Source organism: Caretta caretta, chromosome 1, assembly GCF_965140235.1.
Source record: "Caretta caretta isolate rCarCar2 chromosome 1, rCarCar1.hap1, whole genome shotgun sequence".
NCBI lineage: Eukaryota > Metazoa > Chordata > Testudines > Cheloniidae > Caretta > Caretta caretta.
The window spans coordinates 245,928,382-246,505,097 of NC_134206.1; the positions used below are offsets into that span (position 1 = coordinate 245,928,382).

Consider the following 576,716-nt stretch of genomic DNA (forward strand, 5'->3'; position numbering starts at 1 on the left):
GACAACTCCACACCTCTTACCACCCCCAGTCGGCAGGGCAGGTGGAGCGCATGAATCGAACCCTGAAGACGATGGTAGCAAAGTTTTGCAAAGAGACTGGACTGAAGTGGCCAGAGGTTTTGCCCATAGTCCTGTGGCACGTAAGGCGGGCCCCACGCATGCCCCTGGGCTTGTCCCCATTCAAGGTATTGTTTGGGAGGCCGGCTTTGGTTCCGGGAACCTATGTTCCCGCTCACACTAGCCTTTTGGATGGAGATGAGACCTTGGCCAGGTATGTAGCCAGATTACAAATAGAGCTCAGTAACAACCAGTTTGTGGCTCAATTGTTTCAAACCGCACCATTGGGGTTACAGGTCATCCCTTCAAACCAGGGGATTGGGTGGTGGTAAAAAAATTCCCCCATACAGACCCCTTGGAACCCTGATGGGAGGGGCCATACCAGGTTCTGTTATGTACTTATTCTGCTTTAAAAGTTGCAGGTTGAAGTTCCTGGATCCATCAAGCTACGCTAAGTTGGCGCAGGGACCCCCGCCTGGGCCCGACGAGCTGTCTGATGAGCCACCCCGCAAATGAACACCACTGGCAGTCCCTGGGCTGAACTCCCCAACTATTGGGATCTCGAGACTCCATCAGAACTTCTTGTTTTCTTGTTACTTGGACTTATATTTGTTGTCCTGTTTTTTGCGTGGTACACGGGAAGATGCAAATACTGGTATGGGTGGCCTGTGGAATTCCCTCTCTATTCTCGAGTTTGGTACACAGATGGGAAGACAACAGCTTCCTGGATTTAACCCATGCTATAGCACAGGGGGTTAACCGAACGCAGTGTTGGGTCTGTATTCATACCCCCACATACATAGGTCAGGGAATCCCGCTGGGAGGGGTGTCTATCCCTCTCAACCGAACGCTCCAGGCCGGATTATGGACAGACACTCCATTTAACTGGAATGTTACAATCCAAACTTGGTCTATTGATATGGTGGCCCAGGGTAGTTATGCTTTATGTGTGTCACGATGTAAGAATTTCGAAAATACAGTTTTTGTGGGTAACTTTGTAGGGTGCAATGATACCACCCGCATTAGCTCTGGTATGGCAAGTCCCCCCAAGTATTCCAGGGCGCTGTGGCTGGTCCCTGAGGGATCAGGCTGGTTCTGGTTGTGCAACCACATGGCTTATAAGGTCCTCCCGGCAGGTTGGTGGGGTACATGCACCTTAGGAGCCATAGTACCCGCTGTTGCCGTACACCAGACCCTGGCCCAGGGGGAAATTCGGAACCTGGTATGGAGGAACCGACAAAATGTCCCATTAAACCCTCTCTCTGAACGGCCTACAGGCCTTCACTCCTTTGTTCGTTGGTTTTTGCCCTGGGAGGGGGTGAGTGAATTGGAAAAGGCTATAGTTAATATTTCTGCAGCCTTAGAATTAATGGCAAATGCCACCGCAGACGCCTTGTCTACCCTTCAAATTGAGGTGACTCAGTTATCTCAGACCACACTGCAGAACCGCTTACCCTTGGACTATCTCCTTGCAAACCAGGGCGGCATTTGTGCTCTTGTTATCTCAAGCTGTTGTGTCTTTGTGAATCAACACCACAGGGTGGAAACCGATATCCACACCCTTATGCAGCAGGCCACCTCGCTTCACTGTGTCACCCTTGATGACACCAGTACCGGATTCCATGAGGCCTGGAGCTGGCTCACCTCTTAGCTGCCAGACTTGGGGCCTTGGGGAAGGCATATTTTGTACCTCATTCTTATAGCTGTTTCTGTTTTTGTATTATTCTTTGTATGCCTACAATGCTGTAGTATGTGCTGCCGGCAAATTTTAATCTTGCATTGAGGTTATTCTGCCCCGATATAGTTTACTGACGTACATAAGAAAAGGAGGGACTGTAAGGGGAAATCGACCTAGTTAGCATATGTGACTCCATTTTGGGTTTCCTCTCGGCCATTAACTAGAAGCGAGCACATCACGTACCAAGGAAAGAAGGATCCTTCAAGGTGGAGAGCTGGACAGTTTCAAGATAAGGGAAACAAAGGAGACAGGAACCAGCCGACATGCCTGAAATAGTTACCACTTCAGCTTTTTTGCATGGGGAAGGTGGCTGCAGGGGATTGGTAATAGATAAGAAGAAGGCCTGTTTATTGGTTTAGGTCCCCCGAGGCACACAGGCAGGATGTTTTGCCAACAGTATATAATCTGTGTGTAACCTGTAATCGGGGTCCCATTCCGCTTAACGGAGCGGTACCACGCTCGAGCGTAATAAACCTACAAACTTTGAGATACTCTGCAGTTTGTCTTTATTTGGTTGCCTCAGCCTAGAAATGAACTGTACGTGTCCTAACTGGAATAATTCGTAATAATAGTTACACTGTGTTAGGGTCTGAGTGTCGAATAACCCACTGTAGGTAATAATAATACCCTAGGGCTGTTTCAAAAGAATGCAAGCCTATCTATATAGGATACTTGTTTATGACTGATGGAACTCTCCATGCATTACCCAAGATTTCCACAACAGTTCTTACCAGGTTCTTATCTTGTTTTGAACATAATTTTCCAGAAGTCAGCAAATGTAAAGATATCCTACACTAGCCGTAGCTTAGTACAGAAGGAGTGTTGGTTAAGGATCAACAAAATCATTCATCTTCTCCTGTCTTTCCTGGTATGGCTCTGCAGCTGGCACAATAGTTTGACAGGTTCTGCTAAGCTTTCTGCATGTAGGGAAATTAAAAGTATTCATCTTCAATGCACTCCAAAGTGATACAATTTAGCATACATACAAAGCACTTTACATATATTTCACTTATTTAGTACTAGCTACTGTCTTATAGTAGTTACACAAACACCGTATTCAATTATGTTTGTAGTTACAGAAATAAAGCAAAGTAACTTTTTATGCATCTGCTAGTGAGAACTGATTTTGTAGTCTTTTAGCATAATTTCATTCCTTATATGGAAATTGTCATTGCAACATTGCTTTTTCAGACAGTATTTTCCTCCTTCTCCTTTGGCCTAGGTCAAAGCATTATGGCACTCTGGTTCCATTGTCATCAACACTGGTGTAACTCTCAGCATGGCCAGACCACTCTGATTCTGGACTAAGTGCTTTTGCAGCCCAGTGTGTAGCTGAGGTCCCTTCCCCTTGTTATTTGTTTTCTGCAATCAATCAGTCAATCAATAACGACAATAACAGGGGTTTTGTTTTATTTGCAAATTTATGAATTTTCACCAAACCGACCCCTAGTGTTTGCTGGGCTTATTCCAATGGGGGAGGAGGGAAAGAGGGAGGGGAAAGAAAGAGAAATGCCCCCACCCCAATATTTTTATTTCACATTTTTGTTTTCAGTGATCAACTGGCCCAGTTGCATCAGCGGGGGCCCCTCTTTGCTGAACAATTTCCAATTCCTTGCAAAAGCCTCTTCACTGCTTGCAACCCAACCCGCTCCCCCGCCATAAACTTTGGCTCAGCAGCTCCCCCCCCACCGCGGCTGCGGGACTCGGGGCGGCTGCAGAGCAGCCTTGGGGCCAGACGGCAGCCCCTCCCCACCTCGCTCGGCTTGGGGGAAGCAGCGCGCGGGTGCCTGGCGCTGGGCTCTGCTCGCAAGGTGCGGGTGAGGGCGGTTGGAATACGGAGGACGCTAGGACCGCGCGAGACACAGTTTTCCTGCCGCCGCCGGCTCCTCTGGGGCGAGCGCTCCTGGGGGCGGGTCCAGGCACACGGGGCGGGGCCGGGCAGCTTGCGAGTCAGTCCGGGACCCGGTTGGAAGGCGGCGCCCGGGCAGCGCCGAGGCAGCGCCTCGCGCTCCTGGGGGCGGGTCCAGGCGGACGGGGCGGGGCCGGGCAGTTTGCGGGTGAGTCCGGGACCTGGTTGGAAGGCGGCGCCCGGGCAGCGCGCGAGCAGAGCCGAGGCAGCGTCTCGCGCTCCTGGGGGCGGGTCCAGGCGGACGGGGCGGGGCCGGGCAGTTTGCGGGTCAGTCCGGGACCCGGTTGGAACGCGGCGCTCGGGCAGCGTCTCGCGCTTTCTGGGGACCAAGAACGGTTCCCGCGCCCCCCCCCCCCTCCGGCCCAACAACTCCATTGGCCGCGCCTCCTTCCAGCTCCCGCCGCCGGCTGCGCTTCACGGGGACCGTCCGTCCCGCGCGCCCGCCTCTCCGAGCCCGCTACATGCTCAGGTACCTGCGCGGCCGGCTGGGGAGCGCGCGGGAGAGGTGGCGGCGGCCGGGCTCCGGGGCACTTGGGCAAGAGGAACCTTCCCCCCCCGCCCCCGCCCCGGCTCGCTGAACCGAGGGGGGGGCGTATCGGCGTCGCTGCTCCTCCGAGAGGGGAGGGAGCGGGGGGTCATCAGCCTCCGCCGCTGTCTGCGGCTCCAGGGGCCCCCCTAGTGGGGGGAAGGGTGAGCGGCCCCAGGGAGCCGGGGGCGGGGAGCTGCCTCCGCCCAACGCTTCGCAGCCGGGAGTGTTTGCCGCCGGCCTCGTGGCTTCCTGTGAGGCGCCGATCCGAACAGGGGTGGGTTCTCAGCGGCTGGGGTGGGGGCTTTGTCTCCGCTCCTCGGAAGGGAGCGGCGCCTCCCGGCTTTCCTTGTCGCCGGTGCCGAGGGAAAGAGCCCGGGGCCCAGGCGTGTCGCCAGGTTAATGCCTGCTCCAGCCGGTGTTGCGTTGCTGTTACTCAAACGGGCCCCCCTGGGATCGCACAAAGGATATAAATTTCCCAGGGGTTAGCCTCCTGGGTGCGCGATGCTCCGCAGTTATTCATTACGGTTTTCAGGGGGGTATGTGTAGGGAAACGCAGTGATCAATTGTAACTCAAAATACACACGCACAGTTTATTGTCCATGTATACTAAGGAAATAATGACACTTCGGTGTTCCTGTTATTCAAACCTGTTCGGAGTTTACACAGAACTTAATGCATATCTATTTGGATGGTACTAGTTCAGATAGTGTAAATGGAATGATTCAGTGGTTTTGTGCACAGCATTTATATGTCAGTAGCCCACAGAGACATCTGCATTAACTGCCTAGCACCCAGTTTATATTTGGCAAACAGCAACACAACTTGCATCTTGCTTTTGACCTATTCTGCATATAAAAAGAACAGGTTAGGACAACTGAACTACTAGTTGGATTCCACAATAAAGGTTAGCATGACTACAAAGTAATTCAATTCACTAACCGTTTTGTTTGATAATTTCACATACACAATTAAAAGTTTTCTATTTAGTGTGCATAGTATCTTTAGAATAGATGGTGTTGAGATATCCACTATTTCTAAAACTTGAGTTCCATGTTTTGTCTTGGAGATATCACTTTAGTTTTACTCTTCTAACACTCCTTCAACTGTTTATACATTTGAACAGCTTCAACCAGAGAGACTAGAGAGACCTGCCATAGCCCAGGGCACTCACCTGGGAGGGGGCAGATCCTTCAGATTCCTGTTCTGGTCAGACTGTGCTCAGATACAAAGGTGGTGACCCTGACATAAGAACCATTATAGACTAGTGCAGATTAGAATTCTTTTGAACACAAAGGAAAATATAATTTCCAAAGATGTTTTCATGTTCAATTCAAGATGGTAACTTTGGCGATGTAAGTAAAAATCCCCCGGTCATCAGTTTTTGTGACATGCTGATCTCCATATATCCCTCAATACCATGGTGTGTCCATTCAGGACTTGCATATATGATTCAGCCTAGAACCGTTAATGCACATTTAAGGTTATACTGTGAGGATATAAAACTCTGGCTTGGCTAGAAGGGACCACCCAGAAGCTGAGTGGTGTGACTGAACTACCAAACCCATCTGTAGAGCTAAAGAAGAAGAGAACTTTCATCATAAGAGATATAAATTGTTAGCATCACAGATGTGATGAACTGGAATTCTCTGAAGTGCACTGAAAACATAGTTAATGCTATTTCCAAGGCCAAAGCATGTAGCGGAAAAAGGAAATACAAGAACAGAATCACTAAAAATTGCTCCATAAACTCACTCTCATGCCAATGGAAGGTTCTCTCTACAAATAAACGCTGAGGAGGCTTGGTCTGTGCTCAGAAAGCTATTGGAATGCTGAAGATTGTGAGTCTTAAGATCCAAGTTGTACAGCCCTCTCAACCTTTGTTTTTTTGACCATTGAGCTAATAACAGGCTTCCTTACTCTAGCTAGCCCCACAGGATGACTTTAAAAAAAATAACCTCACCATAGTAACTTATGACTACGCTTTGATTCTTGTAGGTGAGCCAGAGTCCCACCATGCCTTGTGTTTATAATTCTTTGTATTTAAGCTTAACTTTATCTGCCCTATTGTGTTATCAATAAGCTGAATTTTGCTTGACTATAGCATATTGTTAGTGATGGATTGTGTGTCCTCTGACCCAGTGACTATTAGGAAGTGTGTCCAGATGGCCAGAAATGGGCTACTTGTGATTGAGGAAAGGGGGTAGCTGTTTTCTGTAATTGATGAAGTAATGATCTTTTGAGAGATGCTTTTAGTTTATCAGGAAGCACTCTAACAGATGTTTTGTCATAATGATATGGCTACAGATATCTTTTATGGTTGAACAATACATTATTTTATCAAGAAGGATATTGATAAATTGAAGAGGGTTCAGAGAAGAGCACTCAGAATAATAAAAGAATTAGGAAGCATGCCTGATAGTGATAGACTCTAAGAACCTGGGTCAGGCCAATGGTTGATCTAGCCTAGTATCCTCTCTCTGTCAGTGGCCAGTACCAGAGCTTCAGGGAGAGTGTGCAGAGCAGGGCAGTTGGAATGATCTTCCCCAGTTTTTCACCTCCTGGCTTCTGGCAGTCAGAGATCTAGGACCACCTCAAGGTTGGGGTTGTATCCCTAACTCTCTTGGCTAATAGCTGTTGATTCTTCTTAACCAAGAGAAAGTTATGGGGTGACTTGATTACAGTCTATATGAATCTACAGGGGGAACAAATGTTTAATAATGGGATCTTCAGTCTAGTAGAGGCAGATATAACATGATTCAATGGCTGGAAGTTGACGCTAGACAAATTAGACTTGAAATAAGGGGTAAATTTTTAATGGTGAGAGTAACTAATCATTGGAACATTTTACCAAGGGTTGTGGTGGATTCTCCATGACTCACAATTTTTAGATTAAGTTTGGATCTTCTTATTAAAAGATATAACCTAGGAATTGTTTTGAGGACGTTCTTGGCCTACGTTATACAGGAGGTCAGACTAGATGACCACAATGGTTTCTGCTGACCTTATCCCTGAAACAGGTGTCTTCAGCTTACCAATTATGTAAACCAGTGATAGTAAATATTAATCTTTTATGATTGCTTACATGTATTAAGATCACGATTCTTTGGCCAAAAATTCCAGAATTCTTGCTGTGTTGGCCGAAGTGTTGTGGTGGAAAATTAACCACGCGCTGTGTTTGGTTCAGAACAAGCCTGAGGCCAGCTTTATTCAAGCATGCGCGTACAGGGAGAGTCAGCCGGAGCTGCTCTGGCGTAAACAATACAGAAATACAGGAGCTTATATTGCTGAAAACCACAGTTTGCCAAACCCACTTCCTTCAACAGCATTTTCCTTATTTGGCATATAGTGCAAGCTTCAACAGTAGCTTTGCCTTACTTGGAGTTTAGCAAAAAACAAGCTTTTTGTTGCATCCGATGAAGTGAGCTGTAGCTCACGAAAGCTTATGCTCAAATAAATTGGTTAGTCTCTATGGTGCCACAAGTACTCCTTTTCTTTAAGCTTTTCCTGTTATTGACAGGTGTTCCCTTTGTGGTTAACTTTTTTTCTAACTTTTAGCAGTTATGGTTACATTTCTTAAGCTGTGCTTTTGCAATTTGCCCCTCAGTGGAATTTTCCTCACTCTCTTCTTATGCTTTATATACACAGTTAGCTTGACCAAAGTTTTACGCCTATTAGTTTAGGCCTACTAGATTTTTCCTTCACAGTGTGTCTAAAATAGTGCTTTATTTTAAATGGAGCTGCTGCGAGACTAACATCTGTTATCATTAGTAGGACTGTATTGTAATATCCACTCGCCTTATCCTGACCTTGCTGACATAGTCCAGAGGCGGAGAAAGGACTAGTTAACAAAAGTTGGTGGTTATCATAAATGGGCAATGTAATTGACCAGATGGGCAGGGAACATTTATTATAACAGATGTGTTCTATAATCAATGTAACAACAAGCCATTGAGTAATGACTTGATTAATATCCAAGTCATTAAGAGATAATTATGGCCACAGATGGTCTCAGTATACTCCTTGGGGAATTCTGCGCCATTGCACGTGCGCATAATTAATGAGCTGCACATATTTTTAATTTTTTGCACAGAAAAAGCTTCTGCTGAAAAGTTGCTGCAGTTCCATCTTTTGTCCACCAGAGGGTGATAGAACACAGCAGCTGCTGCCAGCCAGCTAGGGAAGAGAGAGAGCCTGCAGAGCCTTCTTCACAGCACCTGTAGGGCCAGGTCAAGAGGCAGGGGCTGTGGGGAGACGGACAGTGTGGGGCTGCTGGGGAGTCACAGGGGCTCATAAGGGCTAGTGGGGGAGGACAGACTGGGGCAGGGACTGAATGGGAATGGAGGCGCAGGGCCACGGGGGGAAGGAGGTGCAGGAGCAGAGGGGCAGGGCCACATAGGGATGGGGGAGTGGGCTAAGTGGGGGCAGAGAGACACATGGGGAAAGAGGAAGGGGGTGCAGGGCCACATGGGGTTGGGGGAGTGGGTGTCTTGAGTGGGGGTGGAAGGACACGTGCCTGACTGATTGGGAGAGGCTAGGGGTCAGCCAGGGTCTGCATGGGGGAAGCTCCCTAAAAGTGTCTCTCCCTCCCCCCCGAAACCTGTTCCAGATTTTTAATTTTTTGGTGCAGAATTCCCCCAGGAGTATAAGTAATGATTAAATAGTTACTGCTGTCATTAGCTTATTGATTAGGTAAGTTAAATAAGGTTAAAACATGAGAGAGAAAACTTCAGTAAGGCCATTCTGATATTGGAGAGATTCCTCAGACTCCATTTTGTGTCCCTAGCTTCCATTTGGAATAAGCAAAAGTCACTCTTCTGTTAGAAGTTGCATGTCACATACCATTGGATGCTGCGAGTCACATGGTCACTGAAAATAGGTCAAGGGCAGAAGGTAGGTTAAAGTAGTTTAAAAAAAAAAAAGATGGGTCACCACAGGTCACAAGATATTTTCTGAACTTGACAATTGATTACTTGAACTTCAAACTAGGTAAACAGCATAAAATTGGCAGAAAGCCAGAATGCATTGGCAGAAAGCCAAGTGAGTGAAAGTTCAGCAGGTCATAACTTTGAAGTAAACAACTGTCAGTGACCATGTGCAGTAAGGAACTGATAGCTGACAGGACAGTATAAAAGTAGACACTCAGGAGCAGCAAGAGCAGTAGGGAGAAGATTGGGATGGAGAGGACAGGAGCTCCCAGAGGAGTTGAAGCGATTGGGATGGAGCAGAGTCAAGCTGATAGCTTCCTGAAGCTGACGGCAACCAAGTGGCTGCAGCAGAAATCAACGGATAGTAAGCTTGCTTGTGATAATTATTAGTGTAGCGTAATATAGCATAAAATATTATAGTGTGTGTGTAGGTTAATAAAGATGTATATGTGTCAGCGATCTGTAACAGACTGGCCATCTGTTAAAGAGCACACTCACTTAAAACCATTTGAACTGTATACGTTACTGCGGTTTAAAATGCTTTTTAGCTTAGAATAAGGGGTTTGTATTTTATTTAGGTTTTTAGGTTATTACTGTATTAGAAATTATTAGTTGCATTAATAAAAAGGTGCCTTGTTTTGGAAGGAATATTGCCTATCATTTATTGGAAGGCTGTATCTCTGTCCTTCAAGTATTTCCTTAACTAACCTGGAAACCTGTACTTTAGGAAGGACAGATTAAGGGAGCAATAGGTAGGCTATTCTAGGGGCTCCCAAAACCTGTTTTTGGGTAACAATCCCTGGGGGAAAAAAGGTTTTAAATTTTTTTTTAAATTCTAAACTAGTATGTATAGGAGAGGCTGTGGAATGTCTATCATTGGAGATTTTTAAGAGCAGGTTAGACAAACATCTGTCAGGGATGGTCTAAATCAGTGGTGGGCAACCTGCGGCACATGCCCCGCAGGTAGCCCGTCAGGGTAATCCGCTGGCAGGCTGCCAGGCAGTTTGTTTACATTTGCATGGCACTGTACACTTTGTATTCTGTGTTGTAATTGAAATCGATATATTTGAAAATGTAGAAAACATTCAGAAATATTTAAATAAATGGTATTCTGTTGTTTAACAGTGCGATTAATCGTGATTAATTTTTTTAATTGCTTGACAGTCCTAGTTTAAATACATGTGTATAGCTACGGTGTACCCTCCTAGATATAAAAAAAAGATGTACCAAATCTAGTGTAAAGATTCTATGTAGTTGTAAGTCATCATGTTTTAATAGTTATATCAACCAGTGAGAATGTACCTGTAGAAAATAACTGAAATACAAATGGAAAAGATGATTAAAATTAATTTCAGTTGAGGCATTTAAATATTGCTTTGATTTAATCAATCCACCCTGCAAAATAAGGAATTAAAGAAGTGGTGCTTATAGTGATGTATAGGACATCATTACCTACAGCTACAACTGTAAGCAGGTTTGCTTAATAACAAGGTCACGAAGGCAACATTGCCCTCATGTTAAGCAAACTAGGCTAAAGCCAGCATTGCTTAGTCTAAGTGTCATTTCTATATGTCCAAACTTATGCATTAGAAATGACCCTTAAAATGATTCTCAATACAGCTTACATGATTGATAAGCTTCAGGGATTTTTAACACAGTCATTATTATTAAGTGCAACTGTAATAGAAAGCAATTTTTTGTAAGTTAAAAAATTTGTCAGTGGGTGATTACTTCATAAATAAAATCGCTTAACCATCACTGAACATAGTTTGATCGTAACTCCATATCAGTCACATGCTTTGTTCATTAAGTCACTCATTTGTAGTAACAGACATCCTATGTTACTTTGCTAAGGGTCCCTTTTTGGCCATCTGGATTAAATTAGCAAGATTAAGGTAAAGAGTATATAGAGTACGCACTATAGAGTACGCACATTCCTAACGACTAGTCGCACACTAGCTCAGTCTAAAACAAAGTGCTGCACGATAAGGATTCTGTTCTTTGACCAAAGAATCATGACAGTTTAGTGTACACTTTGCACATTGGCTTTGGCGCTGTTCCTCAGTGGAATACTGTGCCCCTGTGTGGTGTCATTCACCTCACAGTAAATTGGTCGACATTGAATTTGAACTTGACCATGTGCATCATCACAGGCGTCCTGCGCCCCACTCCTATTCATGGCTACCAGTTCTGAGCAACATAGCTCCTCCACACGTTCATCATGGAGAGTCTACAGGTGGACTGGTGGAAAAGCTATGTGCCAGTCCTGATCTCCCATTGTATATGGACATCTTCAGTCACCCCAAAGCACAATTTATGTCGAGGCATCCACTATAGTCTCAACTGCCAGAGAGGAAGCTGTCAGCAGCTACCCCATGGCACAATGAGTGGTTAGCTAAAGATGTTTGAAATATTTTTGCTTGTCGGTGATCCAACCATTTGACAATTGGGATTTGACCTTCCATGTCAGCTTTGGACTCTGTTGAGCAGGTTCCAAACTGGCCAAGGAATACGCGCAGCCAGCCTCTACGCTTGGGTCTGCACGATGGCCCACGTTGTCAATGTCGCTGCCGTCAGTCAATAGCTCATGTTGTCAACGAATGTCCACTAACTAGACTTCATGGGAGGCTTAGGGCCCTTCATTCTGCTGATGAAACTGCTGTTGGGTGGCTTGGCAAGCACTGCAAATGCTAGAAGAAGTGTACAAAAGAATAATAAAATTAATATTTACTAGTAAAGCTCAAGTGATGTTGATGCTTGAGCTACTAATGCAGAGAGGATGCAACAACTCAAGTTTGGACAACTCTTCAACTGTTAATCCAGTCAATATATGCTGCTAACCAAATCACTCTGTGTAGCTCCAGTGTTTTGAAGTGTGGTTGCTCACACTTGAGCTAGGCTAACTCGGAATGCACTAACTCAAACTAACTGTTGCAGTGAAGACAAGCCCTTAAACTGTAAGCTCTTTGGAATAGGGACTGTCTTGTTGTGATGTTTGTACAGCGCTGGAAACAGAGGGGTTCTGGTCCATGACTAGGGCTTCTAGGTGCTATGATAATACAAATAATAATTAGTAATGTTTTGTTGAACAAAGATTATATTATAACTTAAGTATTTAGCTGAACCTGTTAATCCATCCTGTTCATGCATTGTATCTGTATATTCGTTATTGAAGTGGACCTGACATGGATACTGTACCTACAATGTTTTTTTAGTCAGTTGTGACAGAATTTTTATAGCCTGGCCAACTCAGCAATTCAAATCTCAGTTCAGTACTTTTGGTGTCTTTAGAGAAAAGCTCTTTCCAGAATCCAAAGCATATTGCATATCAAATATGGTTAAACAGAAAAGGGGAAAAACAAAACAGTGACTGAGATCAGAACAGTCTCTAATTCATCTGTTCACTAGGTTTATAGAAGAAATTTGTATTTTTCTTCGAGTGCTGTCCCTGTGGGTGCTTCACTTCAAGTGTCAGTGCATCCCGGCACTGCTGATTGGAGATTTTCAGTAGCAGTGCCTTGTTGGGTTGCGTGTGCGCAGTAGCTGTCTTGCGGTGCTGTTGGCGATTCAACCAGTGCTCGCCCAACCCCCTCAGTTTCTTCTCAACCATCCTCTGCTGCAGACAGAGTTCCAATGGCGGTGTCACAAAATCATCTAGGAAAGAGTTAGAAATACTTAAGTTTAATCCTCAATAGTTAGTTCATTGTTCATCTAGATTTCTGTTTTTAATCAGTTAAATTCCCCTTTTAAAAAAAATAACCCCTCCCTAAGGGAGTTACCCCTCTGTTTCTTTTAGTTCCCCAATTGAAGTTGGATTCTGAAAATGTCAGACTCTCCTGGGTTTAAAAGATGTGCTTCTTGTAAGGATGTGATGTCTGTTTCCGATGAACACTCACAGTGCGTCCACTGCTTAGGGGAGGAGCACATTCCCCAGAAATGATCCCATTGTAGCAATCTTAAAGCCAGAATGAGGAGGGACAGGGATCTCTTAGTCAAAATTATTCTTATGGATAAATCCCTCATACCCCTGTTTGCTTCAGGAACAACCCCATCAGGGGATTCTCCAGGTGCCTCCTCCCTGGACAGATCGAGTACTCTCTCCTCCAGAAAGTTGAAGAACAGGGAGACATCTCCTGCTCATGGAGAACCATTGAAGAGAAAACAGTCTCCACCAAGATCGCTAACTGCAGTGCCGACGACCAGCAGGGTGAACGTGTTTGATGCTCCAAGTGCCTCCGGCACCATCCGTACCGGGATCTCTGCTGACAGAGATAAGGATTGCGGGCATAAGTCAACCTCTGAAGAAGGACATGGTGCTGATAGCGCCTCAGCTAGCTATGCCACCTCCAGCGGTGCTGCACACTACGGAGCCGATACCTGACTGCACTAAGTTGGCACTGGTCAAGGCCATGCACAAGCGGACAGGATCGATCTCCCAGGCTTCTATACATAAGAGCATGGCACTGTGCTCCCTCAGCCGATATCAGAATTTCATCCACACGGGGATCACCAATACTCAGAACCAACAGTTCTCCGTTGCCAATGGCACCAGTACAACCGGACTCACCAAATGCCTCCAGATTCTCCAGTGACGAGGAAGCTGATGTTGATGAGGCAGACTTCTACTCTGGACATTACTCTTCCTCAGGTAGGGAACGTCTACACAGGAACATGCCCCCATGGCTGGCTGACCTGTGAAGGTGCCCACCCCACCCCCCAATGCCATTCCAAATGCAATGGGCACAGTGGGAGCCATGGGCAGTCTACTGAGCACAGAGATGCATGAGGATTCTGTAGAGGAATTGGATGATTCTAATAACCAAGAACAATCACCAACTCACAACTCATTTTCATCTCTGGATTAGGCAGTCATGCCGCCACCCCCCCACCCACCATTGCAGATGACTCAAAACAATTCAAGAGTTACTCAAAATGGGTGGCACAAAGCCAGAACATCCAGCTGGAAGAGGTGACTGAAAACCAACATCAGCTCCTCAAAATCCTACACTTAGCATCCTCAACTAAGATTGCGCTACCTATTAATAGCACACTGATGGAAACAGAATTATTGTAGCAAACACCAGCAACCATATCTCCGACATGCAAAAGGGTGGATAGAAATTATGTGCCCAGCAAGGTTATGGACTTCCTATTTTCACACTCTCAGCCAAACTCCTTGATGGTGGAGGCGGCGAACCAATGAGGGAAACAATCCCATTATAAAGCCACTCCACATGACAAAGACTTGAAGAGATTTGATTTGTTTGGCCGAAAAATCTACTTATCGGCAGCACTTCAGTTTCGCATGGCCAACTACAGAGCAGTACTAGCGAAATACGACCATGATAATTACCAAAAACTCAACACATTTGTGGCAGACATCCCAGAAGAAAGAAGGGAGCAATTGCAATCCACCATAACTGACAGTCAACTTGTGTCAAGGACAGCTTTACAAGCGTCCCTTTACGTCGTTGACATAGCTGTTTGCACAACAGCTACAGCAGTAGTCATGAGGAGGGCCTCCTGGCTACAATCCTCTGGAATTCCAAAGGACCTCCAGACTAAAGTTGAGGATCTCTCCTTTGACAGGGAAAAACTATTCTCGGCAAAAACAGATGAAGTCCTACACTCAATGAAGGACTGTTGAACAAGACTCCGAACCTTGGGCATCTATACCCCACCCCCACAACAGATGTAGGAGATAGCAACCTCACCAGTGCAACAGACACACAACCGGAGAGCGACAACAGAGGTCTTTTGGTAACCAAAGGCACAGACCATAGAGACGTCGCCCTATCCAATCCCAGGCTGCGATGTCCCAAGCACCTTCAAACGATGCAATTTTGAAGCGTTGTTCGAGGGTCTGACGGACTTCCCCTGACCACCAGCGTCAATAGAACCAGTAACCCAAGTTTTTGGTTATTGACTCCGACTATTCTACGATATGTGGGCCACTATCACCATGGACCATTGGGTTTTGGAGATCATTCAAATGGGTTATGCCATCCCTTTTACCTACCCCCCTTCCCTGTCCCTCTTCAGGGACCCTTCTCAGAAGCATCTTTTGAGAGAAGAGGTAGATCACCTTCTACAATTAGGGGCCATGGAACAAGTTCTAACACAACACAGAGGGAAAGAGTTTTACTCCCACTATTTCCTGACTCAGAAGAAAAACAGAGGTTGGAGACCCATACCAGATCTCAGAAAACTCAACAAATTTGTCCGCAACCACAGATTCAAATCAGTCACAGTTAACTCAATCATCCCAGCGCTGGAAGAGGGAGACTGGTTCTCAGCCCTTGACCTACAACGATACTTACTTTCACATTACTATCTATCCTGCTCACAGATGATTCCTACGATTCACAGTGGGACAAGATCACTTCCAATACAGAATACTGCCATTTGGACTGTAAGTGACTCCATGAGTCTTTACCAAAACCCTAGTAGTGGTAGCTGCTCATCTGCGCAGACAGGGAATACTGATATTCCCATACTTAGACAATTGCCTACTAAAAGATCCTACCAGGACGGAACCCTTACACACCGCTCGACAAATAATCTCTCTCTTTCACACCTTAGGGCTATCAATGCCCCAATTCACAGCGCTGACCTCCTTCATATCGGTGATGTCAGACAGCGTGTGGGTGTCTGCATGCAACTGCCTACAACTCCTGGGCTCTATGGCGGCCACCACTTTTGTTATAAAACATGCCAGACTACACGTCTGCTGCTTTTAAGGATGGCTGAACTCGGTGTATATTCCATGAAAGCACAGCCTACACAAAAGACTCATGCTGACCCCAGAGGTCCTACATTCACTATGATGGTAGAGAAACCAATAAACGTTTGCTCAGGCATCCCGTTTCAACAGGATCTGCCATCCATACAAATCACAACAGATGTCTCACCTATTGGATGGGGAGTCTACATAAACCAACGTACAACCCAAGGCAAGTGGTCCCCCACGGAAACACTCTTACACATTAACCTGCTCGACTTCTGCGTGGTCCGCAATGCGTGCCTACATTTCCTCCCTATCATACGAGGCAAGATGATAAAGATCCTGACGGACAATGTCATGTGTATGTTCTATATAAACTAGGGATGCCACGTGATTAAAAAAATTAATCGCATGATTAATCTCGCTGTTAAACAATAGAATACATTTAAATATTTCTAGATGTTTTTTACATTTTTAAATATATTGATTTCAATTACAACACAATACAAAGTGTAGAGTGCTCACTTTATATTTACTTTTCATTACAAGTGTTTGCACTGTAAAAAGACAAAAGAAATAATATTTTTCAACTCCCCTAATACAAGTTCTGTAATGCAATGTCTTTATCATGATAGTTGAACTTACAAATATACAATTATGTACAAAAATACTTCATTCAAAAATAAAAATGTAAAATTTGAGTTTGCAAGTCCACTCAGTCCTACTTCTTGTTCAGCCAATTGCTCAGACAAACAAGTTTGTTTACATTTCCAGGAGATAATGCTGCCCGCTTCTTGTTTATAATGTCACCTGAAAGTGAGAACAGGTGTTCTCATGGCACTGTTGTAGCCGGCGTCGCAAGATATTTACGTGCCAGATGCGCATGCTTCAGCCACCATTCCAGGGAAATGCGTCCATGTTGATGATGGGTTCTGCTCAATACCATCCAAAGCAGTGTGGATCGACACATGTTCATTTTCATTATCTGAGTCAGATGTCACCAGCAGAAGGTTGATTTTCTTTTTTGGTGGTTCTGGTTCTGTAGTTTCCACAATGGAGTGTTGCTCTTTTAAGACTTCTGAAAGCATGCTCCCTCTCTCGTCCCTCTCAGATTTTGGAAGACACTTCAGATTCTTAAATCTTGGGTTGATTGCTGTAGCTATCTTTAGAAATCTCATATTGGTACCTTTTCTACATTTTGTCAAATTTGGTGTGAAAGTGTTCTTAAAACAAACATGCTGGGTCATCATCGGAGATTGCTAGAATGTGGGTAAAACAGAGCAGAGGACATACACTTCTCCCCCAATGAGTTCAGTCAGAAATGTAATTAACGCATTTTTTTAACGAGCATCATCAGCATGGAATCATGTCCTCTGGAATGGTGGCCGAATCATGAAGGGGCATAAAAATACGCCCCTCTGGCCGACACCCTGAGAGCGAAGGGCTACGAGGTGCAGATGGATGCCCTGATCGTCGAAGCCCTGGGCACTTGGGACCCCTGCAACAAGCGTGTGCTGGGGACCTGTGGGATTGGTTGATGCTACGCATAGCTCATGCGGCGCCTCATGGTCTCGGACACCATCCGATGGTCCAGGGACATCTACATCGAACACATCACCGGCCACTGACAGTACCAGGTGGTGTGAGCTGGTACGACAGCGTGCATCAGCTATTGGAGAGGGACTGACAGACTTTTTCCAGTGGACCATATGAACTGGAACCATAAACTCACTGAACATTAAATCCCACCAAATGAGGGTAGATCCATCCCCATCATCGTATCCCCTCATTATACTCCACACCTGAACATAGCCATTACATGGACAACATACCCCCATATCTCAATGTCTGTACTTTGACCGGTTAAACTTTTACCCCCAATTGGGGAGATTGCAGATTATGTATTTCTTACGCCACCCGTTCCTAAACCGAATTTCGCACCACTTGATAATCTGTACCTTATTTTCTGATAACCAGAAACTTCTATGCTTGAACTCTGTACCGTTTTCTTTTTACTTCAACATTATCTTAATAAAATTATTATATCTGGCACGTAAATACCTTGCAATGCCGACTACAAAAGAGCCATGCAAATGCCTGTTTTCACTTTCTGGTGACATTGCAAATAAGCAGAGGGCAGCATTATCTCCTGTAAATGTAAACAAAAGTGTTTGTCTTAGCGATTGGTTGAACAAGATGTAGGACTGAGTGAACTTGTAGCCTCTAAAGTTTTACATTGTTTTGTTTTTTGAGTGCAGGTATGTAACAAAAAATCTATATTTGTAAGTTGTACTTTCAGGACAAAGAGATTGCACTGCAGTACTTGTATGAGGTGGAATTGAAAAATACTACTTCTTCTGTTTATCATTTTTAAAGTGCAAATATTTGTAATCAAAATATACACTTTGATTTCAGTTATGCAGAATACAAGATATATGAAAATGTATTAAAACATCCAAAATATTTAATACATTTCAATTGGTAGTCTCTTGCTTAACAGTGCGATTAAGAAACAAGAAATGCCCAAAGTCCTGCTCACAAGCAGGACTAAGAGCACGATCCCTGGGGAAGCTTTCCTCATCAAATGGAATGCTCCTTTCCTATACGCATTCCCACCAATACCTCTGATCTCCGGAGTTATACACAAAATACAAATGGACAAAGCCAAAATAATATTCATAGTACCCGCATGGCCCTGACATGCTTGGTGATCTGCAAACCATTTACTCTCCCTCGTCTATGGAATCTTCTCTCTCAGGACGATGGTCAAGTCCTCCACCCGGACCCAGAGAGACTTCACCTGAAGGCATGGCTCTGCCCTGACAAACTAACTTGCTCAGAACAGGTAAAACAAGCGTTGTTAAAAAGCAAGAAACACAGCACACACACTATCTACCTCCAGAAATGGAAAAGATTCTTCCTATGGTGCCAAAACAAACAAATACCTGCAAGCCAGGCACCACTTACGCTAAGCATGGATTATTTATTATCCCTGAAAAACTCGGGGCTCGCTACGCGCTCTCTTAGAGTTCACCTTGTGGCCACCCCAGCATTCCATCAACGAGTAGACGGGATGTTGGTATGTGCCCACCCGATTATTAAGCGTTTCCTAATGGGCATACAGAATACATACCCAGACATCCGAGAACCCATGCCTGCAGTGGACCTAAATCTGGTTCTCAGAAGTCTTAACCAGAGCTCCCTTTTGAACCCTGAGCCACGTGCTCATTACTTCACTTATCTATGAAAGTGGCATTCCTGGTCGCCATTACATAGGCACAAAGAATTACTGAAATAGGGGCTCTCATGGCTCACTCACCATATACAATATTCTTCAACCCTTAGAACACATCTTAAGTTTATGCCCTAAATATTCTCTTCATTCCATCTCAACCAACGAATCCATTTACCTACATTCCACCCAAAACTACACACTAATGTTCAAGAGGCAATCCTGCACACATTGGATGTGCACTGTGCCATAGCTTTTTTCCTAGACAGAAGGAAGCCCTTCCATAAATCTCCTAGACTCTGTGTCAACCACAGAACAATCAAAGGGCTCTGCCATATCGACACCAAGATTATCCAAATGGACATCCAGCTGTATCCATACATGTTGTTCACTACACAACAGTGGAGCCGCTCTGGGCATCAGAGCCCACTCGGCAAGAGCTTTAGCTACCTCCATAGCATTTGTCTACAATGTTCCCATTCTGGGCATCTGCAGGACAGGCACCTGGGCCTCTGAAGACACATTTGCGAACCACTGTGCAATCGCTTTCGGTTCAAGCTTGGACACACGTCTAGGTCTCACTATACTAGCCTCAGCTACGAACTCCACTCCAAAGTCCCTTCCATCCTCATGAGGGCACTGCTCTACATTCACTTGAAGTGGAGCATCTACAGGGGCAGCACTCGAAGAAGAGAAGGTTACTCACCTTGTGCAGTAACTGAGGTTCTTAGAGACGTGTGTCCCTGTGCGTGCTCAACTACTCACCTTCCTCGCCTCTACTTCAGAGTTTGCAGTAAGGACTCTTCAGTAGAGAAGGAACTGAGGGGATTGGGACGCATGAGCCCTGGTTGAATCGCGAATGGCACAACCAGACAGCTGCTGTGCACGCACATCCCAACCTGGCACTGCTACCGAAAATCTCCGATCAGCAGTACTAGGACGCATTGAACCTCAAGTGGAGCACTCACAGGGGGACACGTCTCAGAGATCTTCAGTTATTGCATGAGGTGAGTAACATTCTCTTTGCCACTTTGTTGGGGCCAAGATGCTACTTATGTGTAAGCTGGCTAGTTTCGGCCTAGTCTTTGTTTGGCATGCGTGTTGCCTCACTGACTTGTCCTTATGTAAGCTTGCTTGATGCTTGCAGCTGTGGCGTAGGACCAAGGTGATGTTTTGACCATAGAACGTATCCAATTTGGAGGATATTTTATAGATAAGAGGAAGTTGTCAGTACAATGGATGTACAGAATGTATTGCCAAAGGGCTATTATGCAAAAAACAGGAAGTCCTTACTAAGTCACTGTAGGTAGATGGCCTGGTCAGCATGCATGATCAGTGGAAATAAATTAGAAAAGTGATACATTATGAAAATACAGTAGAACCTCAGAGTTATGAGCACCAGAGTTATGAACTGACTGGTCAACCACACATCTCATTTGGAACTGGAAATATGCAATCAGGCAACAGCAGAGACAGTAAAAACAAGTACAGAACTGTGCTAAATATAAACTACTAAAAAAAAAGGAAAGTTTAAAAAATTGACATGGTAAGGAGACTGTTTCTGTGCTTGTTTCATTTAAATTAAGATGGTTAAAAGCTGCATTTTTCTTCTGTGTAGTAAAATTTCAAAGCTGTTGTGACATTATTGACTTGAACTGGGACCATATAGAACATTGTTGCAACCATGGTGCTGTAGTAGCACCAAATCTTGTATAAAGGGGGTCAAATAAGGTGTCTAAGATGAGGTTATGGTTTGTTGGTTATGATTATGCTATCTGTTTGTATGTATCAAATTTGTATTTAAAGATATAAGTATTGGCTCTATATTGTCTGTATTTCAAACTTATGCCATGCTTTTGGGTGACACCCCAGACAAGTTGGTGTTGTCTCTGCCTAGCTTGCTTGATGGCCCCATTAAGGACCATCCGCTATACAACTGACCCATTGAGAAAATGCAGACACACTTTGTGACTCAGCAAGGTATGCAGGGACATGCCTATGGACAGAACTCTGAGATTTTTTCCATGCCATGTGATGGAATGCTTGTCTTTGTAACAAAGCAAGAAAGACCACATGGCGAAAGAATATAAAAAGCTGCTGCAGCTCCTCCATCTTGTCTTCAGTCCTACTTCATATCTCTGGAGGGACTTTGCTACAAAGGAATGATGACCCATCCCAGCTGTTGATGTACTCTAGAGACTTGATTTGAACCTGCAGTTTATTCCATCACTGCTGCAAGCCTGAACCAAGAATTTTACCATTACTGTATGTAATTGATTCCATTTAACCGATTCTAGCTCTCATCTATATCTTTTTCCTCTTATGAATAAACCTTTAGATTTTAGATTCTAAAGGATTGGTAAGATCTGATTTGTATATTGACCTTGCATCTGATCATAGAATATCAGGATTGGAAGGGACCTCAGGAGGTCATCTAGTCCAACCCCCTGCTCAAAGCAGCACCGATCCCCAATTTTTGCCCCATACCCCTAAATGGCCCCCTCAAGGATTGAACTCACAACCCTGGGTTTAGCAGGCCAAAGCTCAAACCACTGCATCTGGGGCTTGGCCTTTGGGATCGAGAGAACCTTTTTTCTTTTACTGGGGTATTGGTTTTCATAACCATTCATCCCCATAAAGAGTGGCACTGGCGGAGATACTGGGAAACTGGAGTGTCTAAGGGAATTGCTTATGTGACTTGTGGTTAGCCAGTGGGGTGAGACCAAAGTCTTCTCTGTTTGGTTTGCCTTGGTATGCATAGAAACCCCAGCCTTGGGCTGTAACTGTCCTGCTTTAAGCAATTTGTCCTGAATTGGTACTCTGTTGGGTCCCACCAGAACCAGCTTCGTTACAGTGGCGTACTCGTGCAAGGATCCACAGAACTAGGTCAATTAAACTTTGGGTCAGAACTCCACGCTATCCAAATTTGAATTTTGGTATTGAGAGTTTGGTTGGTTAAAAAGTAGTTGCAATGGGGAGCGAAGAGCATATGAGGGCCTTGGCAAAAAAGCCCTGGAAGATTTGTGTTCAGAAAAGGGGATAAGCTTTAGAAAGAAGGCTACAAATCAAGAACTGAGAAATCTGTTAATGGCCAGTGATCAGAAGGCAGGAGCACAGCCCTTACCTGATGCTACAGAAGCTGCAAAAGCAATTGGAATGCAAAAGGCAGCAGGTAAACTGCAACTCGAGCATGAACAAAGACTGGCAGAAATTAGATTCCAGGAACTAGAAGCTAAGGCAAAAGTGGAAATACTTCAGCTCCAAGTCAAAAAAGCAATGGAAGAACAGCAGAAATTGTATCCTCTTGAAAGTCCAGTATATAACAATGTTGGTGTGTTGTATAACTCTGAGCAGTTGTCTGGGTGTAACCAAATGTACCCCAACACTGCCACCTTTTATGTAAATGCTGTTATTGTGAGTTCAGTAGAGGGTGGCTCCATAAATTGTGCCAATGCTATGTCTGGGAATGGTAATGAAAAATTCATAGAGAGTGTAACAGTCAGTGGTAAAAGCTGTTTAGGGCAAATTATGGCTTCTAACATCATTCTTGTTAAAGCAGATCTAGTCAAAGAGGAAGATTACTTACCAAATCAGAGTGTGAAAGTTGTTGTTCTCTGTGCGTTTACTGTAAGTGTTCCTTTAGCTAGAATCCACCTTGAATGGAATGATACTAAGCATGAAGTTATAGCTGGTGTAAGGAAGTTATTGCCTAAGGGTCTTTTGATTGGGGAAAATATTCAAACTTTGTTCAGTCCATGTAGCCAGTCACAGGAAAGAAATGATCTTAAATCTGTGTCTGTTATGGGCAATGATTTGCCTGGGGAGGTTTTCTCCAAATGTTTGTCTGAGGAAAAGAGCTGTTTGTCTGTGAATGAAGTTTCTGAATGTCTGTCTAATGTCTCAGAAGTGAATCTGGAATTAGATCAAGCACAGAAAGAACTCATTGGTCAGGACAATGTTTCTCAGGAGCAGATTAAAGTGGATGGTCAGGTTAAAACCCTAAATGAGAAAGGAAAGGGTAGATTTTTGATGGATAATGGATTGTTGGCTAGTATAGCTTGTAAAAGTGAACCTGAAAACGGTAATTGTGATTTGCTGGAAGTAGTGAGAAGAGCAGCAGTTTATCTGTGGGGAGTGGCAATGTGCCTGATAAGGAAAGTTTGGATAGGCCTAGGGAGCCTTGTGAGCTGATGGCCTTGTCTAGTCAGCAGTTTGGGAAGGCGAGGATAGTGGAAGATGAGTGTCCCCCCTGTACCTTACCTGTTGCCTGTGTGGAGAATTGTGACAGCGAAGGAAATGTACCTGTGTCTGTCAGCGGTATTGACTTGCCTATGGAGGGAGCTACCCTGGTCTCCAACTAGTTGTCTATGAACAGCCCTGTGCGCTGGGACAAGGGAAATGAGATTCCAAGCTGTGTGTCTGGTAAAGGAGAATGTGTCTCTGGCTCTTCTTTGTCTGTGGAGCAGACAGAAGGTGCCTTTCAGCCTGTGATGGTTGAGAATTGTGCAGTTGTCTCAGAGTTGGTTCTGGATTCAACTAAAGCCCAGGAAGGGAATGGTCCTAAGTTTGTGTCTGCAAGGGAGAGTGGCACTGTAACTAGGTTGTATCCAGTTAGTGTTCTAGCAAAATCCCAGAGACCAGACAATTCTGGTGCTTGTATTTTACCTGTTGCTAATGTGTTGTTGGGAAAGAGTATAGGAATTCTGTCTAATCAGGGCGATATCCTAGCCAGGGCACAAGGAGAGCATAAAGGTGATTTGATTGTGATGTGGAAACTTGTAGCAAGAAGGGAAAGATTCATGAACTTGTGGGTGGCAAAGGGAAGGAGAATGCTTCTAAACTTTTATCTAGGAAGTTTATACGTTTGCCCAAAAGGGGATTGTGTAGGAATCCACCTGATGGGCCAGAGGTAATTCTGGATGTAAGTGAGACCCAGAAAGAGTCTGTTGGTGCTCAGAAAAGTGTTCCTTTAGAGCAAGCTGTAGGTGAAGAGGGTAAAGGCAAAATTTCTGTGAGGGGTGAATTGTCGCTTAAAGAAGTTCCTGGGGAAAGGAATCCTCATGGTAGTCTTTGCAAGCAGTTTGCTGTAGCTGAAGGGTGTGAAAGTGAGTTAATCAAGGAAGTTTCAGTTCCAAACAGCCAGAAATTATCTGTGGTGAATGGATCCACTGACTTTCCTTTTGAAAGATCCAGTGTGAATAGCTTTGAGAAGGTCTCAGATGGAGTAAAGGTTGTTAAGGAATTTAAACAGCCCTATGACCAAGTGGCTGTTTGTGGCCAGTTTGTTGGGAAGACAGTGGTGTTGGGACAGGATTGTCTGCATGCTAATTCTTTAAGTGAGCAGTCTGTGCTTCAGGGTCTGCAGTTGGTGAACACACCTAGCCAGCAAAGGAATTCCTGTGAGCAGGAAATTTCAGTTTTCAACCTTCTAAGAAAAAGGTGTGGGGGGAAAGAACCCCATCCTGTTGAAGGGAAGAATGAGTGTCCAGTCTTGAAATTGGTAGCAGCTAGGAATATAAAAGCTAGTGTCTGTGGTAATGCAAATTACCTGACTGGCTTGGAGAGGAAAGACTTGCTAATAGATGTTAACATAGAGAGCACGCCCAATCAGCCAGTGAATTCTATTAAGCAAGAGAGATCAAGATTTAATCCTACAGAACAAAAAGGAAAACAAATCTTATTTTTTCAAAGGGAAGCCACAGGGTGACCCTAAAAGGTCCAAACCCCAATGGTATTGAGCCAGAGGTGTGGCAAGACAGATATGATCGTCGATGGACACTGGCAATAAATGTTATTGTTAATGGTGATTTTTGTAACTAATGTGTTGCTATTACCAAGAATTGTAAAAGTATGCAATGTGCCTAATCTTTTGGAAAATCCCTTGAACACGTTAAGCGTGATACATAAGAACACACTTTATGTTAAAAGGCCTTGTAGTGCTACTGTTGCACAGTTAATGCCTGTAAAAAGTCTTGGAACTTTTCACAGGGGAAAAGACATTCCAAACCTGATGTGCTGTATGAAAGGGGAAACTGAGGCACTCTACCATATTGCTTTCATGGTTAAATGCCAAGATTTCTGTACTATGGACAACATTAATTTCTACATTGACTTGATGTTAATTGTGTTTCAAACATTTGCCAGAGCTTGTATGGATAAAGTAGCTATGTTCTTTAGCTCTTGGCAAGATCACATGAGACCTGCAGGAACCATGCTTCAAAAGCAGATTCAATCCGCTATTGTTCTAACCAAGTTTTATCTTGCGTTTGTAAAGAGATTCAATCATGTTACTGAACATGACTGATAAACCATTTCTGTTATACACTAGTATGGCTTCTAACCCCATACTAGCTGTAGTAAGACAAAACCAAGGATGGGGAGCTCTTGGGATGCAGTCAGGTATGTTTGTATCATCCCTTCCTGCATTAATTTTGCGTTGGGGGTGTGATGTTGTTGACTTGAACTGGGACTGTATAGAACATTGTTGCAACCACAGTCCTGTAGTGGCATCAAATCTTGTATAAAGGGGGTCAAATAAGGTGTCTAAGATGAGGTTATGGTTTGTTGGTTATGATTATGCTATCTGTTTGTATGTATCATTTTTATATTTAAAGATATAAGTATTGGCTCTTTGTTGTCTGTATTTCAAACTTATGCCATGCTTCTGGGTGACACCCCAGACAAGTTGGTGTCATCTCTGCCTAGCCTGCTTGATGGCCCATTAAGGACCATCAGCTATACAACTGACCCATTGAGAGAAGGCAGACACACCTTGTGACTCAGCAAGGTATGCAGGGACATGCCTATGGACAGAACTCTGAGGTTTTTTCCATGCCATGTGATGGAATGCTTGTCTTTGTAACAAAGCAAGAAAGACCACATGGCGAAAGAATATAAAAAGCTGCTGCAGCTCCTCCATCTTGTCTTCAATCCTGCTTCATACCTCTGCAGGGACTTATGTGTAAGTAGTTATTGCTTTTATGTTGAAATAAAGATTTCAATGACTAAACCTAAGTGTTTTGGCCTATGTTAAATCTCGCCTATCAACTTGGGTTTTGTTAATTACTTGAAATGCGGAGACTTAGCTTTTCCCTTTCACTTGGTTTTTCATACTTGAAGCAATGATCGGAAATCAAGAAAATACTCCACTACGGCTGCAGAAGAGGATACTGTAATTTAAAAATGGTGTCTACAATTAGGTGATTGAGAAGCTAGCTTCATTAGGTCATCTTATTTTGACTATGGTATCTTAAGGAGACACTGTTCTTTTCTCTGGAAGGGAACAAAGGACCAGAGCAGCCTACAGACATTGCCCGTTTTACTGTAAGGCTGGAGACGATCGTATTGCCATCTCTCAGGTACAAAAAAAAACCCTGGACAGATGGCATCTCTAGGAGCAGACCCTGAAGGTGGGGTGACTGAAGGGGTTGATGTGAGGGAAAGTGATTGAAAGTGAGAAGTGGGAGAATGAAGCTTTGTCCTCTAGAGCAGGGGTTCTCAACCTTTTTCTTCTGGAGGCCCCCCAACATGCTATAAAAAAAATCCACAGCCCAACTGTGCCACAATAATTGTTTTCCTGCATATAAAAGGCAGAGCCAGCGTTAGGGGTAGCAAGCCGGGCAATTGCCTGGGGCCCCACGCCACAGGGTGCCCTGTGAAGCTAAGTTGCTCTGGCTTCAGCTCTGGGTGGCAGGGCTTGGAACCCCAGGCTTCAGCCCCATGCGGTGGGGCTTTGGCTTTCTGCCCTTGGCCACAGCATGTCTAATGCCAGCCCTGCTTGGCGGACTCCCTATAACCTGCTTGGGGCCTGCTAGTTGAGAACCACTGCTCTAGGAAAGGTACAGCTATACCAGCACAATCTCATAGTGGAGGCACAGCTAACACTGGCAGGTGGGGGTGGGGTTGTGTTTTTTGCTTTGTTATTTTTTAATACCATTTACCCAAACTAAATAAGCTATAGTGGCAAAAAGACTTTTTGATGGTTTAACTGCATCTTTTCTAGGACTTTTTGTTGGCATACACCTGTAAATAATCACATACGTAACCAACATTTTTATACTGTCAAAAGGTGAGTGAGGCTTGGTGATAAAGGGAGGAGGAGAAATATAGGCAAAGAGATAAAGAACACTACTGATAGGGAGAATGTGAGAGAAAAGGAAAGAGCTGTAAATAATGCAGAAAAAGATACATTATGATTAATGACAGGAAGTGGAGTGAAGCCAGGTTGGTGGGAGGGGAGGGTGGGGAGAAGAGAGTGTGTGTGTGTGTGTGTGTGTGTGTGAGAGAACACAAGCATGGCAGAGAAAAGACCAGATTCTCAGTCTTCATTTCATCATCTTTGTACCTTGAAAGCTGCCTTAACAGGGCAACTGGAAATTGGCCTTGTGTAGGGAAATCCATGGGGATATGAGGCCAGTGTGTTTTGTGCTCTGGTGATGAACCACTCACCCCCACCGAAATAACGACCTTGGCACTGCTCTCTAACTTAAACTATGGCTCAAACAGTTACTAGGTTACCCCACAAGGTCAGGACCATTTCCTGCTGCAGACAGAGCTTGTTCCTTCCTGACATTCTTAACTAATATGCCAAGTGACATGTCAGTGTTTGAGAATGATGTGGCTTTCTCCAATCCCAGTTACCAGGAAGCTCTTTACATGTCTTTACATCTGTCACCACCAGACAGTTACAGGCAATTTCAACAACTGTTGTGTTGTCTTGTTTAGTAGATACAAAACATAGAATCTTACTTTTTTTAAAAAAGGTTTTTTTTCTTGAACACTTTTGAATGAAAGGAAAAGTAACCCACAAGACATCTAGCTAATATCAGTGTTGGTTGCAGCTGACTTTATTGTGTCTCAGCAGAATTTTGTTGGTTTTAAAATTTATTTTGTATTCTGGTAACATTTAAAGATCGCAACTGAAATCATGGCCCATTTGCATGAAGCACTGTATGAACACATAGTGAGAGACCATCCCTGCCTCCAAAAGAGCTTTTCATTCTAAATAAAAAAGACAGACAATGCATGGAGGAGGAAACGAAGGCACAGAGAGGCGAAATGACTTGTTAGAGGGCACATGGCCGGTCAATTATCAAGCCATTTTAATCCACTGAGCTTCTAACTCTTCAGTCGTGTCTGATATCAAGGACAAAAATAGTATCTAGCGCCAGTAATGATGACATGACTAGAGAGGGAACAGGAACATAGGAATCCAGGTTATCTTCTGCTGTTTGGTCAGGTGATCCAGTAACTGGCAGAAGATGATGTTGCCCAAAGTCCTCCTTATTAATGCATCTGACCCAGTGTAGAACTGTGGCATCTGTGATTGTTCTTGACACTCTTGGCTCATGTCATCATCTGTCCGTGAAAACACAGTCCAGTGTGGAGGACCTGCTTTACCGTGCATTATGAAGACTGCACCTGTGATGGTGAGGTTTGAATGAAAGTTTTGATCTCCTAATCAGTTCTTAGATTTGACGCAGCCTCATCAGAAGAAGCAACAAGTGTTGCCACTCGTCCTGTCCTCTCTTTGTAAGCAGCAACAAAAGAAGGAATGTAAAGGGGGAAAGAGTTGCTAGACAGAAGATGACCTCTAGGTTGTTCAGTCATCATTGCTGTTAGCAGTTGAACCAGGTTCCCATGATCCTTTATGCATGAACCAAAGTCATAATGCTCATATCTATAATTCTTTGTACTTTAGCTGAACCTTAGTTTGTCAATTGATGGTATTAGTACCTGTTAGTAAATATTAATCCTTTTAGTCCTCTTTTCCTTTTTGTATTTTAAATTCCCATATTATTCATTCTCCCAAAATCTTCATGGTATTAGCAAAGAATGTGTATAAGTTGTAAGGCCAAAGTGTTGGTTTATAATCTGTGAATGACCTATATTTAGGAATTTCATATTGAATATTGGACTGTACTTCATTATGGCTAGCCCAAGTCTATGGGAAAACAGATGTCTGGGAAAGAGGCCACTCAAACTGCTAAAGGTGTCTACAGAAATATGAGCAGGGCTGGTTCCTTTTCAATCGCCAGTTGTTATTGCAGATGTTTTCTGAAATGATGATGAAATGGGGATCCATTAAAAAATGTTAACTCAGTGAGAAGTGTCTGTTGTCCCAGCTGTACTAGTGAAATATGAGAGGGAAGGGTCATAGATCAATAGAGTTGTTTGACAGCTAGAAGATTCAAGATTCACAGAAGTTGGGGACTTTTTTTAAGCCTATAACAAGTTCAGCTGTCTCCAAAGCGCACTCTTATGGCCAGTGGTGGCTCTGAGGCACCATGCCTCTATTTCCCCTCTTCAGGGCCCTTTAAGAACTCCAAACAGCCTCATGACTACCACCATCCCTGCCTGGAACTGGTTTAATAACAAAAAAAAATCAAGTACAATCCTCAAGGTCTCAAAATAAAGTCCACCCCACACACAAAGTTCATACTTGGCTCTGGAATCTTCCATCACACCCAGAGCTATTCTTCTGTCACAGTCTGTTCTTTGTGAAGCTACCACTCCCTGCTCTTCCTAGCTGGAGCTCAGCCTTCTGGCTCTGACTTCCAGACCCCAACCTTTTTCTCAATGAGGGTCTCCTGCAGCAGGCTATAATACTGATAAAATTTGTTATAACTTATTAACTTGGAACATGCACAGGGCAAGTAAGTAATGCTCACAGAGGGATTTAGGCTTTGCTGAACTGAGATAGGATAATATTAGCAGTGCAAGTCTTACAGGCAGTAGTTTGTGATCAGCATAACTGACTAAAACTAGGACTGATGCCAGTGAAAGTCCCCAGATTCTGTTTTGTGTCCCTGGCTTCCATTTTCAATAAGTAATAGTCACTCCACCATTAGATGGAAACTGCAGATCGCATTGGGCTAAATAGAGAATTGGCAGTAAAAGGGTGGTAAACAATGACTTAAGATCATAACACTGAGGTAAATAACGGTTGCAAGTCTAAAAATAGAACTGACAATTAGCAAAAGAAGGTAAATAAGTAGGATGCTGTCCTGTCTAAAAATAGAATTGAAAAACGGTATTAAGGTCAGTCTGGCAGTTGAGAGAGGGGGACAGTTGAGGAGAGAGATGAACAAAGATTCTGAGTACGCGTGGGAGAGATAATGCAGCATAGTCACTGGAGTAAGTCTGTCAGACGAACTTACAGTTACTGCTATGGTCACAGCTATAGTAGAGTGTTTTGTGTATATATGTGTTCGGAGAGGTTAATAAAGATGAATGGGCGTTTTTGTGTTGATTGTAAAAGGCCTCATATATATATATATATATATATATATATATATATATAAAGGCCTCTTACAGTCAACACACACTCACCCATTATCTTTATTACCCCCCCACACACACATACATATTTTTTATTTATATATATAGTGTTGTAAGACCTAAAGAACATCTAAGAACTGCTGTCAGCGACTAGTGGAAGACTGGCAATCTGAAGCGGGACGTATCGCTTAGCGTCACTTCCGTAAGGCAACATGATTTGGAGTACTCCTTAACTTATAAGGGATTTGTGTTTTATATTGTTGTGTTGGATTGCTGTTTGCACCAATAAAAGGGTGCCTTATTTTAGAAAAGAACACTGCTTGTGTCAGTCGTTGGAGGGCTGTGTGTGTGTCCACTGGGGGTCACAGGTCCAAGCTATTCTGGAGAGCTTCTAAATGGGGAACCCCTGGCAAACCCAAGATACTCGCTGGCCCTGGAGACCCATACTTCAGGATAACTGATTGGTGAACAGGTGGGCTGTTTTGAGAGAACCCTTGGTAAACTCGGGAGAGGACAATAGCTGAGCTATTCCGGGGGTACCTGAATTCTGTTTTGGGTGTAACAGGACCAAGGTGGTGACCCTGGGTAACCTATTTTTGCCTTCCAATGATAAGAGAACAAACAACTGATTACAATTTAAGACACATTGTAGGCTTTTAACACTTGTTCTTGTTCGAGTGCTTGCACATGTCTATTCCAATGTAGGTGCGTGTGCGCCCAGACCACAGTTTTGAGAATTTTTTTCCCCAGTGGTATCTGTCGAGTTGGCTACAGTGTCCTCTGGTGCCACACCCTCATAGTGCTCATATAAAGGACCCTGCTGACCCCCCTCCCCTTCAGTTTCTTCTTACCGCCTGTGTTGGTTGCTGGAACCCCTCTTTGCTCAGCCAATCCTCCTAGTGGTTTTTTCTCCAATTCTTAGTGTAAATGGTTATTGTAGTTTGTTAGGAATTAGTTGAGTAAATTTAATAGTTTTGGACGCCTCCGTGCTTAGCTAGTGGGGTAATTTGCATTCCCAGTTCCAGGGCATACCTTAGTCGCTGTGTTTCAAGCCCTGCGCCTTCTGTGGTAAGTCTGTTCCTTTGAGTGACCTGTCAAGGTTCCTTCCCCACTCTGAACTCCAGGGTACAAATGCGGGGACCTGCATGAAAAACCCCCTAAGCTTATTTTTACCAGCTTAGGTTAAAACTTCCCAAGGTACAAACTATTTTTCCTTTCCCCCCGGACTTTATTGCTGCCACCACCAAGCGTCTAACAAAAATATAACGGGGAAAGAGCCTGCTTGGAAACGTCTTTCCCCCAAAAAATCCTCCCAAACCCTACACCCCCTTTCCTGGGGAAGGGTTGATAAAAATCCTCACCAATTTGCATAGGTGAACACAGACCCAAACCCTTGGATCTTAAGAACAATGAAAAAGCAATCAGGTTCTTAAAAGAAGAATTTTAATAGAAGAAAAAGTAAAAGAATCACCTCTGTAAAATCAGGATGGTAAATACCTTACAGGGTAATCAGATTCAAAACGTAGAGAATCCCTTTAGGCAAAACCTTAAGTTACAAAAAGACACAAAAACAAGAATATACATTTCATTCAGCACAACTTATTTTATCAGCCATTTAAACAAAACAGAATCTAATGTATATCTAACTAGATTACTTACTAAGTTCTAAGACTCCATTCCTTTTCTGTTCCTGGCAAAAGCCTCACACAGACCAAGAGAACCTTTGTTTCTCCCCCCACTCCAGCTTTGAAAGTATCTTGTCTCCTCATTGGTCATTTTGATCAGGTGCCAGCGAGGTTATCCTAGCTTCTTAACCCTTTAAAGTGAAAGGGTTTTTCCTCTGGCCAGGAGGGATTTAAAGGTGTTTACCCTTCCCTTTATATTTATGACAGACCCGCACTTGAGCTGTTTCAAGTGCTTGGGGGAATCTCATAGGAAGGACCGCTGCCAAATCTGCAGGGACTTCAGACTGCAAACTGAAAAGGACTGAGTAGCAAGACTGAAGGTCCTCCTCATGGAGGCAGCCTTAAGACCTGCCTTGGAGCCATGCTTGAACTTCACACCAAGCAGCTCTCCCAACCTCTGGATTCACAGCACCAATTGTCTTCCCCGGTGCCTAAGAAGAAGCACCGTAAGCACCAAGAGAAGAGTCAGTCCCCGATGCCAAAGGCAAAAAGACCGTGAGAGTGAGACCTGCTCTTCTCTCCCAGAACTGCAACTCAGGTCGCCGCAACTCCAGTGCTGCCGCAAGCTCCACTGGCACAGGAACAGCTTCCTTGGGGCAGACAGCATACTGCACAGTTCATAGTATTGTCGGCTCCTGAGGCATTCGCAGCAGCCAGGGACCTTCTTACCCTACTGGTACCGGCGTCCCCAGAGGGGCAAGACTTGGCACCACTGGTGCCCTCAAGCATCGGGGAGTTGTTGCCAGGACTTCACCTGGTGCCACGGCAGCTGTCTGGGAATTGAATGGTGTAACCCAGTTCTGCTGTGCTGAGAACCCAGCAATTTGAAGTAATCTGAGTCCAGGCATCCAGGAAGCAGGAGAGGCAGTTGGAGAACAAGGATGTAGCTTTCAGAGTAACAGCCGTGTTAGTCTGTATTCGCAAAAAGAAAAGGAGTACTTGTGGCACCTCAGAGACTATCCAATTGATTTGAGCATAAGCTTTTGTGAGCTAGCTGGATCCAATGCAGATGGGATAGCAATGCCAACATCAGGCATCTCATCAAAACAAGTGTTTTGAGGATCTCAAGTTTCTGGGGTTGGACTGCGCAGAATGTGGTGTGAGATTTAGCATCTAGTGTGTTTGACGGAGCCAGATGTAAGATAGTAGCAGATATGATCTGAGATTTGTGTGTCACAAAACACTGAAATGTTCTTGGTCCCTAATTCTGAAATGTTTTGAGGAGAATAGCATGTGTGGATATACAAACCTCAGCTAAAATATTAATTTAAGTCTTCTGTGTTTCAAATGAGTTTCATTCTAAGCTTAAAAAATTTTTTTTTTATCAAGATGTTGATTTCAAAAGATAAGCTGTTTGATCTATAACGCAGCATAAGAAGCTTACTGCATAAATGCCTTGCTGATAGGATCAATTGTCTGGTTCTAAATTAGTGGAGGAGAAACTGTAGATGATGGAACTGATCATAAGTTTGAACTTCTGAATTTTGCTGATGAATGGAGAGTATATTTTGTTGCTAGTTTTTCCCAATCAGCAATTTTTATACCATTTTATATATTTTTTGTGTCCTTAAACTGGTGATACAATGTCATCTTATGACTTTTCATTCACATGAGACCATGCTAGCTTCCTTAAAAGTGGTCACATGTTGCTTTTGTTACTGTTTTTCGGAGGTCACAAACCTATAGTCTTTGAGATACAAATAACACCAAATTTTTTTGCATCACTGATTTAAGTGGGGCTCTTACAAATTGATGCTTGTGTTAATACCTACCTGTTAGTAAATATTAACCCTTTTAGTCCTTTCCTTTCTGCATATTTCATTAACATATAAATAAATTATTCTTTAGAATCTTTGATATTAGCAGAGAGTGTGTTTGAATTCTAAAGCCCAGAATACTAGCTCTTGACCTGTAAATAACCCTACTCAGGAATTGTATGTATTAGGCTGTATCTAAGAATCCTTGGCATCTCCATGTCTGTAAAACTCCAGATAGTCTTAGAAATCATTCCCTTAAAAGAAATAAATTATATAATCCTTACATAAGCATATATAAACCTGGGAAACTGATGACAGATGATTGTTAAACAGATGTTTCCTATTAGGGAATGATTATGATTATGGGGGAAGAAAGACCCACTGAAAGATATTATCTTGGTGAATTGTTAGTCCTCTCAGCTGTAAATAATTATGCCTTCACACATAAATCAGGTAAACTGAGAATGTATAAGAAATGAAATCAGAACGTATGTTTCTTTTTGCAAAGAATTATATAGGGTTTTTGTTTTAAAAACCCGATATAATGACAGTGTTTTTGGAACTTTGGGAATGAAACTGTGCTTCCCACCAGTTGCAGTGAAGTAGAGAGACAGAACCAGCTCTTTATCACATCAAGGGTGATAATGCATCTCTTCTTGCTGTATTCTGTATAGTGCTGTACTAATCTCTGATTGATAATCTTTGGTTAAATAAGTTGTTGAGTCTGTTGTTCAAAAATCAAGTAGTCATTAACTCAGACACAACTTTTGCTAAGGATAACCTAATTTTGATTGGACCAAGTTGCACAGTATGTTTCACACCTGATTTGTCTAAAGAGAAAGGCAATGCAAGGTGGAGGAAGCGAAGTTCACAAACTATTAAGAATCAAGGGTGAGTTTGAGAAACCTGACTTTACAGGTCAACAAGCCATCTGAAGGAAGACTGACATTTCAGAAATCCTAAGAGCTTGGGGAGAAGTTATGATGTCAACAAACAAGCCACTCCAGGCTTTTAACCAAATTCTTTCTCTGCACCCAAAGAACTGCTAGCAAGAAGCACTGTGCCAGGAGAACATCACCATCTGGATCCTTGTCTGCAGTTCTAGCTCTTACTCTGAGAGACCAGAAGACTCAGAGCTGAATGAAGAGTTGGCAAACCTCCTTTTGTCTTTTTTTTTTTTTTTAGTTGCAGATGTCCAAGTCTTCTTTCGTGGTGGGTTTTTTTAGGGTAGGATGTGAAAGTGTGGCTATGTGCATGGTAACACCCATAAAGTCCACCTGGGGAAGGCCTCAAATGTTTTGCAGGGTTAAACAGCTTTAAATACTTTCTCACAAAATTATTCATTAAAATGTGTTCTGTGTTTTATGTTTTAAAGTCTTGAGAAATTCAGATTGTCATCTGTAATTTATGGTAAATAAGAGTTGTCAAACTTCTGTTTATCAAAAGTGTTCTGATCAATATCTCTTGGGGAAATATGGGGAGTAGAAAGGGTTAGCTACCACATAAGAACTGATGTCTTAAGGAAGCTTTATAATTGGCTCTGAGATAGTGATTCAGACATTAGGTAATTTGATTTCATATTAAGATGTTTAATCATTCAAATTGTAGATTTAATTGAGCCTGGTAAATCTTTAGTTGGGATTTATAAGCAAATAGGTAGACATCTTCTTGGAATCCTTAATCCTTGGAGTGATTAATTTTTGTATTAATTTGATTTGATTTAACCTCCAATCCAATATTGAGACTTACTTGTTTGGTTTGATAGTTGCAATGCTTTTTTTTTAAGTTTAGTTTAATGTTAATAGTAGATTTCCTTTGTAAATACCTTTTCTTAAATTGAGTTTAGTTTAGTTTGTGGCTCGTGGGCTGGCTTAAAATGGCTTGCAGGCTGGATCCACCCTTAGAGTACAGAGTATATTAGAGTGAAGATTACTGAAATCATTGTAATTGTAGTGGAAAGAACAAAAAATACTAAAAATTCCAATAACAGTATTTTATTACTCCCAATCTAAAGAATTATGAACATTTTGATATTTGAGGCAAAGATAAGGCTGCTGGTAGCTTGAAAAATCAGTCATGGCTGGGCTCTGCCAAAATAGGAAGTCAGTTTCCTTTTGCTTGAAAAAACTGTTCATTTTCAGTGAGTAGCAAATTGAAGGGAAACCACTAGTAAAGCTCCTAAAATTTGGAAATGGTTTGACAAAAGGAATGTAAGAGGGTTTGATTTAGATAACTCAATATGGAAAGCGTTAAAACTTTGACCATTCCGGGGAAAGGTTCGCAGCTTCACAGTGTTCCAAAAATCACTCGCTCACATAGCTATATTTATATCCTACATGTTTACAACAATTCTGATTGTAGACGGAGAGAAATGTGACAGTTTTACATGTTGCAGATACACACTTTCCCATTCTGATCACTGTCTTCTACTTTTCCACCCTTCTCCCCAAAAAGTTGCAACAATTTAAAAATACAACTGCTTGGTAAACATAGACGCTACACTGTATTTTCGTCATGAACCAGTCTCTCTTCTTCCCTTTCCCTGAAGTATGGGAAATAAATCTTAGGAGTTATGCATCATTAATGACCTTCCTTTAACTTTTATAGTGTGGTAAGGCAATAAGGATGATTCTGGAGAAATGATTTGGAGGTTTTTTTACTTGAATTTACAGGTTCAAGACATTTTCCTGGTTTGATCTCAAGGCAGTTTGTTGTTGTAGCACCATGCTGTGATCTATATGAGCCACATGACATATGGATGAGGCTCTGTTAATATAAAGCCCTTGGATAGAGTGCCTGAAGTTCCTGATGAGAATCTCTAAAAACAAGACACCCAGGAGATGTAGAAACTTCCAAATGTATTAATTCAGTATTAGATCTGCACTTGCAGGTGGCTAACCATAGGCCTTATGGAGGAAGATAAGTTCCTTTAGCTCTCTAACAAATCAATCTGCTACCTGAAGAAGCAGAACTCTATGTAGGCCAAGGGTGACATGTATAAGGGGACAAAATTCCTTTTCCTTCCCCACTCACTCTCAAAAGAGAGAAGCTTTTAGGTTTAGATGTTTTAAAGGAGAAAAGGCAAATACAAAATGGGGTTAATAAGTACCAATGATGGTGATGAAATAAAGTGGTAATCTTCCAAGAAGATAACCATATTCTCTAAAGCACTATTAAACTAAATAAATCAAAGCCCAGTTAAGCTATATGGTCTGTTTTTTTGACAGTGTCTTGAAGAGCCACAGCCTGATAACTTAACTGCAATTTAGAGAATACTACCTGTCTATATGCATGAAGTAGTAAACTATGGAAGGGGATGGACAAATAAAACTCCACTGGTCTAAATGTTGTATTTATTAAAAAAACAAAAACAAACCATAAACAGAAGCTCTCAAATTAGCTTGAGGTAAGCACAGGTCATAAAGTTAAAATTCCTTTTGACTAGGGGCTGCTATTCTCAACTTCTGTTGGCTTCTAGTGTCTAATTTTTGTTATATTGCAGATTGTATGAAGAGGGAAGCCTCCTGTCCGAAATACCATCAGAGTAAGTGGTTTTCATTGTTACACAAACTTAATAATGAATTTGATCAATGAGTTTGTTTGTCATGGTTTCGGTAAGTGTGAAATTATTTTATAACTCACAAAACATAACCTAATTTGGAGGAAGAATAAGATTCATGTATGTAAAACGTGCTTGTTCAAATCTGGCATTTAGGTTTCCTCATATACATTCAGGGTTTGGGGTTTTTTTTTGTTTTTACTCTTTCTGCAGAATCTTATTTTGGCTTTTGTATTCCTTTGATTGTCACTGTCGTTTTGCATCTCTCTGTATATGTAGGTCTGTAATACTTGCTTAAATAAGTATCTGCAAGTGACTGTCCTTGAACCTAGCAGATGCTAAAAAGGTACAGAAAGTTAATAAAGGATCACAAAATGGCTTTACAAACACTGACTTCAGCCTCTCACTACTCCATGAACTTAAACAGTATTTCCACTTTATAGGGTAGAGTGTGTTGTGGAAAACGAGTCACACCATCTGTTTGGCTCAAACAATCTGAGGCCTTTTATTGAATACAAGCATGCAGGGAGAGGGAGACAGAGATGGTCACACGCAGGTGCCACCCTGGTCTCTTTCTACTCTGCCCCTATAATACCAGTCTTATATAGGTCCAAATCCAAGCCAAATGATACATTTCCTTATTAGTTATTTTTCACCACTCAAGCATTATTAATAAAGCCTTATGAGGAGATAATGGAAAGACCGTTTCATAATTAGCACTGTGCTGACGCACCTTGTTATTATCAAGATCTGTGGTTTGCTGTGGCAGCGTTTTGACTAGGGACTTTTGCAGGGTGGAGGGTGCATATAATGGACAGCTAGGGACTCTTCTGGAGGCCCTTTTGGCTCTTTTCTAGTTAGAGATTGGCCTAGTCCATTATCTGTGTCAAGTGCCACAGCCCAGCATATGTAAATGCTTTTAGCTTAAGCCAAGTCTTACAGTATACAGGCCTGTAGGCCTCTTGCGTTACAGCTCTTGCATATGTTGCATATAATGCATAGATTGTGCCGCAGAATGGGAAGGGGTTAGGTCAACAGTAATTTCCCCCACAGTTGTAAGTGTCTTGCCCAGAATTGGGAGCAAATCCAGATCTCTTGGTTCCCTGTCCTGAGCCTCAACCACAAGACTATCCTTCCTTCTATAATTGCTAAAAGCATCCTATTGAATATTCTTACTGTATGATCCAGTTCAGGCTAGCACTCTTGCAGTTTATCAACTTCAGGCCTTATTTCTGCTAGACTTGAACTAAATGTTCTCTGGGTGCCAGGGGACTCGCCCTTGGTTGTTATGGGCAAGCCACTCTGTCTCAGATTCCCCTTTTGTAAAATGAAGATAATATCAAACTACCTCATAAAGATTATGGGAATTTTCATTCTAGATGGAGCAGGTAGCACTGCCTGTTACTAAGGTTTCCCAGTCTGAATGTTTTTGGAAGACTTCAACCAAAACAGTTCAACTGTTTCTGAGAGTGGAGCTAGAGAGAATGGAGCTTGTTTTTCACTGTTGAAAAAATCCCTGGTTACCTTTTCTTAGGAAAGCTTTAATGTTCCCCTGACTTGGAGCAGGGACTTGAAACTTGGCAGGGAGGTGGCTTTGTATTAGTGATACATCTTTTGTTGTTCCTGTGAAAATGCACTCAAATTTGGTCAAGTTATAAGCCGTTAAAAAATTGTTGTTCACACATGCTCAGTGGAAACTCGTTAGAGCTTAACAGCTAAAATCTCTGAAGATTCTGCCCATACTGAGTATGCACCATCTCCTCACAGCTCCAAATGCTGACCATGCTCCTAATGCTGACCAGGCTATAGATTTGACAATAGAGCAGCTGAACATGCTTCTTCCTCTCGCAGCTTCTACATGTGACCAGACTACAAGTGCTGTCTCCAGAGTGAGTGAGCATGCTTCAGCCTAAGGCTACAGGAGTGAAGACAGTCTTTCCCTGTAATGGTTGCTCTAGGCTGAGGTAGGGCCAGGCACTGGAAATGAGAGCAGGGAGCCTGTTTCTTCAGTGTTCTCAATGACACATGCTCCCCACTGCGGGCACCGCAGCATTGTGGAGAAGACTGACTCAAATGCAGAGGGGATAAGAGCCAGATGTAGGACATGTTGGGGAGGACCAGAGGAACAGACAAGAATCCTGGGATGGAGCCTGGAGCTGGAGGCTGGTAGGGGGTGGAGACTGGGATAGACTGAGTAAAAAGACTAGGTCTGGGAGCCAGCAAGGCAAACTATGAGCTGGGAGGTGAAGGAAACTGAGACTCCCAGTATGAGAAGACTGGGACTGGGAACCAGGGTGGGCGGCCTGGACGTGGAGGGGAAACAAAGCTGCCAAGGGTGAACAGGTAATTCTGACATTTCCTAATGTTTGAGTTCTTCACTTTGCAACTTTAATAGGATCCTGGGACCAAGATCCACAGGCGATGCCTTTTTCATCCTATGGAACACACGTCTCCTGTATACCTTCCTTTCTACCCTGTTGCTGTCTGTGGTCATACAAGGACCAGCTAAGCCAAAGTCATCCTGATAGCCGCTGCATCGCCAAGCAAACCTGGTATTCATACCTACAGTGGATGTCAGCATGCCCTCCACATGTCCTCCACTTCTTCCAAATCTCCTTTCACAGGATATAGGTCAGACCTTGCACCTGAACCTGGAGATACTCCACTTGAGAGCTTGTCTCCTCAGTGGTTCCAAGGCAAGGAGATGATCTGCTATGAGGAAGTCAGACATTTTGTTAAACAGTAGACAGTCAACTACACGCTCAACATACCTCCACAAATGGAAGAGATTTCAAACATGGTACCTAAACAAACAAATTGAAGCCTCCATGTCTACCCTGCCATTAGTCCTGGACTACATACTTCATCTTAAGAAATCTGGTCTCTCAGTGAGTTCACTCCAAGTACACCTGGCAGCAGTCACAACCTTCCACCATAAGGTGGATGAGGTTTCAGTGTTTGGTCATCCAATTACCAAAGATTTCTACAGGGCGTACGCAATCTCTACCTACAACCCAGAGCCCCAACTCCTCCATGGGACCTCACTTTAGTGTTTCGATCTCTCACAAGCGTCCCATTTGAACCTTTGGCTTCATGCTCACTACTATACCTTTCCATGAAAGTAGCCTTTCTCATTGCCATCGTGTCCGCAAGGCGTGTAGGACATCTTGGGGCCCTTATGGTGTACCCACCATATATGATCTTTCTCAAGAATAAAGTCACCCTAAGACTACATCCTCCATATTTACCTAAAGTCCTTCTTCTTTCTACCTCAACCAACCCATTCATCGTCCCACATTCTTCCCTAAACTTCACAGGAACAGACAAGAGGCGGCATTCCAGACCCTGGACATCAGAAGGACACTAACCTTTTATCTCAAACAGATCAAACCATTCAGAAAAACTCCTAAATTGTTTCTCTCCACTACAGAGGGGTTAAAGGCAAACCTATATCTAAGCAGAGACTTTCCAAAAGGATTTCAAGTTGTATCCAGCTTTGCTTCTGTCAACATGAGCTACAACTCCCATCATGAGTCAAAACACATTCCACAAGATCAGTTGAAACATTGATAGCCTTCTTGAATGACGTACCTATTACTGACATATGTAAAGCAGTCACTTGGACATCATCTCACACATTCATACAACACTGTCATTGACCAGGATTCACCATCTGTCACTTGGCTGAGAGAGACAATCTTATCATCCATTCAGACCTAACTCCGAAGCTCCTCCATCCCTCTGAGGGGTGCTGCTCTACTGTCACCTAAAGTGGAGTACCCACAGGGACAACACTTGAAGAAAGAAGAGGGAGTTACTCACTTTTTGCAGTAACTGATGTTCTTCAAGGTGTGTCTTCCTGTGGGTGCTTCACTACCCACTCTCCTCCCCTTTACTTGGGAGTTCTAACTGAAGTCCTCTGCAGTAGAGAAGGGACTGAGGGAGGGAGGGAAAGGGGCGCAGCTGCACAGCACTAGTTAACTGCCGCTGCAGGTGTGAGATGGGGAGAGTGCATGTGCAGCCCAGCCGGGTAGTTCTGTCAAAATTCTCTGACTAGAGGCGCAGGGCCCACTCTCACAACAGCATCCTCACTTTAGTGGTGGACTCCCTACTACAAAGAGGGGCAATAGAGCAGGTTTCTCCAGAATATCAAGGGACTGGTTTCTATTCAACTTATTTCCTGATTCCCCCCCCAAAAAAGATGCATGGAGACCAATTTTGGAACTCCCACCATCTCAATCACTTCATCCGCAAACTCAAGTTTCCTATGGTCACATTAGCAATAATCACCCCATCATTAGACTGTCTTGTTGTTTATGGCTCTCACTATGCCAGATGCTTATTTTCACGCAGGTATTCATCTTATCCACGGATTGTTCCTGAGGTTCATAGTTGGTCCACCACATTTTCAATACAAGGTCTTGCCATTTGGACTCACTGCTGCTCCCAGGATCTTCACCAAGGATTTTCTCCATTGTGGTACCCTACCTCAGGCATTATGTGGTGCTTGTATTCCCCTGTCTAGATGACTAGCTCCTAGCGGCGTGATCCAGGGAGGAAGATCAGCTTTCAACCTCCATGTTGCACGGACTCCTTTCGTCCCTCAGAGTCTGCATCAACATAGAAAAATCAACAATGAATCCCCACGCAATCCCAAGACTTTATAGAGGGATTCATCAACACAAACTTACCTTCCGAGGGACAGGTTCCAGACTCTACAGGAAATCATAGTCCAAGTAGTCAACAGTCCTTCTGCCCCAGCCAGGACTTGCCTTATGCCTCCTTGGCAACCTGGCCTCATGCACATATGCCTCTGCCTTCAGATATGGCTCCTGAGAGTTTACTCACCCATGTAGCACACCGTGGACCTTATGCTGACAGTTGCCCCCATGGTACTCTCTTTTGTGCAGTGGTGAATGGATCCCCGGCGGATTTGCCTGGGAGTCCCCTTTCTCCTCTCCTCCCTGGACAGGACAGTCATCACTGACACATCCCACATAGTATGGGGAGCACACATGGGAGACCACATGACACTGGACATATGGATTCCTTAGGAATCGAGGAGGCATATCAACATCCTGGAACTCCAGGTGGTAAGGAGGGCATGCCAAGCATATCTCTCATCCATCCAGTCCCATCATGTTCTTAGTATGTTGGACAATACCACTACTGTTTCATTACATCCACAAACGGGGGCACAAAATCCATCACTCTGTGTATAGAGGCAGTCAACCTCTGGAAATGGTGCATTGCCTACTGGATCCTGTTCTCTGCAGCTTGTCTTCTGGACACTCAGAATGTGATCACAGACTCACTCAGCAAATGGTTTGTGATCAACCATGAGTGGGAACTCTCAACACCGTGGTTCACGACATCTTCGACCAATGGGGAACTCCGGCCATGGACCTCTTCGCCTCCCCATCAACAACAGATGCAGCACATACTGCTCTGCGGGGGTATTGATTGCCATTCTTAGAATGATGCTCTCATACTCTGCTGGTTAGACAGATCAACTATGTCTTCCCTCCTCTTCGCCTTCTGCCATGAGTACTCCACAAGATCAGATGGGACAGACGACAGTCATCCTTATCACCCTCTGCTGGCCCAGACATTTCCTTTTTCCCAACCTCCTCCTCATGTCCACTCGTCCCCCAGTTCCCATCCCCATTTTCCCTGAGCTACTGACACAGCACAATGGCAGAATCAGACATCCCGATCCTCAGATGCTTTACCTCAGAGTGTGGTATGTGGATGGGCATCTTCTCTAGAACAGGCGTGTTCATCAAAAGTGTGCAACATCCTATTGAGCAGCAGGAAAGCCATTCTCTTACTATTTTCTTCCAGAAACTGCATGCAACTACAGAGGAATGTCTATCCAGTCCCACGACATCCAGCAAACTCTGGCATTCTACTTGCAGAGAATGAAACCAATTAGGAAGTCGTCTAGACTATTTGTTGCAATAGCAGAGATACTCTGGGCAAACCATCTCCACGAAGAGAATCTCGAAGTGGATTTTGATTTGCATTAAACTCTTCTACCAGTTGTCAGGCCTACCTCTCCTGACTGTTGCAGGCTCACTCCACAAGAGCTCAGGCTTCAACCATGGCCTCCCTTCAGGATGTGCTTCTTGTAGACATATGTAGAGTAACCAGGCGGAGTTCTTTGCACATCTTTGCTGCCCATTGCACCTTAGTGCAGGACTCTGCAGTCAGTGCTTCCTTCATCATGGCAGTTCTCCACATGACCACTTCATCCTCAATCTTGCACCTTCCTCCAACTTAGGTACTGCTTGTTAATTACCCTCAGTGGAATACAATAGGGACCATCACTCGAAGAAGAAGCAGAGGATTCTTACCTGTAAGTGGAGGTTCTTCAAGATGTGTGGTTCTTATCTGTATTCCACTTCCTGACCACCTTTCCCTCTGCTGCAGATTGGTCAATTCACAGTGGAGAAGGAACTAAAGGTGTGGTCTATCCGCTCCCCCTTTATTGCCTCTGATGGAAGCATGAGGTGAGCCAGGGCATGTGCGTAGACCAGTGGACACTACTTTCAAATTCTCTGACTTCTGATGCATGATGTGCATGGATAACTCTCAGTGGAATTCAGATATGGGCCAGATATCTTGAAGAACCTTCAGTTACAGGTAAGTAACCTCCTCTTTTCCTTTTTAAGTCTTTTATATTGTGCCTATGACAGTTTAATAATGTGTTGATGGGCTGTGAAAGTAGTAGGGAGTGAATGTAGTTACTTTCAGTTTTTGTGGCTGCTTGGGAACAAAGTAGGACAGAAAGAACTAGAAGGAGGAGAGACTAATGTGCCTCTAAAAATTATGGAACAGACATCAGATGTTTGCTTTGTTAGTAAATATTAATCTTATGATTCTTTTGTATATTAAACTCTCTTGATTCCTTGGCCCAAAATCCCGGAATCTTGTATGTGATTTTAGATAAATGGATGCCTGTAATCAAGTTGGACTGTACTTAATGATCTAATCTGTTTTTTCCCCTCACCTTGCTAATTTAGTTCAGATGTCCAGGAACGGACCCCTGGCAACTAATAGATGTGTGTTGTAATGGACAGGATTGTGTAATAAGGGATGCTTATAAATGCACACTGTTATTAATAAGTTACTAGTAATTAACAACATGGAGAGGGAACATTTGTTATAACAAATGTGTACTAGAATCAGTATAATAGCAAACCACTGAGTAATGCATTGATTAATGTCCATTCATTAAGAGTTAATTGTGGCCACTGATGGTCCTGGTAGTGCTAAATTAGTTACAAATGTTGTTTGGCTTATTGATTCAAAATAAAATTCAAAGCATGAGAGGATTTTGTTTGACCTACTGCTATATAAAGGGATGAATTTTGGGGAGTTGGTCAGAAGTGAAGTGAGCCACCAAACTTCTGCAGTCAGAGACTGGTATATATGTTTTTTCCTTTCTGTATAGTGCTGTATTACGTATTGATTTTGTCTACATGTAACAGCATTCAATCCTTAAAATTAGTACTCAAGTATATAGTTCAGCTATTTTAAAATATTCAGAAATCAAAGGCCAACTTCAGGAAGACCCTCAAATACATTTCTACTTTCAATTTTACCAGGTACTGCGAGTGGATGACCCTTAGGAATTGAAATATAAATTGGATTCCCTTTGCCTGTCACTAAATAACACAGTTACTTCAAATCAGGTAAGAGAGTGAAGGTCAGTCCCTACAATGCAACTGACATGTCACAAATGTAATTGCTGCGTGGTTGGTAGGTTTTTTTGTTTGTTTGTTTTTTGGCACTTCAGTTTGAACTTGCTTACAATTGTACCAATGCACACAAAGGGAATATAGGATAAATATTTTATAATATTTGTAAGTCCCACTTTCAGAAATGGCCTGTGCAGCTGGGCACCTAAATCCCATGGATTTTTAATGAGACTTAGACCAGATCTGCACTACAGATTTTTGCCAGCATACCTAGGTCTGTGTGTGTGTGCAGGGGATGACATGTAATTTGTGACAGAAATAGTTGTGCCAGCAGAATCTCCTTGTGTGGGTGCAATTATACCAGCAATAGTGTAGCTGCACCCATGCTTTGAGCACATTGGCAGTATAGCTATATCATCAAAGCCTTCCAAGTGTAGACCTAGCTTAGGCACGTAGGAACCTGTGATTTTTGAAAATGGCACTTAAGCTCATGAGTCACTTGCGCAAAATTTTCAAAAGTGACTATGCTTCCCTCTTTTGACTGTATTGATGCTATAATACTAATAAGGAAAAAGTACTAAATGTTTGTTTTTGACACTACAGTAAGAAGATATGACTTTGAACAAACACAGGGACTAAATGAGAGTTTGAAGGTGCTGTCTGATGCAATCAGTTTTCACAGTAGAATGGCATGCACAATAGTTCTTGGATGGATTTAAGATAGTGTGACAAAGTTCCTCCTCTACCTTGGTGGGTCCTGCAATGATTGGCGGATTTGCTCACCTCAGAGTTTCACGGCAGCCCTCAGTTTGGCCACTTTCGTGGCTCAAATCTGCTGTTCGCTCAGTTAGCCTCATCACTAACTGACCACTCACTGGCCAGCATGGGGAAAAGGAAGAACAATAATCCCTGCAGTCTCTGCTGATCCACCTAGTGGATTGGGAAACAGGCCAGAGACCTTCCCCTCTGGTGGAACCCACAGTCCAGGTCAACTTCTCCGGTATCAAGTATGGAGTTGGGGGTATGGAGGGAACCCAGGCCCGCCCTCTACTCCGGGTTCCAGCCCAAGGCCCTGTGGATTGCAGCTGTCTACAGTGGCTCCTGTAATAGCTGTGTGACAGCTACAACTCCCTGGGCTACTTCCCCATGGCCTCCTCCCAACACCTTTTTTATCCTCACCACAGGACCTTCCTCCTGATGCCAGATAGTGTTTGTACTCCTCAGATTTCCAGCAGCACGCCCTCTCACACTCAGCTCCTTGCGCCTCTTGCTCCCAGCTCCTCGCACGCACACCGCAAACTGAAGTGAGCTCCTTTTTAAACCCAGGTGCTCTGATTAGCCTGCCTGTCTTAATTGATTCTGGCAGCTTCTTGATTGGCTGCAGGTGTTCTAATCAACCTGTCTTAATTGTTTCCAGAAAGTTCCTGATTGTTCTGGAACCTTCCCTGTTGGGAAACGGAACGTCTTTTGCTTGCTCCTCAGCTATCTGCTTTCTGTTCTTTCCTAAAGCCCCCTGGCCCGGATTTTTCTTACTTTTTGCACCTGCCTTAGTCCCCCCCCAACCGGGCCAGACGCTTTTTTGTTGGTTTTTTTTCATTTTTGTGGGTTTTTTTCTGTCTACGTCCTTCGCCAGCACCCCCCCCCCCCCGACACGCCTGCTTTCGGGCGCAGCTACTTGCCTCAGCTGAGCCCCCGGAGGAGGGGGGGGAAGATTGCCGATTTGCTGTCCGGAGGGGGGAGTGGAAACCCCCAGACCCAGCCGTTTTGCCAGCAGCTCGGACTTTACAACATTCTTAACATGCCGAAAGCCTTGGAACACAGCCAACACAGCCGGAGAAGGAGATTTCAGCAGACAGAAGAAATAATTCAAGAGAGCTATAAATCATCGTGAAGAGGGCCGTAAGATTGAGTAATTTTCTGAATTATACTCTCGTGGGGGGGAGTTTGACTGTGATTATTTGTGTTCATGGCAGCACAGGGGGTGTGCGTGGAGACCCCCACCCCCGATCCATCGGTGCCCCTACCCCCCCATCGTTATTACAACTGTTACGGCCCCCCCGCCGTCTGTCCCTGCTGGCAACCTGCCATCTCCCTTCGGATCCAGCTGTCCGCTTTGAACTTTGCCTTCCGGACCGGACATAACAGCCGACCAACCGAGACTCTTTGGACAAACGTGTGTGGGTCTGCACCCCCCCCCCCCGGATTGCTTATCCCACAACTTGCCCCTATTACTGGACCCCGATTTTGTTCCCCCCCCTCCTCCCAGTCCCCCCCCCTCGGCATTTTTCCCCTTCCTGCCCGCAGCCTAGCGGAAGGAGGGGCTACTCCGTTTTCTCCCCTCCCCCCTCCTCCTTCTGGTGTCTCCCTGTCTCTCCCTGCTCACAATGGCGGGGAACGAGAGGGGTGAGATTGCTTCAACAAAATTAGTTGTCCCTTCCTCACCACCACCCCTGCCCGACCCCCAAGGTCCCCCGCCTACCACTATTGTTAAGATACTTGCCACCCCCCCTGCTGGGGCACCGGTAGCAGGAGGCACCAGGGTGATTGCTGCTGCTGCTGCACCCACCGCCCACCCAGATTCTAGGAAACCCCCCCCAGTTCGCCGGAAGGGCCAGGGCGGGTGGAAAGGAAAGGGCCCCGCTAAAACCACTGAGCCCTCCATGGCAGGGGCTGCCCCCACCGCTGCGGCCTCGTCATCAACCGTGGCGCCCCTCCCTGCGTTTCCCTCCACCAGCTCTGCGATTGTCCCTCCCCCGGCCCCCAGGACGTATGCCTGGGCGGCAGCGGGCTCCCCCCTGCCTGCCGCCTCGTCATCTCACCCTCCCCGCCTCCGCCACCATCACCAGCGGCCGAGGCCCTTTCCCCGCCTTGACCAGGAAGCACGGCGTCCGTTGCCTCCTGGTGCCCGCCTCGCCCCACGTGGAGACATACGTGCAGGCGTTGGCGAAGGTGGTAGGACCCACGGCTATTGTGGCGGCCTCCAAGATGTATGGGAAGGTTGTTTTCTTCTTAGCCTCGGAGGATGCCGCCCAGGAGGCGGTAGAGAGGGGCCTGACGGTGGGGGGGGGTGTTTGTCCCCCTAGAACCGTTAGAAGACCCGGGCGTTCGCCTCGTCCTTACCTCCGTTCCTCCCTTCTTACCCAATGCTGCCCTGTTACCCGCTCTTTCCACCCTGGGGAAACTTGTCTCTGTCATCAGCCCTCTCCCGTTGGGCTGCAAGGACCCCACCCTCCGTCACATTTTTTCGTTCCGCCGGCAAGTGCAGCTTCTACCACCGGCAGGAGCGCGTGACGAAGAGGCACTTGAGGGGTCCTTTCTAGTCCCCTACCAGGGAGCCCGCTATCGAGTCTTTTATTCTACCGGAGAGGCCCGGTGCTACCTCTGCCGTTCAGCGGGGCATGTCCGCAGAGACTGCCCTTTGGCCCGGGGGGGAGGGGCACCCGAAACCCCCGAGACCCGGCAGGACATCGGCCCCGTCGCTGCCGACGCCCCTGGCTGCCCGGCACCTGAAACCAATCCTCCTCCTACTCGACCCATCGCTGCTCCCGTCCGGGCCCAAGAGATACCTTCCCTACAACGCCCGGGCGAGCAAGGGAGTTCCACCCTTGCTAGTACCAACCCAACAGAGCCCATGGAGGAGGGTGTGGCAAGGATATTATCGGGTATAGGAGAGGGCCCTCCCCAAGGAGAAGCCCCCGCCCCTCATGTTGCCCCACCGCTACCTCCCCGAACCCCTAAACCATCGCCTCCGCCCCCCGACACGACCCCTGCTAACCAGCCCCCAGATGACGCTATGGAGGGCTGGACCCTAGTCCAGGGGAAGCGAGGCAAGCGGAAGGCTCGAGCTCCGCTGCATCCACCCGACGCGGAAGCCCCCCGGAAGACCAGGAAAGGAGGCACTGCTATCAAGCCTCCCACCACGGCCGCGAGCGAGACCCATCCGCTGGTGTCGGGAGGGGAAGACGGACTGGCATTGGAGGGCAGAATCCCCCCTCCACGGGAGACCCTCCCCTCCGAGACTTCTGAGGACGCCCCTTCTGCCTGGACGCTACCTGAACCCCCCGCAGACCCCGAGGCGACAGTTGAGGCGGGCCCTAGAGGAGAGGCCCCCGGGGTGGCAGGAGTTGGCCTCTCCCCTGTGTATGCGGAGATTGAGGCCCTAGATTTGATCCCGGTCACCCAGGGAGGGGATGATTTGCTGCCGGCTGGCCTTGAGCTGGGCAGCCTTACCCCAGCCTCCCTTTCCCCATGCTCCCTCCCCCTAATTGTCTTCCCGGGTGAGCACCCTGCAGAAAGTGGTCCACCACCTGATGCCATGGCCGCTAAGACCACTATGGAGCCAGCACCTAGCATTATTGGGAGCCCCCTCCCTTACCCTTTAACCCTTGACTCTGCTCAGGAGGCACTTTCCTTTAGCTGTTTGCCTCCTGCACCCCAGAGCCTTACCCCTGCCCCTGCCCCCACCCCTGCCCCTGCCCAAGGTCCCTCCTCCTGCAATGTTAATGCCGCCCCTGGGGTTATTTCCTTTCCGCCTTTTGCAGATTCGCCCCAGGGAGCAGTCTTTGCACTTTCTAGCCGCGACCCATTAGGAGTGGCAATTTTTCCCCTGCCATCCCCCTCTACCCCAAGGTGTGAAATGAATTTAATAACCCCAGCCTGTCAGACGCCCCGTCGGTGGTCCGCACCCTGTCTACCTGCCTTAGCGGACCATGAGGCTGTATTAAGAGGCCCATCAGGGAATACCTCGGGAATTGTAACCCCACCCCCCCATGAGCTGTGGCATGCGCTACGGAAGTTCCTAGAGCACACCTGTGGCGCCCGCGATAGGGCACAGCTGGCTCTTCGGCTATGGGGGGATTTTGATCAAATCCTCCAGGCCACAAGGGCCCTTCTAAAGGAAGGCAGGGGGCAAGGAAAGCGCGGTGCTGCGGCCTACGAGCGAGCCCGCAGCTTCCGACGCGATCTACTCACCCACGGGATGGGTCATGGGTTGCTGTGCAACCCGCTGGGGGCCCTGAACCCCCCCCGCCAATACGAGGCCCCCACCCCCCCAGCCCTCCGCATGACGCCTCTTATTATTGCGACCCTGAATACCAGGGGCCGTAGGATGGCTCTCCGCAGGTCCCAGGTGCTCTCTTACCTTCGGGAAGGGAGGTACTCTGTAGTTTTCCTGCAGGAGACCCATACGGACCCGGCCGCCGAGGACAGGTGGCGGCTGGAGTGGGGGGACGGGGTATACTTTAGCCACTTCGCGACCTGGCAGGCTGGAGTGGCAACCCTGTTCTCCCCCAACCTACGGCCTGAGGTGCTAGGGGTCAATGAGGCCGTGCCGGGCCACGTGCTGCACCTTCGAGTCCGTATGGAGGGGCTCGTGGTTAATCTTGTTAACATCTATGCCCCGCAAATGAGCTCCAGGCGGCCACAATTTTATCAGCAGGTGTCCGACTTTCTCGGCACCCTGGATTCGCACGAGTGCCTGGTCCTGGGAGGGGACTTTAACACCACCCTCAAGGAACGGGATCGCTCAGGGGCCGAACCGAGTCCGGCCGCTGCGAATATTCTCCAAGGGATAGTTGACCATCACTCCCTAGTGGACGTCTGGCGTGATCATCACCCAGATGACACCTCCACGTTCACCTTTGTCCGGGTGGAGGCCCATCGGTCACACCACTCTCGGTTGGACCGTATTTACTTACCCCGTTTCCACCTTTCACAAGCCCACTCCTCCGCCATTCGGCCGGCCCCATTCTCCGATCATCATTTAGTCACTGTAACGGTCTCCCTCCGTGCAGAGAGACCGGGGCCAGCCTGTTGGCACTTTAATAACAGCCTGTTGGAGGACGAGAGCTTTGTGATGTCCTTCCGGGAGTTTTGGCTGGCCTGGCGAGAGCAGTGGCATGCCTTTCCCTCGGTGCGGCGATGGTGGGATCTCGGGAAGGTGCGCGCCAAGCTCTTCTGCCGTGACTACACTCGGGGCACCAGCCGACGGCGAAATGCGGCGATAGAGCAGTTGGAACGGGAGGTCTTAGAGATGGAGAGGCGCCTGGCCGCCGATCCCGAGGACCTGTCCCTCTGCGGAGCGTGCCGGGAGAAGCGGGAGGAGCTCCGGGCCCTTGAGGACCACCGGGCCCGAGGTGCCTTTGTTCGGTCCCGCATCCGCCTCCTTCGGGAGATGGACCACGGCTCCCGCTTCTTCTATGCCCTGGAGAAAATGAGGGGGGCCAAGAAACACGTCACCTGCCTTCTTGCGGAAGACGGTACCCCCCTCACGGATCCGGAGGAGATGTGTGGGAGGGCCCGTGACTTCTACACAAGCCTTTTCTCCCCGGACCCGACCGATCCTGACGCTTGCGAGGTGCTCTGGGAGGAACTCCCCACGGTCAGCGTGGGCGACCGAGACCGACTAGAGCTGCCTCTCACCCTGGCCGAGTTCTCGGAAGCCCTCCGTCGCATGCCCACCAATAAATCTCCGGGCATGGACGGGCTGACCGTGAAGTTTTACCGCGCGTTCTGGGACATTCTCGGCCCAGACCTAGTCACCGTCTGGGCTGAGTCCTTGCAGAGCAGGGTCCTCCCTCTGTCATGCGGGCGAGCGGTGCTCGGTTTGCTGCCGAAGAAGGGGGACCTCCGCGATCTACGAAACTGGCGTCCCGTCTTACTCCTTAGCACGGATTACAAAATTGTAGCGAAAGCAATCTCGCTGCGGCTAGGGTCCGTGATGGCGGACGTGGTCCACCCAGACCAGACCTATACTGTCCCGGGTCGCAGCATTTTCGACAACTTCTTTCTAGTCCGAGACCTTTTGGAACTCGGGCAGAGAGATGGGCTATCGTTCGCCCTCCTGTCTCTTGATCAGGAGAAGGCGTTCGATAGAGTAGACCATGGGTACCTCCTGAGCACTCTGCAGGCGTTTGGATTTGGACCTCAGTTTGTGAGTTTTCTCCGGGTCCTGTATGCCTCCGCGGAGTGTTTGGTTAGGCTCAACTGGACCCTGACTGAACCGGTCAGCTTCGGGCGAGGAGTGCGGCAGGGGTGCCCCCTCTCGGGCCAGTTGTACACTCTGGCGATCGAGCCTTTCCTCTGTCTCCTCCGCAGGAGGATGACAGGGTTGGTGCTGCGGGAGCCGGAGCTGCGGCTGGTCCTGTCGGCATACGCCGATGACATACTCCTCGTGGTCCAGGACCCAGGTGACTTGGCGCGAGTGGAGGCATGCCAAGCCATCTATTCGGCAGCCTCCTCCGCCCGAGTCAACTGGGTCAAGAGCTCTGGCTTGGCGGTGGGGGACTGGCGGCAGGTGAGCTCCCTCCCACCCGCACTTCAGACCATCCGGTGGAGTGCGGGTCCACTGCTCTATCTCGGCGTTTACCTTTCCGCCACGCATCCTTCCCCGCCGGAGAACTGGCAAAATTTAGAGGGCGGGGTGATAGAGCGGATCCGGAGATGGACGAGGCTACTCCGATGTCTCTCCCTCCGAGGGAGAGCACTGGTGCTTAACCAACTAATCCTGTCCACGCTCTGGTACCGGCTCAACACCCTGGCCCCGGCCCCGGGTTTCCTGACCCACCTCCGGAGATTGATTCTAGAGTTCTTCTGGTCAGGAATGCACTGGGCCCCTGTTGGAGTTCTTCATCTACCCCTGAAGGAAGGAGGGCAGGGCCTGAAGTGTCTGTACACTCAGGTCCGCGTTTTCCGCCTCCAGGCCCTGCAGAGGCTCTTTTATAGTGCACGTAGTTCGGTGTGGAGCATACTGGCGCACGCCTTCCTGCGCCATTTCCAAGGGCTTCGATATGACTGACAGCTCTTTTATCTTTCACCGAGGGGTTTTCCGCGAGACCTCTCTGGGCTGCCGGTCTTCTACCAGGACCTCCTCCGGACCTGGAAACTGTTTCTAACAACCAGGTCCGTGGCGGCCACCGTGGGAGCAGATCTCCTCACGGAGCCCCTGCTACACAACCCCCAGCTCTGTGTGCAGGTGGCGGAGTCCCGCTCAGTGCGCCAGAGGTTGGTCCTGGCGGAAGTCACGAGGGTCGGAGACCTCCTGGACTACGACCGGAGAGACTGGCTGGATCCCCTGACGCTCGCTCGGCGCATGGGGCTCTCCAGCCTCCGTACCCCCCGGCGCGTACTTCAGGAGGTGAAGGCCGCCTTGACCCCCGCTGCTCGGGCTTATGTTAGCCGAGCCTTGTGCGAGGGCGCACCCCGCCCATCCCTTACCCCAGGCCCGCCGGACCTTTCCATCGGGCCCCCACCCCGTAGATCCCAACAAACCCCCCACCCTTTCACTGCAAGCCGGCTGCACGAACTGCAGCCGGTTAGCTTTCAAATTGCTTCACGGAAATACTTATATACACTTACGCTTCACACCCTTCACGCCCACACCCTGGTGTCCCGCCCCGATACAAAGTGGCGGGATCTCCTGCCACCTTTGGAGGGTGAGCAACCTCGGTGGGCCATCCTGTATTCCACCTTGGTCCCAAGGCCCGTCGGGGACATCAGTTGGCGGCTCCTTCACGGAGCTGTGAGCACGGGCGTGTTTTTGACACGGTTTACCCCCATTCCGGATACTTGTCCTTTCTGTAATGTGAGGGAAACCCTGGCGCACGTGTATTTAGAGTGTGCCAGATTACAGCCCCTTTTCCGGCTCCTCACAAATATTCTATTACGCTTCTGGCTTCATTTTTCCCCCCACCTTTTTATCTATACACTTCCCATCCGTGGCCCCACAAAGTCGCGGGATCTTCTGGTCAACCTCCTCCTAGCTTTGGCTAAAACAGCCATTTATAAAACCAGAGAGAGGAGGTTGGCCCATGAAACGTCCTGCGATTGTGGGGCCGTTTTCCGATCCTCAGTACATTCACGTATCCGGGCGGAGTTCCTCTGGGCGGCGTCCACCGACTCCCTTGAAGCATTCGAGGAGCGGTGGGCGCTGTCTGGGGTTCTCTGCTCGGTGACCCCGTCCGGTTCCCTCCGTCTGACCCTTTGATTGAGGGGAAGAGCGAGAGACGCCAGCCCCAGCCGTTGCCGCTGGGGATACCATCATTCCTGTCATCTAGGAGGGGTCCTATAATACATGGATGTCTACCCCCCCCTCCCTAAACCGCCCACCCCGCAGCCGTGCCCATCTTACTGGGCACTCTCGGGAGAGGGAGGATCGGTGACACTGGGCGCGGCACTAGGTAACTCGAGGGGGTGGAAGACCACGAGTGTCGAGGAAGCCCCCCCACTCTAGGCCACCAGGTAACTCAGGAGGGTGGAAGACCACGAGTGTCGAGGAAGCCCCCCCGCTCTGGGCCCAGGCTAGCCTGAACACTTCTCCCTCCTGAAAGCTGCTGTGTTATACCTTCTGATTGCGTTGTTTTGTTGCATAGTTGTTTTGTTTCCTTTGGTAATTTTGTAAGCGTTACCAATAAACTTTCTTCTGTTTCAAAAAAAAAACAAAAAAAAACCTTCCCTGTTACCTTACCCATGGAAAAGAGACCTACTTAACCTGGGGCTAATATATCTGCCTTCTATCACTCTCCTGTAGCCATCTGGCCTGACCCTGTCACAATAGACAATTCTTTTTACACTAGATGTTGAATTATGAATTGGCAGTGATCAGTTTATTCATTCCAACTGACCTTTTCTTATAAGTGCTCTCCTCCCTCCAAAAAAGAGGAATTCCATTGTCACAGGGTTGCCCTGGCCCTTTAAGAGGGAAGACGCCAGTGCATTTTTGTAGCTGCCTCCTGATTAGACTTAAAGAGGGCAGATGGGCCCTAGAGGGGAGGGGAGACCTAGTGAGTCAAGGCTGACTGAGAGTATGTCTACACAGCAACTAGACACCCCTTTTGGCCTGTGTCAGCTGACTGGCTTATTGGGCTCAGGCTGCATTGCTGTGTAGACTTCTGGACTCGGGCTGGAGCTCAAACTCTGGGACCCTCCCACCGCACAGGGTCCCAGAGGTCAGGCTGGAGCTTAAGCCTAGAAGTCAACAACAACAGTGAAACAGCCTGAGTCCCGTGAGCCCAAGTCGGCTGGCACAGGCCAGCTGCAGGTGTCTAATTCCTGATTAGACATTCACTGAGAGCATAGGCTGGCAGGTGTGAGAGCTGCCTGGGAGAAAGTCTCCAGAGAATGGAAAGGTCTTCCCAGGAATAGGGAAGAACTGGCTAGGAGACCAGTGGAGGGGCTAGCTTATTGACCTTCCTGAGCAAGAGAGGCCGAATGGGGCTGAATCGTTGGGGCTGTGTTCCTTTTTATGGCTGGGCCAAGGGTAAACTATGGCAGTATCACTTGCCATCCTGCGCCCTCCCAGAGGAGGGTGTGCCAGGAGGGGTTGCTTTGACACATTTGTTTTCCCTGATGAACTGAGAAATTAACCTTCACAATTGGTAGGTTATGTCTTGACTCTGTGTGAATTCCTATTTGTCTTAAAATTAAAAATGAGAGGGGTTCTGTAGAGGCAAAAATATCTCAAACTTCTGGTCACTTTTAAAGAGTGGTGGAGGAAGGAAAAAGTCTAAAATTTAATTTATTAGATTCATTCAGTGGAGATGATTGCCTGATTCTGCATTCACTGAAGTCAATGGGAGTTTTACCAATGACTTTAATGAGTATACAGACGGGTCAATTAAATACTAATTTGGTAAGTTATTAAGATTTTAAATAGTAATATCAGAATGGCTTGTCTGCTCCAATAGATTTAAAATAAGATATCAAAAGATGATAGGTCTGCTGGAAAACTGTCTTCCTTTAATTTTTTTTAAGTTCATCTCTATAGCTTTTTGTGAGAGGCCTCTTAAAGTAAGCAATTAAACTAATTGTATTCATCTAGCCGGGGATTTACCTAGTTATAACTTTTCTGCCTGTTCCAAGCTCGCTGGGCTTCCCTTCCTCCTTATGGCTCTAAATGGCCAGCAAGTGGTCCACTTTAGCAGGTTTTGGTGGTGATGGGGCGGTGGAGTGGGCAGGATGAGTATGCAGCTATAGGAGGGAGTAGTGGAGAAAGAAGGCCCGGGAATTATTTCACTCCTCTTACTGATTTATGGAGGCTTTTCAGGATATTTGTAAACCCCTCCATGCAGTGCTTTTTAGGAGTTTAATTGAAGCAGTTGCCCCCTTAAACTCGTCTGGAACTGAAGGAACTTTAAAGGCTTGTTGGGGTACAAACAACCTCACCATCTGGGAGTCACTTTGGGATTGGCAGATCTGAAACAGCCAAAAAAGATACCAGCCCCAGATGGGCTCTTGAATGACTGTCCTGTTCTAGTTTAGAAAGGGAAATAAGCTGTCTTGGGCTTGCATGGAAGAGGAGGGATTGATTGGCACCCCTAAAGAACATTCTGAGATTCACAGAATGGGATTATGGGAGCTCCTCAGTGACCTTCCTAAAGGCTTGTTACAAAGGATTGAGGGAAGGAGGAAACCATGAACTGTGGAAGGTTTCCCAGAGAGTTGATGCTCTGGGGAAGCTCCTTTATTGTGTGCTTTCTAACATCTGCACGAAATTGGCTCCTCTCCTGCAAACCTCAGAAAGTCAGGAAAATAATGCTTTCTCCTAAATAAGAACGTAAGTGCCCTTTGTTTGGAGACTAGTATAATTTGCTTCATTTTAAAAAAAAAATAAAAAATGTAGACAAAATTTTAAGGTTGAGAGTACAGTTTACAAACAGCCTTAATTCTACCCCATAGTCATTTGAGAGATTCATACTACCGTTTTAATTCATAAATTTCTTCTTACTAGTACCAACGACTATAGTTTGCTCTTACCTCATTTGTTAGGAATTTTTTGAGTACAATCTCTGTAGCTGCTTAGTTTTTATTAGTTTGTATAGTCTATCAATTGTCTTGCAACTTGCTATATTAATTGGTATTTTAGTCTTTAAAATTATTTAGTCATCTTTCTTGAAATGTATACAAATGCTTGAGCAGTCCAGTAGTTATTTAATTCAGATCTTGAAAGCAAATATGTTTTTTTTTCTCTGATTTTCAGGAAACTTTATGGCGTGATATTGGGTATCTGAAATATCTATATGAAACAGAAATTTTGGACACCAAAGCCCTTTATCAAATGTAAATTTTACAAATTACTGTTTTCTCTTGATGTCATATATGTGCTTGACTGCATTCCTTCTGGCTATTGAATAAGTTAATGTTGACAAACAATATTAAGAAAGGAAGAGGTGTATTTATACTTTGTAGTTAAGAGTGTCAAACTGATGATACTGAATTTTACAACTTTGCATACAGAAATTAGTGGCTGCCCCTAACTGCAAGGAGGGTGAAATTACATCTCCAATAGAACTGGAGAAAAATAGGACACACATTTGAGGGGAAATCTTTTAACTACAAATGATTTTCTTTTCCATTTTTTTTCATATTTGGAAGTCTGCTTCTCTGTATATCACGGACTTTTCAAAGGGAAGCCTTGTTTTTATAAAATGTCTTATGTTTTATTAGTCCTTGAGTTGACATTATGCTTTGTAAGTGTTTGAGTTCAACTGTTTTTACTTGTTGCTTATTTTAGCCTATTATTGCATACATTTCCCTGTTTAAGCAAAAAGAGTGAAAATAAATATAAAAATCCAAATTCATATGCTGTGACCATTTTTCATAACATATTTATATTCTGGGAAAGAACTTTAACATACTTTTTAGCATTTGGGATTTTTGATGTCAGTATTATGTCTCATAAGTGAAGTTTTATCTAGCAACTTCATTTCATTCAAACAGTTCTGTTAGTGGATGTTTGAAAGTTAGAATAAAAACATTTATTGGCATAAATATAATTAATATTTTGACTTCTTTTTAGAATTCTGAATTTAAACTCAACAGAAATAAAAGCAACACCAAGACAGGATGGACTGGAATGTAAGACCACCCCAAAACGCTGCTAATCAGAATAACTTGCAGTGTCAAAATAGTTTGCAAAGTCAAGGAATTCATTTTTCTCACATGTTTTCTAATGCATGTGCTTTCCCTCAGACAAGCACGTACTCTACTCAGAATGCTTGTACTTATCCTGGAAGTAACCAGACAGTATTTCTGCAGTCTAACAACATGAACATGGTTACAAATCGATTGCCTTTTCAAAATACTGAGGGATACAAAACATTGCAGCAAGCATTTCCAAAAGAATCTGTCGCTGGTGGAGTTTTTGTTACCTCACAACGTTCATTTGAGAGGCATCCACCTTCACGTGTACAAATCAGGCAGCATGTCCCTAAACAGGCTACACATGTGCCAGTAGAGACTACTCTAAATCTTTGGCCAAACTCTGTGTCCAACATGCATGTTTTTTCCCAATCAAGAATAGCTCCTGCATCAACACAAACAAACCCTGCAAACAATATACAGAGTATACCTCAGAAGCCACAGAATCAGTATGTGACCACAAATGCCTATCCTATACAGCCTCAAATAGCACAACCTGATTTTACAAGAACTGTGATGTTTTATAAAGGTAACCAAGCATGCAATACTTCTTCACAGGAACAGCCAGTAGAATGGGTACTACAATATAACTTGAATGGGCCTGCATCTTCTCAACAATGTACTACAGTACCTATTAATCAGTCATCAAATGAGTGTGTAAATTCTCAACAGAACTCTTTGGCTTTTGCTTTGCCTACACAACATCTCCAGCAACAAGTACACTGTTCAAGCACTACATTTCAGGATACACATTCATCAAGTCCAAACACTGCAATAGGTGTACAATCGCAACAGTATGCATCGGCACAAATTGGCTCTGAAGATCATAATGGAAATCCTCCACACTATCCTTCTAGTTATGATTGTAGAGCTACAGCACAATCTTTGACAGGTCTTCAACAGGTAGTTCCAGGTATATCTAATGAACATATCCAAAACCAGCAGAAACCTATGTCAGATCAAAGTAATGTTTCTTACATTAAAGATGTACAACAGCACTGGCAGAAACTAGAGTCTAGAGAAACCAGTCAGGGAACTGGAAATGTATATAATTTAAGTGGAAATATGACAGCAAATCAGTCTTTTAATGAGCCCGCTAAGCCTTCAACATACATTTTAGAAAGGTATTTTAACAGCATGCAAGAAGTTGTGACAGTTCCTTCTGAGCCACCGAATAAAATAGCTTCAGTACAAGAAAGCCCAATGAGTGGTTCAACAGATTTGCCCGATAATTCTAAAACTATTTCATCAACAGATGGTAGATTGAAAGTAACAAAAGAGAGTCTGGCTGTGGAAGCTCAGAAACTGTTGGACATTAAAAAAAAATATGCAATACTTGAAAGGGTTTTTTTAATAAAACAAAAACTCTTGGCATCTTCAGAACATAATAAAATGACTTGTGACCTTCCTCCACATAATCAAAACACTAACCTTAAACTTTTTCCACATGTGGCCAGTCAGACTGAAACATTTTCACACTCTGGTACAGTGGGAATGAAGAGTCAACAACTGCCATTTCGTCAGTCTTCACTTGAAGAAAGAAACGACAAAAACGTTACCAACGCTGGCAGTGAAGGATTAGGTAAGACTCAGAATAGTCGTTGGGTTAACCAAGGAAATTCTGCTTCAAGCTCTGTTTTGATTACCTATCAGGATAAACTCCCAGTTCATTTAAATAATCTTGAGAAAAATTCAGTATTAGGCCCAAAGAATGCACCAGCTGCAGATCCTACTCAAGAGACCATGAAATGCACTGAAAACACTTCGGGTTTTACCAAACTTAGTAGCTCTGACAGAGTCCTACCAAAAAATATATCGGTTAGCACTGGGGAAGCTTCGCTTCTCCACTCTGTTCTAAGCAGCGCGAGTATTTTGCAAGAAAAAAAGTCTGATGCTCTTGCTAATAAAATGCCTAGCCTCCTTCAGAATGAAAAAATAACTTCAAATTTAACACTCTCAGGAGGAAGTTCACTGGCCAGCAAAAGAGAAGCAAAAGGTGCTGTAGAGACCGTGCAGTGTTCCATATCTGCATGTCCTAAATTGGATCAGCACTCTAAAGGCATTTGTTCTCAGCCAACAGAGAACACCAAAACTTTGAACAATGAGAAGATACTCAGTACTTCTCACATAAATCCTCTTGCTTCAGAAACAGCTGAACTAGGTGTAACTAATGGTTTACCTGAGAATACACCACCACCAGTTGTTACTGGAAACTCATTTTCTAAAATTAACAGCTGTACTACTTCTATGGAAGAGATAGCAGCATGTCTTGCTTTGTGGAGAAAGTGTCCTTCAGAATCTCTGGATGTTCAGTATAGTCAGTCAAATAAAAGCATAGAGTCAAATCTGATTTCATCATCTTATGTAGGATTTCATGATCAGAGTACGTGTCGTATCTTGGAAAACAACCAAACTGCAGTAGCTAAAGATGACCTAAATAAAGTTACAATAAGTACAAATGAAACAACTCTGTCTTCCACAACTCCTTCTGCTGGGCAAAAACATGATACGCTGGGTTCCAACTTGATCAAGGGTTCTGAACCGCAAGTTGCTGTAGTTTCTCCTTTGATACTTTCTAAAGAGAGAACTTCAAGTGAACATCAAGAAAAAAGTTCAACATTTTCTGCTGAAATAATTTATCCAGTGATTGAAGGAGGTAGTGTGTGTAGTCTACAAGAAGATAAACAAAAAGATGTTTCTGTAGTGGCAAATACCAATAAAGAGATAGTGGAAGCTACTTACTTACTATCAGACAAATGTATTCCAATACAGAAAGTGGATTCAGATATGCAGTACACCAAATCAGCTAATGGAAACAAAATAGTAAAAGATGCTGTAAATTCAAACTGCTCGTATGATGTAAACAAAAGGAAAGCTGATCAGTTTGCACAAGAAGTGAAAAAAGCTAATATGCAGCTCAGTTTACAAAACCAAACTTCTCTGCCCAAAACAAGCACAAATGGTTCTAGTCTAGTGTCTCAAGAAGATTTAACAAAGAATAAAGATTGTGAGGACTTTGTAGAACCCAGGGGGGGCACTACCACGATTGTATCAGAGGATGACATGTTACAGATTTCCAGTGTATGTTCACTTGTTGAAAGTGATGCATCTTATAATTCACAAATAGCCAGTATGTTCAGTTCTGTCCCTTTGATGCATTTAACGAAAAATGGTGCCTTGTTAGAAGAAAATACCTCTAATACAAAGCATAAAGAACAACAATTGGACACTTGTAACGGAGAATCTGAAATGCAAACCAATGTGTTTGAGGGGGAGAGTCTTCTGCCATTGCAAAAAAACCTGTCTAAATCTGTTTCCACAACAAAGTCATTAGGAGTACCAAGTTTAGAGATGTTTTCATGTGATACAAAGCAGTGTAATAAAAGGATTTTGGATGATGTAAATGTAAGCAGTTTGGAGGAAGAAAAAAATGAAGACACTTCTAAAACTATTCGTAGCTCGGAACAAAAAATGGTACAAAATATAGTTTCCAGGAATGGAGAGAACATTGTTGATGTTAACCAGGAGTTGATCAGAAACAAACAAGACCTGTCATTTAATGTAATAGGTGAAACAGATGTCTATTCTACCGCAAAGGAAGAAAATACACAAGAACATATATCCAGTGAAGGTGAAAATACAGTGGATGATGGGATTAGTGGTAATAGAGCAGTACCTGTAACCTTTCTAAATGATCAGCTGACTGAACTTTTAAAAGAGTTTCCTTATGGGATTGAAGGTGCAGATGTACTGATGAAAGAGCTAACTAAAAATGAAGATTCTGTGATTGAGCCAACAGAGAATCAAGTTGAAAAAGGAACTCAAGCTAATAGCAAAAGCTGTGATCCTACAGACCCAATAGACCAAATAAAAATCACAATACTAAATTCGGAGCAAATGAAAGAACTGTTCCCTGAACATAGTCACCAATCCTGTAACAAAGTCATGGTGGAAAACACTGAAAATCAACAACTGGAAATCAGTTCATCAGAAAGAGAGACTTTAGAAAGCCATATCCAGCCAGATCGGAATCTAGGCATGGAGAGGGAAAAGAATACACAGGAAATCAGAACCCCAAAACAAGAGAAAAAATTTACATATTGTTGTTTAATGGGTTGGTTAGCTGCAGTTTATGCAGTGCCAGGGTGCTCATGCAAATCTCGAGAGGATGTTACTTCAGAGAAACAGGATGGTGAGAATCAGTGTTTAGAATCTGAAAACACTGGCTTTAAAGGGAGACGGGAAATGACAAGTAGAACCGGTCGCATAACAAAGACTAACTGTATAGTGGAAAACAACCTGCAGCTTCCTGTCAAATTACATGATACAAGCAAAAATCTTCCCACAGTAGACAAAGATAGAAAATATGCCCCAAACTCTACAACAAACAAAGATATTAAGCTAAAAGTAAGTAACGAATCTGCTAAAGCACACCAAGAAATAATCAGATCTTTTCATCCTTCTGAGGAAAGAGAAATTGATAAATTCAAAAGAATAAATGGCCAGTGGAGGGGAGAGTTGCAACTCCATGTATTAACTCCCTCTTCAGGGAAAGAGGTTTGGACTACTGAAACAGATTCTCAGAAATGCACAAGGGAGGAATTTGCTTCAGGAAAGGTCCATCACACAAATGTAGAACACTCTATAATATCAACTAAAAAAAAAGAAAAAGTTTGTAAGATGGAATCTTTTGAAAAAGATCAAACAGAAGGCTTGGCCATGAAATCCAAGACACATGTCCACAATTCAAAAATTTCAGAGACCATTGAGGTCAAACAAACTAAAATATATGAAGAACATAAATATAAAAAGCTTGAACAGAGTGCAGGTGAAGCACACAGAGTTAAGAGACATAATTACACATTTAGCAAGAACATACAAATTAAAGAGAAGACAAAATTGTCAACAGAAATAAAACATAAGTCGGATAATCATGGAGCCACAAGAAAATCCCCAAATGCAAGCTCAAGAAAGTATGAATATTCTCAGCATAAATCTATAAATGTCCTACCTTCACAGGAACGTTTATACAGACGAAAACGGAAAGAAAATATGATTGGGAAGAGAGACTCAAAAAAACCAAAATTGGAAAGTGAAAGAATCAAATATGAAACAAACACTTTTGAACATGCGGGATATAATAAACAAACGACTGATGTGGCATACTTTGAGAAGTCTGCGACATCGAAAGAAGAAAATGTCTGGAAATATAAAAACTTCTTAGCAAATCATAATTATATCCCCAAACCACAAGACAAAAAAGGGCGCCCCTCTAAAAAGTCTAAAACCTACTTTTCTGGCAGAGAGAAAGACCTGGATGTTCAGAACAGAGAGAAACATTCTGAAAAAAATCCACAGTATTTAAATAGAAAAACTAGTAGACTGAAAATTTTTCTTCAAAGAGAACAACAAAAAACCTATCTGAATAGAGTTGCGTTTATACGTACTGCCCAAGAAAGCATTTGTCTGACAAAACTAGACACATCACCTGCCAAACCTGTATGGCATATAAAATCGTTGAATAAAGTTCCAGAGCCCCACCAGGACTGGAAAACTGATAGCTCACCTTCAGAAGAGGATAAATTACACAGACCACAAATGCTTGAGTTTAAATTGTGTCCAGAGATACTGTTCAGAAATACAGCCACTGATGGAGAGAGTTTGGATATTGCACACTCCTCTGAAAGAGACACATCCCTTGTGGCAGGTGCAGTATAAATTAAAGTTTTCTCCTTTTCTGTGAATCCATATAAACAATAACATGGGGTCTTGCGAATGAAATGAGGCAAAAATTAGGTTGAATGTTGTGATGCAAAGCCAAGAGCAGTTTGTTGCTGGTATTGGGCTTAAAACCACATACCCTCGGTATTTTTTTTGACGGTGGGGAAAGAGAATTAATATAATTTTAGGATTTATTGTTCTCCTGTGAAGTTAAGTAAAACAGTAGAAATTCCAATCTTTTAGATTTCATATTATACAAAACTATAAATCAGGGTGGCCGAACTTACTGTCCCTCTGAGCCGCATACAATAATCTTCAAAAGTTCTAGAGCCAGGTGCGCCAGCTGGGGCTCAGAGTTTCAGCCCCACTCTTGCTGAAGCCCTGACAGATGCATCTCGCAGGGCTGAAGTCCTGAGACACCCCCCCTCCCCAGGGAAAAGCCCCTCACCCAATCACCCTGCTGCAGGGCACAAGCACTGAGCTCTCCCGCCTCCCAGTCTGGTAAGTGAAGAATGGAGTGGGGATTTGGGGGGATCTGCAAGCTGCACTCTAACTGTAAAAGAGCCACATGTGGCTCGCGAGCTGCGCCCACCCCTGCTATAAATAGCCAATAAGCTATATAGAACAATTTAAGACTAAACACTTACTGGCTGTCCTGTTATGCCTGGCTGTGTGCTTATAACGTGAGAGGTAAGAATTAGTGGTGATTGTACGATTTATCCCTCCCTTCAACTTTTTATCTTTTTTTAATTTTCAGGTGTCAAAAGCAAAAAGGAAGATTGGTTAAATTACATCCCAATGAAGCAAAGAAAAACTGAAGGAACAGCTCAAGGTGAAATGACTTGATTATTCATTTTGGAATAAATATCAAATACTGTTTGCTTGGCTTCAAAAACTGTTAATGTACGCTAAGACATTTTAGCAAAATATTATCGCTGGTGCTACCACTAGTTCAGCTGCACTAATGGGAGCCTGAATGCAGATGTGGCTCTGGTGCTTTCTGGAGATCTACTGTCCTAATAAAGTGGTAATGGCTTGTGAAGCTTCATCTACATTTCAGCTCCAGCTGGATGCAGCTGAACCCACGGTAGCATTGGTGGGAATATTTTGGTATAATTCCACAGTGTAGACAAGGCCTAAACCTTTTCGTCCACACTTCTTCTTGCAGTTACAATTCAGTATTAAAAATGGTTGTGGGGAAAGGAATTAAATGCTAGATTGTTTAGTAAATCAGGTTATGTAATTGTTGTTTTCACAGTGGATGGTCTTAAATACCACACAGGTAAAATGCTCATAAATATTTGCGTTTGTATGTCACTTTATTTTAAAAGGTAAAACGTAGCTTGCTGAAATTTATAAGTAAGTGATGAATGTTCAGTATTCAGGTTTCAGAGTAGCATCCGTGTTAGTCTGTATCCGCAAAAAGAACAGCAGTGACTTTCAGTGTAACTGACTTCATATCTGTCTTTCAGTTGATGATAATATTCCACTTGATGCGGCAATGGAAATCCTGGAAGGAAATGAGGCTCTTCATGTTCCAGTCAAAGACTCGAAAGCGATGTTTCAGACCTACAGGAAAATGTATCTGGCAAAAAGAAGCAGAAGCCTAGATGATAGCTGTTCAAAATAGGTCGTCTTTAGTCATAAACCAACAAAAATGCATTTGTGCGAACTAAATTTGTGTGTTGCTGATTTTCACTATACATTTGTTTTTTGTTAAGCAAATAAGATCTTATGCTGAAAATGTTGGTGTTAAAAATGTTATCCCTTTTCAAATATATTTGATATTTTTTTCTTTTTCAAACTACAGGCTTTAATTGAAGCTAGCAAAATCTCAAGAGCATTTAAACCATCGAGATTGTTGTTTTATCAATAGATCAACTGCTTTACTTTCTGGTTCTGGAAAATCTCCTCTCCTCAGAGACTTTCCATTGCTGGCAATGGAAATAATATGACCAGTGCAAAGGGATCAATGGTAGATTCCTAAGCATTACATAATATCTTCTATTTATGCTGTTCTAATTAGTTCTGTTTTTAACAAGGCTTTCTTATTTGAGGCCGGGTAGGGGGGAAGGGTGAGATGTTAGTATTTTTTTACATACTTAGTGTACAATGTAACAAAGTAACTGAACCTGAGCATACTGATCAAGGGATACCATGAAGTATTTATGCTGCTACTCAGTTTTACTAAACTGAACTTTATAAAACTTGTTAGAAAATATAAGGGCTTGTCTACACTACAGTTTAAGTCAATGTAACTTACATCACTCAGGGGTGTGAAAAAGCCACCCCCTAAGTGACGCAAGTTACAGCGACCTAAGCACTGTCCAGGCTAGTGCTGTATTGGCGGGAGATGCACTCCTAGCAACATATCTTCCACCTCTTACTGAGGTGGAGTAATTATGCTGACGGGAGAGCACTCTCCTGTCACCGTAGCGCATATTCACCAGAGTGTAGCGCAGTAGTGTAGATTAGCCCTTAATCACTAATTCCTTATCTTAACTTTGTACTGCAAGTTGATGACCAGCTGATGCTTTTCATCCTTAATTTAGGGTAATTTTCTTCTACTTTCTTTATATTTGAAAGAAAAGGAGCAGTAGTTAAATTCTAGGAAGTTTGAATTCATGTTGTCTAAGCTATTACAGTCACTGGTTAAAGTGAATAAAATGGATTTCTATGTTTCTAAGCTACATTAGCTAATGTTTAAAACTACACACACACTGATGGATTATATTCATTGTTGTTTTTTGTTCCTTTTGCTTACAATGTTCAGAATTTTGAATTTAATTGTATTTTTTCAGAATTTTTGGCATTTGATTTTTTACATGTTTAAACCTTTATACTGAAAATATAGCCAGTGTGGATAATTAACTGAACCTTTTTCATATATTAAATAAACTTATTTTGAGCATTACGTTTTGGTATTTCCCCGCCAGGTTATTTTTCTCATTTACTGATTGCTGTTAATTGTAGCTGTTTGAATTTTTTTAACGAGCTGAACGGATACTGAAGGAGACCAAAAATTGTATGAAAATTTATTTCTTAAAATTGCTCAAAAAGACTATTTTAAAGGCAACGCAAAATTAAGTACCAGAGAATGCCCTTAGTTAGTGTTCAACTCTGATTTCCTTAAAGGTTGCATAGATGTAACTGAGGGTGGGATTTGGTCCTGAGCTTCTGCATCTGAACAACAGATTGGTGCTTATAGACATTCAGGATCATCTTTCTTGTTTGGCATTTTTTTCTCTTTCTTTGCCTGGGGAAGAAGCCCATAGATGAGTTGGTCATGAATTGGCACCAACACTCAGAAGACCTGCCCATGGTTGTGTTGGACTTTGGATGTGAACAATCTACGAGTTATCCAATAGACCAATCCCACTACCATTTAAAACCTGTGTTCTCTTCTTTCAAAATATAAAAGGGGCTTTGCAAGTGTTTGAATTTGAAGGGTAGAGGGCAGGAGAGAGTGTACTATCCTAATAACATGTTAAGTTCTCCATATTAAGATGCACAACCTCTGGTGGCTTACAGGAAGTGTTGTCCCTGGACGATTTTTAATACTATTGGGAATTATTGGTGTGTTCGCTTTTTTTTTTAACCTTGAAGCTTACCGTCACCTTTCTGACCCCCACCCCATGAAGAAAAAGTTTGTCTCTAGTCTCACATGTATTAGTTACCAAATTGCTAATGGTACCCATTTCATGTCCAGAACTTCATTGGGTAGATTTGTTCTGCTTCAGAAAATCTGAAGGTGTTCATCTGAGTTAAATGAATAATAAAAAATGAATGAATGGTATTTTTTTGTTTTAGTTTGAGAGGACCCTCCAATAAGATACAATTTGAGCAATCAGCCTATGGCTGTTGTGTATATAGGCCTTTAAAAATATTTAAGATACATGGATTAGTTGCACATGGTCATCAATAGTAGGCTTCCACCAGACTGGACTCGTGCTCTATATTTTGGGATGTTCTTGGCCCCATTTTGTAGTATTATGATGGTCCTCCAGAAGGTATCCCTATGATTCTCTCTCTCTGGATGACTGACCTAGTGAGGCTAACAGCTTACTATATGACAATAAAATGTACATTACACCCAAGAAGTACATGAAAGGAACAATAAGGTTGCAGAATCTAGGAAATGTCAGAATTGAGGTTGCTTGTGCAACTTTAATTTGGGCTCCCTGCATTTTTTTTTTCTCTACATGGTTGCATATTACTTTTTCCACAAGTCCCCTGCCTCATTGAGTGGGCAGGATGGACCGTGCTCACCAAATGAGAAGATATACAATATTCTGTCTTACTTTCATTTTTCAGTGTGTGGCCTTGTATTTACCATCCACTATTACATCTCTATTATGAAGGTAGAATTATTTTCTGATGGGCTTTTCTATGGTGCTCATCACTGTAGTAACTGAGTACTTCACAATCATTAATGATTTCATTTTCACAACACATCTTTGAGGTATCCCAATTTTACAGATGAAGTACAGAAATTAAGGTCAAAAGTGCTCCATGAATTTTGGATGCCCAATTTGAGGCACCTAGACCTGATTTTTCAGAGTACTTAACATTTTATATGTCCAAAGCACATCTCCTGGTCAGCTGCAGCTGTAAATGCTCAGCACTTCTACAAAATCAGACCCCAAGGTCACATGTTGGGCATCCTGAAAAACAGTTACTGGCCACCTGTGAGAAGTCTGGTTTATAGACATGCCTAGTATCTCACAGGTAATCTGCAGCAGAGGCATGGACAGAATCCAGTTGTCCAGGGTAGCATACAACTGCCTGACCTATATTAGCATCCGTTCTCTTCCTGTAACCCCTTGCCTCTTTCACAACATTGGACAGAAGTGGAGCTGCTCTAATTTATTAATACTGTATGTCGAGCTGGTTTTTGCGATGGTTACTGTATGAATATATTGGTTTAGTTCTACAGGGCTGTAAGGGAATATATTGGTTTAGTTCTACAGGGCTGTAAGGGAATATATTGGTTTAGTTCTACAGGGCTGTAAGGGAAATAAGTGGGAAAGGCAAAGAATGGCTCAGGATAAATCATCCCTCAAATACTTGTTAAAGAACAATGCGTGATCTGTTGGCTTTGCAGATTTTACCTCCTCCCGAGCCAACCGGAAAAAATAGGGAGGTGGTGTTTATTATTTTCCAGAAAGCCCAAAGCCTGATAACGCTGAACAAAATTACTAGGTTTGGCTGTTTTAAAAAGGAATCCTCTTGCAAGAGAGGGAGAAGTTGTTTGTGGGTACCAGCCTAAGATGCAGGCTTTCAGTGGGGTGTTGGAAGAAGCTAGGCCTGCCTTTTTGGCCATCAGAGGATGCCTCACAGGGTGGACTGAAACCTTTAAGAGGAAACCGGTCTAGCCCAACTCTGCCTCATTAACATCCTCTTTGATGGAGTCTGAGAGAGAACATCTGGTTTTTAGAGAGAGCCAGAGGGGAACAGGAAACAAGGAGAGGAAGCTGAGGCAGGTGCTGAAGAGATCAGGAGGGAGGGGGAGAGCATGTTTGACCCTGGAGAGCATCTTGGTCACTCCGTGCCTTTGGAAGACTAGGTCGAGAAGCTAGGGTGTGGCTGCTCAGAAGATTGCAGAGTCGCGCAAAATTGCTCCGAGCTGGCTGAGGGGAGAGACTAAGCAGAGACTGGGAAGAGTGGAAAAGCTGTGCCCCGCTTAGAAACAGTCCTCAGGAAAGAGGGGCTGTGCCCAGCTTGAATCTGGGATAGAAGACTTGTGTGTTTGTTTTGAATTTTATGTTAACAAACGAGACCCCGAGAAGGGTTGTTACTGGACACAAGCCTTTGTGCAGTTATTGAGGGGGGAACTGGGGCAGGGCCTCCCCAGTCTGAGAGGGGGCACTCCAGGAGGCAGCCACCTCGTCGAGAGGTTGGTGGTAAGATAGGCATGCATGTGGACTGTTTTGAAATCCTTTTCCCTAAATGCTTTGTTCCCACTGTTAAAATAAAAAAATCCAGTGGTTTTAAGAAAGTTCTTTTGTCACTGAATACTGCTGGTGACGGACTCCTGAAGGGAAGATCTTTTGTGTTCACAGACATTTCTGATCCTGTCCCCTTTAGTCTATCACTGACCCAGCCCTGTGTCTTCCCCTCCTCCTTCATGCTCCCTACCAGCTCCTTGTGCCAGTCCTAGTTTCTTCACCTATCCTGTCTCAGTATCGATCACGCTCTGGTCTTCCCGGCAGTCCACCCACCCTCTCTCCAGTATTCTTCTAGAGGCTCTTCATAGTCCTCCCCCCTCTCCACAGTTTCTCATCTAATCTCAGTAGTCTCCACTCCCTCAGCTTCCTTGTCCCAGTTTCCTTGTGCTCAGCCAATCCCCCTCTTTCTTCGCTTCTGCCCCTGGACTTTGCAGGATCTGCCTTCCCCTGCGCACTGGCTCCTAGCCTGTCTACTTGACTAGTCAGTCAGAGGTCCCTCCTGTCTGGTAAAAAGCTCAGTTTACACCAATTGGTAAACTTAACTAGTTTTAAACTTGAAGAATTTTAGGACATTCTATTGCCACCTTAATTAAGCATAGAGCATAAGTAAAGCAGATAGAGCAGGATAGCTAATTAGACTAATGATTAATTACCCAATCCTAAAGTGCAAGTAGGCTGTTTTGGTCATTATTTAATTTTGCACTGGTTCTATTTGGTGTGAGTTTCATGTTGCTTCACCGTCTTTTTGTTAAGCATATATTTTTAAACTTTGTTTTGTAATATTGGCCTGGTGCCGATTATTAAAACTAAATTCTATTTCAAAAAGAAAATGTATAAATATTTTTGTATACTCCCAGTTTTTTTATTGATAACCTTTTTTACTTATTTTGCTAAAATTTTATTTTTTAACCTATTTTTTACTTATTTTAGCTATTTTCTGTAGCTTTTTTTTTTTGGTATAACTTTTATTTTTACTTATTTGCTTTTTATAGCCTTGGCGTTACTGTTTGGCTAGTGTTGTTTATTTAATGAGGGGAGGGGTTAGGTTTTTTTTCCTTGGGAGATGTACTGGCTAGTAAATTGCACTTTTGTTTGGTTTGGTTTGCCATGTTATTTGCACAGACCAAAAATTCACTTCAGATAAGACACAAACCAACTATTTTAATCTTGTTTTTACAGCTGTTGAAAGCTGTCAACAAAACAGAGAGCAGAAAATATTTTTTTACATTTTTATAAAACTATTAAATATCTATTTTAAACATTATTTAATATATATATATATATATATATATTTACCCTAATTTATACTTTTTTTATCGACCTCACTTTGGGTTTTTATTTTTTTGACAGGGGCTTTACTTCATTTAGAACTGTGCAGTGGGGCTGTGTGACTTTAATATTTGTGTTTGTTTTTTGTTTTGTTTAAAGCATATATTTTATTTTACAGCACAAGGGCAAGCATTATTACAATGAGTATTCTTGGCACCAGCAGCAAAGCACTACCTGGATCTTTTTTTAAGATTATTTGTTTTTACCAGTTGACTGGTGGTAACACTTGTTTTATTTACCTAATTTATTTTTTTATACAGTAGAAGAGATTTTAAATATAAATTTATTTTAGCAATGGTGTAAAGTTAGGAGCCACCAAAGTAACTTTATTACAAAAATTTGGCTGATTTTTGATTACTATTGGATTAATAAATTTAGGTATGGGATTTATTCAATTACAGTTTTAAATGTAAGCGTAAAACACAAATTAAGTTGATAAGTTAGACCCCTTTTTTGTATAATTGTATTTTACTTGCTGTGTAACTGCACAGTGCTTTTTATTTTTTCATTGACGAGGTTCTGGTTTTATGTCCATTTCAGCCAATTAGCCATACTGAGCACGTAAGATGGGCCCTTTCCAAGGGTCCTATCTCATTGTTACTATGATTCATGCTACAAGTTGATTGCATGGCCTCAAGGGCATCACACTGGCAAACCCACCTCATGAGCACTTATTGTCCTACACATTACTTTTTTAGCCATAGCATGGATTTCAGCCTTGTTGTTATGACTAATTAAGTGGTTAACCTTATTTTATTTTTTTTAAGTGATGTGGTAATGTGATGTATGTTTCTTTATTAATAGGCTTTTACAATCAATTTATTTTTAACTTTAGCGAGGGGATTGAGCACCTTATTTTGAGTCATTACTTTATTTATCTGGCTTTGTTCTTTTGTATATTACCTTGGTTTATTAAGGACATTTTTTATTTAAACAATGAACTGAAAGCCCATATTATTTTACTAATTTATTATTATTTTTAGTTTTTTAGGGCTGTTTTATCATTGCTGTATGAATTTTTGTACACAAATTTTTAGTTGGCTACCTGTACAAACACTGACCTTTTAAAGATTCCATTGAGTGATATTAAGAATTACCGGGACATAGAACCGATGCATATTATTGTATAATATGCTATTTTTATTTTTGATGGGGAACTGATTTAAATCACTTTTTCGTTCTGGAATTATTTTAGGGCAGCCCTCAGAACACCTCAGGTTTAAAACACCAGTTTAAAGAGAGATTAAATTGGTATATATACTGGTAGCCAGTTGCATTGGTTCCTCTTAACTATTTTTGTTTTCATGGTTGTATCAAAGTACTTTTGCCAATTTATGAATGCCCCAACATGCTACTTGTTCAGATGGAGCAGACCAAGTCCTATTAAACCCAGATGGTACCCACTTCCATTGCTGTTTTGCCAAATGACTCTACACACAACTTCTGAACGATCCGGATTCCATAAGTAAAAATTTGGGAGGATTTGTCTTTTAACTCTTTTTTTTTTATATATATACATCCTATAGATATAACTTAAAATGTTCCTGATTTTCCAATACACATTCCTGTTAAGTTATACGTTTTAAAGTTGGTTTCTAGCAAGTTAATTGTTTGGCTTTACTTTTTTTATTTATTTTATTTATTTAGGGACAATATAAGTTTTTATTTGGACTGCCTTTTCAGACGTTTTTAGTGGGATTGTGCCCATTACATTCTAGGTAGTACATTGGCTCTAAAACTGCACTGTAATTTTACAATGTTGAGGAGTTGTGCCCCCATTTTGTATCTTCATGTTATAGAAATTTGACATCCCTTCTTCACATTGAGAATATGGTACTGTTAAGTCTCTTTTACAAGTGTTTTTAGTGTAGTTTTAATGAAATGTTACTATGCAACCTTTTGACTACATTTATTTTTTAGTACCCAGTTTATTTGTGACAGGCACTGACATTCCTGTTGTCCTTGGCGCTGTCCAATTGCCCACTTGTAGTTGTAGTTTGTGATGAGTTTGCAAAGTTTTTTGGTCGGAAGGTCTGGATGATTTGATTTGTTTGGTTAATTTGTATAGTTCAAGTTCATAGTTCAACAAAATATTCCAGTACACGTCTATTCTGTAAAATATTAATAGCGGTATTATGCTTTTCTTAAAAAAAAGAAAAAATTAACAGGTTAATATGAACCCATTTGTTCCACTTTCACTTTTCTTTATTAATGCCTATCGGGGGACAAGAGGGCTGTTTCTTTTCACTATAAATACCTTTCCTTTGCGAGGTTGCAAGGTTGGTTTTTGTTTTTTTGTTTTTTTAGTATTATACAGTTTTACCATTACCCTATTTCCTACTTGCCACTTTTTTACAGTGACTGAATTATTGAGCTTCTTTTTGCTGTCATACCCCTACATTTTTAGCTGCCCAACTTCTTTAAGTTGTCATTTTAACTGTGACAGCCATTGATTCATTAGTGTCCCCTGCTGTACAAGCTCTGGGCTAACAGTGTTTTGGAAGTGGTGTTTTACACCCAGTTATCATTTTAAAGAGATCTAAAGGTAGCTCACAAGGCCATTAGTATTCGTGGCAACTTAACATCTCAGTTCTTTTTAATTTTATAGGTCTTTAGTGAGTATTAGCTTTAGGGTACGATTTTTTAAAACTATTTTAAAAGATTGAGGATGATAGACCATGATATTTTTGCTGTGTACTCAGTAAAATCATTGATGTGATTCCCAGGTAAAGTGTGTCCTTTGATTTGAGTTTATTACCCGTGAGAGCCCCATTTGGTAAAGACCTGCTGTAGCAGAATTTTAGCAGTTGCAGCTGCTCTGTTAGATTTCATGGGAATAGCGTCAACCCATTTAGAAAAAGCTTTAACAATTACCAAGCAAATATATTTTCTTGAACAGTCTTAGATAAGGGACTAGTGTAATTCATTTTAACTGGACCCAAGGTCTTTTTTTTTGTTATTGTTGATGTCCTTATTTGGCCTTCCGGTTTGTAGGACCTCGGTTAGTTCAAGCCCATACCAGGCAGTTTTTAACATAACGTTTAACGTTTTACTTTATTTGTGGCCACCAACCAACTTGTTATATGTGGGCCACTCTCTTTTCAATGTCCTGATGCTCCCCATTGGGCAAGTCATGGCACGTATATATTAGTGCAAATTGTAGCAGTTTAGGAACAACTACCCCCTCTGATTTGAGGGTTGAGCCATTCATAAATTTTCTCCTGAGGGGGCTAGGATTACCTTTAGTGGGGTCCCCTTATTTCAATTCCTGCCTGGAACACGTTTTTGTATGGTGGTATCCTGGTTTTGCAGGGCCAACAAATTAAAATTCTTCCACTGTGCCTTACCAGTGTTAACAGGAGTTGTGCTGAATTGTAATTTCCATTCTGGAGGCTTTATAGCTGCTTCTTTCGCTGCCATGTCAGCTTTGTTTATTCCACTTTGCATCCAGGGTTGCTAGCATTTGTTTTTTACATCACAAATATTTTTGTTTCATAAAGGTTAGAACCTTGGATGCATAAGCAGTTGGCCTTAACTTCGAGTTTTTATGTTGACCCAGGGTGGCTGCTAATGCTATCACACAGCAGCTAATTCCAACACAAATGGTTGTGAATAATTAGGTTGAATTAACATAGGCACTGAGGCCAGAGCCTGCTGCAGTTAATTGTGGATTCCACTCCTAACTGCTGCATTTTTTTAAGCAAAGCATATAATGGAGCTTCTATTTCTGCATATCCTGGTATAAAATCCCAGGAAAACTCCGACATTCCCAAAAATTGTTTTTAGTAGTTTCAGAAGTGGGCAGTGGCAAAGATAGAATTACTTTTACCTTTTGCTGATCCACAGATCTTTCCTTATGCTGCAGCGTTAGTCTCAAGACGTTTGCCTTCTGCATTACCAATTGTGCCCGCAGTGGATTTAATTTTCAATCTCCTTGTATTAATTTGGTTAACAAAGCTTGAGTGAATATTACAGTGAGTATTGACAAACCATCCACATATACTATGAGATTCTGCTGGTATTTAACATCAGCCAGAAAGCTGCTTCTTCGAGTAGTGTCCTATGGGTGCTCCACTGTAGGTGTATCTGCACCCTTGCATCTCTGATAGGAGATTTTGATAGCAGTGTCCGTTCAGCCCGCACATGCGCTCTCCCTCCTTTGTGCTCTGCTCAGAGCAAATGGTCCCTCACGGAACTGACTATCCATATCAACCTCTTAGAACTAAGACCGGTCAGAAATGCTTGCGCACACTTTCTTCTGCTAATCAAGGACACTCTCACAAAAATCTTTACAGACAACGTAAGGGGCACATTCTATATAAATCAACAATGGGGCGCCAGATCATCCTCCCAGTGCACGGAAGTACTAAAACTATGGAATTTGTGCATTTGCCACAATGTTCTCATATCAGCTGCTTACCTGCCAGGAGTACAGAATATGACAGCAGACAGTCGCAAGATCTCGCACGACCACAATTGGGACATGAACCCAACAGTGTTCCACTGCATATTCTCTCACTGGGGAACCCCAACAATAGACTTGTTTGCCACTTACCTGAATAGAAAATACCCACTCTATTGCTCCAGAGCCAGTTTCAGGCAACACTCCTCAGGAGACTCTCTCCTTCTCCCATGGGACAAAGGCCTTCTATATGCCTTTCCTCCATTCCCTCTGCTGACAAAGGTTGGGATAAAAATAAAGAGAGAAAAAGTGTAAGTGATTGATTGCTCCCACCTGGCTGAGACAGATGTGGTACCTCTACCTGGCACAGCTAGTGATGTGTCCACCAATCCATCTCCAGCTCATTCTAAACCTCCTTTCCAAAACAATGGGCAAACCCACCGTCCCAACCTACGGATCCTCCAGCTCAAGGCTTGGCTCCTTCATGGTTCCAATACATAGAGAGCTGCTGTTCTGAGGAGGTGAAAGAAGTGTTATTACATGGTAGAAAATCGGCTACCCACTGCACTTACCTGCAAAAATGGAAAAGATTCCAGGTCTGATGTAATTCCAAGCAAATTGCCTTGATATCTTCCTCCTTCCCCTTTGTGCTGGACTACATGCTTGGCCTCAAGAGAGTGGGGTTATCTCTTAGCTCTTTCAAGGTACATCTTATGGCCATCACGGCCTTCTGCCAACAGATAGATGGACACTCAGTTTTTGCCCATCCAACAACAAAGAGATTCATCAAGGGGATTGAAAAATCTCTTCCCACAAACCAGACACCCCACTCCAACGTGGGATCTGAATTTAGTTCTAAAGAGCCTAACTAGACTGTCCTTTGAACCTATGGCCTCTTATTCTCTTATATATCTGTCCATGAAGACAGCATTCCTAGTAGCCATCACCTTGGCACGTCAAATAGGGGAAATTGTGGCATTAATGGCACACACACCCCTTCACAATTTTCTTTAAAGACAAAGTCACCCTGAGGCCACACACAAAGTTCCTCCCTAAGATGACCTCATCTTTCCACATGAACCAGCTCATTCACCTTCCCACCTGCTACCCAAAACCTTGCAGTGACAATAGGGAGACTATGCTTCATACGCTTGACATTAGGAGAGCCTTGGCTTTTTATTTGAACAGGACAAAGGTCTTCAGGAAATCTCCTAAGCTGTTCCTCTCAATTGCGGACAGGTCAAAAGGCACTGCAATACCAGCTCAGACGCTTTCCAAATGGGTCTCAAACTGTATTAACTATTGTTATCATACTTGTAATTTGCTACCTCCATCCTGAATGCATACATATGCACGAGATCAGTTTCCACCTCAGTTGTCTTCCTTAAAGATGTTCCCATCTCAGAAATCTACAGGGCAGTGCCTTGGGCATCTGCTCATACTTTTGCAGAACACTACATAATCTTTAGCAACTCAGCTTCCAGTGCTGTCTTTGGCTCCACAGCATTGTCGTCCAAAACAGATTCGAATCTGAAACCTCAGCCCTGCATCGGGGATACCGCTCGGGAGTCACCTCCAGTAGAGCCACTCATAAGGACACTACTCCTTGAAGAAGTTGTTACTCACCTTGTGCAGTAATGATGGTTCTTCGAGATGAGTGTGTCTATGGGTGCTTCGCAACTCACCCTCCTCCCCTCTGCTTCAGAGTTCTCAATAATGGCTCTGCGATAAAGAAGGAATTGAGGGTGGTTCACTCACACAGTTCTAATTAGCCTTAAGGCAGAGCATGAGAGAGACAGTGCATGGGCAGCTCAAATGAACACTGCTATGTAAAATATCCGATCCGAGGCAGAGGGACACAGATACACCTACAGTGGCGCACCCATGGAGAGATACCATAGAAGCTTGTATCCTCCTGCATTCATGCTTGGAGGAGGTAAATGCTTGCTGTTGCCTTTACATGTCTGCATCACACTCTTCAGTCCATATTCTAAAGTGAGGTCATTGTACTGCTGAGGGAGCACACCCCTTCACAATATACACTGGGTGAGCAACTGGTATAACCCACTGTCCACTCTTAGCAGCAGAGATGATCTGGAGGCACATATTAGCAGATCCACCATGAGCCCATGTTTGACCATGATATCAGACTTCACAATTGACTGTCTTGTGGGCAAATTCGCTGAAGGAAATGTGGCTTGTGCTTTCCACGAGCCAATTTTAATGGAGGTTGGCATTTAAATACATGCCATTGAATCACTACCATCAAATATTTGCGATGTCATTTGTTCAGAGTCCTGTTCTTGGTTGTTTCTCATAATAAATCAGAAGTGACGCCCCAATATCCATTAAAACTGTTTGTCAAACATCTCCTATCCAAGCCTCGCTGAGGGAGTGTCCCCACTTCTCAAGCTGGAGAGAAACGCTCCATCATGAGAAGGAGATTTGGATTTCCTACTCTTTTTACCATGCCTGGTGGGGCACCCATCACGGCTGCCACAGGAAGGAATTATGTGGAAGGAATTGTCCCATTTGTTCCCTTCACTTCAAATTTTTCCTTCAATTCTTGGTGGCGTGGACCTGAGTGTGTATTCCAGCATTTTGGCAGTATATAATTGCCTTAGTTAAACATAGTGCATAAGTAAAGTAAAACAGGATAGCGTAATGATTAATTACACAATCCTGGGGCACAAGTAGGCTGTTTCTGTCATTATGAGATTTATGGTGGTCCAATCAGGGGTGAGTCCTCCATTGCTCCATCCCCATTTGTGAAACACATTCTTTATACCTTGTTTCATAACATTACGCAGGCACATCTTATTAAAACCACCTCATCTATAAAACTTCTATTCTAAATATATTTTCATAATAGTATCCCAAAATCCTTTTAATTGATACCTATTAGAGTTTTAACAGGATAAATAAAAATGCATCTCCTTATCTTTCCCTTTGACTTTTAGCCATTGCTATTTCCCTCCTTACTCAATCCAGCTATCTTTTCATTGCTTTCAGGTAATCTGTTGGTTTTTTTTAAAACAGTTGTTTTAGTCATACTTATTTTCATTTTGTGACCTTGAAGTTACTGCCTGGGTTATCTATTTCTGTTCAGTCAGTACCCATTCTTCCTAGTCTCTTAGTAGGCACAACTTCACCTGGCTAGTAAATTACACTTTTGTTTGGTTTGCTTTGACATGTTGTTTACACAAACCAAGAATTCAGTGTAGATAAGACACAAGCAAACTTTCTGATTTTTTTTACAGCCTTTGAAAGCTGTGTTAACAAGAAAGCAGAAGTTTCCTTTTACATTTTCTTAAAATGCTATTAACTATATAATAGATACTTCTCTAACATTATTTAATATTTATCTGTTTAACAGTTCATTATGTGTTTCCTTACATTCCTCCCAGTGCCCTGCCCTTCTCCCATACTCCTTGTCCCACTTTACTTTCTCTGCATCCCCCCCATAGAATCATAGAATATCAGGGTTGGAAGGGACCTCAGGAGGTCATCTAGTCCAACCCCCTGCTTGAAGTAGGACCAATCCTCAATTTTTGCCCCAGATCCCTAAATGGCTCCCTCAAGGATTGAATTCACAACTCTGGGTTTAGCAGGCCAATGCTCAAACCACTGAGCTATCCATCCCCTGCTCCCTCACCCCAGTCTGACTCTTGCCCCCTCTGCATTCAAGTCAGGCAACTTCCTCTTCTTTGCTGCCAGGGTGCCAGCATTGAGAACACAGGAAAAACCATTTCCTCACTCTCAGTTCCTGTGCCCAGTGAAGCAATTAGAGGGAAAGTCCTTCTCAGTCCCTGCAGTCCTGGGCTGGAGCATGCTCAGGACTGATGGAATCTTTGGAGAATTTTGCTGCCAAACTCTAACAAGTCTCTACTGAGTATGTGGTAAGTGATATTTTTAGAGGCTTTTAATTTAGCCAGAATTGAGTGTTTTTTTCATTGGAAGAGCAAATTCAGCCTGCGGCAAACAGCTGGCATGGAAAAATTTCAGATGGAACAGTTAAAGTTTGGCAGTATTATAAACAACTGAAATGAAATATGACATCCTGGGACCAACATGGCTACAACAACACTGCATACTATAATGACAAGTGTCAGGCAACCTTAACAATGCTCAGTGCCACCATCTCTGCTTATGGTACCAAAGTGCTTTACGTACAGCCCAGTATTCTGCTCTTTACTCTGGATCTCTGTTTCCTATCAAGTTGAAGTCAAGCTTTCAGTTTTAATCTTCAAGACTCTTCATGGGATAGACCAAAGCTCTTTGATAATCATGGCTGGTCCTCTGCAATGATATCAGCCCTTATGCTGAGACTTTGAGGGAGATGAAACCGTCTCATCAGCTGGTATGTAATTGTGGAAGTCCGTCTAATGAAATCGAAATGAGTTTGATGCTGGCCATTCCAAACTTAAATGTAATATGCACTTCAGCTTAGCTTTCCTGTAAAATGAACAGAAAGAGAAAATATTATCCTTATGGTGCATATATTATAGGAGAAATTGTAAAGCATTTGCCTACTGTAGCGATGGGCATGGAGTACAAACTTCTATAGAATAGAATTCCACATGAACAAGGTCTCTGCTTTCTTCAGCACTCTGACACTGAACTCTGCGGCTAAATTGAAAAATTGATGTTTTATTCATTTAAAATATAAAGGTGTACTCAATACAATCTTATTACCTAATTCAAAAGGTGCCACTGGATCTTTAATGATCAAGTGGTCAGGACCCAATGGATTTGCCTGAAGAGAAAACGGGCAGCTAAGTTTGTGAAGTCATTCTCTATATAGAAACAAACTGCTATGGAAGAAAGCAAAGAGATAGGAGTGGGAGAAGGCATAGAATTGTTTCATCACTGGCATTGTTTCTGGTATGAGGAAGATGAGCTGTGGGACATGAAAAGCAGCAAGGTCTGACAGATCGGACGTGGTTGGAGGTATGTGATCTTTGCAGCTGAAAACAAGTATTTTAAACTTAAAATTGGATGACAGCAATAAATAATGAGCAGATGAGATAATAAAAGATCAGAGCCAGTAAAGCTAAGTCAGAGTTGCAACTGTCTAAATGATGAACAAGTTGCTATTTAAAACAACAAAGCAGCCAATTTGTCTGACATGATTTACATTTCATTAATCCATGCTGATTAATTGCAGCTTGTTACATTATAATTTTTTTAATGTATCTTCAAGTTTTCCATAATAGTAACTCAAACTTTTCTTAACAGAGGCTGTGATCCTGCAGTCTGATCCGCCTGCACAGTTCTCAGGATGGTGCCGTACATGTTACACTTAAAGATCTGCCTTTTCAAGCCTCTTTCCTAGAACTTTGCTTTTCCTACAAGAATTGTGTGGTATTTTCCAGTCACTTTGTAAAAGAGTTAATAATAATTGTTGGCATTTCAAGTCAACATGTCAAAGATATCTTTCAACTGCAGAAAGACATGACATCCTTCTAACTCCAGCTTTACTGATCTTATTTGTATTTACAATAGTTAGCGCTTCTTAATAATATCTGGTTTAACATTGTAATTCTGTCTTTAATCATTCATACGAGTAATTCTGTCTTAAAATTACTGAGATTTGTGCGGCTTCCTGTTTCGTTTGTAGGCAGTCATTATTGTTAGGTTCCTATGGTATTAACAGTTCATAACATGTTCCTTCCACCTGGAACAGCCTTCCTGTATTTCTCCACTGTCTCTATTTTTAAATCTCATCTGAAAATCTTTTCTACCTGGCCCATACCAATATCTCCCTCCCTCAGTCTATTATATGTAACTGAATTCTTAACTCAAGTGCTTTGGGATACAATTTGTAGTAAACACACAATGCAGAATAACATGGTGCTGTGTAATTGCTTGAGGTTTATTCTTTTAAAAATCATAGTGAGTACAGTTCAATTATTAGAAAAATAAGCTTGAAATTTACAAAATTATAATTATTATTGATATAGGTTCTTATATCACCCTCAACTCCATAGTATCTTAATTTCTTCCTGTACTGCATTAAGCTACTGCTATGTGTGGTTCATTCTCTCTCTCATCCTCTCCCCAGGGGAATTATGGTGGGCATCCATATTGCATGATTCATAATCCCTTAACCAGAGAATCTTAGCTGTGTCTGACTAGCTGTCTTGTCTGGCATATTCCTATAACATGTCAGGTTTGAGGTTATTTTGCTGTGCTGATGGCCATTTCTAACTGTGCCCTATAACGGGTAATATTAGGCCCACCTCCAGCTCTTTGTGACTAAACAATTTATGGTGCCTTTGCTGTGTGATGAAGATACCATTCCATGTGCATGGCATCTCAAGACTATTGCCCATGTGTATAAGCTATCCCAGAGGGCTTTCCTGGCTGTGTTAACCAGAGGACACTGGCCAGCTTAAAATTTCCAGCACTTTCTTTTGCTGGACACGGTGCTCACAATGTTGTTGAGATATCTGACTAGTCTGGGCTGCAGAGCAACTACATCTCCTTCCCATAATCTTAAGTGGAAGGGTTGGAAGGTGAGGGTAATTCTATAAAAACCAAAACCACACCACACTTGATCCTTGGCTGCATGCAGGCGGTTGCTTCTGAGATATAATGGCCCAAATGCACTCATCTAGAAAACAAAAACCCAACCAAAGGAAAAACCCCACAACCCGCCCCACAGTTACTGCTTGGTATGAATGCCAAAGCATGACTGTGATGAGAGAACGCTATTGTGTGCATACAAACCAAGCCTTGTTATTTGCAAACCATGAAGATGCAAGTCCTTCTAACCAGTTAAATAAACACAACTGCAACTGTAATCTGAATGAGCTTTTACTCCCCACTGTGGCCTTTCATAAGTCACCTAGCCTTTTTCCTCAGTTCCTCTAACTTTAAAATGGAGATCACCTTTCCTTCACAGATCACCTTTCCTTCCTTGTTGTAAGACCTGGATAAATGACTGAAGATCTGTAGGAAGGTTGTTGTTTGGCAGGGACCAGGTTTGGTGCTGTGTTTGTACAGTGCCTAGCAAAATGGCATCCTGGTCTATGACTGGGGCGCATAGTCACTACAATAATATAAATAATAATACTATAACATTTCTTATGTATTTCCGTGCCACTGATTGACTAGATGGGGTGTGTTGACAAAAAACAAGCAGAATCCAGAAATTTCTCAGAGTATGAGACTCCAGGCAGTCTGAGCCAAAAGGTGCTTTATAGAAAGAGTAGAGGCCATCTTGGAAAAAAGGAATGAAGATGCACCATCGCCATACACCAGCCAGTATGCTCAGACTCATAGCAGCCAGTTTTGGAGAAGACTGGAAGTGAGCCAGAAGGGAACCTGGAGTCACCTGTGGTACGTAAATGCACAGGGGCATTAACTCTGTGCAGACAAGAAACTTCTATCTTTTTGATCTTAAAGGAAAGATCCAACTATCCAAGAGAAGAAGAGAGGTGGCAACCTGCAATCACTGGTTGAACATAGGGAGCCAGCGGAAGTTAAGGACATCACACCAGCCCAAAGAAAAAGATCCTAGAGGTTTGTAACATTACCCGGGGTACAATCTGGACCAATGAATAGCTGTGTCCCCTCAGTTCTCCAACCTGGGGTGCCTTTTACACTGCTTTACTGTGTGAGCTTCCACTGGACAATACAAGCTCGTATAAATTCTGTCACTTTATTACTAGAAAATGATATGCACAAATCCTGTTATCCCAAATGGAATTTCTCAAACATTTCAATCCAAACACACTGGTGTAGATAAAACAATAAAACAAATGTATTAACTACAGAAAGATAGATTTTAAGTGGTCACAAGTAATAAGGCATAAAAGTCAGAACTGGTTACAAGAAAATGAAAGTAAAACACAAATGTCTAATTTAACAAGCTAAGTGAATTCAAAGCAAATGTCTCCTTCACCACATATTCCAGCAGTCTTACTGGCTGAATTCCTTTCAGTCAGGATTCCGCCCACCCTTCCCTTCCCTTTCCTTCCCCCCGATCTTTCCTGTGTTCCTCAAGTGTTGTCCATGCCATGGGCAGAGAGGAAGGAAAGAGATGATTTGGGATGCTTACTATCCCTTCTTATGTTTTTTTCCTCTTCTTTGAGAACCATCTTCAGCTGAGACTCAGAAGACAGCAAGTCTGTGTGGCTAGGAACCCCCAGTTGCTTCTTTATCAAGATGTAAATTTTCACCCACATCCTTTTTCCTGCCAAAGAATGGCACTGGAAAGGTGCAAAGAATGGCACTCTAGGTGGCACTGTCTGTAAAATACCTTATTTAAGCTAATCTTAGCCATGCCCAGCAAAGCATTAAAGGATGCTACGATGAACACATCTGGTGTGTATAAGCAAGCTCTGTGGTCAGTCTATTTCTGGTACAGAAGTACATAACATTGTCAGAAGTAAACTAAACCGAAGGAAAACAGCAGGAAAGGTTGCAGACAGAAGGAACAAAGCAACAATGGCCACTCTCCAATTACTAAGAGAACCGGAGCTTTGACAAACCTTCAGAATGGACAGACTGGAAACAATATTTTGCAAGATTTTGCATTGCTACCAAGCTCCACAAAGAAACTCGAGATATACAGGTATTTTCTTTAATTTATGCCGTGGGGAAGCAAGAAGAGCATATCTTTAAATCCTTTGACTTTACTGAAGACAGTCACAATGGTAACTATTAAAGGGTATGATTGATGCATACTTTCATAAAACACATTTCTCTGAGGTACAAAGAGAAACTTTCATTAGAGAATTCAAGGACCAGGGGGAAATATTCAGTGGGTTTTTTATAAGAAAATTGCATACATTGGCTGAAAAATGTGATTTTGGCGAATGCAAAACATGAAAATACCAGAGACAGGCTCGTGATTGAGTTAACAAATTAAAAAACTTTCACAGCAGCTACAATTGAAGAGAGAATTAACCGTAGCCACAGCTATTCAAATAGCAAAGGGGTTTGAGCTCAGGAGACTGCAAAACCAAGAGCAACTTGCCAAATAAGAAACTAGGTTCAAAGCTTTTACCAAATGCAGCTTGAGTGCTAAAAGTTACCACCATAAGACCCCTGAGACAAGGAGAGACAACTTCCAAGCTAAGAGGGACAAATTCCAGCCCACATGCTCAAGATGTTGGAAAAAGTCATATCCCGAAAGATGATTCATGTCCAGCCAGAGGCACCCAGTGTAATACATGCATAAAATATGGACATTTTGCAGCTATTTGCAGCACCAAAGCAGTCAGGGAACTGACCCTCATTACGAACACTCAAGAGCTGTTTTTTCTGGGATCTATCACTTGTGACAACACAGAACCTGCTTGGAGAATGAAACTGAATATTCATGGCAAGACTATTGACTTCAAAATTGAGTCAGAAACTGATGAGTGTGATGTCACAGTCATCTCAGAAGGGACTTAGAATCACCTTCAACCCAGAGTTGAAGTCACTTTGACACAGTTCTGACTAGACCTGCAGGTATTCTGAAGTGAATTGCATGGGCCAGTCCACCACAGAAACAACTTACAAAGATAAAAGTTCTGTATTCAGGATGCATATGATCATAGGGTAAAAGACCAACAACTTTCTCAGCTGCAGAGTGGAGCTGTGATGGGCCTAGTGAGAAATGTGGAAGAACTTAATGGAGGATTGATGACATTCGGCTTTTTAAAGGAGATCCAGTACAAATTAAATTGAGACAATGATTAACAATACAGTGTTCAAACATTGGAAGAGGTTAGCTGCAGATTTACTTGAATTCAGAGAAAATCATTACTTGGTTATAGCAGACTATTTTTCCAGGTATAGTGAATTGTAGTTTTAGTGGACACCGGCATGTACTTCTGCACCAGATATGGACTAGCTATAGAGCTTGCTTATACACATCTGATGTGTTCATCATATGATCTTGTAATGATCTGCAAGTTATGGCTAAGGTTAGCTTTAAATAAGGTGTTTTACACACACTGCCACCTAGTGGCTGATCAATATAACAGATTAGCATTTCATTACATCTCTCCCCTTTAAATTCTACATTCTTACCATTTACAATATTTACACTATCACATTATCTTTGAAGTTCAGTAGGTATTAGTCTACTAAGTGTCTCTGAATTATACTGTTTTTTTTATTACGTGACCTGAGCGTGTAACAAATTGGTCTTCTGGCTGTCCATTAGTTGCAATGACTGGGTGTGATTGGTTTGGAATCCTTGGGTAGTCTTGTTGGTCTACATCTGCTATTTGTAGAATTTGTTCTGTTGATTGTACAGTTTCTGTTGAACTCTCCACTGTCGGTCTTGACCACATATGATCTGGGCACTGAGTTCTTTTTCTTTGTGACAGCTGGCATAGTCCATCCTTTCTCCATCCAGTTTGGCATGAACGTGGTCACCAGGTTCTAGACATGGCAGTTCTCTAACTGCATGATGTCGGATGTAATTGTAATTTGGAAGAGCAAGGAATGGATCTCCCTGCTATAGGATTTTCTTGGCTTCCTGTACAGCTCTTGCAGCCTCTCCAATCACTTGTGGGTAAAGGGTGCTCTCCTAGTAATATGACCAAAATCATGTTTCATTTTGAATGAGAAATTCTGCTAGAGTGAAGTGTTGTTGTCCATCACTAGTTGTTCTGCAGCACTGAAATGAGCTTGATGTACTGCTCAGGGCACAAGCAAACTTAATACTGACCATGTCACTGAGAGCCTGAGAACTTTTTATCCTATCCCTTCCCTCTGATATCTGCTTGCTAAGGGTTAGTTTTGTTATGACCCATGAAATGTCAGCTTGCAAGTGCCACTGATTGTGGGGCAGCTTGTTCTGGTCCTGATACCCACTAGCAGTTGGAATTCTATAATACCCTCAGATTGTGCCTTAGCCATGATGCTGCTGGACACACATTATCCTTGAATATGGCCCTAACCTCTGGGAAGTGACCCAATAACCTTTCAACGGCCATGGATTTAGTGGGCCAAACCCCTCTTGTGTTCCACAGGGTGGAGAAACTTGCTTTTATATGGAATAATTGAAGGAAATTCCACTCTTATTTCCATGTAGAGGATGATTTGGCACATCCTTTGAATGAGCTTCATCTGTCTTTGTGTTTCAAAAATTAATTTAGATTATAATTCAATGAAGTATTCACATCATCACTTCATGCCTCAAACATAGTATTATTGTTAGCTAATGTGTCTTTTGAATAAAAACTGTTAGGGTGCCCTTTGTCAGAATAGCTCCCTAGTGCTCCCTTTTAATGAGTTATTTGTTTTATGAATCCTTCATATTGTGTGTGTGTGTGTGGGTGGGTGTCTTATTTTAAATTGTTTCAGTGTGCAAAGTCAGTTTAACAGACTATCTCTTCATGAAACCGCCTGCTGGCTGTGGAATCAAGGCAGTGAAAATCAATATTCCCTCATTATTTTTAATTTGCCAAATGTTGGGGACTGATTCTGCAGCCTATACTTGCACTGAAGAGGAGAGCAGTATTGCGGGTGCTCTCACTGAGTAATTTGCTCAATGTGTCTTCAGTGGCCTTTGGATCAGATGTTATGTGCATAAGAGTTACAAAATGGAGCCTTTTCTGAACTGTACTTGGGCCTTTCACATTTTAAGAAGTTTTCCTTTAAAAAAAAAAAGGCCTGAAGGGCCTTGCTAGAAGCAGAAACGTGGGAAAAGGATATTTGTGGGAGACTTTCAAAGGCATACAGGGGAGTTTACTTTTAATGGGATTTGGATGCCTGACTCCCCCTTCTGCTTTTGAAAATCTTCCCCACTGTCTCCAAGAAAGTCAGCAGTGTGATGTTTGGGGAATAAGCAGTAGCTGTCAAGCTAATGGAGACTGCTTAATTAATCTTCTTCCAAAAATATCTCCAGGATAACTAATTCCAGTCCCATTTAAAAAAAAAAACAAATCGAAATAGCCGCCAAGGTGTTCAGTATTAAAGAAGCTTCATGTGAGACGAGTCACTCATATTCTTTTGGGAACTTGCAAACATTGTAAATTGTAACAAGAATATAATCTAACATTCCTTTCCCCACTTACTCGCTAGGTAAGAAAATGGGAAAGCAAGCTGAATGGTCTTGGTGGGATGTAACACAGCCTACTTAAGGTGACCAGACAGAAAGTCTGAAAAATTGGTACTGGGGTGGTGGTGGGGTAATAGGGTCCTATATAAGACAAAGCCCGTAATATCAGGATGTCTGGTCACTGTAAGCCTACTAGTTCCTGAGCTTTCCTAGAGAATCCAACATATGCCAGAAAGCTCTTTATTCTTCCTATGAGGTATGTGGAAACATTCACATTATAGATTTATTGTGCCAATGGAGTGTGCAACCAGCCCAAAAAGTCATAATTCAGGGGTTTCCAAGCTGCACAAACCCATTTGAATGAAATATTTCCTGCCAGGACCCCAGACAGCAAGGAGGATGCCATTTTGTAGCACAGAAGGTGTTCTCTGCTCAGCGTGACCTCATACGCATTGTATGTGTGAGATCCCTAGTGTGTGAAGATCTTCCATTTTGCTCCTGACCATGTGGCCTCGCATATATGGTGCATGTCCAGTCACACCACATGGAGGATGCCAGTTTGCTCTACAAAATGGAGTCCTGCACACCGTGTTGCCTGGTGCATGCACAGTAACCATTTTGTAGAGCAAAATGGTGTCCTCTATGCAGTGTGACTTCACACACACTGTACAGGAGACTTCACACACACTGTTCAACACAAAATGGTGTCCTCCGCACACTAGGGATCACCATGATCCCATATGCTGAGGGCGTGACCCCATTTGAGGTCACAACCTGCAGTTTGGAAACCGCTGCCATAATTCCTGGTTGTAATTGTGTGGCTTCTCATCTTGTCTATGTTGTGGTAAAATACCATAAAATGTCTACATCATGCTCCAGTGATGGATTATTTATAAGAACATGCAACTGAAATATTAATGACAAAAAATTAACTCAGGACAAGTTTAGGATAGGCATCTAAGGGAAAGCCTTCATATTAGCATATTTAGTCTGATCTTTTTGCCTCTGGAATACTTTTCAAAGGAAGTCACGGAAGCCTCATTACCTGGCACATGTAAAACTATGTTGGACAAAAAGTTAGTAATAAATGTAATCCTGCACTGACATGGAAAAAGAGAAGATGATCTAATAGGCCTTTTAATTTATACATTTTACAGTTCTCTGAGGTTATTTGTCTGTTAATGAAATAATTAGAGCTGAAAGGTATTCTACCCAATCTCCCATTTGTTACTATTCTATCCAGATGTGTGATATCTTCAGTAAGCTTTGTGATCAGTTTTTATTTTCTCCACAGCATTCCTATCTGATTCCGTATTCAGCTAAAAGATATGCCCTGACACATATAATATGTTGGGCACTTGTCAAAATATAGTTTATGAACAGACTTTTATTATTATTAATATAGGGACAGATTGCCCTTCCCTACCCCCTTTTACACTGGTAAGCAGTTATTAATCAAGCAATGATAACCCATGTTGTTAGGCCAAATTCTGTTCTCACGTACACTTGTGCAATCCCAGTAAACCAATGGAACCCCAGTTAAAGTTAATGTTAATGGGATCATATGGGTGTAACAGAGAGCAGAATTTGGCCTTTTACTAACTGAAAGTTTCACATGGCAAAATATCCAAGTAATTATATTTTGAACAATCATGTGATGATAAAATGCTTCCAGACCTCTCAAAACTGTCAGAAGTTCTTAAAATGGTTGTGGTCTAAACAGTTAAAACTTGTCCTGCATACACCTTGATTTTAAAAGGAACAGTTTATCTCTCAAATTCTTCTCAGCAGAAACCTCTATCCTCATTAATATACATCAAATAACTACTGATATTTTGATGATTATGATTTGATGACAATTTATCATTGTTTGTTCTCTTGTACTGTAAAGTATTATGGAAGCACAAGGAATGTAACTCTAGTGGAAATTTCAGTTGAAAAATTCCACCTGATCCCTCTCTTTCCTGCAAATGATCTATTAGGGAATGATGCAAACGATATATTAGGGCTTGTCTACTAGGTGATACTCAGGAAAGTTAAGTCACATCAACAAAAGGTCTGAATTTAAAGAGCATTAATTAAAGCACGTTATACCCCTGTATGAATGCTCTTATTCAGAAGTAAAGTGTCCTTAGTCTACTCATGCTACTGGGTCTACTAGGGCAAAAGAGTCCCGCTGAAAGATGCTCACAGAATCTATTGGAATTTCTACTAAATAATTCATAACTGTTACTAGCCCCCTGAAAAGATATTGAAACACTTATTTGTCCTGCTTACAAGCTCAAATGGAATTACATCAACTAGCTATTCATAAGTCTTGGACACTGGGAAAAATCAGCTGCTTTAAATAGCTACCGCCATATTTCACTTTAGTCAGAGAAATGAATTAAGTGCATTTCAATGTTTTCCTCCTCATCTGCACTAATTAAATGGCCATTGCACTGTCAGAACCACTCTATAATCAACTCTTTCTTCATATATAATAGTTTGATTCAATTTTCAATTATCGATGTAAAAAGAAAAGTGATGTACGGTGAATAGTCTGTCCAGAATGGAAAATGTTGCAAGCTTCCAGTAGAGAGTAAAGAATCACCAGTATTTACCTGAATTATTAAGAACGCATTTCTTGGGTACATTTGCATGTTACGCAGTTGACATAATTAATCACAGATGTCTAAGTAGGAAGACTACTTCATATTAAAAATCTCTTTCATGCACATTGTATAATTTAAAGGATATTTTCTCCAGAGCTGCTAGTCATTACCGTAGGATAGTCTATTATTTTAACTAGAGAAATAGATTTTATCCTTGTAATAATTTCTTAAAGTAGCTATCTGTCATGATGACTCTCAGTAATTAACTTTCCTTAATATCAGATCTCTCACTGACAAATTTCCTACTATATATTTGGTGTGACTGGGACATAAAGGGTGGGATAGGTTAAATACTGATACTATGGCAATTCTTTTGATAACCTCACCCTGGATTACCTTGATTTGACATTCACATATGATGTGAAAAAGTGTACTAGGTTTGACGTTGCAACTTCAGTGCTCATTAATTGTATAACTGCTCAAGTGATGGGAAATGTTATTTATCAGTTGAATTCTGAAATCAGGTGACTTTGAAAAATATTCTCATTTTTGCCACGTTCTGGGTTGGAAGTGGACTATTTAGTATGTATATATACCACTGCCCCTAATGGTTATTCTACAGAAAATGAAAGCCTTAGGGTGAAAGCATAGCCCTATTAAAGTCAATGGGAAAATTCCCATTGATTTCAATAGGGCCAGGATTTCACCCATATAGTGAAGTTCTGTTTCTTTGGAAAGGTCCTTGCATTCTATCTATTCTGTAGCCCACGAAAGCTTATGTTCTAATAAATTTGTTAGTCTCCAAGGTGCCACAAGTACTCCTGTTCTTTTATTCCATCCCCAGTTCTTTTTTGCATGGGTTGATGCCTCTACCTTGTCTCTGAATGGTTCAAGAACAGGTGAGGACAAGGGGGCACAAAGAAGGAAAAGAGCAACAAGGGAGGTAAGAGCAACTGGCATGACCTAAGTTTCGCCAGTCCTCTTATAAAAGTGCTGCCCTGCTGATCCTGCTGCTGAGAGGGAATTTACACCACACACCCAACATGACCTCCGAATTAATTACCTGATCCTACACCCATTTTAGCAACTAGCAAAGCTTCCATTGACTTCAGTGGTATAGGCTCAAGCCCAAAACTGGCAAAATTATACACGTAGGGCAAAATATCAAATTACTAGATATTATAAAATCACATAATTCATTCAAGGGCCAATTTCAAATGAACTAGTAATTTATTTTGCTATTTCCATATTGTGACAATTTGGGGAATCTGTCTGTACAGTTTATCAATTCTAGTTGATGTGAAGTTATGAAATTTCTGTATCATGGACTGCCTCTATGTCTATGTATATCCATCATTGCTGGCAAGGGTGTGCCGTACCCACCAGAGTAGGGGCAATGGAGACTACTTAACTTTAATGACTGTACTTAGACCAGTCAATAGATAGGTTGGCTAGAGCTGGGAGAAGCCATTTCCTTCACGTTATCTGTAGGGGGCTGGAGTTTGGAGAGTGGAAATTCCCCAAGCAGGACAAAGGGACAGAGGTGACAAAGCAGGAGGGAAGATTCAAGGAGCCACACAAGAAATTATGGGCAGGAGAGGGGAAGGGGATGAACCAGCTAAGGTGAGAGAAGGCATAGTGGGGAGAAAAGACTCCAGGTTTCAGAACCCATATTGTGCTCTGCAGCTGCAGGACACTAGATGGGCCCAAATAGCTCTGACCACAGCCCAACGAATGCTCTAGAGTGGCAATGAAACTGAGGCAGGGAAGTGAATGTGGGGTTCATTATTTTTGTATCAATCTGTGTATTTTTCATGCTTTTAAAGAAAGATCGATAGTGTGCTAGAATCCTGTGCACAGTGTCTGTAAATTTCATGTGTTACACCTTCCATGTGGCCCCTTGAGGAGCTAAACCAGAAGGCTCATACCTTCAGGTGGAGATCTGAGAAAAGGGGTGTTTAAGCTATTCGGGGAGTATCACAATCCTGGGGGAAATCCAGACTAGTGAGGGGCTGTGTCACCACTTGACCTGCAGCCTTGGGTGCCTCACAATGCTTTGGTGCTGTACTCCCAACCTGGGCCCCTCAGAAACAGCCTGCAGGTCACATCCTAAGTATCTGCGTATAGTTGGAGCTTGCCATCAACACTCCAGTCAACACTCTGGCATCCACCTTGGTTATCACTTGCAGGTTGACCCTAACACACTCCCAGCCCCAGATTTTCCTCCAAAACGTGTGTTCTCCTGGACAGTCCAGATCTTAGACATCTGTTGCCCCCTGTAAGAGGTCAATATATCGAGAGTAGAATAGTATATAGCAATGCTATGGCTCTAGAAAATACAGATTTTCCAGTTTAATCTTTACACAAGGTAAATGTGAAACTAACTTATCTGGAAAAATGTAGTTTTTCTAAAGTTATTTGACAGAATAGTTAGCATGTCTGCAGAAGAAATCTGAGGAAAGCAGGGGATGCAAATGATAATAGAAAAGGATGGAGGACAGGAAGAGGAAGAGAGGGAACAGGGAAAAGAGTTTTATGCGTGTTGTGAAAAAATGGGATTTAAGGAAAACAAGGTCTTTCAAAGACCAAACAAATTGCATTTTTGTATCCTAAGTAAGAGACTGAAAAGTAGCTTGGAAACTGTTGACATAGATGCCCATGGAGAGGAAAAAGGCAGAAGTTCAAAGAATTAGTGCCTGTGGCAAATTAATTCTTCAATATTTATGAGCTGTCTCTCTATCTGCTCTCACTATCACTGAGTAATATCTTTAAAAGAGTTGTAGTAAAAAATGCAAAACCACACCTGACATTAAGTTTAATAACCAGTTTGTTGATGATCTTTTATACTATTCAGTAACCATCTGTACCTTTTTGGAAAGTTATGTACGTATATTTAGGAGTTAATTTTTTCTTTTTAACTTACTGTGTGGATTGCAAGAAAGAAAAGAAATGTGAAAAACGAAGAAATGTAAAAAAGCATAGCACAAATGTTCTATAGTAACTAATTATTTTAGGGGCCTCCGTTTCTTGGTTGCTCAGTCTGAGACACTTTAAAGGGGCCTCATGTTCAGAAAATTTTGAAAATCAGACCACTTTAATTTCCCAGCAATTTGATTGTTATGGAGCTTGAATGGCAGATTGACAAGGACCTGTACTATGGATTCATAGGTATGTGTTGAAACGAAAACCATCTTCCTAGAGTAGTACAGAATCACAAAAAGGTTACTACTATGTAATAAGACTTATTTATTGTGATTTGATTTATCATTTGGTATTTTTTTCATGTTAAATTGCTTCGTATAGGCCCTGATTTAGGAAAGCAGTTAAGCATGTGCTTAAGTCCATCCTTATTCAGGAGTGATCTTAAGCATGAGTTAAGTACTTTCTGAATACCTAGCTTGTATAATGCACTTTTTGTCAGCAGCGCTCAAAGAGTTGGTAAGAATCATTATCCTCATTTTACAGATAGGGAAACTGAGACATGGGGTAGTAAAGTGACTTCCCCAAGGTCACTCAGCAGGCCAGTGGCAGAATTGCAAATAGAACCCAGGTCTCCTGTGTCCCAATCCAATGCTCTGTTCACTAGGCACAATCATGTCCAACATGCTTTCTTGAATTGGATTGTAAACACCTTGTAAACACTTTTATTTAATCCCCTATATTTTACCCTCTGTAATTTTTTATTTTTTATTTTAATTTTGATTAATAAAACATAAATGTATAATATAGTCTGGTCTGTTCTTCAGCTAAGCAAGTGAAAGTTCAGTGAATACATAAGACACATGGTATGGGAAACTGGTTAATTAAAATGACTTAACAAATGTGTCTCAGGCCCCAATTCTGCTAGGAATTACAGACGTTGTTAATGTTGTGCATGTGAGTTGTCCCCACTGAAGTCTATAGAACTATTCACATAGGTAAGTTTGGCAGAATTGGACCCTTTTACTGTATCTACCCTAATGTTCTCACAAACCATTCACTATCAGGTTATACTGAATCAAAATATATTAATACATCAAATAAGAAATATGTGTTAATATGTCTCTAAGTAAAGCCAGTTGAAATTTTTGGTCAACAAATCTTCCCATCAGGAAGTGTGGTTTCATCAAAATTGACATTTTCCCATTACATTTTTCATTTCCAGATGGGAAAATCAGAACAAGATAAAATATTTTGGTTTCTGAAAACCAAATTGAAATGACAGTTTAAGCTGAAATTAAATTAAAATGATTGTTTATTTTCCAACAAAAAATATTTTTTTCATTTAATTTCTAACTGTTCTGAGGAAACCCATAATTTTCTGACATGAAATTTCTGGTTTCCCAACCATCTTGATAGCCTTGGAGTCTGCGCTACTTATATGAATACATATAACCTCTATTGACAAAAACTAACAACTTGAACTACTCTCTTCATTTAAAATATTAATAACCTATACTAGCTTTCTTGTAATTCAGCTACCCTTGAGGATCAGCATGGAAGGTATTTTAATGGTTTAACTTTGAACTGTCATGCTGGCTTCTAGGAAAGATATATTTAATCTCCCTTGTGCATCAGCAGGTACTGCAACTCATTATCTGCAAAATTCCACATTAAATTGTTTTTCTTTGCGTACATTAGCATTGCTTTCATTTAAATGTAATTCTTAATTGAGGGAATCCTTACCATAAATATAGAGCTGGTTAGTATGTTAACAATATCAGGAAAAAATGAGGATGTAACCAAAAGGAGATCCTTTTCCTTAGGTTTTCTTGACGTTAACAAAACACAGGATTACTCTGTATGGAAGAGCTATGGAAAATCCTAACAGTATTCAGTGTCCCAAAGAGAAGTCAGTGAACATTGTAAGGAAGTCCTATCACTGGTCAGGGAACAAAATCAGATTAGTGTGAAAATAAAAGGTAACACATTGCAAGGATGCAATCTGTTCACCTCTTCTTCAGTCCAGGGTGTGATTTAAATGCGAAGGCAGGAAGAGGAAAGAGAGGGATTTAAAGTGATAACCAAAAAGTTGGAATATCCTTCTAGGTATTTATGATCCACCAGTCAGTTCAGTATGTATCTAAATGCAAACAAAAATTATGGGCCTGGTTTAGAGCCCTTTGAAATCAATGGAAGTTCCATTGATTCCAGTCAGAGCCCAAATGAGCAGACAAGTAGACATTGTAGACAAATTCAAAATTACGCTCCTAAATCCATTCCTAGAAATATACCTAAGTGGCCTGATTTTTCAAAAGTGCAGAGTACTGAGTAGCTTTAGCAGGCCCCTTTGCTCAATATCCAGTCTTGAAAATCTTGGCTCTAATGAATTCACTATGAGCAGATTTATGCACAAAATAAGCTGGCACCAGTCATCATTTTTATCTCTGCCTCCTTTTTAATTTTTTTAAATTTATGCTTCTATGTTTCTTTAATAAGGGGGAACCAAAACTACTTAGGGTGCCAGAACGAACGAACAAACAATCCCTCCCCCACCATGAACAACAACGGTATGTCAATGCATTCCTAGAGTTGCACAGTTAAAATCAGAAAGTTGGCTTCACAGCACAGTGAAAGATTGAAGAGAAAGTGCCTGTAAGTGTGTGACCCAGAGGCACTTGAGTAAGAAGCTTATTACCAAACCAACAGAGTGAATTCCAGTGATGCAAAACTACTTATATGTGGGAAAGCTACTAGCAAATTGCAGCTGCAGACATGACACCACTCAAACCCTGGAAGAAATCTGCTTGCAGGATTATGAAGAGAAAGGAGTTGAGTATTGCTGCCTTGGATAAATACACACAAAGCTATTTCTTATTTAATATGCTAATATATTTTGACTTACTCTGATCCCTTCTTCACCTGTATAATATAGAAAAAGTGACATTTAAAATACTTTTGAACAGCAACATGTACGCTCCTGTGACATTATTGACTTGAACTGGGACCGTATAGAACATTGTTGCAACCAAGGTCCTGTAGTCGCACCAAATCTTGTATAAAGTGGGTCAAATAAGGTGTCTAAGACAAGGTTATGGTTTGCTGGTTATAAATATGCTGTCTATATGTGTATCAATTTTGTAGTTAAAGTGATGAATATTGGCTCTATACTGTCTGTATTTCAAACTTATGCTATGCTTCTGGGTGACACCCCAGACAAGTTGGTATCATCTCTGCCTAGCCTGCTTGATGGCCCATTAAGGACCATCAGCTATACAACTGACCCATTGAGAGAAGGCAGACACGCCTTGTAACTCAGGAAAGTATGCAGGGACTTGCCCATGTAACTCCAAACTCCATTTTGCTGTAATTTTCCACAGTAAGAACAAAGAAGTGTTCTTACACTTGGTAAAGACTATAGCCTCATCTCCATGTTGTCTTCAATCCTGCTTCTTACCTCTGGAGGAACTTTGCTACACTGAAGCTTTGAACCAAGGACTGAAAGACCCATCCCAGAGACTTGATTTGAACCTGCAGTTTATTCTATCACTGCTACAAGCCTGAACCAAGAACTTTGCCATTACTGTATGTAATTGATTCCATTTAACCGATTCTAGTTCTCATCTATATCTTTTTCCTTTTATGAATAAACCTTTAGATTCTAAAGGATTGGCAACAGCGTGATTTGTGGGTAAGATCTGATTTGTATATTGACCTGGGTCTGGGGCTTGATCCTTTGGGATCGGGAGAACCTTTTTTCTTTTACTGCGGTATTGGTTTTCGTAACCATTCATCCCCATAACGAGTGGCACTGGTGGTGATACTGGGAAACTGGAGTGTCTAAGGGAATTGCTTGTGTGACTTGTGGTTAGCCAGTGGGATAAAACCAAAGTCCTCTCTGTCTGATTGGTTTGGTTTGTCTTAGAGGTGGAAAAACCTCAGCCTTGGGCTGTAACTGCCCTGCTTTAAGCAATTTGTCCTGAATTGGCTCTCTCAGTGGGGTCCTGCCAGAACCAGCATCGTTACAGCGCCTAACAGGTTTTCCCTGAGTACAATATCATTTTTCAGCACTGGGTTTCATTCTACCAGTCTGGAGGTAATAAATAGTAGGCCTCTCCGATTTTCTTCTTTTTTTGGGGGGGGTAAGTTCACACATCAATAATTTTCCTTTTGGGATTTCTGTTCAAGCTTCCCTAGCATCTCTTTGATACTGCTGCCAACATCTGGTTACAGAACCTGGACATTGAGTTCTGATGACTGCATACAAGAAAGAGACTGAGGTAAAAACTGAATCATGTGGGATGCTGCAGAATTGTAACTATCAAGCTGCCTGTTTCCATAAAAATCTTTCCCGTGAGGTTGGAGGAAGCTGTACACTTAATGGACAGATCTTCTAGAGATTCAGGAAGGGAGAGGGGCCCAGCTGACTGTTTCCCAAAATATTTGTGGGAGAGAGGAGTGGGTTGCAGGAACCAGCCATTCCCCAAAAGACTACCAGGAAAGGGAGTACTAATTCACCTGTGAGCTCTGTTAGGCTCTTTCCAATTCTTTGTTTCCCTGGTGCTTGTGGTATGTTCCCTTCTGAGCTCTAGCATCTTCAGTACTGTGGTATATTGAAAACTATTAAAAATATGCTATCACTTTAAATTCTCAGGGGCTTTCCTGGTCCAGCTTGCAGCCTGGAGTGCTCTATGGGGAAGCAAGTGATCTGGGTCTAGCAGCAGTCAATCTGCAGCCAGCCAGCCTACGCTAGGTAGGGTGAGTTGTGCTTCTCTGTTTTAGGGAGCAGCCTGCTTTGTCTCTTTCTGGTTTGGGGTTCTTGGAGTTCTATTATTTTGGAGTCTAACAAATAAAGTAGTGTTACATTGCAACTTTCCAAACAGAGCATTCACGTTTTTATCTAACTTTGCTGAGTTAATGTCATGAATATAACAACTATTGTCTCATTTCTCCCACCATAACTGCTAGTTCTCTTCTTGTTACCATATTGCCAAAGCCATCATTCCCTACCAATTTCCCTCTGCCCAAATACATACATTTTCACTGTCTCTTTTACAATGAATGTTCATTCATTTAATACTACACACTGCCTGCCAAATATCTTGGGAGAATGTGAAATACTAAAGATACCATAAAGCAATGACAAGTGGCAAGAATATTGCCTTTTCATGCATAACTGTGAAGAGGTATAAAGTATATAAAGACAATCTGAGACAAGTTTGCAAATCAGCCCTCCCTTTGATGTCTTCAATAAAGCAGCTAATTGCCTAATCTCTGAAAATGTAGCAGTTACCATTTTGCTTTCTTACTAGATTAAGGAAAGTGAATTCTAACACTTGAAACAGATCATACAAACCCCTATAGCTCTGTCTAGGTACCTATATGGCCTGCATCCCTGGAGGCCTATCTTGCCCTCGATGTATGTTTCCCATCTGTTCAATTGCCTCTGGACATAGTCCAGATGCCCCTTCTGTGTAAGATGGCAGAGGAGAGCAAAAGCAGTAGGAAATCAGGCAGAGGCAGGGGTAGAGATAAAACTGGAATGCCTCAGTGACCCACAGTTGTATCCTTGTGTGTGAATTGCTCCAGAACTCAGGCTTTCCTCTGCTGCCCAATCATCCACAGGCCAGTCAGCGATAGGTGAAGGACATCATGTTTGGGACCTGCCTTTTTCCCTATGGGAGAAAGAGCTCCTGCAAGCACCCCTGAACCTGTGTTATCAATGGACTATGGAGCAGTATTTATGGCTAATGCTTTATAGATTTCCCAAGCTGCACTATCTGCAGCAGGGATTTCCCTACACCCCCCCATGGGGGTGTTTACCCCCTCCCCTCTGAATTTCCCCAACACCCCCCTCCCCCAGTTTTGAGAACTCATTACATGCAGTATTGCCAATTTAGTGATTGTTTGGAAATGTGAATTGAAATTGAAACATTAATACACACTTTAAAAGCATATAAAGTGTATTATAAAATACGTGTATCTGAAAAAGTATAATAGATTTGAAAAGTATGAACATAGACTAGCTTCCTTATACAGCTGTTGTTTTTTATGACAACGTCAGTGCATTCATTTCGGTGATTGTTGGCCAACCTAATAATTTCAAATTATGATTTATAAGCAAAGTCTAAATGAGCTCTCCCTGACAGCTAGTGATGAGCTGGGGGCTGGGGGGAAAGGCTTCAGGACCAGATTGTATTTACATTCACACCTAATCTACCTGGGTATCCAGCAAATAGAGCTGTATTGCCCAAGTGATACATTTTGGCTGGGGTTGGGTTACAAATCACTTGAATGCAGGGGGTAAAGAAATGTTGTTGTTCTTATTGTGTGAATAAAGGGCAGTAGAACTGTATTTACCCTGTGCTGATTGAGGGCATCAAGAGAGAGAGAGAGAGAGGGTGGGGGCAGGTGTTTTGCTTGATGGTCTGCCTGAGTCACAAGTACTATTTGACCTGCCCCTCTCCACTGTTTAAAGACAAAGGTGATTAGGCTCCATAGATAGTCTTTTGTTCTGTTAAGTGACCACGACAGCTGAAATCACCTATAATCAGGTCTAAGTGCTTAGACCTGCTGTGGGACAGCATTTTTGTGGAAGAGACAGCTCAGTCTGTACTAGCAGCGAGGTTCCCCCACTGAGAGCTCAGCTGAAATCCCTGAGAGCTGGGTGGAACTTCAAGAGACCAACTCGCAGAGGTCACAGTGGCAGGTGGCAGCAGAAGGTGATGGCGCAGGGCCATTGGCAACAGAGTGATGGAGTGAACAGTGGCACAATGAACAACAGTGGCCAGAGCGAACAGTGAGCAGCTGGAGGAACGAGCAAGGCACCTTCATGCCCCTCACCTGGGAGGTGAACTCATGTGAAAGCAGCTCTGAACTCTGAGTCTCCATTGACAAAGGACAACACCGATGAGTGTTAATGAGGCTGTTAAGAATGCTGGAGACACAATATAGTTCATGCGAACAAACATGGCTATGGCATCATACTTTCTGTTTAAGCAAGAGATACCACATACTACAAACTGGAGGCCTGTGTTAAGTGCATTGTCACTTGTTCATCCTGAAGTTGAACACTGGTTCTGAACAAGACCAGCAAATGCTCACTATCTTTCTGAAAGAAACTGAACTGACTGGCTAGACACATGTGGTGCAACAGTGAAAGACTCAACAGTTGAAAAAGTGAAGAACTCTCTCACCACATTCAAAAAATTTGCATACATGGCTGATGAATGCACCTATGCAAATGGTCATCAAGTATTAAGTCACTGTGTATGTTATCTTGATGTCAGTGGTAGGCCAGTAGATGCATTTCTAGATGTTCAACTTAAAGAAGACAGATTGGCTGCATCTGTGACAACCCACATCTTAGAAGAGTTAAATGCTTGTCAATGGGACCCCAAACAGATTGCTGCTTGTGTATTTGATGGAGCTGCAAAATTTTCTGGAAGACATGGTGGAGCACAAGCTTTGCCCAGAGAAAAGTGTAACCTTAACCTCTCCTATACACGCTGCAGAGGCCATCTACTCCAACTAGCACTAGTACTGAGCTGCAGAATCTTCAAAAGACATTTAAAAAGCTATAAATTTAATGTCTTCATTATATTCTTTTTTTCAGCAAGAGTCCAAAAAGACTGAATATCTTGGAAAATATAGAAGACACACTGGGACTGAAGTTCAAATTAGTCCAACCTGGGAAAACCCTCTGGCTTTCTCGTGAGCGATCCTTGGCTGTTTTCTTAAAATTACTCCAGCCATTATTAATTGCTTTGGAAAGTATCTACCAAGATGGGATGAATCTAAGTAGTGAGGCTGGTGGATTACTTTTTCTACTACATTCAGAGAAGACTATTGCCATTCTCTCTCTTGTTGAAACCACTTGGATCATTAAACAATGCCATCCAGGCATCTGCTATAACAGTAGTAGATCTTTGTCCAGCAATAGAAGCTACATTTGGATCAATCAGAGAGCTATCCATTGAAAAAGTACATTGGAAGAAGCAAAGTCTTCAGTCCAGAAGTTGACTAATGAAGGCATTTATATTGAATCCTTAAGTGAAGAGGACAAGAAGTGTTTGTTAAGACAACTGAAAAAGTACACAGACTTGATTCTTAAAAATCTACAACAGCGACTTCTGGATTCTACTCAACCTCTACGTAGCTTTTACAGATCACTGTCTTATAAAACATTGACAGTTGAGTGGAGTGAGGCACTACCAGCAATGGGGCTGGCATGTGCTCAGGACAGAATAGAGAATTTAAACACAGAGTGGAATATCATCTGACGAATGAATGAAGATTTGACTTCAACTTCTTTTTTATCATCAGTAGTGGCTCGACCCAATCTTTATGCTGTGTTTCCTGTGCTGAAAGAAGTAGGAATTCATCTCTTGCTACTCCCAGTCATAACAGCTACAGTTGAGCGTTCTTTTTCATCATTGAATAGAATTTTGTGTTTTGAAAGAAGTCACCTTCTGCCTGATCATGTGAATGAACTAATGAACATATCAATTGAAGGAATGGAAGAACCGGACACACGAGAAGCCACCGAAGATGAACGTATTGCATTCAAGAAGTTCATTAACAGAGTTGTGCAAAATTATAACAAGAAACCAAGAAGGATGTAGATGTAGTCCTTCACAGAAGGCTTGAGTAGCCAACTTTAATTTGTGTGATGATTTTAAAATCTAATAAAATGGTCATGAAACATTTTTCAGTTTTTATTATGGTGCCATACAGCCCAACTTCACCCTCACGGTCTCACCCCTCGTCGGCCCTGACCCCGCCCTGTAAATTTGAAAAAAAAAAACAAAAAAACCTCATTTCAATTCCTGGGGAAAACACTGATTCTGCAGCACTTTGAGAAACCTCTCCCCCTTCATGGGAGGGAAAGACAACTCATGAGGCTTTCACCTTCTAGAAGTTACCAGTTAACTCTGTTCCCTTCTCATGGGTTTCACATAAGATAAGGAGCTCAGGCCCACTGGCAGTATCGGGTTCAGCCTTTTTAGGGAGAAAAAACCCATATTGTTGTTGTTTCCCTGCTAGATGCATTTAGCTAGGACTTATGAAGCTATCACAGTGACACAAGTCTTTCCACACTTGCTCATAGTGGCCTTCTTGTTTTAAATAGTCTCCTTCCCAAATCCATCCATTCCTTTCCATGATATTCTGAGCATTCAGTCAAATGCTCTGAACTACAAACCTTGTGTTGCCAAATCTTGTGCTTTTTATCATAAGTCTCATGACGGTGTTTTACTTAAAGTCCTAGATCCTAGAGATAAGTGATTATGTGAGATTTTCTGCTTTCATTGAAAAGAAATAAGTGTTTAGACCTCATGGTTGCAGGGAAAAGCTTGAAATTGTGACCTAAGTGTATCCTGAAGGCTCAAAAACAAGAAGACAAATTAAAACAACCCAAAATTTATTAGTTTGGCTAAACATCATGAACAAAATGTAATCTCATGATATTATGGGGCCTGATTTTTTTATCCTCTGGGGTTGACAGAAATTGAAACCACATGAAATAGGTTTATGAAATATGGGTTTCATCTTTCTGAGCTCTTTCTATGAGTGTTGAATAATGTTGTTCATTGTTCATTTACTGTTGTTGCATAAGCCAGAGTTCAAAGTACAAAAATAAACAAATCTGCCAGGTTTGTGATTCTCTGCAGTATATTAGACCATCCGTTAGGCCCCAGTCCTGCAAAGACTCGGGCATGTGCTTAACTCTGACACTTGACTTCCATGGGCCTACTTGTGTATGTACAGTTAACCATCTGTGTCAGTCTTTGCAAGATTGGGGCCATAATCTTCCAAAAGGGTCAGTGGCACCCTTCTTTCCTGAGGAAAATATGTGCCATATGGGCCCACATGCCTTCTGTATAAGCCCTCATGTTATTTTGTAAATATCGAAATAAACACCACAAGTTCTGTACTGAATGTTAGGACAAACGTTTGGAACGAGCCAGAAGTTTAAGGGATAATGCCCATAAATCTTGCACCTGTCCTAAACACTAAATTTAAACATAATATAATTTTCTTTATTATGTGTATCCTGCATCCATTATGATAATGTTGGTTTAGCAGGCTGCATTTGGAAGAATCCTACAATTAAGCTAGATGCTTATGTTAGCTTATTTCTATCTACAAAAATCAGCTACAATTGTGCCTCATTTATTAACCAAATTAGTTTCTTGTGAAAATCTCCATTTTTCTCTATCAATAATTGCTGCCTTTAAAGGTTTTAAAAATACAGATGTTTAATTTATAATTGTGCTAGTCAATTGTTAGTCAAGCAAATACTAAATTACATAGAAAAATAATGTTTTGATATAGGCATGCTACAGATTCTGGATTTTTGGTTTCGACTTAAAGAAACTGATCAAACGCCAATCCAAATTTTTCAATAAGTAGTTATTAAAAGGTGGGGAGAGGAGGCTGATAAATTGAAGAAGGTAATGCTCCTTTTGAAGGGATATTAAATTCAATTTATTTTCTCTTTCTTAGTTTCATAGATCTTTAAGGCTATTAGCTCATCTAATCATGCTTCTTTTCCTGGTCATGTGTAGCAATGCAAGAAGAAGTAAATGTTCTCTCTGCAAATGAATTCTGTATGTCTGCTTGCTCCAAAGACATTGACTGGCTAAAAGCTGAGTACTGGATGCTGGCTTTATTGGTCTGCAATAAATGTCGTCCCTCTCACCTCTTCCTGATGGTAAACCAGTTCAGGAAAAGTGGGCCCATGCTAAGATTCTAATAGTTTTAGATGAAATGGTTTAAAACTTTAAAAAATTAGAAATTAGTTAGAAAATTTCTCCCACAAAGACAGGCCCTAGGACTTTAAAATAGTAATGAATATTTAAGAATCCTTTCTGATCCTCTTTGCTGCCTTGGGCTCTTCCTGTATTCTAGAGTTCTTTGTAGAACATGGAAGTAGTTCCTAGCCAAGGGCCTGATCTTGTGACCATTGAAGTCACTGAAAAGACTTCAGCTGACTTCAGAGGAGCTGTGTCTGGCCCCATGAGCACAAAGCTTGTGGAAAACAACATTTAAAACTGAGTAGTTAGTTTAGTTAAATGTTAAATAACTGTCAGATTCTTTATTATTATTATATATTTTTCCCACATCAGGCATCACCTTTATTCTTGCTGCTTTTTGTCTGTAATTATCACTGTACTATTTTTTGCCTTGCAATTTTTTTCTTAAAATAAGGTGTGACAGGGTCAGGCCAGATGGCTATAGGAGAGTAATGGAAGGCAGATATATAAGCCCCAGGCTAAGTAGGTCCCTTTTCCCGGGTAAGGTAACAGGGAAGGTTCCAGAACCTTCTGGAGACAATTAAGACAGGCTGATTAGAACACCTGAAGCCAATCAAGAAGCTGCTAGAATCAATTAAGGCAGGTTAATCAGGGCACCTGGGTTTTAAAAAGGAGCTCACTTCAGTTTGTGGTGTGCGTGTGAGGAGCTGGGAGCAAGAGGCACTAGGAGCTGAGAGTGAGAACGCTGACCGTTGGAGGACTGAGGAGTACAAACATCATCAGACACGAGGAGGAAGGTCCTATGGTGAGGATAAAGAAGGTGTTGGGAGGAGGCCATGGGGAAGTAGGCCAGGGAGTTGTAGCTGTCACACAGCTGTTCCAGGAGGCACTCTAGACAGCTGCATTCCACAGGGCCCTGGGCTGGAGCCCGGAGTAGAGGGCGGGCCCAGGTTCCCCCCAAACCTCCCAACACCTGGTCAGACACAGGAGGAGTTGACCTGGACTGTGAATTCAGAAAAATGGCCAAGCTGAGGGCTGCCATGAAGCTCCAAGGTGAGCGAATTCGCCAATAAGCGCAAGACCCACCAAGGTAGAGCAGGAACTTTGTCACAAATGTTAGTGATTTCCCCCCATCTCCTCATTACATCTGAATTTTCTTGGCTCTTCTATGTGCTCTTCTTTTCCATAGTTTCTCGCTAACCTCTTCAGTTTTATCCTGCTCTTTCCTTTTTGCCATTTTATATTCTGTCACAAGAGATATACTCATGAGTATAATATAATTTCCCTTTTATTAATTTTTGTCTAAAGCTTCCCTTAACATTCCCTAGAAATGTTTTTACTTAACATTCTATGGCTCCTTCTACTACACGACACTTTTCAAACATGTTCTTGAATTATATTTTCTCCCCAGTGCCTGCTTTTTACATAGGCTAGGAACTTAGAGTATACTGCAAGAGCATGTTGTGTCCATGTAATGCTCCAGGAAGGTGCAGGCTTGTCAGCTAGGGAGTGTGAAGTCACTTGTTTATTCACTTGTTTAGCACAGGCCATGGTAGTGCCTGTTTCCTCCATTGGCCTGCAGCCTCCTTCAATTTCGATCTGCAGGGAACCACATCTCTTGGTGACAGGTTTCAGAGGAACAGCCGTGTTAGTCTGTATTCGCAAAAAGAAAAGGAGTACTTGTGGCACCTTAGAGACTAACCAATTTATTTGAGCATGAGCTTTCGTGAGCTACAGCTCACTTCATCAGATGTTTACCGTGGAAACTGCAGCAGACTTTATATACACACAGAGAATATGAAACAATACCTCCTCCCACCCCACTGTCCTGCTGGTAATAGCTTATCTAAAGTGATCAACAGGTGGGCCATTTCCAGCACAAATCCAGGTTTTCTCACCCTCCACCCCCCACACAAATTCACTCTCCTGCTGGTGCTAGCCCATCCAAAGTGACAACTCTTTGCATAATCAAGTCGGGCTATTTCCTGCATAGATCAAGGTTTTCTCACATCCCCCCCACCCCCATACACACACAAACTCACTCTCCTGCTGGTAATAGCTCATCTAAACTGACCACTCTCCAAGTTTAAATCCAAGTTAAACCAGAACATCTGGGGGGGGGGGGGGTAGGAAAAAACAAGAGGAAACAGGCTACCTTGCATAATGACTTAGCCACTCCCAGTCTCTATTTAAGCCTAAATTAATAGTATCCAATTTGCAAATGAATTCCAATTCAGCAGTTTCTCGCTGGAGTCTGGATTTGAAGTTTTTTTGTTTTAAGATAGCGACCTTCATGTCTGTGATTGCGTGACCAGAGAGATTGAAGTGTTCTCCGACTGGTTTATGAATGTTATAATTCTTGACATCTGATTTGTGTCCATTTATTCTTTTACGTAGAGACTGTCCAGTTTGACCAATGTACATGGCAGAGGGGCATTGCTGGCACATGATGGCATATATCACATTGGTGGATGTGCAGGTGAACGAGCCTCTGATAGTGTGGCTGATGTTATTAGGCCCTGTGATGGTGTCCCCTGAATAGATATGTGGGCACAATTGGCTCACGAAAGCTCATGCTCAAATAAATTGGTTAGTCTCTAAGGTGCCACAAGTACTCCATCTCTTGGTGAGAGGACTGTTTAGTCCCCATACCTAGTCATTCTTTGGCTAATATGCTGAGCCTGCTACATAGGATGCCCAATAGCAGATGTGGCCCTGATCCTGCAAGAGGCTCTATACAGACCCCTGCACCTGGCAAACAAATGGGACTCAATGCAGGCACAGAGATGTGCCCATCTGGAACAGTTTGCAGAATCAGGGCCTTTATGACTTGTCTACATTGCAATGACCACTAGGATGTGGACTAAAACTGACTGCTCATTTCACACAGGCCACTGAGTACCCTCTGGATGGTAATGACTTTTGATAGTACTGACCTGAGCTAGATTTGAATTATATCCTATTACCAGTCCTTGAATGCTTGGCTGCCTCAAAAATCTGCACTTCATTGCATGATCTATTGTTTCTAGCACAAAAAATAACAGTGCCATTTTCAAGGCATATAAAGGGCAACTTCTGTATGTAAAATGGATATGATGATAATACTTGCGTCATGGGAGGTTGTAGCCAGACAGCCAGCCCCCCCCCTCCCCCCAGACCAGCATTGCTGGGAACACAAGGGAGCCAAAACAACAGGGCACTTAACATAAATTCCAGCACAGCCTTTGAAGCTGTGAGAAGCACAGGTGTGCTGCTACAATGTGCCTCTGGGAACATATACAACGATTAGGCTCACAGCAGACAGAGAAGCTGTGACAGACATGGCTCTTAGCCCCTACTAAATAGCGTGATGCACACACCCCAACATCCTAGGTGGGAAAATATTTACCCTAATAAAAGGAATGTCCAGTAGTCGAAACTTATTGTTTCTCTCCCTTGCAAGTGTAAACTACTCTTGCGAAAGCTGGCGTCACCCAGACAGACCAGCCCCAATTTGGCATAAGAAAGGAGAAAGAGAATAAAGGAGTACAGAGGTATAAGTAGGGGACCTACAGCACCATGATTTTTGAGTGCTTTTCACTATCTATCTGCTGGTCAGATAAGTGACAGCCTCCCAAGGCTTTTGCAGCTAAGAGGGTCCCTAAGCCTTGTCCCTTATTCGTCTTTCCGCGGAATTGAGTGACCGATCCTGGCTTGGCACCGCTGGAATCGAGAGATGCAAGGAGGGTAAGAAGCACCCACACCTGATCTCCTATCTTTAGTGTACACATATTTTGAAATAGAGCTCTATACTTTGTTTTCTTTCTTTGGGATTGTGGCTTCAGTTTTGTAACTTGTTTGTGTGTGTAACATCTCTACATTTAAATAAGTAGGCACTAGCAATTTTGTAACCACATGATTAGAATCTAGTTTAATAAATTTTGGTAACCATTTGTGCATAAGCCTGACTTGTTTCTCTGGTTTACTGTAAAGCAGCCAACACAATTAAAGAACCTCAGCCGTTTTGGCTATAAAGCCTGGCCATTAGGTGAGAGTACTAAGAGCCTAGCGTTGAGTTGTGCCGCCTCCACGGGGCAAACTCTTGAGGCGCCTGTCAGTCAATCCTGACTACCCACTGCGAAGGAGCTCTGAGCTCTAGCAGTTAAAGTCACGGGTGTTTAGGACCTTGGGGCATCCGTCAGCCTAGCCCGGGCTGCCCGCCGCGAAGGGACAGTGCGTCCTAGCGGTTAAAGTCACGGATGGTATAAAACGGGCATAGCTGGCACCTCACCAAACATCCTTGGCCATCGGCTAACAGAGGTTATTTAATATCAGTAAAGTGCTTTGAGATCCTCCTATAAGAGGTATTATTCAACCCACTAGTAGTACTAACTATTACTGTTCAAGCCTTCTACAGGGTGACTGGCTGAAATCATTACACAAGAGGAAACTAACTCCAAAGAATAAAAGTGAAGAAGAAATAATAATACAGGTAAATCAGATCTGTCAACTCTTAATAAGATGCAGGCACACGGGTTCTGAGCTGTCAAAGGCAGAAAGCATAAAGAGAGATCTGGGCAGGGCATAAAAGTCCATGAGATAACTTATGTTTATGCAATGAAATTATATAAAATAGTCACAGTATGCTTAGGGCTGTGCACTTTGACTATTAAGTAAATACCTGATGGCCCCAGAACTGTGGCCTAGAACCAGTGCTTAATTTGCACCTCCATGTAGCTAGCCTTAACTTTTATTTTTCATGGGAAATAAGGATGGGATCAGGGGGGTCTCAGCCAATGGGGATCCAGTTGAGTGGATTTCCAGAAAAGATTAGACAAATCCAGAATGTGAGTACCTTTATCTCACACTGCAACACCTTCTTTGATAAAGCCATCATCAGCAGAATGCCATTTACAGCATCAGGTGCCCTGCTGTGATGCTTCTCATGGCAGCCAGGGCTGAGACTCACCTTGTTGCCACTTGCATCCAGCATGGAGGAGTCTTGCCTATGCCAGTTGGGTGTTAGCTCCATAATGAGCCATGCAAGCTTTCTTCGCTGGGCCATATCAGCCCTGCCTCTGCCCTGCAGATTGACAATAGATGCACCCCTGAGTCTCTTCAAAGTGTCCCTCTGTAGTGTCCAGCCTCCCTGATCACTGGATACCCACATATATCCCAGATTCTCTGTTCCCAGAAAGAAAAGGAGTACTTGTGGCACCTTAGAGACTAACAAATTTATTTGAATATAAGCTTTCGTGAGCTACAGCTCACTTCATCGGATGCATTCAGTGGAAAATACTGTGGGGAGATTTATATACACACAGAACATGAAACAATGGGTGTTACCATACACACTGTAACGAGTGATCAGGAAAGGCGAGCTATTACCAGCAGGAGAGCGGGGGGGGGGGGAACCTTTTGTTGTGATAATTAAGGTGGGCCATTTCCAGCAGTTGACAAGAACGTCTGAGAAACAGTGGGGGGGACGGGGGGGGAATAAATGTGGAGAAATAGTTTTACTTTGTGTAATGACCCATCCACTCCCAGTCTTTATTCAAGCCTAAGTTAATTGTATCCAGTTTGCAAATTAATTCCAATTCAGCAGTCTCTCATTGGAGTCTGTTTTTGAAGTTTTTTTGTTGAAGAATTGCAACTTTTAGGTTTGGGGTGGGGTGGGGAGAAAACCGGATTTGTGCTGGAAATGGCCCACCTTGATTATCTTACACATTGTAAGGAGAGTAATCACTTTAGATAAGCTATTACCAACAGGAGAGTGGGTTTGTGACAGGGGTGGGGTGGGAGAAAATCTGGATTTGTGCTGGAAATGGCCCACCTTGATTATCATACACATTGTAAGGAGAGTGATCACTTTAGATAAGCTATTACCAGCAGGAGAGTGGGGTGGGGGGAGAGAAAACTTTTTGTAGTGATAAACACCCATTTTTTCATGGTTTGTATGTATAAAAACATCTCTGTATTTTCCACAGTATGCATCCAATGAAGTGAGCTGTAGCTCATGAAAGCTTATGCTCAAATAAATTGGTTAGTCTCTAAGATGCCACAAGTAACTTTTAGGTCTGTAATCAAGTGACCAAAGAGATTGAAGTGTTCTCCGACTGGTTTTTGAATGTTATAATTCTTGACGTCTGATTTGTGTCCATTTATTCTTTTACGAAGAGACTGTCCAGTTTGACCAATGTACATGGGAGAGGGGCATTGCTGGCACATGATGGCATATATCACAGAACCACTAACCCAGGAACCTATCCTTGCAACAAAGCCTGTTGCCAACTGTGTCCACATATCTATTCAGGGGACACCATCATAGGGCCTAATCACATCAGCCACACAATCAGAGGCTCGTTCACCTGCATATCTACCAATGTGATATATGCCATCATGTGCCAGCAATGCCCCTCTGCCATGTACATTGGTCAAACTGGACAGTCTCTACGTAAAAGAATAAATTGACACATGTTTATTTCCCCCACTCCCACCCCACTGTTCCTCAGACTTTCTCGTCAACTGCTGGAAATGGCCCACCTTGATTATCACTAGAAAAGGTTCCTCCCCCCCCCCATTCTCCTGCTGGTAATAGCTCACCTTAAGTGATCACTCTCATTACAGTGTGTATGGTAACACCCATTGTTTTATGTTCTCTATGTATATAAATCTCCCGCTGTATTTTCCACTACATGCATCCGATGAAGTGAGCTGTAGCTCACGAAAGCTTATGCTCAAATAAATTTGTTAGTCTCTAAGGTGCCACAAGGACTCCTTTTCTTTTTGAGAATACAGACTAACACGGCTGCTACTCTGAAATCTGTTACCAAAGGAACAGTGTATCCCAGTTTACCAGTTTTACCTCTTAGACCATCGGTCCTGTATATCACACAACACGTGAGTTCAGTTATGGCAAAACAATAGGAAATTTATTTAAGAAAGAATAGAGATTTGGACAGAAACAAGTGTGAGTGATGGAAACAAGTGGTTTCATAAAAAACAAAATCCTAAACAAGAAGTTACCTTTCCTATCTAAGAAAGTAGATTCCCATCCCTAAGTACAGTTTTTGCAGTGCTTGCTAGCCCCACAGAGGTACTATCAGTCTTTCATGAAGTATCCCTGTTCATCAAGGTCCCTCCTCAGTGAATGGTCCCCTAGTGTCTTTCTCTATCATGTGATATACTGAATCAGTCTTTTGTCTTTATTCACAGAGAGAGTGATCCCTTGCTATCATTCCTTTTCACTCCCAAAGTGGTTTTGATGTTTATAGTTTCTTTGATGGGTTTCCATTGACTTTTCTGGGTTGGTGCAAAGGTGGACACTGAGCAATGCATTACATAATTGGCTAGCCAGAGAAGGTAGCAACTCCCTCCCATCTGAATGGGTCATCACCAGAAATATGATTTCCTAGTGCAGTGGTTCCCGAACTTGTTCTGCTGCTTGTGCTGGGAAAGCCCCTGGTGGGCCGGGCTGGTTTGTTTACCTGCCGTGTTTGCTGGTTTGGCTGAGCGCGGCTCCCAGTGGCTGCAGTTCGCTGCTCCAGGCCAATGGGAGCTGCTGGAAGTGACGGCGAGTACGTTCCTTGGCCTGTGCCTTTCTCACTGCTTAGATAAATTTTACTTTGAAGGGTAACCTTCAGCAGATTGCACTTCAAAGGGCTATAAAAGAAAGGAGCAGAGAATCCTAGACTATGAGGGTTGGAAGGGATCTCAAGAGGTCATTTAGTCCAACCCCCTGACTAATTCCCAATTTTTGCCCCAGATCCTTAAATGGCCCCCTCAAGGATTGAGATCACAACCTTGGGTTTAGCAGGCCAATGCTCAAACCACTGAGCTATCCCTCCCCCTTAGAACCACAAGTTATCTGCTTCACCAAAGGAGACAAAGGACCCAGCACCTTTAGGCCTCTGGGAGAGATCCTGACTGAGGAGAGCGTCAGTCATTGTCTTGCAGGAAAACTGTAGTTGAGAGAGACCATCTAGAACAAAGCCTTGAACCAAAACTTGCTAGATTAAGTTTTCGATTTGCAGATGTGTGTTTTCACTTTTATTTGCTGGGAACTATTTTCTAACTTTCTTTCTTATACTGGAATTCACTTAAAAGCCTATCTTCTTTTGTTAATAAACTTGTTTTATTTTTAATCTAAACTAACCCTGTGCTGAGTTTGAACTGAACTGTTTGGTACCATGAGTTAAAATAATAAACTGTTGACTATTGACTCCTTAAAGGGCCAATGAATCTTAATATCCCCCTGATTGTTCCAGGACAGGGCTAGACATTTCAGAACTCACACTTTTGGGAAAATTCAGGGCTGGGGAGAGTGTGAAGTCACCATTCCAGTTGTTAACCAAGGCTGATGGAAGCCAGTGGAAATCTGTGGTATTGCACACAGGGTCCAGGATTCAAAGCACTGGACCAGGGCTGCCCAATACATACACAGAGTGCATGCTTGTTGCTGACTTTGTGTCCCAGACAGAGAGCCACAGGGACAAGGCATTGTGTGGGTTACAGGGTAAGAGGTGACACAACTCTTCATGGGTCTGGATTGTACCCCAGAATGGGGCACTATGCTGCAACTGCTAGGAGATGCAGTGCAGGAGGCACAGCCCAGGAGAGTGAGGAGATAATGGCGGCAAATGATGGGCTATACTGGGGGTGGAATAGCCCCTAGCATAATTAGAGCAGCCGTAGGAGTTCTTCTCAGTTAGGACAACTTTCCCCCAACTGCCAGGGAGCTGCTCCACAGTCCCGAACAGCTGGAGTTCACTCCATCTCCCACTCGTGGCTTCGCTGCATCCTCCCACCTCCGCTCCCAAAAATCAAGGACTCTATGGGGAAGGGGCAGCATAAGTCTCCCTACATTGCCTCTGTCAACCCTGTGCTAGGAATCTCAGTTAAAAAAAAAAAATCTCACTTGCCTACTGTGTGGAAAGAAATATGGCAGCAAGATGCCAAAATGTAATCAGTCAGGCCCCTCATCTCTTTTACTGTGCCCAGACTGGGTTTGTGCATGTGGCGAGGTGGTGCTTGTGTATGAGACAATGAACAAACTGATTTCAGTGGAGTTAGACCAAGGCTGGAGTAGCCCTGTACATCCAGTTGCATCCATCGATTTCCATACAGATCTTTGTCATGAACACATATAACTGTCTAGTATCTCTCAACAACCATGTATTTTTTAGCTCTGAACTTAAACAGTTTGTTTTTCAATCTATTGTTGAACAATTATTTATGTAAGCTTTGCTTCTAAAGTGGCATGAGTAGAAAGTTCAAGAGAACAGCAACACAGCACTTTCAAACCCTAGCAAGTCAAGGAAAATACATGCTCCCTTCCCTCCCCCAACCCATTTTATTGTTGGTTTCTTGTATCTTTCATCCTGTTCAAAATGTTTCAAAATGTTGCTGGATGAAGCAAGCATGGAGTAACTGGCTTTTTGGCCTTGTTTTGATGTTTAATTACTTGCAGAAGCCTGTCACTGCTTTGTCTACTTTGCTGTGAATATTCACTCTTATTTCTCAACTACAATTTGTTAGAAGTTTCCTTGTTTGCTTAAAAGCTACTTTCCAACTACACAATAATGTAGCAAAGTTTGTTTGGTGTTTTTAACAAATAATTATTGCTTTCTTTCTTTATCTCATTTTTGTTTTCAAGGAAGCAGGAAATAAACACAATTTTAGTATTTTAAGCAGATGGACCATGTTGGAATAATAACATTGAACTCTAATATGTCTAGTAACAAATCTCAAAGTACCTTACACAAGAAAAAAAGTATCATTATCTCATTTTACAAATGGAGAAACTGAGGCACAGAGATGACATAACTTGTCCAAAGTCACACAGCAGGTCAGTGGCAGCGCTGCGATTAGAATGCAGCTCTCCTGACTCCTAGTATAGTGCTCTGTCCACTGGACAATATTATCCCTGGTTTTAAAGACAGCATTTAAAATACAATTAGTCTTTCTCAGACAAATCATATTCTAGTTAGTAAATCTAATTTTCCTAATATTTTGAAAATAGAAGATTTTCAGGAAAACCTGATGCAATAGGGTTTAGTAGGGATTAAGACTCCATTCTTTATATGAGGCTTTATATGAAAATTAGAGCCACAATCCAAATTCTGTTCCATGTACGTGTTTCCCCAGTGAAGGACCAGTCAGTTATTCCATAACAAGCCTGTGAAAGCTACAGGCTGTGCTCTTGTCCATGTAATGGACTGGAGTGAATCTCAGCTTCTGTTTTTAACAGCACAGTCAGTACTGTCACCATCAGAGAAACATGCTCAAAAAGCAAAAGGGCTAGTCATTAAGAGATTTAATGAATATGTACAGGCAAGACTTCAAAATTACAGTGGCTGATCTTACTAAACATGCAGTATCTTAGAAATACAAACACAGGACTTAGTACTCTCAGGGTGCATGTATGCTGTGGGTATGATGTGCACAACACAGAGGTCAGTTTGTATCCATAATACACTCTGTGTGTATTATAATAATCTCCCTGATTTTTCAATTTATTAGACAATGAAGTGGAGAATTCCAAACCTTGGGGCCGCACTGTCACAGGGTCGGGGTTGTGTAGGCAGGGTGGCAGGCTCTGTTCCTTTCTTGTGAGGAAGAGGAAGAGAAACAGGGCGCTTTCTTTTCGGTGGCTAAATTATTCAGACTAATGAGTGTTTCCATTCCCATAAACACACTTCCCAACGTTCAGTATGGTTAGGACAGAGTTGTATTGAGACAGCCTGGGGAGACTGACATAGAATCATAGAATATCAGGGTTGGAAGGGACCTCAGGAGGTCATCTAGTCCAACCCCCTGCTCAAAGAAGGACCAATTCCCAATTTTTGCCCCAAATCCCTAAATGGCCCCCTCAAGGATTGAACTCACAACTCTGGGTTTAGCAGGCCAGTGCTCAAACCACTGAGCTATCCCTCCCCCCAATGTGTTTGTGTGTTCTAGGGTAGGAAGATGAATGACTTTGGGGTTCAGTAATATGTGTGTACTGAGGGGGGTGTTGCCTTACAGTGAATTTTAGGGGGTCTGAGCTGTCCCCCCTCTGATATCCTCTTTGCAACGCTCTGTTTGCAAGAGTGCAGACGCATTGACAGGAAGTAGATGAGGATTGTTTCCTGCTCTTCTCCTTTTGCAAACCTGCCAGAGAATAACCTGGTGGGCGTCTGTGTGGGATTTCTGGGCTGGGGGTGGGAGGGAGAGCGAGCGAGCGAGCCAGAGAGAGAGATGTGTACGTATGAACAAACCTCTGTGGAGGCAACCACAAACACTCCTGCCCTCGAGGGGAGAGAGAGGCGACATCACTGCTACTTTCCCATCTCTCCTCCCTTCCTTCGTCCTTTCTGCCTCTCCTTCCTCCTGGCCGCTGGGGAGAGGTGTGTAGGGGGGTGGCTGGCTGGGGAGGTGGCTGTAGTCTCTCTCTTGCTGTGCTATGGTAATAATTGTCCCTTCCCCCCCCCAGCCCAGCCTTCCTCCCCATCTGCTTTCTCCTCCTCTCGTTTGGTTCCAGGCAGGCAGCAGACAGACTGCATCATTTTTTTGCACCGGCTGCAGCAGCAGCGGGGAGAGCGGGAGCAGGTGGAGAGTTCAGAGACTGCAGTGAAGCTGCCCTCGAGACATGGCGGATCAGTGCCTCTGAGGAAGCAAAAAGATCCCCAAGCTGCCTCCGCTCCCAGCCCCGGCTCGCTGGGCGGCTGCTGCCAGGCCAAGGAGCAGGAGAGAAGCGGCCAGAGGACAAATGGTGCTGCAGCCTTTTCTTTGATTTCCTCCCCTTCTTCTCCATGTTGCATCTCTCTTCAGTGCTTCAGTCCGTGTAGCCGCTGCTGCTAGCAGGAGTATCCAGGGACAGTGCCACCCAGCCCTCCCTTCCCCCACCCCCTCTCCATCTATCTGTCCGTCCAGCCCGCCAGCCATCCACAGGGGCTATGGCTGCAGAAGAGGTATTGCAGGCCGTGGATCACTACAAGACTGAGATCGAAAGGCTGACTAAGGAGCTCACCGAAACAACCCGCGAAAAGATCCAGGCTGCTGAATATGGGCTGGTGGTGCTGGAGGAAAAACTCACCCTGAAGCAGCAATATGACGAGCTGGAGGCTGACTATGATTGCCTTAAACAGGAGCTGGAGCAGCTGAGGGAGGTGAGTTAGCGGATGCTTTTCTCTCCCCTTCTTCTTCTCCCTCCCGAATAAACCCCATGCACTAAACGAAACGAAATAAGGAAAGGTGCCTAAGGAGCTCTTCTTACTGATGCCCTCTGATAATCTACCTGAGCCCCTTGATCAGACATGGAAGCAAAAATGGCCTTGTGGAGAATGTGTGTAAAGAACCCTAGAGGCATGAATTGATGAGATGGGGAGGAGTGATTTATTTCGGGGCCCAAGAGTCAGCAATGACTGTAGAGTTTAGAGTGGATTATATGACGTTTTAAACTACTTAAGATGCCAATGATACGTAGGCATTGCCCTAACCTGTGTAGCAAGATAACAACTGGGAACCACAACTTCTAATAGCAGACATTGGCAGCACTGGGAAATACTTCAGCCATACATGAATGTTTGGCCCTTATTTAAAGAGAAACATTTGGTGAAACCTGGACAATCTCAGTCTATAATATTATGGGTGTTATGTATACAGTATGTTGTAATATGTGGAAACAGAGACACCTTCTCGGGGTTACTTAGATACATTTAGGGGGCAGCCTCTCATTCAGCAGGGGCAAAGCAGCCAGAAGATAGTTATGAGATCACACTAATCAGTGAAAATTAAACTTCTAGCTCATCCTTAAAGGATGAAGTATTTGATCTAATACATATTTTTGGATATGTCTTTCAGCTGAGTTTGTATAACATGGAAAGTATAATTATGAGTGTTACACATAACCTTTTATCATGTAACCTTTTATTTATTCCTCACCTTTGGATTGTCATCCTGCTACCTATATTTATCATTAAGAGAAGTAACAAAGATTCATACAATGAGCATACAGTCCATCTATGGTAGCATGTGTTTGCATAGCCAGTATTATCCTATCTAATCTCTAAATTTTAAAATGGTCTCATCTTTGTTTATAAAGACAGAGCAAGTTAATTCACACACAAAAATTACATTGATGTAATTAAGTAAACCTTTGGAGAAGAGGAGGAAACGTATAAGAATGATCTTTTCTGAACATTTAAAGTAATGTTTTTCTTCTGTAAAATTATATTGCCATTTATAATCAAATATAGGGAAGATCTATTCAGTGAGAAACAATGAACTAGATATTTCTCATTGAGAACAGTAATTTGTTGACCAAGCTTATAAATAACATATCTACATATGTGTTCAGACACTAAGCTGTATGCACTTTTATAAATATTTGTTTATACATGAAAAGGTTTTGTTTTACCTCCTGATAAATGTGATAAGTTAAATACTTTGTTCCAGTGACCAGGATAGTTTTCAGAAATAATATTTTTGTAACAGAGTTATCTGATTTGTTGTGCTGCTCACACTCAAGCTCTTGTTAAGCTCTTATATAAAAGGTAGAGCTGAGGTTTTCCTCCAAAACTCGCTGGTCCAGTGCAGTGGGCTCAGGATTTGAAACCAGTGACCTCAGCTTCCTGGATTGGGATGGGTAACTTGTGCTGTCATGAGGGCTGAGCTGGTAAAAGTGGTCCAGTAGTAAAAGGGAACTATAACGAAGGTGCAATTATAAAATGTAATTGATAGGGAAAAAGGAGATATAAGTAACAGCATCTGGCTGTGATCTTCTCAAAGCAGTGTACATAAGTGCTGATAAGGAACTACTGAGGACACAGGGTTGGGCATTAACAGAGGGGCAATGATTAATGCAAGAAATTAAATTAAATGTGAAAAAATTAAGCTTGAGCAGTTATTCAGTCCTGATGTCTGTGTTGACAAGATTTGTTGACATTAGAAAACCTATAGGTATAAATTCTGTTCTGATTTACACCCCACTGAAGCCTATGGGATTGCACGGGGTGCCTATCAGCACAGAATTGAGTCCACAGAACCAAATCCTTGTCTCTGGACCCACAGGCTGTGGAGGATTGGGCCAAAAGAAATCTGATGAGGTTCAACAAGGACAAGTGCAGATTCCTGCACTTAGGACCGAAGAATCCAATGCACCGCTACAGACTAGGGACCGAATGGCTAGGCAGCAGTTCTGCAGAAAAGGACCTAGGGGTTACAGTGGACGAGAAGCTGGATATGAGTCAACAGTGTGCTCTTGTTGCCAAGAAGGCCAATGGCATTTTGGGATGTATAAGAGGGGCATTGCCAGCAGATCGAGGGATGTGATCGTTCCCCTCTATTCAACACTGGTGAGGCCTCATCTGGAGTACTGTGTCCAGTTTTGGGCCCCACACTACAAGAAGGATGTGGAAAAATTGGAAAGAGTCCAGCGGAGGGCAACAAAAATGATTAGGGGACTGGAACACATGACTTATGAGGAGAGGCTGGGGATGTTTAGTCTACGGAAGAGAAGAATGAGGGGGGATTTGATAGCTGCTTTCAACTACCTGAAAGGGGGTTCCAAAGAGGATGGCTGTAGACTGTTCTCAGTGGTAGCAGATGACAGAACAAGGAGTAATGGTCTCAAGTTGCAGTGGGGGAGATTTAGGTTGGATATTAGGAAAAACTTTTTCACTAGGAGGGTGGTGAAGCACTGGAATGCGTTACCTAGGGAGGTGGTGGAATCTCCTTCCTTAGAAGTTTTTAAGGTCAGGCTTGACAAAGCCCTGGCTGGGATGATCTAATTGGGGATCAGTCCTGCTTTGAGCAGGGGGTTGGACTAGATGACCTCCTGAGGTCCCTTCCAATCCTGATATTCTATGATTCTATGATAGGAAATAACCATTGAGGGAGGAAGGGGAAGAATCCTTTTGCTCCCGGACATGAAATGGCAGTGAAACCATTCCACAGTTGCTAATTGAGTTCCAGGATCCTGGCTCTCTCTGGCGTATATATCAATTCTGGAGAGGAGGGCAGCTCCCCATAGCTGTACATCATGGTGTACAGGGCATTTAAACCCTCTCAACAGGCTACCAGAATTCTATTCTTCCTCCTGCTCCCTGCAGAAGAGCTACTGATTCTGTTACATATAAGTAGAGCTTTGCATGGATACAAAATTTATATTCACATCCAATCCGCGATCTACAAACATGGTCCATGGATATCCGCATATGCAGAAGTGAAGCGAGTATCCACATCCACAGAAGTAAAGCAGGTATCCGCATCCACAGAAATAAAGTGGGTATCCACAGTAAATAGAATTGTTGAGGAACTGGCTGGAACCTGCTGAAAGCGATTCCATATCAATGCAGAATCCCAACGAGACAATAGAAATCCCCAGTGACTTAAACATTGACACCTAGGAAACCACAACCAAGTCCCCAGCTCAGGAACAAAAACTGAGATGTGACCCGCAGAGGATAGAGTGTGGGCTTCTGGTTCTGGGGGAGCGTGGCTGCTCTCTCCTGTGACTAACTAAGATGGTCAGAGAGAGAAAGAGGCTGAAATGGAGTTCTCTACAGCTTGGCTGGTGAATTGCTCTGGCTTGACCAGAATGGACTGTGATTTAACCTTTCTATTTCTCTACACTGACCTAAGGACTTCCAGTGCTGTGTTCCAGTGGACTAACAAATCCCACTGTGTTTTGACAATGCTGCTTGGCTGTCCCTGCAAATACTTGCCTTAGTCTCTGAAGAGTGTATAAGTCTTTAGCAGAAGGCTACCTCAGTTGGATTTCCACCAGCACTGGGCAGAGGTCAGCAGATGCTCAGTCTAGGATGTGGTGAGGCTGTGTGGCCTGCCCTGGCCTGAAGGAAGAGTAGGACTCCTTGGGGATCTGCCACACTAAAGGGATTCCTCTAAGAGACTGATTAAAAACTGGAGCATAGCACAGATCCTGTGGATCTGTGACACATGCAATGGAAACAAGTCAGTAAGACTGAAAGAAAAATGCTGTCAGACTTGCATTAGGTGCATCCTGATTGTGGCCCAGAATGTGAACCCTTATTTCACTGGTGATCAGTTACTGACGTGTACAATACAATGAAAACTTAAAAAGGAGGAAGGTGTCCCATACTGTTGTGTTAAACCAGTCTGTTCCTGTGCAACAGTATGCACAGACAGGATAGTGTTGTAGGGATAAAGTCAGTTGCCCCAATTCAGGATCCCTCCAAAACCTATGAAAAATGGCCTCTGTGTGTCTTCTGAAACATGCACTGCAGAGGGTATTCTGGGGTGTGGGCTGCACATGTAGGCAACTAAGACCTTTGACTAAGCAATGGTAGAAGTCAGTGGCAGATTTAGAGTTAGTGGGGCCCTGTATGCAGCTTCATTTTCAGGCCTCCCCCCCACCCCCCAGGACCCAGCCAAGAAAAGGAACATTCTATCTTATCTCCTCCCTGTTTTTCATTCTTTTTTTCTTCATCCTCCTCCTATATTATAAGTAATGCAAAGTAAATGAAAATAAAGTGCGGTACCTTGATTGGGGCAGAGGGTTGGGGTGCAGAAGTGGGTGTGGGGGTTGGACTCTGTGAGGGAGTTTGGATGCTGGGTGTGGGCTCTGGGCTGGGGCAGGGGGTTGGGATGCGGGAGCGGGGTAGGGGGGTGGTGCTTACCTTGGGCAGCGCGGCTCCCAAAGTGACTGGCACACACACCCCTCTGGCAGCAGCTCGTAGGTGGGGGTGGGGTCAGGAGGTCAACCAATTGGCCTGCCAATGGGAGCTGTGGAGTCAGTGCTCAGGGCGGGGCAGCACGCAGAGCCATGCCGGCCACTTCTGGGAGCAGCGCGGCATGGAGGGAGGGAGGGAGGCAGAGCGGGCAGGAAGCCGCCTTAGCCCTGCAGCTGTCACATTTTTGTGCCTCCCCTTGGGGGGAGGGAGGCAGCAGGTTTCCGTGTTTGTTTCATGGTAAATCCACTCCTGGTAGAGGTGGAACTCCCAAGACAGATTATTTTGCTTCTACAAGAATTATCTGTGTGTGTATGTGTGTGGTTTGTGCATGGGAGGAAGGACTGGGTTTCAAGCTATTTTCACTGTATATTTGCCACGTTCTGAATTCATTGGCACACTGGGATAGAATTTGGGTCTATATTTGTACTGACACAGGTATTCATTCAATTAATGAATTATTTCATTATTATACCCTTACATTCTGCTATTAGCAACTCTTTGCACGTTATCACTGATCAGACAGACCTGTCACTTTAACCTTTGCCTCCCTATTGGATGTGCCCCATTGGATGCAAGAAACATACCATGAAACTCAATCCTACAGTCCTTACACTTTCAAAACTCCCATCACTTCAAAGGGACTTTTCTATAAGGACTGCAGTAGGAAGCCTCAAATTTGAAAGAATGAAATATTTTTCAGTATTATGGGTCAGTGAGACGGGAAAGTAAATCCACGGTAGGGAGTAGCAGTGCAATCAATTGTAATGCATTGCATTAAATATTAATTTCTGTACATATGATTTATGCTGTGCCACCATTAAAATACAAATCGCTGTGGTGGCCCATGACATTTCTTGTACAGTAGTTAAAATGGCCATATTTTAAACAAAGAGTTTGGTGTTTTGAGGTGTCATGATGTTACATGATACAAAAGATATGAGGCTGTAATCAATGAGCTAATAGCAAACTTGACTTCCAGTAAGTGAAGTAGTTATTACATTAAGTCTGCCGTCCAGGTTTAAGAGCATTTGGTGGGAAGAAATGAGGAATCAATCAGCTATTATCTTTTGTTTTCCAAGAGTTGAAGCAATTAGTAGGAAGGTGAAAACAGAGATGCTGCTTTGCTGAGTTTACAGCTTTCAAGGTTGTAACATGGAGTTGTAATAGCTGTAGGTTTTAAGGGAGGATTGGCAGAATAGTGTAACAGTATGCCAAATGTCCATGAATTTTATCATTTTAAAAGCTCTTTTAGTTCTGTTGATTTTTTCCCCATCTTATAAATAAGGTTTCTGTTCATCACTAGTTTACATTTCAAATATAAAAACTGAATTTTAGGCTTGCAGTGGCAATGTCTTGCTTTTAGGCACCAAGTCAGCAAGGTACTTAAGCACATGTGTACCTGTAATCATGCGAGTAGGGATTCAGTAGGACTATTTAAATGCTTAAAGTTATGCATGTGCTTAAAATATCTTGTTAAACTGGGGGCTTAACTGCCTACATTTAATTGTTTTCTGGAAACTATTCTGTTTTTTTTTTTATAGAGTTTGTGTTTTTGCATGTTGACATATTAGCACTTGCAGTGCAATTCCTGCAATAAGAATAATTTTTGTAATTACTTTTTCACTAAAATCACTTTTTCACTAAAAAGTTAACAGGCACTAGAGACCTCAGTTAAAACACCAGGTTGCTCCTAAAGAGTGGGCCAGGCCCAACTGAAGAGGCATCCCAGCTGTGGGAGGAGCTGGGGTGGAAGCCTGAAGGGAGGGAGCTGCAGGGAGATAGCTAGGGAAAGATCTCTTCAATACCTCTGTGGTTGCTAGAGGGTGAAAGAAGGGCTAGAAAGAGGCAGAGGTACAGTAAGACCGGGGACGGGGAGGGTCATGGAAAAGGGCCTGAAGGAAGGCCAAGGTAGGAGGAAGTCTTCTACAGGGTTCCTAGACTGGAACCCAGAGCAGAGGGAGGGTCTGGGTTTCCCTTCCAGTCTACCAGAAAACGCAAAGGGGACAAGAACTATTGAGTTTGGACCTTACCACCAGGGAGGGAGAAAGCCCTGAAAGGCATTGCTCTGCACAAGAGTGGGAGGACAACTTTACAGAGGCTGGAAACGGGTGAGGAGTCTGGAGGAATGACCCCAGGTAGGAGTGAAGCAACCAATGTCCTGAGAGAGGGGGTGTGAATGGGAGGCATTTCCCCTTAACGCCGAGTGCCTGGGACAAGAAGAGCAAGGGAGGGAAGGGGCAGCTTCAAACAAGAAGGGAGAATGTGGGGCACTAATAAAAGTTGTTGTCTAAGGGTGTGCTGGCCCTTCAATAGCTGTGCCAGAGTCCCCATCCTGTAACTTCCCAAACCCCACATCCCTTCACTGCTCCAATCTTCCCTGCTCCCAACATTCCTTCTTCTGATACAAAGCACAGCTTTGCCAGTGATAGTAAAACCACGTCCCGCGAGTGAAGTGCATTATACCAGTAAAAGCACAGCTTTGCCTGTACAGCTGCATCTACACGAGGGACTTCTGCCAGCACAGCAATGTTGGTCAGGTATCACACATAATTTGTGGCCCAGGTGTGCTCAGAAAAAGGTAGAACTAGGTGATTTTGTAAACAGCTGATTTTAGCGGGACCTCCTGCTCAAGTGTGAACCACTAACTCTACCCCGTGTCCCCATGAGCCACAGCAAATTTCAAAACAAGCCAAATAAGTGTGTGTATTTTAACACACTTACAATAGTGGACCTTTAAACAGAAAGCCGCGATGTTTAGCCTGATAGTGGAGATGCACTCTGCTGTACTAAATCCAGCTGGAATATGACTTGTTTCCCTTTTCCTTAATTATGCCATTTTTACCTTTCTCTATTCCCTCTGAGAAATACTGTCAATTTATGGGATCCTGACGACACAAATGGTCAGATTTTAACTCCTAAACTATTAAGAGTGGGAACTTGTGCCATATGTTATTTGAACTTTAATTTTCCATAGATTTTCAATAAAATCTTGTATTAGTACAAAATCTGAAATGATTGATAAAGGTGTTAATGGGTGGAACATGCATTATTATTGTTAAGTTAAATATTTCCTGTTTAAACTTGGGAATTAAGGTTATGGATGATTGAATAATTTTAAGTCTAAGGGTCTTAATCTGTGTGAAATTAGGCCCTTGGTATTAGAATTGTTTTATATAATTTGGCTGCCATCCTTTCTTTGAATCTGTTATGAAAAAATAATCTTCTGCCTCATGGCTTTTCAGCAGTTTTGCCTTCTTGAGGGCATGACATGTGCAATCTGGATATTTGTTGTACTTGGAGCTGAACATGGAGCTCTCTTGCAAGTGTGATTGGGGCGAGACTGTGGTGGGGAAAAGGAAGTTCTGGCCGAAAGTAACAATTTGTGTAAATTTATCAGAGTAAGATTAGGAAAATTCTCAAAGTCAGATATAAAGGTTAAATCAGCACCTGGGTAGCTTTTATTTACACTGTGCCACTGGCATTTGGAGGAAAATATTTCAAGGTCACATTGGGTATGTCTACACTGCAGTTAGACACCCACAGCTGACCTGTGCCAGCTGAGTCAGGTTTGCGGGGCTCAGGCTAAGAGGTTGTTTAATTGTGGAGTAGACACTTGGGCTTGGGCTGCAGCCTGAGCTCTGGGGCTGTCCCACCTCAAGGCCCTAGAGGCCTTGAAACAGACTAGGCTTGTGTTCTTCCATATTGTGCACAGATACAGCGATGACTGGAGTGGGGACGTATAAGTGCTAGATACATTCTCAATTCTTTCAGTTGGCCTGCCAGAGGCTGAGAGTGAACCTATGTAGGTTTTTGGCTGCTTCGCTCTGTGGAAGTATCACCATCATGATCCTCCTTTATGGGATAGTCCCTTATGGCCGTGGTTCTCAAAGCCGGTCTGCCGCTTGTTCAGGGAAAGCCCCTGGCGTGCTGGATAGGTTTATTTACCTGCCGCGTCCGCAGGTTCGGCCGATCACGGCTCCCACTGGCTGCGGTTCGCCGCTCCAGGCCAATGGGGGCTGCGGGAAGGGCGGCCAGCACATCCCTTGGCCCGTGCCGCTTCCCGCAGCCCCCATTGGCCTGGAGTAGCGAACCGCGGCCAGTGGGAGCTGCGATCGGTTGAACCTGTGGACGCAGCAGGTAAACAAATCGGTCCGGCGCACCGGGGGCTTTCCCTGAACAAGCGGCGGACCGGCTTTGATAACCACTGCCTTACGGGATTTGTAAAATTCTGTTGGATGAGGGGGAGAGCACAGGGAAAATACATTTAGCCACATTTTCCTATTAAACAGGCAAGTTTTATTACCCTTTTTTACATATGGGGAAACTGAGGCAGAAAGCAGTTAAGTGACATAGGGCTTGTCTACATGAACAATTAGTTTGTGGGAAACTGGGATGTGAATGTGCCCTGAACTAGCCTGCTGCAGACTAATTGTTTGTGTAGACCCTGCTGATCTGTAATAACAGTTTAATGTCCTCTGATCTACTCCTGTTTCAAAAAGACTAGATCAAAGCTCATTAACAAACTGTTAATGGACACAGCAGGTTCCACATGGACTGTCTGCAGCAGGCTACATTCACACCCCAGCTTCCCCAAAACTAATTGATTGTGTAGACAAGCCCCATGTCACTTAACCTCTCTTGCATTCACACTTCAGCTTGCCTCGAAGTAATTGTTATAGATAAACCTCAGGTGAAAGCTTTGTAGTAATTCATAGATAAACTGGCTGATCTGGAAATAGAACCCAGAGAACTCTGGCTCCCAATCTCATGCTTAATCTGGGATGCTTAAATCTCATGCCCAGTTTGAGCCCTGTGACTTGTTTTATTCATTTATTAAACATTCAAAGTAGTCACTGAATTATAATTTGTATCATTGGTATCCTGGATAAATAAAGACAAGAATTTTTCTTTCGCACATTGAAGGTTTCTCAGTGTTTTACAAAGCAGTAAAGAATTATACTGTTCTGAGTAAACCTGAAAGGTTTGTGCCCTGAGCAATAACAGGTGTACACAACTTTGGATTTAAACCTTGATGTTGAGAGAATGTATTGGTCAGGAATTTGGGTTATCTTGTAATCTTTCTGAAAATGGAGTGGGATAGAGACATACAGAAAAGATTTCATTTTAACACCTAACCTGAAGAATGGCCTCTCTAACAATGTACCGTCCTTTCAGCACTGCACATAAAATGTGGGATGAAATCCTGAACCCACTGAAAGTCAATGGCAAAACACCTATTGACTTCAATGGGGCCAGGATTCTTACCGCAGTGGCTGAACTTGTGACCAGCACCCTACTGGCTGAAAGCACTCTCAGCAGAATGTGACTGTTATACATTGTGACTTTTGGTTCCTTCCCACCAAAAACAAAACAAAAAACAGAGTAGGGGTAACAAAGATCCCACGGTTGAGCAAATCACTGTCATGGGTCACAAAGAGATAGCTCCAGTCTTCCTGACTCTTTGTATAATATACAGTAAGGACAGTTATTTCACACAGGAATAGTCTGATGGGTTAGTCCTCAAACAGCACTGACTGCCTTTAGGACTGATGCTGCCAAGTGCTGAGGGCCCTCTAATTTCATTGACTTCCTGGGGAGGTGAAAGCACTGAGCAACTCTTGGGAGGAGTTCAGCGCTTTGAAGGTTTGCACACATCAGGGGTTAGATAATTTCTTATCTTCTCTAGAATTTAGAGGCTGGTGGTTGTCCATTTGGTTAAAAAAAAAATCATAATTTAAAAACTTTTCCTTTGTTTCACTCAATACAGAGCCAAATACTATTCTCAGCTGAATACTGTAGGTGTAAATCTGGAGTAACATCACTTAGGATGTTGGTGTTACTCCAGATGTACACCTGTACAACTGAAACTGGCTGGATTTGATGTTAAATGGTGACCTTTGGAATTTCAGGAACATACAATGAAGTCCCTGTTAAAGTTTTAGGCCCAAAATGTTCAAATCTTGGTGCCTAAAAGTGAGGTACATAAAATCTGTCTTTAATCATCTACACAGAAGCAGCTGTTTTTGTTTTGTTAGAGGTGCTGAGCAATCCCAGCTCCCATTGACATCAATGTGGCCTTCATTTACTCACCCACTTTGGAATATAGGTCACTTCTATGTGGATGCCTAGAAGTAGGTTTAAGAGGACAACTTTAAGGTATCTAAATAACACTGCATCTGAAGAAGTGGGTTTTTTACCCATGAAAAATTATGCCCAAATAAATCTGTTAGTCTTTAAGGTGCCACTGGACTCCTTGCTGTTTTTCTAAATAACACTGTTTTTCATGAAAGGATACAATGCGTATGTGTAGTACTGAATAGAATTTGTGATGTAGTACTGTAGATCAGTGGCTCTCAATCATTCCAGACTACTGTACCCCTTTCAGAACTTTGATTTGTCTTGCGTACCCCGAAAGTTACCCCTCACTTAAAATCTACTTACTTACAAAATCAGACATAAAAATACCAAATTGTCATAGCACACTATTACTGAAAAAATTGCTTACATTCTCATTTTTTACCATATCATTATAAAATAAATCAATTGGAATATAAATATTGTACTTACATGTCAGTGTATAGTATATAGAGCCATATAAACAAGTCATTGTATGAAATTTTAGTTTGTACTGACTTGGCTAGTGCTTTTTATATAGCCTGTTGTAAAACTAGGCAAATATCTAGATGAGTTGATACACCCCCTGGAAGATCTCTGCATACCCCCAGGGGTACACGTATCCACTGCTGTAGATCATGACAGGTTCAAAGTACTCTTAACTTTTATTCCCTTCTTCTCTGCAGTAGAGTGGCTCAATATACAAAAGGGCAGAAATGCAATGCCATCCATAACAGACCATCGGCACTCAGTGTTTGAAAAATACTTTTCAATCATACTCTGGGCTATGACTGGTTAGCTTTACAGCCATTCCTATATTTTGTTGCTTTTTTGATGTGCATTTGTAGTAGATATTAACCTCAGGTGAACCTCCTGCCCGCAATCTCTTAGCAAGTAAAACGAGGAGGTGGGCCTTGCTGGGGAGTTGGTGCATCATTTATCTATGTTTAATAGGAAAAGCTAATGTTGCATGGCTTTTTTTGTGTGGAGTCCTCACTGAAGGGATCATAGGGATTGCCGTGGGCAAGATGGACCTTGGCAGTAAGACATCCCATTGGAATTGAAATGCCAGGAGAATAAGGTATCACGGAGCACAGGGCGTACATACCAATGACACTTGCTTTTTTGCTGCTTCCCTGGGATCTGCTTGTTTTCCTGCTCAATCCATTCAGAAGAAGTTGCCGGGGGGAGTGGGACGGGACGGACCCTGCACCCTCCCCCAAAACGATTTATGGGAAATCCACAAGGAGATCCTTTGTGGGGATTTTCTCCCCCTGGCCTTTCCTGTGGTATTTCCATGGGAGTTTTGTCTTATTCAAAATAAGAAATGTCTACTTCAAGTGGTTTATCAGCCTTCCTTAGTGGAAAGTAATCACATTTTTATCTGTAACTACTTGGAAAACAGTCAGAAATCTGATACATAGAACCTTTAAGAGACTGCAGTTCAATTCTTTGTGCCCTCTGTAAAGAATGGAATTGCAGCTTTGAAGTGACAGGAAGATTATGAATACCCAAGTGTCTAAGGTAGGAGTAGCCTTGGATGCAGAGGAAAAGTCAGAGCGAGTGAATCAGCATGACCTTGGTTGCTGCCAGAGCAATGGTTAATGCACACAGCCTGAACAATGGTTGCCATTGGTAGGGTGCTTTAGCAGGAAGTGCCTGCCGTGATATAAAACACACTGGACTAAGCCCTGATGAAAAAACATGCTATGTGTATGACCGGTGAAAGGGACAAAGAGGACTACACTGTAGTGAGAAACTACCTCAGCATAATACTGAAGTCTGTCATTTGTAACGCTATCTTTTACTTGTAGTAGCTACAATGATTTCACTGTTTTAAAAACGAAGCCAAAGTACTGTATGTATCGCCAAATTTCATTCCACCTCCTGGGCTGTTAGCAATGTCAGCTGTACTTATTGTGTATTCATATTTACTTGTATTAAATTAGAACCTTCAGGCACTGACTCTCTACAGAGCTTAGCGTAATATGGCCATAACAAATGAGAGACAGTGCCTGCCCCAATGAGGTTTCAATCTAAATTGACAAGACAGGCAAAGGAAATAGTATTATCCCCATTTTACAGATGGGGAACTGAGGCACAGGGAGGTCAAACAGTTTAGCCAAGGTCACACAGGAAGTCTGTGCAGGAGTCAGGAATTGAACCCTCTTGACCCCTAGTCCAGTGCTTTAATCACAATACCCACCCCCTCCATTCCTCCACTGTAAAAACTTAATGAAGGATCAGGGTGAAAACCGGCTGAACTAAAATTTCCCTTGCAAAAAAAGATTTTTGGTTTCTTGATCCATTGTCTCAACATTTGTGTGTTAGAACTATCAGCACAGTCATGAAAAACTTTCACTGATTCCCCATCTATGTCTATAGCTACTGTAGAATTACTTTCCTCTTTCAAAAGGCCTTTTGTTGTCATTCACCCATCTCCCTTTGTGATCTCATCTCTCTCTTCCCCCATTTGCACCTTCTGCTCTGCCTCTTCTGCTCTCCATTCTGTCCTCTTTTTTTCCATTAGAGATTGACCCTTTCCTGCTGCCATTCCAGGCTTTTGTAGCAGTCTACCCATCTCCTTCCTTCTTACATTCTCTGGATCTCTTTCCAAAACAGAGCTCCAACCCCTCCTCTTCTCTGCTATGAATGGGAACCTCACATTGGCATTTGCTATTAATTAGGGCTGGATGCAGTTTTTCCACTGAAATGGTTTTCAATGGAAAATTTAGGGAGTTGTCTAAATGATTTTTTTTTGCAGAAACTGTGTGCTTTCTACAGAAAAATTGGACTTTTGCCCAAAAAACATTTGGACCAAAATCTTTAGGTGTTATTTTTTTTTTGACAAACTCTAAATTATTCTGTGGGAGAAAATATATTCCAACCAACTCTCCTATTGACAAGGCTTCGTGCCTCTCCTCGTCTGCTGTCGCCATCTAATCTCATACTTGCTCCTACAACAAAGTTTTCATTGTTGTAACACTGTGTGTTAAAAAAAGTTAGCTTGCAATTGTTTATTGTGTGGAGTTCTGAAACGTGGGATGCTCTTTGTAGTTGTGGTATTTGAGAAATGTACATTTAATCTCCGATCCTGCAAGACGCGAGCCTCTGCAGTTCCAATATCTCACAAGAGGCATTCGACACCATCCAGGATCGGGTCCTTGTTGTGGAGCCGTTCACAATGGTTAGAGTTACAGTGGAACATGGAAGAGAGCCTTCGAGAAGCAGTGGATAGGGCATTGGGCTGGGAATCAGGAGCTCTGTCACTGACCTGCTGTTTGACTTTGGGCAAGTCACTTCCTCTCTTTGCTTATGCCTGTACTGCAATGACAGGGTGTGATTGCTGCTTGTGTAGACATGCCAGAGCTAGCTTTAATGGAGCTAGCTCAGGTACTGAAGCAGTGATGCTGCAGCAGCACACACTTGGGCATTGGCTAACTGCTTATGTATCCAGATTTCCAGATGGGTGCAGACAAGCCATGCTGAGGCCTTTGCTGTTGTGTGCTTCACCCCCCCGGGATTGCAACAGACCATAGCCTGAGAGCAGTATACCCATACCATTTGACCTCCCACCCTTTGTATGTCTTGTCTATTTAAATTATAAAGTCTTTGGGACACAGGACTGTCCATTACTATATATTTGTACTAAAGCTAGCACAGGGAGGCCGCCACCGTGATTGGGACCTCTAGGCACTGTTGCAAAGATTTTGACAGTCAGGGGTTGGGAATACTGAACACATTAAATTGCTACTCAGAAGGAACAGTTACATTTTTGATTGCTTCATACCTGTGAGGTTTTATGAGATGACAATTGATGTATGTTAAAACCTTTTAAACATAATGCAAAATATTGATTCTGATCTCTTCACTTTTGTATTGCAAGGCTGCATGTAATAGTCTGGAGAGGCATAGATTCTAAGGACAGAAGAGATCATTGTGATCATCTAATCTAACATACTGTATAACACAGTCCATAGAACTTCCCTGAATTAATTCCTGTATGAACTAGAGCATATCTTTTAGAAAAATAATCTAATCTTGATTTAAAAATGGAAGTGCTGGAGAATATATCACCACCCCTGGTAAATTGTTCTAATGAATAATTACCTTCACTATTAAAAATTTGTACCTTATTTGTAGCCTGAATTTGTCTAGCTTCAACTTTCAGCCACTAGATCTTGTGATACCTTTTTGTCTGCTAGATTCTATTATCAAATAGTTGTTCCCTATGTAAATACTTGTTAACTGTGATCAAGTCACCCCTTAACCTTTTCTTAAGCTAAAGAGAGTGAGTTCCTGGAGTCTATTCCTGTAAGGCAAGTTTTCCAATCCTTTAATCATTCTTGAGGCTTTTCTCTGAACCCTCTCCAATTTATCACTATGCTTCTTGAATTGTGGACACCAGAACTGGACACAGTATCCCAGTAGTGGTTGCACCAGTGCCAAACCCAGAGGTATCTATACATAGGATCACATTAGTCCTTTTGGCCATTGCGTTGCACTGGAAGAGATGTTCAACTGATTATCCACCAAAACCTCCAAATCTTTTTCAGTTACTGCTTCCCAGGACAGAATCCCCCATCCTGTAAGTATGGCCTACACTATTCATTCCTAGATACCGTATATACTCGACCATAGGCCAAATTTTTTTAGTAAGAAAGGGAAGCATCAGAGAAGGGGGTTGGCTTATGAACGGGTATAGAGATGTGGGGAGGTGGGACACAGCCTCCTCCCCACTCACAACAGAGGGGGCAAGGAGAGGCAGCACAGCCAGCAGAGCCAGAAGGGAAGAGGCGGGGCCAGAATCTCTCCGCTTGTGGCCACGCTCCTCTCCCCCCCCAGCCTCTGAAGCAGCTGCAGCTCCGGGGCTGGCAGGCTGCAGCCGCGCCGCCCAGCCTGCCGGAGCAGCTCTGGCCAGGCCAGAAACATCTTCCCCTGGCCCCAGGTAAGGTGGGAAGGGATGGGAAGAGGAGAGTGTGGGGGTCCTGGGCTAGGGGTAGGGTCATGTGGGGCGTGGTCACAGGGGTTACTCCCCTGACCCCCAGCTTTTCCTCCCCCCCAAAATTTCCCCACCACTTGCTGTCCCAGCCCGTCAGGGTAAGGAACTGGCAGGCCGGGACACTTTGTTTACTTAGGTTTACCTCCGCGCCTGCAGACGCTCGAGGTAAACAAACCGTCTCAGCCTGCCAGCAGCTTATCCTGATGGCCCGGGAGCCAAAGTTTGCCGACCCCTGAATTATAGCATCAGCTTACGAATGAGTCATACAAATTTTCCATTTTTACTTATCCATCTTGGGGGGGTCGGCTTATGATCGAGTGTATACGGTAAATACATTTACATTTTGCTGTATTAAAACGCATATTGCTTGCTTGCACCCAGTTTATCAAGTGATCCAGATTGCTGATCCAGATCAATGATTTTTAAAAAATCAGATTTTTGTAAAAAAAATATATATATTTTCTAATTTAAATTAAATACTGGTTTATTGTTTAAAAATAAAACTATTCAAAATTAAATTTTATAAAGAAACTAAAACACCAAACTGGTGGAAGTCACTGGCCAAGCACCTGGAACCAGAGTCTGTTGATGTGCTAACCCAGCTTTTGGCAGCACTAGCTTCTTCTGCAGGTTCAGAGAGAATTTTTTTTTTCCATTTCACTTTATTTAACTGGTTCAGCTCAGTGACCACTTCATTCAAAGTTAAGAAACTTAATGGAAGTTGAAAAAGCAGGAAAGCTTGCTTTTCCCCTTGCCATTCTATAAATAAAATCTAGGTGTGGGAGGATGGGATCTACTAAAATCTTGAAGGCCATGTTGACCAGAAACAGTCAGTTCAATACATTAACTATAGATGGTACTTCCTTTGTTTTATTAATCAGTTCATTTTAAAAGCAAAATATATTTTGATCCCTTTTTTTCTTAGGTATCTAGCAAGTTAACAATTAAAAAGGCTGGTTTTTGCACTTTTAATTGATTTTGAATTTGCATCCAAATAGAGCTGGAGACAAATTACAAGTAAAAAAATTAATCATCACCTATCAGTAACCATTTTCTAACAGAATCAAAATTGTAAAAATTAAGAATCTGAATAAATGTTAAGCTGCATAACTCCCAAAATAAATGGGTATAGATCCAGTGTCAGCAAAAAGAAACACCAAATTTAGTGTAAAGGCTATATTTAGTTGCAACTCAGCATGTTGATGGTTGCCAGTCCTTCTTTAAGAAAATAACTAAAAAGTACAAATGCAAAACACAATTAAAATCTATTGTTTTAATCAAAGTTTCTAGCTTGCTGATTTAAATGATGATTAAAATCTATGATTAAAATTGCTTTGATTTAAATCAGTCCTCTCTCGATCGCTCTGAATCAGTGACTTGTCCTCTTCATTATTTATCACTCCCCCAGTCTTTGTCATGGGTGGCACGTGATTCCTGCATTTGGGGAGGCTGGGTGTGCACCAAAGGGAGGTGCGTCACATCCTGTTTGGGGAGGCTTAGCCTCTCTTGGCCTCTCTTGTACCGGCTGCCCATGGTCTTTGTCATCTGTGAACTTTATCTGTGATGACTTTGTTTTCTTCCAAGTTATTGATAAAAGTATGAAATAACATTGCACCAAGAACCAATCCCTGTGCGATCCCACCCATTTGATGATGATTCCTCACTTACAGTTACATTTTGAGACCTGTCAGTTAGCCAGTTTTTAATCCACTTGATGTGTGTGCTGTTAATTTTGTATAGTTCTACTTCTTTAATCAAAATGTCATGCAATACCAAGTTGTATGTCTTACAGAAGTCTAAATATATTACATCAACATTATTAATTTAATCAATCAAACTTGTAATCTCATCAAAAAAAGATAGAAAGATACTTTGACAGGATCTATTTTCCATAAAACCATGTTGATTGGCCTTAATTATATTACCCTCCATTAATTATTTTTTGCTTTACAAAAAATACAGTAGATTGCAGTGGACATGGGATTGCAGCATTACTTTTACTAAAGCAGTTATTCCCAGACTTTATTGGTTCATGTGCCACTTTCTTAGAACATTGATGTATGAAGTACCACATGCTAATTTCTCCTTGTTGAAAAATGCTGATTTGTAGAAACTGAAACTTTTCATGGAAAAGTACTAGTTTCAACTGAACTTTCATCGGGAAATGTTTCCGAGGTCTAGACTGGAATTTCTGGTCAAAACCAGAGCAAGACTCACCCCAGGATAACCTGATGGTCAGGACACTCACTTGGGCTGTGGGGGAGACAGGTTCAAGTTCCTGCACCAATTAATATTTAACTTGTACAAAGTGGAACAGCTTCAACAGGAAATATTAAGAGACGCACCCTAGAATAGCCAGTGGCCTCTGGTCAGAGCATTCACCTGGGATGTGGGATACATTGGTTCATGTCCCCACTTGTCTGATTCAGAGCAGGTACTTGAATCTGGGGCTTCCCCATCCCTAGGGAATGTCCTAACCACCACACTATTGGCTATTCTGGGTTGGGTAGGTTTCTCCTAGTTTTTTTGTGCAAAACTTCAAAAGGTCCCCTTTTTGCCCTGTTGCAGAATTGGGCAATTTTTCAAATCACAAAATTTCACAAACCTGGGAAACCTGTTAGACCGAGGAAAAGGAGTTTGAGCTGGAGCATGTGGGGGCTGTGTGTGTGTAAAAGGCTGGGGAGGGGTAGAGAGGTGGGGGAGTCTTGGCTGCAAGTGTGTGTGTAGGGAGGTTATCAGGGCAACAGGCAGCCTCAGTTCCAGTTCACCCAGTTTCCCAGTTCCCACTGCAGCCCCTGGCCTCTCTGGTGAGTCTGTCCCTCAGGTCTCCTACTGCTCTGGTCTCACAACTTCTTCCACTTGATTAAGGAATTCCCCACCTCTCCTTCCTGGGGCCGTGACATGACCAAGGTTAAGATTTTGTCATAGTTATTTTCATAGGTGACTGGTAGGTCACTGATAAGTCAGGTTGGCGGCGCGGCAGGGGCCTGGGGCCAAGGCCCCTAGCGCTGCGCAGCTCCCAGAAGTGGCTGCCAGGTCCCTGAAATCCCTAAGCGCATGAGCGGCCAGGGAGGCTCTGTGCACTGCCCCCGCCCGAGTTCTTGCTCCGTAGCTCCCATTGGCCGGGAATCGTGACCAATGGGAGCTGCGGGGGCGGCACCTGCGGGTGTGAGGGCAGCGTGCGGAGCCACCTGATCACACCTCTGCTCAGGGGCTATAGGGACCTGGTGGCCACTTTCTGGGAGCCGCAGTAAGCGCTGCTGGGACCCCACATCCCCTCCTGCACCCCAACCCCCTGTCCCAGTCCGGAGTCTCCTCCTGCACCCAAACTCCCTCCTGGAGCCCGCACTCCCTACCCCCCCTACACCCCAACCCCATGTCCCAGGCCTGAGCCTGCTCCTGCATCCCAAATAGCTCATCCCTGTCCCCACCCAAAGCCCACACCCCCAGCCAGAGCCCGCACTCCTTTCCACAGCCCTAACCCCCTGCCCTAGCCCTGAGCCCGCACCTGCACCCCAAACCCCTCATCTCTGGCCCCACCCCAGAGCCCAACCCCCAGCCAGAACCCTCACCGTCCTGCACCCCAACCCCCTGCTCCAGTTCAGAGTCCCCTCCTGCACCCAAACTCCCTCCCAGTGCCTGCATCCTGAACCCCCCAACCCCCTGCCCCAGCCTGGAGCCCCCTCCTACACCCCAAACCCTCATACCTGGCCCCACCCCAGAGCCCTCACCCCTCTCCTGCACTGCAACCCCCTGTCCCAGTCAGGTGAAATTGAATGAGGGTGGGGGAGAGCGAGTGACAGAGGGAGGGGAGATGGAGCGAGCAGGGGGCGGGACCTCAAGGAGGGATGGGGCGGGGCAAGGCCTCAGTTTTCTGTTTTGTGTGATTAAAAAGTTGGCAACCCTATGTGGCTGCCAGCCACCAAGGAAGGGTTGCGACTCAGCAGGCTTTAGGGTGACCAGATAGCAAGTGTGAAAAATCGGGACAGGGGGAGGGGGGATAATAGGAGCCCACATAAAAAAAAAAGCCCCAAATATCGGGACTGTCCTGATAAAATCGGGACATCTGGTCACCCTAGCAGGCTTCTCCATGCCCCCTCTGGCAGAGAGCTGTGCTGCCAGCTGCATCTCGCTTCCCTGCTCCGGGCGCCACCTAGTGGGGCTCAGTGGGAGTGCTTGCTGCTGGTGCCTTTCCCAGGCACATCCCCTCAGCCGCGCTCAGCCCGACTCCCAAGCTGGCCAAAATTGTAGGGGAGCACGTTGTTGGGATGGTGCTGAATTATTATGAATTACTGTGGTTGACGAGAGTCTGGTAAAGCTTGGTAAGTCTGAATTTGCTAGAGGATTCTGGGAGCAGGGTTCTCTCAGCATCAGATAGGTTGTATGGAAATTTAACGAGAGTGCTGAAATTGCACTTGGATGCTGACTCTGCACTGTGAACCTTTAACCGTGGGCTCTGTGTGTATTTGTGCTGATCTGGAAGACCCATGGTCATGGTCAGTCAGGTTCACCAATAAAACACGCAGAAAACATGTAGGTGCTGAACTTGGAACTAACTGACCTGACTTACCTGACCCTTTAAGACAGCACAACAGTGAGAGCTCAGGTGAATGATTAATGAGAAAGTAAATGTCAGCTGGCCTTCGGTCTGTCTCTGTTGTCCCTTCCAAAAATTGTAATCAGGAAAACAAGTTATGAAACGCCAACAGGGCATATTTTGGGGACATGTGACTCCTTTGAGAAAAGGATATAAGTACTGGAGAACATCACGCGCTCTGGCTTCACCCCACTTAACATCTGTCGCCGTCAGACGAAAAGCCCAGGGTAGCCAATCCCCTGCGACGAGGGATTTTTGAGCCCAAAGGTTTCAGGGTAGCCAACCCTCTGCCCCAGGGAATATTTGACAGACCAAGTGCTCGAGAAGAAGAAAAAGAAATAGAAGTCTTCATCTAGGATGGGTAGCTATATCTGCTTTGTTTGCCAGTCAGGATACTGTGTAGGCCAACATAGTTACGGAGGGTTTATGCCTGAGGAACTGGGGCTTGTTAGGAAGAAGTGTCGTTTCACCTTTTGCCGCCTGTCTGTGATTCTTTCAAATAAATAGCAGTGCATTGCAATAAACCGAGTCTGGGTTTTAACTGGTACTAATACTGTAAATTCTGCCCAGCAGTGGGCCAATAAAGGACCCAGCTCTTCACATGTGACCCTGTGTCATCCGTCTACCCCCCTCCCCGGCCAATGCATCGGCTATGGTTATTTTTAGTAAAAGTCGGGACAGGTCTTGGACAATAAACAAAAATTTAGGGAGCTGTGACCTGTCCTGACTTTTACTAAAAATAACGGGGGGTGGCGGAGAGGGCTGTGGGGGGAGTAATGCTGGAACTCCTTGGGGAGGACCAACAGCCCAAGCCCCATGACCATGGGAGGGGGGCACAGGCCTCGCTCCAGCCCTAGCTGAAGCCGTGAGGTGGGAGCACAAAGCAGCAGCTCTGGCACCCGTCGAAGCTGCAGGGTATGGGGCGGGGGGGACGACACACAGTCCCAGCTCTGGCTGCAGCCACGGGGGACGGCGGGGAGTCGCACAGCCCTGGCTCTGGCCCCAACTGAAGGTGTGTGTGTGTGTGCACACAGCCCAGGCTCCTGCTGCAGCTGCGAGAGGGGTGCACAGCCTGGCGCTGGCTGAAACTGCAGGTCAGGGGTGCACAACGCCAGCTCCAGCCCTGGCCATGAGGGCTGGGGGGGCACCACAGCTCCAGCTCCTGCCGCAGCTGCAAGGAGGGTACACGGCCCTGGCTCTGGCCAAAGCCACGGATCAGGGAGGCACAGCCCCGGCTCCACCCCTGCTGACAGCTGAAGTCATGGAGTTCTGGTAAAGTCACGGAATCCATGACCTCCATGACTAAATTGTATCCTTAGGCATGACTAAGGATTCCCCAGGCCACCAGTAGCTCTTTCAACACTGTGGGTTAGGTTGGTTTAACTACACCACTCTGGGCTGTGAATTTTTCACACCCCTGAGCGGTGTAGTTAAGCCAACTTAATTTTCTAGTGTAGACAGGCCTACCTCACTTTGGTACAGTAAGTCCAGATCCTCAGCTTTAATGGAGCTATGCCAATTGACAACAGCTGAGGATCTAGTCTTACATGGTTTGGCACTTTGGGCAATAGAACAAAAATCAGCTTGTTAATTCTTCTCCAGCATAGCAGTTCCCAACATGCGATGTAGCTGTGCCACTGTAGCATTTCTAGTGTAGACAAACCCGTGGTCTTTAAGTGTACACTGCAGTTAGACACCAGTGGCTGGCCTGTGCCAGCTGATTTCAGCTCATGGGGTTCAGGCTAAGGGGCTGTTTAACAGCACTGTAAACATTTGGGCTCAGGCTGCAGTCTGAACTCTGGGATGCTCCTGCCTCGCAAGGTCCTAAAGCCCAGGCTCTAGGTCTACAGTGCAATTAAATAGCCCTTAGCTTGAGCCCCAGGAGCCTGAGCCATCTGATACAGGCCAGCTGTGGGTTTTTAATTGCAGTGTAGACACATCCTAACTGGCCCTCTCTTCATCAGGGATCTGAAAAAATAAATTGCAGTAAGAAGTAACTTGTATTTACACTGCACATTTCATCCTGGATGGAGCCCAGAGTATTTTATAAACTTTATTTATTGGGGGAGTGGGACGTTATCTGATACCAATATAACCAGATAGATCATTGTTGCAACCACTGTTATATATTTTCAGCAAATATTGTAGAAAGGTGAGTGATGTGCCTATGAAAAGGTTATGATTTGCTGGTTATGATTATGCTCTCTGTGTGCATGTATCATTTTTGTATATGAAGTTATAAGTGTTGGCTCTATACTTGGATTTCAAATGTTTGCTCCTGGGGTAACGCCCACGAAGTAATTAGCCAGTACATCTTGGAGGGACTATTCAAATTGAGTGGCCCATCAAAAGAACATTTAACTGACAATGGACCATGGGAGATGCCTGTCTACACTTAATGAAATTTCCTGCTGTGACTAGGCAAAATACATGGACTAGTGACTTGCCCATGTGACTCCAAACTCCATCTTGTTGCTATAATTTTTCACAGTAAGAACAATGGGATGCCCTTCACATGGCAAAAGCTATAAAAGGCCCCAGAAACACCTCCATTTTGTCTTCAATCCTGCTTCTTACCTCTGGAGGAATTTTTGCTACAAACTGAAGCTCTAAACAATGGACTGAATGACCCATCCAAGCTGTGGATGTACTCCAGAGACTTGACTTAGGCCAGCAGTTTATTCCATCACTGCCACAAGCTGAACCAAGAACTTTGCCATTACTGTATATAATTGATTCCTTTAACCAATTTTAACTCCCACCTTTTTTTCTTTCTTTTTATAAATAAACCTTTAGATTTTAGATACTAAAGGATTGGCATCAGTGTGATTTTTGGTTAAGATCTAAGTTATATATTGACCTGGGTGTGTGGCTGTCCTTTGGGATCAGAAGAACCTATTATTTGATAAGACTGGTTGTAAAGAACCACTCATCTCTGAATCCAGTGTTTTTGGTGGTGATATAAGAACTGGAATTCCTGAGGAAACTACCATTATGTTTTCAGTGTGGTGAAACAGGAGTTGTGTTTGCCCTGTTTCTCAGCAGTTCGTCCTGAATTTGGCACCCTCAGTTGTGACCCACTAAGGCACGGTTACAGGGAGTATTTCAAAGCTCATATAAAAGATTCCAGATTGAGTTAGTGCCTCCTATGTCCCCTCCCAAACATATTTCCAGTATCTTGTTCAGACTCCTTGTGTGATGTGTTCATTTGTAGGTTTGATGTTCTGTCTAGTTCTTTTGTTAAGTGGCTGAGATTATATTCCAACTTTTCCCTTGTCTGAAGCCTTTATATTTCCTCCTGATAATGATTTACTGCAGTGTGGCCACCTCTCCTGGCTTCATTGCCACAAACAGGATCAGTACTCTACCTTATGCCTTTGGTTGACCTCACTTAGTTTACTTGGGGATAAAACTAAAGTGCTTTGCCTCCACTGTGGGGCAATATCTTTTATTGGACCAACTTCTGTTGGTGAGAGAGACAAGCTTTTGAGTTTACACAGATCTCGGCTTCAAGTATGGGAAACATAATGTACTCAGTCACAGCTAGACACAAGGTGGAACAGGTTGTTTAGTATAAGTAGTTAACACATATTTCAAGGTGAAGTGGCCTGTTGACATCTCTCCAGTTATAGAAGACACCTCTTTTTGGCTGAACACAGTGTGTAGGCTATCTCCTTTGGGAGTGGATTCTTTTAAAAACTTTGCCCATCAGCTGCTGCCTGTGGTGTTGATGCCATCTTTGTGGTGTTCATCAGCTACTGGCAGGTGCTGAGCAGTTTGATCAGGAGTCACTTTCCCCAGAACTGATCACATCACCAGTCAATGTGTTTGACTGCTCACTGGAGTGGATGACATAGTTGCTCTGACCAGTACATTGACTAACTGAGTGTAAGGGCAGCATAGTCAATTTTCCTGCATCTCCATGACTGAGCATGTTATTGCTCTAATATGTGTAATTACCTCCTGAAATAGAGACCATAGGAAGGGCATATCGAGTGGGGTCCCGCAGGGATCAGTTCTGGGGCTGGTTCTGTTCAATATCTTCATCAATGATTTAGATAATGGCATAGAGAGTACTCTTACAAAGTTTGCGGATGATACCAAGCTGGGAGGGGTTGCAAGTGCTTTGGAGGAGAGGATTAAAATTCAAAATGACCTGGACAAATTGGAGAAATGGTCTGAAGTAAATAGGATGAAATTCAATAAGGACAAATGCAAAGTACTCCACTTAGGAAGGAACAATTAGTTACATACATACATAATGGGAAATGACTGCCTAGGAAGGAGTACTGCAGAAAGGGATCTGGGGGTCAGAGTGTATCACAAGCTAAATTCGAGTCAATTGTTGCAAAAAAAAGCAAACATCATTCTGGGATGTATTAGGAGGAGTGTTGTAAGCAAGACACAAAAAGTAAATCTTCTGCTCTTCTCGGTGCTGATTAGGCCTCAGCTGGAATATTGTGGTTAGTTTTGAGTGCCATATTTCAGGAAAGATGTGGACAAATTGGAGAAAGTCCAGAGAAGAGCAACAAAGATGATTAAAGGTCTAAAAAACATGACCTATGAAGGAAGATTGAAAAAATTGGTTTTGTTTAGTTTGGAGAGGTTTTCAAGTACATAAAAGGTTGTTACAAGGAGGAGGGAGAAAAAGTTGTTCTCCTTAACTGCTGAGGACAGGACAAGAAACAATGGGCTTAAATTGTAGCAAGAGCAGTTTAAGATGGACATTATGAAAACTTACTAACTGTCAAGCTGGTTAAGAACTGGAATAAATTGCTGAGGGAGGTTGTGGAATCTGCATCACTGGAGATTTTTCAGAGCAGGTTAGAGAAACACCTGTTAGGGATGGTCTAGATAATATTTAGTCCTGCCATGAGTGCAGGGGACTGGATTAGATGACCTCTCAAGGTTCCCTTCCAGACTTACGATTGAATGGGTAGGTTTAATTTTTCAGTGATCTTTTCATAAATTCTACTTGTGGCTGGCCACAAGGAACCTCCGTAACTTGACATTCCCTAGGCAGCTGCAGGACACAGTTGTAGTTTGCTGCCCCAAAATGCATCTTCATCCTGTCGAAGAGGCACTTGACTCTCTCTGTGTGTGTGTGTGTGTGTGTGTGTGTGTGTGTGTGTGTGTGTGTGTGTGTGTTAGATTTCAAAACTTTTCCAATTTCGCATCAAGATGAAATGGAGACCTTTCAAAGTTTTTCACTGAAAGAGAGAAAGAGACCCTCCTACATTGCTCCCCAGAATAGTCAATAGGTATGATGATTGTAGGCCTGGCTTGACATGAGTAATTAAACATAGGAGAACCTCATTTCTTGGAAGACAGGATTAGGGAGGTAAACAGATCATTAGGCTGAAAACAGAATATGTGTGCTAACTAAGATAGGTAAATGAGCTGAGAGACAGAATGTCGAACTGGCTAAGATAAGGGGAGGGAACACTCAGGGAACCATTTACAGAGAACAAAATAACAATGGACAAGATAAGTTGAGAATGTAAAGATGAGGTAAAGAGTAGATCAAACATGGACAACGTATGAGGAATGCGGATTGGTTCCTGAAAAGTAACCAAGCCAATCCCAAAATGTGTGATGCATTGTTTATAAAAAATGCAATGAGGTGTGTAAAGGAGTTCTTCTGTGTAACTTTGTGTCTGTGATGTACCCTGCTCAACTCAGTATAGCATTGCTGTATGCCATGTAAAGATACCTGAGTGACAAAGTCTAGAGCTGAATTTAGTTCTTGGGAAGCAGAGGGGATAAAGGTCTTGGAGGGAATTCTAAACAGCGGTCAGGGCACTCATGAGGGACACCCAGGTTCAAGCCCTTTCCGTTCAAGTGGCGGCCAGTACGTCCCTCAGCCTGTGCTGCTTCCAGCAGCTCCCATTGGCCTGGAGCAGCGAACCGCGGCCAGTGGGAGCCGCAATCGGCCGAACCTGCCGACGCGGCAGGTAAACAAACCGGCCCGGCCTGGCAGGGGCTTTCCCTGAACAAGCGGCGGAACAAGTTTGGGAACCACTGCTCTATACCTTAGTGGCTAGGTCAGTCACCTGGGTTGTGGTGGACCCATGTTCAAGTCCCTGCTCTGGATCAGGGACTTTAATATGGGTCTCCCATGTTTTAGGTGAGTGCCTGGCTGCTCTTACGGGGCGCTGTGTGTATGGTGCATTCTTGCTGACCAGAAATTCCATCCTGGATCTGAGAAACCTTTCCTCTTGAAAACTATTGCACATTCTTGTGAAAAGTTTGGGTTTTGACAAATCTGCAATTTCCAACAAAAAAATTCCATCAAAAGTTTCCCAAACAGCTCCAAGAATTATTTGTCTGGATAGAAGGTGAGTTTTGAAGCATGCTCTGAAGATGAGCAGGCTTTTTGGTTGAATCTTACCTCCTCTAGTATTTAGGTGCCCTTAACTAAGAAGAGTGCTTTAGCTCCAGCCCTCCAGCTAAGGAGAACGGTACAGAATTTATTGGTCAGTGCCATTTCTTAATTAACTGGGGTGATGACGGTAGTGCTGCATGAGGAAATTCCCCTCCCCAGGGACTCCATTGCCCTCAGTGATTCCACACCTTGCTGAGCCTGCAGTAATTTGATTTCACTTGCCAATGATAACTGGCCTGGTGCACCTATATAAAGTAGAAAGGCTAAAGCTTCAGTTTTAACTGATCTCTTTATTGGCCTAAGGTAGATCAGTTGAGTTCCATGGAGTTTAATGTCACTCAAATGAGACCTTAATATTGAGGTCCTGTCAGATCTGCTCAGATATCAAAAATTCATTGGTACTCTATAAGAACTGGGGCATACACCAGTGTCCTTGATTAAAATTAACGTCGTGACCTGACTTGGTATGTCTAATATTTGTATACTCTTTGTTTACATGGAAAAATAGTTATTTTTCAAGCATACAGAGCCTTGTCCCCCAGGCTTTGCCCATTCCCATTAGCTTCAGTGGCTGTTTTGCCTGAGTGAGGAATGTATCAGTTCCATACTTACTGATAAAAGTGGCAAAGAGTCCTGTGGCACCTTATAGACTAAGAGACGTATTGGAGCATAAGCTTTCATGGGCGAATACCCACTTCGTCGGATGCATGTAGTGGAAATTTCCAGAGGCAGGTATAAATATGCAAGCAAGAATCAGGCTAGGGATAACGAAGTTAGTTCATTCAGGGAGGATGAGGCCCTCTTCTAGCAGTTGAGGTGGAACACCAAGGGAGGAGAAACTGCTTTTGTCATTGGCTAGCCATTCACAGTCTTTGTTTAATTCTGAGCTGATGGTGTCAAATTTGCCTCATTCTCCCTGATTGAACTAGCCTGATTCTTGCTTGCACATTTATACCTGCCTCTAGAAATTTCCACTACATGCATCCGATGAAGTGGGTATTCACCCACAAAAGCTTATGCTCCAATACGTCTGTTAGTCTATAAGGTGCCACAGGACTCTTTGCCCCTTTTACAGATCCAGACTAACATGGCTACCCCTCTGATACTTGATACTTACTGATGATCTCCTCCATCCTGTAATGCTGCAGAAGGGATGAGTAGCCACTTCTTCAGTGTAAGATAAATCACAAGGGCAAATGTACCAAAGTGGACTGGAAGATCTGGCCTAAATTCATGATACAGAGAAATAAATCTGCGTATTGATATATAGTATGAACGGGATGAAAGCTGCCAAGAGCTTTGCCAGTGCACCATGGCTACTGAAAGTTTTCTGCTGGTTGGGGGAGGGCAGAGGAGCCCTGCCAGCAGAGAATGATTTTTAGGCTGTCTATTTCCATAGATCCCCAGTTTCCTTGCTATTGGGAGGTTTCTCTCTTTCCCTATCACCTGAGAAGCTGATTTCCTGAAAACTTTGCCTAGTTAGCCTCCCAGAGCCTTCAGCCCCCTGTCTCTGTCTAGTGGAGGGGCCCTATGTGACTAAGGCCATGTCTACACTACAGAGTTAAATTGACTTAAGTTGACAATCATAAGATGCTTTAAATTACATTGGTTGTGCATGTCCACACAATGCTCCTTGTGTCAGCGGAGCGCATCCACAGTCATTGCTCTTCCATCGACAGAGCATTGCATCGTGGGTAGCTAACCCACATTGCAACTCGCCACCCTCTGTCACCCTCTGCTGCTGGGAGCTCTGGGAACAGATCTCGGTGCATCATGGGAGTGTGCTTGCCATCCCACGATGCAGTTCTTTCCGTCCCATCATTCCATGGGCTACCGACTTTGTTTTGCACTGTTATTTTTCAACAGCCCTTGTAAACTGTGCACCCGCCTTCTCTGCCTGAGAGCATGGATCCTGAACTGCTGACCAGTCTGGTGATGAGCATTATGAACACAACGTGGCTGGTTCTGCAGTATTTTATGAGCTGCAAAACAGAGTGAATTGGTGGTGCCTGCCCTGCTGTCTGCCATGGCGATTGCTGTGTGGAAGCTGGCAACTCCAGACTGCTACTGGTCAGTTGCAAATCCGTTTGGAGTTGGACAGTCCACTGTGGGGGTTGCGGTGATGCAAGTGTGTAGGGCCATTAATTGCCTCCTGCTGCGGCTACTTAACGTATGCGCAATGTGCCTGTTACCAGGATTCGTCACTGAATTTGGTCTGCTGGTTGGATCATTAGCTTCCCTGGCTTGGGCTGGGTACTGACAGGGAGTGTGACATGAACACTGAAGAACTGTGACTCTTGGTAATGTACAGGAAATAATTGATGGCTGTTAGGCAATGGGATTCCCTAGCTGCGGCAGGGTGATAGATGGCACGTATATCCCAATTTTGGCCCCAGATCATCAACCAAAAGGGCTACTTCGCCATGGTCTGGCAGGCACTGGTGGATCACCGGGGCCTTTTTGCTGACATCAGTGCGAGTGATCAGGGAAGGTGCATCTTTCGGAACACTGGACTCTATAGAAAGCTGCACACTGAGACTTCCTTTGCAGACCAGAATATTCCAATGGGGGATGGGGAAATGCCCATAGTGATCCTTGGAGACCCTGCCTACCCCTTGCTTCTGTGACTCATGAAGCCTTACACCGGGAAGGTTAGACAGCAGCAAGAACGCTTCAACAACAGGCTCAGCAGGTGCCGAATGACCACTGAACATGCCTTTGGCCGATTAAAAGGTCGCTGGCTCTGCCTTTTTGGCCGGTTAGACCTCAGTAAGGAAAATAGTCCGATGGTCATTGCGGCCTGCTGTACTCTGCATAATATTTGTAAAGTGAAGGGGGAAAAGTTTCCCCAGGGTTGGGTTGCTGAGGCTGATTGGCTGGCTGCTGTTTTTGAACAGCCAGATACCAGGGTAATTAGAGGGGCACAGCAGGTGGTTATTTGAATCAGGGCAGCATTGAAGGAACATTTTGACAATGATTCCCAGTAATCTGTCTTTATGTGATGCATTCGGCCAGTCAGTGTTTACTTGCTGCCTTGAATGACCTCTGTAGTGCTTGCTTCCTGAGCATTAATTGTGCTGAGCAAATATTCCTGCCTATAGCCACTGTGTTTGAATGTTAGCACTGGCCAATGTATGTATGACACAAATAAAGACTCTCATTTTATTTCAAAGACTCAAATTTAATAACAGGACAAAGCACAGATTTTTGGTCAAACGGGGCATGGCAAGGAGGAACAGTCTCTCAGTTAGGGCTCTCACAGCTGTGTGTAACTCCAGCTTTCATTGTGAAACCAGTCCCTAGGCATGGAGTATACGGGGTACTGTGAGAGACTGGGAAAATACAAGGAATGTGTGTGTGTGAGAGTTAGGGGAGGGCATGGAATGGAGATTAGTATTGTCTGCAGGGGGAGTCGTGCACAGATGTGCTCAGACTGCAGCGTAATGAGGGACTTCAGAATTTGTCTGGCCCTCCAAGAGCTTTATCATCCGTTTCTCCACCTCTCTCCTTTCCAGGTTATCCAGTCTGATTCTTTCATTAATTGTCTCCCTCCACGCTCTTAGAATCATAGAATCATAGAATATCAGGGTTGGAAGGGACCTCAGGAGGTCATCTAGTCCAATCCCCTGCTCAAAGCAGGACCAATCCCCAACTAAATCATCCCAGCCAGGGCTTTGTCAAGCCTGACCTTAAAAATATCTAAGGAAGGAGATTCCATCACCTCCCTAGGTAACGCATTCCAGTGTTTCACCACCCTCCTAGTGAAAAAGTTTTTCCTAATATTCAACCTAAACCTCCCCCACTGCAACTTGAGACCATTACTCCTTGTTCTGTCATCAGCTACCACTGAGAACAGTCTAGATCCATCCTCTTTGGAACCCCCTTTTAGGTAGTTGAAAGCAGCTATCAAATCCCCCCTCATTCTTCTCTTCCGCAGACTAAACAATCCCAGTTCCCTCAGCCTCTCCTCATAAGTCATGTGTTCCAGTCCCCTAATCATTTTTGTTGCTCTCCGCTGGACTCTTTCCAATTTTTCCACATCCTTCTGTAGTGTGAGGCCCAAAACTGGACACAGTACTCCAGATGAGGCTTCACCAATGTCGAATAGAGGGGAACGATCACATCCCTCGATCTGCTGGCAATGTCCCTATTTATACATCCCAAAATGCCACTGGTCTTCTTGGCAACAAGGGCACACTGTTGACTCATATCCAGCTTCTCGTCCACTGTAACCCCTAGGTCCTTTTCTGCAGAACTGCTGCCTAGCCATTCGGCCCCTAGTCTGTAGTGGTGCATGGGATTCTTCCGTCCTAGGTGCAGGACTCTGCACTTGTCCTTGTTGAACCTCATCAGATTTCTTTTGGCCCAATCCTCTAATTTGTCTAGGTCCCTCTGTATCCTATCCCTACCCTCCAGCGTATCCACCTCTCCTCCCAGTTTAGTGTCCTCTTGTTTTGCAAGTGACTGCAGCATTTCATGCAACACATCCTCCTCCTGGTTCGCCACCTTATCTGATTGAAGCACTCTGCTGGTGTGGAGGAGTGGGTCCTCAAAGGTACATCTTCATAAGCCTAAGAAACAATGAATACAGAGAGTATTGTAAGTGTGCTCACAGCCATGAATCACAAAAGTTACATACACCTCTTTCTCACTGTCTTGGCTGGCACACAGCTTGGCACGAGTCCCAAATATCATGAGTTTGCTGTGGGGAGGGAAGGGGAAGGGGGAATTGGCAAGAAGGGACAAAGGGTCTGGTTGGTTTGTGAAGGGGGTTACTACAAGCACCTAGGGAGCCTGTTCTGAATATTTTTCAGAGTGGTAGCTGTTTTAGTCTGTATCAGCAAAAACGAGGAGTCCTTAATAGGTTCTATAATGGTCTGTGAGAGTGAACCTATCCTGAAGGACGATCCCTCACTCTCACAGACCTTGGGAGACAGGCCAGTCCTCACTTACAGACAGCCCCCTAACCTGAAGCAAATACTCACAAACAACTACATACCACACAACAAAAACACTAACCTAGGAACCAGAGTTGGCAACAAACCCCGTGCCAACTCTGTCTGCATATCTATTCAAGGGGTACCATCATAGGACCTAACCGCATCAGCCACACCATCAAGGGCTTGTTCACCTGCACATTTACCAGTGAAATATATGCCATCATGTGCCAGCAATGCCTCTCTGCCATGTACATTGGCCAAACTGGACAGTCTCTACGCAAAAGAATAAATGGACACAAATCTGACATCAGGAATTATAACATTCAAAAACCAGTAGGAGAACACTTCACTTCTCCCTGGTCACTCAATAACAGACTTAAAAGTGGCAATTCTTCAAAAAACAAAACAAAACAAAAACCCTTCAAAAACAGACTCCAACGAGAAACTGCAGAACTGGAATTAATTTGCAAATTGGACACAATCAAATTAGGCCTGAATAAAGACTGGGAGTGGATTGGTCATCACAAAAACAAATTCCCCCCTACAGTTACTCACACCTTCTTGTCAACTGTTTGAAATGGGCCACTACAAAAGTGATTTTTCCTCCCTTGGTATTCTACTGTTAATTGAATTGTCTTGTTAGCACTGACCCCCCCACTTGTTAAGGCAACTCCCATCTTTTCATGTACTGTGTATATATACCTGCTACTGTATTTTCCACTCCATGCATCTGATGAAGTGGGTTTTAGCCCACAAAAGCTTATGCCCAAATAAATTTGTTAGTCTCTAAGGTGCCACAAGGACTCCGAGTTGTTTTTGTTCTGAATATTGGTACCCTTTTCCAGAGGCTAGGATAATCAAACCCAATATCTCACTCCTGAGGGTAACCCACGATGCAAGGGTGCATCTTCTGTATGTGTGTGGCTTCAGACCATCTCCGTATGCCGCTCACCTGTGTGCCACTCTGGTCCCTGCAGAAATAATTGCTGGGTGGCACAGCAAAGTTTTCTACAGCTTGTGGGGGAGAGAAACAAGATAGCTTTGCTAAGGAATCTTCTGCGGAGGACTGCAGTATACCTACAGGAAAGTTTCCTAGGGATCACTATGGAGGATTCTAGAGACATCCCCGTGTACATTAAGAAACTTTTCTACCGTGGCCCAACTGCGTAGATGGACAGGCTATGTTGTTAATTTCTGTCCCTTATCCCTCCTCTACCATATAACAAAGTAAATGAGAGCTCAAACTCCACACACCATGCATTATCAAAGCAAAATGAGCAATTACTGGAGGTCCTCTCTCCTGCATCATGGGTGCTAAAGTCAGAGTGCTGGGACTGGCTGGGCCCCTCCGAAGTCAAAAAGAGATCCTGGCTCACCATGCCATCGGACAACTCTGCTGTGTGCTACACATCGTCCTCCAGCTCCACTTCCTTGTCTGCCACTGTGTCCTTGGGGTTGAGTCTGCTGGCCCCTGCCTCCAGTCCCATCAAAGTATCCATGGGGCTCTTGGCAATGTAGGTGGGGTTACCGCTGAGGATAGCATGCAGCTCCTTGTAGAAGAGCATGTCTTCAGCGCTGCACCAGAGTGACGGTTGGCCTCCCTTGCTTTCTGGTACGCCTGCCTCAGCTCCTTGATCTTAGCACAGCACTGCTGTGTCTCCCTTTCATGCCCCTTCTCCTGCATGCTACGAGCAATCTGCCCGTAAGTATCCAAGTTCCTACGGCTGGAGCAAAGCTGCGACTGCACAGCTTCCTCTTCCCCTAGGCCGAGCAGATCCAACAGCTCCGGTGTACACCACGTGGGAGTGTTTCTGGTGCAGAAAGCTAGCCTGGTCAGCTGGGATGATGCTGTGTGAACTGTGCACGCTGAGCAAACAGGAAGAGGAATTTCAAAAATTCCTGGGCCTTTAAACGTAGTGGGAGGGGCGCATATCCATGTACTTTTAGGGCAGCGGAGTTCCAACTACTTACCAGAGCGGTCAGGATGGGCATTGTGGGACACCTCCTGGAGGCCAGTTAGGGTAACATAACCAAGCACAGTATCTACACTGATGCTGCGTCACTCCAACTACATTGCAAAAGCCCTGTGCCTCTCATCGACGTGGTTTTATGATGTCAGGGGAGCAGGGAAGTTACATTGGCGGGAGGAGCATTTCAGTGTTTTGTCAACAAAAGCTGACTTTTGTCGACAAAATTGTGTAGTGCAGACAAGGCCTAACATTCAACAGTTAAGAAAGGGCTTGATTTACTCCCAGTGCTTATTTATGCCAATTGAGGATTGGGCCTCGTAACAGTACAAACCCAGATAAGTCTTTAGCCCGAAACACCACAGTTTATTCTCGTCCTGCTCACTGTTCACTCTAAGCTGTGCATGTGCGCAGACCCTAAACCCCGCGCACACGGCAAAACACCGCGTGCACAAAAATTGGCACAGAAGCACAACAATTTGCACAGAAGAAATTTTTTGCACACACGGCCTGTCAAAAATTTGCACAGAAGACATTTTTTGCACACACGGCGTGTCAAAAATTAGAGGGAACATTGGTCCTGTTATTATACTGCCTTGTTGAGAATGAGGGTCATAGAATAATGCACAGAAATAAAACCGCGTCTGTTTCATAGCAACAGCTTATTCCATGAATCATTTTTTTTTTTTTAATTTTTTTGTCTGGCTGCGTACAAGGAGGAATGCAGAAATAACCTTGTTGTTTCTAGCACAGACAAAATATATTTTATATGTAGCCAGACATTTAGGCTATTTAGGAACAATCTGATGAGAATGAACATTTGAAAGGGTGATGATTAATTTATGCTAACCACATTGCCCATCTGAAAATTGCTGTTTAGTGCACTTAAATGTCAATATTATTATCTGCTTGAAATGTTAAGCATTTTTTCCTCCTAACAATGCAGCATTTCTAGAATACCAGTAAGGCAGCTCCAGGGAGAGGGCAGAGGCCATTTGAAGATCTCAGCTGCAGCTTGTGTTTTGTTTTTCGCCTAGTGTGATTTATTCCATAACCATTGTCATGGAAAATTATAATGTGTTCACGTTTTTGGTGCTTGTTTCCCTAGTTTTGGGTTGCAATGTTGTTTTTTTGCTATTTAAAGTGTCTTTAAACTACAGAAGCAGAGAGAAGAATCTTTGAAATTTAAAAACATCTCAGATGATGTGATTTGTAACACTTTCATTTGTTGGAAAAGGACATCTGTATTCAATACTAAGAGTATATAATTAAATACGGCATTTTGACTGCACTTACAGTATATGTGTTCATTTAATTAAATCTTTTTTCCAAGTTCTCACTGAAATATTAATACAAATTTTGTTTTACATTTTAAAATTATGAAACAAAGATATTAATGTGCAGCTATTTTCAGAAACATGATTGCCTAAAGGTCTGTTTGCACCTGCAAGCAACTGTAATTCTGAGCACACAGAGCCAGATTCTTAAAAGTATTTAGATGCCTAAAGATGCAGACAGGGACTTAGTGGGATTTGCAAAAGAACCTAGGTTCTTCTTTAAAACCCATTAAGCGCCTTTCTGCATCTTTAGGCACCCAAACACCTTTAAAATCTGCCCCCAAATAATTAGTGCTTGGCCTCAAAATTATGTCCAAATGGATGAAAATAAGAATGCATGTTTAAAACTATCCAGTGTCACTTTGAAATGAGCAATATCTGCTTGATTGTAATGACCCAGTTCAATTTTAGTCTGACAGGATTCCATATCACCTGCTGAAGAGTGACATCTGAGGAGGAGCAAGGGTTTAAAATCCGGAATGTTTCCATACAGATTTCTCTTGTTGTGAAGGTGCAAGCTTAATGTTCTTGTCTTTTCCCCAACTACATTAAAATAGATATTAATACCTGGTATGGTGTGACAGGGTACACTGCCGTATCAGGGGAATCTGGGCTCACCCAGGCAGAAGTAACCTATAGCACCTCGTCTTTGGTCTGTGGAAGTGCAGGGAGGAAAGGGTGAAGACGCTAAGAGGCAAGAACACCTAGAGCCCATCAGGTATTTGGGGTCAGCTGCCTTACAAATACCAGAAAAAAAGGCAGTGGGGTTGAGGAGAAGGTGGCTTTGAACTTAGAGGGAGAACGCTATGTACTGTTTTACAGCACAGATCTTGCTGTATGAATAAAACTGTTTCTGACTGTGAAGGCAAAGCTTTATTTTTCGTCTCCTGTTTTTACCCCAGATGGGAAAGATGCATTTGGATGGGCTTTGTGCGCAAGAAGGAAGAGTGCTAATAAGCTGGGCTGGAGCCTACCCTGTGACACAAGTCGATATGGGACCATGCTGGGCCTGAGCAGGGATGATCCTTTGCTTTTGTTAGGTCCTGTTGGGCAAAAAACATGACCAATGCCCATTATTAAGCTTAATCAATTTTAAAGCCTTACTGAGAAAAATGTAGGACAATATATCACAAGCATAATCAAACATAAAAGAAAGCTGGGTAGGCTAGACCAGAGGCACAGGTAGGCTGTTTAGCTCTGTTTAGCTCTGTCCTGGTTTGGCTGTTTAGATCCTGCAATGCTTCCCCGCACATGGTTAGTAACTTCACAGAGACCAGCTCTGTGGTCAGAGCAGATGAGCCCCAGCCAGCCAATTAAAGGGGGCTAGGCTACACCTGGGCCTGTAAAGGGCTGCCAGGGGGCAGGAAATGAGGAGGTAGAAGAGAGAATGATTGGGCCAGGCTGTGCCTGGGGAAGAATGTGACTGTGGAGTGGAGTGATCTCCTGTGTGGAGTCCCTAGAGCAAGGGGCCAGGTGCTCAGGGAAGCAGCCCTGGGGCTAAAGCTCCAGGAAGGGAGCAAAGTTGATTGAAATGGGGAAGCTGTCAGGAGCAAGAGTGCTAGAGACCCTTGAAGTGTGAGAGAAAGGAGTGAGTTAAAATTGTTTTCTGTTTATTTACCTGCCTATGTTAAGAGAATTAACCTTCTTAAAGGGGCCTGGACATGGCAGCGAGTGTTTGGAAGCTGTGGAGCAATGCTGCCCTATGACACTCTCCTTCTATGCCTGATACATGTACCTAACCCATACATTATGTGTGCACCATCCTTGCTCTTGCCCGTGTTGCCTAACTGGTAACTTATCACCCTTATCTGAATATTCCATACTATACATATGCTGCATTTTCACACAATACTCTTTTCCTGAATGGGACACATTTTCTTAGCATGCCTTGGTCATATATCCCTCCACTCATATTGTTATCTATATTGCTTACTTCTTTGTAGCCTTATTCATTTGACTGTCACCCTGACTCACTTTTCATTTGACTGTCACCCTGACTCACTTGTTCTTTCCCATACTATTTGTGACATTACCCGATTAAAATATGACCACATAGATCATTGTTGCAACCACTGATATATATTTGCAATAAATATTGTACAAAATGTGGCATGTAAGATGTCTATGAAAAGGTTATGGTTTGCTCGTTATGTTCATGCTATTTATGCATGTATCATATTTGTATTTGAAGTTGAATCTTGGCTCTATACCTGGATTTCAAATGTTTGCTCCTGGGGTAATGCACACAAAGTACCAGAGTAACAGCCGTGTTAATCTGTATTCGCAAAAAGAAAAGGAGTACTTGTGGAACCTTAGAGACTAACCAATTTATTTGAGCATAAGCTTTCGTGAGCTACAGCTCACTTCATCGGATGCATAAAGTGGAAAATACAGTGAAGATGTTTTTATATACACAGACGGTGAAAAAACGGGTGTTTATCACTACAAAAGATTTTCTCGCCCCCCCCCCCCCGGTAATGCTGGTAATAGCTTATCTAAAGTGATCACTCTCCTTACAATGTGGATGATAATCAAGGTGGGCCATTTCCAGCACAAATCCAGGTTTTAACAAGAACGTCTGAGGAACAGTGGGGGGGAAGGAATAAACAAGGGGAAATAGGTTACTTTTTATAATGACTCAACCACTCCCAGTCTCTATTCAATTCTAAGTTAATTGTATCCAATTTGCAAATTAATTCCAATTCAGCAGTCTCTCAGTGGAGTCTGTTTCTGAAGTTTTTCTGTTGTAATATCGCAACTTTCATGTCTGTAATCGCGTGACCAGAGAGATTGAAGTGTTCTCCGACTGGTTTATGAATGTTATAATTCTTGACATCTGATTTGTGTCCATTTATTCTTTTATGTAGAGAATAAATAAAAGTAGGTCTGTGTGTATAAAAACATCCTCACTTTTTTTCATGGTCTGTGTGTATAAAAACATCTTCACTGTATTTTCCACTTTATGCATCCGATGAAGTGAGCTGTAGCTCACGAAAGCTTATGCTCAAATAAATTGGTTAGTCTCTAAGCTGCCACAAGTACTCCTTTTCTTTTTGCACACAAAGTAGTTAGCCAGCATATCTTGGAGGGACTATTCAAATTGAGTGGCCCATCGAAAGGACACTTACCTCACAATGGACCATGGGAGACGCCCATCTACACTGAATGGACTTTTCTGTGAACCTTCCATCTAAAGGTAATAGCTTTCTGCAATGACTGAGCAAAATCGGGCATGGACATGTGACTTGCCCATGTGACTCTGAACGCCCATCTTTTATCTTTAATTTTCCACTAGCTGAGCTGAGGGCTTTGTTTGAAACAGTGGATTTTGATTCACATAGCAGAAGCCCTGGAAACAACCTCCATTTTGCCTCTATCCTGCTCCAGCCTCTTTCCTGCTCAAACCTCTGGACTATGGATTTATACTAATGGGAGCATTCTAACCAAGGGACTGAGGTCCTTCCAATGATTTGGAAGCAACCAGAGACTTGACTTAAGCCAGCAGGTTATTCCATCACTGCTACAAGCCTGATCCAAGAACTTTACATTTATTGTATGTATTTGATTCCTTTAACCAATTTTAACTCTCATTTTTTCTTTCTTTTTATAAATAAACCTTTAGATTTTAGATACTAAAGGATTGGCAACAGTGCAATTTTTGGGTAAGATCTGAGGTTTTTTTATTGGCCTGGGTGTGTGGCTGGTCCTTTGGGATGAGATGAACCTGGTTTTAAAGAACCACTCACCTTTAAATCCAGTGTTTTTGGTGGTGATGCAAGGATTGGAATATCTAAGGAAACTGCTTACCTGACTTCTTGTTTGCCAGTGTGGTGAGACAGAAGTTTACTTGTGTTGCTGGTTTGGTATATCTTATGGAACAATAACCACCAGTCTGGGGGTGTCTGCCCTATTTCTCAGCAGTTTGTCCTGAATTTGGTATTCTCAGTTGTGACCCACTGGGGCACGATTACACTGTTACCTATACATAGTAGGTTACTCACACAGCTTCTGGTTATCTGGTTTCTTACATGACCCTCCGATACTTGGTTTCTCTCAGACTGTGTGAGTGCCTGTTATTGTATTAAACTGATTGGGGAATGAATTTCTGGAGCACATTCCTGCTTGGTCATTTTCTGGTAGGGACTGATTGACCCCATTTTGCTGGGCATGGAGGAAGAATGCTGCATTGGTAGTTGTCTCTGTGTAGCTGGCTGCACAAATTGTTGATCAAAACCATTGACCGGTAGTGGTCATAGTACAGGGTGTAATAATTCCAAACCCTCCCTTATGTCAGAGATTGCCTTACTATCTGGTGTTTTTGGAGGCATAATTCATGGTAATTAACTTTTAGTAGGGGAGGAGAATTGGAGAGAGTGATTAACCATTAAGAATTTATCTCCTCCACAAAAAAACCCATAATCCTAGATATTTAGAATCACAGCCAGATTATAACAGGTTTTAAGGCAAATCTAATTCTGAGACTAAGTGCCAATTATCTCTGCCTGTAGTGACTGTTCCTTGTGTGTCTATCCACCTGACATCTGGGTACAAATAGCAGTTTTTGTTTGTTTGGTTTTTTTTATAAGAGAGGAAAAAACTGTCCATCTGAAGGTTGAGTTGAAAATTTGGCCCTAAATCTACCTGACAGCGTCTCTTTAAATAGAGCTTCCCGGAACTGTTTACCAGAATCATTAGCTCTGGTGAAAGAGCTTGTTAAGCTTCTGGTCCTCTGCCTAATAAGTTCTGTTCGTCCTCTGGCTGTCCCCTTACATTGTGAGCCTGAACTGTCCCATTCAGCTGATAATAAAGAATGAGCACTTACAAATAAATAAACAACCAGAGCAAATCCTTACAACCTGTTCTCTAAAACTCTGTAGACAGTGTCTCTGCTGACTCACAAGGGCATTTTCCGAACACTATTACTGCATCATGATCTCATTCTGAATAGGGGTTTTGTGTGTACACAGTATGTGAGGTGAACCTGAGGCCAGAGAGTGCTGGGTGACTGATCACAGATGTGTAGTGGGGAGGAGATGGTGAAATGTAGATTGAGACCCCAAAGAGCATTTTAATTGCATTGTTCTCATTTGCATGTCAATCTCCAGAGTACTCTTCCAGTTCACAGTCTGCCTTCTAGCAATGATGTCTGAGCTACAAAAATACACTGTACAGCCATTGCAGAAACTCGCTGTGCAGACACACGAAGCAGTTCCATTACTTAGCGTTTTCTTCTGCATTGCTTTGCAAGTTAGGATTGGGGAAAGTTTTCCTGCTTACAGCTTTAGTACCGTCATTGGTTCATAACTACAGTCAAGAAACTGAAAGGATGGAGAACAGAGGGTGAAAGGGTTCCTTTTATGGATTGATGGGTGATTTTTTGTGAATTAGAAAACAAAATTCCAATGGGAACTTTATCATGGAATTAACTGGCAGTGAAACGTGCATGAAGGGCCATTTCCAATAGGTAGGGCCCTACCAAATTTATGGCCATGAAAAATGCATCACAGACCATGAAGTCTGGTCTCCTGCCATTAAATCTGGTCTTTTACACTATATTATACAGATTTCAAGGGAGAGATCAGGGTTTCTCAAATTGGGAGTCCTGACCAAAAAGGGAGTTTCAGGCGGGTCACAAGATTATTTTAGGGGGCTCATGATATTGCCACCCTTATTTCTGCGCTGCCTTCAGAGCTGGGCGGCCAGAGAGTGGCGGCTGTTGGGCGACTGCCCAGCTCTGAAGTCAGCGCCCCACCAGCAGCAGTGCAGAAGTAAGGGTGGCAATGCCACACCATGCCATGCTTACTTCTGCGCTGCTGCCTTGAGAGCTGGGCGACCAGAGAATGGCGCCTGCCGACTGAAGACCCAGCTCTGCAGGCAGCAGCATAGAAGTAAGGGTGGCAACACCCTACCATTCCATCCTTACTTCTGCGCTGCTGCAGGAGGTGGCTCTGCCTTCAGAGGCGCTCTCCAGCTGCCCAGCTCTGAAGGCAGCACCTCTGCCAGCAGCAGCGCAGAAGTAAGGGTAGCAGTACTGCAACCCTCTGCCCGCCCCACACACATGAATAACCTTGCAAAACCCCCAACTCCTTTTTGGGGCAGGACCCCTACAATTACAACACTGACATTTCAGGTTTAAATAGCTGAAATCATGAAATTTACGATTCTTAAAATCCTATGACTGTGAAATTGACCAAAATGGACTGTGAATTTGGTAGGGTCCTACCAAATGCACGATCTCCTCTCTAAGTAACAACTTGAAAATAGCTCCAATGTCTTCAGTACAATTTTGTTCTAAATTTAGTTAAACCTCAGCCTCTGCTAGACAACCATTTATGCTTACCCCCTTGTGGACAAGGTGGGTGAGGCAATTTTTTTTATGGGACCCACTTCTGTTGGGGTGTGTAAATGGCCCTGTCAGGGTTCCCTCCCCACTCTGAACTCTAGGGTACAGATGTGGGGAGCTGCATGAAAGACCCCCCCTAAGCTTATTTCTACCAGCTTAGGTTAAAACTTCCCCAAGGCACAAATTCTTTGCCCTTGGAGGTACGCTGCCACCACCAAGTGATTTAACAAAGAATCAGGGAAAGGACCACTTGGAGTTCCTGTACCCCCAAAATATCCCCCCAAGCCTTTATACCCCCTTTCCTGGGAAGGCTTGAGAATAATATCCTAACCAATTGGTTACAAAGTGATCACAGACCCAAACTCATGGGTTGTAGGACAATAAAGAAAACAGTCAGGTTCTTAAAAGAAGGATTTTATTTAAAAAAAAAAGGGGGGGGTAAAAATCACCTCTGTAAAATCAGGATGGAAAATAACTTTACAGGGTAACAAAAGATTCAAAAACAACAGAACTTCCTCTAAGCTTAGTTTCAGAGTTACAAAAAACAGGAATAAACCTCCCTCCAGCAAAGGAAAAATTCACAAGCAGAACAAAAGATAATGTAACGCGCCTTGCCTGGCTTTTACTTACAATTTGTGTAATATGAGAGATTTTTAGGATGGTTTTTAGGAGAAGGAGTTTTCTGACCTGATGCTTCTCTGCTTCCCAAGAGAACACACACAACAAAGCCTTCCGCCCCGCCCCGCCCGCCAAGATCTGAAAGTATCTTCTTTCCCCATTGGTCCTTTTGGTCAGGTGCCAACCAGGTTATTTGAGCTTCTTAACCCCTTACAGGTAAGGAGGAATTCTAGGCTACCCATAGCTGTATGGTTATGACAGGCCAACTCCACTTTGAATGGTCCCTTGTATATGTTAACTACTGATGCTAAGCAATCTGTTCCACCCTGTGTTTTAGCTGTGACACTCTGATTAAGGCCTTGTCTTCACTATAGAGTTTTGTCGACAAAAGTCATGTCGAAACTCAAAAAGCGCTATAATAAAAATAGGTATTGCATGTTCACACTCGCTCCCTCTGTTGGCAGAGCACATCCACAGTTGAGGCATGATCATCAACCATGTGAGCAATGCATTGTGGGTACCTATCCCACAGTCCAGCTTGACACCTTTTGCTGCTAGGACTGGTGGGAAGGTGGAGTGGGTTGCGGTGCAACTTGAGACTGGGCGTAATGTCCCATGATGCACTGCTCTTGGTCCCAGCATTCCATGGGCTTCCGGCTTTCTTTTGTGGCTTTTTCAATGGCCCTTGTTTGCTGTGCACCCCAGCTTCTTTGTGAGAAGGGATGGCTCCCACACTGCTCTCCTATGCTCTGATAACTGTCATTAAGACATTGCAGATGGCAGTGCAGTTCATCATGAAGTTCCTAACTGAAGAAGACTCCCCGGCACCTGACATGCTGTAGGATATGGATAGGAGCAACTTTAAATTGCTTTTGGCATTCTCGGAACAGCTGAAGACGGTGTTGCTCTTGGGCTCAGGGAAACAAGCACTGAATGGTGGGATCGTGTCGTCATGCAGGTGTGGGATGACGAGCGGTGGCGACAGAACATTTGGATGCGGAAAGCCACCTTCCTGGAACCGTATGTGGAGCTTGCCTCAGCACTGTGGCGCAAGGACACTAGAGTGAGAGCTGCCCTGTCGGCAGAGAAGCGTGTGGCAATTGCTGTGTGGAAGCTGGCGACTCCAGGCTACGGGTTGGTCACGAATCAATTTGGAATCAGGAAGTCGACCATTGGGCTGCGTTAATGCAAGTGTGCAGGCCAATTATTTGCATCCTGCTATGCAGGACTGTGACTCTGGGAAGTGTGTGTGTGTGTGTGTGTGAAATATTGGATGGCTTTGTAGAAATGGGTTTCCCTGACGGTGGAGGGGCGATAGATGGCACACATTCCAATTTTAGCACCAGACCACTTTGCGACAGAGTACATCAATAGGAAGGGGTACTTATCCATGGTGTTGCAGGTATTTGTGGATTACTGTGGGCATTTCAGTTACATCAACGTGGGGTGGTCTGGGAAGATGCCTGACATGCACATCTTCAGGAACACTGGCCTGTATAGAAAGCTACAAGCGGGGACTTTATTTCCAGACCAGAAGATTACGGTGGGGGATATTGAAATGCCCACAGTGATCCTGGAAGACCCCATGTACCCCTTACAGCCATGGCTCATGAAACCTTACATGGGGAACTTGGATAGCAGTAAGGAGTAGTTCAACAACAGGTGGAGTAGGTGCCCGATGACAGTGGAATGTGTTTTTGGCAGATTAAAGGTGTGCTGGTGATGCCTTTGTGGCTGTTTAGACCTCAATGAGGATAATTTTCCCATGGTCATAGCCGCGTGTTGTATGTTACATAATCTCTGTGAAGCTAAGGGTGAAAAGTTTGCTCAGGGGTGGAGTGCTGAGGCAGACTGCTTGGCTGCTGATTTTGAGCAGGGCAGTGGAGTTCAAACTGCTGACCAGAGCGGTCAGGATGGGTGCTGTGGGACACCTCCTGGAGGCCAAAAAAGTGATAAAATCAAGCATGGTGTCTACACTGGCAGTTTATCGACAAATTTTGTGCAAAAAGCCTTATGTTTCTCGCCGGGGTGGTTTTATTTTGTCACCAAAACAGGGCATTTTTGCTGCCAAAAGTTGCATTGCAGTATGTACGCATTCACTGTTTTGTTGACAAAAGCTGCCTTTTGTTGACAAAACTCTGTAGTGTAGACAAAGCGTGTGTTTTCCAGACCTGAAGAAGAGCTCCATGTAAGCTCAAAAGCTTGTGTCTCTCTCACCAACAGAAGGTAGTTCAATAAAAGATATTACATCACCCATCTTCTCTCTCTAATATCCTGAGACATACATGGGTACAACAACATTGCATACCCCCTTAGGTGTCACTTAAAACATACTCCTCTGTGTTTCTCAGTAAATGCTGCTCATTCAGGTCAGGAACTGGCATATGTACTAACTCTATGCACTGTTGTTGTAGCTGAGTTGGTCCCAGGATGTGAGAGACAAGATGGGTGGTGTAATATCTTTTATTGGACCAACTTCTGCTGGTGAGAGAGACGAGTTACACAGAGCTCTTCTTGAGGTCCGGGAAAGCTGCTCAGGGCTTGTCTACACACAAACCAGTACAGTGGCACAATGGCACCACTGCAGCTATGCTGCTGTAGCTCTTTAGTGAAGATGTTACCTACACAGATGGGAGGAGCTCTTCCATTGGTGTGGGTAATCTACCTCCCCAAGAGGCAGTAGCTAGGTCAACAGGAGAATTCTTCCATCGACCTAGTGCTGAATACACAGGTGGTTAGGTCGGTTTAACTGCCTTGCTCAGAGGCGTGGGTTTTTTCCACACCCCTGGGTGATGTAGTTATACTGACCTAATTTCCTAGTGTTGACCAGGCCTCAGAGGGTACATCTATACTGCAATTAAAAACCCACAGCTGGCCCATGCCAGCAGACTGGAGCTTGCAGGTCTTGGGGCTGTTTAATTGTGGTGTAGACATTAGGGGCCCAGTCTGCAACCCAGACTCTAGGACTCTCCCATCTTGCAGGGCCCTAGCAGGGGCGTTGGAACAATTTTTATACAGGGGGTGCTGAGAGCTGTAAACCCTGTATATGATGGAAACCACTTCAAGCCAGAGGGTGTGGCAGCACCCCTAGTTCCAGCACCTATGGGTCCTGGATGTGGTACAGCACATGTAGTGGTAGGCATCTGTAGGACCCTGGGTCTTGAAAGGTGTGTTGTGGGGGATATAGATCATTGTAGCAGTGAATATGTCTGCAGGTTTTGCCTCTGTTATGGCAGAGTCTGGTGCCACTTTGAATTTGTGGGTCCTGGTATGTGGGGAGCGTGCTTCTGATGATGAGTTTGAGGGCCCCAATAACAACTGGGTGAAACCAGACCAATCACTAAGCTCTCAGATGAACGCTCACTGAAAAATAACAGAAAACCACTAAAACTCAGTCTTTATTAAGATACTGGATTTATGGTTTAAAATGACAATCTGTAACGCAATTAAACCCCTCCCCCGCCCCGGTATTTTTTGGCCCCGTGACTGCACCGGTGTTAACAAGCCACTTAAAACATATTGTGAAATTTAACTACTTATGCTTAACTGTCTGTTCCACCTTGTATTTAGCTGTGACACTTTGCAGTGTAGACAGTAAGCCTAGGGTTCTAACTCATTCTCAAGCATAACCCCACTTTCATTTCACACATTGTGCTAACACAGGGCTTGAACCCAGAGTCCCAGGACCCAACCAGGGTGGAGGGTCTGAGGCAAGCCAGGACCCAGATCCAAGCCCTGTTGCTTTGCATGTATGTAGAGCCCCACAGGACTTGTGCTCTGGGAGTCCACCAAAAGTATCCCACAATCCCCCCGGCTGACTTTCTTTGTCTGCTGGTCAGTCAAGTTTGGTGGACAGTCAAGTTTTCCCACCCTGCATATGAACAAAGGGCTAGAGTGGCCGTATTTTGGGAGGGCTCTAGGAAGTCTGGGATATGGGTGGTTGGACTCAGGCCTGCATAATGCAGTGTAAATGCTAGAGCCCTAGGTTGGGACCCAGGATTCAACAGTTCCTAACCTGCGGTTACAAATTAATGTAAATGCTCAAGCCGTAAATTAACAAACACAGAGTTTTGTTAACTCGAGTTCTACTAGCCCTAGGCTTACGTTGCAGTATAGACATGCCCTCAGAGTTCCTTTTCAAGATCTGAAGAAGAGCTCTGTGTAGCTCAAAAACTTCTCTCTTTTAGCAACAGAAGCTGGTCCAGTAAAAAGAGTTTACCTCACCCACCTTGTGTCTAACATGTACTAACTATACACTTTCATAACAAACAGACATACGGGTGTAAGTTATGACTGAACATAAATGTTAGTATTGGTCGAACAGAGAAGATTAAAAATAGGGCTTGGTGATCTTGCTTAGGCAAAATAAAACTTTCTCCAACCTTCATATAAAAAGTTGTCCTAGATCTACTCTGAACAGTTTTAGCACATTTAAAAAAATTCTCCCTGCTACTTTATTTTTCATCTTCACATACCTTTGCTTCTCTTGTTTCCTGCTGGGGCTGTAAGATAAAGTGTTGAAACATTATGGTCTGCAGAACAGCCTTTCTTGTAGAGTTTCAGATAGTTTGGATAAGCATTTGAACTATTGGTTGCTTATCTGAAATGAACCTTTTGGTGCTCACCCTTTTCCAGAAGAGGTGGAGCCCTGCTGCTAGGCCTGTGGAATCAAAGTTTGGATCTGAATGTGTTCAACTTTAGGCTTTGGGGTTTTGGTTCAGATGCACTACTTTTAAAAAATGCACAAAAACTTATATGGAATTGAGAGGAAACAGTGTAATTAACTTAAATCTAAAAAAGAAAAGGAGTACTTGTGACATCTTAGAGACTTACAAATTTATTTTAGCATAAGCTTTCGTGAGCTTCAGCTGCTTTAATGAAACAAAAGCACTAAGAGCTTTTGCTTTTAGGTCAATTTAAGAACACTATTAAGAAAACAAACTAGGTCCTATCTAATACACATTTGTCTGTCTTTATCACTGACTATTGTAAGTGAAATAAACTGTATTTTTAGGTGAAACAACATATTTGCTGTCAAGGTTCCTTCCCCATTCTGAACTCTAGGGTACAGATGTGGGGACCTGCATGAAAAACCCCCTAAGCTTATTTTTACCAGCTTAGGTTAAAACTTCCCCAAGGTACAAACTATTTTACCTTTTGTCCTTGGACTTTTTTGCTGCCACCACCAAGCGTCTAACAAATATATAATCAGTAAAGAGCCTGCTTGGAAACATCTTTCCCCCCCACAATCCTCCCCAACCCTACACCCCCTTTCTTGGGGAAGGCTTGATAAAAATCCTCCCCAATTTGCATAGGTGAACACAGACCCAAACCCTTGGATCTTAAGAACAATGAAAAAAGCAATCAGGTTCTTAAAAGAAGAATTTTAATAGAAGAAAAAGTAAAGGATTCACCTCTGTAAAATCAGGATGGTAAATACCTTACAGGGTAATCAGATTCAAAACAGAGAGAATCCCTCTAGGCAAAACCTTAAGTTACAAAAAGACACACAAACAAGAATATACATTCCATTCAGCACAGCTTATTTTCTCAGCCATTTAAACAAAACAGAATCTAACGCATATCTAGCTAGATTACTTACTAAGTTCTAAGACTCCATTCCTGTTCTGTTCCCGGCAAAAGCCTCACAGAGACAGAGAGAACCCTTTGTTTCTCCCCCCACTCCAGCTTTGAAAGTATCTTGTGTCCTCGTTGGTCATTTTGGTCAGGTGCCAGCGAGGTTATCCTAGCTTCTTAACCCTTTACAGGTGAAAGGGTTTTTCCTCTGGCCAGGAGGGATTTAAAGGTGTTTACCCTTCCCTTTATATTTATGACATGTGCAGATACCAAAAAAACCAACAACTTCTGCTGGAACACTTCTTTGCACTTAATCTTGTCTCTCCCTCCTCTTTTTGCTCTTCTTCAATAAAGCTCATGTCTGCTGACTTTGGATTTCTTTGCCATTGCCTCAGTCTAAACTAGGGGTTTTGTTTTTCATTCAGTCCAATTTATTCAGGGTCCTGTTTGGCAATGGACCTTTATTGATTTACACTAGTTGAGGATCTGGTCCTTTTGTCTCTCCTGTAGTTTACTTATTTGCAAAAATTGCATTCCATTTCATGAAATGCTGCAACTTGTTTCAGAGAACATCAGCAGATAAGGTATCCTGTTACATTATATATAGGCAATATATTCAGTACACTCTTTAAAAACAAAATGGCTGTGCAAATATTACTGAACAAGGAAGTTGCCTCATAATGGAAGTCACTACCCCTCCCACTTAAGTCTGTGGGCTCTCTGCTGCCAACCATCATGAAGTCTGCAGTAGCTAGGTCTACTTTTTTGAAAAGAGCTTCACTGAGGAAGCCACATATAGCTACAACTCTTACTAGTCCTACAAAACCTAGGAACAATGCTATGTATACCCGAGTGCTGTTGGCTGGCACTTTATCCATTAAATAGCTATTTACTAGAGCTGGTCAAAAATTATCTGACAGAACAGTTTTCTCAAACTTTTCAGGGGAAATTATGAAAATGTTTCATTGAGCCTTTATCAGTTTGATAAATTATGATTATGATCAATTATATTATAAAATCATAAACTTGAAACAAAACATTTTGACCTTGTCTAATCAAAATGTTTCAATAAGATTAAACAAAATATTTTGGGGATGTTTTGTTTTGCAAAACATAGGGAATCGTGTGGGCTTGGTTGATTCTATATCACATGTGCACAGACCAACCTGCCCAGGGAAACGCCATGGGCTTGTCTTACCACACAAGTTGTATCAGTTTAACTAAAATAGTTTTTAAATCAATTTTTGTTAAATTGATGCAAAACCCTGGGTGGAGACTCTCCATTCAATTTAACCCTGCCTTGTATTGCATTGGCAAGGAATTGATTTAAGCTAAACTGCTATAAACCAGATTTAAATATAATTGAGAGTCCACTCTGGGTTTTACACCAGTTCAGTAATATCAATTAAAAAACCACATTAATTAAAATGGTGCAATCTTGCATGTAGATTGGGCCACAGTCTATTCTAGATGAGCACGTTCCCTGTGGCAAAGAGCCTGAGGGACACCTCATACTCTTCCTGTTCCCAATTACGTTTAAAAGATGCAGGTGTTTTCTTAATCTAAAGTGGCAGAGTCCTCCTCCATAATAGCACTAGGACTAACTCCCTCACTTTTTCAGTTGAATTGAGGGCCACATCCTGCAAATCCTGACTTACATCAGTATTCCATTGACTTCAGTGAGACTCCCACTTGAGTAAGGGTTTGCTGGATGTGCCGTCATTGTTGATGAGATGAGTTGGGCCAACAGGCCAGGAGAAATAAATCCATTATTTGCCCAGTGATGGCATGAACAGTGGCAGTGTAGTCTTTCTCACGCTGCCCTCCCAGGTTTCGTCAAATCTGCAGTGGTAGGCCCACCTCTGGGGGTAATATGGTCTTTGATTTCCATGACTACTCAGTCTTTGGCACCTCTGCTCAGACTGCCAATGAGGATGCTACGTAGTGACCTCCCTGTGACTGTGCCCCTGCCATAAGGCTTTATGGAAATATGCTTATGAATGTATTTATGATATAACTAGAATATGTTTCATGTTACTTATGCCATATAACATTCTCTGTAAAGGTTATGATCTACTGAATCTATTAATCCTATTTGTATGCATGTATCATTTTTGTGTTCAAAGTTATGAATATTGGGTGTGTACTGGCTTGATTTTTAAGCAGCCTTTGTGAACATTTGGTCAGCTTCTTGAGAAAGGAATGTGCAAGTTAAATGCCCAGTCAAGAAGCACTTAATGGACAATGGATCTTGAAGACGCCAGTCCACATCTGAGCTTTCCCAGGAATGTGGCTTGGCTGGTAAGAAACTCAGTCATACATGGACATGTGACTTGCCCATGTGACTCCAAAACTCCATTTTGTAGCTGGATTCTACACAGGGGGAGGGGGAGGGGTGTCCACCCACAGGAGAAAGTCTATTTAAACCCTTGGGAGACCCCTCCATTTTGTCTTCACCTTGCTCAAGAGATAGCCTCTCCACCCCCAAGGATACCTGAAAGAAACTGGAACAAAGGACAGTAACTACAGGGGGTGTGAGTGATTGCTGGACCCAGACTAGAAGGAGACTAGTCTGTAAAAGGAAGCTTACTGGGTGAGGTTTTTATCTGTATTCATTTTTCTTAAACATAGATTTGCGTGTTCTATTTTATTTTGCTTGGTAATTCACTTTGTTCTGACCGTTACTACTTGGAACCACTTACATCCTACTTTCTTTATTTAATAAAATCACTTTTTACTTATTAATTAACCCAGAGTATGTATTAATACCTGGGGGGGGGGGGGAGAACGGGGACAGCTGTATAAGCTTTATACAGGGTAAAACGGATTTATTTGGGGTTTGTACCCCATTGGGAGTTGAGCATCTGAGTGTTAAAAGACAGGAACACTTCTTCAGTTGCTTTCAGTTAAGTCTGCAGCTTTGGGGCACGTGGTTCATACCCTGGGTCTGTGTTGGAGCAGACTGGCATGTCTGGCTCAATAAGACAGGGTGCTGGAGTTCCAAGCTGGCAGGGAAAGCAGGGGCAGAAGTAGTCTTGGAACATCAGTTGGCAGCTCCAAGAGGGTTTCTGTGATCCAACCCGTCACACTCCCTGCACCCTAGGTGGAATTGAGGGAGGGCTGGAGGTTGTGGTGCTATGCCTGCCTTCCCTCATAATTTCCACAGGGCGGGTGGCCTCTTAAAAACCCACCAGAGACCCCTAAGGGTCTGTGCTGAATCAGCACATCCCAGACATTGCATCCCCCTTCCAGGACAGCTCTGCCTGCTTCATGGACTGATCTTGCTCCCCCGTAACTCCTTGCCACTGTCAGACTCCCCAGCTGGGCCTAATCCACAGATCTTGTGGAATTTGCCCTCCAACCCCCCACTCATGTATGAAATGCTCTCAAATCTTCGTAGTTAATGAGCCAAATTCAGCCCCACATAGCCCCTTGCTCCCACTACCCCCTTTCACCTTACTTTCAGTGTTTTATTGGGCAGCAGCAACTTAAAATTACATCTGAACCACAATGGGGGAGACTTCAGAAATATGATGATCTAGCACATCATCTGACCACCCCAGTGATACCTCCTCCCTGACCAACGCCACTCACTTTTTGGGTAGCATTGTCGGTCAGCAAGCCCTTTGACAAAGCCAGGGATATGGCCGTGCTGCCAATTGTCACCTCCTCCCTGTTAGAACTTCCACCACAGTGTGTGCTCTGCCTTGATTTAAACTGGCCTAAAGCTGGAATTACTTTGGCCCCATGTTTGAAAAAGGAGAAGAACTTTGAACGTTTTTTGGAACTGGCTGGAAAACAAAAATTCCACTGTGTGAAAATTTGAGGCTTCAGAATTTTTGTTTTTATTTTGCTTCTGGATGAAACTGAGGCCTCTCAAAATTGAAACTTCAACCTGGTTCTCCAAGATCCTCGGTGACTACCCTAACCACTGTGCTAGACAGTCAGTCTCCCTCTCTTTTTCAGTCTGCCCTGTTGGAGCTGTTCCATTTTGTATGAATAATTCAATATGCATTAGGCCAGAGAGAGACAGAGAGTCTGAGGCCTGGTCAACACTTTATTTTTCACATACCATAGTTCCATAGCTATGTCAACTGAAATTTTCACACCTCTGAGCTCCCTATCTGTGCCAACCTGATGCAGACATAGCTAGGTTGATGGAAAAATGCTTCCGTTGACCTACTTACCATCAGCTTTAGAGGTGGCATTCCTACAGTGATGGAAAAACCTGCTCTGTTGCTGTGGACTCCATTTATGCTATGCGGTTATGTCGGCTTTGCTATGGAGAGGTAGAGATGCTGCTATGCTCCCTTTTAGCATAGAGATAGCTGCACTGCTCTGAATCAGACAAAGCAGACTTTCACATTTGCAAGGCTGGGAAGTCTATGTAGACAGAAGGTGTCATTTTCAGCACCATGACTCACTAACTCAGAAAATCCAATTATAGTTAACATTTTCAAATATATTTCACAATTAAGTCATAGACAGAAGGTATTCTGACTTTTTGAACTTTCAAATTGTTGAGTGGGGTATTTCTTTACTACCACAGTGCCATACTTCACAGTCATCTTTTTCACTATTCCCATAACTCAAGAGATGTTGGACTGGAAAAAAAGATTTAGTGGGGCCTCCTATTTTGCAGCAACTTCTGTTGTGCTATTATTCTGAATTTGAGTGTTACAGCACAAAACTAAACATGGAAATGTATTTGCTGCCCAGGCACATTTGGTGAATTGTTCTCTTTTATGTGTTTTAAAAAGTGATTGAGTAATTAGGGGCATCTCGGTTTTCAAGTGCCCAATCCAACTCGATTATACCTTGAAGGTGCCTGACTTTCAGAAAGGGGATGCTCTGCACTTCATGAAAATCAGGCCTCTTTAATTGAGGGGACCCACATATCCCTGCAAAAAAAAAAAAAAAAAAGATCCCCAGGATTACTAGTTGCTTTTGGAAATTTTGGCTTTTATATAGGCTTGAAAGGCTTAGCTTTTTATTGGTAAATTTCAGTAAACAGAAATTTCACTGTATGCACACAGATAAAAAAACATTTCCTTTGATAATTTAAATTTACAGATAGGCAAAGTAAGAAAAATGCTGCTTGAGAAGTTAGTTTTATTTAAATACGTTTACTTTGTATATTTTGACATGTGATGTTGACAATTTGTGTTTTAATGGTTATAAAGCTTTAACTTTTTGAATCAATGTCTACAATCATTAAATAATTGTCTGACACCTCAATTCTCTGCCCCCCCCCCAATAATTTCCTACAACTGTGAAAATTTTAAATCAATAAAAATGGAAAAAGCTGCTTAAAATAAGCATTAACATTATCTGTCAGTTATATTTAAAAAAAAAATTGAATTCTGCCAAGCCAATTTTATAGGTGCATGGAGTTAGGTCAGAAGTAGGTCCTTGCGCTTTACTACATGTAAACAAAGGGTAGGGTGACCACACATCCTGTGTTCTAAGCCCTCCTGCAGGTGTCCCAACTTTTTCTTAAAAATGGGCAAATTATCCCATATTTTCTGTCTCCCCGCTTCAGTACTGGCAGGTCCTGCTGTTGGCCAGATCCCTGCTCCCCAGCCGCCCGCCCATCAGTGGTGAGTGGAGGAGTCCAGGGGCTGACGATGGGGGTGGGTGTGCGAGGCTCATGGCGGAGCAAAGCTGCAGTGTGTGCGGCTGGCCGCTCCCGCTGCTGGTCCTTCAGCGCACCCCCCACTGGATGCTGGCTCTTGGCCAGCAGGGCCCCATCCCGTTTCCTGCCGGCACTGGCTGCGTGCTGTGAGCTGCGGGGGCTGGTGAGTGTGGGCAGGTGCCGGGCCGGCTACATACCTCTGCTGCCCGCCCATCAGCCCTTTACGTGCTCCCCCTCTCGCTGTCCTCTCCCTGCTTTGCCCCTTCACCCCCACCCCTGCTGCTCCTCCATATCCCCCTAGGTGGGGCACATCCTGCTACCAGTGCTGTGTGGCGAACCACCCCTCGTCTGAGCGCTCAGTTCATTAACAGCCTGGCTGGCAGGCTCTTTCCTTCCCCCACGGCCTCTGGCAGGGTCGGCCCCTGGGAAAACCCCAAACCCTCCGTCCCGGGGCACTGGCCAGGAGGAGCTGAGCCCAGCATGTGCCAAAGCCCTGCACAGCACTGGCATGGGGCAGCCTCTCTGCTCCTCAGCTAAGCTCTGGAGTGGCGGGGTGGGGGAAAGGCGATTTCCAGCCTGTTCATGCCCCGACCCTGCAGGCTCCACAGCAACCCTCTGGGCGGGGCTTAGCACCCTCTTTACCTGCCCCCCCCATCCCTTCCCCCAGGGAGTGTGGGGCTGCTCTGTGCCCTAAGCACCCTCCTCAGCTGAGCCACCTCTCTGGCCAGGTTCGCTGAAGCCCCTGCAGTCAGGTTTCCTGGGCCCTGATGCACAATGCAGCCTTAGGGCTTAACCCCTTCCTGCCCACGCTGTAGCCAGGGGACAGGAGGCAGCTGGGTTATGTCAGTGGCCAGCAGCAGCCAGGAGGTATTAGCTGCCTTTTGACACTGTGTGGGCAGGAAGGGACAAGCTTCTTCCGGCCACATGGGAGAAGGGAGGGGGGAAGAGGTGAGCTCTGCAAAGACACAGGCTAGGTCATCCCTTCCCCCGTCCCCCTGTGGCTGGAAGCAGCTCCAGTCCCTTCCCTCCCACAAAGTGCCAAAAGGCTGCTGCTGACCACATTCTGGTGTGAACCCTGGCAAAATATGGGGAGGAGGGAGCATGTGATCCTGCGTACCCCCCACCATGTGTTGCCTTGGGAATATGTGGCACCTGGTACCAGAAGAGGCTGGTTCATCCTGGGGGCCCAGCCAGGCATGGAGCATGGAGAGTGCTGGGCTGGGAGGGTCAGGTCAGTCAGTCACCTCATCCTGTATGAGAGAGGTGTACAGGAGCATGAGTGTCACCTCTTCCCCGTGTGAACCCCAAAGCCTTAAAGATAAGAAGGTAAATAAAAAGAATCCAACTACGCAATATTTCTTTTTGACAGGGACTCAGTCCACTTGATGTTTGTTTGTGCTGCATAGTTCTGATTGATTGTCATTGAACTCACTTGAATACGAGTAATTTTACCAGGTGTCCTGTATTCAGCATAGGGAAATATGATCATCCCAACAAAGGCTGATGTGTACAGTAAAGCATGTGAGAATACAGGTGGTGCTGTGCAATAGTTCAGATGTACCAAACAAGTGTCCTCTAGGGTTGCCACCTATAGCTTTCTGAAACTTTGAATTATTTAATGAATGCATCCGATGAAGTGAGCTGTAGCTCACAAAAGCTTATGCTCAAATAAATTGGTTAGTCTCTAAGGTGCCACAAGTCCTTCTTTTCTTTTTGCGGATACAGACTAACACGGCTGCTACTCTGACACCTGTCATTAATGAATTAAGAGACTCCCAGGATTTATGATACGTTGAATATTAACTGCTAAGCATTGTGTAAAACTGAATGTGTGCCATAAAAAACAGATTCCTGTGAAACTTTGAGCAGCGAGATTTTGAGTGGCTGCAAATCTGAGAGAGTGTTTTATATTTGAAAATAAAAATAGTTGAAGTAGCATCTCTGATTTCCATGTGAAAAATGGAGGCACTTTTTCCTGAGTTCATAGCGCGTGGTGTTAATGGGGTCGGGGACCTGCGCATCAGAATGTTTGGCAGCCTGCTCCTTTTTCTCCTTTCCCTTGCTTTAATCTTCTTCCTCCTTTCATCTTCCTCGCCGAGCCTTTTACTCTCCTACCCTTTCCCTTTCTCTCTCTGCTATAGATACTCCTCCACACCAGTCTTGTCCTTCATCTCTCTCTCTCTCTTTCTCTCTCTCTCTCTGTACTTTTGTTCCCCTGTCTTCACCCTCTATGCTGCCACAATCTAGTGTTCTTCTGCGGTGGCAGGGGAGGACACCGGCCCCCACTCTGCGTTAGTAGCTGTCTGCGTATGGTGGCATTGCAGCTCCATTGTCTGTAGGTTTGTTGCTTGCAGCGATGCCCAGGGTTTTGTCTATGCGGATCTGAATTCTGTATAGGCGGCTTGAGAAAGTGTGCTCCCTGGGAGCGGTCATGGAGGGCAAAGTGGTAATATTATTGAATAACGGGCACGGGGATGGTCTCTGAAGTTCATACATGCTCATTCATCCTGATCTCAGTTTCACCAGCTTATGTGGCTGGTTGTTGGAGTTTACAAAATCAGGGCAAAACATGGTTTTCTGCACAACAGGCAATGACATGCCCTAAAAATTGAGACATTGATTTCCTTATTCATTTGTAAAAACTGTGATTGTGTTATTCACTCATGTTAATGCAAGGGGCTATGGGCATGGTGGACCAGGTGGCGAATGGGTCAGGAGTTTAACTCCTTTTTTGGGGGGGGAGTGGGAGAGGAGAGTGGTGGCGAGGCAGTGGGGAAGATTTAGTTGCAAATGTTTTACAGACGTAGCAAAAAATGCTAAGACCTGCCCTGCCAGCATCCTAGTTAGATTAGGCACTTACAGATATAGAGCCAGATCATCTGCTGGTATAAATCTGAAGTCAGTGGGAGCTGTTGAATGCTCAGCACTTTTGAAAATCAAAAAATTTAAAAACGTAAAAAATTTACGTTGGCACCTAAATAGGATTTAGGAGCTTAATTTTAGGCAGCCATTTTTGAAAATATCATTAATATTTTTACGTGAAAGCAGTAGAAAGAACCTTTGAAGGCAGCACAGCTTACCACTGAAGTATTGTTTTAACCTTTCAGCTCCTGGTCCTCTATTGCCCTGCTTTGCCATCGTTGCCCTTTTCTTAGGGAATGCCTTGTGCATTCAGATGCATGGTGGATGTGTTCGGCCTGGAACAGTGAGTGAGCAGCCCTTAGAACTGGACATAACTTATTTTCCCCTGACTGTTAGTGTTCCTAACATTGGTGACTGCTGTTTGAGTACAAAACTCAGAACACCTTTTTGTTGCTAAATAACTTCATTATAAGATTGACTGTTACCCTGCGTGAACTGGAGCACGGCTTACTGTATAACAAATAAAGATATTCTGCTCCGAGATGATAGCATAGAAGGACATTAGTGAAATCAATATTGCATTAGAGATGCAGGATCCATTAACCATGTGTCAATATGACAGATTGTTTTTCACAAATGCTGACATCAGAGTTTTGTATGTACGTTTCTGCACTTTCATAACAACAGTTCTGCTTACTAGGTAACTTAAAACTGTAGCCAGAGTTCTCTCTTGGGGGAACCTTCACTGTATTTCTCCTCCAGTTCCTACTGTACCTTTGCCTCTTCTTCCCACAGTAACCTTTGAGGCTACAGGCAGCACTAGAGGCTGCTCTGATGTTTACAGTTAGAAGTACTGCAGTGCTGTGTTGGGGTGTACCCTGGCTGTGATGTCCGTGAGAAATCCTGTTAAGCCGTCAGGGTTGCAGAATTATCTGAAAAGTAAAGGTAGGTTTGGAGTGCGTTGTAGAAGGCCCACAAGGAAGAGTGTGTGTGTGTGTGGCGGGGAGTGTTACATTCTGGGGTGTAACCCATACTGGGGAGGGGTTGTGTCATGGACTGCTGTGTTATCCTGGGTACCTTAAATACTCTGCTGCTTTGGTTCATAGTCTGGACACTGACAGCCAGCAGACAAGCAAGCACTGAACGTCTATGATAAGCAGCTCTGAACCAACAACTCTGATGCCAGCAGCCTGCTTGTTACACTGCAGCCACACTCTGGCACGTAACAGCTCTGGTTACACCTGGCATGGTGAATCCAACACTCCACCATGCTGAATTTTCCCCAGACCATGTGCTCTGCAATGTCCAGCCTTTTCCTGGCCCATTCAGAGGAATAATAAGGTTTGTCTGCTCCTCTGAAGAGACAAAACTTATCACTTTATAAGCTTATCACTTTAACTGGAGTTAGCAATCACTTCAACTGAAACATAGCACTGGGCTGGTTTAGGTTTAAAGTAAAACAAGTTTAACAAAAGGAGATAGAATTTAATGTGAGTAAAAGTATAAAGGATAGAGTTAGAAATGGCTACAAGCAAATGAAAAGTGAAACACGCTTTCTGTTGGCTGAGAATTAACACAACAAGCTACAGCCTTTTGTTCTGGTCAGGATCTCCCACGAAGTCCAGAGTGCTCCATTCCTTCTTAAGTGAAAGATAGCTTGGGCCTCTTTGCCCTTCTCTTTTATATAGTAAGTTACTCATAGACTTTAAGGTCAGAAGGAACCACTGTGATCATCTAGTCTGACCTCCTGCCTATTGCAGGCCACAGACCCTCACCCACTCTAGACCCCTAATGTCTGGCTGAGATACTCATGCCCTCAAACCAGGGTTTAAAGACTTCAAATTACAGAGAATCCACTATTTACACTAGTTTAAACCTGCATGTGACTCATACCCCATGCTGCAGAGGAAGATGACACCCCCCCAACCCCTCTGGGTCTGTGCCAATCTGACCTGGGGGAAAATTCCTTCCAGATGCCAAATATGGTGATCAGTTAGACATTGAGCATGTGGGCAAGACCTGCCACGCAGATACCTAGGAGAGAATTCTCTGTAGTAACTCAGAGCCCTCCCCATCTAGTGTCCTGACTCCAGCAGTTGGTGATTTTTGCTATTGGCAGTCACCGATGGGCCACATGCCATCTTAGGTAGACCCATCATACCATCCTCTCCACAAACTTATCAAGCTCAGTCTTGAAGCCAGTTAGGTTTTTTGCCCCCACTGCTCCCCTTAGAAGGTCGTTCCAGAACTTCACTCCTCTGATGGTTAGAAACCTTCACCTAATTTCGAGCTAAACTTGTTGATGGCCAGTTTATACCCATTTGTTCTTGTGTCCATATTGGCGCTTAACTTAAACAACTCCTCTCCCCCCTCGTTGTTTACCCTTCTGATGTATTTATAGAGAGCAAACCTATCTCCCCTCAGCCTTCTTTTGGTTAGGCTAAACAAGCTAAGTTCTTTGAGTCTCCTCTCATAAGGTAGGTTTTTCATTCCTTGGATCATCCTAGTAGGCCTTCTCTGCACCTGTTCCAGTTTGAATTCACCTTTCTTAAACATGGGAGACCAGAAGTGCACACAGTTTTCTAGATGCGTTCTCACCAGAGCCTTGTATAATGGTACGAACACTTCCCTGTCTCACTGGAAATGCCTCGCTTGATGCATCCTAGGGCTGCATTAGCCTTTTTTTCATGACCGCTTCATATTGACAGCTCATGGTTGATCACAGGATGACTAATACACCAGATCTTTTTCCTCCTCTGTCACTTCCAACTGATATATCCTCAGTTTATAGCAAAAATTCTTGTTGTTATTCCCTAAATGCATAACCTTGCACTTTGTGGTGTTAAATTTCATCCCATTTCTATTACTCCAGTTTACAAGGTCATCCAGATCTTTTTGTATGATATTCCAGTCCTCCTTCGTATTGGCAATACCTCCCAACTTTGTGTCATCCGCAAATTTTATTAGAGCACTCTTACTTTTTGTGAGTAGGTCAGTAATAAAAACGTTAAATAAGATTGGTCCCAAGACTGATCCCTGAGGAACTCCACTGCTAACCTCGCTCCAGCCTGACAGTTCACCTTTCAGTATGACCCATTGTAGTCTCCCCTTTAATCAGTTCCTTATCCACCTTTCCATTCTCATATTAATCCCCATCTTCTCTAATTTAACTAATTTCCCATATGGGACTGTATCAAATGCGTATTGAAATCCAGGTAGATTAGATCAACAGATTTTGTAGACAAAGGAACTGCAGTAATCTTCTCAAAGAAGGAGATTAGGTTGGTCTGGCACGATCTTCCTTTTGTAAAACCATGTTGTATTTTATTCCAATTACTGTTCACCTCTGTGTCGTTAACTACTTTCTCTTTCAAAATATGTTCCATGTTCATTCAAGATGAGGGGAAAGAGACATGGAGTTCACTGGTGAAGGAGATGCCAAGCTGGTTTCTTCCCCCCTGGTGTTTGCTAAAATGCAAATTAAATGGCCACTTGATATGTAATTGCTAATTGACTGACTCTCTGCTGACACCTGGCTGGAGGCATCAGCCTATCCTCTGTGTGGGAGAAACCTGTTTACCCACTCCCCAGATTTGTCTGGTAACAAACATTAGTTCCACATTTCCTCCATATTTGTACGGTCCCTCGGGCATTTACCATACATACACCATGCAAGAATATTAATGATCCATGTGTTGTTAGTGTTCCAGTGATACCTTATATGTCACTTCTGATAAAGTTTATGACAATGAATTGGGGCACACTGAGCTGGTTTGGCCAGCTGAAACTCACTACCGGATACCGGTGAGCCACTTTCCCTCTTGCATGGGGATGCTATTAAGGTTACAAGGGATGATGATGGTGCTAGAGGTTTCTATTATTTGTTTTCCTGGGCAAGTTGTTTGGTGCAATGGATAGAGCACTGGACTGGAACTCAAGAGTCCTGGGTTATATTCTTTTGACTCCGTGTTTGGCCTTGGGCAAGCCACTCTGTTCTCTCCATATGTAAAATGGGAATGCTGAAGCTCGCCTACCTTTTTATAGTAGTTTGAGATCTATGAGTGAGACTTGCTGAATATTAACTATTCATGGATTATTATGATTTGGTTCTTTCCCCACTCTCTCATTAACTTTTGTATGTAAATATTTGCATCTCTTGTTCTAGGAAGATTTTTCTTGTTACAACAGATGTTGTGGTTTCCTGTTTGCTTTGTTACTTCTTTAATGACAATTGTAATAATACTCTCCAGAAAAGGATGCATAAAAGAAAAATAGCAAAATGGTTTTGAATTTCAAAGACAGGTTTTTTTAAATTTTACTGTTTGCAGATAAACCAAAGTCCCATAATGCTTTGTATCTGTAATCTTTTGTATTAAGGCTAAATCTGTGCTGTTGAATCTTGGATTATGCATGACCCCTTGCTCTGACCTGCTGACCTTTATGAAATGTGCCCAGGAAACCAAGAAAGGGAATAATTGTTTTTACAGATGTTTCTAGTTAGGTTCACTGATGCTAATGAGAACTCCCAGCAGTGATCAATCCTGTGAGAGAGTTGCTGAGGGACTAGGACATGCTGTGGCTTGCATCAAAGAATTTCCTTAATAATGGCCTACAGGGCGAAGATTTGTAGAACCATGATTGGGGCATGCAGTGCAATTTTCAGATCCTACTTTTTCCACAGGTCCCCCAAATCTGTAAGTTTCCATATCACAAGAATTCTATGGTGCTGCCGACCTTCTTCTACCCTGCTGCCATTGGCTTCTCTGCCAATGCCTGGACAGTCCTCCCAATCTGAAAGGGCAGTTGTCTTTCAGTAGCACCAAAAGGCCGTAACCAAGGTCAAGGCCCCATTGTGCTGCATGCTGTACCAGCATATAACAAGGACAGGAACTAAGTAGACAAGACAGACAAAAGGTGGGCGGGGAGAAGGAAATGACTTGCCCAAAGTCACATAGCAGGTCCGTGAGAGAGTTGGGAATTAATTTTTAAAATAGCTTAGCAACTTTCTATATTATTCATCTTAGTGACTTCTATGTAAATTATGGTTATATGCCCGGCTTGTCTGCAGATGGGGTTTAGAAGAATTATCTGATACGCTTGGCCCAAGGCCATTTTTCATTGTGTTTTTAATATGACATGCCTGACTGAAAGTCCTTTTTCCTCGCCTGAGCATTAAGCTGCCCTGCTCTATTGTTTGTTTGTGAGCAGTCACCTTTCCTAACTTCCTCTACAGATTCCGAGGGTGGGGAAAGTGTGACAGTTGACAAGGGCTCAAAGCTGCAGGGGCAGAAAAATTAAGAAAAAAGCCTGATACGGGGGTTGGAGGAAATATGTTTGCTTGCCCCAGGCACTAAAATGCCCAGTTACAGCTCTGCAGATTCCACAAATTCAAATCCAAATCTATGCCTTTCTTTCTTGTGGTCTTGCTTTATTAATAAAGTAAATAAGATCATCTCTGGTTTGGCTGCTCCTTGTATTCCTCCTTTAGGACTGTTCAGTCCATAGCCCAGATGCTAGAGACCAGTTTCCACTGCCATCATATCCTGTGAGGCCATGAGTCACTGGTTTCAGTGAGAGAGCAAAACACACTTAACCCTTTCCCCGCAGACGCCACACTGCTAATGGTGAGGTATTCTAGGCCAACGCCGCAACCCAGTGAATCTTGCTAGCAAAACTGATTTAAATCTCATGGTGTTGACCTGGAGCTGAGGATTGTACTTTAAAAAATGTGCCAAACTTTCCTTTCTGTGATCTGATAAAGGGATGAACTGTATCCCAGGTTTTTTGAAGTCTCCAGAATTCAAGTTATATCTTTTTTTTCCCCATATATAGGCGCCGACTCTGTGGGTGGTCCAGGGCTGGAACACCCATGGGGGGAAAAAGTGGTAGGTGTTGAACACCCCCCGGCAACTCCTCTATCAGCTCCCCTCTTTCCCCTCCCCCAGTGCCTCCCACCTGCTGGTGGGCCCTGTTGGTCAGCGCTTCCTCCAACTCCCTGCACCTCCTGCCTGCTGGGATCAGTTATTTTGCGGCATGCAGGAGGCTGGGGAAGGAGGGAGGAGCAAGGATGCTTTCAGGAGAGGGGTGGGAAGAGGTGGGGTGGGGGCTTGAGAGAAAGGGTGGGGGGGCAGGAAGATGAGGAGCAGGGGCGGGGCCTTGAGGGAAGGGGTGGAATGGGGGCGGGGCCTGGGGCAGAGCCTGGGGTCGAGCACCCTCCGGCACTTTGGAAAGTCAGCGCCTGTGTCCCCATAAATATGTAATAAGTTAAAGAAAAGGAAATAAACATTCATTATAGTGGTTGTAGTTAACATCACAAGGAGTTTTGTGCATGTTGATTTAATAATTATTTCACTGGCCTGCTCCACCTATCCACCCTCACACATGACAATAGATCCTAGAGTTTAAAAATAGGCATAACTAGTAGATGATGGTAAATGCTTATCTGTTTTCATATGCATGAGTAAGAATAAAGGTGTAACATACCCAGTTTTATGGTCAGTCCATTAATTATTGTATCCTAGACATTTGGAAGACAGAGGGCAAAGTCAACAAGATCTTTGCCTGTGTAAGAATTGCATAATTGGGCACAAGGGCACCAATATAACAAATGATGGCTGGCATCAAAACCGGGACAAGCTACTATACTTTAGTGGGCTAAAGTCAGTCTTTTGCAAATAAAGCAACTGTTATGTTCTGTATCCGTTTGGTTTAACCCAACCTAAAAAGAAGCTTTTTTCCATGGCTGAAATATAAACAGGATAGCATATCATTAATAGAATCATAGCATATCAGGGTTGGAAGGGATCTCAGGAGGTCATCTAGTCCAACCCCCTGCTCAAAGCAGGACCAATCCCCAACTAAATCATCCCAGCCAGGGCTTTGTCAAGCCTGACCTTAAAAATATCTAAGGAAGGAGATTCCACTACCTCCCTCGGTAACGCATTCCAGTGCTTCACCACCCTCCTATGAAAAAGTTTTTCCTAATATTCAACCTAAACCTCCCCCACTGCAACTTGAAACCATTACTCCTTGTTCTGTCATCAGCTACCACTGAGAACAGTGGAGATCCATCCTCTTTGGAACCCCCTTTCAGGTAGTTGAGAGCAGCTATCAAATCCCCCCTCATTCTTCTCTTCCGCAGACTAAACAATCCCAGTTCCCTCAGCCTCTCCTCATAAGTCATGTGTTCCAGTCCCCTAATCATTGTTGCCCTCTGCTGGATGTTTTCCAATTTTTCCACATCCTTCTTGTAGTGTGGGGCCCAAAACTGGACACAGTACTCCAGATGAGGCCTCACCAATGTCGAATAGAGGGGAACAATCATGTCCCTCGATCTGCTGACAATACCCCTACTTATACAGCCCAAAATGCCATTAGCCTTCTTGGCAACAAGGGCACACTGTTGACTCATATCCAGCTTCTTGTCCACTATAACCCCAGGTCCTTTTCTGCAGAACTGCTGCCAAGCCATTCAGTCCTGAGTCTGTAGCGGTGCATGGGATTCTTCCGTCCTAGGTGCAGGACTCTGCACTTGTCCTTGTTGAACCTCATCAGATTTCTTTTGGCCCAATCCTCTAATTTGTCTAGGTCCCTCTGTATCCTATCCCTACCCTCCAGCGTATCTACCTCTCCTCCCAGTTTAGTGTCATCCACAAACTTGCTGAGGGTGCAGTCCACGCCAGCCTCCAGATCATTAATGAAGATATTGAACAAAACCAGCCCCAGGACCGACCCTTGGGGCACCCTGCTTGATACCGGCTGCCAACTAGACATGGAGCCATTGATCACTACCCGTTGAGCCTGACGATCTAGCCAGCTTTCTATCCACCTTATAGCCCATTCATCCAGCCCATACTTCTTTAACTTGTTGGCAAGAATACTGTGGGAGACTGTATCAAAAGCTTTGCTAAAGTTAAGGAATAACACGTCCACTGCTTTCCCCTCATCCACAGAGCCAGTTATCTCATCATAGAAGGCAATTAGATTAGTAAGGCATGACTTGCCCTTGGTAAATTCATGCTGACTGTTCCTGATCACTTTCCTCTCCTCAAAGTGCTTCCAAATTGATTCCTTGAGGACCTGCTCCATGATTTTTCCAGGTACTGAGGTGAGGCTGGCTGGCCTGAAGTTCACCGGATCCTCCTCCTTCCCTTTTTTAAAGATGGGCACTACGTTAGCCTTTTTCCAGTTGTCCAGGACCTCCCCCGATCGCCATGAGTTTTCAAAGAGAATGGCCAATGGCTCTGCAATCACATCCGCAAACTCCTTTAGCACCCTCGGATGCAGCGCATCCGGCCCCACGGACTTGTGCTCGTCTAAATAGTCCCGAACCACTTCTTTCTCCACAAAGGGCTGGTCACCTCCTCCCCATGCTGTCCTGCCCAGTGCAGCAGTCTGGGAGCTGACCTTGTTCATGAAGACAGAGGTAAAAAAAAAGCATTGAGTACATTAGCTTTTTCCACATCCTCTGTCACTAGAAGATGTATCTGAGGAAATAAATTCTCTATTATTGCACATTTTTTGTTAACTTTGACCTCAAGCTCTGTTTTTATGAAACCTCAAATTCAAGACTGTAAAAAGAGTAGCGTTGTCATACTTTGCTCTGAACTCAGGTTGAACTTGTAACCTTTTACAGATTTGCTTTTCTATTGCATAAGAAATGAGGACAGAAAGTGTGGAAAGCTATCATTCCCTTTTGAAAATGGTTTAAAAAAGATGTCTCAAAATATATTGTTTATCCAACCACTGAAATCAGATGACCAGATAGATTAGTTTACTGGGGTCCAGATCAGACCTCCTATGGAGTAAATCCACAGGAGGAGGTGCAGGGGTAGGGAATTTGCATCCCCTCACAGGGAGTATCATGGTGATCCATCAGAGGTGGCATTTATCTTGTGTAGAACAGACTGGAGAGACTCCCCACATCCTGAGGAAGCCTACCTGTGCAGAAGCCTTGCATCTTCATACCTGCCAGATGCCAGTATCTATTTGATCCTCGCCTGATCCTCACAATCTTTACCCCTTTCCTACTGCATGTATCCCTGGAGTAGTCAGGAGGACTCTATGGGATTTATGGAAAAATGGGGCATGGGAAACTGTGCTCTAGAGGTTGCTGAGCTCCTACCTTCAGCGTAGGAGTGGGGAGATCTGTTCATAGAGGGTTCTCTGGTGTGGAATTTGAGAACAGTGCCTCTGCTGGTAATCATGTACTCCCCATACGTGGATTAGAAATGGCAATATTCATAGATTAAGGAAGTGCAGAAGGATATCTCCAAGGTTAAGCAATTGGGTGGTGGTGAATGAGAGTGTTTCCAGCTTTCTCTTATCTTTTAAAAAAGGTGGCTTTTGAAGAGAATAGGTAGTATAAAGTGACTTAGTAATTTCTCTAAGGGTATGTCTACGCTACGAAATTAGGTCAATCTTATAAGTCAATTTTTAGAATTCGATTTTATACAGTTGATTGCGTATGTTCACACTAAGCGCATTAAGTCAGCAGAGAGCGTCCTCACTACTGTGGCTAGCATCGACTTACAGAGCGGTTCACTGTGGGTAGCTATCCCACAGTTCCCGCAGTCTCCACTGCCCGTTGGAATTCTGGGTTAAGCTCCAATGCCTGATGGGGCAAAACTTTGTCGTGGATGGTTTTGGGTACATGTTGTTGTCAGGCCCCCCCTCTCCCTCCGTGAAAGCAACGGCAGAAGCTACCTAATGCAATATCTATATCTATGGCTTTCCTGCTCACAAAGCAGTCATGTCCCGCCCAAGGCTGACACAGCACAGAGTGCGTGTGACACAGCGACCTGGCTTGGCAGGATCGCTAGCAAGGCATGATACTTTTGCTGTTAAGCAAACACAGCAATTCTTTCCTGGCCTCTGCCACTGAATGCCTCCATGCATTAAGATGTGCCCTGTCAGTGCGGGAGGACTGCATGAGCTCGGAAAACATGTCATCGCGAGTATCTTTTTTTTCGCCTTCTAATCTGCGATAACCTCTGGGACGAGGATGATGGGGGAGTGTAGAAACATTCTGTGATTCTGGGGGGACTGCATGGTCACCAGTGCTGCTGAGTTCGCCACACTGACCAAACAGGAAATTAAATTCAAAAGCTCCCGGGGATTTTTCTGTGTACCTGGCTAGTGCATCGGAGTTCAAAATGCTGTCCAGAGTGGTCACAATGGAGCACTCTGGGATAGCTCCCGGAGGCCAATACCATCGAATTGCATCCACACTATCCCAAATTTGACCCGGTGATGTCTATTTCCCCGCTAATCCCCTCGTCGGGGAGGAGTACAGAAATAAATTTTAAGAGCCCCTTAAGTTGACAAAAATGGCTTCGTCGTGTGGATGGGTGCAGGATTATATCAATCTAACGCTGCTAAATTCGACCTAAACGCGTAGTGTAGACCAGGGCTAATGTTCCTCCAGGAGCAAAATAAATCCCCCAAATGGAGTTAGAGAAGCAAGGCAGACACAGGGATGTTAGAGATCGTTGTTTGCCACTCTGTGAAACCAGGCCTCTGTCAGAATAGATACAGTCCTGCGAATGCTTCCTTTCTTCCATGCAGGACTGCATGTAACTTCAGAAAAAAATGTGCTCAGTTCTTCAGTTTGAGTTTTATTTTTTGCTTGTGGGAGTTGTTAGTTCAGTATAAAGGTTCAATCTCAGTTAAACGCTGTAAAGAAGTCAAGTTCAGCTAGTCCTCCTTGAGATCCTCATTTAGGCTTGTTCCTGCAACCACTGAAATGAAGGAGTAAACTCCCATCAGTAGGAACAGGCCCTGATGCTCAGAATCTGCCTGGACTGACACTTTGGTGCAATTCGGTTTTCTTTTATAACCGGAAACAATAACAACTGATTTCAGTGGAGTTGTGTGAGACGTAAGTCAGGGCAGAATTTGTCCCTTAGTACAACTTCATGTGTACTGTTGTATCCAGGTTACTTAGAAATAATATTTGTCTAGTGCTAAAATATGGTGAGCACCATATATACAAAATTCATGGTGGAAAAAATATTTTAGCTTATGGTCCCATACTGATAGTGTCCCAGGTTAGGAGCACATACTAGATAACTTCATTTAGGTGTAGCCTTCTGTTAATATTTACTGGGTAATTACTGCACTTTCACCATGCAGTTTTTAATATCCTCTGCCTTATTTAGTAGCCCCAAAAGGAGACTCCCTTGCTGCTTCAAGTCCAAGACCCTCACTTGAGCGTGGAGAACTGTCTTTATTCCAATTCCACTTTATTTTTAAAAAGTTACTTTTCTGCATGTGTTCTCTCCCCATTGTCAAATTCATCACCCTCTTCCCTGATAACTGTCCGTTTTACTAGGGAGTTCAGTGTTGCGCATTTTAATTCAAGAACTATTTCTACTTGAAAGCAAAAAAGAACTAAAGCTGCAATGGCCAGTAATTAAGTGAAATAGAAGTCATGCCTTCTAAATGAAGATAGATGGTGTATGGGACCATTGTATTTAAGACAATTGGTAGAATTCTCATATTTATCTTGATAGTGAAGACCTAGCCCCAATCAAAGTCAATGGGATTTTGCCACTGACTGCCGTGGGGCCAGGATTCCACCCACATTTTCTGTGTCCTTTCATTTGATCAGTGAGGAAATACAGAGCACAGTTTCTGTTTCCACCCACGTGCCCTCCTCCCCGCACCCCCTTCTCCAGTCCAAGTCCAGTGATCTTGGTCCTGAGCTGCGCAAATTGTATTAAGGGGAAGACTGAGTGAGCTAACTGAGTTACATGGTTTTGAAATCTCCATTTGGGAACTGATCTTGCAAGTTTTAGGGTAGAATTCCATCAACTTTAGTGACATCATTAGCACAGTTCACCTAGCTACTATTTCATTCTTGAAATCCCTCAGAAAAATGCAAGTCTTCCACGTACTCACAAGTAACAGCTTATGAGAGCAGAAGTTATCCCCAAATTATCCCTATCTCTGGATTTCACAGAGTTCTTTTCTGTGTCTTCAGGTGATGTAGTGTCTTTATTTTTGGGAATTATACAGCTCTGAGGACACAGTCGGCATTATGTAAATAATAAATAATTACATCTAAAAAAATCTACAATAAAAGAATTTTTAAAATTGCAAATCAAGCCTTCAGAAGTTAGGAAACTCACTAGATCTAAAATTAGATTGAAATTTCATTTCTTTGGGGACATCACAGGATCACATCTGCTCTGCGCATATGAATCCCGACTGTGTGGGAGGATGTGGGGCATTCTCAGGGAGATGTAAGAGGATGCAGGGAATCTCTGCCGCAGGGTGGAACAAAATTTATCTGTGCGTCCCAGAGGAGTCAGACAGATAAATCCTGGGCCTGACCTATTAGCTGCTTTTCCATTATAGTGTAGCACAAACAAACATCTGTCAGCTGAGGGAGTGCTGGAAGGCTGTTTCCCTGAAAGCAAAGGAGTACATATGAATGCCTGCCCGTATCATTGGAGAGTCCTCGGCAAGGTTCTTCCTCTTTTCTTCAGTTTGACCCTGTATCTCCTTAGTGCTGCCAGCCAGGTAGGTGACGTTAATGTCTTCAGGCAGTGGTTTATCTGGAATATTTCCCTGTCTGCTCAGTCAGCTGGGAAATAACCTGCCCACCACATTTTACTTTACCTTCCACCCTGCTCCTTGATTGCCCAAATAATGTATTAAATTGAGTGAAGTAACAGAGTCTGAGTCAGATTCTAGCTACCAATAAGGCTGTGGTGCAAAGCAACCTTCAAGTTGCCAGGTCTGGTTAGTTGGAGAATCCCCAAGTATGGAGGACTCCCCAGTTGAAACAGAGCCACCTTCCCTCAGCCCCATGAGATATGTGCTGTGCTGGAGGTGGGAGAGGGCATGGTTGGAGCATGCGGTACTTTGACAATCTCCTGGGAGTGGGGTGTTCGTTGCAAGCTGATGCTGGTCGGAGTGGTTTCAGAGCTGCTCTAACTTGTGATGGGGGCTGAACCAGTCTTTGGCAGACCTAGGTATTGGGTGAGTGCATAGATGGCTTAGACGGCTAGCTTCTCCCTATGCCTTCTTGGGCGAGCCAAGCAGATGATGAGTTGGTTGGTTTTCTGTCCCCAGCCAAGCAGATAGATCTAAGGCAGCCACAGAATACCCTTTACGTGGCTCAGCAACCATTACTAAGAGGTACTTATTCCTTTGAATAGTGAGCAGCGTTGACAGCTGCATGCAGTCCAGAAAGATCTGAGGCTTCAAGAAATCTAGAGTAACAGAGCATTTGACCAAGTCATGAAATCTGGGTTCCCTCTTTGACCATCTCAGTGTGAACTGTCACATCTCTTAACCTCACTATGCATTGGTGTTCACATCAGTTCAACAGGGGTGATACTTGCATATGTCACCAAGGTGTAGTGAGACTTAAGTAATACAAGTAACGTTTAAAGTTTGTGTGAGGATGTTTGATATCCTCAGCTGCAAGGTGCTACAGTATGTCCGAATTTCCATGGTACTGCCAAGGCAAATGCCAGTTTAGGCTGAAAGATGTCACTTGTGGAACGCATTCTGAATGTGACTTTTTCCTCAGAAAAAAATTCTGTTAATTTCTCCTGGTTTTTGTTGTTTTACAGGAAGAGCTCTGATAGATAATGGTGTAAATGATGAAACAGAATTGAACTTGCATTATTTTCATGTCCTAGAGCTTTTTGAGTTTGTTCTTATATGCACAAATGAGAGAAAATCACTGAGTGAGTGTTCCGATAGCCTTTGGATAGGGAATAATGCCTGAAATATCATTTACGTTTCATCTATCTTCACGTATAAATAATATACTTTGCGTGTTTTCCCTTCCTATTACAAAGTAAATTCCCATTTTCTTTTCAAAATGGATGATACTGTTTTTGTGAATGTAATTGCATGCACCATCATAAAGCTGCTGTAATGGAAAGGAGTATTTGTTTCACTTGATACAGTGAGGCTATCTGTGGAATGCTGTTGTGATAATCTCTACTATAGATGTGGGTCTCACAAGAATAATAACATTTTGTGGATATGTTCACAAATAGAACTTAATCACCTGTATTCAAAATATATATTACCGGTGTCTTACTAGTATGTTACTATGTTACCGATAGCTATTAGCCAAGATGGTCAGGGGACAGCCCCATGCTTTGTATGTCCCTAAACCTCCAACTGCCAGAAGCCGAGACTGGATGAATGAGGATGGATCACTTGAAATTGCCCTGTTCTTTTCAGTCCCTCTGAAGAATCTCATACTATCCACGGGGCTATGTGAACATTTGGTCTGACCCAGCAAGGCTGTCCTTATGTAGTATCTTACTAGTATGTTACTCTTTTACTAGTATCTCACTTGGAAAATTAACCTTGGATGTCAAAAAAACATTTTTTACTTCCTAAAAAGAGTTTCAATATGTGTCGATTCCATCAGTTAAAGAAGAACTTGATTCCATAGAGGCAGAACACGAATTAGTCATTATGACCCTGAGATCTGGGAACTGGGTTGTCACTAGGGAGGGGAAAAACTCCTCAGTCAGATTTTAGTTTTTTGAAACCAGCTCTGTTACTAGCAAAAAATCAGATCTGGGGTGGGCCCCATTTTATCTGAACGTATGATGTTTGAGAGAAGCAATTAGATGAAAGCTTCAGTCTCTCTATTTCAGATAGAAATGGACCAATCTGAGGATACCTATTTGTTTTTTTCAAAGGTAAAGATTGGGGTTTTGTTTTGCACAACCAAAACCAGATGCAATTTGGCTCTGAAGTCCATATTATCCAAATCCCTGCAAAGGGTGAGGCAGCAGGGCAATATTTAGATAAGTGATCATGTTTTGACCCAAACTACTCGCCATGTAAAGGAAAAGAAGTGGATAGTCTTACATCCTCATGGTCTAGCTAAATGTCTTCAGTTAGTTGCACATTTGTCAGTTCTGCCTTCAAAAGTAGTCTGAACCGTCACTGCTGGGGGGATATCAAAGGGATTTTCGACTTTCTAGGAGGAGTTGGGCCAACCTAATGTGCGCTTTTTTTTTTAAAAAACTTTCTTTTACTGACAAGTTTTTAATACAGGTCAGTTTGCTAGTTAACTGCTCTATCAATTTAGGACCTGATTTAAAGCTCATTGAAATCGAGGCTCTCCTTTGATTTCATTGGGCTTTGGATCAGGCTCAGAATGCATTTTGTGTTCCCTGAATGCTTTGCATTCATTAGGGTGTCCCAGGGACCTCTTGATGCCAACTGGCAGAGGGCATAAGGGATGCATATAGGTTACAGGAATTCCTTCTGTTTGGTATTTACATTCTTGTTCACCAGTGTTTAAGGAGAATGTCTAATAAAAGCCGATGTCACTCTGGTCATCAGTATCATTGTAAAATGTATGAAGGTTTTATATATGTGTGTGTGTGATATATTGTGGCAAAATACCTTTTTCGCCTCAGTAGGCTCAGTCCTTTTTAGCCTTGGAGACTCAGGTTTGGGGCAAGGCGAATCCTTATAGGTGGCACAGGGTCCTGCTACTCCTCTCCTCAGTCAGTCCCTTGTGCTTGTTTTCCTTCCCTTCTGGGGAGCGAGTGCAGCCTCCCTACTGGGAAGGTCTGGTGTCTTGCTGCAAACAGCCTACTGGCAGCTTCCCTGCTCCTCTCACTCCCCCCCTCCTACCATCCAGGGGAGGGTTTAAAAAGGTCCCAAGTAGTTGGAGTCAGCTGAACCTAAATGATTCCCTAGCAATCCCTTTTCCAGCTGAACCTTTTTGCCTAGTGGTTCTCTCTCCTCAGTGGATAGGGAGGGGCCTTTTAATGCCCTGGGACTAATTACTACCCCCCTTTTGTAGCTGTTTGTCCTGGGTTTACCATTAATATATATAATAGTGTGTATATATATACTCTGAAAATTACGTTCTTAATGTATGCAATGGGGTCACCAGGAAAGCTGAAAAGCAGGTGTTTCTCCAGACAAGAGATGTTTGTTTATCTGTCTGTTTACATGTAAATTGAGTATCATCCGGTTCACAATGGGCAGCTGTTAGCATTCTAAGTTGCATGCTAACAAAGAGCTGGCTGAGACTTCAGAAGGAAACTAAGGCCTTGTCTACGCTAGTGAGCTTACAGCGGCATAGCTGTACCAATGAAACGGCACCACTGTAAGGTTATGTCTACACTGCAGACCTTACAGCTTTGCCATTACAGTTGTGCTGCTGAAAGAGCTCTCCTGCTGGCAAAATAAAACTACCCCCAACGAGGTGCGGTAGCTTTGTTGGTGGGAGAGCATCTCCTGCCGACAAAGTGCGGTCCACGCTGGCACTTGTCATCAGTAAAACTTTTGTCAGTCGAGGGTATACTTTTTCACACCCCTGACCAACAAAAGTGTTACCGACAAAAGTGCAGTGTAGACATAGCTTTAGTTTGCTTGGGTAGTTGCTCTGAGCTGACGGGGGAGAGCTCTCCCAATGACATAAGATCACCTCAATGAGCAGCAGTAGCTATGTCAGCGGGAGAAGCTCTCCTGCCAACTTAGCACTGTGCACGCTACTACTTATGCTGGTCAAACTTTCATCACTCGGGGGTGTTCTTCTCACACCTCTGAGCAATGTATGTTTTGCCGACATTGGTGGTGTAGACATGGCCTAACAGGAAAATGTAAACTGGGGTGGGGGATGGGACTCTATCTTGAGGTGCACATCAAAGGTTTGTTTTGCAAGAGGCATCCTTTACTTAGGAACTAAATGGACGGTGAGTTTGCCTCATTCAAGTGGGGTTTCAATCAGTCTTGGAGAGAACTTTGGGTGAGATAAGCTGCTTTAGACAGGCAGTTAACCTGTTTAGTCTCTAGAAAGCTTGCTTGTGATTTTGTTTTGTACGTAACCATTTGTTTCCAACATTCTTACTCACTATCACATGAATCTCTATTCTTTGATAATAAACTTATTCTTGTTTTCATTATAAATATATGTAAGTGCTGTGTGCTCAGCAGAGCTATCTACTAAGGTATAACTAATAAGCTGCGATCTACTGTTCTTTTTGGGAACAGCAGGCCTGGTAGTTCTGTGAGTGTTCAGTGGATAAGGGGCTGGTTGCTACAGGCAATGCTTGGAGGATTCAGGGGGTGATTTGTGCCTATCACGAACCTGTACAAAGAGAGCGAGGCTTGCAGAGGCCTAAAAGGCAGTGCTTGTGTTGCCAGAGGCTGGTGGTCTCAGAGCTGACCCATAACGGACACAGATAAGATTTCCTCACAATAATAATAATAATAAATTCTGGTTGAACCTGGTTATTTAAAGTCCTTATTAATAATCCAAATCAAATCCTAATATAACAATGTGCCAGTTCTACCCTTGGGTGCACTAACACAAACCCACTGACACAGTTGAATGGGTATAACTGAGGACAGAATTTGGCTCCAAAATTAAAAAATCCTCAATATTGATTTTTTTTCTTTTGACAAGCTATAGCAGTAATACTATATAGAATATTAACTTTGTATGCCATTAATAATAGGATAATATATTTGAATGATAGAAATTGAATACAGGGTGAAACCTACAAGAACGTTTAATATATAATAGGCTCTTCTTGGAGAGCACATTATTTCCAAATGGTGAGGTACATGCACGTGCAGCGATTGCAAATCTCTTGTTGCTTGCTCTAAATTGTGGAAATAATTAAAGATACCAAAGCAATTTGCACATGCCTTCTTGGAAATATCCAGGGACATTGATTCATTAAGTAGTTCTGCAGAGAAAGCTCTTTAGATTAGGCTACTGCTGGATGCATTAATTCATTAATTAATTTCAAAGAATATTCTTAAATTTGTATATGTCTTGCATTTTTAATAAGGAGGGGGAGGGGAAAATCTAGAGATGTACTGAACACGTTACAATTCAGTAAGACAGTTCTGCCAGCTAACCAAGGGCCTGGTCCAGAGTCCATTGAATGTATATTATGGGGAGGGGAGAGGAAAAAAGCCGTTTTTGTGGCAATTGCATCTTGTGGGACCAAATTCTTCAAGTGCATTACACCCAGGGCAACCCCAATGAAATTAGTAGGTTTGCCTGGGTATAAATCAATGAGCTGTTTGGCAAAGAGTGCAGTTAGAAAGCATAATATGTGGGATAAATGTGAAAGTTAGCTTCTGGATTAAATAGCGAAGTGGTATAAAAGAATGGGCTTTTAGATTGTATGCTTTTCAGGGCAAGGAAGGTATTTTTGTGTTGTGTTTTATGCAGCATGTAGCACAACGGGGCCTCAATCCTCGATTAGGGTCTTTAGGTGCTACCACACTACAAACAATAAAAACAATAATAAAGGTGGACTTAGAAAGATCATCTTACAATCCAACGGATGAGAGAAAAGGGTTTTGGTAATATTTGGATCTCTTTCTGGGTAGTGTAGTTGAGTATTATATTGACTAAAATACACATTGTAACAATCTGTTAGTAAAAACTTAGTTCGATATGTAGTTGTGTTTAGCTGCCTGCATTTTCCCCCTTCAATATCCTCCTATCTATTGTCTCTTCTCCCCTTTCTGTTTTAATAATTTTTGCTTCATCTTCATCCTCTCTGACTTCTCTGCTGCATTTAATGTGGTCCATCAAGGCTCATTTTCTTGTTCTTCCTTGGCTCATGGGGTACTAACTTCTCTTGGCTTTCCTCTTACCTCTCTGAGTCTTCCTTCAGTGTTTTATATGGCTTGTCTTCCTTCTTTTCTTTCCCATTGTCCATTGGAGTCCCACAGGGCCCTGTCCGCTTTTCACTTTCTTCACTTTTCTCATGTCAAACTCCTCCCCCCTACAAAACATAGCCACTATGATGATTTTCTCAGCTTGTTACTTTGACCATGTCACTCCCCTCTCTGAACTTCTCTAGGGTTCCTCTTCCTCCAACACATCAAGTTCAAAATTCTTTTCCTTGCCTTTAAGACCTGAGAGAACTCAGGACCTGCTGAATTAGAATATAAGAATGGCCATAATGGGTCAGACCTATAGTCCATCTAGGCTAGTATCCTGTCTTCCAGCAGTGGTCAATGCCAGATCCTTCAGAGGGAATGAACAGAGATGGGCAATTTCGAGTGATCTATCCCCTGTCGTCCAGTCCCATCTTCTGACAGTTGGAGGTTTAGGGTCAGCTGAATCACAGGGTTGTCTACCTAACCATATTGAAGGATCTATCCTCCATGAACTTAACAAATTCTTTTTTGAAACCCAGTTATACTTTTTGCCCTACACAACATCCCATAGCAATGAGTTCCACAGATTGATAGTACTGTGTGACAAAGTACTTCCTTTTTTGTTTTGTTTTGTTTTTTAAACTTACTGCTTATTTAATTTTATCAGTGACCTGTAGTTCTTGTGTAATGTGAAGAGCAAAGAAACACTTCCCTATTCATCTTCTCCACATCATTCATGGTTTTACAGACCTCTAACATATTTCTCTCCCCCACTCCCGTCATCTCTTTTCTAAGCAAAACAGTCCTAATCTTTTTAATCTCTCCTCATATGGAAACTGTTCTATACCCCTAATCATTTTTGTTGCCCTTCTCTGTACCTTTTTCAGTTCTAATAAATCTTTGAGATGGGGCAACCAGAACAGCACGCAATATTCAAGGTGTGGGTGTACCATGGATTGATACAGTGGCATTGTTGTTTTCTGTTTTCTTATATTATTTCCTAATGATTCCTAACATCCTGTTAGCTTTTTTGACTGCTTCTGCACATTGAGGGGATGTTTTCAGAGAACTATCCACAGTGATTCCAAGATCTTTTTTTGAGTGGTAACTGCTAATTTAGACCCCATCAATTTGTATGAATAGTTGGCATTATATTTTCCAATATGCATTACTTTGCACTTATCAACATAGAATTTCATCTGCCATTTTGTTGCCTAGTCACCCAGTATTGTGAGAGCCTTTCATAACTTTTTCAAGTCAGCTTTGGACTTCACTATCTTGAGTAATTTTGTATCAGCTACAAATTTATCTTATCTAATGTTTGTCTCTTTTAGTATTGACACTTCTCTCCTCTGCTCCACAGGAAAGCAGCTTCCACTCTCCATTTGTCCTGTTCTCCCATTGATGTCTCTGTGTTATCTTCCACATGACCCTTTAAGTTTAGAACATGCTTCTTGAGCTGCAAGTGTATTAAACTTTCCACATGGTATTCCCCTGAATACCCACTTGTATTGTGATGCCTACAAGAAAGTACCAGATGATTGTGCCAAGGTTGTGGGGTTCTTGGGGATATTCTGCATCTTACCAAGAAAAGTACAATTATTACCATACTATATTGTCAAGACTTGATAAATTACAATCCACCCTTTGTTGGCATTTTACATCTCTTTTCCCCTATCTTCCACCTTGTGTTAGAGTTTAAGGTCAGGATCTATAAGGACTATAAGGTGGATAGAAAGTTGGCTAGATTGTCGGGCTCAACGGGTAGTGATCAATGGCTCCATGTCTAGTTGGCAGTCGGTATCAAGTGGAGTGCCCCAAGGGTCGGTCCTGGGCCGGTTTTGTTCAATATCTTCATAAATGATCTGGAGGATGGTGTGGATTGCACCCTCAGAAAGTTTGCAGATGACACTAAGCTGGGAGGAGAGGTAGATACGCTGGAGGGTAGGGATAGGATACAGAGGGACCTAGACAAATTAGAGGATTGGGCCAAAAGAAATCTGATGAGGTTCAACAAGGACAAGTGCAGAGTCCTGCACTTAGGACAGAAGAACCCCATGCACCGCTACAGACTAGGGACCGAATAGCTAGGCAGCAGTTCTGCGGAAAAGGACCTAGGGGTTACAGTGGACGAGAAGCTGGATATGAGTCAACAGTGTGCCCTTGTTGCCAAGTAGGCCAATGGCATTTTGGGATGTATATGTAGGGGCATTGCCAGCAGATAGAGGGACGTGATCATTCCCCTCTATTCAACATTGGTGAGGCCTCATCTGGAGTCCTGTGTCCAGTTTTGGGCCCCACACTACAAGAAGGATTAGGAAAACATCCAGCGGAGGGCAACAAAAATGATTAGGGGACTGGAACACATGACTTAGTTGGGGATTGGTCCTGCTTTGAGCAGGGGGTTGGACTAGCTGACCTCCTGAGGTCCCTTCCAACCCTGATATTCTATGATTCTGTGATCTGTGCCTGGTGTTAGCACAGCTAACCATGTTGTGGACATTCCTTAAAACAACAACAGTAATCATAGCTAACGTTGTTTAGGTTATAGGGCTTAAAGTATAATCATTTAAAGCCTGCATTTGTATGGTAGAAGTGAATTTCAAGATGGGCACTGAAAACAGTTGGACATTTTAATGAAATAAATAAGTTTATATTGTATCATAAATATAAGATAGTCGAGCTATGTTGTTATGGCTTTGAAATAATAAAGAAGATATTAACTTGATATTATGGACATGGGGAATGCTAAACAAAATAATTTTATGATTACAGTGTAGTTTCTGCCATTCATTCCTCCACAGAGTACTGGGTGAATTCTGCACCAAAAAACTAAAAATTCTGCACACAAGATACTAAAATTCTGCATATTTTGTTTGTCAAAATAACACAATATAATCACACTGATTTAAATTATTTTGGTAATTTATTTCAAAATACCTATCGGCAAGTATGTCTAACAATACAGACGACAAAAAAGATTCAGGAAATGTTTTTTTGACAAATAGATTCCTTACTAGGCATATTAATACAGAATTTGAGTAAAATTCATTTAAACTACAATATAAAAATCTATTTCCTGCACCCCTCAGAAGCACTGCAAAGGCTTGAGGGAGCTAGGGGTAACGGAGGAGCTGAGGAAGAGGGAAGTAATTGCTGGGAAGGAGGCTGGGTGTGAACTTGGAGGGTTGTTGGATGTGGGTGTGAAGTATGGAACAGGGTTTTTTGATGGGGGGTGGAGGGATTGTTTGGGAGTTGGGGAGCCTCCCCCTGCAGATCTGGCTGACCCCTAGGCTCTCCCATTCAGTCAGGCACATTTCCCCTTGTCCCTGTGTGTCCCTACACCTCCCCTTCCCGTGTGTCCCTGCATGCCCAACTCAACCACCACCTCTATGTCCCCACGTGTCCCTGCACCTCCACTCAACCACCCATCCTTGCCCCACCCCCAAGTGCCGCTGCACCACTGCTCAGCTGCCCCATCCACAAGTGTCCCTGCACCCACTTCCACTTGTCCCCTTGTGGCCCCCCCCCCACACCCCCATTCAGCCTCTAGCTCAATGCTGTCGCCCCACTAGCTCCTGGGCCCCCATCCTAGTCTGTCCTCTTCCACTAGCCCTTCTGAACCCCAGTCTGTGACTCCCCATGTGCAGTCCCATGTGCCACAGTCTGTCCACCCCCATATCCCATGCCTCCTTAGCTGGTTCTGTGGGCAGGGTGCTGTGAGAAACACAATCTCTGGTCCCTCCCTATCCGTAGTTTGCTGAGCCAGCTGCCCTCTTTTCTGGAGCCACAGAAGCCCCAGGTGGGAGAAGGTGTAACTGCAGCACCTTCCCATCAGAATGCATTTTCGGGTGTGTGGGGGGAGGGGGGGGATAAATCTGTGCGGGACATGAAACCTGCACCTGTGCGGTGGCGCAGAATTCCCCTAGGAGTAAAAAAGAGTGTGTCAGACACTTCAAAGCCTTTGGCCATATTGTTCCAATTTTTTATGATGATTTGTAGTACAATTTTTTTCCTCTAACAATTTAGAACATTGTGATGAGACTAAAGCAGTCCCTGTATGAATTTGAAGAAGGAAGTTGATTCATAGCTGTTCTGGCTTTTTTTATTAATGAGAAACTTGAAACAATACTTCAGATGACATATGAGGTTATTATACAGCATAAATAATTAAACAGAAAAAGATTATGACAATCTGGAATTGTGCTATCCTAAATCCAAGACACACATGGCTAAATCCTCCCTGGTAGAGCCAAAAGTGGGTTAGTGAGGGTGGCGTAGGGATCCTTCTTTTGCATTCTGCCAGGCAGGATCCCTCAAAACGTGTATGTGCAGCTGAGCCAGGCTAATGTGACTGGGGTGAACGATATCAGATAGGACAGGTGATCTGTGGCTTAAGAGATGTGTCTGCCCCCTGTCTAGAGATTACACATCTACTGCCCTCCAGAGCATGCTCTACCTGTTAGACAAACAAGATTGTGTTTTTTCTATCCTAGAGAGAGATGGCAGAGAAATTTAGTAGAACCCCTATTTTACACACTAATAGAAGTTAGTAAAATCCTACATCTCAAAATTACAGTAGGTACAAAAGTTGCAGTATGGTTTACTACACGGATGGGATCGGAATGTGAAGGGTTGTTCTTCATCAACATCACTTTCATTATGCTATTTATTTAATTTATTTATTTATTGGCTAGGGAAAAATGATTTATATAACTGGAAGATTGTTGCTTGTAACACTGAGGTTCTTCTGTAACTTTACAGGAGTACTGCATCTAGGACAGTGATTCCATACTGTTGTAAATACTGGCAATCCTGGAATAGCATTTGGCTGTGGTCACAATGATACAGAAGAGTTGATTGTTTGAGCAGACAGTTGAATATATTTTTATGTTCAAGATGGACTGTGTGATGGGTTATGCCCCTTAGGAAGCCACCTGATGTGCTGAGATACTACTGAGTCTACCTGTTTTGCCAGCATGGGCCCCCTTTAACCTGTCTTACTGAGCCAAGCTATTAAGGCCTCCTCTAACACACCCATGTGCAGGGCCCACCCAGGTGCAGTTCAGCTCTGGGAAGATTCCGCTTAAGGGACTTGCTTCAGCACTCAGGTGTTTTCCTCCCTCAATGTGGAGGAAAGTATGCACAACTCTTGTCCCCCCAGTTAGAAATTACAGAAACTGTGTTTAATAATAAAGAAAACACATTTTATTAACTATATAAAAGGCAGATTTTAAGTGGTAAAAGGGAGTAACAAATAGAACAAAGCAGATTACTAAGCAAATGAAATCAAACACACAAACTAAGCTAGTTTCACAAAAGAAACTGGTTACAAACAGTGTTTCTCACCCTAGATATTGTTGCAGGCAGTCTGAAAAGTTTCTGTGGTTAAGAGTTCCAGTTATATTTCTTTTCAGACTCGAACCCTGTCTGAGTCTGGACTCCTGCCGCATTCCCTTCAGGTGGCTTTTGCAGTCTTTCTTCTTGGGCAGACAGCCATGGAGGGGAGGAGTTCCGTTTAGCTTCCTCCCCACCCTTAAATAGGATTTACATAAGGCGGGAATCCTTTGTTTCCCAAATTTGACTCCCCCCCCCCCCACCTCCCTTACAGTGGTAAGTTACAAGAAGTTTCAGGTAATGTGTAGTATCAGGTGACAAGTCCACCTGACTCTGTAGTATCACAGCGTCCATGAGTCAGTGGCAGTTTGGAGCCTCCACAGGAAGGCCAAGCCTTTTCACAGACAGTTGTCCTCGCTGATGGGCCATCTCCCCTCTCTGGCTTTTCCATTGTTGTACCTGAAGTGTTAGCAATGGACATCACTCAGAGTAGCATAGTTGAAATACAGATACATAGTCAATATTCCTAATTTCAGATACAGAAATGGTACAGGCATACAAATTGGATAATCACATTCAGTAAATCATAACCTTTTCAATGATATCTCACATGAGCCATCTTGCATAAAGTATGTCTCAGTTCTGTCATACTCCTATCATAAGCATATTTTCATAAGAAATATGGAATGACATGTCACAGACCATTTCCAAAATGTGTCATTGTGCCTGGACAACAAGACAAGCTGTTTTTTGTTGTGTTAGGGTTCAGTTTAGATGGTTGATTAATGAAACATTAGATAACTCCGCTCAATCAGTTTATTAAACATAGACACATTAGCACAAACAGAAGGCTCATACATTACCAGCCTCTGGGAAGCAGTCATGCGGTGATTACAGCTCAGATCATGTCTCTTCTCCAAAGTGTGAGTTTAATTTGACTTAGATTTATAGTATATTTGTTTGACAAGCAGAAGATTAATATACCTTACTTTTGCGTACCTTGTTTCATATCTATTTGTCAAAATACAAAGACATTTATACCAATCATACATAATAACATTTCAAGTATAAGTAAACCAAAGAATACAAATGGCATCAGAGCACAGTGACATGAATGGTTTTGGCCTAATGGTTCCTAGCAACAATTAATATATAACATTCCTTAACAGAACATACATCTGTCTCCTGGCAGGTTCTGCACACATGAAGAACAGGGTTTATTGAGTGTTTACCTAGTAGTATATTTCCACAATATAGCTTAGCATAAATTCAGGGTATCCTGGAAATATGGTTTGGCTAGCAGTTGGGTTCAGAATGTTCAAATTAACAAATCAACTTTTTGATGCAATATAAAATGAACTCAAAATGGATACTGCAGTCTTGTGGGATCATTCAGAAGTTCAGTAAGATACTACGGTGGTTGGTTATAAATAGCACTGTGGCTAGAGAAAGAACCATAAAAAACAGATACGATTGTTTGAGTGCGGTGTTCAGAATATGTTGCCACAGGATGCCAACATTTCATTGTATCTTTAAAGAAAGAAATGTTGTTTGATGAACAGTTTTGCAAGATACTGGCGAAGAAATTAATATATGGCTGTTTGGGATGGATTCCAGCATTCATTTATGCCAGGGATTCTCAAACATTTTTTGCTTGAACCCCCTTTTGAAAATATTTCAGGCTCTGGTGATCCTTCCCCCAAAAAAGTGATGACACCCCCTCATACCATTCCACCATTACTTCTGTGCTGCTGCTGGCGGCTGCCCTCCCTTCAGAGCTGGGTGCCTGGACAACAGCTGCCACTCTTGGGTCGCCCAGCTCTGAAGGCAGTGCAGAAGTAAGGGTGACAATACTGTGACCGCTCCCCAAAATAGGCTTGTGACCCTCTTTTGGGTTGAGACCCCACAGTTTAAGAAACACTGATTTATGCAGTATATAGTGAGCGTATGCAATAAGCATTGAATTGCCATTAGAATTGCTTGTCTCAACAGATGGAGTTGTCTAATCAAAAGGATATTTGATTTTCCTGCCTGACTGATAGCATGGTGATATGTTAAAGAGTAGATGTGAATTAATTTTTAATTATTAAATGGAATACTAAGTTTCATTTAGGAAAACAGATCAAGACCTCATTTCAGTTTGTTCTGGGGGATATTCACTATTTATTTAAAATGTCATTTTGAAGATTGACCTTTTTGAAAGATATAAGTTGGCAATTATTTTAATTTTAATAATCTGATTCCTTCCAAAATACTTTCTTTCCTTTTGAGTTTTTAGATATTACATTTACTCTTCGCCAGATGCTTTCTGTACTTCGCCCCTTTATTTAGACATTTAAAAGAGAAGATGTATGTGAGAAGATGTCGCTTTAATTAAATATTTGGTCTTTTTTGAAAACTTCTTTAAAAGAAAAATGACAGAAATCTTTACAGGTTTAAGATTTCTAAAATTCCCCAAGATATTTGGTTGTTAGATCTGTGCTGCTATTTTGTCCTGTAGTTGATGGCAGATATCTTAAGGTTATCTGTGTGGGTGATAGACCCTAACAAACCTGAAGTGATTTGGATAGCTACAAGGAGGGGAGAGAAAAGATGATGGCCCTGAACCACTGAAGCACTTTGTGCATCTGGTTAGTTACACTGAGCCCAATAGGACTGCTCATATGCTTAAAGTTACGCATCTACTTAAGTGCTTAGAAAATAGCAGCCTCTGCTTCCATCTCTGAAAACAGACATCTTTAGTGAGAAGTTAGCCGAGTGCATGCTTTTGCAATGAGACCCCACATCTGAAGGAAAAAAACTTTTTTTCGAGACTTCGAAAATCAGGTCATTTTTCTTCACCTTTTACCAGTAATTGATCATTGTCACATAAGGCTAACATTTGAAAAATCACTGAGGTCCAGACGTACGCTTCCTGAGTTGTCTCTTTCCTTTAGATCCTGAATGCATGTTCAGTGCTAATTGGGTTGTTTGTTCTTCTAAGATGACTCCTAAAATCTCTGGCCTCTTTGTCTAGAAGGCAATTGTTGTTCTCCTCTTCTAATTATTAATGCATAGAAGTCTAACATTATACGCCTGCCTTTATTTAACACGTGCCTTCACAGGGGACTTGTCCCTCTGGCATAGAGCGTTTGGTGCAGAATGATTGGCTTGATGTTGTAGCTTCTCAGTATTCTACAGAGTTCCTTTTCTTTTCCTGACCCTTTAATTGAAGCATCAGGTTGTCTATTTGTGTCTTTTTATTTTGTTGCTTTTCATCAGTACATTTAAAAAAAAAATTCTATTATGTCCTTGAAACTTTCCTCCTTCTTTGCCACAAAATGCAATTGGTCAAATGTGGTGTTGCCATTACTCTCTGTAGCTGCTTTATGTTTTAATCACTGTCTATAAATGCCTAATATAGGGAATAGAAATTTAATAATGGAGGGCTCATCAATCTAGCAGACAAAGGTATAACAAGAGCCAGTGTCTGAAAGTTGAAGCTAGACCAGTTCAAACTAGGAATAAGATGCCAGTTTTTAACAGTGAGGGTAATTAACCTCTGGAATGATTTATCAAGGGAGCAGTGTGATGGATTTTTCTATCAATGGAAATTTTTAAATCAAAATCAGATGTGTTTTTCTAAAATATATACTCTAGTTCACATAAGAATTTATTCAGGGAAGTTCTATGGCATGTGTGATGCAGGAAGTCAGGCTAGATGATGATGATGATGATGATTTTATAATCTAGGAAAGATTTCCACCATTTCCCTACTGTGTGGATCTGTCTTTGTGACTGAGTACAAGTCCTGAACTCAAATGTCCTACTAGTGTTCCAGGACCGTTCAGTGATTATACTGTTTAGTGGAAAACAATTATTTCCCCTTTTTTAAGAAAAAAAAGAAAAAGAAAATTAGGCCATTTGTCTCCATAATTGAAAGGGAAGCAAATAATTAAGTATAAAATTATGCAAATTTATCTTAGTGTGTTATAATATGAAGTCTACATATGTTCTTTCTGTAGATAAGTGGTACACTTCTTCAAAAGCAGTTAAAGTAATCCATTATTTATTTATGTATTTGAATATTCTTTACTATTTCTCAGCTGCTTTGTATCACTAGCTCTGACTTGGACAAAATCCAGGAGCATAATGTTGCGTGATGTGGTGGTTTTTTTGTTGTTTTAAATACCATCCCTCCACAGCTTCCTCCCCCACACACATACAAAGCTGAAAATTTGCAACAGCTGAAGGAAAGTTATTACAAGGTCTAATGTTGTTTTCTCTGTTTCCAAGAAATATTCACAGGTTGCTGTGACGGACTGGATGGTTACCTGTTAAAAAAAATAATCTTGGATATACTCTGGAATTATTAAAAAATATAGTACTTAATATTTAAGACTGTGACTTCAAGAGAACGGCTTGTTGCCTATTATTATAATGGACGACGGTCTATGATGCATGCAGATGGAACAAATTATATTGTGACCGAGTGCAGGGAGCAAACAGGTGAGCCTGTGCTCTGATCACTCCAATGTTAATTAGTTCCCCGGGAGACAGCTGATGTGGGGGCTGTAATTAGACAATCAGGCTGGCTGACTGGATGGGGTAAGGATCCAATTAGCCCATCAGCATGGGGCTGATAAAGAGGCTGGAAGGAAGTGTGAAGGGGGAGGAGAAAGAGAGAGAGATAACCAGGGCTAGTTGAGCTCAGTAACAGAGAGGTCGCAAGGGAGGGAGATCTCTGTTCCCCTTAAGTCCTAGGGAGAGGGCCACTAAAAAAGCGCTGTTGGTGCTGTAAATAGGTTGTTGCATGGGGATTATTGTAGAAATGGTAGAGGGAACTTAAAATTAAAGGGTACAGTGAAGGCACAATCACTGGAGTCCATGCAGTTTTAGGCAGGAGGGGAGCTACACCCTGTGAGATACATACGGAAAAAAGATGTATAGTATTTGATACCACCTCAGGTAAAAGGGCTGAAATTCCCATGGTGCAGTTGCACTGAATCTGTGAAATAATATATGGGCAGAGACAAATGATGGAAAGCGGTCTGTTTGTTCAGGAAAGTGGAGTTCCATCCAACCTCTTTTTATATCAAATATTTTATAATACAGGACTATAAAAGGAAATTTTTTTTATAGAATGTGTTAGTTCAGAAGTCACTGAATAAGCAGTGTGGCTAGGTGTGAACCACACATATCACAAAGTATCCAGAGAGTACAACTCGCAGGTGTCTGGATAAGAGAGTGCGGAGTGACATACTGGCATAATGACAGCGCCTGAGTTGAAACATAGCTTGGCAGTTAGAGTTGGGAGAGACTTTGCTGGCCTGAAAAAGACAGAACATTTGTCCTCTTAAGAGAAGTAGAAGGGAGTAAAAGGTACCTGGCCTAGGACACTTATCCCTTGGCACTGGGCAAAAGACTGTCCATCCCCAAAACATGATGCCCAGACTCTGGCTGCAAACAGTGAGAAAGTCTGGTGACCACTAAGGAATGGGGACAGCTTATGGCTGGTGCTTTGCATGTGTAAAAGTAGGATAGAGAATGGAATAATGATGAAGATTCCTGAATATTATGCTCTGCTTTAACAGAGTCACTGGGTGACTTGGGGACGTCACTAGACCTATCTGTCCATGTGCAAAGTGTTCTGTTTTCATCTCTTGAATCATATGGCTCCTATCCGCATAATAGCTGAGCACGGTATTGTTTGCTATCCATTTAAACCCAATCTTGAACTGGCTCACGTAGCTGCTTACAGGCCCAAAGTGTTGTCTGCTGTGCAGGATGAAAAAGCTGTGGCGACCCCTCAAGAAAGAACTCAGTGTCCTTCATGAAAATCACATAGGCCAGGATATTTCTTGTCTGGTCCAAGGACCTGCCCACAGTAGGTATTGCCATGACCCCAATCTATGGAGAAGAGGACCAGCAGGCTAGGTCCACTATTTCCCCTGCATTTCACGCAGAAGCTGCTTCGCCCTGACCACCCATGCTCCTTGAGATTTACTTTCAGTATAGGTCTTGGGATTCTTTGCCACAACTTCATGGGAGTTTCATGCCAGTGCAGCCCTTTCATTTAGGCTCTGTTCCCTCTTTGAGGATTGAAGTGAGAGTCTGTGGTGTTGACGTTGTGTGGTTTTGAGATGTAGCTTTTTTGGTTTGATCTTTAACATAATAGCCAAGTAATGCTCTAGTCTAGGTTACATGCCTCTGGTCTTATTGGAGCCAGTAGTGTTCCCCATCTGTAATTGAGAGCAGAATTTAAGTCACAGGTTCTAGAAATGCATCCAAATCCTTGCATAGTTTCCTATCTATCCTGATGTTCATGTTTTTAGGAAGAGATGGTTCTTGAGTTGCTTACAAAGATCTCTTAAGTTAAAAACCTAACCAGCCTTGAAAGCTGTTTTCCTTCAAGTTTTCTGTCTCAGCATCTCAGAAGCTCATAACAACCTTCCTAGCTCATCATTTCCTGAAAAGGTGAGCAATTCTTTTTATGTTGATGGATGAAGAAATACAATTTAAAATGTTTGAGCTTGTACCCTTTATTTCACTTCAGAAATGATGAGAAATCAATTCTAAATAGCGTTCTGACACGTTTAACATTGACGGAACTTACTTTAAATAAGTCAACAAGGACATTTCTTACAAATACGGCTTCCAGGTTGGACAACATGACTTGGTTTATGAACTGATCAAGCTGTCAAAAAGAAATGTGAACATGCACCTGTATTTGTTGTGTTAATGGATGAATTGCAATTACAGTATCATTTTCTGTGAGCTATATATGCAGTGTTCTAGCCTCATGAAATGGAAGTTAGCTGAGCTGTTAGGAAGAAAATGGGGAACGAAAATACTTTTCATTTGCAAATGCAGTGAGCCCTTTAGCATGTGGTCTGCATTCTCCAGATATTCACTCTATGCATAATATTATTATATTTGAAATATTCCAGTATGAACAGGCTGTGTTGGGGTTGGCGTGGGGGGATAATGTGGAAAGAAGAAATCTAATTATGCCTAACTGTAACCACACTCCCTTCCTTCTGATGGCTGCTGCCCCTCTTTCCTTCTCCTCTTGCAAATGCTTTCTCTCTGCTCCCTTTCCCTTGGTGGTTATTCCCTCTTCTGCTGCTTTCCCCAGTCTCTCCTCTTTTTCTTCTCCTGGTGTCTGTAGTCATGTGGTAGAGCACACAGCTGGGATCAGAAGATGTAGGTTGACCTAGCTACATTGCTTAGAGCTAGCAATGGAGTTAGGTTGACCTAGTCCCCACTTAAACACAGCTAAATCCGCCACAGCTGTGCCACTGTAACACTTGTAGCGTAGACATACCCATAGATTCTGTTCCGAGCTGTGCCACAGACTGCCTGTGTCACCATGGGCAAGACATTGAGGTCAATGTTTTTAAACTTGGATGGCTAGAGTTAGGGACCTTTTAAAAGTGGGGGAGACCATGACCTCTCCAGTCCCCCCTTGGTTCTGGCCCCCTTGCCTTCATCAGTTTCCACTTCTGTAAAATAGATATTAAAACATACTTCACACAGGTGTGGTTAGGCTTAGCTAATATTTGTAACATGCTGTGAGATCCTCAGATGGGCACTAATTTAGGCCCACTGATGTCCATGGCAAAGCTCCATAGTCACTGTTGGGTTTATGAAGGACTAGTCCAGAGCAGTATTGTTGTTTTTCCTCTAATCCATTTTCCTGGTGGTTGCCTGCTCCCCCTCCCTTTCTCCTTCTCTAGCATCTGACTCCAGTCACACAAGAGGCTTTGAGAAATCTTGCTGATTTCACACTGTACTGTAAACCTTCAATTTTGGATCAAAACATGACTAACTTTTAGGCTATCATTGTCATCTAAGACTGCAGTGGTCATTGTAAAATACTTTGATTGTACTAATATGTATTTGTTCTTTTAGGTACAGTTTTATCCTTATATGTACTGTTATTATCTTAACGGCTTTTTTTTCCTGGTTCAGTGGAATTAATGAGTCAATTAGCTAGGCCATCACTCACTGTGAGTGTTTAGCAGCTCAAAATCTAATTAGTTTATCTCAAAACTGCTGTTTATAATGAGGATTTCCCAATTTAACTTCTATGTAAAGAAACACATTAACCTTTGTGGTCTGAGTAATATTCACCGTTGACCTCACCAGTACCTGCTGTCAAGAACATAATTATTTTCTAAATCAGCAGGTTATTTCAGCAATGTTGAAAACAGATGCAGTAATCACAGTTCTGTGGTTTAGTATATTTGGAACATAATGCTTTCATTTCAGGGATGTGGTTGCACTTTTGGTCTCTGTGTTGGGAATGGCCCTAAAATACCCTTTGGTTATTTATGTAAATTTTTCTGAAGCAATCTCTGACTAGCTAATATAAATGCAGAACTGAAACATTACCTGACATACACGCTATCCTACCTCAAAGCTTTTGCTGCTAAGTAGAATTACATTTTAAAACAACAGTCTTAGAAAAGAATAATACATTATTTATTACCAATTTTTGTAAGACAAAAGAGGTAGGAAATCTGATTGGTTTTTAAGGGTCCTATTTTTTGTGCCATCACTTAATAAGAGCTTATTTAACAAGCGTATGTGGCTGCTTTTTTTTGCAATGAATAAATTCATAACTGCCTAACCACTCAGTGTAGTGAATATCATATGAATCTGTACAGGAAAATTAACTGCATTCTTTCAGATGTTGTCACTATTTAAAAGATCCTTGGAAATTTTAAAGCAATAAAGGTATATGTTGTGGAAAATTAGTGACAAGGTCATATTCAGTAAGTGAAGCCGCAAAATTATAGAAGGAAAATCCCCACTTATTTTGTCTTTGGGACAATCTTTATTTAAAAAAAGAATTGTTCCCTGGATGCACTGTTCTGTATACTCAAGGTCAATGTAGAAAAGAGGTCAATGAAATTTTGATTCTCAGAATAATCTGTTTCCAAACTTCTCACTCTTCAAATTGAAGCTTCAATAGCATTTTTCAAATTTTAAAAAAAAGTTGGACCATTTATGGCTTAGAGCTGGAATGAAGTTAGAGAAGGTCAGCTATTGCTTTCAAAAAAAAAAAATACTAATGGTAACAAACTGTTTCAGAGACTTCCAAAATTTTAAATTCTCAGATTGGAAACCTAAGATTCCTAACATAGGCAGGCTCATTTTAGGATTGGGGGATCTGAGATGCAGGAAGAATGTGTACAGGTAAAATCCCATGACATTGTTAATGCAAATCTCGTCTTTTGGAGAGGGGTGCAACCATACACTATAGACAGAGATTGCATGCTTGTGGAGCCCAGCAGAGGTTGATCTAGAAAGCTGTGACCACCTGGATATAACTAGCAATTTGAAATTTTCACCCTTGGTTGGGCCATTGTCCCTACCTACAGTGTGCTCATAACAAGCCAATGTAGACATGTCATTATTCACAATAAGGATGACCAAAGCAGCAGGTGCAGTTAGAGAGAACTAGGACAGTGTAAATGAAAGGACCAATAAAGAACATGCAGTGACCTTAGGAAATGTTTCCCAAAGGAAATTAAAAATGTTTGTGGAAGTGCATGCCTGCTTGAATCCATAGTAACTAGTCTCGTATTAGAATGGTAAAACTACCTCCTCTAAATCAAACTCTGGTGGTGGTACATGGGGGTAGGAAACGTTTGTGCCAGGGAGCAATTCCAGACCATTAACCGGGAACTGTCTCTTTACACTCCCAGTCTCAATCCAGGGTACATGTAAATACCAAAGAATTTCTCCCCTCTAAATTCAAATCCTCTTGTTGCCTAGAAAATGCTTTTTGGGCACCATTAAAAGCAATTAAATATCAAAGCCCCAAAATATAAGCACCTCAAAATTTGTAGCAGGAAAAAAAAAACAACTGACAAGATTTTTGCAATATACAAATGTAATAGTTTGGATTTTGAGTAAGAAAAATCCCCTGACAAACCTGTTTGCAGAACACAAAGGAGTCTTAACATTAAAAAAATCATAGTGTGCTCTTCAAAACCTTCCCTTCTAATAGATTGAATGGTGGAATAAGATAATATATACTGAAATAAAAATGAAGGTTTGCAAATGATAAAAGTAAAAGCTTTGATAGGTATATTTTAATAATTTGTAATTATGGACAGTGAATGAGAATAGCTAGGGTAACCCTTAGGCCAAGGCCTTGCCAGGCATGAGTGTGTTTTTGCTGATCCTCCTTCTTCGATATTATTTCTGGTAAGATAAGTAATATGTTGAGTTGGAAGATGTAAATGAGAGGTACACAAACATGTAATTGATTAATAAAAATCCCTTTTTTTTCTGGGAAGACCTAGGAACAGGGTGACACTGAACAGCATGACACAGAAATTGCAAAACAGCATGAAAAATGCAGAAGGTGGGTAATTGAAGCTTGCATGTGCCTAGTGTATGGGTTACATAAAACATCAATGGGTAATGTGTTAAAAGCTGTTTGGAGAAAAGTTGAGAGAAGAGAATGTGAAATTGTGTAAGAATCCAAGTAAACATAAGCCCAAATTGGAGAAACCCTGGACCAGAAACTGAAGCATGGGACTGAAGGACCAGAGCAGGAGATCCAAGGAGGTGATGACCATCATGGCAGGTAGAAGCATGTCTCAGAGCTCTGGACTTTGGTAACTTGGGCTCATTTACTTACACTGTCTTGTCTGTTGCTTGTCTGGCATAAATGTATGTTCAGGCACCATACGTGACAATAATTCTGTCTGAAATTGTACAAATAAAGGCGAAAATTGATTAAGCCTAAATTGGATTAAACCCTAAATTATTACTCAGTTTTCCACCTTGCACTCCCAACAATGCTTTTGCAGCTGTATCAGTATGGACAAATGTGACAGTAAGTGGTCAGTTTACTTAAACAGAAGAGTTTGTGTACTTTGTATAACCAAGCTGGTATTCTAAAACATTTTTTTTTTTGACCGGAACAAACCTGAACATAAATTGAATATATACTGGCAGCCTCAATCTAACACCCAGTGGACAGATATCAACATTACAATGGGTTTCCTTATTGGAAGAGCCGACAGCGAGATTAAGAATTGCATGGGCAAGGAGACTGAACTCCATTCTTGCCACTTGAGGCAGTAGTTGAGTTTTTCAGAGGTGAATAGTAGGGACGTTAGGTGCTGCCATTTTTGGGTGTCCAACTTGAAATATCTAAAAAGAAACTTGTTGTCAGAAAGTGCTGTGTTCTGGCCTTCTAAAATTCACATCCCTTTAAGATGTCTCGCAGTAGGCACCCAATAGTAGAGGCATTTGAAATCACTAATCAATTCTGAAAATTGTGGCCGGGTCAGGTCAGGGTTGAAGCACATTGTCAGGATGGTACGCTGAGACTTGAACTTGTATTGCCTTGTGGCACCTGTTTTGTGGATAAAGTGGGCTTCAGTCTATCTCCTAGCCTTCTTCCATTCAACTTCACTTCATATTCCAGGCTGCTTCTTATAATATTACCTAATTGTATTGCAGTAGTGCCTAGATGTTCCAACCAGCACAAGAGCCCATTGTGTAAGGCACTGTACAAATAAATATCATGAGATCGTCTCTATATGGAAGATCTTATATTCTAAATAGATCAGTCAGAGGAAGGGTGGGAGGTGGGGTTGCAAGGTTATTCTTGGGGTTGTTCTTATGTTCAGAATATTTATTTGAAATTGAGGCACAGAGAGATGAAGCGACTTGCCCAAGGTCAAACAGAAATTCTGTTGCAGAGCTAGGAATTGAAACCAGGTCTCTTGAGTCCTAATCTAGTACCTGATTGACAAGACCATCCTTCCTCCCTTATACTAGAATGTAACTCCCCATTTCAGTTCCCTTCCTGAGACGCACTTTTTCAATGAAGCCTTATGATGATTTCTCCATCACCTCTTGCTTGTACCATCACCTGATATGCTGTATGCCTGAGCTGTTTTATTGGTGTCTAAAGTAGAATATAAGCTTCTTGCGGTAGTTACCGTCTGTCAATATGATTACAAGGCTTTGAGCAGAGTGTCACCATTAACTATCTTAATTGTTGTCAATGCCTCATCTTCCATGATAAATTTTAGAAAGAGAAAAGATATAAATTGCCCCCCAGATGTACAGTGCTCGTTTAAAGGTAGTCAGGATAAATTCATGTTTGGTTTTTTTTTAATTTTTTTTTTTTTTTTTTTTTTTTTTTGAGAACAGAAGGGGCTATTAGGTCATCTAGCCTGACCTGTATAACACTAGGCATAGAATGTCATTCAGTTACTCCTGTATTAAACCTAATAACTTGTTTTTGAATGAAGCAGTGTCTCTCAAACTTCATTGGTTCATGTAACACCTTATATTGTAGTGAAGGGAACTGGTGGAACATTAAGCTCATGTATAACCACCAGTACTGTGGGACTAAAGCAATTCTTCTAGAAAGGCATTCTGTCTTGATTTGAAGACATCACTTCCTTCAGTAGTCTGTTGCAGTGATTAATCACCATAGGACTGAGTGGACTTGTAGGCTCTAAAGTTTTGCATTGATTTGTTTTTGAGTGCAGTTATGTAACAAAAAAAATTCTACATTTGTAAGTTGCATTTTCATGATAAAGAGATTGCACTACAGTACTTGTATGAGCTGAACTGAAAAAATACTATTTCTTTTGTTTATCATTTTTGTAGTGCAAGTATTTGTAATAAAAAAATAAATATAACATAAGCAGTGTACACTTTGTATTCTATGTTGTAATTGAAATCAATATATTTGAAAATGTAGAAAAACATCCAAAGTATTTAATAAATTTCAATTGGTATTCTATTGATTAACAGACGGAATAAAGCTACGATTAATCGTGATTAATTTTTTGAGTTAATCATGTCAGTTAATCATCAGAGAGACATACCAGAAAAATGCTACCTCCAGAACTAGGCAGACCATGTGCACTGAACATTTAGGAGAATTGTGGGGGTTTTCCTCTTTGTAAATTATTCATGCACACAGACTGCGAGTGTTTTACAATTTTATTTACTTATTACTATTCAGAATTATTCAACACATTTTGTGCAAAGAAACTTCAGCCTATAAAAGGGCAGGAAACTGTTCACTGTGAGCATTTGCTGGAGGAACTGATATTTGCAATTTGATATTGCAGCTGTGGAAGTGGTCGTCTAAGTTGCATAGGGTTGAACTAAGCTTTATAAACTGTTAACTCTCTAAAATTCAGAGACAAGTTAGATACTTCCTTTCTGAAAGGAAGAGAGAACATGTAAGCACTGACGAGTGGCTTTGCCCTAGTGTAGACTGCATAGAACCGCTACACAAGCGATCTTACAGGGCATAGCTGCATTGGTACAGCTGTGCCGCTGTAAGTTCGCTAGTGTAGACGTGACCTTCATGGCAGATTCAGTTTGCTAGCTAAGCATTCTCCTCTCTTGTTGCTGGTTACAGTTTCTTCCTTCTCTGTATGGCTGATCCTGATTTCTCCAAAGACACTGACTTTGCTCCTCATGATGACATGGATAAAGTGAGGAATGAATTTCTTTCATTCCTAGGGAACTGCCACTATAGAAAGAAAGAATGTAAAGGGAACATGTTGATTACACCTAAGTTTTGTGAAAGTCTCTCTGAAAATAAGACTATACTTCTTGAGCTACAGATGTCAGGATTTGTTAATTTAAAAAGCTATAGTTCCTTTAACAGCAAATAGTTCCTGCTCTCTGCTTGCGGGGAGTCTATGGTCAGAAGAATACAATACATCATCCAAAAATAAATACTTAGGGTTGAAATCCTGACCCCATTAAAGTCCATAGGAATTTTGCCATTGACTTCAGTGGAGCCAAAGAACTTCACCCTTAGTACTTAGGTTTTCTCAGTGGAACTGAAGCAGTCATGAATGCTTGGTTTGCTTATTAGAGAGAGAAGGTGGGTGAGGTAATATCTTTTATTGGACCAGTTTCTGTTCATGAGAGAGACAAGCTTACACATTTTGCTTATTCTCACTAAATTATTTTGCTGTCTGAAGATAGGTCACCTGGAGACAAAACTGCTGATAAGGCAAGAAGCATATTATCCTGTTAAAACTATTATCCCTTGCAAATTGTTCACTGGAAGACAATTTATCCCATAAACGGAGCTTTTATTGCTCAAGAATATTTTTATTTTGCTTTGTTAAAGGATATGTGTAAGAATTTATTTCAAGAGGTATATAATTGACTGAAGCAGGGTGGTAGGATTCTCTTGGTAGGCTTGGAAACCCACAGGGAGCTTCTGGTTAATTCCTGCTGCCTCATAGATTCCAAGGTCAAAAGGTACCATTGTGATCATGTAGTCTGACCACCTGTATAACACAGGCTATAGAAGGTCCACAAAAGAATTCCAGGATTATATCTTGTAGAAAATGTCCAGTCTTGATTTAAAATTTGTCAGTGATGGAGAATCCACTACGACCCTTTTGTAAATTGTTCCAGTGGTTAATTACTCTGTGTTTAAAAAATTTGCACCTTATTTCCAGTTTGATTTTGTCTAGCTTCAACTTCCAGCCTTTTCTCTACTAGATTCAAGAGCCCATTATTAAATATTTGTTACCCATGTAGGTATTTACAGACTGTAATCAAGTCACCTCTTAACTTTCTCCTTAGCTTAACAAAGATTGAGCTCCCTGAGTCTAGCACTATAAGGAATATTTTCTAATCCTTTAATCACTCTTGAGGCTCTTCTCTGAACCCTCCCTAATTTTTCAACATCCTTCTTGAACTATGGACACCAGAACTGGATGAAGTATTCCAGCAGCAGTTGCACCAATGCCATGTACATAGGTAAAGTAATCTCTCCACTCCTACTTGAGATTCCCCTATTGATGCATTGATGGATTGCATTAGCTCTTTTAGTAGATATTAAAACCACTACAATTCTTTTATGTGTGAACTAAAATGCTCTTTTGTTGTGTATTGCGACAAAGCTCTGTCCTTGTCTCCACGGGTCCCACGTTTCCTGGCGGATTTCGCTAGACTCAGAGGCTCACTGTGACCCTCCACGTAGCCCTTCTCTCTCTAGAGGCAAAGGTCACAGCCTACTGAGCCATTTTTTCATCATAAGCCAGTGAGGGAGGTGACGAAAAGCTATCCTCCCTTGCACAGTCTCTGTTGTCTCCCAGTCTCAGTGATTAATCGGGGGGGCAAAGGGAAGAGCCCAGGCCCGCCTTCTACTCCGGACTCCAGCCCGGGGACCCTAACAGTATCAGCTATGGTAGCTGGCTTTTTAGAAACAGGACCTGTACAGTTCCCTGGGCTACTTCCCCACAGCAGCGCCCACGTCCTCAAGATCCACTTCACCCTTACCTCAGGGCCTCCTTCCTTTAGCCTGATATGGTGTGTACTGCTCAGTCTCTCCAACAGCACAACTTCCTCCTACAGCTCCTGACATGCACGCCCACCTGACTTACTGGGAGGCTTTTAACTAGTTTCAGCCAGCCCCTGATTGGCTTCAGGTGTCCGAATCAACCTAGCATCCTCCCTGCCTTCTGGAAAGATCTTAATTGGCCCCAGGTGTCTTAATTGACCTGGAGCAGCTGCCATTTGCTTATCCTGGTAACAGGAATTTCTTTAGCCTGTGGCTAATATATCTGTCTCCCATTACTTTACTATAGCCATCTGGCCTTGCCCAGTCACAGTATCTATACAATTTAGTGCTTTGTACCTATTCAACTGAAAAGTTCTGTGTATTTAAGTTGAATCTTAGTGGGTGACAAAATGAAGGAAGGCGTGTATTCAGTAATGAAATGTGTATAATGTTTTAACTCCCTTGACCTAGTCTCAATGTGCAAGAAGGGATTCCTGGCATGAAAATGGCTGCCTATTACTACAGAAGTGTTAAAATGAATGAGTGGGGGCAACTGATAAGGGGTACTTATAATCCACTTACGTTCTGCGATTGATGAGATATTTGTTATTGCACATGTTTTCTGTGATTTTATGAAATAATGACTCATAGAAAGAAATTTATAACTCATTAAGAATTGCGTGTTACCCCAGCTGTTAGTCTAATAACTGGATTAGAAAGTCCTTTTGCCTATCAATCATGTAAACTGAGATACCATACAAGAAAGTCCGTAAGTAATGAGGTAAACTGAGATATTAAAAACAGATCACTCAGTAGGATCAGTTTTGGGAGAATAGGATTTTTCTCCCCACAACGGAATTTTCTTTGCCCTAAACCAGGGGATAAGAAATGAATTTTGGGAAGTTAGTTGGGAGTGACTAACTCGGTTGAAGATTTATTTAAATAAGACATCACGGCTTATTAAGTTTAAACACAGTTCCCTTTTGGCCACAGTGTCGCCCTGGAAGCTAATGTTTAGTTGATTATTCATCACAAATCCTTTCAGAGTCACTGCTTCCCAGGATAGGGTCCCCCATCCTGTGAGATATGCCCTAGATTCTTCGTTCCTAGATGTGTATATTTACATTTAGCTGAATTAAAAGGCATATTGTTTCCTTGCACCCAGTTTACTAAGCGATCCACATTGCTCTTACTCAGGGTACGTCTACCCTGGCAGAGTTACAGAACCGCTCAGAGAGCGCTGAAGGGAAACCACTGTTGTGTGTTCACATTGTCAGCTGCCTACGCAATAGCGTGTTAACACTTCTGGCAGTTGCAGTGGTATTCGGAGCAGTGCACTCTGGGCAGCTATCCCACAGAGCATCTCTTCCTCTTCTGCTGCTAAGAGTTGTGGGAAGGCAGAGAGGGTCACAGGGCATCCTGAGTCCTGTCCCAATGACCCTGATGCATTGCTTCGCATCCCAGAAATCCCGGTGCATCCATCCACATTTGGCGCCGTCTTTCAACGCCATCTTTGTACTCCGCGCTCTGCCTCTTCGGGCTGCAGGAATGAATCCCTAACTGTTGACCAATATGCTGCTTGCTCTGACTAACACATCACGAGTGGCTGTGGAGTTATTCCTTAAACCACAAAGGCAAAAGCAATTCAACATTGATCTTGCCATGCGTAGTAGTTACAACACGAGACTGCTTGCAGCATTCACAGAGGTGCTGACCACAGTGGAATGCCACTTTTGGGCTTGGGAAACAAGCAGAGAGTAGTGGGATCACATCGTCATGCACGTCTGGAATGACAAGCAGTGGCTGCAGAACTTTTGGATGAGGAAAGCCACATTCACCGGACTGTGTGAGCTCGCCCCAGCTTTGCGGCACAAAGACACGAGAAGGAGAGCTGCCCTGTCATTGGAGAAGCATGTGGTGATTGCACTGTGGAAGCTGGCTACTCCAGACTGCTACCTATCGGTTGCTTGGCATGGGAAAGTCGACAGTTGGACTCGTGTTGATGGAAGTGTGCAGAGCCATTAATCGCATCCTGCTCCGAAAGATTGTGACTCTGGGCAACGTATGTGACATTGTGGATGGCTTTGCACAAATGGGCTTCCCTAACTGTGGAGGGGCGATAGATGTCATGCATATTCCAATTCTGGCACCAGGCCAACTAGCCACAGAGTACATTAATTGCAAGGGGTATTTCTTAATGGTTCTCCAGTTGCTTGTGGATCACTGTGGGCATTTCACAGACATTAACGCAGGCTGGTCCTGAAAGGTGCATGACACACGCATCTTTCGGAACACTGTCCTGTTCAGGAAGCTGCAAGCAGGGACTTTCTTCCCGGGTCAGAAGATCACTGTACGGGAAGCCTAAATGCCCGTTGTGATCCTGGGAGACCCTGCCTACCTCTTAATGGCGTGGCTCATGAAGCCATACACGGGGCACCTTGACAGCAGCAAGGAGCGGTTCAACAAGAGGCTGAGCAAGTGCAGAATGACTGTGGAGTGTGCATTTGGCCATTTAAAGGCCATCACATTGCCTATATGAGAGGCTGGACCTGGCAGATGACAATATTCTTATGCTTATAACCGCATGCTGTACGCTTCATAATATTTATGAAGGGAAGGATGAAAGCTTTAGTTAGGGCTAGACAACTGAGGCTCAGTGCCTGGAGGCTGAGTTTGAACAGCCAGAGACCAGGGTTATTAGGGGACGCAGCACGGGGCCATAAAGATCAGGGGTGCCTGGAGGCAGCAATTTGAAGCTGAAAGCCACTAATATTTATTGCTATGCTCAGGAGTGCAGTGCTTGTAATGCTAGGAGGTGATTGCATTGTCTGCACCAATCGTACTATGAAGGTTTCAGAAAACTGCCTGTTGCTTTGCAAGACTCTCTTTGCTTTCAATTAATGGAATAAAGATTGCTTTCAAACCAAAACAATTCTGTTAAAAATCATGAGGAGAGAGACCAAAAAAACCCAAAACCCAACACATCAGCACTGAGTGGGATGGGGGAAGGGAGAGTCCCAGGAAGAAGTGGAGCCCCGGGACGGTTAAAGATTTGTGTATGTCCAGATATCCTATCCAACCTTCTCCTTTGAAGTACAGTGCATCAGGTACTATACTTCAGTGGGGCTAAACTGGAGAGGGACGGGGGTTGAGTGCAGTGGGTACTGGGAGTCCGCAGGGCTGGACTGTGGTGGGGCAGGAGTGGAATGCAGTGGGTACAGACTGGAGCCAGGAGGTGTGTTGACGGTATCCGGGGGGTGCATGGGAAAGAGTTTTGTGACAGCAGCTGCAGGGAGGGCGGGCGGGCGCAGAGCTGCTCGGTTTGCAGCGCTAGTAGCACCTGGAGCGTGTTCTCTTGGTGCTCCATAACCTTTAAGAGCTGCTCCCTGGCTTCCTTCTGGCGCGCTGCGTTCTCCTTCTGGTCCCTCCTCTCGCTGTCCCGCCACGCCTTCAGTTCTTGGTTTCGGCTATGGAGTGCATCATGACGTCACGCAGAAAGTCCCCTTTACTTCTTCGAGGCCGCTTTCTAGTTCTGCGCAGCTGTTCAGCTGGCGATAACAAAGAGGGAGGCCATATCTGTGAAGGTCATATCCCAAGGTCATATCTGTGAAGCCAAAATGCAACATTTTACAGAAGCAGTATTGTTTGCAACACAGAGACCACTGATCCAGTGATTTAAAATACAGCCACTATTCACATACCTGTCACTAACTGGCTGACCCCAGGCAAGCACACATGGAGAAGTCACAAGACCCCCAAAATGGTTAGTAACTGCAGGGGCAGGGGAAATCAGAGTTCCAGGACTGTACTGTACACTGGGCATATGGCTCTTGGGGAGAGCCAGCACTGAAGGGGTGGGGTGGAGGGCTTATAATCATTACTGTCCCCACATTTTCCACAGGCTATGCTCATTATGGAAGATATCTTGCTGCTGAGGGTGAGCAGGGAATCAAGGGAGGGTCTTCTTCAAGACTGCGGCTTCCGCCCTGGGCTGTATGCGGCTCGCCTGTGTGCAGCAATGGTCCCCACCCCCCAGTGACAGCAGAGTGGAGTGGGAAAGTTATCCTTAATGGGGCAAGAAACAAAGCATTTCTGTCGAAGAACCTGTGGCAGTGGATTGCTCAGTATCTCCATGAGAGTTTCCTGGAGATCTCTGAGGCAGATTCCCGTGAATTGAGGGAGTCAATCAACACACTGTTCCGCTGCTCAGACTAGGCATGTGGTGGTACGCGCATCATACAGAGACACGCCTGCTTTCTGCAACCCTCCTGCCCCCAACAACTCGCGTCAGCAATTCCCCAAATCAAAGCCACTTACCAGGGGCCTCCTCTCCTGTTTGTGCTTCATCAAGCTTTGACAGCTGTGACTGGCTAACCTCCTCCAGGGTAGAGAAGAGCTCCTGGCTGCATGCATCTCTGACCTCCGAGTTGTCCTCTGCCTCTGGGTCCACCTACCTCTCCACATCCTCATCCAAGATATCCTCCTCCTGGCTCGGTCCACTCTCAACTGGCATGCAAGCCCCCGAAGTATCCACAGTGGCCTTCGCAGTGGAGGTGGGGTCACCACCAACTATCGTGTCAAGCTCTCTGTAGAACCGGCAGCTCATGGGCGCAGCACTGGAGCGGCGGTCTGCCTCTCGCACCTTGTGGTAGGTGTTCCGCAGCTCCTTCACTTTGACCCTGCACTGTAGTGTGTCCCGGTCAGGGCCCCTTTCTGACATGCATTGTGAAATCGGTCCGTAGGTGGTATAGTTCCTACGGCTGGAGCGCAGCTGGGACTGGACAGCTTCCTCTCTCACAATGCTGATGAGGTCCAGAAGCTCAGCATTGCACCAAGCAGGGGATCGCCTGGTGCGTGGAGCAGGCATGGCCACCTGGAAAGATGCGCTGAGACCACTGCACGCGTCACCGAGCAAACAGGAAGGGGACTTTCAAAATTCCCAAGGAATTTAAGGGGTGGGGCTGACGATTGGTCACCAGAGGGCAGGGCAGTAGAGTTCAAACCGATGACCAGAGAGAGGCAAGAACAGGCATGGTGGGACACCGCCCGGAGGCCAATCGCAGCGCTGTAATCGACCAGGGTGTCTACACTGGCACCGCGGCACTGTAGCCCCGCTGCAGAAAGCTGAACGCCTCTCGTCGGGGTGGGTTTTTTACAGTGCTGCAACTGTGCAGTTTCTGCGCACTAAATGGCTTGGCAGCATGTACATCTCGGGAGTTACAGCGCGGAAAGCTGCTTTACTGTGCAGAAACTTGCCAGTGTAGACAAGGCCTCAGTGGCCTCACCTCTTTGTTATTTACCACTCCCCCAATTTTTGCATCATCTGCAAACCGTATGAGTAGTGATTTTATGTTTTCCGGAGTGTAGTGGGAGGGGGAAGGGAAAAATTCTTAATCCTTTTTGCTTATTCCTCCCCTCACCCACGCTCCCCAACCCTACTGGCTGGGGTGTAGAGGTGGAAGAAGCAATGGTGTCTCCCCACTCCCCATTTCCTTCCCAGCCACTTCCTCATGGTGCTAAAGGGGGAGTATTCGGCATGCAGCCTTTGGTAGCTCCAGGCATGGGGGAGAAAGCATCTGGCCAGCCCTGACATCTTCATGTGGTGAGAGGGTCCTTCCTCCCTCCCTGCTGTTCTGCATGGCTGCACTGTAGGGCTAGAAATAATCTTGCCCTTATACAGTGACTTAATGTTTAAGGAATCAAACTTCAACCAGACATTCTCTGCAAGCCACTTACAGGCAAACAAGTGAAAGCAAAGAACAGTTAGCTTGCGTATTTTGTGCATATAATGGAAAGCAATGCATTGTTAAACTTCACTGTGCATTGTTAAACTTGGGGCTTCCCATTTATTTACAATGTTTGCAGGAGTCTGTGAAAGGTGTTTTGTGTAATAGTTCAAACAAACATTTTAAGAATATCCTGGGTGATCCATGTTCAACCAAAGCTCTCACTGGTTTTAATGGAATTTTAGGTTTAGTAAGTGCTGAATAATTTGGCCTAATAACAATCTGAACTCGTATAATCTATAAGCAAGGAAGTATAAATCTTTTATCTCCAAATACCAGTAGATTTAATTTACTAAATTCAGCAGTGATTCAATTAGTGATTGTAAGCTGGTCTGGAAATAGGTGTGAATTTAGCTACCCTTTTTTTAATGATTGTGTTTATTAACAATGTGTGATTGACTATTTACAGGAATGTCTTTCAAAATGAAAACAGTCAATAATAGAATTGCTTTAAACTACTAGCATAAATCTAATTAGTAGTGTAGATAAGCAGTTTCCTTTGTTACCACCACCTGCTTTCATGTATTTTCTGTGCCTAGAGGGAATTCTCAGGAAGGGTATTTAGATCCTCTTGAATGCTGTAATGCCTTTTAGAGAAGGATTCTGATTCAACTCCCACTTTTGCTAGATTTATGATTAACAATGGAGATTATTTGCACCTTAATTTCCGTGGTAGCTCTTTCTTGTCCTGGACTATAAATGTGTCCTTAGCGATATATTTAGGGATATTTTTGCTCCTCATTTATAAAAATTAAGCTGTAAATTATGTATGTTTGCCCAAGGCCCTCTCACTATGCCATATTGATTGAAATCTGCACAGAATGGACTGCACAAGTGTGGCGATATCACTGGATGAGCTGAATGAAACTGGCCCCCCTGTAAATTTCTGACAGCATTTGTTGACTTGCATTTGATTATATGAGCTTCAACATGGATCTTAGACTCTCTAGGGGGTTATTGATAACATGCAGAAAAAGTCAACATAACTTTATTTCCTTTTGTCCTTTTATTTCCTTTGGGGGAATACTAAGAATTGTTTACTTTTCATGCTACAGCTCAGCATTTATAGCCTAGAAATTACCATCATTTTCCATATACACTGAACACCTTTCTATGTGTGGTATAGATAAGACACCTATCACATTTGAATCCATAAGAAACCAAGTTAGATACCCAATGCCAGAAGGTGCAAGTTACGCTTGTGCCACTATGCCCCATATTCTTCATAGAAATATTGTTGTAGTATGATTATAAGCATATCTAAGATGTATTTTCTGCAAGATGGGTCGTGTGAGGTAGTATTGGAAAGGTTATGATTTACTGAATATGATTATCCTATTTGTATGCATGTATCATTTTTGTATATAAAGTTAGGAATATTGACTATGCATCTGTACTACAAAAGTGTTTGCACCTGGGGAATGCCCACCAGACAAAATGCAATCAGTCTGGCCGGTTAGCTGGGGACAAGTCAATGAACCATTAGGGAAAACAATAGGTCTTTGAAGATGCTAATATCCCAGCTTCCTGGGATGCTACTCATGGCTGCTTTGACACTGCAGGATCATGTGATCATGTCACCTGGTACCGGATTCCATGATAGAATACCAGTATTTTTCCACTGATGGGGGGGAGGAATCACACTGGAAAACGAAGGATTCCCACCATATGTAAATGCTATTTAAGTCAGGGGAGTGAGATGATCAGGGTTTATTCTTCTCTGAATCCCTGCCCAGGATGATTGCTGGAAACATCTAACGGTAAATTTCTGCAGAACTCTTCTTCTGAATTTCTGTCCTGAGAATGAACTAATAAAAATAAAACAGAAACTCAGAGGGACTTCCCACAGCATCTTCCATTACCTACTACTGTTTTTAGTTGATCTTTTGCATATGTGGTGCTTTCTATCCTTGAATTAACTCACAGCTTCTTTAAAGGTTTCAGAGTAGCAGCCATGTTAGTCTGTATTTGCAAAAAGAAAAGGAGTACTTATGGCACCTTAGAGACTAAATTTGTTAGTCTCTAAGGTGCCACAAGTACTCCTTTTCTTTTAGCTTTTTTAAAAGTACTGAACATGATGGGGGTTTTTGTCTCTGAATAGGCATTGTCTTTCTGATTGTTACCTGTTTGTCGTACTATTCACAACTGTGGAATTGTTTGGATCAATCATATTTTTGTTTCACTCCTTCAGGAGCATATGTCCACCTCGTTCCCTGCATTACTTCTTGCATGCCAATTATATTCAACACGTAAAGGTTCTAAGATCTATGATGAATGACCTTGTTTTCATTTTTATTTCTAACTCATTTATCACATAGACTCCCAGGCCTCACATGTCCATTAACATGATCCTTTATAATGCACTGATATGAACTTCTGTCATTGCTGAATTCTCATTCTTCGGAGTGCTCAGAATCCATTTGGAATAAAAGTCACACTATATACTGTTATGAGGTTTCAAAGTCTCAGGGCAAATGCTCAGTGTTTAATGACATCATACTGTACAGTTTTTGTGAGCAACTGAAAAGGAAAATTCCTCCCCTTCCCCCCCCCAAGTAAATTTATCACCGACTCCCTCCTTGGGCAAATACCCGAGGTAAAAGATGGACTGTTACCTAAAGGTTCGATTCCAGGCTCAATTTCTTAATCAAAGATTATTAAAGATTAATCAGCATGATACAGAAAGTCAAATACATTATCAATATGGGGAAGTGATTTTGCAGCCTGATGCATTCCAACTGTCTTGCAGAAATTCCCCCCTTTATATATTATACTTCTTTACAAAAAAGAGACTCAGAAAATTTCATACTCATGACCTATTGACTTGTGGAATTCCTTTCATGGCATCTCAATTTATATAATTGTGATAAACTAAAGACCTCTATCAAAAGTCCTTATCTCACAAATTATGAAGATGTCTGTAACAACATGTGTTCACTTCCTTGGTTTTCTGGACATATTTCTGAAGATCAGTGGGTCAGAGAAAGACATCACGCACAATCTGCCATTTGACAACGCACAGAGATTTAGCCTGAATATGAAGGATTATAGTTATAAAGCATTATGGGACTTTGGTTCATCTACAAAGGATCATTGGCGTCTGGTTCATCTGCTAACAGCGTCATGCCTTGGTGATCTCACACTTGACCTCTGTCACACCAGTCGGGGATGTCTTCCATTGAAAATGTGGCATTCGGCCTTTAGAACTTTAAATCTAGCTTGAGCATCACACCCAATTTAAACTGTTGTGGCACTGCACCAGGAAGCCAGTAGTTTGTCAGCCAGGACTCAAGCTATATAGGACTTTAAATAGCAATGTTAGTGTCTTGAATTGCATCAGGAAGCCAATGCAATTGTCAGAAAACTCATGTAATATGTTTCCTGTAACTAAAAGCCAGCGGTGGGCCAGCAGTATCTTCTGAGTCGCTTTCTAGGGTAGTCACAACTAGAATTACTCTCAGTAATCTAATCAATCACAGAAGCATGGGTGACTGTGGCAAAGTCCAGATCAGAGATAAACAGCTACAGTTATGGGACCAAGTACAGCTGAAAAAAAGCACATTCTGGCCTAGAGAAGCACCTGGAGTCCCCATACCTAGCTGTAATCCCTCCTCCTCCACAAACTTGCATGTATCTAATCTTCTCCTCAACCCCTATGTCTACTTAACAAACCCATTTATTCCTTGTGACAGGGTCTATTGTGCCTCTCTGCCCCCTGCTGGAGGCATCAGCGCTCTGACATTCCCCACTCAAGGAAAATCCATTCAGACCAGATGACCAAAAAGACAGTCCTCCAGAAGCCTAGAAGGGCCAGGAAGAAACACTGACCAATCAAGAACCAGCAGGCCAGTTAAGAAGGCATAGCCTTCTTTTGTTCAGGGTGGAGCTGGGTAAGACGAGGACAGAGGAGGAATGCTTCGGGGTTGACCCAGAACCCAGGCCTAGTCAGGCCTTGCCCTAAGCATTGCAGCTAAGCATTTGCCTTTTTTCTCTTTGGTGCAGACAGCTGAATCCTGATGTGCTATTTAGTTATTTGATTGTTTAGAGACGGATGGTAAGATCACAGCACAGGTCATCCTGCCCCAAGCAGATAGTCAAACCTTGCAGACTAAGGTGGGAAGTACCTGCAGTACCACTTGTGGCCCTGAAGGGGGCACTGAGAGCAGCCCCAGCTCCCACATACCCCTTCACATGACCTAAATCCCAATTACACTCCTCCGTACTCCACTGTACAGCCTACCCTCGTCTACATTTGACATCCAGCTCACACATGATGCATACACAACTAACTCCTTTGCATCCAACAAATGCACATCCAACTCATTCTTCCTCTCAACCTGACTCGCACCAATAAGAATCTCCTTGAACCTTCATTCCTTTGAGAACCTGAACCAAGCAGGTTTCTTTTTTCAGGCTTCAGGGAAGTATTTGCCACTTTCAGTTCTTTGTTCCCGGGTGGCCTTCTAACACCTTCCCATCAGACGCTGTCACTGGGTAGCTCTCTGGCCCTCGTCTCCCATCCCATTTCTCTTTTAGGGCAAGCTATCTGCTCCCTGAATAAACATGGGGAAATAGTTTTACTTTTTGTAATGACACATCCATTGTTATTGGTTATATAAGGAAGTACTGTTTTCTACACAAATGCCTTAGGCTCTGATCTTGAAAATATTTATGCATGTGCATAACTTTAAATGTGTGAATAGTCCCATTGAAGCCCTTAAGTAGTTCTGTTTGGAAAGTTTAACCATTCTACGTGCAAATTGTTCTAATTGAAGTTGAAAAAGCACAAGGAGGACAACTGCTTGCGTACGCTTTGACAAAAGGATACTTTTGATATTCTCTGCTTGATGTGTGGGTTTGCATAATTTCCAACCATGCTAAGAGGAATTATGAAAAAAAAAAAAAAGGAGGGGGACGGGGGGGAATAAATTGACAGCAATTTGTGGAGTAGTTTAATGGCTTAGCTTAAAATATTTTTACAGGCTATGTGTTCAAATTAGAATTCACAGGAAAAAATACGAAATTGTTTATTTCTCTCTAACTATAGCTAATTCCCCTGCTTATATTCACATTGTTGCTCTGGCTCTCATCAAGCTGCTGCAACTATAAATAGCAATGTAGCCACAGGAGGATGGGTAGTGGCAGGGGAGTGCTGAGCCATGCCAAGTACCTATCCACTGGTTTCAGGTTTGTGCTTGGCCTGGCTCCGCATGTCTCTGCTACCACTCCCCGCGCTACTGCAGTGACGCCGCTCGAGCGGGCATATGTGCATATAAGCGGGGCAATCGTTCCCCGGCTTTGAGTTGTAAAATGTACATAAAAACTCATCAGCTCAGTTCCACCCTCATGTCTGATACCTCTGTTATATTTGGACATTTCATAGTTGTAAAGTATCAATTTCTGTGAGAGGTAGGAAGGTAGGCAATGGGGTGAAGTGATGGTAAAAAGCTTAAAGCTCTTACAGTGTGAGAACTGGTTTATAGTATGTGATGTATGGTACAGCTTTGAAGGTGATTGGCAGAAGTACAATTCATAATTTGCTGTTAGTGGTTTTGTAAAAAGTGATTCCCGATAAATGATTTACCAGCACAGTAAAAGATTAAGCAAATTGCTGGTTCCATCGCTGAGCAGCTAAAATTCCATGGTTCCTGTGGAGACCTAAACGTGTACTAGAGACCCGCTATATTTTTGGCAGCTAATTGTCCTGCATTCCTTTTAGGAAAAAGCATTTATAGCTTGGATTTTGGAGGGTGGGGATGGGAGGGGAAACAATCCTTTTGTGAATGGTTGCCTCTTCTTCCTCAGACTTGTATACACTCGGGAAAATCACAACTATTGTGCTCCTGTGTCCTGCAACTTGTGTTTGAAAATGTCCTTAGTTCTAGCATAGACATCATTTCAGCTCCATTACAGAAAGTGTGTTAGATGTGGTGCAGCAAATAATAATTAAATATTTGTTTGTATAATTTTTCTTATGCCCGAAAACCCTTAGGGTCTAATACAGTATTATTATTTTTTTAATTAAAAGTTGCTATGGACAAATGCTAACCAGGGGAAGGTTTTCAGGGAAGAAAAATAAAAACCCAAATCCCCTTTCAATGCACCCCACAAACATAAAAAGACAGCACCCTGACATTCTATATGAGGAAAAGGGCTCATGATGACCAACGTAGAAGGTCATCGTAGAAGGATGGATAGGTTCATTGATGGGAGGGATAGGTCCATCAATGGCTATTAGCCAAGATGGTCAGGGATGCAACCCCATGCTCGAGGTGTCCCTAAACCTCTGACTGCCAGAAGCTGGGACTGGATGACAGCAGATGGATCACTCAGTACATTGCCTTGTTCTGTTCACTCTCTCTGAAGCATCTGGCACTGGCCATTGTCAAAAGACCGGATACTGGGCTAGATGGATCGTCGGTCTGACCCAGCATGGCCATTCTTATGTTTTCAAGGATACCACTGATGCATTTTGGCATTTATCCATAATATTCTCTTTAAGTGATATCTGACAGCATGGGAAGGATTCAGATTCTAGTAATATAGGTATTTAGTAGCAAGGCTGCCCTGCCCTCCCACCTTTTCAGGGGCTAGTTGTCTTCTCTTGCCGTGCCAGCTACAGCTGCTGTGATAGACACATTTTATATGCCACCATCTACAAACACACATAGCTAACATAAGAATAGCCATACTGGATCAGACCAATGGCCCAGGTAGCCCAGTATCCTGTCCTCCGACAGCTGCTGGTGCCAGATGCTTCAGAGGGAATGACCAGAACAAGGCAATTATTGAGTGATTCATCCCCTGTCATGCAATCTTGGCTTCTGAAGTCAGAGGTTTAGGGACACCCAGAGCATGGGGTTGCATCCCTGACCATCTTGGCTAATAGCCATTGATGGACCTATCTTCTGTGAATTTATCTAATTATTTTTTGAACCCAGTTATACTTTTGGCCTTCAGAACATCCCCTGGCAATGAGTTCCACAGGATGACTCTGCATTATGTGAAGAAATACTTCCTTATGTGTGTTTTTAAACTTGCTGCCTATTAATTTCCCTGCATGATCCCTGGTTCTTGTATTATGTGAAGGAGTAAGTAACACTTCTTTCTTCACTTTCTCCACACCATTTGTGATTTTATAGACCTCTATTGTATCCTCCCTTAGTCGTCTGTTTTCTAAGCTGAACAATCCCAGTCGTCTTAATGTCTCCTCATTTGGAAGCTGTTTCATACCCTTCATCATTTTTGTTGCCCTTCTCTGCACTTTTTCCAATTCTAATCTATCTTTTTTTGAGATGGGAGAACCAGAACTAGATACATTATTCAAGGTGTGGGTGTACCACTGATTTATATAGTGGCATTAAGATATTTTCTGTCATATTCTCTATCACTTTTCTAAAGGTTTCTAACATTGTGTTTAACTTTTTGGATTGCTGCTGCACATTAAGCAGATGTTTTCAGAGAACTGTCCACAATGACTCCAAGATCTTTCTTGAGTGGTAACAGCTAATTTAGAATCCATCATTTTGTATGTTTAGGTGGGATTGTGTTTTCCAGTGTTCATTACTTTGCATTTATCAACATTGAATTTCATAAAAAGAAAAGGAGTACTTGTGGCACCATAGAGACTAACCAATTTATTTGAGCATGAGCTTTCGTGAGCACAGCTCACTTCATTGGATGCATACTGTTGAAACTGCAGAAGACATTATATACACAGAGACCATGAAACAATACCTCCTCCCACCCCACTCTCCTGCTGGTAATAGCTTATCTAAAGTGATCATCAAGTTGGGCCATTTCCAACACAAATCCAGGTTTTCTCACCCTCCGCCCCCCCCCCCCCCCCAAACTCACTCTCCTGCTGGTAATAGCCCATCCAAAGTGACCACTCTCTTTAAAATGTGTATGATAATCAAGGTGGGCCATTTCCAGCACAAATCCAGGTTTTCTCACCCCCCCACCCCCCTCCAAAAACCACACACACAAACTCACTCTCCTGCTGGTAATAGCTCATCCAAAGCCCACCTTGATTATCATGCACATTGTAGGGAGAGTGGTCACTTTGGATGAGCTATTACCAGCAGGAGAGTGAGTTTGTGTGTGTGGTTTTTGGAGGGGGGTGGGGGGGGTGAGAAAACCTGGATTTGTGCTGGAAATGGCCCAACTTGATGATCACTTTAGATAAGCTATTACCAGCAGGAGAGTGGGGTGGGAGGAGGTATTGTTTCATGGTCTCTGTGTATATAATGTCTGCTGCAGTTTCCACAGTATGCATCCGATGAAGTGAGCTGTAGCTCACGAAAGCTCATGCTCAAATAAATTGGTTAGTCTCTAAGGTGCCACAAGTACTCCTTTTCTTTTTGCAAATACAGACTAACACGGCTGTTACTCTGAAACCATTGAATTTCATCTGTCACTGTTGTCCAGTCATCCCGTTTTGTGAGATCACTTTGTAACTCTTTGTAGTCTGCCTGGGACTTAACTATCTTGAGTAATTTTGTACCATCTGCACACTTTCCCAACTCACTGTTTATCCCTTTTTCCAGATCATTTATAAACAAGTTGAATAGCACTGGTCCTAGTACAGATCCTTGTGGGATTCTGCTGTTTACCTCTCTCCACTGTGAATACTGACCATTTATTCCTACCCGTTGTTCTCTATCTTTTAACCAGTTACTGATCCATGAGAGGACCTTCCCTCTTATCCCATGACTGCTTACTTTGCTTAAAAGTATTTGGTGAGGGACCTTATCAAAGGCTTTCTGAAAATTCCAGTACACTATGTCCACTGGATTGCCCTTGTCCACATGTTTGTTGACCCCATCAAGGAATTCTAATGGAGTGGTGAGACATGATTTCTCTTTACAAAAGCCATGTTGACTCTTCGCCAACATATTGTGCTCATCTATGTGCCTGATAATTCTGTTCTTTACTATAGTTTCAACAAATTTGCCTGGTACTGAAGTTAGGCTTATTGGCCTGTAATTGCTGGGATTGCCTCTGGAGCCTTTTAGAAAAAATCGGCGTTACATTAGCTATCCTTCAGTCATCTGGTACAGAGGCTGATTTAATGGATAGGTTACATACCACAGTTAGTAGTTCTGCAATTTCATATTTGAGTTCCTTCAGAACTCTTGGGTGAATACCATCTGGTCCTTGTGATGTAGTACCATTTAATTTATCAGTTTGTTTCAAAATCTCCTGGACTGACAACTCAATCTGGGACGGATCCTCAGGTTTGTCATCAAAAAAGGGCAGCTGAGATGTAATCTCCCTTATATCTTCTGCAGTGAAGACTGATGCAACAAATTTATTTTGATTCTTTACAATGGCCTTGTCTTCCTTGAGTGCTCCTTTAACATCTTGATTGTCCAGTGGCCCCACCGATTGTTTGGCAGGTTTTTGCTTCTGGTGTTCTTAAAAAAGATTTTGCTGTTAGTTTTTGTGTCTTTTGCTAGTTGTTCTTCAAATTCTTTTTTTGGCTTGTCTAATTATACTTTTATGCTTGACTTTCCAGAGTTTATGTTCAGGGTTGACTTCCACTTTTAAAAAGATGTGTTTTTGTCTCTAGCTTTCATCACCACAGTATCTGTGTCCCTTTGATAGACAGGCACTTTATTGCTTAGGCCTTTAATAATTAATAATGAGCCACTGAATGCACCTTTTATTTCATAAGATGCACTTTATCGGCAGTGTTCCTAACTCACTGTTATATTAACAGGTTTATTGACTGAATCACAATTAACAGTTAACAGTTTCATTATTTTAAATCGAACCTCTTGTTTAAAATAATCCATCCAGTAAGTTGCTGACTCCTGCTTCTTAAGAACTTGCAGCCTTTTGAAGAGACAGCTGGATTAATATATTATTGAATATATTTAGAATCCTTTAATGCTGATTTCACAATACCCTTCAAGTAAACCACACTTACAAAGTACAAAGGTATGAACAGAGTTTTGCGATTAAATTCTCAAGGGTTCTTTCAGTTGTGATGCCAGTAAAATGTTGCATGTGTTCTGAGAAGGCTATAAATAACAGTAAGGCAATGAACTTAATTCAGCATGACATTTCTATTAACAAGAAGGTAAAGGAGAGCACTGTTTACAAGAAGACCAACTGTCTAGTATACTTTGGGTTTGGGGTATCAGGCTGAGAATGGAGCTGAGTACAGCAGAAATTAAATTTTTGGGAGGGTCTCCATTAGAGGAATAGATGCTTCCACAACCTTTGTCAGCCCTGAAATGGGAAGACTATCACCATCTTCCAGCAAGAATAATTTTTTGGGTTAAGAAATATGTGTGAGAGCTTTAGCTATTATTAAGATAGTGGCTCTTTGTTACTTCCATTGGATTTTGAGATAGACTGTCTGTCTGGTTTTGAGCAGGTTATCCACTGTTTTGACTAACAGTAATTAAAATGAAATGGCAGATGTTTCTTCACTATGTACCTTTTTGTCTGTCTTATTGAGCTAAATTATGCTGCTGATCTCTACTGGGCCTGCTGAAGTACTGAACTAGAGCTGTACAAAGCAACCATCTCTCTCATTAACCACTGGGAAATGCTGTGCAAGAAAGGGGATCACTCAAGCCAGCATCAGGGAAAGAGTAACTGGCAAATATCTGTTCCTTTAGAAATTTCTCTTCATCCCTAAATAATAATACTCTCTTTTCCTGAGAGGAATAGGGGATAGAAAAGAAGGGAGTGGAGGGATGAGAAGAAGAAAGTAAATAAAAATGGAAATGCTGTCAAACTCTCTGATTTATTTTTTTAAGAGTTTAAAAGTGGCATCCCTATTTGCTGTACAGTAATATAGATGGTCATTGCCTACATAGCCCTCTCAGCTTTCTTGTGAATTATGATCAGCCTTCACACATTTTCTTTGCACCCCTGACTGCCTGAAGTTGGGTCACATCATAAGACACTGTTGAAAATGGAAGACAATGTAGAGAGCACTACTAGCCATGTACACTCTTTTAAAAAAATCTATTTAATAGAAATTAGAGAAAAAGAGCACTTGCAGATATTAGATTACCTAGTTCAGTGACGGCCAAATGGCTACCGATGACGTAAGCCCCACGGGCAGAGACAGTGTTTTGTCCTGCACCTCACAATGTAAGGGGTCCTGGTCCATGAATAGGTCTCCTAGGTGCTATGATAATACAAATAAGAATATTAAGCCCAGGAAGACTAAATGTCTCAGCAAGCAATGCATCATCTTGATCTCAGACGAGACTGCCTGGAAGAAGATGAAATATTGCACGGTGATACCTGTGTTCATTCTGAGCTACGTCTATGTTACAGATGACAAAAGCTTCAGTGTGTTTTATTTCATGCAAATTAAGTGGGGCCCTCTGTGATGTTACACCCCATATTTGTCATAGAAATATTGTTATGACATGAATATGGCATAACTAAGATATGTTTTATGCAAGGTGGGTCATGTGAGGTATCATTGAAAAGGTTATGATCTACTGAATGTGCTTATCCAATTTGTATGTATATATGATTTTTGTATCTGAGGTTAGGAATATTGACTTTATAACAATTACAACTGCGTGTGTACTTGGGGGAACGCCCACCAGACAGTAGGCAATCAGCCTGAATGAGCCATTTAAGAAGGACAATAGAACTTATAGAATATTAGGGTTGGAAGAGACCTCAGGAGGTCATCTACTCCAATCCCCTGCTCAAAGCAGAACCAACATTCACTAAATTATCCCAGCCAGGGCTTTGTCAAGCCGGGCCTTAAAAACCTCTAAGGATGGAGATTCCACCACCTCCCTAGGTTCATTCCAGTGCTTTGGAGATACTAATCTCCCACCATCCTGAGGAGCTTTGTTGCTTTGACACTGCAGGGTCATCTGATGATGTCACCTGGTACAGAGTACCATCTTGGACATTGCTGGTATTTTTCCACTGGAAACAAAGGGTTCTTGCTTTATGTAAATTCTATTTAAGGCTGGGGAGTAAGACAAACAGGACTGGTCTCCATTGCCTCCCAGTCCAAGAAGGAAGATTGCTAAAAACACCTGAAGGGAAAGGCAGGGGTTGAGTCCAGGCTGAGACGGGTCCAGTCTGTAAAGAGAAATAACTGGAACTCTAAGCTACAGAAACTCTGCAACTTGCCTAAAACAACATTTAGGGTGAGAAATTACATTTTGTAATCTGTTTCTTGGGTGTATTAAGCTTCATTTGCATGTTTTGTTTTATTTGCTCAGTAATCTGCTTTGTTCTGTTTGCTATCCCTTATAATCACTTAAAATTTATCTTTTACAGTTAATGAACTAATTTCTTGTTTATTTCAAAACCCAGTTTGTGCCATTCATACCTTGGGGGGGGGGGGAAGCTGTGTACATCTCCCTCCACAGTGAGGGAGGGGTGAATTTTTATGAGCTTGCGGTGTGCAGAACTTTCTATACAGTTCAAGACAATATTACTTTGGGTTTATGCCACAAAGGAGGTGTGCATGTGAGTGGTGGGAAATCCCCGAGCTGATTCCTCCCACACAGAGCTGATCTCAGTGTCTGTGTCCGTTTGCAGCAGGGTGTGTCCCTACCTGTGTATGTGTGCTGGAGAAGGCTTGAGGGCCTGGCACACCTAGGGCAGGGTGAGGAAACCCAGGCTGGTGGAACAGGCAGAACCAGTGGGACCCCAGCACATCAGGTGGCATCCCGGACAGGGGGTTCAACCTGTCACACCCTCATCTCTTGGAAAGCTGCTGATACAGTGTTTAGTTGGTCATAGCTTGGAGGCCCCAGATGTGGTCCATTCCTCATTGCAGGGCAGAGTTGCTCTCTACAGTGAGTAGATTTTTAAGGGCTTCCATTATTTTACTCTTGCAGGCATTTGGACAATCATTCTCAATCCACCGCAAAGTGGCTGAAGATGGTGAAACACGTGAAGAGACTCTCCTGCAGGAGTCTGCATCAAAGGAAGCTTATTACCTAGGGAAGATCTTGGAGATGCAAAATGAGCTGAAACAGAGCAGGGCAGTGGTCACCAAGGTTCAAGCAGAGAATGAGAGGCTCACTGCTATTGTCCACGACCTGAAAGAGGTAAATTGATGAGGGTGAGGGATGTGGGCAGGGGATGGGACTAAGAATGGGGTTTTTTTGAGTTTGATAAATGGTATGGCTCTGAGTCTCAAAAATAGCCTTGTATCTATAAATATGGGAGTATCCTGCGGTAATCAATCCCAGGGACACCGCAACTGTGTGTGTGTGTGTGGGCGGGGCTTTTAAAAAGAAAACAATCACTGTTTTGAAAAGCTGCATTTGAAGTAAAACCAGGTCAAAAATTTATAATTTGAAAAGCACAGCAGGGTTTTCATCACTTACTGTTCAGGACCTGCAGAAAGATGCACTTCTCATAAATACCTGTTTTTTGTGTTCTCTTCTGTTCAGATGATTTCCTCTCTTCCTCTCACTTTCTGTTTTCTCACTCAGATTATTTTCGGTTGGCTATGCCTAGCCAGAGCTACCACTGCTTAGTTGTTCACTCTACTGTACAGGGGTCATGAGTTTGGTCATGTTTTGAAAGTTGGGATTAGGGAGGAAACAAACTGGCTAGCTAAGGTTACAGACTCCAGAGAATACATGTCTTCAGATTTCCTAGTCTTACCATTTTCTTAATAGAATAATGACAAACTGAATGAAGTGTAATAATTGGAGGTAACTACGCATCTCAGGTGCTTGTAGGCCTTTGGCCTGAGGAATAAACGTATCTCACATTACCCTCATACTCATATCCAGAAGTGTCCTGTTGCTTACATAGCTCATTGCTCCTCTCTTTCCAGGCATGCACATCTCACTGAGATTAATATCATAGGTCCTATGTGTCAGTAGGGAGTCAAGAACTGAGGTGCTGTTCTACTTTAAGTGACTGTGGACTTTGTCCCGTGTTCCACTACTGACACTAAGGCTTTGCCTACACTTGCAAGTGAAAGACAAAACTTTTGTCTTTCAGAGGTGTTAAAAAAGCACACACACCACAAAAGACAAAAGTTTTGCTGATGACAAGCGCCAGTATGAACAGTGCTTTGTCAACAGGAGCGCTTGCCTGCCGACAATGCTAATGCTGCTCGTTGGGGGTGGGAGTTTTTTTGTCGGCAGGAGCACTGTCTCCTGCTGACAAACAGTCGCTATGCTGCACAACTCTTACCGGCACAACTGTGTCGCTAAAAGCTGCATAGTGTAGACATAGTCTAAATAGAGTAGACAGAATCAGGCTCCAATACATAGAAACAGGTAGGAGAAATGCCTGCCACATTTTTGGGAGCTAGACAATAACAAAGAACTGATAAGTGCTCATGTAGTCATTACTGGCTGCTCTTGCCTGATTGCTCAGTTTTCAGAAAGCTGTTTAGTACATACTCTCCCAATCTGTGCCATATTCAGCCAGTTATTTGCAGCATTATTGTAGCCATGTTGGTCCCAGAATATGAGGGAGACAAGATGGATGAAGTAATATCTTCTATTAAACCAACTTCTGTTGGTGGAAGAGACAAGGTTTTGAGCTACACAGAGCTCTTCTTCTGATCTGGGAAAGGTAATCCCTTTTTGCAAAACAATCACTCCATATCTGGCCCCTCAGGCCTCATCCTCAAAGGAAACCTGCACAACACCTTCAAATGACAAGTTTGGAAGTTTAAATTCATAACTTTGCTAGACACTGAAAATCATGGATTCAGACATACTGGCTTTATGTGGGCATGTCTACACATAAACTGCTACAGCAGCACAGTGAAGATACAAACTACGCCGATGGGAGAATCCCTCCTTTTGGTATAGGTATTCCACCTACCTGAGATGCTAGGTTGATGGGAGAATTTTCCCATCAACCTACTGCTGTCTACACCTGGGGTTAGGTCAGTTTAACTGCATTGCTGAGAGCTATGGATTTTTCACCCCCCTAACTGACATAATTATACCAACCTAATTTCCTAGTGTAGACCAGGCCTGTTTCTTTACAACAGTCTGTAACCTACCAACCTTTATTTGTCCCAAAACTGCAGAGATGTTAATGGCCCACTTCATTTTGAAGTTACCACATGTGTTAACGCCTATGTTTAACAATCTGTTCTACTTCGTATTTAGCTGTGACACTCTGATTACCTTTCCCACACCCGAAGAAGAGCTCTGTATAGCTTGAAAGCTTGTCTCTTTCAACAACAGAAGTTGGTCCTATAAAAGATATTACCTTACCCACCTTGGCTCTCTAATATTCAACCAGTATGTTTAATAATCCATTTACAAAGAGAAATTAGAGAAGAACATGGTCTTGTGCTGTATGAGTAGAGAAACAAGCAAATATTAAGTCCAAAATCCTTTTTTTTTTTAAGAGGGGCTGTTGTTTGTTTTTTAAAATACTTAATAAAAAAATCATAAAGTACAAATTAAATTTAAGCTCCCCATGTTTTAAAAAAAACATTTTTAACCACTCCTCCACAATGCTGGAGATAGTAATTTTTGTGAGTGTATCATAACCCCACAGTATTCTGGTCTGGACTCAGTTGATCCTCTTTGGTGTGGAAAACAGATTGTTGGAGTCTCCCAGTGCAGGCCCTGTTATAGGTACCATGTTGCTAAGTTGCTTGAGGAAAGTGCACCTCCAACCCCCATCTGTGCTGGGAACTCTCTTCTGATTGGGTTCTGCTTCTTATTCTGGTCATGTGTTTCAGAATCAGGATGCTGATCATATACTGTAGGAGTGTCTGGTCAGCAGTTTTCCAATAGGGCAGAAATATCTGAATCCCTGCAAGGATATTTTGAACAATCAGGACATATTTGAAAGCCAATGGTTCTTATGAGCTCTGTGAATTGAGTAATCCCAGAGTTTAAAAAAACAGGAATTATTCCAACGATGTGCCATACTACTACAGTCTGTCAAGCTGTTTGAGCTGGATTTTCCTCATTATAAAAGGGGGATGGGGGCTGTCAGGGCTTTCTCTGTGAGGCCTGTGGGACTCTGGAACTTGTCCCACCCATCCTTGTGTGTGTGTCTGTCTCTTTCATGTACACACAGAAATAGGTTCAAATTGGTGCAAAAGACACCTGTCTGAGAGGGCTGAGGGTACGTGTCCCACAACAATGAAAGGTGGAAAGGAGTGTCTGGAGGTCTCTGACTGGCTGAGTTCCTATTGAAATTATTACATTAATGCTGCTGAGACTTCATTGTATTATTAATGATGTGTTGTGAGGTCTAGAACCTCGGCTAGGCATCCTAAAATTATTATTTTAAATCCAAATAAATAAATAAATAAATAAAATGTTTTCAAAAGTAAGCCCGTCCTTTGTCCTCCCCACCCAAGGCCTCTGGCTTGTGACATTCAAAATTTGTGGTCCTAGAGTTTAAGGCCAGAAGGGACCATCAGATCATCACATTTGACCTCCTGTATGTTACAGACCAGCAAGACTACCCATCACCCATACACTAAAGCCAACTACCAACATTGATTAGAGCCTCTTAAAATCTTTCAGTAATCTGAACCAGAGACCATATTCCGTTTTCATTAACTAAGTTTATAGTCATGAGGAACATTTTTCAGTAATCAGTGGCAAAGTTCAGATATATTATGGGAATGGTTGCTGGCCTGTATGTCTATAGAAATCAATATGGTTAACAGCTTATTTAACCTTTTATGTAGCTGCATGTGAACTGGTGAAAGGTGAAAATAAAGCCAAAAGTGTCACAATGTAACAGGATCTTTTTACAATATACTCTTTATCTTCTGTCACTTTTGCTGTGAATTTTGCTATATTTTAAATATTTTTGGTTTTTATGGGGGAGATTTGCAAAGGCACAAATGGCAGTTAGGAGCCCAGTTTTGCCATTTGTGCCATTGAAAATCTCCCCCTAGAATAGGATAAGGGGGCTCAGTGCTTTATAGTCCAGCAAGAAGATGAGGTCTCTGACCTGAGGAGCTTACAGCCCTACTTTAGGCTAATTCCATATAAACAATATGTGACCAGACTCAAAATCCGGAGCAGGAAGCTCTTGCGAGGGGGCCAGCTGTGGAAGGACTCTACATGTATGGGAACTGTAAATCTGATCCGAGCACAGCTGACAGGATGTAGAAAAGCATGAAGTTAAGAGTGGGAAACCGTATCGAGGGGGGCGGTTATGAGATCAAGTTGGGCGTAACCAAGATCTTGAGTTTGGACATAGGAGGAAAAGAGCAGAGATATAGGCAGAGTTGGAACTGTGCAAAGCTTAAAAGGGTAGGCTGAGGAGTTTGAACATGATGCAGATAAATCCCTTTTTTAGTCTCCAAACACGTTCACTGATAAGTTTTAAGGGCTGCCATTCATTCCAGCTCTCTTCAACCTATGGAAAAGGAACTTCAGATGAAACCTGGCAGACAAAGGGGTGAAACCATATTCTGTGTCATTGGAAACCTCTGCATAGCTGTTGGGACTGCAGAAAGGTACAGCCACCAAAAACCATGGCTGCCTGCAATCCAGTAGATAAAATAAATGAACATCAAGGCTTTGGTAATGGGAATGTTAAGGAGCTTAACCATCAGCGTACACCTGGTTTCCAGAGGGCATGGGGAAATAAGTAGCAGTGAAAGGGTGGATGGGGAGAAGAGAACAGGGTACACACTCCCCACAGACCTCTATCTTACACTGAGATTGGGCTGAGAGAGAAGTTTTAGGATCAAGTCCTGACCCTGCTGAAGTCAATTGCAAAACTCCCATTCACTTCATTGGCGTCAGGATTTCCCTTTTAATACCAAAAGGATATGGTGGATGAAACTTTGGACTATTTCTATTTCAAACCCATGCCAGACTTCACTGCTTCAGCAATTGAAATAGTTGTGCTGTGGATTTTTTCCAAGTATGAATAGCTACTATCAGGACCTTAATCACTAACTATTATAATTCCTTTTGTTCTGGGCCATTTAATGATGGAGAAATTTAACTGTGCATGAAATGGCCTTTTTGCTTCCAAAACTTGAGCAAGTTTTGTACCCAAATTGATTTTCATTCCAGAGACGTTGGAATGTTTGCATTTTTATACTAAAAAAAGGACCCTTTAAAAAATAAATATGGGCTGTTTTCATTCGGAAATGATCCTTTAATCAGTTAAAAAAGCCACAATTATTTATGGTTTCTCCTCCCCCCCACCCCCAAAAAACCACAAACAAACGGAATATATTTGAAAATTTTAAATAAGATGTGAAATCCTCAAATATTGAGGTTTTTAAATTTTGTTTAGTGTTTTTTTTGCAGTAAAAACACAAATCAATTCAAAATTTTTATCACGTTACCCTCGTTCCTGATTTTGTTGTCTCTCTGATGCTAGCTAGTGGCCATATTTTGAACCTGCTCAATCTACTGAAAAATAACTAAGTATTCTTGCCATGAAAGAGTAATTGTATTATCTCCTTACAAACACCTATGTAGCTTTGTAAGAAAGGATCCACTTCTAGAGAGGTAGGAAGGAAAGACCTGAGAAGTGGTTAGCATGGCTTTCTAAACTGGCACCCACTTCACAATGTACTGTTGATAACTTTTATTTGAAAAGAAGCATAGAAGCTGGATGTCAGAGTGGCCCACGCAGATTGCTCTGAGGGTCTAGAACTGCCAAAGAAAAGAAGAATTGTTGAGGCACAGGTGGCAGCTGAACTAAAATTCATCTTTTCACTTTGCAAAGAGAGCACTCTTGTCACAATGAGTGATACGAAAGCAGAAGTAGTAGCAGTGAGTAGCTCAGGCATGAGACGGGTTGTAGGATAAGTCATGTAAAATTGGCATCTGTGGTTTCCTGTCTGGTTGTTCCTCTAGTTAGGAAGTTTTTCATTTATGTATTCCTAACTGTAAGAACAGTAGGACAATGGAACAGATGCCTAGGGAGGTCGTGGAAGCACCTTCACTGGTGGTTTTCAAAAGGAGGATGGATAGTCATCTGTCTTGGACGGTTTAGACTCAACAAATCCTGCATCTTGGCAGAGGGTTAGACTAGGTGGCCATTGCGGTCCCTTCTAACCCTATGGTTCTATGATGATACCATTGTTGCATGTTGAAATTTAATAACAATTCCAGATTGTCAAATAACAGGATCAAATGGAATTATTTAATCAGATTATCAATCAGAGATTAGTACAGTACTAAACAGACTACAGAAAGAATAGATACATTACCACCCTTGGCCTCTGCCATGTACATTGGCCAAACTGGACAGTCTCTACGTAAAAGAATAAATGGACACAAATCAGACGTCAAGAATTATAACATTCAAAAACCAGGCAGAGAACACTTCAATCTCTTTGGTCACTCGATTACAGTCCTAAAAGTTACAATTCTTCAACAAAAAAACTTCAAAACCAGACTCCAATGAGAGACTGCTGAATTGGAATTAATTTGCAAACTGGATACAATTAATGTAGGCTTGAATAAAGACTGGGAGTGGGTGGGTCATTACACAAAGTAAATTTTTCCCAATGTTTATTCCCCCCCCCTCCCCCCGCTGTTCCTCAGATGTTCTTGTCAACTGCTGGAAATGGCCCACCTTGATTATCACTACAAAAGGTTTTTTCCCCCACCGCTCTCCTGCTGGTAATAGCTGACCTTACCTGATCACTCTCGTTACAGTGTGTATGGTAACACCCATTGTTTCATGTTCTCTGTGTATATAAATCTCCCCACTGTATTTTCCACTGAATGCATCCGATGAAGTGAGCTGTAGCTCACGAAAGCTCATGCTCAAATAAATTGGTTAGTGTCTAAGGTGCCATAAGTCCTCCTTTTCTTTTTGCGGATACAGACTAACACGGCTGCTACTCTGAAACCTGTCTTTTTATAGGGCATGAGACAAAGAAACCCCTTTTTGGAAGGAAAATTACTTTCCTACGATTAATTTCACTTTGTGTTATGTTTTAACAGTTTCATTTTACCTTATAGAATTTCTATTATGGTATCTTTAAGTTACATGATTGGTAAACTAAAGGGAATTCTAATCTGGTCATTATTACTGACATTATTACAAACAGCATTTCCCACTGAGTTAATAACATCTTTTAATGGATCCCCATTTCATCATTTCAGAAAACATCTGCAATAACAATTGTTCCCTGTCAGTCACCCAATCCTTCTTATATTCCAGTAGACACTTTTAGTAGTTTGAGGGGGGTCTCTTTTTTGCACATCTGTTTTCCCATACACTTAGAGGCACCTGCAATAATGAAGTACAGTCCAATACTCAGTCATATGAAATTCCTAAATATAGGTCATTCACAGGTTATAAACCAACACTCTTGCCTTACTTTTCAAACACACTCTTTGCTAATACCATATGGATTTTGGGAGAATCGTTGATATGTGAATGAATTTAATGTATAAAAAGAAGAGGACTAAAAGGATTAATATTTACTAACATCATGTTTTTTTGTTGTCTAACACAGGCATGTGTGGGGAAACAATTCATAAGAGCTGTGATGGAGAGTATGTACCTGCACACATGGGGGAATACTGAGTTTCATTTAGGGGTAAAAGATTTGCCTTGCCGTGAAGGGAGTGTATGAGCTGTCAGTCCTGCAGCAGTCTGGACAGGTGGGCCTTGTTAGGTTAAGCAGGCGTTTAAAAAGGCACTGTTTGTGCTATTGAGTACAAGGAAGAATGCACTCCGCCAGGGGCGAGGGGACCCTGCAACCTTCCGGGGCTCAGGGATTAACAGCATAGAGGGTGAGAGACTTGGTACTTATTCTACTTTGGATTACTTTGCTGGTATAGTATCCCAGGGAGAGCCGGGGTGTGTGTGTGAGCGAGCTAGCCCCTACAGAGGATCTGAAATAGAACCCTTTTTAATACTTATTCCTGTTCTGTGCGTTGCTGTGTGAACTCTGAAATCAGATGGACCCCATCAACCTGAATCAAAGGGCCAGATTAATCTGGAGTCAAATGAATTAAACTAGGGATGATTTGCTATTTAAACAAATAAAGCAGCAGCCTAGGGTGGCTCATGGTTTAATGACTGTTAACTGGATGAATGATCTGAGAGCCTGAGATTTTTCTACTTTCTAGTTTATCTATAGCAAAATGGAAATTGTCTCTCTGCTTCTATAAGCACATCACATAAAAGCACCTTTAAACTGGATGAGATTTTTGAGGTCATGTTGGATTTGCTATAAATAGCTTACTGCTTCAGTAGTAGGGTTTTATTATTTAGTTACTAGACATGATGGGAATATACCCAGATCTATATGATGCCCCATAAACAGCAGATCGGGAACCTTTTCCCTCTACCGCCCAAGTCAGAGTAGTAAACTTGTAAAGCCCCAGGCACTTTTTGGGGCTATATAAAAGTAACAGTAATAACAAGGCCTCCACCACGTGTTCACTGGCCATTCTGTTAGGTCTGTGTGGACGAGGAGTTCCTGTTTGGTGATACCATTTGGCAAATCTACTCCTCAGCAGCCACAGCCCTGCCATGGAAGATCTGCCTTTAGAAATGTATCTTTAAAAGTGCCCTGTGCAAACTCCATTAAGACTCTGGTAGCTGGTGCCTTCTTTGGAAGTCCACCACCTGGTTCTGATGTGTCCATGAGGTGCTGTAAACTTTGATCCTGGGAACATGTTTGGAATCCAGTCACCTGACTGTCTTTTCCTTTGCACCTTGTTGTGACATTCCGGGGTGCAATCCAGACCAATGAGGGACTGTGTCACAACCTACCCTGCAGCCTTGGGTGCCTCACAGTGCTTCACTGTTGTGGCTCCCAACCTGGGCTCCTCACAAACAGCCAAACAACATGCAGATCACACCTTGAGTGTCTGTGTATAGCCATAGTCCTGATTCAGCAATTCTGACCCCGATACTCTCACTAAACACCAGCCCCACTCTGGTTTACAGCAGCCTTGGCTACTGCATTCAGGGTGATCTCAACATATTCCCAGTCCTGAATTTCCCCTCTGAAAAATGTTTGTTCTGCACTGTTCAGCTCTCTCCTGGACAGTCCAGACATTTTAGGTCTGTCCCTGTCAGGGAACAATATACAACAATGTGCTCCTTTTAAATGGAGTTACCACACAGCCCAGTTTAACCACAACCCTGGATTAATTTTGACTAAAAAACTAAAACAAGTGTATTTAGCAAAAGAAGATAGGATTTTAAGTGAGTACAAGCACAGGCAATAAAGTCACAAATAGTTACAAGAGAAATAGAGATAAAACACTTCCTGATACTAAAACTTTACAAACTTGGCTTGGTTCAAGATTAAATTCTTACCACATGCTCCCAACAGCATTACTGACTGATCTTCAGGTCAGGACACCTCCCAAAATCAAAGAGCTAGATTCTTTTTTCATCTTTGGTTCAAGAAGATGGATAGGGAGAGAGAACTTGGGGTGTTTTTGCCCTCACTCTTATAGTTCAGTTACCCTTTAAAATGCATCTTCCTGAGAGTGACCCGTAGATAAAGTTCTTTCTAGCTGAAAGCAAGGAGACATGGAGTCTGGTAGGGAGGAGGCTTTTTGCTGCTGTTTGCTGAGATGCAGACCTATTTATTCCTGCCCCCTTTCCTTGCCAAAGAATGGCCACTCGATAGGTTATGGCCCGTCAGCTTTGATGACATCTGGCTGTGGCATCAGTTTGTCCTTTGTCTTTGAGGAACAGGTTTACCTACTTCCCAGACTTGTCTAGTAAACACACTTCTGTTATGATTTCAGCTTATGTTAATAACTGTATATATAATGTTGTTATATACGTTTGACCAGAATATTATTGACCAGCAAGGTATTAGTTTTCAAAGATTATTACAGTAGTGTGCAGGGTGTGATTATAAGGGCACATCTGTCACACTTGTGTAGTCACTTACATCGATGCAAAGTGAGCACAAAGTAGATGTAAATCCTTCTGATTTGATAGCATTGTAGCTCGCTTAGCACTCATTTTACACTTGTGTAATGACTATATGAGATGCATGGCAATGGAAAATTAGGCCCCAGATATCTAAAAGGATGAGATTCTGATCCATGTCTGCAAGTGGTCTAGAGGGGGAAAAAAGCAGCAATTAAGCAAATTGAAGAGTAATAGATTTGGCTGCACAAAGCAATAGAGGTACAAAATTGTAGTGAGTTTGTGGAATAGTGTTTGCTAGCGCTGACCCAGATTGAATAGAAATATTTTCCTGTGCCTCATTTTGCATGTAATGATCTTTATATTTATTGGGTCACTTCCTCTGTCCTTTGTATCCACTTTTCCTGTCTTCGGTGTTTCTTCCAGAAAACACCGGATAGGAAACTTTAGCATTCTTTGTACCACTGACCCAGAGAACTAAGTGATGTTCTCTGGGTCAGTGCTTTGGTAACCCTGCTAGGTCTTTGCTCATACTATAAAAGGGTACTGATACGCTACAATATGACATTACCTGTCCGTCATAGGAACAGCTGTGAGTTTGGGGGAGAACTTTCCTGAGTCTGGTTATGTCAATTGGCTTGAACTTGTGCTGAATACACTTATTAAGCAGTAGATCAGTTGAAGAATTGCAAGGCAGCCATTCACCCCCACCCACTTATTATGCATCATTGTACAGTTCCCCTGCTATTCTAAATTTCCATGCTTTCTCCCAGTGACTCATTCAGCCCTTATATCTGAAACCAAATGAGGGCCATATTACATTAATTTTAACATTTGTTGAAACATAGTTCATAATATCATGACTGTTCATAATCTGATCATACATTCAAAAAAGACAATCTCACTGATTAAATGTGATTTTAACATTGTTTTTTTCAGAGCAATTTTCACACATCCAGTTCGTCGTCGTTGTACTCGAAAAGGCATCCACATTTGAACAAAAACATTTGTCGGTTGGTCTTGTTTCCTGTTGATGAATCTGGGACTGGGACTTTGAACACACATTTCTGATCTGACACATAAGTGACACTGTTTTCCTTTGGCAACATTCAGGCATTTAGCTCTGCCACAAATAAAAAGACTTAAACAATGGACAGAGGGGAGGTCAAGCAAGGGTTAGGCAGAATGATGGATCCTTGATAAGAGGACACTGCATAATTTACAGCATGTATGTTACTTTAATCTCTCTATTCCCTGTTTTTCTTAGCAGAAAGGGTCTTTTAAGATTGTAAACGCCAAATGAAACAAGTGCACTTTCAACAGTGCTTTTTACTTTCTATGAAGTGATAAATCAAAGCAAGAGCCAGGAGCAGGATAAATCAGTGGAGGTACCTACTGAAACTACTGGGAAATGATTAGCCTCCTAGTTTTATTCTGTTTGTATCATGGTAGCATCTAGAGCCCCAGCTGACATCAGGGCTTCTTGGTGTTGGGTACTGTACGAACATGTAATGAGAGACAGTTCCTGCCCTGAAGAGCTTACAGTCTAGATAGACAAGGCAAAGGTTGGGAAGGGAAGTAGAGACACAGAGAGGTGAAGTGACTTGGCCAAGGTCACCCAGGAGGTTAGTGCCAGAATCAGGAATAGAACCGGGGTCCCCTGAGTTCCAGTCCAGTGCTCTATTCACTGGACCATGCTGCCACTAAACCCTAAAAGTCTTATGTGATCCCTATGATTAATATTGTTAATTATTATTATTATTGGGAATTTTTTTCTAATAAGTAACAATTGAGTGACCAGTCCTTGTTTATAGATGAGGACGAGCCCCAGTGGGAAACATCTGTGTTGATTCAGTCTTATATAGTTATTGTTGGCTAAAAGTAACTTAGGCCAGCCGAAGGCTTTTCAGAAAGTGATGGACTAAGTCAATTGTTGACATTATTCGTATATGCTATTAAATCCTGAGTGGCCAGTTTTACAAATCTTTGCAAAGAGATCTGGATTCTTCAGGAGCAGTGGGCCATGTTCTGTGCTGACTCTCACCCAATGACTTCAGGGGCTTGCACAGGGGTAAATCAGAAAAGAAATTTACCTCCTGTGTCTGACAGTTTGAGGCTTCAGTCTGCTTCAGTTTGTTTTGGGTTCAAATGTTTAATAACGATATGAGATGTCAAGTAACAGGCTCAATGGGCATTTATGTAAATGGAGATTATTAGTCAAAGATTAATACAGCACAGTGAAAAATACAGAAAGAGAGGTTACTCACCTGAGCTGAAGACTGGAGAAGTGACTTGATTCACTCATAACTTACTCCCCAAAACACTTCTCTTATGTACTGTTCAAGACAAAGAAATTTCTTTCCTACAATTGAGCTTAGTATAGGTTCTGTCCCAGATATCTTACAATCCAAAGTTACTCCTAGTGCTGTATGGGGGAATCGTTATGTAGTGAGCCTTATCAAAAGAAGCACCTTGCAGGTGGAGCCAGGAAGTCAAGTCAGCAACACCAATCTTTATGGTTTTCAGCAACAAGTAAAGTGTTTACTGCTACTTAAAAAGTCTCTAGTATCTTTTTTTAAAAAATGTTATCATAGTAGGTTGGCAACAGTTATGACAAATAAGCTAAAGACAGCTGCAGCTGAGCCATGATTACAGAAACCATCAATGACAAAAGCGATTCTTCCTGACATAAACATCAATCAATGGTTCTTTATTTCATTAATCACAGAACACATCTGATAACAAACATTCCCTGTCAATCACCAGTGGTCCCTCTCTAGATGTCTGGGGTACACCCACACTGCAACAAAAAAATCCATGGCACTGGTCACAGAGCCCAGGTCAGTTGACACAGGTTTGCAGGGCTCAGGCTGTGGGACTAAACACTGTAGTGTATACTCTGGGCTTGGGCTGGAGCCTTGGCTCTGGGACTCTCCTGCTTTGTGGGTCTGGGAGCTGTGGCTCCAGCCCAAGTCCAAACGTCTACACAATTTTTAGCCCTGTAGCCTGAGCCCCATATGCCCGAGTCAGCTGGCCTAGGACAGCCGCAGCCATGCTGCAGAGCTTTTATTGCAGTGTAGACAAAATTGCTACAAGTCAGCGGGATCAGAGCAAGGGAGTACGTGCATTCCATTATTGATTTAAATACATTCCATCATAAGTTTTCTGCCTTGGGTGGGGTGTGTGAGAATGAGAGAGAGAGACAACAATAGCAGAGCTCATAAAGTTGAAGTATTCCCGGTAGTCAAAAGTCACGTGCCACAGTTGACAAACCAACATGGATCTGTCTCCTTGGAACTGCAGGTTATATTGTGGCTCCGACTTGCTTAACATTTGATTACTGACTTTCTCATGTTCACCAAGAAAGGGCATATCCGTGCCCACCTTCTCAATCTGCTGGCTCTGTCAGCTGCTCTTGGTTCAGTCTCTCTAGGGGTCCTAGCTTTCTCCTAAGTGGCCCCCTTCAATTCATCTACAGCAGTGGTTCTCAAGCTTATTTGATCATGCCCCACTTCTTTGTGTCTGGAGTAGTTTACCCCACCGCACCCCACAAGTACATATATCGATATATGTGGCCGTGCTTCACTTCAATCAGTTTCAGCTTCTTTGTTTTTTCACTTCAGTTGGGTTGTTTTTTTTTCTGTTGCACGAATGAGCCAACAATCTGTTGTAATAAGAAAAAAAGCAAAACTGTGATTGTGGGCCATGCTTACAATTAAATGTGAGCACCACGTTGTAGCAAATGGATTATCATACAGATGGCAATGACTCTGGTGTAATGCTCTGCAAGCTAATGCAAATCTGTCAAAATGCACAGCACCATCTAGAGACAAATGCACAGCGCCATGTGAGGACCTGATATGTCTGGAGAAATCAGCATTGGTAGTTATTCATTGCTGTGGGTAAAATGTGGTCAGCCTGGTTGCTTGTATGTAGGGATGACTCTCCTCTTTCTTCTGTCCGTGCTCGGTATGGGGTGTATAAACTCTCTTACAGGCTCCCTAACCAATTCAGGATCATGTTCATATTGCCTTCTTTGTTGCAAGGCACACTGTGGACATTCTGATGATGAGTCAAATATGTGCAGGATTTTCTGTATGGCACTGTATGAAATGTAATATGATTTCCTGTGGAAGACATTTTGTTGGGGGGAAAAAAACCACTTCACTTTTGCATTTGTAATGGCTAACAGCACAGAACTGATTGTAACCTAAGGCCTCACAGGTTTAGAGGTTCATTATGAGTTCACTTAGCAAAACCAAAAGCTTTATGATCTCTTTGAGGCAGAGACCATCTTTTCATTATGTGCCTATCACAACATAGCCCTGATTGGTGCTACAACAGTACAAATAATAAATGGCAAGGAAAATATCAGTGACTCAGGTTAGAACATTTGCCGTTTCCTTATTTATTAAACAAATGCCAAATCTCGTCTTATCCTTATGCATGCGGAGGGGAGGGGTGTCACACTGTGATTGCAAACTGGATGTTAAGATCGAAGAGGAATCTCTTCAAGTGCTGAGGAGCAGCATGTTCAAGGTGTTATAAAATTGGTTTTAGTTAATAATGTGAGATCAGCCAGACTCTAAGGTGCCACAAGTACTCCTGTTCTTTTTGCAGACTCAACCAGTTTGCTGATCCAAGATAAATCAGCACAATACAAAGAGGTTATATATTACCAACTCTGGGGACCTGTCTTGCAATGTCAGTCCTGAAATCATGGGCTTACTTCTGCTCATTTTATACTACCCTTGTTTATACGCAACAAATGGAAATGCCCCAAACTCCACTATATATGCACCAACCTTTAATCTTTTCTCAGAGCTGTGAGTAGGCATTTTAGCACCTGGGACGAGGAAGCCTATTTGTATCTCCAACTAGAGGCAATGCATGGAGGGGGGCATGCAGGGTCGCGTGCCCCCTCTCGAATTTTTTGGTTGCACCCGCCTGTCCGCCCCCACAACCCAGACAATCTGAGTGGGCCACTGAGGTGAATTGGGTTGGAGGTGGTGCTCCCTCTCTGAGCCCTACTGTGCAGGTGCAACCGAGCCCCACGGGGCGTTGCTGTCCCCTCACTATCAATACTCCCATGTTGCCTCTGCCCCCTACTGTGTTTTTGTTGTCATTTCTCTGCCTCATTTTTCTGTCCCCATGGCTTTGCACCCTGGGCAGCTGCCTTGCTCACCCCACCCTGGTTACAGCCCTGTCTTTTCTGATTTGGTTCCATAAATATGTTGCAAAACACAGAGACCAAGCAGACCCCAGCACAGATATCTGTACCTAGTAGTCTGCACATATTTCACAAGCTTCAACAGGGCATACGTTTTATTCTCTGACAGACTTGTCAAATAAAGAACAGAGCTATACCTACACACAACAGAGATTGCAATAGTTTAGCTTCTTAGTAGATTTTCAAAATGCATTTCATAGCTCTATTTACAGTTCTTACTTTTACAACTTAAAATGGATACAAAGCATTTTGAAATGTATGCTAGATCTTATTTGGTTACTATTGGCGTCTTTCTTATGTAGTTGCACAACATACCTTATCCCATCACCTTTTTAGTTACAGTCGTAAAACCATTTGCATACTTTAGTTAATGTCTCTATTTGTGAGAACTGGATTCACAGTTCTTAGTACACTTCCATGTCCTTAGTACAGCTCCACTCCTCGTATGGAAACCACCACTGCAACATCAGTACTATAGTTTTTCAGGCAATATTTTCCCACTTCACCTTTGGTCTAGCCCAGGGGTGGCCAACCTGTGGCTCCGAGCCGCATGCGGCTCTTCAGAGGTTAATATGCAGCTCCTTACCTAGGCACTGGTTCTGGGGCTGGAGCGACAGGCGCTGATTGGTGGGGGCTGCCGGCAGGCTGGGGAGCAGATGGGGGGCTGCTGACATATTACTGTGCCTCTTTGGCAATGTACATTGGTACATTGTGGCTCCTTCTCAGGCTCAGGTTGGCCACCCCTGCTCTAGCCACAGAGCATTATGGGACTCTGGTTCAGTTTTGCCAACAATGGTGACATGACCCCAGCAGGAAAAACATTGTCAGATGAAACCAGATTGAGCCCAAGTCTAACTCTGACCAGACTGAAGTGCAAGACTCACTTTTTGTAAAGTCTTTTGCTAGTAGTAATTTACTTACAAAAACAAAGGAGGAAGTGGAATCAAAACTCCTGATTAAAGCTATGTTTTAGTCATGGGTGTTTTCAGTAAAAGTCATGGACAGGTCATGGGCAGTAAACAAAAATTCACAACTTGTAGTGGCTACTAGTGGGGAGGGACACTGGGGGCCCCAGCCAAAGGGGGGCATGTGGCCTCACCACGTGATACCGCATCCTGACCCTTCCCCGTCCCCACGTTACTTGGCAAACGGGGGCTCTGTCCCGCTGCACTGTGCAGCTGCACTGTGCCAGGTAGTGCCCCGCCAGGCAGCATGGCCGGAAGAGGAGAGGCTCTGTCCCCGCTGGCTGCTGGTCCCTTGCCCTCCTCCTCCTCCCCGGCATTTGGGGAGGGTCATGTGACCCTCTGGGTCCCTCCCACCCACTGCCCTTTTCGGCCTGTGACTTGTCCATGACTTTTACTATGTACCCTTAGCTAAAACTTGGGCCGGGGTTACTCGGGGGGGGAGGGGGGGCGTCTGGGGGCATCGTGGGTGCTGGAAGGGGTGGCCCGGAACCCTGCTGGTGCTGGGGGGTGTTGGGGGGTGGCCCACAGGCCAGGGGTGTGGCAGTGCATGGCCTAGGATCCCCGCTGGGGGAGGGTAGCGGGGCACAGTGGCACGTGATCCAGGACACAGCTGGGGGGGGGGAGGGATGGCAGGGCTGGCGGGCTCCCTACCTGGCTCTGACTGGCATGCCCCTGCAGCTCCTTTGGGGATGGAAGGCCAGGGGCACTCCGTGGAGTCCGTGCGCTTCTTCTGCCACAAGTGCCGGCTCTGCAGCTCCCATTGGCTAGGAACCACAGCCAACAGGAACTGTAGGGGTGGCACCTGCGGTCACAGGTGGTGCGCAGAGCCCCCTGATCCCTCCACGTAGGAGCTGCAGGGGCATGCCAGTGAGAGCTGGGGTCCCCTCCCGTAGGTGATCCGTGACCTCCATGACAGACGCGCAGTCTTACTCATGATACCATTGAGAGGCAGTGCGAGTGGCGGGCGGGTCTAGCCATCCCCAGTACACACCTAGTGTCTCTGATGAGAATGCACTCGAGAGAGTCTAACTCTTCCTGCCTCTCAAACTGCCATGTCCTCATTCTGTTAGCGTGCTAGCTTGCTCAGAGTTAGTGCAAGTGTCTGTCCTCGAGTTGGGAATCACTTGTCCAGCTTGAAGGGTAGACCTATCCGTAAGCACATTCTTGTCCACCTTGCTGTATAGAGTCCTAAAAGTTTAAGGCATACCCTCAAGTTAATTTCTCCTGTGTTTTTGTTTTTGTTTGGTGTGTTTTTGTATTCCATGTCATATACTCAGGCAGAACTCCTGATTGAATTCAATGGGACCTTCATCTCCGAAAACAAAAGGCTGCTATGCAAATCAGGAGTCGTCCTTTGCATGGCAATTTGGTGCCATTGCTCGGTACCATCCTCCACAGGGTAGTCTCTCATGCAATTCCCTCGTCTCACTGAAAACCCCAGAACTCATTACCAATTTGGCACTTCAGTGAAATTGCTAATAAGTTCTTGGCTTTCATCATGAAGTCTAATTGTGCCTTCCGTGTCATCCCCTTTTCTCAAGGGGAAAAATGCCAGAGGAAGATGGCAGAAAGGTGAATAATGTGAGAAACTCAAGGATTCCATTCCAGTGTCTCTTTTTACTTTATTGCTGTGTATGAGGCAAGCTGTTTATTTTTAGTTGTTCTCAATAACCAGTGCTAGTCAGCATCCAGGAAGAGGGCACCAAGTCAATCAGAGGTCAGACAGTGTTATCACCCTTTCATTGTGATGGTCAAATCCACTTTTAAGCTTCAGGATTGAGGTAAATGCACTTTTGCTGGCAAATGCTTTAGATGTGTACGTGCAGATGATCATACAAAATTACAACTTGGCAGCTTCTGTAACTAATTCTTTCAAAACACAACATGGGTCGAACTGGGTATTGATACAGTTTTTCTTTACTGTGGTGTTTTCTTTATACACAGTCCCCTTTCTTTGTACAGCAGCGCTTCACCCAAATGTGTCCTGGAAAACACCACAGTAGATACCTTTTTAAATGTCAAGGGAACATACTCAGAATGCTATGTTTATGCTGGCTGTAGAATTGCATTTAAATAATTACCATGGAATGACAATGTCAGCATCACAGAGAGAGAGGTTTAACTACGGCCCACTTCCCAGTAGTGTTGCGGAGTTGGTGGTGAGAATGGGATATCAGAATTCAAGTGCTAGCTATATTCCTGTGAGTTATGGAGTTGTGCTACACTTCTGTGTCCTGCACAATAACTCACAGACTATGTTAGCTGGTCACATTCTCATGAGAGAGATGGTAACAAGATGAGGAACTATCCTGTAGTTTGAGCAAAATAAATGTATTTAAATTAGGGGTTTTTTGGGTTAAAATTTCAAGAGCTAAGTTCTAATCAGGGCAGGAAAAGTGGTGTCACCTCTCCCAAAATTGGCGCACACATGTGCTTCAAAAGTAGTAAGAAAACAGGAAGGTAAACATTAGAATAAATAAAAATATACAAGAGGATTGCTTGGCCCGCCTCTGGTTTTGAAGTACCCAGTACAATTTCCTGCACTGAACTGAGGAAAAAAATTCAAGATGAGATCAGTCTTTTGGCTAACCCTGTGTGAGCACCAAGGCCCTCCCAATTCATCTTGACTTGACTCAACCCACAGAAAATGCCTAGTTAAAGGGGCAGGCTTTGCAATGTAGCCAGAAGTGAACAAACAGAAGTTACAGTCAGAGTGAAGAATCAAATGTGCAGGTCCTTTTGCAAGGGCTTAGGATATGGCTCCAGAACTGAGATTCCAGTCAAGGAGACACCTTAGCATGTGCCTAAATTTAAGCATGTGGATAATCTCACTATAGCACATAGGACATTAGCACACAGGTAGTCTCCTTAACTATGCAGTTAGGGTATGTCTACACTTTTGAGCTGAATAGGTGATTCCCAGGTCGAGGAGAGACCCTCGCGCCATCTCGCATTGTGCTAGCACAATAAAAATAAAATGAAACCCCAGCAGCATGAGCAGCAGGTGGGGCTAGCCACCCCAAATACACACTTCGTGTCTTAAGGGAGTCTAGCCCCTCCTGCCACTCCAGCTACCATGGCTACATTCTATTTTTAATGGGTTAGCTCGCTCAGAGCTAGCATGAGTGTCTCTCCTCGAGCTGGGAATCCCTTGTCCAGCTTGAAGGATAGACATATCCTTAGTCATGTTCTTGTCTACCTTGCTGAATGGAGGTCTAAAAGCTTAAGGGATACCCTCAATTTGATTTCTCCTGTGTTTATTTTTGGTAATTATTATGATAAACATTTTCCTGTGCAACCAATCCAGTCAAACAGGTATGGAATAAAGATTCAGACTGTTCAAAAAGGTTGATATAGATTTCCCTGATTAGCTTAAAATTGCCTTTGGTCCACACTGTATTGTAGATCTGAGAAACAACTGCAGATTGGGTTTGTTTGTTTATTTATTTGGGGGAAACTATAGGTAGAGCCCGGCTGTCCCCGGTCACGCTCGTGTGTTCAAGCGGTGCGCACGGCCTGGGACAGGAGTCCCTTCCAAGCAGCCATCTGTCTCCCCTGTCTGGGGCTGTGAACGCCGCTTGAACACACGAGCGTGACCAGGGACAGCTGCTGGTGAGCTTGGTGCCACACCAAGTGGGCAGGGCTGGAGGCGGGGCTGTGGGTGGTACAGCTGTGCCAGAGGAGTGCCGGCACAGGGTGCCGGCTCCTGGGAGCGGCTGCCCCACGTGCTGCTCCTTTCGCCGCTGCGGTGCCCGGTACAGCCCTGCATCTCCACAGATACCGATTTATATCTGTGGATATAAATTTGTATCCGCACAGGGCTCTAACTATAGGGCTCAGGTCTTTGTTCATAATCTGCCTTGTCCCCCTCCCATCCCCAAGTATAAAAGCTATATTCCTCATAAAGCAGATTGTCTGTCCATTCTTTTGACATGTTTGGTATTCTGGTTCGTCACACCTCATTTTGCATTTTTATGCCTTATAAATATTTTAGGAAGTTCATAGGAAGGAAACTGTGATATGAAAGTGCAATTGTTTTCACACTTAAGATTAAGTACATATGAGCTGGCATACAGCATGGTCCATCTTGCCCAGTATCCTGTCTCCAACAGTGGCCCATATCAGAGCTTCAGGGGGAGTGTACAGAACAGGGCAATTATGGAGTAATTCACCCTGGTATTGCCTGATCTATAGATTGTGCATTAATTATATTGATTACTGCAGAATTCCCAGTTAACGTTTGGTAGGTTCTTGTCCCAAAATCAGGCCTAAGTGTTATTAAAATTAAAGTTTAGTCAGGAACCCCAATGTGCACGGTTGCATCATTCACACTTGGGAAAGACTATCTGTATTTGTAATAGTTTTATTAAGCCACATAGCAACGTTACAAACACTCCAATCCGCAAGGTAGATAGAGATAATGCAGAACATGCATCTGGGCATCCAGTTGCAAAAGCACCCGAAGTGCTAGTCGTCGTCCTTATCCTCACCAATCCCATCTCCATCATCCTCAGTGGTTGGCATCCTGGCATCTCTCAAAAGTGACATGTCCCAAGGGACGCAGGCTGGGATACAGTTTTCATAATGACAGGTTCATAATGTGTTACGCTGACGCCACTTTGCCTAATTCATATTCAGTAGGGGCGTCATCCCCTTCTCCTTGTCTGTATTTCTTCACCTTACTAATGTTGGGGTGCCATTCTCCCATAGGTTCTAGGCCTTGTACCTCAAGCTTCTTGGCATATATGTCAGTTAGTTACCATGGCATTCTTGTGGTCAGGCATCAGCTGATGTTCCTGATTTAAAATATCCCACGCTGGTATAAACTGGCATCTTGTGGTTATCTATCAGCAGGTTAGTCATTACAGCATTCTGTCTTATGATGTCTTATGATCTCTAGGGTTACTCCTGGCTTAGCTGCTTATGCTAAGGCTTTTGAGCCATATGCCTTGTTTAGCTAAGCTATTGTCTTGGAGGTTCATAGCCTTAACTTATGGCTATGCCCTACCTAGGAAATACCTAGACCTATAGGCTACACCTGTCTTAGTTCTGGATACTAAACCCATCATTTATAACTTTTTAGAATTTTCCATTCTTCCCTCTGTTCCCTTTTAAAGATAATGAGTTACTCTTCCTCCCAAAGCAGCTATATAATTTCTTTTTCCTCAATTTGTTATGAGAGATGGAGTTGCTCATCACAGTGGTAATTCTAGTTAAAAATAAATCATCCTATACATTTTAAATGACTCTGAATTTTAAATTACTGTAGAGTTTAAAAATACCATTCAATTATTCTCTGTTTGAAGTTATTTTTATTAACTTCTTCTCCAAGGGAAAAACAAAAATGACAGTGAATGTTTTGAAGTGTTAAATGTAAAAGGTTTCAGACCAATGGGGAGAAGAAAAGCACCATTGAGAAACCCATTTGGATTTGGAAACAAGAAATAATGAAACAACAACGGTGGTACTCCTGTTTATGAAATCCTTCTCTATTTAGAACGTTATCAATAGCAATACATTTGCCTTGTTTCCCTGTCAGATGTAATCGAGGGCAGCCACATCACCTGCCTCCTGCTGAATTCAGCTTGTGAATTGCATGAGTGCACCAAGGGCTAGACTACTGGAATTCAGTGAATACTATTACCTAGATTCACACTGCAGCAATTAGAAGACAATAATGAACCAACTAGCAACTTTTCTTAAGAGGCATTTTTTCCTGTAGTTTGTTTAATCTGTTTTGTGTATGTGTGCGTGAGCACACTCACACACAAACACACTTTTTTTTTCTTCCCAAGGAAGGGGCAGTAAGACAGATGTATATGCTACAGATTGAAGCCCTTCTGAGTGTCCCTAGTATAGCATCTATACATGAAACTAAGAAATGTAAAAGATACCAATCCTTTACCTATTCATAGTAGCCAGTGATCCAGCCCTTGTAACTGGCATGTCTGAAGGAGAATGTGCCTTAACCATCTCCTTAACATTTTAAAGGCAGGATGGTTAGTAAAACAACATTCTTTAACTAACTACAAAGTACTTGTTTTCATGGGGAGTGAATTAATTATGATTCTGTTGTCATCATTGGTATCATTTCAATTATAAAACATCATACTAATTTAAAATGATTTCAGGGGTGTTCTTTCCATCAGGGAATTGAAAGCGAAGATCGGATTTTCATTGTTCAAGAATTATTAAAGCTGTGTATATCAAATCATACAGCATTGACCTCTTCCCAAGGAACAGCAAGCAAGCCCCAGGGTTAGTGAAAAACAGAGAAGGCTCAGTCCTTATTTCTTGCTGGATCACTTTCACTTAAGACGCAGTAAAAACACAATGGTTCCTACAACACCGAATAGCCTGAACATCCAAAAAGATTTGGCTTCTGTTGAGTCCGAACTAGAAATGATCGGGCAAGCAAGAAAAAAATGAACAGATTTGCCCAGTCTTTAGGCTTAAAATCTTCCTTCACAATGTATTAGTGTTGTTTCTTTGTTCTTTTTAATCTCCAGGGTGAACATCAATCCCTTTTGTAAATATTTGCACAAAAGGAGATTGGAATATGTATATTTTTTCCTTTTCTTGCAAGAGGAGTTATTGCAACAGCAAATCCTGCTGTACCGCACAGCTTGTCCCTCAGTTATGAAAATTATTTATATTACAATTTCAATGTCTGTTTTGTCACATGACCTCTGGGAGACAACCATGATACTTTGAACATGATGTGGTGGTGTTACTCATGAGAAGATAATCACAGCGGAATTTTGCTGCAGTTGTGAACTTCACACATCCTCAGCCACTGAGACATTGTATTTAGATAGATGGACTGTGTGTCAGAGTGTGTGTGGATAGATAATGTGTGTATAAAGGACTGATCGAAAGCTCACTGGCATCAGTAGGAGTATTTCCACTGAGAGCAGTGAATTTTCCATCACTCCCTTTATATAATTATGTATATAATATTTAGGTTTTTATGACGTGACGGCAGAGACAACTGGTTGGGGGTGGCAAACATCCTAAAATCGACCACTAAAAAGTACATCCCACGTGGTCACCGCAAGGCTTTCACCCCCTGCTGGACAAAAGAATCAGAGTCTTTCTTGAGGGAATATGAAAAAAGCGGCAACCCAGATAAAGCCAGTGTGCTGCTTGAGTCCTTGAATTCGGTGCACCTGGAATGGTGGACAGAGACCACTGAAAGCCTTGATTTCACCCATTCAGGCCATAAGGCATGGGCTCTTTTGCGGCAACTTGGAGGATCCCTGCCAGTAACGCAACGTTCAGCCAAGGTGACAGCAAATGCTGTTGCCTCTCATCTTCTTTCTAACAACAAGACACCGACAGACAAGATTACGTGCCAGGAGGTCCAGCGGGAACTCTGCAGAAACCTTCAACGATGCTCGGAGGAATCTCCTGTGACGTTGCACTCTTTTTGATTTTATAAAAATATGCTAATGAGTGTGAATATAATGTAACTGGAATATGCTTCATGCAGAAGGTCTCTTGTAAGGTATCATTACAAAGCTTATAATCTACTGAGTCTGGTGGTCATCCCATTTGTATAAATGTATCATTCTTGTATCTGAAACTAGAAATATAAAATATAACTCTGAGATCCTATTGTAGTGGGCCATTAATGGTGGTTTGGAATCTTAAATGGCTCCCATTAACCAGGACAATTGACTGTAGATGGCTCCATTTTACTTGTAAGTCTTCCTGTATACCTGTGGGCTGGCAAGTGGGTAATGAAGTCTTACAGTGACATGTGATCATGTCACCTGAACTGGAATTCATCTTTAACCTGGTGCTTTTCCATTGAGAAGGAGGGGTGGGAACCAAGAGGGACAAAGGATTCCCACCTTATGCAAAAGATATATAAGTGGGTGGAACAGAACAAATAGGGCGGCCATCATGAGAAATCCCCTAACTACCACCTGAGCTGGAACAAAGGGCTGTACCAGGGGAAAGGATTGTGCCAAGACTAGAAAGGTGTCAAGTCTGTGAAAGAAACTTATTGAAACATCTCTTGGCAGCAATGACTGGGGACCACGCTTTAAGGTACACCTTAATGGCCAGATCCCTGGCACAATCACAGACTTGATCTTTTCACTGATATTTTTCACCTTTACCTCCAGCTTTCATTCACCAACAGTAGGAATCAGCTTCACACTGTAAGCTTTCAGTTTTATCTGCTTGTTGTGAATTCTTGTCCGCCCCACCCCTGCCCCAAGTTTTTTTATTCTCAAGTCTGGTATAACATTGGCTTGTGCATCAGTGTCCAATTTAAAGTCACAAGGCTTCCAGTTGTTTCTAGTGTAATAGTCCAGTAATTAGATACTGCTTCTTGCAAAATTCTTATGAAAAGTTCTTTGCTGTCGCTTGCACTGTTGTGATCCTCCTCTTTGTGCAGCAAATGTACACTTTTTGTTTCTTTAGGAGCACAGTCTCCCAATCAGCCTGCTCTGCTTGGCTCAACTGCCGACTATTGTAGACATCCTGCACCTCATCCCCCAATTACATTTAGGAAGCTAGCTTGCATTTTGCTTGCTTGGATTCTCAATGGCTGTACTTGCTCACGTGTAAAGGCTGAACTGCTGCTCGAACCTCTTCCAGGTGTCTGCTGAATGAATGAAAATTTTTTTTTTTTTTAGTGTTCACACCACGTAATCTGACCACTTATATCCAACCCCACTCCTAGGGTGCTCTGTAGGGATCTGATGAAGAAGTCAGAAGCCAGTGTTTGAGGAAGATGTTTCTTTATTGACGTTAACACCCAGCCTGTAACAGCATGTCTAACTTGGAGGTAGAGCTGCTCCGATTTAACTGAACTCCTCAGGTTAAATCCAACAATTTAATAGAGCGGCCACGGAGAAAAGAGAGTAGAGTCACAGACTAGCTCTTAAAGAGACCTGATCCTCACAGGTATCTCATGACATTCTGATTAAAAAATGACCACTTTACAATATCAACAAAGTACACGTATTAGGTGGATTAAGAAAGGGCTAAATGACAAAACTCAGAAAGTAGTTGTCAATGAGGAATCTTCCTCAAATAGGGGTGTTTCTAATGCAGTTCTGCAGGGATCGGTATTAGGCTCAATGCTCTTCAATATTTTCATCTATGATCTGGAAATAAATATAAAATCATTACTGAATAAAATTTGTAAATGATGATGACAGAGCAGCCACACAGGGCCATCTGAATCACTTGGTAAGCTGGGCTGATTCAAACAAAATATGTTTTAATACAGCCAGATTCTAGGAATAAGGGAGGCCATGCCTACAGAATGGGGACTGTATCTTGGAATACAGTGACTTTGAAAAGGATTTAGGAGTCATAATGAAGAAACAGCTCAGCATGAGCTCCCAGTGTGATGCTCTGGATAATGAGTTCCTTGGATGTATAAACCGGGGAATAGCAAGGAAGAGTATAGAGATTGATAACCTCTGTATTCAGCATTGATAAGACCAACACTGTAATAGTTGTACTGGAAGAGTGGATACAGTTCTGTGCCCACATTTTAAAAATTGGTGAGGGTGCAGAAAAGAGCCGCAAAAATTATATCAGTGCTGAAGAAAATGAGAGGCAGTGAGAGATGTAAGGAGCTCAGTCTGTTTATCAAAAAGAAGTGTGAGAGGTGACTTAATATAAATCCATGGTACGCCCAGACCTTGAATATTGTGTGCAGTTCTGGTCACCCCATCTCAAAACAGATATTTTAGAATTGGAGAAGGGTAACAAAAATGATTAAGAGCATGGGACAGCATTCATATGAGGAGAAATTAAGAAGACTGCCTGGGACTGTTCAGCTTTGAAAAGAGATGAAAAAGAGGGGATAGGATAGAGGTCTATAAAACCGTGATGGGTGTGGAGAAAGTAAATAAGGAAGTGTTATTTACCCCTTCACATAACACAAGAACCAGGGGTCACCCAATGAAATTAATAGGCAGCAGGTTTAAAACAAACAAAAGGAAATACTTCTTCATACAACTTCTTCAGTCAACCTGTGGGACTCATTGCAAGGGGATGTTGTGAAGGCAAAAACTATAACAGGGTTAAAAAAAGAACTAGATAATTTCATGGAGGGTAGGTCCATCAATGGCTATTAGCCAAGATGGTCAAGGAGGCAGCCCCAGTCTCTGTATGTCCCTAGCCTCTGATTGCCAGAAGCTGGGAATGGTTCATAAGGGATGGATTGCTTGATGATTGCATGTTCTGTTTATTCCCTTGGAAGCACCTGGCATTGGCGGCTGTCTGAAGACAGGATACTGGGGTAGATTGAGCATTGGTCTGACCAAGTGTGATCGTTCTTCTGAACTGATAAGTACATAAGAACCTTCGGGGAAGACAATACTGGGCACTAAAGGGTTTTTAATCTCGCGGAGAAAGACATAACAACAACCAATGGCTGGAAGGTGAAACCAGGCAGATTCCAGTTGGAAATAAGGCTCATATTTTTAACAGTGAGGCTAATTAACCATTGGAGCTAAGTACCACAGCATATGGTGGATTCTCCATCTCTTGATGTCTTCAGTTCAAGACTGGATAGCTTTCTGGAAGTTATACTTTCGTTATTCGGCTCAACACAGGGGTAACTGGGTGAAATTTAATGGTCTATGGTATACAGGTGATCAGACTAGATCTAGTGGTCCCTTCTTGCCTTAAACCAAGGGTATAGCTACGGGTGGGCCACAGCCCACCCACCTAGCATCCAGGCCCATCCCTCAGCCCTGGCTTTGCTCTGGCCCCAGCACTAGCCCTGCCCAGAACCGGAGGATGCCGCACACCGGGTGCACACACCCCCAGCCCAACCGGAAGACGAGGGACAGCAGCGGCACAGCAACGGAGAGCCTTACTAGCGTGCCACACACGCTGCAGCAGGAGGAGGGTGGCTGACCCGCCTCCCCACCTGGCAGGGCGATCATCAAAAAATGTAGGCTTGCTGCCTTGGGGAGCCGGGCCCGGAGTGGGACAGTGCAACGGGGATGGGTGCCGGGAGCCAGGCGAACTGGAGAGCGGCATCTTCTCCTGGAGCTGGGTGCATGTCTGGGGCCCCGGCCAGAGTGTCCATTGGTCCCCGCAAGGCCAGCTGGACTGGAGGGGGTAGGTGGAGGCAGGCCCCCTGACCCCTCCCGCACCCCTGTCATTGCCTGGCCACCCGAAGTCAGGGCCCACCTAAATGTCCCATGCTAGCTATGCCACTGCCTTAAACTGTATGAATGAATCCATGAGAAGTGATAACTTTCCACTGGAACAGGGACAATTTAAAAATAATAAAACTGGAATCCATTGCTGCACAGAGGTTGCCAGCAGTGAGAGAGTTAAGGAGGCATTAGCAAGAAGACCACAATAGCCACAGGCTAGCATGGCTTTTCATTCCATGTATTTAATCACTTCTGTTTAATGATAACTTGTTATGTCATACTCTGTAAGGTTCAAGAACACGTCCCTCTTAGTTATGCCACTGGCTTAGTAGAAGCAGAACTGAACTCCTGTCTAGTCTTTTATGACACAAAGGATCCAGTTTTTTTAAAGCTAGCATTGCAGTAGACAGAGGAACAAAATGTATCTTCAGGCCCAACAGTGATGCCATTCCAGAGTGTGGTAATACGGGGAGTGAAAGTTGTGAAGTACAATGAATGCATGTCACTTCCTTTACCTCAGGGGTGAGGAACCTTTTTTCTATTGGGGGCCATTGACCCACAGAAAATATCAGTCGTGGGCCACACACAGCCCTGTGGGGGGGGAGGGGCGGGCACGGAGGCTCAGGTGCAAAGGCTTGGGGCTTCCCCTAGGTTCTGGGGTGGAGCCAGAAAGGAGGGGTTCAGGGTGCGGGAGGGAGTGATGGCTCCAGGTGGGGGTGCTGGCTCTGGGCTGGGGCTGGAGATGAGGGCTTTGGGGTACAGGAGGGGGCTCCAGGCTGGGGCCAAGGGGTTTGGAGTGTGGGAGGAGGTTCAAGGCTGGGGCAGGGAGTTGGGGTGCGGGGTCTGGGAGGGAGTTAGTGTGAGGGAGGGGATTCCTACTTGAGGCGTGGTGCGGGCTCCGACTGGGCGGCACTTACCTCAGGCGGCTCCTAGTTGGCAGCACAGTGGAGCTAAGGCAGGCTCCCTGCCTTCCGTGGCTCCGCGCGGCTCCCAGAATGTTCCCGATGCAGAGGTGTTGCATGTGCGCGCTGTCCATGCCCACAGGTGCTGCCCCCACAGCTCCCATTGACCTCCGTTCCCAGCCAATGGCAGCTGCCGAGGTGGCGCTCCAGGTGGGGGCAGTGCATGGAGCTTCTCTGATTGCACCAGTGCCTAGGGGGACCGCAGGGTCATGACAGCTGCTTCTGGGAGTTGTGCGGAGCCAACCGGACTTTTAACAGCCTGGCAACTCTAGCTTCCCGCCGCAGCGGGGCAAGCTGGCACTTGCGGCTCTAGCTCTGCAGCAGGCAGGGGGAGGAAGTGCCAAGTCTCGGGGCTTCCGGCATGCGGTACGGAGATTGAAATTAGGCAGCAGGACAGATCCGACCCGCAGGCCGTAGGTTCCCTACCCCTGCTTTTCCCGAAGCACATAACTTAGGGCCTGTCAAGTGCCATCACACGAAGGAATGTGACATTTCCACCTATTAGTCTCTGCGTTCAGTCTCCTTGCATTCCTTCCTCCATTAGGAATTTTTATTATTTCACTGAGATTAGCTCTAATTTTTAATAATGATTTATTGTAGCCTACTTGACAATTACGGAGATGGAATTTGTGTTTTCAAGTTAACTGTCCTCCAGGTGGATTCCAGTTTTTTGTTTTTCATAACTCTGTGTTTCTGTGGTGCAGTTCAGGAAGAGTCGATAACCTATTATCACTCCAAACGGATGGAAAAAAGGTAATTTTGTGTGATGAATATTTTAGAAGTGAAATTCAGTTTGTCCTTTCAATTTATTTTAGAAACAGAACTTCCATCTTCTCCAGAATCCAGAATGATTTTTTTAAAATTAAGATTTTACTGGAATTTTCATGAACAGTAAAGCTAATTTTCTTAAAAGAAAAGTAACAAATGACATAACAAACATTGAAGCATTACACTGGTCTTTCAGCACAGTGCAGTAGTGATGGTAAAGCTGAATTCCCCGAGAAGAAGCTTTCAACTCCATTGCAGCTCCTATTGATCTGTACTAAGCATGTTATTATACCTCTTCTTTTGGTTGCCTGGTTAAACAGTAGGTAAGTTAGTGCAAGCATCCTTGCCTAGCTAAACAACAGCAATTAAGGTAGTGCAGGAAGCTTTCATTTTCATACACTTTTAAGTAAAAAGATCAATTTAAAAATAAGCAACCTAGTTCATTTAAAGAGCTACTGATGCATTGAGCAAAATTTGAAAAATCCCACTTTGAAACAATTCTGCCTCTAGCTTAATTCATCCTTGGCAAATCATTTTTCAAGCCGTATGTGTATTTCATGCTGTTCCCCTATAGTTCTCAAAATGCTTTGCAGTGTAAGTATTGCTAAATATTACTAGAGTAAATCTCAGAGCCCCCTGTCAGGATCAGGATCTCACTATGCTGGGTGTTTTAAACACGATGAGCATGAACTGTGCTTGTCTACGCTGGCCAGCCATTCATTGTCAACCTAGTGTTAGCTAACCTGCCTCTTCACTATCATGTTGAAAAAAGTTTTCCATGCGGAGACAAGCTCATTAAAAGGACTGGGTAGGTTAAGCATCCTCTTGTCTGGATGTTGACTCACAGATAAGCTGGTTCCAGTAGATATTGGCTAGCGCTGAACCTGTCTGAGGAGTTCTCTTTGTGTTGCACACTAGATGGCGGAAAGGAAGGTTAGCACGCAGGCCTGTCTGAACTAGTCTGTGCTCAGGATTAAGATCAACAGGCTTCTTGCGGTTATGTCATGTGACTTTGGGCAGCGGTGTTTTCCAAGAGAGAGTGGGTGGGATAAGCAGGACAGCGGCAGAAAGTTGATAGACCCCTGGTCTACACAACAAACTTATGTCGGTATAACTACATCACTCCGGGGTGTGGAAAATCCAGTGCTATAAGTGTAGACTAGCTCCTAGTAATCAAGGGTCTTCTGGCTAAAATACAATTCCCTTTATAGAGACAAGGTGGGTGATGAGGTAATATCTTTTACTGGACCAGCTTCTGTTGGTGAGAGAGACAAGCTTTTGAGCACGGGGCTCCTTTATTGCTCACTAACTCGCAAGTATAGCCAAGCCCACAGGGCTCTGCTTCAGGTCTGGGAAATGTTGTCAGAGTGTCACAGCTAATGAAGTGAGCTGTAGCTCATGAAAGCTTATGCTCAAATAAATTTGTTAGTCTCTAAGGTGCCACAAGTCCTCCTTTTCTTTTAGCTAAATACAGGGTGGAACAGATTGTTAAGCATAAGTAGTTAACACATATTTTAAGGGACCATTCATGGTGAAGTGGCCCATTAACACCCATCCAGTCATAGAGAGGAAAGGGGGGGGGGGCTGTTAGTGGGGCATACACAAAGGGCCAGCCTCCTGCAGGACACAACCAACTTCATCCACAAACTCCACAACATTAACAACCTCTCTCAGAACACCATCCATGCTACCATGGATGTCACTTCCCTATACACCAACATCCTTTACAGTGACAGCATAGCTGCCTGCCTCAAATATTTACAAGAAAATGGACAACCCTTAGATATCCACCCCAAACTCATCCATTTCATCCTCATCCATAACAATTTTACATTCAACAACACATACTTTGTCCAAACCATGGGAACAGCCATGGGTACTGAGATGGCTCCCCAGTATGCCAACCTCTTCATGGGCCACCTTGAAGAAGAATTTCTGGACAACTGCACCATGAAACGAATGTTATAAATAAGATACATTGATGATATTTTCATCCTCTGCACAGACAACTTAAAAATCCCTCATAGATTTCCACCACAACTTCAGCAATCACCACCCATCCATTAAACTCTCTCTGGAACACTGCCACACCGGGTGGGAGGAGGTATTGTTTCATATTCTCTGTGTATATATAAAGTCTGCTGCAGTTTCCACGGTATGCATCTGATGAAGTGAGCTGTAGCTCACGAAAGCTCATGCTCAAATAAATTGGTTAGTCTCTAAGGTGCTACAAGTACTCCTTTTCTTTTTGCGAATACAGACTAACACGGCTGTTACTCTGAAACCTTAATACAAGGGTTTCTTTTAGCTTTTATTATGTATGTTTTAAGACAATGCTATTATTACCTATAAATTACATGTACATACAAAAAGCAGACAAGCCAAGAAAAGTAAATGATCAAATTACCTTCCCTGGGGACAGGGTAATGCTTTTCAAATCTCTGGTCTCTGCTATCTTTGACAGGTTTCAGAGTAACAGCCGTGTTAGTCTGTATTCGCAAAAAGAAAAGGAGTACTTGTGGCACCTTAGAGACTAACCAATTTATTTGAGCATGAGCTTTCGTGAGCTACAGCTCACTTCCACGGTATGCATCCGATGAAGTGAGCTGTAGCTCACGAAAGCTCATGCTCAAATAAATTGGTTAGTCTCTAAGGTGCCACAAGTACTCCTTTTCTTTTTGCTATCTTTGACTGTTCTTCCCTTGCTTTTTCTCCACTTTCTTATTATCAATCATTTATCTTTTATCCTTTGTTTCGTAACTTTGTGCAGACTCAATTTACCAAGTTACCTTGTTGGGTCCATATTCATTCCATTCCATTTTAAACCCTAATTAAAACACCCTCATGCATAAATCACAGTGTCTAACCTAAATTAATACATTTTTACTTATTCCAATGAAAGTAACTTTCATCTGGTTGCAGGTTTCAGCGTGGTAGCCGTGTTAGTCTGTATCAGCAAAAAGAACGAGAAGTCCTTGTCAGTCTCTAAGGTACCACAAGTACTCCTTGTTCTTTTTTCATCTGGTTAGCTCCCAGCTCTGCTTTTACTCCCACTGACTTTACCCATCAGTTCTTGTTTTAGAACAGATGTTCTTCTTACTGCTCTGTTCCTGTGGCCTTGAGCAGGGCTGTCCTTAGGATTTATGGGGCTCTATGCAGTATTATTAAACTGGTACCCCTATGCCTTATGGCAGCCTGGACTTGCATGTGTATTTTAGATAAAGGTGGTCTTTTGAAGGATTTATTTAAAAAATTATATGTCTGAAGATCCAGGCATTTAAGGCTAAAGATGAATACTCAGATTGTGCATCTAAAAATCTATGCAAGGATTTTTTAGAGATGTGATTTTTAATCTTCAGCAACACACTAATGAAATATTTTTAAAGCAAATTTTAAACTAAGGTCCTGTAAACTAACATATTCTGAGTAAATATTACAGTAATGCATAACTGTTTTTGTCAGTAAATTCAGAAACTGACAGTATATACCTGGGGATTGGCAAATGTCTGTTAAATGGCTTCATTACTGCTTGAATGGCTCTTTAACAGTTTCAGTGTTGTGCTAATAGGTCTGGCAGGCTGGAAGGCCTTTTCACTTTTAAATACTAGATCCCTCCGGAGGAAGACTCACCAGGCTGCAGCAGTTAGCTGTGGAGGGAGCCTGCAGGAGGGGTCAGAACAGGGATAGGAAGAGTCGGGATGGTGGACACTAAGACCCAGGGGTGCCCCAAATTTTCGGGTGCCCCACACAGCCATGTATGCTGTGAATGCCTAAGGACAGCCCTGGCCGTGAGTTTTGTGTGTTTTTGTTGGCAGGGACGTGATGTATTGCAGTATGGATTTACTCTTGGAAGTATCAGGAAACCTTATTTGGTGCTGTTTTCTAAATATCCCACAATTTTCCATTTCAGGGGAAACCCCCCCCTCCCCACCCCAAATAGCAGCATTTTACCATGCTAGCCACATAGAATTATAGAATCAGAGACTATCAGGGTTGGAAGGGACCTCAGGAGGTCATCTAGTCCAACCCCCTGTTCAGAGCAGGACCAATCCCCAACTAAATCATCCCAGCCAGGGATTTGTCAAGCCTGACCTTAAAAAACCTCTAAGGAAGGAGATTCTATCACCTCCCTAGGTAACCCATTCCAATGCTTCACCGCCCTCCTGGTGAAAAAGTTTTTCCTAATATCCAACCTAAACCTCCCGCACTGCAACTTGAGACCATTACTCCTCCTAACATTCTCTTTCACAGATGAATCACTTTCTCAGCTCGTACTAGTAATGCTGCAATTCCTATTGCTTCTTCAGTAGTGCTGCCATATGTTCTTCTCTCCATATGCTTACAGGGATAATGTAACTAGTATGTGTTCCGTAGCAAACATTAATCTGATTCATATGTGAAATAGCTGACTATGGAGAAATATTCTATCTGTGCTCAAACCTTTTTGCTTATAACATTATATATATATTTTTTTAAATTGTAAATATATAATATTTACAGCTTTTTTTGTACAGTATGATATTGTTTAGCTAGTATCTGTTTGCCACTTACATACCATAGCACTTTTCACCTTCCAGGCACCAAACAAGTATTAATCCTCTCAACTTTACAGTGATGGGAGTGTATTTCTACTCTTTTTACTGATGGGGAAACTAAGGCACACTGGCCTCTGCTACTCACAGCTGGATTTTTAAAGGTATTTAGGCACCTATCTGCAGCTTTAGGTGCCTAAATATTTTTTTTAAAACTGGCCTTTAGTGATTTGACTGACGACACAGTGGGAATCAGTGATGCAGCTAGGACTAAAACTCAGGAGTTCCTAGCTCCCTGTCTAATGTTCAGACCACTAGACTATATTCATTCTTCCCTCTGCCTCCACTTCAAGTAAAAACACATTCTTTAGTAATACAATATAATGCATACACATTGGCCCCAAGGAACTAAAGTAAACTTCAGTTAATAAGGTAGGTAACTTTCATTTATTCTTCGTGTCCTCTGCATATTCCCACTCCGGGGGTGTGCCAAGAATCAATTAATGCAACTTTTTATTCATTTGCCAGTATTGGTGGAATGTTTTCTAATTGTATTAGTACCAGTCTATTATTGCTATTTCTTCTGTTTCCTTCTCGGGGAGGGGATGGACTCCATGAGTTAGTAGCTTTTTTCATATTTCTAACTACTATAGTCCCAATGTAAGGAAAATACAGAACACTCGTTAGTATTTTATGGTGGCATTTTAAATTTAATTAAAGTACAGTTCCTTTTATAAACTTTACAGTCAGCAAAGGTTTGTTAATAAATTAAGTGTCCCTAATTTAATGACAGGGGTTTGAAATATAATTTATACTTTAAACAAATGTTTCATTTTAAAAATATTCTCTCCCCATCAGCTATGTTTCCCATTTCCCCGTCACTTTCAAAGCTGTCTTCTGTTGCTAAATCCAAGATTCTAATTGAGATTCTAAGCAGGAAAAAATTGCATCATTGGCTTTTGTTTATCTGTGAAAGCCCATATTAATGGAGACTGTTCCATATAAAGAAGTGCACTTTCACTGTGAGAACAAAGGATAGATCTGGTATGAAACAAGTGCTGTAGCATATCAATGTTTTCAAAGGGCCCAACAGCGCTAGGAGGTGCTCCATCCAGAAACATTAGAGCTTCCTTTAATGAGTGTGGTACACCTCTGATGAAGTGACAAACTACACTGTGCAGTAAGAAGGAGCTCAGTCTCCAAATCTTTTCCCAGGGATGGGAGGGATGGGTCCTTTGAGCATCACTCACAGTCTGGAGGAGCCTGTTGTTTCAAATTCCCTGCATGAGAGTGACCATGCTTTCGGCCATAGAAGGCTGCACACTGCTCACTCCCCGCACACTTCCAAGGTGGCCAGAAATTTGGGATCTGATACATAGCCCAGTGAAGCCAATGGTTTTTGTTGTTTTGTTTTCTTTATTGACTTTAGTGGGTTTAGGTCAGCCTCTTAGGGTTTTTCTAAATTAGAAAGAGGCTGAGATTAAATCAGCATTACCTAACAGGTATTCCCTAACCTTGGCCTAACCACAGTCTTTCCCCTAGTGTTAGGTACAAGTTAACATACTTTACCTCAGCTAGTTATATTGAGGTAAAAGGTGTTAACCTGCATCTACAATAGGGAAAAGGTCAGGTTAAGCTATGACATGTTAACTGCCCCCTAGCTAACCTTGACTACTTTTCCTAGTTCATACAAACTTTTAGGTCAGGCCCAGGCTAGGGAAAAAAGGTGTATTTTAATACACTAGCTAACGCATAGTACCATACATGCTAAAATGTTAGATTTTAAACTCTTTGGGGCAGGGGCATTTTTTTTTTTGTTTTGTGTCTGTGCAGCACCCCTAGTACACTGGGGTCCTGGTCCATGACTGGGGCTCCTAGGCAGTATGTTAGTACCAATAAACAACATTAACAACAACTGCTGTGGACAAGACTAGTTATAATTTTAACATGCGCTAGCTGGTAGAAATACACTTGAGGTTCCCTCTGTGGGTTTTCCTTGACCTGGTAATGTGATACAATTACAGCTTGCCTTGTCCACACTAGGATTTTAATACATGCTAGTTAATATGTTAGCTAATATGTGTTAAAAAAAATTTTCCCAGCGAACAGACAGCCTAAATGCCTTGATAGCGTTCCTCCCAGCCCCATTCCCTTGGTAGGCCAACAGCACAGAATAACTCTCATATTTACTATTTACATTCACTTTCTTGTTTCTCTGAAGTGTTTCTGCTTCAATTCCAAATCTCTTCCCAGGCTCATGATCTTGGTGAGATTACGGAGCTTGGAAGTTTTAATCAAAAAGAAAACTTGGTTGCTGGAAGATACTAAGGTTCACAGAACATTAAGGGAAGTGCTGCTGCAGAGACCAGAGCACTCATGGCTTTTGGGATTTTGGGTTGTCTCTCCCCCCCGCCTTTGTAATGATGCATAAAGAGCTAAAGTGTTTTTTTTTTACATTAGAAGTTCAGCTACTATCTGGCATTGAAAACTGACTGAGGAATGAGTGAACTTGCATCATGAGTCAAGACAGTGAGCGTTGAGCAAGTGAGAAGGAAAGATAGACAGACACTTTACCAGACTGCTTCATCTGTTCTTATTTTACAATATATAACCAGTTACTATTTAGCAATATTAAACCATAGAGCACAAACTAGAATACAAGTTGAAACAAGAGCATTTAGGGTAATTGTTCCCTGGTATTTCATCTTAGTTGTGTTGGGGTTTGATTTAGATTATCGAGGAGACGTCAGAAAACTGAGGCTCAGTCAGCTTTATTAGTCACACAAGAGAACGCAACACAGAAAGGAATGGGTTAATACTTTACCAAACCAACCTGGGAAACAGCATCTCTCAGCATCCAATCTGTTCTGCAATTAGGGGATCACTTTTGCTTATTATTGCCCTTGTTTACAACAAAATGGAAGATTCACAAATCCCACAGTATTCCCTAGGATTTATGCACCAGTTCTTATCAGTTTCTTATCTTGTTTTGAGCATAGTTTTCCAGAAGTCAGCAAAACTTAAGAGACGTGCTGCCCTAACCTAGCTTGGTACAGAGAGCATGTTAGCTGAGCATCAACGAAATTGTTTGTCTTGGCCTGGGCCTCTCTGATATGTCTCTTTAGCTCACACTGAAATACAACACTTCGCATCTCCTCTTGGTTAAACAGCATCCTGGGAAGAGCTTAACATGAATATAATTCATAGTTATATAAACGCATTAATACATACATATATATGAGCACTATGAATTGTATGGGATGCTGGCTAACACAGATTACAACCATCTAACTTCAGTGCAGTTCAGAGTTATACAATTTAGCATGAATATAAAGCATTCTAAATATAATATTTATTTACTACTAGCTACTTTCTTATGTTTGTTACACAAACACCTTATGCAATCAGACTTGTAGTTACAGCAATAAAGCAATTTACATTTTTGTTAATATATATGCTGATGAGAGGTGATTTCATGATTCATCTGTTTACAAGAATCAGCTTCACAGACCCCAGTACAGTTCTGTTCCTTATATTCATAGATTCAAAGGCCAGAAGGGAACACTGTGATTATCTTGTCTGACCTCCTGTATAACACAGGCCATTGGACTTCCCAAAACAATTCCTAGACCATCTCTGTTAGAAAAACATCCACTCATGATTTAAAAAGTCGTCAGTAAATTTAACTTTCATAAATTGTTCCAATGGCTAACTGCTCTCGGTGTTAAAGATGTATGCCTTATTTTCAATCTGAATTTGTCTAGCTTTAACTTCCAGCCATTGGATTGTATTAAACCTTTTTCTGCTAAGTTGAAGAGCTCATTATTAAATATTTGTTCCTCGAGTTGATACTTCTGGACTCTAATCAAGTCACCCCTGAACCTTCTCTTTGTTAAGCTAAATAGATCGAGCTCTTTGAGTCTATCACTATAAGGTGTGATTTCTAATTCTGTAATCATTCTCGTTGCTCTTCTCAGCCCTCTCCAATTTATCAACATCATTCTTGAATTGTGGACACCAGAACTGGACACAGTATTCCAGCAGCGGTTGCACCAGTGCTATATATAGAGATCAAATTACCTCTCTACTACTACTCGAGATCCCAGGGTTGCATTAGCTCTTTCTGCCACAGCATCACACTGAGTTTCAAAGAATCTGCGTTTTCCCATGGAAAAAGAGTTCCATCAAAAAATTCCCAACTAGCTCTATTTGTATACTTTAAAATATTAACTATTGATTCTTTAGTGAGTGTACTATCCTGGGATAAAGAATGAGCTGTTTTTTGAATACTTCTGGGCATCCTCAGGGAAGACTTTTTGGATGAAGTATATTTAATTCTTTTTTTATAAAAACCAAAGATTTCACTGAGATTTTTCTCAAGAGAATTATTGCAATCAGCCCAGCTTCCTAAGCAGCCCTTCAGTAATAACCTCATATAGAAGCCCAGTGGTAAGTAAAAACAAACTCCCTCCTAAGGCAACAAATTCTAAATTCAAGCTTTCAAAGGGTTAATACAAGCAAGAGTAATGAAAAAAAAGTGGATTTAAATATGATTTTAACCCCATTCCCTCCATTTCTAATGTTATTGAGTTTCAGGCAAACCCTCAGGGCGAAGGGATATTGTTTGTTACCTGCTACTACATTCCGTGCTTATTTGACTTCGAAAACAACAATTTAATTGTAGGGTTCAGCTACCATGTATCTCATGTCTGAGTAGCTCTCAGGCTGATTATATCAGGAGTAATTGGCCCTTATATTCTGTTTCCATAGAAAATATTATGTTTGGGACATTCTCTGGTATCATGCAGCGTATCTTGATATTTCTCACTTGATCAGCCCTTCAAAGCTGAGAGAGAAAATTGTCACTGTAAAAGTCACCTTTGATGACTGTAAGATGTGACGTAAGAGTACTGGAGGTATTATCTGTATTTTAAAATAAATAAAAGAAAGGTCAAAGCAAAATAGTCAAGACCATGTTTAAAATCAATTTATAATGAACTGGCAGAGAAAAAAAAACCACGTAAGTTATCAAGGAATTCACATAACCTCCAATGGTGGTTTGTTTTACTAAGGGCTTGTCTACACTGGCACTTTACAGCGCTGCAACTTTCTCGCTCAAGGGTGTGAAAAAAACACCCTCCTGAGCGCTGCAAGTTTCAGTGCTGTAATGTGTCAGTGTAGACAGTGCACCAGCGCTGGGAACTGCGCCCCTCGTGGAGGTGGGTTTTTTAGCCAGCGCTGTACCGTTGCCAGTGAAGATGTGCCCTTGCATATAGCAATTGATATTAATGAATTACCACGTGTGCCAAAACCAGTAAAAAAAGTGGTATTTGACATTCAGCTCTGAAAGACGTAGTTTACCATCACAGAAGAATCTCATCTTTGGTCATAACTCATTGCTGAAGTCACTCAAACACAGTGGCAAAAGCAAAAATGCCAAATGTTCTGGGAAGAAAGAAATTAGTCACTGAAAGCTTGCCATCTTCTTAACACCAACGCATGTGCCTGATGTCATAGAAAAACTAAGCATGTGTGCTCTGCATGCAAGGTCAGATACGTTGCAGTGTATTAGGTTTGTCTTGCAACGTGTGTGTGAGGTAAAAGAATATGTAGATTTATGTTGCATGCTCTGCATGCAAGGTCAGATACGTTGCAGTGTATTAGGTTTGTCTTGCAACATGTGTGTGAGGTAAAAGAATATGTAGATTTTAAGCACTGGAATTGCATATGCACTGTGGAGAAATTCTCTTCCCTTATCAGTGACAGAATTTATCACTGAGACAACATTTGGACTTTCTGGTACAGAAGTGTTTTTTCAAGATGAACACTGCCATTTTCTAAGTGCCATCTTGGAAAAGAGTGAGAATTGCTGTCGTGCTAGCTATTCATATTTTTCCTATTTTCATAACAGCGGGTGATATCGTACCATTGATTTTGAGTAAGGAGAGTTTGATATAGTTTACTGGCTTTGAGAGAGATGGCTTATGCAAATCTACAAAGAGCTTTTAAGATGCAGTGGCAACTGTCAATTTACAGAACACATTTTTCTACTAAAACTATTTTAAAAGACCTACAGGTATATATAGCATGTGTCTTTTGAAGTAGGATGACTTGGTAGCTGCCCAATTTTGCAGCGCTCATAAGCCGTGAAACTAAAATCCAGTTTCTCTCTAGCCTGTAGTAATTTATGCAAACTGCTTTCTAGAGCACATTCAAATTGATTTCTTCTTCTATTTCCTTCAATATACTGGCTCAATCTCAGTTTACCCTTAGGGAGCAACTCTTTGTATTAGCTTGATGTTAGTTCTATTTTTCTAGGAAGCAAGATCCTCTATTCCTGAGGAAGAGATGGTGAAAGCAAATTGCACAACTCTTAAGTAAATAAGTGTGCGTTGCACACATGCATCCAACTGATTGTTTGTGCTGTGCAGGGGTCTGCGCAAACTTTTTTGCATTTTGCATGGCATGGGTTCACAATCCTTGAATTTCAGATTGGAACACACTCATGAACTTGATGTAAAACTTGGCCTAAACCACCGAGTTTGGTAATGGAACCATGAGAAATAGAGGGCTTGTCTACACAGTGCATTAGTCACACCAGAGGGGTGTAGATCCTAGTGCACACTAGTGGCTGGTGCACTAACTGGCCCATGTGGACCCTGCTGGCATGCACTAAAAGTTCCTGCTTGCATATTAATGTAAATCCCATTTCAAACAGTACTACCTTAATGTCCACTAGTGAGCTTTTAGTACCTGCCAGCAGGGTCTGCATGGGCCAGTTAGCAAGCCACCCTCTAGGTCTCACTAGAATTTACTCCCCTCTGTTGCAGAATAAAGCACCGTATAGACAAGCCCAGAGTTTGTGAGGCTTTCTGTATTATTAGTAGGGCTGTCAAGTGATTAAAAATATTAATCGCGATTAATTGCACTGTTAAACAATAATAGAATACCATTTATTTAAATATTTTTGATGTTTTTTACATTTTCAAATATATTGATTTCAATTACAAAACGGAATACAAAGTGTACCGTGCTCGCTTTATATTTATTTCTGATTACAAGTATTGGCACTGTAAAAAAACTAAATAAATAGTATTTGTCAATTCACCTAATACAAGTACTGTAGTGCAATCTCTTTATCATGAAAGTTGAATTTACAATTGTAGAATTATGTACAAAAAAACTGCATTCAAAAATCCTACAAGTCCACTCAGTACTACTTCTTGTTCAGCCAATCGCTCAGACAAACAAGTTTGTTTACATTTGCAGGAGATAATGCTGCCTGCTTCTTATTTACAATGTCACCTGAAAGTGAGAACAGGCATTCTCATGGCACTGTTGTAGCTGGTGTCATAAGATATTTATGTGCCAGATGCGCTAAAGCTTCATATGTCCCTTCATGCTTCAGCCACCATTCCAGGGGACGTGCGTCCATGCTGATGATGGGTTCTGCTCGATAACAATCCAAAGCAGTGCAGACCAATGCATGTTCATTTTCATCCTCTTTTGAGTCAGATGCCACCAGCAGAAGGTTGATTTTCTTTTTTTGGTGGTTCGGGTTCTGTAGGTTCTGCATCTGAGTATTGCTCTTTTAAGACTTCTGAAAGCATACTCCGCACCTGGTCCCTCTCAGATGTTGGAAGGCACTTCAGATTCTTAAACCCTTGGGTCGAGTGCTGTAGCTATCTTTAAAAATCTCACATTGCATTTTGTCAAATCTGCTGTGAAAGTGTTCTTAAAATGAACAACACATGATGGGTCATCATCCGAGACTGCTATAACATGAAATATACTGCAAAATGTGGGTAAAACAGAGCAGGGGACATACAATTCTCCCCCAGGAGTTCAGTCACAAATTTAATTAACATATTATTTTTTTAACGAGCATCATCAGCATGGAAGCATGTCCCCTGGAATGGTGGCTGAAGCATGAAGAGGCATACAAATGTATAGCATATCTAGCACGTAAATACATTGCAATGCCAGCTACAAAAGTGCCATGCAAATGCTTGTTCTCACTTTCTGGTAACATTGTTAATAAGAAGAGGGCAGCATTATCTCCTGTAAATGTAAACAAACTTGTTTGTCTTAGCGACTGGCTGAACAAGAAGTAGGACTGAGTGGACTTGTATGCTCTGAAGTTTTACATTGTTTTGGTTTTGAGTGCAGATATTGTGGCAGAGCTCCAGCCTTGTCTCCGTGGGTCCCGCACTTCCAGGCAGTTTATACTAGCCTCAGAGGCTCACTGCGACCCTCCACAAAGCCCTTCTCTCTCTAGGGCCAGAGTTAAAGTCTACTGAGCCCTTTTCATCATAAAGCCAGCAAGGAGGTTGGTGAGAGAACTCCCACAGTTTCTGTTGTCCCTATGGGCTTATTCAAGAACAGTTTAGCCTCCTGTCCAGACAGGGGCCTGTCTTCGCCTCCCAGGAGGTGTTTGTGTAGTGACAGGTTGGGGGGAACCCAGGCTCACCCTCTACTCCAGGTTCCGGCCCAGGGACCCTAGTGGCAGCAGCTGTTGGCAGCCAACCTTTCACTGCCAGAGCTGCTACACTTCCCTGGGCCAGTTCCCCACAGCTCTCCCGGTTCTCTCTCTTAATGCTTTCTTCACCCTTACCTTAGGGCTCCCTTTCCAGTGGCTTGAGGGTGTCTTCATTACCCAGCTCTTCGGTCACACTTCCTTTCCTCTGGCTCCCTTTTCCTTTCCCAACCTGACCAGAGCGAGCTCTTTTACAGTATCAGAGGGGCCTCAGTAGAGTCAGGCGTTCACATTAGCTTAACAGCCTCACCTGACTGTTTGCAGGCCAATTGGAGTCATGTGTCCACCGTAGCCTGGAGCAGCCCTCGCTCTGGTCAGTCAGGGAACAGAAACTGCTTATCCAGTGGCCAGTATATTTGCCTTCTACTACTCTGCTGTACCCAACTGGCCTGGGTGTATCACAATATGTGTGCAGTTCTGGTTTAATAAGGATGAATTCAAACTGGAACAGGTACAGAGAAGGGCTACTAGGATGATCTGTGGAATGGAAAACCTGTCTTATGAAAGGAGACGCAAAGAGCTTGGCTTGTTTAGCCTAACCAAAAGAAGGCTGAGGGAAAATGTGATTGCTCTCTATAAATATATCAGAGGCATAAATACCAGGGAGGGAGAGGAACTATTTAAGCTCAATACCAATGTGGACACAAGAACAAATGGATATAAACTGGCCATCAGGAAGTTTAGACTTGAAATGAGATGAATGTTTCTAACCATCCAGAAGTTCTGGAACAGCCTTCCAAGGGGAGCAGTGGCAAGCACTTATAAGCTTGATAAGTTTATGGAGGGGATGGTATGATGGGATAGCCTAATTTTGGCAATTAATTGATTATCGGTGAATATGCCCAATGGCCTGTAATGGGATGTTAGATGGGGTGGGATCTGAGTTACGACGGAGAATACTTTCCTGGATGTCTGGCTGGTGAGTCTTGCCCACGTGCTCAGGGTTTAGCTGATCACCATATTTGGAGTCGGGAAGGAATTTTCGTCCAGGGCAGATTGGCAGAGGCCCTGGGGGTTTTTCGCGTTCCTCTGCAGCGTGGGGCACAGGTCACTTGCTGGAGGATTCTCTGCACCTTGAAATCTTTAAACCATGATTTGAAGACTTCAGTAGCTCAGACATAGGTTAGGGGTTTATTATAGGAGTGGGTGGGTGAGATTCTGTGGCCTGCAGGAGGTCAGACTAGGCGATCATAATGGTCCCTTCTGACGTTAAAGTCTATGACTCTATATGTAACACAAAAAAATCTACATTTGTAAGTTGCACTTTCACGACAAAGAGATTGCACTACAGTATTTGTATGAGATGAATTGAAAATTATTTCTTTTATCATTTTTACAGTGCAAATATTTGTAATAAAAATAATATACACTTTGATTTCAATTACAACACAGAATACAATATATATGAAAATGCATTAAAAACATCCAAAATATTAAATACACACTCAATTGGTATTCTATTGTTTAACAGTGCAATTAAAACTGCAATTAATCGTGATTAATTTTTTTGTGATTAATTTTTTTGAGTTAATTGCATGACTTAACTGAGGTTAATCAACAGCCCTAATTATTATCATATTTGATTTTCAGTTTCTCTGAATATCGCTACTCTGTGTGTGTCTCATTAGGGGAGTTCGACTGCTACAGGCCTTGATCTTGCATCAGGATCCTCCAATGTAGGGTATGTCTTCACTAACAACGTTAAAGCGCTCCGTGGCTGCTGTAAAAAAATTACCCCCATAAGGGGAGTAGCTACCAGCGTGGGAGCGTGGCTCCCAGCATTGGTGCACTGTCTACACTGCCACTTTACAGCGCTGAAACTTGCAGCGCTCAGGGGGGTGTTTTTTCACAGCCCTCAGCGAGAAAGTTGCAGTGCTGTAAAGTGGCAGTGTAGACAAGGCCTTAGACTTCTGTGCCCATGCAGAGTTCCACTTAATCAAGAGGGCTCTGCATGGACACAGGGATGGCACTAATGGATCCTGATGCAGGATCGGGACTCAGGCTTTAGTTCACTTTTAATTAGCTTTCACATGCAGTTGTGGGAAACAATGGGTACTATGTACCCATCCTCCCTTCTGGTCGACCTCCACATACTCTGCATAGATCCCCAGCCCCATGTGGTGCCTTCCAGGCTGGAAGGAAGAATGGTGTTGTGGCACCTCGCATGCATGGAATGGGTTTACATGGTGGATTAATGTTGTTTCGATGGACCACCCGTCACATTATTCCATTCCTGGTTTGGTGCATCGTTAATGTTTGAGTGGATTTTTTTCTTTGAAATCTGCTAACTCTTGCGGGTATCATGCTGTATAGAGCAGCTGATCCCTGGCTGTATTCCCTCTGCGGTCACCAAAATCCCCAGATTTCTAATTGTAATGTTGTCACAGAGAGGGGCTCCTATAGGGCAGAAGAGGAGAGAGCATGGCTTTTCCTCTCCCCCCTTATGGGTTGGTTTGCTTCCTTATAAACCATGCCAGGAGGGTAGAATATGCCCTATAGGATGCAGAAATAGATTTACTCTTCCATTTTGTTTGTTTGTTAAAACCCAAACACAAACCAATTTTTTTAAAAGAAAAGATGTAATTGGACCATATAGCTCCTAACAGTCTACCTCAAAGGCAGTAGAATAAGGACATTTTGGCGGGGTTTTTTTTGGTGGTTTTTATTATTATTATTATTATTATTATTATTATTCTCAAGAAGTTTTCATTCATTTATTTATTTATGTTTTCCTAAGGCCAAATAGAAACAAATTTAGGATGGAGCAAGAAACAGAAATTATGTATAATATAATATAATTAATTATAATAATATGTTAAATTCTAAATCAAGATAAAATATAACTAAAAGGGTGTATTAAGTATTGGTGTCTACAAAACCCACACCTTTTATTTTCATGTGTGTAGATTAAAGTGAATTTGGCACCCAAATTTACAATGACAGGTGTTCCCAGACTCGAGAGAGCAGACATTAGTTTAATCATAAATTGTCTAACTGACATAATTGGCTTCAAAACATCCCATTTATTGTTAGTACATTACAAATGTCATGTTCAAATGGGCTTTTGTATTGCATACATACAATATTCTGTTCTTAAAACCAAAGTACCTACCTTTTTCATTTTTCTTGCTCCTGAATTACTAAATTAATGCTATAAATTCACATACATTGCAAATGGTTGTGGCGGCACTTCCCACCAGATAAGACTTAAACTTTGGTCCAGTGTAGACTAGCTTTGGTGCACATATCTGATTGTTTTCTGATTAACAGAGCTGATAAGTTTCAGAGTAGCAGCCGTGTTAGTCTGTATTCACAAAAAGAAAAGGAGGACTTGTGGCACTTTAGAGACTAGCAAATTTATTTGAGCATAAGCTTTCGTGAGCTACAGCTCACTTCATTGGATGCATCTGATAAGCATTCACTGTGGAAGAAAATAGGCTTTTTATTGTGCCAAAAGCTGCAGCCATGACTTCTGCTTAACTTGGAATCCCTCCCTTGAGTTTTATGTGAAGTAATGTGGAAAAAATGCTCATGACCCCATGTCCATATATAAGCCTAAATGAGATTCCTAACTATATACTTGTAAAGGATCAATGAAACATCTGGGGAATCGGCCTAGCTCTGTTCCAGAGAATAAAAAGACATGTTAACTAAAGATGGTCTGAGAAACTTTGAGGGAACTATATTTGGTCAGAATATGCAGTTCTCTAAAAATCAAAACACTTTGCAAAATTAGGTGGATTTCAGTGGAATTTCATTTTGGACGAAAACCAGAAAAAAAGTTTTGACAATGTCAGAATGCCCCATATCTACATTTTTGCAGCAATATGTTTAGACTTTTCATTTTGAATTATCATACAAAAACAAAAGTCAAAATCAAAAAACATCACAACCCAAAACAATTTCGGGGAGGGGGGGCCTCAAGTGCATAGTTTTTCATGAACTTCGGGGTGTGGGGGGGGAATGACGGATTTTCCTTTGGAAGATAATTTTGAAATTTTTGGTTTGCATTCTGATTTGGAAGGGAGCCAGATTCTGAAATCTTGAAATCCTTTGTGAAATAACGACAGCTTCTTCACAGCTCAAACGTTGAATATTTCACATTGTTATGTATTTGTATTGCAGAAATGTCTTGAAGCCCCAATCTGGGATTAGGGGCCCGTTGTATACACATGTAATAAAAACACAAAGTTTACATATAGTTGTTTTTAATTTCCTTTTGGTTTCATATTGTTTTGTACGTTTCATGAAAAACTATGCACTTAAATACTTGGTACTGGGTAGCGGTATAGATGACTGGATGCAGTCTGTTGTTGCTTGTAAATTTAAAAGAAAAATTTACTGACAAAATTTAAAGATTCTTAATTACACTAAAACTGTGTTTCTCCAGATAACTCATGTTTTGACACCCTATAAGGTTTTTGCTTACATAGGTATATCCTGTAGACAGCATCTGTCCACTTCAAAATGTTTCAAGTTTTGGGAAGTAAATGAAATTTTAGTTGTGTGCTATGCAACAGCTTCTTAAAAGAATAATATAACAATAACACAGCATTTCTCTAAGAGCATCTCGTATATTCCACTAAATAAACCATGTAAACATATCTAACTCCTGTGATAGACCCAGGCCAGTTGGGTACATCAGATCCAGGAAGTGGGCAGGCAAAGCCTGCCCACTGCTAAAGGATCCCCCCCCAGCCTAAGGGGGGGTTCCACAGGACCTGGAAAACCAATTAATTACGGGGGACAACTAATGAACAACAGGGACGGGGTTGCGGTCAAAGGGTCAAACGAAGGGAACCTGACGGGGACACCGAGCAGAGAACCCCGGACAGCGCCCACTGCTCCTCAAAGGCGTCAAGGGAGTCAGTGGACACCGCCCAGAGGAACTCTGCCCGGAGGCGTGAACGGACAGAGGATCAAAAATAGGCCCCACAGTCACAGGAGACTCCATCAGCCAACCTCCTCACCCTGGTTTTATAGATGGCTACAGCAGAATAGCAGAAGGCAGATATACTGGCCACTGGATTAACAAATATCTGTTCCCTGACTGACCAGAGCAGGGGCTGCTCCAGGCTAATGAGAACACCTGACTCCAATTAACCTGCAAAGAGTCAGGTGAGGCCATTAAGTTAATGTTACCACCGGACTCTAATTAAGGCCCCTCTGATAATATAAAAGGGCTCACTCCAGTCAGGTAGAGGGAAGAAATGTGGCTGAAGGGCTGGTTAATGAAGACACCCTCATGTCATTGGTAAGGGAGCCCTAAGATAAGGGAGAAGCGGGAGAGCTGTGGGGAAGTGGCCCAGGGAAATGTAGCAACCCTGGTAGTAAAAGGTTGGCTGCCAACAGCTGCTACCATTAGGGTCCCTGGGCCAGAACCCGGAGTAGAGGGCGGGCCCGGGTTCCTCCCAGCCCACCACTACAGAAACATCTCCTGGGAGGGGAAAACAGGCCCCTGTCAGGACAGGAGGCTAAACTGTTTTGGCATGAGGCCGTAGGAGCAACAGAGACTGTAGGAACTCTCTCACCAACCTCCATTGCTGGCTTATGATGAAAGGGCTCAGTAGACTGTATCCCTGGCCCTAGAGAGAGAAGGGCTACGTGGAGGGTTGCAGTGAGCCTCTGAAGCTAGCATAAACAGCCTGGAAGCCCGGGACCCACGGGGACAAGATTGGAGCTCTGCCACACTCCCAATATTAGTATTATAGTAACTAAAATCAAAACCCAACGGATGTCACAAAATGAAATTAAAAGCATTTTGATCCAGAATTTTCCATATCTAAAACTACTAAGGCAGAAGTGTTTACTTCAGTTCTGTGGTAGAATTCTCTGCTTAAAATAAAAAAGTGAACAGAAGGCAAAAGTACAATGAATCAGATCCTCAGCTGGCATAAGTCTGTGTAATTCTATTGCCGTCAGTAGAGCTGCACTATTTTACACCAGCTGAGGATTTGGCTCAATATCTTAAAGTTCAAAATGCTGCATTCTTCAATCCCTTAACCAAATGGTTCTAAAATATATTATACTTACACTAATATGCTGTATTAACTACAAAGGCTTATTGTTTAAAGTGCCTTTATGTTCCTTTCATGCCCAAGAGACCCCAGTCAGGATAGGGGTACCATTGTACTAGGCACATTGTGACCACATAGGAAGACACGGTTCCCTGAACTGAAGAGTTCACAGTTCACGGCCATGACCCTTAGGCATATGCCCAGACACTTGGCATGTACTGTACTTTACATATCTGAGTAGTGCCATTTAAGACGTGTCCGATGTTTGCAGATGTAAACTCTTAAGTTCCATCTTAATTGGTGCATTCAGTTTTACATTGTTTGGGATTTATTCTATTCTATATAGGTTCTTATATTGCCCTCATTACAGTAGCATCTGCATAACTTCCAGTAGTGCTTTAAGCAATATGTTAACACCTACAATAGTTAATGCACATGAGTCACGGTCTGATGCCATGCTGACAAGAAGTCTGTTGTTTTCTTTAGTTTCATAGGTGTCTCTTTCTTGCTTTTTTGGCACAGATGCATTAAAATAATTGCACCAAATTCCTCTTGTGATTGGGACAGAAAATAACCTCTACGCATTAAAACATTACTCGTGTACCTTTAGCTCCACCTCTTGGGTGTTTTACAGATACAGTAATATAGATAGAAGAATCTTCTCTGGAGGTGATAAAAATCTTTTGGTTAAACTCTTGAAAATATTTCTGGATCAGCAGCCATCCCTTGGAACTTTAATAGTCCGTACATGATTAAAAGTGAGGTTTAATTATGAATTATTTTGCTGATCATAGAATCATTTGGGTTAGAATTGTCCCCTAGTGGCTTATCTAGAAAATTGCCCAGTTGACTGATCCATTTTACATCATATAAAAGTATTTTGGTGCATTTCAAAAACACCATAGAGAGGCTTGATGTGGTGATCTAATGTGAAACTTGTGTCATGCTCCCACCCTGGCGTATGTAGCAGGAGACTGTTGTATACTCCATAATCATGTATTGTTCGGTAAAAATAATTTTTTTTTAAACTGACAAAAAATAATAAACACAATTGTTGGTGGGCATATTTCCTATGTCTTTAATCAGAACATTTGGAGGAAGCAAATATAATACTTGTGACAGGGACCAAATACAAACTCAGCATGTTATTTGAAAAGACAAAAGAATATTTCACCATGCAAACCACATAGAAATAGCATAACAGTGAAAATGCTGTAACATTACACACTAGCCTGAAAGACCTCTTCTGGCGTTTGCTCCTACTAGGTACTAATTGCTTTTAGATTAGCCATGATAAAACATTGTGCTGTACTAGTAAAGGGTGCGGTATTGAAAATGAAGCAGTGCTTTGCAGCTGGATCTTTGCCAGCATAATGCAGGCTTTTGCAAAGTGCCAAGGGAGAGGTTGGAGTATAGAGTGCAATATTATGCCATTTTCAGTGACAAGATTTGTGTTTTACGTTAGTGAAATATTTTATCACCTTTTCAAAATAACCAGCTGAGTTGGTGTTGGTCCCTGTGACAAAGTAATAGGCTTGCTTCCACACAATGCTTTGGATATACACTTAAGGTAACATCGGAGACAGAACTGTTAGCAGACATAGTTTTTGGCTGGTTCTTTTGCTGTTGCTGTTTTTTGTTTTAAGCAGAGCAAATAGTGTATTGTTCTGTAGTAACATTTTCTGTGTGGATAAAAGAAGGGAGTGAGGAGAAATATAAGTGGTTCTGTTTATACGTCCAGGAATGTGGAGGAGAAGCAGTGGTATGTGGCGAAGGAATGAGCATTCTGTTTGTTTTAAGATGATGAATTTAAGAAAGATAGCCATTCAACCTTCCTGTACAGTGGCTGTATGTTGTATTAGGGGGAAAAATGGTTCAATTCCTTGGTCTTAGACATTCAGTGAATCTCAGAGCCGTTTCCAAAATAAAATAGCTTGTAGTGCATCAGTGAAATAATGCATCAGGATTTGGTAAAAAGCCTTTTTATTCAGGTCCTTTGATCTGTGGCCATTTTGTCCCCTTCCTGCTTTTTCTAAGAGCTGTTCCTTTTGATCAAAGTAGCTGATTGCTGAGCCAGCTTGGGGTTTGTGTGTTTTTTTGTTTTTTTGGTTTTTTTAAATATTTACTGTATCCCAGAGTATGTGATGGATTTTGTAAAAATTAAGTATAGGACAAAATAATTGGTTAGTTTTGTATATTTGTTGTTAAAACCTTAATTTTATGTTATCAGCTGTTCAACCTTCTTACCCTTTGCTTAATCCAACAGTTACAAATTACTAGTTAAGATTTTTGACCTCCAACATTTTTTTGGTTGTGTGTTTTTTAAAATTTAATTTTGTATGTAAATTTGTTGCTCATGAAAGACTGGCATAATAGGCCTGATCCAAAGTCCATTGAAGTCAATGGGCGTCTTTCCATTGAAGTCAATGGGCTTTGGATCAGACTTAATGTGACCAGACATTAGTTTTCCTGTGTAACTCTGCAAATGCACCCTAATCCTGTTCTATCACACACCTTTCCTAAACTGCAATTGGCTAAGGGCCTGAGACTGCTGTGGACCATGTCAGCATTCCTGAGAGAGATTCCTTTAGTGGATGGGGCTGTTATGGGGAAGGAGAATTCTTTAAAACACACTTGTTGCCTGGGTTGATTTTCAGCCACCCGCTCTTCATCCAGGGGCTGATCCTGTTCCAGGCATTGGTAAGGTTGTAGACAGCGCAGTTACGCTTGGCGTGAAAGAGAGGTAGAGCTGGGTGTCGTCCCCATACTGCTATCACTTCAGTCCATTTTGTCTCGCATTTCTCATGAATGTAGACTTGCATGTCTACCCAGACCCTACAGGACTCAAAATTAAAGACATACTGTCAGAAATGGAAATCATAGGCAGTTGTTCAGTGGTATTGGAATTATTAATATTAGACATTATTAATACTAATGTGGGAAATTACCAGACACTAATTTAACCACTAATTCCTTTATTTATTGTGTAGGTCAAATGGTATTTTATACAATTCTCTAAACATGCCTGACGGCCTAAAAATAAGCAGTCGCTACACTCAATACAGTACTAAAGTATTCATAAACATGTGATCAGTATACTTACAGTTCTGCGAGACCTAGGGAAAACTGTCTCAGTCTGGTGTGCTCCAGCATGATCAGGTAGAGTACGACAAAGAATCTTCAAATTCATAATTTTTTATACCCTTTAACAAACAAATGATGTCATTGCCACATACTGATTTCAGCTAAAACCAATTTGAGACAAGTCACCCTTATTTTCAGTCTTACCCTCAATCTTATCTGGATTATGTCTAAACTGGCACTTCGTCGGCAAAACTTTTGTCGTTCAGGGGTGTTGAAAAAAGACAAAAACACCCCCCTGACCGACAAAAGTGTTAATGACGAAAAGCGCCAGTCTGAGCAGCACTTTGTCGGCAGGAGCACTCTCCTACTGCCGACAAAGCCACTGCCTCTCGTGGGGGGTGGAAGTTTTGTGTCAGCAGGAGAATTCTCTCCTGCCAACAGACAGCAGGTATGCGGCTCTGCATTTAATGGCACTGCCGTAGTGGCACAGCTGTGTCGCTAAAAGCTGCGTAGAATAGACGTAGTCTTACAGCCTTCTCTCTCTCCAAGGCCTCTCCTCCCTTTCTCTTCCCCTCCTGGCTCACAAGCAGTTTCTCCATTTTGCCTAGTTTACATAGCCCCTGGTTTTTGAGATAACATTGGTATGTGAGGTGGGAAGACTCATGACTCTTTTTAAGACAGATTCTCTTTTGCTTTATTTAAAACCATGTGCAGTCACCCTATTGGTCTCCTTTTTAGAAACTTCCCTTTAGGTCATTAGTTGTTTTTTTTTTTAACCAGACACGCCCCCTATTTCATTCCTTCTGGCCTTATAACTCACTGTTTTCAAGGCCTTCCTTCTACTTGCTAGTCCGGGCCTTTCTTTACAACACACATTATTTCCTTAACCTAACTTAGACTAACTCTGTTTCTTTTATTGTATTTTATATTTATCCCACCGGTGGCATAAGCTGTCTTCCCCCTGAGAAATAATATACAATGCCATTCCCAGGTTTGACTCGCAGGCTCAGTCAGCAGGGAATGTTGCAGGAACACATTTAAATGGCCTTTTTTCCCTGGTGCTTCATGACTCTTCTGCCACCTGGGATCTTTCAACTAAAGTCTTGCTCCAAGTTCGAGATCTTGCAGTTTCTTTTCTTTTCTTAATTGAGTGCCAGGAGTTTTCATTAATTTTAATTTGGAATGAAAAGGCTTAGTCTAATAAAGTGCTTGTTTGTCATCCTTTGTAATCTTTGTTGCATCAACATATTTTATAGTGGTTTATAGTTTATCTTTTAGTCTTTTACACTTTAACCCAGATGCAAAACTAAATATCTGTGTCTTGCAGATCAACTCAGAATTGATAACACTTACTACTGCACCGTTATGTACTAGGAATTAATATGTACATAAAGACAGAGGCAGATTACACTTTTGTGGGGCCCTGGGCCAGAGCAAATGGAGGTCCCTCCCCACCGTTTCCACCTGCAGTACCCTCCTACCTTCCTGCTGGGGAAATGGGGTCAGGGCCTGAGGGCTTGCCCTGCCCCATCCCCTTGCCCGTTGCTCCTGCTGGGGAGCAGGGATTGGGGTGCGGGGGCTTGCAGGAGCACCGGGCGGGCGGAGCGGGGCAAGCCCCAGCGCCCTGACCCCGCTCCCCAGCAGGCACACCAGACAGACAGGCGGGTGGAGAGGGACAAGCCTCCGCGCCCAGACCCTGCTCCGCAACAGGAGCGCCGGGCGGGCAGAGCAGGTTAGAGTGTGGGGGCATTCCAATTGGCTGGGGCCCCTGGGCATAGGCCCCATTGGCCCAGTGGGTAATCTGCCACTGCATACAGAGCCAGATACACACAGATCACTGAATGCAGTTTCTATAGTGCCTGTTTCTTACAGAGATGTTCAATGTTTCAGAAAGATATGTCTATGATTGCTCTCCTGCTGCAGAAATCATAGATTATATTATTTTCTATCTCTGCTCCTCCTGGCATCACAGCAGAGACACAGTCTATGCCATCATTATGAATGTAGCCATTCTTCTTACTATAGAATACTCCGTCGTGCCCCCCGGGTACCACTGCGGCTGCAGTGCTCATTGTTCCTGCAGGAGGGGGGAAGATACGACTGATGGTCCTTACCGCCATGAATCAGGACTGAAGGGGCTCACATACATAGCAGTGGTGGACAGTCTTACCCTAAAAGGCCATATCTGTTGCTGATTCCACTTTCACCTACTCCATTATAAATAGGCTTGGTAGAATGGGATTTTGTTTATCATTTCAACAGATAATATTGATGTTTATTTTTACACTTTTTATTTTTTATCCATTTAAATTTTCACAGTTGCAGGATGTCAGCCAATAATTAGTTAATGAGAGTAAACTTTGAGATTCAAAAAGTTAAAGCTTTATAACTGCTAAAATACAAACTGTCGACATCATATGTCAAAATTTTACCCTTAAATCAAACTTTAATAAGTTTTCAAGCAGCATTTTCGTTACTTTGCCTGTCTGTAAATTTTGATTATTATTGATGGAAATAATTCTCATTCGTTTGTGTATGGTGAAATCAACTTCTGTTGATATATACTGATAAAAATCAAATCATTACAAGCCTAATTATAAATCAGGAGTAACTCCATAGAAGACAGTGGGGTTAGACAAGTGTACCATTAAAATCAGGCCTCTGATATCTGATGATTTAGAGAGGTTAAAGGTCACTTCAGCATTTGAGTCTCCCACGAAGAATAACCTTAGCAAACCCAAGCTCGAGATGCAAAAAATTTGTCAAGCCTAGAATCAGGTGCAGTCAAATAACTTTTTGATGGCAGTTCTTGAAAACATATATGAGTGTCTAGAAAACTGGTAGGGTTATTGTTGAAATGACTTCTACCTATATCACTTTATACATACAGCAGAACCTGAAATGAGACCACTCTAATTAGTAACCTCTGGGTTTAAGAAGCTGCCTCTTGTTATCCTGAAATACTCCAGCTTTATTAGAAGACCACATCTGTTGAACAACTGAGTTTTCCATCGTTTGAGAAGTCTCTTGCAACAGGTTTTACTGAATAATACGGCACATAAATACCTGTACTTGATTTCAAAACATGAAGTTGGTTCTTATATTACTTCATCTTGGTTAATAGCTATCTTTGCAAGACAGACACCATTATTCATTTTTCTGCTGTATGAATTTAGTGTATTGTCCTTTAGTGAAAAACAGTAGACAATTGTGTTTTGATTTAAGCCTTTCAACCAGGCTTCTAGCAAATAAAAGTAATGAGATGATAAAGCACTAGAGGGTTTTTTAATTTAAATAGAAAATTAATCTTGGAACTATTTTGTTCAAGTTTCCATATCTCATATGCTCATTTGTGTCCATCCAGCCGTATAACAAATACTAGGAACTGTGGTATGACACCATATAAATTGTGGTGCTGCTGTTTTGACATGTAGTGTTAAATCATTTTGATTACTTGTTTGTTGCCCTTGTTATACACTGGGGCCATGTTTACCATTCATGCTGCTGGAAATGAAATTGTCATTTTGGTTTTTTTCCCCTCTCCTTCAGAATAACGAAATGGCAGAGTTGCAGAGAATACGGATGAAAGATGAAATTCGAGAATACAAGTTCCGAGAGGCAAGACTTCTTCAGGATTACACTGAGCTTGAAGAAGAAAATATTACTTTGCAAAAACTGGTGTCCACACTGAAACAGAACCAAGTAAGCACAGAAGAGATTTCAGATGCTAGACTAAAAAAAAAAAGTACAACACCGATTGACTTAAAACTGCATAATTTGACCTACCTTAAATTAATCTAGTATGAGATTCTTCATATCTTGCTGGTTATTGTTAAACAGTCATTATAAAATATAATACTGGCAAACTAACACACTGGAAATCTTACTAAAGTGCTGAATGCACCCGGAGGTTCCATGACAAGTTAAAACCCCACTGCAACCAGCTGTAAACAGTATCCAGGGTTGCTCTCCACTTGATACGTGTGCACAACTCCCATTGATGTTGAAGGGAAACTCAGACCCACTTATACATATATGACATTTAGAAATGTTACTCTGAAAAAATGTAAATTTTTCTGTGGAAAATATTGTTGCTGGCGAAGTAATCAAGAAAACTGTTGTCTCGGACCAAAGGGATTTGTTCCTCTGTCAAAAGTGCTATCTTGTCATGATAAATCAGTAAATATGCAATTCAGGTGATTAAACTGGCAATATTTTTCTTCTTTTAAACACATTCCATGCCAGCACTGGATTACAATTTATAAGGCAATGCCTTCGTTTCTAACAGATTGTAATTGCTTCCTGCCTCCATAACATGCAGTTGCTTTTTAAGTCCTAACATGCTCAGTGGGATGATTAGGGCTTGCCACAAGATTGCCACTGTTTCTAGAGGGAGTTTGTTAACAAAACTATCTTGTTGCTGTCAGGATTTGCGGTACAATTTCATCTAACTGTTACTAATATTTTATCCATCCTGACATGGTGATTAAAGTACTTAGAACAACAAGGTAGAACAACTGGGGACATGGAGATAATAGAAACAGATCCATACTTTCCTTTCCTTATATTGAGACACTATGACTTACAAATTTCTAGAACTAAATTTCCAGCAGATTGTCTTTATCAGAGAGGTATTATCCAGGCCACTGTATTCCTCCTTTGAGGCAAAGGTATGATTCTCTCTAGCTTCATGGAAATGATCTGCACAGATCCTGGGAAAACTAGACCCCTGAATGGACTGTTGTAGTTTCCACCAGAAGAGAATCTGTACACAAGTGCTATCTGTTAGAACACTTCACTCTTAATGAACCTGAATACCAGGGCCCCATAAAGAGGAAAAAATATTTGGCATATTTTGATTGACTAAAAAAAAATTACAGTATTTTTGTATCAAATGTTTTTTGTTTTTGTAACTCAGAAAATAGTTTTGATCTACAAGATGAAATTTCATAAGAGATTAGTCCTGTATATTCTTTAACTTATAAAATCATGTATTACATAGTCCTTGATATTTTATGATCAGATCTTTTTAGGCATTTGGAAGAAGAGTCCATGAAAAAGGGGAATGTAAAAATCAGTTATTGTTCACAGAGAGTGCAAATCTCCCTGCTTTTCATGAGAATTTCTGCTATACACAGCTTATGTTATGTGTATAATCAAGAAAATATAGATACTGGATTTTATTAATAGGGCCTGTGTTTTCAGGATTCATTTCCCTACAAAACAGCAACACAGATTTGTGACCCCCGAATCCAAATCTGAAAATCTGAGATAAACCCCAAACCTCCAGATTTTCAAAAGATTCCCAGTATAATCAGTCACTAACTTTCTTGAGCTGTTTGATATCAGGTCACTGAGCAATCTGAAGGTTCAAATTCTAAAGACTGCCTTCTCAGCCAACTCCCAAATAAAAGTCCTCACCTGTCTACTGAATATCCAAGCCCAAAAGGAACTTGCTCTAGCAGGGACCCATTCCTTGTATTATATTTAAATTCTGCTTTTTAAATATTTGTGCAGACACTGAATGAAACAAAGTTCCAGACCATCAACTGAAGAGGCAACTAATAATGCCTGCCAACTAGTAATGTCTGCCAAATTGTATGAATTAGAAAAGGGTTTTTTACTTGGGAATTTTTCAACATTTACTTGAAAACCAAATTTCTCCCTCCTCCACCAAAAGACATTATTGCACTATTTAATCTGATTTATTATTTTAAAGTCAGAATTTTACAAATTAAAAATATTAAAGGATTATCATCAAACTAAAAGTCATACCACTATCTGTTTAAGGCTACCATTTTTACAAGTAGAGCTGTTTGGAAAATGGAAGTGCTAATGAATCTTTATCAGAATTTTGTTTCAGTGAAAAAATGTGTCTGGTTCTATTTTATAATGAACACAAAAGAAATTGAAAGAAATTAGTCAAATATTTTTTCTTCCTTTTTTAAAGTTTGTGGATTTAACAGGCATTTGTGTATAGTCAGTTTGCAGTGTATGGTCAGTAAATTTCCGTTTTGTTTGTGTGGGTCTTTCATACAGCATCAAGGAACCAGAAAAAGATTGAAAATTGGGAAATTATTTCCTATAAATTTAAAAATATGAATAGGTAAAGCCACAGAAACTGTTCAAGAGATTCAGGGGCAGGTGTAGTACCAGAGAAAACTTTTAACTTTTTCTCTCACCCTTCTCCAACCCTCCCACCCCACCCTCTGAAACCACTTGTATGACACAAGGGTGAAATAAATGTCTTTTTTGTCCATAAAGTTTGAGAGTTACTTTTAATAATTTTTGTTCTGGGGTGAAAAGTACTAGGTATAAACCTATTCTGTTTTCATGAAACATCCTTTATTTTTGTGTCACTTTGCTTATCACTGGGGGAAGAATCAGAATGCCAGAATTGCTTGGTCACTTACATAATGACTCTTGTCCAACACATCCGTGTATCTTGACTCGTCAGATGCTTATTCTAGCATAAGAACCCTTCCCATTCCAATTCAGCAGCCAGGGCTCTCTCAGTGTAGAATTGTCTGTCTTGGAGCTAGTGAGTCCATGAAGACAAGACACGGTGAAAGAAGGAATTATTACAGGTCCCAGTCTCGCAAGCTGCTCTGCATAGGCAGACTCATGAGTCAATGGGGCTGTGTGTGGAGGCATGGGAATCACATGTAGAAAGCAGTTTGCAGTAGCAGGATTAGATTTTTCCACAAGGAAGGAAATAAAATTGTAAAAATGTCAAATCTTCCTTCCCAACAAACTACAATGGAACTAAACCACTGTATTGGTAATGTCAGTTCCTAATTCTTTTGGATAATAGTGGAGATGAGGATCAGAGCAGCTGGAATGCTAATGGGAGCCAAGGAACGCAGATCTTCTTCTATCTGAATGGCTGGTCATTGTGACAGCAAGAGGATTTAGAACCCAAACCTACTCCCTTTTATGTAAGTGGGAGTTTTACCATTGATATCAGTGGGAGAAGGATTAGGTCCTTAACAAACTGGTATCAAATGTATCTAAACCAACACTTCCACTAGCTTCTTTCTTTGGCGCTGTAGATGTGAAACTTTGAGTTTGTGTTAAACAGGTTAATTTTCTAAGTGAATTGTTCAGCATTGGAAGTAAACTGCCTAGAACCCTCCTTTTCTCGCCTGCATTTTTGTCCATGTCTGGCATAGCACATATCGTCTCCATTTTCTCCACTACACCGAGTGGCTATAGTTGTGGTGGGATGAGGCACTCTCTTCCTTTCTAAAAACATGGTAGTTACTTAGGAGAAGAAGCTGCCATTTTCCTCAGCCACATTATCACATGTATTGTGAAAATCCAGCTCCCTGCCTGTGGAGCTGGGTGGCTGATCTGCGATGAGATGAGAGATTTATCAGTCAAAACTTGACTGGCCAACACCAGCTCAGCAGGGGAAGAATTTCAGTCTGGCCTGCTACAGGACCAGAAGACCAGCTGTCGGTGCCCTAAAATGGCTTCTGTATTCCCTGCTTGAACACCGCTACTATTATATTTTTCGGATTGTCAAAAGTCAACCTCTATTTTAAAATTGCTGCCACTTGAGGACATCTGGCAGTTTAAACAGGTTGGGTTATTAGTCTGTCCTTTCATTTTTAAAATAAAACCTTATTGAATAATTGTCATTAAACAAACCTATATCTCCCTACAGTATAAAAAACTGGACACACAGTGATTACATCAGATAAGAAGTTGGATGCCATGGTGATAGATGCCTTAGAAATACCTATGAGTGATAAGTCGAACAGTATAATTAACTTCCATCTATCCGCAATGCCATAATAGACAAACATTACTTATGATGACTAATAATAAAGCTGTACTTCCTAGTGTAGCTTCAGGTCAGTGACTATTCTTGCATGAAATACAACAGAGGTTCTCAACCAGGGATCCAGGGTCCCCTAGGGGGCCTCAGGCAGGTTTCAGTGGGGCCTCCAAGCAGGGCCAGCATTAGACATACTGGAGCCCAGGGCAGAAAGCCAAAGCCCCACCACATGGGGCTGAAGCCCAGGTCCCTGCGCCCGGCCACCTAGGGCTGAAGCCTGAACAATGTAGCTTTGTGGGGGCCCCTGTAGCATGGCCAGACTGAAATTCTAACTCTGGACCTGGCTTTTATATGCAGAAAACCAGTTATTGTGGCATAGGTAGGCTGTGGAGTTTTTATAGCATGTGGGGTGGCGGGGCGCACTCAGGAAGAAGAAGGTTGAGAACCTCTGAAATACAGTGTGTCCTAATAAATCATCCAGAGATTCTGATTCTCACCCCTTGAAAATGTGTGCAGTACAATAGAAAACCAAGAACTAATAAAATGGGGTACATGCAGTACACCTTTCCTCATGAATTTTCTGAGCATGACGCTCTTTGCAGCTACTGGCAATGCCTGGTCTAAGTAATTTTTGGCTATTTAGTGCCTAGTTCAATCAGGTTAATAAATGGCAGGTTTTTAAGACCCAAGTTTTAGTGTTATGAATGTTCTTTGTCTTGCCTAATTCAGGTTGAATATGAAGGTTTAAAGCATGAAATTAAACGATTTGAGGAGGAGACAGTATTGCTTAATAGCCAGCTAGAAGATGCCATCCGACTGAAGGAGATTGCCGAACATCAGCTGGAGGAAGCCCTGGAGACCTTAAAAAATGAAAGGGAGCAAAAGAACAATCTGAGGAAGGAACTCTCCCAATATATCAACCTCAATGATAGTATGTACAGTAACCACATTAATATATCAGTAGATGGATTAAAGTTTGCAGAGGATGGGAGCGAACCTAATAATGATGACAAAATGAATGGGCACATCCATGGGCCTCTTGTGAAACTGACTGGAGATTACCGGACTCCCGCAGTTAGGAAAGGAGAATCTCTGCACCCAGTCTCTGATCTCTTCAGTGAGCTCAACATATCGGAAATGCAGAAATTAAAGCAGCAACTCGTGCAGGTAAGAGCTCAGCTTAAAACCATAAAGACTTTCACATAATTATACCAGACTGTAATGCTAATGACTGATTTACTTGTCCATGATCCCTATTCCCCTATTTCTCTGTTCTTAGCTTTCTGCCTAGGTGTTTTCTAATTTCCAGATCTCTCAAAAAAAGTTCAGTTGAGAGAATGATTAGAAACAAGGGGAAATGAGGAGAAAGGGACCCAGCAGTGGTTGAAGTGTGTGTGGGTCGGGGGGCAGGAGAGGAGAGTTCACAAGGGTTTGAAGATCTAGCAAACACAATCATTTTAAAAATCAAGCCAGTAAACTGAAGGGCACCCTTTAAGCATGGTCTTATGAAAGCTGCTCCTCCCAGATAATAGACTTTGAGAACTGATGGGGGACAGGCATGGTTCCAGACCACTGGAGAAGAGTGTCACGGTTCATAGAGTGGGTCACAGCTAAGAATGCCAAACTCGGAACACGCTGTCAGAAAACAGGGCAGACACACCCAAACTGGTGGTATATTCTGCAGTTAGATTTTACCAAGCCAGTAACAAAAGTGTACCCCAGGATCACTATATTAGTTTTACCAAGGAGTCACATACAGCCCCCTTAGCATTCCAGCCCAGACAAGCTGGACTTTATGATGTAAGGTTATTAAAACCAAACCCACCAAACATTAGGTTCTTCCAGTCACTTGCTCAGGTCACTGGATACATCAAGGTCTCACCAAAAACAGCACTGGAAGCCAATCCTTAGAAAACTAAACTAAAGATTTATTAATTAAGGAAAAGAAATAAGAGTTATTAAAAGGTCTAAGCAGATAAGAAACATTACAGTTGGTTCAGAATCTGTGAGACCAGTTATTAGCAGAGGTGTAATGCCTGCTAATTCTCCATAAGTCTCTTAGTGTCCTTTCATAAGTTCCTCAGGGTTTTACCAAAGCAGATTTGGGGAGATCTGTCTTGCATCTGGAATAGCCCCCTGATAGCATCCAGAAAGATTAGAGCTGTTGGATCAGTCCATAAATCTATATTTATAGCTCTCTGACATGAACAGGTTGATAGGTGTCTTCCTAGAAAGACAGTCCTGCCATCTAGTGTGAGGAAGAATAGATATTTGAGTCCGTGACAAGTCCTAATGGCCTTGTTTTGAAGATTGAATGCTTCAGCCCTAAGGTTTCGGTCTTGTAAACACAATGTGATAGCCACCAAGTCTTTATCAAGTAGTTTTACATCTAAATGCTACATATGCGCTTTTTGATCTAATAACTGAGTATAGTTGCGTTCATAATGTAAAGGCAAATGCAAAACATGAAAAGTTAATTTGATTACACTGGTACCTTCTAAGAGGATGTGGGTAAATACAGACGGATGTGGGTAAATACAGACAAATACAATTTAGTATCTACTCCATTCTTATCAACACAAGTGAACCTCTTATATTTGGTTTCAGAGGGGTAGCCATGTTAGTCTGTAACAGCAAAAACAACAAGGAGTCCTTGTGGCACCTTAGAGACTAACACGTTTATTTGGGCATAAGCTTTAACATTCCTTTGTTACTTAAACACAGTGAATTAGCCTGATTATCTTGCAATGCCTCTTGACATGCCTGTAAGATCACACTCAGGTGAATTGATCTGTTAATTTTATCCTGAGCTGGTTTACCAGTGTCAAAGAGTTAATATAACCTATCTTTAAAAAGGGGAACAAAGAGATTTGTAGGGATTCGTAGACCAATCAGCCTAACTTTGATACCTGGAAAGATACTGGAACAAATTATTAAACAATCAGTTTGTAAGCCTCTGGAGGACAATAGGGTTATAAGAAATAGCCAGCATGGATTTGTCAAGAACAAATCTTGACAAACCAACCTAATTTCCTTCTTTGACAGGGTTACTGGCCTAGTGGATAAGGGGAAGCAGTAGATGCGATATAACTTGATTTTAATAAGGCTATTGACACGGTCCCATGTGACAGTCTCATAAGTAAACTAGGGAAATGTGGTCTAGATGAAAGGTGTGTGCAAAACTTGTTGAAAAACTATACTTACAAAGTAGTTATCAGTGGTTCATTGACAGACTGGGAGAGTATATCTAGTGGGGTCCTGCAAGGGTCAGTCCTTGTTCCGGTACTATTCAATATTTTCATTAATGACTTGGATAGTGGAGCAGAGAGTGCTTATAAAATTTGCAGATGACATCAAGCTGGAAAGGTTTGCAAGCATTTTGGATGACAGGATTAGAATTCAAACCACGTTGACACATTGGAAGTTGGTTGGAAATCAACGAGATGAAATTCAATAAAGAGAAATGAAAAGTACTTCACTTAGGAAGGAAAAATCAAATGCACAGCTATAAAATGCAGAATAACTGGCTATGTGGTAGAACTGCTAAAAAGGATCCGGGAGTTATAGTGGATCACAAATTGAATATAAATCAACTGTGGTGCAGCTGCAAAAAAAAAAAAAAAAAAAAAGGCTAATGTCATTCTGGGGTATATTAACAGGAATGTAGTATGTAAGACACGGGAGATAATTGGCCCGCTCTACTCGGCACTGGGGAGTAGCTGGAGTCCTGTGTCCAGTTCTTGGCACCACACTTTAGGAAAGATGTGGATAAATTGGAGAGAGTCCAGAGGAAAGCAAAAATATGATAAAAGGTTTAGAAAACTTGACCTGTGATGAAAGGTTCAGAAAAATGGGCATGTTTAGTCTTGAGAAAAGAAGACTAGGGAGGGACCCTGGTAACAGTCTTCAAATATGTTAAGAGCTCTTATAAAGAGGACAGTGATAATTGTTCTCCATGTCCTTTAAAGTAGGAAAAGAAGTAATGGGCTTAATCTGCAGCAAGGGATTTAGGTTAGTGTATTAGCAGAGGGAGTGAGGGAGCTGCATTCACAGTGTGGAGCAGGCTTGTTATGAGCTAACAAGAGACACCTGGTGCAGGGGGGAGAGAACCTCAAGCAGCTGGTTCCTTATTAGAGAGCTGACAGCTGTTTGAGAGGGCTGACTCTGGGAAGTTTACAGGGGAGTCAGCTCTGTGCAGGACTGTTGCAAGCTGAACCCCAGGGCAGGTTACCCCATAAGAACTCATTAACAAAGAACTCTAAGAAGGAACCCTTTTGGTCGCCCAGGCTCTGAGGTAAGAGTCGTGCCCCAGGACAGATTTTTGGGACTGAGTTTTGTCTGAATAAACCCAGACCCCAATAAGGGTGGTGATTGGATGAGCAAGTGTGGAGTGTCTGTAAAAGGGCCTGGAAAAGGGAGAATAAAGGGCAAGGCAGGGCAGAGGCACAAGGCCACAAGAGGGCACATAGGGGCAGCCAACTCGTTTATAGTTAGATATTAGTAAAAACTTTCTAACTAGAAGAGTAGTTAAGCACTGGAATAGGCTTCCAAGGGAGGTTGTGGAATCCCAGTTGTTGGAGGTTTTTAAGAACAGGTGGGACAAACACCTGTCAGATGATGATTTAGGTTTACTTGGTCCTGCCTCAGCACAGGGGGTGGGACTTGATGACCTCTAGAGGTCCCTTCCAGCCCTACATTTCTGTGATTCTATGACTCTCACTTTTTCCAGACCACTTTCTGTAGTAGGATCCAGTTCTTCTTGCTGAATAAATTAGGGCCACGTTCTGATACCATTACACTGGTTCAGTAGCACCTTACTCCCATTTACTTCAGTGAGACTATCTATGGACTAAGGTGCTATTCAGCGTGAGTAAGGGTATCTGAATTAGTCCTTAGTGTATGTAGACTCAGTTCTGTTTCTGTTACAGTCAATTGGAGTTTTTGCCATTAACTTAAGTTGGAAAAAGATTTGGCATTCCATCAAGAAAGAACAAAAGGGGAGAAGAGTTTCTCTTGAAGAATACATACCCGAAGAGCTTGTGGTGTTTGAGACATAACACAATGTTGTATTCCACATTAGCATCCCCTGCTGATGCATCCTGTATAGGGTACCACTGGCAAGTATAATACCAGCAGTTTGTTTTCCATTCCTCCATGCCTTATCTGAGGCATTATCAGAACTGGGAAGGGATCCAGTGTATATATACTTAAAAAGGAAAAAAAAAAAAAAAGAAAAAAAAGACCCAGAAGAAGCTGCCAACATCTCTGTTATCATCACCCCAGAAAGAAATAATACAAAGCCACACAGCCTAAAGGTCCAACCATGCAAGCTGTTAAGCAATTCCTTTGGAGGTGCACAGCATGTCAGCTCAGTGCCAACTCGGTGTTCTGGGCACCTTCCAGGATTAGGACCATCATTATATCTCTCTCTACTAAAGGGTGAAAAAAAGTGAAAATATCTTGAAAAAAGGTGAGAGATGCACAGAAGTAAAATTGAGAATATAATGAACCTCACTTTATTGTGTTCACTGGGGAAAAAAGTGCCCCACATGTTAAGTGACATTTTGCTGGAGTACTTATTGTTTTACCTATTTCATTACCAAATATTGGTTACGACATAAAAAAGCAGTGATGATATGGTACCTCGAACTTTGTGTATGCTTTTCCTCACAAAACTAATTGTATAAACGTGTTAACAGTATTCAGTTGGTAACTATTCTCAGTAACATTGTCAGTCTACTGGCAATGACCCGCCTAATATTATTCTTCACATTTTAATAAATGTATTCCATACAGTATACATACACGGGCAGGTTTTGTAGATGAATCCACAGTGGATATGCCTGGCCATAGCAACTTGATACTGTGTGTGATACAGACAGCAACTGCCCTTACAAGGCATCCTAAGCATGTTAAGAATTTTTTAAAAAAATAGACGCAGCGAGAAAACTGACATGATTTCTATAGATCAGCATGGCAGGGCTGGGCCAGCCCCCATGAGGGGCGGGGAGGGAGTACCACCGAGCCCTGCTCAGATCCCAGCCCTGCCCTCTGGCCTTAACTCCCGACCACAGCCCGGCCAATGCTTTGCTCCTGGCTCCAGCTTTGGCCCCCTTACACTTGTCTGAATCCCCCCTTCCAGGAGCTGTGGCCTGGCTCTGAGGGGGTGCAGACAGGGATAAGGAGGGGTGCGACCCTGAAAAGTTTGGGGACAACAGCTATAGATACTTAAAGGTTTACCGTAGAATGCTGGTGTGTGCTGGGTTTTTTTTTTTTTTACTTTTTTTATGTAAACTGTCCTTTCTATTTGGAGCCACATGAGCTCACCTATGGTCTCACAAATTAAATGTGAGGAATTCCTCCAGGAAGTTTCTTGATGTTGGACATGGGAATTCAATTATGTTCATGCTGGTAATGCTTCAGCAAAACAAGATTTGCTATCTTCAGCAGTGTCTTTGTAGTGTTCTGTTCATAAAGGCATGTATCAAAGGTTAGTATGAGCACTTCCACCGAATGGTGTGTATTTTAGCTATTTGAAATTTCTGTACACAACAGCAATTTATTTGCCCTATTAAACTATAGGCCTATTGTTGCACATGCATCAAAATATTGGTTAAGGTGGGTACAATTCCTCCTGCAGCTCTGGGGCTGAACTCCTTCACGCCTCTTGACAGGCCAGCTCCTGGCTGGTGCCGAGGAGACCTTACTGTCACGGCTTGTATTTCAGTAGTGCAGACAAGACCCACTGTCTAAACAAGGTGAGTAACATGACCCACCAATTCCCAGCAAAGGTCCATGCCTCAATCAAAATTCCAATGGTTATTAATGGCAAAGATGTCTTCTCTGTTTTGGGAGGGAGGAATTATCCACGTCCTTTTCAGAACCCCTGTGATTCCTTCCACCACTTTATTCTCCTTATTCTTGAGGCCCCACCTCATAGCCACCTTTCTTCTGAGTGGAGAGGATTAGACAAATCTTTCTTCAGACCTGTTGACTCTTCATCATCCAATGCTGTGGCTGTTGAACAATGTTCAGTGTTCTCCCTCTCTGACCTCCTCCTTCAGTTTCCTTAGCTCTTCCAGTGCTTTTCCGTCCAGAGAACCAAGAAAATTAGACTAGACATCAGGTTCCATAATGGAAGTTTCCTGTTCACAAGTTCTTCATGGTTCCCACCATCAGTTCATTGCTAACTTCTCTTGTTAACAAACTAAATAATAATGATATATGTGGTTCCCATAGTTCAAAGCAAACTGCTGACACACATTGGGGGAAAATACCCCAAAACTGAAATCCCTGCAGAGAACTATGCAGCATGAAACACGTACAGCTCATTTGGGTGATATTTTAGTTTGTTTTAGATAATGATAAAGAGAGTTTGTGAAACTACTAATTTAGTTGTCTAAAAAACCCAGATGACACTGAAATATAACATCATGTTTCTAGAAGATTGCTGTGGGTGGAAATAAAAATACAGCAGATTATAGAAAGTGAAATACTTAGGAACAGCAGAAAGTCATTATTATTCAGGAGTTTGCTCTTGCTTTGTTTTTAAGACAGAAGCATATATTAGTCACTGAAACACACATTAACATCCTAGTGTCGCCTAGTATTGTACTGCTTATTAGAATACATTGATATTGATTCCATAATGTCTTTAAATGTCTCACCTAGTATTCCAGTTAGCATATGGGTTCCAGATACACTACTTCTAACACTATGTTCTTTGTATCTGCAAACAGATAATCCTTTCCATGCAGGCTCTCTATTTCTTTTGCCAGTCTGAAATTTTGCAAGAGAAGCAATTTTTCCAGACCTGGTTTGTGTTTGTTAAAGATATCATAAACATTCCCGTTAATGTCCTTCTCCATAGTAGATGTCTGCATTGAACAATAATGTAGTAAAAGTCAATTCTTTCTAACTAGTTTAAGCAGTCATGGACACTGGAATACAGTGGCTCTGTACGGTTAACTTCCTGTAACAAATGGTAAAACATTATTTGACAATGAGCCCCATGCAGCCATCTTTATTTCTCTATTAGTAGAATCCACTGTTAGCTGCCAAATTCGAGGACTTCTCCGAATGTTCTTGCTGTGGCACCACTTACCTTTAAGGGCCAGCACTTCTTGTGACAATATCCATATATCTTTTCAGTATATTGCTGTTGTTGTCACAGGAAGAGCTGGCACTTTAAGATGGTTGATACTCAGCCTCATCTCTGCCAGGTGTAGCCTACCTGGCCAGATGAATGGAATGAGTAGTACAGGTCTTGTGGTGGGGACCATGCAACTAAGAACCAGGCCTGCTAGGAGACAATTCAGCCAGGAGAGAGATTCCAGGGAGAGCAGACCTGGGAAATCTGTATAGCCTGATCTATAGATTAGGAATAAAAATTCCCAGTTATCACTTTCAGGGTAGACAGGTTCTTGTCCCAAGATTAGGCCCAGTATTAAAATTATTATATAGTTGGGAACCCCGATGTGCACAGCTGCAACACTCACACTACAGTAACTCTTTTGTATTTACAAATAATTTATGAATACATTTAGCAAAGTCACACACACACACTCTAACTCAGTAAAGTAGATAGAGATAATACAAAAGTACATACTTACACCATCCCTTGCAGAAGAAGCTGAAATGTTAGCTATTATCTTCCTCATCACCGTCACCTTCCTCATCTTCACCGGTGGCCATCATTCTGGCCCCTCCCAAGGGCTACATCTCTCTCCCTCCTACTGCCCTGGAATGCCACTTTTATAATATGTTCTGCTGATGTTACCATGTCTAATGCATATTCAGTAGGGGTTTCTTCCCTCTTCCTTATTTGTATTTCCTTCCCTTACCAATGTTAAGGTATCCTTTTTCTATAGCTTAATATATTTATGATTTCACCCCTTTATAATATACGTCAGTTCGTTGCCATGGCAGTCTTGCGGTTGGATGTTCCGTCCAAAACATTCCAGAAGCTGGTGTTAGTTCATGTTGCTATGGTTGGCTGATGTCATTATGGACAAAATTCCCCCTTACATTCTACTTCCAGTTCCCCAAAATGTATGGGTTACATAAGTTTATTTGTGCTAAAGTGCATAGGCCTCAAGCCTCATGCTAACTCCTGAAGCCAGTGTCTTACAGGATACAAGCCTGTAGGTTCCTTGCATTACTGCTGAATATAATAAAGCAGAATATAATGCAAAGCAGAGAATATAATAGAGGTAAGCTAGCTCACTGGGCTACACCAGTGTTCCATTAAAGTGTGGAGGGTCAGTGAAAACTAGGCTGAGGAGAGAGACTTGCAGGGAGCAAAAGCCTGCTTGGCCTGGGCAGCAGGTATAATAGGCACTGCCATGGCCACCAGACCCCTGGTTGCGGGGTTTGGCGGGTGAAGGTTTTGCTTTATTATGCCCCCTGCAGGTTTCCGGGGTGGCTGAGGAGGTGGTGATTCACAGGTGCTATTCAGCTTCCTGGGTTTATCAGTAATCTCCCTGGACTCCAGAGAGATTACTGATGAACCCAGGAAGCTGAGTAGCAAATACCGCCTCCTCGGCCACCCAGGAACCTTCATGGGGCATATCAAAAGCATCTCCAGGAAGAGCTGCTTTTCCCCAGGGGGCTTAGGGTCTGGGGAGGGGAGGCCCAACTGTGGCTCGCCTGGGGCTCCTCTGGGCAGTTGTGGGGGAGCTCGGGTCACCTCCAGGCCGGGTTCAGGGCTACGGCCAGTTTGGGGCTGCTCTGGTGCGGGTGGAAGGGGCGGAGCTGGGGGCTAGCCTCCCTGACAGGGGGCTCCACTCACCACCCATGCTGATAGAAAGAAAGTCTCAGCAGGCATTGGACTAGGAACCCTGAACCAAGGGTGTGAGCCAGCTAGCAAGGCTAATTGGAAGATCTGTGTTATTGTAAACTGTTGTTTTTTTTTTTAATAAACCAGACAGTCAAAAAAGGGAGGGCTAAAGCGAAAACACTCACTGCATGAAGTCTGATTAATAGGGGAAACTGAAACAGTGGCAGAGCCCAAGACTGGACTGAAGAAGGCTCTGCTACAGCCATGGAATTAGACTAACCTCTTCAGTAGCCTTAGATTCCAGTGGGGACTAAATGCTGACAGAAATGCAGCTCTGTATGTCTGAGGAGGTGGATGTGCTATTTGAGTTGTAACACAGATTTGAGGAAAAACAGTAATACAGTTTGGCCCCAATTTTTCTGCTTAAGTGGGTTAAAGGAAGAGCCATCTTCTCTCATCCACCTGCACACACAAGAATTAAGGCCAGATTTTTAAAGAGGCTTTAAAATGGCTTCTATTTTTCCACCTACAATTTTGTGTCCGCTGCTGACTACAGGCGCAAAAATAGAGGCCAGGTTTTAAAAGCAGCCATATTAACCATCTATCATGCACTTAGCCCTTTAAATTGGGAAATGCAGAATTCCTAGCTACAGGATAATAGGAGTCTGAACTGCATTTTAGAACACTGAATGAACATTAATGGTATTAATATTCTTTTTTTTCCCCATATAAGTTTTGCAGAGACTCATTTGACTCTCCCAAATGTTGGCTGGGGAGATATCTATGGGGGGAAATGCTTTTTAAAAGGCTTTTAGAAACAGGCAGCTCTGATTTCTCTGAATTAGTAATTCTGTTTCCCATAAAACGAAGATGGAAATGGCATTTTTCTCCAAATATATAAACAGAGCTGGGAAGATGCAACAGTGGCTACTAAAGAGCACACTGAGTCATTCTCAATAAAATATAACCTGCTCAGAACCCACACTTTAATCCTGCGCTTATTGAAATTACTGTCAAAACACCCATTGAAACCATGGGGAGCAGGGGTAGACCCACAGTCTTTCACCTTTCATTGCATCACCAGTTCTGATCTGGACAAAGACACATGGGGAAACTTTTCTGGGTTTTTTTTATGTATGACAATCTGTAGCTGAACAGACCAAACTACTAACAATTAACCTGGTTCCCTTGCTTTGAGATGTTCTGTATTAAAACCACTGGGGGAATGGCCATTCTCCATGGCACCATCTCCTTTTTAACCTCGCAGATTTCTCTGTGGAAACCTAAGACAGAATTAATATAGCTCAGAGGCAATGGCAGCTCAATACCTGCTTTCCTTCTCCCAGACAGGAGAAGATGTAGTCCCAAAACTTTATAGCACACGTGCAGATTGCTGGCTTTTGATTGACACCATCTGTGTCTACCTCCAGGTTTGTAACAGAGCCAGTTTGTTAGTCCCCAGAGTGTGCTGCACGGACCACGTTTTCTCCCTTGTCTTTGAGGAGATGAGTGCCGGGTGGGGGTACATAGTGGTGGAATGGACGTCTGGGGATTGTGTGTGCTGTAATTTCTGTTTCTATTTATGTCATTGCTGCATTACTTCATTTGAGCTGGAGGAATTTATGCATCTGTTTAATGTATTTTTTAAAGATTGTCAAAGATGCCCAGGAGCACTGATAGGGTGCTTTTTATAATTGTTGGTAAAAATCCAAATAAATAAATAATGATGGTGAAAGAATGGCAGAGTTTTTCACAGAAACTCTTAAATTAATGCATACGCTTAGGGGAGAAATGTATATGTATCATTATGATGAATTATATCATGACGTAGGCTGAATAATATATGGTGGCTGTTTAAAATTCAGAGAACATATTTTGGGATAAATCTGATATTTAATGAGAAACCAGTCACTGTCAATTTAGATGGCTAAGCAGAATTGCTTGGGAAGTGGGTAGCCGTTGATGAAGTAAGCACTAATAAGAAATAATTACCACGTGTCATTACGCTACTGCAAATGGGAGTGGGAGTTGAGATTTTCAGACACTCTAGGAGATCTATATGTACACCTACAATTTAATTTTAAAATGAATGGCTGGTGTGTCTAAATTTCCTCAAGTGCTTTGAAACCTCAACTAGGTTACATAGTTGGGGGTAAAAATGCTATTGGCAATGTTTGGTGACAAGCGCACAAGCACATGAAGATTGAGAACTGGCCTATACTGGGGCTGCAGAGCACCATTTAAAGTGTGTGTGTGTGGGGGGGGGCACATAGATCCCTGCCTGACCCTTCTCTTCTCCTCTCTGGCACCCACCATCAACCTGACCCTCCCATCCACCCATCCCCTCCAAATTTGAGCAAATGGCATTGCAACCTGGGTTGCAGTGCCATTCAAGTTTGTCCCAGAAGCCCCTCCGGCATGACAGAGAGGAGGCCAGGACAAATTTGAGCGAGTGGCATTGTGACCTGGCACACAGTCACAGCACCACTCAGGTTTGGCCTAGCCAAAAAGTCAGGCCATGGCATAGGCTTCACGGCCTGTGGGTCTAGGTTTCTTAGTTTAATTCCCTTCTCAAATGTTAATATTCTTTATTATATCATTCCAGGTGGAGAGAGAAAAAGCTATTCTCCTGGCCAACCTTCAGGAGTCCCAGACGCAGCTAGAACACACAAAGGGAGCCCTGACTGAACAACACGAGCGAGTCCACAGGCTCACAGAGCACGTCAACGCCATGAGGGGACTGCAGAGCAACAAGGAGCTGAAAGTAGAGCTGGACTGTGAGAAGGGCCGAGACTCCAGCGAGGAAACACATGACTATGAAGTAGACATCAACGGCCTAGAGATCCTAGAATGTAAATACAAAGTGGCAGTGACGGAAGTGATTGACCTTAAAGCTGAGATAAAGGCCTTAAAGGAGAAATACAATAAATGTGTAGAAAACTACACTGAAGAAAAGGCAAAGTATGAGACCAGGATCCAGAGGTATGATGAGCAGGTGACGAACCTGGAAAAATCAACGAAGGAAAGTTACGAGAAAATGGTTCAAATGGAAAAAGAGTTGCAAAGGATGACGAGCGTAGCAAATGAAAACCATAATACCCTCAACACAGCCCAGGATGAGTTGGTGACATTTAGTGAGGAGCTGGCTCAGCTCTATCACCATGTATGTTTGTGTAATAATGAAACTCCCAATAGGGTCATGTTGGACTATTACAGGCAAAGTAGAGTCACCCGTAGCGGGAGCCTGAAGGGACCTGATGATCCTAGGGGGCTCCTGTCTCCACGGCTCACCAGAAGAGGAACGGCATCCCCAGTAGAAGCCAGGACCCCAACTGAGCATGTTTCGAAAGAGAGCACAGAGGCTGGCAAAGAACAAAGTCCAACCAAGACACCTACGATTTCTCCTGTCATCACGGCCCCTCCTTCCTCTCCTGTCTCTGACACCAGTGACATACGCAAAGAGCCAATGAATATCTACAACCTAAATGCCATAATACGGGACCAAATCAAGCACTTGCAGAAGGCTGTAGATCGGTCACTGCAGCTGTCACGCCAGCGTGCGGCAGCACGTGAGCTGGTGCCCATGATTGATAAGGACAAGGAGGCCTTAATGGAAGAGATACTGAAACTGAAGTCCCTGCTGAGTACAAAACGGGAGCAGATAGCAACCTTGAGGGCAGTGTTGAAAGCCAACAAACAGGTAAGTGAGTAACAATGCTGTCAGTTTGTGGTGATCAGTATTTTCATAGCTGATTTATGGGCCTTTCAACGGGTATTGTGGTAGATGTTTGAACAATCAGCTGTCCATCTTTCCAGTCAGTCACAATGAGGCTGAGGTTTTTCTTGTTTTTCTTAACTCCCTGCAATCTTTCTGCATAGTCTTTTTGCAGCACCCAACCTTGACCTAAAGGATGGGCAGAGTGAGTGACTTGCTGTAGAGTTTGAGACCTCAATGTCCTTACATGGATCAGCCTACAGGAGAAGGAGAAGGGCAGTAAGAAAGGCACAGCTAGAGCCGAGCACTAATGTGGCTCCCTAGTGGGTCTCCTGGTTTGAAAAGAAACCAGGTTTTGAGGGCCACAACCAACCCTGGGTCTTCCAAATGGTAACGTGATGTGCTGTAGCCTCAAGGCCGTACGCAACTCCAGGGTGCTCGGGAATAAAAATTTACATTGCATTTACACAGCTGACTATCTCAAAACACTTTACAAAGGTGGGTGTCTGTACCCCATTTTACAGGTGGGGATACTGAGGCACAGAAAGGCTAAGTGATTCCACCAAAGACATGAGGTGGGTCAGGATTAGAATCCAGGCCTCCTGTCTCTCATTCCCTAGCTGTACCCACTAGACTACAATGCCTTCGTGCTATCCTATCAACGGTGGGCGCTCTCCGCTAAACAAATTCAGTGACTGATTCCTTTATAGTCAACAGTAGTTAAATGGCAGCAATAATCCATGCACTCTAGGCAGGGGGAAACATTTATTTCTGCAAAGCAAAATGATCAACAAAATTGTAGACCCATCTGGTTATTGAACAATGTCTGATCATTTAATACAAATGAGTGGATCACACAGCTCTCTTGGGTACGCAAATCTCTCATCCAATTTGGATACTAGTTTGTCACTGCAGTCTCCTGGCCAGATATAATGGTCCTGGTTTTCTTTTCTATACTGGTTTTACATCAGTAAAACTCTATTGACTTAAATGCAGTTACTCCTGATATTGAACGGGTTGGAATTTTTCAAATATTCGTTTTCCAGAAACGCCATTTTATTGCCATTGAAATTTCTGTTTGTCATTTTTAAAATAAGAAATATTGAAAATTTTAAAAAAATATATATCACTTTGGGGCAAAACTGATCAAAAACATCCCACATTTTTTTATTTTTATTTTGAAAATGATAGAGATTAAAAAATTTTCAAAAATGAAATAAAGATTTTAAAATTTGTCTCAAATTTTCTTTTCATTTTTTGACAAGGTCTGTTCTTGATATTGTATAGTAAGACTAGAATAAGGCCCATTGTATGTGAAATGCAAAAAAATCCCTGCACTTGCGCACTCTCTGTCATCACCATGTTCATTTAGTTGTGTTATACCCCTATCTCCAACCCTTTGTCTGCTTTTGCATCTTTAGGCTTTAGTATCTTTTTAGGCGCCAGTCTTGCAAACAATTATGCACGTTGTTATCCGCAAAAATCTAGGGCATCCCGCCTATATCCTGCTGAGGGCTCAAGGCGTGACCTGGTTAATTTCGGTACCCCCACCCTTTCCTTACTGAGGGCTCGGGCTGTGAAGCATATACCCTTACCCATGGAGCTCAGGGTAAACCTGGTCAATTTAAGTACCCGCCCTTTCCCACAGGGTTCTGGGCTATACAAGTCTGTGTAACTTTTTCCCAGTGAAAGAGCCTTACACAGCAGTGCTCTAAACATCAATTTATTAGCAACACATACAAAATACATCTGTCAAACAAAGCTATTATGCTCACCACTCCCAATAGACAGACAAACTTCACCCGATGGCAGTCAGGATCCACTCATCTGGGGATGCCGGTGCTGCCTCTGCCCGTCACAGTTGTGCAAGGGCGTCAGTTCTAGCAGTTTGATGTTGAACTGCAGGCCAGCGATGGTTCCCAAAGAGCATTGTTTTTCATTTACGTTATATAGGTAAAACTAGCTCCCTCCTTCAAATTTACTAAACCTATTACATTATTCAACACCCCTAGGTAATAACATTTAACCAATCATGCACTGGCACCTATGTTTGCTCCTCCCTGCTCTTTACATTTTATCTTTCATGCCCAAATTGTACCTTATTTATGACCTTATTTGTTTGTGCAGATGGTCAGCATAAATTCGTTGGTCAGAGCTTATCTTATCTATTTCACCATTTGTGGGGGGTTTTCTGTATCCTCCCTAAACTTCCCAGCGCCTGGGTGTCTCTACTTTACAACCTTGGTGTTAGAACTATTGTTAGGGGCATTCCTGAGGTGGGGGTGCCTTAGCAGCAGGAGAGCATTTTTTCTTAATTTTAGTGGTGAAATCCCTGAGTTTTACCCAAGGCTAATCCAAGCTAGTTTAGTATGGGGGTGAGCTGCATCCCCCAGGCCTACATGAGGTTGGTCAAGGCTAGGTTAGTATGGGGGTAAATTAAGTCCCAGGCCTACAATGTGCTTAACTTTATGCAGGTGAATAGTTCCACTGACTTCCATAGAACTACTTGTCCTCAAGCATGTGTTTATGTGTTTGCAGGATCAGGGCCATAGATTGTAAACTCTTGAGGGCTTTTCCATCATCTGTGTTAGTTTAGAGAACAGGACAATCGGTCCCAATCCTGATTAGGGCATTAGGTCACTACCATAATATAAATGATAGGCTGAAAATGTAAAATCACCCAGAGGTCAGGAAATACAACCCTAAAGATTCCAACAGCAAAGTTAACTTGGATGTATTGTGAATTTTATTCCATATCAAGTTTTTTACATGTATATTAACATACACACTTAACTAGAGAAAGAGTACTGGTGAATCTTATGTATATGAAATGAAGGTATTGCAACTGTGCCCTGAAAAGTTATTGTGTGAAAAAGCATGGTGGGATTCTGTGTCTGTTTCTCAATGACTCCAGTTGAATGTGGTCAGTTTGCAAATAAAAAGATGTCTCTTAATTGCTAACTTTGCAAACTCATCCCAATATTTGAAAGCCAATCAGCTTTATTTCCATGTCATACTTCACCAACAATAATCTAACTATTAATCTAGGTCCTTATGAGGCCCTTATCACTATAGTATCTGAGCATGAGTAAACCCATCCTAATACAGGTATATTGTTGATTGTAGATGTGATGTAATTGAGATACACCCTTGTTCTAGGCCCTTTGACCTAGGTAAAAGGGCAGAGTGCAGGGGCTGTGAAAGCCCCAGACCCAGCCAGGGGAGGATTCCCCAGCACAGAACCTCAGAAGAGAGCCCTAAGGCTGCACTCAGAGGATCTGGGGGGGCGGTTGGGGGCTGCTGGGGCTGCAGTACTCAGAGCTAAGAAGATTCCAAGCAGCCCTGCAGCCCATGTGGCAGCCTGGGAAGGCTGTGGTAACTTAGGACCTGTCTTAAGTAAAACAGCTCAAGTTAATACGTTCCCTTTACTGCACTGGAGCTAGTGTAGCACAGAACAACCACACTGCAAGGCAACAGTGGAGTTACATGGAGTCATTTGATTAGCTGATGATGAGTTATAACTCGAGCTGTTGCATCTCCACTACATTATTAGCTCAAGCTTCAACCCACCCCACTAACGGGCCAGCTATCTCCTAGCTCGAGCTTAAAGTACCAGTTAACTCAAGCTAGAGATTTTTGTGTGTGGATGGGAATCAAGCTAGGGGTGACACTCAAGACGCACCCTCAGTCAGTCTCCTAGGGCTGTCTATGTTATGCCGGGGCCACAGAGCTGCCTCGGATTGGGAGGAGACAAAGATGGCACAAAGCACCATAGGCCCACCTCCTTCTGGGTTGCAAATACTGTGCTGTGCTTTTAGAAAGGTCAGCACATATTCTCACCCTTTATGCCCAAGAAAGCAGTCGAGACCCATCACATCCCTGGCCTCTTTGATTCTTGCTACATTGCCCTTGGTATTCTAAATAATTATTCTAAATAATGTCTAAAATCCTTTTTAGAAATGGCATCACTGTTTTTAAAAATGCCTGTTGGTGGTGGTTATTATTATTATTTTATTGTGATTAATGTTTGTTTGATTTTTCGTAAAGAAACACAATGACAAGTACAAAAGGGGTAAATGACTTATAGCTTGTTAAAGTTTCGAAATACAGTATGCTTCATGGGATCTGCAATACTAGTATGCAAGTTTACAAGTAAACAGTCACAGCAATGAATAATTTTGCCTTTTTGATAACATCTTCTGTTCAGGAACAGTTGGCATAATACTAAAAAAGAGAAGCATTAAATTAATGCCAAAAAGTTAGTGTGTTTTTATGGAAACATACCTATTTAAGAAGAGCATATTACTCTCTTCTTACCATCATTCAACTCAAGGAAAGGCTCCTTAGAAACAAAATGCAGGATTATGGTTTTGGGTATTGCTTAGTGACACAGTAAACCTAGGAAACATGGGTGCTATCTAGTGGCCACCAAGTAGCACTGTAACTTCTTTCTGAAAAAGAAAACTGCATCGTGTTGCTAAAAGAAACAGTACAATGCAGTGTTTCACTAACATTTTCTGCTAAGTTGGCATTCTAACCCGTAGCTTCTTGAAAAAAAATGTACAGTACTGCCTCTTAACTTGAATTGTGCTTATCTGACTGAAGGAAAACAATCAAGGAACCTACAGTCCTCTTTGCTCATATTACAGTAGCCCTCCAACGTGCCAAACAGGATTAGAGTCCCATTGTACTAAAAATATACTAACTTAGAGGAGGACAGTGTCTCCCTTGCAACCTAAAATATCCAGTTAAAAAAACAGAAAAAGGGTGGTGAAAATGGGATCAAGCAATTTGATCAAGGGGATGATGAGCATACCTTTTGTTCGTTCACTTTCTCCTTTTTATTTTATGCATACACTTATTCAGCGCTTCACTTGCTGTATCAACAGTAGTTTGGGCGCAAAACATAGAATCTTTAAAATCTAAAGCAATAGTAAAGTAATCATACTCACCATAAGGCTCACATCAATAATGGTTCTGATTTTTGGTTTCAGATAACATGTAGAAAATAAAATAAACCTGCCTACAATGGGGAAACTCAACAGCCTGAGAATTTCCTTTAAATTAATTAAAAATTAATACATACATAAATAAAATACCCTACTTCAGACAAATATGGTGAACGGTAGGACTCTCTATTCCCCTCTGGTCTATTCAATATCCATTTTACATATGTGCTGGCTGCAGCCATGATGCCTCTATCTTCAACAACTGGGGTGCCTCCTCAAGTCCTGAGACATTTCAGAAATTACTTGAAGACCTAAAATATCCCCTGAAGCCTGAGCCTTAAGCCAAAAGCCTGGAGTTAGGCAGGTATAGTAAAATGGAGATTTTGTACTTTGAATGCAAATGTAGATCATGATACTCAGTACTCCCCAAAGTGCTATGTACTTTCTATAACTAAAATAGCAGGTCCACTGTTTTACTTTTTTATGTGTAAAAAATGAAGTACTTACCATTTTAGTGTTTTTCATTTTTTTCAGTAACAATTATCGCTCATTTGTTTTGCTTCACACACTGTTATCATAAAGCAAGTGGCAAGACTTTAGAAAGGTGTAAAGTTGTCTTGAAACTCAAAATATCTAAACTGAAAAAGAGTAAAGAAAGCAAAGTTAGCATGTGGGCTATAGTTTTAAGCCCACAACTTTTGAGAGATTGAATTTAGAACAGAAAAAGTTTCCTGCTATAATATCGATAGACTGGGGGGGAAGAGTTGAGACAGGCAATACAAAGATATGCTGCATAATTTACATTTTTTTGCCCTGTACGGTCCTAAAACTGTTTACAAACTTAAACTGAAATACAAACTAAATGTAGGGATCGCTTCAACCAGCTATGAAACACACTCATTTTGGGGTGGAATGTCGCAGCACTGTTAGCAGCAGTGTCAAAACAGGATAGGACCTACAGAATGCCATATCCATGTATCTGTGATACAATTTGTTAGCACTGTGGCACCAAAGAAAAAGACGCTTGAGAAATCACGTCAACTGTAGCAGAGGAGTACATAGGAGGAGATTATATTTTAAGTCTGACAGTGTGTATCCAGTGCTTCTCAAAGCGGTGGTCCGCAGACTGGTGCCAGTCCGCGAGCCATCAGCTGCCGGTCTGCGCGCACATTGGGGGAAAAAATTGCCAGTCCCCCACATCAGATAGCTTGAGAAGCATTGTCCTAGAGGATGTGGAGTGGCAGTGGAAGACAGTTCAGGAATGGGAGCTAACTGCTCTCCAAAATATTCTTGTACCAGCTCACAGGAAATTAACACAGCCATTATTTACCAGATAGATGTTTCCTTGAAATCCACATTAAGGTTCTGGAGGAATGTTTATATTGTCCCTCTCAAAATGGCAATCTTCTCCCATTGTACTCAATGAGATTAAGGCCCCAGATTCCCTATGGGAAGATGGTTAGTTCCCTGTGTGGTGTGGAGGCAGAGATACTCAGTACCATTGTGAACAATGAGGGAAAGAGAGAGAGAGAGACCCTCATCAAAATGGCCACCAACTGGTGAGTGTTGTAGTTCATTTTGAAAAAGGGCTTTTCTTTGTAGAGTTCTCAGTAGTACAACACTGTATTCTTCAGCTTCTGATGGAGAGACTTTCAGTTATGAAGAACAGGAAAAATTAACATCAATCCAAAAATAAATTATTCAAATACACACTTTCTCAGAGTGTTAACTCTATGGGAAGTTAATGTGTATGGGAAGTGTGTTATTTCATTACTGAGATTGTGGGTGAGGTGAGGGTGAAGTCTAGCACCAGATACTAAATTACTTTATGTCTGTTTGATTCCTAAACAAATCAACAGCTTTACTTGTAAACTCTTAGAAGTTTCATTCTATGCTCAAACAAGAAGTGTGGTAAATTTGGGGAGGATACGCAGCGTTGTTCGTACAAAGCAAAGTTTGGATTCCTGCTTTTAAGTTCGAAAGAGAACTCAGCCTTAACTATGGAGTCACTACTAATACCTCCGTAAGGCAGCCGTGGCATCTTGAAACAGCACTGACTGTTGGGTTAAGTAATCTGCAGATGAGGACTCTTGACATGTGTCCAGTCTCCCGCATACCACTGAGCCACTACCGCCAAACAAGTAGATAGAACAGTCATTAATAGTGTAATTACAACTTGATCTCTTCAAATATGGCCTATTCACAAATGTCAGTTAATTTTAACTGCCTGAAAAGTTGAAGCAACTGCATTAGTCCTTTCTTAAAATCATTTGAGACAAAGAAAAAACTGATGCAGATACTATATTTCTTAAAGGATCAAATTTTAATTAGTCTTAATTCAAATTAATTAATGGATTCACTTGTAAATTTTTAGAAAATTCATGTTATACTCAGTAAGTGCTGTAAGTTGGGGAGGATACACTGTAGTTCATGTACAAAACAAAGATTGAATTTCTGGTTTATGTGCAAAATAGAACTCAGCTGAAGCCTCCATAGTGAACGTCTTGTCCTTTCCCTTCCCTCTCAACAACATGAATAATCCTATCACAAATAACACAGGTTTTAATAATTATTGTTAAATAGGAAGTTGTCCCCTTGTTCATTATTCTGTCACTTTTCTTTCTGAGATGGGTAAGAGCAGAGTGACTGACTATTTTATTAATGACAGTTAAATACTCTTCTATGTGTAAATTTTGACTGAATGTTTTTGCCAGTGTCTGGAAACAGATGACCTTTGCTGTAGCCTACCAAAGTGCACAGTGGTACAACACTATACCAAAGCATACCTTTGCCTCTTCATGTACGTTCATGAACAGTCATGAGAGTTGTGTTCATATGACTGTATCTCGGAGTGTTTTCTCACCGTTTCATGCGATGACCCCCAGGTTTGGTGTAGGAAAATGACCTATTTAAAATGACAGGTAGTTTCATAGTGGCTTCTTAAACCTTGGTCTGTCTTCTATGGAAACTAGTCATCAGAAGTAGGAAAAGAGTTAGACACGGTGTGCAGTAATTTGGAGACAATTTTGATATAATGTATTTTAGTACCACAATTTATAACTAAACTACTTCCCCAGAAGCAAATGAATAGAATTTTATTTTAGTGTAGGATTCTTTTGTTCCTTTTTTAAGAGACACTGAATTTGAAATCTAGTGAGTTTCAAAAAGATGGCTTAAAAGTACCTTCAGGTTTTACAGCCATTACCCTCTCCTCTGATGTTCCCATGCCAATTTTTGTGGTTTTACAATCACATTTTTCCTATTTATTCTTTCCCCTGTTGATGTGTGAAAGATCCACAAAAACAACAAGGGGAACTGACAGACTGTAGTGGAAACACAGCAATTGACTACACACTATCTGAAGTGCTCTCAGATGCACAAAGTAAAAATACTGGAAAAATTTAGAAGAAAAAATATTTCTTAATATATTTCAGTTGCAGTAATTTTAACTGAGACTTGTAACACTGCAAAAATACAAAAAGGTAATTTTCTTAATTTTAAAATTTTTTATTTCTGTAAAATAAAAAAGTAATGAATAAAACTGACAAACAACAGCAAGCAAATAACAAGACAAAGTTAACATGAAATTTAGGTAGGTCAAGCAGGAAACAAGAAAGAAAATGAGCAGGGGGGGAAAGAAAGATATAGGCAGAATATAGAGTAGGGTAATTTCATAACTTCTTCCCTAGATTTTCAGTTAAGTGAACATTATCATTTACACAACTGGTTGGTTGGTAAAATTTGCAGAAGAATGAGAAGGCATAACATTTTGTGACATGGCAGAGTATAACTGCTAATTTGTACAGTCTTGATATTTCAGGCTTATTGAATCCAATAGTTTTTAAGTTGACTATGTCCATTTAACAACATGGCTTTCCTCTTTCTAGGGAAAATAGTTTTTTTTAAACTTTTTTTAACGCATGTGTTGCATTAAAGCTCAAGTCTGACATTTTTTTACTTGAGAGAGACAAGGTGGGTGAGGTAATATCTTGTATTGGTCCAACCTCTGTTGGTGGAAGGGATAAGCTTTTGAACTTCACAGAGCTCTTCGTCAGATCTGGAGAAGGAAACTAAAATGCCAGAGGTAAAATACAAGGTGGGACAGGTGGTTAAGCATAAGAGGTTCACACATGTTGCTTGAGACCATTTAAAGTGAAGTAAGCAATTGGCATATTTGCAGTGGTGGGACAGTGGAGGGTTAATAGGCAGCAGGGTGTTACAAATTGTTGAAATGAGCCATAAAACAACTTTCTCTGTTAAGTACATAGTTTTTACTGTCCAGCAATTATGACTTTAAGGTCCAAGGCTTGTCTTTTGAAATTGTAGTGTACGTTTCCTTTGAGAACAAGGACTGAAAGGTCAGATATGGAGTCATCAGTTTGTGAAAAGTGTTTGCCCATGGGGTGATGTGGTGTTTTTGTCTTGTCTTATTTTTCTGTGTGAATTCATTTGAGAGCATAGTGATTGTCTGGTTTCACCCACTTTGTTGTTGTTGGGGCATTTGACGCACTGGATGCGGTACACCACATATTGTGATAGGTATGAGTAGGACCCATGGTCTTCAAAGGTGTGTTGTGGGGGTATTGATCATCATACCAGTGGAGATATTTCACCAGGTTTTGCATCTATTGGTCTGACAGGATCTGGTGCCACTTTGAGTTGATGTGTCCCCTGGTCTGTGGGAAGCTTGCTTGTGATGATGAACTTGGTGAGGTTGTGGAGTTGTTTTAAGGCCAGAAGAGGGGGGTTGAGAAAAAATTTCAGGATGTGGTCCCCATCAAATATGGATTATAAATGTTTGATACCTGATTCTAGTGTGGGTTTGTAGGTGTATTGAAGCAGTTTCTCCTCAGGTATTTAGGTGGCCCATTCCATGATGTGATCTACTTCTCCGGTGCAGTCTCCTTGTTTCGTGAAGGCTGTTTTAAGTGTGTATCCTAGACTTTCTCTTCAGAGCATATTCTGAGGCATCTAAGTGCCTGGCAGTAGCTAACAGATTTCATGGTGCATTTGGAGTGGTTTCTGGATCTACGAAGGTAAGTGTGGTGATCCATGGATTTAGTTGTCTGTAGAGTTCCATTGTTGAAGGTTGTGGTATCCAGGAGGTTGATGCTGGTGTGGGAATGTTCTAGAGAGAGTGTGGTGGTTGTTGAAGTTGTGCTGGAAAACTGTGAGGGAGTTTAGGTCGTCTGTCCAGAGGATGAAAATATCATCAACGTATCTCAGGTATATCACTGGTTTCATGGTGCATTAACTTGTGAACGAAGGTGGAAGCCAGAAATGAGATCATAACCTGGCCTCTTAGCTGTTAGCAAATTCCCTTCTCAGAAGCATATATCCCTCTCTCTTTTTCAGACAGCTGAAGTGGCACTGGCCAATCTGAAGAATAAATATGAGAATGAAAAATCAATGGTGACTGAAACCATGACCAAACTGCGAAATGAATTAAAGGCTTTGAAAGAAGATGCAGCAACCTTCTCATCCTTGAGAGCGATGTTTGCAACCAGGTAAGGGAAACTGCCTCATAGGCTTCTCTCCTGCTCAGTAGTTGAAAGGGCAAGCCTATGATGTGAGTGAGAGAACATTCTCCCCTACATGCATTTCTTCTCATGGTCTTGATGCGCTAATATGTGGATACAAAAACTGCTTTCCTCAGTGAGAGAGACAAGGTGGGTGAGGCAATATCTTTTACTGTTGGTGGAAGGGACAAGCTTTTGAGCTTTCTGCAATAGCAGAGCTTTGTTGGATGAAGGAGAATGAAGTTTGGAATGCAGACTCTGCAAAAGTTTCAAGCTTCCAAATGACAGGTTTCAGAGTAACAGCCGTGTTAGTCTGTATTCGCAAAAAGAAAAGGAGTACTTGTGGCACCTTAGAGACTAACCAATTTATTTGAGCATGAGCTTTCGTGAGCTACAGCTCACTTCATCGGATGCATACCGTGGAAACTGCAGCAGACTTTATATATACACAGAGAATATGAAACAATACCTCCTCCCACCCCACTGTCCTGCTGGTAATAGCTTATCTAAAGTGATCATCAGGTTGGGCCATTTCCAGCACAAATCCAGGTTTTCTCACCCTCCACCCCCCCACACAAATTCACTCTCCTGCTGGTGATAGCCCATCCAAAGTGACAACTTTTTACACAATGTGCATGATAATTAAGTTGGGCCATTTCCTGCACAAATCCAGGTTCTCTCACCCCCTCACCCCCCTCCCAAAAACCACACACACAAACTCACTATCCTGCTGGTAATAGCTCATCCAAAGTGACCATTCTCCCTACAATGTGCATGATAATTAAGGTGGGCCATTTCCAGCACAAATCCAGGTTTTCTCACATCCCCCCCCCCACCCCCATACACACACAAACTCACTCTCCTGCTGGTAATAGCTCATCCAAACTGACCACTCTCCAAGTTTTGCCTCTGAAAATAATGCTTTTAAGTGGCAATGCCAGTACAGCCTTGGGTAAAGTGTGATAAATAATTATATTAGAGCCCTCTGTATTTGGATTTATACTCTGTTTTTTGAAGTGGAAAATAAACATTAGATTTATGTGGCTTTCATTCACACTCAGAAAAGGCACACAGTGATTCTGCCATGTAAAACCCTTCACATGGCTAAACTCCATCTTTGTCCTTGCCATCTGATTTATTATTTACCATTGGGAAAAAAATCTATAATTCTCCATCAGTATGGCTCTGCTATAACCCAGCACTGATGATTATCAGGTTACTGCAATTTCTCATTGCACTGTAAATTATTATTTTCTACAGCTGGCAGTATTTCATTTATTATCTTCTCGTTCATAGGTTTAAAAATGTCACACACCTTCTGCAGTGAATATTTCAGTTCTTCCCAGCAGGAGCATAATTAATCACATATTGTCTTTTTTTTTTTTCTTTTTTTTTTTTTTCTGAAAGGAAACTTTCATTTTTAGCTGGTTTCTTAAAGGTGACCTGCAAATAATTGTTTTCGAAAGATCCAACACCTGCAGCAATCTGTGCTGAATTCCCCCAAGTAACCAAAGAAAGAGAGATATATTCAGCACTTTATGGGATTAAATCATCCTATTTTCCCCCTCTATTCTGACACCACATTTATTGCAGGCTCTTGCTTCATGTAGCACCCTATCATTTACTAATCCAGGAGTTCTCAAACTGGGGGTCAAGACCTCTCAGGGGGTCGCAAGGTTATTACATAGGGGGTCACAAAAGGTCAGTCTCCACCCCAAATCCCGCTTTGCCTCCAGCATTTATAATGGTGTTAAATGTATACAAAATAGGACTGTCGATTAATTGCAGTTAACTCTCATGATTAACTCAAAAAAATTAATCACAGTCTCAATTGCACTGTTAAACAATAGAATACCAATTGAAATTTGTTAAATATTTTGGATGTTTTTCTACATTTTCATATATATTGTAACTGAAACCAAAGTGTATATTATTTTTATTACAAATATTTGCACTGTAAAAATGATAAATAAAAGAAACAGTATTTTTCAGTTCACCTCAAACAAGTACTGTAGTGCAATCACTTTGTTGTGGAAGTGCAACTTACAAATGTAGTTTGTTTGGGGTTTTTTTTGTTACATAACTGCACTCAAAAACAAAACAAATGTAAAACTTTAGAGCCTACAAGTCCACTCAGTCCTGCTTCTTGTTCAGCCAATCGCTAAGACAAACAAGTTTGTTTACATTTACAGGAGATAATGCTGCCTGTTTCTTATTTACAATGTCACCAGAAAGTGAGAACAGGCCTTTGCATGGCACTTTTGTAGCCGGCGTTGCAAGGTATTTATGTGCCAGATATGCGAAACATTTGTATGCCCCTTCATGCTTCGGCCACCATTCCAGAGGACATGCTTCCATGCTCATGAGGCTCATTTAAAAAAAATAAATGTGTTAATTAAATTTGTGACTGAACTCCTTGGGGAAGAATTGTATGCCCCCTGCTCTGTTTTATCTGCATTCTGCCATATATTTCATGTTCATAGCAGTCTTGGATGATAACCCAACACATGTTCGTTTTAAGAACACTTTCACAGCAGATTTAACAAAGCACAAAGAAAGTACCAAGAGATTTCTAAAGATAGCTACAGCACTTGGCCCAAGGTTTAAGAATTTGAACTATCTTCCAAAATCTGAGAGGGATGAGGTATGGAGCATGATTTCAGAAATCTTAAAAGAGCAACACTCCAGTGCGGAAACTACAGAACCCGAACCACCAAAAAAGAAAATTAACCTTCTACTGGTGGCATCTGACTCGGATAATGAAAATGAACATGCATCGGTCCATACTACTTTGGATTGTTATCGAGCAGAACCTGTCATCAGCATGGACACATGTCCCCTGCAACGGTGGTTGAAGCATGAAGGAACATATGAATCTTTAGCACATCTGGCAGGTAAATATCTTGTGATGCCGGCTACAACGGTGCCATGAGAATGTCTTTCAGGTGACCTTGTAAACAAGAAGCGGGCAGCATTATCTTCTGCAAATGTAAACAAACTTATTTGTCTGAGTGATTGTCTGAACAAGATGTAGGACTGAGTGGACTTGCAGACTCTAAAATTTTACATTGTTTTAATTTTTAAAGCAGTTGTTTCGTACATAATTGTACATTTGTAAGTTCATGATAATGAGATTGCACTACAGCATTTGTATTAGGTGAATTGAAAAATACTATTTCGTTTGTTTTTTACAGTATAAATATTTGTAATAAAAATAAATATAAAGTGAGCACTGTACACTTTGTATTCTGTGTAGTAATTGAAATTGAAATATTTGAAAATGTAGAAAACATCCAAAATATTTAAATAAATAGTATTCTATTATGTTTAACAGTGCGACGAATTGCAATTTTTTTAATTGCTTGACAACCCTAATAAAAAACTGTTTTTAATTTATAAGGGGGGTCACAGTCAGAGGCTTGCTGTGTGCAAGGGGTCACCAGTACAAAAGTTTGAGAACCATTGCACTAATCTAACCATATTATATGCACAGTTCCATACAGGAACTTTTCTATAGTAATTAGGAGCCAGATCAACAGCTGGTTTGAGTGAATGTAGCTTCAATGACTTCACTCCAGAAATGCATGGTTTTGTATAGGTTTTAAAAATCTGTTTATTAATCTTTTAAAAAGCACACTTTGTGAGGTATACATAGATGTAGGCCATTCCAGTCCGCAGCAGGGACCTGAGGAGGTTGTGGCATCAGTGGCATAAAGCAGACTGTTTATCATGTGAAACATGAGCCAGTAATTTGTATGTGGCTGGACTTTGAGAAGCTTGAGAAAGGAAGTGTCAAGGTAATGTTAGGTTGTTGGAATACTGAATGCACCTCTTTGTCCCGCTTGGGATAGTGAGCATACATTTCTAAACTCTGCAGGATTTAGGGGATGATCCAAAGCGTATTGGAGACAATAGAAGTTTTTCTGCTAACTTCACTGGGCTTTATGTCAGGTCCTTAAAGAATATAGGTATTCTTGTAAGTCATCTTTTAAATACTAACTGAACATGAAAAATAAAGTGGAAACTGTCCATCAGGATATCAACAAAAATAAAAGAAAGGGCAAGTTACAGATTCTGGGACTTTCTTCCCCTTTTAGGATATGGGTGATTAAAATTGGTAAGCCCATTTACCACTAAAGAGAGTTGCCCACATAAATCTCCTGCTTATTGATAAGGGAATAAACCCCTGTACTGTGATATGAATTACACCCTTTTGCTTTAAGTTCATGCATGAACGTACTCTTCATGCTTCTCTTGTTTTTAAGAATATCCTCTTCTCCCATTTGCTCCTAACATGCTAACATAGTTTTTGTGGTGCCAATTTTAGGACCCTATACTCGTAAGGTTTTCCTTGCATAGAGCACAGTATCAAGATGCATTAAGATGTGATTTAAAAACTCCTCCATAGCTGAATGTGTGGACTATAGTTTTTTTGACATTGTCTCCACTTCACAAGTAACAATGCAGAAATATTTCAGTAGATCCAGAAATGATTAGTGGTACAACGGTTGCTACCCTATCAATCCAGCAGAAGTTACACAGAAAACACCTTTGTAAATTATTGCTCTCCTAGCAAGACAGCAGTAGCTCATGGTGCTCTGATTATACACCTTGGGCTGGATTCACAAAGAAACGTAGGCAGGGCGATGGTGAGGGTTGCACTGTCTAACTCTGAGGCGCCTAGAAAATCGCTGGGATTCACTCAATTAGGGTGAACTGCAAAGAATGGGGCAGACAAACCCCATAGCTGGTGGATATTCTGATACTTAGATTTACCAAGCCAGCATAAAACAGCTTCTTAATTACCTCGTTAGTTATTCAGAAGTCAATAACACAGTCCCCTTAAAGTACCCAGCCTCAGGCCTCCATCCCGGTACCCATGTCAAATATGATAAAAATCATATTTCATCATATAAAGAAAAGATTCTACCAGTCCCTGAGAATTGGACACATTACCTCCCACGTTATTGAATATTCTAGATCTTACACAAATAGACACATACAGCCTATTCTAATTAACTAAACTAAAATTTATTAAAAAACAAAAGAGAGAAAGTATGGTTAAAAGATCAATATACATATAGACATAAGTTCAATTATTGAGGTTCGGATACATAGCAGAGATGACAGGCTTCAGAGTAGCAGCCGTGTTACTCTGTATTCGCAAAAAGAAAAGGAGTACTTGGGGCACCTTAGAGACTAACAAATTTATGTGAGCATAAGCTTTTGTGACCTACAGCTCACTTCATTGGATGCATTCAGTGGAAAAAAAAAATGAATGCATCCGATGAAGTGAGCTGTAGCTCACAAAAGCTTATGCTCAAATAAATTTGTTAGTCTCTAAGGTGCCCTAAGTACTCCTTTTCTTGTAGCAGAGATGGTGAGCTTAGTGGTTGCAAAGCTTTCCTTTAGAATTTAGTTCATAGGTTATAGTCCAATGTCCAATATCCTATTCAGGGGAGACCAGTCAGCACTGGGATCCCAGCCTTGTGTCTTAAGCTTCCCCTGCATTGAAGCGTCAAGCAGATCTGAGATTAACAGGATCAGGACAGAAGGATCTTTTATACAATTTCATGTCGTCTTTGACAAGTTGGAATCCCTCAGAGAGCAAAAGGTAATTAGGATGCATCCGATGAAGTGAGCTGTAGCTCACGAAAGCTTATGCTCAAATAAATTGGTTAGTCTCTAAGCTGCCACAAGTACTCCTTTTCTTTTTAGGATGACTTTGAAGGAGGTCCTCCACCAGTACTTATTTCAGAGTAACAGCCGTGTTAGTCTGTATTTGCAAAAAGAAAAGGAGTACTTGTGGCACCTTAGAGACTAACCAATTTATTTGAGCATGAGCTTTCGTGAGCTACAGCTCACTTCATCAGATGCATACCGTGGAAACTGCAGCAGACTTTATATATACACAGAGAATATGAAACAATACCTTGTTTTTGTTTAATTGTTTCATATTCTCTGTGTATATATAAAGTCTGTTGCAGTTTCCACGGTATGCATCTGATGAAGTGAGCTGTAGCTCACGAAAGCTCATGCTCAAATAAATTGGTTAGTCTCTAAGGTGCCACAAGTACTCCTTTTCTTTTCACCAGTACTTAGCAATACGAGTTAACATAAGGCAATTTGCTTGTTCCTCCACCATTCACAGATGATTTGCTATACATTTCAAAGAGAGATGTATACAGAGAGATCCTGTGTTTACAATTAATTTAAATGCTAGGATGTTTAACCCTTTCTGGCCATGCATCACACCATGGAAGGGCATTGTTGTGGCCACTGTAATCAAGGGATTGTTTATCAAAATCAAATGCCTTTTACTGGCATATAGTTTTCCTATATGAGCCTAATTGTATAGAGTAAAAACAATAAAATACGGATGACACTATTGCAGCCTGATCTATTTGGAATTAGGCTCCATATGTCTGTTAGAGTTAACTAGAGCCATGAGTAACATCACATAGAGACGTGCATCAGTGTTTAAAAATTTCACTGTATGAATTATAGAAGGCAGTGTTGGTTAAAGGTAGTAGCACTGTAGTATTCAAAAAGGTTGTGTAGTATTTTGTGGGTACAGAAAGTCATAAAAAGTCAGTGTGTTTTTAAAATTTCACTGCAGATCATATGTATCAGTACATTTTTTTGGTTCTGCTCTGCTGAAAATGTCCCCTCTCCTCTCCCTCCCCCAAAATCTAAGGAATTTTATATTTAAGTCGCTTTTTCCAAATGCTCAAATGATGCAGCAAGTCATTGTCCCCTGTTTTGAAGCACTGTTTGTCTAAATAAAAATTGCTACTCCAAACAATGTACTGTGGGCATCAATTCAAGAAAAAAAATCTGTCTGGAAAAAATGGAAGAATGTGAGATTTTTCTAATCGCGACTCTGTTGTAGCATAACCTTAAGCGTGAAAATTCAGTTGTGTAGTCTGCTGTTCAAGAAAAGTAGAGTGGTCCCTATGGCAACCCTGCATCACATGATTCCTGTTTCTGAGTCCATACTGCAGGAATGGCAGTTCTTGAAAGAAGAGAATATTTATATTATAAATATGGATATTAAAATGATTTCTTCCGTTTTATAGTATTTGCAAGGAGAGTGTTTTTTTCCTCTATGAAGTACACTTCCCTGTTTTGTAGGGAAACTTTTGTTTGTTCTGGTGCTCCGCTGTACATAATCAGATATACCATCTTTGTGGTGATGCAGCATTTTAAATTCATGTCTTCAAGGGGGAAACAGCAGTCCTGTTCCTCACATGGATGCTAAAGGGGCAGATCCCCCATCTGCCCCCTCTCCCCTGCCAGGAGCACATGCTCCCCACAACTCTAGATCTCCTCCCACCCACCCACAGGGGAAGATTTGATAAAAATCCATTTCCTGTTCAAAGGAGGATCCGTTTCCCATGCTCTCCTAAGACAGTTGTTGTTTTGACCTTTGCATGGATTTTTGCAAAAGTTAGGGAGTCAGTTAAGGTCAGATAGGCCACGTTAGCTGAGTGTGGAAATATTATGTGGTGGTGGGGAACAGGCTAGATCTCTTAACTGGTCATCTCCAGACATTCTAATGTTTGGGTTTTTTAAAGGTGAAGAAGTTTTTTAAGTGTAATCATGTTTTGGGGCACTAGCTGGACTCCATTAAAAGATTATTTCAGACATAATTCTTTTATAATGGCATTTTTTGTTTGTGATATTAATAGAGTATGCATGCTGAAGCTTATTCAGCAGGGGAAGTGATCTGCTGGGGCCATGGTTGTAGATGGAACCCTGCTGGCAGAGTAGAATTTGAATTCCTATTTTATTGCCTGGACGAGCAGAAGCTGATTTAATCCCCTGCCAACTACTGCTGCCCACCTGAGCCCCAGATCTGATCCCTAACCCACTCACTCAATCCCCTGCTCCTTCCTGTATCCCTAGACCTGACACGAGACACCAGCCCTCTCTACTCCTTCTGAGTGAGTGGCAGAGGGTTTGAGCATCATTCCTATGAAACAGTGCGACAGACAGAGTAACGCACATGGAGAGAGCATAGTAATAGACGGAAGGCTTTTAAAAAACAACCTTAATTTCCACATGCCACAGCAGACGATATGGTGAGAGGAGGTGAGAAAAAGCAGTCTAGTGCTGAAGGAAGGGAGAAGAGGTCTTGGCTCCCACCCCGCCTTCTTGCTGGCCATCACAGCTGAGCCTGTGTTGGGAGTAGGGGGTGGTGACGGTAACTGACTGGTGATATGGGCCAATATCTGCTTACTTCCATACCAGAGGAAGAGTAACGAAGGAGAAAATTGTGACTCTGAGGATGGAGCACAAGTCCCTCTGAAAGGCAGTAGAATTTGTGCTTCTAAATCACTGAGGTGTATTTAAAACCCCCACTCTGAGCCACAATGCCTCTTGGATCTCCGCATAGCTACCACCCCAAGTTCAGGACTGTGCCTAATTTCATGTTAGCGCTTAACTTCTTTCTGCCACAATATGTTGCGAGGCTTAATTAATGTGGGTAAAATATTTGGAGACTTTGGGTGAAAGGCCCTATAGATATGCACATTATTATTATTTCTTTAATCAGAAATGTTTATCTTTTTATCCCATGACTGTATGTTGTATGGAATATTTAACATAAGAGGGAAAGTACCATGGCTACAACAGGCTACAACCTTCTGTAAACGGGAATAGCTTCCACCACTGTGGACTTCAAGGAGACTTATAGCACTTTGGTGATTCAGCAGCCTCAAAAGCCAATCATAGTCTTTGATTTGACTGTTTTGTTGACGTGCTTAAACTTTTAGAACACTGGTTCTCAACAAAACACAGAAACAATGGGCTGTACGTTTCTGAGAGATTATAGCATACTTTGAGTAGTGGTGTAGATCAAGTGACTTTAATTGCCCTGCAATGAATTGTCAAGAATTGCCGTTATGAAAATAAGTTTATGATGTATAGAAAATTAAGGATAACAGTCAGAGAACTGCTTTTATTAGGACATCGGTAACATGCATGTCAGGTCACAAACAACCAGTAAAAAAGACTCCTTGTACGTCCAAACTTCTAAAGCCAATTTATGATGATTTCCTATATGGCAGTGAGAACTGTGTTTGTCTAAATTGGTTTTAATAACCTACATCTTCATTAAGCCTTATGTTTAAATAATAACTGCAAAGTTACACTGTTTTACAAGGCAGTTGTGCAGTTGCAGAGCATGTATTCTCTGAGGTCTAAAGTCAACTAATTTTAACCCAACAAGGAAACTGCATCATTGGCATATGAAAGCAAAGCAATCAGTTCTGTTGCGAGTGTTATACTGCAAGAGTTTGTGGTGTTGAATCTAGTAGTTACATTTTTTTTGTAAATTTCCTATTGGGGATGTAGTTAGAAGTCAAAGTTTCTTTATCTCTTCTTGGGTAAACTGAAGAGGAAAACTGGAGAAGGGAGATACAAGATCTGTCGGATCCCAGTGAGTAAGAATTTAAATCTGAGATATCATGGGTATTACAGCCATTTGTATTTCAAATTGATTAATTTGCTGACATCATTCTAGTGGCCCTGTCAAATAGATTTATTAAAACATCCATAAACATCAAACTGCTTCTATCAGCGAGAGGTGTCAGAGATGACTGTAAGCCAGCCAACATTGCGGCAAAATCTGTTTTTCCCCATAGCTTGAACAATCAAATGCAGTCCTGCTTGTTAAAGCTCTGTAGAAAGCAGATATATACTGAAGCTGTGGCTGGCTTACAGTGATTTTGTTTGCATATGAAAGCTAAAACTAAAATCACTTGAAAGAAGAGCACAATGTATATATAGATTGAGTAAGAATTTTCCAAACACTGTGTTCCTGCTTTCTAACTGAAGGATACAATTCATAGACTAAATGGTTTCATCATTCAGTTAGCGAGAATTCAGAGGTTTATTGTGAGTCAGACATTTTGAGAGAGAAAATAAAATGGTGGACTGGGTGTTTACTTCCTGTTGATAGTCCTATTAGGGCTAAATTCGTCTCTGTTACACTGTTGTAAATCCATAGTAACTCCATACACTTCAGCGGAGTTACTGTGGGTGACACTTAAATAGGATTTTGCCCTTAGGACAGAAATGGTAGGATTTTATTATTTAAATAGATCTTTTTTTATTTTGTGGTGAATTCAAACAATTTTTGTAATGAAATTTCTAACATAGTGGGTGCATATTTTAGTATTTTTTAAAAAGCATGTAGGAAGCATTGATGCTGCTGAAAATGAGTGATACTATACCATTCTAGTTATCCATAGAGCAGGACAATTGGACTGCATCTAGTAAGAGTTCTGACTGGAAAAGAGGCTCTTCGTTTAATAGAATTAAAGCTGTTTCACTCCAGCAAGTGACTAATGCCATGACATAATGTCTTGGCCCACTATTAAGTCAGACTCATTTTTAATTTTCAAAGCATTTTATAAACATTAACGATATCACCTGGGCGATATAGTCGTACCTCAGAACCTTCCAAAGACCAAATATGAGATGCAACATGGGTCAAAGTCCCCAAATGAGTGTGACCAGGAGAACTGTGGGGTAGAAATTCAAACTGTTGAGTGATTGATTTCTTTGACATTTCTGTACAAAGTGAGTTTCATGATTCAACCATTCCGATGTAAATAATATACAATTAGAATAGTGAGAGAATGTCAGGTTGTTGTAAGACCAAAACTTAGATGTAAAATAAGTGAGGGATAGACAAGGGGTACGATCAGATGCGAATTATTGTTTAGCTCCAACGCTGAAGTGATGGGAGAAGTATGTGGATTAGGAGAATGGTAATGGGAAACAAAGCTTTTATTTACAGTTCACCATTTCAAATTCTGCTAAGGCTGTGAGCTAGAGGGTCTGAAAGTTACCACCTGACAGCTTTTGGGTAAAACGAGCAAGTGTCCACATCACAAAACCCTACTCACTACAATTTGCCTCACTGGCTCCCTGTTGGAAGTCTGGTCAAGGACTGAATGGGCCTAAACACCGAACAACCTCCTGATCCCTAAAAGTGGCATATATCTTTTGAACAATTAGCACTGGCTAATAATTGATAGCATCTCATCACACAATCTATGCAATATTGGGTATTGAATGAAGATATACCTGCTTTTGTCATATTGTGTTGTGTAATACTTTGCTTTAGATAGAATGTATTATTTATGACCCCCTTCATGTTATGTAAATTATCAGTTTAATTTGCCCACATCACAATTGTGCTCAAAATTAGGGATGGTCCTAAACCAAAACCCTAGAGCTGAACACATAAGCTGGATCTGAAATCTGAAAAGTTTTCATGGGCCGCACCAGTACTCTGGATCCAAATTCTCCTGTTGAACTTGAGAGTTTGAAATCCAGATCTGAATCTCAGAGTAGTGGGGGGGCAAGGTTGAGATTAGGCCTAGAGATGAGTTTGAGCTGTGAACTTGATACAAATCATGGTCTATGGTTTAGATTTGGGGTGTTGGTTCAGGCCCATCTCTGCTTTGCTCTGTTTGGTTCTTAGAATACTTCACTAGGCTTCTATTCCATTTGTTTCTCCAGGTGTGATGAGTATGTCACACAGCTGGATGAGATGCAAAGGCAGTTGGCAGCTGCAGAGGATGAGAAGAAGACCTTAAACTCTCTATTGCGGATGGCTATCCAGCAAAAACTTGCCCTTACCCAGCGACTGGAGGATTTAGAGTTCGATCACGAGCAGTCCCGACGCAGCAAAGGCAAGCTTGGAAAGAGCAAGGACAGCCGCTCTAAAGTAAGTGAGGAAGCATCAGCCACCGTGCCAACCATAGACACTTTCCTCCTGCATAGTCAGGGCCCACAGCAACCAAACTTACTGGTCAGCAGTGGCACTCAGAGGAAAAGGTATGCATGCAGTGATCTTTATAGTACAGTGCAGTGGCCAGACTTTAGTTAAAGTCATTCACTGAATTGTAAACAGATTATTATTATTATTATTATTATTATTATTTTGGTTGGGGAGAAGGGAGAGGGGAGGATAAAAATAGTGGCTGATCAAAACTCAAAGCCTGGCGAAGTGTGTTTCTGATTCCATCTACCCATAATGTTATCTCCTCCTTTTTACTGTAGTTGTGAGACTATATTCTGTCAGTGTTTCAGTACACCTTGTTTGCCCTTTTAAAATGAGTTAAGGTTTTGCAAACAGCAAAATAACCTCCAGAAATTTTTAAAGAGATATGCTCTGTGAGCATGTCAATGCTTTTTTTCAAACCAAACAAACAAAACCTTTCTGACATGCTATAGTACAGGGGCTCCCAAACTTGTTCCGCCGCTTGTGCAGGGAAAGCCCCTGGCGGGCCGGGCCGGTTTGTTTACCTGCCGCGTCCGCAGGTTCGGCTGATCGCGGCTCCCAGCAGCCGCAGTTCGCTGCTCCAGGCCAATGGGAGCTGCTGGAAGTGGGTCCCTCGCCACTTCCAGCAGCTCCCATTGGCCTGGAGCAGCGAACTGCGGCTGCTGGGAGCCGCGATCAGCCGAACCTGCGGACGCGGCAGGTAAACAAACCGGCCCGGCCCGCCAGGGGCTTTCCCTGCACAAGCGGCGGAACAAGTTTGGGAGCCACTGCTATAGGACTTGCCTCTGTCTCCTCGTGAGTGGGAGAAGGATATGGATGTGTTCACTCGGATGAACTTTTCTGCATATTCAAAGGGAATGACTGCTGTTTATAACTTAAAGCAGATGTTCTGGTTGTTCAAGAAGTGAATTCTCATGTTGTCTTTTGACTGTCATGCCAAAGCTGTGTAGTTGTGGAGAGGTCAGTGGTTCTGACACTGAAAAGGACTCCATTAGTGAAGTGTCCTGGGTGTTCATTCCCTTTCCCTGTACTTTCTGGTCACAATGTAAAGGATAAGAAAATGTTCAGGGAGCCCACTAAATGCTGAATATAATGATGGGGGGTGGGAAGGAGGGTGGAGAATAAATAAATAAACCTCATCTCCTCCTCAACTATGAAAAAGAATTTCCAACACAGGCAACATGTCGTGTTGTGGAAATGATAGGAGGTGGCAACACTAGCTGGTTTTACCTGTTAAACAAATTAGCATGCTGTTGTCATTCATGAGGCATTTAAAGATAATTAAAGTAAAACTCTTTTGTTTCCATATGTATTTTTCTTGGATCTCCTGCAAGACTATTCTCACCTTCCCCTTGTGATCAGAGCCATCCCAGGACTTCAGGGACCTACCTACAGAATATATTAAGAGCCCCCCTTGATCCCACCTCCACAGAATCATTTCTTCTGAGGGGCCCCCCTTCCATGAGTGAACTCATCCATGAGTACCGTCTCAGCAAGGAAAAAAGGTTAACCGTGGCCATACCAGGTAAACATTTTTTCCTTGGGTGCATGTGGTGCAAAGTGATTAGCAGAATAGGGGACCCCAAAACTGCACACACGATGTAATTTGGGCACCTTCTGTCAACTTTAAAATCAAAATGTCCTCTCCTATGTAATCTGTTGCAGCTGCTGGCAGAACGTCAGCTCCCACATGTACAAAAACTGGTTCTAGATGGTGTGGGACAAGTTAATCTATTGTGTAAGTGGATACAACTCCCATTGGCATCCATAGGAGTTACACCCAGTTACACCAGGGCTGAATTTGGTCCAGTGCCTCTTTTGTTAGCCAGTGATGAAAATACAAAATGAAAGTGAGAGAGGAATTAGGAGTTCAAAACCACTCACTAGAGCATATAATGGCTGGAAATAGGCAACGGTCAACAGTAGTATCTGTGTCCTGCTTGTGCTTGGCTACTTGATGGAGTTTTTTAAAGGTAATATTAAGCTCACAAAAGATTTATTTTATGTAAATTGATTCATGGGGTCCATCTTGCCAGGAAGCTTTCCTGGTTCCTAAGGTCATGTCATCTTTCTCTTCGTGGTGGGCAAACTAATCATTGCTATTTTTTCCTTAGAAATCAGAAAGCAATAAGGGGTCTGTGACTGAGCAGTGCTTTTAGCCTGTTTACATGAACACTTTTGATTGTCAATAGATATGTTCAACTGTTTACTTTGAAGTTTGCCAGGCAGAAGAAGCCCAAACAGAAAATGTAAGAGGTAAAAACCAGACTGGTGGTATCCTCTGAAATAAATAAAATACCTGCTATAAGAAAATGGCATAATTATATCAGAATAGGCTGTCTCTCCCTTAGTGAAAGCAATACCACAGCAAGCTTAAAGTAGTGTGATTCAATTGACACCGGCTCATATATACCAGAAGCAGAACTGTAGGAAGCCTGAACAAAGCAGACACCCATAAGATTCTACCGTCAAAAAATCGAGTGGCTGACTGATGAAGGCAGCAGCTAAGAAATGACAACTTGCCACAGCAAATCGTATCTGTCTGTCATCAGGAATTCCTTTCAGATATTCCCATTGCATTGCTCTAGCAGCACCATAGGGGGTTACTGAATAAACCATCAGTTCTTACCTGTTAGGACTGATTATTTCAATAGGAGCATATAGGAGCAGTTGTGTCAATATTTTTCATAATTTGGAGGAAAGGGTAGTGTGCTAAGAAAGAGGAGATCATGTGTGTCTATAATTACCCTCTAGACAGGAATCTGTTCATTAAACACTGATGGTATCTGTTGTTTCTTCCTTCTCTTAGAATTGGGTCATGATCACTATTTCTGGGGGCCACTTACACTCCCCTAAAGAAACTGATCTTGCATTATTTGCATACCCAGAACTCCCAATTGCATAAGTAAAGGAGTTTCTTTCTTTTGTTAATGTAGAATTCACAAGATTCATAGATTTTTTTTAAGGCCAGAAGGAGCCATTACAATAATCTCATCTGATCTTCTGCATAGTAGAGGCCAAATAACTTCCTGGTACTGGAAAAGCAGAAGTGTTCCATTGATAATAAATTCTTATAGTCAAATAGTGCACTGTAGGTGCACCAGCATATCCTTAAAGACTATTAGGTTCTTAAGACAATGTTATATATTGATGTATTCCTTTTCCTTCTCAAGGTAAAATACCCCTAAAATGGTTTCGTGGGTGGTGTTTATTGGCCTCTTTTGCTTTCATACAGCCCACATCTCAAGTAAACCTATTACAGTGGTTTGCTCAAATGAATGTGCTACTGAGCAGTTAATCCTGATGAAGGCAGATAGTTTTTTCCTCCCTCGTTTTCCTTTCCATTTCCTCATTTTACTTTATGGTTGAGTATGGTCATCGAAGCTTTATATCAGCTTCGGGTTTTAAGATTACCCTGGGCCTATTTTAGAATACGGATTGTGAATGACCATGGGAAATTGACTAACATTGTTCTCATTGCAGCAGATTTAGTTGTATTTTCTTGTTCCACAAAGCAGAAAGCATAAACACCTTATTCCATTGTCCATTTTTACAGGAATATTGTAAGCTCTTTGTGTCAGGAACTGGGTATTTCTCCATACATTGTACTGGGTTGGGCATAACATTTGGTGTTCAACAAATAACAATCCCTCTTCACCATGTGGACTGTCAGATAGCAACAGCATCCAAACCCAAACTACACAAGAGGATGAAATACAAAGATTCTAGCAGCCATTTTCATTTAAATGAGCAATCATAAGTAGAATTAGCAATAGAATTCAAGAATGGTGACCCAGAATTAATTAAAACATCCACAACCACCCCGAAGAAGTTTGCAACCTTTATTCAGCAAACTTTTCCTGTGCTCTTCTTACCCAACTCCTATGACATAGACCCAAGAAGACTCCATAACCCATTGCTCCCACTTCTACTCCTTTAGCGTTTTGTACATTTCTTCTTTGAATCTCCACTTCAAAGAAACAAGCCTTCTGGCCCAGTAAGACTGTCTGGCAGTCACTTTTTTGCCCATCAAGTTCACTGTTTTTTTTTAACAAGTGTCCGTGTTGATATGGTTTGTTCTCTTCATCTACAATTTAAACCCCCCATATTTAATCTTATAAATGAACGTCCTTCTACTTATTATAGTGCTCACAGGTAGTGAACACCCAGGTAAGGTTGAAATGTGCCTCCCACTCTAACCCCTCCATAACCCCATCACTTCCTCAAACATATGGTCCTTGGGCTGAAATTGTCCATACTTGCTCTGAGTTCTGAGATGGATTTTTCACTGAAGTTTGAAAAAAATTGGTCCAGGTATCTTCAAGTTATGCAAGAGTGGGGGAAAAAATGGCTAAAGGTAGGAACTTCAAACTTGTATTGTTTTAATGTCCTCCATGAGGAAAGAAAAACACTATTGGTTCAGTAATTTTTTTTAAGTTATGGATATTTAAAATCAGCATTTCCTTCATAAGACAATTTCACCATATGACTTCTCTAGTCATTCTTTAATCTCCAGTGTGTTGGAATTAGAGATGTAATTGATAATGAAAACTAAGGACTAAAATAAGTGAATCTGGTGTGGAAAGATATCAGTTATGCCTCCCTATCCGTGAGCAGCTCCCTGTGCACCTGTTTTTACATTCCCATCTGTGTTGTTCATTTGTTCCTTGATGCTGCCCTTCTTTTAGATCTCCTGCTTGGCACATCACCTGGCTACCTTAGCCATGCCACATTCCTGGACACTGCTCCCTACTTTTAGGGAAGTGCTGGCGCTACTGGCCTTTTGGTAGAGAAGTTGGGTTGGTATCTGCAGTAAGGGGCTCTCGTGGTGAAGATGACTGAGTGGATACACCCCACACCAATAAAGAATTGCTGAGTTAAAGAACTCTCAGGAAATAATTCTTGATTCCTTCTTGATCCCAGTTGACTGTGTGCAACTAAATCAGCACGTATAGATCATTCTGATTTCAGATTATTGCAGTATGATCCACCTGGGCTCCTTTATTGTACTAATGGTTTCTAATCACAATTGCTGAAAAACACCCATCAGTTCACTTACAAAGCATCTTGTTTGACTTCCTCAGAGTAATGTGTGTTTAGCTGTACTGTGGTCTTGCTGCACACTACACTGGGATCTCTTTTCCTATTTACACGAGAAAATTAGAGCAAAAAGGAAACAAAAGGCCCCGTAACACCTTTTATTCCTTCTAAAGGAGTCTCAGTAATGAACTTGATGCTGAATTTGACAGCGTCATAGCATGCAACATTGTATCACCAATGACCTTTTAATTTCAGTTGTATCTGAACTCCTTCCTCTCTAATTTTCATGCACAGACCCTGTAGATGATGTGATGAGATGGTCTTTAATATTCCACTACTGAAAATTTGACAGAGGCCATGTTTCTGTTGTCCTTTTTTGACTTTGTCAATGAAGGGAAGGAGAAAAGGTCCAAGGTTGGTCCTCAGCTCTTTTTCTTTGTCACATCTGTTATTTTGACATAAAACTTCTTTGTTATTTGTAGCAAATTGAGCTTAAAATGATACATTTCACTCCATTTTGATTCTTGGAGTTGGAGAAAAAAGGCTTTAGATAATGGTTTCATGGGGGGCTTTTGAGCATGCTGTAGAAAAACAAATGCCTGCAATTTATTCTCCATAAAACGTTTGAACCACCATACAGTAGTGGGTACTAAACTGCTCTGTATTACTCTTTGATGTTCAATCTTGCTGCTCTTAAGAGATCATTCACAATATTTTTTGGTACATACAGATCTCTGTCCTTCTTTTGCATGCTACTGAATCAAACAATTGCAGGTTTCACATTTGTGCATTGTTATATTTATATTTACCAACAGTAGACTTTAAATATGTAAAAATACCATACAGGGATACGTGTTGAAGTGTTTCAGATTTGTCAAGAGGAGAAACCACCATTTTTTTTCTAATAGAAAAGTACTATAGAATGTAATGGATAATTATGTTTGTGCTATAGAACTCTATATAATCGGTTTGAAAAACAAACACAAAACAAATTCTGTAGAAATGACATTGCTCTCTGAAATTCAGAGACCAGCTGAGGCCAGATCCCCAGTTTATGTAAATCAGTGTAGTTCCATTGGAGCTATGCTCATTTACACAAGCTGAGGATTTGGCTCTGTAGGTTTTAGATTTCATTACTATTAATGACTAATTAATTTATTAATTACTATACAGCCTTTGCATAAAGAATACCATAGTGACCTGGAAAGGGTTTTTTGTTTAAATAAAAACCTGTTTAAAGGGTTTTAAATCAAAAAGAGGTTCAATCCTCCAAGGTACTCAATGTCTCCAAGGGGCTCAGCATGTTCAAATCTCATTAGCATCAGGGGACATGGAAGGCACTGAGCATCTGTCAGGAGGTGCTTAGTACCATGCTAGATCAGCTCACAAGTAATGAAAAATTCACGTGGCCTTTATTTTTTCATTTCCAGTTGGATGATGATGATTGATGATGTTGTTTTAAAGAATTGTTTCCTGTAGCAACACTGCGTAACTACTGAATATTTAATTTAATAATTTTCCTCAGAAGTATTTTATACAATTTTTATTCTGTTTTTATTTGATTTATATTTCACCTTATCTCTTTGTTGATAAGTGTGTGTGTGTGTCTGTGTGTGTGTTTAATTATAATGAAAATGTTATACATGTGTATTTAACACATGGGGCCAGATCCTTGGTTTCTGTTCCAGCCTGTTTGCACTGCTCAGGCTGCTGGAAAGTGGCAGCCAGTGGATTCCCTTGGTGTATGAGAACCCCCCACAGCACATAAATCTGTCTCTATACCACCTCTTCCCTTCCCTTCTGCACCGGAGCCACCTGATGCTGGGGAGAGGTTACAAAAGTGTCTATAAGGGGTGGGGCTATAGTTCATCCCTCTGGCCAATCCTCAACCAGTAGAGTAATCCTTGTGGGACAATTATTACTCCTGAGGGAATTCTGCACCAAAAAATAAAAATAAAAAAGTAAAAATATTTTAAAATTCTGCAAATTTTATTTCTCAATAACTAAATGCAGAGGCTCCAGCATGGCAGTGGGGAGCACAGGCCGCTGGCTGCATGGAGGTGGGAGATCACCCTGCAGCATCCCCCAGGACAGGAATTCAGCAGCGAGGCTGCACCCGAAGCCCCAGAAGCACCCCAGGCCCTGCCCCTCCCTCTGTGCCAGGTACACCGGGTGTTGGCAGACAGCCTCAGCCCAGCAGGATCTAAGTATGGAGGGCTTAGTCTGGGGGGGATCCAGATGTGGGGTAAGAGGGTTCTGTGTGGAAAAATCTGGGTGCAGGCAGCTCAGTGGGAGATCTGGATGCACAGGGGTTTGCTGGGCACTTCCGGGTACTGGGGCAATGGGACTCTGCAGGGGGGTCCAGGTGAAGGTGGTTGGGGCTCATCAGGTGGAGCCTGGGGTAGGGGATAGGGCTTATCAGGGGGGTCTGGGTTTGGGAGGATGGGGCTTGGCATGTGGGGCTCTTCAGGGTGGTCCAGGTGCAGGATGGCTGGGGGTTTGATGGGCCTGCTTAATAGGAGGGCCCCAGCTGCAACTGCTGCCAAGGGGACACCGCATGATGAATTCCCACTGCACCCCCAATTCCCCTATCTCCTTCCCTTCCCCAGTCCATCCCCCTTCCCCACTGCCCCCGCCTCTATCCCCTCCTCCTTCCTCTCCCCTCTGTCCTATCTCCCTCCTCTCACTCCCACATCCACTTCCCCTGCCTTATCTCACCCCCTTCCTTTCCCACTGCCTCTTCCTCTCACCACCCTGTCCCCATTTCTCCCTCCACCCTTGCCCTGCCTACCATGGGCACTCACTGTTGTACAGAAAACAGGCACCCTCCTCCAGCCAGGCAGCTCTGTGCTCACTGAAATGCAGGGGGCAGTGGCATGTGACCCCGTGTGCCCCTCCACGCCTCGCCTCTGGTTCGTAGGGGGCAGTGCCCCCTCCAACTATGCCCATGGGCATCCATGACACCCCACCCCCCCACACACACACCCAGCATGGCTTCCCGTTGCTTCCAGATTACTTTGTGCTGGGAAGCAAAGAATCTGCGGAGGGGGGACATGTTTCCTGCACGCATGAAGTGGCATTTCCCCAGGAGTAAATAATTGTAGCTAGGGCTGTCAAATGATTAAAAAAATTAATCATGATTAATCGTGAGATTAAAAAATTAATCACAGTTTTAATCACACTGTTAATAATAGAATACCATTTATTTAAATATTTTGGATATTTTCTACATTTTCAAATATATTGATTTCAGTTATAACACAGAATACAACATGTACAGTGCTCACTTTATATATTTTATTATAAATATTTGCACTGTAAAAATGATAAGAAATAGTTATTTTTCAGTTCACCTCATACATATACTGTAGTGCAATCTCTTTATCGTGAAAGTGAAACTTACAAATGTAGAATTATTTTTTTTCATAACTGCACTCAAAAATAAAACCATGTAAAACTTAAGAGGCTACAAGTCCGCTCAGTCCTATTTCTTGTTCAGCCAATCACTCAGACAAACAAGTTTGTTTACATTTATGGGAGATAATGCTGCTCGCTTGTTCACAATGTCACCTGAAAGTGAGAACAGGTGTTTGCATGGCACTCTTGTAGCTGGCGTTGCAAGGCATTTATGTGCCAGATATGCTAAACTTTCATATTCGCCTTCATGCTTCGACCACCATTGCAGAAGACATGCTTCCAAGTTGATGATGGGTTCTGCTTGATAACTATCCAAAGCAGTACAGACTGATGTACATTAATTTTCATCAACTGAGTCAGATGCTATCTTTTTTTTGTGGTTTGGATGCTGTAGTTTCCGAATCAGAGTGTTGCTCTTTCAGTACTTCTGACAGCATGTTCCACACCTCATCCCTCTCAGATGTTGGAAGGCACTTCAGATTCTTAAACCTTGGGTCGAGTGCTGTAGCTATCTTTAGAATCTCACATTGGTACCTTCTTTGCATTTTGTCAAATCTGCAATGAAAGTGTTCTTAAATTGAACAATATATGCAGGGTGGTCATCTGAAACTGCCATAACAACAAATATATGGCAGAATGTGGGTAAAACCACAGAGCAGGAGACATACAATTCTCCCCCAAGGAGTTCAGTCACATATTTAAGTAACACATTCTTTTTTTAACGAGCATCATCAGCATGGAAGCATGTCCTCTGGAATAGTGGCCAAAGCATGAAGGGGTATATGAATGTTTAACATATCTGGCATGTAAATACCTTGCAACGCTAACTACAAAAGTGTTTTGGTTTTGAGTGCAGTTATGTAACAAAAAAAAGTCTACATTTGTAAGTTGCACTTTAACGATAAAGAGATTGCATTACGGTATTTGCATGAGGTGAATTAAAAAAATATTATTTCTTTTGTTTCTTTTTTACCGTGCAAATATTTTTAATAAAAATAATATAATGTGAGCACAGTACTCTTTGTATTCTGTGTTGTAATTTAAATCAATATATTTAAAAATGTAGAAAAACATCCAAAAATATTTATAATAAATTTAAATAGATATTCTATTATTAACAGTGCGATTAAAAGTGCAATTAATCACTATTAATTTTTTTAATCGAGTTAATTTGTTTTGAGTTAATCGCTTAGGTTAACTGTGATTATTTGACAGCCCTAATTATAGCCAGTGTAATTTACACCCTTGAAAGAGAAGAAAAAGTTGGGTTTTTTTAATCTGTTTGGTTTCTATCTTCTTTTTTCTGATGCTATTAATCTTCAAACTTTGGAGTTATACAGGTTACAACTTCTAATTTTAGTGGCTAATAAGCAGTTCAGCTTTGCTTTGCATTTAAGAACCAAATCCACAAAACTGTTCCTAACTTTATAAACTCCAGTACCATAAGTATCCCTTAAATTCCTACACCTTGATTTCTTCTAACATCTCTTTCTTTTGGGACAGCAGGACTGTTAGAAACCTATACAACTAGGAAAGCATAATTTCTTTAAAAAAAAAACCAAAAAAAAAAACCAAAAAAAAAAACCAAGGTGATCCAAGGCCATTGATGAAAGTTTTTAGCTTAGGTACTAATTTTGCAGTTAGCCTGCTTTTCAAAAGTATACCATCAGCCTATTCAACCAAGCCATAACAATGCCTCACTTGTCTCCTAGAACGAGGTTGATTGTAGACTTGGAAGTTTTTTAAAAAAACGTTTCTTCTCCTTGTCTTAAATTAAATGTTTTGGGTCAGTGGAACGCATTCAGAAAAGAGAAGCCATATGGACAAAAAATTGACAATTCCTTCTGTGCTAGTTAACTGTTGACTAAGCGTTTGATTCTGTAACAGGTTTCTGGTCTCAAAATTTTGTTGGGTGTAAGATCCAATTTTATGTATACATCGTGATAAATAATTAACTTTTTTGTTTAACGTAGCCACAGATATATAGCTAAAAATGCAACAGTACCACATAACCCTGCTTTTCAAAGAAATCTGTCAAAATTAATTCATTCAAAATTTTAACATACCTTAAAAATACTGGGCTAGATTCACCAGTAGGGCCTCTGGTTGCTTTCTACGGTGATGAAAAGCAGTCATAAACTTGGCTTAACCAGCCAGATCAGATCAGTTTGTGGCTGCTCTATGTAATTAGAGCAACACAAAGCAGCTGGACCATGCTGATGAATCTGGTTCAACATTTTAAAAAAATTGTCCTGACTCTGGAAATCCTCCAAATTCACAAAACTGAGGTCAACTACATAGATCAAATACAAATTACTCTCTTGGGTGTGTCATGGGCAAGAGGGTCTTAGTCTGAGTTTCTCTGTGATTCCCTGAATATGCATAAAATATATTTCTATGCACAGTGAATGCGTTCATGTTTATGGTCTGAATTCATATGCGCAAGTTGTCTTATCTATTTTTGTACGCAGACAGGCTATTGACATTGACAGGATTCCTGCAGCAATAGTTTAATGTGTCTAACACTGTTTATGGAAATTATTTTAATCCATTTTTTCAGGGTTATGAACTGTAACTAAACCAGGTACTACATACAAAAAGGATAATTTAGATATCTTTAATTTAATGTTATTACTTGTGTCCATTTTTTGTTCTGTGTCTGTTTTTTATTATTTTTGTAATGAACCATTTGTGTGTATGTAATTTTGTTTTCATTGTTTAATGTGTGGGGTTAGAGCATACATATAGAAATATCTATATATCCTTGCTATTAAGGTCTACATGTTCTACATCTGATATGCTCACTTAACTAAGCTTAATGAGCATTATGCATTTACATCACTCCTACTGTGGTACATTTGTCCTTGTGAAAGCGACTTCAAAACTGAAGAGAAGTATCATTGCCAAGGACTTTAGCTGGCTGTAACTGATCAAGAAATCAGCTGGCTAAATGTACTTTTACCTCCTGGTGCCACTGTGAATAGGACCACTTTGCTTTATGCTTTTTCTCTGTTATGTTTAGCTTCCTAATTACCACAGACAAGACCGATGGCATACATTTCATGCTGATCAATATCATTTAACTATTATGATTACATGAATTTACTGCTGTGCCACTGGTTGTATTCGCTTCTATTTGTATTTTCTCATTATGTTTTTAAAGTGGATTTAAAAAACCCTCCTTATGAATATATGTTGCCAGCTACAAAACAAAATTAAATAAGGAAATAAAGGATTGCAGTGAAGTCCATGTCTTAAGGCTGAATATTATCAAGAGGTTATTGACTTTTTTCCATGTGCATAAAAATTGTTACCTGGTTCTTAGATTGAATTTGTCTCATTTAAATAACAAATTTTAGCAACTTTCGTTGGAAGTTCTTGATTAGAATCCATTAGACTTTAGGCTGTTTCCAACCAAGTATATAGGCAGGTAACACATCACCTCTTTTAAAAATGTATTACCAGTACTCTGTTACTTTCCATAAAAAAATTGTGTTCCTGAATCTACCACCCTCAATTATCTGAAACAATTATTAACAGTTCTTCAAAATTCCTTTAACAAATAATGTCTGTCTTTATGTTCTGTGAAAAGGTTTAATGCAGTTTCATGAGTTACTTATTTTGATCACCAACAATACCTGAATATTAATTATTGTGCTAGTCATCTGAAAACATAAGATGGTGCAGAAGTGAGTCTCTGCTTGTTTAAGTTAGTGAAGAAAGGATTTTTTTTTTATCTCTGTTGCAGAGCTGTTCCTTGGGAGGTCATCATCTAATCTCACCAGTAACTTCTGTCATCAAAATGAACATATTCATTATTGTAGATGTATTGCTGTTTAGGGCTGTGACAGTTGCCAACAGTGCCTTTAGAGTCTATTCCAAAGCCTACCAAAATCCCATTCACCTTGACTTCAGCAGGCCTTGGATCAGACTCTTACTTGTACCCTGACATGGTACAAATTGTACCATGGCCTTGGCCATGTTTGCGGGCCAGAATGACTTTTGAAATGTATCCACCAGTCTTAAATTGATAACCTAGACAGCAGTATCACAAGTGATATGTTTATAAGCCTTTTCCTTTTTGTTTTTGAAGCCTCTAAATGATATATCACATTTTTAATATAAGTGTGTACACGGTAGATGCTTGGATCTGTAGAAATGCTATTTCTGTGAACTGTATAACACCCTTAACATAATATCTTTTTAAGCTTCTGTCCATTCCCATTTCTGCTAATTTACTAACTCACTATTTAGCTTGTCATTAGATTTCGTGAGGAATGATTTAAAACATATCCCACAAATTATATTCAGTATAAAAATGCAAAAGCATGATAACAATAAAAAAGTTTCAAATGGTCAAGAAATTTCTTAATATTGTTTTTTGTATCTGGAGAAAAAAATGCATGTTACAATAAGCCATTGTAACATACAAATGCATGTTACAATAAGCCACAACGAGGCAAAGATGAAGGTTAAAGTTGACATGCAGCTTTGCTTGCATTACTTTGGTCTGATTGTCATTCACATGAGCAATGGAGTCCATGGAAAGACCAGGGGACACTTTAATTGGGGCTGGCAGGTAATTCAGGTGTCAGAAGAAAGTACTAAATAAAACTAACTAAAAAATTATGAAAAATCAGCTGTCTGGTCTCCTGATATGGGACAGCATGTTAAAAGGTGGGGAGGGAAGACTGAGAAAGGTATAGTGAATTGAGAAGTGGAACAGACCTGGGTGGACCAGCGTGGTTTTTTTAAAAAGATTATTTTGAATGATGCTTTCAGATAGGTGAAAATGTTTCTACAGTGTTGGGCAATGGGTACAAGATTTTGATAAAATACAGATATAAAAAAATTTAAGAACATATGACCGATAGGGACCATCTGGGTTATTGATCCAGTCCCCTGCTATCACAGGCAATCCAAGGCAGGAAATATAATTAAAGAATTTAAATTTCCCACTGTTAAAAGAAAAAGAGCAAGAGGCCAGTGCAGCTAAGACAGCATCAGCATCTCCTGCACTAGCATATCTCTGTCTTCCTTTGATATTATGATCATTCTTAGGGTTAGATTTTCAGATGATGTAAAATCATCTGGCCCTTAATCTTGTATAGCTGGTATAGGTTTGGCTCCCAACTTCTGGTTTACTTAATCTTTGTTTCCCCCGAGCCTTTCTTTACTAAATGCTTGCTTAGCAAAGAGAGGCCTGCATCTTCTCACCTTCATTCCTAAATCTTGGGTGAAAATCTTGTCCTTCTGTGCCACTTCTGCTGTCTGCCCTCTGACTTTTTCTATTGCTTTAATTTCTGTTCCCTACGTAAAGAGCTCTAATGCAACCTGTCCCTCTCTTTGAACATTACTTGCACATTAAGTTTCAAAACCTGCCCCAGCCTACACTGAGAGAGGGAGCAGTGATTGCTCAGTGAGTCATTTGCTAAAGGAATCTAGCTTCCTGGAGCAGGATTCAAAGCAGTGGGGCACATTTCATTTCTGCTCAGAGCAGGAGCACTAAGAACGTAAGAACAGCCATATTGGGTCAGACCAAAGGTTCATGTAGCCCAGTATCCTGTCTTCTGACAGTGGCCAGTGCCAGGTGCTTCAGAGGGAATGAACAGAACAGATAATAATCACGTGAAACTCATAGGCAGCAGGTTTAAAACAAGCAAAAGGAAATATTTCTTTACACAACACACAGTCAACCTGTGGAACTCCTTGCCAGAGGATGCTGTGAAGGTCAAGACTATAACAGGGTTCAAAAATGAACTAGATAAATTCATGGAGGATAGGTCCATTTATGGCTATTAGCCAGGATGGGCAGGGATGGTGTCCCTACCTCTGTTTGCCAGAAGCTGGGAATGGGTGACAGGGGATGGATCATTTGTTGATTACCTGTTCTGTTCATTCCCTGTCGGGCACCTGGCATTGGCCACTGTCGGAAGATTTCTTTCTTGAGTGGTAACACCTAATTTAGACCCCATCATTTCATATGTATCATTGGGATGATATTTTCCAATGTGAGTTACTTTCCATTTATCAACATTTAATTTCATCTGCCTTTTTGTTGGCCAGTCACGCAGTTTTGTGAGATCCCTTTGTAACTCTTAATAGCCTGCTTTGCACTTAACTGTCTTGAGTAGTTTTGTATCATCTGCAAATTTTACCCCCTCACCCCTTTTTCCAGATCATTTATGAATATGTTGGACAGTACTGGTCCCAGTACAGACTCCTGGGGGACACCGCTATTTACCTCTCTTTATTCTGAAAACTGACCATTTATTCCTGCCCATTGTTTCCTATCTTTTAACCAGTTATTGATCCATGAGGGGACCTTTCCTCTTATCCCATGACAGCTTACTTTGCTTAAGAGCCTTTGGTGAGGGACCTTGTCAAAGACTTTCTGAAAATCTAAGTACACTATATCCACTGGATCACCCTCATCTACATGCTTGTTGACCCCCTTAAAGAATTCTAGTAGATTGTTGAGGCATGATTTCCCGTTACAAAAACCATGTTGACTCTTCCCCAACAAATCGTATTCATCTATGTGTCTGATCATTCTGTTTTTTGCTATAGTTTCAACCAATTTGCTTAGTACTGAAGTTAGGCTTACCAGCCTGTAATTGCCGGGATTGCCTCTGGAGCCTTTTTAAAAAAATGGCGTCACATTAGCTATCCTCCAGTCATCTGGCACAGAAGCTGATTTAAATGATAGGTTACATACCACAGTTAGTACTTCTGCAATTTCACATTTTAGTTCCTTCAGAACCCTTGGGTGAATACCATCTGGTCCTGGTGACTTATTACTGTTTAATTTATCAATTATCACTGTTGCACCTGGATAATGGTTGCTGCTGATAGGATAATGCTTGCTAGCTGGATGGGTGCATCTCCTAACCTACAAACCATGCCACCACCGGAACATGTCTTCTGGTGCTCTTGTGTGGGTTAAAGCATCCTTGCCTGTTTCTTACATACTGGGGGAAAAGAGGAAATGTCCCCACCGCTTGTGCATGAATTCAGTAGAGGTCAGGATTTAGCGAAATCTACATGATTTCCTACAGTTTTCTGTGCATTGCAGGGCTAAAGTATCTGGAATTCTGTGTTTGCTAAAATCTCAGTTGCACTGGGAAATTATCTGGCTAAATGCTAAGAGGAAGAAAAAAACCCTAGTTGTATTGTTGGTTAGATGAAAGAGATCAGTAATAGTGTAGCCAGGGAAGCCTGAGATATTCCAGGAAGCAATTTAAACAAACTGATCCACAAAGCCATATATCTTCATGGCCAAACCAAAGTATAGCACTAAATTATTATTGTTAACAGTGCTTTATCACATTGTTCTGTGGTAGTCAGTAATACAGGTGGCATCTTTCTAAATGCTTTTCTTTATCCCAGTAATGACATATTCTAGCCAGTCCAATAAACCAATCACCAGTTCTTGCTGATAAGAAGCCTTTAGTTTATCTAATGCTTTCCTTCCATGCTTGTTATGAGACTGCATCTTTTGTACATACTTCAGCAGTAAACACATATTGAAACAGACATTGAGGAGTGATGAGATTTACACCTTTGGAAGTTTCCCTGTATTGCTGATCTTAACCCAATCAGTACGGTGTGTGTTTCTAAACCTTTGCTATAATAGAGAATTAAAAATATTTGATCAGAGCTGGCCCAAACATGCCCAGGAGCTGGGCAGGGGCATGTGAATACCTGTTCAGAGGTCAGTTTTGCAATCCCTGGGTCAATGTGACCTGGGCGAACTGCAGAAGCAGGATGTTCAGTTTTGCAGAATAAGGAAATGTCTCGTCACCCCCATATTCCTTTCCACCTGTCCCTAGAATCATTCTTTCTTCTACTATCCCCTGCACTCACTTAGTCCCAGCCTGCACAAGGCTATTCACAAATCCTCATTCTTGCAAATGAAACAATGGGCTAGGGTGGAATATGTTGGTCCGAAATCTCTGTTGTGAGCTCATCCCCCAGAGATGCTTTACCTGGGACATTGAGAAGTGAGCAGGTCTATTGGCCAGCCCCCCACAAAGAACTGTGGAGGCAGTCAGCCTAGCCAGCCAGCCAAACAATGGGTGGGTGGGCAAAACAGGCAGATGAGCCTCTTCCCCAAGAAAAATGCAGCACACGGGAGGCACAAAGCTATGTGTGGTAGAGACTTGTGTGGCCTGGGAGTGGAGAGATGACTGGACTTCCCCAAGCTTCCCCCTGCAGGAATAAAAACTGGAGGCAGCAGGATGGTGACCACATCTTAATTTTCTAAGCTCTCCCTTCTTCTTTCCCCCTCTTTCTTAAGAAAAAAAAAAGTTAAGTTCAGATTCTAGTATGGGTGAACTTTTGGTGGGTGAGGAGCACTTATTATATCTGATATGGTTGATTTATCTGTACACTGTAATATCATCTTGGTTCATTAACTTCTACCTGTGAAGGCATAAAATGCTGCCCATTACAGAAGGTGCTCCTCCTCCTCCATGTTTTGGAGGGTGTGAAATCTCTGAGCTGGAGGATCTGGGGAGGAGGGAAAGAGCCAAGTACTGAAGAGTTTAAGGTCACCACCTTCTTCAGTTTTTCGTTCAGCACATTGTAAACAGAAAGGCTTCTTCTGAGATTTTTTTAAGGTTAGGTCCAGTGCTTGTGAAGGCATCAGATTGATATTCCTTGAAACTAGAGACTGTCCATCCAAAGAACAGGTACAGTATGCACAACGGTAATGCAAGCACACACTGCCCTAGCAACAGGCCTCAATCTTGACCAGGAAGGGGCACCTATGGAGTTGAGAGAGTATCTTAATTTCCATGCTGTTCAGTTTCTTGTCCTGTGGAACACCCAGCAAAGATGGCTGCTATGATGTAGACATCCTTCCAGTAGGAATTGGACTGAGATAGTCAACTCCTACACAGACCACAAACAGCCATCAGATGGTAGCTACTTTTGGTTACTATTGACCTGCATCAGATTCAGACCATTACACCCAAGGCGAAAGGTCCCCTCTCCCATTACCAGTCCCCTGAGCCATCCCATTGCCATCTTAGCTCCTCTTGATGCAATGTGCAGATATTACTTATGTCATCTGTATGTTTAAATGGGAGTTCAGCAGCCTGTTCACATCTATTAACAATTTAATCCCTTCTTCAAATCAGCTTTGGGAAGAGACAAAATAAACAATGAAATAATCATTCATTTTTTGTTGAAAAACTCCATCCTATGTAAGAAAACTAGGGGAAAGCTAGAAACTCATGTAAAAAATGTTGAAGGGTGATTTTCTGCACGTAACACATTTAACATAAGTGTAATCTACAGCGTTGACACAATGTTAATGAAGGATCATTGCAAGACTTGCCACACAATATCACAGTCAACCTTACTGCATTAAATCAAATAGTAGATTTGGTGCTATCTAGCACTTATCAACCTTGTACCTGGAAGAAATACTATAAACGCTGCTGTGCTTCTACTGTACCACAGTCACTGCTTCCACTAAGTTACTGATCAGCAAGCCCTGGCCCGTGCCTCTGTTTGTTAACATGTTTGTCATAAGGTTTGGCACCTATCAATTATTCTGCTCTCCTCTGTGACCATACTGGCTGGTTTCCTTGGAGCATTGTTTGAGGACCATTACCAGCAGATCAACTAAAGTGATTATTCCCCTCTATTCGGCACTGGTGGGGCCACATCTGGAGTATTGCATCCAGTTTTGGGCCCCCCACTACAGAAAGGATGTGGAAAAGTTGGAGAGAGTCCAGTGGAGGGCAACAAAAATGATTAGGGAGCTGAGGCAGATGACTAATGAGGAGAGGATGAGGGAACTGGGCTTATTTAGTCTGCAGAAGAGAAGAGTGAGGAGGGATTTGATAGCAGCCTTCAACTACCTGAAAGGGGGTTCCAGAGAGGATGGAGCTTGGCTGTTCTCAGTGGTGGCAGAAGACAGAACAAGGAGCAGTGGTTCCAAGTTGCAGTGGAGGAGGTCTAGGGTGGATATTAGGATACATTATTTCACTAGGAGGGTGGTGAAGCACTGGAATGGGTTACCTAGGGAGGTGGTGAAATCTCCTTCCTTAGAGATTTTTAAGGCCCAGCTTGACAAAGCCCTAGCTGGGATGATTTAGTTGGGGACTGGTCCTGCTTTGAGCAGGGGGTTGGACTAGATGACCTCCTGAGGTCTCTTCCAACCCTAATCTTCTATGATTCTATGAGTGAGTAGGCTCTTCTCATCCTTGAACTGTTACTTTTCTCATGCTGCCTTCTCTCTGAGGTAGCCAACAGCAGTCATCCCAATTGAAATCACCACATCAAATTCCGTTCATTTTAATAAAAGCACTGTTTCTTTGGCATAAATTAGGAAATCACGAGAAAAATCACAAATTTAACTGACGGTAGGAAATAAACTCAAATCGTCACATACCGAGACAAAAGCAGCACTAAGCTGTCCCAAATCTCGTGTTACAAAGTATGGAAATATTACCTATAACATACATGGAAAAAACATTTTTCTCATCTTAAAGGCTGTTAAGATTTCTCCCACTTTTTCAGCTTAGAGTTTCAGAATGTCTTGGGAGTTTGTCTCATAACAGCAAGGTGAGTGTTCTGCCTTCCATGCTGCTGCTGTTCTTGACATATCACACTGGCCTTTGACTTTGGAAATGAAGTATTTAGGCAGATCAGTCACTTAGAGCAGAGGGAACAAATTGTTTCAGTAGATTTTGCAGCGTAATACGCTGCATTTCTGCCTATTGCACAGCTAGGTTCCAGTGTTCAGAAGAAAGCGGGGGCGGGGGATGTTTTTAAGAAAAGGTTTTCTTGCTCACTACTCTTGATTCATTCTGTTAACCGGGGGTTACATTAAATCAATTTAGTTGTGGGTTTTGACATCCCAGGAAAGAGAATAATTCATTCTCAGGTAAATGGAGACTGCTCCTGTGTTCAGCTAAACTGTCAACAGCATGTCTCAGCAGAACACGTTATCAAGTTCCTGCAATATTTATGCAGCAAGTGCAATTGACATTCGGGGGCATGATAGTGGGTACTATGAAAATCTAAGCTAGGAAGCAAGACTTTTCTGCAAGTTCTGTCAACATCAAGGGATCCTTTGGTCTCCAGTGTGAGTTTTATGTAAAACACCAAAACGTCAACTTCACATTTTGCAATAAGAAATTCATTTTCTTCTTTTCAGGAATTGATCCTGCAAATCTTTATTTGCACATTTGGCTTTCCTGATGTGAATAGTCCCTTTAAAATATTTTTTATATTTAGTGTTTTCCTCTTAATTTTTACCTATAAAATTTTATAGAAACATTTCATGAATTTTTAGTTACTATAATCGGAAGACAGCAAAAGATGTATACAATACACCAGTCACTCATTTGCAGCACCACTCATGCTCTTCTTGATGCTTTTCTTGGTCTTGGATCCTTTGCTATTTTTGTTCCTTGATACTATCAAGTCACACTTTATATCGACAGCTTGTTTAGTATATCCAATGACAGAATTTACAAAGGGAGTTCCATTATGCTGATTCTATAGTCACATGTAAAATTTTCACTGAGGATATTGCTGACGGCAGAAAAAATGCATGCCCATTTCTCAGACATTAAAAACACAGTCACACATGATAATGTTGATTGGATTCACCTATTTTATGGTCCAAAGGGCTGAACACACCTGTGACACTAGGTGTGGTGCTTAGCCAGAGGAAGACAGAGCAGAAAAAGATTTAGAAGAGTGTCAGGGATCCACAGGGTCCGGTCTATGCTCCAGCCTGCCACTAGTCCCTTGGGAGTGACCCCTTTAGCATGCTAGGCCCCGAAGATCCACACAGTTCACAGGGGCAGGCCGGCAGCCTCTGAGACTCCAAAACTGGACCTTTGGGTGCCAATGATGCCTGTTTCCTCTGGGGCTCCCGCTTCCCGCAGCAAGTCCTGCAGAGCTGGGCTCTTGTGGGAGGCTTGTCCTTTACTCCTTCAGGACGCAATGCTCCCAGTTAGTGTTTGCAGCAACGCCAAGCACTCTTTTCAAAGCAAGATAATCTATTTGTCACCTGGCATTCAGAATGTGAAAGTTCTGAGGTTAGCGTAAAGCAGGGGTTCCCAAACTTGGTTCGCGGCTTGTTCAGGATAAGCCCCTAGCGGGCTGCGAGACACTTTGTTTACCTGAGCGTCCGCAGGTACAGCCGCTCACAGCTCCCAGTGGCTGTGGTTCACCCTTCCCGACCAATGGGAGCTGCGGGAAGCAGTAGCCCGGCCCATGCCGCTTCCCACAGCTCCCATTTGCGAGGAACGGTGAACCACAGCCACTGGGAACTGCAAGCGGCCATACCTGTGGATGCTCAGGTAAACAAAGCATCTCGCGACCTGCCAGGGGCTTACCCTGACCAAGCTGCAAACAAAGTTTGGGAATTATTGGCGTAGAGAAGCAAAGGTTAAGACAGAGCTCAGTCTAGCCAATGTAAGGGCTCTATCCAGCCGAGCTGCTGTAGAATCCACTTTGGCCCTGTCTCTGTCCCTTTGTCTTTGGTTCCGGGGGGGTGGGGTTTAGGCTGGATCTCTGTGAGCAGAGCTTTTGTCACAGTCACCTAGCAACTTTCCCCTTTGTTCTACTGCTTGAGGCCTTTGCTCTGCTTCTTTGCAGAGAGTTGTGGGGGGGGGGGAGAGATGGGGGGGTCTCCTTCCTCTTGGCCATTGGTCACTAGCTGTGTTGGTCACTGGACATTGGGGTTTCCACTGTCTCTCTGGATCCTCCATTCACATGTGCAGACTTTTATTCAGTTTGTTAATGACTCTGGCTTCCAACTAGGCTGCTGAGTCACCACCTTATCCCTTCCCTTCACCCTCAGTACATAGCTGTGCAAAGCTCTGAGGGAAACTGAGGCACGCACCGGAATCATAAAAATATTACCAAAATTCCCACATTTTTCACAAAGAGTTTCTTGGTTCAACAGTATTTATAGGGCCAGTGTCAGTCCTGATGTAAGCGGGTGCAACTTCATTGAATTAACAAAATTTAAAGCTGTTCCACCAGGACTAAATTTGGCCCATAGCTAGCACTGGGCTTTAGATTTGAAAGGAGAAACTAGCTCTGGCCAGTCCAACAGTGAAGGGGAGTTGCTAGAATGATGAGAAGTTGTAGGGCTGACAAGAATGAGTGGTGATGGGAGTTGTGCCCTTACAGTTTAAAAGAATGCTATTCTGAACCATGCTGAACCTTCTATATATTTCAGAGGAACAGCCGTGTTAGTCTGTATTCGCAAAAAGAAAAGGAGTACTTGTGGCACCTTAGAGACTAACCAATTTATTTGAGCATGAGCTTTCGTGAGCTACAGCTCACTTCATCGGATGAATCTATATATTGCCTGTCACTAGTGTAGGGCTTTATCCTGTTGTCAATGGGAGTACTCCCACTGACTTCAGTATGAGTTGCATTGGGGGATTCTCATGCAAAATAGTCATTCTGTCCCTGTAGTGGTTGAAATCAACACTGCATTTGGCTTTCCTGGCAACAGAGACTTTAGGAATAAACCCGTCTGACTCTTGCGCCAATCAGTTCATTGATGCTCTTTTTAGGAGACTTATCATAAAGTAAAAATCTTTACTGCACTAGCAATAAGCAGTGCCTGCATTTTATGGTTTAACTAATATTTCATCAGTCCTGGGAGCGAGAGAGACAACACGCTGATAGCCATTCAGGCGTCACCCAATGTAAAAATCTTTTTCACCAGTAGAACAGCCATCTTGCTGCATAAGACACCCCCTACCAAGCTATATGTTGATTTACCAAGACAAGACAGCTTTGGGTCTAAGACCAGCACTTCAAATAGAGTACTCTGTAAACTGCAACAAAAGAGCAGCTCTGTCAACTCAAGTCATATGACACATTTTGATGTGTTGAATAATAATTCCTTACACTCTTTCCTTCTCTTCCTGCCAAAGGTCATGGTCAGGGTCCAAAATCTATTATCTTTACTGAGGTGAGAAGGTAGGCACCAAATGTGATTTGTCCACACCCACTTAGACCACTAGAGGGCTGCACAGATCACCTTAGGAGACAGACCCCTATATGATGGCTGATAAATGGATTTGTATGAGAAGGGGTGACTGTGGTACTAGAATGACCCCCAGTATTGTCAGGCAAGTACCCTGCCCTGTGTGAAAAAAGAACAGTACCAATGGCGTCAGCTACATGTGGGAGTCTTTGTATATATTACCAGCAACATCTTCCATCTGAGTGAGACAGCAGAATTGAATTCCAAGAGAACAATCTTCCTCTACACCAGAGCAGAGACTGTGACATTATTTGTACCTCCTTCAAAAGGAGTTTTGTGCTTTGAGTGACAGCCAGTGAGAAAAAGAAGAAAAGACTCATGATTCCTAAAAAAGATTCTGACTGACTATGATGTCTAATCACTTTTGTTTTTAAAATTCATGTTAGAATAACTTCCCTTGTCCTGAACAGTTGCTTTAGAGAAAGAAACTTAGAGAATCAAAAGCTGGGATCTAGAGAATCAAGATGCAATATTCACAGCAGGCAAGAGATGCACAGACCCCACTGAAGTCAATGGCAAAACTCCATCGATTTCAATGGAGTCTGGGTTTCACTCACAGATTTTAAGGCCAGAAAAGACCATGACGATCATCGGTCTGACTATGTGTATAACACAGGCCACAGAATGTTTGGACTGGCTCCATTATAAAGGGTCAGATTGTGTTAGTTTCTTATGTAGGTGTGCAGTGATGGGGTTTGCTCAGACTTGGAAGTTGGTAAGAGGCTAGCAGTTCAGGGTTTGTTTTGTTGTTGTTTGATTTAGTTTTTAAATCAAGAAAACAGAGAACGTTGTTAGTGGATTTAAAATCTGTTTCCTCGTTCCAGTAGAAACACAGTCACAGGAATTACAGTGGCTCTACATTTATTTCACAGACACAATCTCACTGCCACTACTTGCAGGTTTCGGAGTAGCAGCCATGCTAGTCTGTATTTGCAAAAAGAAAAGGAGTACTTCTGGCACCTTTAGTCTCTAAGGTACCACAAGACCTCCTTTTCTTTTTACTTGCAGGTTGTAATGTCTGGTTTAAATCTTTTTGAAAGAACTATGTTTCGATGGCACTGGAACTGCCTTTTTTTTTTTTTTTTTTTTTTGGTAATAGGCGTAAGGTATCTTGATAATTTTAAAGTAGCTGTTACTGACATTTTATATTACTAGTAAGCAAACCAGTTGCATTCATACCCTATGATAAAATAATGGTTAATATGGCCTGATTCAGACCCCACTGAAGTCAGTGAAAAGACTACCATCAGACCCATATTGCAAAAGGTCCATCAGTACGTGCTCATTCAATATGGTTGGTTTAAAGCTCCCATCTAATAATATCTTGCCATTGCGGGGAAAAAATAAGCTCAAATGTTTCCATTAGTATTTGTGAAAGAAACTGTTACTTAGCTAACAAGAACTGAACATACATTCCTCACTAAATCTCTCCATCAGCTGCATAGTCTGTTTACTATTGTTACTAACCCCTTGCTTTGTCATCTCTTTGTATATATGTCTAATTTATCAGTTTCTTGTAGATTATCAGCAGCCTGCTGCCTCCATACCACTACGCAGCTCACAACTAGCCAGTGGGCCAGACTGCCAGACTGTCAGGTAACTTTAGCTAACTCTTTTCTCTTTGCATATAGCTGCATGCCAAAGCGAGTCTGCATCTACTCTTGCCTTTCCTATATAAATAGCCTTTCCTGTTTATTCAGGACACGGCTACATTGGAAACTTCAAAGCGCTGTCGCGGGAGCGCTCGGAAGAGCGAGTGTGGTCGTGCGTGAGCGCTGGGAGAGAACTCTCCCAGCGCTCCTAGTAACCCACCTCCATGAGGGGATTAGCTCCGAGCGCTGGGAGCACTGTCTACACTAGCGCTTTAAAGCGCTCAGACTTGCTGTGCTCAGGGGGGTGATTTTTACACCCCTGAGCCAGCAAGTTAGAGCACTATAAAATGTAAGTGTAGCCAAGCCCAAAATTCTAAACTGTGTGTGGGGGATGGGCAGGCTTGCTTGCTTTTTAAGCAAAGTATTGATTTGAGTTACTCTGATACTTTCTGTAATTACTGCGTAGGAGATTTTTCCTCCCCTACATGTATTAGGGAAGCTGTTACTTGTAGATATATCAAAAATAAGGAAAATAATTGAGGGCTCAATCTTGCACTCCTTACCCCAGACAATTTCCCAGTGACATCAAAATTAATATATTTTGGGTGAAATTCTTGAGACTTTTGCCTGAGTAAGGACAGCAGAATCAACAGTAGCAGGTGACTCTACATTAAAAAACAAACTAGGCTTATATTTTCTAAGTCAGTGGGAGGCAATGTTCTCATGCGATTAGAACAGAGAACTGAGAGTCAGGAGACCTCCAGTCTTAGTTCTGCCACTGACTCCGTGTCTGAGCTTGACTGAGTCACTTCACCTCTTGGTGAGTCTCAATTTTCCCATCTGTAAAATGGAGATAATGAAACTTTAAACACCTTTGAAATGTTTAGGATAAAAAATGCTATATAAGTTCTAAGTAGTATTATTAAAAAACTAATTAAAATATTTGGTTTGAAAGAGGAAACATCTCCACACAAGAGTTTTTAAAGTGCGAAAATCACGTTTCAACTATGTTGTACTGACCTGCCACTGAAAAATGTAACAGAAAGGTCATCTTAAAGCAGTTGGTACATGAAAAGTTTTTTTGCCATATAAACTATAATCTACATAAAATAAATAGGGTACACTTGTTTTAGAGATAGGTGAAGGTTCCAATATATGCTTTGTGCAAGATATTCACCCATGTTTTGACCTGCTTATTTGGAGTATGCTAAGTTATTTTTCATATCTGCCTCTAACTTATAAAACCTCTTATTTATTTACCCACACTCCAAAGATCAACTTCATCACAATACATATAGAAGGTCCCTTTAATCAGGTTAGAGAACAGGTGAGATATAATTAATAGACTAGAAGCTAGGGAATTCTACTCCCTGCTATGTCACTGTGACTCCTTCTATGGCCTTGGGGAAGTCCCTTAAACTCTTTGTGTCTCTGCTTTCCAGAAAACAAAAAACAACAAAATTTGCCCTTGCTAATTGAGTGAGTGGAACTTCGCAAGGCTCTCCAATTCCTATCAGGGAAATGACATCCTCCAAATGATCTAATATCACTTAGCACAGAACTGCTCATCAGTTCTTCTGCAAGCATGAAGTACAGTGATGCCGGCTGTGAAATGTATCTGTCATTTCGCCAATGTGTTAATACTCCTGGTGAACAAACATCAATGCATCTCGTAGAACAGTTGTGTTTTATGTTTAGAGCCTAAATTGAATCTAATCTAGTTAGTCAGACCTTTCAGGTCTGATTCTGCCAGAATGGAAGAACCACACCACGTTTGCTACTATAGCAAATCCACTTGGGTATATTATCTGTACTGCAAACAAAAGTGTGGAGAGAGGCAAGTCCAATGGAAAGTGCCAGGGTCCTCTGAATTGTCCCATTTTGCTCCTTGCACTTTTCAGTGCAGAGAACAGGGGAAGAATCCACAGAGAGGCCCAGAGCATCCATGCAAAGCCTGTCCGTCCTTCCCCTCCTGCCACCTTTCTTCCGCACCCTGCCTCAGGACCTCTGCTCCCATGTTTTCTCACTGGCTGCCCTGATCTCTTCCTTGAGGAAAGATCAGCTTGCAGAGGAAGGATACCTCATAAGCCAGTGACAACAGGGTCAGCATTTATTTACGTGAGTAAACTCCTATGAATGTAGAGTGAGTAGATGCCACTTCATGTGGTTGTTTACTTTCCCCTCCTCCTAGTGGTGCGCAAAGCCCCAGTCCTATGCTAAGGGGTTTCCATAGGCTTTGGGGAAGTAGAGAGCCTGCTGCAGAGCCATTGTTCCCTCCCCTCCTTTGCACATGCAGGGATTTGATTTAGATCCCCTCCACATGCTATGGGAGAGGGGAAAATAAGGTCATTTGTAAAGTGCTGAGGTATCCAGACTGTGTAAACATGGATTAGGTCTCTCCCCAATTAGAAAGATCAGTCATTTATTTTGTTAGTTTGTTTACATATTTGCTTTCTTCCACATACTTCAGCTAGAACCCGATTTGGAAACTTTGCATGAGAAGCTTTTCTTGCAGTGTCCACCTAACTCAAAACCAGGGTACAGGGGAAATTAGAGTTTTGTAGTTAATAATTTTCAGAAATTCAGACTAGTCATCCCACAAGAAACAAGTAGACCTATATCCAGCCTATCTGTTGGCTTTGAAAAGATTGTCAGTTTCATCACCAGTTTGATGCTCTTCTTGATATATACATGTGCTGTAGGGCTGCCAATCATAAATATTCATGACTATGTCTGGCATGCCTAGGCCACATAGCTGCATATCCTGGACTGTGTCCTGTACAGTAAGAAAACACAGGAAGAGCTCTGTTATCAGCACAACAGCATGATGGCATGATTTTTTACTGCTTTAAGTACCATAATTGGGATCTGGAATAAAAACTGAAGGCATTTGAGGGAACAGCAAATTGCCTATTCAGTTGTAACAGAGAGATGTGTGCATGCGTTTACAAATCCCTGCTACCATGCCTGCAGGAATGTGACCTCCCGAGGCCTCTAACCTGGAACTACACAGTGTCTTGTTATGACTGAAATTCACATGAATGTTTCTGCATCCCACGATATGTCAAGTCTAGTCATCTTCAAAATAGTTTACCATAACACAAATACAAAGTGTAGCATGAGCTCTTTACTCAAATGGGGCTGCACAAGCTCTTTTACTTAAATGGCACCTATGTAGGGCTTTACTTTATCCTGTAAAGTATCTGAAACTCACACTGTAATTACATATCCCCAGAGATATGTTGTTTTCATTCCAGTGTAATTCTAATTTACGAATATTTTTTGTAAATAGCTTCTGGTGAACTTCCTATGATAAATTTAAAGAGAAGATTCAAACCAAATTGAACCTGAAACTTTAAGGTTTAGAAACATTTGGTCAATATATTTTGTTGTTTTATGTTTACAGTTTTGCTTGCCTCTGCATATTTCAGCTAGAACCTGATTTGGAAACACTATAAGAGATTATTTTCTTGCTGTGTTTCCAACTAAACCAAAGACAGGGTACATTGGATAGCTTGAAAATTTGCATGACAATCCATCTGAATTTCTAAGCCCAAAAGGCCTGGATAAGCAGCCAAATTTTTAGATGTTTACCAAATTGTTGGATTTCTTCTTCAAGTGCTGGTCCCTAAGTGTAATCCACTGTGGATATGCATGTGTTCCATGCAGTGGCGCCAGAATAGGGGGTGGCGGTGGAGCGAAGGCACCAGGGCCCTCTCACTTTTTGAAATGACCTTGCTCTCTTCATGCCTCCAGTCAAGGAGAAACAGGACGGAGTGGGCTGACTGCCTTACCTGTTCCTTCCAGTGTTCAGGGCTCTCCATCAAAGTCTTTGTTCTGTAAATATTCAACATTGCCATAATGCTTTTTGTATGTAGATATTTCTATAGTTAGAAGTTGTAAAAGTTTTTAAAGCTTTTAATAAAAATTTTATAGTTAGATAGATTCCCTACCTTGGGGAGCCACCCTCCTGGCTTCAAGAATTGTGTGTCCTGCCCCCAGGCCCGCCGACAGCAATTCCGGGCCCCAGGGCAGAACAGTCAATGGGCCCCCTAGAAAGAGATGGCTGAGGTTTGATTTGTGCAGGGTGGGCTGGAGCCGGGCCCCATGCTGCTGCTGGCCCAGCGTGGCATTGCCACATGGGTGCAGAGCTGGACCACATGCGGCAGCTGGTGCACGCACGCACAAGCCGTGCCTGCATGGACGCGGTCTGCCTGACATTTGGGCGGTGCTGAGTCTGCGCTGCTGGGTGCACTCTTCTGGCACAGCCAGCATAGGCGCCGACTCCATGGGTGCTCTGAGGCTGGAGCACCTACGGGGAAAAAGTGGGGCTGAGCACCCACTGGCAGCCCCCCTTCCAGAATCTCCCCCTCCCCCCAGCACCTCCTGCCCGTCGGTGGGCCCCACTGATCAGTGCCTCCCCCTCCCTCCCAGCAACTACTGCGGATCAGCTGTTTCACGGCATCTGCAGGTGCTGGGGGGCAAGGGGGAGGAGGAAGGGCGCAGCGTGCTCGGGGGACGGGACGGAACTGGGCGGGGAAGGGGTGGGGTGGGAAGAGGCAGGACAGGGGCGGAGTGAGGGTGGGAAGAAGCAGGGTGGGGGTGGGGCCGTGGGGGAAAGGGTGGCATGGGGGCAGGCCTTGGGCGGAGCCAGGGGAGAGCATCCCCTGGCAGATTAGAAACTCGGTGCCTATGATGGCCAGGCCTTCCACATCCCCGCCCGTCAGCTCCACTGCCCCGGGCCCTTTTAAATCGCCCAGGCCCCTGGGCAATTGTCCCTTTTGTTCCCACCCACCCCACCCCCAATTCCTTCTTGGCGAATGATGACTATCTGCACTGCTTGTACTATCCCAGGGTGGCACATGTTGCAGGTAGGTGTAATATCTGCTGCCCTTTCCCTAGCCATGCCCATGAGACACAGAAACTTCAGGTTAGAAAACACCTCATGAAGAAGGTCATGAGACCACAGCTGGACCCCGGTCGAGGGACCCCCCTGTACATCCACCTGCAACCATATGGAATGCACCTCCCACCACGAGGTCTGACTGCTACAGGGGAGTCTGTATCCACTATCAGGGTCTCATCAGGAAGGCAGAGAACACTCACACAAACATAAAAGTAGGTCCCTTTCTAAGTCAGTTATAAAATCATCTGACACAATTGTGCGTAAGTCAAGCAAACCTACTCTAAGGATTTAGGATGTTCTAAGTCCCAGGGCCAGGACTCTAAAGCCCATAAAGCAGGGCTTCTTTGATACTGGACTTGTTCTGGCAACACCCATTCCACCAGTACCATCCAAGTCAAAATCTCAGGAACCATCTGTTTCGGTGCGATCGGAAATACCTCCACTGGTGATGGTAGCAATACAAAGGCCAGGTCTGCACTCAGAAGTTAAGTTGTACCTAACTATGTCATTCAGGGATGTGAAAACTCCACACTCCTGAGTGACATAGTTAAGATGGCCTAATCCCCAGTGCAGACAGCACTAGGTCAAGAGAAGAATTCTTCTGTTGACCCAGCTACCGCCTCTTGGACAGGTGGATTACCTGTGTGGATGGGAGAACACCTCCCCATCACTGTAGTGCGTGTCTACGCTGCAGTGCTGCAGCTGTACCATTGTAGTGTTTCAAGTGTAGACAAGCACAAAGTCTGCCTCTTCTGACCTCTTTGGTATGAGTGCATCAGACCCCTAGTACTCCAAAAAGGTCAGAGACCTATATCACACTGGAGAATATCTTTGCTCTTCCCCATCATGAGGACTTTCCCTAATGAGGAAGATTGTGACTCCACCAGGGGTTGTTACCATGGACAGAAGTCTATCCCCTCTTCCAGCTATGCTTTTTCTCTACCAGAACCATCAGTGGATACGGACTCTTTCTTCTCCTCCTTAGGGGAATCTGAGTCATCAGAACAGCCACTATCTCCTCCTCTGAGAGCTATTAGTCCAGACAGGAGATCCAGAGCTTCCTGGTACCAACCTTCACCTTGACACTCACCTTGGGATCACTGGTACCGCATGCCTTGGCGACCTCCACAACCTCCTCCAGACCCAGCATACTCGGCAACATGGGACCCTTGCAATCTGCCAGGGATTCTGTTCACCATTCCCCTCTGAGAGAACAGTCAGCGTTTCCCCCAACCCTAATGAAGACAAGGACTATAAACCAGTTCTGTCGGTTCTACCAGTACCGACAAGATTCTCTTCTTTGTCGCCCAACAAAGCAACCACCCCAGAATCTCCGTCCCCTCTGGATGACCATAAACAGTTTCAGTCATTATTGTGCAGGGTGGCAGAAGCATTCCAGACCTCCCTAGAAGAGGTCCAGGATCCCCAACACAAGCTCCCAGATATTCTGCAAACCACTGGATCCAGCCAAATAGTCCAGTCAATAAAGCTATTCTGGAACCTGCCAGAGGAGTCAGGCATACACCAGCCACCCCAATGAAGGCATACACCAGCTTCTACCCCATACACCAGCTCCTACCCCAATGAAGGCGGAGAAACATCAAGGGAGCAGAATTCCTTTTTACTCACCCTGCACCAAACTCTGTGGTTGTCCAGGCTGCCACTGAGAGATCTAGACAACAAAACATTAAATCTGCAGCTCCTGAGAAGGAGGCTAATCATCTAGACTTGTTGGGAAGAAAGGTATTCACATTTACTAGCCTTCAGTTCTGCACAGTGAACTATCAGGCACTGTTGGGTAAGTACAACTATCTCAACTATTCAACATTCACAGCCTTTGTAGACAAACTACCACAAGACAGAGCTCACTTGCAGGCTTGTATTGATGAGGGCAAGCTGGTGGCCAGAACTGCACTTCAATCAGTAACTGATACAACTGACACATCACCTAGGTCAATGGCAATGGCCACTGTAATGTGCCATGAGTCATGGTTACCCACCTTGTGATTTCCCAGGGAGGTCCAAAACACTATAGAGGACCTGCCCTTTGATGAAGCTCACCTTTTAAATGAAAAGAGAGATGAGTTCTTACAAACTTTAAAGGACTTTAAAGGCCACCCTCCGCTCCCTGGGAATATATATACCTGCCCCAAAAAGGAATTATCACAAGCAACCTCACAGACCTAGACTGGCATCTTAACAGTTTTATCACGAGTGATCTTACGACCTTCCTCGTAAGAAGCAGAGAGTACAGAAGTCTCATTTCCCTGCACCCTCCACATATGCAACACCCTCTCAACCCCACTCTCCAGCAAAAAGATATATTTGAGTTCAAGAGCTGCAAGCCCTTAACAATACCACCACTACACGATTAGGGGTCATTTAGCACTCTCTTTCCACAACATTGTTTTCATTGATGGGCCATCACTTGAATACTTCATTCACAACGTGCTGGCTACACTGGATGTAAACTGCCTTGTGGGTGTTACCACAGGAGCAAACACATGTGAAATATAGGCACATAGTCAATATTCATAACTTCAGATACAAAAATGATGCATGCATACAAATAGGATAATCACATTTGGCAAATCATAACTTTTCCATTGACACCTTACATGGCATACTTTGTATAAGATTTGTTGCAATTATACAACAGGGGTAGCAACAATGATCTACATGATCACATTTTAATCAGATGTCACACATGGATATTCACCCTGCATGCAGATGTTTTCTCAGATTCATGGTGAGCCCCATCCACCTCCAGTACAGCGTTCTCCCATTTGGCGTTGCTACAGCCCCCAGAATTTTTATCAAGATCTTCCTGGTAATAGCAGCTTATTTCAGATGGAATGACTTCATAGTCTTCTCCTATCTTGATGATTGGCTTCTCATTGCTGAGACATATCAGGAGGCCCACAAGTCGACCTCAATGCTTATTTTCTTCCCTAAGAGTCGGAGTCAACTTGGAAAAGTCTGTTCTCACTCTGACACAGACTACAGACTTCATAAGGGCCACCCTCAATTCAGCAAAGGGAGAGCTTATCTGCCAAAGGGCAGGTTTCACACCATAAGCAACCTGATAGATCGGGCCGTATGCAACTCTTGAGCTTCAGTCAGAACTTTCCTTTCCTTTCTCATAAGGAACATGGCTTCATGCACTTACGTTACCCCATTCACCAGAGTCTGCTTACATTGCCTTCAGGCATGGCTCCACCAACCAAATACAACATGAACACCATGGTAACAATTTCTGCTAGAGTAACAGCTTCTCTAATGTGGTGGAAGGATCTTCATCAGGAGTGTATGGGGGTCCTCTTCCTACCATCCTACCAGACAAGATGATCATTAAAGACTCTCTCTCTCAGACTGGGAAGCCCATGTGGAGAGCTATACGGTTCAGGGCACTTGGTTGCCCCAAAAGGCCAGGATTCACATCAACCTTCTGGAACTCTGGGCAGATTGAGATGCTTTCAAAGTCTTTTTGCAATTCATAAGGTCCTACCATGTCCCCACAATGTCAGACAATATGACAGGGAGGGGGTGAGATCAATCCCTCTGCGTAGAATCAGTCACCCTATGAAATTGGTATCAAGAATCCAATCACAATATCATTTCTCCATCAATTATGAGTGGGAATTCAGTAGTAAACAACATTTCTGCTCAGTGGGGGACTCCCAACTGGGATCTGTTCACCTCCCAAATGAACAGGAAATGCAACACATATTGTTCCAGAGGTGCTGTAAGATTACACTCTCAGGGTAATGCTCTCCTTCTTTCCTGGTCGGGTCATCTGAGCTATGCCTTTCCTCCTTTACTGTTCCTACCTTGAGTCTTGCAGAAAATCTGTCAAGACCGGGCATGAGTCATCCTCATTATCCCCAATTGCCCCAGGCAGTTTTGGTTTCTGAACCTCATGTGGCTGTCATCCTGCCCTCTAATCAGCATCCAGTTGTTTCCTGTTCTCTTCACCCTGGAGAGGGGCAGGATCAAGTATCCCAATCCTGAGATGCTTCATCTCATGGCTTAGTTTTTGGATGGGCATCAACACTAGAACTTTCCCGTTCAGAAGCCATACAAACCATTCTTAAAACAGCAGAAAGAGCTCCACTAGGAAATCCTATTCAGCCAAGTGGAGGCGTTTCTCTATCTGGGTGCATCAAATGTGCATATCTCCCAAGTCAGCAGATGTTCCATTCGTTTTGGACTGTCTTCTTTCTGTCAAAATGGCTGGCTTTTCCCTCCGCTCTATACAAGTCTATCTGGCAGCAATCATTGTGCGCCATCCACTAGCAGATGGTTATTCAATTTTCACTCCGATTCTTAAAGGGCCTAATTAGACCTTTCCACCAGTAAGGAAGCCTTCCCCTCATTGGGACTTGAACCTTATGCTGTCAGCTCCCACTAAGCACACCTTCAAGCTGTTAGGTGAGACATGGAAATGCAGCTATCTATGAAAGTTGCATTCCTTGTGGCCATCATCTCAGCCAGTAGGGTAGGTGAGTTGAGAATCCTAATGGCAGATCCACCATATACTTTATTCTATAAAGACAAAGTCTGTTTATGGCTACATCTGAAATTCCTTCCCAAGGTTGGTGTGGAGTTTCACATAAACAAACCAATCAACTTACCTGTTTTTTCTAAAACTGCATGCATCTGTGGAGGAGAGGAGCCTTCATTCCCTTGACATATGACGTGCTCTCACCTTCTACCTACAAAGGACAAAATTGATTAGAAAATCACCCAGACTGTTTATTGCTATACCAGAAAGAGTCCAACATCACACTATCTCCTTTCAGAGGATCTCAGGTTGTATCTTATTCTGCTAGCAGTTGTTTCACCTTCCTTCCCCATAGTGGGTGAGGACTCATTCTACAAGACCACAAGCGATGTCTGTAGCATCACTTCAAGAAGTGCCTCTGGTTGAGGCAGTTATGTGGACTTCCATCCATACATTCACAAGACATTATGGTCTCCACAGGGCTTCACCACTTACACATCCTTTGGGACAATGGTCCTTCAAAGAGCTCTGATGCCTGCATCCATGCACCCTCCTCTTTCTTGACTAGTGCTTGTCAGTCACCTACCGTGGAATATACATCGGGACCAGAACTCAAAGGAGAAGAAGAAGTTACCTACCTTATAGTAACTGGACATTCATCAAGATGCGCTGTCCCTTTCTATAGTCCACTACTCATCCTCTTTCCCCTCTACTTCGGACCATACTTGGATTCGCAGTAGAAAAAGAACTGAAGAGACAGTTGGCCTGCTCCGCCCTTTATCTCTTCAGTGGGAGGCATGAGGAGACTCAGGATGCGTGTGCGGGCCAGCTAGGGTGACCAGATAGCGAGTGTGAAAAATTGGGACACTTTCTTTTTCGCAGGAGCGGGGAGGGGATAGGTGATATAGTTGCATATATAAGACAAAGCCCCTAATATCGGGACGGTCCTGATAATATCAGGAGGTCTGATCATCCTAGGGCCAGCAGACACTGCTTTCAAAATTCTCTGACTCCAGGCACATGCAGCACATGCGTCTCCACGGTGGAACACAGATAGAGGCCACACGTTGGACGAATCTCCAGTTATTATAAGGTAAATAACCTCCTCTTGCCCCATCATCACCTGTAACCACTTATCTGCATTACTGTAGAGAGTATATTACCATATAATTACCCTGAGATTGTATGTTATGATATTTACTTTGGGCCATATTCAGGCTTCCATCTAATTCATTGGGAGCTCTGTGTGTATATATGAAGCCAAAAATGTAACCCCTGGTCATCTGTCGTAAATTTACAAGTGATTAAAGTAAAAGGAAGTGAGTTGATTATTTTTACATGAAATAAAGTATTTCTAAAACCTGACATGTTATCTGTACAAAACCATAGTTTTCATGAAATAACATTGGGCATCTATGGTTTGTAAATATACTCCACTGCTGATTCATTTTAGGCATGACTTAATGTTAATTAGATAACATTGTGTGGTATATTATCTATTTAGGAAAGAGAAAATACTAGTTAAGAATAACATTAAAAGGCTTTGCATAGTACTTTCCAACTGGCATTAGAAATACATGATTAGCTTTTTCAATCATAGTTGAAATCCACTTAAAAATATACAGTAATTCTAGCTCAAACAAATGGCAATCATCATCCATAAACTATATAATATTAACCATTAAACAGAATTTAATAAAAACATGCATTAAAACTATGTTGTAAAAGCAGCACACATCACAGGTGTAGAGATACACATGTCCAGTTGTAGTAATTTGCAGGTTTATTCCCAATTATGTGTCAAAAACTCCACATTTCTCCCTCCTTTGTATTGTTTTGTTTTATTATTAGTAATTTACTGTCATCTCATACTGCCTACACTACTCAACATAACTGACACTTGAACTCAAGAATACATTGCCACATTGATTTTATTCCTATGTACCATCATTAGAAACACACGGGTTGCAGTGTGGGCTTTAATGATTGTATCCTATAGATGATCTAACGCTTATCTGTGTACAGCTGTATTAATCTGAATTGCTCAACTATATTTTTTATTCTGAACAGAGACAGTGACAATGTCAGAGTCAATACAAGGATCAGATCAATATTCCCTACAAGACTCTGACGAGGATTGCAAATTATTAGTATTGTGTGCATTTTTGCTACAAAAACCATTCAATTGCCCATGCTGATAAACTTGTAATTTTATTTTCTTCTAATGCCTCTAATCATAGAAGATTAGGGTTGGAAGAGACCTCAGGAGGTCATCTAGTCCAACCCCCTGCTCAAAGCAGGACCAACCCCCAACTAAATCATCCCAGCCAGGGCTTTGTCAAGCCAGGCCTTAAAAACCTCTAAGGATGGAGATTCCACCACCTCCCTAGGTAACCCATTCCAGTGTTTCGCCACCCTCCTAGTGAGATAGTTTTTCCTAATATCCAACCTAAACCTCCCCCACTGCAACTTGAGACCATTACTCCTTGTTCTGTCATCTGCTACCACTGAGACCAGCCTAGCTCCATCCTCTTTGGAACCCCCCTTTAGGTCGTTGAAGGCTGCTATCAAATCCCCCCTCACTCTTCTCTTCTGCCGACTAAATAAGACCAGTTCCCTCAGCTTCTCCTCATAAGTCATGTGCCCCAGCCCCTTGATCATTTTCATTGCCCTCTGCTGGACTCTCTCCAATTTGTCCACATCCTTTCTGTAGTGGGGGGGGCCCAAAACTGGACACAATACTCCAGATGTGGACTCACCAGTGCTGAATAGAGGGGAATAATCACTTCCCTCGATCTGCTGGCAATGATCCTACTAATGCAGCCAAATATGCCGTTAGCCATCCTGGCAACAAGGGCACACTGTTGGCTCATGTCCAGCTTCTCATCCACTGTAATCCCCAGTTTTCTGCAGAACTGCCGCTTAGCCAGTTGGTCCCCAGCCTGTAGCAGTGCATGGGATACTTCCATCCTAAGTGCAGGACTCTGCACTTGTCCTTGTTGAACCTCATCGGATTTCTTTTGGCCCAATCCTCCAATTTGTCTAGGTCACTCTGGACTCTATCCCTACCCTCCAGCGTATCTACCTCTCCCCCCCGTTTAGTGTCATCCGTGAACTTGCTGAGGGTGCAATCCATACCGTCATCCAGATCATTAATGAAGATCTTGAACAAAACCAGCCCCAGGACAGACCCCTGAGGCATACCACTTGATACCGGCTGCCAATTAGACATGGAGCCATTGATCACTACCTATTGAGCCCGACGATCTAGCCAGCTTTCTATCCACCGTATAGTCCATTCATCCAATCCATACTTTTTAACCTGCTGGCAAGAATACTGTGGAAGACCATATCAAAAACTTTGCTAAAGTCAAGATATATCACGTCCACCATTTCCCCCCTATCCACAGAGCCAGTTATCTCATCATTATTTATTATTAATTAATATTATTAGTCATTAAGAGGTTGGTGAGACAGAATTGTCTCATATTTCTTTATGCATAAAAATGTTTTTATATACTAAGATGATCTCCAACTTAGCAGTACCATGAATAGAAAAATGAACACATGCTTAATGTCCTGAGTACTGGGATATTTTTGTATTACAATAACTGCAACCATGTCCTCCTCCTAATATGTATCACCTAATGTTATTTGTTTTTAAAGGTAGGAAGGTAGCTTTGAAAGGCAACACATTTGGACAGATCTCTTTATAAACAAGAAAAAATTGCATGAGTCTTTCCGTTCCACTCTACCATTATCAACCAATCACAGGAATCATAGAAAAAATGGGACCTTTCTAGGATTGTGGGGCCACCTCGTAGTAAATCCTTATCACCTGCTACTTTAAGGTTGAATTTCACTCCTTCACTGGGGGGGAAAACAAGATCTGTGCCTGAGCTAAATCCCACTTAAGCCCTATTTTGAAGACTTAAGAGGAGCAGAGGTCTTGTGTTGCTCTCAGTAAATGGATGAATTTCACCCTAAATGTCACCCTTTTCTGTGTCTCCTCCCCCACCCCTCCCTTTATTGGGGATGACCAGAATAGGCAAAGAGCTAATTCAGATCCCTCCCCTAATGTCAGCTCTATATTTACATGTTGTTGCATCTCACTAACAGCAATACAGAGGAAAGTACCATCATTGAATTTTTTAATGTAAAACAAATCCAGCTAGGAAAATATTTGGGCCAAAATATACGAGCCCAGGTTCCTAAAGTTAAGTTTCTAACTCCATATGTTATGAGGCTTGATCTTACAAGGTGCTGAGCATTCTGGCACTGACCCAGCTAGTGGGTCTACTCATGTGCTTAAGTGTTTGGCTGGATCAGTGCTCGGCCCGTTGCAGGACAGAGCCCCAAAAGAGAAGTGGATTGATTTCAAAAGTGCTGAACCCTGCTTCCCCTGGTGAGTCCCTGCTAAAGAACCTCATTCTTTGAGGTGCTGGACACCTTCAACAATGACTGAAGCCAGTGGGGATTGAAGGTACCCAGCACCTTGCAGGTTTCATTCCATAATCATGCGTCTTCTATTTAAAGGCCTAAACGTGGAATTAAGAGCTTAACTTTAGGCATGCTAGATAGGGATTTTCAGAAGAGTCTAAAGGGGAGTTAGGTGCACAACTGAATTCCAGTGGGAGGGAGGTACCAAAATCTCTTAGACGCCCCAAATTTGAAAACTATGGTCTGCCATAATAAAATCACAGTGGTGATGATGTACCACATTCTTTTTGGCCTTTGAACAAATGGAACTTCTTTTTTCCCCCTAATTAAATCCTGTATGTGCATATTTACGCATTTTCAACATGCTATAAATACCTTTGGCATTTCCAATTGATCCATTCCCAACAGCAGACTAATTGCAGTCCCTCAGACAATATCTGCAATGCGCCAAAATTCTGTACTGGAGGGATAATATATACGTGAGACAGTGCAGTTTCTAAAGGAAGAAAAATAGAAAAGCCCTGGAAGAACAAGTACAAGGGCAATTGTGCTTAACTTTGCTTGCCAGACTGACTATAATACATACTGAGTCAAAAAAAGAAAAAGAAAAAAAGAAAGACATTTCCCAGACAGACTGAAAAACTGCAGGTGTTTATGGGTTGATTTTATTCACATACTGTATCTGAAGCTTGATGTGCCTGATGCTTCACTTGAAAAATTAAGGACTGTAACTCAAGCAGGCCTCAGATGTAAAAGCTTTCTGGCAGTGCAATTCACCCCTGCAAAGACAGCCTGGCCAAATGAGATGCTGTAAGGGGTGAAGTTTACCCTGGGTGAATATTGTTTCTAGACTAGTATTTAAAACAACAGGCAATGAAACCTGTCTTAAGCGACAAACCAAAGTTGGTTAGAAAGCAAACAAAGCATTACTGGAAATCTTGGGAATGTTTTAAAGTGGTTGCTAGCATTAAAGCAGCAGTTCTTAAATTGTGGGTTGGGACCCCAAAGTGGGTCGCAACCCCATTTTAAAAAGGTCACCGGGACTGGCTTAGACTTGCTGGGGCCCAGGGCTGAAGCCAAAGCTTGAACCCCACTGTCTGGGGCCAAAGCGGAAGCCTGGGTCCAGAGCCAAAGTCCAAGGGCTTCAGCCCTGGGTGGCAGGGCTCAGGTTACAGGGCCCCTGCCTGGGGCTGAATCCCTTGGGCTTTGGCACCTCCAACCAAGGTGGTGGGGCTCGGGCAGGCTCAAGATTCGGTCCCCCTCCTGGGGTCGTGTAGTAATTTTTGTTGTCAGAAGGGGGTCGCGGTGCAATGAAGTTTGAGAACCCTTGCATTAGAGGGTACTTATCAGTGATGCTGCCCCTAAAGGCAGGTTTCAGCGGGTTTAAACAAATGCTTTGGTTGGTACATTGTATTCAAAGGGGATGAAACCTTGCTTCTGAACTGGCACCTTCAGTTTAGTATGGGTCATCATATGAACATATAAAATCCCTAGTGTGCAAATCAAATGGCACTTGTGAATTGCTGTTTAAATTTGATCCCACCATTTTGCTCATGCATTCATTTCCCCTCACAACATTCCTCATCTAAGCATGCAAACAGAAGTTGTGTGTCACAGTTCAGGGCAACTGCACTTGTCTTCCCCTCTATGGTCCACCAGGGGCACCCACTCTCAGGTTTCCATGTCCCCAGCCATTACCTGTTTGGTAGAGTCAGAATGCCTAAGCAGGCCTGTTTTGCTTTTCCCCTCAGAGACTATAAACAGCGTAATTACCCACAGTTATAAGCAGGGATCCTAGTTTTCCACAATAAAAAAAACCAAAATTCTCCAATTAAAAAAACATTAAAATCTTTGTTTTTCCATGATTAAAATGAAATGCTGAATTTTTGTTTTCCTAGCCACAATATAGATAGGTATCAGCTGAACACAATGTTTTATTGATAGATTTACAATTTTTAAGCAAGTTTGAAGCCTATGAGTGCCATCAATCATTATAATAAAATAAAATTAATAGAATTGCAATTTGTAATCTACAACCTTGCTGCACACAAGTACAGAACAGCACATTACCATCAATGTGAAATTTGTCCTTGCCAAACTCAGTGACACGGTCTTTAGGAGTGATTTTTAAAGTTTTCAGCATCTTTTTCTAACTTTAATTACTCACATCTAGAGGCTGAAGTGAAATTTGAGATGCATTAAAACACAAACCCCTATCCGTCATTGAGTAACCACTATATTCCAGAAGCAGTTTATTGGAATATGTTTAGCTATGTAAATTTAAAGCTCGTTGAAAAATCAACCACAAGAGGGGGAGATTGCACACACTGAATAAGTGACACTGGTACTTTCAGTAAAAGCTAGTTAATAGTTAATATATGTTTTTTATTTTTTCACAAAATGTAAAAATTAAAGAGTCCCTGTAAAACCACAAATTCTGTGTTTTTCTGCAGCAAACAGATTTTTAGGATACCTACTTATAAAGTACCACACAGCTTTTTCTAAGCAATCACATTTTTTCTTAAGGTAAAAGCTTTACAGAAAAAACATATTAAAGCAATAAATGAATTTACACACATGCTACTAAGTTTACCAGAGATCACCCCAACTCAAAAAGGGCTCTGGTAGGAGTCAGTTCTTCAAACCAACAGGGGGTTTTCTCTGGTTACAAGTTCATAACCGCATTGGCTCAGAACAAGCACTCTTTCATACAGTTTGGGTCTTCAGTGTGCAGAAACTGTGAATAGATATTCAGCCAGAGAATGGGTCCCCTCCCCATGGCGAAGCTTCCGAAGGTTGGGTCTTTGCATAACGGAAGGTGGTAATTCGCATTCACCTCCACCCAGGTATTTCCTAGGAACCCCACTTAACTTTGTGGCTAGATGGACCATTAGTCTGACCCACTACGGCCATTCTTATGTTTGTCTGGCATATTGTTTAATATAGTGATAACACTTCCCAAGGTTTATACTGGCCATGTCTCTCCACTGGAGAAGTCATATACAACCCCACAATCATATATAAACTTTGCATTTTTAATACAATGGGCACCAAAGATACTTAAACTTAATTCAATAAGATGCAATTTAATTCAATAAGGTTTATCCAGGATATTACTAGAAACTGCTATCTCTGTGCCAGTGTGGTGCTAATTGGACAGCAGGACATCTTCAGCATCTGATTTACATGTGCAAGGGCCATTTTGTATGTGCACATTAGGGATGTTACATATGCAGATCACTGCCTGAATTAAATGGAGGGTGCAAATTTGCAAGCTGGGTTTCATCCCCTTTGAAAATCTGTGCCCACACCTGTTTTGTTTACGTTCATGTAAAGATTTGGCCATGTGTTTTAAACACTTTTTCTCTTCTTTTAATTTTCAGTCCTGATGTAGCCTTTCCAGAAGAGCAGCCACATTCCAGCTCTCAGTGTGCCCCTCTCAACTGTCTCTCCAAGCCTCCTCCTTATCCCTAATCTTCAGATGCAACATAAGAGAAAAAACAAACACACAAACTGAGTGGAGCTCACACAACAAAGGTTTAAGTTGCTCCCAAGGACCCAGTAGGCAATCCTGCCTTGTTGCTGCGTTGACAAGTCTGGATTCATATCCGTTTTGGCAACCGAGTGTTGGCTGAGAAGTAGGACACAAAGCACAGAGCCCTGCCTGTCAAAAAGACTTTTTATGGTTCCTCTAATTATATTCAAACTTTGCTGTCACACCTGAAGTTTAGTGAAATTTAACAGCGTGAGAAAATGTTCCTCCCAGCTGCGTGGCTTTACCTCTGAAATATTGAGAGACTTAAGCCAATATTTTAAAAAATTATGTTACAAAATCCTATTTTCACATCCTCCACGTTCAGCCATAGGAACTAGTTCAGATTTTCTTTTCTGTTGTTAAGGGTGTGATATTTATTTTTACTTCATTTGCACCATAATTTTGTGTTTATAAAATGTGGTCCTTGTTTTTTGGGTTTTGTTTTGTTTTGTTTCTCTTTTTGGTGAGAGTTGTATTTAATTCATTTTATTTTTTAAAAACAACCAGAAATAGCTTAAGTTAAGAATGACTGAGTTAGTCTTTAAAAAAAAATGATGATTGTTATCTTGGCCAGAGAGTATGGCCTATTTTTTTTTATTGCACAAAAACATTGAAAATGGGGTGAATTGGAATGTTAACAGTGACTTTGTATTTTGCTGCTGCACTGATATTGTTTATGCACTTGTTTTCTAATTTCTATTATACTAGCTGCTGGTTTTGTTCTAGGTCTTCACTGGAAGCTGATTATTAAACCTAAGAAGGAGATTAAAGAATGATGCTTTGATTTTCATTCAGATATTTGCTTGCATTTTAAGTATATTTTTGCATTTCAGACAAGTAGATGAATTGGTGCTTTTTCTGGGGGGGTGGGGAGGGTTCTGTTTGGCATCTGAGAAAGAAAAGCTAAAGCAACTTGAAATAAAATGTTGTGTGTTAATTAAAAATTTCAGTTTTTTCTCCTGCTCCCAAATTGAGGGTACTAGTTTGAGGAATGACCAGTGAAAGTATAAAGAGTAAGAATGGTGAGGTTATATACATTTAGCGTGAGATATTCTATGGTGAAATACCTCATGCATGTAGGGTTAATGGCTTGGAATGAAATTGGCAGGATTTTACTGTAGTGCATTTTTTCCCTTGCCAAATATTAACAAATACAGAACCTTAGCTCATTGTCAGTTTATGACAAATACTCAGGTGACCTATGGTGCACAGTGTTCCAAGTTAAAGATTCTCTCCTCTAAATGCTGAATAAAGCTGTGTTGCAGAGTAGTGGATTTTCATAGCAAAATGAAGGGTAGCTGAATTTATTTTGCACAGAATCTGACAGCAAGGCAAGTAGCTAAATAAGCTGTGGTGTCTTAGCACCTTTGGGCTTCTTATCTGGTCATCAAGATGGAAAAATACAAGTACTGCCCATTCGTTGCTAATTAGCATACTCCTTGCTCTTGGTCAGTGGCCTTAACTTATTTAAAGAAGACAGGCGTTGACATGTCCATGTTTCTGTCTGTTTCTTCTCTGTGGTGTTAATATGATCCACAAGATGGAAATACAAATACAGTTTACTATTTGCAGCAATTAAAAAAAAATTGTTACAGATATAATTGGAATAATTCAATATAACTGAATCTGAGGAAATGAACACTGTCCTCCAATACTAAAAATGCTTACCAAATGTAATAACGTACAGTACATAAGTGGAGGAAAGAATCAGTGGCCAATCAGTGTGCCTAACAATCATTACCATAGTACCAGTAATGAAGGTGCTGTAAATAGAAGTATCCTAATGTAATCAACAATGTACACTATATAACCTTGTCAGAGCCATTGAGCTAATGTAATAAAACGTGTAGAATCGGAGGTGGAGAAAAACAGAAACAAATTCATGTAAAAGTCTGATCATACCAACCTAACAACTCTTTGCACTGTTTCTATATACGTTTCCAAGATGTTCACATGATCCTTCTTGTACTGCATTCACATAACTATTTAGTGCCATACTTAACCCACTCTTCTTACAGAAAAGTCAGATAAAACTTGTTTAGCATTATCATGCTGTTTGGCACTAAGATTAGCTGCTATGTAGATTTTTATGAAAGAACTGCTTTGTCTGGGCAAATGTTGCCTTTAAAAAGCACCTCAGAATACCTGATGATGTTAGATCAGTATATTATTATTCCTCAGTGGTAGCATCTGTGTCCAACAAAGATAGCTACTGCATATCAGTTAAGTGAGAAAAGAATTAGCATTGCCACACTGTATACAGTTGCTGTAAACTGTATTTAGAATATTATCTCCTGTTTTCATATCCAAACCAAACATCTGTTGAAACTATAAAGAACATTTCTTCCCCCTAATTTAAATATATGTTTTAGCTTTTTTTATATAGATATGAATCTGTGGAGAAAATACTTGTTTTGAAATATTCATTCAATAGTATATTCATTTTTAATTGTGATTTTCAAAGTAAAATTAGCAACTCTGATATACTGTACTGGTATGGCCGTTTGGATCAAGGGTTATAGAAGAGTGTTCCATGGATTAGAAATTTTGGTCATGTTTTACAGAAATAAGTGGGGTTTTTTAAATTTTTGATTCTCTTGTGATGCTTTAATTTAATTCCTAATCAATTTATAATTTTTTAAATATAATAAAGCAAGAATACGTGCTTGAAATTTAAGAGATCTAGGAAAGAACCAACTTAAATGTAAAAATGACTGTGGTTATTGCATTGTAAGAAATAAAGCTTTGTAGGCCCCAGAGCAGTCTTGCCTCTTTTGTCAGTTCACTGGGGAAAAAAAGTATCTTAAACTTCAGAAAACGTAAAGCCTTCTTGGTTAGATGATAATTAGTGATGTAAAGTTTTACCAAATGTCTGGTAAGAATTGTTTCTGAACCTCTGCCAGAAAAAAAACAAACCCCAAGTTGTTTTTAATGTTTGCAAAATGTTGAATGTAGCCGTTTTAAAAAATCATTCCTAACGCATTGCCATCTATCTTGATTTTAAAATAAAGGGAAAAAAAGAACACATATATTCTTAAAGGCTGGGTATACTTAGAAATACTGATGTGTATCCCCCACAGCAAAGAAGCGCCTTTCAAAAGTTTGTCCAGACTTTCAGGTTTGAAATGCAGATATTGTTCATAAAGAGGGCCTTGGAGTCTCTCTGGTTGTCAGGTAGCCTATAAATTGCATGTCTGCTTTTTCCTTTTTTCTGACCTTGGGAGAGTTGTTTCCTGGTAGAAACAAATAATCCACATCTGAACAGCCAGTTACTGGAAATTTGTGGAACGAAAACAAAATGAACAGTGTAAATCAAATTAAAATATAAGGTGAGAAGAAAGTGAATTAATGAAAAATTGTAAAACAGGGGAGCAGGGAAGAATATATTTTCTACCAGTGTCAGAAGGTAACCTTGAAACTTTTATAGAAAGAGAAAATATTGATAATTTCCCATCTCAAATCATGTAAGGGTCTTTGCCTTTTAGATAGAGGCAGTAGGGAGATCCTTTTTAATTGATCTCTGACAGGTTGGCATCTCCATGCTTATTCAACCCAAGTAGAATGAATGTAATTATAACTATACATTAGGATTAGTAGACTGAAACTGTTTATTATTAAGATAAGGTGGAAAATTTTAATACGAAGATTATGCTTCCGTTTTTTCCTGTTTAAAAATATGGAGTGGTTTTAACCATTTGCCATACATATCATAGAATCATAGAATCATAGAATATCAGGGTTGGAAGGGACCCCAGAAGGTCATCTAGTCCAACCCCCTGCTCAAAGCAGGACCAATTCCCAGTTAAATCATCCCAGCCAGGGCTTTGTCAAGCCTGACCTTAAAAACCTCTAAGGAAGGAGATTCTACCACCTCCCTAGGTAACGCATTCCAGTGTTTCACCACCTTCTTAGTGAAAAAGTTTTTCCTAATATCCAATCTAAACCTCCCCCACTGCAACTTGAGACCATTACTCCTCGTTCTGTCATCTGCTACCATTGAGAACAGTCTAGAGCCATCCTCTTTGGAACCCCCTTTCAGGTAGTTGAAAGCAGCTATCAAATCCCCCCTCATTCTTCTCTTCTGCAGGCTAAACAATCCCAGCTCCCTCAGCCTCTCCTCATAAGTCATGTGTTCCAGTCCCCTAATCATTTTTGTTGCCCTTCGCTGGACTCTCTCCAATTTATCCACATCCTTCTTGAAGTGTGGGGCCCAAAACTGGACACAGTACTCCAGATGAGGCCTCACCAATGTCGAATAGAGGGGAACGATCACGTCCCTCGATCTGCTCGCTATGCCCCTACTTATACATCCCAAAATGCCATTGGCCTTCTTGGCAACAAGGGCACACTGCTGACTCATATCCAGCTTCTCGTCCACTGTCACCCCTAGGTCCTTTTCCGCAGAACTGCTGCCTAGCCATTCGGTCCCTAGTCTGTAGCTGTGCATTGGGTTCTTCCGTCCTAAGTGCAGGACCCTGCACTTATCCTTATTGCACTTATCCTTATCTGTAAACAAAAAGAGGAGGATTTGTTAAAAGATGATAAAGACATTGCCAATGAAGGCTGCAAACCTGGAATCATATGAGTATCAGTGTTTACGTACAGCAGCTAGTTATATGGGGCCCAGTCCTGCTTACATGGGCTGCAATGCAAGCAGAACTGGGCCCATATTATGCTAGCTACTTTAGAACTTGACCTTGCATCACTGGAGGAATTTTGCCATCAACTTCAGTAGAAATGGTGAGGGTGCATAATGAGGTTATAGATTACACATGCTCTTCAGAGGTCTTTTCCCTTTCTCAAGTGATAGATGTACATCTGCTGGAGTTGCAGTTGTTTCTTTCTGTACTAAAGAAGTCTTTATTTGAAAATTGCAGGCACTGATGTTTTACATTTGAAGCATGATCATTGCTGTATTTACCTCTTTAAAAATGATAGCCATCAATTTACTTCCGTTTTTCTCCTGCTGTACATGCAGTATGTCTCAAGGAGATATACAGTATTCAGAACTTTTTTCACCGTTGATGAATGTTGGGGTTTTTTAATTTTTAAAAAGAAATACACAAAAAAGCAATTAATTGCCTTTAGCCTTAAGGCACAAATGCACCTAAATATGCAATATAAAATGTGTGCATGAGATTCTTTAAATCATGTAGTCTTTTCCATGAGCATGATGATGAAGCTAGAGAATTCTTATTTCTTGTATGAACCATTACTCCCTGTGTCAGAAATGCAAGACAGCTGTTACAAAGAGTCTGTACATTACATCCTAAGAAGCATGGCTTAAATCCTCCTTGCATTTTAATCTCTTTCCTGTGGAGTTCTTGAAAATCCCCCTCTATTAAATCTAAAGTTAACAAAGTGACAAACTGACGTCAGATAAAGGAAAATTCCCATATTCTATAAATGTAGTTAATTTGTTGTCAGACTCTGGATGATAGGGCCTTGGGTTTCAATTACTGTCTTTATATGGAGGTGTTTGTTCTGCTCATCATTATTAAGCCGTAATAGAAACAGTGGAGATTATTGTATGGTTTTTCTCATCATTAGTAAACATGGTTAAACAAATGGTTTTTTATTAAAACTTGTTTTTGATTTAAAAGGTGTGCTGGAGATTAATGAACAAAAGAGGCTGACACAAATGAACTGGTTTGCTAGCTGGTTCAGCTGTGAAGAAGAAATAAGAAAAATCTAGCTTTTTAAATGGTTGCTATTATTGTTATTAATGATTATTTATTTATTATTCACAGGTATGGCTTTGTGCACCATACCAGTGGGTAAATTAAGTGCATCTCATTAGTTATCGCCCTAATTTCAAGCCCTATGGTTTGACTGTTACAGGGTTAATTAACTTGATCCTTTGTTAAAAAAATGTTAAAAAAATACCAACAAAATCTGATGTTTTGTGACTTTTGTAATCTATTGAACATTTCCATTTGCATGATGATCTGTATCTAACAAACCATACCAACTGCTGTGTTCATTTCCAAACAGTTTTAACATTGGTGATGTTTGTGATAAACACAAATTTGTGTACTGTATGTTTACTGCTGTTATAACTTGGCTACTCCTATGTTGAATTGAAATTATGTTGTAATGCCTTCCTGGGTTTAAATGATGCAGTGTTTCTGGATGGTGAAGAATACAAAAGTATATGTGCTCATTGACTAAAATATTGAACATGAGAAATTTCCTCTTCTTGTTGGTACCTTTTGTTTAAAAGCAAAAAATGTTGAATAATTCTTGGTTCCAAAAATGCATCATTTGTATTTCAAGTTAAAATAATCCCCATGTTAACCCTTCCCTGCCATGTTTCTTATACCTATAGATAATCCTAGGTGAATGCCTTGTGAGGGATTCATAAAGTATGTGCTTGTAAATGTGTAGTATGATCATGCAGTCAAATGGTTGAGAAAAACAATCCAGTGCTGAAGAAATCAATTAAAAGAATCAAATATACATATAATTATGTTGCAATTAAAATTACAGTGTAATGTATTACTGTCCCAGTAAATAAACTGGCCATTTTTTTTTCATTTAATTCTATGCTCTCTCTCTCTCTCTCTCTTTTCTACCATACTGTCTCTGTAAGTAGTTTGCAGTGTGCTTTCTCTCTCTTTTCTACCATACTGTCTCTGTAAGTAGTCTGCGGTGTGCTTTCTCTCTCTTTTCTACCATACTGTCTCTGTAAGTAGTTTGCGGTGTGCTTTTTTTTTTTTTTTTGGCATTACTTGACGTTACTTGGCTTGGCCTCTTCTCCCCAAGGCCCCACCCTTGCTCCGCCTCTCTCCCAAGGCTCCGCCCACCACTTGCTCCTCTCCTCCCCCCACAATCACTCACCCTTATGGCAGGAAAAAAGTAGGAAAGCATAGCCCTCCCACTGTTAAAAGTGATGAGGCCCCTCTTCCGGTGCCCCTGTTGCTGGGTGTCCAGTTTTTTGACTGGAAAGTCCGGTCAAAAAGTGGACCTGGCAGTACACTAAAAGTCCAGTTAGAGGAGAAAGCGCAATCAGCTTCCCTGCCAGGAGGGTGGGAAGAGCAGCTGCTGCTGCCTGGAGGAGCTGCAGCTCAGCTGGAGAGAGAGAAAACTGGCTCCCAAGGACCTGGCTCTGGCGGAGAGAGTTAGGTACCAGCTCCATGCTGTGCCCAGGAGGATCCTGTCCACACACCCATCCCGCTGTGCTCTTGCCCCTGGACCCTGCCTCACTCCAGCGACCGATCCACCCTACCCCGCTGTTCTCTTGCCCTTGGGCTCTACCTTGCTCGAGAACCGACTCCCTTCCCCCTCACACTGTGCTCTTGTCTCCGGCCCCTGCGGTGCTCTGGGGACTGACACCCCTGCTGTGCTTGTCCCTGGCTCCTGTCTCATTGAAGGGACCGACATAGCCCCCTGTTAGCCTAGCCCTGGGCTCCCCCACAGCTCTGCCAGTACCCCTCACTCCCAATGTGCAGCCTTCTGCCAACCCAGCCCTGGGCTCTGCCCCAGAAATTAAGGAATAGTGATATACAAAAGCAAAAAATAAACCACACCGTCTTCAGCGCAGTGAAAAGAGCATTAGACATGACTTTTCTATTGTTGTTACTGGAAGTTGTGCATTTTATCCTCTGTGCAAATATTGAAATCTCAAGGATTTTAATTCCAATCCTGCTCTGGTATATATACAATATATTTATTTTATAATTTTACTATTATGTAGAGTTTACCACTGTGTCCAGAAGTCTTTGATTTTTGGATGCCAAAGAAATTAAACGTTACTCTTATTTATCAGCTAAAGATATTATTTAGTAATAAATATAATTAAGATCTGGGTTTAGAAGGTACCATGCACTGAGCAGTCAAAAATTGTATGGGATTATGAAGGACCAAATTAGGCTTATTTATGGGGGAAAGTTTCATGCGTGTTTATGCCTGCATTTCCTGGAAGTGGATAGTTGGTCCATGTGATTAAGATTTCTTGTTTGTCAGAAAAGAAGTATATGGCCATATAAAGGCAAAGCATACAGTGACTTCATTCACTTTGCTTAAACCTCTGGGAGAGATGGGAGGGAGGTGGAGTGGATGGAGCGATGGGGGAGGAGGGAGAACAGCAAGCGGAAGGGCCGGGGGCGGGGGGGGGGAGGGAAGAGGTGGGGCAGGGTGAGGTTCTGGCTCTCCTGCTTAGTGTCCCACGGAGGCCCACAAATATATTTGGCTCTGGGCCCACAAAAGTTTAGTCCGGCCCTGAATAGAAATGGTTTGCTGTTTCCTTTTACTGAAATTGAGGCAGACATTGGAGTAAGGACTAAATCCACTTATAGTGTTTCCACAAATTCGTATAATCTCTGAATTACACCAATATCTGCAGAGGATCTTCATCCTGTGAAGCTCTGTAAAATGCAAATCTCTGGCCTCAAGCAATGTGCAAGCAAAGGAAGACATGAAATCAGCAGAAAATTGGGTTAGGAATGCTATGCCTAGTGCAGCAAACCATACCTGTATATCAAAGCAAGAAACATCTTGTAAAGCAAGAAACATTCTTCCCTTGAGGAAGTCTGAGTAGGATCCGGCAGCAAAGGGGGTCAAAATCCTTCCCAAACAGCCAATCACTCCATATTCTGCTGATTGGAAGATGTTCCCCAGCGCAATGCTGATGAGCCTCATTGGCAGTCGGATGAGAAAGAAACTGTAGAAGGGATTGATTTGCCTACCAGGCTTGGCCTACATGACAGCTGAAGTAACCCTTTTCTTCCTGGCACTTTAGGGACAGGTGGAAGTAAGGTTGTATTTGTTTTGACCAGAGTGGCAGGGTCCTTTCTATAGTAAAAGGATTTGTCTGTGTCTGTGAAGATAAATGCAGCCAGCAGCCTGAGAACTGTTGCTTGTCTGATATCTTTCCCACTTATCTGTCCTCTTTCTTTGCCCTTTGGAACACAGAGGAGTGTGAAGCAGGCAGAGGATAGTAAAGCTATTGAGCAGACAAAGGGAAATAGGTGGCAGGGAACAGAAATGGGCTGAGAATGATCAGAGTAGTGGAAGAGCAAGGTTGCCCTCATAGTAAGGTATCTGAATGCCACGCTGAAGAACTGGATTCTATCTCTGCCTCTGTCACAGAGTTCCTGGGTGAATTCTGGGCAAGTCACGTAAGCCCAGATCGTTGCACGGGGGAGGGGCACTAATTGTGTGTTCTTTATTTTCTGGACACTGGATTTGAGATACATGCTGCCAGATCTACAGAAGTGCTGAGCACTCGCAGCTGCAACGGAAGTCAAAGGGAACCATGCTTTGAACATGTAAACCAGGGGTTCTCAAACTGGGGGTCGGGACCCCTCAGGAGGTTGTGCACTATGAGTCTCCACCCCAAACCCGCTTTGCCTCCAGCATTTATAATGGTGTTAAATATATAAAAAAGTATTTTTAATTTATAAGGGGGGGTCACACTCAGAGACTTGCTATATGAAAGGGGTCACCAGCACAAAAGTTTGAGAATCGCTGATGTAAACTATGATAAAAATGTTAAGTATTCTGAAAAATCAGGCCCCAGGCCTCTCAAGTTGAGCACCCAAAATAGCAGATAGTTTTGACAATGCTGACCTTAACTTCTCTGAAGATATCCTCATTCAACTTCTTTCATGTGTATTGTCATACATATAAAGGGAAGGGTATCCACCTTTCTGTATACAGTGCTATAAAATCCCTCCTGGCCAGAGGCAAAATCCTTTCACCTGTAAAGTGTTAAGGAGCTAAGGTAACCCCACTGGCACCTGACCCAAAATGGCCAATGAGGGGACAAGATTCTTTCAAATCTGTAGTGGGGGGAGAACAAAAAAGTTTGGTCTGTCTGTGTGATGCTTTTACTGGGAACAGATCAGGAATGCAGCCTCACAACTCCTGTTAAGTTAGTAAGTAATCTAACTAGAAATACGTTAGATTTCCTTTTGTTTAATGGCTGGTAAAATAAGCTGTGCTGGATGGAATGTATATTCCTGTTTTTGTGTCTTTTTGTAATTTAAGGTTTTGCCTAGAGGGATTCTCTATGTTTTGAATCGGATTAACCTGTAAGGTATTTACCGTCCTGATTTTACAGAGGTGATTCTTTTACCTTTTCTTCAATTAAAATTCTTCTTTTAAGAACCTGATTGATCTTTCATTGTTCTTAAGATCCACGGGTTTGGGTCTGTGTTCACCTATGCAAATTGGTGAGGATTTTATCAAGCCCTCCCCAGGAAAGGGGGTGTAGGGCTTGAGGGAATATTTTGGGGGAAGACATCTCCAAGTGGGCTCTTTCCCTGTTTAAAAGCTTGGTGGTGGCAGCATACGGTTCAAGGACAAGGCAAAGTTTGTACCTTGGGGAAGTTTTTAATCTAGCTGGTAAGAATAAGCTTAGGGGGTCTTTCATGCAGGTCCCCACATCTGTACCCTAGAGTTCAGAGTGGGGAAGGAACCTTGACATGTGTCCTCCACCACCACCTCCTTGAGTCATCTCAAAGTTACCAGCCATTCCTTTTCTTGAGCAGAAGGCTGGCACTGAAAGCCCTGTTTATCTACCTAACCTGTCCATCACAGGCAGCAGCAGGAAAGCTTCCCCAAATGTGTGATGAGAGATATTGGCTAGATCACATAAAGAGACGGCTTTAAGCAATGACAGACTAATTCCATCTCCAGCCACATTCAGTCCTTAGCCTCTCTGCTGAAACATGGCCATGCGTTTTGTGATGTAAACGTGCACTAAGTACTGTCACACACAGTCTGTGCCAATAATGTCAAGGTAACCCTTTTCTCTCCCTGCTTACACCCTTCAAAAACAATCCAGAATTTTAACCAGGGTTTTATAATCAATATATAATATATGTGAGGAAAGAAGTGTATATAACCACTGCCCAACCATTCTGTAAGGATAGCATTATGGAAACATACTGTTACAGGGAATATTAATAGACCAGTTTTGGCTTATTTGCAACTAAAGCATTATATCAAATCCCACGTGGAAAGCTAAGATTTCAGGAGACCATTAATAAGGATAGAAACACTAAATACAGGAAAAGTCACCTCAAAGGACCTGATCTCCATATAACATAATAGTTATTGCTGGATCTGGAAGATAAAACTACCTTGATGGAAAAATGGGGAAAGGATCTAAAACCAAACATCACTTTGAAACATAAGAAAATAGCCGGAGGAAGGCCAAAACCACATTTGCTTGAGTAACCATTAACAAAAATAAAGAATGTCTGTTAATGGGAGGTGCGGTGTGTGCTCTGAGGGGAGATAAAAGCCCTCAATTCACATGAATTCCCCTGAGAAAACTTAGGGCTCTCCAACAGAAGTCAGTCCAATAAAAGATATTATCTCACCCACCTTGTCTCTCAGAACAAGCATGTGTAACAAATGTTGACACCTCAGTGATGAACTTCTAATAACCTGGCAAAAAATCTTGATGCGTTGAAGAAGTTCTCATAGTCTCTTTATGGCTATCAAAATAAATTAATAACTCATACTTCGCTAGTTATTCTTTATAAATCTCTTCATGAGTTCACCTGTACCCCAGCCAAAGTATCTAAGTCCAACAATAAGACATAGGATCTGATAATAAAATGCACAAATAATTTTCAAATTAGATTGTTACAATCATGCCATATTAAGAATGTTATTCATTTTGTAAAAGACTTTTATTGTTGAGGGGAAAACCCTTGAAGTTAGATTCTATAAAACAGGATTAAAAAGAAACCCACAAGGGAAAAAAAAACTTCAGCTCCCATGGTTGCTTTATCACAAAAGCAGACTTTAAGAATAAAGAGACATTTAAGCATATTTCAATTAATTCTTATGATTTTACCCCTGAGGGGTTAGCTGTTGCTGAGTGTTGCTTATATCCATCAGAAATGTTGTGATAAATGAAGGTGGGGGGAGAGCTCTCTTTTACGGATACTCAGCCAGCCAATTAGCTATAAAACCCCTGTTAGCAGCTGTTCTCTACTTCCTTTCCTGTAAAGGGTTAAAAGGTCCATAGATAAAAGGAAGGGAGTGGGTACCTGACCAAATTAGCCAATGGGAAGGTGAGAACATTTTAAAACTGAGAAAAAACTTCCCCTTTGTCTGTCTGTGTTGTTCTCCCGGAGAGCAGAGACGGGGCTGGAGCTATGTTGTAAAAGCTTGGGCCAGGTACGAAAACCATCAGAACATACCTAGAAAATACTCATTTGAAACCCCAGATATGTAAGTAGGTCAGGAAATGTCTAGGAAGATGCAAATAGGTTTATCTCTTTTATTTCTTTATGGCTTGTGGACTCCTCTGTGCTAACCCCAGGCGCTTTTGTTTTGCTTGTAACCTTTAAGCGGGACCTCAAGAAGCTATCTTGATGCTTAATCCTTGTAATTATTTTTTTTAAAACCTAGCAAAAAGCCTAAATTCCAGATGTATTTTCTTTCTTTTTGTTTTTAATAAAATTTATCTTTTCTAAGAACAGGATTGGATTTTTGTGTCCTAAGAGGTTTGTGCATATGCTGTTTAATTAGCTGGTGGCAACAGCTGATTTCCTTTGTTTTCTTTCTCAGCTCTTCCCCGGAGCAGTGAAAGGGCTTGAGGGAAGCCCACAGGAAGGAATTCCCAAGTGTGTCTTCCTGGGCTCTCAAAGGGGTTTTTGCACTTGGGTGGTGGCGGCATCTACCCATCCCAGGTCAGAGAAAAGCTGTAACCTTGGGAGTTTAATAGCAGCCTGGAGTGGCCAGTGTTAATTTTTAGAATCCTTGCGGGCCCCCACCTTCGGGACTCCGAGTGCCAGAGCGGGGACTGCGCCTTAGCAAATGTTGACTCCTGCTGCTAAGTGTTGCCACAGTAGCTGATGAAGTTAAAAAATGAGTCAAATTACCAGCGTAATACTGCAGGCCCCGTATGCCCAAAACTCCCATGAAGTTCAATGGGATTCTGAATGCAGAGTGTTTGGGCTCTATATCATGTTCTCCTACTCTCATGAAGAGGCGAAAAGAATATGATTATGGGAGAAAAGGTGACCATTGTGTTCCTAGAAGGTACGAAGCTCCTCCCCAAAGCAAGGCACCTCCATCTGTCCAAACAAAAAGGACTGAGCAGTCTTGCTTTAGAGCTAGTCAAATACTACATGTTCGAAGGGGTCACTTTCCCCATTGACACACCTTTCTAATGCTTCAAACTCCTGCTTGCCCCAGGAGAAAAAGACCAAAGGAGCCCAGCTCTCTTACATGGCTGCCACTCGGCCACCCAACCAGCATGGTACTGCATTATAAGTTGGATAATTTGTGACCGCTTTCATGCTTAGGGTCTGATCAAAAGCCTTCAGTGGGCTTCAGATCGGGGTCCTAGACCATGACTGTGCAATCTGATCAGCATAGGTCCCTGTGTTGTTGCAGAGCCCCATTAACTTCAGTATGGGCGCAGGGGTCCACCTGTGCGGATCAGATTGCAGCATTGGGGTCAGACTATTGAACATCTAATGCATTTCAAAAAGCAGTTGATGAATGATTCAAAGATTAATGTAAATAACTGAGTTGTCACAAACTGCAGTCATGCAACCTATGGAGCTGGAAGGTACATCAATCCATTGCACACAAATATCAGCAATCTCAGTGAAGCCCAATGTCACTGAAAAGAAAATGCTTTAATAAGTACCACTCCTGCTATAAAGAGTGTCTTATATCTAAGCACAATGCCAATTAATAACATATTTCTCGTGTCATCTTCTAACACTCTACACACATGAATTTATCATCGCAACATCCCCAGAAGCAGGTATTATGTCTCTTACAGATGGAAAAACTGAGGCCGAGAGGTTGAAGAGACACCATCAACTTTGAAAAATAAATCAGAAAAATTAGCTAAAATTAAGTTAAGGTACCACACTTTCTCCCTGAATCCCATTATCTATATTGGAGGTTCTACCATCATTTTCCTGTTTTAATTTTTTTCTCTTCCCTGTTACTATGTGAAGGACACACAAATTACAGGGGAAACTGACTGACTGAGCAGGAGATTCTCAAAAAGAGCACACTGCCAAAACAGAGGAAAAGATTTCTCCCCCTCCAATGTCAGTCACAGTAAACTTGGTACTTGTAACAACAGTAAGTTTAAAAACAAATTCAGTCAGAAGTGTGATTTTTTTAATATCTATTCAAAGCATTTAAGCATTTTGTCCACAGCCCCAGAAGTGAATCTGTATCAGAGGTGGGACTGGAATTCTGGAGCTCTTGTACCCCAGTCCTAGGCTCAGACCAGATCATCTTACACTGCTAGGTTTATGCATGTTCATGCTTGCATATAAAAGTTTTCATCATGCCACATTTCCATATGACAAAGGCACACCCATTTGCAATGTATAAAGCTTTGAAATAATCAGATACATACCATTTCCAGAAAGTATGGTTTCCAAAATTAGAGAGAGAGTCAGGCATATAGAGGGAAAAGTCTGGCTGTCAGTGAGCTATGTTTCTCCTAAAATAAGTAAATAAATAAAGTAAAAATAATCATGCTATTTTTAAATGCTGAATGCAAGTAATAAAGCAGGGATAGGAGCAGCTCTTGCAGTATCCTCACAACTTCTCCTCCAAATAATCAAATCTCAGTTCATACACATCTAGTCAATCCATGGAACATGGGTGAGAATGAAAGGAACAAAAACAAGGATGGATGAGATTCCATAAGAAGATTTTTGCAAACACTGCAGCTGCTTTAAAATCACTATATTAAGTCACTACCAATTATTAATACCAATGTCAAACTTTATGCACAGGTACCATGCACCTCATTAAGAGAGATGCTAGGTATCTGACAGCTCTGTCGTATAGAGAATGAACAAAGGTGCATAAGGGCTGCTGTGTCAGAAAGAGAACTGCCAGCAGAACAAAGAAATAAAGTTACAACAGGGTTGTGACCATGACATTTCTTCCAGAATTTCTGTCTAATTAATGATGGGTTTTCTTTTACAAATAATTTGATCAGCTTGACGCTCTTTTAGTAACTTAGAGGAGAAGGAGATAAAAACCTCCACCCTGGTATTTGTAAAGTACACATTCAAAACATTTTGTTCTATTATTTAGTTAGGTTTCTATGCATACACCACATTTATTACATTATGTATATAGCACTGCACATGTGCATGGCCCTTTAAACACAGTACCTACCCCAGGGAGTTTTTTCATGCTCTCTGTAGGTATTGGTCTGTAAAGACAAACTAGGGTAGAGGCTGGGATTAGTTAGAGGACAAAACAAGGGAAAAGAGCAAGAGAGACAGCATTTAGTTTTTATAGTTACACGTTTCCATATGGTTTTTTCTCCTCCCCCTCCCCTGCAATATGGTGTCAACAGAAAATTGTTGGTCAAACTGGTCAGTCTCTACGTAAAAGAATAAATGGACACAAATCAGATGTCAAGAATTATAACATTCATAAACCAGTCGGAGAACACTTCAATCTCTCTGGTCACGCAATCACAGACATGAAGGTCGCTATCTTAAAACAAAAAAACTTCAAATCCAGACTCCAGCGAGAAACTGCTGAATTGGAATTCATTTGCAAATTGGATACTATTAATTTAGGCTTAAATAGAGACTGGGAGTGGCTAAGTCATTATGCAAGGTAGCCTGTTTCCTCTTGTTTTTTCCTACCCCCCCCCCCCAGATGTTCTGGTTTAACTTGGATTTAAACCTGGAGAGTGGTCAGTTTAGATGAGCTATTACCAGCAGGAGAGTGAGTTTGTGTGTGTATGGGGGTGGGGGGGATGTGAGAAAACCTTGATCTATGCAGGAAATAGCCCGACTTGATTATGTAAAGAGTTGTCACTTTGGATGGGCTGGCACCAGCAGGAGAGTGAATTTGTGTGGGGGGGTGGAGGGTGAGAAAACCTGGATTTGTGCTGGAAATGGCCCACCTGTTGATCACTTTAGATAAGTTATTACCAGCAGGACAGTGGGGTGGGAGGAGGTATTGTTTCATGATTTCTGTGTGTATATAAAGTCTGCTGCAGTTTCCACGGTAAACATCTGATGAAGTGAGCTGTGGCTCACGAAAGCTCATGCTCAAATAAATTGGTTAGTCTCTAAGGTGCCACAAGTACTCCTTTTCTTTTTGCGAATACAGACTAACACGGCTGTTCCTCTGAAACCAGAAAATTGTTGGAAAGTTATGGGAGCGTTCTTTTCTCTTTCCCCCTTCCCTCCACCTACGGGGCCTTATTGAAAGTCCATTGAACTCAAAGTAATGAATCCCAATGTAATAAATAACTTCAAGAGGACATTGGCACAGGACAATAGGGTCCAACCATGGGACAAGAAAATGGATCCTTACATAATAACTTGAAATATCTATGGGACATAGGCTGTCTTATGATGTATAAACCTAGCTCTTAGTGTTGTTGTGGGAGTACCACATCCATATTCAAAGACAGAATTCAACCCTAGTATTATATAGAATAGTATACTATTAACTAGGGCTGTCAAGTGATTAAAAAAATTAATCATGATTAATCAAGTGGTTAAAAAAATTGCACTGTTAATAATAGAATACCATTTATTTAAATATTTTGGATGTTTTCTACATTTTCAAATATATTGATTTCAATTACAACACAAAATACAAAGTGTACGGTGCTCACTTTATTTTTATTACAAATATTTGCACTGAAAAAAACAAAAGAAATAGTATTTTTCAATTCACCTAATACAAATACAAATTCACCTAATACAAATACTAGGTTACAGCGAAATCTCTTTATCATGAAAGTTGAACTTACAAATGTAGAATTATGTACAAAAATAACTGCATTCAAAAATAAAACAATGTAAAACTTTAGAACCTACAAGTCCACTCAGTCCTACTTCAGTCAATTGCTCAGACAAACAAGTTTGGTTACAGTTTGAAGGAGATAATGCTGCCCACTTCTTGTTTACAATGTCACCTGAAAGTGAGAACAGGCATTCGCATGGCATTGTTTTAGCCGGCGTCACAAGATATTTATGTGCCAGATTCGCTAAAGATTCATATGTCCCTTCATGCTTCAACCACCATTCCAGAAGACATGCGTCCGTGCTGATAATGGGTTCTGCTCGATAATGATCCAAAGCAAAGCCGACTGATGCATGTTCATTTTCATCATCGAATCAGATGCCACCAGCAGAAGGTTGATTTTCTTTTTTGGTGGTTCAAGTTCTGTAGTTTCCGCATCAGAGTGTTGCTCCTTTAAGACATCTGAAAGCATTTTCCACACCTTGTCCCTCTCAGACTTTGAACGGCACTTCAGATGCTTAAAAGTTGGGTTGAGTCCTGTAGCTATTTTTAGAAATCTCACATTTTTACCTTCTTTGCTTTTTGTCAAATCTGCTATGAGAGTGTTCTGAAAATGAACATATGCTGGGTCATCATTCGAGACTGCTGTAACACGAAATATATGGGAGAATGTGGGTAAAACAGAACAGGAGACATACAATTCTCCCCCAAGGAGTTCAGTCACAAATTTAATTAATGCATTATTTTTTAACAAGCATCATCAGCATGGCAGCATGTCCTCTGGAATGGTGGCCGAAGCATGAAGGGGCATATGAATGTTTAGCATATCTGGCACGCAAATACCTTGCAACGCCAGCTGCAAAAGTGACATGTGAATGCCTGTTCTCACTTTCAGGTGACATTGTAAATAAGAAGCAGGCAGCATTATCTCCTGTAAATGTAAATAAACTTGTTTGTCTTAGCAACTGGCTGAACAAGAAGTAGGACTGAATTGACTTGTAGGCTCTAAAGTTTTACATTGTTATGTTCCAAAAACAAAAAAATCTACATTTGTAAGTTACACTTTCACGATAAAGAGATTGCACTACAGTACTTGTATGAGGTGAATTGAAAAATACTATTTCTTTTGTTTATAATTTTTACAGTGCAAATATTTGTAATAAAAATAATAATAATATAAAGTGAGCTCTGTATACTTTGTATTCTGTGTTGTAATAGAAATAAATATATTTGAAAATGTAGAAAAACATCCAAAAATATTTAATAAATTTCAATTGGTATTCTATTGTTTAACAATGCAATTAATCGCGATTAATTTTTTTAATCAGTTAATTTTTTTGAGTTAATCTTTGAGTTAACCGATTAATCGACAGCCCTAGTATTAACACAAGCTTTCTAATAGTGAAGTCCACCTGATTCCAGGCTATGATCTGACATAAAGCTAAAGATTTGGCCATAATTATGAAAAGTGGCTAGTGATTTTAGGTGTTTAACTTGAGATCCCACTAACAGGCCGTAATTTTCATAATGTGCTGAGTACCCACTGTCTGAAAATCAGACCCCTTTGTCTCAAATTGTGCATCCAAAATCACTAATCGTTTTAAAAAATCTTTGCTTTTGGAGTTGCTGCTAGCTCTCATTGCAAAAGGAGCAGAAAGGGGGCTGGGGGATGACATTTTCCCTAATTTAGGATTCTCTCCTTCTGTTCCAATTTATGAACATGAGTCTGTGAAAGTTTGCCTTCACCTGAAGTTAATCTGTATCAAAGACAAATGCATTGATGGTATCTACATGTCAGATTTAATTGGGGATGGGACTTCATTAAACTGGGAGTGATGATGAAGAATATTCGGAGACTTTTAAAACGAATATGGAACTTTGTTAAATGAGAGTGCCATCCTGCAAGTCTTACCTAGTCAAACTGATTAGCAATAATTACTTCTGTTAGAGAGCTTATTCCTTCACTCTCCCACTTCCCTGGTTCTTCTCGCATGAACAGAGAGCAACAATACCCGAAGTCCGAAGGTGCAAACAATTCGATGTTTATTGGGGTGAACTTCCAGCAAGCTAAATACAAGTTCCTTTTTCCTTATTTTCGAATCCCAACTTACTTCCTGTTTGCCCCTAATTTATATAGTAATATTCTTAGCTATACATTAACCAATCATTCTACTAAAATTTAACTAACCAATCCTAACATGGATTAGCTAACCAATTATATCCCACCACCTTAATTAGTTTACACCCAGCAAAATTAATTATACAGCAGACAGAAGCAATCACAGAACCAGACAGAGACCATGCCAATAAACAATAGCAAAGTGGGAACTATAATGACAAAACAATACAGAAGTGAGGATTTCACAACTACATCTGTAAAGACATAAGAGTTTCCCAGCTGTGTCTATTGATAAGTGAGTTCTTACCAGACAGAAAACTATCAACCTCAATTTCCTTTTACAGCTTCTAGGCACTTCCCTTTCTCTGGAGGTGATAGGCACTATAAGGACAGGATTAAATTCCTAACAGCCCAATAGCACCTTATTTCAATGTGACTAGTTTGGAATGTGAGGATGTGACCATTCACTTCCCAGCTTATGGCTGCCTCTGTCGCTTAGCCAAAGGCCTTAGCCTAAGAACAGGGCCTCAGACTGTCACAGTAAGAGAAGGCCCTTACACTGGCAGACAGTGATTTTGATTCTTTCTTTTATACCTCTAACTAGCCAAGTGATAGGAATACACCTAAATTCTTAGAGTATAGGCCTTTACAGACAGGCCTGAATATCTATATCCTAACAACTTCCTCCAAGCAGAAATCTTTCAATAACAATATGGAGTAATCAGTACAGTCTTTCTCAACACGATTTCAGTAAAGCATAACCATATGCACAGAATGGACCAGATGCGACTCTGTGGAAGAAAAATGTGTTTAAGATGAAAACAGCAGTAGAGACCAATGTGCTATGAGGGCAGGAATGCTTCATCGAGATGATGTGCTTCAATTGTGTGCATACATGTAGTAAAAAAACAAGCACAGCATTGCAACAGTCAGCATTCAACCTGTAGTCTTCCTTGTGGTAAAGAAGAGAGGAATTGGTTGTGATGAATATAATGATGATTCTTTGTTAAGGTTGCTGGACTCTGACTAGACCCTATAGTTCTCCAGGTCCCTAACAGCCACTTCTTTTTAATGTCATCACACAGGATCTAGCTAATTCCTGGCCTGGAATTCTTAGTCATGGCAAGGACTGCTAACTATACTGCAAACCAAGCCACATCCCTGGGGCTTTATTCAAACTTTTATCCTCCATCATTCAAGGAGTCTCAGTCCACCTTCAAAGCATAACTGCACTTGCTAATCATTCTTGTATATACCTGACAGTGCACAAGGTTCTGAATTTGGCAATATGTAAAACACATTTCTGCTGATGTTGTAATACAGAGTCCAAAGGCTAACAAGAGTGATTATTTCATATTGGATTATTCAAGACGGTACTTGTCACACCCCACAAACATGGTCAAACAGTATGAAATAGGAAATCTAGCTAAAACATTAGGAGCAGTGTGGCATTTTGAACCTTGGAATCTGAGGGACTAGCATAGATTTTTGTCCCAACAGCTGTCTCCTCACCTTTCAGTGCCTCAATATTACACAAATAGGATACTTTAAACAGTGGATTATGTGGTTTGACATGACAGTTATGTGTGGCAATATTATGCTGTCGAGGTTGCAGTACTGTGTGGTACTCATCAATGAAGAGAGAAGCATGATGCGCCTATGATTTTTGACTCATGATTCCTACCACAGATGCTACAACCCTTTTTCACACTTAGATTAAGCTATTTTCATTCTCTTGCACTACTCACACATGGTGGTGTAATTGGTTCAACTCCCAAGTCAGCATAGCTCCATTAGTGCTGTCCCCCACCCGTTCCCCTGCTTTTAACTGCACTGGGCCACTCTAGCCCCCGTCCAGTCCCAGGATCAGGGAGCTGCAACTTCTCCCCTCCTGAACTGAGCCCATCTGCTATTAAGTGGCGTTGGGGATTGAGGTCACTGTCACTGTCGGCTATTCACTAATTCAAGAACCTGAAGTCCACCAGCATATGTCTCGGTTTCACACACCATCCTCAACTGCTAGATTTTGCATTTGCTTTCTGATTTAACTGATATGTATACAAAATATCTTTCTACTTGCATGGCTCTCAAAGGCCTACCCTGCAGATACCCTGTGTGGAGGACTTCTGCTGCCATCAGAGGTTTTTCATAAGGAATGTGCAACAGAGTGCATGAGATCAAAGATGTTTGGTCTGATCAGTAAATCTAGTCCAGCAGTTCTCAAACTGTGAGTTGAGACCCCAAAGTGGGTCACAACACTGTTTTAATGGGGTCGCCAGGGCTGGCTTAGACTTGCTGGGGCTCAGGGCCAAAGCCCAAGCCTGAGGGCTTCAGCCCTGGGTGGCAGGGCTCAGGTTACAGGCCCCCTGCCTGGGGCTGAAGCCTTTGGGCTTCAGCCTTGGCCCCCCAGCCTGGGGAGGTGGGGCTTTGGCTTTGCGCCCCCCCTTCCCTCCAGGTGGCAGAGCTTGGGCAGGCTCAGGCTTCAGTCCTCCCCTCCTGGGGTCCTGTAGTAATTTTTGTTCTTAGAAGGGGATCATGGTGCAATGAAGTTTGAGAAACCCTGATCTAATCTATTTTTTGATATATCTACTTTTACTCTGTATATTTCCCCTTGGCTGGTCAGATTGTTGGTTCCACAGCATTCTGTTCAAAGGTCAGAATATATGACCAATGTGGCACCCAAATCTCTCAGCAGGATTTGGCTTGGCTGGCTACATATTTGACTATGGATTTTGTACACGGAGGATTCCATTTTGGTTTTACTATATATTGTTTGGGATTGTCAGTCCCCAAAAATAAATATTTATGAAATAATTTTTTTTTTAAATAAGAGACACCCAACAGGCCTGATATTAAGTTGTGGGAAACTCACTGGCCTGCCAGTCAAACAAATGCTCTGACATAATGATTAGCCTACAAATCTGCAGTCCCCACAGGGTGAAGGAAAAGGCTCTTTGTGCTGTAAGAATTTGTAAAACTTGATATTAAAGAATTACAAGAATTATCCTATTTGGTATTGCTGCAACATAAGGATTTAAATATTGAAAAGTGGCCAGCGATTTGGGGTATCTCAGTTTTTGGGCCGCAAGCTTTTCCATGCTCCACACAGAGATTTCTTAAACAAACTGCAACCCTTACAGCGGTCATTTTTATTTTAGTTCCTGAAGTGTTGGCTGTGGTTTTGTTTTTTTAACTGGGACAAGCGTTGATTTGTTTTTTTCAAACTTTGAGATACCTTAATGGGGGTTGATTTTCAGACCTCTGGATCTTAAAAATCACACCCCTGTAAAGTACTGAGCTGGGATCCAAACAAATCGCCAGTTTCTTTGGAAAATTTAGGGTAGAGCAATGACTGGCTTATACACAGTGAGGTGTTTGATGTGCCCTTAGGATCCCTTATTAAAATTGCACATATAGCTAGACGGGATACTAGGGTGACTTTCCTTATTCCAATGGAGGCACTCCCTCTCTGGATACTGCTGAGTCATCCCTGACAGAGATTACAGTCTAGATTTTTATGTGGCCGCTATTATTGTGTTATCTGAGCATGTGACAGTCTCACACACACCTCATTTCAAATTACTCAAGCAACACTGTTCTATCAGCACTATGCTCTGCATATTTTCCATAAGCAAACATACACTTTTCCAGTAAAGGGTACTAATACATATTTGTATAGTTGTTTAAATGGGAATGTATATCACAAGTTAAGAGAAAAAAAAATAATTCTTGGATATATTCCTGATACCTGGAAGTTACCTCCTAACAAGGCAGCATGGGGCCAACATGCAGCTTTGGTCACTAAAAAAATAATCCTGCAAAAATGGAAAAGTCAATCCCCACCAAATACTGATGCCTGGCTCAGTGATACAGCTGACCCAGATGGGCTCTCCACAGAAAGGGAATGCCTGAAACATTCAAAGCAATTTGGGGTAACTTTTGAGAGATCTATGATGAATGTAGACCCTGAAGATCGATATGTCACTTCCCCTTCACTCCCTTTATCCTAACCGTCTTCATTTACTTTGGATATTATGATGAATCTGGTAGTTTGGCTGCTGTATTTGGACAAATTAATACAAATTATAAACAAATATATAAAAATATCTGGTGGGGTGACCTGGTAAGGCTCATTTCTAATAGACATGGAGAAATCTTTGAAGGAGTGGCATCAGAAATAAGTGGTGAGGGGGTGAAGGCAGTTTGTGGGGAAAGCAGAGTCTGCCTGGTGAGAAGGATCTGTTTGGGGATGGAAAGGTGGGGAGAGGATTGGAATCCTTGGGTATGGGAGAACTCCTCCATTTGCCTCTCCCTGCTGCCTAACGGGTCTGCTGGAGCAAATTGGTCATTATTTCTTCTCACTTGCCAGGGCTTCTTTGAGCTCCCCCAGGCAGGGATCTATCTGTTCTCACCAGGAGGCTTGATTACCCAGACTCTCAATAGCTGTCGCTCATGAAAGCTTATGCTCAAATAAATTGGTTAGTCTCTAAGGTGCCACAAGTACTCCTTTTCTTTTTGCGAATACAGACTAACACGGCTGTTACTCTGAAAAATATATCGGATAGGTTTCAAATGGTCTGAGAGCTTCCCAATCCACTGAATGCTAGCGTGTGGGTACGTGCATGTTCATGCATGCTTATTCTGTGCTCTCTAGCGAAGCCATCGCATCAGCAGAGAGAGAGAGGAACAGGCAAGTCCAGGAAGCAGAAGATAAATCAGGAGGAACGGAAGCCGATACAAGCTCATGCCCCTGCTTCTCCGTCCTGCGGGTGGGAGCTTTGCGGAGTTGTAGCCGGGAGGAAGGAGGCATTTGTCTTTTTGTCTCTTGGTGCGCTAGCGGAGGGGAGGTTTGGAGACTAGCGGAGTCTGGAAGTTAGCTGACAGCAAATCAAGGGCACTTGTGTTTACCAGCTGGAGGATCAAAGGTTTTACCTGAGCAGGGTGCGTGCCGTGTGTGGGGGCAGGTGGCACGGCAGCTCCAGAAACACTGGGCTAGTGCTGCGGGAAAGGAGAGGGGGGCGGAGAGTTCAAGGCAGGTACTGAGAGACTGGCAGTTGCCTGAGTGCATCAAAAAGTTGGGGGTGGGGAGGATCCGACGTGCGGGGTGTGTCGGATGCGGGAGGGGGCAAGCGGGGCTGCCGAGAAGTTGCTGGCGGAGGGGGAGGAGCTGCAGAGTTTCCATAGCGGCGTGGGTGGAAGCGGGTTGATTGCCTCCCAGGGGCAGGACTCACCTGACAGGTGCAGGAGGGAGGAGGAGTTACAAAGCCTGGGCAGGGCGGCGCCACCTGGGCTGGTGCAGGGGGCGCCTGGGGTCCAAGGCCAGCGGGAGCTGCAGTGCAGTGCAGGGACGGGGCGGGCTTTGCTGGGGAGGGTCCCAGCGCCGCTGGCTTCCTTCCAGCCCGGCCTCCGCAGCGCTCCAGGGCTGCTGAGCCGCAGCTTGGCGGCTCTTCTCTGCGGGCGGGGGAGGCGCCGTCGGCACCGAGCCCCGCGCCCGGGCAGCAGCAGCAGCAGCAGCCGCCGCCGCAGCCCCTCTGCGCGAGCCGGTGCGATGCGAGCCCCGCTGTGCCCGGAGCGCTGAGCAGCGAGGGCGCGCCAGCTGCCTCCTCCGGGCCCCGGCAGGATGAGCAGAGCGGAGAGCGCTAACTTCAGGCGCATGGCGATCCGGAGGAAATCCAGCCCGACCCTGCGCAGCTCGGCCCTGGTCTTTGCTGCCCCCGCTGCAGGAGGCAGGTTCCGCCCGCCGCCGGGAGAGGAGGCTCGGGAGGAAGCAGCAGGTAACAACCCGCGCGCGCCTCCCGGTTTTCTTTCCCCCCCCCCGGCGCTGAACCTGGCCAGCCCGCCCGGCCGCCTCCGCTCTCCGGCCCGGGGTCTCCGTCCGCACCGGCTGCCTGAGCGCGGGAAAGCCTGTCAAACTGCGTACGCTTTGGAGTGGCGGTGTGGGGCCCAGGAGACTAGACAAGGGGGTGGGGAGTGAGGTAACCTCTCCTGCGGGACCAACCGCTGTTGGTGAGCGACACAGGCGTTCCAGTTTACACAGAGCTCTTGAGGTCTGGCTCCAAAGCTTGCCTCTCTCCTCAGTAGAAGCTGGTCCAGGAAAAGATATTACCTCCCCCCCCCCCTCCTTCTCTCAGGTTTGGAATGTCTCCTTGATGGCAAGCAGTTTGGGGCAGGGCCTTTTTATTCTGTTTGTACAGTGCCTAGCACAATGGGGTTCAAGACTAGGACTCCAAAGGGCTAGGGTAGGGGTTCTCAAACTGGGGGTTGTGAGGTTATTAGATATGGAGGGGTTGAGAGCAGTCAGCTTGCACCCCAAAACCCTGCTTTGCATTCAGCATTTATCATGGTGTTAAATATATTAAAAAGTGTTTTTAATTTATAAGGTGAGGGGGTCACATTCAGTCTTGCTCTGTGAAAGGAGTCACCAGTACAAAAGTTTGAGAACCACTGGGCTAGGGTAGTACCAATAACTAATAAAAATGGAAACACACAAGCAAAAGCATCTTTTGCCGAATAGCAAGACTTCAAAATGGCTCTGACTTTACAGGGACTAATGCATCCCTCCTGGTGAAGCTGGAATTTTGGCCATTGGGTCAATAACATAATACAATAATATCTTTAAATGTTTCTATCATGTCATAACTAACACTGTTGGGTGTTAATAACTTTTTACTCTGGTTTTGGTGGTGTTTTGCTCTGTTCGGGCAATGAAAGTAGATTAGGTATTTTCTCTCTGGACGTCTCAATCGTTGGCATAAGGATGTTTTGTTTGCTTTTAAAATTCTCTTTGGGGTAAAAAAAAAATCTTAAGTGTTTCTCCCCCTTCAACCCTCCTCCCCCAAAGTGCTTGTTTCTGCAAGAACTAATTTTTGAGGTTCAAAATTGAGTTGTCTGGGCCAAGTGTGTGCAGGTCCGGGTTAGTGAGTCTGTGCAAAAGTGTCTGGAGTGGAACTGAGAAAAGACTATGGAAAAAATAGCACCATCATACTACACAGATATGCTCCATGTGTGCATTCAGTGCTGTCTGACTTTCTAGTGACAATTTTTTATTGGATTCTCTGTTATCTCTGCAGAGCCAACATAGCTATAACAAAATGATCTGGGGATTCTATTTCATCTCATGCCTCCTGAATAGGCTTATTTATTAAATTTCCATCAGTCACACCTGTGCAGTTAGGGGGGGGAGGGGCGTTACACAGGTGTCAATTAACCTTGCAGAACCTTTATTACTGGTGGTGATTTGGGGGGATAGAAGGGAGCCAACTTGGCTCTGAGAGCCCAGTCTGAACGTGCCGGGCTTGCAGGTTGAAAAAAGACTCTTGTATTTTGAGCGCATCTGACATGGAAGCTGTAGAAGCAGTAAACCTGAGACTCCATCCTTGGTAATACTTCTACTATGTCTCGCTTTTCAGAGCACTACTCCTTGGAAGGAAGGAAAAAACTCACCTGTTGTGGATAAGCAACAAACTCCGTGTGTTAATTTGCTGTTTGACACAAATTCAGGCTTGAAATGCCAGCTGCCACCCCCTAAATTTAAAGCACAGTGTTAAAGGGAAACTGTCAACTCAGATTTGCCTGCACGTGTGAACCTCATACGAACAAACTTTTTATTAAACTCATGATCAGTGACAGTGGCTGCGCTGGAATTTTAAGAAGTTGTTTATGAGTAGGTTGATATGATATGCTAGTGCTCTTGCTACTGCTACCAGAAAAGGATATTGTTGGGTGTCTTTGTTTTTTTTTGTTTTTTTTAAAGCCTTTAACCCTCCTCTTTCCGTTTACTTGAAGGATTTTCCATAGGGCTTCTGTAGTGGGAGGGGAATTTTCATATTATATAGTGTAGTGGTGAGGACATGAGTAGTAACTCTTCTGCTCCTCCAAATGAGCAGCAAACTCCGTCCCAGTGGCTATCGTTTCCTTTGCAGTTTCACTAACCCTCTGCAGTTACCCTCTTTCTCACTACACTCTTGGATTAGTATCCCATCCTTCCCACCAGTTGTTCCTTACACAACATACATAGTATGAAGGAAACACATGAACACAGTAATCATGTTGACTGACTATATACATGCAAGGCCTTGCTATACATTCACACACCACTACTCTGGTAGCTTCTGAAACATAAAGGACCATGAGAGCCCCTAGGGAGATCACAAACTATTTGAGAATTAAAACGAGGAGTACTTGTGGCACCTTAGAGACACACAAATTTATGTGGGCATAAGCTTTCATGGGCTAAAGTCCACTTCATCTGCTGCACTGATTATCACTACAAAAGGTTTTTTTCTCCTGCTGATAATAGCCCTGTCACGGAATGTGGGGGAGTCCAGGCCCTGCACCCCTCTTCCTGGGATCCACTGAGACTCTCAGCCAGCCAGTAAAACAGAAGGTTTATTGGACAACAGGAACACAGTCCACAACAGAGCTTGTGGGTACAACCCGGACCCCTCAATCACGTCCTTCTGGGGGAGCAGGGAGCTTAGACCCCAGCCCTGGGGTTCCCTGTGTTCCTCTCCCCAGCCTCCAACTGCCAACTAAACTCACCCCGCAGGTTCCCTGCTGCAGCCTCTGTTCACATTCCTGGGCAGAGGTGTCACCTCCCCCTCCCCCTCCTGGCTCAGGTGACAGGCTCTCAGGTCTCCCATCCCCAGGGCACATTCCCAGGTCAACACTCCCCCCTCCCTGCTGAGTCACATCTCTCCCCCCTTCGAGACTGAACTGAGCGGGGTCACTGTGACCAGTGACCTGGGGAAGTTCGGGGCCCCCTCTCCGGGACAGCGCATCCGCTATCAGGTTGGCACTTCCCTTCACGTGGACCACGTCCATGTCGTAATCCTGCAGGAGCAGGCTCCACCTCAGGAGCTTGGCGTTGGCTCCTTTCATCTGGTGCAGCCAGGTCAGGGGAGAGTGGTCGGTGTACACGGTGAAGTGCCGCCCGAAGAGATAGGGCTCTAGTTTCTTGAGGGCCCACACCATGGCCAGGCACTCCTTCTCGATGGCCGCGTAGTGTTGCTCCCGGGGTAGCAACTTCTTGCTCAGGTACACGATGGGGTGTCTCTCCCCCTTTTCATCCTCCTGCATTAACACCGCCCCCAGTCCCGTGTCTGAGGCGTCGGTGAACACCACAAAGGGCTTGTCAAAGTCTGGGTTCGCCAGAACTGGGCCACTGACCAGAGCCTCCTTCAGCGCCCGGAAAGCCACCTGGCACTGCTCGGTCCAGACCACCTTGTCTGGCTTCCCCTTCTTGCATAGCTCAGTGATGGGGGTGGCTATGGCGCTAAAGTGGGGCACAAATCTTCGGTAGTATCCTGCCATCCCAATAAAGGCTTGGACCTGCTTTTTGGTGTGGGGAGCGGGCCAGTCTCTGATCACCTCCACCTTGGCTGGTTCCGGCTTTAGGCGGCCGCTCCCCACCCGATGGCCCAGGTAAGACACTTCCGCCATCCCCACCTTGCACTTCTCCGCTTTTACAGTCAGCCCAGCCCCCTGGAGTCGGTCCAGCACTTGTCTAACCTGGGACACGTGGTCCTCCCAGGTCTGGCTAAAGACACAGATGTCATCAATATACGCCACGGCAAAACTCTCCATCCCCCTCAGGAGCTGGTCCACCAGGCGCTGGAAGGTGGCCGGCACTCCCTTGAGGCCGAAAGGCAGGGTCAGGAACTCATAGAGCCCCAGAGGGGTGATAAAGGCCGATTTCAGTCGGGCATCTGCATCCAGCGGCACTTGCCAGTAGCCCTTTGTAAGGTCCATGGTGGTAAGGTACCGAGCTCCTCCCAGCTTGTCTAGGAGCTCGTCCGGCCTGGGCATGGGGTAGGCATCAGATACAGTGATGGCATTGAGCTTCCGATAGTCCACACAGAACCGGACCGACCCGTCCTTTTTGGGGACCAGCACCACCGGCGAGGCCCAAGGGCTGGCAGATGGCTGGATCACCCCCAAAGCCAGCATGTCCCGGACCTCTCTTTCCAGGTCCTGAGCAGTTTTCCCTGTGACTCGGAAGGGGGACAATCTTATCGGCGGGTGCGACCCTGTCTGCACCCGGTGGACAGTCAGATTAGTGCATCCAGGCTGGTTGGAAAACAGCTGTCGGTACGGATGCAGCACCTCCCTGACCTCAGCTTGCTGGGCAGGGGTTAGCTGATCCGAGAGGGGAATTGTCTCCAGGGGGGAACCAGCTCTGGTCCCAGGGAATAGATCTACTAAAGGGTCATCTCCCTGCTCTTCCCACTGTCCACACACGGCCAACACCACATTCCCCCTGGCATAATATGGCTTCATCATATTCACATGGTACACCCGGCGGTGGTGCGCCCGGTTCGACAGCTCCACCACATAGTTTACCTCATTGAGCTGCTTGACGACCTTGAAAGGGCCCTCCCAGGCGGCCTGTAGTTTGCTCTTTCTCACTGGGATGAGAACCATCACCGGATCCCCGGTGGCGTAGGCACGGGCCCTTGCCGTGCGGTCATACCAGACCTTCTGCTTCTTCTGGGCTCTGGCCAGATTCTCCCTGGCCAGGCCCATGAGTTCAGCAAGTCTCTCTCGGAAGATCAGGACATACTCCACCACTGACTCTCCATCGGGAGTGGCCTTCCCCTCCCACTCATCTCTCATCAGGTCCAGGGGGCCCCTCACCCTCCTTCCATATAACAGTTCGAAAGGCGAAAATCTGGTAGACTCCTGTGGCACCTCCCTGTACGCGAACAGCAGGTGAGGCAAGTACTTGTCCCAATCCTGCGGGTGCTGGTTCATAAAGGTTTTCAGCATCATCTTTAGCGTCCCTTTAAACCTCTCCACCAGCCCATTGGACTGGGGGTGATAAGCTGAGGCCCAGTCGTGCCGGACCCCACATTTCTCCCACAAGCACCGGAGCAGGGCCGACATGAAGTTGGAGCCTTGGTCTGTCAAGACTTCCTTGGGGAACCCCACTCGGCTGAAAATGGTCAGGAGCGCATCGGCCACGGTGTCTGCTTCAATGGAAGCTAAGGGCACTGCCTCGGGGTAGCGGGTGGCAAAATCTACCACCACCAGAATGTATTTCTTCCCAGATCTGGTCGTCCTGCTGAGAGGCCCCACGATGTCCATGGCCACCTTCTGGAAAGGCTCCTCTATGATGGGCAAAGGTCTCAAAGCCGCTTTCCCCTTGTCCCGGGCCTTCCCCACCCTCTGACAGGGGTCACAGGATCGGCAATACTGCCGGACCGTGGTAAAGACCCCGGGCCAGTAAAAGTTCTGTAGCAACCTCTGCCGGGTGCGCCGGATTCCCTGGTGCCCTGCGAGGGGGATGTCATGGGCCAGGTACAGGAGCTTGCGGCGATACTTCTGGGGGACCACCAGCTGCCTCCTGATCCCACAGGACTCTACTTCCCTTGTGGGAGCCCATTCTCGGTATAGGAACCCCTTCTCCCACAGGAATCTCTCCTGGCAGCCTCTCCTCATGGTCCGTACCACACCGAGGTCGGCCAGGTCCCTGAGCTTCCGCAAGGAGGGATCTTTCCTCAACTCGGCCTGGAACTCAGCGGCTGGGGAAGGGATGGGGACCGGTTCCCCCTCAGTGGCCAGGTCTGAGGCCTCAGCCTCTCTGAGCCGTGCCCCTCGGCCCTCCCTTCCCACCAGGGTAGGGTCCCGCGCCTCCGGTGCGGTACCCTCCCCGAGGTCAGGGAGCAGTGGCCCTCGCCGGCTCTGGCTACGGGTCACAACCAGGGCGGTCTGGGGCTTGCTTGGCCAGTCCTCTAGGTCTCCCCCCATCAAAACTTCAGTGGGCAGATGGTGGTGCACCCCCACATCCTTGGGGCCCTCCTTGGCCCCCCATTTCAGGTGTACCCTTGCCACGGGCACCTTAAATGGGGTCCCGCCCACCCCTGTCAGGGTCAGGTAGGTGTTGGGCACCACCCGATCTGGGGCCACCACCTCGGGCCGGGCCAGCGTCACCTCCGCGCCCGTATCCCAGTATCCATTGACCTTCCTCCCATCCACCTCCAGGGGAACAAGGCACTCTCTCCGGAGGGACAGCCCCGCGCCCACCCTGTAAACCGAGCACCCTGAGTCCAGAGCCTCCAGCCCTCTGGCGGAGCTGGCCTGGGGTACTCTTCCCTCCTGAGCAGGTGGTAAACTGGTAGGCCCCCTTTCCTGGGTCGTCTGCCCCTCGTCCAGCTGGGTCCCTACCCAGTTAACCCTGGGTAGGTTGGGTCTGCTCAGTTTGTCCCTGAGCCCAGGGCACTGGGACCGTACGTGGCCTCTCTGGCCACAGTGATAGCAGCTCAGGTCACGTTGGTCCCCTCGAGCGGGTCGGAGTGGCCCGACGCCAGGCGTTCCCCTTGGGAGGGGGTTCTCCCTATTTCCCCTCTGGGAGGCCCCCTGGTGACTCTCTCTCTGCATCGGGGGGGGCCTGTTCTTTTGGGACTCCTCCCGGCTACCCCCTGACCGACTGTTCACAAACTCGTCGGCCAGCTGCCCTGCGTGCTGGGGGTTCTCGAGCTTTTTGTCCACCAACCACAGCCTCAGGTCGGAAGGGCACTGTTCATACAGCTGCTCCAGTACGATTAGGTCAAGCAGGTCCTCTTTAGCTCGGGCCCCAGCTGTCCACTTGCGGGCATACCCCTGCATCCGGTTGGCCAGTTGTAGGTAGGTGACCTCAGGCGTTTTACGCTGACTCCGGAACCTTCTCCGGTACATCTTGGGGGTCAGCCCAAACTCACGGAGCAGGGCCTGTTTGAACAGTTCATAGTCCCCTGCCTCCGGCCCTGTCATCCGGCTGTACACCTCCACGGCTTTGGGGTCCAGTAAGGGGGTGAGGAACTGGAGCCTGTCTGCAGGGTCAACCCTGTGCAGCTCACAGGCATTCTCAAAGGCTGTCAGGAAGCTATCTATGTCCTCCCCCTCCTTCCGCTGGGCCAGGAAGCACTTATCAAAGCTCCTTGCAGTCTTGGGTCCCCCCGCACTCACCACAGCCGGGGCCCCACTGCTCCTCAGCCTGGCCAGCTCCAGTTCATGCTGTCTTTGTTTCTCCTTCTCCTGACGTTCCCTCTCCTTCTCCTCCTGCTCATGTTGACGTTGTTTCTCCTCATGTTGACTTTGTTTTTCATGATCCTCCAGCTCCCTCATTTTCATCTCCCTCTCCCATTCCAGCCGCCTCCGCTCCAGGGATGGGGAGCTCCGCCGGGAGGATCCCCTGCTGGGTGCTGGGGTCAGGGTGCCCTCGGTATTCGCTGGGCTTCCCCCAACCCCTCCCCCAGGCCTAGGTAGGAAGGGTCTCGGGATGTCCTCGGCAGCAGTCTGACCCCTCCCAGCCCGGTCAGGCCCCGGGGCCCACGCTGCGTCTGCCGGGCGGCTCCCCTCAGGGACAGGGATCGGGTCATCCAAGCGATCCCTCTCCTCCAACTGGGCAATCAGTTGTTCCTTGGTGGACCTCCCGATGCGCAGCCCCCTCTGCCTGCACAGCTCCACCAGGTCACTCTTAAGGCGTTTAGCGTACATCTCCCTGCTGGCCACTCGCAGGCCGGGCAGCTTCCCACGGTTTCCAGGAAAAGCCCTGAGTGTGCCAGTCCTTCTTGAGGTCACCACCTCTTTGCCAGGGTCGAGCTGCAGACTCCTCCGCCCCTGGGACCGCTCGCTGCAATCCCCCGGGGGACCCTGTTACTGCAAAAGTCTTTCTCTCTGGTCACACATTCCCAGGGGTTAACCACCCCCCGAAACCGTCTCTCTCTGAATCTTCAGCACGCCTGGTCCCCGTCAATCCCCCTTCGTTTTACTGTTCCCCAGTCACTTACTGCAGGAAGCGCCGTTCACGGGGTGCAGTCCATCCCGCCGCTGCCACCAGTTGTCACGGAGTGTGGGGGAGTCCAGGCCCTGCACCCCTCTTCCTGGGATCCACTGAGACTCTCAGCCAGCCAGTAAAACAGAAGGTTTATTGGACAACAGGAACACAGTCCACAACAGAGCTTGTGGGTACAACCCGGACCCCTCAATCACGTCCTTCTGGGGGAGCAGGGAGCTTAGACCCCAGCCCTGGGGTTCCCTGTGTTCCTCTCCCCAGCCTCCAACTGCCAACTAAACTCACCCCGCAGGTTCCCTGCTGCAGCCTCTGTTCACATTCCTGGGCAGAGGTGTCACCTCCCCCTCCCCCTCCTGGCTCAGGTGACAGGCTCTCAGGTCTCCCATCCCCAGGGCACATTCCCAGGTCAACACTCCCCCCTCCCTGCTGAGTCACATCGTCACAAGCCCACCTTAATTAATTTGTCCCATTAAGGTTGGTGTGGCAACAACCATTTTTTCATGTTCTGTGTGTGTGTGAGAAAATCTCTATATATTCCTAGTGTATTTTCCACTGCATGCATGTGATGAAGTGGGTTTTAGCCCACGGAAGCTTATGCCCAAATACATTGGTTAGTCTCTAAGGTGCCAAAGTACTCGTGTTTTTTTTTTTTTCTGATACAGACTAACATGGCTACCACTCTGAAACCTATTTAAGAATTACTGCTTGATTCCTATACGCTGTAATATCATACATAAAAAAACTTTAATTTCTTAATTTCTTGTAGTGTTCAATGATTATGGGGATGCTTACGTTTAAAAGGGCTGTATGTTACATCTATAGTGGCCAAATAGGAAGGTCCCTACCCAAAGGAGCTACTCTCTAAATAGACATGGAGAAGTCGAGATGGGGATGGGAATCAAGAACAATGTGACTAAATGGTGGTGATCAGCGTTCCTCTTGTTGTTTGTGGGTCTTTCGTTTTCACTTACTACAACATTTCAGTGGGGAGAGGTGGGTTAAGAAGCCTTGTGTTAGAAGCAAGTTTTTACTGGAAGAAATTTGAAGCAGAAGAGGACAGAGACAAGGTGAATGAGGTCAGAAAGGGAATTACAGGTGTAGGGAACCATATACAACTGCTACTCTAACCTACTGCCTCAATCTGCACCTTATGCGTGATGCTGTTAAGATGAATGCATTATACCTTTTCCATGGTGACACTGTGTTGCAGTCGTAGGACATTGTTCACTGCAGCACTGAGTAAATGGAGAAACTGAATAGTGATGGGGGGCTAACTTTTTTACTTGAGCAAGAATAATATCAAAATTCAAGGAGAGAATAATAATGCATCAAATATATAGAGCACTTCCTATTCAGGTTACTTCCCAAATGCAGTCCACACAACATCCTTGTATTAAGGACATTTTCATTTACAGGTAGGGAAGTGGAGACACAGGTTACATTGACATACCCAAGGTAACAAAGGATGTTAGACCCTATCTTGCAGTTAGCCACCTATGCAACCACACCAGTGTAATCCCCTAGATGAAGTCTGTTCTTCCTATGACTGTATCATAAGACCACACCAATTAAATGAACAGCCAGTTTGATTTATTTTCATGATCACTTGGGAAATTTTCTCCTTTTAATCTTGCCCAGGGAAAAGTGACTCAGACTAGCTCCTGTTCTGAAAACATACACTTTAGCCTTCAGGCACAACATTAATGCATTGTAAAGCTGGATGTTGGCATAATGGGAAGGGTGCCAGATCTTGTGCAGTTTATGAAATATAAACTGCACACTGGACCTTGAGGAAACCTCCCAACCTAACTGCATTCTGTCAGGTATTGTGTGCATTGAATAATAAAAAATATTGAAATATTTGTCTCATGCTAGGCATTTGAAAATGTCAGCTATTTAGGTTACTACAAGGGGTCGGGAGCATTCTCACAACATTCGTAGCATCAGAAGTACTGTGTCTGGGTGTCAGACAAATGGAAAAACTACCCATGGGCTTGTATGGAAGACTATGAAGAGATTAGAGCAGATTTTAGACTTTTTGTAATCAGCTGGTATTTAAAAGCTCTTCATAAACTAGTAAGCTTTTTGTGTGTGGTTAGTGAGCAGACTCAGGAACTGAAGTAACCACTGTTACTTGCGCGGACTCTTGCGCAAGTAACTAATGTCTCTTGCACGGACCTGGATGTCAGAATTTGTTCATGTAGGGGACATTGTAGGTTATATCTAGTCTTTGGGAGACATATCATAGACTCTCTAATATATATAGACAGGCAGTAAGTATTCCAGTTCAGTGTTGTGCACGGAAAAACAGCGCCTCCAATAGTCAAGCTCTCCTCCTCCCCACCCCCGGAAGGATTGTACTGCACATCAGCATTTAGTATAAGGTGAAATCCAGATGTGGGTTTTTAATACAAGACCTTCCAGCTTCTAGACAAACGTGCTACGAACTAAGCCACAGTAACTCATAATGATATGTTCAATGCCAATCTGATTATATTAAAAGTAAAGTGAAACCTGGCTTAAGTGACTACCCAAAGGACCAGTACAAATGATTTGCCGATTCATAGATACTAAGGTCAGAAGGGATCATTATGGTCATCTAGTCCAACCTCCTGCACAACGCAGGCCACAATCTCACTCATCCGCTCCTGCAAAAAACCTCTCCCCTATATCTGAGCTATTGAAGTCCTCAAATCGTGGTTTAAAGACTTCAAGGAGCAGAGAATCCTCCAGCAAGTGGCCCGTGCCCCATGCTAGAGAGGAAGGTGAAAAACCTCCAGGGCCTTTTCCAATCTGCCCTGGAAGAAAATTCCTTCTTGACCCCAAATATGGCGATCAGCTAAACACGAGCATATGGGCAAGATTAGACGTTGACATTTAATGAAAAGCTGAATAAAATTATACTGGAAACTTAGATTTTAAAGGGGTGGCTGCAAATTGCAGGGCATGTGATCTTCACCAGTAGTTCTCAATATTTTTGGGCTCAAAACCCATTTGTAAATGTTGATGGCTGTCAGGACCCAGTAAACAGACCCTGGGGATGCCCAGTATGGTGGCAGGCCCTAGGGGGTGTTTGCAGAGCCCAGTCCATGCTCACCCTGCAGTGGTGGCTTCTGTGGTTCCAGTCCCACATAGGTGGCCGGTCTTGACTCCGTGCTCTGGGTGTTGCAACCTGGTGCGTGTGGCTTGCAGCGTCACTCACGCAAATTAGGCCCAGCTGGCCCCCTGGAGCCAATCCCAGCCAGCCCCACTGGACTGGAGCCATGGACCCTTTGACATGTTCTGGGGACCTAATTTTGGGTCACAGCCTATGTGTTGAGAAACCCTGGCCTGTAGAAATCTGGTTAATCACAGATTATGAAGAGCATAGCTAAAGGCTTGTCTTCGCTGCAGAGTTAACTTGAGCTAGAACTCTAGTGTTGCTCGTAACTTGAGTCCCAACCACACAAGCAAACATTTAAGTGTAGTGGTGCTTTTCATTTGAGTTGGCTGGCCTATCAGAGGACATAGGCTATGGCTCAAGTTCACAGAACCATCAGCTTCTAATCCAGTCACTCTGTGCAGTCTGAGTGTAATATTGTAGTGTGGCTACTCTCAATCAAGGTAGGGTAACTTGAGAGGATTCATTTGAGTGTAGATAACTCAAGACGTTGCTCAAAGCACACAGATCAGTGATTGTTTACTGTCATCAATGGCTTTTTCCCTTTCATACATAAATGTGAACTTTCCTCTAAAAATTGAATGTGGTGCTTTTTTTGTTTTCTTTTTTTATTAAGATCTGGTGGGGAGGAGGGCCAATTATGCGTAGCATGTGCTTATTTTGGTTCTCTTCCTTTAATTAAAAAATTACTGGATCACCTCTGCCCCACTTACCTCCCCATGGTATAGGATTGCCTGCCAGGCTCTTACACGTTAGCAGTGTTAGATGCTGCAGTATCGTGTTATATCCCTGTCTTGCTCTTTCAGAGAACTGAGGTGACCTGCATTCCGTACAGTATTGCTGCAGAAGGTATTTGCAAAGTCGAGCAGAAAAGACTGTGATTTCCCTCTGCTGCTGCTGTACCTTGGCTTGTCAAATGGATATGATCACATGGGATTATTCAAATAATATTTTATGGGCTTTTTTTATATTTGTTCCTTTTTGCAGGGGATGAAATAAAGGAGACTTCAGTGACATGCTGTGCAGTGCTTTAAGGGATGTCTGTGTTAAAACAGTGAATCAAATAGAGGCTGAGAGTTCTGAACAAAATAAACAGTGCCCTGATTCTCTTTTCTGCCTGTGGAAATGAATAATTACCTTTGGGCATCCGCTCTCCTTGCTCCTGGGTGTAAGTCACCCGCTGCATTACGGTTGATTGGACTGTAGTGATTGAATATCTGATTGCTATTTGATGTGTTCAGGGAAAACAAAAATGAGCATTAGTTAAAGCAGACAGCAATTACAGTACTGTATCTAGACACAGTGGACACAATTGTGACCTAAAGCTTTCCATATATTGGACTTCCCTGGTATGCACAGGATTTTTCTTTTTTGGTTCTACATGAATTGTCCAACAAATTCTGATAGGTGTAATATCCAGAAAGAAGTTGGGAAGAACAGGGGGAGGTTCTCTTCAAAATATTTTCTCTCCAAAAAAAATTTGAAGAATGTACAAGCAATTGTTTTACGGGAAATCATGCTGGAAATTTAGCTATACAATTTCCCACTCTGCAGTTATTTTGCAGATTACCACCATGGACTAAATTCTGCTTCCAGATATATGTGCACATACCTCCCATAGAAGCAACGCAGAGTGTGAAGTTGTGTGACAATAACAAAAATGCAGAATTTGGTATCCTAAGTCTTGGCGGTCCTGTCAGCACTACTGGCATCCAACTTTACTTAAAAACATCGATGGTATTGGAGCCACCCTGACTGAATTTGATACATAGTCGGTCATTGGTATATTTGGTACAGACGGCTTTTCTCAAACATTGAGTGTGCATATTTGTTTCCTGTTCGTGTTTTTGTTTCTCAGCATTTAGGACTAAAATAACCAGAAGCTAACAGCAAAACACTCTCTTTGGTTGATTAGGTTGTTTTTTTCCAAAAAAGGAAAAAAAGGCCAGATGTGTCCATTATGATCATCTAATCTGACCTACTGCTTAACGCAGGCTGTAAAATTTCTCCTCTCCAACCCATAACGCTAACTTGTAGGAGAAAAAGGATTTGGCCCTTAATGAAGTCCTTATCAATAAATCAGTGACTGGTTAGTAAGAGAGGGAGTTTTGCATCATGTCAAAATAATAAAAATATGCCCGTTTAGCCACTTCCTTTAGAATGTTTGGTAGAAGGCAGGGAATGGAGAGGCAGTGGTGGTGGTCATAGTTCCTGAACTAGCTGCATGCCTACAATGTTGAAACTAGTTCATGCGTGTAAAAACCCTGTTACTCTTCACTCATCCAATGTGCAGGCAACATGAGAAGTTTGGATGTTGCCCAAAAAAAGTGCATGGTTTGGGAAAAAAAAGGAACCTGCTCAGGAAGCATGTTGCTTTTGTGCTGTTACTACTACAGCACAAGTTCCCCAGGTCATTTGGAAAAGGCAAGCTATTGATGCAAAAGGAATGACTAATTTAGTCTCTAGTCAGGGATGTCCTTTTTCACGTGTTTGTTAACATGAGGTGTTCAAAACTGGTGTTGTCAAACTTATTCATGTTGTGGACCTCTTCTTAATAGTGCCTTGTGGAACACCTACCTCTCATTCCTTATCATGGACCACCTGCCCCCTGGCTTCTCAATCAAAATTCCGTTTACGATTATGCAACATTTGTATGCCAATAGGTGCAGGTAAACTTTTTCTGTATCTGTTCCTCCTGGCTAACAAGCATTGGTGTAATCCTTAATTAATGGTTGACCATTTTACTCACTGGACTCACCATATAACCTAAAACATGCACACAGCTAACAGAGGGATTTGGAAGAGGGAGGGGAAAACGCAGTTCAGCCAAACTTCAAAACCAAAATGAATGGCTCATTTTCCTTGTTTCAGTTTATCTAGAGTTCTAGATACCTCTCAACATTTAAGAATACTAGAAAATTTGAACAATTGATAGTATAATATTTGCATCAAATTATCAATTAAAAGTTTTGCAAGTAAGACTTTTTTCCATGAAGGACATTACTCCCTATTTCACCCATTAGAGGTATGGCCATACTCCCAATGGTGGAAGTCTATAGTCTGTTCTGCAGTATGTTGGACTAGATGATCATAAATGGTCCCTTCTGCTCTTTAAAATATATGAATCTTTCTTTGTCTCCAAAGGGCACATAACAGGGATTCTTCTTGATCATATTTGTAGCTGTTCACATCTGTCTAATTCAAGCACTTATGTACAAACTGGCATACTTCTGACACCTGAAGACAAGAAGACTGTTCAGAGTAGGCATGTGTAAAGTTGTACTTTGTCAGTAGTTCTAGGGAAACGGAGACAACATGTGAGTAAGCAGAAGAAATTCGAAGAGACTGTTAAATGTCCTCTTGAACTAGCTGTAGGCAAATGGTGTCTGTCTGAGGGCTTGTCTGTATGGAGAGTTAGTGTTTGGCAATTGGGTGTAAATCCACAACACTGTAGCATGCCACATGTTAACTGGCCACGTGGACCCTGCTGCTATGCGGTAAATATGTCAAAGTGTGCTACAGAACTTTTAGTGCGTGGTAGCAAGGACCACACAGCCAGCTAGTGTACAGCAGGCTAAAGTGCTATCAATTTTCACTTCAGCTTGCCACTCACTAACTCTCTGCAGACATGCCCTATCAGAGGAAGTGGCATTTTAAACAGTAGGTGGCTTTGGCAGCATAAACTACTGTGATGTTACTGTACAATACACCCCCATGTTCCACTGGGGCTGGGCTATTCCCTTGTTGATGGCCCTATTTCCGGTACTCTGACCTGGTCTGCCTTCTGCTATAAAATGGGTGCTTTAATCCCATCCAAAGGTTACAGTCAGAAATAGAATTCATAAAACCAAATGGAATTAATAAATTTTATATATATGGATTGCCCCAAGTGTCAGTTTGTTAAAACAAAAACACTACTTGGGAGCAAGTTTAACTTAAAAAGAAAGTCTGGCTTCATGTTGCATGAAAAGGGCCCATTAGGATGTTTTTGTGGTGGAATAACCTTCTAATCTTTTGTCTGTGCTTAAAATGCCACAGTTCTCTGTGCAGTATGTGACACTTCAGCAGGACCCAAGTAAGTGACTATGACTATGAAGCCAAAAATAGTTCATTAAAGATTGGTTTAATGTGAGTAGGAAATGGATCATTGTGGCTAATGACACTAGCGTAACTGGCATTTGTGGGCCAGTAAGCCATTGTTGCAGAAAGCTAAACTGTTATAGATTTAAACAAGTTCTCTTGAGGTTTAAGGGTAACTGTATTAGGTAAGTTTTTCCCCAGTGACATTTTTCAGTTGGTTCCATCTATACCACTTTTATTTTCAAATGGATACGCTTTACATTTCCTTTACTGTTTCATCATACAGCCCGCCACAGAGGTATTTCAGGTCCATCTAGAAGTGCAGAGTCCTTTTCAACTCTAACCAGTTGCATCCGATGAAGTGAGCTGGAGCTGTAGCTCACGAAAGCTTATGCTCAAATAAATTGGTTAGTCTCTAAGGTGCCACAAGTACTCCTTTTCTTTTTGCAAATACAGACTAACACGGCTGCTACTGTGAAACCAGTCTACCACAGGGTCAGTGTTATTGCAGCCTTCAAAAATCATGAGTGGGACACCAAAATAATGTGAGACTGAATTAAAAAGTTAAGTGTGGGATTCTTTTTATTTGCATTGTACTGTCTGAGCTTCTAGGAGTCACATTTCCCAGATCATTTCTGCAGCCATGAGGGCTAGAAATGATCACTTTTAAAATAAGTAACTGAGATTTTCATGTAATAACTACTATTCCATGAGCTGGGGCTTTAAGAGAAACACCAAAGAGCATGAGACTTGCAATAAAACCTTGAGTTGGCACCAGTGGGTGAGATCATTCTAAGTTTGAATTTTAGTTATGATGCCTATTAATTTAAATATGCTACTACGTTACCTTTATTAAAAATGCATTTTGACTGAATTGCAGCCTTACCTACTTGTATTACATTGACCAGTGTAGTCTTAAGAGTTGAAAATGTGTCCACTTAGCTGGTGATAACTAGCAGCCATTAATACAAGAATATTTTAATAAAATAAAGGTTTACAAAGTCTTACCAGTGGTTTGAATCAACAGTTAGCCTTGTAATTATTCTTGCTCCCACCTACTCCCAGATTTGTAAGGGGTAATGCAATAACCATTGTTCCCTATAATTTGATTCCATTCAGAGTACTGCCTATGTACTCAGTTTCCAGTCCTGGAAACACCTGCATACTTAATTTTGAAGTTAATGGGACTGCACACAAGAGTAAAGTTAAACACAAATGTGGATGTTTTCAGGATCAGGACTGGGGTATAAGGAGAGAGTCCAGTGTTAATGTGACAGCCTGAGAACACTTGTTTCAGAGGAACAGCCATGTTAGTCTGTATTCGCAAAAAGAAAAGGAGTACTTGTGGCACCTTAGAGACTAACCAATTTATTTGAGCATGAGCTTCCGTGAGCTACAGCTCACTTCATCAGATGCATACCATGGAAACTGCAGCAGACTTTATATACACACAGAGAATATGAAACAATACCTCCTCCCACCCCACTGTCCTGCTGGTAATAGCTTATCTAAAGTGATCAACAGGTGGGCCATTTCCAGCACAAATCCAGGTTTTCTCACCCTCCACCCCCCCACACAAATTCACTCTCCTGCTGGTGCTAGCCCATCCAAAGTGACAACTCTTTACATAATCAAGTCGGGCTATTTCCTGCATAGATCCAGGTTTTCTCACATCCCCCCCCACCCCCATACACACACAAACTCACTCTCCTGCTGGTAATAGCTCATCTAAACTCACCACTCTCCAAGTTTAAATCCAAGTTAAACCAGAACATCTGGGGGTGGGTAGGAAAAAACAAGAGGAAACAGGCTACCTTGCATAATGACTTAGCCACTCCCAGTCTCTATTTAAGCCTAAATTAATAGTATCCGATTTGCAAATGAATTCCAATTCAGCAGTTTCTCGCTGGAGTCTGGATTTGAAGTTTTTTTGTTTTAAGATAGCGACCTTCATGTCTGTGATTGCGTGACCAGAGAGATTGAAGTGTTCTCCGACTGGTTTATGAATGTTATAATTCTTGACATCTGATTTGTGTCCATTTATTCTTTTACGTAGAGACTGTCCAGTTTGACCAATGTACATGGCAGAGGGGCATTGCTGGCACATGATGGCATATATCACATTGGTGGATGTGCAGGTGAACGAGCCTCTGATAGTGTGGCTGATGTTATTAGGCCCTGTGATGGTGTCCCCTGAATAGATATGTGGGCACAATTGGCAACGGGCTTTGTTGCAAGGATAAGTTCCTGGGTTAGTGGTTCTGTTGTGTGGTATGTGGTTGTTGGTGAGTATTTGCTTCAGGTTGCGGGGCTGTCTGTAGGCAAGGACTGGCCTGTCTCCCAAGACTTGTGAGAGTGTTGGGTCATCCTTTAGGATAGGTTGTAGATCCTTAATAATGCGTTGGAGGGGTTTTAGTTGGGGGCTGAAGGTGACCGCTAGTGGCGTTCTGTTATTTTCTTTGTTAGGCCTGTCGTGTAGTAGGTAACTTCTGGGAACTCTTCTGGCTCTATCAATCTGTTTCTTTACTTCTGCAGGTGGGTATTGTAGTTGTAAGAAAGCTTGACAGAGATCTTGTAGGTGTTTGTCTCTGTCTGAGGGGTTGGAGCAAATGCGGTTGTATCGCAGAGCTTGGCTGTAGACGATGGATCGTGTGGTGTGGTCAGGGTGAAAGCTGGAGGCATGCAGGTAGGAATAGCGGTCAGTAGGTTTCCGGTATAGGGTGGTGTTTATGTGGCCATTGTTTATTAGCACTGTAGTGTTCAGGAAGTGGATCTCTTGTGTGGACTGGACCAGGCTGAGGTTGGTGGTGGGATGGAAATTGTTGAAATCATGGTGGAATTCCTCAAGGGCTTCTTTTCCATGGGTCCAGATGATGAAGATGTCATCAATATAGCGCAAGTAGAGTAGGGGCTTTAGGGGACGAGAGCTGAGGAAGCGTTGTTCTAAATCAGCCATAAAAATGTTGGCATACTGTGGGGCCATGCAGGTACCCATAGCAGTGCCGCTGATCTGAAGGTATACATTGTCCCCAAATGTGAAATAGTTATGGGTAAGGACAAAGTCACAAAGTTCAGCCACCAGGTTAGCCGTGACATTATCGGGGATAGTGTTCTTGACGGCTTGTAGTCCATCTTTGTGTGGAATGTTGGTGTAGAGGGCTTCTACATCCATAGTAGCCAGGATGGTGTTATCAGGAAGATCACCGATGGATTGAAGTTTCCTCAGGAAGTCAGTGGTGTCTCGAAGGTAGCTGGGAGTACTGGTAGCGTAGGGCCTGAGGAGGGAGTCTACATAGCCAGACAATCCTGCTGTCAGGGTGCCAATGCCTGAGATGATGGGGCGCCCAGGATTTCCAGGTTTATGGATCTTGGGTAGTAGATAGAATATCCCAGGTCGGGGTTCCAGGGGTGTGTCTGTGCGGATTTGATCTTGTGCTTTTTCAGGAAGTTTCTTGAGCAAATGCTGTAGTTGCTTTTGGTAACTCTCAGTGGGATCATAGGGTAATGGCTTGTAGAAACTCGTGTTGGAGAGCTGCCGAGCAGCCTCTTGTTCATATTCCGACCTATTCATGATGACAACAGCGCCTCCTTTGTCAGCCTTTTTGATTATGATGTCAGAGTTGTTTCTGAGGCTGTGGATGGCATTGCGTTCCGCATGGCTGAGGTTATGGGGCAAGTGATGCTGCTTTTCCACAATTTCAGCCCGTGCACGTCGGCGGAAGCACTCTATGTAGAAGTCCAGTCTGCTGTTTCGACCTTCAGGAGGAGTCCATCTAGAATCCCTCTTTCTGTAGTGTTGGCAGGGAGACCTCTGTGGATTAGTATGTTGTTCAGAGGTATTTTGGAAATATTCCTTGAGACGGAGATGTCGAAAATAGGATTCTAGGTCACCACAGAACTGTATCATGTTCGTGGGGGTGGAGGGGCAGAAGGAGAGGCCCTGAGATAGAACAGCTGCTTCTGCTGGGCTGAGAGTATAGTTGGATAGGTTAACAATATTGCTAGGTGGGGTGAGGGAACCATTGCTGTGGCCCCTTGTAGCATGTAGTAGTTTAGAAAGTTTAGTGTCCTTTTTCTTTTGTAGAGAAGCAAAGTGTGCGTTGTAAATGGCTTGTCTAGTTTTAGTAAAATCCAGCCACGAGGAAGTTTGTGTGGAAGGTTGGTTCTTTATGAGAGTATCCATTTTTGAGAGCTCATTCTTAATCTTTCCCTGTTTGCTGTAGAGGATCTTGATCAGGTGATTCCGCAGTTTCTTTGAGAGCGTGAGGCACAAGCTGTCAGCATAGTCTGTGTGGTATGTAGATTGTAATGGATTTTTTACCTTCAGTCCTTTTGGTACGATGTCCATCTGTTTGCATTTGGAAAGGAAGATGTCTGTATCTGTACAAGTTTTTTCATGCAGTTGATAGATTTCCACTCCATACGGCTAAATGCAGTGCCTTGCATAATGACAGGTTTCAGAGGAACAGCCGTGTTAGTCTGTATTCGCAAAAAGAAAAGGAGTACTTGTGGCACCTTAGAGACTAACCAATTTATTTGAGCATGAGCTTTCGTGAGCTACAGCTCACTTCATCAGATGCATACCGTGGAAACTGCAGCAGACTTTATATACACACAGAGAATATGAAACAATACCTCCTCCCACCCCACTGTCCTGCTGGTAATAGCTTATCTAAAGTGATCAACACTGAGAACACTGGTGCTCTGTACAAATAGTATCCACTGCTATTTGCCACTTTCAGGGGCTTCATTGTTACTATTTCTGCAAGAATAGCTCTAATTCTAAATTTCCTAAAAGAGATGATCCCTGTCTCATACTGAACATGGGTGGTATCTTTAAAATAAAGCTGCAGGAGCACAATAAGAAATATATTTTTAAAATCTGCCTCTCAATGTATTTTGTTGGCTCTTTGGCACAAATAAGATCTGAAGGGCCCTTAATTAGCATCTGTGTAACCAAAGACTGCCACCTGAGAAGCTTTAAGTTAAGGGCCACTTTCTGATCTAGTCACACAAGTGACTATGTAATCAAAGTACTTCCCTAGGCTTTTCTCAAGGCTGACATTGTAACATGGTGTATGGGAAATGTTGAAAGGGGTAGCTTATTATTCATGGAGCTGAGAACAGCTGTGTGTGTATCAGAGAGAGAAGGAAAGAATCTGGAAATAACTTCAAAACCAAACAAGCTCTTTTGAAGGTTCTCTAGTTAGCTGCTCATTTCTGAGGATTTTTATTTTTTTCTCCCCTAAAATTAACTATTATAACTTGACTCGCTCAGATTTCTGCTCCCCTTCCCCTAAATAGTTATGGAGATCTACTTTGCTCCTGGTTTAACAGCTGGGGCAAATCTATCAGCAGGTGATTTTTGACAGTAATAACTAAATTGTTGCTGCTTTTCTTAATTACCCTCTATTAATTGTGTAACTAATTAGCCCATTGTGGGTTTTTCCTTATCTCTTGTATGATTTGTAGCCAAAAATCCTAGCATAAATCTAGCAATTATTTAAACTCTGAGCCTCAGCTAAAGGCTGAGCTGCTACATTTGGCAGCTACAGATAGCAAATGAATCCTATTGTCATTAATATTTTACCTCTTCAGTATTTCCTGTATGCCACTAATCAGAACCCAGCTTCAGTGAGACTGTTTAGTTTCAAATCATTTTTTTTTTTTTAAATCTGGTACTAAAAAACACAAAGTTTAAATGACACAGCAAGGTTTTCAGGTCTTGAAGTTTTAAAGTCAGTGATATTCATTTTCCAAAAGAAGTGAATCTAGAAAACACCCAGTGAAAGAAGCTGTACAGGGAAACCTCCTTAGACAACCTTTAAGAGTGTCTCAAATGTTTCAAAGGCAATTCTGCTTTCCCTTTATTAAGCCAACTCTGTTAAACAGCCTTTTGCCAATCCTTCTCCCCATTGTTCTAATACAGATCTCACCAGATTTTTAGATTTTTTTTTCAGGTTTTTAACAATACAGATAAAACACTTGGTCTTCAGCATACATATAGAGCAACATGCAGTACATGACAATGGAGAGAAGGAGCATTGATCTTTTTTTTTAAAGTAATCTTTAATACCTCATACGATCTTTCAGAATTTCTTTGGCAAAATAATCCAGGAGTATGTTCAGTTATGTATGAATATCAAAATAGACCAGTTTCTATCTGAGGTACTCGTATGGCTCCCATTATTAATCTAATATTTAAGTAATATCTAAGCACCTTGGAATTTTTTGTGTATTTATTCTCACCACACATCTGTGAGGTAGAAGTGCTATTATTCCCATTTTATAGATGAGGAACTGAGACACAGAGAGGTCACAAGATTATTCAAAGTAACACAGGAAGCTGTCGGTGAGCAGGACTTGAACCCAGGGCTTCCCAGTCCTAGCCCAACTGTTGGAACATCCTTCCAATAAAGCAGAATGGAAGGGTCTTTAAAATTGATTCTGGGAGTATCCCGAGTCACTGGCTTTAGTAGCTTGACACCTGCCATTGCAAGGTCCAGAATATATATTAATTTTACTTTTCCCCCTCTAGTTTACCATACTTCCTTTCAAATGCAATTCAGATTGGAGACTGAGAAGTGTTAATCCATTTGACATGGTGCATTTGACAAAATAGGCAAATTATCTTTGAAACATGCTATATTCTAGGATCATCAAATCCTTCTCAAGGCACACAGGGTATGTGAATAGGTACAGTGAAAGCACAATTTGAAAACCCACTGTAAAGAGACATAACAAGTGCCACTGTAAATTCAAATTATGCTGGTCAATTGAGTATTCTCCTCAGGTCTATCATGTATGCTATAAGCTTTTTCATCAACTTCTTGACTGTTGTCCTTTGTCAGTCTGGACATGTTTAGGTGATGCACTAGAGGTCAGCAGAAGTCAGAGGTGCTCAATTGCTACAGCATTTTATAAAGAACTGGCTGCAGAGGAAAATTCAGTTTTCAACTGTAGTCCTTCAGTGTGTGAAATGTATTTGTTTTTGTTGGACCAGCACCAGCAAAACACTTCCCTCTGTGTCCCATCTCTTTCCTTACCTACTCACTAAGGAAGGAGAGAAGAAAACTGGGCAGAAATAGTGGCTACTTCTGTTTGTTTGCAATAAGTATTATGTAGAACATAAAGCTTGAGTGGGGTAGGCTATCCAAGTACATACATGCATATTTTTGGTAGTCCACTATGCTATATACAATGCAATTAGTTCAGCTCTGCTCACTAGTTTAAAAACACACGTGATGGAAGAAAACTTAGGTAGGTAGAAGGGTGTGTGTGTGTGTACAAAATGCTCAAGGAATTCTTCCCCTTCCATAGCCCCACCTTCCATATACCACACTTGTGTAGCTTCTTTCAGTAGGGGTGGGAATGAAGGGAACCACAATGTCACTGTATGTAAATTTCCTTTAAAGACCCAGCTATTAAAATACATTTTAAAATTATTTAGCTATAGCCTTGGTGTCTGTTTTTAATTGGATCTGGTGGATTATTAATTTATATATTCAAAGCCCAACTTTGCCCCTGTCACTCATGCTGACTAGTGTCTTACTCTGCCCTGTTTAAATCAGTGGTGCTACTTGTGAAGTAAGGTATGAGTAAGTAGCAAAACTGGGCCTTGAACAAACAAATATATTAAATGTGGAAAAACCTGGAAAACATTTGAATAGTAGTTGGACCAGCTCTAGTATCAGTACTAGTGTGTGTTTTGGGGGGTGTTGGTACTCTAGTTTGAACAATGTGTGTTGAGCCAAAGAAGTTTCAGCTGCACAATTGTTCGCACTTGTTTGTGCGTGTCTGCCTCTGTAGAGCTAGGATCAGATTTCTGATAAGTGTTCCTTCCAGGTAAGGTGAACAGGTGATGGTTAGAAAAGCAGAAGCAGGTTAATGATTTCAAGTGAGCTGCAGACTGCATTCCAGTTGCTTGATGCCAGAAGAGTTCCTCAGCTGGAGGGAGTTTTTCCTAGATATGCCTCACACGGAAAGGCCCCTCTCTCTGAGGGGAGGCTGGTGACCTCTGAAAGCTGGTAAGTACAGCAGACTCATAAATGTAGGTTTCTGGAGCTGGTTCATGGCAGATGGTAACAAACTGGCAGTGGCATGTAGAGTACGTGTAGCTACAGGGCGCATGAGAACCAGACTGTCCACGCTGTGGTGTATAGCTACGTGTGTCAGTGAAAGGCTCTGGTAGGGGGAGCCAGAGGGGAAAGGCTCTGGTAGCAGGGAGCTGCTGAAGTCTTTCCCTGCTGCCGAAGTCTTCCCCTAGGGTGGTGGGGAAAGACACCGGTGGCAGCTCCCTGCAGCAGGGAAAGGCTTCAGCACTGGGACACTACACAACTAAAAATCACAGTGTAGACTACGGATGCACTGCTTAGGTGTGTCTTTACTTGCCTAAGCAGTGCCTCAACATCTCTGTTTATACTGGTGCTAGGCGGCATGCAATGTATGTACTCTACATGCTGCTGGAAGTAGTGTGCAGGGTAGATTAACTCTAAAACAAAACTGGCTAGGTAGTGCTTATTCTCGGGAACCTCTGTTGCTCTCTATCATAGTGAGCGCTATATGCATGTGGTTTTAGTACATGTTAGCAAACCGTGTGTGTATGTATCTGACTGGGGTATAGTCCCAACATATATACTAACTTTTATATTTCTTGACTGCACTTTTACATGGGGTTTACTGAGGACCATCATTAAACAGTAATTCATAGGCTAAGGCAGTGGTTCTCCACCAGGAGTCTGGGGCCCCCTGGAGGGCCGCAAGCAGGTTTCAGAGGGTCCACCAAGCAGGGCTGGCATTAGACTTCCTGGGGTTCAGGGCAAAAAGCCAAAGACCCACCACATAGGGCTGAACTCCAGGGCCCTGAACCTCACCCCCAGGGCTAAAACCGAAGCCTGAGGAACTTAGATTTGCAGGGACCCAGACAGTTGCCATGCTTGCTACCCTGTAATGCTGGTCCTGGCTTTTATATGCAGAAAAACAGTTGTTGTGGCACATGTGGGCCATGAGGTTTATAGCATGTTGGGGGAGGCCTCAGGAAGGAAAAAAGTTGAGAACCTCTGGGCTAAGGTATTTCAGGAGGAATATACTTAACTGAATGAACACATTTCTTTTGTTTTGCAAGCTGATAACAAGAGTTTTCTTATCATGTAAAGTAATACCTGAAGCAAGGTTCCTAAAAGAACAGGGGGTGTGGTGGGTTGTTTTTTTTGTTAATGGGTGTTTTGTTTTTGGTGGTTTTTCTTTTTTTTTCAAATAAGTAGTAAAGCTGCTGTGCAATAGTTACCTTTGCAGGAATATACCCATGTAGGTTAAAACAAAAGACTTGTGATTTGGATTCTTATAAGTGAGTAAGGAAAACCCTGTGTTTTAATTAAAACACACTACTGCAATGAATGAGATTTGACCACATATATTAGTGTTTCTTCTAACTATTATGTATATTCATTTCTTTGTACACTTCATAAAAGGAGCTTTGGTGCTTTTTCTCCCCACCCTAGAGATTATAAGAGGCTTGCTAAAACTAAAATAGAAAATTTCTGTATTTGACAGAAGTGAGTCAGTCTTTCTCCAAAAAGAAAGAGTACTTGTGGCACCTTAGAGACTAACAAATCTATTTGAGCATAAGCTTTCATGAGCTACAGCTCACTTCATCCGATGATCACTTAAGATGAGCTAATACCAGCAGTAGGGGGTGGGAGAAAACCTTTTGTAGTGATAATCAAGGTGGGCCATTTCCAGCAGTTGACAAGAGCGTCTGAGGAACGTGGGGGTGGGGGGAATAAACATGGGGAAATAGTTTTACTTTGTGTAATGACCCATCCACTCCCCATCTCTATTCAAGCCTAAGTTAATTGTATCCAGTTTGCAAATTAATTCCAATTCAGCAGTCTCTCATTGGAGTCTGTTTTTGAAGCTTTTTTTTCTTGAAGAATTGCAACCTTTAGGTCTGTAATCGAGTGACCAAAGAGATTGAAGTGTTCTCTGACTGGTTTTTGAATGTTATAATTCTTGACGTCTGATTTGGGTCCATTTATTCTTTTACGTAAAGGCTGTCCAGTTTGACCAATGTACATGGCAGAGGGGCATTGCTGGCACATGATGGCATATATCACATTGGTAGATGTGCAGGTGAACAAGCCTCTGATAGCGTGGCTGATGTGATTTGGCCAGATGATGGTGTCCCCTGAATAGATATGTGGACACAGTTGGCAACGGGCTTTGTTGCAAGGATAGGTTCCTGGGTTAGTGGTTCTGTTGTGTGGAGTGTGGTTGCTGGTGAGTATTTGCTTCAGGTTGGGGGGCTGTCTGTAAGCAAGGGCTGGCCTGTCTCCCAAGATCTGTGAGCGTGATGGGTCGTCCTTCAGGATAGGTTGTAGATCCTTGATGATGCGTTGGAAAGGTTTTAGTTGGGGGCTGAAGGTGATGGCTAGTGGCGTTCTGTTATTTTCTTTGTTGGGCCTGTCCTGTAGTAGGTGACTTCTGGGTACTCTTCTGGCTCTGTCAATCTGTTTATTCACTTCAGTAGGTGGATACTGTAGTTGTAAGAATGCTTGATAAAGATCTTGTAGTTGTAGGTGTTTGTCTCTGAGGGGTTGGAGCAAATGCAGTTGTATCGTAGAGCTTGGTTGTAGACAATGGATCGTGTGGTGTGGTCTGGGTGAAAGCAGAAAACACCTATTGTTTCATATTCTATGTGTATATAAATCTCCCCACTGTATTTTCCACTGAATGCATCCAATGAAGTGAGCTATCGCTCACAAAAGCTTATGCTCCAATAAATTCGTTAGTCTCTAAGGTGCCACAAGTACTCCTTTTCTTTTTGTGAACACAGACTAACACGGCTGCTACTTTGAAACCAGTCTTTCTCCAGCAGTTGAATACAAGCACAAAGGAAGTGTATGTTGTACACAGGCTCTCTTCCCATGACTATAACAAGAGATGCACACATCTTACCTATTGAATGTTCCTGAAAAATAAAGAATCCCTCACCCCTCTTAAAAAAAAAAAAAAAAAAAAAAGTGAGACTAGAGAGCAGATGAATCAGCTGTAAATTTGCTGGGTAGAAACTTCTAGTATTAAGATATCAGGCAGCTTCCAGTTTCTCACCACAAAGGCTGCTTAAATGAGTTGCTGTTCAGCATTTAACCAGCAGATGGGAATGACTTTTCAGTGTATTACTCTTGGCAGAGGCAATTCCATTAAGCAGCTTTAATGGTAATCTTAAAAAATTCTTCATATATAAAACAACAATGGGTCAAACTAATTGCTTGTGTAACTCCACAGACTGAACTTGACCGAATGTGTTTAGCATTTCAATATGGTTAATACCTTCAGCTGTACAATGTGATTTATAGACCTTAATCATGGACTATTGTTCTTCATGTTGTTGCCGACACCCAGTGCCGAGAGGCAAAACAACAGCAGGGGTTGGCTCGCTACCCGGTGTGCTTCACCCAATAATCACAACGGGGTGGACAAGCAGAAAAGTTTATTTGCAGCTTCAAAAAGGTACAGGGAGAATAGAATCTCAAATCCTGCACACAGAGCAGGAAGTTACACAGGCTTTTATACATCCTTGCTTCAGCATACTTATCCAATAGCAAGCTGCCCTAAGTATCCATATAGCCAGCCAATCCAGTTACCAGCGAGTTCCCTTGTTTTTTGTATCATTTGTTAAACTATACATAAAGCTGCTTTATTCAGCATTTTTCTTCCATATCTGCCCTGTTTGGCCTTGTTTAGTTTCAGGCAGTCTGACTCTGTAACATGTTGCTGCAGATCCTCAGCATAACTTCTGTGAGTGCCTCCAAGCGGGAGGGGGGGCAAGGACACTTGGGCCTAGTACGCAGAGCTGCTGCAAGCACCTCCAGGCAGGGAGCGCCAAGGACACTTGGGCCGAGTGCGAGGGGGCTTCATCGACACTCGTGGTCTTCCACCCCTCGAGTAACCTAGTGTCCCCGACCCAGTGTCCCCAACAATGTCAACAAATAAAGGTCAAGCACAATGTCTCTTTACCATTACTAGCTGGTTTTAAACGTAGATCATTCATGGTTTTCAAATAAATATAAATTGTCCTTTGTGTTCTAAAATATGTTGTTTGCAGTATTACACATGTATTGGTCCCAGGATATGAGAGACACAAAGTTGGTGTGGTAATAATCTTTTACTGGACCTAATAAAGTGTCATTTTATTTTATTGGACCAACTTCTGTTGATGAGAGACAAGCTTTTGAGCTACGCAGAGCTCTTCTTCAGGTCTGGGAAAGATACTCGGGGCTTGTCTACAGTACAGGTTGTGTTGATATAAGTTATGGTTTGTGAATCAACCACCACCCTGGCACCAACCTAAGCCCCAGTGTAGACAGCGCTACGTTGTTGGGAAAGCTTCTCTTGCCGACATAGCTACCCTCTCTTGGGAAGGTGGTTTTATTATGCCACTGGGAGAGCTCTCTCCTGTCGGCAGAAAGCGTCTTCAACAGACACGCTACAGTGGTGCTGCGCTGTAGTGCTTCTAGTGTAGACTAGCCCTGAGCCCTGGTCTACACTAGGACTTTAGGTCGAATTTAGCAGCGTTAAATCGATGTAAACCTGCACCCGTCCACACGATGAAGCCCTTTATTTCGACTTAAAGGGCTCTTAAAATAGATTTCCTTACTCTACCCCTGACAAGTGGACTAGCGCTTAAATCGACATTGCCGGCTCGAATTTGGGGTACTGTGGACACAATTCGATGGTATTGGCCTCCGGGAGCTATCCCAGAGTGCTCCATTATGACCGCTCTGGACAGCACTCTCAACTCAGATGCACTGGCCAGGTAGACAGGAAAAGAACCACGAAGTTTTGAATCTCATTTCCTGTTTGGCCAGCGTGGCAAGCTGCAGGTGACCATGCAGAGCTCATCAGCAGAGGTGACCATGATGGAGTCCCAGAATCGCAAAAGAGCTCCAGCATGGACCGAACGGGAGGTACGGGATTTGATCGCTGTTTGGGGAGAGGAATCCGTGCTATCCGAACTCCGTTCCAGTTTTCGAAATGCCAAAACCTTTGTGAAAATCTCCCAGGGCATGAAGGACAGAGGCCATAACAGGGACCCGAAGCAGTGCCGCGTGAAACTGAAGGAGCTGAGGCAAGCCTACCAGAAAACCAGAGAGGCGAACAGCCGCTCTGGGTCAGAGCCCCAAACATGCCGCTTCTATGATGAGCTGCATGCCATTTTAGGGGGTTCAGCCACCACTACCCCAGCCGTGTTGTTTGACTCCTTCAATGGAGATGGAGGCAATACGGAAGCAGGTTTTGGGGACGAAGAAGATGAGGAGGAGGTTGTAGATAGCTCACAGCAAGCAAGCGGAGAAACCGGTTTTCCCGACAGCCAGGAACTGTTTCTCACCCTAGACCTGGAGCCAGTACCCCCCGAACCCACCCAAGGCTGCCTCCTGGACCCAGCAGGCGGAGAAGGGACCTCTGGTGAGTGTACCTTTTAAAATACTATACATGGTTTAAAAGCAAATATGTGAAAGGATTACTTTGCCCTGGCATTTGCGGTTCTCCTAGATGTAGTCCTAAAGCCTTTGCAAAAGGTTTCTGGGGACGGCAGCCTTATTGCGTCCTTCATGGTAGGACACTTTACCACTCCAGGCCAGTAACACATACTCGGGAATCATTGTAGAACAAAGCATTGCAGCGTATGTTTGCTGGCATTCAAACAACATCCGTTCTTTATCTCTCTGTGTTATCCTCAGGAGACTGAGATATAATTCATGGTCACCTGGTTGAAATAGAGTGCTTTTCTTCAGGGGACACTCAGAGGAGTCCATTCCTGCTGGGCTGTTTGCCTGTGGCTAAACAGAAATGTTCCCCGCTGTTAGCCACAGGGAGGGGGGAAGGTTGAGGGGGTAGCCATGCAGTGGGGGGAGGCAAAATGGGACCTTGTAATGAAAGCACATGTGCTATGTATGTAATGTTAACAGCAAGGTTTACCCTGAAAGAGTGTAGCGACTGTTTTATAAAATGTGTCTTTTTAAATACCGCTGTCCCTTTTTTTTTCCTCCACCAGCTGCATGTGTTTCAATGGTCACAGGATCTTCTCCTTCCCAGAGGCTAGTGAAGCTTAGAAAGAAAAAAAAAAAAAACGCACTCGCGATGAAATGTTCTCCGAGCTCATGCTGTCCTCCCACACTGACAGAGCACAGACGAATGCGTGGAGGCAAATAATGTCAGAGTGCAGGAAAGCACAAAATGACCAGGAGGAGAGGTGGCGGGCTGAAGAGAGTAAGTGGCGGGCTGAAGACAGGGCTGAAGCTCAAATGTGGCGGCAGCGTGATGAGAGGAGGCAGGATTCAATGCTGAGGCTGCTGGAGGACCAAACCAGTATGCTCCAGTGTATGGTTGAGCTGCAGCAAAGGCAGCTGGAGCACAGACTGCCACTGCAGCCCCTGTGTAACCAACCGCCCTCCTCCCCAAGTTCCATAGCCTCCACACCCAGACGCCCAAGAACGCGGTGGGGGGGGCCTCCGGCCAACCAGCCACTCCACCACAGAGGATTGCCCAAAAAAAAAAGGCTGTCATTCAATAAATTTTAAAGTTGTAACTTTGAAAGTGCTGTGTGGCATTTTCCTTCCCTCCTCCATCACCCCTCCTGGGCTACCTTGGTAGTCATCCCCCTATTTGTGTGATGAATGAATAAAGAATGCATGAATGTGAAGCAACAATGACTTTATTGCCTCTGCAAGTGGTGATTGAAGGGAGAAGGGGCGGGTGGTTAGCTTACAGGGAAGTAGAGTGAACCAAGGGGCGGGGGGTTTCATCAAGGAGAAACAGAACTTTCACACCGTAGCCTGGCCAGTCACGAAACTGGTTTTCAAAGCTTCTCTGATGTGTACCGCGCCCTCCTGTGCTCTTCTAACCACCCTGGTGTCTGGCTGCGCGTAACCAGCAGCCAGGCGATTTGCCTCAACCTCCCACCCCGCCATAAACGTCTCCCCCTTACTCTCACAGATATTGTGGAGCACACAGCAAGCAGTAATAACAGTGGGAATATTGGTTTCGCTGAGGTCTAAGCGAGTCAGTAAACTGCGCCAGCGCGCCTTTAAACGTCCAAATGCACATTCTACCACCATTCTGCACTTGCTCAGCCTGTAGTTGAACAGCTCCTGACCACTGTCCAGGCTGCCTGTGTACAGCTTCATGAGCCATGGCATTAAGGGGTAGGCTGGGTCCCCAAGGATACATATAGGCATTTCAACATCCCCAACAGTTATTTTCTGGTCTGGGAATAAAGTCCCTTCCTGCAGCTTTTGAAACAGACCAGAGTTCCTGAAGATGCGAGCGTCATGCACCTTTCCCGGCCATCCCACATTGATGTTGGTGGGACGTCCCTTGTGATCCACCAGAGCTTGCAGCACTATCGAAAAGTACCCCTTGCGGTTTATGTACTCGGCGGCTTGGTGCTCCGGTGCCAAGATAGGGATATGGGTTCCGTCTATAGCCCCACCACAGTTAGGGAATCCCATTGCAGCAAAGCCATCCACTATGACCTGCACATTTCCCAGGGTCACTACCCTTGATATCAGCAGATCTTTGATTGCGTGGGCTACTTGCATCACAGCAGCCCCCACAGTAGATTTGCCCACTCCAAATTGATTCCCAACTGACCGGTAGCTGTCTGGCGTTGCAAGCTTCCACAGGGCTATCGCCACTCACTTCTCAACTGTGAGGGCTGCTCTCATCTTGGTATTCATGCGCTTCAGGGCAGGGGAAAGCAAGTCACAAAGTTCCATGAAAGTGCCCTTACGCATGCGAAAGTTTCGTAGCCACTGGGAATCGTCCCAGACCCGCAACACTATGCGGTCCCACCAGTCTGTGCTTGTTTCCCGAGCCCAGAATCGGCGTTCCACAGCATGAACCTGCCCCATTAGCACCATGATGCATGCATTGTCAGGGCCCATGCTTTCAGAGAAATCTGTGTCCATGTCCTGATCACTCACGGGACCGCGCTGACGTCGCCTCCTCGCCCGGTATCGCTTTGCCAGGTTCTGGTGCTGCATATACTGCTGAATAATGCGTGTGGTGTTTAATGTGCTCCTAATTGCCAAAGTGAGCTGAGCGGCCTCCATGCTCGCCTTGGTATGGCATCCGCACAGAAAAAAGGCGCGGAACGATTGTCTGCCGTTGCTCTGACGGAGGGAGGGGCGACTGACGACACGGCTTACAGGGTTGGCTTCAGGGAGCTAAAATCAACAAAGGGGGTGCCTGTACATCAAGGAGTATTTCAGGCAGGACTTCACGGAGGGTTCCAATAAGAAATGGTGCACCTAAGTTATCGTTCTTATTGGAACAAGGAGGTTAGCCTGGCTTCTGATTGATACATGGCTAGATTTACCTCGCTGCACCTTCTCGGTGAGTGACTGCAGTGTAACCTGGAGGAGGCAAATGAGTACAAAACAAATCTGGTCTATTTCTTGTTTTGACCCATTCCATCTATCTTTTACATCTTTGGCTGGCAGCAGACGGTGCAGAAGGACTGCATGCCATCCACATCTCATGGCTGCTCGGCAGACGATGGTACAGTACGACTGCTAGCCATCCTCATCTCTTGCCTGCCTGGCAGAAGATGGTACAGTATGACTGCTAGCAGTCCGTATCGCCTGCCTGCCCACTCACCATAAGACGGTTCAATAGGACTGACTGCAGGACTAAAGAGAATGACCTGGTCAAGTCACTCCAAATTTAGTCCCTGCGCCCATGTCTGCCCAGGCGCTCCCAGCCGACGTGGCCAGGAGCACCTCGGACATGACAAGGACGACTACCAGTCGTATTGCACCGTCTGCTGCCAGAAGGCAATGGGTTGCTGCTACTGTGCAGCAAAGCCGTACCGCGTCTGCCAGCACCCAGGAGACATATGGTGATGGTTACCTGAGCGGGCTCCATGCTTGCCGTGGTATGGCGTCTGCACAGGTAACTCAGGAAAAAAGGCGCGAAATGATTGTCTGCCCTTGCTTTCACGGAGGGAGGGAGGGAACAGGGGCCTGACGATATGTACCCAGAACCACCCGCGACAATGTTTTAGCCCCATAAGGCATTGGGATCTCAACCCAGAGTTCCAATGGGCAGCGGAGACTGCGGGAACTGGTGGATAGTTACCCACAGTGCAACGCTCCGGAAGTCGACTCTAGCCTCGGTACTGTGGAAGCGCTCCGCCGAGTTAATGCACTTAGAGCATTTTCTGTGGGGACACACACTTGAATATATAAAATCGATTTCTAAAAAAACGACTTCTATAAATTCGACCTTATTCCGTAGTGTAGACATACCCTGAGAGTGTCAAAGCTAAATACAAGGTGGAACAGATTGTTTAGCATAAGTGGTTAACACACAGTTGCCCTGTTTCAAAGGGAATGAACACATCTGGCACCAGCCACTGTTGGAGGACCGGAAACTGGGCTGGATGAACCATTGGTCTGACCCAGTATGGCCATTCATGGTGAAGTGGCTCATTAACACCTCTACACCTGTTCTGGCACAGTCTGATGCCGCTTTGAGTTGGTGGGTCCTGGTCTGTGCAGAGCTTGCTTCTGATGATGAGTTTAGTGAGGTTGGGAGTTGTTTGAAGGCCAGAAGAGGTGGTTTGGAAAAGAACTATTTCAGGATGACGGGGGGGAGGGGGAGGCCATCATGTATAGGTTGTAGTGTAATGATACCTCATATGGGTTTTTTGTGTGGGATGATAAGTGACACCTTAGGGGTGTGCAGTCTGAAGGTTTTTTAGTATTGCCAACCCCAAATGTTCAAAAACCATGAGTCAGGCTCACAAAAAATCATGAGATTATGCAAAAATAATAGATTTGGTGTTTATTTGCTTCCTGCTTTGAGCCTTTAGGGTACACTGGGGTCACATTTTTGAAGCTTTCCCCACATCCAAGAGGGCTAGAATCTTACCTTTTTTAAAAAATGAAGGCTGAAATCATCAGATACCCATTTGACTCCAGGAGCTGGGGCTTTAAGGAAAACCATAATTTATCATGAGACTCATGACAAAATCATGAGAGGTTGCAACACTGTTTCCCCTGCGCCCCCCCATCCCCATATTGAAGCAGGTTCTCTCGGGGTATTTCGGTGGCCCATTCCATGATGCAATCTAGTTCTCTGGTGAAGTGTCCTTGTTTGGTGTGTATCCTGGACTTGCTCTCCTGAGCATATTCTGTGGATCTGAGTGACTGGCTGCAGATCACAGATCCAGTAACCACCCCCAACACACCAACAAATCTGTTAAGGTAAATCTGGTCATCCATGGTTTTGTTGTATATAGTTGTCTGTAGGCTTCCATTGCTGAAGCTGATCATGGTGTCTAGAAAGTTGATGCTCATGCAGGAGTGTTCTACAGAGATTTATTTTATTACAACAATCTGTAATCCACTAACCCCACCCCTTGTTTTGCCCTATCCTGCAGAAGTGTTAACTGGCCACTTCACCTTGAATGGTCTACTTATGCTAAACAACCTGTTTCCCCCTTGTATTTAGCTCTGGGTAGCTCAAAAGTTTCACCAACAGAAGTTGGTACAGTAAAATAAAATCGCACTTTATTTAGGATTATCTACTTCTTGATGTGCCCAGGTAGTAACATTGTCTTTTTTACTTTTTTTTTCTCCTCAATGTTCGTGGTACCACTATGCCTGTGGCAGTGTAAACTGGATTCTGTACTACTCATCAATTTGTTCGTGAAGTACTGACTTCAGAACTGTTATCTTTGGTGATGGTATAAAAGGAAGATAAGTATCTCGTTCAGATCCCAAATTGAGTTTTCATAGCTCACCGTTTCAACTTTATCCTATAAATCTAAACTGAGCAACTTTTGATATGAAGCTAATGAGAATATATATCATGTTTTTACAGGCAATTTTCTGACTACAACTATACTCTAATACTCACTCACCAATACGCATTTGAAGAAAAATTTCAAAATAAAAACCCTTCTAGTATAACTCAATAGACAAAATGGTATATGGTTTTTGACCTGTATTTTAGCTTTGGTCCTAATTTTTCAGAAAAGTCGGAGTGTTTCTTGAGTCTTTTAAGGTTGAAAGTATTTTTTTTCTTCTATGAAAAATAGAGTAACCAGAATATGCTTAGAAAACAGCCCTTTCCTATAGTGAACAAATGAAATGAATGATATTTACCGTACCTTATAACTTTGGGCTCCTGCATATATGAATTTTCAGTAGTGAATTCCTTGATCTTGAGCAGCTACCTAGTATAATATAAAGAAAAGGAGTACTAGTGGCACCTTAGAGACTAACCAATTTATTTGAGCATAAGCTTTCGTGAGCTGCAGCTCACTTCATTGGATGGCATCCGATGCTGGCATCCGCTGAAGTGAGCTGTAGCTCACGAAAGCTTATGCTCAAATAAATTGGTTAGTCTCTAAGGTGCCACTAGTACTCCTTTTCTTTTTGCAAATACAGACTAACACGGCTGCTACTCTGAAACCTAGTATAGTATGAGCAATATAGAAATATTTATATAAGAATTAAGTATGTATGGAAGGTTTCCCCATACAGTGTATCAACAGAAAGATAACTTGCCCTAGATTGGCAATGAGCTCTTAAATTTGACTTATTTCCTCAATCCATGATTTGATTATTTTATAACTGTTGGTCAGATGTCACCCTTCTCTAGTGTTGGATTTAGTGAAGAGGAGAACTGGCTTCATACTAATTTTAAAGTAATTTGTTTTTCTGTCTCAATATAGCCGTGTCTGTCTGAGGTTTACCTGTGTGAAAGTGGCACTTTGCAATTTTAGGCATCATGATGACTGGCTGAGAAGATGCATAATTCTTGTCTAGGTGTAATTCCAAACAAATGGGTTGTGTAGACCTAGTAGGCAGTTCCAGGCTGACTCAATAAACTCTCTAGGAGCTCAAAAGTTGCAGGGGACGTTTCCTACTTTCCTCCCTTCCAGCATAGCCACTCGGCTTTTTAAAACTAGAATGCTGAAGATCATCAGCTAGTTTATTCTTATTTTGTAAATACTTTTCTAGTTCTAATCATATTCCTAGAAAACAAGTAAGTGTGCCAAGTGAATTGGAGAAAGTCAAATACAGTTAGAGAAACTATGCTGATAACCCCCCCCCAATAAAACCCCAACACAACTTTTTTCACCTTGTAGAACTACAGTGGTGAGTTATGATTTCTAGACACTGACCTGTGCAATGCCATTTTCATCAGGTGGACGGGAGGCGGGGGAGAGGAATGTCAGTGAAGGCAATACTGAATATTGCTACTAGGGCTAACTACTGTGTTTCTAGCTTGTCATAAAATTTTTTTTTTATATTTGTCACTGATTTTTTTCTGTGTTCTTTGAGTTCCTGATGTGCAAATGGCATTTTTAGAATGTACTGATTTAGCCATTATTGGGGAATAAAATTTGTTTTAAATTGAGAGGACTATTCGCTTTACGTATCACAATGAAAAAGGGCAGCATTATGATGCATGTGATCATATGAAACAGTATTTGTACTTATGGATGTGTGTATACTTACCTGATCCAAATTTACGTGACCAATATGGTTGCTCCATTTGCTCCATGTTTTGCACACACTTGGGAATGGAAGATGAAATAAAGGAAATTCCTATCTCCTTTTTCAGTGTAGTTTTAATGTATCAAAACAAAACTTGAACAAAAAATCACCAGCCACATCTGAGGCTGAAGGTCATATGTTCAAGAACATTTAAAAATAGTTTAACGTTATTCTAGAGCTGTTCATAATATGTAGTAACGCTAAACCTCAGTATTGATAAATGGTAAATCATTTACAAATCTGTGCCAGATACTGGTGGTTGAAAAGAAATAATGTACATAGGCCATGTGCTATAGAAGATAATCTAGTTTTGTGCATATCTAAGCATTCCTGTGCTTTCTTTTGTTCCAACTAAATGAAATATGATTGGGTCAGAAAATTAGAGTCTCGTTATAACTGATCTTTCTTTCTCACCCCCAATAACATTTCTTATGGATAGGAGATTGATTTAGATTTTATAACTAAGCTTACAGTTGTCATAAAATAGCTACAGTCAACAGTTATGGTGCAGGTTGCTGTCCTGATTTCAAAGCCCTGTATAGCATTGGCCCTGTCTACCTAAGTGTCCATCTCTCCCTGTGGTCATGGCTGACTGGAACAATGAAGGGAGGGCAACACTCAAGACTGCATGGCAGAACTTTGACCAAGACTGTGGAACTTGCTGGTAGAAGAAATAAGAGGTTGACCTCTAACCTCACTGCATTCAGAACTAAATACAAAACTCTTCTCTTCAACCTAGCTTTCCCACAGTAGCCTTCTACACATCTTTGCCCCCACACACCAAAATGGGAAAAACTCCTATACTGTAAGCCAGCAAGAAGGGAGATAATATCTTGTTCCTTAATCTTGGTGGTGATATTCACATAATATGGTGAAGGGTACCTATACAAGACCCCTAGAGAAAATCCAGACCACATCACACGTGATCCATTGTCTACAGCCAAGCCCTAAGATGCAACCGAATTTGCTCCAATCCCTCAGACAAACACCTACAAGACCTTTATCAAGCATTCTTACAACTACAATACCCACCTGGGGAATTGAGGAAACACATTGACAGAGCAAGATGGGTACCCAGAAATCACCTACTACAGGACTGGCCCCACAAGGAAAATAACAGAACACCACTGGCCATTACATAGAGCCCCCAGCTCAAACCTCTCCAGCACATTATTGACGATCTACAACCTATCCTGGAAAACAATCCCTCACTCTCCCAGACCTTGGGAGACAGGCCAGTCCTCACTTACAGACAGCCCCCCAACCTGAAGCAAATACTCACCAGCAACTACGCACCACACCACAGAAACACTAACCCAGGAACCAATCCCTGTAGCAAACCTTGTTGCCTGCTCTGTCCCCATATCTACTCTAGCAACACCATCAGAGGACCCAGCCACATCAGCCACGCCACCAGAGGCTCATTCACCTGCACACCTACTAATGTGATATATGCCATCATGTGCCAGCAATGCCCCTCTGCCATGTACATCAGCCAAACCACAGTCCCTATGTAAAAGAATAAATGGACACAAATCAGACATCAGGAATGGGAACATAGAAAAGCCAGTGGGAGAACACTTCAATCTTCCTGGACGTTCTGTAACAGATTTGAAAGTAGCTATACTTGAACAAAAACACTTTAGAAACAGACTTCAAAGAGACAGCAGAACTAAAATTCATTTGCAAATTTAACACCATTAATTTGGGCTTGAATAGGGACTGGGAGTGGCTGGCTCATTACAGAAGCAGCTTTGCCTCTCCTGGAATTGACACCTCCTCATTTATTGTTGGGAGTGGACTACATCCATCCTGATCGAATTGGCCCTGTCAACACTGGTTCTCAACTTGTGAGTGCTTCATGGGTCAGTATATTTGTCTGCATCTGTAATTTTCACTCCATGCATCTGAAGTGGGTTTTTTACCCACGAAAGCTTATGCTCAAATAAATCTGTTAGTCTTTAAGGTGCCACCAGACTCCTTGTTTTAGAGAGAACACGAAATTCTGTTTTTTAAGCTTGTCATTAATATCTTTGTAGAAACAGGCATTCTTTGACCTAGTCTTCAATATCTAAAGCAGAGATTACTGATCTCTGTGGACCACTGGTGTCTAGCAGAGAATAAACTGATTACGTGGTGTCGGCACCCCCTCCTTCATTTCTAGCTGCTAAATTGCATTCCAAGGAATTACATATATGTAGCACTTACATTATTTTCTCCATGCTGTAGTTGTAACAGGGATATTTATTTGATCCTGAGTAGAGGGAGAAGTGGTCCAGGGGGCAATCTCTCTATTAAAACATGGGTCACACTATGGGAAATGTTTGAGAACCTCTGGTTCTGAGTTGGGGGGGCTGTTACTCAGAGAATAGTAATGGCAGTTTTCATGTCATTCTGAGAATAATGCAGCATAAAGAGAAGAGTAAGGTTCTCTCAGGTCCCAGTTAACTACTGGGTGATACAGCAGTTTGGTAGATCAGCACTGTGCAGTGCAGACATAGCCTAAGTGGGTTGGATGGAAAAGGAAACTAGCAAAGATGAACTTGGCAACCTTGTGAAACAATTGGATGAAACCTTTGCAAAATATGGTATGGAAATCAGTGCAGAGAAAACCAAGCTGACAGACAAATATGACAGGTTCAGCTCACATATCACTGTCGGTGGACAAGAGCTGGAGAAAATGAAACCGTTCAAGTATTTGGGGGCAGTCATCGCTGATGAAGGATCAAAGGCAGAAATTCTAGCAAGAACTGCGGAAACAGCAACAGTGGCAAAGCTAAAGCCAATTTGGAGGAACAAACATTTTCCTGGAATCCAAATTAAAACTGCTGGTCATCTCCATTTTTCTGTATGCGTGCGAGACATGGACCCTTATGGCAGAACTTGAACGGAAAACACAGGTAGGAGAGATGAGATACTTCCATAAAATCCTGGGCATCTCCTCCTTCGACCACGTCACTAATGAAGAGGTCTGCAACATTATCACCCAATGCGCTGGGTCATATGAAGACCCCCCTGATGACTGTAAAGAAGCTTAGGCTGAAGTGGTACGGCCATGTAACAGATCATCTGGCCTATCCAAGATCATCTTTCAAGAGACAGTACAGGGGAAGACCTGAAGAGGTAGACAGAAGAAGAGATGGATTGGTAACGTAACTGTGGACCAGAATGGACTTCACGGAGACTCAACCACTGACACACAATCGTCAGGGGTGCAGACAATTGGTTGATTGCTCATCGATGATGGTGCCTCAACGACCAATGCGGTTATGGGAGTGGTGGTGATCTGACAAACTAATCAAAACATGGCTTAGAGCACTTTGAATTTTGAGTCTATATTTAGCTACTTAAATGATGAGATTTGTCTTGGATCCTTCACCAAAGTACAGTTCCTCTGTTAATTACAGATAGCTTTGAATTTAGTTAGTAACATTAAGGCTTTGTCTAAACCGCACTTTTGTTGTTAAAACTTTTGTCGCTTGGGATGGGGGGGATCCTCTGAAAGACACAAGTTTTAATGACGAAAAGCGCTGGTATGGATAGTGCTTCGTCGGTGGGAGAGCTACCGCCCCTCACTGGGGATGGTTTTATTTTTGTCAGGAGAGCTCTCTCCTGTCAGAGTGGCTATACTGCATGCTTTACAACGGCGAGGCTTTAGTGGCATGGCTGTGCCACTCTAAGGTGTGCATTGTAGACAAAGCCTAAAGCTCTGGGAAGAAATACTTAAATGATTTCTCTGTCCCAAATTTTGTCCTCTTGCCCAATTTCCTACTCCAATAACTTAGTGGAGGGTTGATCCTTCCCAAATCAAACGAAGTAAAAGTATTGGCTCCGGTTGGCTGGACTGGCCAGCAATAAGCTGTGTCAGTAATATGGCTCTCCTCCTGAAGAGGACTTGGAACAGTTTCTAATATGCTATAATATTTTAATGATTGAAGAAGGTTTTGGGTTGACAGCTTTTGTAGACTGAAATTCATTATTCATCAACAGCCAGAGACAGTGCTTCCTACACTGATTTTAATTAAGACTGGAGATGATGCAACAGATGGCTTCTCAGATGGACAGATGCTATAAGGACTAATAGCAATGCAGTTAGTTCAGCGAAGGTCAGAATCTGGTGTCATCATATACTGGGAATATTTCACATACACAGCTATATGAAAGCTATCAAATATATGTAAACGTGAGTTCATAGGTATGTGATAAGTTTTTGTAATATGTAAGTCTATTTTAATAGTATACCCTTTCCATGTGTAGCTCCAAAAGCTTGCCTCTGAATATGAAAACAAATTACAAAAACCAAAGGCCAGATACTTAATCTTCCTTTAGGCAAATGCTGAAACCTTTCTGGAACAGTCAGGAACTTTGTGTGTGTTTTTTTTTTCCAGATTTTTTTTTCCTGTGACAGCAAAATAGCTTTATTGTACTGTACATACAATGAAGTTAGGACAAACACAACTGAAACAGGAGGAACCCCACAAACCAGAAATAACCTGAAAAGGAAGGCCTCATGAAACTCGAGTTTTTTATTTAAAACTTCTCCCTCATGTACACTGGAAAATTAGGTGGCATGAGTGATCCTATATGAGATTGCCAAACAACTTCTGTCAGACATAACGGCTGGGTTTTTCAAAGGAGCCTAAAGAAGATAGGTGCCCAAATATCACTGAAATCCGGGATGAGACAATTTTGAGGGGGGGGGACCAAATGGCTGGGTGCTGTGGGAGATTTTGGGAGAGGGGTTGGAGGGATACAACTGCTTTAAGGAGTCTAAATATCTCTGGGTCCATAAATCCTTATAGCTGTCTGTTTCTTAGCCAAGGTGGTGGTTGTGTGGTGCAATCTCACAGGTGCTTAAGGAGAGGGGAGTATTTTGAGAATCTTTCATGGTTTGGAGGGCACTAGTGAGGTGGGAGAAGAAAATGTTTTCTGAGAAGACAACTTCTGCACATGGCGTCTTTGAGAGTGACCTCCCATCCTGGCTGCAGAAAGCCCTCCTAAGTGTCATGTGGAGAATCTGAGCCTCTTGCTTCTTTGAATAAACAATCTTTAGAGCATGTTACCTTTTTTTTTGTAAAGCATAAAAGGAACAAAATAGAGACAGACCCCTGTGACGTTCCCCTGGTGTTATCTGGACCGGTGATCTGCTAGGTCACTCCAATCCTTGACTCTGGGAGCCAGCCTTACCCTGTTCTGCTGTGAGAACCTCCACTCCTGGGCTGTTCACGCACAGTCTCTGGCATGTAAGCGTTCTCCAGGCTTCAAGTCATGTTCGTGTACCTGGCCATTGCCCATTAGTGACCCCAACAACAGGTGTTTGAAGTGTCTGGGGGAATCACGTAGAAAAGACAAGTACAGGATCTGTAAAACCTTTTGCTTTTGAACTCAAAAGGAGCAGAATATCCCCTGGAAGGCCCTCCTCATGGAGGCTGTGCTTTGCCCTGTCTCAGAGCCCTCCCAATCGCACTCCATGACTAGTACTTTGGCATCGGCACTCAGGGCACTGCTGGCACCAGAACCCACCCAGCACGGTTCCCCCTCGCCGGCGCCCAAGGAGCAGGCTGTCCTAGGAGATGAAGACTACCCTTCAGGATCTCCCCTTTGAGGGATGCACAGCTCACAGCCGTAAAGTCTCCCGTGCCACCCTCCAGTCCTTGGGCCTGCACACCCTTCAACGGGCTAGAAAGCCATTCCGTCCGCTGTCTCCTCCGCCTTCGTCAAGGTCGTGGAGTGTCCCCCAGTCCTGCTCTTACAGAAAGGAGGAGGCAGACAAGGGGTTTAAGTGACGGAGACCAGGGCAGCCAGAAACAGGCATTTTGAGGATGCGCCAGAGGACGGCACCACAGCCACTGCCCAGAATTCTGCTTTTTCCTCGACCCTCTAGGCTCCTTCCAGTTGGCCTGGTTGCGGCTGATCTCAGACCATTGGGTGCTTGACACTTTTTTTTTTTGGGCTACACCCTGCCTCCCACCCCTCTTCCCGGTCCCTCTTGAGGGACCCTTCTCACAAGCAACTACTTGTGCAAGAGGTCAAGAACCTCCTGTTCCTGGGGGTAGTGGAGGAGGTCCCTCCAGACATGAGAGGGAAAGGGTTCTTTTGCTTTTGGAATTAAGAAATAACAGGAGTAGGAGGCCTCAGACCCATTCTAGACCTGCAACGCTTCAAGTCCCTCAGAAGTTAAAGTTCTGCATGATCTCCCTAGCTTCCATTATCCCCTCCTTGGATCCTAGGAACCGGTACACTGCTCTTGACTTAAAGGGGACACTTTTCCCGGGGCACAGGTGTTTATATATCTTTTTTTTAATTGAGCCACCACCATTTTCAATTCACAGCACTACCCTTCAGCCTCTCGTCGGCTCAGAGTTTACAAAGTGTATAGTGCCAATGGCCGCTTACCTGAGGCGCAAAGGTGTCCGTACCTTGAGGACTGGTTAATAAAAGACCGATCCCGGGATCAGGTACAGAGTCATCTTGTCCTGGTTTGCTCCACCTGTCACAACCTTGTGCTGTTAATAAATGAGGCTAAATCAACCTTAGTCCTGATGCAGTGCATAGAGTTCATTGGAGCAGTACTCGACTCTACTCAGGCCAGGGCTTTCCTCCCCGAGGCCTGGTTCCTGGCCATGGCAGACCTGATCTCGTGTATACAAGATCACCCTCTCACCACCGCTCAGATCTGCCTGCGGTTTTTGGGCCACCTGGCAACCTGTACTTACGGGGTTCGGCATGCGTGACTCCAACCCAGTCTGCTGCAGGCATGGCTGGCATTGGTCTACATCCCCAACAGACACAGCATGGACTATGTAGACAAGGTCCCAGACCACATCCTGTCACTTGCATGGTGGCAAAATCCAGCATCAGTGTTAGAGGGAGTTCCGTTCGCAGTCCACCTGCTATCGGTTACCCTAGCCTCCAATGCTTCAGACCTGGGATCGGTTACCACCTGGGCAATCTCAGCACACAAGGTTGTTAGTCCCACCTTGATTATTCACTACACATCAATGTCGGGGAGCTCAGAGCAGTCCACTTGGCCTGCCATGCCTTCCTACCTCACCTAAAAAGCAAGGTGGTCCAGGTCCTGATGGACAATGCAGCAGCTATGTTCTATATCAACAAGCAAGCCTGGGCCAGGTTGTCTGCCCTTTGCCAAGAAGCCCTCAGGCTATGGGACTTCTGTGTACAAAACAACATCCGTCTCGTAGCCACACACCTCCCCAGTGCCAGGAATACCTTGGCAATCTCCTCAGCAGGATCTTCTCATCTCACCATGAGTGGTCTCTCCATCTGGAGGTGGTCAGCATCATCTTCCACAGGTGGGGGAAACTCTCTGGGTGGAGCTGTTTGCATCCAGGCACAACAGGAAATGCCATGTTTTCTGCTCCTCTCAGGGGTCTGACGGAGGTTCTGTCGGACGCTTTTCTGCTCCTGTGATCGGGGGCTCTAATGTTCGCCATTCCCCCAGTTCTGTTGATCCACAGAGTCCTTATGAATTTCAACAGAACAGGGTGAAGGTGATCCTCGTAGTGCTGGCTTGGCTACGCCAGCACTGGTTTGGCACACCGCTGGATCTCATGTGCATTCAGCTACTTGCCCTCCTGCCCCTCTGTCATAGTTGCCGGCAAGAGAGAACTGAAAGAGCATAGGGTCAGTGGTGCCTGATGCATGAGTGCGGCACTCAAGGGGGCGCTGCAGCCGACCCTATGGATACTGCTAAGGCAAAAGTCTCCGACTGTGCACACGGGCACACACACATCTAGACTGGAATGGACATGAGCAATGCATCTCAAAGAACAACAGTTACGAAAGGTTAGTAACCACTATTTTTCTATTAAAGTTGAGGTCTAAGCTGTTCATTCTTCAAATGAAAAGTTTCACCGAAAGTGGCCTCTTTCAATTTAAAAAAAAAATTGTTCACAAAATAGATTTTGGCATTGTCAGCAATTTCATCATTTTTGAAAAACTCTGCATTTTTAAAGTTATTGACAATATCAAATGTTTGCAAATAAAAATAAATTTGCAAAACTTCAACAATCCGGTCCACTTTAAACAACTGGAATTGAAAACAAGTTTGAAATTTGGAAACTTATTTGTGAAAGCAGATTATCTTCAACCAGCTTTGCATAACAGCCTATGGAAATTGGAACCAATTTTAGACACCTTAAAAATTTCTTCTAAAAATAGACACTCTTACTATTTTAAATGTTCTTTTCTGCATTGTGATTTGACTTTCCTTTCTGAGGCAGAACTTCAGCATTCCAAAGCTGCTTTGGAATAATTGTATTTTGTCCCACCCCCCAAAGAAGTGGTGCTTGTGACCTACTTACTATAGTTTGTGTTAAGGTTTTGTTTACCTCATGACCCAACTTTGATGAACAATTGCTACATGAAAATACATCCAAACGTCCTGCTAACCAGGTGTGACATTACCCAGGGTACACTCTGGAGTGATGCAAAGCCGTATCCCCTCAATTCCCCAACCTGGCTTGCCTTTTCACCTTGCTTCACTGTGAGAGCAACAACTCCTGATGAAGTGAGCTGTAGCTCACGAAAGCTCATGCTCAAATAAATTGGTTAGTCTCTAAGGTGCCACAAGTACTCCTTTTCTTTTTGCGAATACAGACTAACACGGCTGTTCCTCTGAAATCTAACTCCTGGTCTGTGCACAGACAGCCTCCAGAATGTAAATCACTCCCAGCTATACCGCTTGAGTGCTGTAGTCCAGCCACTTGTAAATTATATTACAGGGCAACACTAGCAAACTCCCAGTCCCAGACTTCTCCCAGAAATGTGCATCTTGTACTACCCAGCACCTTTCTGGCCAATACAAGCTCATATGAAATAGAAAATGGTATGCACAAATCTTGTTATGCCGAAATGGAGTTTCTCAAACACTTCAATCCAAACACACTGGTTTAGATAAATCCACAAAACAAATGTGTTTTATTACAGAAAGATTTATAAGTGACTACAAGTAATGAGGCATAGAAGTCAGAATTGGTTACAAAGAAATGAACGATAAAATGCAATAACACCTAAGCAAATACAAAACACAGGTCTCTCTCACCGCATGTTCCATCAGTCTTACAAGCTGAGCCTCTTTCCGACAGGATCTTTTCCCCCAGTCCAATGCTGCTTCCTTTGTTCTTTAGATGTTGATGCAGTTGTGGGTAGAGAGCAAGGAAGAGATGATTTGGGGTGTGTGCCCTCTCCTCTTACCACCCTTTCTCTTGTGCAAGAATCATCTTCAGCTGATGTTCAGAGACAGACCAGCAGTGTGACCAGGAACCTTACTTAAGCTGCTTCTTTGTAAAAATGTAAATCTTTTGCCCACACTCTCTTTCCTGCTGAAGAATAGCTACTTAATCAGGTGATGGTCCCTTTGATGCCATTGACACCTGGCTGAGGCATTGGCTAGCCTTTTGTCTGTGGGGAACTTGTTTGTGACTGCCCTCTGGAACATGTCTTGGTAACATTATAGAATCTTATATCCTTACATAAATGTTGCCACACACATTTTACCAGGACAGTAATCGGCAAATCACGAGTTTTCAAATGATACTTTGTACAGTATTGTGTAATATGCCCAGAACTGTGGGTCTATGTACAGGGCTGAGGTGGCTGCAAGGAGGTGCTGCTGTTTTATATAAAAGGCCATGCTGAAAGTTTCCATTTGGGGACATGATCCCCTTATATAATCTGTAAATTGAGAGTGCAAGTTGTTGCAAACCAGGATGTTTTGTTTTTACGTAAAAAGTTTATAATACTCCTCCCCACACCCTCCAAACAACTGGGAAGATTAGAGCATGTTTACAGCTGTGCAAAACTGAAATTACTTGTTCAGTATGAATTTGTATTGCTTCACCCAATTTGTGCCCTTCCCTCATCCAGAAAATATTCTACTTTTTTGTAACATTATAGCATGCTGGTTATAGGCCCTGAAGTTTTGAAGAAAAAATGCAAACTTGTGTAAACTTTGAGCAAAGAGATTTGCATTGAATATTGCCCATTGTTGCTTTGTAAAGAAAAGCAGCCTTTGTGTATCTTGGTGAAACTTTTCTTAGAATTAGCACTATTTTCAATTGTTTGAAAAAATGCCAACAAACAAGAAAACAAGGTTGTTTTTTTTTGTTTTGCTTCACGTTACTGATATTTTATGCACCTGTATGTGTGTTGCTGCTTTAGAAATGGTCACTTGTTTTTAAAGCAACCATCAGCCATCAGGGATGACTTGTTGATAATATTCACTGTTTCCCACAGAAATATTAAGCAACCTATAAATACTAGGTAACTAAATGACTGCATAATAATGAAGTACAGTCCAATGATGTAGCTTCTAAAGAAATACATTTAACAAAAGAATATGCTTTCCATTCACCCAAATGTATGCTAAAATAGGTCCAGTTAAGTAGAATACTAGATAAAAATATGGATATGTTTTACAGTATAACTTGTCTTTTTTGAATATATACCTGTCAAAAGCAAATTCTTAGACTACTAGCACTGACATGTTAATGGGAAGGTAGTAATTCTTGGATATTTCAGTTGCCAGATTTGACCTATGAAATCAGGATCACAATTAGAGTGCATATGTCAGGTGTTTTACGTGTGATGCATCTCTTTTAATATGTAAATTGCCCACTTGGGAAGGCAGCTGTATGTTAGTAACATTACTGATTTTTTTTTAACCATTAGGATTTGAAGAGAAATTCTGAAAGGTCAATAGACACCCTTTATTATGTCTGACAATCTTATGACATGATACACTTGAAGTAGAAAGGATTGTTATATTTCCTTACACAAAGACCAAAATACGTATTTTAGATCAAGGGAAACAGAAAAACCATCTGTTAGTGTGTGCGTCTGTCTCTCAGATACTTTTTTGAATCCCCTTGCAGCCCTGCCCTCTAGCAGAGAGGACAGGCACTTGCATTTAAAGACGCAGGACAGTGAAAAGTTTTGGAGTAGCAGTGAAAAGAGAATCAAAGCGATAGATACTGTAAGTGAAGAGGCTCCCACCCTCCTATTTGTCTTTACTCAAATGTGTATATTCAAAGGGTTTTATTAGTGTGGTGACTTCTTCTGAAAAGTGCAGTGATCTTCCAGTGGCAAGACTGTTTCAGCCTTAGTCTTGGAAGCCACAAAGGAAATGAGACTGCTAGCCCTGTCAGTGTGTAGTTGTATGTATGTCCTGCTTTGGGTGTCTCAATATTCACGGTGTGAACAGGAAGTGAGCTTAGCTAAGTTTAAAAAAAGAGCCATATTTGAGGTTAAACAGCATAAATGAATCCAGCTGTTTCTTAGCAAATGTTCTGACCGTCTTCACTGGTAAGTTAATCTATTGTTTTGGCAGGATGAAGGTGCTTCAGAATTATAAGAGAACTATTGATCATTTTTCTAAAGGAATAGTTGTCATACTATGGTTCTGCAGATGTTTAATATAGAAAGTTATAAATTTTTAACACCATATAAAAGAAATGCTATGTGTATTAACCAAAGTGTGACTAATACTGAGAGTAATTTATTATAAAGTGATTATGGGAGTGACTGCTTTCAGAGTGCTGTGGCCAGTATTTTTAATTTGAATAACAAATCCATATTTAGGCACAGAATTAAGTGGCCTGATTTGCAGAGGAGCTGAGTGCTCTGAGCTCTTCCGAAAATCTCAGTTCCTCTGAAAATCAGGCTATTTAATTGATGTGCCTAAATACAGATTTGGGTATTCAGGCATATTCTTCTTTTGTTAGATGGCTGGCAATAATCAGATCTTCTAGTCTTATGGCTGCAGATGCATGACTTTAGAGCACAGGTCAAATACTGTACAGTTTTCTTCTTCCACCATGTCTGGAGCGTTACTTTTGTATTAAGATGGGCAAAATCCACTTCCAGGGCAGTAACATCTGAAGGCTGTTGACTTTAATGATCCAGTGAAACTGGGAGGTCGAGTGGGAGATAGTAGAGCAGGCATTCAATACCTGTAAGAAAAAACAATGCTTGTGATCTGTCTTTTAAGTGAAAACAAATCAACACTGCAATTACTGTGGTGCCTTTTATTATTGACTCGTGACAGCAGCTGCTGTACGGTTACATAGCTCATCCACCAAGTCACTGGCACACTTGCTGTAGGAGTAAATAATCCGTTTTCCAAAAGCACAGGAAATAATCCAAAATAATTGGAAGCCTTCCGTTGCCATAGGGAGTCTTTCATAATACAAGTGTAGCACCCATGTGATTGGAATACAGATCCTGCTTGAAATCCATATCTATATGAGAGATTTTAACTATATTTAAATAAACAGTATTTTAAAAATCATGCCACGTTTATAGGTCATGACTAGTATCAAGGGGAAAAAACCCTTATAATGTTCCTTTTTGAGTCCTCTATTAAATTCAAATCTGGCTTTATACCTGAAGAGAATCTGAGGGAGGAGAGATCTTGATCCCAGTTTCTGCTAGAAAATGAGTATACGCGTAGTGTTTCTTTTAAGGTGCTTCTAAATATTGTTTAAAGTAAGGGTTGTGTAATGCTGTTGAGGCCTTTGTGGATGTCCATTCCACTCATGCATTTTTCTTTAATTGTGGAATGGTTTAAGAATGTGAAAGAACAGTTTGCAAGATATTTAAAAAAAAAAAAAAAGGCTGTTGCTCTGTTTCAGTTCAGAGCAAGATTTGGTGAAATGAAAGGGCCATGAATGTATTCCTGGAGGAACACCCGAAGCGTATTTTGCTATAGCATGTTAAATATATTCTCTCCAAAGCAGGTATATTTTTGTATTACCATAAACTAGAAAAGGCAATCCTGACTGCTTAGCACTCTTGCTACATTCATTAGCATGATTGAGCTTCTCCTCTGAATTGTTTTCATGACTCTCTTAATCCTAAGGACACTGTGAGCTCCCTAGTTCTGAGTAAGCTGGTCGTATCACTGTATTTCCAGAGCAGTTCACTCCTGGGGGAATTCTGTGCCAAAAAAATTCTGCAACTTTTATTTGTGAAAATAAGTCACTCCAGTTTCAGTTATTTTGGTAATTTATTTCAAAATATCTATCTGTCAGCAAGTATGTCTGTAATAATGCAGACGACAAAAGATTTCCCCCAGGAGTAGAGAGTTAAAGAAATTCCCACAAACCCTTGTTTTTCTGTTATGCTTTTGTTGGGCATCTCCATCTGTGTGTGTCTCATGTGCCAGCTGAACACATCTTGAGAGAAAACTCTGCCCCTCCGGTCTTTTATTCTGTTCTCCTTTTTTTTCGCCCTGCCCCTTTAGGGGTTTTCAAATAGAAGGAGGAGCTGGAGGGGGTGTGTGTGTAGTTGGGAGGTGTAGGGAGGGGGCTGCATGGGGGGCCCCGACAACTGCACTCCCCTGCCCCCAAGCCCAGACATGGGGCCAGATACACACACGCGCGCGCGCGCCCAGGGATCTAGAGGGAGAAACAGCTTGGTGCTGGTCAGACCAGGCTTGTATGGAGTTTCCTGTGACTATTTCAGTGCTGGGCTGTGGAGGGCTGACACCGCCCAGGGCCTTCATCCCTGCTGGGCTGGGCTCACTGTGAGGCTGCAGCCCATACATCACCTCTTTCTTTCAGGAGCTGCCAGGAATCCTCTGGCTCCCCGTCTCCCTGCACCTGGCAGTGTCCTTTATTTGTGAGGAAGTTGGGTACTGCCGGGTCCAGCAGCCTCCAGTGGCAACCAACAGCCCATTTCTGCGGGGAGGGGAATGAAATTCTGCACAAAACTCTAATTCTGTGCAAATTCTGCACTGTGCAGTAGCATAGAATTACCCCAGGAGTAGCAATTGCACTTTAAAAGAAAAAGATTCAACATCTGCTGGATCCTGGGCCTTTTCATCTGAACCATTACTGACTATCTCAGCATTTGCAAGCCTAAACTTTGTGTTTATTGCTCCAGTTTTCTGTCTCAGAAAAGGCTTTATTTATTGAAACTACAATCTTATGACTCAGTACTATAGACCATTGCCACTAAAAATCTTTAGTTTGTTGGAAATTACTTCTGTCATGCTTATGCTGTTTCAGCAGTTGTGAGGTAGGGCACTGATAGGTCACCAAACTTCCTTTCAGTGGGTCTCTGGTAGTACCATGGGGATTGAGAGTCTAACCCTGCCAATGCTTGCTGCTGCGAATACAGTTACCCTTGGTAGTCCTCATGTTCAACTCGGCAACACTGCTTGTCAGAGCATTTTCACGATTTGACCCAACAAGAAATAAAAGCATTCTCGGAAATATAAGAAAAAGAGGAACCACAAAAAAGATTTCTGGGGTTAAGCAACTGTCTAATCACTCATCCCCACCCACTCAGTAGAACAGAATTTCCTGCTAATACAGGCACCATTCCATTGATTTCTATGCCACTGAAGCAGGGGACATTAAAAAGATGAGAGGTAGTAATTTGGACTTTCTATCTCTAGGAAACAATAATAAATTTGTGGTGTTTATTAATAGTACAGAGGGGTCCAACTCTAATGTTGCATCCAAACACCATTGAATCCAAACCAGAATTGAATTTGTTAGCTCAGGCCCATGTCATCTTGTAAAACTCTTGCTTTTCTCTGGGAAGAATACTTCCAGTATTTAATTTGAAATGAGGCTCAGACTGTGAAGGTTCAGTGAGAAAACACCAGTTTTGCATGGCTAAAGAACGAGACACATAGTATCTATGTGCTTGTATAGTGTCTGGCAGATAAAAAGCCTTGTTAAATTTAGATTTCCCTGTGTCCATAGGTCATCAGAAGCATTAAAATCTTCTCCTTAGAAGTGACTAAATAGGGGTGAAGAAAAGGAAATGACCTTTAAACAAGACACTTGTGCTATATTAAGGCCCTGTCTACACTGGTAAGTTTCTGCGCAGTAAAGCAGCTTTCTGTGCTGTAACTCTTGAGGTGTACACGCTGCCAAGCCACTTAGTGCGCAGAAATCGTGCAGATGCAGCGCTGTAAAAAAACCCACCCCGACGAGAGGCGTAAGGCTTCCTGTGCCAGGCCTACAGTGCTGCGGTGCCAGTGTAGATACCCTGGTTGGTTGATAGCGCTGTGACTGGCCTCCGGGAGGTGTCCCCCCATGCCTGTTCTCACCTCTCTGGTCATTGGTTTGAACTCTACTGCCCTGCCCTCAAGTGCCCAACAGTCATCCCCACCCTGTACATTCCTTTGGAATTTTGAAAGTCCCCTTCCTGTTTGCTCGGTGATGCCGGCGATCCCCTGCTTGGAGCAATGCCGAGCTGATGGACCTCTTCAGCATTTGGGGAGAGGAGGCTGTCCAGTCCCAGCTGCGCTCCAACCATAGGAATTATGATACCTACAGACAGATTTCTAGATGCATGACAGAAAGGGGCCATGACCGAGACACACTGCAGGGCAGGGTCAAAGTGAAGGAGCTGCGGAACGCCTACCACAAGGCGTGGGAGGCAAACCACTGCTCCGGTACTGTTCCCACGAGCTGCTGGTTCTACAAAGAGCTGGACGTAATACTCGGTGGCGACCCCACCTCCACTGCAAAGGCCACTGTGGATACTTTGGTGGCTCCTGTTCCAGTCAAGAGTGGACTGAGCCAGGAGGAGGAAAGCTTGGACGAGCATAGGGAGGGGAAGGGGGACCCAGAGGCAGAGGATGTCTCGGAGGCCAGAGATGCATGCAGCCAGGAGCTCTTTTCTACCCTGGAGAAGGCTAGCCAGTCACAGCAGTCGGAGACTGGCGAAGCACAAACAGGACAGGAGACCCCTGTTAAGTGGATCTGATTTTTGGGAATTGCTGAAGTGAGTTGTTGGGGGCAGGAGGGTTGCAGAAAGCAGGCTTGTCTTCCACTGCATGCATAGTCTGAGTGGCAGAATAGGCTGTTGATTGATTCCCTCACTTCATGGGAATGTCCCTCAGAGATCGCCAGGAAACTCTTGTGGAGATACTTGGCAATCCACTGCTGCAGGTTCTTCGCCTGAGCTGCTTTGTTTCTTGCCCCATTAACTGTAACTTTCCCACGCCACTGTGCTGTCACTGGGGAGGGGGAGACCATTGCTGCATACAGGCTAGCCGCATAGGGCCAGGGCGGAAGCCGTAGTCTTGGAGAAAGACCCTCCTTTGATTCCCCGCTCACCCACATCAGCGAAATATCTTCCATAATGATCACCTTCTGTGGAAAGTGTGGGGACAAGAATGATTCAGGCCCACCCTACAGTGCTGGCTTTCCAAGTGCCCAAGAGCCACATGCCCAGTGTACAGCAGGGTCCAGAAACAGTGATTTACCCTGCTCTTGCGGCTACTCACCATTTTGGGGGTCTTGCAGCTTGTGTGCTTGCCTGGAGTCCGCCAGTTAATGACTGGGGTGTGAGTACTGGCTGTGTTTTAAAGCACTGAATTGTTGTCTATGCAAACAATACTGCTTCTGTAAAATGTTGCATTTAAACTTCACAGAGCACAGCCTGCTTCTCTGTTAGCAGCAGCAGAATGGTTGCAAAGAATTAGGAAACGTCCAAGAAGAACTAAAGGAGGACTTTATGCCTAAGTTTATGATGCACTCTGCCACGGAGAAAAAAGGAATTGAAGGAGTGGCGGGACAGCAAGAAGAGGGACCAAAAGGAAAACGCAGCAAGCAAGAATGAAGCCACGGAGCAGCTCTTAACCGTTATGGAGCACCAAGCAGACACGCTCCAGGTGATATGAGCTCTTCAAACCGAGCAGCTCTGCGCCTGCCCTCCCCTGCTGTTTCCCGTGCACCCCCCACACACACGCGCGCGCCCCCGCCAACACAGTCTTATCAACCTTCTGGCTCCACTCTCTAACCACAGCATTCCACTCCTCACAGACCAGCAGTGTGGACTCCCAGTACCTACTGCACTCAACACCCATCCATCTGCAGTTTGGCCCTGCTGAAGTACGGCACCCTCTGCACTGTACTCCAAAGAAGGAGGTTTGGTATGGTCTCTGGACATACACAAATCTGTAGCTGTCCCGGGACCGCTCTTCCTCTTGAGACCTTCCATTTCCCCCATTCCTTCCATTCTCCCATATCCCTACCTGCTGACGAATTTTTTTCATGGTCCTGCACACTCCTTTAACTCTCTCCTTTGGTGGTTGTCTTTCAATAAAAGAATTGTATTGGTTTGAAAGCAATCTTTACTCTATTAAGTGAAAGCAAAAAGAGCACTGAAAAGCAGCATACAATTATGTTAAACCCCCGTATTGCATCGTGTGCACCAGTCACCTCCTCGCATTGCAAGCACCACACTCCCGAGCATAGCCACAAACATTAGAGGCAGCAATTTGAAGCTGAAAGCCACAAGGCATCCCTGATCCTTATGGCCCCGCACTGTGCCCCTCTAATAGCCCTGGTCTCTGGCTGTTCAAACTCAGCCTCCAGGCGCTGCACTGCTGCAGTCCAGCTCTGAGTGAAGCTTTCACCCTTCCCTTCACAAATATTATGGAGCATACAACACATGGCTAAAAGCATAGGAATATTGTCATCGGCCAGGTCCAGCTTCCCACAGAGGCAGCACCAGTGGGCCTTGAAATGGCCAAAAGCACACTCAACTGTCATTCTGCACTTGCTGAGCTGTGATATTAAGGGGTAGGCGGCGTCTCCCAGGATCACAATGGGCATTTCGACTTCCCCTACGGTGATCTTCTGGTCTGGGAAGAAAGTCCCTGCTTACAGCTTCCTGAACAGGCCAGTGTTCCAAAAGATGCATGTGTCATGCACCTTTCCAGACCAGCCTGCATTAATGTCTGTGAAATCCCCCCGATGATCCACAAGCACCTGGAGAACCGTTGAGAAATACCCCTTCTGATTGACGTACTTTGTGGCTAGGTCGTCTGGTGCCAGAATTGGAATATGCGTGCCATCTATTGCCCCTCCACAGTTAAGGAAGCCCATTTGTGCAAAACCATCCACAATGTCACACACATTGCCTAGAGTCACGGCCTTTTGGAGCCGGATGCGATTAATGGCCCTGCACACTTCCATCAACACGAGTCCAATGGTTGATTTTCCCACTCCGAACTGGTTAGCAACCAATGGGTAGCAGTCTGGAGTAGCCAGCTTCCACAGCGCAATCACCAGATGCTTCTCCACCGGAAGCGCAGCTCTCATTCTCGCATCCTTGCGCTGCAGGGCTGGGGTGAGCTCATCACGCAGTCTCATAAACGTGGCTTGTCTCATGCGAAAGTTCTGCAGCCACTGCTCATCATCCTAGACGTGCATGACGATGTGATCCCACCACTCAGTGCTTGTTTCCTGAGCCCAAAAGTGGCATTCCACTGTGGTCAGCACCTCCATGAATGGCACAAACAATCTCATGTCGTAGCTACTACACGTGGTGAGATCAATGTTGCAGTCCTCTTGCCTTTGTGGTTTAAAGAACAACTCCACTGACACTTCTGACGTGTTAGTCAGAGCAAATGGCATACTGATCTGCAGTTTGGGATCCATTCCTGCAGCCTGAAGAGACAGGCTGTGCAGTACACAAACTGTTGAAAGATGGTGCTAAATGCGGATGGAAGCACAGAGATTTCTGGGATATGAAGCAATGCATCACAGGGCATTGGGACAGGACCCAGGATGGCCGGCAACCCCCTTCACCTTCCTATAACTGTTAGCAGCAGAAGAGGAAGAGGTGCTCTGTGGGATAGCTGCCCAGAGTGCACCGCTCCAAATACTACTGCAAGTGCTGCAACTGTGAACACGCTATTGCGCAGGCAGCTGACGGTGTGAACGCACAACAGCGGTTTCCCTTCAGCGCTCTCTGAGTGGCGCTGTAACTGCCAGCACTGTAACTTTGCCAGCATAGACGTGCCATAAGAAATTATTTTTACCACAAAGCGCAAGATGAGTCAATTCTGAACAGGAAATATTCTTGTGTGGGGGGTGGGGTGGTGGGAAGATTTGTTGTTTTTGTTTACCCTCCGCCGGAAGAACAATTGCTTAGCAAGAATATACAATTCTTTTGTTGTGCTTACTGTAGTTTCTGTAAACTACAAAGGACCAAGCCAGGCCAAATTGTGTTTCACTTGTGTAAGTACACAGTAACAGAGAGAAAACTTTAGCTGACTGCAGAGGACGAGTTTAATCATTGACCCTACCGAAAATGTTGGCTTGTGTCGTTTTCCCTATCCCTCACCTTCTACTTACGTGCCAAATATTAAATGGCTTGGTGCAGTCTGGCTACGCAGGCAAGTTGAAATGCTCACACCACTTCTATGCCACATTGACTTACACATCTTTAAAAGTCAGTTGTTAGTTCCTAGTGAAAAAGGCAGCTGCTATTTGGGGATTATTTTGAGGACAGTAGGTGGAAAGAGGGGAAAAATAATCAGAAATGTTCAGCTTTTGAATTATTCAGTTGTGACCCAGAAGATACTAACAATCTGGGGTCAAATTGTAAATCTCACAGGCATTAACTATAGTTTGCAGCAAAATGGGTTATTAAAGGGAAAGGGGAATAAAAGGAGAAAGCAGAGTTCTCTACTAAACATAAAGAATGAGCAAAAAGCTCACTTCATCGGATGCATCCGATGAAGTGAGCTGTAGCTCACGAAAGCTCATGCTCAAATAAATTGGTTAGTCTCTAAGGTGCCACTAGTACTCCTTTTCTTTTTGCAAATACAGACTAACATGGCTGCTACTCTGAAACCTGTCATAAAGAATGAGGAGTCCTTGTTGCACCTTAGAGACTTAGCCCTGGTCTACACTAGGACTTTAGGTCGAATTTAGCAGCGTTAAATCGATTTAAACCTGCACCCGTCCACACAATGAAGCCCTTTATTTCGACTTAAAGGGCTCTTAAAATCGATTTCCTTACTCCACCCCTGACAAGTGGATTAGCGCTTAAATCGACGTTGCCGGCTCGAATTTGGGGTATTGTGGACACAATTCGATGGTATTGGCCTCCGGGAGCTATCCCAGAGTGCTCCATTCTGACCGCTCTGGACAGCGCTCTCAACTCAGATGCACTGGCCAGGTAGACAGGAAAAGAACCGCGAACTTTTGAATCTCATTTCCTGTTTGGCCAGCGTGGCAAGCTGCAGGTGACCATGCAGAGCTCATCAGCACAGGTGACCATGATGGAGTCCCAGAATCGCAAAAGAGCTCCAGCATGGACCGAACGGGAGGTACGGGATCTGATCGCTGTTTGGGGAGAGGAATCCGTGCTATCAGAACTCCGTTCCAGTTTTCGAAATGCCAAAACCTTTGTGAAAATCTCCCAGGGCATGAAGGACAGAGGCCATAACAGGGACCCGAAGCAGTGCCGCGTGAAACTGAAGGAGCTGAGGCAAGCCTACCAGAAAACCAGAGAGGCGAACAGCCGCTCTGGGTCAGAGCCCCAAACATGCCGCTTCTATGATGAGCTGCATGCCATTTTAGGGGGTTCAGCCACCACTACCCCAGCCGTGTTGTTTGACTCCTTCAATGGAGATGGAGGCAATACGGAAGTAGGTTTTGGGGACGAAGAAGATAGCTCACAGCAAGCAAGCGGAGAAACCGGTTTTCCCGACAGCCAGGAACTGTTTCTCACCCTAGACCTGGAGCCAGTACCTCCCGAACCCACCCAAGGCTGCCTCCTGGACTCAGCAGGCGGAGAAGGGACCTCTGGTGAGTGTACCTTTTAAAATGCTATACATGGTTTAAAAGCAAGCATGTGAAAGGAGTACTTTGTCCTGGCATTTGCGGTTCTGCCTTTGCAAAAGGTTTCTGGGGAGGGCAGCCTTATTTCGTCCTTCATGGTAGGACACTTTACCACTCCAGGCCAGCAACACGTACTCGGGAATCACTGTAGAACAAAGCATTGCAGTGTATGTTTGCTGGCATTCAACCAAAATCCGTTCACGCGGTGGGAGGAGGCAAAATGCGACCTTGTAACGAAAGCACATGTGCTATGTATGTAATGTTAACAGCAAGGTTTACCCTGAAAGAGTGTAGCAACTGTTTTATAAAATGTGTCTTTTTAAATACCGCTGTCCCTTTTTTTTTTCTCCACCAGCTGCATGTGTATCAATGATCACAGGATCTTCTCCTTCCCAGAGGCTAGTGAAGCTTAGAAAGAAAAAAAAAACGCACTCGCGATGAAATGTTCTCCGAGCTCATGCTGTCCTCCCACACTGACAGAGCACAGACGAATGCGTGGAGGCAAATAATGTCAGAGTGCAGGAAAGCACAAAATGACCAGGAGGAGAGGTGGCGGGCTGAAGAGAGTAAGTGGCGGGCTGAAGACAGGGCTGAAGCTCAAATGTGGCGGCAGCGTGATGAGAGGAGGCAGGATTCAATGCTGAGGCTGCTGCAGGACCAAACCAGTATGCTCCAGTGTATGGTTGAGCTGCAGCAAAGGCAGCTGGAGCACAGACTGCCACTGCAGCCCCTCTGTAACCCAACCGCCCTCCTCCCCAAGTTCCATAGCCTCCACACCCAGACGCCCAAGAACGCGGTGGGGGGGCCTCCGGCCAACCAGCCACTCCACCACAGAGGATTGCCCAAAAAAAAGAAGGCTGTCATTCAATAAATTTTAAAGTTGTAAACTTTTAAAGTGCTGTGCTTAAAGTGCTGTGTGGCATTTTCCTTCCCTCCTCCACCACCCCTCCTGGGATACCTTGGTAGTCATCCCCCTATTTGTGTGATGAATGAATAACGAATGCATGAATGTGAAGCAACAATGACTTTATTGGCTCTGCAAGCGGTGATCGAAGGGAGGAGGGGAGGGTCGTTAGCTTACAGGGAAGTAGAGTGAACCAAGGGGCGGGGGGGTTCATCAAGGAGAAACAAACAACTTTCACACCGTAGCCTGGCCAGTCATGAAACTGTTTTTCAAAGCTTCTCTGATGCGTACCGCGCCCTCCTGTGCTCTTCTAACCGCCCTGGTGTCTGGCTGCGCGTAACCAGCAGCCAGGCGATTTGCCTCAACCTCCCACCCCGCCATAAACGTCTCCCCCTTACTCTCACAGATATTGTGGAGCACACAGCAAGCAGTAATAACAGTGGGAATATTGGTTTCGCTGAGGTCTAAGCGAGTCAGTAAACTGCGCCAGCGCGCCTTTAAACGTCCAAATGCACATTCTACCACCATTCTGCACTTGCTCAGCCTGTAGTTGAACAGCTCCTGACCACTGTCCAGGCTGCCTGTGTACGGCTTCATGAGCCATGGCATTAAGGGGTAGGCTGGGTCCCCAAGGATACATATAGGCATTTCAATATCCCCAACAGTTATTTTCTGGTCTGGGAATAAAGTCCCTTCCTGCAGCTTTTGAAACAGACCAGAGTTCCTGAAGATGCGAGCGTCATGCACCTTTCCCGGCCATCCCACGTTGATGTTGGTGGGACGTCCCTTGTGATCCACCAGAGCTTGCAGCACTATCGAAAAGTACCCCTTGCGGTTTATGTACTCGGCGGCTTGGTGCTCCGGTGCCAAGATAGGGATATGGGTTCCGTCTATAGCCCCACCACAGTTAGGGAATCCCATTGCAGCAAAGCCATCCACTATGACCTGCACATTTCCCAGGGTCACTACCCTTGATATCAGCAGATCTTTGATTGCGTGGGCTACTTGCATCACAGCAGCCCCCACAGTAGATTTGCCCACTCCAAATTGATTCCCAACTGACCGGTAGCTGTCTGGCGTTGCAAGCTTCCACAGGGGTATCGCCACTCGCTTCTCAACTGTGAGGGCTGCTCTCATCTTGGTATTCATGCGCTTCAGGGCAGGGGAAAGCAAGTCACAAAGTTCCATGAAAGTGCCCTTACGCATGCGAAAGTTTCGTAGCCACTGGGAATCGTCCCAGACCTGCAACACTATGCGGTCCCACCAGTCTGTGCTTGTTTCCTGAGCCCAGAATCGGCGTTCCACAGCATGAACCTGCCCCATTAGCACCATGATGCATGCATTGTCAGGGCCCATGCTTTCAGAGAAATCTGTGTCCATGTCCTGATCACTCACGGGACCGCGCTGACGTCGCCTCCTCGCCCGGTATCGCTTTGCCAGGTTCTGGTGCTGCATATACTGCTGAATAATGCGTGTGGTGGTTAATGTGCTCCTAATTGCCAAAGTGAGCTGAGCGGCCTCCATGCTCGCCTTGGTATGGCATCCGCACAGAAAAAAGGCGCGGAACGATTGTCTGCCGTTGCTCTGACGGAGGGAGGGGCGACTGACGACACGGCTTACAGGGTTGGCTTCAGGGAGCTAAAATCAACAAAGGGGGTGCCTGTACATCAAGGAGTATTTCAGGCAGGACTGCACGGAGGGTTCCAATAAGAAATGGTGCACCTAAGTTATCGTTGTTATTGGAACAAGGAGGTTAGCCTGGCCTCTGATTGATACATGGCTAGATTTACCTCGCTGCACCTTCTCTGTGAGTGACTGCAGTGTGACCTAGAGGAATGAGTCCCCTAGACAGGGGAGGAGGCAAATGAGTACAAAACAAATCTGGTCTATTTCTTGTTTTGACCCACTCCATCTATCTTTTACATCTTTGGTTGGCAGAAGATGGTGCAGAAGGACTGCATGCCATCCACATCTCATGGCTGCTCGGCAGAAGATGATGCAATACGACTGCTAGCAATCCTCATCTCTTGCCTGCCTGGCAGAAGATGGTACAGTACGACTGCTAGCAGTCCGTATCGCCTGCCCGCTCACGATAAGACGGTTCAATAGGGCTGACTGCAGGACTAAAGAGAATGACCTGGTCAAGTCACTCCAAATTTAGTCCCTGCGCCCATGTCTGCCCAGGCGCTCCCAGCCGACGTGGCCAGGAGCACCTCGGACACGACGAGGACGACTACGAGTCGTATTGCACCGTCTGCTGCCAGAAGGCAATGGGTTGCTGCTACTGTGCAGCAAAGCCGTACCGCGTCTGCCAGCACCCAGGAGACATAGGGTGACGGTTACCTGAGCGGGCTCCATGCTTGCTGTGGTATGGCGTCTGCACAGGTAACTCAGGAAAAAAGGCGCGAAATGATTGTCTGCCCTTGCTTTCACGGAGGGAGGGAGGGAACGGGGGCCTGATGACACGTACCCAGAACCACCCGCGACAATGTTTTAGCCCCATCAGAGTGCTCCATTGTGACTGCTCTGGACAGCACTCTCAGATGCCCGATTGTTTGCCATTGCTCTGACGCTGGGAGGGGCGCTTACAGGGTTGGCTTCAGGGAGCTAAAATCAACAAAGGGGGTGGCTTTACATCAAGGAGTATTTCAGGCAGGACTTCACGGAGGGTTCCAATAAGAAATGGTGCACCTAAGTTATTGTCCTTATTGGAGCAAGAAGGTTAGCCTGGCCTCTGATTGATACATGGCTAGATTTACCTCGCTGCATCTTCTCTGTAAGTGACTGCAGTGTGATCTAGAAGAATGAGTCCCCTAGACAGGGGAGGGGGGGAAGCAAATGAGTACAAAACAAATCTGGTCTATTTCTTGTTTTGATCCATTCCATCTATCTTTTACATCTTTGGCTGGCAGCAGACGGTGCAGAAGGACTGCATGCCATCTACATCTCATGGCTGCTCAGCAGAAGATGGTACAGTACGACTGCAAGCAGTCCGTATCGCCTGCCCGCTCACCATAAGACGGTTCAATAGGACTGACTGCAGGACTAAAGAGAATGATCTGGTCAAGTCACTCCAAATTTAGTCCCTGTGCCCATGTCTGCCCAGGCGCTCCTGATCGACCTCACAGAGGCGACCAGGAGCACCTCAGACATGACGATGACGGCTACCAGTCGTACTGTACTGTCTGCTGCCACAAGGCAAGGGGTTGCTGCTACTGTGTAGCAATGCCGTACCGCGTCTGCCAGCACCCAGGAGACATAGGGTGACGGTTACCTGACCGGGCTCCATGCTCGCCATGGTATGGCGTCTGTACAGGTAACTCAGGAAAAAAGGCGCGAAATGATTGTCTGCCCTTGCTTTCACGGGGGGAGGGAGGGAACGGGGGGCTGACGATGTGTACCCAGAACCACCCGCGACAATGTTTTAGCCCCATAAGGCATTGGGATCTCAACCCAGAATTCCAATGGGCAGCGGAGACTGCGGGAACTGTGGGATAGCTACCCACAGTGCAATGCTCCGGAAGTCGACGCTTGCCTCGGTACTGTGGAAGCACTCCGCCGAGTTAATGCACTTAATGCACTTAGAGCATTTTCTGTGGGGACACACACACTCGAATTTATAAAACCGATTTCTAAAAAACCGACTTCTATAAATTCGACCTTATTCCGTAGTGTAGACATACCCTTACAAATTTATTTGGGCATACTGTGAAGGTTTCTGCATCTATTAGGGCTCAGTGGTGCATTCACTGCAGTACCATTCAGGGGCCACCCCTCTGCAATTGTGTGTCTGGTAGGGAAGGGAGTGAAAATGAGCTATCTCATGTGCCACTCCCTCTCTCATGAGGAAATGAAAAGGATAGAATGGGGAAACTCTGCTCAGCAGATTCTGCTCTTCCCTTGTTTCCTGTGGGGTGATCTAAGACCTTTAAAGGATGCTCTAAGCTTCCTCTCCCCACACTGAAACTTCTTGTAAAGCCAGTGGAGCAGAGGTGTGGACAAGGGCAGAGAGGTAGGTGTGGGGGAGCAGAATGTGGATCGATGTGTGTACAGGCGATCCAGGGAGTTTGAGTGGGTATATGGGCAGGGCAGTCAGTACATGAGGGCATACCAAAGGGGGAGAGCCTGAGAGGAAAGAAGAGTAGAAAAGAGAGGGCTGAAACTGACTCAAGGCATGGCTACACTTGTGGACGTAGAGCACTGCGAGTTAAACCCGCCTTCGTAGAGCACAGTAGGGAAAGTGCTGTAGTGTGTCCGCACTGGTGCGGCCACATTTGCGGCACTTGCAGTGCATTATGGGCAGCCAGGAGGTATAATCAGTCCCTACCACCTTGCAAGATGTGCGAGATTCCAGCAGGGCTGTTGCAATGTTTTGGGTGGATGGGAAACATACCGTCATGACTGTCTGCCAGGCCCGATGTGTAACGCTTGGCAGGCCTGATGGTAAGCATGAAGTCCAAGACTTTGGGCCAGTTTATGCTTTTTTGTTTAAATCCATTCCTGAAATGAAGCAGAAACCCCAGAGAGGGATTTTTGTTTAAACCTGAGCCTCTTGCCACTCGACCCTGGACCTGCACAGAATCCACTCTGTATCTCTGTCAGAGGCTGCATGTGGCCTCAAAATGGCTGCCGCTGATGTGGTGGGATTGGCGGGCTAGAGGAGATGCTTTGCATGTAAAGAAGCGGTAACTTGAATACGTTAGAGATGTAACATAGACCAAAATCTGTCTTTCCACAGTATGCATCCGATGAAGTGAGCTGTAGCTCACGAAAGCTTATGCTCAAATAAATTGGTTAGTCTCTAAGGTGCCACTAGTACTCATTTTCTTTTTATAAAGAAAAATACTTGTCAGCAAAATATGCCTTTGGGTGTACACTGGACTGGAGGTTTCCAGTTGCCCCAAACAGCCATCAGAGGAGAGAATTTAGTCATTAGCTTGCTTTTTCTTTGTCTCATTGCACAACAAAAAATAATTTAAAAAGTGCCACATTGTATCTTAGCTCCCTGTTCCTGTCAAATTAAAAAGATTCTATTGAAAGGATGTGCTATTACATTTTTTTTAAAATGTACCAATTTCTTTAGTGTATTCCAAATGTCTTAATAAAAGATAATTTTGGCCTAAGCTTGAAAATGCACAGCAAGCATTTACACTTTCAAGAGAGACCTTCAAACTTGATCTCCCTTTTTTGGTTTCTATCTATCAGCCTTGACATATCCCTCTTCTTCATAGCTTGTGCGTTTGTGCACATGTTAGTCTTTTGATATCTTCAGTAAGTGCATATGTGTATAGTAAAGGAAAGAAATGCCTGGTAAACACTTTATTTTTATTTTTATATATATATATATATAGCCTATACTTACTTTGTACTGTGTGGATGTCCAAGGCTTTGCTAACCACTTCCTAATGTAGTCTGACCACCTAGCAAAGCAGAAAATAGTAATTACAAACCTTATTTATTTCTATTTGATCTCTTCAGAATAGCTTCATTCATGGCTGTCCCTAGACGTATGCTGTCCCCAAATCATAATTCTTGGGGCTCAAATGAGTTGCATATTCTGCAGTGCTAGGAGTTCAGGTAGATGAAAAAGCAAACCACTAGCAGCTCATTAATTTCAAGAAAGGTTACCTTGGTATCTTTTTTCAGAAGAAAGTGTACACAGCCTGTAGGTTTTTGTCTGACCACCCATGAATAGTATCAGCCAGCCTGATCTCTATAATAGAGTTAGGATGAAGTTATTATGTTTTGATCATGTCTACTATATTTCTTAGTGACTGAGAGAGGTGCTGTAAAATAATTGTAATAACCATCAACAGCAAAGATCTAGGACCTTGTATGGGCAGAGTCAAATGGGGATTTAAGTATTTTTTTTTCTTCAACCACTGATAAAACGTGTTATTTAGACATTAGGATTTCATAGCAACATTTGATGCTAGTGGTCTTGAATTCCTAATGTGACAAGTGGTGTCATTCAGTGAGAGATTTAATAATTTTTTTTCCCTGCCACTCGCTTCCATGCATGCACATGTGCTAGTGGAGGAGATGGAATGGAAAGACTCTCTTTCAGAACTATTAACCTATAGACTGTTCAGTTGCTTTTAATTAAGAATATAACCAATTGGATGCCTGCTAAAAGTTCATAGGCTGAACTAAGCATTTCGTAAACCTATTTTAAAGGTTTAAAATAAAGGACAATGTATCCATTAGTTTCAAGGGTGTGACTAGACAAAATGTTGCCCACTGTATGCATGGATCTGATGTTCTTTGGTTTCATTACACTTCTCTTCACCCATAAGATATTCAAGGCAATGCATTTTAAATTGATTATTGCAGGAATCAGGTGTCAGTCATTTGATCTTTGATTTTAACATCTTTAGGTGACTCTTTCTACACTTTCTGGATGCATATGTCAAGTACTCAGAAATAGTGACTCTTTTGTGTCCCTTCATTTTTTTTTAAAGCAGCCATATGACTCATAGGCAGAATTTCTGCAATAGATTCCTAAAAGGCAACTTACATTTTTGAGAGTGTGTGTGTAATCCACTAATAAACAAATAACTATATTTTATAGGAAATAATTCATCATGCTCTTCTGCAATTTAGTCTCAAATATAGATTTGACTTTACTGTAGACCTAAAATGGTACCAGAGCCACCGCCTATTGCCAACTCTTCTTTCTTATTATTCAGTGGGCTGTCCTGTTCTCATTTATACCTGTGGGCTGTTTACTTCAACAGGTGTACTATCAGGCCTTACAAGAGTTGGGGTATGTCTACGCTTAAAATGCTATAGCAGCACAGCTGTATCACTGCAGCCCTTGAGGGTACACACTATCTACGCCACCGGGAGGGATTCTCCTGTCAGTGTAGGTAATTCACCTTCCTGAGAGGCAGTAGGTAGGTTGACAGAAGAATTCTTCAATCAACTTAGCACTGTCTGCACCAGGGTTTAGATTGGTCTAACTATGCCTGTCAGAGGGGTGGATATTTCACACCCCTGAGCGACGTAAGGAAGCCAACTTAATTTTCTTGTATAGACCAAGCATAGGCCTGTGCTAGACTCCTTTGTAAAAATTTCCCACAATTGCCATCACCAGTGCAGCTCTAATGGTGATATCGGTGGAGAGAACTCTAGTTGATAGGTGCTGGCAGATGCTAGTTTGTGAGGGGTTGGATGACATAATAGTTTAAACATCAGCCACCAGTGTACACTAGAACCTTCTAATATGAATATCACCAGCAAAATTGCTAACAACTTAAAACTTTTGAACTATTTATAGGGATATGTCTGGGGTTTGGGTATAAGAACTGTAAGAACGTAAAGATTTTTTTTTCCACTTAACTTTTTTTCTTTTAGCAGCAAAGACATTGAGTCATATCCTGCTTGCTTTACTTGCTTAAATAATTCCAGTGACTTTTGTTGATTTCAATTGGAATCCTTCCTTGAACAAGAATAGGACTGTGAGCCTTTTATGTGCTGCCGCCTGATGCAAAAGCTTTTCAGAGCATGCACAATAAATAACTGTAAATCATATGACTTGTGTTTTCAGTTTGTGGTAGGACTTTCAAGATGCTGCAGGAGTAAAACTGGACGCATGAGCTGATGTTTAGAGAGTCCATGGTATATGTATTGTTGGAGCCTCCAGATTCATGTTTATGGAACTCTGCTCTTTTTTGTTAATCTCTATGTGAAAAGTAACTATTGAACTAGAAGAGGAATATTTCAAAGGTCCAGTAGGCCAGTGCAAGTATTTTTGCGCATTATGGAAACATCAAGCTTTTTATGTTCAGGACAGATAATATATAAATTACCTAGAAACAATATTGGTCTTCCTACCATGCTAATTCCCTGCCTAGAGAGTGCAAAAAACAGTTGATTTACTAATGAATGAGTCCGATTTTAATAGGGAAATTTAAAATGCCATCTTTATGGCAGTTTCCAACTTTGCTCAATAGGAATGGGTAGTTTGCTTCCCAGCTTATGGCTGCCTCTGCTGCTTAGCCAAAGGCCTTAGCCTAAGAACAAGGCCTCAGACTGTCACACTAAGAGAAGGCCCTTACACCGGCAGACAGTGATTTTGATTCTTTCTTTTATACCTCTATAACTAGCTAAGTGATAAGAATACACCTAAATTCTTAGAGTATAGGCCTTTACAGACAGGCCTGAATATCTATAGCCTAACAGTACTGTGTCCAATTCTGGCCGCCATGCTTTAGAAAAGATGTGGATAAATTGGAGAGAGTCCAGAGGACAGCAACAGAAATGATAAAAAGTTTAGAAAACCTGACCTATGAAGAAAGGTTTTATTAAAAAAAAAAAAAGTGAGCATATTTAGCCTTGAGAAAGGAAGACTGCAGGGAGACCTAAGAACAGCCTTCATACGTTAAGGGCTGTTATAAAGAAGATGGGGCCTAATTGTTCTGTGTCCGCCGAAGGTAGGATAAGACGTAATAGGCTTAGTCTTCAGCAAGGAAGAATTAGTTTAGGCATTAGGAAAAAACTTTCTAACTGTAAGAGTAGTTAAGCACTGGAACAGACTTCCGAGGGAGGTTGTGGAATTCCCATCATTGGAGGTTTTTAAGAACAGGTGGGACAAATACCTGTCAGGAATGGTCAAGGATTACAGAGGGGTCTGGACTTGACCTCTTGATGTTCCTTCCAGCTCTACACTTCTATTATTAGTTTGTTTGGTGTTTTTTTTTTAAGAAAAAAAAACCAAACAAAAAATCCTGTGCAGAATCTAATTCACTGTGTGATAATGGATCACTAATTACCGTGGAACACCAGGGGCATATGGAGTGTCAATAAGTTACCTTGAATATGTTTTATATTTTTCTCTACTAGAAAGTTCCAAACTTTCAGCTGTATACAAAGGCCTCTGCTTCTGTGAGTTCATGACCCGTGTAATTTACTGTAGCAGGCCACAAAGAGTTCCTGAACTCTCCTGCACATTAGTAAAACTATTAAACTTGGACACTCTACCTTCTTTTAAGTCACCTTTGAGGAAAATTTTGTAATATTCACTCTTGATCTTCCTGCTTTCTTCCCTCTTACTCTCATCAACAAATAAGAAAAAAAATAACGCTCTTCCCTCACTGTCAAAAAATCATGAAGTTCACACATTTACAAATAGTCTTGTTTTGATCCTCTGACGAGAACAATTCTTCCTCTTTTTGCACTTTTCCCCTCAACTGTCCCAGAGACTGTCATTATTTGTCTAATTTAGATTGTTAGATCATTCTGGCATGGATGGCATATTCTGATTGTACTTGTATTTGTAAAAGACTTATTAGTATAGAGCAATGATACGGGAAGGATTTGTATTACAGTAGATTCCAAACTGAGATCAAGCTCCCATTGAGACAGTGTCTGTCCCAAATTGCTTAAAAGTAATATAGGCCAGACAGGTAAAAAGGAAGTAGTAGTATCTCCATTTTACAGATGGGGAATTTGGGCAAGTAAAGTCATGCTCTGCCTCAAGTCACATAGGAAGTGTCAGAGGTGGGAACTGAACTCAACGCCTGAGTCCCAATCCTGTCCCTTAACCAGAAGTACATCTTTCTTCTCTAGGAATGGTGTTCTCACAAGTTACTTGACCTGAGAAACAAAGATGTTTCTCTGATTCTATTTCAAGCCTGCAGATCCCAGTTTCCAGTCCCCACTTTGGTGTCCGTGCCTCTCAAGCTGGTGACTAAAGATGGAAATTTTTCATTCTTGGATAAATGTGTTTTTCTTTTTTCTGTATAATTAAGTATCCAGGTGCCAAATGAAATGCAACATAGTAAAATATTGACATGTACATACTGAAGCCAAAATTTACAAAAGCAGGTATCTATCTTTCAATGGAAGCTGCAGGTTCTCACTTCTGGAAATTGGGCCACTGAGGGGCCTAAATAGGGATTTAGTTGCCTAACTTTGGCAACAGAGTATTACTGCACAGACAATTTTTATTTCTTACAGTTGTGGAAAAAGTTTGGTTTTTTTAAAAAAAGATCCCTCTGTCCCCCCTTCAACAATTAAATCTCACCGACAAGAGGTAGACAGATTTAGGAGGCAGCAACACATAAAACAGGTGAATTCCATGGAGAATAAAATAAATTATTGGAAACAGGCAAAACTTTCTTTATTTCTGTGCCATTTGTAGTTGGTATTTTTTTTGATGTAGAGTACAAAAAACTTAGCAGTAAATATAGTGGTGAGGAAATCAGAGACCTTTTAGTTTCGAATAGATTTTTAATATTTATTCTCCACATGCGGCTTTCTTCAAATGAAAAAGTAAGATGCAGTTGTAAACCATGAAATCTGTAAAAAGCTGCCAAAAAGGAGAGGGAAAAGTAATGTTTGTCCTACAAAATTATGAGTCAGAGTCATGAGTGTATGTAGCTGTGAGCATGGCAACAACAGGGCCAGCTGTTCCAGGACTTGCTGTAATGGAAAAAACAGGTGACCAAATGGCAGAATTATAATTTCTCTTGCATTGTCCATCCGTACTACTCCTCAAGGGACAGGATCAGAGTCTAGGCCTGGCTCTACACCCATTGCCATAGTAAGGATTTTTTAGAAGGATCAGCCTTCTAGCTAGCAAGCTTTCAAAAAATTTTTTAAACTAAGAAGTACAAGTGCTTCAGTTTTTCTGAGCCATCTGTGGTACACTTGTTTTATTAGGGTACCTACACCACTGCTAGAATGCCACCAGGGCATGACTGCACGTGGTTGGTAATACAAATGGAAGGGGCTTTCTTTAAAACCAAAGCAAGCTTCGTATAGTTAAGTTCTTGTCGTTGCTCCAGCTTCGACACATGGATTCCTCTTCTTGTTGCTTTGGTCCAGCTTTATCAAAGCTCCACTTTCTTTCTGAACACTTGCTGTTGCTTTTCTTCCTCTTCACTTGGCTTTCAAACTTCTAATTGCCCTGTTACAAAGTAGACAATGGGAGTTAAATTTCTGAGCCACTTCTGGTGGATTGGATACATTTATATTATTTGAAATCTTGTGTAATCCACTAATACTGTATTCTTACAAGTTCACATTTCTCTTGCCTATGATGGTTCAAGTTGGATGATGGGGCAATGGCATATAACTAAAATTATATAGAGAAAAATGCTGTTTCCTAAAATGCACTGAACTCTGGCTCTTAGCACGTACAGTGTAAGTAGCAGAAACAATTTGACTGTCTTTGGAGAAGAAGCACTTCTACTGTGAAGATAAAAAAGGCAAATAGTACAGAAGTCAAACCTCAACATTTTACAGGATGTTTTGCAAAGTGGTTTAGAAGATAAACCTAAATGTGTGGGGGTTTTTTCTTCCTTCAGGAGAAAAACTTGAGCATGAGAACCTCTGGCAATTCCCATTTTTTAATTTCCCTCAACCTTATGCCATAGACATTGGTAAATTCTGGCAAAATATGGCTGTTTAACATGGAGTTTTTAGTTTTATTAAATATTGCCTTTATTGAAGGGGGAGAAAAGGCAATTGTGTTCATCTCTAGATGTATTTTATCATATGTGGAGATCCTGGAAGATTTCCCCTCTTCTGCTCCCTTTCCCCCCACCTCCAAAAAAAAAAAAAAATCCAACCAACCCACCCACTTAATCGGTCACCTCTTCTAGCCAATGTGCATGAGAGGCTGCTGAAGGAGATAGCAAGGCATTCTGAGTTCTGGTGTCATTGTCCAGATGATATGTAGCAGTGTTTCATTTCCATCAGATTGTGTTCATGTTGCCTGACCAAAGCTGGGGTGTCAATGAGAACAAATGAGTTGAAGTTTCCTCCAGAAAAGATTGAGATGATGTGGACTGGAGGAGAGATGCTGATTAAATAGCTGGGGTGGTTCCAGCTGCCATTATTGAGGAAGTTTCTTCACATTTCACACATTGGGGATGTTTTGAGATCCCTGACTGTTCCTGGAAACTCAAGTGGAATCAGTAGCCAGAAATTGTCTCACTATTTGCTCTCATGTGCAAATCAAGGCGGGGTCTTAGATTTATAAAGGCCTGAATAGCTTGGGACCTGGATACCTAAGAGGCCAGCTCTGTCCCCATGTTCCACTGTGGCAGCTGAGAGCAGTTTAGATGCTTCAACAAAATGATATAGATAAAAATATCTGTGTGCTGGTGGTGTGGTGTTTGCAGTGCAGCGAAAGCCCACTGGCCCTGGGCCAGCAAGGGAAGCAATTTTCAATCAGTCTGGTATTTAGGGTATGGTGCTGAGCCTGTCTCTTATCAGACTTTAATTGGAAGGGATGTGTGGGCTTTTTTAGGATGGTATTGATTTTGTTTTGAGCAGGCCTGTTACATTTTTCTTAATTATTAAGTCCTATAAAATTCAAAAGGAAATTGTTTATACACCATATTATTTGTATTGCAGTAGAACCTTGGAGTCCCACTCATGAATCAGAGCCCCATTATGCAAGGTACCCATCAGTTTATATTGGGTATATTTTATATAATGAGTACTCTCTCGAATATGTTCTGGAGAAATACTGGCAAATGGAAACTCTCTTAGAATGGGTTTCAGAATAATAGCCATATTAGTCTGTATTCGCAAAAAGAAAAGGAGTACTTGTGGCACCTTAGACTCAAATAAATTGGTTAGTCTCTAAGGTGCCACAAGTACTCCTTTTCTCTTAGGATGAATTCTAACACTGGTGTGAGTTGAGTTCCCCTGCCCTCTACTGGATGGCGTATTGTTTTATAGATTTCTATTCTGGTTCACCTGTTGGACCAAACTCATTTGTTAAACTTATTTTGTTAGCACTCCATCAGTCAGGTGCTTTAAATGCTAAAATGCGATCCATTATTTAGTCTTGTCTTTCAATGCTAGAGATCTAGGTACACTGTTGTAGTAGTGTTCATATCCACTTACGTGTAAGGCTAAGATCTCAATGCTTGACCTATGTATTGGACCTATAATGCTATGTAAATAATTGCATTTAAAAGTACAACTTATGTAAATGTTGAATAACCTAAACCAAAAGACACTGTCCTCATCCACAATATGTATTTTGATCTCTGCTACGTTTGAGGTTAATTTCTTGCTTATGTGTTGATGAACATTTTGCATGATGGTGGAGGTCCCTGTTGGTGTCATGAAAGACACTGTATTAAATTAAGCCTGGAAAATGGAGGCCAGAACATTCAAACTTGGGTGCCTTAACTTACCCAGCTACATGCATCTTACATTTTAAAGATGCTGAACCCCCTCTGTAGGGCTGTGGTGGGGACATAACATTCATGTGGGGGGCTGAGGGGCGGTTTAGTGGCTGTATTGAATCATGTGTGACTGAGGTGTTTTTTTAAACAGATGGAGGGATGATATGGTAAAAAAGTAACCAAAATCTTATACAGTTGGATAATGGAAGTGACACAATAACGGGGAAGGGACAGGAGGAAATTTGAAAGTGGGAAGGGAGTACACTCCAGATAATTAACACTGAACACTGCATAAAATATAGGAGAGAGAAGCAGAATATAGTTGCTCCATCTCTCTCTAACTGGTCCCTGGTGTGCAGTCAAGGTATGATTATAAGAATCAGATGAAAATAAAGAGGAAATTAAGTTGACCTGGAAGGACAGCAGAAAGTGCTCTTGAACAGGTACTGCACAGCAGCCCATTTAAACCACAGGTGTTGTAGCTGGCAAGTTTTTGAACTCCCAACATATGCTGGCTCAGTGCCTCATTTACAGAACAACTGGGACAAAGGACAAGACTGTGGTAGCCAGCTTTAATATGAGGCTAAGGTTGTTTAGTCATCAAATCATCACTCTGACAATCTAACTGAAATGAAGCTTCACTGAGAATCTTCAAGTATCAAAACTTGAAATACTTCTGCAGTGGGTAAGCCAACCCTTTCAGTCCCCATCCCCGCTGTAAACCAGTTTTGGTTTTGTGTTTTTTTAAGATAAAGGGAAAAGGACTTTTTCCAATAGATTAAGCAATCCATGTAAAAGGAGATTCCAGATTCAAGAACTTCTTTAACAGAGAAGTGGAAAACACATCTGGGTGAAATAAAAATTATTTCATGCTTACAAATAAAAAGTAGCAATGAAACCAAATGAAAAGAGGACTCTTCAAAAGTAAGTTGAAGGGGAGTTGGAAGAAGACGACTTAAGAGCTGTGGGAATGTATAACTGACATAAGAATGGACGTATCACCACAGAGAACCTGAAATACGAAGACACATTTCTGGTAATCCATGTGAAACCCTTACCAAGGACTTGCTTGTCTATATAAATGTTAAAGCTACCACGGCAGACTCGTGCGTAGAAAAACTGGCTTGATCAAAGTCAATTGTGGACTGGTGGAAGGGATGGTCTTTGGTTAAGTTACTGGACTGGGAACCTGGGGTCAATTAATGGCTCTGTTTCAGGATTCTGTGTGACTTCAGGCAAGTTATTTAATCTCTGCCTCAGTCTTCTCATCTTTAAAATAGAGACAATATTTCTTTTCTCTTTTGCTTACTTAGATTGTAAGATTTTTAGGACAAGGGACTGCTAGTATATAAGTGTACAGCACTTAGTACAATTAGGCCCCCATCTTGACTAGGGCCTACAGTTGCTACTGCAATAAACAGCCTCATTGAAGAACAGATCTAAAATTTAGATCTCAGATTCTGTTCTACCTAGGTTATATCATGTCAGTCATTGTAGTATATGAGCATCTTAAGACCCAATTAATGTAAATTGGTGCAATGAAAATGGATTAGGGAGGGAGCCAAAGATGGATATTGTCTAACAGTACAACCTTAGTTATTTGAATGTCATGAGTGACATAAAATAAGCTTGAATATAAAGTGTACTATCTGTATAGGAGATGTTGAAGCATTACTTTGTTTCAGATAACTGTGGTATAGCACTGATATTGGTCTGTATGCATTCAGATGGAATCACTCCTCCCTGTTCTTGATGTGAGCAATAACTCTAGCAATGACAGTGATTAAACCAAATTTAACTCAGACAAAAAAGTGTAACAAGTGTATTTTTAGTGATGTTTTATTATTTATTGTGCCAGACACACTATTGCTCCTTTCAGAACGTAAAATTACCAGGGTGGGATGAAGAATTTACTGTCCATGCCTTAAAAGGCAAAGGGAAGTTTTATAGAACTAAAATGTTGTTTAAAAAAGGCATTATGTATACTGTTTCCTTAAATATGTGGCATGAAGCCTACAAGAAAGGGGCTGAAGGAGTGTTCTGGATCAAGATTTTCATCAGGGATGACAGAAAGTAGTTTAGTTTTGGGGAATAATAGTGTTTTGCTTATTCTGACGAATTCCTTGTGTTAGAAGTGACTCATTCTTTTATTCTTTACTATTGTCACATGAGATGCCAGCTAGTAGGAGTTGCAGAAAAAAACAGGAATGCTAATAAATGTCATGTAAAAGGCATTCTGTGCAAGCAGATTTCTTGGTGAAGGCACAGAGAAAAATAATTAGATTGTGAATCCATCATTGACTGACTGGGTTCTTTAGATATCGTACATATTCTTTTTTTGGCATGATCTGTACAAAGGGTAACGTGGTCCAGCTATGATTTCAGGGACAACTCTTGTTGATCATGGAATGAGTTCTTGGATTTCAGGAAACCCTCCTGTTTCATAGACCAGTAAACCAACAGGAATCTGCTTAGCTGAGAGAATATGGGAATGCTGTCTTGGTTCCTGGTACTTCCTGCTTCCATCCTTCGAAATGGAGGTAACTGTTGGGCATCACCAGATGGAACCACTGCAAATGGCCTTCCTAGTTCTGATTTATCTGAATATATAAGCAGTAAGTTCTTGGAGAACTGCTTATCAGCTAGTTTGCAGTTCTTAGAGACACAGGGTTTCATAAAATCTGTTCACTGCTTTCATCTCTTGGTCTATCTCAGTATTGCCAACCCAACAAAATAATGTCCGGTCCTAAAAATATAATCTTGAAATTGTTTAAAAATCAACCCCTCAGACAGAGACAAACACCTACAAGATCTCTATCAAGCGTTCTTACAACTACAATACCCACCTGCTGAAGTGAAGAAACAGATTGACAGAGCCAGAAGAGTACCCAGAAATTACCTACTACAGGACAGGCCCAACAAAGAAAATAACAGAACGCCACTAGCCATCGCCTTCAGCCCCCAACTAAAACCTCTCCAATGCATCATCAAGGATCTACAACCTATCCTGAAGGATGACCCATCACGCTCACAGATCTTGGGAGACAGGCCAGTCCTTGCTTACAGACAGCCCCCCAACCTGAAGCAAATACTCACCAGCAACCACACACCACACAACAGAACCACTAACCCAGGAACCTATCCTTGCAACAAAGCCCGTTGCCAACTGTGCCCACGTATCTATTCAGGGGACACCAGCATAGGGCCTAATCACATCAGCCACGCTATCAGAGGCTCATTCACCTGCATATGTACCAATGTGATATATGCCATCATGTGCCAGCAATGCCCCTCTGCCATGTACATTGGCCAAACTGGACAGTCTCTACGTAAAAGAATAAATGGACACAAATCAGACGTCAAGAATTATAACATTCAAAAACCAGGCAGAGAACACTTCAGTCTCTCTGGTCACTCGATTACAGACCTAAAAGTGGCAATTCTTCAACCAAAAAAGCTTCAAAAACAGACTCCAACAAGAGACTGCTGAATTGGAATTAATTTGCAAACTGGTTACAACTTAGGCTTGAATAAAGACTGGGAGTGGATGGGTCATTACACAAAGTAAAACTATTTCCCCGTGTTTATTTCTCCGCCCCTTCCCCCCCGTCCCGCTGTTCCTCACAGACGTTCTTGTCAACTGCTGGAAATGGCCCACCTTGATTATCACTACAAAAGGTTCCTCCCCCTGCTCTCCTGCTGATAATAGCTCACCTTACCTGATCACTCTTGTTACAGTCTGTATGGTAACACCCATTGTTTCATGTTCTCTGTGTATATTAAAATCTCCCCACTGTATTTTCCACTGAATGTATCCGATGAAGTGAGCTGTAGTTCACGAAAGCTTATGCTCAAATAAATTGGTTAGTCTCTAAGGTGCCACAAGTCCTCCTTTTCTTTTTGCCTATACAGACTAACACAGCTGCTACTCTGAAACCTGTCATTAAAACATATTGTGGCTCTGTTTTTATTTACTTTTTTGATTTCTGAGGTTTTAGCAGGGTCATGTTCTCAAGTTTTTCTCCACAACTGAAAAAAATGCATTTTAAAAGCAAGCTGAAATTTTCACATAATCACATAGCTCCTGGTATATTATGATCAGTGAAATTGGAATCAGAGGGCCAGTGTTCCCTGGAATGACTGTTAATGATGGGATAACAGTGGAATAGATAATGCAGGGAATTAGACAGGAAGCAACTCGGACACGTGGACAGAATAGACCCCGGGGGGCTAATAATATTTCACTTGTTCAACTTTAAGCTCCATTCAGCTTCATACTTTGTGAATGAAAAACCAGGAACTGAGGCTTTGAGAAAAATGGCAAACATTGTGAGAGCTGGCACCATTCTGTCTGTTCAAGTTCCTTACCTATGGCTGTTGCCTGTGTAGGTTCTACTCATGAAAGCAAATGTTAGAGTGCCAATGTTTCACAGTGGGGGTTCAAGGAAAGAGCAGGACTGTGTCTGACAGAAGTAGTATATTACACTGAGTGTTCACTGCAGTATGTTAGGTACAATATACACCTTGCACATGTGGAAATCTGTTGAAATGGACGTCCCTTTCCTTATGTAGCATGCCTGAACAAATTCTATAAATAGATTTTTACAGACGTTCTATAGAGAGGATAGTCTTTTAGAACAATTTCTTTTGAAACCTATTGGTTTCATCTCCACATAATTCTATAGGATTGTTCTATAAGGGTTGGCAACTTGGGTGTGTTGGAAGCCTGTGACCTTGAGGGAATGTTAAGTTGAAAGCATGGCTTGCTGTAGGAGCATTTTAGGCCAGCAGATCATTGAATCTTCTGAAAACAACGTTGCAGTAACACTACAGCTTTAGTAGAATACTTGGCATTCAAAAGAGGAAAAGAATTGGGAGGTCACATGAGTGACCGATTGTTTGTGTTAGCTTTTTGCAGGAATGAAATACATAATAGAGGATTCAAATACTACTGATTTTAGTACAAATTACATAAAAATAAGACACAAGAATGAAACAGTTGAAAATATAGGGCTGTCCTATTTACTGGCCGCAGCTAGTTGCTGAAGGGTAATTTAGCTTGTGTAGACACTGCACCTATTTCTTGGATATAAATTCAATATTTAAAATGTGAGCCTGGAAATGGAAGTAACAAGAGAATAAGCTAATACCCTAACTCAAGTCATCCAAAGAGCCCTAATTGCTTTATAAACTGAAATACCACTTCTTGTGTATTTTGTAGTCATTTTTCACAAGCAACACTGCATACCAGGCTTTTAAGAAAGGGCAGTATAATCTGTATAGCTGTAATTGGACAGAACTTTAAGTCAAACAGAACGTAGTTACCAAGATAAATTTGCCCAGGACGCTGAGTTGAACTTTGTATGAGATCTTCTGTGATGTCTAATAGACAGCTCTTAAGTTGTTGGGTTTTTTTTACAAATCCTTAAAGTATAATTGGTTTTTTAATTATAATTCTGCTCCAGTTCCCACCCCCTGGATGCTCTTACTGTGTTTTGAAATTTGTAGTATTGCGTATTTCCTGAGTCATATCAGTGTCAGTAATGGTTATGAAATTCAGAACTTCCTTTTTTTAAATGCGTCGTTTGTAACTCTTTCTGTTGCCAGTTTATAGGCTAAATCCAAAATGTGTAGACTCATTAACAGGTAAATATTTGCGATTAAGGAGAAGTCCAGTTCACATCGCTGGTTGGTTGTAGTTTTTTGATGAAAGGCATGGGAGGCTGTAAGTACACTATTTTTAATCAATGCATCTTAAGTATAGTTCCTTTGTTATATTTAGCTAGCTAAATTTATAGCCTGTATCGCCATAGTATCTGAGCATCCGCCAAGAATTTGAAACGAGAAATGTTTCCTCCTTTCCAGCCTTTAGGAAGGCTTGATTAATTTATAGATCTGATATGTGTGAGTGAGGGAAAGAATTAAAAAATAATTTGAGGGAAACGTAAGTCAAATATCTTCTGTATTTGTTGCTGGACATAAGACCTATGTGGTCATTTTTTGCCTTTGGAGAAGTCCATTTCATATTCTAGGTCCCTCTCCTGTGAGACTTGTCTCCCATCCTCACATGTAGCTGTTGAGGAGGGAGAGTTAATCTCTCAGGTAGATAAAGCCGCTCCCCCCTCACTTGTTGAGGGCTTTGAACATCAGGTCAGACACACTGAGTTGGATTCTGTGCTCACTGGAGAGTCAATGCAGTAAGCAGAATGTTGGTGTGTTTTGCACTGTCTCTCTTCATAGCAATGGCAAAACGTTGTAAATATGCTTTGTGCTCGAGTCTTTTCTATTAAATTGTTTTCTGCTACCAACGTTTGAATGTTCTCTTTCTGCTTCTTCTGTTGCTGGTCGATCTCTGTGGGTCACAGGATGGGAAATGGTGTTACCGCCTATATCTGTAGTTAAGGAATGGTTGTAGTGCCTCATTTAAGTCTTCTGTTGGCTTCCTTAACAGTGAAGCCTTGTCTGCACTTCAGAGCCTTGCCATTATAGCTACACTGGCAGACCCTCCTACTGCAGACACAGCTAATGCTGGCAAAAAAAATGCTTTTGCTAATGTAGCTTATAACTGTTCCCCAAACAAAACAAGCTAGATCTGCACAAGCTCCTTTTATGCCAATATAATTACATTTTGCATTTGGGCTTTTGCTAGCATAGCTAAATTTAAAAATTAAAAATAAAAATTCATATCCTTAATGGAATAGATAGGCTGGCAAAACTTTACATGTAGCCCTACCTGGTCTGAGAAAATGTGACATAGCAGGCTGTCTGGTGATGGTGGAACTTAAACTTACACTATAGTAATTTAAAGCATTTGACAACGTAGCAAATTATACAGCTGCATCCACATACAGATGGGTAAAAATACTTCGTTTTCCTTTGACTGGGATAGTGCTTCACTACTGAAGTCAAGAGACTATTGACAATGCTGAAAATGTCTTTCTGAAAAATTGTTTCTTACTAGCAAAAAAATTTCTTCAGTTTATAATGTACTTCATTTTGTTCTGTGCAGTCATTGGAAATGCAAGTAATGCTACTCTTTTTTTATGGTTGTTTTTTTTTCATGTGACCCCCCCCTCCCCCCGCCCGCCCGGCCAGCCATACACATGAGAACTACTACAGGTTACTTAGTAGGTTAATGGACAAATTATGAAAAATGTAAATTCCCATTTGCCAATTCTGCAAATGCTACCATGCCAATATCTGATTCTTACATGTTTGATGGAAAGACAGGTATTGCAGACCCTCTGGTTCTCACACTATTGTTGCTGAAATACATATTCATAATATTGTAAAGCTCCATGTAAACAACACTTTTTTGATGTATTCAAATCAGCAGAGGGAAATATTCTTTTAAACACAAAAGTAAATAGGGAGATTATTTTTAATGACCTTGTATCTTTGATGCTATAGTTTCCTAAAGCTATTTATAATATCATGGCAGCATCCAGAGGCCCCACTCAGGATCAAGACCCCATTGTGTATGCATAACACCTAGCACACAGACAGGTGCTACTAAAATGTCTTTTTGCAATCCGAGAGCTCTGTGTTCTTCCTTTTTCTATAGGGAGATTGCACAGGGGAATATGGAGCCACAGTAGTAACTAAAACTTTGAAATGAGGAAAAATGCTTTGATTGCCTTTTTAGTAACACACACTCTCTCTGTTATCACTTAGAGTGCACGAACAGTACTATACATGGGCTCTCTGAAAGCGAACACTGGTGCTGGCAGACCAGGTGCCAGCTTATGCCAGTGCTCCAGGCCTCAGTGAACACACTGACTAATGCATAGCTGGTCTGGCCAGTCTGGCTTATCTGTGGGTTAGTATAGTTTAAAATAGATATAAGAATGTGTTCAGTGTTTAGACTTTATGGAATTGCTTGTAGGATGCTGCATGTATTAATCCTACTTTTTATAATATCTGTATCCCATAGTATAAAGTCATATTCAGTGTTTGCATTGTCAACCTCTGCAATTATATAATTTACCAAACAGAAGAAGCATTAATTAAAGTAAAGTGCTTGTCCAGCACACAAGGTGACCCATTGAAGTCAAATGAGGCATTATGTAGCATCAAAGGAGAGGAAACCTTGTTGATTGTATTCCTCACTCCCTCCAGAAGGGGAGGCCTGGGGATGAACTCATCCCATCAGCTTGGATTCTGGAGTGAAGGGGATAAAAATCCCTGAAAAGGAGAAACTGAGTCTCTTTATGCTGTCTGGACTCTGAGGGGCAAAAATTTGTGAACATAAGTAACAGATCCCCATGCTGCATGTTATGGCTCAGCCCTAAAGGACGTATACAGCTGCTTATTATAGAAGCTTATGTTAGCTTTTTTAAATCTCTGACTGTAACTCATTGGTGTATGTATGTATGTTTCCTGTTTTAACCTTGTAAACCTCTAATTTCTTTTGTTAGTTAATAAATCTTTAGTTTATTACAGGATTGGCTACAGGCATGGTCATTGGTTTGAGATCTGAGTACACCTGACCTGAAGGAAGTGACTGGTGTTTTGGGACTGGTTGTAACCTGAATATTATTGTGATTTTTGGGGTGAAGTGACCATCCATCACATAGTCCAGCCTGCCTGGGTGGTAAGATAAACTGGAATGCCCAAGGGGACTGTCTGTGACTCCATGGTAAGACTGTTGGAGAGCTTTAGGAGTTAACACTTGTTACTGGTTTGGTGAAATCTTTTTATAGAACATACAACTAGTTTGGTGTCTCTTCCCTGCTTTTTGACAGTTTGCCCTGAGGTTGGCACTCATGGTTGTGAGCCACTCCAGACAGCATGACAAACACAAGCTGTGAAAATTGACACACATACATGTACGTGGAATTTTGAGCATTCATTCATTGGCACAGTTTCTGCTGCTATTAGCAAAACTTAAGATGTTGCTGTTCTTTTCCCCTTTGCCCCCCCCCCCCTTCTCTTGCTCGCTTGGCATTAGAGTTGACAGCTGTGGTCACAGATAAGGAACACTCTGCAGTTGCATGATTAAATATCAGGACCTGGTTTCCTGGATAATAGTACTGCTAACTAAGCTAGCACCCACTGAAGGAGCTTCAGGCTAGAGAGTAGCAAGATGGCTTGCAAAATAGTCATGTGCCAATTTGTCAGAAAATTGCTGTGCAAGACCTTCATACCCTGCAGCAGCGCGAAAAGACTTTGTTAGATGTTCATGCACAAAGGCAGTTTTAAGGCCTAGCAACTGGTGGCAAAGAATTGCCAGTAGTACTTTCTGCATCGCTTTCCTCCTATGGCAGCTGGAATTTAGGCTATTGTATGACAGTCTATCAGGTTTAATGAACAAAGATTTCATGTATATAAACACATACAACCAGCACTGGAAATACTTATGAATAATTTTGTTTTTATGTGGTAACTATATTGGTGTTTTCCACATAAGATTCACCATTCTGTTGTAATTAAATTTTTATTTTGGGATGTATCTTAGTACAGTGGTTTTCAAACTTTTTTATGGGGACCCAGTTGAAGAAAATAATTGATGCCTGTGACTCAATGGACCTGGGAATGAGGGGTTTGCGGTATGGGAGGGGCTCAGAGCTAGGGCAGAGGGTTGGGGTGAGGGCTGCAGGGTGGGGCCAGGAATGAGGATTCAGGGTGTGGGAGGGGGCTCCGGGCTGGGGCAGGGGGATGAGGGGTTTGGGGTGCAGAAAGGGGTTTCAGGTTCGGGGGCAGGGTTCAGAGCTGGGGCAGAGGATTGGGGCACAGGGTTCGGGGTGTGGACTTACCTCCGGTGGCTCCTGGTCAGGCTTCCCACCTGTCCTGGCACCGTGGATCGTGTTGCTCCCTGGCAGTGGCCAGCAGCAGGTCCGGATCCTAGGTGGAGGTGCCTAAGTACCTCCCTCCCCCCCAGTTCCCATTGGCCGGTTCCTAGCCAGTGGGAGTGTGGAGCCGGTGTTCAGGGTGGGGGCAGCTCACGGAGCCCTGTGGCCCCCCTGCCTAGAAACCAGACCCACTGCTGGCCACTTCCAGAGCACAGCACAGTGTCGGAGTAGGTAGGCAATAGCCTGCCTTAGCTGGGCAGCACTGCCAACAGGACTTTTAATGTCCCGGTTGGCAGTGCTGAGCAGAGCAACGCAGTGCCTGACATGCCATAACCCAGTACTGGGTTATGACCCGAACTTTAGAACATACACCTACACATTCCTTCTGATCTTCTTAAGGTGATGACTTCACAGTCTCTCTTCAGCAGGGTCACCAACTGGTAGATCACAATCGACTGGTTGATCCTAGAGCCTCTGACAGTCAATTGTGATCTCCGGCCACTAACAGTCCAGTGGCGAGCGGGGTTAAGGCAGGCTCCCTGGCCCCATGCTACTCCTGGACCTGGAAGTGGCTGGCATGTCCCTGTGGTGGCGTGGCCCCCGGGGGGCAGGGAGTCTCCCTGCACTGCTAGAGTCTGCAAGCACCGCCCCCGCAGCTCCCATTGGCCATGAACAGGAAATTGAGGCCAAAGGGAGCTGTTGGGGTGGTGCCTGCAGAGAGGAGCAGTACACGGAGCCACATGCCCCCATGCCCAAGGAGCCACAGGGACATGCCAGCCACTTCTGGTAGCGGCGCAGGGCCGGGGTAGGCAGGGAGCCTGCCTTTAGCCCCGCTGACCAGGAGCCACCCAAGGTAAGCGCTGCCCAGCGGGAACCTGCACCCCAGCCCTGCGCCCCCTCCTGCAGCCCTGTGCCAGTCCTGAACCTGCACCCCTTCCTGCATCCCAACGCTCTGCCCCAGCCTGGAGCCCCCTCCCGCACCCAAACTCCCTCCCACAGCTTGGACCTCTCACCCCCTCCTGCACCCCACTCCCACACTCGAACCCGAACCCCTACCCCAGCTCGGTGAAAGTGAGTGAGGATGGGGGAGAGTGAGTGATGGATGGAGTGAGCAGGGTGGGGCCTCAGGAAAGGGGCGGGGTAGATCCTGGGTTGCACTTAAATTCAGATAGTTACCTTGTATGTAAAAAGGTTAGAGACCACAGCTCTACAGCATGGCATAAAAGTGTGTGTGTGTGACTTGAACTTCTTAGAGCCAGAGAGAATGGCAGCCCCACAGTTCCCATCCACACTTCTCACTCTCCTCAGCAAAATACTCCAAAAATCCTCAAGGACAGCAGCAATTCCTGTGCATTAATCAGCTGTTACCAATATCCTCAACTTTCAGTCAGTTAGGGAATCTTTAGCCATTATCCGAGGTGGCACATGTACTGGAGTTGGAGTGGAAGGATGGTCTAGTGATTAGGGCACTAGGCTAAGCCTTGGGAGATCTGAGTGCAGTTACCTGCTCTGTCAGTCTTCTGTGGGAACTTGGGCGAGTCACTTAGCCTCTTGGTGCCTCAGTTCCCTGTCTGTAAAATGGTGGTGATAGTACCCTACCTCACAGGGGTGTTGGGAGGATAAATACATTAAAGATTGAGCTGTTCAGATATATATTATAGTTTATATATAATCAGACCTATATTAGTCTGCCGTATCTTCTTTTCCTTTGCTTTGCCCCTTTAGTTGGGATCAGTGATCCTTGTTCTTCATCTCCAAAGATTCCTGTTGAGTGAGTCTTCCAAGCTGACGCTGATCTTCTTTGTGTCCTCCTTCAGTGTCTCAAATCACCTTTTTCTGGGTCTTCCTTGTGGTCTTTTTCCTGGGACTACTAGATATTGTACTCTGACCAGCATATCCCAGCTCTCATCTCACATTACTCAGCCATCTCAGTCGATGTTCCCTCAGCTTTTCCGTGATGGGATCTGTGAGGGGTTTGGGCCCTTTGGAGTGTCACCTGATGTGCCTGAGTTTAACTGAGCCTCCCCCTTCCCACATCAGCCTCTTCTGCCAGCCTGGGTCCCCTTTACCTGACCTTGCTGGGTTAGGCTCACAAGCCTCTTCCAGATAAGCACATAGGCAGAGCCACACCTCACTGCAGACACAGACTGAAGTCAGCTCTGTGTGAGAGGTCTCCCCCAGCACTCACTTCCCACTCCCTTTAAGGGGTACAAACAAAAAGGTTTTATGAAATTTGCCCTCTCCCTCAACGTGGAGGGAAATATACACAACTTCTTGCCCCCCCCATTAGAAATTACATAAACTGGGTTCTATTATAAACAAGCAACAAGTTAATAACAAAAGGTGAGTTTTAAGTGAATATAAGAGAACAGACAGAACAAAGCAGATTATTGAGCAAATAAAACAAAGTACGCAAGCTAAGCTCAATATACTAAAGAAACAGGTTACAAAATGTAATTTCTTACCCTAAATGTTACTTTTAGGCAGGTTGCAAAGTTTCTGTGGTTCAGAATTCCAGTTATCTTTCTTTTCAGATTGGACCCCCTGTCTCAGTCAGGACTCTTCCCCTTCTCCCCCTCCCCCCCCCCACTTTCCCTTCAGGTGGCTTTAGCAATCTTTCTTCTTGGGCAGACAAGCCATGGAGAGGAGGAGTCCACCCTTAAATAGGATTTTCATAAGATGGGAATCCTTTGTTTCCCACAGTCTCACAGTGTTTGAGTCAGTGGCAGTATGGAGTGTCCGCAGGAAGGCCAGACCTTTTCACAGTCCATTGTCCTAGCAGTGGGCATCACCCAAAGTAGATAGTCAATATTCCTAACTTCAGACACAGAAATGATACAGGCATACAAATTGGATAATTACGTTCAGGAAATTATAATATTTCCAATGATATCTTATAAGACTCCTCTTGCCTAAAGTATATCTGTTGTCATATTCGTATCATAAGCATATTTTCATAAAGAATATGGAGTGAAACGTCACAGGGTCTACTTGCATCACAGCTTGTACCATTTCATTGTCACCTATCAATTCTCCTCTTACCCAGTTCCACCTGAGTATTCTCATTTCAGCAGTGTGAGGTGGTGGTTTCTCTGTTCCTTGCTGGCCAGCATTCTAACCTGCATGTCGTGGCTTTGGAACGGGAATGGATAGGAATTTGCGGAGAGAATTGTCTGAGGTCTACACAGACATGAGGGAAAATATCAGGTCTAGTTTTGGGCTTCTGAAGCCCAATGTCACTTGTAAAGCATTTCAGCCATCAGTTAACATTGGGAGGCAGTGTGGCCTAATGAACAGGGTACTGCCTGGGTTTTAATCCCAGCTCTGCCACTGATTGACACTATGGGTAAGCCACTTAGCCTGCCTGTGCCTCTTTCTCCTCCTACCCTTTGTCTATTTCATCTATTTAGACTGTAATCTCTTTGGGGCAGGGATTCTTCTTACATGTTTGTACAGTAGCTACAACAATGGGGCTCCAATCTCTCCAGCAGTCTCTAGGTGCTACCCTAAAACAAATTATTAGCAATAGTTTGGTTTATTTTAATTTATAACTATATAGTTTTTTGTTCTTTTTTATATAAGCTTAGTTCTTTTTATATCAACTTGTATAGCTCAGCAGTGCAGTGAGAATGAAAGGAATTGAGGATCCATGAATGAAGGGCAGCACTGAGTGGTCTCATGGTGTGTAGCATCATCTGCAGGGAAATTGTAAGATTTATCACAGTGGGTTCCAATAGAGGGCTTCTCATTCTCCTATAGGAATTGCTAATAGGCCTGCAGGATCAGGGCTAGCTAGCGGAATATAAGAGCAGTATTGTCGGAGAAGGAGGGGAAAAGGTTGGTTGGTTGGTTTTTCTTTCGCCACCCCCCGCCCCTGTATAGTAAGTCTGTTGAATTGGAAATTCCCCATGCTTAAGCTGGATCCAGATACTGGGTGGTTTGGCATCAGTTTACAGAAATTCTCTTCCATTTTCCAAAGCACTGTAAAGTATGAATGACAGAGTTTTGGAGGGCGAGGCAGTGAAAGGCTGAACTTGTAAACTGATCCTACCCACAAAATATTGGTAAACTGACAGGCATGCTCTGTCACTAAATAGGGCTCTTATTATTTTGAATGAGAATGGCATGCAATTAAAGCCTTAATGTATGCCTTCAAGGCTCTTCTCTGCAGGCAAGACTGCTATCAATTGTTCTGGGAAAAACCACTTCCCTGCTCTTCCTGTCCTCCAAAATAATGTCACTGAGGATTTTGCGAGGAGTGCTCCACTGGGCCGCTACATGTGTCAATGCAGGTTTCTTGCTAGATGGGTATGGTCAGGTGAGATGAATAGCTTCCGTTACTACACAGTCCAAAGAGCATTTTCTAGACTCTCTCCTCTCTGTTTCATATTCAGACTGCTTGTGGAGAACAGGTAGCTTTTGGCTGCTGAATCAGCTTTAGTCTTGCTGGATGCGGAGACAGAGAACCTAGCAGAGGCTCTAACAACAAAAGCAAGGAATTGCAATATTCTTGTGGAATAAAACCCTAAATTAGGAGATTAGAACATTTTTAGGTAAGGCAAAGCATAGTAGCTCCAGAAAATGCAGCAAGTGTTCCAACAGAGTAGGTATGAAACCTTTTCCAGTGGAAATAAACCATCCTTTGGAAAATTGTTCTGGCAATTATTTTTGTTCCATACTAGCATTGACTTAATTTACCTAACACTCCTACGTTCTTGTATTGTTTTATTAATAAGATTTAAATTTTAACAGCTGTTTTGTTTGCTTGTGACATAATATAAATCTCAGTCTATCCAGTGTGGTTTGGAAATTAATTCATTAGAAAAAAAAGACTGAATGAGTGCACTCAACCCTTCTGGAAATTAAGGTGAAAAATAAATCTAGAAGATAATTGTATCCATAACTGTTGAGAGCTATTTTTAATAGACTTCAAGTTGAGCTTTGTGTGATCTTATTCTTGAGCATTAAACCTGCCCGAAATATTAGGCATAGACCCGATCAAGGTTAAATCCAGATGAAAGCTTTTGTTGTGGTGCAGTGCCTTGTTTAAATGGCAAAACACCTGCTTAGGCATGCCCAGTAAGTGCTAGAAGCTTATATGTCCCTTCATTAAGGATTTGCAAGGCTGAAGCACAAAGAGTGATTGTTACCCAATAAGTGGTAGTCACACACTCTACCAATAGCCTTAGGAGAATTGGTTACCATGGAATCCACCATCTGTTCACTCCCCGCTGGAATGTGATTATCCTTACTGTGTTGGGGACTGGCAAAAGCAGGGAAGCGTGTGCTGTCTGCAATTATCTGCAATGGAGTGTGTTAATGGAAGCTTTGAATTAGTAAGCTGGAAGAGCACATAAAGGGATTTTACCAAAACTATTAATCATCTCTAGCCAAGAAGAGTAAATGCAGCTTTTATAAGGTTAGTACTAAATGCACAATATATATACTTTTTTTGTAATATTGATGCAATATATGGTTTCGTGATCTAGAGATGAATAACTATTAGTCATTCAGTCTAGCAATTTTTATCAGTAAAGACTGGAAATATTAAGGTTCTAAAGATTCTTTTGTCTCATTTTAAGTAGTTGATTTTGGATCTCTGAAGTAGGAATGAGAATAACAACTAGCCGAATTGGGGCAATTCGTACCTCTTTTCTATGTGAAATACTGTTCATTGCCCCCATTACGCATTGAACTAGTTGACTGACTGATTTACACACCTTTTAATGTTAATTGCTTTTTCTTTGAGTGGCTTGTGGTAAGCTTCACGTTGTTCTGTTTTGGAAGGGGGGATTGGGATGGGGTGGAGGGGGCATTCAAATGGAGGTACCGGTATAATAGATACATGGTTGTGACTTAGAACATGAAATGGTAGTCGAATGCAAGATCAATTCCCCCCCTCACTGCCACCCTGAACTCACTGACCGATTAAACGTTTAGAAGCTTTATTTTGTAACAATATGCGGTTCAATTATGCAGTGACTTTGCACGAGTTCTCAGGGTGCTGTGCGTGTGGAAACAATATGACAGTGCTGTAAAAGCAAGTGTAAAATTAGGGAGACTCACTTTCATTTGTAAGGCTCCTTCTGTATCCATGGAGTCCTTTTTAAACAGTGTTTTGGTTGTGCTGTAGGAGGTAGGTATAACAAATGCTTGATTTACCATTATTTATATTCAATTAAAATTACTGTTGCCTTTATACAAGGGACTTCTAAAAATATGTCTTAAAGCACTATTGTACCAGAAATAGTCATTTAAGATAGCGTCCCTTCTGCAAGGATTTCTGGCCATGTTTTGGGATTTTCTTTTGAAATAAAGTGCTTATGCTGCATGCATTTTACCAAGACTGCCATTTTTATTTTGTATGGGGGAGGGCAGCACTAAAGCCTTTTAATTATGCCATGTCAGTCTTCCTCATTCCACTGATCTGCTCTCTGTGCTCTTAAAATGTCAGTAGGTTGAAAATGACATGGTTAATAAGGTCAACAGCGTGTAAAATAACAGTTTAAAAACGGTGAATTTTTCATCTGGCAGTGTTGTGCATTTTTGTAAAGTCTTGTAGTAGTGAACACTTAGTTCTTCTCCCTGGAGCAGTTATGGAGGCAGCGCTACGGTATAGGGGTTTGTTATGTAGAACGCACAGTAGCATGACTGCATATGTGCTCTGGAGGTAGGTAGGCTTAAAGTCCCTTTAAATGCATAAAGGAACAATGCTGTGCTTACCCCTGGTGGAAGTGGGAGAGTAGTTTTGGTAGGGGCTGTACCACCTTTCGTAATAATTAACTGGTTTTGCTTTTGGACAGATCCCTTCCTCCTTCACAATTAAGTGTTCTGCAATTGAACAGTGTCATTTATCTAGAGCTTGTTTTATTGGACTTAAAGTTGTGGTGCACTTGTTCGTGTGTACCACTTGTGTTTCGTACTATTATATTTGGGTGCTATTTAAAAGAGAGACTGGCTCATGTAGTTGGAAAGACATGAGACTTTCACCGTTAGGACATTGTGGACTTGAACTGGGTCAAAACTAATGATCAAAAGTTATGTCAAGGTAATTTTGTGGCTTATGTGAAATGAGTTGTTGGTCCCAGTTCGTTTCCTACTGGACGGTGTCAGTCATAGAATTCACCATCACAGTTGCCAATGAGATAACGGTGCAAGTGTAGGCAGAGAGGCCAACAATGGAATGGACTTAAAAGTGGCTTCTTGTGTGGGGTTTTTTTTTTTTTTTTGCTATATGATTTGCACGGAATTTGTACTGCCACTGCCTGTGTTCTGTTTCCAGCGTAAATAGAGGACTTCACAACTGACATTGTCTCAGATGCATCTCTGAATTTTAAATGACAGTGATGAACATGGTGTAAATGTCTAAATAGACTTTCAATAAAATATTTTTTTTAAATTGGGATTCATATAAGAGGCTGCAAAATATGTGAATATTTTTTTTAACTTTGGTCACTGGGTCAGTCTTGATCTGCAGACAGAGATTTAAAGACCAGTCAGTAATTAATCCATTAAAGCATCTGGCCATTCATAACAGATTTTTTTTCATCTTCTGGATGCTACAAATAATGTTAAAATACGTGGACATTGATTCTTATGGAATCAGTTACTTTAATGTATTGTGGACAACACATGTAAATGTCCCTGACCTTCTTACTTGATTCAGTGACAAATGAGGGCTACAGCAATGCACAGTCATAAGGGAGACCTATCCTGGAATGCTGGCTGTCTTGGTCCGCAGAGTCCACAGGTTGCACTGAGCCCCTCTGAGGGGGAGTTCCCTAAAGAAGGACTCTGTCGCCCCTTGGAATTCCTCCCTAAAATCTATCCCAGAGCAACACTGCTACCTTTATAGGAGATCTACACGAGGGAAAGATCACCTTTAGTGCATCTTGCCACAACCTCCTTCCCCTCCCCACCCGAAACCACCACCAACAAAAACTACTCCAGGCTGCATTTAATTAGTGAACAAAAAAGACATAACCAACATACTATGGCCAGAAATGTATGTATAGTGTAGGTACTTAATTGAGACATTTCTTAAGTCTCATTTGCAATATCTCTGTATATTAAACTATAAAGGAAGCCTGGCATTGAATAATGGGTTTGATTCAATGTAAAGGAGTCTAAAGGGCTTGCCAGCAAACTGACCCAATTGTTTCCCACAAACAGACAAGTCTTTCTGCTTTTACTTTGACACATTATTCTGGAATGCTGTCTGACATGACTTGGATTTATGCATCCAGGCTGTTAGCTTGCAGAGTTCGTAAACAAGTTTAGTTTTGATACATTTTTCTACTGTTTACTGATATGTTTTGAATTAAAAAAACAAAACCCAGCTTGTGGTTTGCTTCCTTGGGGATGCTCCTTAGCTTCAAGGTTAAAGCTGGCAATCCTCTCTCAACAGTCACGGTTTTTGGAAAGTCAGTGTCTGTTTACAAGCCACTCTCTTTGCAACTTGTGTGAGATAATGGAAGTCTAGGGATGGTGGATGTGGGAGGAAAAACCTGCTGACATGGTTGTTGCTACTGCTGGTCTATTTGTAAGTCCTCTATATGAAATTACTTGAGCCTTCCATGCCTATTTTTATTTAAAAATATTGCTGATGTCTGCATTTTCTCCCCTCTCAAATTAGAAATTGCTTTACAAGGATTTAGGAAATTTGTGAAATAGCTTAATTTGGTTGAAAGCAAATCAGTGCTCCTTGTTGTGATGAGATTTTGCCTAACTACAGCTAAATAGAAGAGACTCAGAGAGTGGCAGTGAAGGATTAAAAATACACCTATACATTTATAATAGAATTTTTAGTGTTTTACAAGGGATTTGTATTCAGTAGGGAAGACTATAATGCTTTTTTACCCTCCATTAGCAACATCTAACTGAAGATTTGGAGGACCTCCAAAATTTGCTTTATAAACCAGAATAAATTCTCACAATTTACCTGTGAGGTAAGTAGCCTTCTTCCCATTTTGCACATAGGGAAACAAATACAGAGGGTAAGTGGGTTGGTAAAAGAGGCAGGAATAGAATATTAAAGTGAGATTATAAAAATAATGTTGCTTTTTATCATCCAGTTGCTCTGCTATATATAATTAACTAGCAGTTAAATGCAAGATGATGATACTTAGAATGCCATGAACATGGAACAAAATAGTGTGTTTATTGCATGTAAGAAATGACTGAGCAAACTGGCTACTTGAGTGTTTAAATCAAACAGTCCTAAAACCTGACTTTGGAAACACTTATGCATGATGGTAATGTGAGTAATCTCTCGAGTTCCAAAGGGCTATTCATGTGAGTAAAGTTACTCTCATGCTTAGGATCAGACTGCTAGTTAGTAAGGTGTTTTTAGATTGATTGAGAAACACATTCATAAATCACAAGCACATCAAATAATGTTGTTGACATAGGTGTGTTCAGGCCGGGTCAAGAATTGCATACGCAATGAAAAATAGTTGCCTGGCTTTTGATTGGAGCTGGTCAAATTACATTCTCTCAACTGACAAATCAATTTAATTTGGGGTTTTTTGGCTTTAAGAATAGAGACTGATCTCATTAGTACTCTGTATATTTCAGACAAATTGGTTTTCAGACTGTGGGTCATTTGTGAGTGGTTTATGAATATTTCATTTTGACTCTTCCCTATTCATGGCATGTATTTGGCTCGTGATACTTCTCCCTGATTGGCCAGCTAAAACTTAGCTGAAGAATGCCAAGTACATTATCAATTTGTGAAACTTCAGGGATTCATGAGTATTTTTATGAATTCCTGATGGTTATCTTAATACTTGTAAGTAATACTATGACTCCACGAGTAGCAGCAAATCTAAATTGAGCTGTTTATTCACAAATCTGTGGTTCATTATTAGACCAGCTTTACTTTTTACACAACTGTCGGGGGAGCTTAACTTTATTACCCAAGGCAAAAACATGCAAGACGGAAATTTTCATTTCAGATACGATGACTGATGCCATCATATTATAAGCTGCCTTTTTAATGACTAGAATTGTGGAAATAATCGAGCTGCAGTAATTGGCTATGCTGGCTATTTTTGCTTCATGCTAGGAGCCTATTCCTGCAAAGGATGCTACAACGTCATACCATAGGGATCATCCTTTAAAGGAAAATAATTTTTCCACAGTTGTTTCTATTAGGAGCCTTTGCTGTAATTTTTAACCTGTTCTCAGCAGTCTATTTAGAGACTTATCTATACAGTCACTGTTGGGCTTTGGACCATACTTTTTTACTGATATCTGTTGGGTTTAAGAAAACAGCACTACACTCTGTTAATGATTTCATGTAGCAAGTGGACAATCTGTTTTAAACCATATTCTGGATTGCCAAATTCATTTATACTTGCAAGAGTTATGGACAATATGTTTAAACTTGGATGCTGATTAGGCATTCAAATCCATATTTAATTGCCTAAATGAAAGGCCTGATTTTTTTTTTTTTTAAAGTAGTGCTGAGTACCCACAATGCTCTCGGCCTTCAGTGGAAGTTGTTGGTGCACCACAACTCTGATAATCTGGCTCTTTGGGGTCGTAAGTATGGATTTGAATGCTGAGTTTGAAAATGCCGATTGTTGTACTTCTGTACAGAAGTTTCCATCAACAGCTGTTACACAAACATCAGTTGCAAAACACCCCATTTGAAGTAGGTATGCAATCTTTTCTCTGTTACAGAAGGGAAAACAAGGCACAGTTTGATTTGCCCAAGGTCATAAGTCTAACAGTCAGCACTAGACCTCAAACACCTGAATCCCAGTCCTGTGCTTGAAGCACTGTATCCTCCTCTGTATATTGAGGTTTTTCATTTTGGTTGACTGGCTTGGCTTTTAGCAACATGAAGTCCATGTACTATCCACTGGAGAACTGTAGGCCATCTTTACTGTTACCAGGCTCTCCATATATTTGTGGGCAGCAGGGTTATCTAAAGAGTTTCTTCAGATGAGTAATAGAAAAGACTAGTCCTCCTCCTACAGACTGTTGTTAATCACTTTGTAGTAACTTCTCTTCCAGGGCAGTAATTCCAGATTTGGGGTTTCCCTTGTTAATGTCTCGCCCCCCTTGCACTCTAATTCTAAATGCGCTTTAATTGTGTGATATTCAAAAAACCAATCAGGCTTCTGTGCTGGAGGATCTTTTTTCAGTGATACTAAACTTCATAAGCTGCCTACGCTTGCTTTTATATGAAAGTGTAAGTCTGATGGTCCTTAATCTGCATTCCAGTACTTGTGTACTAAATCTTTTCATAACAGAATAGTAGACTAGCAGTAAGTTTCTCAGTTGCTCAGACTGAGTATCTCAAGCAGAATACCTTATACTGGCTTTCCTTTTTTATTATTATTAATAAATAATTGTGCCTAGTGGACAAAGCTGGGATGGGACCCCATTGTTAGGTACCTATACAAACACATAGTGACTGTCCCTTGCCCCGAAGAATTTACAAAGTAGACAAGAAGGGAAAGGGTTCAAGGGGAAAGTGTGCACAGACAGATGAAGTGACTTGCCCAAGGTACTTCAGCATGTTAGTGGCAGAAGGAGATTTAGAACCCAAATCTCCTAATTTCTGTCCTGTCCTACGCATGCTGTCTCTCTTTTATTGTATCTATTACAGTAGAACTTCAGAGTTACGAACACCTAGGGAATGGAGGTTGTTTCAAAAGTTTACAACTGAACATTGACATAACAGAGCTTTGAAACTTTACTATGCAGAAGAAAAATGCTGCTTTTTACCATCTTAATTTAAATGAAACAAGCACAGAAAGTTTCCTTACCTCATCAAATCTTTTTATAAATTTCCTTTTATTTTTTAGCAGTTTATATTTATCACAGTACTCTACTGTATTTGCTCTTTTTTTTTGGTCTCTGCTGCTGGCTGATTGTGTACTTCCGCTTCCAAATGTGGTATGCGGTTGACCGGTCAGTTTGTAACTCTAGTGTTTGTAACTCTGAAGCTCTACTGTATTCCTTCTTTTAATAACGAAACTCCTGATGCTCCTGAAGATGAATAATAATTCAACAAATTTATGTGTTTATAAGTAAAATTGCTTGGTGATAGCTCCCGGCCTGGTATTTGATCAGTTTTTAGTATTGGGATTGCCTTGGTTAGGCCTCATACTGGTGAGCTTTCTGAGAGGGGTGTCTTGACATGGTGGTGTGTGTTCAGTACTGTGAATAATATTGCTGAAGTATAGGGGGTTGCTGAGCTATCAAAGGGCTTCATCTGGATGATCTGATACCATCCTTACTTTCTCAAAAGTCCTGTTTTATTACTTAAGACTAATGTAATTGCTCCTTGGAAATTGCATGTTTTAGGTTCTTATGCACCAGTTCTCTTCAATAGCTACTGTATGTGCCATTGCTTGGGGCCATATTCTGGTGTTATGATTGGACACTTACTATAATCCACATGACCCATTTTTGCCCTTTGGTCCTGTTGTGACAATTTTCTGCTTTGTCTGTAAATGACTAAATTTTAAGCTGCTCTGCAGTAGATTATCTCTGTAGCTGTGAATGGGTGGTTTATTCTAAAATGTGTCTGGGTAGAGATCTGAGGTTCTCTTAAGAACAGATGTTTGGTAATAACGTGGTGGTCACGTTTAATTCTCTTGTATCTAAAAATGTATTGCTTCATAAATCCGAACACTTGGAAATTGTGGTGGTCTGTTCAGGATAAAACATCCACTTTCCTTTGTAGATGCAGGGATCATTGTCTGTCAGTGCTTACTAACAAAAGAAGTTTGTATTACTGCAGTGCTCTTTCTGCCTGCATCCTGATTTTGCTAAATGCTCTTTTTTCCCCTGGTTCAGAATACAGTCGCTGGCTTCCCGCATGCTGCAATGATTCTTGCTTGAGTTCTGATTTTTGCATTAAGCTTTTTGTATAAGATAGCACCAGTACCTCAAACATGTCTTCAAAGCAGGGGTGGGCAAACTTTTTGGCCCAAGGGCCACATCTGGGTGGGGAAATTACATGCAGGGCTATGAATGTAGGACTGGGGCAGGGGGTTGGGGTGCAGGATGGAGTTCAGGGTGTGGTGTGCAGGAAGGGTATCAGGGCAAGAGGTTGGGGCAGAGGAGGGGTGCAGGGTGTACGAGGGGGCTCAAGGAAGATGGTGGGGTGCAGGAGGGGATGCACAGTGCGGGAGAGGGCTCAGGGCAGTGGTGCAGGGAGCAGGAGGGATGTGGGGTTCGGCAGAGGAATCACGGCAGGGAGCTAGGGTGCGGGGTGCAGGCTCCAGCCTGGTGCCGCTTACCTGGAGCAGTTCCAGGGTGGCAGCGGTGTGCACAGGGGCCAGGGCAGGCTCCCTGCTGGCCCCAGCCCCGTGTCACTCTGGGAAGTGGCTGGCACCACATCCGTGCAGCCCCTGGGGGAGGGGGGCAGAGGGCTCTGTGCGCTGCTCTTGCCTCTGGGTACCTACCCCGAAGCTCCGATTGGCTGCAGTTCCCTGTTCCTGGCCCATGAGAGCTTTTGAGGGAGGTACCCCAGGCAAGAGCAGTTCACTGAGCCCTCTGTCCACCCTCCCCCAGGAGCCACAGGGACGTGGTTCTTGACGCTTCTGGGAGCGGCGCGGAGCCCAAGGTGCCACAGGGGTGGTAGTCCTGCGGGCCGGATCCAAAGCCCTGATGAGCCAGATCCAGCCCATTAGCCGTAGTTTGCTCACCCCTGCTTCAAAGCCTGCTGACCTTGTTTTACTTTTAGCTTTGCTGGTAAGCACCAGGCCATTAACGGAATATTTGACATTTTCACAAGTTGCAGGGATGCTTTTTCTCAGCACTTTGTGGAGCTAAAACTTTAGCTAGTAGGCCACTTAATCTTCATTTCCCGTTTGTTTTCTTTTAATTGTAAAATGCCTTCTCATACTTTGGGTGAATTATATTCTATGCAAACTGGAAGATGTTGCTGCAATCTGCTAATGCTGACTAATGCACTTGCATCTTGAGTATGGATGTTAGAGTAGAGCAATCTATAACCAGTTATGTAATGGACTGAGGTAAAGATAAAGAGGAGAAAAGCAAGCAATTTGTGAAAATCCACTTTATCTAACTAGGTTTTTCAATAAGATACAATAATATGTTCGTGTGTTGATCATGTTTCGGTTTATTCAGATTCTTCCCATATATTTCAATGCAAATATTGCAAAACCAGTTTATTTAAAATCTATCTAGACAGATGTGGTCCAGCTCGGTTTCATAAGAGAGTAAAACTTATATCTTTGATTTTGGTAAGAAAGCAAAAAATGAAATTTAAATAAGCATGTAGCTTATAGGAAACATATATTTTGTTCTTCAAGTTCCACAGAGCAGGGCCGGCTCTACAGTTTTTGCCGCCCCAAGCAGTGAAAAAAACTGCTGTCGCGGACAGCAAAAGGAAGAAGCTGCCGCTGATTTGCCACCGCGGCTGGAGGAACTGCCGCCCCTTTCTAACTGCCACCCTAAGCGCCGGCTTGGAATGCTGGTGCCTGGAGCTGGCCCTGCCACAAAGCTCCTCAAGTAGATGGCAGCGGAGCAAATGTGAGAAAAGATCATTGATTGCTCTTTTGTTAAAATAAATGATAAAAAGCCATTATTGAACGGCTGATGTAGGCTTAGATGTAGACAGTAGTAATTTTAAAAGAAATTTCAGTGTAATTACTGCTGAAGCAATTTCTGAAAACTATTTGTGTTTACTTGATTCTTTCCTGTATAAAACAAAAAGCAGGGTGGCCCTGGAAATGTGGTCTTGTACCTTCATCACCACAAGAACTACAAATATAAATGATGTAACAATATTTAGTTGTTTCACATAAGTGTTATCTTCTTTCTTTACATGGATTTTACCCTGGACTGTGTCTTATTAACATCCTATCAACCATTTTTAACTAGATATTTAAATTCAACTGGGGTAGATGGGATGACAGTTGTAGCAATTGCGTATGTTAGGATGGCAAATTCTAGGACCCTGTGTAGAAATGCTGCTGTTTTTGCTCGCTGACTCTGATGCCAGATTATGTGGGTCCTAATAGAGCCAAGCCAGATGAACAAACAATTTGTACATCTGAGAGAGAAGGCAATAAGGGCATGGACAGACAATAAGTATCTTTAGATATAAGCCCCCTTAAGAACAGTTGAGCTCAGGAAAAACGTAAGATGAGGTGTTTTTTTAGATTTATTTTTTATGGGGGGTAGGGGAGGAGAGCATTGTGCAGGGTGCTAGGGAAATTGATAGTAAGAGAACATCCTTACCGCAAGGAGTTTGTTTTAATTTAAAACAAAATATTAAATGTGGTCATAAAATTAGAGGAATGATGTTTACATGGATAGGAATATATGTATACTAGCTATATGCAAGCTGCTTTGTTTTTTGAGTTCATACACTTTGCTTACCTTACGTTTTGTTAACTCCAGACAACCGCTATATTTGGATCAGACTCAGTGTGTACAGTGTGTACTCCTGGGTGAATTCTGCGCTACTGTGCAAGCGCAGACTTGATGTCCTCTGCAAATTCTACTCTTTCCCTGCAAAATAATTGATTCATGCGCCCCTCTTGGGCAGCAGTCCCAAATGGGCACGTTTGGTTTGGGTGCTGGGCAACCACCTCGGGGGGCTGGGCTGGGGTGGGCATGTATGTAAGACTCTGTCCCTTTTGCTTGCTATTGCGGCACATCTGGTGCAGAGGGGCACGGCCCCGGGATGTGTTTGGGGCAGGTCCGGCCATTGCACTCTGTCAGGGTCTGGTGCATCCTTATTCAGAGTCCCTGGCCCAGGGTGGTTGGGGGGCTGCAGGGTAATCACCCACCTCTGTGCAGGTAGTGGCCTGTGCTCCCCATTGCCAAGCTGGAGCCTCATTTCCATTGTCCTTCTAATCTATTGTCTGCAACAATTTAAATTCTAGACCAATGACTGAGTAGTGGTATGCTGAGTACTACTTAACCATGCCATTCACTAACCTCTAGCTTCAGGGCATTCCTTAAATATCTCACCTGTTCTGGAGGTAGGCTTTCCCCACTCACCTTCTCAGGGATTTTTTTTTTAAAGAGAAAACATTGCATACTCAAATGAAGCAAATCTAGTGAGCAGATTCATTGTGGTATTATAGTAGTACATGGATGCACATTGGATAAATGTCAATATTTGCAATTGTGTCCCAATACTTAGGGCTTGTCTATATTAGAAAAGTTGTACAGTCTTAACTAAATTAATTTGAAATCTGTGTAGTTAAATAGGTGATACCCCCTAATGTAGATGCACTTAAACCCATTTAATCCTTTGTTTAGCATATACTAGTAAATTACTAAATTAAACTAAACTGATTTAAGTGAGGATTAAACAGGTGTAAGTGAATCTACATTAAGTGAGAAGTACCACCGCCATTAATATCCAAAACCAAAGTTTAAAAATCTTCCTATAACTTGGTTTATATTTAATCAATATGCACTAGTGCTACTAAAATAGAATGGACAAGCATTGTAAATAATAGCTACCTTTTTGGCAAATCAGAAATAAAAACACATAAGAGCATAAGAATGGCCATGCTGGATCTAGCCCCGTATCCTGTCTTCCAACAGTGGTCAATGCCAGGTGCTCCAGAGGGAATGAACAGAACAGGTAATCATCAAGTGATCCATCCCCTGTTGCCCATTCCCAGCTTCTGGCAAACAGAGGCAAAAGACACCATTCCTGCCCATCCTTGCTAATAGCAACTGAGGGACCTATCCTCCATTAATTTATCTAGCTCTTTTTGGAACCCTGTTATATTCTTGCCCTTCACAACATCCTCTGGCAAAGAGTTCCACAGGTTGACTGTGGGTTGTGTGAAGAAATACTTCCTTTTGTTTGTTTTTAAACCTGCTTCCTATTAATTTCATTTGGTGATCCCCAGTTCTTGTGTTATGAGAAAGGAATAAATAACACTTCATTTACTTTCTCCACACCAGTCATGATTTTAGAGACCTCTATTGTATCCCCCCTTAGTTGTCTCTTTTCCAAGCTGAAAACTCCCAGTCTTATTTATCTCCCATCATATGAAAGCTGTTCCATACCCCTAATCATTTTTGTTGCCCTTTTCTGTACCTTTTTCAATTCCAGTATATCTTTTTTTGAGATGGGGTGACAAAATCTGCGTGCAGTATTCAAGATGTGGGCATAGCATGGATTTATATAGAGGCAATATGATATTTTCTGTTGTCTTATATCGAAACAGTTCTCACAATTCTCTGAAATTAGAGTTAGGTTAACGAGGAAGCCTAAGAAATGTTGAGCTATTAACTTTATTAACAAGCAGAAACCACTAATGGTAAAGTCTGCAAGTTAGATAACATTTTAAACCCAAGCTGACAAAGGCGAAGTCTGTCTTTGTTCGAGAGAATTAGCAAACGAACCACAAGTTCCCATTTTTTGTAGACTATGTGAAAATGTTAAAGTAGCGGAAAACACTTTTTGTAGTAGTAATAAAACATGTATAGGTAATGTTTCAGGAGTGCTCACTCTGTTTTTTGCGTAACTAGATAAGGAGCCAGTAGTTGATAAGCAAGAATATGTAGCACAATTACTGGCTTTTGTAAAATCAGTAAAAACTTGTTTTTTTTATTTGTACCATTGTAGTGTCCAGGAGCTCCTGTCGTGGACCAGGACTCCATTGTGCTAGGTGCTGTATAAATACAGAACAAAAAGACAGCTCTTTGAGGCAGGGACTAGGTAAACTGTTGTACGCTGCAAATGGCTTTCTCTCTGCAGCACTTAACGAGCTCCATTTGAAAGAAGTTTGGAAGATGTACAAAGTAGCTCCACTCAAAAAAGGTAGTATTAGCTCAGTAACTCTGATGTAATGATTACAGATCCAGTTTGTGCTGTGATACTTTTTTGTTTTATGTGCTTCCTGTGCACTGAACTGCAGCTGAAAAAGCTAACTTCTGTGGGGGTTTTTTTTGTCCTTCCTGAAAAGGCCCCATGTACTTGAATCCAAATTCTTTTTTTTTCTTCCCTTCCACCCCAAAATATACATGGGGTTTAGGATTTACAGTTGTAGTTTGGACTTATTTCTAATCAGTAGCACGGTTTTATTATCATAGAATATCGGGGTTAGAAGGGACCTCAGAAGGTCATCTAGCCAACCCCCTGCTCAAAGCAGGACCAATCCCCAATTAAATCATCCCAGCCAGGGCTTTGTCAAGCCTGACCTTAAAAACCTCTAAGAAAGGAGATTCCACCACCTCCCTAAGTAACGCATTCCAGTGCTTCACCACCCTCCTAGTGAAAAAGTTTTTCCTAATATCCAACCTAAATCTCTCCCACTGCAACTTGAGACCATTACTCCTTGTTCTGTCATCTGCTACCACTGAGAACAGTCTACAGCCATCCTCTTTGGAACCCCCTTTCAAGTGGTTGAAAGCAGCTATCAAATCCCCCCTCATTCTTCTCTTCCGTAGACTAAACATCCCCAGTTCCCTCAGCCTCTCCTCATAAGTCATGTGTTCCAGTCCCCTAATCATTTTTGTTGCCCTCCGCTGGACTCTTTCCAATTTTTCCACATCCTTCTTGTAGCGTGGGGCCCAAAACTGGACACAGTACTCCAGATGAGGCCTCACCAGTGTCAAATAGAGGGGAATGATCACATCCCTCGATCTGCTCGCTATGCCCTTACTTATACATCCCAAAATGCAATTGGCCGCCTTGGCAACAAGGGCACACTGACTCATATCCAGCTTCTCGTCCACTGTAATCCCTAGGTCCTTTTCTGCAGAACTGCTGCCGAGCCATTCGGTCCCTAGTCTGTAGCGGTGCATGGGATTCTTCCGTCCTAAGTGTAGGACTCTGCACTTGTCCTTGCTGAACCTCATCAGATTTCTTTTGGCCCAATCCTCTAATTTGTCTAGGTCCCTCTGTATCCTATCCTTACCCTCCAGCATATCTACCTCTCCTCCCAGTTTAGTGTCATTATATGTGCTAAGTTCTTAAAAATCAGCTTGAATGGCCATAAAGATTCCCATTTGTATAATTTGGATAGGAACATAGGAATTGTCTTGTTAGTGTTAATATAGTTGAAAATTTGTTACAGTAGTGCCCAGCGGCCAGTGGTCCATTTAATCCATTATTCAATGGTGGCCAGTACCAGAGGCTTCTGTAAAAAGTTAAAAGAATCCCTGTAAAGGACAAATGTGGAGCAGTCTGCCCTCGGGGAAATGTCTAACAGGCTGGTGAAAGGGAACTGAAAGAAAACATCCTAGATCATTATCTTTTATTGTTGTTTTTTGCATTACAGATCATACCTAGGACTCTGATATCAGGGCCCTATGGTACAAAAACAAAGTAAAAGACTGCCCGTGCCCCAAAGAGCTGACAATGTAAATAGACAAGGACAAAGGACAGGAGAGGAAACCGAGGTTGACCAAGGTTACACAGCAGGTCATTGGCAAAGTTGGGAGGAGAAGCTAGGTCTCCCAACTCACACTCCAGTATCCTATCCACTGGGTCACAGTACCTTTTTACATATGAATACCTACCACCAATCCAAATATATTTTTGCTGCTGCCTTATTTTAAAATTGCTCACGGCTTTTATTAATATTACGATTTCATGGGAGTCTATGGTCAGAATGACTGATTTTATTTTTTTTGTAATTATTGCAGTAAAGTACATTTGGCAGTTACTGAAATCCATTTGTGTGCTTGTGTATGCACATACATAACATAGCATGGGTAGATTTCTTAGATATACTTCATGGAGGCTCAAGTACTCTGCTGTATACTCTATTAGATGCCAATTGCTACATTATGCTGCTAGCTTAAAATCTTCCTATATTGGGACCATATTCATTTAAAATATGAATACTGTACCTCTATAATGGTCAAGGTGAATTACAATATTGATGAATGGAGAAGTCATTAAGTTCCACACTGAATCTCCTCACATTCTTCCTTTGATGAAGGATGAAAGACATCAGGTTTTCAGGGCTACTGATTGCAGGGTACCCCAAAATTCAACAAAACAATAGTTTTGGCCCATCAGATAAGTTTTTCAACAGGGGCACAATCCTTAGTCATGGTGGGATGTGGGAGGATACAAAATAATGCCCCCGTCTACCTCTCCTCCATCAGATCCTGGGAAGAGCTGGTAGCCAGTTCGGCCCCCACTGTGAATTAGAGCAGCAGTAGGCTTATACCAGCTCCACAAGGGCCAATATATGGGTGAAGACTTCAGAAGCTAGTGTGCTCTGGCCACGCCCTGTTTTGCTCCTAGAATGCTCCATGGCATGCCCCCTGTGTGCTAGGGGGACTAGGAAGAGATGGCATGGAGCCAGCCATGCCTGCCTTCACCAGTTGGGGGTTCCTCTGTGCAAGGGTGTCTCTTTGGGGGTCAGTTTTAAATCCCCATTAGACGAGCGGAAAGGGGACTTAAGAAAGTGGGGTCTATCCTGGGGAAACCAGCACTCTCAGTGCAGAGCACTGGTGTGTTCAACACTCATAACAGCTCACTCCAGAAGAGAGACAAGCTGCTGCATTTGCCATCTGCTTGGAGCTACAGTTTGGGTTGGGACCTCTCAAGATTTGGTCTATGAAACAAAATCATTGTCTTGCAGCAGCTTGATACTATGGTGCAATATTCTATGCAAAACTGTTCAGGAGTCTGCAATAATTATTCACACTGTAAATGCACAAAGTCTTAATTCAAGTGAGTCACTGTCAACTGAACTAATTTGTAGTCTATCAGATTACCCTGGGTGTGCATCAATACAGAATTCAAGTACCTATTTTATCCTTTGTTGTGAAACTTCCGTATAGATTTTGTAATGAACCTCAAAATCATGTGACACATTAACTGCTAGCTTCATCAAAGAGCACCAGTCTACCAGCTCGTTAATTTGGCTTCCTTTTCAATGCTCTTAATTCAGATTAATTTTGGATGTGTCCATAATGTTTGTTTTCCATGTAACTCCCCTTGTTTCCGCCTCCCCCACTGCCGACCCCCCCTCCCCCCACTTTTTGTGACCTTGCATTAATGTTCACTTACTGTAAAGAGGTTTAGGCGGCACACTGGGGGATTGCAGCGCTATTATTTTTGCGGTGCAGTGGCTCCGTCTCACACAATGGATTTCGAAAGCTGGCTGTTGAAAACTTCAGTAGCTGCAGTGTGTGGCTGGAAGCTCATCTCATGACCAGGGAATCATCGTGAGCATTGAATATCGGTTCCACAAATGACTTGAATGCAATTGCATGATGTGTACACAATTGTGGAATGTGGCGCACAATGTTTTGTATCTCACGCATTTAGAAAGCTGAAAGCAAAACGTGGTTTAGAAGGCTTGCATTTTCTTGTTCAGTTCATTTAGGGGGTAGACTATATCAGCCAGGTGGGCACGTTTTGCACAACATGCCACGTCGGTGGTCAAGTCTGTGTATGCAGATTCCTTCAAAGTTAAGAACATTTTACATTAGTCTCTCAGCTTATACAAATTTGAGAGAACTTTTCCATGGGGAAAACCAGCATATTTCTGTGTGCAAAAGTAAATTTGAGTGTTCTGCTCCCATTTCCTCACAAAACTGCAAGAAAAGGCAACACTTTAAGGACCATGATTTTTATTAAATTCACTACCTTTACTGCTCCATCTAGCACTAAAGAAAGTTCCTCTGGTAGTGTTTTGGCAACAAGAGCTTCACAGTGTAGGAAACAGTGGGTCACCAACACAGCTGGGTTTTGTTCTTTGACCTTGCTTTCAATCCCTTTCATTTTTGTCAGTCAGAGAGGCTGTCCCATCTGTGCGAACGCTAGGACAATTTTTCCAGTGCAGTTCTCCCTCTTCAGGGAAGGTTCTTGTCACCCTTAATATTGTGTCTCCAGTTGTGTGACCTGGCAGCAGTTTGCAAAATAAAAATATCTTATACTATCTCCGTGAACGTACCCGGTGTTAGCCAAGAGTTGAGCATGACCACTGAGATCTGTTGATTCATCAGATTGCAGTGTAAACCTTCTGCTTGATTTGACTCTTTCTTGGAGCAATCTGAATGTCAGCTGACATATCATCAATATAGTAACTTATTATATTATCTGAAAGGGGAACTTTTGCAATTTCATTGACTGCATTTACACCTAACGTTACTTTCACATTTTCTTTTCTGTGATTGTATGCAGCTTTTTTGTCTTCACCACAAGCTCAGCAACCAAGTAGCTTGCATCCAGCACTTAATCAGAAACAGTTACAGTCTCCAGTCATTTATACTTGTTTATCATTATGGTCCTTCAAACACTCGAAAATTATTTTTGCTTGTTGGCAAGGGACAGATGTTTGCTTGTAAGGTGGTATTTTAACTTATTTGGCCCCATGGCATGGCTTGAGAATTTCTTCCCACTTAGAAGACATTGTGGAAGAGGGCAAGATGGTTCACCTGTAAATAAAAATCCAAATAGCAAATAACTCCCACAGTAGCGTCGGCTCACCACTTTGACTTCGCTGTGTTCACGTTCCGTTTCATCATTGAAAGTAGATGTGGAGGTGCTGGGCCAGAATCTTTCTTCAAACATTTCTCCATTTTTAAGTCTTCAATTCAAAATTCACCACTGAAACTGAACAGTTGATAAGAAAACACGGCTGCTTGCATGGTATCACAGGTAGCAAGTCCATTTGAGTGTAGCATGATGCAATGTCTGTCTAACGCACGTACACCCAAAGAGCAATAACTCAAAACGCAATGTGGGTCTGACACTAATTAAAATAAATGAGATTATTTTTCCCCACAAGTGACCATTCCAAAATTCTGTTCGTGCCTGACAGCACAATAGCGTGCCATGGCACACAAGTTGGGAAACACTGCACTAGAGTACAACAGGTCTGCCAAGGACCTACTGGCCCTGGAGACAGGCACTCATGTGAGGATCCAGCCATTCGAGAGAGAGCAGAAGAAATGGACTAAAGCCTTTGTGAGGGGTGCAATGGCACCCAAGTTATATGAAGTGACTACACAAGAATGGTAGGTGATCTGAAGGAACAAGAGACGCGAGCTTACAGAGATCATCAGAATGGAGTAACAGAGAACCATTGAGAAGCAAACCCCACAGGGAGGGAGAAGAGTTTGCTAGACTTAGAGACAGGTGACAGGAAGAGAGAAGTCTTTCCCACGTTGGTTGCGTGCTGAGGAGTTCAAACTATCTCAAAGACGCAGTGACCAGCTGGGTCTGTGGTAAAGGCAAGATTCCATCTCAGCTATGTGCTAGTAGCCTGGGGCCAAAAGGACCCAGGGTGAGGTCCTGGGTGTCAATTATTTGTTTTTAATGTTTGTATTAAAATGTTCCTAAAATAGGGAAAATGTATCCTAATTGGTGGAACTGGAGTCAGAGGGCCTGTGTTTCCTGAAGGGACTCTTACTAACATGTCACCAGTGGAACACGAAATGTGGGGAATTAGGCTAAAAGCAACTCAGACATATAAACAGAGCTGGCCCTGGTATTTAATGTAGTTTTATTTAAACTGCAGTTAGCTTCACACTGAAACAAAATAGACTACTCAGGCACAGTGGCCATGGAATATACATCTCCTCCCCTGTGTGCTGCTTAAAAAAAGGTTTCAGAGTAACAGCCGTGTTAGTCTGTATTCGCAAAAAGAAAAAAGGAGTACTTGTGGCACCTTAGAGACTAACCAATTTATTTGAGCATGAGCTTCCGTGAGCTACAGCTCACTTCATCGGATGAAGCTGTAGCTCACGAAAGCTCATGCTCAAATAAATTGGTTAGTCTCTAAGGTGCCACAAGTACTCCTTTTCTTTTTGCTTAAAAAAAGATTATCATATGCATATGTTTTCATATTCATACAGATAAGTGCTACAGTATAATATATGTAATTAAAATGTGAAACTCAATATGAAGCAGGAGAACCATGGTCTAGTGATTAAAAGCATAGGACTTGGCATCAGGAGATTTGGGTTCTGTTCCTTGATCTAGCACTGACTTTGTCACTTAACCTCTCTCTTCCTCAGTTTCATCACTTGTAGAACAGCAGAATACAGAACTGAGTCACAGGGTGTTGGTGAAGCTTAATTATGACTTGAAGACTGCTTTGAGATGGAAGGCAAGACAGAAGTGCCAAGTATTTTATCAAGATGTTTGCGTTAACTCTTCCAATTCCTGGAGTGCTGAGGCAGGGTGCATTTTATTTAGCCAGTGGCTTCAATTTGTAGTGATAAACTAATTCCTGTGGAATTCAACTATGTACTGTGCATGTCCTTGAACCAACAATATGCTGTTTTATTGGATGTATATTTTATATTTTGAACAATTTCATATGGATAAAATTATCCATTTTAGAAATATTCTCTTTGTTAACCAATAATGAAAACATTTATTTGAATCAGAGTTACTGAGATTTCATTTCATGACACTGTTTTCTATGTAGCTAGAGAACTTTAATCACATTGGTATTACTTTTCAATTTTTTACAGTTCTATAGTGACAATTTTGGGAAAATTTATTTCCCAGTCGCATGACAGTTCTGTGTGATCTTAGCATTGCTAACAAGGAAACTCTGTAGGAAATGTAACTGATGATGCATGGTCCTAAGAAATAGTGTTATCCCAGATGCTTGGTAGGCACATTACTTTGAAGACATTAATGATATAGTTGCATTTATTGCCAATATGCTTCTAGTAAAGTCACACCAATATTTTACTATGTTGATTTTCAGTAGCACCATGGTCCAGTTTTATAGTTTGTACCATCCCTGCCTAGAATAAGGAATGCTGAATGTAACCTCAGTTGGAAGACCTGTAGATATAAGTTAATGAGATGGTCTATTTTGTGGCTGTCTTAAATCCCTTTACCTGCTGTTTAATCATATGGGATAAAACAATTGATCTTTTACTATGTTTTTAAGGCCTGCCATGTATTTTGAAAGTTTTATAAAACCATAATTCAAGCTCACTTCACTCTTCCAGCAAAATCAGTGCTAATGTCAGGCTGCTACTGAAAGTAAAATAATATCTGCATACAGTTCTTTAACTTCTAATTATCCCTTGGTTTTCCAAAGCTCTTAACTTTCCATGTGCTATAGAAAATGCTGTTCTGATAGCTAGTAAAATTAAGAAATTTCCCACTATAGAATACTCCTGGGCAGGGCTATCCCAGGCTTGCACATTCTTTGTCATCCATTGCCTTTTGAAGGTCAGACTGCCCTAAAGAGATTTTCTAGGAAAGTAAATTCTCAATGACTCTGAGTAGGGCTGGATTCATCATGCGATTAATTGCACTGTTAAACAATAGTAGAATACCATTTAGTTAAATATTTTTGGGTGTTTTTTACATTTTCAAATATATTGATTTCAGTTACAACACAGAATACAAAGTGTACAGTGCTCACTTTATATTTATTTTTATTACAAGTATATGCACTGTAAAAAAAACCCCCAAAATAAATACTTTTTCAATTAACCTAATACAAGTACTATAGTGCAATCTCTTTATCATGAAAGTTGAATTTACAAATGTACAATTACGTAAAAAAACAAAAAAAAACCTGCATTCAAAAATAAAGCAGTCCACTCAGTTCCATGTCTTGTTCCGCCAATTGCTCAGACAAACAAGTTTTTTGTTTACATTTGAGGGGGATAATGCTGCCCACTCCTTGTTTACAATGTCACCTGAAAGTGAGAACAGACATTCTCATGGCACTGTTGTGGCCAGCGTCGCAAGATATTTACCTGCCAGAAGCGCTAAAGATTCATATGTCCCTTCATGCTTCAACCACTGTGCCAGGGGACATGGGTCCATACTGATGATGGTTTCTGCTCGATAACAGTCCAAAACAGTGCGGATCGACGCATGTTCATTTTCATTATCTGAGTCAGATGCCACCAGCAGAAAGTTGATTTTCTTTTTTGGTGGCTCAGGTTCTGTAGTTTCCACTTCGGAGTGTGCTCTTTTAAGATTTCTGAAAGCATGCTCCCCACCTCATCCCTCTCAGAGTTTGGAAGGCTCTTCAGAGTCCTAAACCTTGGGTCGAGTGCTGTAGCTATCTCTAGAAATCTCACATTGGTGCCGCCTTTGCATGTTGTGAAATCTGCAGTGAGAATATTCTTAAAATTAACGTGCTGGGTCATCATCTGAGACTGCTATAACGTGATATATGGCAATATGCTGGTAAATCAGAACAGGGGAAATGGAATTCTCCCCCCCTCCCCCAGGAGTTCAGTCACAAATTTAATTAACGCATTTTTAATGAGCATCATCAGCATGGAAGCATGTCTTCTGGAATGGTGGCTGAAGCATGAACGGGCATGCGCATGTTTAGCATATCTGGCACGTAAATACCTTGCAATGCCAGCTACAGAAGTGCCATGCAAATGACTGTTTTCGCTCTCTGGTGACATTACAAATAAGAAGGCAGCATTATCTCCTGTAAATGTTGTTTGTCTTAGCGATTGGCTGAACAAGAAGTAGGACTGAGTGGACTTGTATGCTCTGAAGTTTTATATCGTTTTTGACTGCAGTTATGTAACAAACAAATCTACATTTGTAAGTTGCACTTTAATACAATCTTTGTCTTGAAAGTACATGTGTGAGGTGAATTGAAAAATACTATTTTGTTTTATTTTTATTACAAATATTTGCACTGTAAAAATGATACTTTGATTTCAATTATAATACAGAATATAATATATGAAAATGTAGAAAAACATCCAAAATATTTAATAAATTTCAATTGGAATTCAATTTAATAGTGCAATTAAAACTGTGATTAATTTTTTTCTGCTAATCACGTGAGTTAACTGCAATTAATCGACAGCTCTAGCTCTGACATTACTCAGCTGTGTCCCCCCTCCCCCCCCCCCCGGTTACAGTGTCTTTGATGGTCATGTTCTATACCTTTATCTAATAGGCAGACTGCTAGTCTGTTTTCTTTTCTGACGGTTTAACTGAGCAGATCTCTCTATTCTGCATCCCTTTCTCATACTGAAAGGTAGCTTACTACATATATGGCTTATAATGTGCAGGAGTTCAGACTATACTAATGATACCTTTTGTCTTTAAAGTCAATCACTACGTATAGTACTTATGACACCATTGCCATAGTATCTGAGCACCGTGCCATTTTTGATGTATTTATCCTCAAAACCCCACTTTGAGGTGGGGAAGGGCTATTACCCCTATTTTCGAGATGAGGGGCTGAGTCCGAGATGAGGGGCTGAGTCACAGCTGAGCCTCTGTCTCCACCACACCCACACACGGTGGGGAGGGAAAGTGGGACAGAGCCACCTTTTTGGAAAGATTTTTGTTTTCCTTGTTTCATGAGAGTCTCTGAAAACAAGGCTGAATGTTTGTTTTCCTGTGGAAGGGGCGGAAGGAGGACAGTCAGGCCAAGCAAGGAGTGTGAAGAAGCTGGACGCAGGAGGGGTTTTACATAAGTGAAACGGAAAATAAATTGTATTATACTTACAGCAAATTGCTTTTGTGGTGTTTGTTTTTCTTACATCTCTTTTGTCTGCTAAAGGATAGTCCCTTTGGAGGCAGGGGACTGTATTCTATTGTGTGTTAGTAGGGTCTACCACAATGGGCTCCTGACCCTGGCTGGGGCCTTCAGTCACTATTGAAATCCAGATGAAAAATATGAAGAAATGAACACAGGTTTCCTAGGCCAGCAACCTAACCACTGATCCACCTTTCATCTCTGAATGTGGCACTAAATTTGCGATACGTACTTGGTAGTGTTTGAATTACCTTTCAATTTAATTTCCGGCAGTATTTGTCTGTCTGTTTGGGAGGACTTGAGCTTCTCATTTAGAGCCTCAAGGATGGGGAATCACAGCTTTTCCTCTTTGCAGTTCTTCTAATTTTTAAATTTTACCCAGTGCTTGCTCCAAGGGTTCATCAATATATTGATATTCTCTTTAAGATATTTCTAATAGGTTCAAAACCTACTAAACCGGCTGGAGTGGACAGACCTCCATTTGACAGCAGCGGGGTAATCAACCTGTGGCTCTGGAGTCACATGCGGCTCTTCAGAAGTTTAATATGCAGCTCCTTGTATAGGCACCGACTCCAGGGCTGGAGCTACAGGTGCCAACTTTCCAGTGTGCCGGAGGGTGCTCACCGCTCAACCTCTGATTCTGCCACAGGCCCTGCGCCCACTCCACCCCTTCCCGCCCCCTCCCCTGACCCTGCTATGCCCTCGGTCCTCCCCCTCCATGCCTCCGGCACACCACAAAACAGCTGATCGGGAGGTGTGGGGAGGTGCTGATTGGTGGGGCTGCCAGTGAGCGGGAGGTGTTGGGGGGGGGTGGTGGAGGAGAGCTGATGGGGGGGCTGCTGACATATTACTGTGGCTCTTTGGCAATGTACATTGGTAAATTCTGGCTCCTTTTCAGGCTCAGGTTGGTCACCCCTGTGATAGTATGTCTTTCTAGCCTGCTGTCACTTGCCCTTAGAAAACACAATTGTTGGGGAGGTCTTAATTTCAAAACAAAGAAACAGTGCAATTTTAAAATTATTTTTGAAGGAAACATGGACTCCTATTGTTTGCTGAAATTCAGTTTTCCTGTTTGTTCACCATGATGAGAGAGTTAGTGGGATCATCCCTGAACTTTTTGAATTAGAGGAAAACTAGGATTTGAATGGTGAAACCTCAAGGCTGTATTCCAGTTTCAGATATATACGAATGGGACTTGCATTTGTGCATTCAAAGTAAAAATATGTGCCAAAGATTTTAAAATAACCAAAGCAAAATTGTTATAAATTTTACTGTGTGTTTTGGCAAAACTCTGTCTGCTGACATGACTCAACATCTGTACCAGAAAGGAAATAATTAGTGGCTCAGTTCCAGAGAACTGACTATTCAGTGCAAAGATAGTAAGCCAATTATTAATAACTTGATGATAATAGCTTATTTTGCATATATATAGCACCAAGCAGGGCTATGGGGAATACAAGTTTTAAGGTACTTGCTTCCTTAAAAATGGTGAAAATGTTACTTGTTGGGGATTAGTTACTCTTGGGGTTTTTGGATGTTCAAAATACTAGTTTTTAAAGCAGGTTCCATATCTTTTTGGGATCTAATATTGCATCCGTTATGGAGGCAAAACACCATTTGGACTGGCTTTTAAGTAGTTTCCCTACTAAAATTGCATATGTGTGGTAATAGGAAATGTTTTTGTAATAAACTGATATTGTAGTGGACCATGCCTTTTAAATATGCACTTTCATTACGAAGTAGTCCTATCTCTCAAAGCTTGGAGGTGGTTGACAGACAAATTTAGATTCAGATTTGGGAAGAGCAGTTCAACCCCACCATCTGCTTCATAACACATCCAGAAGTGAGGAGAAGATGGGGACTAAAACATATTTCAGAGTGGGGAAAGGGAAATTCACACCAGGATGTAAGAGTGAGGATAACTAGTCAGTAGGAGAGGCACTTACCTCTTGTAATGCTGCTACTTCGGGGCTCAGACGCTGGTAAAATTCTTGAGCATGAACTGGGTATTAGATAAAATGTGGTGGTGGTGGTTGTTTGTTAAATCTCTAACAGCGTATTTGCCATGGTACTGCACAAAACACACACACAGTGCACTGCATGACCCCAAATGGTTCTGTCTTAAAGTGTAGCAGGATTTCTATGATAGATGAGGAGTAAGGCCTGGTCTACAGTATGCGGTTATTTCAGAATTAGCTGAGTTACTTCGAAATAAAACTGATTCCGTCCACATGACCAAACCAGTTTTTTCGATTTAAAGGGATCTTTAATCCGATTTCTGTATTCCACCTCAGCAAGTGGAGTAGCGCTAAAATCGAGATGGCAGTTCCGGGTTGCAGGTACTGTGGACGCAATTCAATGTTGTTGGCCTTCAGGAGCTATCCAAGAATGCTCCCTTCTGACGGCCCTGGACAACACTCTCAACTCCGATGCACTAGCCAGGTAGGCAGTAAAAGCCCTGGGAGCTTTTGAATTTCCTGTTTGGTCACCATCAGCACAGGTGACCATCAGCACAGTCCACCATCGCAGGCAACTGTGCAGAGTCCACCATCACAAGAGACCACACAGTCCCGGATTCACAGATGAGCTCCAGCATGGTCCGAACGGGAGGTAGTGGATCTCATCGCATGTTGGGGAGACGAATCTGTTATGGCAGAACTATGTTCCAAAAAAAGAAATGCCAATACATATGCTAAAGTCTCCAGGGCCATGACGGAAAGAGGCTACTCCAGGGACACAGAGCAGTGTCGTACAAAAATCAAGGAGCTCAGGCAAGCGTACCAAAAAGCCAAGGGAGGCGAACGGGTGCTCTGCGTCACAGCCCCATACATGCCGCTTGTACTGTGAGCTGCATGCAATTATGGGGGGTGACGTCACCACTACCCCACCACTGTCTGTTGATACCTGGCAAGGGGGAGTTATTGGAGGATGAAGAGGAGGAGGAGGAGGACAGTGCACAGGCGGCAAGTGGGGAATCGGGTTTTTCCCCCCTAGCCAGGAACTAGTCTTATTGTTGGAGCCAATAGCTTCCTCCCACTCCCAAGGCAAGCTCCCGGACCATGACCCTGGAGAAGGCACTTCTGGTGAGGTGAGAGCTTGATCGGAGCCACGCGGTGGGGGGGGGGAAGAGGGCGGGGACAGTGTTGTGTGAAGCGATCATCCCAGAGAGCCTGCAGGCCCTCCTTTTATATGGCAAACCCACCAGGCATTGCTTGCCATGGGAAAGGGGGACCAGCAGTTTGAAAGCATTGAAATGAATGCGGAAGAAGCAGAACCCTGCGTGCCCACTAGGGCTTACCATGGCTGCCTGCAAGCTGATTTCTGTTGCCCAGCCGCATGTGATGGCTTACTTGCTTCTCAACTGTGAGGGCAGCTCTCATTTTGGTGTCTTTACACTTCAGGGCAGGGGACAGCAAGTCAAAAGTCACAAAGTTCCATGAAAGTGGCCCTACGCATACGAAAGTTTCTCACCCACTGGGAATCATCCCATATCCGCAACACTATGCAGTCCCACCAGTCTGTGCTTGTTGCTCAGGCCCAGAATCAGTGTTCCATGGCATGAACCTGGCCCAACACCACCATGATCTCCCAATCGCCACATGCCATGCTTCTAGGAATGTCTGTCAATGTCCTCATCACTATTGTAATCACGCTGTTGTCGCTTCCTCGCCAGTTTTGCAGGTACTGCACATACTGCTGGATAATGCGCGAGGTATTTACAATGGTCAAAACTGCAGCGGAGATCTGAGCGGGCTCCATGGCTATGGCGCCTGCATGGGTAATCCTGGAAAAAAGGCGCAAAACGTAGGGGAGCAGAGTGGCAGCAGAAGAGGTGCTGTTCGGTTCACAAAAGCCAAAAAAAGGCGGGAAATGGTTGTCTTCTATAGCTTTCACAGAGGCGGGAGCCCAGGACAGACAACATGGAGAAGCTCGGTACCGCAGCAAGAGCGGAAGAGCAGAGTTGGCGGCGGAAGCTGTGCTGCTTGGTTCATGATGGCTGAGCAGAGTTGGCAGCGGAAGCATTCGATGAGGAAGAGAGAGAGTAGATAGTACAGATTACTTAGGAAGATAAGAGGAAATGTGAGGTGCATCCATAGCAGGAGAGCAGCAGTGCACCATCTGCTGAAAGCAGTATGCGTCTGCACTCCAAAAAGGCTCAAAACGATTGTTTGCCATAGCTTCCATGAAGGGAGGAGCGACTGATGACACACACCCAGAAACACCCGCAAGAAGGTTTTTGCCCCATCATGCACTGGGAGCTTAACCCAGAATTCCAATGGGCGGCGGGGACTGCAGGAACTGTGGGATAGCTACCCACAGTGCAGCGCGCCGACATTCAATGCGAGCCTTGGTACGGTGGACGCCCTCCGCCGAATTCACATGCTTTAGTGGGGACACAGAAGATAGAATGTATAAAATCGCTTCCAAAAATTCAAATAGAATAATTTTGAAATAACTTTGTTATATAGACATACCCTAAATGTAGGCGGCTTTGACTGGTGAGCTCATGGAGGAAAGGAATTTTAAGAAGGAATTTGAATGGAGGTGGTGATACCTTCCACCTTTAGGGTGAAAGAGTTCCCAGGTACAGCAAGAAAGCATTAAAGAAAATCTAGAAGAAAGCAGTCAGTCAGGAGTGGGATAAGGATACAAAGGGAGTGGTGAAATAAGGGATTTGGACAGGGAATAATAAAAAAAATTAGAGCAAAGCTGAACATGATGCAAGTCTAAGATACTATAATTTCTGTGCTCAGGTACTGAAAGAGGAGCTGAGTTAAAGTATGAACTTTAACTAATTTAACCTGCAACAGAGGTGCTGGAACAATTTGTATAGTGGGGGTGTTGAGAGCCATTGAATCAAACTGTAAACGCCGTATATGATGAAAACCATTTCAAGCCAGGGGGTATGGCAGCACCCCCAGAACCCATAGTTCCAGCACCTATGACCTACGCTGTCCTGTCAGTTGCTTTGCCTACTATATGCATCTCTTCTGTTCACTTGGTGTGCAAGTTACACCAATTTATACTCACTTGCACCATCTTACATATCACCTTTCAGTCTTCCTGTAGACAGAGGCAGAGTTGTGCCCTCTGAAAAAATTCAGAGCAAAGCAAATATATGATCTGAACAACTATTGAAAAGATTACTTCAGCTGTGTGAATTAAATGAAAGCTGCCATGTTCTGGTTCACATTATCCAAATTTACCAAGAACAGACAGTCTGATTTAATCCATTTTGTTCCTCCTGCCAGAATGAAATTCATTCAGGGCTTTTAAGCTTTTTGTTTTTTCAAGCCTGGGGAGCATTTGTTCCTGTCACACCATCTATTTGGGTGAGGAGGAAACAGGGTAAGTTGCATTTATGTATCTTATTTTGCTGACCACTTTCAGTCGTGGATACTGTTTGGTATGGTCTAAGCAAAATTACACCTGCAACAGGGTAATTGTCCTACAAGGCCAATGGGGCATGAAGGAAAAGGAGAGGGGTTCTTAGCAAACTAGACTTAAGAATCTTCAGCAGTTTGCATGTAAACAGTAATTACTCTTTCTAGCTCATCTCTCATGTCTACTTTTCTAAGATTTGCATTTACACAATACAAAATTGACTCTGATTTATGTCTTTACTTATTGTCATAAATATAAAGGGAAGGGTAAACGCCTTTAAAATCCCTCCTGGCCAGAGGAAAAACCCTTTCACCTGTAAAGGGTTAAGAAGCTAGGATAACCTCGCTGGCACCTGACCAAAATGACCAATGAGGAGAGAAGATGCTTTCAAAGCTGGAGGAGGGGGAGAAACAAAGGCTCTCTCTGTCTGTGTGATGCTTTTGCCAGGAACAGAAAAGGAATGGAGTCTTAGAACTTAGTAAGTAATCTAGCTAGATATGCGTTAGATTCTGTTTTGTTTAAATGGCTGATAAAAATAGCTGTGCTGAATGGAATGTATATTCCTGTTTTTGTGCCTTTTTGTAACTTAAGGTTTTGCCTAGAGGGATTCTGTTTTGAATCTGATTACCCTGTAAGGTATTTACCATCCTGATTTTACAGAGGTGATTCTTTTAGTTTATTTCTTCAATTAAAATTCTTCTTTTAAGAACCTGACTGCTTTTTCGTTGTTCTTAAGATCCAAGGGTTTGGGTCTGTGTTCATCTATGCAAATTGGTGAGGATTTTTATCAAGCCTTCCCCAGGAAAGGGGGTGTAGGGTTTGGGGAGGATTTGGGGGGGAAAGACGTTTCCACTCGGGCTCTTTCCCTGTTATATATTTGCTAGATGCTTGGTGGTGGCAGCAAGAAAGTCCAGGGGCAAAAGGTAAAATAGTTTGTGCCTTGGGGAAGTTTTAACCTAAGCTGGTAAAAATAAGCTTAGGGGGGTTTTCATGCAGGTCCCCACATCTGTACCCTAGAGTTCAGAGTGGGGAAGGAACCTTGACACTTATATTTACCTGCAAGCAGAGTCAGAGGTTGAAGAGAGAGGTGGTTGAGACAGAGGAGAGCGAAGAGGAAAGCACAGTAGGCCTCTAGTGCTAACAGTGTACTGGCTTCATTCTCTGACCCTGTGCCTTTCTTCAGTATTTGTGGCAAGGATTGTTCCTCAAAAATTGAACTTTTTAGCCACTCACAATGCTCCAGCATGATACAAGTTTTTTGAGATGCCATCAAAATATGTACCAGGGCACTGCCAAGCACATGGTTTAAGAGCCTTACTATTTTAAAACTGTATTTTTTCCAGTAACCCCATTCTATTACCAGTCTACACCAAAAAGGCCAGCATTCTATGAATACATTATAGAATCTTTTTTGGTTATACCTCTGCTCTAGAGTTCTAATCTTCACGTTTACTGTAGTTCAAAGAAGCAGTTTAAACACACTCTGCACAATGAAAAGGATATTGGAAACAAAAGTGACTTAGTAACAATGGGAATGCAAGTACCAACCAGAGGAAAGGGCTACTGATTTTATCATTTAACCTTGTTTTTTTATACAGTGGTGAAACTAAAACAGTTGTAGAAACTTCCAAAATAGCTGAGGCATTAGATGAAAACCACTTACTGTGTTCCCCTGCGCTTTGCTCCTGCGGTTTGAAGGTTACATAAGTTGATTCCCTTGTTTTTCTATTTACCAGGAGTAAAACTGCCTCCAACTGACTCTGTCTGTCTCCTCACTTGTTAGTTTTGCTTGCTGCGCTCACTCTCTCGCTCTCTCCTACACAAAACAGACATGCCGTCAAAGAGGTGGGGCATATTACATGCTATGTCTTTGAACTGTAAATTTTCAGTATATACCGAGCATCTTATTAGAACTCCTCCTCAGTGGTCCCCAAAACTTGTAAATGGGGTATATGTGAACCTGTTATATGATCATTACCATTGTGAAATCGATTACTGGTGCATACAGCAGCATTAGAGTGAATTTGATATCAGCATACATGAAAACCATGTCCTTTGATCTAGGTAAGGCTGGCTTGTTTGGATTTTTGAATTGTTTTTTGTTGGTTGATAGTCTTTTAATTTGAGTTGTTGCCTGCGGAATGTGTAATAGTGTTTTAGGCCAAAGACAAATGAAAAGCAAAGTTTTATATCTGGTGCCTTAGAAGTATATACATATTATAAATTCAGCTGCTTGATTGTGTAATACATTTGGAACATATTTGTTCAACTGACAAATCTGTAGATTTTTTTTTCTTGGAGTGTTTGCTTAGTTCATCGTGCAAAAATACTTTTTCTGCTCATCTTGCTACTTTCACCTCAACTCTCAAACAATTGAGTTTGCAGATATTTAAGTGCTTTCTATTTCTGGTTTGCTATTGAGCTGACAGCAACAATTCTGTTTACAGTTGAAAGGTCCATAGACTATGTTGCTATAAATCAGTATTTGTCTGAAATGTTTATTTTCTCAGTGGTTCATGAATTAAGTACACATGGTTAATTTTGGGAGAGACAGGTTTGCTTTGCCAATTAATTCTGTATATGTGGTCTTGCAGTGGCCACTTTCACTTACTCTATGCTTATTTTTCTAACTTGCTTTGCACTAAGGAGTAGTGTTCTTTTTAAAAAATTGCATTGTAATTTCAGCCTTGATAAGTGCTTACTGTGCAGGACACACAGTGTAAACATTCTCTGACCCTAAGAGCAAACTAGAACTATATTTTTTGAAAATGGAATCTAATCCAAAATTAGAGATGAAATAGATTTGTGAGGGGGTACATTGTAAAGCCCATCATCCCTGGCTGTTTTGAAAAGCACAGAACCAGTTAGCAGGGGGTAGGAGAAGTGAGAACTTCTTCTATGTGCTTGGATTTGGGGTTTGATCTGGGGTTTTGATAGCAGTCTGCTGAGGAAGCTTGGGGTGAACTATGCAGCTAACTCTGCAGGACTCCATTCTCTGCAGGTCTATCCACCCCAACCGCAGTCCTCCCGACTTCAGCTTTTGCTGGTGTCAAACTTCTCACAGGTACACTGGGTGACATGTCACCCATATCAAGCAACTCCATTAGCTCCTCATTCATTTCATGTACCAATGCATGGGCCCAGAGGTTTTTAAAACCATTCTGATTTTAGAGACTAACCAATTTATTTGAGCATGAGCTGTAGCTCATGAAAGCTCATGCTCAAATAAATTGGTTAGTCTCTAAGGTGCCACAAGTACTCCTTTTCTTTTTGCGAATACAGACTAACACGGCTGTTACTCTGAAACCTGTCATTCTGATTTTGTTTTAGCTCAAAGAACTGGTCTCTTATTCCTCTCCTAACTCCCTTAATTCGTGTGCTATCTTCTGTGCACCTTTGCACAATCTCACCATGATGGATGCAAGAATTTTTCTCTACATTCCTTCCCCCCCAGCCCCCCGCTTTTGTATTTTTATTTCAACTTTGTAACACCACCCTGTTTTGGGGACACAATGTGTGTGAAAGAATATGCTTCATAAAGTTGTATTGTAAAACGTTACTGCAGAAAGGAAGTTGGCAGGATGTGAACAGCTGTGTGTTAGGGGGCTTATTCCTTCACCCACTTACTTCCCTGGTCCTTCTCGCATGAACAGAGAGCAACAATACCCGAAGTCCAAAGGTGCAAACAATTCGATGTTTATTGGGGTGAACTTCCAGCAAGCATGATTCCAGTTTCCTTCCTTAGTATCCTCCTTCCCAGCTCTGACACCACAGAGCCTTACACCTGTGTCCCTGTTCCCATTCCTACCCTTAGCCAAACATGATTCCAACTTCCTTACTCCCATTCCCTGTTCCCATTTCCCCCTTTAGCAAAACATGATTCCAATTTTCTTACCCCCATTCCCTGTTCCCATCTCACACACCCACATGCCCACCCCCACCCACACCCCGTCACTTCCTCATTGACTACAGATTATATAGTAAAACTTGAGTTCTGCTTAGCTATACCTTAACCAATCATTTTCCTGAAATTTAACTAACCAATCCTAACATATTGTAACATGATTATGTAACCAATTATATCCCACCACCTCAATTAGTTTACACCCAGCAAAATTAATTATACAGCAGACAGGAACAATCACAGAACCAGACAGAGATTATACAGACAAACAACAGCAAAGTGGGAACTATAATGACAAAACAATACAAAAGTGAGGATTTCACATCCCAGCTATTGATAAGTGAGTTCTTGCCAGACAGGATGCTATCAAACTAAGTTTCCTTTTACATTTTCTAGGCACTTCCCTTCCTCTGGAGGTGATAGGAATACAATCCTGTCCTGATAGTGCCTAACAGCCCAATAGCACCTTATTTCAATGTGACCAGTTTGGAATGTGAGGATGTGACCGTTCGCTTCCCAGCTTATGGCTGCCTCTGCTGCTTAGCCAAAGGCCTGAGCCTAAGCACAGGGCCACAAACTGTCACAGTAAGAGAAGGCCCTTACACTGGCAGACAGTGGTTTTGATTCTTTCTTTCTTTTATACCTCTATCACTAGCCAAGTAATAAGAATACATCTAAATTCTTAGAGTATAGGCCTTTACAGACAGGCCTGAATATCTATATCCTAACACTGTGCGTTGGAAGTAAATGATAATGCATATGGTTCTTGTACATAGTATGCATACTTTTTTTTGCTTTTTGAGGGGAAAAAATGTCTAGGGTGGTTATTGTGGTCAAATTCTGTTCACATGGTATTAAGAGTACAATTCTTTGTTAGTTGCCATCAGAGTGATGTGCGATAGAACAGAGGTTCTCAAACTGTAATCCACGGACCACTGGTTCAGGTGATCCGCGGATAGTTCCCTCTAAGGTGTGAACTTGGGTGGCCGCACATGAGAGAATGAAGGGCCACCCATCTAATTAGTGGAGTCACGCAGGCATGGCTCCACTAATGAAGTGCCTGGACCCTGGAGAAGATGCACATGTACAGTGAGGTGGTGGCCTTGGGGGAAATAAGGGGTAGATGGGAGGAGGCAGTGGGGTGAGAAGAGGGAGTGGGGGGAATTTGGGATGTGCAGGGCTGCGGCAGCTAGAGACAGAGGTGACTTTCCCCAGCTCCAGGGCTGCAGCTGCCAGGGAGAGACCCCCCACTCCTTCCCAGCCCCAGCTCAGGGGCTGCTGCAGCGGGGGAGAGAGGGCACATCCATCACATTAGAAAGGTAAGACTACTGATATAAAAATATGAGTTGTGTGCTTTTATTTGTAGAACAAAAAAAGTTAGATTTTTTTTATGTAGCGCCTTTATCCAAAGCGCTTTACAATAGTTAGCTAATGGTTCAAACATTTGGAAAGATCATTAAGTAGTCCACCGAGACCCTCAGCAATTTTCAAGTGGCCCATGGAAAAAAAAAGTTTGAGAACCACTGCAATAGAACAATTGGTGAAGGGCAGCACTTGCCTTTTAGTTTATGGAAACTGATCAATATTGGGTGATTAGGCAATTTCACTCAGGTTGTAACCCCTCCAGAAAAGTACTGCTACCTGCAGAGGCTTGCGTATACTAGTTCAAACTGAATTCTCCAGCAACCGACAGAAAAAGAAGGGACTTTTGGATAAAAAGCCTGAGTTTAAACTGACTCAGGGTCTTCTTTCTTATCCAGCAAACAGTCGGGGCCTTCTGTTCAAGGCCCCCCACCCCCACCCCAAATCCTTTCAGGGAGGAGTTGGAAGGACTTAATCTAGTGAGGCTATATAAGACGGGTGACCTCTAGTAAGCTTTTAGCATGCATATATTTACTATTTTTAATGTTTTCTTTGTAATGCTTTTACCTTAAAAATAAATGTGCTTGCTTATAAAGAGCTGTGTGGTAACTTGTGACTGCTGGCCATTACAGCTAATCATAACCTTCAAGGAGAAAGCAAAGTGCAGGTGCTGGCCTATTGGGGATATAACAATGTAGCCAGGCAGAACTGTGCAGCCTGGAAAAACCCTGGTCAGGAGGGAGAGAGATGCGGGTCTCTGCCTGAGAGAGGTGATGTCTGAGAAGCTGTGAACCTAGAATGAGTGCCTTCGAGGGACCACAGTTGACATTAAATGGTACTGGAGCTTCCAGAAGAACACCAAATATTGTGAGTTGGCAACAATCTGTTGGTTTTAAGTTGCCTTTTTTACCTGGCCAAAGGTTTAGAAGCTTTAATTTGATAAACTGAAGGAGGGTATTTGCAGAAAGAAGGACTTGGGAGATTGAGGGCCTTTCCCAGACAGGCCACAGTGGATGCTGCATGGGCTCTGGCAAACCCCATACAAAGACATTTGCCTTCATGAAACACTGGTAACTTTTACAAGGAGGCTTATTTCAGCATTTTTTTTTCAGTAGCATGGGATTTTGTGGAAAGTTCCTACTTTTTTATTTTAGGAATACTATAAACGCCAGGACAGGAAAGTGATTTAAATAGTCATAGGATGCTTCAGCTGTTTTCAGTGTGCAGTGCTTCCAATAAGCAATTAAAGTCTTTTTGCATCAAAAAAACCTTAGAAGTATTCCCAGTTTGGGAATTAATCAAGTGATGTGTGCTAATACTAGTTGATGTAATGAAATAACTATACTTTTTTTGAGTGGGGGCAGGGAGAGGGGTGAAGGGTTTGGACAATGTAAAAACATTAAACTGTTGACCTTGGTCTTTCTGGATTTCTGTTATTACTGTCAACCTGATCGTTTAGTAACGTTTTAAGCAGAGTAAATTAGCATTTAATTACACAGAGCAGTTGAAAGAATTGATGCAAATCTGTTCAACCTTCAGTCTGAACAGAAAACAATGTTCTCTGACAGATTGTTTTAATTTTTCTTTTGAATCCAAGACCATACTTAATGTGACTGACTTACTTCCTTAATGATAGGTTTCAGAGTAACAGCCATGTTAGTCTGTATTCGCAAAAAGAAAAGGAGTACTTGTGGCACCTTAGAGACTAACCAATTTATTTGAGCATGAGCTTTTGTGAGCTACAGCTCACTTCATCGGATGCATAAGTGAGCTGTAGCTCACGAAAGCTCATGCTCAAATAAATTGGTTAGTCTCTAAGGTGCCACAAGTACTCCTTTTCTTTTTTCCTTAATGATGGTCATTATGCTCTGACGATATATGGAGGCCTAAGTCTTCATAGGCAATGTCCCCATAAAAACTTACACCACTGTGGCAAGTTTAGTAGAGGAGAATGACAGGAGACTGCAGGAGGGGTTCCAACTGAACGGTTTCACAGGAAGCCCTAAATTTGCTTAAATCAGCCATTTGAGGCTATTCTTATGGTATTTCCAACCAGGTCAAAAGCAGGAAGTACTGGAATTCTTGTGAAGTTTGCAGCTTGAGTTCTTTATATTTGAGTTGGTGCTGCAGACGTTCCCAGGGAGCTGCTGTTTGTTCTGTGTTGTGTAGATGTTGGCTGTTAATTACTTGGCAGCAAGCTGGGACTACTTAAGTAGCCTGAAAATGGGCTGTGTGCCCCAGAGATGAGAAGAAGCATGCTAAACAGAGCAGCTGTAGTGCTGCAGAGAGGCAATGCTGGTATTACCTATGTCAGGGGGCAGCGAGCGCAGGACTCACAGCCTGCTTCAGTCTGCTCTAAGAACCGGGATGATTTTCTAAGGTATACTTCCCTTTTTACATGATTTTTTTTTGGGCGGGGAGGGGGGGGTCTTTCAGCAGTAAATGTTAGTGTCTGGACTTTGTTATGGAGTTAGCCCCAGTGCATGGCATTCTAGAATTAAGACACTGCTTTTAAAACTTCTTTTCAGATTTGAATCCACAGGTCTTAAAGTCATGGTGTTCTTTTTGTGCTTGAGTTAGTGGGGCTACAAGTGGTTATGCCATACACGTTCTCCACTTCTGCAATTTGTAAGAAGAATTTAGAAATAAAAGATAGAGTGAACTATTAACAACAGTTTGGGTCAAGTGTTGAGATTTGTTTTTTTATGGCTTTCTTTTGTCTCTTCTATATTTCAGGCAGACTTCATAATGAGTCTTTTTATAGCATATAAAATAAACTGAGGTCATTTTCAAGACTTGAAATTTTGTATTTAAATTAATCAAAGGAGTAGTCCGTTTTAAAACTTCTTTAGTTTGTTTTTCTCTTCTTGGGGCTAGGTATTTTCTTGCAGCATCCTGTTTCTAAAAATATTACCTAGTAGCACAGAGCCTTCGATCAGTGAAAGATATCTGCATTCATCTTTTAAAATGTATGTAACTATTTTTAAAACAAGACAACTCTTAAGCAACTTGCTTAACTGCATAGATCAATAGCCAGTAAGACTGACGGACCAGAAGGTTACAAAAGACATTAGACAGACACATTAAACGTGTTCTAATGCAGCATTTTCATATGAGTAATAAAGGAATAAAGGAATTTGAGTTTATATTTAGCTGTTCTTTTTTAGAAAGCCTGTGGCCCAGCCTTTGAAAATCTAAAAATACCATTATTCTATATTAGCTTAAAAAAGGGAATGCAAATACACTAACATTTTCACTGTATTTTAGAACCTCAACTACAAGTGTAACTACAGCTATTTGTATTTCTGTGACATTAAGAACTCTTTTCTCTCTTTTTTATTTTTAAACTAGTGCTTCTCCAACAGCATTTGGGTGGCCATGTTAGATTTTACTCTGTTACAGAGCATAATTCCATGATAGGTGTCTTGTATATTGCTGGTATCTAGGGTTGCCAACTTTCTAATGGTAGAAAACCGAACACCCTTGCCCTGCCCTGCCCCGCCCCTTCCTCGAGGTCTTGCCCCCCACTCACTCCATTCCACCTCCCTCTGTCGCTTGATCTCCCCCACCCTTGCTCATTTTCACTGGTCTGGGGCAGGGGGTTGGGGTGCAGGAGGGGGTGAGGGCTCCAGCTGGGGGTGTGGGCACTGGAGATGAGGGGTTTGGGGTGCAGGAGGGGGCTCCAGGCTGGGGCAGGAGTTTGGGGGGAGGGAGAGCTTTGAATGGGGGTGTGGGCTCTGGGGTGGGGCCAGGGCTGAGGGGTTTGGGTGCAGGAGAGGGCTCTGGGCTGGGGCTGAGGGGTTCGGAGTGCTGGAGGGGGTTCTGAGCTGGGGCAGGGGGTTGTGGTGTGGGACAGGGTTCAGGGTGTGGGCTCCGGACGGTAAGGACCTCAGGTGGCCCTAACATTTCCCGGGGATGGCAGAAGTCCATGTGGCTCCCAGGAAGTGGTGGCCTGTCCCTCCAGCTCCTAGGCACCCCCCTGCCTGCAGGTGCTACCCCTGAGGCCACATTGGCCGCGGTTCCCAGCCAATGGGAGCTGCAGAGGTGGCGCTCAGGGTGGTGCCTGTGTTTATGCTTATAAGAAGCACACAATCTTTTTAAAGGGGATAAGGCAAATGCCACATTTATTGAGTACAATTTAAGCACTGAAATCAGCAATGCTTCCATTTGCGCACACACACATGCACCAGCTGCAGAACCTTGTGTGTATCTTATAGTTACCAGTCCTTAGTGTTGCTCGGTCAGTTCCAGTGGCCAGCTGAAACTGCACACGAGGGAGGGGAGCTGGGCCTCTGTCGAATGAACCAAAGTCCCATGGCAATGCACCCTTCTTTTATAGTAATAAATTCCCATACAAGTCTGTCACACCGGAGCTGTTAATCACAAGGTAGTCAAGGTTGTTCTTAATTAGCATTATTTTGAGTTGTTACTGGGAGGATCCGCAGCTGTTTATCTGTCCCTTTGACTCAACTTCTTATCTTGTCCTTGGGGTGTGTGCCTTTGCTTTAGGGTCGTCAATCTGTCAGCTGGGTTATTGATGATGAAGTTGGTGCCTCTTGACTCCTCCACTCCTTTCTTCACCATCCCGCCCAATTGTCCTTTCTCAGTTAATTTTCATACATTCTTCACTCACACCAAACTGTAAATGAGGCAATTACAGCCATAAAACTTCTATCCTTCCAAGAACAAATATTAACACAATCAGCAAAAAATAAACTCGGAACAATGTCTTTTTACTAATTCAAGGCTACAGTTTCTTTTTACTAATTCAAAGGTAGCAAAATGGAGTATAGGGCAAAATAAGAAAAATGGAGTACAATTTTACTTGAAACAATTTCTTCCCATTAGGCTTTTGGCCTACACCTGTAGGTGGGGGCAGCATGCAGAGTCCCCTGGCTACCCCTCCGCCTAGGAGCCAGAGAGACATGCTGCCACTTCCCAGGAACTGCACAGAGCTAGCCACGGAGCCTGCCTGCCCTGCTGTGGCCAACCAGACTTTTAGCAGCCCAGTCAGCTGTGCTGACCAGAGCTGCCAGGGTCCCTTTGAAAACCAGACACTTGGCAACCCTACTGGTACCCTGAAGAAAATGAACGAAATGGAAGATACACTTAGGGCCTGATTTTGCAGCCCATATTTATGCAAGTAATCCCACTGAGTGTAATGAGTCTGCGTGTGGGAGTAAGGATTCGCTATGTTAAGGATTGCAGAATTGGGCTCTTTAGAAAATGATAAATCAGAACATTTGAGGCCTGATCCAAAGCATATTGAAGTCAGTGGAAAGATTCCCCTTGACTTCACTGGAATCCTGGCTATAAGTATTAAGCAGAATGTGTGTTTTTCCAGTGGGAAAAGTGATGTAGAAAGAAGACATTTGCAGAGTTATTCACGTTCCAGAGTAATACCGTGAGAATAAAGGGGAAAATCCACTGGGTATCATTACAGAAATGCTTCCTGTTTAATGCCTTCCAGCAGAGGTATATTTTACAATTGAAACTACCATTGATGTGTAGGGAGAGACTTACAAAAGCAACTGAAATTTGACTGGTTTCCTCTTTTTTTCTCCAGTCAAATGTGCAGGAAGCTATAAAAGCCAACAGAGAGCTAGGAGAGAGGAGGAGGAAGAAGAAAAACAGCCCTCAGACACAATACCCCAGTGACTCTCAACCTTTCTGGACTACTGTACTCCTTTTGAGAGTCTGATATGTCTTGTGTACCCCAACTACTAGAAAACTACTTGCTTACAAAATCAGACATAAAATTACAAATGTCACAGCATGCTATTACTGAAAAATTGCTTACTTTATCATTTTTACCATAATATTATAAAATAAATTAATTGGAATATAAACATTGTACTTACATTTCAGTGTATAGTATGTAGAGCAATATAAACCAGTGATGTAACTAAGAGTGGAAATTTGGGTGGGCCCCGACTTTCAGGCATACAGGCAATGACAGACTATGCTAGCTCAGCTTCTCCCCTAACGCCACACCCTCTTCCTAGCCCCGGTGCACCCAGACACAGGGCTACGGTGACCAGGTGTCCAGTTTTTTGACCAGGTGTTCTGGGTGAAAAGTGACCCTGGCAGCTCTGGTTGCACCACTGACCGGACCGTTAAAAGTCCGGTCGGCGGTCCTGTAGAGCTACGGTCCTGGCTTCGCGCTGTGCCTGGGAAGTGGCCAGCAGGACCGGCTCCTAAGTGAGGGGGCCACTGGGCTCCATGCACTGCCTCCGCCCTGAGCACCGGCTCTGCACTCCGTTGGCCAGAAACCGTGGCCAATGTGAGCTGCAGGGGCAGTGCCTGTGGGTGAGAGTAATACACACAACCTCCTTCCGCGCCTCCGCCTAGGAGCTGGACCTGCTGGCCGCTTCCGGGGCGCAGCTCAGAGTCAGGACAGGGAGGAAACCTGTCTTAGCCTTCCCACTGCACTGCTGACTGGGAGCTGCTAGAGATAAGCTGGAGCCCCAACCCCCTGCCCCAGCTCTGAGCCCCCCCACAACCCGGAGCCCACTCCTACACCCCAAACCCCTCATTCCTGGCCCCACCCCAGATCCCACACCCCAGCTGGAGCCCAGAGCCCCCTCCTGCACCTCAACCCCCTGCCCCAGCCCCCTTCTGTACCCCAGCCCAGTGAAAAGTGAGTGAAGGTGGGGAAGAGTGAGCCACTGGGGGTGGGGGAATGTAGTGAGCAGGGCCCAGGGTCTGGGGGCAGGAGGCAATCAGATTCAATACCTCCCGTTTGGTCCATGCTGGAGCTTTTTTGTGATTCTGGGACTGCATAGTCACCTGTGCTGATGAGCTCACCGCTCTGGCCAAACAGGAAATGAAATTCAAAAGTTCCTAGGCTTTTCCTGTGTACATGGCTAGTGCATCTGAGTTGAAAGCGCTGTCCAGAGCGATCGCAATGGAGCACTCTGGGATAGTTCCTGGAGGCCAATACCATCGAATTGCGTCCACACTATCCCAGATTTGACCCTGCAATGTCGATTTCAGCGCTAATCCCCTCGTCGGGGAGGAGTACAGAAATGGATTTTAAGAGCCCTTTAAGTCGACAAAAATGGCTTCATAGTGTGGATAGGTGCAGGGTTAAATCGATCTAACGCTGCTAAATTTGACCTAAACTCGTAGTGTAGACCAGGGCTAAAAGTTTGCATGATGCACAGTACATCAAGATTCAGGTTTGGATCCAAACACCTGTTGCTGTAAATCTTGATCATGTTGTTGATGCTCCACTCTATCCTTAAAGCTTAATCCTACAATTCTCAGGAAGGCAAAACTCTTACTGACCTCTCTGAGAATTTCTGTGTCAAGACTAAATGATCAGACGTGATTATGATCAAGAAAACCTGTTGATTAAATAAGGACATAAGCAATTGATTAATATAGAAAAATACTCAACAGTTCAACTATTAAATTCCTCAGCTCAACCTCTTTCTGTGTTTGTGTTTTAGTACAAAATGAGCCGACTTGGTTTGGCAGCCTTCTTTGTATATCTGGGTGACTACTGCAGAAATAATCTTCTGCATATATTGACTCAAATAGTTTTAATAAGTTAAATTCCTCTAGGTTTGTGTGGGGTTCAGGGTTGTTGTTTTTTTTGAGGGGAGGGGTGTTTATGTGTGGGTGTTTTGTTTTTTGTTTAAAGTCCCAAAACTGATTTAAGCCCTTTTGGGAGTTTTCCTCATGATAATGAGGAGGGAATTTTTTTGCTTTTTCCTACATTTACAGAAAAGTATATAAGAGATTAGTAGGGATTTTGTATTGTTTGAAAGTATTCTCTAGAATTTGAGAACTTTATCAGTATTATATAATTTTGTAGAATACTTAAAAAAAAAAAATAGGATTGACATTTTCTTACATTTTTAAATAAAATTTTAAGGGTAATTTCTGTGAACTTCTATAGTCTTTTCTCCATAAAGCTATAATGAAGGCCACAAAATCAAGAAGCTATTGAAAATTCAACTTAACTTATCAGAGTTGCCACAGATGCCTACTATTTGAAGTATGGGACAAAATACGGCGACACCCATATGTGTTAACTGTTGGCAAAAGTTTACATTTTAATAGCAACCTCTGTAAATAAAATCTCAGTGTTTCAGCCGTTATCTTCCAGCATGAGTTCTACAACAGGTTGTGTGTGCGTACATGCATGTACGCACAATCTCCCTTATCCTCCTTTTTGCGTCAAACTTGTGAGCAGGAAGGGTAGTGAAGCTGACTGATCATAAAACACCAAATTTAAGGCTTACCAAATTTAAATATGCTATTAAAATCCGATATTCCTGTTTGTTACATCTATATGTTGCACAACCTCTATTAAAACTGAATACTTAGTACCCTTCTGTTGATGATGCACCAACTGGTCATGCTTGGGTAATTGGGGGAGTAAAACACCAGATAATTATTTCTAGATTAGGTGGGCTGACTTGTGTACCCACTTGTTAAACATTTTGCCTCTCCCAGAAAATACTGGGTAGTAAGTACTCCACATCCAGCTCGGGCTTCAGCTTGAATATTGTTGGTGTGAAACTGAACCTCAGATAAAACAAAACAGTATTTTGGAAATGCACTATTAACATTATCGATAAAGGCGCTAAACATTGTTAGTAGGGAGGAAGCAGTGTAAATGCCTTCTTGCTTCCTCTAAGATATATAACAAACCTGGTGAGGATTGATTTATTCCCTGCAGCAAATGATATGCAGCAAAAGAAGAGTGAATTAATGTAGCCCAGAGAACATTAGCAGGATGTATAACATACACTTAACCATTGAAAATAATGGTGAGGGAGGGACAGAGGAAGGGAATGTACTTCTAGTGTCTACTGCAACATACGAAACCTCTCTGCTTGTGTCTAGAGAATAGCGTAGTAAAAACTACCAATTTTCACATATCAGAACTAATATTTACTTGAATTTGCTCTTTGGCATATGTTTTGCCAATAAATATCTGTTCCATGCCTAAATTCAACCCTTCAAACATAATCCCAGATGTTTGCCACAGTGGAAATTTACACAATGCTTTTAGCAAACTAGGTTTTTGCAGAGAAGCAAAACTAGTTTCCTCCTGAATATTCCACCCACTAGTCCTCTGATAGAGGACCTGGTCTATGCTTAAAAATTAGGTGAACCTAGCTATGTCCCTTAGAACTGTGAAAAATGTCACACCCTGAGCACTGTAATTAGGTTGACCTAACACCTGGTGTAGACCCAAGTAGGTTGTTGGAAGAATTCTTTGGTCGACGTAGCTACCGTCTCTGAGAGGTGGATTACCTGCATCAACATAAACCCTCCTTCCATCGGTGGAGGAACTGTTACGCTACATTGCTACCCCTGATAGTTGTGCCGCTGTAGTGTAGATCTACCCAGAGAGTTGCTTTTCTTTTATTAACAGCATCATTGACTACCTACAGCATTTCATCAGTTGCTTACCACTGCAAGCACCACTTTAAGTTAACCTCAGAACTCTGTGCAGAACAGAGTAACAGAGTGAGCAGACTTTTTAAAGCATTTACTGTTTGTAACTGACAATTGCTTCAAAATACAAATGTGTAATCAATTTGAGGGCAAGTCATCAGTTCTTTTCCTCCCCACCCGCAGCTGTTGAATGTGTAGATTCCCTGCCTCTCCCCCTGAGTTTTAGTTAGTTTCAGAAACCTGAAAAAGCCCTGTTTGGTTCTAACCATTACTGTTCATGAGCTGGGACTGGCTCTTTCTGGTTTTGTATCAAAGATGCTTGAAACTTCTGGCTTTCCATGGTTTCATTCCAAAACCAGTGGAAATCCTGCAGTTTCCATTGAATTGTGGGCTTATTTGAACCCCAAATGTGAATATAGGATCAAATCTATGCATATCAAAGTTGGAGTAAATATACACACCCCAAAAGATCCAGAAGCAACCTCCTTTCTTGCATGTACAATTTAGCGGATGCAGCTGATGGGATTTACATGTCTACCTTATTGTGCTAGTAAATCGGCGACTGTAGTTAGGTGTGTAAATTATATCAAGTAACCCCATGCTTCTTTTGTATTCACAAACCTGCACTTACCAGATGTGAGTCTCAACTGAGGGATCTTCACAGATCAGCCTCATAAAATTTTGGGAAACGTGCATCCCTGTTAATTGTATTAAATAGAATAAAATGTTCATACCACTTTTTCATCCATATTTCTCTTACGTCCCTTTACAAAGTCAGGTAAGCAATGTTAAGTAACTCCATCTGGCAGATGAGATGTCAGGCTGAAATTTTCAGAAGTGCCCACTGATTTTTTGGGAGCTTTGCTTTTGGAATGTCCACTGTGATACATACATCACTTTTTTTTTTACGGGAGCTAAGCAGGTAGCCAGGGGTAGAATCTAGGTGTTCTGAGTCCCACTCCCGTTTGGGTCACGCTTTCTCACTTAAAAGTATTCAGAATTACCACACGCTCGCATTATGTGCTGTGGCTTGTTCTGGGTTACTGTATTTTCGTACCACAGATCTCACTCTACCAAATGATACCTTCGGGGAAAGACTTGTACCTCATGGAGCAAATCCTTCACCCACTACTGCAGTCCCTGGCAGTCATAGAACTGGTGCAGTTTTCTTACATTAAAGGCAGGATGCTGATGCCTCCTGTGTGCTTAATGAGCTCAGCTCCATGGAAGCTCTGTATGTCTGTGTGGATCAGAAATTAATCCACTGGATTTCCTTTCACATGTTGTGAATTCAGTAATCATTAATGTGACTTTTAAAAAAATCTGTACTCTTAAACGGACTTTGAGACTGTAATAGTTTTGCCTCCTGAAAACACTTGGCTTTTTCTTTCATTTGTGACTGAGTAAGTCTGTGTCCCTGTGACTTAGTCCAGAGGTTCTCAACCTTTTTCTTTCGGAGGCCCCACAACATGCATTAAAAATTCCATGGCCCACCTGTGCCACAATCACCGGTATTTTGCAGATAAAAAAGCCAGGGCTGGCATTAGAGGGGTCGCAGGCAGGGCAGTTGCCTGGGGCCCCATGTCACAGGGACCTCTGCGAAATTGTTCAGGCTTCAGGCCTGGGTGGCAGGGCTCAGAGTCCTGGGCTTCAGCCCCATGCAGTGGGACTTTGCCTTTCTACCCTGGGCCCCAGCAAGTCTAATGCTGGCCCTGCTCGGTGGCCCCAGAGGGCCCCAGACCTCTAGTTGAGAACCACTGAGTTAGACTACATCCTAAAACATTGTGTGCTGTTGGAGACACATAGGTGTCTTGAACGGGATTGAAAGTAAAAAAAAAATCTGACCTAAACCCTAATCTTGATTCAACTTCCTATGTCCTGCCCTACAGAACCACAGACTGAGGATCTGCATCTTGCCAAAATATTTTTTCACTTTTTACAAATGCAAATCAGCCCTTTTTGTTGTTTGTTGTTGGCACTTCTAACTGTGACAGATGAAATATGGCTAGATTCTCCTAATTAAAATTTTCTGGAAAATTAGATTTTGCATCTCCCAGCCTAGAACAGATGGAGGATTCTTTCTAACCTCACTGCAGGTAATAGGCAAAAGTGATTAATAAAATACTCATCAAATTTTATGATCCCTAACCCTCTTTCCTAGTAGTGAGATATATAGATTGGAAAATCCTACCGGGATATGAAGAATGAGTGTGCTATTTCACACACTCTCATTCTTCATATCCCGGTGGGATTTTCCAGAGTGTGTGAAATATATATATTTCACACACTCTCATTCTTGCATATCCTGGTGAGGTTTTCCAATCTTTTTCTCTTCCTTTGCCCTCCCCCAGTGTATTTAGTTTTACCATCCCCAAAGTTATTAGTGTATTAACACTGTACAAGTAACTAGCTATCATTATGTTGGTACACAACTGAAATTCTGGGAGTTTCATTCAAGATTTGTAAATATTTGATGCAGAGAACAAATTTGCAGGTGTAAACAAATGTTTCGTTTTTCTCCAATTGAAAACAATTGCAATACAAATCTATTGCAGTCCACTAAAATCTGCAGCCTTTTGCAGTATGTTTTATTTCTTGCATGCCTAATAGGATTATAAGTAGCACTTCCGTTGCCTACCAGGCTAAATTAAGTTTGTTTTAAGACACTGGTTTGAAGCCAAAGCTGACAGTTCCTGAGAGTTAATATACATTGGATGTCCCCAGGGCATGACTACTAAACATTGTATAAGGATATCTTATAGCAAGGTTTCCTTGCACTACTTCAGTTTAAGTTCTGGGTACCCTTCATGAAAACAAAGCATAATCTATTCAACATGCCAGGGTAAACTACATGTGCTTTTGAAGAAAATAGCACCATAAGCACACCTTTTTGTCATATGTTTGAAATGGGCCATCCTGATAGTCACTACAAAAGGTGGGTTTTTTCCTCTCTTGCTGATAATAGCCCACCTTAATTAATTGGTTTAATTACAGTTGGTATGGCAACACCCATTTTTTCATGGTGTGTGTGTGTGTATATATATAGGTTTCTGAGTAACAGCCGTGTTAGTCTGTATTCGCAAAAAGAAAAGGAGTACTTGTGGCACCTTAGCGACTAACCAATTTATTTGAGCATGAGCTTTCATGAGCTACAGCTCACTTCATCAGATGCATACCGTGGAAACTGCAGCAGACTGCACGGTATGCATCTGATGAAGTGAGCTGTAGCTCACGAAAGCTCATGCTCAAATAAATTGGTTAGTCTCTAAGGTGCCACAAGTACTCCTTTTCTTTTTGTATATATATATATCTTCCTACTGTATTTTCCACTGTATGCATCCAGTGAAGTGGGTTTTAGCCCACAAAAGCTCATGCTCAAATAAATTGGTTAGTCTCTAAGGTGCCACAAGTACTCCTTTTCTTTTTGTATATATATATATCTTCCTACTGTATTTTCCACTGTATGCATCCAGTGAAGTGGGTTTTAGCCCACAAAAGCTTATGCCCAAATAAATTTGTTAGTCTCTAAGGTGCCACAAGTACTCCTCGATTTTTTGTGTTAAATTTCTAAATAACCTTTAAAACTTCAACAAATATTGTGTTGTAAACAGGACAGATGTTTCTTTATTTTGAATAAAAGATTGTTCATTTGACAGGAATCTCGAACGTAGTCTAGCCCATTCATAAAACCAGCCCCTTGATGGGATGTTTTGTGAGTGTGTGTGTGTTGTATATGTTTTTTAAATCTTAAATAATTTATTAACCATCAACTTTGCAGTGGAAACCTTTTATGCTAGACTGTCTTTTATTACTTAGCAGCTAGGGTTTAAGAAACCATGATCAAAATTTTCAAACATAAAAGCCTATAATTAAGACCCTAAAGCTGTATTTAGACCACCTGCCTGCCTTTCAAAAATGCTGCACACCTAACAACTCCTACTGACCTCACTAAAGGCTCTTACTTTTGAAAAATTTGACTCGAGGTCTTAAATATCTGATCTAATTTTTCTATTAGATCAGTGGAATTGTAGAAGTAGTTGGTCTTGAAATGCTTACTTAGAATTAAATATTAATTGAAAGTGAGATTGAAAAGGGTGAATAATACTGCTAGCCCATTTGTAATCTCCAATGTGTTTTTGAAAAACGATCTCAACTCTGGTGTTGCATCAAGCTGTCTTTAGGCAAAGAAGATAACATACCTTTTCACGTGTTGGCATAAATCATATCTTACTGGGAGAATCATAGCAGGTTTCTTTTCAGATGCCTATAATAGAATGCTTGGAGAATGAAATAACAGATACAGTTAGATGAGATAAAAGGCAATTTTAACATTCCTTCTTTATGTACATAACCCATTATCACCAGCGTGGGTGATCATATAGGAAAGTTGTTACCTTTTAATCAGTCAAATGTCCACTACAGTAGTCTTTATTGAAGTATCTATTTGCCAATCCAGGTAGCTCAGTGTGCTATCTTGGCAAAATCAATATAGAGAAAAGCAAAATAGTTGTTCGGTCATTCTATTTGCATATCTAAATCAGTTCACAACATATTGCTAGATATGAAAGCATTTGGGAGGCTGTCTTTATGTGGCAACAAGTTTTTTAAAACTAGACAATTTCTTTCATTTTACCAAGAAAGAACACACATCTAGTGATTCGATTTATAGACATTTAAATGGAACAATAACTGGAAATGTGAAACCCATTACCCAGGGCTGCCACAATATCATTCATAACTTTTTCTGTCGAAGTGAAATGATAGAACATACTGTATAGAACATTATATCCCGACTATACTAAGCATTATTCATGCTTGCTTTTTTCTTTTTTTTTTTCCCCCTACAGACAGCAGCACCTGTCCAAAGAGTCTCTTAACTAAATCTTGCTCAGCAAATAGCACAACCTGGCTAGTCAAGCAGAACGCATGCAATGAAGCGGCTCAGGGAATAAATGGAAACGTGCCAGTTAAACAATCCCCACGTTCAGCTTCAAATCCAAAGCCACAAGGTAAGTACAGATGCAAATGCTCTGTTTACATAAGTCATTCTGTGGCTACTTGACCCTGTTTCAAGAGGCAGGCAGCCAGGCTTCCTGGGAGGTGCAGCTTCTATTCCCCTTTGAGATTATTAAATGGTCATCTTGCTCACCTTCATTTACCTTGCAAGTAAATGTCCTTTTCATTGTCTTTGGTTTCACCTTCCTTAATTTACATTGGAGACACAGTCAAGCCAGCAAAACAATAATTTTAGGGTTTAGGCACAGTATATTATCGGTTTGCATATGACACTTCACACAACACCTTTTAGCTACAGATTATGACAAAGGTGAATTGGGGCAACGAGTGCGTCAGGCCTGATGAGTTATGGTTTGGTGTACCCTCTACCAATTGGTATTGAGGGGCTCCCTGGGTCTCACGCTAGTTTCCAAAAAGGAGTCCTTACATCCCTGAGCTGGAAGGATATGAGCCTATATTTAAGCTAGATGGTGAGTAAAACAGCCCAGCTGAGTAGGAGGAGTTAAGGGGGAATTTCAGGTTCTAGCAGAAATGGGAACCCCTAGGTAGTGAGGTGCGTTGTTGGGTGGGAGAAGAACACTTTATATTGAAGGTATTATTCTTTATTATGCAAATGTGCATATTGAATGGAGGAAGTATATTTCCCTCACTCCCACCACTGAATTACATATTCACTTTGATTTGCCTTCTAAAGATAGCTAAAGAGTAACAAGTAAACATTTTACAAATATGTGAGAAGCAAGAGGAAGACCAAGGATAGGGTGGGTCCATTACTTAATGAGGAGGGAAAGAGTAACAGAAAATGCAGCAGCATCTGAAGTGATAAATGCCTTTTTGGTTTCATTTTTCACCGGAAAGGTTAGCAGTGATCAGATGACTAATATAGAGAACATTAGTGTAAATGGGATAGGATCTGAGGCTTAAAATAAGAGAACAAGTTAAGAATTACTTAGACAAGTCGGCAGGGCCTGAGGAGATACTGAAGGAACTGGCTGAGGAGATTTGAGCCATTTTCTTTGAGAAGTCATGGAGAACAGGAGAAATTCCAGAACACTGGGAAAAGGTATTTTATTTACCCATCTATTAAAAAAGAGAATAAGGACAACCCAGAGAATTATAGCCCAGTCATAAAGGTGATGGAGTAAATAATCAGTTTGTAAGCACTTAGAAGATATTAAAAAGATAAGAAATGGTCAACATGGATTTATCAAGAACAACTCATGTCAAACCAACCTAATATCCTCCTTTAATAGGGTAACAAGCCTTGTGAAGCAGAGAATGGGGTGGGGAAGCAGTACATGTGATATAATCTTGGTTTTAATAAGGTGTTTGATGCTGTCTCACATGACATTCTCATAGGCAAACTTGGGAAATGTAGCCTAAACAAACCTACTATAAAATGAGTGCACAACTGATTGGGAAACTGTACTCAAAGTAGTTATCAATGATTCACAGTCAAGCTGGAAGGTTTCTCAGGAATCTGTCCTGGGTACGATTCTACTCAATATCTCCAAAAATGATTTGGATAATTGCATAGAGAGTACACTTATGAGGTTTGTGGACCATACCAAGCTGGAAGGGGTTACAAGCACTTTGGAGGACAAGATTAGAATTCAAAATGATCTTGACAAACTGGAGAAATTGTTACACCAATAAAATAAAAACCAGCAGGATCTTATTAAAGGGAAAAAGGCAAAATACCACATTTATTGTGAATACAGAAAGAATCATAGTAAGCAGTTAGTTACAGCTATAACATTCCATTCAATCTCATATTTATTCACACACACACGTTCTGCAAGGTTGTTATCATAGTTACCAGCCTTAGAGTTGCTCATGCCAAGCCACTGGCCAGGTGGCCTGGACATGAGGAGGGAGCAGGGCCTTGTCAGACGCTCCTCTGATGCTCCTGGAAGTTGGTTTGCAGAATCAGACCCCAAAGTCCTCACTTTCTAGAGTCCATTTTTATAGGAATTTCTTCCTATGCTTGTCTATGGGAATTGCTTCATCATGCTGTTTCTGAATCAATCAGCGGATAGCACATTCCTGACGGCTCCGTGCTGCTAGATGTTATCTTGTTCTTTGGTTCTCCCATTCTTGAGGCTGTTGGGTGGATTCCAGTCTGCCCTCCCGGGGTCCTCTGGTTATTTCCACTTGACGCTGCCTTCAGCCGATGGACACTGGATTCTTAGGCTGGCACCTCCCTGATCATTCAGTTATTATCCACACCAAGCATCCATCCACATACGTCTTCTAGCTCTATTTTAATCACAATTGTTAATACAACAAAAGGGGGGGGAGTCTCTGGGTGCTGTTTCTGTTGTTAAAAAGTATTGCTTTGAGTCTCTCTCTGTGTGAATTGCTTTGAGAACAGACTCTGTCTTAGAATGTACTAACGCAATTAGCAGCTTGCAAGTTTCACACATAGAGGGAGAGAAACAGTACCAAAAACCAAGAGATCTCTTAATTAGTAATACGCTGAAATTTAAACTATGGGGAATGAAACTCATTTGTGATTTTAATACAGAACTTCTTTAATGTGATCCAACATAATAGTTTGAAATAATGAAGATGAAATTTAATAAGGACAAGTGCAAAGTACTACAATTAAGAAGGAATAATTAATTGCACAAATACAAAATCAGAAATGACTGCCTAGGAAGGTGTATTGCAGGAAAGGATCTGGGTGTTATAATGGATCACAAACTAAATATGAACCAACAATGTAATACTGTGGCAAAAAAGTGAACATCATTCTGGGACGTATTAGCAGGAATGTTGTAAGCAAGATGCAAGAAATACTGTGTCCAGATCTGGGTTCCACACTTCAGGAAAGATGTGGACAAATTGGAGAAGGTCCACAGGAGAGCAACCAGAATGATTAAAGGTCTAGAAAACGTGACCTGTGAGAAAAGATTGAAAAAATTTGGGTTTATTTAGTATGCAGAAGAGAAGACGGGGAACATAAGTCTTCAAGTACATAAAAGGTGGTTATAAAGAGGAGGGTAATTCATTGTTCTCCTTAACCGCTGAGAACAGGCCAAGAAGCAATGGAAGGGAGATTTACGTTAGACATTTGGAAAAACCTCTAACTGTCAGGGTAGTTAAGCAGTGGAACAAATTAGCTAGGGAAGTTGTGGAATCTTTTTGTTGGAGGTTTTTAAGCACAGGTCAGACAAACACCTGTTAGGGGTGATCTAGATAATACTTAGTCTTGCCTCAGTGCAGGGGACTGGACTAGATGACCTATCAACGTCCTGTCCAGTTCTACATTTCTGTGATTTCATAGCTACAAGTTGAATTAGAATATATAAAACACAAACCATGTTTTTATGTGCGGTATACATTCCGGTATACAAAAATGTCAGTGCTAAGAATGCTGGTTGTGGGATGTAGAGCTTTTCACCTTGAAGTCATTGGTTAACATTTAGCACAGGTTGATAGTGACCAAAAGTCATTGCAATCTAAAAATTTTGTCCTCTAAGAAATAAACTGATCTCAATTTACTTCCAGATGGACGTATCCACAGTGCCGGTTGTGACCGCAATTTCTGTGATGATTAGTAACCTTTACCTTGGTCTCCACAGAGAAATGAAGAAGTATGGAGACTAATTCTCTCTTCCTAAGATAATACCCATGCAGGTTAGCTTGAGGCACATCGCTGATGTGGCGGAAACTAGCATTGCTATTGCCTGTACTGTGGATAAATGAGGAGGTCACTCTCTAATGGTGCCACTCAGCACCTTTCATAAATATCGAATTTGTCTCTCATTTAAGGGAGGAAAAAAATCAGTGGGTGTTGAGGGCAAGTTTTGGTCTATTCAAGAAACATGAACAAAATAAAGCTGTGCTATCTGTACATAAAACCTCTGGTAAAAGAACCTTGTTTATAGTGAAGGGCGTATATAAACATTGCTCTGCTTAATAGCCTTTCTGCATTGCCTTAACGTCCTGTTGTAACTTCTCTGAAACCAAGCTAAAAAAATGTGGGGTTTTTTAGTTATTTTCCCCAAGAACAAAAACACTTAACAAATTAATGGATGAAAAGAAGTAGGAAATCCATAAAAATAGACTGATTTTTTTTTAAAACACTAATTTGTAGTAACTTATTATAGATTACAAGGCCAACTGTCTATTGGATAACTGTGAACATGACTACTTCAGGTAGTTTTGCAGCTGATACTGCTCCCTCCTAGCTATGAGTCCAATGTGTTTATTCAGAAGAACCTCCTCCAGACAGGGCCACTTCCAGCAACATTGTTGCAAGATGAGGAGTGCAGATTTGCAGCTAAAAAGCAATAAAGCTATTACAAATAGTTTTGAGTCTGGTATGTTCAGGGCCTGCTCTGTGTGTCTCCCTCTCTCTGCTCCTCTGAGTGCATTCAGGGTATCAAAATTATCTTAAAGCATTTTGTATTGGGCTTGTCTGTTCATAAAAAGCAAACAGGCAGAAATGAGGGATGGAATGAGGTGTACCCTCATGAACCAAAACAATCCAAGTGCCTTAAACTGTTTGGGTTGCTCCATTGAGTAGCTGAATTTTTAACAGAATTGTAACTTTAGTTTACAGGTATGGTACACTGTTTTTTCCAATACTAGCAGGAAATGATTTTCAAAAAATGTTTTTTGGGCGGTTGCTTTAGTCTTGCCAACCTTAAATGTCTGTCTTTGATTAAAGGAAATAAGATCTCAGAACTGAATTGCAATGCCAGTTTCTTTGCTGCTGTTAGATTAATCACAAAGTGACATTGATCTAACCTACCAAAGTTTAGGAGAGAGAGATAACAAGTAGTAAAGATAAAGGGGTGTGTGTGTGTGTGTGTGTAAGTAATCAGCACTGTTTTGGAAATAAAGTGTAGACAAGGTCCTACATATTACCCAAGATTTGGATTTGAAACTAACCCTGGATCCTGAACCTGTCTTTAAGTGTAATTACTTGGTGTCTGTCTGAAAAATAACTTAAATCTTTGGAAATAATCACTCATTACATACCAGTCCTGATGCAGCCAGAGCAAGTGAATAAACTGCTGAACAGAATCCAACATAAAATTCTTTCCCCTCAATTTTGGTTATATTATTTCCTGGCATTTTAAGTAGAACACAAGTTAGTTTGTCTAAGATATTGAGGGTAAAAGGCAGAGTGGATTTGATTTAAATCACTAGTCAGGAAGACTCGATTTAATCATGGTTTTCTACATAAAAGTGCATTCTTGTTGGTTGTTATAACCTTAATACATGTTCTTCACATCTCAGAGATAGATGTAGGTTTCATTTTCAGAAGGTACAACTATACGTTTTTAACAGTGATTTATTTTGAAAACTTTTCAAATTAGTTTTACAGTTATATCAGAAAATGAATGATTGTTTGGTTATTTCATTTACCAAAGGTAATTGATGCAGATGTTTATGAAGTCATTGGGAGGTGAACTATCTCCAATTCAACAGGTTAATGATTAATATTTGGAGGATTTTCTTGCCATGCGTATTAGGAGGAGAACACCACCAGATTTTTAAATTATTGTTTTAGTTAACTAAAACAATGTTAAGTATTCTGGATTTTTTTCTTCAACACCAAACATATAATATTTTAACAAGAAAGCATATGTCCCTCAATTCTTACATTTATCTCAAGACTTCTTGTCCAGATCTATTCCACCCCCAATGATCTTCTATTCATTGAACTTTTTGAAACATTGCACTTTTAGAGAGAGGTAAGGGATTGACTCTGTGTACACAAATTTGCAGAGGTACAATAGAGTTGAGGTCTGTTGTTTCTCACCTCTTTATTTATTTAAAAACATTTTTGCTGTTAACAGGCATGTTACCTCTGGAGACACAAATCCACAGTTTGAGAACTGCAAAACTAAGCATCTCTGATGGTATCTTCTAGACTGAGCACGGAGACCCAGTAGATCAAATTATTTAGGTTAATCTTTCTATACAGAAGTCTGGAACTCCATAAGATTGGGTCCCTAATCTATGAACTATTGGAACTCATTTACAAAACTTTTCTTAAACATTACATGAATATATGGTCTCATACTATAGAATTAGAATTTATAATCCCTATTCCATGATATAGAATGCGCTATAGTGTATCTTTGCGCTATAGTGTATCTTAATTAAAACTGTCTTTAGATCACTTTTTCCCTCAAAAAGCATTCTATCAAAAAAATCCTATTTAAAATTTAAAAATCTGATTTTTTTAAATCATTTTTATCCACCCTGGTAAAAGCATAGTTCTTGCTGAAAGGAGTTCTTAGGAAACAACACACAAACTCAGCAATTCATAGATCAAAATTCAGTCTTTAATGTTGTTGGGCTTTGATTTATTAATTGCTTTGAAAAATTATGAAAAAAGCCCTAAACTGGCTTCTGAAACAGACTGGAAGCCAGTGAAGGGACTTAAGCATGGTCCTGATGTGCTCACGGCAGCCTCCACCATAAAGGAAAGCAGGCAGGCACATTCTGTACCATCTGGAGCCTGCACATAGTCTTCAAATTCAGTTTAAAATAGAGTGAATTACAATAATCTGGCCTGGTGGTGACACGTGCATGGATCACTGTGGTCCTCACGGTCCACAAAGTTCTCTAACCATCCAGAGGTGAAACATGATGCTCCAGGTCACTGGGACAGAGAGCTGTAGGTAGTTCGGAATTTGCTCCCACTACAGATATGTCTGAGCCCTAGCCTCGGCTCGGCTTCACCATAATCACACACAATGTTACAAACAGGACAGATGGTCTGTCTCCTGGATGCTAGTGTTCTTCCACTTGCGTGATCTATCTGTTGTAAGTTCTTATTTCATACCTGATGAAATTTAAGTCCTGTTATGTGGCAAACCAAAAAAAAAAAAAGTTGATTTACTGCATCTCTAATAAGCCACCTTACAAAGACATCTCAGTACATCTGTAGCTCTGGAGGATGTTCTAACTACAGGTTAGTAGTGGTTTTGGATTCCTCGCTGTCACTGAGCTCTCACATAGCAGCAACTGTGAGTAATGCTTTAATACCATCTCCAGGTGGTGAGGAGACTCTGTCCTTCCCTGATGGCCAAAGACGTGGCCTCAGTTATACATGGTCTCAGCTGGACTACAATACTGCAGTATACCGCAGCATGAAGACTTCGGTGCTTAGGAAACTCCAGCTAGTGCCAAATGCTTCAACACATCTCCAAAGCTATGCAAACTACTGTGAGCCATGTCAAACCTGTTCTCTACTCTATACACTGGTTTCCCATAGAACTTCAAATAAAGTTCCAGGTCTCTGTCTTTATCTTCAAGATGCTGAATGACTTGGACCCAGGAGATCTAAAAGATCTCCTAAAGCTCCAGTGGGGATACCATGGCTCTCTTCTGGCAAAACAGAACGTTCCCCAGTAAAGCCAAAACTCATCTTTGCAGGAGACAGTACTCTTGAGAGCCCATCCAAGGCTGTGGAATAATTCAGTCACGCTGTTAACTCTGAGAGGTTGGGATATAGCTGGCCTTTCAACACCCCACTGGGACTTAGTAGATGTCATAGGCATTCTTAAGCAAAGTGACCCTGCTGCCTGCATACGGCACATCATATTTCCCTGCCCATCCCAGGGCTTCTGGGAGATGGTTTCCTTCCCTGCTGGGTGTGGGTCTCTGGGTTCGATCCCTGTCTTCTGATCCCATTCCATCCCTGTTAAGCTTCTCTCAAAACCAGGATGACTATCCATATCCTGGCCTGCCAGTTTTCCAGCCATCATAACATCTCTAGGATGTTAGGGAAGCGATCAACGGCTCAATGTCTAGTTGACAGCTGGTATCAAGTAGAGTGCCCCCGGGGTCAGTCCTGGGGCTGGTTTTGTTCAACGTCTTTATTAATCTGGACAATTGGATAGATTGCACCCTCCACAAGTTTGCGGATAACACTAAAATGATGGGAGAGACAGATATGCTGGAGGGTAGGGATAGGGTCCAGAGTAACGTAGACAAATTGGAGGATTGGGCCAAAACGAATCTGAGGTTCAACAAGGACAAGTGCAGAGTCGTGCACTTGCGACAGAAGAATCCCATGCACAACTGCAGGCTGGGGATTGACTGGATTGACTGGCTAAGCAGCAGTTCTGCAGAAAAGGACCTGTGGATTACATTGGATGAGAAGCTGGATCTGAGTCAGCAGTGTGCCCTTGTTGCCAAGAAGGCTAATGGCATAGTGGGCTGTATTAGTAGGAGCATTGCCAACAGACAGAGGGAAGTGATTATTCCCCTCTATTCGGCACTGGTGAGGCCACATCTCGCGTATTGCATCCAGTTATGGGCCCCCCACTACAGAAAGGATGTGGACAAATTGGAGAGAGTCCAGTGGAGGTCAGCGAAAATGATCGGGGGCACATGACGTACGAGGAGAGGCTGAGGGAACTGGGCTTGTTTAGACAGGCCACAGGAAATAACCAAAAAGTCAGATAGTGACCTGTCTGTGACTTTTACTAAAAATACCTCTAACTAAATCTTACCTGCTGCGGGGGGAGGTGGGGGGGCACCCTGGACTCCGTGACTTGTCAGTTCTAGTGGAACCAGGATTTTGCCTTGACATTATTGCTACCAGCTAGAAGGAGGTCTGACCACCTCTGGCCGTGGTTTGTTTAGGAAGGATCTAGAAACTGATTTTCCCCAAAATGAATATAGGGTTCAATGAGGGGAGAAAAAAAAAATTTTCTGCTCTAAACATGCACCACTTGTATTTGCTAAACATAAACTCCATCAACACCAGCAATTTTTAGGAATTCTCACAATAGTATTAATTACTTATCAAACTGATTGACTGATTTTCTACAATTGTACAAAGCCCATTATAGTTACTCGATGAAATGCATCACAGGAAATGTTGCTATACATCTTTTTAGTTGTGGTCTTAAATCCACCCAAACTCCTCTTGTCCTTCCATCTTTTCCCCCAGGGAAATTGGATTGCCCATACTCCGTTATCAGAGGGGTAGTCATGTTAGTCTGGATCTGTAAAAGCGGCGAAGAGTCCTGTGGCACCTTACAGACTAACCGACGTATTGGAGCATAAGCTTTCGTGGGTGAATACCCACGTGCATCTGACGAAGTGGGTATTCACCCACGAAAGCTCATACTCCATTGTGTCCTGCTTCTTCCCAGCCTGTCTGTTTTTTTTCCAGCTGTCTCATCACTTTTTTTTTTTTTTTAGTTCAGCTAGCTATCTAATTATTCATCTCTGACAATTATCTGATGCTCACTGGCCTAGATCTGTCAGTCCTCCTGAGAACTGCATATGAGAGGGGAGAACAGTAAAGAGAAAACAGTGCTTCATAGCAGCAAGCAGGCAGATGGAACAAACATATTTAATTTCTTTGGAAAGCATCTCGTACAAAATGCTGGTGAGAAAATTGTTTCACTTGTTCAGTGATCATAATGCAATTCATTTAAAAATATGGCATGTTGAGTTACCTTTCCAGCGCTCATCTCCTCTCCACTGTTCTTAGTCTAGTCTATATCCTGGACCATAGGCATGTATATTAATTAATAAATATAAATGTTAAGAGCCAAGAACAGTTGCGTACCTAAGAAACATCTCATTTCTTACTGTGACCCTCATCCTTCTCCATTGTTCTTTCATACTGTTGTTTCATTTATCATCCTTTGATGTTGGTATGATTGAAGTTATAAACTCTTTGGGAAAGGGTTCTGGCTATTTAAATAGATTAAAGTAACATGTACACTCTTATTTGTACTGAAGCTGTCACTAAAGCTACTCCTTGATAGCAAAGTTCTCTATTGGTAGTAGAATTCACTATTTCCTCTCGTACACTAATGCAAGGTAGAGATGGAAAAGCTGCTAGGTCAATTGCATCTTTCTGCCAGGGCATGGTTGTTCCTGACAGTACGGTATATATGCAACTATATTACTCCTGGGGGAATTCTGCACTACTTCTGCATTCACAGAATTTATATACTCAGGGATGTCTTTGCATCCCTGCAGAAAAATGAGCTTCTGACAGGGCAGCAAAGGGAAGCCACAAGATTGGTCATGCAACCCTCCCAAGCAGTTTGTTTCAGGTGCTTAGGGCAACTGGCAGAGGTAAATCACCGTGGGACAGGAGGCAGCACTGGCAAAGACCGGGCTGGTGGCTCTTACCCTGCGCCAGGCTCAGCTTCTAGTTCTAGCTGGGCTGGGGAGGACAGGACGCCTAGTGACGTAAATAGAAAGGAGCATAAACATTACATTTTTACATTTAAATTTGGTAGTAAGAAAAGCCAAAAAAAAAGTGAAGAACAGCTAGCCAAAAACTCAAAGGGTAATAATAAAATGTTTAAGTACATCAGAAGCAGGAAGCCTGGTAAACAATCACTGGGACCCCGGACGGTCGAGATACAAAAGGAGCACTTAAAGACTATAAAGTCACTGCAGAGAAACTAAATGAATTCTTTGCTTCAATCTTCATGGCTGAGGATTTTAGGGAGCTTCCCAAACCTGAGCCGTCTTTTGTAGGTGACAAATCTGAGGAATTGTCACAGATTGAAGTGTCACTAGAGGAGGTTTTGGAACTAATTGAGAAGCTTAACAGTAACAAGTCACCGGGACCAGATGGCATTCACCCAAGAGTTCTGAAGGAACTCAAATGTGAAATTGCGGAACTACTAACTATGGTTTGTAACCTGACCTTTAAATCAGCTTCTGTACCCAAGGACTGGAAGATAGCTAATGTAACGCCAATATTTAAGAAGGGCTCTAGAGGTAATCCTGGCAATTACAGACTGGTAAGTCTAATGTCCGTACCGGGCAAATTAGTTGAAACAATAGTAAAGAATAAAACTGTCAGACACATAGAAGAACATAAATTGTTGGGCAAAAGTCAACATGGTTTCTGTAAAGGGAGATCATGTCTTACTAATCAGAGTTCTTTGAAGGGGTCAACAAACATGTGGACAAGGGGGATCTAGTGGACATAGTGTACTTAGATTTCCAGAAAGCCTCTGACAAGGTCCCTCAGCAAAGGCTCTTATCCTATGACAACTTAATTTACATAAGAGGGAAGATCCTTTCATAGATTGAGAACTGCTTAAAAGACAGGGAACAAAGGGTAGGAATAAATGGTAAATTTTCAGAATGGAGAGAGGTAACTAGTGGTGTTCCCCAAGGGTCAGTCCTAGGACCTATCCTATTCAACTTATTCATAAATGATCTGGAGAAAGGGGTAAACAGTGAGGTGGCAAAGTTTGCAGACAATACTAAACTGCTCAAGATAGTTAAGCAGACTGTGAAGAAATTCAAAAAGATCTCACAAAACTAAGTGATTGGGCAACAAAATGGCAAATGAAACTTAATATGAATAAATGTAACGGTAATGCACATTGGAAAAAATAACCCCAACTATATACACCTCTACCCCAATATAACATGGTCCTTGGAGACAAAAAGTCTCACCGCATTATAGGTGAGACTGCATTATATCAAACTTGCTTTGGCCCCACCTGTTCCTTGTTCTCTGACAGCCCCATCCAGAGACCCCCATCCCTAATCACCCCCAGGACCCCACCTCCTACCCTACCTTCCTGCTCCTTGTCCCCTGACTGCTCCGACCCCTATCCACACTCCCACCCCTGACAGGCACTCACTGGCAGTGGCGGGAAGCGGAGCAACGCGGCCCCAGCCCGCTCCACTCCACCACCTCCCAGCCGCGGTGCTCCGCTTCCTGCCGCTGGTGAGTGCGGGGAGGTTGGGGAAAGGACGCCCCCCGTACTCACCTGCGGTGGGAAGTGGAGCGCCGCAGCTGGGAGCTGGCGGAGTGGAGCGGGATGGGGCCGGGCTGCTCCGCTTCCACCACTGCCAGTGAGTGTGGGGGGGGGGCATCCCTTACCCCAAAACCCTTCCCCTGAGCGACACGGCTGGGGCCGGGGCAAGGGAAGCGGAGCGGGCTGCTCCCGGCCCACCGCTAATCCCCCGGGCCACTCTGGGACAGCAATGCCCCCCCACAGCTCCTGTCTCCCAGACCCTGGGGAGGCGAGCCCCTGACCGCCCCTGAGACCCTCTGCCCCTTATCCAACCCCTCGGCCTGAGCCCCGGCCCAGCACCCTTAACTCACTGCTCAGAGCAGTGTGTTGGAGCTTTACCATGTTGTATGCGAACCCGTGTTATATCGGGTCATGTTGTATCTGGGTAGAGGTGTACATACAATATGATGGGGGCTAATTTAGCTACAACTAATCAGGAGAAAGATCTTGGAGTCATCGCAGATAGTTCTCTGAAGACGTCCACACAGTGTGCAGCGGCAGTCAAAAAAGCAAACAGGATGTTAGGAATCATTAAAAAGGGATAGAAAATAAGACTGAGGATATCTTATTGCCCTTCTATAAATCTGTGGTACGCCCACATCTTGAATACTGCATACAGATGTGGTCCCCTCATCTCAAAAAAGATATACTGGCATTAGAAAAGGTTCAGAAAAGAGCAACTAAAATGATTAGGGGGTTGGAACGGGTCCCATAAGAGGAGAGATTAAAGAGGCTAGGACTTTTCAGTTTGGAAAAGAGGAGACTAAAGGGGGATATGATAGAGGTCTATAAAATCATGAGTGGTGTGGAGAAAGTGAATAAGGAAAAATTATTTACTTGTTCCCATAATATAAGAACTAGGGGCCACCAAATGAAATTAATGGCAGCAGGTTTAAAACAAATAAAAGGAAGTTCTTCTTCACACAGTGCTCAATCAGCCTGTTGAACTCCTTGTTTGAGGAGGTTGTGAAGGCTAGGACTATAACAGGGTTTAAAAGAGAACTGGATAAATTCATGGAGGTTAAGTCCATTAATGGTTATTAGTCAGGATGGGTAAGGAATGGTGTCCCTAGCCTCTGTTTGTCAGAGGGTGGAGATGGATGGCAGGAGCGAGATCACTTGATCATTGCCTGTTAGGTTCACTCCCTCTGGGGCACCTGGCATTGGCCGCTGACGGTAGGGACCGTTGGTCTGACCCAGGATGGCCATTCTTATGTTCTTAAGAGTTCCTCTTCCCCTACATGGCATTTGGAGCTGTGTCAGACCCACCCCCAGATTTCTCCCCTGGCTGTCGGAAGCTCTGCAAACTCCTCCCCCCCCATGCTTCCTGCACCTATCACTTCTCAGCTGCAGGGGGAGGGATCACTGTACAGGGAGCTGCTCCCCCATCTGCCCAACTCCCGTGCATCCACACTCCCCTTCATATCCAGACCCCCCCGCCAAGCCTCACACACCCCCACGCCCAGAACCCCCACAATGAGCCCCACTTCCCCTGCACCTGGACCAGCCCAATGAGCCACCCACACCTGGGTTCCCACCCTACTGACCCCAAACCAGCTGCACATAGATTCCCCCCCCCCCCGACCGAGCCCCACTACTCCAGCATCTGGACCCCAAACACACACACCCAGACCCCCTGCTGAGCCCCAATCACCTTCACCTGGACCCCCCCTGCAGAGTCCCATTACCATTGCACACTCAACCCCCCAACAAGCTCCTGTGCATCTAGATCCTCCACTGAGCTGCCCACACCCAGATTGCCCCACACACAACCATTTTAACCACACCTGGATCCCCCCCACACTAAGCCCCTTCACACTTGGATCCTGCCTTGCTGAGCCTGTCTAACCACAACTGGTGCACCTGTCATAGAGGGGTAGGGCCCTGGGGTGTTTCTGGGGTAGGCTCGGTCCTTGTGCTCTGTCATGGTTCGGGTGCAGCTTCACCTCTGAGTCTGTGTCCCTGTGGGAGCTGCACAGTGATCTCCCACCTCTGTGCAGCCAGTGGCCTGTGCTCCCCAATGCCATGCTGGAACCTCCACGTTTATTTAACAAATAAAATTTGCAGAATTTTAAATTTTTGGGCACAGAATTTTTAATTTTTTGGTGCATAATGCCCTCAGGAGTATAACTGTTTTCTTCAACCCAGTCTTTAAATCTTGGGTGATAGGACTTATACTGTTTTCAGTGAGGAACTGTCTCAGGATCCAGCAGTAAGCTTTTATTGATAAGGGGGGGAGGAGGGGACACTTGATCTGCCTGTCCAGGTTGCCCACCTGTGTCTCGTAAACTGCCTTAAATGATTGCCCTCTTCTTGCCGTCTCCATCATTTAAATAGCTGTGCACACCGATTGTCCTCCAATCTGAGTTGTCCTTCAGCCAAACTATAATTATTTATGACCTAACTCTTCAGTCTTTCCTAAAAATGGAGTCCCTCTCCCTCTTTAATAACTATGTGAATAATTACAATTTGAAGGTCTGATATTCAAGCATAATATATGGAAAATCAATAGAATCACAGGGAAAGGAGTGTGTCCGTGCTGCTAGGGAACTGTGTGGCTTTTAACCATGTATAGTACCATACATCAGTAGCTTCTAGAATGCTTGCTCTTCTTAGTCACAGGTGACACATAGCCATCTCCTATCCTCTCTTGGTGGGAGTCTTGTTTTATTGGGTGGATACAAGCTTTCAAGAGCTGATGTGTTTTTAGTGGAAGTGTGATTCAGGAAGTAACAAAATGGCTGCTCTTTAGACTTCCAATCAGTGAGAGAGAGAGAGTGTGTGTGTGTGTGTAAACTTTCTCCTTTTCCACTTCTGATGTTTCAGAGTAGCAGCCGTGTTACTCTGTATTCGCAAAAAGAAAAGGAGTACTTGTGGCACCTTAGAGACTAACCAATTTATTTGAGCATAAGCTTTCGTGAGCTACAGCTCACTTCATCGGATGCATAAAAGTGGAAAATGCCTCTACCCACAACTAATTTTTGGGGCATTGTTGCATGTGATTTCCCCTCCCCCTTTCCTTGCTATGCAAAAGCAGGTTTGCTGTTCTTAAATGATCGCAGGAAACAGTCAGGCCAAATGGAAGCTCTGCCACGCAGATGTGGTGGGTGCTGGTTTCTGATAGGGATAAGATTAGTTTGAAAACTACCAGCAGCTGTGACTCTGAAGGGCAGTGCTTCTCATGCAGCCTGGCCTGCTGCCTCTTGGCTACGGCTGTATAAAACCAGAGCTGATTACTAACAATTCCAGAAACACTTAGCTATTGTAGGAATGAGGGAAAGGGAATAAAAGCTTTCTGAACACAGTAAGCAAATATCACTAACTATTTTGGTGGGAGAAAGGAGGCTAAACTTCACTGTAGAGCTGGGGATGCTGGGGTGGAGACTGAAAAGCCAGGATCTGAGGCAAATTCTAGAAAGCAAAAGGATCCATGTTGGCTCATTTTAGATTAAGTAACTGTACAACAGTTGCTTTATAACTAGCAAACTATCTGTTCTTACTGTTCTCTTCTATGCCCTGCCGTACTGCTGCTGTTGGTTAGTGACCTGTAGTTCCAATGGGAGGTGATAGCAGGGCATTTTCCTCTAGGGTCCCATGACTTGGGAGCTCACTTACCCGTCTGCGTCTGCCAATGACTGATTCTCTCCCCACCCCTCCCCCCCCCCCCCGGCCCCAACTTTCTGGATGTGCTGCAAAGCTTATCCCTTTTTGGGTGTTATGGAAACGGGGTGATCAAAGGAAGGGCCTTGCTGGATTTTTATTCATATCCAAGTCGTTATTTCTATTTTGCTTTGTATTGTGTATTTCAAAGGGTGGGTATTTATGAAGGTTTGTATAAATCTAAATTAGTTTATATATAGGACCATATTGTTAGCCACTGCAAAAGGGCAAAGGTCCAGTGAAGTAAATGGAGCTGCACCTGTTCATGCCAAAAGAAGAGCTCATAGACTTCAGCCTTAGTGCTCAGGGCAATGTCTCTTGGTATCGGACAACCAAAACTGAAGCTTTCCTGAAGCAAAGCCCTTCTGATATCAGTTGGTGGGGGTATGGGTGTGTGTGTGTGAGAGATGGAGCACCAAAGTTTTTTGTTCATAGCATTTTTTAGCCCCTGCTGGGGAAGAGTAACTGGAATAACCCCTGTGCCCTTCATCACAGCTAGATCTTGGAATTATATTAGTTCTTATTTTGGGTAAAACCACTGGTTATGAGGATTAAAACTGCCGTCCTTTTGATTTCAATAGATTCTGTAAAGCAACTTTATTAGATTGTTAAAGTAGCACATTGGCTGGCTTCTATCCAATAACTAGATGTCTGACAGTATACAGTAAATGTTGAAATCTAGTATGAATTAGTAAGAGAACTATTACATTTAGGTGAACTTAAGGAACTTTTCTTGGTGCTCCTGGTACCTTTTTCTATTGGTTGATCTATCTGTCTTCAATTTAGCAATGTTAAGTAATAGTTAATGTGTGGTGGTGGTTTTTTTCCCCTTACAGTGCCTCCAAAGCCAGTGCATCTGCAGAATTCATTTTTATCCATCACACACCAAACCCCTATGCGGAAAGCTTTACCTACTGCACAACCAAGAATGGAGGAAGTCACACCTACCTCTGCTTCTTGTGTGTCAAAGGAAAAACCCCACAAGGTGTCAGATCTCATCAGTCGTTTTGAAGGAGGCAGGTAAGTCACTTGCTTTCTTTTAAAAGTAAGGGGTAAAGGGCGATGTGTCCTAATTCTTTTAACAACACTCTGTGCAGATTAATGAACTATAACATATTGCGTAAATGAATGGTATATGTTGTGAAAGTATAGACTCTGGTATTGCTCTCACTGAAGTCAATGGCAGTCTTGCTACTGATTTAAATAGGAACAGAGTAATGCCTATGATAACTATTTGATATCTCCCCAGGATTAGCTGCAACACAGTGCTTCTTGCTTTGCAATATATTGTCTAATTGCAGTATTTCATTAAAAGAAAAAGTGTGTTTAAACAAACCTAACTTGTGGTGGTCTGCCTAATACTTATAAATGTTGATTTAGAATATTAATAATTAATAATAGAAACTTAACTCTTTTTTTAGTCCTTGGAGTACACACTTTTTACAAGGTTAGTTTTTCGAGCACAATCTGAAGTGAAATAAATAATTTGCATGATTAAAATATCCTGAAAAATGTTCATAGTTTGGAATAAATATTTAAAATGAAATTGTTCAGGGAACCTTAATTCCTTTTGTGTTTATTAATAAATCTCAATTTATAAAAAGTGGAATCATTTGAAATCTTAATTTTTCTTTTGACTTTTCATGCTGGTTTGCCCTTTCTTACATCATTCCGCGTACACAGGAAAACTAAATGGGTCACTTTCACTTACCTGTTTATGGTCCATTTGACTTTCTGGTTGTAGTGAACTAGAACATTGCTGCTGTTCTTCATTTTACAAAACTGCAGAGTGCAGGCAAATATTTAGAACACTGAAAAATGTCAGCTGTGATGACATTTACTGTCACTAAAACATCCTGTTCACATACCATTTTTTTAATCAAAATGTACATGAAGGGACTAAATGCTCTAAAAGCACACTTTGAAGCAGTGAGAAGAAACCTATTTCTAATACTATAACAAACTTTTTATATCCATGTCCCAAGAGGTTTCCATGCTCCTGTATACACATGAAAGGTCAGTTCTTCTACTCAAGATATATGTGTGAACATAAGTTTAAAAGCCAGGTCGGGGGGATGGAATAACTACCATCAGAAGAGGGAGTAAATTTTAAGTGAATGTAATCTCAGGTGTTATCTTCATCTTAAAAGGAGATGTGTCAAATGAAAACAAACCCCAGGAAGCTCTTTGTTTAAACAATTGGATAAATGGTCATAAATATTATACGGTGACCTTTCAGAAAGCAGTAAAACCTCAGACTGGGCAAATTCTAGGAGCAGTGAGAGTTGTCTAGTGGGTATATATGGCACTGGCCTTCCAGTACTTCAAGGACATCCGCATTCTGAAGGAACATTTCCTACATGAATGTATGATTTATTATGCATCGCCAGCCCACTAATTTAAGGCCAATGTCCACACATGCATCAGAGGGCAGAATCTGGCCTTCAGGAGGTGGAATGCATCTTAACATACGAGTAGTCCAGTGCTGCAAGAGGAGACTTTATTTACTAGAAGCCCAAGACTATCACACGGATGATGAGCTTGATCTATGACAGGAAAAGGAGCCTCTAACCTATTTGAGATCTCATCTGACTGCTACACTGCCATGACAGCTGTGAATAGGGAAAGGGGAAATGCAATGTTGGAGGATTTGCAGGAACTTTTTCAGTTTAGGCCCCACCCCCACCCCCAGTCTCTGTTTTGTTTTCCTTTTTATAATTCTCCTGAAGTATCAGTCTCAGAATTCTTTTAACAGTCTGGTATCCTTAGGAAAATGACTCTTACTCTTCCATCTGCTTTAATAGTTATCCAGTTTGGCAGGGACCTACTATGAGGCCTGTTTAACAAAAGAGAGGAAATGTCATGATGGAGCTGCATGATACAGGATGGGTTAACTGACTCTTGTTACCCCACATGATGAATTTTCACCCATCCTTCAAACTGAACTGCTTCATTTTTGGTTAAGGAGGGAAATAAAAGAAATTAAAACATAGCCACTAGGACTTCCACCGCTCCCAGCTTCTTGAGAAAGAGCTAAGATGATCTCATGCATCTCCTTGATGCTGGGAAAAAAAAAGCCAGGGAACCTTCTAACCACCCTCTAATATCAGGATCTCCTGACTGGGAATTACACGGGTAGCATGCTTTGATATCTGTCATCCTCAGGAGGAGGTATGTTGGTTCCATCTTTTGGGGATGTCTGAATGGTTTTGAGAAGTCCTGTACTATTTTGGGACCAAAGGGAACTATAAATATTATTATGCTAAAGCCCTATTAATCCCTATTTACAATGTTTGTTCATTTTTTACTTATAAACATGGGAATTGCCTGACATGAAGAGATAATTGATCCATCTATCTAGTGTTTAATCCCATACACTAGCCTGTACCTGACTTCTAGAGCAAGACTAATCCTCCTTTGAGAAAAAGCCTCCATAACACACCTGCCCAGTTCTGTGTTATATTGTGGGCTGGGGAAAAGAATTTTTTTTTCATATCCTCAGTTGGCAATGTGCTGCTGCTTTAAAGCAGGAAGACTGACACCCTCTGCCAATCTTTTGTCTTTGTATACCCAAACTGTGCAGTAGTACATTGTGATTGTGAAATATAGTAATAGGTTTTAGTTTGCTTGCACAGCCCAAAAGCTAATAGAAATGGGGAAGAGTTAGAATTATTCTTAACTATATGCAGCAATATAAAAATATATATATATTTTGGCATAAAAAAGCCAAAATGAATTTACAGGAAGTTAACTATTTTTATAAATGAATGTAGCATAATATGCATTTCACTGACTTTTTAAAAGGGTATCATTTTCACAAAACAAATTGCACTGTGATTTTAATTTGTATACATGCTGAAAAACAAAACACGAAAAAAAGAAAGCCAACTCACAGAAAACCAACATCCAAATGAAGTGCATTCTTCAAACCACCAATAAACCTGTTGAGTCTGTAATGTGGTTGTAATATTTATTTTAAGGAAGAGTTGTATGGTTTCTGCTGTTTCTAACCCTTCTAAATTAATCTTGCAATGGAATTAATGGTCTTCACATATTACAAACAATGCAGGAAGACTGCATCATTTATCACTTTATGCAAAAAAGTTTTATCACCACAGTTCTTCAAAAAAAATTTTTTTGGGGGGGTAAATATGAATTTCTAGTAAAATAGCAACATGCAAGTATTCCTTTTCATCCCAGTGATTTTACACTAATGCAATAAAACCTTTATTTTAGAATCATAGAATATCAGGGGTTGGAAGGGACCTCAGGAGGTCATCCAGTCCAACCCCCTGCTCAAAGCAGGACCAATCCCCAATTAAATCATCCCAGCCAGGGCTTTGTCAAGCCTGACCTTAAAAACTTCTAAGGAAGGAGATTCTACCACCTCCCTAGGTAACGCATTCCAGTGTTTCACCACCCTCCTAGTGAAAAAGTTTTTCCTAATATCCAACCTAAACCTCCCCCCACTGCAACTTGAGACCATTACTCCTTGTCCTGTCCTCTTCTACCACTGAGAATAGTCTAGAACCATCCTCTCTGGAACCACCTCTCAGGTAGTTGAAGGCAGCTATCAAATCCCCCCTCATTCTTCTCTTCAGCAGACTAAACAATCCCAGTTCCCTCAGCCTCTCCTCATAAGTCATGTGTTCCAAACTCCTAATCATTTTTGTTGCCCTTCGCTGGATGTTTTCCAATTTTTCCACATCCTTCTTGTAGCGTGGGGCCCAAAACTGGACACAGTACTCCAGATGAGGCCTCACCAATGTCGAATAGAGGGGAACGATCACGTCCCTCGATCTGCTCGCTATGCCCCTACTTATACATCCCAAAATGCCATTGGCCTTCTTGGCAACAAGGGCACACTGCTGACTCATATCCAGCTTCTCGTCCACTGTCGCCCCTAGGTCCTTTTCCGCAGAACTGCTGCCTAGCCATTCGGTCCCTAGTCTGTAGCTGTGCATTGGGTTCTTCCGTCCTAAGTGCAGGACCCTGCACTTATCCTTATTGAACCTCATCAGATTTCTTTTGGCCCAATCCTCCAATTTGTCTAGGTCCCTCTGTATCCTATCCCTGCCCTCCAGCGTATCTACCACTCCTCCTAGTTTAGTATCATCCGCAAATTTGCTGAGAGTGCAATCCACGCCATCCTCCAAATCATTTATGAAGATATTGAACAAAACCGGCCCCAGGACCGACCCCTGGGGCACTCCACTTGACACCGGCTGCCAACTAGACATGGAGCCATTGATCACTACCCATTGAGCCAGACAATCTAGCCAATTTTCTACCCACCTTATAGTGCATTCATCCAGCCCATACTTCTTTAACTTGCTGACAAGAATACTGGGGGAGACCGTGTCAAAAGCTTTGCTAAAGTCAAGAAACAATACATCCACTGCTTTTATAGAGTATCTTTAATGTTAACAGTAGCCCAGAGTAGGAACCCTGAAAGAATACCACTGAAAGACAAAATTCGGGGTACATGCCAGGGACAGATGCATGTTTGGGACTGACTTGAACTGATGAGGCATGAACAGAAAGGCGGCTTTCCTCTTGATAGCAACAAGGATCTGAAAGGGTGGCACTAAATAAATTGACTGACCTGGGACTGGACTATAAAGATAAGCGTGTAGAGCTATATTAAGAATAGAAAGCTTTTACTATATCAGAATATAGTAAGGAAAATGGAAAAATTAAAATAATGTTTCTTGCACACTTAAGTGTAGCCATGGGAACAGAGGGGTCTATGGACAGAGCATTGGACTGGGATTTAGGAGATCTGGATTCTATTTCCAGCTCTGCTGCTGGCCTGCTGAGTGACCTTGGACAAGTCACTTCAGCTATGTGCCTCCATTTCCCTGTCTGTACAATGGGGATAATAGTACTGACCACTTTTGTAATGTTCTTTGAGTTCTACTAGTGAGGAGTGTCATAAAAGTTGTTTATTAACAGGCAGACAATGGACACCATTTTAATTTCTAGGAAGATGTATACTGTTGCCCGTGTGATTTGTTGAATTAAATATGACTTTACACCATGGAAGGCCTATATTAGACATGTTCTGCACAACTGAACATTTCTAATATTAGCAAATAAAAATAGCTTTGCAGGAGTTTAAAGTTGTGCAATATAAATGCCCTCTTAAAATTAAACACTTTTTTTCTAATGTTGCCCTTAACTCTTTTTTCTTTTTTTCTTTTTTTAACCTTTTAGTCCCTCAAGTCCTAGTGATTTGAAGAAAGAATCCTCTGTTGTAAAGGTTGCTAAATCTCAAGGAAGATATGGGTCAGCATCACCTCAGCCAAAACTCCTCTCCCAACACCCACTACAAAAGCAGGGAAATAATACAGGTCAAACTCAGGTTGTACAGAAACACACGGCCAATGGAGTAGTAGCACAAGGCCAGATGGAATGCAAGGACAATAAATTACTGGAACATAGCACCAATACATCCACTCCAGCTTCAGATATTGCAGTCAACAGTAACTTAGTAAATGGGGAACAAGAAAGCACTACTACAGACTCACTCCAAGCTACAACGGTCTGCACAGGGCAAACTCTTGACTGCTGCAGGACTCCAAGCAGGGACACACTGTTCCAATCTGAAAATGAAACTGTAGAAACTAATACTAATGTAGAGGAAAAACAGAATGAGGAACTCAATAAGGAAGAGGAGCATGTAGAAGCAAAGGTAAAATTACATTCTGTATTTTTTCCTTGCATACAACTGTGCCTGTGTTTTTCCAGGTGCTTCGAATAAAAAAATAAGTTTTTATAGAGCCATTCAAAATGGAAGATATTTTTGATTTCCCCTCACAACCCATTTATTCTTTTAAACTTTGAAAAAATGTGACCAGCTCTGCAAATAAATAAAATCAAATAACCAGAAACTTTTCAACAATAATTAGCCTTTTAATGAGGCACTTCTGAAAAGGCTGAATACTTTTAACCTGTGGAAATAGACCCAGATTATGTGCTGTGCAGTGGCATTATTATGTCCCAGTGCACCAAAGCTGGGACTCCTCATAGATCTTGAATATGCAAAATTTGGCAACTCTTCCAAATTGTTTGGTGAAGGAGGTAAAGGAGGGCATTTTTAGAAAAGAACTGTAACTGACCTAAACTTGCAAGTCTAGTCATGTTTGTGCTATGAGAGAAGGTGGAGGAACAAATGGTTGGAGTGGCAAAAAAACACACACTAACACAGCAGCATCAAGACATCTGGAGACAGAACTGGCTTATGAGAGCTTAGCTCGAGTATAACCCATTGAACGGATCTAGCAAGACAATGGGAAGCCACTGGAATGTCCCAGTTAGACACCAGGGATGAAGAGATACATTTATCCCTTGTTGAAATCCCATTGAAGTCAATAGAATTACGCAGGGGATAAATCTGAGATTTCCTAGTAGGGACTTCTTTTGTTGTTGTTAAGAGGAAATGAGTGGGTGAAAGTGAATTGATCTTGGAAAATGTAACTGCAAAAAAATCACATCCTGCTTCCAAATGCAGATGACTTTTTAGTCCATGAGTCACTGTATTGTAACAAAACCATGGCCAGCTAGATTTGTGTGATTGCCACTTTGCTGCACACCAGGGTCACTTGAAACTTCAGGGGGAAGAGAAGGAGAGAACCAAGCTCTTGGTCTTGAAACCACAGCCCACTAATACTTGAGGTAAAAGACAATATCTACAGTCTGTCAGACAGAATTAGACACACATACTTGAGTGTTGCTATCTGACACACACACACACCCTCTGTTTGTGTGTGTGTGTCTCTCTCCCTACCTGTCAGTTTGCTATAGGATTATGTATTTTAGCAGTCTGTGGGTGGAGGCTTTTGTGATTTTGTACTGCTTCCCTCCCCCCCACCCCAGCATGTGTATTTTGTTCCCACAAATTTTGTCTTGTGTATTTTCTTTTGGGTTTTCACTTATGGAAGAAACAGCATATCACCGGGCATTTAATTTTGCATAGTTGGTGATCCTGTGTGTGTGCAGGATAAACAGTGCATGGGAAAGGTAGGTCTCAAATTTTCACATGTGTACTGTTGAATATCTTAGCCAGTGACTGGGAGGTTATCCTTGTTGCCGATGAAGAGTGTTAGGATCCCATCTGTGCATAGGTCTGATAGTAATCCAAGGTACCTTTGCCCTGCCACACCTTCTATTATATTTCTTTGCTTCCTGTTCTGTGATGCCTGTTTCTTTTTATGTGCATGTCTAGGCCAGTACAATACACTGGACACTTCTCAGGCAATACAGAATGGGAATCCAAATTATGCAACAGGTGTTGGCAGTATGTACAGGAAAAGGCAGAAATATGAGGCTGCTGGAATCTAAAATACAGGAAGGAACTGGGCAAATGCCTGGAGAAAATGCTAACGAGAGCAATCCCATCTGTGCCTGGTCTTGGCCCCGTGGATAGCCAACAGATGTTATCTGACCTAACTGACCAAAAAGAATAGGTGTAATATTTGAACCAGTTATGGCTAGATGCATTACCTTTTGATGCTAGAAGAATAAAGAAGCAGACACAAAGTCAGAATGGTTAAAATATAGAACAGTAATACCAGCCCTGGAACATTCAACGCCCAGTATATTACATTAGAGATGACAACTGTTTCTGAACTATATATTCATTTGCAATACAAACAAGACCTTCATTCAGACCTGGGTGCAGACTTTTGTTACCATCTTCAAGCAACTGCAGAAGCAGATCATGTTGTGAAAAAGAGAATGGAAAAGAAAGCACGTGCAATTTTATTTTTGCCTAACATCCCAACTCAACAGCCAAAAAAAAAAAAAAAACAGGACGGTGTAAATGCAATCTAACAATTAGCAATAGCAGTAGATATAAACTCTGGTTCCCAAATTGTGAACCGTGGTTTCTTTGGGGAGCCATGAAGGGGTCATGAGCAAGCCACAAGTGTTTGGGAACAAATTTTAATCTATATGCCTGTTTTTGTTTATTCCTAATTAGGACCCAATTAAATTGGACTCGCAATTAAATTGGACCCCTCTCTATGGATCTGTGTCTTATGCTGCTGTTGGTGCTGGGGCAGCATCTGTGTCCTCCACCCCTAGGGCGGGCTCTCAGCAGAGAGACTTCCTGCTGAGGGAAGCAGTCAGTCAGAAGTCTCTCAGCTTAGAGCCCCCTGCTGGAGTAAAGGGCGCAAAACGTATGCCTGTAGTGCCCAGGGACTCCCCATGGAAGCAAGCGCCCCCACCCCAGCCCAGGGCTAGAGACTTGGACTAGTGGGTCTCACGCTAGCGCTCTAGAAATAGCTGCGTAGACAGTGCTTTGACGTTGTGGCTTGGGCTGGAGCTCCAGGCCCTGAAGTCCCTCCTCCCCCTACGCTTCAAAGCCTGAATCACTGCCCATGGCAATGAACCTCCCAGCCCAACCCACAATGTTTACACAGCTGTTTTTAGCACAGTAGTGTGAGTCCTGCTAGCAAGGGTTGCCAACCCTCCAGGACTATCCTGGAGTCTCCAGGAATTAAAGATTAATCTTCAATTAAAGTTCGTCATAATGAAACCTCCAGGAATACATCCAACCACAACTGGCAACCCTATCACCAGCCAAGTCTGTCTGCTCGGACTGGGGGGTTGCTGTGAGAAGTGTCAACATATCAAGAGAGGCTCCCAGTACTGGCAGCAGCACCAGTGCCAGCAGATAGGGCAAGGAGACTGAGGTGGAGACAGGTGTGTCTTGTCATGATAATGGAGTGATTTTTGCCAAGTGCTAAGCCTACATGTAAAATATCTTTGACCAAAGAAGGTGATTTTAGTAAAGTTCAACAGCAGAGGAAGAAAAGTAGAGAACACAATGATAGTTCTATTATATCTGGATATTCATGTCACAGTGTGACTGCAGAACGTCCACAGCTACAACATGTCATTTATTTTCAAGTGTTAGTAACTGAAAACATGATGCCAAGAGCATTTAGAAACCAACACTTGGAATTCGTGAACAAAAGCCATGCTTTTTCCTTCAGAAACTAGAAGAATTAAAGCATTCCCTCCTCCCCCCCCCCCTCAAGTCACGTCTAAAGAGGCAACTCCTCAGAGGCATCTTATGTGGCCATGCAGATTACAAAAAGCAAACAAGCACATACCATTGGCAGGACCCGTCTCATTCCAGCAGTAATAGACATGTAGAATTCTAATATGGGAAACAAGCAGCCATGACACGGAAAAACCATTCATTTGTCAAATAACACCTTCCATCGGTGCATTGATGACCTTGCAGAAAACATCCAGGACCAGTTGATAGAACAAATTTAAGAAGAGTCAATATTTGCACTGTAGCTTGATCAACCACAGACGTAGCTAACATGGCTCAACTTCTGTGTTATCTGAGATTTATAAAAGCAAGTGCAATAGTTGAAGGACTTTTTATTTTGCAAAGAAACCCCGACCTGAACAACCAGTGAGGAAATACTCATGATCCTCAGTAAATTCATAGTGGATGAAGGTCTTAACTGGGCTTTGTCTGAGGGTGGCTGTGCACGGATGGTGCTATAACTCGAGAGACCATTGGGGTTGCAGCCATGAGTAAAGAAAGTGGCAAGAGCAGCAACATGGAAACTGAATGATTCCTTGCCAAGCTTTGGCATCAAAGAAGTTGCACCCTGAAATACATGAGGCCCTCAACATTGTTGTTAAAATAATGTAAAATCCTGGGCAGTGAACATGTTGTTTTAGTATAATGTGCTGAGGTGGGTTCTGACTACATTCCTTTCACAGTAAAGTCAGGTGGTTGTCATGTGGGAAAGTGTTACAACACATCTTTAAATTGCTTGAAAAAATGAGAATTTTCTCCTGGGAAAACAGACCTTGCAGATTACGTTTGTAAGGGGGGCTTCTTGAGCGCATTTGATTGATTTACCTGATGGACATATTTGGCAAATTGAGTGCACAGAACCTAACACTTCAAACTAGGAATACAGATATGCTAGATCTGAAAGAGAAAATCAGGGGATTTATAAAAAAGCTTTGTCTTTGGAGATGCTGCATAGAAAAGAGTTACTGAGATGTTTCCAGACTTAGAGATGTCAGACTTTTTATCTTTTTTTAAAAGAGGGAAAGTGATCAAAATTCTAATGAGACCAAATATTAACTCATTTTTTCTGGTTTGTATTCTCATTTTGATGAATACTTTCCTGGAGTTGGACATGAATCTGCAAATACCAATTGGATTTGAAATCTGATCTAGGTAACAGTTGACTCCATTCCAACCTTAGGTATTTCATCTCACAAAAGTCTTAGAATTGTCAAGTAATCACACTGAAGACCAAGTTTTCAAATCCAACAAACCAGGAATTCTGGATTTCTGTTGAAGGAGAGTACAAAGAAGTCAGTGATAAAGCTATGAAAATACTGCTTTCACTTGCTCCCAGTTATCACTCTAAGGCTGAGTTTTAAGCGGTGATTTCTGTGAAAACTAACCATAGAAATGGTTAAAACTTGGAAACTAGCAGATACTCAACCAAATATTGCACAACTATGCAGTTTGTAATGGGCCCAGTCTTCTCACTAAAATCGTATGGTGTCTGAACATGCCAAAAATCCATAAAATCAAATTATAGTTTTAAAAACCCAGATTAGATCAGTGTATATAATTAAACTGTAGACATTTAAAGTCGCAGAACTGTTCAGTCTTGTGTCCTTCTTGAATCTAGTGTCAAATACAAAAAATAAAAATTGGCTGTGGCAAATCACCAACTTTTAAGATGGGGTAATGGAGCTGCAGTACTAAAAGCTAGAGAGCCACTATGTAAACTACCAGCTATATTCCTTGTCCAGCACCTTTGATGCTTTGAAATGTATTCCTAAAATTTAAGAAAAGGGAAGGAGGAGAGGGAAATATTCTTGCCTTCTGAATGTATGTGTCTAAAAAAGATAAGTAGATCCATTGCTTCAAGGATGGGGCTGAGTTTGAGGCTGGGGACTAATGTGAAGCCAGAGCTCATAATAGAGAGCGAATTCTGAACGCTCTTCTCTGTTCCTTCTCTCAGTTCTATAGCAGGTAGATCTGACTAAGGCATTATGGAATTACAGGTTGTAAAGGGGTTCTAACAAAATGGTCACTCGACGTGGCAGAGTTGTTCTGTTATTGCTGCGAAAATAATCCTGTGTGGAACTTGTTGAGTTTTAAACACTTTACAGGATGTAAGAAAAAATCAAGAACTGCAAATAACACATGGCAAAAGACCTTTAAAGAGAAGATCTTAAGAAAATTGCCAGTCTTGTGTAATGGGATGTGTTTTTCTAACACAAAGGCTGAACAGTACAAAAATGCCACAGCTGTATGAGAGAACACTCTGGGAGAAGTGTTCCATTAGAACTAACTGAAGACACCCCCTCCCTTTCCCCCCCCAAAAAAGAAAAGAAACAAGTCTGACTACCCCTTTTGAATGTAATGGAAAATCAGAATATAGACTATTGTGTTCTAGAGAGATTAAAATCAATTGTGTATTTTCAGTAAACAAAGCATTTGTTTGACATGTGCTTTCAGTGGCCGTGCTACAGGCTGCAATATTGTAGACACACTTAAGTATCCCAGAGTTCATGCACGCTGCAGATGTGATGTGGTGTGCTTTCCGTCTGTGAAGAGGACGGGACAGTTTCTTGTATGATGAACTTTCTGCCCAAAAAGGACACACCTTTTGCCACACTTGTGAGACAGAGAAAACAGCTCTCCTTTATGCCCTAGGTTCTGTAGCTTTGCCTTCCCTGAAGGGACAGAAGTCAGAGTGTGAACATTGCTACATTTCCCTAGGGAAGAATATTCAAAAGGTCATCCCTTTAGCATTGTGTATAGGGGTGACAGCAGTGTCTAAACTAGTGCGGTCACATCTTCAGGGGTAATGAAATCTGTATACCCTTTCTTGAAGATGGGTAGATACACAATAAATTTATATTTGTAATATTTGGCAGCTTGAAGGGAAGCTGAAGAGAGAGATGTACTTAGTAAATAAGATGATATAATAATGTTGCCAGCTCTCATGATTTTATCGCAAGACTCATATTGTTTGGAGTTTGCCTTAAAGCACCAGCTGCTGGAACCAAGAGATTGCATGAGAACATCAGTCTTCATTTAAATTATATTTCTAGCCCACTTGGTTGCAGAGAAAAGCTTGAAAATGTAGAGTCCGTGTGACTTAAATGCTCAAACAGAAGTCAAATAAAAAGGAACTTCAAATGAATTATATTTTTAAATCTCATTGCTTTTAGGCCACTCGTTATTTCTGAGGCCCAACTAATGATTTTTGAACACATGAGTTTGGCAGTAGTGATGATATATAAAAATTATACATACTTTATATTTTTCTCCCCACCCTTCATATGTCACTTGCTGTATTAGATTGTAAATCCTTTGAGGCAAGGACTCAGTCTGGAAAGGAAAGAATCATATTTTATATTCCCATACCCTCTTCATGTTTGCTGGCAGAATTGGAAAAGCTTTGTTGGTAAGGGATTGATACTAGTTTACTTCGATCTGCAAATTTCAGTAGAAACTGCCTCAAATAAATTGGGATGTAGTTCATAGAAAAAGTTTGATGTAAATTCACAGGATTTGTAAATCTATTGCAGGATTATGAAAAATGTCTACATACTGCTAATATTTTAACTATGGAAGTGTAATATGTTTTTTAATCTCTGCAGGCTTTTTTCACATCACAGCTTAATGTCTCAGTTCAGGCAGTAACTTAAACGCAAACTATTTGTTTTTTCGTTTTGTATCACCATAAAATGATTCTAAGGGGGAGAAACACTCATAACTTTGTAGTAAGAGGTGTGTACCCAGACCACATAGAATGCATAATTTTAGGCTTCATCTGTAAACTGATCAGTTATTTGCAGTCCTGTCTGATACATGGATTTTGCCAGTTGAGCTGGGTGAAACAGGAAAGGTGTTCTGGTCTGGGTGGCTAAATATTTTGAAAAAGCCAGCTGTTAAAAGACTGAACACAAAAGTTATCTATTCCAAGTTACTGCCTGGAATAGATAACTTATAGCAGCATAGGGTTGCCAGGTGTCTGGTTTTCCACTGGAACTCCCAGTCAAAAAGGGACCCTGGCAGCTCCAGTTGGCACCACCAACCAGGCCGTTAAAAGTCCAGTTGGTGGCACAGCAGGGGCACAGAGCTAAGGCAGGCTCCCTGCGGCTCCTGGAAGCGGCTGCCAGTTCCCTACAGCCCCTGGACGCATGGGCGGCCAGGGAGGCTCTGTGCGCTGCCCCCGCCCCAAGGGACAGCTCTGCAGCTTCATATTGGCTGGGAACAGCAACAAATGGGAGCTGCGGGGGCAGCACCTGTGGGCGTGAGGGCAGCACATGAAGCCTCCCTGGCCCCCCCATGCATTTAGGGGCTGTAGGGACCCGGTGACCTCTTCCCAGGAGCTGCAGTAAGCACCGCCAGGACCTTGCACCTTAAACGCTCTCCTGCACCCCAACCCTCTGCCCCAGCCGAGAGTCCCCTCCCGCACCCAAACTCCTTCCCAGAGCCCGCACCCACCCACCCCAACACCTTGTTAATCAACATTTTGGAATCTTGTAGTTTTCATTTAATATTAATCTTTTGTGTATAATAGAGAATACTTCTTTTTCTTATGTTCCTTTGTGATATTTCATGTAATAGATGATTTCCTGGAGCTATATCAAGCCATCAGTTTTTTTAAATAGACCTCTTTACTGAGGTCAATGGAAAGTTCCGCTTAACCAAGAAGGCATGCTGTGGCCCTAGTACATTATCTATCTTGCTATTCTTATTTGTATGTTCCATTTTTGTTATTTAAAATGTTAAGTTGTTTGTATACAACTACAAAAAATCTAATTATAAGTCATTAGTAGTTTGGCACAATACTGATCATAGTCAGAAAAATGTGGTTGTTTTTTTGTTTTGCTTTTTTTGCAAAATATGCCTTATTTAGAGTATGCAAAAATTCCATGAAATATATAAAATTGTTTATACATTTTCTTGAAAAATTCAGTATTTTTTCCCACTTTCACTATCTGTTTAACAATTTTCCTAGTTGTGAAGAGAGACACATGTTCTGTCCATATACATGTACATATCATACTATGGAGACATTGTTATACTTCCATCATTAAGGCTGAGACTTGAATGTAAAGCAGGTCTAAAATCCCTCTTTCATCCCTTTAATTAACGATTTTAGTCATCAGATTCAATACCCTAATTCTTCAGAGCAAAGCTGAATTTTTCATAATTTTTAAGCTAAGTCTTTGACACAGGAAATAATTTAAAATAGGCTCCTTCTAAAATTTCCCCTGAGATTCTAAGTTTTTTTCAGGCTCCTATAACTAAACAACCACAGGTTTCAGAGTGGTAGCCGTGTTAGTCTGTGTCAGCAAAAAGAACAAGAAGTTCTTGTGGCACCTTAGAGACTAACAAATTTATCTGAGCATAAGCCTTCATCGGATGCATGCAGTGGAAAATACAGTAGGAAGATTATATCTATCTAGATAGATATATACACATACACAGAGAACATGAAAAAACGGGTGTTGCCATACCCACTATAACAAGCGCGATCAGTTAAGGTGAGCTATTATCAGCAGGAGAAAAAAAACCATTTGTAGTGATAATCAGGATGGCCTATTTCCAACAGTTGACAAGAAGGTGTGAGTAACAGTAGGGGGAAAAAATAAGCATGGGGCCTGTCCCGTAGTAGGTGACTTTGGGGTACTCTTCTGGCTCTGTCAATCTGTTTCTTCACTTCCGCAGGTGGGTATTGTAGTTGTAAGAATGCTTGATAGAGATCTTGTAGGTGTTTGTCTCTGTCTGAGGGGTTGGAGCAAATGCGGTTGTAGCAGTGCTGATAAGCGATGGTCACATAAACACCACCCTATACCGGAAACCTACTGACCGCTATGCCTACCTACATGCCTCCAGCTTTCATCCAGACTACAGCACACGATCCATGGTCTACAGCCAAGCTCTATGATACAACCGTATTTGTTGGAAATGGGCCATCCTGATTATTGTTACAAAAGTTTTTCTTTCCTCCTGCTGATAATAGCTCACCTTAACTGATCACTCTCGTTATAGTGGGTATGGCAACACCCATTTTTTCATGCTCTGTGTGTGTGTGTATTTTCCACTGCATGCATCTGATGAAGTGGGTGTTAGCCCACAAAAGCTTATGCTCAAATAAATTTGTTAGTCTCTAAGGTGCCACAAGTACTACTCGTTCTTTAAACAACCACAGTAACTGGAAACTCAACTTCACATCGCTTCATTTTTATAACATACCCACGTTAGGAACATGTTAAAAATATAACCTAAAAGTTATTTCCACTGATTCGTAATAACCAATATTCAATCTGCAAAGAAGACTCACTTCCCCTCTCCTACATTGCCCCATCTAAAAACTTACCTTCACTCATCTCACATGGCCCTAAAATAGAGTCTGAGACTGGGGAACCCATTTCCTGTGAGCCAAGGCATTGGTATTTCAGGTGTTCTCATTGTGCCATGGTGCATAGAAACTGGGCCAAGCACATCAGGTCTTCCAACACAGTGGTTCTCTACCTGGGGTATGTGTACCCCTGGGGGTATGCAGAGGTCTTCCAGGGGGTACATTAACTCATCTAGATATTTGTCTAGTTTTAAAACAGGCTGCATAAAAAGCACTAGCCAAGTCAGTACAAACTACATACAGATAATGGCTTGTTTAGATGGCTCTGTATACTATACACTGAAATGTAAGTACAATATTCCAATTAATTTATTTTATAATTATATAGTAAAAATGAAAAACTAAGCAATTTTTCAGTAACAGCGAGCTGTGACCCTTTTCTATTTTTATGCCTGATTTTTGTAGGCAAGTAGTTTTTATGTGAGGTGTAACTTGAGGGTACGCAAGACCAATCAAACTCCTTGAAGGGATACAGAAGTTTGGAGAGGTTGAGTGTCCCTTCCCTACAGTGTCCATATAAGAAAGTGAGGCTACCCCTACTAAATTGGCCACCACTTCCCACTATTTCAATGAGAGTGAAACCAGGCTGACCTTATGGAAATAGCTGTTGTTTTGTGGTTGGGGGACTAGTCAGGAGACCACAAGGAGAAGGAGAATCTGGGGAGCAGAGGAGAGTGAGGACACACATGGGGATGGCAGTGGCAGCAGAAGGCTAAGAATAGCTGAATCGGGGTACAGAGTGGGAGACTAGGAGAAAGCATGGTTGGTGTTTGAGGGCTTGTCTACGTGTGAGCAAATTTACCAACATAATTCTGGTAAATTTTACTGTTATAGTTACACCAGTATAATTCCACACTTGGACACTCCCATTCTGGAATAAGAGCGCCTTTGTCTAGTTTACCTTATATTGTTTCCAAAGCAACGTAAAAGCAAATGATATAATTAGGATGGTAAATTTCCCCATGTAGACCAGCCCTGAGTGGGGCACAGAGAAGAAAGGGGGGCAGCAGGAGACCGAGGAGGCATAGGATTCAGGAGCATATTGAGTGGAGATGGGGCAATGTGGGAGCAGGAGAAGATGAGGAGAGGAGGAAATTGGGTGTCCATCTACCATAGGGTCCAGAGAAGAGATTGGAGAGGAGAATGTGGGGTGCAAGAGGGAGCTGAGGTGGTTCAGAGGAACATAAGAGGTAGGAGAAGACTAAACGAGATGGGAAGATGAAAAGGTTTAGGAAGAGACTAATAGGGATGCAGAGGAAAAGAAGGCAACTGTGGGGGAAATATAAAGGGAAAAGGAGGGAAAATATGGGGGCAGGAGACAGAAGTCAGTGGGATAGTGAAGGAAATGGGACAGGAGGAGAGACCAGGGTGGTGATCCAGCAGAGGACCAGAGAGGATAGAATGACAGCTTCTCCACCCCAGGGGTTAGGAGATGGCCCAGAGTGGAAATTCATACACGTTTGTGTGTGTTTCAGGTAAAATTTTGGAAGGGATTTCCAAAAAAATTTTCCCTTTGGTTGTGGGAAGCTTCCCCTTAAAAGGGGAAAAAGCAGATGGCAAACTTTTTTTAAATGTATTTGGCTTAAAAATGGTAGGATTTTTTTTTTAATCTCCCACATTTGAGGTCCCTAACTCGTGATAATTTTAATGCTTTGCGTTGGCAATATCACAGTTGCGTTATTTTAACAAGTCTGGTCCCTGCTTGCTTTTTCCTTTAACTAGGTTCTGTAATACATGCAAATAACATGGACCCTGAAAATATGTAGTGAAATGGTTCTTCCCACAGGTTTGGGGAAACTGCTGGGATTTTGGCCGGGGGGGAGGGGCAAATAATTTTTGCAGAAAAACCAAGAATCTTTGTAGCTTGTAAAGTCCAAATGTAAGACTTTATCTGTAAATTTTAATACTAACCTACAGCATTCTATAGTTGTTTAAGCTTTTCTGGTGTCTGCGGTGCTTCTGAGTGCATGTGGACAGTAGGAGTGCTATTTTATAAGCTCCAATAATACAGTGGTCATTATATGGTTAAGCAGATTTAATGGAGACTGTCTTGTCAAAGCAGCTACTTAAGTCTGAAGGGCGAAGTTTTGGCATGCAGCAATATGACTGGTGGCAGCCCTAAAGCTTAGGACCGAAGTGTGTTTCAGTTGCTTGCAGATACTAACGTTTCAAGGATGGTAATAGCATTGAAGCTTGGGTGAATACTACAAAAAATGAGCCGCTAACGGACTATCAAATAAAAGTGATGTACTTCAGTGTTCTGCAAATGTTTGTAAAGATGTCTGCAGCACGTGTGTGTCTTAGTCGTGAAAATGTGTTTGCTGGAAGATTCGCACCACAAATTACTTACTCAATTCCTCTTCTTAATAAAAGATTTACTCTTACAGCCACGTAGTGGAAACAATATCTTGGATGAAATCCTAGCCCCATGAAAGCCAATAACAAAACTCCCATTGACTTCATCGGGCCAGGATTTCACACCATGTGAATAAGGTGAACAGCTACACAAGTGAATAGTAGAGCTGTTCCAAAATTTTTCCATGGGACGGTTTTCCATTAGAGAATGCCATTTCATCAAAATCAAAATGTTGTATGGAAATGTTGATTTCATTTTTTTTCCCCGTGAGATTGAAATGTTTTGTTTCAAGCCTTTTGTAATGGAGCATTTCAATTTTTCTGTTTCAGAATGACTCCGTTGCAATTCTTTTCTGGTTTTTAATATATCATATTTTTTAAAAATTGAAATTGGAACAAAATGATCTGGAATAATAATTTTTGGAATTTCAGTATGGGGGGTGGAATTCAGAATTGTGGAATTTCCCATGAAACAGAAAATCCATTTCCTGCACAGCTCTGATGAATACTCTTACTGCAGCTAACCTATTATCTGGAATCCATGGCCTGATTGTCTACATAAAATGTTTGTGCAATAATTTTGATTAACTAACAAAGTCGTGCAAAGAACAGTCAGTTTAAACTATATTGGAAACCAAAAAAAGGGCTGAATTCATCTGGCAAAAAATAAGAATTAATTCATCCAGCTCTGAAATGTTAATGGTAATTATCAGGGCACTAGTTGTTCAACTGGGTAGGAACCTGGGATGGGGAGTTTGGAAGGGTTTGGCAAATACCTAGTAATAATAGAAAGCCATCTGCACAAACAGGAAAACTGTTACATGTTTTGTGTTTGTTCTGCACTGCTCCTGATTTTTACTTCCTGGTAAATCCTTTGGGAATTTTATGTCATTTTGGATTACTTTGTGTTGGGGGGGGGGGTGGAGTTACTAATTAAATGTAGACCTTGAATTATCCTGAACTATTCAGAAAAAGAATCTTACGTTTTTTCAGGAGACAGATGAGGAGAAACGTCACAAAATTGCTGATGAGCTTTTGCATACGGAAAGAGCCTATGTCAGCCGACTTGACCTCTTAGACAAGGTGAATTTTGCTTTAAGAAGTGCTTCTTTCTTTTACTTACTTATACTGCAGTTCATGTGAGCTTTATCTGTTTGTAAAAACCACATTAAGGGATTGTGGGTTTTTGCCTTCTGCTAATCCTCTCAACTAAGCAGTCTTTTGCCACAACTACTTCATTTTGTTTTTAAATAATTTTAATGTTTGCAAAACATACCGGTCCCTGATGGACATAGAAACTGAACTCTTGTGTTTAGACCACAGTGTGAGCAATAGAAGTGCAAGCTTCCATACCAGTGGGACAGCCTAGAAAGAGGAGAGGCTAATTTCACCTCTCTGCTCATTCATTTCTTGGCCTTTACTGAAACTACCAACAAGGGTGCCAATGTTTAGTGGTATGTGTTTGATGTAATCACCTGCACACTAAGCCATTGAACAATGTCTCTGGGAGAACTTTGGTGTTTACTGATGTTAGCCAGCTTTCAAACAGTGACCTCGAAGAAAAGCATCCCATCTTAAACCTTCTCTTCTCTATTCTTCCATCACATGATCTGCCTAATTTCTATTAAAGTGAATGGAAGTTACTCATATTCTGTGATGGAAGAATTGAGTGCTTGCACTTTTCACAGCTTCAAACTATATTTGTCATTTCTTAAATGTCAAACTATCTGCAGTTCTCTAATTTTCTTTGAGCCTGACTACTTTCTCATATGTATCCACTATACCTAGATATCTCTGATCATGCATTGCTTTGTCAGCTAACCATGTTTTTCATCTTCATTTCATGTTGATGTTTCCTTGGTCTAGCACATGAGCTTGTAAATCAAGATCAGGTCTGAAAAGTCCTAATTGCTATATTAAACAGCTGGTAGCTGTCAGACTGCTTAGGCATATCTGTTTTGGCTCTCATGAATATGAGAGAAATGATTAACATAGCTGTCTTACATGAACATGTGTTGAAAATAGACCTTTCTTGCAAATAAGAGCATTGTTTTAGGGGCATAAGAAATCACAGTAAAATATTCAAATTTAATTTTAGTCTCTCTTGACTGACATTGTAGAAGTATTTTCACAATCCCAATTTAAGATGAATTTCTCCATGCAAGTTTTTCCAAAATATCAGGCAAAATTCAGAGAAAAGTTTACAGATTGCACCTAAAACTACCAGCATCATGGGGAAAAAAAGGAGAATGGTGGAGGCTGTGTTTATATCCCTAAATGTAATTAAAATAATACTTATGTAATGTTTATAAGCCCTTCCATGCCTACGTTTCTATGATTCTGTAGGTGGTGGGTTTTTTTTAATTCTACTGCTGTAGTACCAAAAGGCACAGATTCAGAATCAGAGCCCTGTTGTGCTAGATGTCTTAAAACACACATGAAGGCACAGCCCCTGTCTCCAAAGCGCTCATTTTCTAAAAGGACAAGGGGATCCAATGTACAAGCAAAGTACTCAGGGTGATGGCTGCAAAACATCATGCTGAGCTCAGTGTTTTATGAGACACAGTGTGGGGCAACAAGGGAGCATCAAGGGGATAAATTAACAAGAGGACTTTTCAGCTTGGAAAAGAGGAGACTAAGGGGGGATATGGTAGAGGTCTATAAAATCATGAGTGGTGTGGAGAAAGTAAATAAGGAAAAGTTATTTACTTGTTCCCATAATATAAGAACTAGGGGCCACCAAATGAAATTAATGGGTAGCAGGTTTAAAACCAATAAAGGGAAGTTCTTCACACAATGCACAGTCATCCTGTGGAACTCCTTGCCTGAGGAGATTGTGAAGGCTAGGACTATAACAGGGTTTAAAAGAGAACTGGATAAATTCATGGAGGTTCAGGCCATTAATGGCTATTAGCCAGGATGGGCAAGGAATGGTGTCCCTAGCCTCTGTTTGTCAGAGGGTGGAGATGGATGGCAGGAGAGAGAGAACTTGATATTACCTGTTCGGTTCACTCCCTCTGGGGCACCTGGCATTGGCCACTGTCGGTAAACAGGATACTGGGCTTGATGGACCTTTGGTCTGACCCAGTATGGCCATTCTTATGTTCTTAAGAATATGGAAGTGGGAAGGGAAAGGGGATGTTGAGGGAGAAGCAAAGAAAAGAAGATAGGATGGAGGACTGGAAAAGAGGCCAGAAAGAAAGGCCAGTCAGCTGTTAGAAAGAATGCCTGTAGTCCAAACTGAAAGAAAGCAAAGTATGATGACATCACTTGCACCCAATGTGTTCTGGAAGTGCCTTATTCCCCAGGGCTTCACTGCTGCTCTGGCTCCTGGAGGGCACATTGGGGTGGGGAGTTCCACTGATATCTGAAGGAGGTGAGGGGAAGTGGGGGGACAATACTTCAGTAATTTTGGATGCTCCCACAGTTTAGCAACAACAGTAACCATCTTGAAATGCTTGGGGGGGTGGGGGGGCATTTGTCTGCTGTGTACCACTTAAAGATAACAGAAATGCACATTGGCCTGTTAACTTTTAAGTCCTTCTCCTCTGTTGCAGGTATTCTATGGCAGATTATTGGAGGAAGCTAACAGGGGTTCATTTCCAGCTGAGGTGGTCAATAAAATCTTTTCTAATATTTCATCGATCAATGCCTTCCACAGTAAATTCTTGCTTCCGGAGCTTGAGAAAAGAATGCAAGAATGGTAAGAATTGTTTTGAAAGATACTAAGCCTTTTAATAATGGGTCTGAGCTAGCATAGAAATTGTTACATGACAGAGACAGAGGACACTTTTACCGTTAAAATGCTCCAGGGAAGTTCTGCTGCTGGGAAAAAGTGTCTGTTGCTCTACTGTTCATCAGGGTTTCGTTTAATAGAGGAATTAAGCATGTCCTTAGCTTAAGCACACGTATTGTCTCAGTGAAGTCAGTGGGATTACTCACATGTAAAATCTTTAGTTGAATGGGAGCAGTAGCCCTTTAAGATTACATGCTACCCGATGAGTCTGTTGCCTGAAATACAGGAATTGGTGCAAATGAATGTTTATACAGTTATTGTGCAAGAACCTGATGCATTAATTTTTATAGTTGCTTTCTACGCTATAATAAAGTAGAATTCCTTTTATTATTACATGTTTTAACTTTATCATTTAGTAATTAACACCTGGTTCTGAATTATTTTTAGGATGATGTTGTCATGGCATTTTTTCAAAGGAAAGTCATGTTAAAAGAGCAAGCCAGGGTGGTATATGTGTTAAAATATTGTGTAATGGGCATTTTGTATTCTGGATAAGCTTTTTATTTTCCCTCCTTAGTGCAAATAACTAGAAGTGTGCTGTGCTGTGATAACACTAGACATAGCGGTTGTCAGCACACACTCAAATTATTTAATCCAACCTAATTCTTCAAAAAAAGTAACATTTTCTATAAAGCAAGGAAATATCAGAATTAGATAACACCTAAACAGCATAAAATAAAGTAATGCTTAACATTAAGCTTGCATTCCGTACAATATTAAATACTTTATTATAATGGTGTATATGAGAAATTCATCTTTTTGGATTCATCAAATAAAAAAATCTGATACTAAATGTGAACCCAAATATTAAACTGCTCAATTTTGGGGGAGGGGAAGCACGATTTACTTCAGTAATGCTTTAAAAGCTATAGCATACATAAACTACATTCTGCCTTAGAGAAAGAGCACAAATTATAGGAGACAGACTGTACTATGTGTCATATTAGTAAAATACTGTGACAGGATCCCGGAGTACAACCTGGAACTGTGGGACAACTGTTCCCCCTTAACTCTCCAACCTGGGCTGTCTCTCACAAAGCTATGCCAGTGACAAACAGCAAACCCTTCTAGGCACTGTGATCACTTAGCCATCATCATGTGGAGCCCCACACACAGCAAAATTGCATGAATGCTCCCAGAGCCACTCATGAATAAGGCTATGATTTAGTCACGGGTTTTTTAGTAAAAGTCACGTACAGGTCAGGAGCAATAAACAGAACTGGCTATGACTTTTATGAAAAATACCCCTAACTAAATCTTAGGTGCTAAGGAACGTGGGGTGGGGGGAGGGCACTCCAGCATGTGGGGAAGGTGCTCCGGCAGTTGCTGCTGCTCCTGGGGACAGGTGGACAGCCCGGGGCCTCGCTGCTGCTCCTCTGGGTTGGGGATGGCCCGGGGCACCCCTGCTGCCACTACTGCTCCTCCAGGTGGGGGGGTAGCCCAGGGCTAGCAGGCACAACTGAGGGTATAGCCTGAGGTAGAGTTTCATTGCAGCCTGGTCCGGCAACCTGCCTGCTTTGCCGTGAGAATGCAGGCTAATCAAGCCCAGGTTCTGTTAGGCCTCCAGTGCTAACCCACAATTCTACCTAGGCTGTGATTTCTTGTCTACCTCCTTCCTTCCTTCTGCACTGAAGTCACCTACACTGGCTCAGTACTTTAACCCCACATTTTCTCACTCCATTTTTGCTGTGCTTCCAAAGAATTTGAGCAGCGCTAGTTCATGAACGTGTGCTAAGAATCACTTTGTGGCTCGCAGACTGAATTCCTTAGTGATGATCTCATTAGAAGTTCTTGATGCCGAATGCTGTTTGGTTTTGTGTACAAAACAGTCCGCATTAATGAGGAGCTCCGCTTGGAAGTTACTTAGATAAAGTGTTCTTATGTCGCTGACACAGGCAGCAGCTCCATGCTAAGTGAGAGAGAGCATCCTGCAAACAAATTCACGGAAGAGCCCAGGTTAATTCATACTAAGAACCATGGGATATCCCACCAGAAATCCCATCCCAGTTCACTGACTAGTGCAGCACCACTGGGGATACTATTGCACAAGGAGGACTTTGCAGTGGGGATGCACCAGGCTAGGTTAGTCTGGGCTAACTCTGCAGTGAAGCCATATACCCTAAATGGCACTAGAATTATAAGCTCTACGGACTTTGCTGGGTTGTGTTTGGTGGATTAACTAAGACTGTTTTGAACAAAAGGCAGTGAGAACCTGTTTATATTACAGCAGGCATTTAATCATGGGTAAATGGTGTTCCAGTTGGTCATGACATCTTGAGACTAGGGTTGTTGAATAATCGCAGCTAACTTACGCAATTAACTCAAAAAAATTAATTGTGATTAAAAAAATTAATCTCGATTAATTGCACTGTTAAACAATAGAATACCAATTGAAATGTATTAAATATTTTGGATGTTTTTCTACATTTTCAAATATATTGATTTCTATTATAACACAGAATACAAAGTGTACAGTGCTCACTTTATATAATTTTTTATTACAAATGTTTGCACTGTAAAAATGATAAACAAAAGAAATAGTATTTTTCAATTCACCTCATACAAATACTGTAGTGCAATCTCTTTATTGTGAAAGTGTAACTTACAAATGTAGATTTTGTTGTTGTTACATAACTGCACTCAAAAACAAAACAATGTAAAGCACTAGAGACTACAAGTCCACTCAGTCCTACTTCTTGTTCAGCCAATTGCTAAGAAAAACAAATTTGTTTACATTTACGGGAGAGAATGCTGCCTGCTTCTTATTTACAATGTCACCTGAAACTGAAACAGGCATTTGCATGGCACTTTTATAGCTGGCGTTTCAAGGTATTAACGTGCCAGATATGCTGAACATTTGTATACCCCTTCATGCTTCGGCCACCATTCCAGAGGACATGCTGATGATGCTCTTCAAAAAACAAAAAATATGTTAATTAAATGTGTGACTGAACTCCTGGGGGGAGAATGGTATGTCTCCAGCTCTATGTTTCACCCACATTCTGCCATGTATCTCGTGTTCTAGCAGTCTTGGATGATGACCCAAGCACATGTTCGTTTTAAGAACACTTTCACTGCAGATTTGACAAAATGCAAAGAAGGCACCAATGTGAGATTTCTAAAAATAGCTCTAGCACTCGACCCAAGTTTTAAGCCTCTGAAGTGCTGTTCCGAGTCTGAGAGGGACGAGGTGTGGAGCATGCTTTCAGAAGTATTGAAAGAGCAACAATCAGAGGCAGAAACTACGGAACCTGAACTACCAAAAAAGAAAATCAACCTTCTGCTGGTGTCATCTGTCTCAGATGATCAAAATGAACATGCAACGGTCCGCTCTGCTTTGGATAGCTGTTGAGCAGAACCCGTCATCAGCATGGACGCATGTCCTCTGGAATGGTGGTTGAAGCATGAAGGGACATGTGAATCTTTAGTGTATCTGGCACGTAAATATCTTGCAACGCCGGTGTCAAGGTTCCTTCCCCACTCTGAACTCTAGGGTACAGATGTGGGGACCTGCATGAAAAACCCCCTAAGCTTATTTTTACCAGCTTAGGTTAAAACTTTCCCAAGGTACAAACTATTTTACCTTTTGCCCCGGGACTTTATTGCTGCCACAACCAAGCGTCTACACAAATATATAACAGGGAAAGAGCCCGTGTGGAAATGTCTTCCCACGCAAAATCCTTCCAAACCCTACACCCCCTTTCCTGGGGAAGGGTTGATAAAAATCCTCACCAATTTGCATAGGTGAACACAGACCCAAACCCTTGGATCTTAAGAACAATGAAAAAGCAATCAGGTTCTTAAAAGAAGAATTTTAATTGAAGAAAAAGTAAAAGAATCACCTCTGTAAAATCAGGATGGTAAATACCTTACAGGCTAATCAGATTCAAAACATAGAGAATTGCTCTAGGCAAAACCTTAAGTTACAAAAAGACACAAAAACAAGAATATACATTCCATTCAGCACAACTTATTTTATCAGCCATTTAAACAAAACAGAATCTAACGCTTATCTAACTAGATTGCTTATTAGCCCTTTACAGGAGTTCTGACCTGCATTCCTTTTCTGTTCCCAGCAAAAGCAACACGCAGACCGAGAGAGCCTTTGTTTCTCCCCGCCTCCAGCTTTGAGAGTATCTTGTCTCCTCATTGGTCATTTTGGTCAGGTGCCAGCGAGGTTATCCTAGCTTCTTAACCCTTTACAGGTGAAAGGGCTTTTCCTCTGGCCCGGGGGGGATTTAAAGGTGTTTACCCTTCCCTTTATATTTATGACAGCCGACTACAACAGTGCCATGCAAACACCTGTTCTCACTTTCAGGTGACATTGTAAACAAGAAGCGGGCAGCATTATCTCCTGCAAATTGTAACCAAACTTGTTTGTCTGAGTGATTGGCTGAAGTAGGACTGAGTGGAATTGTAGGCTCTAAAGTTTTACGTTGTGCTCTTAGCCCACTGAAAATGGGTATGGGTGAAAATGGGTATGGCTTTGAGTCTATGGTAAATGGATAGCATTGTCACGAGTAATCAAGCATTTTCAAACAGGGGCATATATTGCGGATAACGTTATGGTTTGGGAACTGGTGACAAGGTTCCGGTAGTTTTGATGAGCCAGCCAATGCACAAATTGTTTGAATCGTTTATGGATTGGTTATCTACAGCCATCAGTTCACCGATGGCACTATGCGTTCTGTCATCAGAAGATTCTTCTTTCCAAGCTGCCTCTGCGCTGCACGTTCTTCCAGAGTACTTTGTGCTGTGCCTTACGGATAAGCCCCTGCATTTTCCATTTAAACTGATTTTTACCACACACACAAATCCTGGGTTTTACAAAAAGTATTATTCACTTCCCCCCTGCCCCAATTTTCACTGTACTTTTATATATTCAAGTATATAAAAAAAAGCTTGTTTTATTAGGAAAATACAATACATTGCGAGAGATTTAGATATTACAATAATACGTTAATCTGTGTGTATATGCCACGCTTCCTGTTGAAGTAAGGCTATGTATTAATCTAGAAGATACACACAATAAACAGACACGCACGCAAGCTCTGAAGTACGTGCACATCTGAACGTACTGATGAATCTCACACCCACCATGTACGTTTTTCGAGCTGTTAGCAGATAACAGTTTAAAGAACTGACACACTAAACGGGACAAAAATGAAAATCTGTATCAGAATACATTTCAGAACACAAGGGAAGTATTGACAAGTTAAAAAAAACAAAAACAGGAGAAAAGGATGAAGTTGAGTGTATGCGCTGCTAATGGTGTGGCCCAATTATTAAATGTAAATATTTGTAGCCTAATAGTTCTAAGTCTACAATAGTAAACTTTATTCAAATGGAAAGTTTTATTTGGGGATCAGAGTTATATTGTTTTCTTAAACTCAGAGGTGGCATTGTGTTTTGAGTTCTGTTCTAGTTCTGCAGCAAACCACATTGAATTCCATTAATCTGCTGTACTTTTTCCCCTTTTCTTCCAACCACCCTCCCCCGCCCAATATTTACCTGGAAAAATTAGTAATTTTTTTCCACCAATTTTCACCTTTTGTTTTTGTTGTAATAAATACCAATACATTCCTGGGAAACATTAAATAAAATAAAAAATGAAAACGAAGGGCCCTACTTATGGAGGGGTTCTGAAGTCATAGTAGACTTTTATTCTTGCCAAGACTTAATGTGCTTGACTTTTTTGGACATCTCTGATATGGCCTACTGCCCAAGCTTGTAAAAATTGGACACCTTCAGGTCTGGCATTAGAGACAGCCTTGAAAATTTAGTTTCTCTGGAGGGAAAGTGAAATCAGACCACCTTCGGTAAACTAGCAGCTATAGATAAGTAGCCCATTTCATTTGTAGGGTATTTCTTGTTTGGCTCATTAAACTATTGGAACCTTGTTGCAAACTCTGTATGTTTGTGAAAAGGTCAGCACAAAGTGATTTTTCAAATTTTGAAAAGCTGCTAAATGCTACGTGTTTACTGTGGACCTAAAGCAACACGACATTCTTTACTACTTTAAGCTTCTAAGTGACTTAATTTTTTTTTCAAAGTATGAAATTTATCATAATTAACTTAAAACTGTCTGATTTTTTTCAATAGTTTCTAGCAATACTGGAATCTTCTCAGTTCTGCATTAATTGGCCTCCTGAGTTTTCACCTCCAGCTGAGAAGTGCAGTGTTGTATAACTTATAATGGCAGCTCAGAGAAATGCCATTCACTAAATGGAAATAATGAAAGAAGAATTAACATTTTATATAGTGCTTTATTCCTTACTTAAGGCCTTTATACATGATCAAGATAGGACACAAAGATTGTTTTCACTTTTGCAGGTCTCCTTTGAAGGTCAGACTGGGATCCTTTATGTAGTAAAGGATCCTTGGAGGATTCATTACTTTAGATTTTTTAAATAATATTTTTCCCTCATTCTGTCAGCTAGTTAATACCTTGTCGGCTTTTACTTATTTGCTGTGAAGTTGAGATTCAATCCTCTTGCTCTGCAGGACTGGGACCCCCAGAATTGGAGATATTCTGCAGAAGTTAGCTCCTTTCCTCAAGATGTATGGAGAGTATGTGAAAAACTTTGATAATGCAATGGAACTGGTGAAAATGTGGACTGAGCGGTCACCTCTATTCAAATCCATTATTCAGGACATTCAGGTAATGTAGGAGACTATTTCTTGAAAAGCTACAAAGTAGTGTGTCATTTTCTATATTTCTGAAAGACCGTTTTAAATCATTAAATATCCAGTCCCTTAGAAAGACAAGGTAGGTAAGGTAATAATATATTTTATTGGACCAACTTCTGTTGGTGGAAGGAACAAACTTTCAAGCTACACAGAGCTCTTCCTCAGGTCTGGAGAAGGTAACCAGAGCGTCTGAGCTAAATACAAGGTGGGACAAGTCTAAGGGGTTCACACACACAGTAGGAGACAACATCCCACTTCATTTTAAGTAAAGGGTGAGCAGGCAGTAGGGTGTTTTACAAATTGGTTTTATGGCTCATTACAACAGTCTGTGTTAAGTCCATGGTTTTCAGTGTCCAACAGAGTTATGAATTTAAGTTCCCAGGCTTGTCTTTTGAAGCAGTTGTGTAGGTTTCCTATGAGGATGAGCACTGAGAGGTCAGATATGGAGTGATTGCTTTGCTTTGTGAAAAATATACACCCATGGGTGATAGGTTATTTTTTGTCTGTTATCATTTTTCTATGCGAGTTTGTTTGAGAGTATAGTGATTGTCTGGTTTCACCCATGTAGTTGTTGGAGTCTTTGATGCACTGGATGAGGTATACCAATGTTGCGATGGGTATGTATAGGAACCATGGATTTTGAAAAGTGTGTTGTGGGGGGCATTGATCATTTTAGCAGTGGAGTTATGTCTGCAGGTTTTGCATCTGTTGTTCTCACAGAGTCTGGTGCTGCTTTGAATTGATGTTTCCTGGTCTATGGGAAGCTTGCTTCTGATGATGAGCTTGGATAGGCTGGGGGATTGTTTGAAGCCCAGAAGAGGGGGTTGGGAAAGATTTCTTTCAGGATGTGGTTCCCATCAAGTATGCATTGTAATTGTTTGATACCCCTTATGAGTTCCAGTGGGGAGCGTTAGGTGACAAATAGGGCTATGCAGTCAGGGGGATTTTTGTTTTTGTAATGAAACAGATTCTCACGGGGTATTTGGATGGACCATTCCATAACACAATCTATTTTTCTGGTCCCTTAGAAGCAAGTCAGGGTTCCATTTTGTCCATTTAATTTTGTCCTAGTTTTCCTTTTCCTTCCCATATCCTTCCTCTCCAGTGAAACGCATCATCGATCAAAGCATAAATGTTAAAACACGAGGACCAATGAATTTGCTTTGTCAGTCAAAGATACTAAAAAGTAAATAACTTTTTTTTTTTTTTACAATTACATACTTGCCCATCTCTAAATTCCTAACTTGTCATGTTGGCTGACATGACCTGCAGTTTTCCAAAACACCTGAGTTAGGAAGTACGTTTACAATCCTAAAAATTGAGTAATTGAAGGGTATAGAAGCAGTCAGTCATGGAAATGTATCTCTTTGGAAAAGTCTGTAACTTCACCTCTCCAGGGCCCCTTCTTGATTTTTCTGTTAATTATGGATATCATTTCCAGCCTACAGACCAACCAACTAGAAGTTTAGGAAAGGAATAAGACATTCCTGCAGTGTGGTGCAATTTAAGCAGAATGTGTGGTCCTCAATAAGGGACTTCTTTTTGTGTGCTTTAGTCTAATCTACAGTTTACTCCTTTCTAAGGAAATGGAAGTAAACAGACATTATTTTTCTCAAAATAGCCACCCTTGTTTTTACATCTTGTATAACTATGTATTGAAAGACAGCATTTGTCATACATGTGTGCCATATTAGAATCCAGAAGAATATGCCCTGATCTTATGACTTGTCGTGGTAAATTCAATGTATCCCTTATTAACTGAATTAGATGCTTAAAATCAGTTATTACAGATATTATTAGAAAAATTAAGTTCAAATGCAATATCATTTGTGGTCCTATTTATGAAATTCTTTCTGCTTGATACAAAGAAAATAAATACAGTGATTCTCCCTGCTTTACAATAATTAACTTTACTTGCTTTTAAAGTCATTGGAAAGAATGTTAATTATTTGATTAGGATTTAGGTCAGTCACACCTTTATATTGTGTTATCACACGTTAAGTTATGGAAAAATATTGTCTGAACTGTGGTATCTAAATATATTTACATTTTCCTAGACACAAAAAGTCTGTGGGAGTTTGACATTGCAACATCATATGCTAGAACCAGTACAACGCATTCCACGCTATGAGATGCTACTAAAGGACTACCTAAGGAAACTGCCTCAAGATTCCCTAGACTGGAAGGATGCTGAAAGTAAGTATTTCATGGATTGTGTGATTACTTAATATAGCAATAAGAAAACAGTAATAAAAGAACCCTATAAATTAAAGCTATCCCAATAAAAATGAGGTAAAGGAACACTATTGCAGGGAAAATGTTAGTGTAGAGTTGTAAGAGTCTCTGAAAAATGACCCATTTTTTATGTTGATTTCTAGGCTAGCATTAGAGCAGTGAAACTTACAATTTGTCCTTCCTGTCATGGAGCACAAAAATTCTACTTTTGTTTCACATGATTTTGCATCCTTTTCTGAAACTATGCCATATGCACAATCCTTAGGAGAAGGCTAGTTTGGCATTTAAACCCACTTTTGTGTGGCTTTTTATATAGAAATGGTCTTTGCTGAAAAAAAATTTGAAAATGGGATCCATATTTTGTTTTTTTAAAATACATATTTCAGCTATTTTTTTGTGAAAATAGATTCCATTTTCAAGTTTTATCATTTTTCATGTATAAATTATGCAAAATAGATCATATTTTTTCTTATTATTCAGAATTGTTGATCAAATAGCTTCTGCAAATAATTCTTGGCCTGGAGCAGTTTCTTAAAAGTATTTGAAATTGGAGCTGTTTTGGTTGGCTCTGTAGATCACACTGCATGTTTCTGCTCCCTGATTGAAGGAGCCATGATTCTCAGAATCATATTTTGGGTACAAGTACTCAAGCTCATGAATTTTGAAATTCATGCCACAAACACCCTACAATAATTGATTAAAACTGGCAAGGATTCCTGCTAAGCTTTTCAAGCATCTAATCTGTTAGCTCTAATTTTTATTATATTTTACATTCAATTAAGGCAAAAGTACTCTGTTGGACAAGACACTTGTACCTTACTTTATTGACAATTTTGGGGCTTGAGAAGGTTGACGTTCATATGAAATTTACAAGTATGCCATTCGACCTAGTAGTCTGTGTACTATAGTAAATAACAATGTATTTTCATTTGTTTTTCATTTTCGGTGCCATCTAGAATCCCTGGAAATTATTTCCACAGCAGCCAGTCACTCCAATAGTGCTATACGAAAAATGGTAAGTGGCTTTTGTAGGGTTTTCCCCTTTTTAATCCTCTGTTTTTAGTCTTGTGTATTAAGTAGCATGTACAGCTAGGAAATTCTGTGAATTTTACCAGGTATATGAAATGCAGATTTTTCAAACAGTGAAACTTGTAAACTTTGGTTTCTTTGCTCCAAAATGTTGCTATTTATATTGTCCTTTTTACTGTCAGCTGGAATGCTTGATAAAATATGATATTGTAACTAAAACTCGGGAGTGGGAATTGGGATTTCTCTGTATTATTCCTGGCTGCCAGTAAGAGGTTATACTGGTCACTTAACTTTTCTGTGTTTGTTTCTGCACCTGTAAAATGGAGAAAATACTTATCTCCCTCGCAGGGATGTTGTGGTCCATAAACCATTAAATATTTGTAAAATATTTTGGACATGAAATAGCACTCTATATAAGTACATTTTAAAATACTGGTTAGATAAATTAGATTACTAGAAACAGTTTATGCCCAAATACAATCTGGTTCTGGCAATTTATATATATATATATATAAATTCTTTTAAACTAGCGTTTTTCAGACTCTTACATAAGCTTCAGGTAAACCATTTTACATTGGCAAAATCACTTATTCATAAATGTAGTTTTATTTTAATTGAAAAGGAGAATCTAAAGAAGTTGTTGGAGGTGTATGAGATGTTGGGAGAAGAGGAAGATATTGTCAACCCCTCAAATGAGCTGATAAAAGAAGGACAGATCCTTAAACTTGCTGCTCGTAATACATCCGCCCAAGAACGATACCTTTTCTTAGTAAGTATCAAAACCTGTGTTGTGTGAGTGATGTTAGGCTTGTTTCAAATTTCACGGAGCTGCCTGAAAGCAAGGGTGAAATCTTCTCTCTATTTAAGTCAATGGGGAAATTTTGCCATTAACTTCACCTGGAGCCGAGATTTTACCCACAACGCTTGCTGAAAAATGACAAAAAATCATTTAGAAAAGAATGTTTCAAATAGAATTAAACCAGGGTCCAGTAACATATCTCAGAGTAAATGCAATATTGGTCTTTCTTAGTTGCTATAGCTACCATGGAGGCTAGTCATTTCTATTGATAGAATCTACTACTGTATTTGGGGTGCTTACATTTTGGAAACAAAAGTATTTAAGATTCTATTCTAATTAGATATTATTAGAATAGTATTTTATAGCAGTAGATTTAGCTAATCAAGTGGTCTGATTGAACATGCATGTGTGTTACAGGTATAGTAATTATTAGATGTCCTTCAAAATCCTTGAGTGTGATGTGACCAAATGAGTCACATAGCCTTGTAAGAAACTAGTACCCCTGGAAAGTTCATACCCTCTTTTCAAAAGCTCTCATTGCTTTACCTAATCACATTTCCTTGGTTCACATACTCAGTGCTATCTTTATTTTAGCACTGTTGGACTCCATCAGTGATTCTTCATTAATTCCACTGTGGAATATTTGATATAACTCACTGCTGCCAATATATTAAAATGGCAAATTCAAGCCCTGATTTTTGCCATTTGCTGTATGGGCCACTGGATGCTTCATGCTCTCTGGCTAGTAAAGTATGTAGTTTCTGAGGGACGGATTTCTGCTCACCCGTGTTTCTAGCAGAGGAATAAATGATTAGTAAAAGTCTCTGAATGGGGCTAGACATGATATTAAAATGAGGGACATAAAAAGTTCAGATGTGCCATATCTGTGATATAGACTTCAGTTGACATGAATGTGGCTTAGACCATCAAAGGAATCATATTGAATCCTTCACCAGCCATTGTATGAAATCCATAATGATGCTTTTCTTGAGAGTGGTTTTAAAGTGTGCTCCAGAGATAAGCAAGCCCCTAGTCAACAGGACTTCTGAAGCACTAAGAAATATTAAAAAGGCCTTAAGTCATCTTAATGTGCTAGACTATGCTTCTATGAAACATCATTTAAAAATATGAGTTTCTGGTTTTAATAATAAGAAAAAAATGTTAACCATTATGGATCTGATTTTAAATCTTCAAAAGCACAAACTCATAGTAGTGGATACCCTCCTAGGCTGAAATTCTAGGCTGTTAAACAATGATTATTTAAAAGCTACAAATAATAAATGATACTAATAATACCTAGCTCTTATATAGTGCTTTTCTTCAGTAGAAACCAAAGCACTTTACAAAGAAGGTCGATGTCCTCAGCTTGTCCACCTTGGCCTCATATAATTTTTCCCTTCCTTTTGTGGATTTACATATTCTCAATGTAACTTTGATTTTAAAAAAAAAAAAAGTACTGTGAAGAAAAAACAGAAATCTACCATTATATGAGTTGACACAATAGACTGGAAATTCCTTCAGAGTCAATTTGCTGCTCTTATCGTATAAAGATTTTTTTTTAAAAATCTATTTACGCAGTTGTTCAGTATATTGAAATCGGCTTGGAAAACTCTTAGCAAAAGGCTTAGTGTTGCTAAACATCACATCCACTCAGTGTATTTGATTATAAACATTATGAAAATTACTGTACATATGCAGTAGCTGGCTTTTAAATGTATCAATTAGTTGGCTTTTAATTTTATTTCTAAATCCTATCCATAGTATCAGTTCTTTCCATTTTTATTTTGTCTGACATTAACAAGCCTAATCACAGTCTCCCTCAAGTTGTTTCTGTAAGGTGATAAATGCGATTCATCTCTTAATATATTATACTTGCCTTTCTTTGTTATTGATGTGTCCTTTTTCTTTTCTTTTTTCTAATAGTTCAACAACATGTTGCTGTATTGTGTACCCAAATTCAGTTTGGTGGGATCCAAGTACTCCGTGCGAACAAGGGTTGGTATTGATGGTATGAAGATTGTAGAAACACACAATGAAGAGTATCCATGCACTTTCCAGGTGTCTGGAAAAGAGCGAACACTGGAGTTGCAGGCCAGGTAAGAGGTGTGGTCTACTTTTGAAGCATTAAAAAATATATAAAAATAGAGGAGAATTGTGGGACTGGTTGATTTTGAAGAACTGGTAAGGTGATATGGAGCCTTTTATTTGTGAGCCTTTTATTTGTAAACCTTTAATTTGAAAAATGGCCCAGGTTGGTGGACCTAGAAATTGTCCTCACTGCTGTTCGGCCGTTTTGAATAAATTGGTTGCCTAGTTCTGTTTTAGTGGATAAGTTTCCTCTTTTCAGAAATCACTGCCACATTTAACCCTTGTTGACAGCCTCTGCAGAAAGACCAAGGATTAAACCCGCGTGCAGAAGTGACCTTTCATCCTGAACAGTGGTGTTTGCAGTTCATGATAGAAGCATACTGTCAGGCACTGTAGAAAAGTTTTTGTGGTCTTTTTTGTGCACGTTGTATATGTTCTGTGAATAAACAAAGGCTTCGCGGTCATCTGCCTTTTTAGCTTTATGGAAAAATCCTCTATAATTTAAGAGGAATTATAACACTGCTCTCTCTAAAAATGTAACCGATCTGTATAAATTTCCTTTAAAAGCTTTAAAATGTAATTGAAAATTATAATCTTGATACAGATTTTTAACTGTCCAGTATAATTTGATGGCAGGGATACAATTGTCAATTCTATAGGATGATTCAAAACCCATAGAAAAGTTATTTTGTGTTAAATTGTATGAGGACTCTTCCATGAAGGTAAATTTGTCTTTTAATGTTTTGATTCAATAGTAGATTATTTTTTATTACATATCCTACTGGTCAGAAATTGTTGTGTGGTGGCAGAAGTAACACCATACAATGTGTTGACTGTGTTCCACCTGGAGGCAGCTGCATTTCACATGTGCAAAGCATTTTGTGACTGTGAACAAAATGCAGTTATCGACTATTTTTATTTTGTTCAACTTCCAGGGTGGTTAGTACTTTCATTAGCACTAAAGTTATTTAGTTTAGGGGGGAAACTTGTCTAGTTTTTGTGAACATTTTAGGGTGTGTTTCATAAAGTTCATTCAAAATTGTGAAGTAATATGTACAAAAATGCCACCCTAAAACTAGATCAGTGAGACTAAAATAATCTTAGTTGATGCATACTTTATTCTTAATGTATCCTATGCATAAATCTCATCCTATAAACTTGTCATAGCTCTGATGAAATGTTTAGTTTGCCCCAGGAATTCCCTTTTCCAGATAATTTTATATATTTATTTTGGATTACTGCTTGAGTGCATTTTAGTGTTTCAGTCACTTTTTTTTTTAAATAGATAGTAGATCACTTCCTACATGGAGGGATTGCTTGTCTGATATGGGGATTACATACTACTTTTAAAAGTTAGTTGAGTTGTTGGATTAGGGAGAATTATTTTATCTAATTAGAAGATTCATTTTTCCAATATTTACAGATGGTAAAGAATGAGGAACAGGACTCTGTCCTTCTATTTTTGGATTCTAGTTTTATTGCTAGTTGCAGTAATATTACAAAATATATAAGTGACACTGGAGGCATTCTCACCATAGATGGGTATGTGATCTTACCTGCACATCCCATCCAGCAGTAGGAAAAATCAAAAGGATTGTGTGAGTGTGAGTGAGAATTCTTTTTGTATGCACCTTACTTCATCAAAGTGAGGGGAGGAAGTGTTAAATGAGTAGCAGAACAAAAAATACTGTGGTGATATTGTAACGCCGACAGACCCTGGTGGGACATCTGGAATTTAGTGAATGAGCCCCTACTGCATAAGCTAAAAGCCAGTTGGCTGTTAGCTAAGGCTGTAGAGCAGACTCATTTCATCTCTCTCTTTAATTGGTCTCGGTGCCACTAGATGGGACAGAACACCACACCCAGGTGGTGTGTGGGTTACACTATTTCAAGTCTTTTTTTTCCTGATTCAAAATTCATAGGAAATTGGGTTTGTATTTACCCCATCACCAGATTACAGTAGTGTATTTACTTGGGGTACAAGGCATGTTTTCATAGGATTTGAATTTAGAGGCCTTATTGAGATGCTTTGAAAACAATTAATGTACAAGATTCTGGGTGGAAAATGCTTGGCCCTGTTGTCTTCGAAAGACCACCTACGCCAGTGAATAAAAGGGAACATACGGATGCCTGGTTTATGGTGTTAAAACAAAACTTTCCTTTGTTTCTATTAGATAGTATCACCCTATTATGTCAACCCTTTTTATTTCTGCTCTTGTTTACTTAACTTTAATTTGAGGAAGGGAGCTGCAGGGAAAAGTTGATATATACTGATGCAGTTTCTCCCATTTTGGTTCATTTACAGCTATCTTAAATTCACACTGAAATGTGTGTGCTGTTTCTTTTATACATTGTGCTTTAAGAAAGCTTAATGCTGGAAATGCCATTATTATATATGTTTACAGAGTGCATTTAAGATGATCTTTCATGTAGAACTTAATTCTAGTCCATTAAACTTACCAGACTTCAAACCACGATTCTGATCCATTTTTAACTGGACAGTTTCATGAACACTGTTTTTATAAATGTTGGAAACATTTCAAAGTCTCTGCTTCTTTTGTAAGTTACAGCTTCATTCACCAACTAC

General features: G+C 42.5%; 3 protein-coding genes and 1 long non-coding RNA gene across 24 annotated transcripts in view; 3 read left to right on the top strand and 1 right to left on the bottom strand.

Moving 5' to 3' along the window:
• Positions 1-3,906: 3,906 nt before the first annotated feature.
• On the top strand, positions 3,907-66,648 carry RESF1 (retroelement silencing factor 1). 3 transcript variants are annotated; one of them, XM_048829659.2, is made up of 7 exons: positions 3,907-4,173; positions 37,339-37,380; positions 45,006-45,092; positions 57,073-57,152; positions 57,892-63,720; positions 64,492-64,566; positions 65,207-66,648. In XM_048829659.2, the coding sequence occupies exons 5-7, from the start codon at positions 57,939-57,941 to the stop codon at positions 65,362-65,364; spliced, it is 6,015 nt and encodes a 2,004-aa protein (XP_048685616.2). In that variant the 5' UTR covers positions 3,907-4,173; positions 37,339-37,380; positions 45,006-45,092; positions 57,073-57,152; positions 57,892-57,938; the 3' UTR covers positions 65,365-66,648. The 3 variants fall into 3 exon arrangements, with proteins under 3 accessions (XP_048685616.2, XP_074978789.1, XP_048685623.2); XM_048829666.2 differs by lacking the exon at positions 3,907-4,173 and adding an exon at positions 8,885-9,522; XM_075122688.1 differs by lacking the exon at positions 57,073-57,152.
• A 48,208-nt stretch (positions 66,649-114,856) lies between these two features.
• Positions 114,857-368,593, top strand: BICD1 (BICD cargo adaptor 1). Of its 12 annotated transcripts, none has more exons than XM_075122697.1 (11): positions 114,866-115,059; positions 115,146-115,821; positions 229,634-229,846; positions 284,370-284,522; positions 289,333-289,770; positions 300,987-302,081; positions 312,401-312,552; positions 324,100-324,417; positions 325,699-325,889; positions 348,380-348,455; positions 365,685-368,593. In XM_075122697.1, the coding sequence occupies exons 2-11, from the start codon at positions 115,609-115,611 to the stop codon at positions 365,773-365,775; spliced, it is 2,940 nt and encodes a 979-aa protein (XP_074978798.1). In that variant the 5' UTR covers positions 114,866-115,059; positions 115,146-115,608; the 3' UTR covers positions 365,776-368,593. The 12 variants fall into 12 exon arrangements, with proteins under 12 accessions (XP_074978820.1, XP_074978806.1, XP_074978798.1 ...); XM_048829734.2 differs by having other exon boundaries at positions 115,194-115,821; XM_048829744.2 differs by having other exon boundaries at positions 114,867-115,821; positions 324,100-324,307; positions 325,727-325,889.
• Positions 368,594-390,303: 21,710 nt separating this feature from the next.
• The window catches only part of FGD4 (FYVE, RhoGEF and PH domain containing 4), a 197,662-nt gene continuing 11,249 nt past the window's right edge, over positions 390,304-576,716 (top strand). Inside the window, exons 1-11 of one of the 7 annotated variants that reach the window (XM_048829817.2) lie at positions 390,304-390,457; positions 523,093-523,254; positions 539,526-539,709; positions 544,906-545,383; positions 558,486-558,575; positions 561,050-561,195; positions 567,793-567,949; positions 570,036-570,174; positions 571,170-571,228; positions 571,865-572,011; positions 573,965-574,137. In XM_048829817.2, the coding sequence (XP_048685774.1) occupies positions 390,304-390,457; positions 523,093-523,254; positions 539,526-539,709; positions 544,906-545,383; positions 558,486-558,575; positions 561,050-561,195; positions 567,793-567,949; positions 570,036-570,174; positions 571,170-571,228; positions 571,865-572,011; positions 573,965-574,137 (1,889 nt within the window). Of the gene's footprint in view, positions 390,458-466,589; positions 466,678-475,969; positions 476,163-479,673; positions 479,692-505,603; positions 505,627-510,983; positions 511,209-523,092; positions 523,255-532,504; positions 532,635-539,525; positions 539,710-544,905; positions 545,384-558,485; positions 558,576-561,049; positions 561,196-567,792; positions 567,950-570,035; positions 570,175-571,169; positions 571,229-571,864; positions 572,012-573,964; positions 574,138-576,716 lie in introns of those variants that run through there. The other 6 variants (XM_048829835.2, XM_048829853.2, XM_075122738.1 and 3 more) reach the window with 6 other exon arrangements.
• LOC125626654 (uncharacterized) lies at positions 436,157-505,472 on the bottom strand. 2 transcript variants are annotated; one of them, XR_007353813.2, is made up of 3 exons: positions 505,226-505,472; positions 453,164-453,221; positions 436,157-438,245 (listed from the first exon to the last, which is right to left on the bottom strand). It is a non-coding gene; the product is annotated as an uncharacterized LOC125626654 (long non-coding RNA). The 2 variants fall into 2 exon arrangements; XR_012665897.1 differs by lacking the exon at positions 505,226-505,472 and adding an exon at positions 470,708-470,776.

Excerpts from the sequence above, each read along its gene's own strand:
- RESF1 (XM_048829659.2), top strand. The coding sequence starts at position 57,939 with ATGGACTGGAATGTAAGACCACCCCAAAACGCTGCTAATCAGAATAAC. Across the intron at positions 63,721-64,491 it reads AGACACATCCCTTGTGGCAG|GTGTCAAAAGCAAAAAGGAA; the intron begins GTGCAGTATAAA and ends TTTAATTTTCAG. Across the intron at positions 64,567-65,206 it reads AACTGAAGGAACAGCTCAAG|TTGATGATAATATTCCACTT; the intron begins GTGAAATGACTT and ends TCTGTCTTTCAG.
- BICD1 (XM_075122697.1), top strand. The coding sequence starts at position 115,609 with ATGGCTGCAGAAGAGGTATTGCAGGCCGTGGATCACTACAAGACTGAG. Across the intron at positions 302,082-312,400 it reads TGTTGAAAGCCAACAAACAG|ACAGCTGAAGTGGCACTGGC; the intron begins GTAAGTGAGTAA and ends TCTCTTTTTCAG. Across the intron at positions 312,553-324,099 it reads AGAGCGATGTTTGCAACCAG|GTGTGATGAGTATGTCACAC; the intron begins GTAAGGGAAACT and ends TTGTTTCTCCAG.